Source organism: Paralichthys olivaceus, chromosome 12 (assembly GCF_024713975.1).
Source record: "Paralichthys olivaceus isolate ysfri-2021 chromosome 12, ASM2471397v2, whole genome shotgun sequence".
In the NCBI taxonomy this organism is placed as follows: domain Eukaryota; kingdom Metazoa; phylum Chordata; class Actinopteri; order Pleuronectiformes; family Paralichthyidae; genus Paralichthys; species Paralichthys olivaceus.
In genome coordinates, this window is record NC_091104.1 from 18,352,088 (window position 1) to 18,761,079 (window position 408,992).

General features: G+C 42.1%; 11 protein-coding genes and 3 long non-coding RNA genes across 35 annotated transcripts in view; 7 read left to right on the forward strand and 7 right to left on the reverse strand.

The window, feature by feature from the left end:
* The first annotated feature begins 509 nt into the window (after positions 1-509).
* On the forward strand, positions 510-26,457 carry tfb1m (transcription factor B1, mitochondrial). Of its 4 annotated transcripts, none has more exons than XM_020085198.2 (8): positions 510-653; positions 1,630-1,774; positions 2,325-2,476; positions 2,677-2,785; positions 2,871-3,022; positions 3,323-3,442; positions 24,454-24,581; positions 25,610-26,457. In XM_020085198.2, exons 2-8 carry the CDS (start codon positions 1,642-1,644, stop codon positions 25,875-25,877), a joined length of 1,062 nt encoding a protein of 353 aa, XP_019940757.1. In that variant the 5' UTR covers positions 510-653; positions 1,630-1,641; the 3' UTR covers positions 25,878-26,457. The 4 variants fall into 4 exon arrangements, with proteins under 4 accessions (XP_019940757.1, XP_019940756.1, XP_019940758.1 ...); XM_020085197.2 differs by having other exon boundaries at positions 561-662; XM_020085199.2 differs by having other exon boundaries at positions 653-675.
* On the reverse strand, positions 11,037-17,585 carry LOC109628208 (claudin-20). Of its 2 annotated transcripts, none has more exons than XM_020085201.2 (2): positions 16,867-17,585; positions 11,037-16,206 (listed from the first exon to the last, which is right to left on the reverse strand). In XM_020085201.2, the coding sequence occupies exon 2, from the start codon at positions 15,992-15,994 to the stop codon at positions 15,266-15,268; it is 729 nt and encodes a 242-aa protein (XP_019940760.1). In that variant the 5' UTR covers positions 15,995-16,206; positions 16,867-17,585; the 3' UTR covers positions 11,037-15,265. The 2 variants fall into 2 exon arrangements, with proteins under 2 accessions (XP_019940760.1, XP_069392477.1); XM_069536376.1 differs by having other exon boundaries at positions 11,037-16,311.
* Positions 26,458-29,312: 2,855 nt separating the features above from the next.
* tiam2a (TIAM Rac1 associated GEF 2a) lies at positions 29,313-121,570 on the reverse strand. 12 transcript variants are annotated; one of them, XM_069536413.1, is made up of 28 exons: positions 121,430-121,474; positions 78,690-78,784; positions 76,701-77,882; positions 76,584-76,610; positions 72,790-73,243; positions 71,834-72,006; positions 70,685-70,909; positions 66,655-66,840; positions 66,199-66,342; positions 61,292-61,348; positions 56,476-56,652; positions 55,909-56,013; positions 55,733-55,811; positions 55,511-55,600; positions 55,206-55,424; positions 53,224-53,327; positions 41,780-41,998; positions 40,068-40,136; positions 38,998-39,123; positions 38,447-38,555; positions 35,226-35,405; positions 34,461-34,579; positions 33,961-34,069; positions 33,602-33,660; positions 33,383-33,485; positions 33,019-33,112; positions 31,825-31,979; positions 29,313-31,345 (listed from the first exon to the last, which is right to left on the reverse strand). In XM_069536413.1, the coding sequence occupies exons 3-28, from the start codon at positions 77,874-77,876 to the stop codon at positions 30,642-30,644; spliced, it is 5,262 nt and encodes a 1,753-aa protein (XP_069392514.1). In that variant the 5' UTR covers positions 77,877-77,882; positions 78,690-78,784; positions 121,430-121,474; the 3' UTR covers positions 29,313-30,641. The 12 variants fall into 12 exon arrangements, with proteins under 12 accessions (XP_069392514.1, XP_069392518.1, XP_069392520.1 ...); XM_069536417.1 differs by lacking the exon at positions 121,430-121,474 and adding an exon at positions 101,057-101,197 and having other exon boundaries at positions 76,701-77,878; XM_069536419.1 differs by lacking the exon at positions 121,430-121,474 and adding an exon at positions 101,057-101,197 and having other exon boundaries at positions 53,233-53,327.
* Positions 120,059-145,485, reverse strand: LOC109628047 (SR-related CTD-associated factor 8). The gene is made up of 20 exons (XM_020084916.2): positions 145,327-145,485; positions 144,378-144,461; positions 130,307-130,351; positions 129,865-130,026; positions 129,379-129,535; positions 129,156-129,283; positions 128,825-129,001; positions 128,662-128,741; positions 128,451-128,562; positions 127,820-127,951; positions 127,505-127,614; positions 126,844-127,037; positions 126,658-126,758; positions 126,239-126,352; positions 125,890-126,046; positions 125,428-125,558; positions 123,990-124,131; positions 123,862-123,909; positions 123,497-123,721; positions 120,059-123,359 (listed from the first exon to the last, which is right to left on the reverse strand). Exons 1-20 carry the CDS (start codon positions 145,354-145,356, stop codon positions 121,444-121,446), a joined length of 4,245 nt encoding a protein of 1,414 aa, XP_019940475.2. The 5' UTR covers positions 145,357-145,485; the 3' UTR covers positions 120,059-121,443.
* A 1,295-nt stretch (positions 145,486-146,780) lies between these two features.
* LOC109628136 (cnksr family member 3) lies at positions 146,781-195,402 on the reverse strand. 2 transcript variants are annotated; one of them, XM_069536423.1, is made up of 25 exons: positions 195,139-195,402; positions 179,123-179,286; positions 174,561-174,763; positions 173,033-173,120; positions 169,547-169,588; positions 168,607-168,726; positions 168,352-168,411; positions 167,650-167,718; positions 167,088-167,234; positions 165,610-165,734; positions 164,717-164,904; positions 164,522-164,605; positions 163,641-163,891; positions 161,495-161,532; positions 159,495-159,537; positions 153,265-153,318; positions 152,842-152,881; positions 152,360-152,529; positions 150,756-150,829; positions 150,079-150,150; positions 149,924-149,988; positions 149,530-149,654; positions 148,942-149,314; positions 148,127-148,317; positions 146,781-148,023 (listed from the first exon to the last, which is right to left on the reverse strand). In XM_069536423.1, exons 1-25 carry the CDS (start codon positions 195,188-195,190, stop codon positions 147,823-147,825), a joined length of 3,039 nt encoding a protein of 1,012 aa, XP_069392524.1. In that variant the 5' UTR covers positions 195,191-195,402; the 3' UTR covers positions 146,781-147,822. The 2 variants fall into 2 exon arrangements, 1 of the variants encoding a protein (XP_069392524.1); XR_011244836.1 differs by lacking the exon at positions 152,842-152,881.
* A 4,252-nt stretch (positions 195,403-199,654) lies between these two features.
* qpct (glutaminyl-peptide cyclotransferase) lies at positions 199,655-207,872 on the reverse strand. The gene is made up of 7 exons (XM_020084641.2): positions 207,677-207,872; positions 205,151-205,297; positions 204,646-204,927; positions 202,715-202,882; positions 202,154-202,253; positions 201,137-201,253; positions 199,655-200,750 (listed from the first exon to the last, which is right to left on the reverse strand). Exons 1-7 carry the CDS (start codon positions 207,800-207,802, stop codon positions 200,542-200,544), a joined length of 1,149 nt encoding a protein of 382 aa, XP_019940200.2. The 5' UTR covers positions 207,803-207,872; the 3' UTR covers positions 199,655-200,541.
* Positions 207,873-208,747: 875 nt separating this feature from the next.
* mocs3 (molybdenum cofactor synthesis 3) lies at positions 208,748-215,450 on the forward strand. The gene is made up of 13 exons (XM_020084752.2): positions 208,748-208,991; positions 210,097-210,229; positions 210,340-210,432; positions 210,901-211,021; positions 211,860-211,934; positions 212,123-212,240; positions 212,308-212,416; positions 212,564-212,626; positions 213,085-213,248; positions 213,335-213,382; positions 213,929-214,025; positions 214,657-214,764; positions 215,266-215,450. Exons 1-13 carry the CDS (start codon positions 208,899-208,901, stop codon positions 215,421-215,423), a joined length of 1,380 nt encoding a protein of 459 aa, XP_019940311.2. The 5' UTR covers positions 208,748-208,898; the 3' UTR covers positions 215,424-215,450.
* Positions 215,451-216,288: 838 nt separating this feature from the next.
* On the forward strand, positions 216,289-260,268 carry prkd3 (protein kinase D3). Of its 2 annotated transcripts, none has more exons than XM_069535860.1 (19): positions 216,289-216,717; positions 217,838-218,466; positions 239,323-239,461; positions 244,755-244,886; positions 245,400-245,557; positions 246,602-246,797; positions 246,906-246,983; positions 247,071-247,257; positions 247,975-248,098; positions 248,331-248,408; positions 252,720-252,996; positions 254,297-254,349; positions 254,764-254,836; positions 254,934-255,040; positions 255,180-255,341; positions 256,448-256,546; positions 256,635-256,902; positions 257,348-257,433; positions 258,095-260,268. In XM_069535860.1, exons 2-19 carry the CDS (start codon positions 218,191-218,193, stop codon positions 258,266-258,268), a joined length of 2,667 nt encoding a protein of 888 aa, XP_069391961.1. In that variant the 5' UTR covers positions 216,289-216,717; positions 217,838-218,190; the 3' UTR covers positions 258,269-260,268. The 2 variants fall into 2 exon arrangements, with proteins under 2 accessions (XP_069391961.1, XP_069391962.1); XM_069535861.1 differs by having other exon boundaries at positions 216,312-216,717; positions 246,605-246,797.
* Positions 260,269-270,950: 10,682 nt separating this feature from the next.
* foxa2 (forkhead box A2) lies at positions 270,951-273,623 on the forward strand. The gene is made up of 2 exons (XM_020084561.2): positions 270,951-271,312; positions 272,017-273,623. The coding sequence occupies exons 1-2, from the start codon at positions 271,241-271,243 to the stop codon at positions 273,187-273,189; spliced, it is 1,245 nt and encodes a 414-aa protein (XP_019940120.1). The 5' UTR covers positions 270,951-271,240; the 3' UTR covers positions 273,190-273,623.
* A 1,297-nt stretch (positions 273,624-274,920) lies between these two features.
* On the forward strand, positions 274,921-292,163 carry LOC138412363 (uncharacterized). 2 transcript variants are annotated; one of them, XR_011244785.1, is made up of 3 exons: positions 274,923-275,416; positions 287,000-287,227; positions 288,842-292,163. It is a non-coding gene; the product is annotated as an uncharacterized lncRNA (long non-coding RNA). The 2 variants fall into 2 exon arrangements; XR_011244784.1 differs by having other exon boundaries at positions 274,921-275,416; positions 287,000-292,163.
* A 31,148-nt stretch (positions 292,164-323,311) lies between these two features.
* On the forward strand, positions 323,312-372,580 carry LOC138412383 (uncharacterized). The gene is made up of 3 exons (XR_011244788.1): positions 323,312-323,374; positions 324,646-324,814; positions 368,398-372,580. It is a non-coding gene; the product is annotated as an uncharacterized lncRNA (long non-coding RNA).
* Positions 372,581-372,712: 132 nt separating this feature from the next.
* On the reverse strand, positions 372,713-377,328 carry pax1a (paired box 1a). Its single transcript, XM_020084808.2, has 5 exons — positions 377,017-377,328; positions 375,798-376,418; positions 374,600-374,733; positions 373,853-374,069; positions 372,713-373,374 (listed from the first exon to the last, which is right to left on the reverse strand). Exons 1-5 carry the CDS (start codon positions 377,018-377,020, stop codon positions 373,256-373,258), a joined length of 1,095 nt encoding a protein of 364 aa, XP_019940367.2. The 5' UTR covers positions 377,021-377,328; the 3' UTR covers positions 372,713-373,255.
* Positions 377,329-389,328: 12,000 nt separating this feature from the next.
* Positions 389,329-397,252, reverse strand: LOC138412325 (uncharacterized). Its single transcript, XR_011244766.1, has 2 exons — positions 392,426-397,252; positions 389,329-389,913 (listed from the first exon to the last, which is right to left on the reverse strand). It is a non-coding gene; the product is annotated as an uncharacterized lncRNA (long non-coding RNA).
* nkx2.2a (NK2 homeobox 2a) overlaps positions 389,983-408,992 on the forward strand; it is a 31,023-nt gene continuing 12,013 nt past the window's right edge. The window contains exon 1 of one of the 4 annotated variants that reach the window (XM_069535983.1): positions 389,983-391,385. Coding sequence is in view for 3 of the 4 variants with exons in the window: in XM_069535982.1 (XP_069392083.1) it covers positions 408,628-408,648 (21 nt within the window). In the remaining variant the exon portion in view is untranslated. Of the gene's footprint in view, positions 391,386-408,378; positions 408,649-408,992 lie in introns of those variants that run through there. The other 3 variants (XM_069535982.1, XM_069535980.1, XM_020084657.2) reach the window with 3 other exon arrangements.

A 408,992-nucleotide genomic window follows, 5' to 3' on the forward strand; every position in this document is an offset into this window, starting at 1 on the left:
GCTGATGGATAATGTGTGTTTACAAGCATGAGTGGACTTCATGCTTTATAATGACCATCGTACCTCCTGCTTTTTCAATGGATAAAAATTCTATTATATTAAATATCAGCTGCATTTTTCTGTACATTTTTCTCATATATGCATCATGCATTTAATTTATTTACTTCTTTTAAATAATATGTATTGGTTTTATAATTTAACAGGGAATGTTATGTATTTGTATAACCTCTGTCCAGTTCTGTTAGCTTTCAAAGCCAGGCAAAATATAATACGGTTTCATTAAGAAAGAAAGAAAGCTATAACAATTATTATTATTATTAATATTAACATCCTCCTCATTATCCTCATTATTATTATCATCATAATTGCTATTATTACTATTATTATTATTATTATTATTATTATTATTATTATTATACACCAACCAACAAACCAGCTTCAGAATAAAACCCAGTATCAAGTTTGACATGTCGCCCCCTCCTGGCTAATAAGCCTCATTACATCAACTCTTAACGGCTTTTCAAGGGCAAAGCTCGGCCCCTCCTACTCCAATTTGATTGGTCCATGTAGACATCCTCGCAGCCTGATTGGACACCCGGACGTCAACTGAGTGTGACGGAGCAGGAAATGTAAGAGTGAGGAGAGCGGTGCCGGTGAGAAACGTGTGTGAACGATGTGTGTTGTTCTGCTTTGTGTTGTGGTTGTCTTTGTTGTCTTTGTTCTCTTTGTTAGCTCTTCCTCTGTCCTTTGTTGCTTTCACAAACAATGCGAAGTCTCCCGCGTAACATCCGAGCCGTTTATCCCGCGCTGTGCTGAGGGCGTTTACACTTTAAGCTAACCTTAGTTGTAAATGCTAACAACTAGAGTTTGTGTTCAGCTGGACATTGAAGGGTTGAAGGACTGTTTGTCGCGTCAGTGTGACGTTGTTGTTGTCTTATACAGATAATGTGACTCATTCCTAATAAAAACAATCGCTCATTAATTTGCTACTGACAGAAAAATAGCAGCAGCATTAATGTAAACACCCCATATTGTTTATTCGTGTTTTCACCATGTGCTGTAGAACTAGACCTCCTGTATTTTATGTCCTAATCCTGGTGATTTAGTTTTTCTGCTGTTGTCCACTAGATGATGCCAGAGGTCCTATTGTTAGACTCGTTGTCTGCCCTCAGCAGTAACTCAGCATAAGGCTTCACAATGGAAATCAATCTCATGACCTGATGAAGAAGTAATTGGAATTGATAACGGTTTGCCAGAATTGACAGAAATCTATTGATTGAAACCACGCTGTTCCACATCCTTTGTCATGTTTGTGGCAACACATGCATGTGTCTGTGAGTTTAAAGGCTCAAATAAAGCTGACTCTGTCATTATTCAGAATCACTGTTGTAAAAGGACAAAATTACTCAACTGTAAACACATTGACTTTCAGTGTATCCATTTCAAAAGGTCACTCCTGACTTGAAGTGCTGTGTGCTATAGATAACAGCATTAAACTGCTATTACTGACAGGTTGTTATCACCATCAGTGCCTCACATTTTCATATTAATGTCTCTCAACCACTCAGTGAATCTGATCAGTCACAGTTTCTTCGTCTCAACGTGTGTCTGTGTATCTTTTCCTATCAGTTCACCTGAACGATGTCCGCCTCCAGGAAACTGGCATCTTTCCGTCTGCCTCCCTTGCCAACTGTGGGTGAGCTGATAAAGCTCTTCAACCTGCGAGCTGAGAAGCAGCTCTCCCAGAACTTTCTCCTGGACTTGAAGCTCACAGGTTAGTATTCTTCTCGCCTCACACTCTTCTTTCTTTCGCTCTGTCTGCAATGCACCAATCGTTGTGAGCTTGCGTTCTCTGCCAGTGTCTCCACCACACTGTTTTTTTGTCAGCGTACAAAAGCGATTTCACAGCTCAAGGTAGCCTTGTTTTAAGGCATCAATATCAACAGGCTTTTCTACACAGGGAGGTTGAGTTGATCTCATTCTTAAGTGAATGGACTGAGCCAATTATTTGCAGCCCAATGCGTAGCTCAGACCTTAATATAATTTTCAGTGATGCAGTGCAGGTCTGATGTGCTCTCCTGTCCTTGGACAAGGTGACTGTAAGATTAATACGTCTCATCTTCATCACACAAAGGCTGACAGGTATTGCAACCTCACACGCCATTAATCACAATTTAGATACCTGAGACTCTGATGAACACAATTGTATGATCTAGTTTATATGATGCATGAGTTCAATTGTGAGTATATAATTAACAGATTGAATGCAAAGATGGTAAAAAGATTCCTATAACCAAGCATGATCATGTGTTTCCGTATCCTAGACAAAATAGTGCGTCAGGCAGGCAGTTTGAGGGATGCCCATGTGTGTGAGGTGGGTCCCGGTCCTGGGGGCCTGACACGCTCCATCCTCAATGCTGGTGCGACAGACTTGCTTGTGGTGGAGAAAGATACACGCTTCATCCCTGGGCTTAAGGTAAATGGAGCAGCTACAACGATACTCGCTTACGCACAAGGTCATAAGGTCATTCCACTGAAAAGCCTCTAACACCTTCATCTGTCAGTTGCATAAAACCAGTTAATCTATTCTCAGCTGTAGCATCATTAGCATCCCGCAGAGTGACTGATGACCACGTAGTACCTTTTCATTTAGTCATATCACGTTCATCTCCACAGCTGTTGTCAGAGGCAGCTCCAGGGAGGCTGAGGATCGTCCATGGGGACATACTCACCTACAGGATGGACCGAGGATTCCCATCAAACATCTCCAAGCCATGGGAGGGAGGTGAGAATTGAAAATAATGTTGTTGCTGGGGAGTGTGAAGGGAAAAAGTCACATGACTAACAAGTGTGAAAATGTGGCTCCACAGATCCACCAAACCTTCACATCATAGGGAATCTCCCATTCAGCGTCTCCACCCCCCTCATCATCAAGTGGCTGGAGGACATAGCCAACAGGAGCGGGCCCTTCATATACGGACGCACACGACTCACTCTCACGTTCCAGAAAGAAGTGGCAGAGGTGCGTGAAAACACTGATGAAGCTGAGAGACCTATTTAAGTATGAAGTCTTTACAGGGCGTCATGTTGCTCTTTAGGTCAGTCAACAACATTCAGAGCAGCATTTAATTATATATATAATACATAACCTCCATTGTGGATTTAATGAATTTAAATATTCGTTAGTAAACTTCTGTTTGTTTTGTCTTTACGTATCTTTGGCCCTGTTTTTTTTTTTAAATCAAATTACGTGACTTCAACAAATTGCCTGCTCTTACTGAACATGTAGCAACAATTGATAGTAGTTGTTTTCTCCATCCAGAGGTTGACGGCGAGCACAGGTAGCAGACAGAGGAGCCGTCTGTCAGTCATGGCTCAGTATCTCTGCACTGTCCGTAACTGCTTTACCATCCCGGGACGGGCCTTCGTCCCAAAACCAGAGGTAGGAATCAAAATATAGCAACCAGGCAGTGTTTCAAAGCAGTTTTAATGCAGTGATTCTAATGTGTTGGGTTATATTTGGAAAAGAAAATAGTTTTTTCCACTTCGGACGACTTTCATAAACCTGACAATCAGAGTGTGCTTCTGGCCAACGTGTGATGGTCTGTTTGAATTTAGTTTTGTGCTGACCTTTGCAGTGTACTTGCATGAGCTGTTCTATTACTGTCTATTCCAGATCTTTCTCTGTCTTCCCTCAACTCCTTTTTTGCCTACACATAAAAATAGTTAAGAATGTTAAGAAAGTTATGAATGCTAAGAAAGTTCTACTGTTGAATCCAGTCGTCTACTACTATCGCTGGAGAAATGCCAAATGGACACATTACTATTTCACAGCCCCATGATAACAGCGGGGCCCTCTCGCATCTCCTCATCTCTGCTCCTCATCTGGTCCCCTGGTTCTGTCAGAGTCCATCGTCACGTCACAGCCACTCATCCCTCCCTCGCTCTTCTTGCTTCAAGGCTTCATTAAGACTGTGTTGTGTCTGTTCTGTCTTTGGACCCTTTCTAGGTTGTAATGATGCCTGGTGGATATTTCAGATGTGTCACGATCACACTGCGCCTTGTAATGAGGGCCTGGTTCTTTTTTTAGGACCAATATCTCTCTGTGTGTCGTTCAGCCCCGTGAGCTTGTATCAGCGGTGAAAGAAAGGCGTTCACTCTTACGTAACATGAGAATGCAATGGGGTTTTCTTTTTTCGTGGCTAGTAGCTTGTAGTCGGACAAAGGGGCCACATAAAAAAATAAAAGTACTGCTGCAAAATCTCAAACATCAGTGTTAGCTAATAGACAGCTCCGCAGACATCTACTTTGAGATGATAGACACGCAATTCTTTTGAAAGGCTCACTCACATCTTTGTACAACTGAGACCATGTTTTTCTTTTGCTGAATTAGAGGATAGGTGTTAGGTGGATGTCAGAGACGGACTCCCAGTCCCTTGAAGAAGTGGTGGCTCTTTAGGTGACCCACAGTTGGTAAATATTTAATCTCCTGTGTGGACTAAAATCCAGCAGACTGAATAGGACCAGAGCTGATGGTTCATTCTCTTAGAAGAAATGGCTTGCGATGTTTATTTAATCACACTAAGCTGCCTTTCCGTGCGTTTTTATTTTACTCTTGAATCTTATTTTTGTGCGCGTGTCAAACTGCCGCTTAATGGATTTCAGCAGGCTTTGTTTGTGCCGTGTTCGTGCACAGACACACTTAAAAGTGAATAAAGCGGACTTGCACTGCACACGCAATGAATCAGTGCCTCCCACACAGGCCATCTATCCCCTCTAAATGTTTTAATGGGCACTTGGTTGAAATTATATCATTAGGAGAGATGATGGTTCTTTGATGAGCAGGCCTCCTGCTACTGGTGTCCTACAAAGAGCAGAGAGCACATCGTGTGCTGAGACTGTCATACTCTTACTGCATTGTCCAGGCCCCTTTTTACTTGCATCTACCAAAGTATGATTCATAAAAAGCCTTATGGCTCTGTATTGTTTATTGGTGCACACCAGAGTAATTATGCACAATTGCATAAACAATAAAAATGTCGTGCCTGATTTATGCAATGACATCAAAGTGCTGGTTGGAGGAGGGATTGAGGTTGTGACACACATGAATTTAGACTTATAGCTTAAGCAATGGGTTGATGATCAAACTGACCTATATTGACGGAATACATAAAGGACATAGAGAAAAATATTTTCACATGGCACGTTTTGATAGGTTCTGAGTGTTTATACTGCATGCTGCTTACAGAGCTCAAATCAAAAGGCAGGAGCTTCGTATAAAAATGATAATGAATGAATGGTGCCTTTTGTTGGCAGAAGCTAATTATAATGTTGGAGAAACTGCCAATAACAAAGGTCTTTCCCTCTTTATTCCTCTCTTTCTGTGTGTCTCTTGTTTTCCTCCAATGTCTTCCCAGGCAGCCTGTGTAAGGACCCCTTATACCTATAGCCAATAAATCAGCTCAGTGGTCTGATTACTCATATTATCCTGTTCCTTCTCAACCTTTGGCATCAGCGATTGTCTTAATGAAGAGGGATTTGTTCAGTTTGTTTGGTCTTTCTATCTGTCTGCTCTCGTCATGTTACTTAAGGCTCTTTTTCATTTTGTGTCTGTTGTTTTTGAAATTCTGAACATCTCAGTCAGAAAATAACATCTCTGATCGCTCAGTCATTTCACGTGTCGTCCCTCTGCATCGCCAATGGCAGCTCTCCCACACTGCGGAGGGTAAAATATGCAGCAGCAGGTGCTATGCTACGCATACGGCAATTAGTGGAGTGTGAAAAACCATCTGAGGTCATTTAATACTTTGTAATCAGACAAACATAGTCACAGAGAGCTACGTAATAGCAAAAAGCTATGGAATTACTGAACCCTTCTAAAATGAGAAAATAGCATCATTGAAAGGCGGGGGGGGAAGGGGAAGAACGGCGGCTGATTGGCTGGTTGATCTGAACGATGCAGGCTAATAGAATAATGAGAAGGGAGATGTTGAATCCATTTTACACTAGCAGCTGCTGGGGCCCATATTGACGTATAAGGTGGGAAGATAGGCTCTTATCCTTGATGTTTAATCCGTCTGCCTTGTTCCTCTTGCCCCCGGACTTCACCTCGCTCGTGTCACATTGAGTGACTGAGATTGTCCTTGAAGGTTTCAGTGAGTGGCACTGAAACCTCCAGCCCCCCCTCCAGGCTCAGAGTCCCCTCAGTCTGTGCTGCTGCAGATCCCACCTGCCTCCCTTTTCTTATTAGCCACTTATTACCTCTGCCAAGGAGGTTATGTTTTCACCCGGGTCTGTTTATTTGTTAGCAGGATTACACAATCTACTAACCTGATTTCCACAAATATTTTTGTTATGTCTTTTGCATTGTAACATGGGCATTTTTCAAAATGATTGTCAAATTTTCACGGAATGAGGGTCCAAATTCTGCAACATATTTGTTAAAGTGTCTGAGAATGGCTGATTACGTTAGTCCACAGCAATGACAGTGTTGTGACAACTGCAATGACACTATGGTCAGAAAGCCCCAAACAAGGCTCAATGCCAAAAGCTTTCTGGCAGACGCTTCATAGGTTTAGAGGACTATATATTATTTAGTATTTCTTTGAAGGGGATTGGTTCTGTAGCGTCCCTCCAGGTCCCTTTTTGTCCGGGGCTGACAAAGTCCCTTACAATTCTCCAGCAGGGAATAAGGCACAGATCTTGACTTCCCGCTGCTTAGGATTGTATTTTATGACAAATTGTTTAGGTTATCAGCCCATTTCAAGAAGTAGACAATCATGTTTAGGGTTGTTTAGCCTTTGCAAAGATTTGCGTTCCTCTGAGAGCCTCTCTAGGTCTCACATAAATGGACAAATTGAGTGATCCTTAAGTCTCTTCTGTCATTCACAGCTGTACATATATCTGAAAGATCTCTGTGAGGAAGTAAACTGAATGTAGCAACAAGCTCTTCGCCGGCTCAAGTCATTATACAAATTTCCAATTTATATTCTATCCTGAGCAGAGGTCAAGGAGTTTTAGAGTGCACACTGCCATCAAGGCGTCCGCGTCTTCAGCACGAACATCAGCATCATCCAATCCAGATACATTGTCACTGGCTCTTTACATAGAAAGTATCTCATTTGCAAATAGTGGAGTGTGTCTTCCCCTGCTGCTGTGCCTCTCTGTATCTGGGCAGAATGTGATTTACGTAAATTAACTTCTGTCCGTCACATTGAGGGCTGTAAATCAGACAATGGATGCTCCATCATGAGCGACCTGTTGTTTCTTCTGTAGGGATGCTCCTGTACAATTTTGGTGTTCATTGTTGCAGATAATGAGAAAAAGGGGTTGTGGGAGACAGATATACCAAATGATATGGCTGATAGCCAGGTGGGGGATGAAAATAAAAATAAAAGATGGATGGAGAGGACACATTGGGAACTGACTAAAACAGTAAAGTAAAAGTAAAAGGGCAAGATAAGATAGAGACTGAATGTAATTAAATATTATTTTGGCCTGGATGTGATGTGTGGACTGAAAAAGAGAGGGAAGGAATAGATGTACGGGATGTTTGCACAGCAAAGCCTCCTCCACACCAGTACAGAGCAGCAGATTCATGACAGAGATGGATCTGAGAGGAGAGTGAGGCGTACCTCCAGCATATGGTTGTCTGGGCCAGTCATCAGCCATCATCCACCATCTAACTGGCCTCGCAGGAGGAGAGCCCTACAGATGTTCGCCTTGTTACACAATCATCCACCAAGAGCACAGGCCAGATGAGTGGAGCCTAAATTAAATTTGTTAATGCTGCATTGAACATCCATTACGGCCGGCAGTTGTCAGGGAGATTTAGCAGATATATAAACACATTTTAGCTGGGGATTTCTCTTTCTTTCTTACTTCTTGTTTTTATATGGGGTCAGCTTGTGTTTTCAACTATCATAATATGTCCATTCATTGAAGTCACAGGGTGTTTCAGTGTTGAATGTGACCTGCCTCAGTCCAGTGTGCTGCTCTGGCAGTGATGGATATCTTCACTGTGACCTGAAGTGGCCCAGCTTTCGCCTGAACTGTAAAGAGCGCGAATCTGCTCTGCCCTACTGCTTTTATTTTTTTTTTCACCTGCCACCGCACAATTCATCTAGGCCTATCTTGTAAATGGGGTCAAACACGGTATCAAGAGTATTGAGGGAAAGTTATTTCAATGACTCGTGCCAGTGGGGTAAGCGCCTGAAGGCTCAATCTCAATTTTCTTTCCAGACCCAAGGTAAAGACATAGCTAAAAATACTCTCCTCCTCCTTTTTTCCTAAACAAAACGCCAAGGTTGGCAGAGTTGGCGTACAAACATCTCCAGAGATCTGTTTCTCCTCCTAACAAGAAAGTGTGCCGGGTGCGCTCAGAGTCAGTGCTCGGAGTTTAGCAGATTCAGCTCTGTCTACTCAGTGAGCATGTCAGGAGAATACGCAGATGTTTTTTGAGGAATGATGATAAAACCAATGTCCCAAAGAAAGACGGTCTGCTTCAAATAACCAAAAATCAAATGAAGTAAATTGCAAGTGGTGCAATGACACACTGAAGAGAAGTGAGAGACAAAACTCACACAGAGCGATTTCATGACTTAATTTCAGGCTTTTTAAAGAGGCTGAAGTCTGCTGGGTATTGAAACAATATCAAAAATTATCACTATGATTTTCATTAATATTACTTAATGAAAAGTCAGATATATATATATAATGCACATAATCGATCTTCCTTAGACTTTTAAAATGTTTTGCTGTTTTCAAGGCCGAGACGCCTCACACATTGTTGGAAAACACGCATGTATAATATGACAACACAACTACAAAACCCACACAACGGAACACAACGAAAGTGGGTGACAACAGATGTTGACAATGAAACGAGCAGAGTTACTCATTGCAACAGTGGTCATTTATGAAAACCCAGTCAAGCCAGCCACCGCTTTACATTTGTTGCTTCTCTATTTGAGGTGTTACAGTACAGGTGCATTCATCCTTTTTGGCTGCTCCAAACATGTCTACCATAACACCTCAAATAGACAAGCATCACATTTTAACAAACCGTTTCATCGTCAACATCTGTTGTCGCTCACTTGCCTTTTGATTGTGTTTCCGTTGTGTGGCTTTTGCAGCAGAGTTGTTGCTTTTGCATTTGTGTTTTCTGTTAATGCACTTTTAGTTTGAGTTTAAAGCCACAACCTTCACTCTGAAACAAAAATCAGTCTTTAAAGTAAATATAAGAAAATAATGTGACTTTTATCATGATAATTATCGACTAATAAGACATTCTTTTGATCTTGATATCATTTTTGGCCATAATGCCCAGCCCTAGAATGTTTGTGGGCGTGCTGATGAAGGCTGTGTGCATATGATTGAAGAGAAAACAAATCTAATTGTTGTTGATTGTTTCAGGAAAAAAATGTTTAAGTGACAGTTGCATCAACCTTTCTGTGAAAATCTGCTTGTGCCTCAGCTTGTTATTGTGTTTCTGTGCCCTCATGAATACATTTTCCTCATCTCTAATCGAAGACAATAATCTCCACCCATGCGTCCGCACCTTCCAACAGTTTAGCCTCACTCACCTTCAGCTTACAGAATCCCCTCAGCCACGCGCTCCTGCCCCGTGAGCCAAGCTGAAATATTAAAGCGCCGTCTTTGAACTGTCAGAGTGTATTGTTTTCCTACAAGCTCTCCCTTTTGTCATCTCCATAGATTTTACTGCCTTTCTCAGCAGTTTATTGTGCAGCCAAGGTCGTTGCTGTTATTCCTACAGCCTCACATGTGCGCTGGGTCCAGAGGAGGGGGCTCCAACAAAGGAAGGTCATTCTCCGTCAGCATTGATGGCCACATTATATCTTCAGTATGAACCTTCTTGAGTGTAACAGCTGTCCCAAACAAAGACACGCTTGTTAAGTATGCTGACATACTGGAGTGATTGCATTTTGAGCAATGTGCTGATTGCCAAGCATTTTAGGTTGACAGTTCCTTAACATATATAGAAGGATGTCTCCCTCTTTGTGTCGGCATGACTGGTGACGGGCATCAACGCTTTTGTGAGCAGTCTTTCTCTTTTTTGTCTCCCATTTCTTTTTCCGTGGCTGGCATTCTGAAAGGCTATCTGCTGGTCAAGAGGGGTGCTAATCTAAAAAAGAGAAGGGTAAATAATCTGTAAATCGGATGTTGCAGTGTGGTTCAAAGGAAAAACTCTTACGCATGATTAACCCCTGCCTCAAATTGACAGGCGCTCAGCTCACCTCCCCTTATCTAAGCTCACATTCCAGATCTGTCATAGCAGCAACTCGGGGTGAAAACCTTTGATGGAAAATATAGGTTAAATACACAGAGGAGCAGATCTTATTAGTGTTTCCCCATGAGAGGAGTACTTATTTGATCTGCACTCTCGTTGCGTAACTGAGAGGAATGGGAGAATGAGGGAGAGCGAGAGCCTTGAATAATCCATGTTTGTTTCAAGAAAGCACATTCTCACTCTGCCGGTGTCAGTGAGGGTCCAATCAGCTGTAATGAGAGCCCACATTTTCTCTTGGAAAGTAACTATTTATCAAGCGCTCCATCTGAACCGTATATCAGGATATATGTGATAGATATTCAATTTGAAGCAAATTCTGTGGAGTATTCTGATTTGAAACCAGCTCTGGTTGAAGCATTAAAGCTTTCAACATCTTCAAACAGCAGAAGTTGTGCTTTTAACCTTTATACCATTTTTTTTCCTCCGTTCAAGTTTTCCTATTGTGCAAATAAATGTTATAAATGTGATGCTTAATTTACCAGCTGGAATAGTTGTTTGAGCAACACCAACATTTATGATGAAACATATATGATCGACAAAGAAACAATCACCAACTAATCTGACAAATGATTATATGTACATTTTTAAAAGAAAAATACCAAATATTCTCTTGTTACAGATTTGCCACATTGCATTGTATGTAATGATAAAATAGAATAGAACTCAGCAGAGTGCATACCTCCGCAATGGCCCAACTGTCCCCTTAAGAAACCACATTTAAACTCACTAGATGATAGATAGATTTTTATTTGACTCTGCACCCCATTTCACATACTCATAAATATTAAAATCTCTAAACATGATTTTCTTTCATTAAGATCCGTGAATTATCCTCTTAGAAATCAGTGAAATTAAAAAACGCCCATTCCCACAACATTAAAGAAAAAGTCCTGGATCCAATGGCTAACCCAGAATCATACCAAAATTGAATGGGTTCTTCTCTGACCTATTCTGCATCCTTCCACCAGGTTTCATGTTAATCTGTCCAGTAGTAAACAGAAAATAAAAGAAGATGAAATCTGCCTTTTTTGTTTAATAAACCTCTGAGACAATGAATCAGTTGTGAAAATTGTTGCTGATAAGTTTTCTGTTGACTGACTTATTGTTTCAGCTCAATTTCAATATTTACTCAAACATTTCTTCTAGATCATTTTGGTTGTTTACGTCCAGGCTTTTAATTTGAACTATGCTTCTCACTAATATCATTATTAATTACAGTTGTCATTATTTGGCTCTGTGAGAATGTTCACTCTTAGAGACACATTCTTTTTGTATTTATATTTTAATTAATATAAATACTGTCATTTATACCAGGCAAAGTGGATCCTTCAGCTGTTCCCTTCTCTGCCAATTTAATTGCATATTATCAGCAGCTACTTTAGATGTAGTCATTTAACTCGTCAGATGAACTGGATGACTGGGATAGTTTCCGTTCCCTGAAGCTCCCATTATAATTTAATTAATTTATTGTCTAATGCTGTCCTCTCAGTCAGGGATGACAGGGACAGGTTGGCTGTGGTATTAAAATAATTTCTCTCTTTCAAAACATATTTGCACATAGTAATGTTTTATAGATACATATTTTAGTTGGACCGATGCTGCTGTCCTGCTGGGTGCTGGGTGCTGCATGCGTACGAACAGCCTGTCTGCAGCCTCCACTCGGCACAGCCTGCACCATCCAATAGTGTCTTGGCTGGAAGATGAAAGCGTCTCCATTCTCTTTAGCCACACACACACAAGGCACACATAAACACACAACATACATCAGACACATTGCTTTCACAAAATAGTTTTACTGGTAAAAAATAGAACTACTTGCACAAGCACATTGAGACAACTGTATCAGAACTTGTGAACTGTTCATCATCACAAATATGCTCTGGCAAAGTAAGAAGTGCTAAAGCATCCACAAAAATAAGCTGCAGTTATCAAAATGATAAATCAGTGTCTTGGTACAGGTAGACGCAGGAGAGTTGTAACTCTTTAGAATTTTTAGGACCTAGTCACTTTTGCACTCTGGCCATTTATAAGCTAATGAATTTGCGTGCTGATGATCAAGCTGCACTGCCACAAAAAAGAGAAATCTCTAGCTCCTGTTTCCCTGCTGAATCTTAGCAGACAAAAATGGTTCCTTTTTTTCCTCAGAGTGCCAGTTGTGTTATGAATTTGTACTGGTCCAGGGAGCTCTGAATGCTCAGCCTTTTGAAACCAGCTGCTGTCAAATAAAGTAACACAAGTCAAGGTCTTCTTATAAAGAAGATATGATATGAACATGGTATTGTATCTTATATTGAAATAATCTACAGGGTAGTCTCAGTAAAAACAAAAACACATCTAAAAGCTTAGATACTTGTGTACAGATGTCACAGATTTCCTGAAATAAAATGCTTTTTTCATGTGTTCATTTATAAAATACCACACTCGTGTCACCCAGATGAAACTCATTCGGAGTGGTCTTCGCTGTGCTCTGGGAAATATAGGAATAAAGAGGATTTAAAATAACCCTCAAAAGCTGCGCTGGACTATACACAAGCATCTACTCGACTTGAGACTTAGTCTGGCAGAACAAATCACAAATCCATAAAACATTTGCTAATGTATTATTCATGTACAAACAACGCAATAAAAAAATAAACAGAAATAACTCCAGATAGTATTAAAACGTGTCATCATGAGACGATTTGGCACATTCTGCAAACACATATCGTGTCAGTATTAGCTGATGACATGGCACATTCTTTACTTTGTTTATTGCATTGGTTATGGTGCCTGGGCAGTGAGTTATTGTCAGGAAGCCAGTTCTAAAGTCTGTGCTGGGCAAAGATGTGTAACTCAGGGTGGGGTGGAACCCTGAACCCTATAGGGCTGCCAGAGCTGGCAGTGTTACCCACAGAGATGCCTGTGGCGTGCAGGAAGCAGCCTGCAGGTGGCGAGCTGGGCTTAGCCATCTGCTCTCCCCCAGGAAGCAGCATGTTTATGAGAGAGAAGGAGGGAACGTGCGTCTCTATACATCACTTGAAAACACACAAAAAGACAATATTCCTCCAATATCCTTCCCTCAGGAAAACAAAAACAGACAGAAGCGTGACGGTGCTGATGACATATGAGTAGGTGTGAGTTTTGTTTATGCATGCTTGGTGTGTATGTGTGTGTTGGGCAGCATCGCTTTTCAGCATGCATCAGCGTTCTCTTGTCAGCGATCACATCCATGTGACATTTGACACAAGCAGGGACAGGGTGTGGGTTGAAAAACGAAAAGATCAGACTGACAGGTAGGAAAGGGAGGAACGGCGGCACAGCCAAGTGACCACAGTTTAAGTCACGAAGACCTCCTTGCAGGTGCAGTCTGGTGGCGTCTGCGCACTGCTGACGCACTTGGAAAACAAGTCACATATGGAGAGTGACTCAAACCTTTTTCTGCTGCCTGCCACACAGCTACCCAGTCGACTATGACTCAAGAAGCTTCTCCCCTCTCTGCTTCATTTTATTTTGCCTCTCTGCCACTGCACCATTAAACATCTGCTCACCCCTGTGTGTGAGACTATGGTATAGACACCGCAGCAGTGGGCAGCAAAGCATTATTAAAAACCATGTATCAGGGATGTTGCCTCTTGTCCCTGACTTGTAAAGGGGGATTAGTAAATGTAGCATAAGCAGAGGCTCTGATTAAAGCTTATGGAGCCATGGCGAGACAAAGACAGACCACCCCCCCCCCTTCCACAAAAAAAAACAACAACTCCAAATCACTGACTGACAAGCACATACCCTCAGACAATACAGATATTTGAAGGCTGAATTCTGTTTCCATGGCAGTGTGGAGGAGGATGACGAGTGAAAAGCACATGCAAAAAGCCGGCGTGTCTTGAGTGTTTACTGTGTACACTGAGACGCACAAGAGCATTTGTAAGTGTGCGCGGGGAGGGCGTGCATGACGGAGGGAGTGCAGGAATGGATTGAGATGGGTGGCTGCCACTAAAAGGCAGGATATTCTTTTAATTTTTTAAACATTTTTTGTGTGGATGGAAATATGAAACAGCATATCAGATGGTCCCCGCTGCAGGAGGATTGAATCTTTCTATCAATCTTTCTTCTCTCCATCCCTCTCATATTTCCACCTGCAGAGAAAAAGAGAGGCAGGCATCTGTTTGTCTGCGTTGTGGGTCTCAGTCCCAGCCCGGCAGCCCACATCTATTCCTCCTGACAGCCCTCTATGAACAGTTACAGCAGGGTAATGTTTCTACAGCTTTTCAGGCACAGGCATTGTGTGGCTATGTCTCAGTCTTCTAACCAGGCATTCCTCTGTATTAATACACAGACAGGCTCCACACAGCATGCTTTAGAGGCAACATATCAACATCAGTAGCTAACAAAAGTATGACCATTTATTTCAGTCATTTCCGTGTGGCATTCTAGTGGGTATACGAAAAAACTACAATGGCTTGCAATGAGAGGGCTTCCACCTCCTGCTCTCAGGCATTATATTGCCTACGTTCGTCAAATGGGAGTGTACCAAACGATTGTAAATAGCAGCTAAATGATTGCTTTTTTTCTCTCTCTTTCAATCAAACCTTTGGCGAGGAAAAAAAATCTACTCTGGAGCCTTCCTTATTTGCTTAATCCATTCCCCAGGGAACTCTCTGTGATGAAGGATGTCTGCATTTGGTTAGCGGCTTCCTCCGATTCTGCAGCACCTTATCCTGGCTCCTTACACATTCATGCTGTTTGTTCCAAGCCGCTGCTTAGGGAATACCTCCACTGCTTGTGCTTGCAAAACAGAAAGAAAAGGAGAAGAGCCAGATATAGGAGAAGGGGGGAAAATGAATTCAAAGTTGTTGCCCTCCTCCTTCGTCTTTTCTCCACCTCCATGTAAAGTAGAGCCTCGTGTGCAACATAAGCCGTGATGGTTTCCCCTCAGGCTCATCTCCCTTTTGCCGTGGCGTACACAGCGCTGCTTTATTACACATAGTCCTGCAGGCTGTAGCCTGTCTTATTGTCTAATGGGGAGAGAGAGCAGTACTGGTGCTGGAGCTCCTGCTGCTGCTGAAGCAGCTGTTGCTGCTGCTGCTGGAGGAGCAGTTTGTCAGGGGGCGGCAGTAGGACCAGGTCCTGGGGGCCATGTCGCTTTCCTGAACAGGACATACAGAAGATGGACCCCCCAACAAAGAGGAATCCTGCTGAAACAAAGGCAACATACACAGCACCCCCAGGCTCAAACTTATTGCTCTCGGGCACACTGGAGTCCAGAAAGTTGGTGATGACCTCGTTGGTAAACCAGGAAGCAGGAACCAGACACAGAAACCCTGCGGCAACAAAGCAGCCACCGCTTGCAATTGCAGCGTGTCGCTTGGAGCGTCGTCCACCTCCCCAACGTGTGCATTTTAGTCCCAGGGATGCGAGGCAGAGGCCCATGGCAGCCAGTACGCAGCACAGCACCATGGTGGTGCGGGCAGTCTGCAAGTACGCAGGTAGTGAAAGCACGGAATACTTGAGTGTGCAACTGAACATGCCTGTGCTGTACCATGTGCAGTCCATCCACAGTCCCTGCATCTGGGAGATCGCTGTGATGATGTTAGAACCCACGTCTGCGCTGACCTTCCAGTTGGGAAGCACGGTGGCCACCATGGCACCCATGATGCCCAACAGAGCCAGGACAAATCCAAATATCTGCATGCCTGTGGATGCCATACTCCTTTTTAAAAGTGGATGCTGCTGCTGCTGCTGCTGCTGCTGCCGCCTCCTCAGCCGCTGTCCTCGCTTGGCAGCATTCACCCAGCGCCAGCCAGGCTCGTCGACCCCACTGCCCCAGCCGCCTCTCTCTTCTTCTCTTGGTGGTGGTGTGTACCAGCTGCCAGTCAAATCCCCCAGCTCCTCAGTTCTTCAGCCGCAGCTCCACTGGACTGGAGGAGAGTGACGGAAATGAGAAACTGAAGTGAGCGGGTCTCCTTGCACTCCCTCCTCTCTCCCCCTCATTCACCCTCATACAAGCGCAGACTTTTTTCTGACTGGAAACAAAGGGGGAGCATGAGGCAGGGGCGATCAGAGCTGGCTCTATGGCTGACTACAGGTAAGCAAAAACACCGGGGCTGGCTGTGCATGTGCTTGCTGCCTTCTCCTTTCGCCTACCCGGCGCCCCATAGAGGTGTTATTGGAGAGGGAGAAATTAGTTTGTGGTATTTGCAATGCTCAATAGCTATGTGGACTTAAAGCTGCAGCGCACTCAGTTCTCTCACATACTGTATGTTGTAGCACTTTGACTCTACTGCTGTTCATCCAACAAACTGAGCCTGCTTTTTAACAATCATACCTGCTTATCCTCTGGTTGATCACTGGTTGTGGTTTAGTGAGCCGCTAGAATTAAACTTGTGAATGTACAGCTCTTTTTTTAATTATCATTTTGTCTGACTTTCTACATTGTGATCGGTCTAGTCTTGGCTAAATAGATGGTTACAGCTTAGAATGAATAACCTGGAAAATTTGTCTGAGTGATTGCTATTGCTTTATGGTGCGATGGGAGGGAGAGAGGGGAGAAAGAAAGCGATGTTGGAATGATCTCTTACCCCGGCTGGTGCAGAGCTGGCTCTGACGCGTCACGCTGTTCGCAGTGATTCCTGTAAACACACACAGTCACACACCGACACACAGCAGCAGCAGTGGGCCAACGAGGGGGGCGAGCGGGAGGATTGAGCCCGAGCCACGGATCCATTCAAGTCCATTTCCTTAGCAACAGTGTCTGAGAGGAGGACATCCCATCTTCACCAACACACACTCACACACACATGGACAGACCACACACACTCAGCACGAGCCAGAGAGAAATGAAGCAGAGCGCAAGAGCCTCTCTCTTTCTCTCTCTCTCTCTCTCTCTCTCTCCCTCCCCCTCGCTCTCTCTCTCTCTCGCCTGTGTGTGTGTTTGTGTCGTGTCTGCCTCGACACTACAACTTCAGAAACAACAGTTATAGCGGATATAGCTAAAAGAATAGGTCATTTCAAAAGTCACCTTTTCAAATACAGCTTTAAGAGCCAGTTTACAAGATGTCATCAGCTTGTCCCCAACATTTAAAAAATGGTTTCACAATCTTCTTTACGGACAGAGAATGACAAACAGCACAACAGTTTACAAATCTGAGGTTGATCAATCATGTGTGCCGCATTGTGCTTACTCAATGTAACACAATGCAATTATTGATATTGTTTTATTGCCCAGCCATATAGACTACCTAACCTATCACTATCTTCTTCAGCCAGCTTGAGTTTATATTCAAGGTAAATTTAGTTGTATTAGAATTATGCTGATTCTTGTCTGTGTGCAGCTGATGGTTTTTCTAAGGGAAAGACCAAAATAAAATATTTAAACAAATGCAGTGCATTGTATAGTGATTAGTTGATTTCTAGTAAACATTTTTATCAATCTGGAGAATTGAGGTTTGTGGAAGTAAAACAATAAAATCTAAATAAATGAATTGTATACAGAATAAAGAAGAATAAATAAAATGACTGGAGTTTTCTCGAATAATACTGACATGCCTCCTCAGCGTTTATGGAGAAAACTCCTTTGTACTGTAATGTAAAATTACTAACCCACATAGGAACCCCACCCCGTCCCTGCATTGAGCTGCCCAGTAATCATAACACAGTACTGGAGCTGTATGAAGATAAGAAATTGCCAAGATGCAAAGTTGGATAAGATTTCCAAACATAGCCCCACTACACAACTGGGAGGAGTAATCTAATTAAGACAAGAAGAAGTAAAGCTGCTATCGTTACGACCAGATAGTGTTCTACAAAGCTTTGTTTGTTTGTGTTGGTCGAGAAGAGCATGAGTACCCCACCATGCCAAAAATTGACCCTCCCTGGGGCGTCATCTTCATCAAGCATCTGTCAGCAGGAGGCTAAAACTCCCAGCTGCTACCCTATCTTACCCCATCTTCCCTCTTCTCTCTGTAGAGGGCATACAAAACAAGGGAGGGAGTGGCTAGCATGGCCTTGATTCTTGAATGACAAAGAGGACAAAACAGGAGAGAGGGGGAAAAATTTAGACCGGACTAATAACCTTGGAAATGCAGAAGTGTGTTGCTATTATTTTGCTGCATGAGCAAATAAAAAAAAAAACAGCCAGCTGTGGGAAATAATCTTGCCTACCCACCCGCTCGCAATCTAATGTCCAGGCATTGACCACGTTGATGTGTAGCCATTACATGTAGATAGGGTTGGTAGCAATTGATTTGTTTAGCTATTGATCTGTTTGTTTAATATGGCCTAGTGCTCGCTCCAGCCTTCGTTGTTACTACCCCTCAGAGACCCCTTTCTTAAAATGAGATCTGGCCAGCATGTAGAAATGGTGCACACCTTCCAGTGTGATGTTATTGTCGACCTTCAATGCTACATTCTCAGACCACCTCCTGGGATACCTCCGCAGCAGGAAGAGGAGAATTTTCCCCCTTGTTTTTGGAAGACACACTACAGTATGGCGTGTGACCTATCTCCTTGTAACTGATGAGATCCTAAGTGCTGATGCTGGTGTTGTTCTGTGGGGAGCAAGATAAATAAATAAATAGACTATAGAGGGAAGGGATGAAAGGAGGAGGGGGATAAAAAAGATGGAAGGAGAGAAGAGCAAAATGCAGCTAACATACACCCGGTGAGTGCAGACGTGTGACGCTGTGATGTGTGAAGATATTGCAGACTAATATAAGCGAGGTCCCCTTTTCTTTTATCACCTCGCAGCAGAGCACCCATTCTGCAGCACAGCTCTTGAGGCACAGCCGGACCAGCCACGCTTTTCTTTTTGCCCACATTAGAGGTTTTTTTTATCTATCCATTTGCATTTCTTTCTTTTATGCGCTCCCTTTGCATAATTGGTTTTTGCGCCCATCATCTCGCAAAAGCGGTTTGTTCACAGCGGTGATGCAAGGTGTCGTGTCATCGCTGTGATGTGGCTGTCAATGTAATCTTGTTGTGGAGCAGGGCCCGGGTTCAGTTTCACCACACATAATGGGTGTGAACCTGTCTCAGGCAAAACAGTTGTGACATGTCGTAAAATTAGCTTTTTACGACATGTCACAATTAGCTCGATGAAACAGTCTCATGTTACTCACTTAAGTCTCCCTAGTGAACATTGTGAAATGGCATTTATGAGTTTTTAAATATCCCATAAAAAGTATTTTTTCCCTTGTTGCCCTTGTTTTCTTTTCCACTTGTCCAGGATATTTCACATTTTTTGGGCATAATTCAGGCTTTTCTATGACGAAAGCATCTCTCCCAGGAGCTGCTCTTGTCAAAGACCAGGGTGACAGGCTTGAATGTCCTGTGTGCATGCCGGGGGCGATTTCATGGGAAGTATGCCAAAGCCTTTCCTCCCCAAACCCCTCAAGTAACATCAGCATGGTGGGTTCAGTGGCATTGACTGTTGCCTCCTCCTCTCTGAGAGGCTGTCTCCCTCCACTGATGTAATGGAGGATGTCTTCTCAAGGTATTGTCATAATTAATGCAACTCTTCCCCCCTTGGTTGTGAGCTCTCTTGCATTCCCAGGCCATATATAGCTTTCTTCCATCCCCCCCCTCTTGGTCTTTCTTAGAACCTGCCATTATGTAAGCGCAAGTGTCGGTGGTTCAGGTAGCGCAGTGGCTGGTGCCCCAGGGCCCCTGCCATCTCATCTTGGTTACGCTTAAAGGGACATGACAAATTACTGCTCACATGCCATTGGGCAAGAACTCACCAAGAAAGAGACATTGGAGGTGGGAATGGGAAGCTGGGAGAACCACAGGGCAAAGCTGGGGTAATAGAGTTCCCTATTGAGCTTTGGGAAGGTCAAACACAAGAAATATGGTAATGCCCAAGATGGATGAGTATTGTGCTCAGCTGGGTCAGAAAAGGACTTGAGTTGCGGACAAAAGTGGTTATGTGACTTTAAGATTGAGATCTGTTCCATTTTGCCTTTTTCAAGCTCCACTCGGCTATTCAGCAGAATAATACATTTTTACAGAAGACTGGCCAGTGACTACATTTACATGGACACCAGTATTCTGACTATTGACCTTATTAACAATAAGACATTATTTTGACTATGGAGTTTACATGACTTGCTCATAGAATTTTACCTTCATATTCCTGTTTACATGTTATGGAGCAGCCTGATTATGACCGCCAGTTGTAAAACCCCAACCAGAAATTTCTGAATGTGCAATGCTGCCGTATACAATTTTGTTGTTTTCTTTCTAATTTTGCTTAAGGTACAGCCTTTTCTTTTTCCATCTTGTTTACACCTGGAGCATATGTCTTCAAGTAGTTTTTAACTGCCATGTATGGATGTCGCAAAATGCTGTGGAAACTACATGCGGTCAAGACGTAACCATGTCTACATTGTGCAACTAAGATTACTCCATATGTTTAATTTGATTCTTGCTCAGGTTAAGATATCAGAAAATGCAGTTTACATGACAGTGTCTTCAGACTATTGGCTTAAACAGGCTCAGATTATTGGTGTCTCTGTCGGTTTGTCAAATTGGCAGGTTCACAGTCCATGTGAATGTTGGAGGTCTTCATTTTACAAAGCTCTGATGAAATTAGCTGGATTGCGAGAGTCGGAGCAAGAGGAATTATCATGAGCTTGTCTATAGATCCTTACGTAACAGTCTAATTTTGTGGCCAAATTAGTGGTAATGATTCACTCGCTAAACACGATTGCTTGCTCAAGCCCACAAGAAATTATTACCATCAGAGCATTTCTAGCCTCTGTCTGCTTTATGATCGTACTGCCACCCTCGTAAAGAGAAGGGGAGGGGAGGGGGTGAGAGAAACGAGTCTGCACTGGGGGGGGGTATTAAGCTTGTCAAATAGAGTCAATAAGTCAGTCTGCCACCCCAGTTCAGAGTATTTTAGGGGTTTTGTAGGGGGAGGGGTCGATGGGTGAAGGCATGTTTCCTCGCAGCTCGGTGGAGGGCCCAGGTGACACCGTGTGATTTAAGATGGAGTTTCCTTGCATGTTGAGGTTATCAGGGGGAGGATTAATGGCAGCGAGTGGGATATATTACAGTGGTGCTGCCTAGTGAAGCCGTGTAGCAAGGCCATACATAAATCATAACAGCAAAGTGACTTGGACAAGCTGATGGCTGAAATGCTGTTGCCCGTATAGTCCCAATATCGACTTTTCCCCCGTGCTCCTCCTAAATCATGAAGTGCGGAATATAAATGGCCTAATTATTCCAGCAGAGAGTGAAATTAAAGGCATTCCTTTTTATTGCTCCTTTCTAACAGATGGTGGTCTGATCTTGCATCACCAAAGCACAGAGAGAAGCAAATCCAGATAGAAAATCCCCGACCAAAATCCTGTGCATGTTGGCGTGACAGGTGGAGGAATTGAATTGTCACAACACGAAACTCGGTTCCAAATCAAATGATGCAGCTTCTACAAATAAACGACAAATAAATCTCTCAATTTAAGACTGTGTTTAACAAGACAAAAATCTATATCAAAATGAAGCAGCAGATCATCTTTAAAGCTGCACATGCACACTTCTCTGCTTTATTTGCACATATACCTTCAGGGCTGTTGAGACACTTTCCACCACTCCACTGCTGTCCCATTAAACGCCACTGCGGAAGGAAACTCAGCAGCATTCACCCATCCCTGGACTACACAGGGATCTATAGATGTGATAAGAGATAGTGCGGCGGTTTACACTCCTGAGCGCTGCCTGTAGTTGTTCACTGAGGAGGAGGGAATCTAAACAGCTCATTAGAAATCCTTCGCACACCCTCGGACCACTTTATTTTTTCCTCCCCTAATTATCAACGCTAGCCCCTTTAGCACAGAAAAACGCGAGAGGCCGCTGTGAATGAGGGTGAGTCACTCAGTCCTGAAATACAAGCTTCAAGGATGCACAGAGCGTTCTGCAGGGCATGTCGTCTCAAACGGAGGGCTGGGTGTTTTTCACCTCTGTTTGTATGACTAAGAGGGGAGCATGGCACAGTCTGTTTTTGTTGTGTGTTGTTTCCAATCATGCATCCTTTCTTCACAACTTTTGCCTTCTCTCCATTCACTGTACATACCTGCACATATTTCAGCTGTTCTCTTCTTTCTTTTCAGCATGTTTTTTTTTTTTATTATTAACATCAACACCTTTCCATTAAGATGTGAGATTTGTATCCTCTCTATATGAGTATGTTGAAAGGCACTCAAAACCGAAAGCACTTATGGGCAATAAAATGTATTATTATTACGACACTGCTGATTTTTCCCCATGGTAAGTTTGCTCAGTTACTCTGAGTACAGCCCCCCACACTGCTCCCTCACTGTGACTGTGCTGCAGCTCCTTAAGCTATCACTTGCAGGCGTGAACAGCATCACGTGAAACAACCTCTAAAGTTGATTGCTCTTTTTTTTTTTTGGCGGGGGGGGGGGTGGGTGTCAATGTATTTTGCTCTCTTTTGATCCTGTTGTGGTGTTCAGAACTGGATGATCCCTTACAATAAGCAATAGAGGAGAGAACATGTGGATCTATATGTGCTTGAAAGTTTAAGAGGTGGGGATCTGAGAGCAGGAGAGCTGGGCTCTGCTGAGTCTGGCACGAATACTTCCAACAGTGTCATGTCAGCTTAGTGCTGACCGCGCTGACACACGGAGGATTGGGAGGCGGCAGCTAGTGAGGAAGTGGAGCCAAGGTTCCCACCACCCTCCACCTCTAGAGTTCAGTCATTCCCAACAAGGGGCAATGTGAACACCTTATAGAATAACTATATTTATTTGGGGGGAAAAATAGAACATTTTAATATTTATTGAAGTAACAAATAAATGGCCGAAATTGAACATTTCAGATAAATGGATAATTGGAATCTTAAATGGTTGAAATTAGCAAGCAAAGGGTGGAGAAAAGCCAATTTACAATATGCATGATGTGTACTATGTTCTCATTATTATTTCTATGGTGTATATATCTATTAGACTGCATGGGAAGTTTTAATCAACCATTGGAGAACTACAAAAATATGATGTAGATGAAGATAAGAGGTGAATAAAAGATTGAGTCTGCCAGACGACACTACAGAGTGACTCATGAGTTCAGTGAGCTTTTAGTGTTATATTCAATAATAATATGAATATAAGATTTTGTTGAACAAGTCCAAGCTATATAAAACAGCTAATGAAATACATCACAAATTACATTTAAGGGCATGCACTCTGTAGTCTGTAAAGAAACTAAGTCTCTAAAGATACAGCTTAAATAGTTTATTAAAAAGAATAAATTAATGGTAAAAATGATAAATAGCTAAGTAAAGAACAAATAGCTAGATTTATCAGATAGGTAATTAGATAATTGCATAATATAGTTGAAATATTATAAGTTAAGATGTCCCGCTTCTGGCAGTACCAATGCAAACTTGAACAAACTGACTAAAATATTATGTCTTTATATCATTTATAATGATTTAAATTGAACAAGAATAAAAAATCTTGGACTATATAGGAAAATAAGACTATTTCTGCGAAGGTGACATTCAAAAAGCTTCATTCCTTACCCACACTTTTAAAAAATGTACTAGCGGAGCTTTCCACAGCCAGTGTTTTGACGGGAATAGTTTCTCCATCAGTTAATCACTACCTGTGCTCACTGAGTCTCTCTTAGAGCAGGAGCTCTGTGGCTGCTGTTCTCCGCACTAACATACAGTCTGTGTAGGCTCCAGTGGAAATGTAGAGTCTGATGGACAGAAGACGGTGGGATGAAGAGACGAGTGCTACAGTGAGTCAGGCTCATAGGTTTTAAGTAACTCTGTGGTGATGCAGTGAGGGCAAGAGAAAGACTGAGGCTCAGTTTCTATGGTCCATCGCACAGGTGTTACTGTGGCAACTGGAACCAACTCACCAGCCAGCCATGCTGCGTCATCTGATTTTTCAGCCTCTCCTCTTTTCTTTTGTCCCAGTCTGTTGATCCCTGTCTCTCTCTCTTCTTTGTATCTCTTCCACCATTTGTCAGGCAACCTTTCTCTCCAGCATTTTTCACCACACTTTGTATTCTCCTTCCTCCTCACAACCGCCTCCTCATTCTTGACACTGTATTTTTCTACATTCCCATGCGTACACTCGTAGCAATCTTGTTTTAACCCTTGCCATTTGTTTTCCTTTCGCTGTGTGTGTTTGTGTGTGTAGGTAGACGTGGGAGTCGTGCACTTCAGCCCTCTGGTTCAGCCCCAGATCCAGCAGCCCTTCAAGCTGGTGGAGAAAGTGGTCAGGAACATATTCCAGTTCCGCAGGAAGCACTGCCATAAAGGAGTAGAGTAAGCATGATTATACAACTTGATGAAGCTTGTAAAACATGTATCCTTTCTCTCTCTCTCTCTCTCTCTCTCTCTCTCTCTCTCTCTCTCTCTCCTTCAGTCTTTTACTTTTTTATTCCTGTCTCATCCTCATCTATCATTCACTCCTATACATTTTTAATTCACTGTTTTCTGACTGCGGCATCTTCATCTAATCATTAATTAGAAAGGTTTTTGATTCTCCTTTCTCATGCGCGCACACACACACGCATCACTCCAACAAACATCTCTTTGAGTGTTTGCCGTAACCGCAATCTGAACATCGATGCAACCTGCAGATCTCTGTTTAAAACCACTAGCAGCAAACCCACACACTCACACACATGTGCAATGCTGCCCATCGCCCCCTTGCCTGTTGGGAAAGTGCATGTGGGCCCTGGATAACAAAAGAACCCCGGCTGTGTGAAAGAGAGCAGCAATTATGAGTCATTGAGGTGCATAGGAAGACGAGGGAGCATATTTTATGTAATGCAGTGGGTTGGCGGCAGCAGCACCAAATTGGAGAGGAGGCACCGGCGGTGAAGCGCCTAAAAAGCATCTGTACAGCGAAGTGTGTGGAACTGGCTGCTGCTCACTCACCTGTAGAGGAAGAATACAGAGGACGATCTGAGGCAGGAAAATGTGACATGGCTGCTTCTCTGTACTGGAGAGCTTTTTAGGTTTGAGAGTCGGCAAGATAAATGAAAATTAGAAATTTAGATTATTGCTGCCCTCTTTTATGTTGGAGAAGTTTGTGTCTGTGTGAGTTTTGTCTCGGTGCCTTACGTCCCTTGATGTTGCATAGTAGTAGAACAAATTAACAATTCATGAGCCGCTCCAGCCCTTTGTGTGATTTCAATTAACTTCACAGATTTGAAATAATTGCTGAGAGATAATTTCTTTCTGTTTGAACTTTACACTGCCATTAAACTTGCATGATCATTAAGATATCAAAGTGACCTGAGTGTAGAAATCTGTACGATCATTTCGTCTCTCTTTTTTTTTTACAGAAAGTTGTTCCCGGAGGCGCGTCGCATTGAGCTGACACAGCAGATGATGCAGCAGGCAGATGTGGACCCCATTCTGCGCCCAACAGAACTCACTATACCTCACATCAAGGCTTTAGCAGATTCATACGCTCATCTCTGCAGCCGTGAACCCTCTCTCCTCAGATACGAGTACCGAGAGGAGCTCAGAATGAAGCACCTCAGCAGGCAAACAAACACACCAATGGACACGCGATCCAGTGCACCACCAAGCCCTCTGCAACCCTGCTGAAAAAAGAAAAAAAAGAGACCTAGAGAAGCCCGCTAATAGCTTCTGTTAGCACAGGGAGACAACAGACTGCTCTTAGCCTCGACATTTTCACCTGGCATCAGCATGCATTTTTAAAATGTTTTTTCCCTGCGCCTGGGGAGCGATAGTCACCTATCGGCATACATGAAATCCTGGGACAGAGACACGGGCCACGAGGCACTTAAAGATCCTGGAGGGAGCCTTGTTCTGGGACGGGATGACTCCAAGCAGAGTTGTGTGTTTCTGGCAGAGTAAAGAAAAGCATGCGAGTTACCCACAATAGCTCTTTAACGGCGAATATCCTGACGTCCCAATTCTTACTTAAGTTCCAACTCACATAACACATTGTCTCGTGGGAGCTGAAAGGAATGTCAAAATGTTTTTAGGGTGATTTAGAGAAGAACAACATGGCAAATCCATATCCAGGCCATTTTTTCTTTCAATGTTGCTATGTACTGGATTTCCAGTCACTGGGGACACGGAGCTTAAAGGGAGGAGGAAAGTGCTGGGAATTGATGTATTAAAATAAGAGGGCTCCTATTAAAATCATTTTTGTTTTAAAGCTTGGCCATGTTGTTTGTTTGAGTAAGATTGTGTGTTTGTCTACGACTGTAAACACTCAGGATTCAAAACCTTTGACTGTTTAACTCATAGAAAAGATAAATAATCAGTCCTGTGCCTGAGGTACTGATGCCATAAACATTTGGTATATTTCATCTACAGAATGTGACATTTATCTTAACAAAATAGGATAATAATAACACCTGGTGTTATTGTTCAGGATTTCATATCATTAAACGTGTTATTTCATGTGTGATATTTGAAAACTAGACCAGACCATCACCAGCAGAACGTGGCGAGGCTGTTTCCTGCCAGCGTGACAGATGGCGTGCTCGGGTTGACGTTCCAGATGGAGAACTCACTCAGTTTTGATGATTGGTGGATGATAATCTCCGACCACAGTCAGGGCATCATCTGATCTACACGGCGGATAGGTATGTGAGTGTGCCATGTTGGCAGCCGTGGGGCTGTGTTATCTAGACCGTACAGAAGTATGACCCTAAAGAACCCTATGTCATGATGTGCTTTTATTTTGGAAAGTTAATTGCACATGTGGAAAGAGATTTGAAAATGACAACTGAAGTCAAGGTAATTAGCCACATAAGAGATTTGTCTGTTTAGTTGGAGAACCATGTGTCCAGCCCTGCAGCTACCGGTAAATCCTCAAGTCAAGTACAGTGTCAGGTCTGTGACTACAAATATGGAACGTGAAGTTTTGTCAATGGATAATGTTGATGACAAGTAAAACCCTGTGTTCAAAATGTTAGTACACTGAAAAAAACTTTGTAACACAATTTACTTCAATTTGATCATCTTAATTTATTTGTTTTACCAGTTGGAGTATATTTTTTGGTTGGTCTGATATTTTTGAAGTCATTAAAAATAGTAAAACGGATATCTAGTAATCAAATAATTAAGTAAAAAGTAAGAATAAAATTGAACTTCCAACCACTGTAGTATTACAGTGTGCTGTGCACTGCCTTTTTGTGCATTTGTGATTCTGCAGACAGGAAACACTGTTCACTTAGAGGTGACTAGAGGACATTTAACTTTAACTCATTCCCACATAAAACAAGTTTTAATCATTTTAACCCAATCAAAAAGAATGAGCTCTGCACCACTGATCCTAATGAACCTGGAAACCCTTTACTGTGGTTTCACACCATTTAACTGTCACTGCTGTCTCAGTTTGTGGCATCATCATAAATCACACCTGACCTGAACCAAACACAACTTTATATCTCTGTTCATGTCACAGCTCAAAGTGAAGCTGCAGCATAGACTCCATCAGAACACACTGATTGTAAAATAAAGAGAAACAGCTCTAGATGCTTCCTCTAATATTATCTGTCCACACATTTAAATGTCTGCTCATCACTATATCATAAAAAAACCCTCTGTGACTCAGTTTAAAACTTCGCTAGGAGCAGAGTACTAATCATGGCCCTTCCATGTAGCTGTCCCTGTGTAGATTAGTGGAGTGTATCCCAGTGAACAGGTGGTGGGTTGGCAGCAGGTTGTAAAAATTGTCTTAAAGACCCATTTCATCCAAAACACACAAATGTCCCAATGAGCTGAGTCTAGTTTCTAACAAGATTAATTGTTTTTGAGGTTTTTAAAGCTGAATAGTGACATTGAAAGAAGAAATATCACATTCTTTATCTTATACATTAAAATTAGAATTTAAAAATCTAGAATTACCGCCCTGTGGTTGTATGTCTCTGCTAACCAGAGCAGCTCCAGTCTATATCATTTCTTTGACCTGACTCATACTGTGACCTTTGACCACGGAAATTTAATCAGTTCATCTTTGAGTCAAAGTGACGACTAGTCAAAAGTTCAAAATTACTAACTAGTCGAAATTCCATGAAGGCAAGACTTGAGATATAATGTTCAAGAATCCAGAGACATGTTCTGTGAGGCCACAGCGACCTCTGACCTTAAACCACCAAAATCGAATCAGTCCAAGTCCAGTCTGTATTTTCATAGCACATTAATAGTCTTGATGACCACTCAAAGCACTTTACTGTACAGTATTGCCATTCTCCCATATTCATATAGTGCCGCTATATGTGCCAGACAATTTCTGGGATTGAACCACAGACCTTCTGGTTAGTGGACGACCCACTCCATCTCCTGAGCCACAGCCTACATAGCCTACAAATTAGCTTTGTGATGTTGTAGGGACCTTGACCATTGACCATAAAATTCTAATCAGTTTTAAATCCTTGAGTCAAAGTGAACATTTACTCCAAATTTTAAGAAAAGACAACCTGGAAACATAATGCCTCCATCCACTGGCTGCCATAAAAACCTAACATAGGTGATTTAATCACCCAAGTATTATTCTCTACACCTTCTTGTATGGTAGCAGATAACGACTGGATAACCTTGCAGATAATAGAGCTAAGACTCTAAAACATTCTTTCATTGATTATTTGGGTATTTTCAGTCTGCAGGCTTTAATATAAAATAATATTAACATTAGAAAAACGAATTGACCTTGTGGAGTTGCGAAATATAATCAGCACATAGAAAATTTCCCAGCATGCTGCATGGTTAACTGCACATGTATAAGATCAGAGCACTGCAGGATAGCTTTTTTTTAAGCCTTTCTGTATCTGGCCCACTTCTGTCACATATTCTATAGAGGATATACCTTTTCTTCCAGTACCAGGATATATTAGTGTGTTTCTTGTGACAGCTAATCAGAGACGAGTGCGGTGAGTCGTGTCCTGGGACCGACTCTGATAAAAGACTCAGTTCCCAGCACTGCTTCTACCTGTCAATACAACATACAGGATATGCAAAAAAAAACAAAGTGACAAGGCTTTGAAGAAAGCAACTGTCCACCAGTCGTTGTTCACAGATAAAACTTTTATTTATAAAACAATTCCATAAAAAAATGGAATCAAGGGGGGCATTCACATTCATTGGTATCCTAGCATTAAAGGCATGGTAGCTGAGAAAGTAAGGAGTGCTGTTGTTTTAGTGGTTTGCCTTTTGTGTAGCACCTCAACCTGAACTAGGCTACGGCAAACAATGACTTACAAAAAATATCAGCTGCTTTTATTGCAAATTCCTGCCTTTACTTCTCGTCTGTACAGTGTCAAGTTTGAATGAGTGAATACGTCAATGTGTCGAGGATAGAAAAGATGATATATATATATATACAGGACATAAACATAAAAAAGAAACGTTGGGTTTAACACATTATTTGCAGTTCAAATCATTCATCAATGAAGCAGCCATGTCTCAAAACATCTTTACATTCAAATGCATTCACTGGAAATTACAATCTCCAGTAGGCTACATTTAAAATGAAGTGAATAAACGCCAAACTGTTTTTTTTCTATAAGAGTCGACCAAATCTTAACTGTTCAAGCCTTCAACCAAAACCTGCTAAAATATGCATAATCAAACCTATTAATAAATTAAAAAAACAGCAGTCATAACATAAAAAACCTGTACAAATAAAAAATTGTTCAATCATATAGGCAAACAGTGTACTTTAGTGCACAAAATACCGCAAAAAAGGCTTTGTCTTCCTCTTCATTGATGTCAGTGTCCCTCCTTATCTGGGACTCGAGCTCTGTGGCTCAGTGTCTCCATTCGTTTTGTTTTTTTACAGATATTATGTAGAGTAAGTGTTGACCTACAGTCTTTGGTTCTGTGAAAACTAAATACTTCATCAATCCTGAATGTGCCAGAACTGTCCCAGAGCGCTGATGTGATCTTGAAGACATATCTGCCCTTTTGAGGACCCGTCTTTCCGCTTTTGGCACTGAGGGACCAAGAATGTTTTCCGCGATTCTTCAGAATGAGCTGCGGGGGAAAACTTGGATGGAGTACATCCAACAGATGGTTTTAAGTGAGGCAGCGAAGACCAGGGAGCCGAGGAGGCTGTGGGTACGCATCAGTGCTTGCAGTCATCATCATTGGGATAGAAATCACCTAGTTTCACCTCTCTGTGACAGCTTCCATTAGAAAACATTTCCTTCAGCAGGCAGGTAAGTGTGTTATAAACCCACTTCTGAACTGAGACACAGCTTCACATCCACCCTTATAGAACAAGCGATGAATTACAGGAGGTTCCCCTACTGTGGTGTACGGCCTTAAGTCAGCCACACCTTACGACCACAAACCTGTGGAGTGGGAACAGCATAGTCTTGTAAGTGCCGCTCTTTATGAGGAGATGGCATTTCCAGAGTCAGTGGCACAGCTCTCAGCTTGGTCATAGAAACAGTCTTCATTGACTACAGACGTCAGACTCTGAACGCTAAACTCTCGCTCCAGCAGCGTGTTGAGGTCCACCATCCCGTGCGATGATGCTGCACCTGTGTGGTCGTCCAGTGACCTGCTGTGCTCCTTCATGTTCAGCAGTGCAGCCGGACTCCTCCTGAAACTGTTGGGTTTCCTCTTAACGGCATTGAAGTGTCCTCGCAGCAGTTTGGGTTGAGTTTCAGGAGTGTCCCCGATGCCCTCGGGTTGAACACAGGGCGCCAGCGCACAGTTTGACACGGCCTCCTCTGTGAGGTCAAGTTGGAGGAACTGGGCCTCGATGGTGCTCGTTGGGGAGCTGCTGTCTCCGCTGTCAATCCTCGTTCCCCCCTCACTGAAGCCGTCGTCGTCCTCGTCACTCAAAATATCCGACTCTTTGACGGAGGCGGAGCGGGGTTGTGATTTGGACGCAGGTGTCTCAGACCAGTTCTGCTGGGCAGGGAGGATATGCGAGTCAGAGGTGGTGGAGGGTGGGGGAGCCCCGGATAAACTGCAGGTTCCGCTGCTGAGGCTTCCCTCGTCGGAGTCTGGCCCCAGCTTCAAGTTTCCTGGCTGGGTGGAGAGATCTCCAAGTGGCTGCTTACACAACCAGGAAGCTCTGGAGGAACCTGGTAACGTAGGTGGAGACGGAGGTTAAAAATCTTATCTGAGCAAAACACTCGGACCAAAGGCCCCTTTGGTTCATTATGGCCTAAAAACTAAGTGTTACAAAGTTGATCATGTTTTTTTAAAGCCAATGACCTTAAAGGCTAAATGCCAGCCAGGAAGAATCAAAGATTACACGGCAGCTCAGGCTGTATTTGTCTTCCTGAACCGGTCTGAGCCACAGAGAAATCTAACCAGACCCTGATAGCCGTTCTCTTTAAAGAGCTAGAGATGAAATTAGCCAAGCCTGATCCAAACCTGACAGACAGTTAGGTCAGCTGATGTGACCAATCCCTGCCTAGCATATCAGGACCTACACTCTAATGTAGATATTACACATTTTGTTAAGATACATTTTTTTTGGCTTTTTCAGAAAGCTGTGTCTGGTACTCGTGTTTCATTGATCTTCGTATTTTTTTTACAAGAATTCTTTAACACTCACCTAGCCTGGCTGAGGAGGGCAGGGTGCTGCGCAGAGGGGCCAGACGGTCCTTGCAGCTCCTGTCCAGCGTCCCCTCGTTCTTCATGTTCCTCCTCACGTTCTCCCTGAGGATGGAGCGGATCACCTTGATGATGCTGACCTTGCTCTCCGGCACGCTGAGGAGGACACAGACGAGGTACCAGACTAACATGAGCGCGGGGTATTTTTAAACTTGATTTCAGTAGCTAAATATAAATTAAGTAAATTGGTCAGAGAGTCCCATTGTGTCCCCCAGTGTCACGGGGGGTTTAGTTCATTAGCAGTGATCCCAGTTTCTCACTGTGTAATGAGAATTTCCAATGGTCCCAGTTTACATGGAGACACTCGGAGTAAACATTACATTAATGGGAAGAAATTAAACAGCCAATAGCCCAGGGTCTTCTTTAGGAACCATAATATGAAAACAAAAGATTATTGGACGACAAATGAAAAATACTTAATCAATAATTACAACAAATTGAAACATTTTCTAGTGAATATACAGCATTTTCTTGTGAGTATTTTAAGTCATGATTAAAGGAATGGATTTAACACTTAAAAGGAAAGAAGTTAGAGGACTCAGATGGATACTGCTTTTCATCTGTTTGCCAAATATAGAGCTACTGTAGATTAGCTTAGCTTTGAGGTGGAAACTGGGAAACCGGCTCAATCCAAAGGGAAAAAACAATTGTTTGCCAGCATGTCTAATAAATTGTATGTGTTTATTCTGTGCAAAACAATGTGTTAAATAGAGAAGAGGAGCAAGAAGGTGGGTTCGGGGGTCCACATATTACACAGAGGGGCCAATTATTAATCTAAAATCCATTCCTTGTTCACTGTTGGCACAACAGCTTTGATACAAAGCCACACGTGATTAGATTTATTTTGAAAGTTGATCCTTGCTCAAAAAAGCTTAGAAATGCACAGAGATCTGCCCTTGGAGCCAGGCTAGCTCTTTCCATTTTTTATGCTAAGCTAAATGACGAATGAGTACAGTGTTATAATTAGTGTGAGGAAATTGTGGCCAAAGTGCAAAGATAAGAGCAAAGTTGTAATAAACCTTCAGGGTTATCCTTTAAAAAAAACAATATTCTTGTGTGTGTCACGGGTAGAAAGACCATGGGATGTCTACCAGAGTTAATCATGACTGATTGCACCTAAAGTGGAATCTCTGACCTGCTGCACAGCTGGAAGACGGTCTCCGGTCGGCCCTTCACTTCAGACCTGGAGTGAACCAGCTCCCAGATGCAGCTGCTCTCTGTGCCTGTTCCTGTGAGACCGAGGAAATACAGAGGGAGACTTTTAATCACACTGTCCATACATGGTTTATGGTTTCAGGAGGAGATAAGAAAGGAGGGCGCTGAATGAAAATGCCAGAAGAGAAAAAGTGTGTGTGTGTGTGTGTGTGGCCCAGGACAATGAGCTGAAGGGTGTGTGTGTGTGTGTGGAAATATGAGGGAGAGAAAGAACAAAAAGATTTAGAGGATGTACTTTGTGAGTGATTTAGTGGGGCTAATGTGGCGGCGCGCCAGCCTCTTACCTGCAGTATTTCCCAATCTGACTTGCAGCGCAGAGAGCGGGATGAGCCAGCGGAACTTAAAAGGGTCTGAATCTCCGTGAGAAAGTGCTGAACGAGGGTTGGCCTGGTCATCGCATAAAAATGTCACATGAGGGGGAAAAGAGCGAACAATGATAAGTTTCATAACAAATACTTGATGGTATGTTGTGAGTAAATGAGCGCAGCAGACACAATACTTACCATCTTCTTTTTCAGCTTGTTGTTTTCCCTGTAGACCAATATCACTGCTTTCTTGAACACTGGTGAGAGGGAAAACAGCAGCGTTAGTTCTGACTGCGAACGCCTCTTGGGGAAAGCCGACACCAACCCACAGAAGCATTTTAGATGCTGGCTTGAAGCTTTAAAGTATATATCCGTGCTACAGCTATGGGTATTGAAATTCACTGAGATCTGTTTAAGCGGTGCTGCTGGCAATTCTGTGAGGCTCTGCAACAAACCCAATACTCCTGTTTTGTGCTGTTTAAACATTTTAACTGCAAACTTGGGACTTGGAAATGTGTGTGTGTGTGTGTGTGTGTGTGTGTGTGTGTGTGACTCACCAAACACGGTCATTTCAGGGTCTTTTCTCATGCGACCCAGTGACGGGTGCGGGTTGAGCCACACCACCGAGGAATGCATGAGAAACTCGCCCATCGAGATCTCTGTGACCTGAGAACGGGAGGGGAGGGTTTTGGAGGAGGGGGCGGAGACAGAAGAATAACATGTCAAACTTTCTCCGGTTTATCTAAGAGCCTGTTTAAATGCATTGAAAACATACAGCACCCTAGACAACGTTATTTAGCGCTCACTTTGAATATTTATGCTGCAGCGCCTACAAACTAAATATTCCATCAATTTGGAAATGTATTCAGTCCCTAGAGGCAATGCACAGAAGACGGCATAAACAACATGAGGAGCCAAACAGCTCCACTCAGATGTCTTGGTATTCTGCTGGGTTGAAGCAGTTGAAACTTTGTGGTAAGTGTCAGGAAGGGTAGTTATCTAAATGTAGAAAAGATGCAACTTTATGTTGAACCTGATTCAAAAAATGTGCATCTACCTCCTTATCGTGTCCGGTCTGCTCAGCAACCAGCTGATCAAACACGGAGCCGTAATCCTCGTAGATCTTCTGCATCTCGTTGATGTGGCTGGCCACCTTCTCCATGGCTTTCAGAGCCTCTGCAGTGACAGGAGCAGAAGTGTTCACCATACATTAGAGTGCTTTGTACGACAGTAGCAGGTTTTATTTGCTCATCCTATTTGCATTGTGTGTTGGAAAATGCCAAATCTTACATGCTAAGATCTATCACTGATGCACGACAGCGTGAGCGTATGTAAAGTATTACAGCTGCATCATGGGAACGTTGTTTTTAAGTTCAATGATTATGGCTTACAGCTCATGAAAATGTAATGTCTAGGATATATTTCATTTTCTTCAATAACTGATGATTTTTACTTTTGGTTAAAATATTATTTTAACAGCTGGAGCCTTCTGTCCGTTTATTTTGTACTTGTTTGTGAACGTCTTCTGAAAGTTTACGGATATGGACGAAATGGAGCAGTACCACAGGAAATCATGGAGGGGGCGGTGTTGCCAATAGTTCAAGCAAGACGATCATAAGCACGACTATCACACGTTGGACTTTTTGAGTAGAGACTTTAAGAGATGGTAAGAAAGGGACAGACAAATGAGGAACATTATCACAACCTCCTCGACTGTCACCATATTTATTGTTGACAGAAACCTTTGCCTCTGCGCTGCCCCTAGTGGATGCATTGCTCAACAATGGTGCATATATATAAATGTGCATGCATCTCTCTGTACCGTTGAGGTGGTAGTGCTCCTCGCTGTCAGCGTCAGTGAGGGAGACCAGCTCCCTGAGCAGCAGGGGGTACTTGAGCACCCTCTGCACCGGTTTAATCAGGTACGACTCCAGGGTGGATGAGTGCTGCTTGGTGGGGTTCCTCGCATCCAGGAATTCCTTGAAGGCCTGATCTGTCTTAGCTGAAAAAAACCACACACTGTATTAATATGGATCTTTAAGCAGGCAGTGATCTTTGTTTTTCATGTTTGTGGTCTCAAGGCAACGTAACTAAAGATGTGTGATGTCAAAAACTGCTGACTTTTCATTGCATATAATTAGTCCAGTGCAGGCTGGTGCAGAATCATGGTGCAATAACATGTCTCCAGCAGAGGGTGGTGTAGGCTTCTCCTCAACCTACCATGACGGCTGCACCATTTAAAAGTGTAAACATCCACTAATGAATCCATTTTACTCAGTGCATCACCTCGGAGGATTTTAATAAATGGAAGACAAAGTGTTTTCACACAGTAAAAGTAGAATGATGATGAGTTACTTAAATACTCTTTTGTTTACAACCTGGTAAAAATGATCATGTTGTGGCGGTTGTGTTTCCACTGAAGCCAACAGCACCGTGTAAAATATGGAGGTATAAAACCGAACAAGCCGTCTGTAAAGGTGATGACATTTTCCCAGAGCAGCGTTCTTCCACAAGGCGAACTGAGGGGGGCCATTAAAGTATTAATTGTAGCACTCCCAGCCACAGACAGGCAGCCGCATCGACGCCTCCCCGAGTAATTGGCAGGCAATTAACGAGTCGACAAATAAACAGGGGAGCTGAGGCAACCCAGTGCCCTTGGCATGATGGGAAAGGGAGGGGAGTGATGAGGACGGCAGAGACAGGCAGACACAGGTTATAATTACTCCAAGGGTTTGACAAACACCCACACATTTTTTTTTTTCGGTGTCTTTGGATCAGCTGGTTGTGACCAGGCTGCACCGGGTGTTCTGTGTCATGCTGAGCAACACTGTGTGTGTGTGTGTGTGTGTGTGTGTGTGTGTGTGTCCACTGTGCAACCACCACTTTGTGACACTGTGCTCTCCAATTATCATGCTACATGTTGATCTAATATTAGTGGTCAAAGAACAGGGTGTATAAACCCTGTGAACCTGCTGCTGGCATCTTGTCCCTTCACTCATATACGTGGAGCCATTTTAGTTCAAGTTGACGCTGACCACAGACTCAAGTACTTAAGAATAATCATTGGGACATAAGAACCAGTCATTTTTCACCATATGAATCCAAGTAAAGAAATAGAATAATTATTACTCAGTATAATACTAGAATGTCCCTCCGTGGAGCACATACCTCTGCCAAGGCACAACAGTCCCCTTGAAATCAATCAAGCTACACCAAAGATAGAAATGAGTCCCCTAACCCAGCCTGAAATCTTTCATCATGATCCATGAATGATCCTCTGGCAAATCAATGAAAATGTTGAAAAATCCAATCTCACAAATTAAATGCTCTCACAACTGTTGGATCCGGCCCCTGATCTGGATCTGAACCAAAATGTTATGGCTTCTTCCTTGACCCATACCACATCCTTCTTCTAAATTTTATGGTAATCTGTCCAGGAGTTTTTGCGTAATCCTGCTGAATAACAGACAGACAAACGCTGATGAAAGCATAACTTCCTTGGTGGCGGTCACAATAATAATAATAATAATAATAACAATAAATAATTATAAATATATATTTTTTAAAGGCTTCTGTCTACTTTTGGTTTGCAGATAACAGCTCATCTAAAAGTAACAGAGCTGTTTTCCTGTGAAACATAACATGTTTTTATAGTCCACTGGTGATCATTTATCAATAATTCTAACTTGTGCGATTCTTTAAAAAAACATTTAACTGTGCAGAAAACCCATTCACACACAGTGCTGCTTTGATAACCATATTTACCGCATTTTATTCTCATCTAGATAATTCTGACCCATCAGACATTTTTCTTCCATCTAATCCTATTAAACATCCATTCTGCAGCTTACTTCGAGGAATATCCCATGCAATTCTGGTAATGGGGCAGATTTAAGCAGCACAGGGGGTGGGGGGGAATTTTCTCCTCCCCATCCCCCTTCATGTCATCAAAGAAGCCAATCTCCTTACAGTTCCCTCTGCACCGGGCAGCGTTCCCAAAAGGTGGCACAAAGGCCCACATCTTATTGGGCGTAAATCACCTTTAAAACTTCTGCTCTGTCAAACGCTGTGGAAGACACAAGGAGTTATTATGGCCACTCATGTTACGGCCGCATAACTGCCGTCAGCTGACAAGGTTATTCAAAGTATGCGCGTAAAGAAACGCATTTGTTTGTTTAAACTTCGTCTGCTTGTGAAACAGGTAATGGCTGTGAATGTTTAGAAGCGTAGATCACAGGAAGAACTCTGTTTTTGTCATTCTGATCATTTGTGTGTTGGAGCACGATAATGATGATGATGGGACAGGGCTTGTGGTAAATTGGAGAAGTACAGCTCACGTCACTTTTATCCCCTCTCTCACTCTGGGACATTTCTTTGTATATAATTTCTCAAAAGAGAGAGCCAACCCTTAAACGCGTGATGTGAGGTATCTCTGATTCAACATAGAAAGTCCGTGCAAACAGTTGTGCAAACATTCTCTGGAGTTCATGTCTGAAAACAGCTAAACTAAAAACCTATTTTATTCATTTAGTGTTTGTGCCCCACAATAAGGGTTCAACTGCTTTTCTATTCTCCATAGCTCACACTTCTAAGCAATGTTACGCTTGTGCCAGTGTAAGGGGCGGGTGGTCCACTGACAAGACTGTTGGGGGTTCAATCCCCGGCTCCTCCAGTCCTTAAGCAAGATACTGAACCGCAAATGGCCCCTGATGGCTGTGCAAGCAGTGTATGAATGGTTTGATAGAAAAGGCCCTGCATATAGAAGCACTGTATAATTGTGTATGAATGGGTGAAGGAGACTTGAAGCACTTTAAGCGGGCAATTAGACCAGAAAGGTGATGTATAAATACACTCCATTTGCCATTACTATCACCAGCACTATAAGGTAAATATGTTTCTGTTCAGCTGTTATGAAGCAGACAATAGGCTTAATGGGGGATGGGGCAGAATATGTGTCATAAAGCTGCCATCTTTGCCATTACAGACTTTTCTATTCAGGATGTTTGATGTGATTTGTCTCTGTTATAACGTCTCTGGTCGTACCTCTCTCCAGGACCTTCTGGACCTTGATGTGGTTGGCACAGAAGCCGCTGTAGAGCTTGAAGTGGTCGGCGTAGTAGAGGAACGAACCCCCGAGAGAAAACAGCAGCTTCTGTGAATGCCGAAGGTGTGAGGGGAAATACAGAAAAGACAGGGGGTGAGTGTTGCCACACAGAAGCAGAGAGAGAGAAAAAAAAAAAAGAGTGAGAACATGTGAAGTCGTGACCGAGCCTCTGTCCTCTCTCTCTCATGGAAGACGATTCAAATGCCCCCTCTGCCCTGTCCCTCTGGTCTAACCTCTTGCGAACATGAGCTTTTAGCAGCTCACAATCCAACCAAGTGAACCACCACCTGGATCAATAGACCCCACACCTTGTCATATCGAAGCTATAAATCAGCCAACAATGCTGCTGTCACACATCACTTCCTTTATTTATAAACTGCAAGATCTCAAACATCACACGAGTGTTTGGAAACGCGGCCAACATCCCCTATATCACCTATATCTGCAGAACGTACGCTGAATCTGATGTGTTACTATGCGTGTGTCTCACCTTAAACTGTGAGGGGGTCTCCAGGGTGCTGAAGTCGGGCGAGGAGGCGATCCGCTCCTCCAGCGTCTGCAGGAAGACTCTCTGGAAGTCCAACATCTCGGGCAGGCTGCCGAACAGACTGTCCATCTGAGGAGGAGGGGGACGGTGTAAAGGGGTGGTTTGGAATTGTGGGAAGGTGATGGATAAGGATGTAGTGAGGAAAATATCAGAGAAAGGGGGCAGAAAGGAGAGGGAACATGAAGCCACAGCAAAAAAACCAGAGCCCTAATAGTGAAAATAGCCTGTAATTCATAACAATCAGTCGCCCTGGCACCCTGGAGTGTTATAACACCTCCGAACTGATGGATCCATCTCTGATAGAGGTACTCAGGGACAAGCCATAACCCTGCTAGAAACACAGCACAAATATACACCGAATACACAAGTACAGTCTAACACATCCTCTCCATCACACAAACACAGGGTCAACACTTCCCTTCATTAAAAGGCGTTCAGGGTCTAACTCGCCCTTGTCCGCTTTGTGCCTGGACACATCCCACTGTCCCATAATGGCCTTTTAATTTGCCCCAGTGCTCAGTGGCCTATCGACTAGTAGTGTGTCTTGGGAGAGAGTGAGAGAGAGAGAGATGTCCTATGTTGAGGTCACGTCTGGGACATGGACGGCTACTCTGTGGACATTAGCACACTGCTGCTTCTCTATATGTTCTCACAGCAACACAAAGACAGAAATAAATCCCACTTGTGCAGTGAAATCAGTGGACAGAAATACTATGGGACGTGAAACAGAGCTGAATGCTTAAAGGGGAAAATTCCTCTTAGGATTGGTGTGTCCCTCAAACGACGCTAGAAGGTCAGCAGAGGGGGATGCTAATTTCTCCTCCGGCCCGATGCAGTGGTAATGAGGGAGCTCTGGCCTACGAGAGATCATCACCAACACCTCTGGGTAATAAACGCTCAATGAATTTGACGTCCTATATCACCTCCACGCCTCCCAGGACACGCCTGTGGGTGCTTCACCTCTCCATACATGCTCCATTCTTTCTACACACACACACACACACGTCACGTACCTCGTCCAGTGTGAGGAAACTCTCGTTGTGCAGGGGTTTCAAGTAGATCTCAAACAAACAGGCCAGGTCCTGCAACAAAAAAAAATCAAAAAACAAGGTTAGTGAAAATAAGTCCAAACCATTCTTTTATCCCACGTGTCATTTAACATCCTTTTTATCATCAGACCACTGCTTATTCTCACTTTATAACCTCTTTCTTCCTCCCTCCCATAATCCCCCACCTCAACACCCCCCCAGCCCTTTAATGGGGCTGTAGCTTGTCTTGGTATCGGTGAGGATATTCTCATTAGGTTGATTTATGAGCTTCCTCCTCCTCCTCTGCCTCATCCCCTTCCCCTCGCTACCTTTAGGCACTAGCGGTGCATAGATTCAGGTGAACAGGCGCAAAATTACAAATCAACGGCGGGTTGCAGAAGAAGAGGGGTGCAGGAGGGAAGGGAGTTGATGAAAAATGAGAGATAGAGATGAAAGAGGAACAAATGTCAGCCATCCCAAGTTTTCCAGGCACAAGAAGATCGTGAATCTGGCTCCTTTACATGCGTCGGTGAGAAAAAGGTTGTATAGGAAAACAGCAAAAGGGCAGCAGTGATTAGGCGGGAGGAAGATAAATAATAATAAGCTTCATCTGTGACACAGTAAACACCATCTCTTTAAGGTCTACTCTTGTTGTGATGATGATGCATATTACCAAGCACAATATCTAAAAGGAGTAATGAGACAATATTCACTCTGCGAGGTAGATGAGAATATTCACAGCACTCATATTAGTGAGCAGCAGAGCTTTAGCTTTATTTAGAGTAAAGAAAGAAACAAGGAAACATGTATCCTGGCTCTTCCCAAAGTTAACAATCCACCTTGCACCTCGTATGTTATATCTAATTTCTTTAATCAAGTGTAAAAATGAAAATTTGCAGTTTTATGGGGGGTTATACGTCAGACTATGTCTATCTTATGTGCCGGAAGCAATAATATTTAAATGTTTACCTCCAACAACATGTTTTCATCTGTGTTTGTTATTTAGCAGGAGTACGCAGAAACTACTAGATGGGTTACCACGACACTTGCTGGAAGGATGTGGTATGGGTCAGCGAAGAACCCAATAGATTCTGGTGGAGATCCAGAGCAGGGGCCAGATTGTTTCTCCTCTTTCTTTAACATTGACATTTTTCCAACATTTTCATTGATTTATCAGATAATTATGTGGGTCGGTATCTATAAGTGCAACATTGTTCGGACCCAGATAAAAATCTGGATCCAGCACATTTAAAGGCTTAAAGGTGTAGGCTTTTGCAGCAGCTGTATGGTTACAAATAGGACTGTAAATCTCTAACTACCACTAATGTGTAGCTGAGCAATGTGATGTTGCCTTGGTTATGTTTTAACGTAAGTGGGCTGTTGGGCCTTGGTGGAAGTATGTGCTCTACTGATATACTGCTATTCTAGTCTCAACTGCTCTCGGCCAAGAAATATTGAGGCATATAATAAAACCTGTTAAAGTTGTTTTTCTAACACTTAAGTTTTTGATTCGATAAAAAGCAAAAGAGCTGTAACATGTTTATTCTTGAGCTCCTAGTAGGCAGATGTTTTACCTCTATTTCCAGTCTTTATGTTAAATTAAGCTAACAGGCTATTGGCTCCTGTTATGTGTGTCATTTCAAAATAATTGGAACACATATTCTAATGGGACAGCAGTCAAAGATGTGTGGTCTCACCTTCACGTAGGACTTCTCTGTGTCCACCAGCTCCTGGATGACCTTTCGTAACCTCTCAGTGGCGCTCATGTGCTTGGGGCAAGGTCTGAGCAGGGTGGCCTCACCCGCAGGACCCGACCCCGGCTCGCCTCCCTGCCTCACCCGAGGCTCTTCCATCAGTCCTCCAGTGCCTGAGCCTTCCTGAAAGGACTGGTAGAGAGTGCACACAGTGTCCACGCTCTGTAGGGGGCGACAGAGAGAGAGAGAGGGTGTATTTAGGTTAGGAAGCTTAGGGATTATAATTGCCAGATGGATAAAAAGAGGATCATACTTGTTCTAAGAATTTCCATGCATGTGCCTACAAACATATTCTCCGAGATGCATTAAAATTCCTCTTTTAACCATTCACCACTAATGATTCCGGCTCCACAGTTGTAAGAAATAATGATCTATACAGTCCTACACTGTACATGGCCAGCTACTCTCCTGGGCATGCTAATGACGATATGGAGATTTAGTTGTGCACTCCATGCTAATTGGATTTTCATCAAAGACTTTAAAGTGCATCTGAAAGACTGACTGGATATCCCAGCAGATAGTATTATAGCACATTACATTCTTCCTCTAAATCCATAATGGACAGTTATGCAGCTTTGTGTCACATCGGTTCCAGAAAATGTGACATGCTGAGAGGCCCCAGGTGGTCATGCTAGGAATAGTATGTATTTCCAGGAAGTGAGGGAGGGGGGTAAAGAGCAGCTCACTTTCTAACTCTAGCTGCTTTCACAAAATTTGAAACTTCCTTCAGCCCTGCTTTGTACTTCTTTGAAAGGTGGAACCCCAAGACGAAACTCAGCGTCACACCATTTACAGAGGTGTTCACTGGAGATAGATAAAGCATTAATTTATATTGGGCTGAATTGCCTGTGGTAAGAGACTGTAGTAGAAAATTAAACATGATCTGTTCTAAGTTCTGGAATATACATAAAAAAAGGTAGTGAAGAAAACAATCATGGCTGCCACTCTGCTGAATGTGTTATAGCAAATGTACACTTAATAAAATACAACCCAATTTCTTTACATTACAAGTCACTAAAGCACATCACTTCATCAACTGCACCAAGCTTTGCTAAACTGTAGGGAACATACTCAGTCAATTATAATGTTTGTGCTAAAAATAGCCTCATGATGGCCGGTCCTCCTTAATTCAAGTAAATAACATGATGTAGCACTATAATCTGCGGCCGGGTCCTTACAATCAGCAAGGGCTGATAGGTGCCAGTAATAGCAGGTTTTAAATCTGCTGCACAGCAACACAGAGCAGTGGATTGGCCAATATGTGCCAGGAGCCAAAACAGCTGCTCAGCACTCTCCATAGTGTGTGTGTGTGTGTGTGTGTGTGTGTGTGTGTGTGTGCGTGCGTGCGTGCGTGCGTGTGTGTGTGTGTGTGTGAATTTGTACTTATATCTTTGTGAGGACCATTTTGAGCAAAGACCTTTTCTAACTTTTTCAAAGGGATGTTAGTGAGAGTTAAGAATTGCTTTTAGGGTGAGGGTTAGAATGAGGTTAAGGTATGGGTGAGACATGTAGTTGTAATGGATTATTTAAGAGTAAGGAGTTTATGACAGTGTCCTCACTAAGACGCAGAAGAATGAAAGTGTGTTCATGTACCATTTTGAGCCTAAACCATATACAGTGAGGACATTTTGTCTGGTACTATTTCTCTGACTCACTTTCAATGGGTTGTTCGAGGGTTAAGACTTAGGGGTAGGTCTAGGTTAGGATAAGGGTGTAAGGAATGCATTATCCCAATGAGTGTCCTCACTACGAAGAAGTACAAGAATGTGTGTGTGTGTGTGGGGGGGGGGGGGGGGGGTTTGCTATCAAAAATACTGCATGAGCAAGCATCCAAGTGCAACTCATGACTGAACAACTGCACAGTAACAAACATGGATCGATAAACCCTTCGTTCTCACACTGCAGGCGTCGAGGCACGCACACATACACAGACACACACACACACACACACTGAGATGTGTGCAAAAGCTTGTCTGAGTCACTCAGCTCCAATACTGGTGTGAGCTATACCACCCACCCACAACCTCTCCCACCCAATCCACTCCCAGAGAGCACACAGACAATCAGGGCTTCCATTAATAAGCCTGCGACTCATCAGCTAGCTCATTATAGCACGGCCACTCCAGAGACCGGCCTACAATGCTACAGTATATAGAGTGATGGACTGAAAGACAGAAAATAGAGGAACAGACAGAAGGGGGGGGGGGGGGTCCTCTCCTGTGTCTTCTGTGCATGTCTGGGCTAAGCCTCTTTAAAGTGATCCACCACCCACAGCAGCGGGCTGAGGGCTGATTAATTCATTTAATTTAAAATTTAACTTAATTTGCACTGGTGGAGGGGACCAACATTCAGAAAGCAGAGCAAGACATATCTGTATCTTTGAGCACACACTGGCTGGCATGACAAAAAAACGTTATGCTCCATTCATCCTCCATGGTACTGGACGGGACATGGACCAAACAAAAAAGTCAAAGTACACAAATACATTTTTCTCAAAGATGTTCTTTCATTGAGTAGTTCTTATCACACCGATTTATGTTTTTATTAGTTATTTGATGCTACAAAACGTGGTGGAACGTCATGATTGACAGCGGAGACCGGCTCATGACCTCGCCATCTCGGCTCCATCCCCCAATCGCTACTTTGCAGACTCTTGAACCAAATGTACAACATGTATCCAGGACATTTTGGCTTCATTTCTGGACAGAGGGCGGAAGTGGAGATGTGTCGTCTATGGTCTAAACGAGATAAAGAGTCGCCATGCTGGCAGCTCTCTGAAGTTGCAGTTCTTTATGCTAAATGCTTACATCAGCTAGCTAACATTGCTGACACTGACAACATTAACGTGTTGATGATCAGCAGGCATGTTCACCATGTTCAACATTTCTTAGTTTAGTGTGCTTTCATGTTAACATTAGCAAATTAAGGCTGAAAAAGGCCATACTGCTGGCTTGTTATTTTGAATAAAGTTCTATACATTTTATACTTTTTATTTATAGTGACTATCTCTCACTATCCCGGCAGGAAACACAGAGGTTGAGGGATATCAGAGAGACGTATTCATCAAATTGCCCACCGGCAGCTCCAGACAGGAGAGAGCAGCCCAGTGGAGACAGATAACGGTCATATCTTCCGTTTAATTCAGCTATAGGCGCCTCCAGAAAGAGGAGGCCTAGCCAGGGTCTTTAAAAATGTGTGTGTGCCCGCTACCACCTACCCACACACACACACACACACACACACACACACACACACACACACACACACCACTGCTTGAGTTAATTCTCATCACCCACACACTTGAAGGATATGGGCTCAGGTTCACATCGAACACATACACAAAAGATGATCGAGGAGCCACAGAGTTGACGAGGGGAAAAACTGAACATATATGCTTGCGAGTAAATACGTTTTTCATCAATGCTAAACTGCAGATACCTGCATTGGAGCATGACGAGAGGAGGCAAGACCAATGAAGAGGGGGAGGCGGGGGACTACAAACTGTCATGACTCAGGAATTGCAATAGCCTCACAACAATCCTACCAACACAGCCCAGCAGCTAGCCCAAATAACCAATTAAGAGTCGAGGACAGGAGGTTGAAGAAAAGCCTGGGAGCGCAAGGAAAGACGAGTGGATTCCACGCCGCTGCCAAGGGTTCATATTCATATTTTCTTCCTGACAGCTGTCAGCTCCGCATCACACTTCTACCTCCTCTCGCTGCTCCTGCCCTTTAGTCGATTAAGAAAAGAAGTCTTTGTCAACCCTTGCAGGGTAAAAAAAAAAGAGACCTGGGAGTCTGTTGAGTCAATTTGTCTTCATCTACACAATTTCCATTTGATGGCATCCAGCAGCATTACTTTCATTTTCAGTCAGTTTTCATACAAGCAAGCATTATTAAACGTTATTTATCTAGATCCCTTATGTCAAAGTGAAAGGTTTCGCTCCAAATTGCTAGAACCAACTAAAAATCTTAATTCTTAAACCGTTTTCACATTTTCATTCCAAACTGACCCAAAAAAATTCCCATGACATAAATCAAGGTAAGCCTCCCTCTCATCCGTCTGAAATTAAACCACATTTACCCTGTAACCCAGTTTGGTAAAGATGCCTTCCCATTGTCTTGATGAGGCCCTCTTCTGAAACTGAATAAAATATCAGTGTCAATCTTTCTAAATATTTACTTGCTTCCTCGGTCCTCTGCTCACCATGAAGAGCAGCCTGTAGAGCAGCCTCCACGCTGCTGTGGCTTGGCGCTTGGTCCTCCGGGCAAGCGAGCAGCCCTTCCTACGCAGCCTGCCCCCCCTGGATGCCGGCATCGTGGCTCCAGAGACAGCGCTTGGGTCAACAAACTTAACCAAACTGGAGAAAATATCTGAGGCAGAACTGAGGAGTTGGCTCGACTGTTTGAGATCTCGGTCCGTTCACGTCTATTATTCATCTGATGGTCAGTAAACCTCTTCTTCAACTTTTCTCACCCTCCTCCTTCCCTTCACTCTCTCTCTAATTTGCCGATGCCCCGCTTTCTCTCTTAGGCCCGGGGTCAGAAGCCCCAGTCTGGATTACACCTCTGCCTCTGGGGAAGAGTGGACTTTGATGGGGATCGAGCCATTGATCCTCTGTCCTGCCATTCTATGGGCGTAGGCAGAGAAAAAGTGCTTGCTGCCGGCTTGTTTTGCATATCAATCAGTAGTGGATGGTCTGGCCACTTGGTTGGTGCAAATACAGGGGGGAATTCTTCCCCTCGTATCTGTCTCTTTGCATCAGTCCTGGTTGGCCCATGTCTCTACCTCCACATTCTGCCATCCATCTTACTTCCCTCTGCCCATTTGCCACCAGATATCTCCACTCCTCTTTCCTCTTCTGCTGGTTCTTCTCCTCCTTTTCGGCTCTGGGTGACCTCTCTGGTGTGATTTCCAGAGAGCTGAATGGAGAGGCCGGGTGCTGTATCAGTGTCCAGTCTCTCAATAGCGGCAGTACAATGTAGACTGTTCTGGCTTGTTACCTCCACACATAGAGGAATGGCTGACTCAAAAATGGGAGGCTCGGAGCCGGTGGGGGTAAGAGGGCAGGAATGTTAACTATGGCCTCACACAAGAATAAAATGTGACATGTATCAAGCAGTGCTTACACATGGAATAAATAAACAGAAGGCCGCATTGGACATAAAAACTGAACAACAGAAACACATATAATAAGGTCCAACTCCAACCAGCAGCTCCTATCATTGTACACAATAAATTTCCAAGGAAGTAGAGCCCCCCCCCCCCTTTAAAACATTATTTTAAAAAGCCCTGATAAAAAACAACTAGCTGTGTACTCAAGCTGCTGGGCTGGAAACACTGTGATGCCTGTCAGCCACCAGTGACAGTCTCCATCTGCATTTGATGTTCCATTATGTTCAGTCGTCTCTGCCGATGAAATGCTGCTCAAATCAAAGGTGGAGCTGTGCACTTTACCAGCGGAGAGGCCACATCATAGCAGAAACAACATATATACGTGTGGAGGGAAAAGATGAAGCAGAGTAGGCAGACTGGTGATTCATTTGCCATGTTAGTGGGCTATCGTGCCACCATGCCATCTTCTTTTGAGAGCCCAATAAAAGACGACACGTGCTCATAAATCAAACAGAGTGGATGGGAGAAGAGAGGAAGACGAGTGGGAGGGCTGAACTCGTTTCACTTCACTCAAGCCCATTTATGCCTTTTATTATTCATCCTAAACAAATATTATTCCACAAAGTCTCAGAGGGCTTTGGGAGAGGAGTGTGTTTTAATAATGAAGCCAGCTTCAGATAACAGCACCCATTCTACTGCGTCCCCTCGGCTGTTCAGACCCACTCCTGCACAACTGCCATTACAAAGGCAAAGTACTGAAAGCAACTATACACTATGCTGAAATAGCATAAAGCAAAAAGTAAATGAAAGGTCAATTGAAAATGCTTGTTGCTAATATTGAATATTAGCTTGATGACAAACAAGACTTTGGAATAACTAATGGAAATCCCTGTGTCCCCACACTGAGCCCAAAATCACTCGATCTGGGTGGTTCAGAAGGAAAAACGATGCAACCTGGAAGATCCGCAACACACGACTGCCGAAGGGGACAGGACACAAGGAGATAACACAGCTGCTGAGTGCACAAGGTGACCATATGATAGTGATACACGTCCATAAAGACGGTAACTGCTGGTCAAACCGATGCAATTAACTCTAATAGAGACCATACTGCTGAGATAACATCCTGACAGTAAAGAGACGCGGCAAACGCCAACCTTTTGACCTGCTCCCATCTGGCCATAAACCTTGCAGGAGAACGCTTAACATTAAAGATCACCAGGACAGGGCTGCGTGGAGAGGGTTAGCTGGGACAAACAACATGCTAACGTGCTAATGTTTAAGAGGTGATGTTTACCATACAAACATTTGCTAATTAGCACTAAAATATTTCAGTCTAGGCCAAAGTGGTGGACCAATACCATCTGAGCAACACCGCCCACCTGACACCACTAGCATGGCTAAAAACAAGAATGGCACCCAGTAAAGCATACCCCAGCCAAGGCCTAACAGTCCCCTCTAGTTCTATCAAGTTGCACAAAATTTCACACCATCATAGAAGTCAGTTCTATCTAGAACCATACATTTCAAAATGTTGAAAAATGCTGAATCTAACAATGTTAAGGATGTGAAAAAAAACTTCCAGGATCTGCCCTCTGATCTGGATCTGTAGTAAAATCCAGTGGGTTCTTTCCTGACCAATACCGCACCCTTTCACCTCCTATCATGGAAATCTGTTGAGTCGTTTGCAATCCTACACACATTCAAACCAACCAACCCACCAGCAGGCAGGGACAACATACCCTGCTTGGGTAATAATAATATATCTGTTGTGCATTCTGTAGCATAATACAATTCTTTTGTTCTGTAAAATGTTTTTACAATATTACAATAATAATAAAATGCAAAAGAAAAAGCATATGAATTCTCAGAATGTAAAACTAGTCCAGACTCGCATTTCTGGAGATATTTTTACCAAATGCTTACAGAAGGTTGTGGGAGTTGTGTGAAACTTTGCAGCTCAAGTGTTAGTAGTCTCAGCTTCTTCAGCTAAATCCTCCCCACAGCCCATAATAGTTACCGGTTGTTTGTCCCCTTTGGCCTCTCTGTGGCAAGACAAGCAGGCGGCCATGTCCTGAGCCAGGCAGGCCAGCTTGTCCCTGAGGAGCCGTCCCAAACTGAGCAGCGCAGAGCCAAGCAACAAGTCCTTCTCCTCGGCCTCACAGCCAGACGGCCAGAACCAGCACATGGACAGGAGCGAGCAGAGGGCCTGAGCGGGCGAATGGTCCCGCATGAAGAGCTCGACAAAGGTGGTGAGGTAGAGACACGACCGGGGAGCTTCATCGTTCACCAGTGGGACAACAATTGGTATGACCACTGCCATGGATGCTCCAGGCAGCCCCTTTGTGGTCATTCTAGCAAGATCTCCGTCATGTTGGAGGCTCTTGGTCGCTCCGAGGCTCCTTCCTTTTCAGTTTGTATCTGCCTTCCAACTTGTTTACAGTGGAGTGGACTGACTGCAGCAGGCCAGCATTAACTGCACTGATGGCAGTAAGCTCAGATTATTAGCCTGCTCACGGCCAGATGGCGGCTGATGGGCTTAGTCATAACACACACACACACCCACACACACACAACTCCCAAAATTACCCCCCCAAACTCGCATCTCTCAGACAGTCACACACTCAGTCGAGTAAAGGAGCTTCTGCAAAGTTTAGGGAGGGGATGGCTGTAGCTGCAAGGAAGAAGGGATCATGTTTGAAGAAGATGATACAGTCGAATATCTGTAGGCATCACCAAATCTTTTTGAAGTCCAGCACCATAATAAGAGATGAGAATCAAAACTGAATAATTTAACCTCTCTCTTAGTCACACATTTTTATATGTAAGTCTAAACACACCTTTCAAATTCCTTGTCTACTGAGACGTGTAGAAAAATGAAAAGTCGAGACCAAAAAAAAAAAGGAGGAAGCAGGGACAAATGTTGCAGTCTACTTAAATATATACATTCTTCTCAAACAGAGAGTTCAAATAACATCACTGTTTCACGTGAGTCAAGCTGAACAGCACAGAGAGGTTTGGCCCCAGTCTTTCGTCACAAGAGCATTTAAATGCTCTTACTTAAATGTCTGGACAAAAGCAAAGAGGCTTAAAATGTCTGTCCACTGTTTAACCTTTGGTTTATCACAAGACATGACCGACCAAACATACAACATCTCTTTTTGGGCTAAAATCAATGTCCTAGTATTAATAACGTAATGGAATTTGACATTAAAGGGACATGGCTATAATCTACCAGCAAGGTCAAGATATTAGTCTGCACAATAAATAAGATGCTGCTTTAGTGGGTTTCCCAACATGAGACAAACACAGGAAACTAAGGCTGAATTACAATTATTATAAATCAGTATTACTACAATAATTTATTAAATAATTGTTTGACCTGTGAAATAAAAATAAGTCCACTGAGGCATCTTCAAATGTCTCAGTCCCAAAGATATTCGGTTTACTAAAAGATAAAACCTTAAGTTGGGCACAAGGGCACCATATCTATATAGTCTATGGCGGAAATCACTATGATTCTGACAGTTTTCCTTTCAAAATTATTTCTATTATTCAACTGTTATGCAGGAAGGTCTTGGGTTTATATCATTTAATACATAAGTGAAACATTTAAGAAAAATAAATTTTGGCAAAAATAAAATTTAAAATTTGTTTTTCTCTCTTCTCTCTTTCTCCCTCTGTATGTTTGTGTTCGTCAAGAAGAGAAGGGCTGGGGGGAAACACATGGGGGGGTGTGAGCATTTTTTTTTGTTAAGTGAAACATTTTCTAAAACCAAAAGGCATTAAGTTTACTTTCATGGAAGATTAGCTGAAGCAGGGGTGAGAGGGTAATTCTCTGTACACGTATGTTCATGTGTGTGTGCGCGGATACACAAGTGTGACTTCACTACAGAGGACTCGTGCCATGTGGTGACACCACACCATGCCAGATTACTTCCATCTGTCTACTTTGATCACCTGTTACGCTTTAGATGTGTGTGTGTTCACGTGTATGAGTGAGAAAGTGTGGATCACCTGCCACTCAAATAAATAAATCCCCACCGAGCCTCCGCTCAAGCCTCTCAGTTTCTAAAAACAGGGCATGAACAGAAATGGATGCTGCAGTGTTCGAATTTGAAGACACACATCACCTTATTAAAACAAATGCATGCATGTTAAATCAATTCAATTTCAGGTGCCTCATGGGAGTTATCCGGGACCAATTCAGTTGACTTCAATAATCGATTGGTTAAGCTCATAATGGAACCACAACATTGTGTTAAACCAATTGCTATGGTGCACTACAGCCAAATGTATCATTAAGTAACTCGTACACATGGGCAGCACAAGCCTGATGGTAAACAACACTGTCAACTGTGCCTAGTAAGCATTTCACTTCAAACACACACACACGCAAATCTCTCTTGTGTAATCAGCACAAATTGGAATGCAATGGACCAATTAATCAAAAGGTAGTCAGTCTGGGGGGGCGGCCGATTACAACGTGTGACAACAGGCTTGAAATTACTCCTTCCCCTCCATCCATCTCTATTGACTTCCACAACCCCACGTGCACACATTTGTGCCCCTATATGCTGATACATGGCTGATTTTCTCCTCGGTGACTCGAGTCCCCTTCTCCCCACCCCAGAGAACAAATTGATGGCTGTGCAGTGATTAAATTCTGTTCATTTCATGATGCCAAAGAAAAGAAAAAAGAACAGTGATTTACCAGCACCAGTTTTTTTTTTTTTAAACCTGCCTTCACAGTGGCTGAGTTTGCCTGATGGAAGGAGAGGGGCTTTGTCTCCTTCACTGCCTCAAATGTGCACGTATGCAGTGACTTCAGCACACACATTCAATAACATCCCTCCCTCCTTCCCTCCGTCACTCACACACATACACACACCTATCTTCCATTCATTCACTGAGTAAAATACAAACGGCGGGGAGCTGAGCAGCAGCAGTGGTGCAGTGCAGAGCTCAGCGCAGTGGGACTGACTCATGTCACCGGGCAAACAAAAAGAGAAGACACATAGAGAGAGAGAGAGCAGAGAAAAGGGCAAGTTGTCCTCACTAATCCACCTCCTGGATTGACCTCGGGTCAAACACTGCACGGCATTTTCTGACTCAGGCAATTAGAATAAAGCCGCGGCATTTAGCAACGATTTCAGGATATTTGGCCTGGATTTACAATCAATGAATCAGAACTGAAACGACACACAACACCACTGCTTCATCCCCTTTTTCATTTGAGCTCATATTACATAATGAGCAGCTCGCTAGAGTGTGCCAAACATGAACTCACGCCGCAGATAACAACCTAGCAGCTTTAAAAAGAGATATCAGCTGAACGATGCAAAAGAGGGTGAATATGCATGAATGCATGCACATGCGCTCAGAGGCTTCCATCCACATCTGCATCATTACACACGGTGACCACTCACATTCACTATTGCTCTCAATAAACACCGGCATGCAGATCGTCCCGTTCACATTAATGCCGCTCTGAGGCCTTAACTCCCAAAGGGACAAGTTCCTGCTCAGTTTAATGACTTCCATAAAGTTGGTTTACAAAACCTGAACGACCGGTGGCACTGAAATAGGTGTGCAATCTGCCATAAATCATGAGAGACAAGCAAAGGCATATTAATAGAGGAGAAATTCCTATAAAACTGGTTTGAAAAAGAGGGGTTGATAATTGCAGGGTACTGAGACGAAAGAGAAGAGTCTTAAAGCAAAGACAAACACAGACGTGCCACAGAAAGATGTCTGCATGTCCAGAATACAATGATTGATTAGTATGTATGTTTGAGTGAAGGTGAGAAACACATTTGACAGCTTCTCTGATAGACTCAGCTTTGCCTGTGGGGGGTGCATGTCTTCATGTGCATGTATCCACGCATGTGTGGGTATTTGTGTGTATGTGTATGTGTGTGCGTGCGTGCGTGCGTGCGTGTGCATACGCTAGAGGCAGTGGGAAGGTTAAACATCATCTTTTCTCGATCTGGATCCTGTCTGCATGACAGTAATAAGCTGTGTTTGTACCGGTGGCTATGATGAAATATCCTAATTATGGTAATGCTGAGGATTGGAGCCAGTCTGGTTTCTGACAGCCCCACAGCTGCCACTGTGAGTGGGCACAGACACACACACGCTCTGCGACTTGCACACTTTTATTCACGCAAACAAACCTGGAAGGAGAGAGGTGTTCCATACGTGTACATCTACAAGATGACAAAAATACTTTCTCACACACACAAACACACACACAGTCTCTTTCTCTCACCCCTCCCACCTTGCTGTGCTGAACAGGCCTGTGTGCGCAGTGGGAGTGACCGTTCTCCAGTCCTACGCACAGGGACACAACACCATCAGCTGCAGTGCACACATCTGGAAGGAGAAACAGAGGTAACAGTCAGAATTAGGTGCTAAAGCACATCCTGTCCACAAAACACACACAATGCAGGATTAAAATGTTAAAAATAATCAAATGTCTCCAAACTAAAAATGCCATTTCAAGAAAGAAAAATACCCAGCCCTGATTTAGAAAAAATCTATTCATAAAAATAAAAAAAATGGTTCACCACTACTTTTCCTGAATATCCCTCTTAATGCAATGTACTTTTACACATGACATCCTGACAATGATATTGTCACATGAACCGATTGTTTTAAAAACATTTCCTGATTTTCTGCCTCTCATTAAATCCAAGGTCCCGAGGACAAACTCTCCAGCAATTGGCACATGAAAAGACTTTTCTCCTGATTTTAGTCTGGGAGGCAGGCCAACGTGACAGCAGGGAAACAAAAGAAAACTTCTGGACCTCCCGTGGAGCTGAGCTTCTCTTACTGAAGCTGGCAATCATAAAGTCAACCAAATGTGAGAGTTACTAAAGATATCTAGTCATCTGAATTTGACTCCCTTGTCTTAGACGTTTGCATCAGGCTGCATGAAAACAGATGACAGACTAGGAGTACCACCATGAAATGATTTTTTTTATCGTCCTTTGTGTCAGACAAGTGTTAATTCCCACATTGTCGGCATTTGCCTCCCAGCCTCTTTATCAGCCTGCAGATAATACGCCCTCTAGAGACAGACAAGAAAACTGCAGAAACTTTGATAACACCGCTTCTTATAATGAGGCCTTCAAGTCATTAAGCCCTCTGTTCAATTATGATGCAGTGGGAGAAAACACTAATGACTTTGTATCATTAAGATGACACCTTCTCTGAAAGTGACTCTTTGTTTTGAATGTTTTTTCATGCAAAACAATGAAACAAACAATAAAAAGGCTGCAAATATTTGCCTGCAGCAGAAACTATTAAGAGTTAAACCAGTTTATTGAAGTGCATATCAGGAATCCATAATATCCTGTGTTCATATCTCACATATACACATATAAAATGTCACAATCTTCATTTCTACTCAATTAACACTGTTCTGTTTTCTCACAAACATAAAAAATATGTGTCCTAATACAAATTAGAACGGATACACTTCAATTTAACCATTTCAATTTGTGAATGCACTTTTCTTTCTTGGAACTTCCCTTACCTTTAGAGCGAGTCTCAAACAAAAACAAATGCCTCTCCACCAGCTGGGTATCAGCTGTGCCCGTGTAGCGACATGGGTGATCGTACCGGTACAGCGATAATGAGACTTCTGTGTTTCTCTCTCTCTCTCTCTCTCTCCCTCCCTCTCTCTCCCTCTCTCTCCCTCTCTCTCTCTCTCTCCCCTAGTGGGTGCAGTTTTTTTTCTGCCGCCTTTAACTTTTGACAGTAACTCTTTTGAGGAAGTAAGAGATCTTAACAGCCACGGACATGGGGCGGTTGTCTTGTGGTGTGATGTGACAAAATGACCTTATTTCTCAGCAACAATGGCTGATGCAAATGAAGACCTTTCTAGTTTTACACAAACACTTCCTCAAGCATTGCTAGAAGAATGCCACAATGTCAAAGATAGTTAGAAAATAAATGTCTAGTACCAAAATAAAACACAGCACACACTGACTGCAATCCCTAATGTGTGTGTGTGGTTGTGTGTGTGCCAAGTTGTTATATTTCACGTTATATTTCACTATAGATAATGTTTCTCTCGCTCTTCCAAAAAAAGGGAAGCAAACAAACTATTAATATCTACTTCACTTCATTGTTATTGTGTGTAAGTAAGAACCTCCATTCTTTTCTGTCTCCTCTAATGACTAGAGCTACAGGTTTGTTGTTGGTTTGGGGTTAGTGTGTGTTTGTATGTCATTTAGATTTAAGCACCTGAGGAGGACTTGGCTCGGTGGTGCTTGCCGCGAACTTCCTGGTTGATTTTGGTGGGAGGGGCTGGATGTGTGGAGGCCACATTTGGCGGCAGCGGCCCATTCCGCCTCAGGCTCAGGTGCAGGGTTTGTTCAGAAAACAGTGTCTGGATCAACGCCAGGTCCAGACCCGACACACACCGACGGTTCAGCGTCAGGATCTCGTCGCCTGGACGCAAACCTGCCAACACAAACACACATTTCAGAAAAGGCCATAAAAATGATAGTGTTCAGGGTAAACTTCCTCATTTTTATGTAAGAAAGCACCTTCATTGAAAGCCAGTCCATCAGGAAGCACCTCGCTGACAAAGATTCGACTGTTCTTCTGGCCGTCTATGTGTCCTGTTACTGCGAAACCTGCGAGGAGGAAGAGAAACCAAGATGCAGACAGACAGTTAACAAAGATAAACAGAGAGAAGGATTACATAAAGGATCATGAGGTGTGCAGAAAATACAGACGCAAAAAATCAATCTACAGCTGAGACTCACCAAAGTCTCCGGTGCTGCTCGGCCTGCTCATGTGCAGTGTAAACACATTAAGTGGGAAAACCTCCAGCTGTTCCCTGACCTACAGGGTGATAGCAAACAAATCAATACCTATTAGATAAAGTTTAGATAATGAGGAGAACTCTGTATCTGTGTGTGACTGTGCACGCCCTCCCTACCACGTTGCTGACAAGCTCTCCGGACGCCACACATCGAACCTCCATGTCCTGCCCCGCTCGCCGGTGCAGTCGCAGGCAGTGCAGAGCCGGGTCCAGCTGTTTCACCTGTTTACACAAGAGCCCCTGAATGTTCAGCAGCCTGGACGCACAAAATCATCGCACATATTTCATGCACCGACGCTTCGTCTGACAGCTGCTGTGTGGCCAGAGCGTGAATTATTCACCGACTTCACACTATGTGATGAGAAATTTCTGGTAAACAAAAAAAGCTTTGCTCAAGGGACTGCAGGGACTGTGTGTGTGTGTGTGTGTGTCCATCTGCAGTCATTTGTCGGCGACTGTGTGAAGTCGGACACACCTGGTGTAGCTGAAAATTTCTGGAACATAACCTTTGTATTTACGTGATCAAACGTGGTCAGCTTTGTATATATATGAATGGCAGGATCATGAAAAAACATTCTACTTAATCTAAATGACATCACTGCCATTGTTCGAATACTTTTTCACTGTGACTCTCAGAAATGCTGTTCATGAAATCATTTCTCTGAAGCCAACTGCCAAACCAACCTTGCAGGCCACAGAGAGCAGGTCGGCGGCCGTCTGGTCTCTTCTGACGGGAACTTGCACTGTCAGACCGTCTGGCATGTGGACGACCGTCAGTGCATCTGTGGCACCACTGATGCTGTCCCATTCACCGCCCTCGGGGGGCGACATGGAGTAAATGCTGGTCAGCACATCCAGCCTCTGTAGGAGGAGGAGGAGGAGGAGGAGGAGAGGAAAACGGGGGGAAAAGGTAAAGAAAAATCATAAAAAAAGGAAGGAAGTGGGTGAGCAGTGATAGATGGAGGGAGAGAGTAGATGGGGACAAGAAGGTGGAGAAGGAGATAAACAGAAAAAGTGAGTGAATGAATGAGAAGGAGAGTTTGAGTAACAGCCCACAAATCAATAGAGTTCCATTAGTCTAAATGCTTGGCTGTGGATCAAGCAGCAAAGCAAAGATGTCATACAATTAGCCGTTCAGAAATTCATTTGACAATATAGACGGCAGTTGCTCCACATAATAATCATTGTAATGACCGTGTACACAAGATGACTGGCAGAGGTCTAGACACCCAGATGATATCTGTGCACGTCCCTGGGACTTATTCCATCTGGAAAAGCCACAAGCACAGTTTTGACTTCAGCGACGTGTGTAGGGGCAATTTATTTAAAATCAGTCAGACAGAAGGGAACTATTTGTTGGTGGCATTAGGTCTGAACCGGGTATTAAGCCTGCCGCTCGGCCTCACAGGCAGCCATTTGGTGGGTTTTGGTTGCGACTCAGTGTCTCTGGAGGGGGAAAGTGCCTCTGCTGTGCTGTGGGGCTGTGGGAGAGGCCGCAGTGCAGCAGAAGACCACAATTATCAAGACCCTAGATCTGGAGGAATGGGCTCAATCACACCAAATGTACTGAAAAGCCTGATTCATCACTTCTGAAAGAGAAAGTTATAAACTGAGAGACAGGACCAAGAGGAATAATTGCCGTAGTGAATAGGTCTTGGTAATATAGAAATGCATTATGGGATTATAAAAATGGAGAGTGGTTTGTGAGGCCTTGTGTCTGATGTGTGTGTGTGTGTGTGTGTGTGTGTGTGTGTGTGTGTGTGTGTGTGTGTGTGTGTGTGAGTGAGCTGTTCTGTCTGTTTCTGAAGCTGGATGTTTGCTCTTGATGAATCACCTTTTTCCCCTTCATGACAAAATAGTCCAAAGGGACGAGCTGATGTCTCTGATTCACGACATCACTTAGCCCCACACAGAAAAAGTGCACACAAGAAGCGCACACACTTTAAACAAGCAAACATTTACTTCATTTTCCAACTAAACATCCCCTCCCCCTTAACTTCAAGAATCAGTGCGGAAATAAAGGCAGCTGATGTTCCTATTCCAGAATGTTTCCCTCACTTGTTGGTGACGGAGGAAAACAAGGTAGCGCTTCAACGTCCATCTCTTCAAGAATATGAGGTCATGCTTACAAACTGAGGATAAAAAAATAAAAAATAAAGCGTCATGGCAACCAGTTGCATAAGCAACCTGTTTGTGTCCTAACTATATGGCGTGGCTGGAAAAACTAAGGTTTGGTTGCCTGTGCTGACCTGACTGGCGGCTGACTAACACTGTACACTCATTCATGGTCAAGGGAGGGTTGTAACTGTTGCATGGTCAACGTTCCGCAAACCAGTGCCAAGAGCACAGTCCAGGCACGCGCTGGTCTTCAACAAGTGCTCTGTGTGGTGTATTTACATTTGCATTCGGCCAAATGATTCAAACCATTTTTTCCTTTTGAGTGTTGAAATTGTTTCCGAGATCGCCGACCTCCACCCTGCAGCTTCCAAACATAGAATACACTCAGACGGTTCGGTGGCCGCCGCACAAATACTCCCTTTCTGTTCCACTTAGCAACTGAGTAACAAATATTAAAGCACTGACTCAAACAGATATTTTGACCATAAAGAGGAAGCAGAATTTCTTTCTAGCTGATTTCCTTTTCTTACATCCTTAAATGAGTATTACTGTTCATTTCCTTGACGCACCACCCAAGGTTCCTCTTTCCAAGATTCTCTTAACAATTACACACACAAGGTGACAATAACTGCCGCCCAGACTGGCTACCACTAGTGCCTGTTCCTCAGCAGTGACTTCAAAGTCACAGAAAGGGATGAGTATTAGTGGATAGTGGAGTGTGGTGACACGGAGAGAGGGATCAGTGTGTCAGGGATGATGAGAGCAGCCGGGTGGAGATCACGAGCCAATACATTTTTCCACAACCCCTCTGGAATACGCTCAATAGAAGCAGACATTTATTCATTACATAATTGAACTAGAGGAGCACCAAGTAGAGCCAAGGCCAAACAGTCCCCTTAAATTCAATCTGGCACTAACAAATGCACACAGTCCCTCAAAATATGTCTGATTCAGATTCATGCATTAATTCCTGAGAAATTGATGAAAATGTCCTGATTTATGACAAAATCAATTGTTCCAAAAAGTTTCTTAGAAATCCTCTCCTGGATCACCTGTTAACGCAGGTACTACACATAGTGGCTCAAATCCTTGTGCAGCAGCTGCAGGTTCGGTTCTGACCCCGCCCTCTGCTGCATGGACACACGTAGAAGACACAGAAGAAGATGTCAAGAGAGTTTGTGGTGATAAGTGTGTGGTCTAGAAAATCATGTGATCTCTGCAGCTGAGTTAAAAATCACTTCCTGTCTTACAGGTCATGTGTGAAAATGGCTTATGTGAATTGATGCAGCATTAAGTAAAAAAAACTGTTCAAGTAACATAAAACATTTTCAGCAATCGAACATATTCACTCTCTCCACTGCTTACAGAAGAAGTGGGTGGATGGAGGATTTGAAGAGCAGAACCAAGCGGTTCAGCGTGACCTCTATTTTTAACCTCCATGGAGGCCAAGGCAGCTGCTACAGTCACATATCCATATAGATGTTTATGTCAAGACCTGCAGCCACAGTGTAAGCACATCATCAGACTCTTGGAATAGTTATATGGTTAATAATCGTATAGGTCACAGGGTCACATGCTATACTAGAGTGGACGAGCCATGCTACAACAAAGCACAGGAACACACCCAATACAAACACACCCTTCACTTCAAAAGCATTGGAGGGAGATAGCTGCTTATTACAGAAATTCACAGGAATTGAGACCCAGGAAGTACAGCATGCACAGAGTCATCAAGACAGATATGAAGAAATGTTTGTGCATTGGCAAAAAAATCTGAGCTCTGCTGATTCTTCTCACCATGAAGAATCTTAATCCCCATTAATCAAAATGGACCTATGGGACAAGCTGTTTTCCACATTGACATCAAAACCTCGGAACACTCGACCGAAGAGACGCCGCTACATATAAAGCTAGATCTAAGCTCTGACCCATTGAAGGCCATGATTGTTTCCCAAACCACTTCCTGTTCTGAGTCCATTTTCTAAACCCTTAATGAGGGCAGTTTAAACACTCACCACATTCACCACAGCCTCACACTATGAATCACTGCATCCTGTGGAACAGTGATCCTCATAACACCCGTCCTGCTCCGTCTAAATGTGTCCATTATGCTCATCTGTCTGCACCAGACCTCAGCCGCTGCTCCAGCGAGGCTTTGATGAGATTTTATTTTGAGGGACAAACAGATATTTTCTAGCTTCCTTTTCACATTGAGGACATTCATGTCTCCATTAAAGGAAAAGTTTGCCATTCCAGTAAATATTCTTTAAAAGAGAAGGTTAGTACCATTCATCTATCTGCTAGTTATATATATATATATATATATATATGAAGCTACGTCCAGCAGGAGCTTAGCTTATCTCTTCATAAAGACCAGAGAAATGGGGAAAAGGTTAGACTGGGGTTAATACCAAAAGCTTAGTGTAAAAAAGAGTTTTGTTTTAGGAATGGCTATGTGCTGGGCTATAGGACTGTGGCCACAGTGACTTTCATGAACCTTACCCTCACTGTGCCAGGCCAAGATATAGTCCGACACATCACCAATAAAACATCAATTTGTTTATTTCACACTTCAGTTTTGTACATCTTAACAAACAATGTAGCATTTAGTTATTGAGCACATACTTTATTGAAATACAAAATGTAATAAACTGCTAAACAAGTTTATATGCATCACAGAGGTTGCCTTAGCAATGACTGCACTCATACTACAGACACAGAGCTGTGTGGAAACGAGGCGCCTGAGGTGCTGGTAGGCACAGTATGTCACCTTTGGACAGAGCCAGGCTAACTCCGTTTCCCATGATTCCAGTCTTTATGCTTTGAGTTGAAGCTCTCAGAAATATTTCACGCTTCCTTGATGCAGGCATGTTAATACCCGATAAACTGCACATGCTGCATTTTAATGTCTCAATGTGTAGCAGCTCAGATGGCCAGAATTCACACTCCTCATCATTCAACACGTTTTACCATCCATACACTTGCACATCCAATCACCAACACTTCAACCCAACACCCTACATTAACTTAATTATGGTGTGAATCTGGACCCGTGTCCACAGCAGAGTTTAACACAGTCCCACTGCAGTAAAAGTCTGCGTATCTTGGAGGCACCTGCAGATCTACATGAAAGGGATCCCTGCTTTCATCCTGGACAAATATCGTTACACGGCCCACAATCAAAGCCTGGAGAGACAGCTGAGGTCACAGTAAAAGCTGACCCGTCCCAGCCGTGGCTACTTCACGCTGAAACTGATATTTCAGCATGTAAAACACTACCACAGGATGGAGGAGACAGATGGCAGAGGAATTTTTAAAAGATATATCATAGATCCTTGAAAACCCTAATGGACGCACAGAGTTACCGAAAGCTATGACTCACCTCGGTGCTCCTGGGAGGCAGTGCGTAAGTTTGACCTCCAGCGTCACCCTCAAAGATCTGAAATGAAGGAACAAACAGTCAGAGCTGCAGACAGTGGGGCACCGTGCTGATCGACTCACAGGCAATTAAGTGCCCCGCAACTCCGGCAAATGCAATATCAGACACATACGGTGCTATTATGTAGTTAATTAAAAAGTATGCGTGGCGAGAGCAGCGCTTTGATATAGATTTCACAAGGGGTCTGTGGCCTTTGAAGGTGCAGTCATGGAAATATGTGAGTGTGTGTGTGCGCGTGTGTGTGAGGAGATGGGTTGTATATGGATGATGAGTGGTGTCTGCCTAGACCCCCCCCCTCCTCTCTCTGTCACCAAGTTCACCCTTCACTGTCGAAATATTTCACTTCTCACTCCATTCCATCTTCCTCTACCCGGCTTGTGATTGCACGGCACGCTGTGTCTGGCTGAGCCCTCTGAGCTGGAGGTAACTCTGTGGCCTCAGAGGGCCTGAACAACTCTATAACACAGCTGGGACAGATGACTATCTATTATGTGAGGGTGGAACTCCAATCCTCACTGAAAGCGGCGGCAGTTATGCTGAGATAGTTTGTCACTGGGCAGTCGGAGACATGATGGGTGGCACTGCTGCTGACAGAAATAGGGCATTTTGTTCTAAAAATGGGTCTGAGGCAAGCTCACAGGTGGTTATATTTTTTGCTGGGAAATGAAATTAGATGAAGCCTAGTTTCCTGCTCAATTTCCCTTTTAATCAGTGTCTTTTCTCAACCTGCCTGTTTGTTTGGCCTGTGGTTATGCTGGTTGCAGCTTTTTTTCTGAAACTGTAAGTGACCTGCAGTAATTGAGCTGTGGCAAGTAAAGAGCGTCTGCAGGACTCGACCCTGAAGCTGCGCCACCCCTGTTGCACTAAGAGCTGGGTATTCAAAGTTCGGGGAGCTCGAGTCAGTACGCAGAATTGTGAAATGGAGATAAAGTTGTCGTTGCCATGAACGCGCTGTTGACGTGATCAACATAACTTTTGTTGAGTCCCTGTCGCTGCCACTACATTAGCACTGGTCACCTGTTTATTCAAAGTTTGTTAATATTGGAATGCCCAATTCAGACCAAACGTATACGTAACTGAGCCCTTAACAATATACATGTGAAGCTGATAAGATAACCAGTTCCCCAGTTATGCGTTCCACATACAGACCGAGATTTCTGGGATTAGTAGATACGATGATATGCACACTAAACTTTGAAATGGGTGTACAGAGGAGACTTGCAGGGAATATCCCCATTCCTCCCAAAAGAATCCCAAGAAAATAAATCTCCTTTACAACCAGAAAAACTCCAGCTCCTGTTATGGATGTAAGAACCCTCATCTGCCCTCCGATCAGCAGACTACAGTAACTCTCCCTCCCCAACACGAGGACACTATAAAGTGGCTGTAAACAGCGCTGCTTCACTGTAAACTGACTAATTTTAGAAAGCTCCACAAACTCTCCCACAAATCCTCAGACCTTTCTGGCCTACTTCCCACAGCCTGCTGGCCAGCCTGTTACTGTACACACAGCACCGCTAAGGCGGATGAGAGATGAGAATATGAGAGGAGGAAAGGAGATTGGGGAGTGAGGGGGTGTATGACTTTAGAGCAAGGTTGTCAAGCGCAGAGTCGCAGTGGTAAATGGGATTTAGGCTTTAGTCAACACAGATGAGTCAGTATGGAAACTGTGGGAGAAAGACCGCCGGGTAATGCTCTGATGTTTATGCTCTGAGAACCAGGGGGGTTTGAGAGAGAGGACAAGGCTGAAAGGGAAAAATGAAAAAGACATATAGTGAGAGAAACTGGGGGAGACAGTGAGATGAAACTCTAGGTTAAGGAGATTAAATAGGCAGGAAAAAAGAAAGAGGATAAAATACAGTGGATTTGAGTTTTAAGAAGAGAGAGAAATGGAGAGAAAGGGGGAGGGTACAAAGTAAGGAGATCTATCTTGGAAATCTTGGAGAGAAGCTCAGTCTGAGAACCTGAGAAGGTAAAAACAGATTAAGTGCGTGGACAAGAAGTTTGGCTACGGAGACCGGCCTCGCTGTCCAAATCCTTTCGCCAACAAACACATATCTCGTCGGGCTATGTATGAGTACAACCAAGGAGCTGGTGATGTAATTCAAACTGGCCTTGGTCGAATTTCCCCACAAAGAATAATAGAAAACTGAAATATCTCATAAAACTACACAAAAACAGCAGATGTCCAAGAAAAGCCAGCGCTCTGAAAATCACTAACAGCCACTAACTGTTCCTTATTAGCCTTCGTGTAAAGAAAAAAGACAACAGAAAGACTCTGAAAAGAGCTTGAAAGAAAAGAAAAGTGAGAGACCTGGGGGAAAAAATAAATAAAGGGAAGCTCTTTAATATTTAGCGTCTTTACACCGACCATCTGCTGATGACTGCAGGGCTGAGGGAAGAGTGGAGGATGCCATCTACCACGTATGGCTTTTAATAATTCATGTGTGTGCTGCAGCGCCACCTCGGCCTTCTGCACTGTGAAATGTAACTGGGCCTCATTAGAGTCGGCCGGCTGGAGTTCCCCAGAAAAATAATACACACACACAAACGTGTACCTAGTATTTGACAGACGTGCACAAATGCACAAATATCACAGAGCAGGTGGTGGCATGGACGAGCCAGATAAGAGCGAGTGAAACGGGACAGGGAACATTTTGTGAGCAGTCAAAGTGATCAGGGCATCACCAGCTGAAGAACATGACTGGCTCTTAACAGTTAAGGCCCCATACTGACAACACCGTTAACTGTGTTAATCAAAACCACGCTCCTCTCCTCGTCCTATAGTCTCAGCTAATGAACACAGGCCCATAAAAAAGACTCGCACAAACGGGCGCTTCCTGTGGCTGTTCCTAAAATAGAGTAGAGTGTTCTCCAGTGACGTACCTCTAGGGCAAAGAGTGGTGGATTTCTGTATCAATAAATAAATAGCCTGCATGAGTCTAATTACTAACCTAAAAGGACTTTTAAGACCCCCCTCCCCCGTCTGCATCTGGGTAGAGAATGCTCCCCTGTGCTAAATGCTGATGGGAGGTTTTCACTCAAACTTACCGGGAAGCAGAAAGGGGCGGGGGGTGAGGGGTAGTGACATGAGCTTATGTGCTTCTAATTAATAAACTCTCCTTTGGGGGGAATGTGCTGAAAGCGCTGCGTGACTCTAACAGTCTTTCATGTCGCCACAGTCACTGTACATGTGAGTAAGCAATAAGGCAACATGTTTTCAGGCTGTTTCACGTACAATTTCACAGTTTGTCTCAGCATTTTGAACATTAGGATTAGCAAATGGACTGGATTTTATACAGCACAAGTTTTCTAGTCTTATCAACCACTCAGCACAAGCGACATTTAACCATTCACAAACATTCGAAGAGCGCAACTGTGACCCTGTTCAGACCTGGTCTTAACATCTGCCCTCAGTGATCCAATCACAAGTGGGGGCGGCTGTGGCTCAGGGAGGGTTGAGTGGGCTGTCCTCTAATCAGAAGGTCGGTGGTTCAATCCCAGTCTTCCCCATTTCACATGCCGATGTGCCCCTGGGCAAGATACTGAACCATGGCTATGCCAGTTCTCATAGAAAAAGTGCTGCCCATAGAAGCACTGTATGAATGTGTGTGAATGGGTCAATGGCAAAAGACGCCTTTAACCTGCTACAGATTTAAACTTATTTTTATGCTTCTCAGTGACCATACATTTTTGTTGACTGTGGTCACAATATCAACACATACTGACTGATACTATTCCTAAATTGGTGAAATCTTTCTTCATAGCTGCACGCATTCATCCATTCATTCAGCTCCTGACTTCGCTCAGTCTCTCTCTGGCACACAAGCACTGGCATCTAACACATCTCTAAACTCAAACTGGGTAAAAACAACATCATTCGGTCTTCATGAACACAAATGACAGTCGTGATTATTTGTCGATAGGGTGGACGAGTGAGATCCAATCACAAGTGGACACATTCAGGACGTATTTTAATTCCAGGTGTAAACACACGTACTTAGAGATGGAGATGTTAATACCAGGTCTGAACAGGGCCTACAGTATGTGCTGCACTTTCTCCATCACACACCATTAACCTGCTGTCATCAGCCACAGGGGCAGTTTGGGGTCAATTTTAGCATGTGGACTGAAGGAGCTGGGGATCGATCTCAGCCACATGAAAGACAAGTTTGCATGCCTATTTATGAATTCTGCATGTTCATGTCATGTGTGTGTCGTGTCCCACCCCCCATCGCTGTATAAAGGGCAGGTGATCCTGATTAGGAATCGGCTAATCCAGACCAACTGGAGCGTTTTATTTCTCTGGGATTCAGATGAGATTAGTTAGTGTCGAGGTCTTAGTGCGGCAGTTAAATAAACATGAAAAAACATGTTCAGTTTGTTATATAATCTTTCATCTTAGCACCTCCGTTTTTGTGAAGTGACTGCTCATGGGTTCGCTGCAAGTCACATATTAAAAACAAAGAATCTTCCAACTCTACAAAGTGACACAGAGACAGAACACAGTAATCTTTGTGACAAGAAAATAGCAGCAAAGTGTTGCAGCCTCTTGAACCAAAATGAAGCACTATGTAGTGCAAACTTTTATCCTAAGGCAAGACAGCTGTACTGAGTTTGACTACAAAGAAAAACACCAACAGCAGTGCATTTTTACTGCAGCGCTTTACATATATCAAAAAACAATTCTAAATACTGGTTCCTTAAAAATGTTGGAAGATATTAAATATGAAGAACATTTTAACCAAGATGCCATGCTACAACACTTAAATCTATCATATAAGAGAGATAATGAACACTATGAGTTTTATAGCATTTGAAATGATGCATGTAACTGGGCTCAGTAATACCTGTGATGCAGAGGGCCTTTTGTCCCGGCCTCTCTTCGTGAGGTTGTCGAGACCTTTGAGCGAAGAGAAAAGACCTCTCTTGTGTTGTCTGTAAGTCAGGGACAGTGAGCGCCTCCTCAGAGTGGCCTCATCTCTGGAACAGATCTGAACAGATTGCACAATATCAGGACTGTAATCATCTGGCTCAGCAAAGAAAATGTCATCTAATCAGAACATCTTAATTGAGTTTATGTTCCTCCAGTAATGCAAAAAGGAAGAGTCATCAGGATGCTTTTCTAGTTTTGGAATGATTAAAGGGATTTCAAGGTTGCTGTTGGGCATCAAGTGAATTGAAACTGAAGTATTGCAAAACAAAAAGAGAAGCCGCAGAGCATCCAAACAGGAAATACTGTTTGTTCTCTGATTCTTTATTTTGCATTTAATCATTTGTCTTCCCTCAGTCTCAGAGTAACTTACCAGTGCATGGAAGGAAGAGACAGAGAAGATCCCCAGGCGCCCCAGGGTGGTTTTGGTGGGGCGGCTGGCAATGGCTAGCAGGCTCTTTGGGTTGGGTAGCTCCCCACCCTGAAGGCTGGCAAGGTAACAGCGCATCCTGAAGAGATCCATGTTGAACCGCTCCAGATTCTGCTCCCACTGCTGGATCTGAAGAAAGAGGAAGGTTACTTTGGTAGTTGGAGAGTTTTAGAAGCCCTGCTCAGACTTTTGTGATGGCACAGTGCAAAGATCTACTATGAAGAAAAAAAAGTATCAATCATTATGTGTCGGTCAGTGTGGATATTGTCGCTGCGGCCTCAAGCAACTCAACATCTGGACACTGAGAAGAGTTAAAATACGTCAAATTTGTTGTAAAACTGTCACAAGACAGATCTCAAGACACAGTAAGGACGCATTTGAGCTCGATCAGACATGTATTCTAGCGCTGACCACTTGTCATCGGATAACTTGGGTCGGATGATAACACCAGATCTGAACAGGGTCCAAGTGAATTCGATGGACGTGTTTTGGTGGAGGCAGAGAAAAAGAGAATTTAGGGGAGGTAATGGCTTGGAGAGGGGGAGTCAACGAGGGAGATCTAGGGTCAGCTGAGTGCTTTCCATCAGGCTGCAATTGCTTGCAGATGTTGGTGGAGGGTGAGGGCATAAATTGGTGGAGGTCTGATAGTGAGGGGCGACTGTGTATCGAGCTAAGGAGTGTGTGTGTGTGTGTGTGTGTAGTAAATCCAAGTGCCCGTTTTTATGTAAGTCTAGAGAGGATTGTGATGTTGCGCAGACCACCCGTTAAACCGCTGCCCCGCACACAAAAACACAGAGCGCATACACACACAATTTACAGTTGCCTTCCATCCCCCGTCCCTGTTTGCACTGTGTAAGCTATGAGAAAGTGCTTATTTTGTTGGCTGGAGACTTGTTTTAATGAGAACACTCAAGTTAAACAACCCTCCATAACAACTGACTTTAATAGGTCTCGTCTGCGCTGCATGTTCATTTACAATAACACACCCTATGGCGTTGTCCCATTAGGTCTCGTTCACGTTAATGGCATTCTGTAGGATCGGGAACAAACTGAGGAGGGACGAGAGGCTGCTGTTTTATGAACCTCGGAGTTACACAGTTAAACAACTTCAACAAAAACTTTGCACAGAGATCACCAAAGGATCGTACTGAGCTGTGTTATGTGCTGAAGCCATGAAAATGCCTGTGACTGTAGCTATGCAGGTGGCCTTGGTTAACAAGTCGAGAGTCAGTGACATTCAGCCATTTTTTCCGTTCCAGACCATTAGAGCAGCAGCTCAGAGTCCACATGCTTTGGGTAAAAAATGACCTTGCATTCTGGCATGCCAGATCTCTAAATAATTGAGGAGTGAGGCATCAGGGCTCTCGTCTATCTCTAGGAAATCAGCAAAGTTAAAATCAGAGATTGACTAAACCAAGGACATGAATGTTTTGACATCAGTGCCCGTCTGACAGCAACTTTACAAAGACATAGATGTATACACTCTAAATGCTAACTGCTATCTGCTAACTTTTTCTATCACCCAAAAGTTGGGTCACCTTATTTGTCGTCGCATATACGGAATTAGCATTGTTCACAAGTATCACGCTTATTATTTATCACAGAGACATGGATTACAGCGTCACTCTGCTGAATGTGAACTCAAAGACCTTGTATAATACACAATTTTCATCTTGCTATAATTGACTCTTTTATATATATGCTGCACATAGATGCACTGTATGAATGTGTGTGTGAATGGGTGAAAAACTACTGTAAAGTGCTTTGACCGGTCATCAAGACTAGAAAAGTGCTATACAAATACAGAGCATTTACCTTTTATATATACAGTGTTCAGAATTAGAATTTAAGTCCAATGAGGAGGACTCGGGGGGGGGGGGAGACATTACTAAGCACATCAGATAAGCTCCTTCCTCAAAAGCACACACACATTTAGGAGAGTCGCTGCTTTAGAATAACTCACGTCTATAACCGATTTACATGGCATCTGGATGTGTTTGTCAACAGTCAGATATTTGCATTTTCATTCAGAGATGTACAGAAATAGACCTTTGCAGAACATTCAGTTCAACGACTCCAGGGTGTATCACCGATGAACAGCAAAGCCTGTAAGCAACCGACTGCTTTACGAGTCAAGCAGGTTTGGATCAGTGCAGTAAGACAATCAACTGACATCAGTGAAACGCAAAGGCATGTTTGGGCCCATCTGGTCTGCATGCACCACTTATTTACATTCATTGCAGTGCCATTAAGCTCAGCAGAAATAAGCCTTTTCTTGAAACAGATTCTCATCTTTCTTATTTCCCCTCTTTAACATCTGCTCCCTGCTCTCTGCAAAAGGCCTAATGCGTAATAAGTCTTTCAATGCAACTTGATCACAGTGTGTGTGTGTGTGTGTGTGTGAGAGGAGGTGAAGGCACACTTCAAAAGAGGGTCAGCTGGCACTGATTTCTGTAGACATGGGTGGGGGTGGGCGGGGACATCAAAGTAGTGCCCTGTTGGTGCGAGACAACCCAAACGAAACCTTAAATCTATCATCAGCCTCTGGGCGCCTGTACCAGAGTCTTGTCCCGTACCCCTCTGACCCTATCATTGACTCCAAACCCCCGTCTGTCTCCTCGTCTACACTGAACTGGCATACTGGCTAAATGGAAACAGATCCACAAAGTCAGTCAAGTAGTAGGGAGGAGACATCTCCACTGGTCACTGCGGCAGTGAACTGTCCAACTTAGTCAAACATAGACTTATTTCCACTCAGGGTGCTTTAACGAAAGACCAAATACTGGACAGAAACCATTTTGCTTTTCTAGCACATTAATGCATAAGTAGCTGGTGAAATGTGGACCCTTGTGGCTATGCCTAAATTATACATAAGTTTCAAGAAGACACTTTAAAGGGATAGTTCACCACCAAAATATGAATTTACTCTATCCACTCGCCACCACACCGATAGAGGGGTAGATTCTGAGTATCGGGAGTTCTCGCGAGACAAGATGAGTGACAACTGCAGCAGAAACTATGAGGAGGATAACAGTGGACATTTAGGCAAAAAAAGGGTTCAAAAGACGAATTGGAATGTCTTACGGATGGGCTTTGGACACTTGGATGACACCACAGGAGTAGCATGGAGGTATTTACCGAGATTCGGGTATTTTTTGTCAGTCGATTTTTTACATTTTAAGAAGCGTTTGCCATTTACTTCAATTGAATTGGATTTGGCTGCAAAGCTGTTTACCCCTGAAACTCTCAAAGTGTTTTGTGGACTCAAACACTCACTCTCCATCGGCACAGTGGTGAATATATAATGTCTGTAATGTTATGTAATCTCTGACCACCCGAGTTGCAGGTACAAAAACAGCACTGTGATATTTCCCACATTCCTGAAGAAACACTTGTTTCTTGTAAAAGAATTTGTGTTCTCACTTTTTTATTCCCATCTGTAATCTGCTGCATATAGGCTACGACACAGTGCTGGGTGCTTGGGATTCTCCCCTAGGCAGTAAGGAGGAGGAGGAGGATAATGCATGTTTAGAGCCCATTACAAGGAAACATCTGGAATCCCAATCTGATGCTCAGGGGGAGCGAGCTGCTCCCCTGGGCCCCTTGTGATGCATTCAGGGACCGGTGCATTTAGGCCACTTCACCCACCGACAGACAAAAATAAAGCGACTGAGTGTCGCCACAGTCACAAAATCAGGGAAATTAAGTGGGGCATGTCATGTGGTCGCTACAGGTATCATGCAGAATAATAACACACAGGAATTTAAATCAAAACTAAGCATGACAAGAGCATATGTTACACAGCTGATGTATCAACTGTGTAAAATAGCTTTGCAGTGAAATTTCTCCTGAGGCCATGAAGTGCATGTTTTCATGCAACACGAGCCACCGATACTCCAAGTGTGGCTGGTAACTAATTCCAGCACATTCAACTCATGCCTGAGTATTAATTCCATCATCATCACCGCCTTACCTGGTTCTCAATAGCTTTGCGGTTCTTTGGGTTATTGACCACAGTCAGCTGCAGCTCGGCCATCTTCTTCATCTTTCCGTCCATGTCGATCTTTTGCAGCAGACCTCGGACCTGGCTGCGCAACAGACGCACAGTGTCCTCCTTCCCCTGACGCTTGGCCAGCAGTGAGGCGCTGGCAGAGTGAATGGCCGTCACCCAGTTCTCCAGGTCAGTCTGGTTGCTGGCCTGGAGAGGCCGAGAGATACAGTGAGTTAGATTTGATAAAGCAGTAAGGCCAATATTCTTGTTACAAGATAGATTCAAAGACTCCTTATAAATCTTCTAGAATTTCCAGTGCACCACTATTGTGTTATCGTATCATGTATCACAATAACATAATTGGGTGGTAACTTGGGCTTTGCTGGATCAATAAAAGAAAATTGGATTTGCACCACCTCTATGAGAAACCACAGGTTATGAACTGTTGCTGAAATTAAACATACATTTTTCCTCTGAATAAGCCATTTCATGATCATCTCTGTCTTTATAGGGTGATTCATTTGGAAGCAGAACATTTGTTGTGAAGCCCCTTTTTTTGAATGGGGATGACTCATGCTCAACAGGCTGTGTGAGTGGAAACAAATGGAAGAAACCAAGGCTTGATGTTTATGTTGCAGAGGTAATTCTTCCCCCTGGGCCCCGTCAGCTCCACACTATTTAATATTTGTAGGTCTGGACACTGCAATATAGTGCATTCTGAGAAACTTGGAATCTTGAGAGTGGAGGAGTCTACATGGAAGGAGCCAATAAAATTGGTCCTGATATGTAGGTCAGTAAGCACAATGGGCAAATAGGCTGTACTCTCAGAACAACTTGTCTGAGAAGTTTGGGAAGTTTGCTCGCAAGATCTAACAGGCCAAAATTTTTCATTTCATTTGCTTTAGGATAAGAGGGGGGGAAGGAGTCTCTCAGGTATAATTCAGCCACAGTCACGTACTGCATGTAGCTATGTTAACCCTATATGTTCCATTCTTTGTCTGGTATTAGCATATAAACACCAAAACATTCCATTCACACTTAAATGCACATAAAATTAAAATCATTCCTTTGAATCTCAATAACACAAGTATGTGTCATATATGGAGAGTTGCATCAGCTGATGTGCTTTACCTGAAAGAGGTATACGTCTCCGTATGAGTTGCTAAGGCAGAAGACATTCTCCCTTTTGGGATGCTCAGGAACGGCCTGGACGATACTGTCCTCGGCCAAGAGAGCGTAGCGAGGTGACAGCTCCTGCTCCGGAGAACCTTTACCATAGGTCTCATAGAAAAGTAACGTACAACCTGGAAACGAGGACATGGAGATATAGACACGACAATAGATTTACATGAGAAAGTGATGAAAAAGAAAGTGTTCATCTAGAGTTTGGGAGTTTTAAAGACAAAATGTCCTTGTAAAAACATCTAAGAAATGAGTTCAGCGGGAGTGGGGTATTTGCAGCAGCATTGAAACATAAAAGCTAAGAGATTGATTCTCCCAAAAGTCAGAATCATAAAAGCTATAAAACTGTCTTTGCTTCTACCTTTTGTTTTTCAAGATTCAAGATTGAGATCTTTATTGTCACAGAACAGGTATATTATTGTTAAGTAGAGGTAACACACAAAGATTAAATATAAAGTAAAGATAAGGGCTGAAATAGAATTTATACAAATATTAAATTATGATAAAATATATGTAAAAATGATGCATATTCCAGGAATTGAAAAAGAGACAACACAGACAGAATAAAAATAAACGTCCAAATCCCAATGAAGTAGAAAAATCCTCAGAATAAATAGAATAAATAATGGATTGGGAGTTGCGGATGGATATGAAGATAAACATTAATACAATATTTGCAACTAAATTTTAGATTTTATCATTATGAGCAGAATTCCCTGAGCTTTTAAACACTCAATGTCAGGTGTGAAGCCATGGTCAGGGACAAATCTGTTGTTAAAGGAAAAACACTGAGATGAAAACAGGAGTATGTTTGCTGCTCAAACCTGAATTTAAAGAAATTAATTTGGTATAATCAACTAAACTGTCAAGTTAAAACCACCTCCTCTATCCCGACTCAAAATCACCTTTCAGGGTCACCCAGTACTGCTTCCACTTGCGGCGGGTCACCAGCTCCAGCTTCCTGTCCTTGTGCAGCGTGACAAGGGGTTTAAAAGAGAGCCAGCCGGCCCGCCTGACCACCCCCTGCTCCTTTTCAAAGAGCAGGTCCAGCTCCTCCAGAGAGCCCTCTGCCGACTCACTGCTGCTCTCTCCCTCTTCGGTGCCAGTGGAAGGGTCTCTTCTCTCGCCTCCTCCACCTCCACCCAGCCCTGTGCCCATGTCCAGCTCCCTCATGAAGTTCTCATAAATATTCTGGCGCAGGGCGTCGCTGGTCATTTGGGGGATGGCTCCTGAAGACTGGGCCCTGGACGTTCCTGGGAACCAGAGGAGGCTGGAGACCTGGGAGGGGGAGCTGGTGTCTGCAGTCAGGCCGTCAACTCCACTGTCAAAGGCATCACTCAAGTCCTTGTACCGCGATTCCTGATAAGGCACAAAAGTTGGAAGACAGACATGATGACCATCTATTAATTAGATGAAAGACAAAGGATGAAGAGGAAGGATGAGACTTTCATTACAGTTAGCAGTTTTATAGATTAGTTAGCCTAGTTAGAAAATTAAAAAAGATATTCCACAGATTCATTGTTCCTGTTCCTATATTTTTTGCTAAATAAACCATGTTTGCCCATCGACATAAACAGCTCTGTATATATGCACGACAAGCACTATGAGCTTACAGTGGGAAACCTTTCAATTAGCCCTGGGGCACTGCACAATTGAAGGAGAAACTTTTGGAAAAAAAACTTAGTCAAACCACTCGAACCCACTTCAAAGTCTGCATTTCAGTCTGCAAATCTTTTCAAAAGGCTGAGAAAGTGGGACAATTTCCTGCAATGGCACCTGGGAGGTTGGAACCCTCCAGGCTTCGACAATTTCACATCATTTGAGGTCTGCCTAGGCTTCCCAATTCCCCAAATGAACACTTGATGGAACTGCACTCTTTCATGCCTAATGACAGCCTGCCTACTACTTGAGTAGATTGCAACATCGATTCTGCCCCTGGCAACATAGTGGAGTGCTCTCAACATGCTGACGCACAGTATGTGCTGTCATGACGGAGATCATTCTCCAGCTTTGTTTGGTTGTGTGTCTCCCTTTGCTTTGTCCATGTCTTCTCCATCCCTATCCTTATTTTGTGCTATTTCCAACCACTTTTTGTGTAGCAAATCATTTTTTTTCTTCTCACATGCTGTCAACAGGCAGACCAGAGATCCTGTTTAGCAACAAGGCAGATTTGAACCCTGTAACCCACAGTGTTCTCAGTTGAGGACTGCCTTTGTTTGGCCATTATGTACAACTGCCACCACAGCCCTGGTATGCTACAGCCGTAGGAAAATGTGCACTGTGCACAGGGCAGGTTTGCATCTGCTTTCCTTTAGCGGACATAGTCCAAATTTATCCACCTCTCCCTCTTCCAGCTGCCTTTTATCACGAGCAGGTTCTTGGTCTTTGGCATCAGGGTCACAGTGTGACCTTTAAACCCACAACAGAGCCCTGGAGCCCAAGTGGAGGGAAACCAGAGCTGGAGGTGCTCCTGAGTTTGGTTGATCCACTGAAAGGAGGCAACGTGACCAGCCTGTGGAGACGTGGTGGTTTGGCATTCAACAAAATGGCCTCCACAGGAAAAAGGAAATTGAGTCTGCAGACAAGCTTCTTTGCTGTTGCTACATAGACAACATTAGCATTAACAGCTGTTTCTGCAATCGTGTGTCACATTTTAAAATTCATTTGAAAGCAGAGCCAATGCAAATTCTGGTTTTGCTTCTATTTCCATCATGCGTCTACTGAAGTGAGCATGCTAATCAGCTAGCTCCAGTCAGGCCAAGCCCATCTCTTTTTGTTAGCATACAGGCTGCCCTGAAGAAGCAGCTCTGAGGGCATGTTATAAACTCAACTCAACAATGGCTGAAGCTCTTGACAAGTGACCATCCCCACCACCCATCCCTGAAAAACATGGTGGCTGAGATAACTTGCATATATTGAACCTTTAAACACCCCCACTTAGGAGCTTGTATCAGGCCTTTTCATTACTGCAAATGATTATTATTGCTATCATAATTTATTTTATTTTATTATTATCCTTTAGCTTTCATTAAGTTTAGGGTTAAGATTAGGGATCAGGATTAGCATTTTCTCTAAAACCAGAGTCCTGCTTGTTAGAATTTGTCTGGAGCTGGCATTAGATTTAAATTTCCTTGAGGAACCACACCTTATTTAACTGTGTCTTGAGGATTTGTTCAGGTAAAGAATGATGCTCTATCAGATTTATGGCTGAAACAGGAAACCGACTCGAGTAAACGTGTGGGTGCTTGGCTCTGCCCCCAAACTGGCTAAGTACCCACAAATGGCCATAGATTAGCATGGCATTATGACAAGCAGGAGATTTAAAGGCAGACATTACTAATGTAAAGTGAAAGCTGTGGTGCTAAGAATGATTACTGTCTGTCTACAAGGGTGTTTGTCACTCCACGCTCAGGTGACAGTGTCAAGGCAAAGTATGGCATATATTTCACTCAGCAACATCTGCTATTTAAGTACAAGGCAAACCTCACAAATTCTCATCTTTGTCATCTGAATACAATGATTGTTCTGTCCTTTGGTTTGTTGTCTGACCCAAACTGACTGAACACCAATCCTGATTAGCAGATTTACTCTCTAAAGACTGAGAGGAGAGCCCAGAAAATCTGCACCGCACAACAGCCAGAACAACCGTAAGTCATTCATTAACATTAGAGGAGGGGTGGGGGTTAAATCTCCAGCTAGGATTTAGTTTCTCTTTAACAGAGCCTCTCAGGGGCTTAGAGCTATTCTCTTGGCAGTGCCTAAATACTGTTCTTAAAACTTTTACAAGGCAAAGCTAAATGAATTAATGCAGAAACAACCGCTTTCAAGTCTGCAAGATAGAGGAGGACACGAGTTCAGGCTCAGTTTAAACAAATGTTTTATGTCAAATTAAAGCTATTGAGACTGGAGAGGTTGTAGAAGAAAATTCACATGGTTCTTACGCAGGCAGACAACATGCAGGCAAGCTGTGGTTATTTCCAACCTCTCCTCTGAACCTTGCCTGGACGTATCACAAGTATCATTTTACTACTTGGAAAACATATGTATACTGTATATCAGCTGTCTGATGTGTCACTGCAGCTTGTTCTACTCCCAAATTTATATGCAGTTCAATCAGTCATCAGCTACACTCAAACCGGCAAAACCCTTTAAAATAAAATCTATATCTTGGACTAATCACTACTAAGACTAAAAATTTGACTCTTGATCCATCCATCCAGACTATTAACAAAACATGGGTACTGCTACTACTACAACTAACTATGAACACACACAGTCAGTATACAATAATACTTCACATGTACTCACCCCGATACAGTCCTTAAGTATTATCATGTGTTCTTTCTTCATAAAAACAAGCACCCAGCACTGGTTTCCTGGCCTAACAAATTTCATTTTGTGGCACCCTACTGTGCCCTGTCCTCAAACAGCTGGTGTTGTGGGACAGGGACCACAGGATGGTGGTTGCTTACTGACCATGCCAGGACGACCACTGTGCCTCACAATCAAATAAACCTTGCCAGACAGACGACTGTCTGTGCATGGCCCTCTCCTGTCTAATAAGCTGTTACTATAAGATGAAAAAACTACAGATGACCACAATAAAAAAGTCATGAATTTAACTACTGTAAGCTTAAACTACGAGGACTAGGTTACAGGGTGACTATAAACAAGCTATGTGACCTAATGTTTTACATACCATGTAGATAGGATTCCTGGGTGAACCCTATGAGCGATAAAGCAGTGTAAAGACGAAAGCCACAAAGTAGTAGATTAAAATTAATGTGATTCTGAAACCCTTCCAAGCTAAAATTACCTGAGACTTTCTCTTCTTGCGGCTGAGGCTGCCTGTCCAGTCACTGAGGCGTCTGATGCGGTTTCTGATGGAATCTTTCTTGTGGGCGCCAAAATCTGGCACATCTTGCTCCTGGTGCTGTTCCTGGTCAGGGTAACGGTCCAACTCCTCACTCATGGTGTGTGCTTTGGGCCTGCGACAGGGCAAGGTGTATGATGAGTACTGCCGGACATCGGGGGACTCTTCCTCTAAGGGAACATCGAGTACAGATGCAAAGGAGGCTCGGTGTGTCCTCTGGCCTGGTGGAGGATCCTGAAACTGGGAGGACAGGTCTCTTGCTGTGGGGAAGGTGGCAGCCATTAAGGGGTCCCTGTAGAGGTCTGTGATAGACACAGGGGGGCATTGCTCAGTAAATGTGTCAAGCTGGTTAATTGGCGAGTGAACTAGAGTCCTGCTTGCAGAGCAGGATTGGTCCTGCTCACACAGCTCTGTGCTGGGCCCCCAGGGGGAGTCGTACCATGAACCATCAGAGCTCAGAGAGCTTCCCTTGCTGGTCCTGGCCGTGGAGGAGGTAGAAGCCGGCGGAGGACCACTGCAGGGGCCATCCAGCCCACTACCACTGGAACCAGGCAGACTGGGAGTGGAGGCAGACTCAAGGTTAGGGGAGAACTTGAGCAATTGTACGGGGCCAGTGGCCTCGTGCAGGAGGAGAGGATTTCCTGAGGTGTTGGTAAACTCCACCCTGAGACTGCCATCCTTCTTGATCACCACCCGCGGGCTGCTCTGCTCTTCTAAAACCTCATGTTCGTCACTGTGTACATCCTGGGTATTCCCACTGAGCTCAGCCCCGTACGGATTATCTTCATACTCATCTGACATGTGACGCCTTCGTATGCCACATCCAGGCGAGCGATGCCAGCGATGATCACTCTGACTGCTTCTCGCTCCCTTGGAGACATAGTCATAGTGCCGAGCGGAGTATGGCTGTCGGCTTTTAGGAGGGGACAAACAACCACGGCCAACACACCTGGCCTTGTACCCTGAGCCCACTGGAGCACTTTTCCACCATGTATGTGGTGACAGGGCGTCATCTTTGGCTGAGCGGAGTTTCAGTGAATATGGCTTCTGTTTCCCAGGGAAGACGGAGCTGGGGACTTTTGGCCCCTGGATGCTGTACTGGCTCTCTGAATTTCCCATCTCTGTCTGGAAAACAAAACTATAATGTCACTGGCATTATCCTGGAAAAATGGTTACTCATACATATGGGCAGTATAACATAAATGGCATGGTATGACATAATGCCAGGTCACCAGACATATAAAATTAACATATTACTGAAACAATAATGGCCACATTCCCATAAAATCATAAACCCAACCATTTTCATTTGCAGTGGATAGTTCGAGAGTAAAACAGCAGCAGTTCTAACATATTCCTACTGGCTTTCAAAGAGAATAGTTGTGAGTAATTCCATCACATCTGGTATTCAACCCGTTTGGTCTGCCCCCCCTCTCCTTTTGCTGTGCACTTTCTTTATTTCTCTTGAAAGGTCAAGTCAGATGAACAGGCTTTTCAGCTGTCATGGTTGTTATGCGTGACAGAGTTCAGGACAATGAAAAAAATCACTTCCAGACTATTGGAGAGCCATGACCAGACAGACATTTCATATTTTTCATGCACATTTGATGCTATGGGACATTAACGACTGTGAGGACATTACATAATAGTTCCAGGTAAATACCTTCTACAGTCTCAAGTCTCTGAATTCTCACACCAATTAGATTAGGAACTAAAACAAACCTCTGTTGAACACGTGGAGGGGAAATAGTCGCCACATTTAAAAATGAAGATCACTTTAAACAGGGACAATATATTTGAAGACAAAGTAATACCCACTGGTATTCATATGCTACAATGACTTTAAAAAATTGTAATGTGTGTATAGGGACATATTTTAAAAGGTGGGGTTAAATATAATCAAGTATAATAATAGAGACAACCCAGACTCACCCGTCTGAAAGTCTTGTCTCAGATTGGAGCTCCTGCGCTCTGTCCTCTCCGCCTCATTGCTCAAAATAAACTCATCCCTCCGTCGTTTGGCTCATCTGAAACATAGAGAGAGAGAGGCCAACTTAGCATTTAGCACTGTAATTTACTTCATGCAATGAGCACTGACTTTGATAACAGGTGTGAGCATTTAAAGAGCAGATCTTAATCCCCCCAGTGCTTGGGAGGGGATAGTGTTTGGTGGGCAGCACCACTTGTTTCTCATTGGGGTAAACAAAGCTAGTGTGACGTTGAAACAGAAATAAGGCTCATTCCACTATCTGAGATTGTCTTACTTTATGTAGTCTGAGATTTCCCCATGTCTGGAAAATAACTTATTGGAAGGTTTGCAAAAAATGATACAGCCAAATAAATATTTCCTCTCAAGATGCAGCTCTTAAGTTTCAAGCAGTTCAATGAACAAGACAGCACAGTAGAGCAGTGCCACTCTGGCACTGTAGTATGACCAGTTTAAAAATGTCACTCCACCTCCCAAATTTAACTCTCCTCAATCAGGCATCCAAACCAAACATTAGTCACATTTTTCCACCTCCCCACAACTAAATGACGTCGTCTTTGATCAGAGTTGGGAAAGTTTTTGAAATCCGGCTACAGTTTGACCGTCTGTTTATTTTTAAACCTTGGAATCCTAGCTCGCTTGCTCCCCTTTTCTGTTTTTTTCACTTGACACAGCCAAATTTGTCCAGGGTTAGATCCAAAACCAGAGACGGCCGAGAAGCGCTCTCTCTGTGGCACCGGGCATCATCTGAGAGGCAGTGTGACTGTCTCCTGTCTGTGTGTAATATAACCCACCTACATGCATTTAGCTCACACTCCAGCAAGGCTTTAAGATAGTGCTAACTACTAAGCCTCACAGCACACGTACAGCATGTGTAAGGTTACAGTGTAAACAGCCCGCTGCCAAAAGCCCTAACCTTCAGGATTAAGTGATCTGCAGAATTAAGAGTTTATCAGCTTCTGCTTGGATGAACCTTGACGGTGAGGTGAGATTATGGTGTTTGACTGACTGAGTAATAGGACTTCTGCAAAAGCATTTGTTTAATAGATGAAGCTGAGTAGGAAACTCCATGGGACTTGAACAATTTAAGTGTAAAGCATATGTGGCACTGGATCCTGGGGTTCAAGGGCAGGGCAGAGATCCAGGCTAATGTTACAAAGAGAATTTAACATGACCAGAAGCCACACAACAGGAACTATTCTCTCATTATTTAAACTGTTTAGACTAAGTGTGAAAAAAGGGAGCAGTTAAAAGTACAGTGGAAACTTGGACAGCCTGCAATGAACTTGAAGCTTCACTCTGAGCTGATCAGAGGATTAACCAAACACTTGTTTCATTCGTCACGAGTTTCAGGGTGAACCAGAGGGAGAGGACATTGAATACAATTTATTACATCACTGATCCTGACACTGGACGCACCTATCCAAACTTTTGAGCTGTTTGCCAAGAACACCATCTTTGCCATGCCAGATGAGCTGGGGTCACGATTCACAAGGACCTTGGGCAAAGCCGACTCAGTAGCACTCATGGAGCTACGAACAACTACTGGTGGTCCAGTTCTGGGCATTTGAGTCCGTATGTGGAAAAATATTGCAGATTTTCCTCCTCAATTGCACTTTTCTTACACTGACAGACACTCGACTTCTACTAGCATCAGCTGCCTTCAATGAATTCAGAAAGCAGAGCTAAGTGGAGGTAAAGTGATTCGAGAAGTGCCTCCACATGAATGGAGAGAAACTTCTACTCTTTCTGGAGTAAAAGACTGAGAAAGCAGCTGCTGACAACACCAGAAGTCAGCATAAAGCTGATTGTTGAACTTGTCACACTACTACTGATGCTTTTCTTTGCACAGTTTATTCACGCAGAGCAGTGCTCCGACATTGAAAAGGCTTCAAGGCGTGCCAACACACAAACCCAAAGACACACACGTTTGCCTTCTGCTGCGAGCTGAACCAGAGTATTGTGTGGCTGTTTTTGGGAGAACAACAAGACAAGTCTTCCTTTTAGCTGCAAACCACTGACGCCCAAGTCTGAACTCTCCCTCCCTCTTCCCCTTCACTCCGCTGTTCTAGTCAATGAGTTTCCTACAGACCATCTGCTGAGGGGCCAAGGGACCACTGCCACCCCATCGCTCCTCGACACACCCTATGACCTGGCATTCTTCTTAGGCTGCCCCTGGGTGACTCCCACGTAAGCTCCATGTTTAGTCTGGCACTAGTTGTGCGTCTTGGGTCTGGAGCTCGGGAAAACGGTGAGGAATGGGCCACACCTCAACATGGTATCAACACAGTAGGTAGGTGAAGCATTAAGGAAATAACAATCTTTTTCCTTCAAGAGGACTATCGAGCATCTGTGGAACAGGAGCTACAGCCTCTTCTTTACAACAGCAGAAGCAGGAGAACTGTGCCTGCTGTTCTGACCTTTGTGTCCTTGAATCTAAACTTGAGGAAGAAAGCTGGGAGAACAAAGTATTGACACAGCAGTGTGAACCACACAGTGATTTCCCAAGAGAACCAAGGCACACGGTAACAGCCTGATGTTGTTAGTGCAGTTTTTTTAATCTACTCTACCATAATACCCTTGAGATACAGAAATCTAGCCGGACCTTTTCATTCCTGTCCAAAATGTGAACATTCAGTCAGCAATAATTCCCGATATACAGTCTAACCAAATGTCATAATATTTAGTTTACATGAGGTTCTGATGAGAGGAAATTATTTAAAAAAATAAAATGCAAATGAAAAATAAATTAGCCAAAATAATCTCAATCAACATAAAGTACAGACGGGGTGCCATTATTTTGAACTATAAGGCTGTGAACTAGAAATTATGAGGTCATTTATTAATGTTAATACAATGGCACTGCCTTCCTCCTGTCAAATCACACCCCATAGGACTTGTCTCTTATCACTTTCCTCTGGCACCGTGACCACTGTGCTCTTAAAGGAGCAGCGTGCTCTTTTAAACAACTTAAATTCAAACTCATGAATAACTTCCAACAAGGTTTAAACATAAGAGCAACAACAGGAAGTGAAGAAGAAGAGAAAACAATAATCGCAGGACATCTCCTGCTGAGTTTTTGTCCCGAAGAACCAGATTTAAAGAATCCAGCAGTGGTTTGGTTATGAGGAGGAATGTCAATCTATGAATCACTTGCTGAAAGCCCATATTACAGTGCGCTGGATTCAGCCAAAACCACCAAACATCTATCAAAGTGCTTGTTAAGTGTCTTTCAGGCTTTTTCATAATACATTTAAAAGCTGTGCACCGGGCTCCTGACCAAAAATGACATGGCAGCCATCTGAAACATTTATACCCATATGCCATTCCAGAGCCATGCCAAGAAAAGAAAATGTGCATTTGAAAAAATGTGTACGATTGGTCCCGTAAGAGCAAGCAACCAGCAACGTCAGCACGAGATACAAAATTTAGACAAGGTGGGTGAGCTCGTCATACTCAGTTATGCTCATGAGTGAATCTGAGTCAGAAATAAAATCCTGACAACCCTGAAGCACAGAGTAGAAGAGACGATAAAAGCTGAGACTGTAAGAGGTCATTTTGTTCCATCTACAACATAAAAACTAAAGCACAAACTGCTATCTGATGGACACAGGTGCAAACTAATGCAAACACAGTGTCACCCACACCTGTGCATCCCAACAATAGGAAACCCAACGCAACCTCCTCACCCTGACCCTCTCCTCTTGTAGTAAATTGGACAAACAAAGGGAGAGGAGGATAAAACACAGAGCGCACAACATCCCTTACCTCTGTGGCCCCGGCTTTAATCTATCAGCTTTGAAGAGCCTGCAAAGGAGAAGTCTGGTGTTCTCAGATCTCAGAGCGGATTCTCCCTGTAAAGGCTCGAAGAGTCTTAAAGCAAAGCACATGCTGCATCTGACTCACAACCCCAGACACACTGGAGGACATGTGGAAACACCCACCAGGCTTCGCCGCAGCAGCAAGTCACAGTCCTCCTGGGGTAACCCTGGGTAACGAAGCGCCAAGAGGCAACGCCAGAGAGCCGGGGGGAAAACCAAGAAGTTCTCAACGGAGGAGTTATCTCAGAAAGAGAAGCAAGGATGTTTTATAGCGCTGATCCATTCAGAGTCTCCACTGCAAAAAGGGCTCCACTACTCTACTGTGTTGTTTTTCCTATATCCTGCCTTTCCGTTGGCTAGGAGGAGGATGCCGGGGCTTGTTGCAGCCAAGGCGGTTTTCCACAGCAGTTTGAAGCGATTGGGTAAGACAAGCTGGCTGCAGCGCTGCCTGGGAGGCACCGGGGAGGGTGCAATGACTGAAGCTCTTGTCTGACCCTAAATACCACAATGACCCCAGGAGGAGGCCAGGGAGGCAGTCAGCTACTGGGGAGACAGAGAATGTTTGTGTGTGTGTGTGTGTTTATATGTGTGTATTAATGAGTGAGTGTGACTCAGGGAATAAGAAAAAAAAGTCTTGTAAGTGAAGACAGAGGGCTGGTGTGAGAAAGAGGAAACTACACAGGAGGAAACAGAGCTGGCGACATGGTTGAGCTCTGTGAAAGTTTCTAGGGGCCACAGAGGCCAAATTTGCATCTAACTTTGAGGAGAAGTTAATCAAAACAACGAGAGAATGCAGTTAGAATTTCTGAACCACATTGAAAGTGTTGTGACTAAGTTATATCCCAGCGGAGACAACGGAGACCGCCGTCACTCTAAAAACACACGCATGCCTCCATTTGTCTATGGTTCACATAGCTGTGGTCACACAGTCAAACTGGACCCATTCAGAAAGCCACACCAGAACACAACACGGCAGCAGAGACGGATGCAGCATGCCAGACAGCCCCAAAGGCTGCTCCCACCTCGCCTCTCGCAAGCCAGAGCAACCGAGTGAACATTATTGGTGTTCTGGGACACAGTAACTCGTACACATGGAAAAACATGAGTGTGTAACTGGAATGCTCAATCAGGTTTCCTCCTTTAGAAATCCATCTTGGTATGAAAAGCTATTCAAAGTCATGTTCATGCCACGCTGTACGAGCAGCTGTGGAATAGCCTTTCATCAGCCTGCTGCTTGACATAGAGACATCAGCCGCAGGACACAATGTCAGCAGCGTTCAACAGGGCTAAACAACATTGTTAACAACACAATGGTCCTTGTAGCCCAGTCTGAGCTGCTCTCAAAGCCCTTTGTCCGGCTGGAGATGCAGGCAGCTAAAAGGCTGGTCGACAAACACACTCTGAGGCTGAGAAAGAAAATAGGAAAAGCATGTTGGACCACTGGGAGGCATATTCATATAGAGCAGGTGGTGGGTGTAATTTCAACTAGCCAATGGTCTGACCTCTAATTAAGATCAATTAAGGCCCCAACAAGCTCTCCTGAGTCAAAGTAAATCCCTTTATATCCAAAAATCTGGATGTCTAAGTCTGGCATGCATCTCAGCGTAGTTTCCATAAAGGTCTTCAAATGCTGAAAAGATGCCTTACCTGATAGTGGTGCATTGCTCCACATCATGATAATTAGCCATTCACAAAATACTAGAGCACGATTATCGGTTGGTCTATAATAATCATCTGACATGAGGCTTTCACTAACATATCAATATCTGCATATATGATTGTCAATATGCGCCAATACTTTTTTCTATATAGTTCTATATATTTATGCCTATATATTTGGTTTAGTTGTCTTTTATTTATAATTATTCAAAATAAAGTTTAACTTCTTAAGCCTAAAATAAATGTCTTTGTCATAAGTATTTGATAAAGACTTTTTTGGAATCATTGTAACTTTTATTTAATATATGTACATTTGTTGACAGATATATCTGTATGGGAAATTTGTACTTATAATCACCATGAGCATTGGCCCCTCAAAATCCATATCAGTCGAGCTCTACAAAATACTCTACCTCTGAGGAAGAAATGAATGTAAAAGGTATGTCAGGAAATCAGTACTATTACTGTGTGTGTGTGTGTGTTTGTGTGTGTGTGTGTGTGTGTGTGTGTGTGTGTGTGTGTGTGTGGTGACACAGCACAGCTTTGCTTTGGGATAATGCTCTCAAACACCAGGAATTTCCACCGATGCTGAGCTCTAGATGAGCCCTGAAGACAAAAATCCTCTGCTCTAATTTGCGTCCCCAATAACAAGTTGAACCAACATATGCCCGACAGTAGACAGTGCAGTCAGGTTAGGTGAGCCTCAGTGGTTGGAGCACTTCCATTGTCTTCCTGCACCATGCAACCTCCCACTTGTACTAATTTGACACAGTGGTTAGTTGTTTTAATTTCAAACTTTTCAAACTACATATGAAAATGTCACAATGTGCGCTGCGTCATTTTCATGGCCAATTGAGTTTTTTGGAAATTTTTTCAGAAATTTATTGACCAAAAGCAATTTTTGAAAATGACAGGAAACATTAGTTGCAGCCCTATTGTGCCGTTAACAATGCAATGACATGGACTGCTTAACTTAAAAGGTTGTAATAATTAGAGAGTGATTCTAAATGTATACAGCACATTGGCTCCAGCCTCTTAGATGAATGCATTCCAGTTGTGCTGAACTGATAGAGGAAGGTGCCTGAACATTATGACTTTAATATAAAGTACATAAACTATGTCACATTTAATCGCAGACAGGGTACTTGCAATCGCTGATGAAAACCTCTTTCTGGTCGAGTGATGCTTATGGGACCGGGGATGAGGGGGAAGAGAGTTGTGGGGGGAAGTCAGAGGGAGAAATATGAGTTTTCAGTCAGCGTGGAAATATATCTTGTCTCCTTCCTTAACAGTGTGATGGAGCCACTCTCATGGCTGGAAGCCGTTTATGGTTTGATGACATTGATTATGCTGCTCGCTGGGGACTGTGGTCTGCGGCAATTTGCAAACAAAACATCCATGGGAGGAAATAAATTGATCTTAATTGCTCATTGTGGTAGATTAGTACCTTGCCTTATTATCTAGGGGTCTGGAAATACATTGGAAAAAAGGGGGTTGGAGGAATTCAGGGTGTAGACTGATGGAATTTACTCAAGTTGGATGCTCTAAGTCAGGGTGAAAGGTCAAGTCTTTTGTTTGGTCTCCAGCTTCCACCCTCAATTCCATCCTGCCTCTCTAACAACTCTAAAACTATTGTGGTGTATCTGAATATATTATATAACTGAACTTAAACTAGAATAGCACTCACTTAATAGAATATTGCACACACTTGAAATATCTCGCAATGTAAGTGAAAAGAAATCCTGGACCAGAACAGGATTCTTCCCTTACCCATACTGCATCCTTCTACAAAGTTCACTGGTAATTAGTCTTAACATAATTTTGACATTGAAATCCATTATTCCCTGACAAATGTCTCAATGTTAATAAGAATAATTCTTGGATCTGCTCCTTTATTCTCATCTGCACCAAAATTGCAGTTGTTTTTGTGTAATCTTACTTTCAAACAAACAGACTGGGGTGAAAACATATAACATCCAAGGTGAAATTGAACAGTTAGTTAAACTAAGCTTAAACAGAAAAAAATTTACTCTTACACCTGAACAGTAAAGGTTAAAAACCAAACACTAGATTACAAATGTGTCTCTGATTTTCTGTGACATTTGAATTATTCCAAAGGTTATCCCTCCTACTATCTCGCCTCTATCCCTCATCCCCCGCTTCATCATCCTCCTGTCTCATACAGTGAAATCTCTACCTTCTGCCAGCCTCCCCTGCCGTCAGCTCAGTTCATTTTCTACAGATTGGAACTCCTGTCAGACGGGACAGCCCACAACAGAGAGAGTCCAACACCAACTTTAAATTAACTGAGATGTGTCACAACATGCAGAATCTGAACTAACAAAAAGAGGGGTGAAGTATGCCTCTGTGTGTGTGTGTGTGTGTGTGTGTGTGTGTGTGTGTGTGTGTGTGTGTGTGTGTGTGTGTGTAAGTGTGTAAGGACAATGCCTGAGGGTTTACTCTCTGCTGTGGTGTAAACAATCATCTGAGGGTTTGTTTAAAGGAGACAATGACTTGGAACATCCTCAAGGGGGTGCCGGTATCCTTCTGCCACCTCCTTGTGTTTATGCACTGTAACATGTGTGTATTTTGAATGACAGAGGGAGGGACAGGTTGGCAGCGTTCATGAAAAAAGATGGAAAGTGTGTGAACTGCAGCAAACAGCTGGAAGACTGCAGGTGCAAGTCTGCTTCTCTGCAAACTAAGCGGTTTAATGGACAGAGGAAGGTCAATTTTAGGGTTAAATCTGTGACAGGAGAAGACAGACACACACAGATTTTTTAGCTATATTGATTTTACAGTGTAATTAATATGCTCTTTGGCACACCTCAACATCTGTGCAGAACATCCCAGCCTTTTTGTTTGGTCAGCTTCACTTTATTATGACATAGAAGCACACAGTGTCAAAGCAAATGAAAGTGAGCTTTAAGAGCCCCTATCTTTCAGGTACATAGTTACAGAGAAATTACCAGGAGGTGAAGGTAAAAGTAATAAAAGTGATTAAACACATCGAAACCAGATTCTTAAGAAGCCAAGGGGTCAGTTAAGAGACCTGGAGGCTGAGTGAAAAACAAGCTTACACCTAGCCGTGCCCGGGAAGACGGGGCAAAGCACGGCGACAGCTTCCTTGTACAATGGGGAAGGACAGATATCTAATTATCTCTCCACCGATAAGAGATAGAGAGGGAAAAGTACCTTTGAGTTGGAGAGAAGGTAAACAGTTGTTAACCTTCAGGAAGGTCAGTTTAAATTTCGGGCGTCATCAGTGCAAGGTTTGCAGTTGCTTTGCATATTTTGCACATATGAGTGAGAACGCCTGCATAACACAGCTGCTTTCAACTCATTTCCAAACTGTATTATCTCCACTGGAATTGGCTGTGGCTGTCATTTGTGCGCCACGGGATAATCTGTCACACGCTGCGTGGAGCGAGCTCGAGTGATTAATACAATCAGCCTGCTCCCTAGCTAATTACCATAGCAATAGCCACTGTAGTGGTACTGCGGCTGCCGCGTGAGAGACACACTCCGGGCTCCCTGAGGTGATCCATCAGAGATCATTGACAACTGCAGTACAATACCTGTCATAGCGAGCCAGCTGCTAGAGGTCACACACAGAATCACCAGAGGTTTCAGGAGGAAACAATGAGGTACTGGGGATTTGGGAACAGGTAGATGAGTCGAGTGCATGTACAGTACTCCAAGTCGCACACACATTGATAGTGACACACACAAACGCAGCATCAATCACCGGACTCAACGGGAAACAAAAATCTATCGAGGGAGCAGATATCGATTCATGTGCGATTTAAAAAGGACCAATTGAATCTTTCAAAGTGTCCCAGTCGTGATCAAGCATAATAAAGTCTGCGCCTTCTGATTTAAAATGACATATGGCTGGTGACTACAGCTCTATCTGCGGGTAGTGGGGCAAACAACCAACTTTGGCTTCTCCCCATACACACAAACACACACACATCTGCTCAGCTGGCACACACTGCTGCAGCGGAGGGCCAAACCGTCTGCATCCAGATGCTCGCTGGGTATGTATGCGAGTGTAGGAGTGTGTGGCTCTTACTCACATCCATCACTGCCACAGACGTGCAGTAATCCCTCCCTGCATTCTTGAGGAGCTCTGACGCCAGGGAGGGATTCTGCCCTTGTGTCCCCCCACCCCCCATACCGTGGGTGAGAAGCACAACTCATTCATTGCCCCAAGAGCAAACTTTTTTGACTCTGCCAAGACTTAAACTTCATTCAGAAATCTGTGTGTGTGAGCTCATGGATCACTAACATAGGGAAGCCCGAGGACAGGTTGCCCCTAATGGATATGGTAATTCAAACGTTGTCTCCTTGTGCCAAGTGAGAGCATATGTTCATGGTAAACCAGCAATCCAACTGGCAGTGTCTGTCCTTTAATGGCCTATTAAGGGCCAAAGCTAAGATCGTAGTCAGGCTAAAGAGAACATGAATCACTCAGCTCGTTCTGATCAAATTCATTAGCATTATTCTCTTGACCATGCTGTCAGAATGTCAGACTGATAACACCAGTGACCTGGAAAACCAACCAATAAAAATGATAAGTCGACAAGAAATACAAAATGATGTATCGACTGGGTTGCGGGTATTGTTGGTGCTCGGCTCAGCACTTTTGCCAACACTTATCCATCACACTCATGTCAATTAATGCTGTAAACTGACAGGCCAAAGCCAGGATGATGCTTTACGTCTATTATTAGGGGTGGTTAGACTAGTCTGGGCCTGCCTGGTTGGTTTGCTCATCGCGATCAAAGTTAAGATATATAACAAAGGAGCTGATGTTCAGCTCGCCATTAGAGGCCATTACCTGAGGCAATTACTGTCCACATAAAAGCCTGTCTTTACACATTAGCAGGACTGACAGATTGTGTTTGTTAAGTGCTCTGGACTGACTTTACCTGGTGAGAGCCAACCTGATCTGTTTTATTCTTCCTCGCTTCAAAAGCACTGACATTTAAAGAAACGCCTGAAACAAGTGAAAAAGAACCGGCAAACAAGCAGAATAATCCTCCTCTCTGCCAAAGAGGAGGATTAACTTTTTTTAAGCTAATTTTTTGTTTTGCTTATTAGGGCTGACTGTTTTTTTTTTTTTATAGCTGTGAGCTTGGATCACATCACAAATGCATCAGATGACATAGTGTAGGAATGAAATACGTTTCTTTTTAAAATAAAAAATGAATGCGATGATTCACCATTGAAACTTTAGTATTCTCGTCACTCTGATGAGCCTCTGTGCAACGAGCATACATCCTCGTGTCTAGCTCGGCGGAGTGGTGCTGGCCAGCCGGCTGTAGATTGTGTGATAAAGCGGGGAGTTGTCAGCATCAGGTTGTGGAACTACATCAGAGGTCTGGCTAAATGACAGCTAAATAAACCATCCATCAGGTGAAATCAGCCCTGTTTAGATACGTCTTGCTGGATATAGGATCTAAATGAATGCATGTTTATGCACATAGTTTATAGATGTCCTGAAACACCCCTCTAGTCTGTAATAAGGAAGCATCCTCACCTTAGTAAACATAAATCTGCGTTAACTTAACCTTACCATCGTCTAAAGTTTCTCACGGCTACTGGCTCTCTACTCATGAGCAAAAAACAACCAACAATCTCTGCTGAGCTGGCCGTTGATCAGAGGTGGGTACATTTCTAAAGCAATAAATTAACTTATTGCAATCTCACATTTACAGGCGAGCAGAAACAATATTGCTCCCCTTATCATTAACCAAATGTTTTGTTGTTATTGTAGCTTCAGGCCCAGCTGGTTATGATATAACAGTATCTAAAACCATGTACTGCCCACAGCACGGGAGGGAAATCTGAGCTGGACTAGTGTCTGCTCTGCATCCCGAAAGCACTGATGATGGGTGAGACAGCTGGTGAGGAGCCAGGAAAAAACATGCACCAACAATTTGCATTGACTTCCCCACATTGCAGATAGTCTGACCAAAACCGTATCCCTAACCTTAACCATGACCAACTAATGCCTAACCCGAACCTTAACCTAACCACAATTAACATCACACCCCTAACCTTAAACAGGACCTCAGGAATTATGTTTTGCCTCATTAGGCCTGGGTTATTTCCCCATGAGGTCTACTGGTCCTGACAAGATCAGCGTTTAAGCTGGAAAAGGTCCTAAAGAGGTGACAAAAATGAGTCCACACACCATCACAAACACAGAAAATGTAGTCATCACCACAGTCACCACATTTGGGTGCCTGAGGTTTCTCTGCTCATGCAGAAGGCTCCATCTATCTGCAAACATATGGGAAAGCCATTGTGTGTAAATAAAAGAGCGTCACACAGACAAAAGAATAATGCACTGTTGAAACCACGTTCTTATTTGTGTCGATCCACGCGTCATTTGATTAGTGTTGCATCAGACCAAAGATTTGTAAGAGTCTTTGCTGACATCATTCTGGTTCAATAGCCAATAAACAGCTACACCTGGAAGAATAAAACAGCACATGACGATCTGTGGTGAGAAGTGACGTGTGGCCTTTTTTTTTTTTGAGAGTGAAATAAGGACAATAAGGAGAATAAGGCTCCTTAGCAGAAGGGAGCTCAATACTCACAAACAGGTTTAACACCTGCAATGATTGAGTGTGGTCACAACTCTGCATGTCTACTTGTTTCTTTTCCAGCAGATGCTTAGTCAGTGAAGAACACATGACCTAGTTTCTGTACAAAAAACTGTGTCATAGGTTTGCATGCATTTCACTGGCTGATGTATAAATTGTTGTATGAAAGCTGCTTAACAAATATTTGCTTGGCAAAACGTGTGAGTGAGTGTTAAAGTTTGAGAATTGTATATTTGTCTTTGAGAGTAAGAACATATTTTGACTCGTGTGCAAAGCTCACGCTAAAAGGAGCACAAGTGTCGAGATTCGATTTCACCGTTGAATTATCACAAGAAATTAGCTGGGAGCCGTTATCGACCTATAATCCACCACAGGTGCTCGACAATGCACCCGGGCGGCTTTGTGAATTAACTGGGAATGTTAAATAAACCCAAGGACAAAGACTGACCTGTGCGAGGGATGAGGGAAATACCTAAACCAGTTTCTCGAGTCACGCGAACTCAGAGGCACGTGAGCTAAAATCGACTGCAGCAGAGACAAATCCTTGCAAAGCAAACTCCTTTGTCCTACTCTGCAAAAGCCTTTTCATGAAGGAATGTGGTTCAAACAGACGTGACAACACAGAAACAAGCCAGTGTGGGCACCCAGTGGCACCTCTCCGAAACACATGGCAAGGCTCGGCTAAGCGCTAGCAGCTGTGCCACATGTGCACCACTTTTACCGACATGATTAAATTAAGGTCCCTGCCAAACTCATCATTATGCAATCCATATAGGGGAGGCTCAAGAATGTCAATGAGGAGTCATCATAGTTTCGTCATGCACAAGGAAACAAGAACGTTTTACATTTACAGTTGCAGACTGTAAATCTACAAAGTATTCCATCATACAGGGCTTCTTTTGTCACTTGGGCTCTGATAGGCCAGTCCTTCATTTTTATCCTGCAAAATGAATTCCTCAACCAATTAAATTACTGCTCTCAGGCAGATGTGACAACCCAGTGATGTCCCATAGGACGGGCTGGAGGAATCGACAGGCAGATGCTCCGACCGGCAGAGGTCACGGAGGGTCAAGCTGTTCCATTATGAGAGGACAAGGGTGGTATTTATTCACAGCCTTCTCCTTCTAAGTAGGGGTGGGCCCAGAGGGAATGGAGATGGATACTTAACCCTTGAGGCAAACAGCTCTCTACAATTCATCCACTGTTTCTCTCATTGCTGGTAGAGATACAGCTACTGGTCCTCCCACTCAAAACCCAGATATTCACAGATTATGTGACTCTTGAATGATCAAGAGAAAGTGCTGCCACCCAGGCTGGATAGTAACTGAAAAGAATAATACCCACTGCCAAGACTCATGCACTGCAACCCACTTTAAACAGCAGTAATGACCACAGAGGCGTATAGTGGTTTAAACAATCTAACCTGATCCGACTTGTCTGCAGCATCTGTGAGACTGTTTTGCCTCAGATCAGATCAAAGTGGCTCAAATGTTCCTCTGAAAACAGCACATGAAAATGATTGCAAGGTTTTTCAACATTTTTCACGCTATGGATGGATGTGTCTTGGCCTTGGTCTGCTGTGGCTAGCCAGAGTGTATTACATGGCTTGCCAAAAAAGGCCCAGGCATTGAACGTGATGATACGGCTGCTGGTAAAAGATTGGAAAGAATGACTGCAGTCCTCTAGCTTGTTAAAATACTTGTTGGCTTAGAAAAAAAATCCTGCGGCACTGTATGATAGCATGATTAGCAAAAGCAGCAGGCATGTCTACAAAACACACACACACAGGCTGTATCATCATTAGGTTCAATTAAAAATTGGTTAAAAAAGCATAAGAGAAACAAGTGTGTTGATTTCCATTTTTTAATCAAGAATCTCATCACATACAGGACCCATGATTCACAGAGTCAAAGGAAAGAGTGACCTGATGCATGAGACTAATAATACAGCAATGACTCCTTAAGTGCAGCTCCTTGAACTGCAACAATCATCTCAACTGTCAGGAAACACCAGTTCCTGCCATTTCTCAACATTGTTATTATTAGTTTAAGCTGGGGTATGCCAGTACAAACCATCGCTCTGTATAATGTCGTTATTAGCATTAGAAAGAAAGTTTCCAGTGAGACCGATTTCTCCACGCGAGTAGACCACAGGGCATGTCGATGGAGATGAAACCGCTCGCTCGCAAGCACACAAAATTACTACCGAGGAGCAGGACGAGAGCCTAAAGAGACAAGGATGGTTTTCTAAAATAGCTTCAAGAAAATAGGACGGGTTATTAAAGTCATTCTTTTACAGTAAGACTCTGTGCCAGGCAGAAGCAGACATGTGGACTGAGAGAAATGGCAATCACTAGTGAAAAGTGTCATGATGGATTCAAGCCTGAGTGCAGACACCCGAGGCACGAAAAGTGAAATTAATCTTTCTAGTAGTACTTTGTATTGATGGAGAATATGGAATCTAGTAACACACACACAAACACAATGAAGACTATCCAGTCCATGTCAGTGGTTAGAGTGACACAACACCCACCACCTATTAAGTCACCAGTCGGGACATGCTCCTCGGATCACTAATCTCATAAAACTGTGAATAAATGATTTCACCCTCTAAAGGGTAAATGATTTATAATGAATAACTTCACCACTGTACGCGTTCACTTTACACCAGATTGTGTCACATGCAGGGTGAATATCAATGAGTATTTAAAAGTGTGGTTGCTTTAGATAGAGAAAAAAATGAAGCATCAGTGAAAGGGGCATTTTTTCTCCTTCGATAAGCTGGCAAAAGGATTCCTGCCATGAAAGCAGATGAGCTACAGGTCAAAACTTCAACAGAGTGAAATGCCAACCGGCTGCGCCCAGACATCTGCTCCTTCCACATGGAGAAAGGCTATGAAGTAGTTATGCCACAAACACACTTTTCTGCTAGAAAGAATGCAGCCAGAAGAGCTGCCTTACAACACATGCACCACCATGGCCCTGCATACCTCAGCAGTGATTTTTATAATATAAACGCACAAAGGACATGCACATTCCCTGGGAGCTGTGAGTCAGTCATTTCCATTTGACCACACAGAGAGACAGTCCAAACTGTACACGACTTGCTCTCACAAGAGTAAGTCAGACCAGGGAGGGAGGTTTGCAGGGTCAAGTGAGACAACCCATACTAGCTACTGTGCCCATCATGTCATACAGTCTCAAGAAGACTATAAGACAAACTATTGTATGGGCTTGACCTTGTGCTGTGAATTGGCATAAAACAGTATTGAACTGAATAGGAAGAGGTGGGATCACTGTGCAGCAAAGCTCTGGAAGCCTAAAGCCAAGTCACACCGCTTTAAGTTTTGCAGTATTCAAAATGTATATTGGTACTGTTCTACTTTGTGTGCCAAAAAAACTTTGATTGGCTTCCACCAGGAAACTTCAGTTATCGTAATATGGATCTTTGTGATAGAAGAGCTCAAAAGTTTGGGATGTGCCCTTTTTGCTTTTGTTCCAATAGTAAGATGAGAAGGGTGATATGACATATGGGTACATGTACATATAAGTTTAGCTTAGCATAAACAAATCAAACTATTCCCTCAAACCTGTGTTGTGTTGCTGTCCTCAGTCGGTGTCTGAGAACCTTTCTTGGATTGGAGGTGTAGTGCTTGGAGAGAAGTACCAGGACTAATTTATAAGAAAAAAAGCACGTAGCATTCATACTGAAAGTGCACAAGTGCAAAACGCCGAAAATGAAGAACGCAAACTTTTTTTCCAGATTAATGAAACAACATGCACACACGTCAGATTTAAAGGTGAAGGGAAAAAAAATTGTCGGAATGTGAGGAAACCTGTTGTAGCCCTCTATACCTATTGGAATCATCCAAAACTACAGGATCATTAAATTTAGCTCTATAATCTATAAAATTAAACAAAAATATTTTATTCCCAAAATGGGCTTTAAGCAGAAAGGTAAAAATCATACAGTGTGTATCAGTGGGATCTTAACCTCCACTCTGGGACATCATTTGGAAATGGAAGTTTGAAGGTGAGCACAGTTTAATTATTTTGTGTAAATGGCCTTAAGCTCTATGCGTCTGACTGCACAGTTCACCTCAGTGATTTTACACACACATGCATGGGCAGAGTTTGCGTGAAAGTGTACACATTCTTCTGTCAACTTTGTTTTTATAGATCCCAACGTTTGCGTGAAAAGTAGCGTACGCAAAAAATGGGGTCTGAAATATATCTACGCAACGGTTATGAATTAGGCCCCAGATCAGCGGTAGTCTATAAACCTAAGCAGGTCACTTTCTTGGCTCCAGCACCTTTAATAACATTAGGATTGAGCTGCAGACAATTTACAAGTCAGCCTCTCCAATGACAGTTGAATGTCAAATACCATTAATAGCCTCTGATACCACCGTGTACACACACAGAAAACATGTGCCTGCTGTTTTTACTGCAGCCCGGTGATCAGTAGCCATAAGGTCCAGAGATTCAGTCTTGGTCCATTGAGATTGAATAATCCTCTGACACAGTTTTGAACCTGTGTTGGCTAGACTGCTAAAACTTTAAAAGCGTGGCATTTATGAGAGCATGGCAGCATCCGCCGTCAGACCGTTTGGGGAGGATGCTGTATTAATATTGCAGGACCTGCTCAGGTTGCAACAAGCTGAGCACTAACCTGCACTCTGTGTAATCTGCTTGACTTGTCATTGACCCATGGAGAAACCTGCCCCCAGTAATACTGACCTTCTTGACTTTGTATAATATAGTCCTCTTGTGTGCTGATGGTGAGTTTATTCGATCACAGTGATTCTGGTTGAAAAATGTGCCTGAACCTGGAGCCAATGCTGTGCTACATGACGGAACCTGGAGGTGCACGAGTTGGAAAGATTTCTCTTTTCTTTTTGTACCTGCTTCCATCAACTGTGAAAACCACAAATGCTGTGGACTGTGCAGCCAAGATGGCATGAGGTACGAACCAGGCAGCGTGGTCCCCCTGGGTAAGAGAGAGTGAACCCTGTTAAACAGCTCATGCAACAGCCAAGCAGAAGTCATGTCCTGGCGATAGCAGAGCATAGAAAAGTAGACTTTTAAAAGTTTCTGGAAGATGGGGCAAACCCAAGTCAACTGTGGTGGGAAATGGAAAAGTCTTGTCAATCTTTGGGCGGTTACAGAGGGTACTGTAAAAATAAACAACACCGACTTGTATTAGATTGATGGTATGATGCACATTTTACACCTTTTCCTTCTATTTCAGAGGCATAAACTACAAAAACTGATGAAATTGATGAAATATTCTTGCAACTACTGTTGACTTGCTCTTATCTTTTCAATACTTTCCTTCACTCGTACATCCGTTTTCCTTTTGACAGCTAAGGCCTGTTGGCTGAATAAGCCTTGAAGATTATATCGCCTCGGGAGACACGTTATTTGGATACATTTACTTCTTTGGAGAAAGCTTTAATTGAGCATGTTCACTAAGTGCATGCCAGGGTTGTCACTGACCTAAAGCAATCAGGACCCTTTCTCTGTTTACGCTGGCCAGGCGCCAAATGACTGAACCAACATGACAAAAGCCTGCAGACTGAAGTGGAGTAAAGAGCTAATCTTGTTCGGTGATCAAACCACTGACTGCTAAAGCAGGGATGGGGCTGGACAGGAAGAGGAGTACTAATGAGCCTGAAAATGTTCCTCAACATGACACAAATGCATTGGCTGCCAAACACCATCCAAAGCACTTCACGTCTGTCACAAAGCCCAGGAAAGTCTGCAGATAAGGTCACATAGTGTGCAACGCAGCTCACTGGAGCGAGCTACTGAGCAAGCAAAAAAAGGAAACAACATCAATATCTTATGAGACTAAAGATTTATGGCAATTCTGTTTTGAGATGGCTGATATATGGCTGCTAAAGATAAGAGTGATAAATGGATTATTAGATAGAGTTAGATCCATGTGTGGTCGGTAATGGATTGTGTGCACATCACAACTCTCTCTCTCATCTGCTCTTTATAACTTACTGTCCTAAGATTCATCATTTACTCAGAAGATCAGATTATGATCAGATACTAAACACGCTTTGGTGTTGGAAAGATGTGTAATCTAATTTCAGTATGAAAAGCAGATCCATCTTAACATGCAGATCAATCACTGCTTTGATTATTTTACATTTACTTCTGAATGTCTTAGCACCATTTGTTGCCACACTTGATGAGCTGTACAAAATAAATAAGAGGGTGGGTTTTCTAACTTTCAACAAAAAACAATCTCCAATCTCCAATAAATCTCCACCCACCTATGAGCAGATGGGATGTGAAGGAGTAAGTGTGTACCCACAGTTTTCTCCATCCATCATGGAGGACAATACAAGACACATGGCACCAACTGAACATCACAGCACCGAGCACTTTGGCCTGTGGTACCAGCTGTGTTTGCCTTTCCAATAGAGCAAGGATTGCGAGTGAGACCTTATGGCTACTGGACCAGGGTAGGGCAGATCAATCCCAATTTCTATTGTTTAAGGATTGACCAGTGAAGGAAGGAGTGGGGGAGTGTGTGGTGCAAAATGGATTATTTCCATTCAAAGAGGGCTGCTGATTGTCCGAACAATGCAGCAACACGTGCTGCCGTTTGAAGCAGGCCTCAGAAATAAAATATATCAAAAATGCATTGCACACAGGCATGATGCAACTTGTCAGTTTCCAGCTTGAATTCACATTGAATGTTCAAACTGGATTTTACCCAGCATCAATGTGCTGAAAGAATACACCTTCAGAATATAAGATCAGACACTCACACTGGGTTCTCCCTAGCAGCCAGATAAAGATATAGACCGATGTGTGAATACCAGGAAATAACTTCTGTATCTCCTTATCCTCTCCATACCATTGTTCATATATTTTGATCATCAAACTACTTCATGTGTCCACTGCGTATAAATGACTTGATCTGGTTCAAAGTGCTGAAACGGGACCTTTTCCAGACTGAAATATTTTACGTCGTCTGGTGCGCTCACAGGAATTACACGCACTGCTACTCAACAGCTACCATGGGGGCCTTTTGTCTCATGTACACCAATCGCTATATGATTTATATGACCATCAATAAAAGAACCGTAATGGTGTGTCTTCCAGTTATTTCTTTCTGGGTTAATGGAAATTGGAATCACATAGTGAAGTCGTAAGAGCCACCCTGCTCCCTTGTTCACCTACACCCCAATCATCTGCTTGGTAACTCTTAATCTGATACCTTGTTTGACACATTGTAAAAACTCCCATCACCATTTAATCTTTATTTTGTGTGTGTGTGTGTGTGTGTGTGTGTGTGTGTGTATACCTCGTGGGCTATTCTTGAGCAGGGGACCCAGAAGGGGTTCAATTCAATTTAGACCTACACATTAATCTTCTCAAAGGCAGTGGAGTTCTGGTTGTTCACTAAGAGCGTGAATGGGTGCATCGGTTCAGCTGGATGACACTACGGCGCTCTGCTGGGCTGGACAGAAGCTTCCTGTGAGTGCAGCAGAGCAACGGATCTCGTGTTGAAGGAGATACACAAAACACAGCTGAGTGAACAAATCCCTCAAAGTGGATGGGGCTAAGTGTGTGTGTTTTTGTGTGTCCGGCAGCTCAGTAGCTATAAAAAAATAAGTTAAACTAAAAATAACTGAGTTATCCTGCAAACATGGTACAAAAGTATCTCTTTTCAGTTGATTCAGTAGTTTGTTATTTTTGTCAAAACTGCGACCACCTGACTGAATTTGGGAATATAAGTGGTTGTGGTAACGGCTGACCTGTAGTTGGTGGCACCAGGATGGGGTCAAAGCCAGCCGTGTGCCTCTCAGGGAGTGCGGGAGCAAATGAAAAGTCTTGGCCAAGTTGCTGTCAGCACCAGCTTTTAGTCAGTCGAGCTTTTTATAGCAGACAGTCCAGACGCTGCAGGCCGCGCACTACCAGCAAACACTTCGAAAGCCAAATATAATCTCAACCGCAGCAGTGAAAAATAGAAGCATACAAGCTACTATTATACTGTTTTTAACTGGAATAAAAGCGAGGGCATTTCATTATAATCTAGAGTCAGAGTGAATATGTGGCGAAGTGGAAAAAGTTCACGTTTTTGTTGATCTGGATTTGATCCACTTCAAACCCTTTTGTCTGGAAGATGCAGCAGTCATGTTTCCCCTGCAGCGCCTCTCTACCTAGAGACAGGCCTTCATCCCCGTGTGACAATAAGCACAGATGTTACCCTTGCCTGATAAGTCACATGCACGCCACCTTATATGGAGAAAAATGTTGCCGGGGGAGAAGACGTGAAACATTGGTGTTTCTCAGCCAGTGTTCTAGCACTTGAGAATTAACGACACAGCCTGTAGAAGAGAGCAAATCTTTTTTCTCACTCGACAAAGGTTGTTCACACAGGGCATCAAAAGAAACAAAGACAAGGAGAGTGAGTGAGATGGTTCCTCTTCTTTACATAACTCCACAAAGTTACATGCAGCAAATCAACTGATTTCAAAACACACTGTTTCATACAGGGGGGAGGTTTCTGAGGGATTATGTCACTGTCTGATGATTTTACCGAGCACTTCTTAAATTAGACGAGCGACGAGCTGAGGATGCCTGCGAAGTGACTCCATGCCATCCAGAGAGGGGGGGGGTAGCATTACATCTCTCTTTTATCAATGGTAAACAACTTTGACAAGTGGCATCTCCTGCAAAATGTGCAACTCGTGGCACCAAAGGAGAAAGTGAACAAGCAAGGCGATTATATATTTTCCACTGGGAAGGAAATTACGGGCCACACTGAATCAATATCACTCTTGGCTCAAGACAGACCCCTGTCTCAACCCAATGGGGAAAAACAGAATAATAAAAACATAATGTTCCCTGTGGCTGTGGTTGAGGATTTCGTTGCCACAAATATGTGAGCTGCAAAGGACAGAGTATCCAAACAGAGCCACGGCTTCTGACCCGGCGATTTTGTTACTGAAAAGTAAACCCAGGGTGCACACATGAGGACAACAGCAATTATGTAAAAGTACAAGTCCATTAAAAAGGCAGGGGAGCTGAAACGGCTGATGAAACAAAGACCAACCACACAGCATGCCTTCCCCCTTCAGAAAAATAAACAGATCACATTCTTGGGCGTCTTTTCTTTTCTGCTAATTTTATGGGCCGAGTCTAATTCCTGCTCCCAGTAAATGATTGCAAAGAATTCACTGTGCATCCTCTTATCAAATCTATCAATCAATAACCTCTAATCACGATAATGACAACTTGACACGTCACATTTCCTCAAGACTTAACTTCACCACCACAGCTGTGAGATTATTGGACAGACTCCAGCCGTCAGACAGATCAATGAGCAGGCCAGCCTCTCCGAGTCAAACATTAGCCTGAGTTTTTATTATTACAACCCTCCCCTGCAGCGTGGCTAAGGTAGCAAGCAACAACACTGACACCTTCACGTGAGGGTTTCCATGACAGAGGGCCCACCGTGCCAAAAGGCATTCCCCGGCCCTTCCTCCTGTTTGCTCTGGGCGGGACCCTTCACTCCAGGGGTCTCGGGGTCCCTTTTGTTGCTTCTGTATGTGGCCAGGGAGCCCTTCCACCCCAGCACCCGGCCAAACAATAATACAAGTGGAGGGTAAATCACATCCAAACACAACAGCAGCAGAACATACCCCAACAGTTAGTGGAAGGATCAGGACTCACAATCTCTCAGTTCATAAATCAGACCAAAGAAAAGGGCAATGACCCTGCTGGGGGTTGCATGTTGAACATCTTCACACTTAATGAAACCTACATGCCTTTAGTGAAGTGCATAGAACAGAGTGCAATTCATTGTATTCATCATAGTATATCAATTTCCCACAGAAAAAGATTTAATGGCATGTGTTGCATTGCAATGAAAAGTGATCATAAGCACCCAGGCTGGTGGTTTTAATTTATGATAAATCTAAGATGGATGGGTCTATGTTGAAACCCCCTTACGCCATGGACCCACTGACGACTATCACATGCTCCCACACTGATTTACAACACACACAACAACCACGGACCACACACTGGTGAGATTAATTCAGGATATTACACAAACATCCTCCCAACTTTAGTTTGCCGGACGCGTTTGAGGTGAACACGCTGGTGCGTTTACGCGTCAAAGCGGACAAAGCGCGCACGGAGATGAGTCCGATTTGACTGGAGAACAAGTTCGCTCGCAACTTACCGGCTGACGTTTCCTTTACCGCGACAGACTGGAGGAAGTGAGCACGTGTCCCCCTCTTCACAGCCGCGGAATATAACGAGGCTGCGTTGGAGAGAAAGCGTAAAAAGAACACGGGACCTGGTTGGAGGGAGTACTTCCACGGTTCCTCTCGTCTCCGGATCAAATGTTCATGGGACGAAGCGCCAAGAGGCAGCGGACTCCTCCCAGACACTGTGGGGTTAAACTCCTCCTTCCCACGGACACTGAGGAGAAGTGAGGGGGGTGGAGGTGGTTGTGTTTCCAGGGATTAATGACGTGTAGATCTAAGTATACGTTTAAACAGGTACAGCACGTGTACCCAAACCATGGTTCGTGGACCTGAAAGAGGTCCCTCAGGGTTATGTCCAGGGTCCTCATCCTATAAAGGTCATCTATGTGCTTCATCGTAGTTAAAGGGGCAATTCACTTCCACCGGTTTTACACGTTCCTTTCATTTCATGTGCTTGATTCTGTTATTATTTTATTACTTTGAACAGAAAGCCTGTTTTATGAGCTGAAGATAATGGGCATTTAGGAGGCAGGGGAGAATGAATAAAAGACGCCATCAGAGTGCAGCATACTACGACTGCGTATCACACTTGGAGTTGTTATATTATGAGAAATAAATTCATAATATTGCCAGAATTGGTTGAGAGTTGTAATGTCACAAGAAATAAAGCAATAATATCATGAAATTAAAATCATAATATTGTAAGAAATAGAGTAAAGTCATAATATTACGAGAAATAAAATAATATTGAGAGAATAAAGTAATAATATTGAGAGAATGAAGTCATAATATTACGAGAAATAAAGTCATAATATTGAGAGAATAAAGTCATAATATTAAGAGAATAAAGTCATAATATTACGAAACGTGTCTTTTTTATTTTCTCGACTATTTTGATAGACAAATTTATTCTCATAATATCGTGACTTTTTTCTCATTAAATAACTACTTTTACTTGTAACATTGCAGTTTTCTCCTCAATTCTAACTTTAATCTCTTAATATTATAATATTTTTATTTTATTCTCAAAATCTCATGTATTGTTTCTTCAATATGGTCCTTATTCTCTGTTATAGTATACTAGAGACTAAAACTTTAAAATTTCTCTACCTATGCTGCTTCGATTTTAACATTTTTATTTACTCTCTCTCTTGTCAGTCATCCAATTGAATGGTGGTGAAATACTATATAGTTAAGAGTATATTTAAAACATTTAAGGCACAGAATTAGAGCAAAGACTGAAGCACGCACAGTCGTGTTTACAAGTCTGCTTAACAGATGCGTCCACACCTTTGTTGTGCCATATGTTCCACATGGACTCTTGCAGCCATGGGCAGATGACCTTAGCAGACACCCGTAGACATGCAGGTGCGGGAACAATAAATCAAACTTAAGACAATGTTCTAGATATTGTAATGTCACCAGTGATTCAGGATGATAGAATATCCTTAGACAGAATAATACTTCAAGATCAACTTTTATATTTAGGTGTGTAGTCCAGTGAGAATCTGTTTGGTAGACCTTGGCCTGAGCAGTTTCCTGCCCTCAGGTTCCCTCCCAGCTTTTTGGCTGGCGGTGAACAAGGTGAGCAGCAAACCTGCCTGTCACATGAACTCCACTGATATGCAGACTGATACGAAACAGGTTTGGTCTCCTCAGACAATCAACCAGCATGCAAGATAAGAGACAGATCATTGTAGTTCCCAGGACTGACGTAAAAGTGCACATTCCTCTCTTTCATTTTCTCTCTTTCATCCTCATTCGAATGTCTCTGTACTCCCAGTTGCGACGAGCAGGCCTTCCTTCCTGCAATCTCATTTGCGATGCTCGTAAAACCTTGTGTTTCATAATGTGGCACTTTAGCCAGACCCATCTACAGCAATCTGCATATCAGGTTGTTTACAGTTGCTACAGTGGGGTTGGATTGGAGATGCCTATCTGCCTGCTGCCCATTGTAGCAGCAGATTCTGTAACACTCTGTTCCTTTCATCACAGGCTGATCGAGATCTGTCTGTGCTTCGAGCAGTCTCTCATTCCCCCTCGGCAAGTTCTCAACTCCAGTTCGCCAAGGCATATCATCCAAATATCTAATTATGTGTCTTCAGGAGTGTCAGGGGATTATACGTACGAATGAGGCCGTGAATCATCCAGAGGAACCATCACTGCAATTGATCCACGGGGCAAATGTCATCAGTGGTACGAGTGACGAGCCACAGAGCCTCGCCCTGTATGTAATGTGGTTCAATGCAGCAGTCTGGAAACATTCAAAGCCACACTGAGGTTCTGTGTCGTCTGGCAGCCACCAGGAGTCTCTGGTCACTCTGTATCTCATTAGATATAATTGACTCTGACGGACATCCTGCCACTCGTCTTCCCTTTCTGTACATCTGTTGGTCTGACACACGACAACAGCCCTGACTGACTGTGCCTTTCCCATGAACTTGCAAAGACAAGACTCAAGAACCAAGGAGAGCTGAAATGTCAGTCCTGCCAGTTCATTGCTCTAAAACACAACAGGGAGCAGAAAAACTGTGAGCTCAGCTCAGTTTTTTTTTGTGCTGACGCTGAACAAATATTCCACAAATACGCACAAAGATATGGACTCACACACTTTTACACACTTATCAACACTTCAGCACCTCCTCCGTCCCTTAAATGAGCCTTCTCAACACCTTCGGTCCCACCACGCTGACTGTCACCGCTTGGTTCTGCCACTATGGCCACTCTAATAGGGTGGTCATAGCAATTGTATGCATGTGTGAGACTGTGTGGGTTACTGTAGTGAGAGATGAAGAGGGAATCAGCAGATGCACCTGCTAAGCCTTTTTTCTCACCTCTCTTACTGCTGCCCATAGTACAATATGATCCAGCCATTATTACCACTGTATGAGGTGCTGAGCTGGGAGCACCAGCCTGCTCAGTGTCCACATGTAATTATCCAAGCTCATTTGTCATGTAGCCTGTCATGGCTCACTGCGGCCGGGAGAAAATTGTCGTGTACAGTCGTTTCAAAGGGCTGGTGTGGACGGTGCTCTGCGGTTGTCTGGACGGGAAGTTGGGCTCCTATGTGACAGCGTCCGGAAAACACAATGACAGAGTTGTCTTAAGGTGTGTTTGTGCATGTGTGAGACAGACAGAGGGAGGGCTATAATCAGACACTCTCATGCCACACCCTGAGACAACTCCTTTCTTGTTTCTAAATACAGCCACCAACATTAAAGTGTCCTCCACCACCACAAAGAGGCTGCAGCAGCTTCGCACAATAGACAAAGGACATTTTTATGCAGGGAAAGGCAATGGAAGGGCACGGGTGACGATAAGGTGCTATTTGAAAAAGCCTGGCTATTTTAGAAAAGCTTTTAACCGAACACGACAGGTCTGATCCAAGTGATAGCTCGCACACTCCTAAGGGTCGAACTAATGAAAAATCAATGATGACAACGAGTGAACTGTGTCACTGCAGCCAATCTCATGCCAGTTTCATTCAAGACCTTGGACAGTACGGTGACTGATTTATCCACCTCTACATATGAGTTCATTAGCATTGAATAAACTCTTTTATTGTGATTCAGTAGAAAAGCTTTTAAAGTGAATTCCTTGATCTGTAAAAATGACTCAACAGAGATGTCAGTGACTGTCTCGTTGTGTGATGAGATAAATCCAGCAGGAGTTGAAAGTGATGGCTGATCGGGCAGAATGATGCTTGATGGGGCAGCTGTCTGCGCCGCTATCAAAGGACACATTAAACCTCTGTGGATATAAGGGTGTGGGAAACCACATGTACAGTATGTGACGGATCTGCTCCGCACAAGTTGCCTCGTGTGGGCGTCTGACTGCTTGCCCGTCTGCCACACGGAAATGTCATTACTGAGACGAGAGTGAGAGCAACACAGAGCAGGGACGGGGGATGGATGCGCCTCAGCTGTTGATTACTTGAGTTCTAGGTGAAGAAGGTGTCACAAGGGTGTGAGAGAATGAGGGGCGGAGTTAGGTTTTTGTGTCCCTGCATTTGGAGAAAAGATTCAAGATATGATAAAAGAGGAGAATGGGATTATAAGGTGAGGCTGCACCTGTGGGAAGTACATCTGGGAATGTTATTGAACTGATCAAATATAAACTCTACTGGTGCAGGCAAAAGTGAGCTCATTTTTTAAGGTGTGGTTGCTTTAGCAGATCAACTGTCAACAAAATCAACTCCTGATGAATTTTCTGGTCAAATGGACACATTCCTGTTTTGTCAGTGAAAAAAATCACTGTTGCACATGTAAAAGTCAATAAATACAAAAACGTCTATGTGCCAGAAGTTCAATTGCGTCATAACATCACACAGCATCAGTGTCTTGAATTCTAAAATGCAGAAAAGAAGAAGAATTTGTGTGTCCACCATGTTTCTATCACTGCCTATCAGAGCTGGAGCCGATGAAAACTCTACTGCAGAGTAATTTGACCAGAAAGTGAATGCTGATTGTATCCATTCCCATTGCAGACAAATGCCACATATAAGTGTTTTTTTTTTTTTTGTCTGGAGGAAAAGAGGCTTAAGAGAGCAGATACCTTCACCTCTCAGACCCCATCAAACAGTCATCATCAACACAGCATTGTGGTACCATTTGGCCTTCACGGTCATTTCTGTTAAGAAATGGCAAACAAGTTCAAGATTGTTCTAGATTATGCTGAGCCGCTTAGAGAAATTCCAAATTGTGCAAAATCAGTTCGCACATTGTATTAAACAAAATAAAACCAAGCTAAGCTGCCGGATGTTAACATTGAGGATTATCCAGTCATTGTTTCAAGTGACATACAGCAGCAAATCTGTATAAAACAGTAGTTGCTAGACAAAACTCCTGCAGGATATTTTGCCTTTAATGACAAATATCTTCATGTGCACTCATTCAGCTACTCCCGGATAAACATGTGCTTGCACACCTTCAGCTTTGAATTTCATGCAGAGCATGAGCCAGGATGTGCATTTATTGAGGCAACAACAGTGCAGTTTTGTTGTTATGTGGAACCTCACATGCCTGTGAAGTAGTGATTAACCCTCAAAAGATAAGACAAAATGCAAATTTACACTATACCACAAAATCCATTCAACCATGAACAGCAACTTGTTTTCTTACTGTCACATTAAAAAACGGTTTGATTCCAACATCCGAATATGTTTATTTACCATGCAGTGAATTCAGTTCACAGTATAACCTAATGCTTTCTTACTCAGGTAAGCTTATACATAAGAGCATCTGTATGAAAAAGTAAAATCTGTTTTAGAAAGTTACAAACTAAGCCTGTGAGTCACGTTTTTTAAAAATCTGTTATCCCCTTTTTACCCTTTATGTTTTATGTGAACTAAATTCCTACCTTTTATCAATTTCCTCTCAGGGAACACTCACCACCTACATTAAGTCAAACACATTTGGCTGCAAATCTCTGCAATAGCGAATCACTCTGCGGTGACTGACAAGGAAATTGCTTGTCCTAAAAAGTCATGTTTGTCTTCCCATCAGGTCGTGTCAAGTCTGGCACATGGAGGCACCGTGCCATGTCCAAACATGGAGGAAGAAAATATGACTGATGGACTGGTAGTGGACAGCTCAACATGATGTCAGCATGACACGAGGCCTCGATCTAAAATATGTACCTATAAAACAGACGCACCAGTTTTGATGTTTTCTTCAATGGAATATGGGGCAGATTTGACAATGACAAAGTAAAGAGTACTGTATGTATGTAAGTAGCTAAATATAACCCACAGGAGAGAGGGAAGGACATAAATGATTGAGAGACTGTGGGGAGATTACTTTATGAAAGAAAGATCAGGACCGGACAGGCCTTGTCTTTTATGGACTCCCACTGAAAGAGAATGAGGGAGCAGTCTGCAGCTCTGGGCTGGCGTGACAGTTTAAGCTCCTTCAAATCTCTTCACTCCTGGTCAAATGACTACAACCACATCCCTGCAGCCAAAGGCCAGCTGAGGGGAATCCACAGCAAACAGAGGGACACTTTATTGAGTTATCATAAGCTTAAATTGAGTCAAATGAGAAGAACATGCTACAGGCCAACAAGCATACACAGAGCTCTATTCAGTGAAGTAAATGGTAAGAACTGATTCCAATGAGTCAAATGCAATCGTTCACTCTGAAGTGTAATCGGATTTGTGTTGGGATAAATTCTGCTCATTCTAACTCAAAAAGGGTGACAGACAAACTGAAGACCAGCCAGGCCAATCTGACACAAACAACCCGGAGCAGAGAGGTAAAGGCTGTGAATGACAAATGTGTTAATTACATTCTTTACTCACATTCTTTAATTGCAACAACATTCAACCGCACAACTACGATTTCACTAGTAATTAAAACTACGATTGCCTCGTTCTGCAATGTGGACGATGTCGAGGTGTTAGAAACAAATGTGTTGTTATTGCTCCATCAGGACCGTGATTGTACCTCAGCTGCCCCACTAAGGAAACGTTCCCACACATCCATTACCTCCCCGCTCCCCACTGAGAAACACTTTCACACCCATGTGAAGGAAGTACAGCGCAGGGCCGTTAAAATGACCTTGTTAAAATCTACTCATTTCACTTTGTTAATTAGAAACACTCACGCTGCTCTGGGTCTTTCCCACAAAATCATCACCTACCAGTACGATGCAGCGGAGCACAAAGCACCAAAACCCAAGCGAGGTGGTTCTCTATCTGGCAGCTCGAGTTTTAAACTGGAAATAAATGACCTGGAGCTGTTAATGGAAAGCTGATACTTTCCCCCCCAAACTGTCTGGACTTGTTTGGTTACATGTCCCATAGAGGCCTGCATGGCAACAATGAAGGCTCATAAACAGATTTGAATGTCTCCTCGGGGACACATTTCGTCATCCCTGAGAGAAATCTGGTTACTGCAGTAGAATTACTATTCATACTGCTAAATTAAGGGATCCAGTTGGGTACACGTTTAATACTTGTTGACCATTTGCTAAACCCTTCTGCCAAACGAGTCCATTCATAAACTCCTTTCAGACATGAACTGAAGTCCAGATATTTTCTTGAATAGTGCTGAGGGGCCGTACGTGAGAATGCAAATGTCAGAGTCAGTTGCTCCAGAACTTTTTAAAAAAGCCCCCAAAGTCCACAAAATGGCCGAGTGAGCCCATGTGAGAATACAGCAGGAAAAAGTCCGGAAAACTCACAGTGAAAATAACAAAATGAATAAAAACATTTTCAGGAGTGCTAACGAAAATGTCAAGTTAGAAGGTTTCCTGTTGTGAACGTGTCTGATCCACACAATGTCTGGCTGCTTTCTTCAACTGTGAAACGCAAACTCCAAGAAATTTTACATTTAAGTTATTGTCTGAAAAAGGCTTTAGAGTAATCACTACATAACAAGATATTACAGGTTTGTCAAGCTTTTTGAAGCTGTGTGCATTGGACTGTAATAAGATTGATGTCCAGTCTGGAGACAGGTGTCTTTTTTTGGGGCCTTTGTTAAAAGGAAAATCTAAATTATACAGACTAGGTTTCCTTGTGTTTAGCTGCTCTAATGTAAAATGAATCTGTTAGCATTAGAAGTGGGTCCACTGCTAGCATACCCTGTGTTTTGTGCTGTGACAGATGCCAACAAACGTGAGGCTAACTTTAGCAGCACTGCCCTGTCCTTATGTTTGCCAAACACACTTGTCATTCAAAATTCAATTATATTTAACAATATGAATCAGTATGTTAGGTATGTTGTTAAGTAAAGTAAGTAAAGGATTGCTTAACATTTCATTTTTTAGGTCCATTTCAGAGGACGTGCACCCTGGACTGTTGTGTGTATCTGGGCCTGCAGAGCTGTGAACAAAAGCAAAGCACTCAGCACATATCCATTTTGTAGCAGCAGGTCTCCCTCGGTGTTTGGGTACACTGCTGCAGCCCTGGTGTGTGTGTTTACCTATTAGCTTATTTGGCTAATAATAGCTAATGGATCTGTGCATGTGAGACCCTTTTCATTTGGCCTGTGAATTAGATTAGTTCTCCTGAGTGCTGTGATGTATGTGTGTTTGTGTGGGTGTCCGACTTGACAACAAAGTGTTGGTGTGTGTGTGTGTGTGTGTGTGTGTGTGTGTGTGTATACAATGTGTTACTAAGAAGACAACATGGAGTGTGGTTTGCATGTACAGGTAATGGACAAAGTAAGTGAAATGCCAAAGAGCCTATGACGAAGTGAGGTTTTCCCATTAGAGGCGGCTTCATAAACAAATCCTGAGCACGGAGCATCCCAGACAGGTTTAATGATGTTTAGGTCTGGTGATCTGGGAGGTCATGGGAAGCAATTTGAGTTCATCCAAGTGTTCATTTCATACTTAAATTTGTTTAGCTGTGCGAATTATCATTTAATGAAAATGGCTCATACATTACTAAGGTTGGATTACCAACGGGGCAATATTGTCAACTGCTGCAGGGCGTCAGAGCCCCACGTGGCCTTGAAAGCTCCAGGTTTTACTCTGCATCCGATGGTATGTGCAACAGAAATAAAGAAAATGTCTAGTTTAAAGTCATTGTTTTAATGTTGTAGGATTTTCAGATTTGCACATTCCTAATGTGTTTAATTTAATAACCTCGCTGTCTGAAAACTGCACACGTTGCACAAACACTGGAGGTTAATGGGGTCCAGCAGCTTAATATTTTGTCCTGAGCCCCCGCCCCCGCCCCGTAAGTTCATCTGTCCCATTATTTTCATTGCAAATCCACTGCATTACCTGACTTGACCTGTTTTAGTTACTTATAACCTTTAAGTAATTCTCTGATAAAGATTTCTGTTTTTTTCACAAATTCATTCATCCATGTTGATGAAGTCTGACTCGTCGATCGTTGCTGGCAGCACTTTTGGCAGTTTCTCCGAGGGGTTATGTTCCCACTCAAGTTATATGGTTGTAGTGCTCCATGTTAACACTTTGGCAGATTACACAAAGCCATTTGAATTGAACAAAAATGAAATATAGTTAAATTGCTTAAAAAACAAGCATGATGCAAATATCGCACTATTTTAAAAACCATCTTTGTTCGATCCGTTTTCGTCGAGGTTGTACTTAAAAACAGATGCGTATGTCATTGCTGACCTGAAACGGTTCCAAATATAAATAGCAGCTACATCTGCTATATGAGGCTTTTATAGAAAATTAAAAATGAATGAATCCACAACCCATGTATTAAAACCCTCAAAGCACTTGTTAAAAAGTGATTTACCCTGTTACAGCCGACACACACCACTAATTGGTACGGTGGTTACTTTGCCTGTGTAGGTGACCTTGTAATTCTGATCATATGTATAATTTGTTTCATGTGAAATGTTAGTTTGTCCATCTCCAGTGTTTAGCTGTGTATTGATGGCATGAAAAGAAGATTGTAATAAAGTGGAATTATCCTTTAACTGGTGTATAAAAGACAGTTCATCAGATTACCCACATCTTTTTTTCTCCGCCCAGGCTTAAATCGCTTCCTGTCGCTGGCAGTTTACCTAATAGACCCAATCTCAGTTACCCCCCCCCCATCCCATCCCAGAGTGGCATGGACCGACCCAACCCACGCTTATCTCCTCTTACACTCAAAACAAGCGAGATCCATGTTTCTCATTTTCTCCCTGGTGTCCTAGGTAATGCTCAGAGTTTGAAGGAGAGAGAGGTGGGGGAGGGATAAAAGGAGGGGAGGGAGAAAGAAAAGAGAGAAAGGGTGAGGGCCACACAGGTTGGAGGAGGAGCAGACTGTTCTCTCACTCATTAGTCACAACTTCCATCTTCACCTTGACAAAACTCCCACACTCGTCCCTGACCCTCGTCTTCTCGCTCCTCACTAAGGTCATTACTGGTTCCTGTTCTGAATTCAGCTTCTGTTTCAAGCACTGACACATTCAGACTCAGCTACAGGATCATAATGTCCCGATGTTAACGTTGCCTCACTCCTCCGACCCAAACTGAACATATGCTACAGCTTCATAGCAGTTAGCAGTTGTTACCGGGATTCTGTACTGAATTATACTGTGAAGACACTGATGGTGCATAATCTTTACCTTTCACTGTTTCTGTGTTGATATCATTACTTTTGGCATTTTCTCTCTTTAACACACACCTTGCTGAGAGATCAAAGTAAGACTAGTGACATTTTAGCAGCAGAAAAGCTGCTTTTCCTTTATTTATAATACAGATGGAATGAGATATCATTAAAACATAACTGTTTGTGCACTCAGGTAAACTGGCTTCCTCAGACATGTCCACATATTTAGTGGAAAACAAAAAACAGAGGAAGTTTTACCAAACAATTTGCAGATCCTCCGATATCCTATAAAAAGGTGATTAAAAGGGACTTTTTCTTTACAGCTACTAAAACATCGTGATCACTTTTTGATCCTAATCATGTATATAAAGATTGACAAGGCGTCTCTAATCCTCCCATCTGTGTTACTCCTATGTATTTTGTAAAGCATTTTGCAAGTGCTATAACATTTTTTAAAGTTTTATTATATTAATATCATCCCAAAAGTTTGGCAAACTATCCCAGATACCAATGTCGCTATTATGTACATTAAAGGTGCAGTATCGATCAGGTAATGGAGCTGGAAGTGAGAGCCCCCTGACACATGCTTGAACAACCGTGAGTCAATCTCACCTGTCAATCATGACGTTACACCCCGTTTTTATCAAATAGCTAATTAAAACCAAACTTAAAAGAAAAAACAAGCACCAACGTGGTAAGAACTAACTAAATTGCCAGAAACCATGAATGAGATGTACTTTTAAGTTTTGGCCCATGTCCGACTCGCTAACATGGAGGAGGCAGGGTTAATGACCTATACTGCAGCTAACCACCACTTAACTATGAAGACGCTTTGGCTTCACTTTTTGGGAGCTGTCATGTCATCCGTCTTTATGTCTATGATCTTTACACACAACATAGAAAAGGCAAAGGTGTAAAATGGCAGATGGTGAAAATCTATTTAAATGTTTTCATCTGAACAGATGATGGAACCTATTAACCAGTAACCAGTGAGGAAATTCAATAGAGGGGAATTCCCTGAATGTGAAGGGTAATTTATTGCTCTTTAGCCTCTCTGGACATGATGGAAATTAAAGCTAAATATAACCCTTTTGCTTTAGAACTGTATTTTAGTCTGTTTTATGATCCAGGCAGCAGATCCCACCAAGGGGCTCAGTTGCCAGGGAATCTGACCAGACTGTGACACGCTTCACTGGGGAGCGACCAGAGTGGATGGAGAGCAGAGAATAAGAGACAGAGAAGAAGAGGGGTGAGGCAGGGGGGAGAGGAGTGAGAGAATAATGAGGGAAAAGTGCGTGGGGGAAGGAAAGACTGGGATAGGAGAAAGTCAACCAGGAAGCGTTGATGTGGAGGATGTGAGTGCAGCATCAGCGCCTCTCTGCTCATCACTCATTTGTCATTTCATTTGCGGAGGCTGTCGGACAAAGCATGTTCAGTTATAATATCACATGAGAGGAAGGGAAATGGAGTCTGAGTTAAAAAGGAGGGGAAAAAGAGATGAGGAAGGAAAAACAAAAGGTTAGAACTGTAGCCGCGCAAATTAAAGTAACATTTCTTCTGATGATACATAAAAATGTGACATTATCTTTAATATAGAACAATAATTATCTACATTTAAATTACTACTGCAGAATTAACCGGGAAGTATCAGCTACATGAATAGTGGGACAGGAGGGAAGAGTGTGTGAGCTTCTCCTCTATATCTTCTCTAGGTCATGAACTTCTCAACCTCGATTACAGAAACACATACACACATTCTCTCGCTCACACACACACTGGTGTGACATCTGCTGCGTGTATGGGCCCTGTCACACTGCAGTTCTCTGCTGCTGTCGCAGATGTTCACAGCGAGGTCCTCAGTCCATCTCCGCAACCCCTGGGAGAGTTCAGAGCGGTGGTCCAGAGAGACACGGGGACAGGAAATCTGTTCCTTTTCTATTTAACAGGCTTTTGGATCCTTAGTTAGAAACACACACACACACACACAGACACACACACACACAGACACACACACACACACAGACACACACACACACACACACACACACACACACACACACACACACACACACACACACAGACTGTCCCTCACTCTCCCTTCAGTCCTTGCTCCCGAATCAAACATGAAGGCAGATGAGGGAAATTAATTCACGATTGTGTTTCATGAAGGCACTGTAGACTTTTTGTGTGTGTGTGTGTGTGTGTGTGTGTGTGTGTGTGTGTAAGAGAGAGAGAGAGAGGACAGAGAGAGGATGTGCAAATGTGTATGAGCATGTGTGGGGTTTAAAAAGGAGAAAATGTGTATTTTCTTATTTGTGTATATTTGTGCAGTTTGCATGCATGCATTTGAGTGTGTGTGTGTGTGTGTGTGTGTGTGTGTGAGTGCACGTCTGTGGCAGCCTGGAATCCCTGGTGCCTGCCGGTCATTAATAAACATGATCATGAAAGTTTAATCCCCATCAGCAGGGTGGCAGGGGAACCCTCGTGGGTGATATTGACAAAGTCGCAGACACACACACAATCACACACTCGACAGATTGGAGGAGCGGCAGGAGGGGGGGTTGAGCTGCTCACCACGAGGTTAACTACCAGCTGTAACTATGTGGGACAGGAGGGACAATATTCCTTACATGCAAAGCTAAAAATGAATCTGAACATAAAGGACTGTTCATGTGTCTACAGATAGTGTTGTGTTGTCCGGCTTTAAAGAACCTATTCATCATGTTTGCGTGAGAAACAGATATTTGATGTGAAAATGGGCCTGGGGTGGGATAATTCCAGCAAAGTTCTCCCTTGTGTGGGAACTTTATTAGAACATCTTGAAACAAAACAGGAAAAAGTCGATTGAAGAGTGATTGAATAAATGTTATGAAACAAATTAAATTGAATTAATCTCAACCCTTTTGGCAAATTTATTTTTCGCGATTGTCCCAGGAAAACCAGATTTCTGGGATTCATTGGTAAATAAAGTAATGTATAAAAATAAATTGTAGTTATTCTCTTTAGAAATGCTTGATCAAATTAATATCATTTTGTTGTTGGCCCAACATTTCGTGTAATATTGGCCTAAATACCAACAGCTTCATTTTTTTTGTCTCTGCTGTCTCTGCTTTAAAACAACACCCCCCATGTCTGTTTCAAACATTTCAATGACTCTTGACTGTTTAGTGATAAACATGGTTAAAAAAAAAACCATCCGCTTTTAAGACGACACCCGCCAGTTTGATCACGGCACCTTGATCCTTACAAATCTGTCTGTCTTTCAACCCCCCCAGCCAACCGCATGATTCTGGTGACTCAGGAATTTCCCATCTTCTTTCATTTGACACCGCCTGCTCCCGTCTCTCGTGCACCCTTCTTCTGCGCGACGCCTCAGACTCTCAGGAGGGAATCTGCTTCTTACCGCCGTAAACAAACACGCAGACAACGAGGAGGAGGCCTTCAGGGCTAATTACCAGCTATAGAGGCTGATGCCACTGACAAACAGCACAGGTAAGAGCAGAGTCACATGTGTGGGCAGGTAGACACACACACACACACTAAATCACTGCAGCCCTTAATGGAAACAATGAGGCTTGTTTTGGCTCTTGATGAACCAGGTGTCACATCTGCAGGAAGAAGCTGAGTCAGCCTTTAATAAGCAGCTTTTATAAGGTCTCCTTTTACAAACGATGACAGACGTGAGAGGAGGCGACACAGACTGGATGAGAACAAAGTGGATGTAAAATGTCTGCAGCGTATTAATAAGGCTGTGTTATATGAGTGTGCATGAGGACACCCTCAGGAGAGCAGCGCTGGTGGAGGACCGTCAGCGGGAGGCCACGGCCCGTACCTGCCATGTTTCCAGATTTCTCCCCTGCATATCTCCCGTTACACATCACCCTCCCCCTTCATAAACTCCCACCGTCACCCAGATTACACACAACACTCCCGCCTGACATGAGTCATGACTGGATCCTCTCTGAAAAATCAAGAAAGGTGCTTGTTGCTCATCCCCATTTCTCCTTGACAACTCCTTCATTTTCCCAGACACCTCCCAGTGGTCGACCTTTAACCTCTCATGCTCTGATGACCTTGCACTCAACTTACAATGAGTGTGGACAGTCGCAGACAAGAAGCAGAAGCACTGATAGAGCCCATCTACTTTAGGGAAAACAGGGCTTTTCGGGCAGATAGTCACATGTAAACAGATGATGTATGTTTACTGGTGTTTGTGTTTCGACATGGGGCCACTCACAGGAAAGATTAGGGACTAACAGTGTTAACAAAAGGGCAACGGTTGTAGACATCAATCGTGAAGCGTCTAATGTGCGTTCTCTGCCTCTGTAAACCATGTTTGCAATAATGGGTTTAATTCCAGTTGCATTGTGACACGGCTGACACGCCGCCAATGCACACACAGTTAGTTACAAGTGTGGGAAAAAGGGGATTCAGTGACAGGCATGTAGAACAGCGATAACAAATACACACCGCCTTGGCAAATACAAGGTTTCTCTCCTCCTGCTCCAGGCATGGAGAAAAAAAAAACTCTTGCCACCAAATTGTTTAGAGAGAATTAGATTAAATGTCCACATGAGAGTTGAGGGAAAAATTAAGAGAAGTTGGTCCCTTCAAAAATAAAAGTAGAGCAACACTCACTCGGTAGTGGAGGAAATCAACAACAACACTGTCGAGAAATACTACTTCGAGATTCACTGAACTTGTGTTATAAATCTGTTGTAATAAAAGTTGTGGTCCAACATTTGTTTGTGGTTAAGTGTTAAAATGTTGCCAGAGGCTTTCTGTGCTGCGTGTGTTCACATATGTGAGGCATTACTTCAAATGATTCAATGTGTTTGTTGGGCCAAGATGCAACAACTATAACAGCATTCAGTAAAGGCCCAACAGTCCCCTTAAATTCAGCATCATATTTGTTTGGATGTAGTTCTAAAACTATTGAGGATACAAGTAAACTCCACATTATATCAGCTACACATTGGTGGTAGTTACTGATTTGTAGCCCTATTTGTTACTGTACAGAGGCTGAAAAAAGCCTACTCCCATATGAGACTACAATTAAATACACTACACCTGGATTCTGATTTGATTTTCGCACACCAAACTCAGTCCCCTAAATTTGTCTTTTTAATTTTTTTTTACTAAGATCCCTTCACTATAGCCTGAGAAATTGGTGAAAATAAAGCCGATAGAAGGAAGAAAATGGGTTCTGTCTTTGCCAATGCACCATCCTTAAGTTTTGTGGAAATCAATTCATAAGTTTTTTTTCAGTAGTCCTGCTGAACAAACCAACCAACAAACAAATAGACAAGGTTTGAACCTCCTTGGTGGAAATAGTGAGCTGGCCAGTGTCCACCACTAAAATATCAGCGTAACTATCACAGAATTCAGAGATTCATGGTCCACAGGGGATGAATCTTAATGACTTTATTGATCCCCAGACTTTTCATGGGGATGTAATGGGGGCTGAATTCTCAAAACATATTTGAAAAAGAGAAAATCTGCACCTCCAAAGCTTCAGTTAAGGGATTTCTTTTATTTGTCTGTGACATTTTGAGTTTGGCACTTCCGCAGACTACTGATAAACAACAGAGTCGCCATCTTAAATACCCACAATCCATTTTGTACAATCATATATATCACAGTAGATATCATGAATCAATTACAAATAAATCCTTTAATTGGAGCTTTAGGAGTGCAGACTTTTCAATCATCCAATGAAAAGTAGAAATAAACCCTTTTGCCCTTGAGCAAACCACCAAACACCACCTCGGCTGCCTTCGCTCTAACTTCCTACACTCTCACCTTCCAGTGGAACAATGGGACAACCCAGTGACCTTTCTGCCTCTCTGAGCCAATGTGCAGCAGGGTGCGGCCTGCGGAGGGGCCACTGAACTCCTAACAAGGCTAAGTTCCAGGGTGAGGGGTAAGTTTGGGGCACCTCAGTCCAGGCCCCCAACAGTCTGCTGGCCCTGATAACAGACTTACACACACTCCCACAGTCATGAGTAATAACTGTGGATGCTGAGTGTGGCTGAGATAGGGGACTCCTCTCCTGCATAACTAGGTGTATGAAAAATAGTCCTGTTTTTTGTTCTCTGGTGCTCATGACTAACAAAGACACTCTGTCTCCCTGCACTTGGCACAGACTCTAGCGTGTGCTTGATATCTGCGTATCTGGCCATGGCTGATTTTAGTCTAGAGGCTTAAGGCGGCTATCAATAGCTTTATTCAATTAAGAATGCAGCAACCAAGAGGCTGCAGAAACAGGCCAAATCTCACACTGAAAGGACCTCATTCCATTTATCACACTGCTCCCCTGTATCGATCCGAGTAAAGGTATGGAGAGAGGTATCTGAGGGATGAATTTCTGCGAGGTGGCACCATGATGATCCTGCATGCCAGCGATTTTCTCTGACGCCTATTCCATTCTGTCGATGTTGGGATTTCATTTCATATCATGTAAGACGTACTTCGACTTGGACCCAGTGGGCTTTTATTTGTCTGTGAGAGTGAAGCACTGAAGGTAAGAGAGGTGAGCACTGCAGATTTTGAGATGTAGCACTACCAGACACTAATTTGCACAGAGCACACGCCTTTGCCCAGCATAATGAGGTGCGCTGCAGTACCACACTGACCTCCAACGGTGAGACATGGTACTGACATTACAGCACCACTGACTTGTCCTTTTAATGTCATCAGGGGCACTGTACAGGTTGTGGAAATAAACCACTACTCTCCAGTATAACTAAAACTACTTTAACCTGCTCCTCTCAGCGCTAATTGGGCCTTGATGTTTGACATCTCCAGATCATATTAGACTGGTAGATTTTACGATTCTCTCACGTCATAGTAAAACCATTTACAAGCTAACTCAGCATTGTCTAATTGAATTCGTCTTTCAGCTGAGACCCTCTATGATAAAAACCACACATTACTATTACAAGATTAACTACCAGTGTATAATTATTTCATGTCTTTAGAGCTTAGATGCTCTTATTAGTTGCCCATGCTGAGGTAATCTTTGGCTAAAGGTCAGGCCTGCTTTAGTGCATTCCCATGGGCATTGCATGGGGTGTATATTATGTATAAGCTGACAATTATGTGGAAATGGTTCGGCACAGGAGCACCATCAGACAGCCAGGTTTATGGCTATGTTGGCTTTGATCTTAAGCTAGCAGTAAAAGAAAATCAAAACATTATTTGCTATTCTATTCCTTAAACCTGTTTGAAAACATCAACATTTTGATACTTCACCCTCTTGCATCTCCTGTTTGAATGTATTATTTATTTTTGTGGGGCCTTTATTCTGCACAGATAAATAACTGAGGTAAGCTAGACCTCTGTGGAGAGGATTTATTTTTATTGCTGTCCACGGGAGCCCCAGCCAACTGCTGTTTACACGTTTGTCTGTTTCAGGGCAGATAGTGGTTGATTCAAAGTCTCAGCCTGTCAAATCTTTCTGAGGGAGCGAGGGGGAGTCAGAAGGCGAGCCCTGGACTCAGCCGACTGCCCGGGGGCCTCTGGAAGCCAGGTAGGATCTAGAAATTTATGGGCAGAGTCATAAGAGAAGACGCAGAACTGGATATTTTACGCTCTGCTTTATCCACAACAAAAAAAGCCACTAGATGCTTAATCCACAACCGACCCGCGAGATGTGTATTTTTATTTTTTTTACTTTAATCTGTGTGTTAATGCTTGGATAAGCGGGCTAAACTCAGGTGTAATTGAGATTAAGGCATTTTGCAGCAATGCAGCTCCTCTCTCGCTGATTTCTCTGCTAAAAATACAAAGCGCTGAAATGGCATCAACAGACACCATGATGTAGGTGATTGTTTAAATAAATCCCCCAGCTTGTGTTTGCTGGGCCGTAAATTAGTAGAGAGGTGCTGCATGGTGTGTGCTGAGTGTGCACTTCCTGCAGCTGTAGCAGCCAGGTCTCTGGCACTGCAGGGTGGAGGGTGTGTGTGTGTGTGTTTGGGGGGTGAGGGGAGGGGGATAACATATACAGTATCCTCTCCTGCCTCTTCTTCATTTCCCTCATCAGTTTACTCCCTCCTCCCCCTTCCGTTCTGTGGCTGCTTATTATGCTCATTTTTAATATATTACTTATAACCGTCTCCTGGGAGAAATATGCACTTTTTATTGGATTCAGCAGAAAACATGGCTACTTCAGGGCAAGGGCATTTGGTTTAGTCACTACACCTTTATTGCTAGGTGTGAAATAAATACTTTAGTGGTTTCAGTGTGGCATTGACCTTTATTCAGAGTTGCAGGACTAGGGAGGCTTTTTTACCCAAGGATACAGGTATGCTTTGTTTATATTGTTGCCCTTTATAGTGGCTGAATATCAATTTTAAGAAGCACCTATGAGTCAGTCTACAGTCTAAATGTTTACCTTCGCAGAGGAAGTTTTCATTGTTTGTCAGTTAGCAGGGTTCCGCAAAATCTACTGGATGGATTACAATGAAACCTGGTGGAAGGATGCAGTATGGGTCAGGAAAGAATCCACTACATTGTAGTGCAGATTCAGATCAGAGGCAGATCCAGGGTTTTGCAATATTTTCATTTATTTCTCTAAGAATTATTCATGGTCGGTGATGAAAAAAATCAGACTGATATTCAAATGAAAATCCAAATCTAATGAATTTAAATGTTTCGTAAGGGGACTGTTGGGCTTGGTGGAGGTATGTGCTCTCTGAATGCCATTCTAGTTAGTAAAGAGAAGGAATCTTGAAATCAGCATGTAATACATCTACTACTAAATATACAACCTGCTATACAAGATATGTCAGTTTTGCATCTATTGGACTAAATTAACATGTGCTTAGTTGAAGTACTACTTATCGCAGCTGAATCCTGCTCAAGTTTGAAGCAGCAGTGTTGATGTCTTTGCCAAACTTCATCCGATCGGCCTGAATTGGTGATTCATGACAATAAGAGCGGTAAAGAAAAATCTTATGCACCTTCAACTTTTATTCAACATCACAACTCCTGTAGACATTTGGTCTGAGAGAACAGCAGACTATGGGTGTCTAGTAGTATGTCTCGACAGAAAAAGAACTACAATTATGAAATGAACAAGAGACAAGGTTAAAACATGGCTACAGGCCTGCATGCACAGGAACAATGGGAGTATATATATATTGTCCTCCTCTAGGTGAGTGCTGTACAAACTGCCCAGCTACCATTCAAACGGTAGGCCAGTCAATTCTGTGCAGAGAGCTCTGTTCACAGAGCTGTCTGAAACTGAGGAGTACGCTGTCTGGTGTACGTCACACAGTAGTGTTGGGGTCGCATCATGAACGACAAAATCCATTCAAAAAAAGGCACAATCCCATCCTCAACAGTCACCCAGCAAAAGCTTAGGGGGAAACATACAGGCTGATGTCATCCGAAACTAAAAAAACTACACGTCCCACGGTTGCATCCAACAAAGCGCTCTGTGGATGGATGGTACAGCAGCAACTTGAGTTGCGAGAATGTAAAATCAACTGCAGTGATAGCACACAATGTGTACGAATCTGTCCTACTTTCCACTGGTCCTGGGTCAGAAAACAGTCCTAAAGCATGTGTTTTAGAACAGACAAAGCATGTTTATTTCAAACTAAAACAATATGCACCTGACATGAGGACATCCCTCTGTTCATTTTCTTTTTCTTCCCCCTGTCATTTTCTGTTTGTGTTTACTAGATAGTTAGAAACAAATTGCAGACATTTATTCTGGGGATACAACATTTTCATGTTTTTATTTTAAAAATGTTCATATTTTTTCCCAATTATGAGCAGCTGTACTGGTCTCACTGCACGGAGGCTATTTGTTCTGCTTGATAACAGAAAGCATTGTAGGACACCACAAAAGCATTCACTGAAAACTTTGCAGCAGCATTTTTAAAATAAGAGGAGACAGAAACAGGGCCAGCGACTGCCACATTCAAGCATTGTGGTAAACTGTTTTCAATCTGTTGTTGAACAGCCAGGATGTCTTACTCTCTTCCATAGGAAGGTCAAAGCTTATTTTCCCCATATACAATTAAAACATTTTGGCAGGCTTTTTGATAAAATCCAGTAAAATTTGATAAAATTGAATAAAATGGGGGTGGGGTGGCATTACAACTTAAAAAAATAAAAACGGAAATAAAATACAAAGAAAATGTCTATCAATAAAACAGCTAACGAGCCTTCTATTTAAGTACACTGGTATTTGTGAGAGATAAAATCATTTGTTATCAGTCAGTATTCGTCATGTCCCGTGTGGTGGTGGAGGTGGTGGTTTGCTGACATGAGTACAGAGAAGAAGAGACAACTTTACAAAATGATCTTTTACCTACTGAGTGATGATTATGTCCCCTCAGTGTCTGTGACAGTGTCTACCACTGGCTGACTCGCAGCTTCTTCCATGGGCTCACTCTGTTCATTGTCTACGTCCTTAGGAGAGGCAAGCTGCTCCGCTTCACTTTCAGAGTGCACAGACTCAGAGGTAGGCTCTGAAATGGGCTCAGGAGAGCCCTCGGGTGTGGGTTCAGCCACATCGATATTGTCCATCCCAGGTCCGTCGACCCACTGGGGTTGACTTGAGGAGGCACTATCTTGTGACTCCTCCTCCTCACTCTTCTGTGGGCTGTCCTGCTCCTCTACTAAGTGGGTCGGCTCTTCAGGGGGGCTGGCAGCTTGTGTGAAGGCCACAGGTGAGTCCTGGGGTGATGCCTCAACCAAAGCTAGGGCTTGGTTTGGGCTCTCAATGTCTGGGGAAGCAGTGGTCTTGGAGGGGGACTGGGCTGTGGGGTGGGATAGTGATTCAGATTCGGATTCTGACAGTGGAGGGGTCTCAGACTGTGGTGGAGACTTGGCCTGAATGGGAGCATCAGTCAACGGGCTCTGAACTTTATTATCAGGTGATGCTTCGGGTGATTGGGCTTCGGGTGGCGACTGTGCCTGAGGTGTCTCAGACGAAGCTGGTGTTTCTGACTGGGCCTCGGGCGTATCTGCTTGGCTCTGTGATGGAGATGGAGTCTTGATCTGAACCTGAGGGAGCGGCTGATTCAGACCAATGAGGGGGGGTTTGGCCTGAGCTTGAGGCAGGAGTGGAGACTGGAATCGTTGCTGAATCTGGGGGTTTAATTTGAGTGGTGCCAGCATTTTACCTTGGTTCAAGGTCAGGTTAGGATTAAGAGGTGGAGTTGGAAGCAGAGGTGTAGGAAGAGGAAGGAGAGGTGTCCAGCCCCCACGTTCACGCTCACGTTCACGGTCTCTCTCTTTGTCACGCTCTCTCTCCCGTTCAAACTCCCTGCTGTGATCTCGGCCTCGCTCTCTGTCTCTCTCCCTCTCCCTCTCACGATCTCTCTCTCGGCTGTGGCGGTTACCATTCAACTCCCTCCTGAAATCAAAATCTCTTTCGTCTCTGTCTCTTTGCCTGTCCCACGGGCGTCTTCGCTCATCTAAGTCTTGGTGTATTTCGCTGTCAAAAGGCGCTGTAGTGCTACCACTTCGGTTCCAGGTCTGTGGCCCACCAGCAGCACCAGCATTTGCAGGAGCCCCAGCTCCTCCTGCTGTCCCAGGACGGCTGTCAAAGCGGTTGGGGAAATTTTGTCCAGATGTGGGGCGCTCCTCTTGGAAGCCTTTTGGACCACCAGGAGCCTGTGGGCCTCCTCGCATCCCATCTCGTTCATCAAAGTCCCCTCTGGCCTGGTTCCACCGGTTATCAGGAGTGAAGCCTGCAAGAGCCTGCAGTCGTCCCACTAGGCTGGTTCTGGGGGGCTGAGAGCCCGGGGTCTGGAGCAAAGGAGGTCTGCCTGCTGCTCCACCTCCTGCTCCACCTCCAAGGGTCTCCCTATGGTCTGGTGGAGGGGTCCTTAGCAGGCCCGTGCTCGGCTTTTCCATCGGGGGGAAGCGATAGTCCTGGTCTTTGCCCTCATCAGCATTAGCAGAAGACTTGTCTTCTGTCTTGGATACATTATCATTGGTAAGATTCGGGGCTCTGTTGAAGGGGTCTAGCTGAGAGAAGGGAGCTCTGGCACGAGCTTGAGCCTGGAGAGAACTTTCAAGGAGGCCAACGGCTTGCTGGGTGGGGCCGTGCTGCAGGAGGAGTGGGAAGCGGGCTGCGGCCCCAGGCTGTAGGAGGTTGGGTCGCACATCTAGAGGCAACAGGCCAGGCATTCTCTGCCCTGCGAGACCAGACTGATGCAACGGGTGGGTAAGGGAAGCTGAAGGGTGCATGCCAAGGAGACCCATCCCACTCCGGACTGCATTTTGCATGCCTGAGGACAAAATACAAAAAAGAAATGTTAAAACACAATTAACCTTCACAACCCAAATAAAGGCTCTACACTACTTTACAAGATATGATCTACTGTCCACCAGAAGAAATACATTTGTCTCTTTAACTTAACCTCACCTTGAAGTGTGAGCTCTGCAGCAGCATCTAGTCCCTCTGCAGACTGAGCCGTTTTCTCATTGGTGGCTTGTTGAGTTTGGATTCCCACTGGATTGAACACACCAGCTCCAGGGAGGGCTGATGGCATGAAGCTTCCAGGAATGGTGCTGGTCGGAGGGATCATAGCGCTGAACAGAGAATCCTTGACAGCATCTTGGCTGGTAGCCACTGAAGGCTGCACTAGAGCTGTAGGTGATTAAAGGAGAAACATCAAATTGAATCAAAAAAAGAATAAATTCCAGGTAACTCATGTGAATGGACACTTTGCCAATTTCAAAACTATAAACATGAATTAGTTTTAGGAGGAGTATGTCATAAATACTTACAAGTAGTTGCTGAGGCCATGCCTGCGGTTTGTGCTGCCTGCATAAAACCTGCATAACAGAAAAGCGTGTGTAAGTTTGTGAATTTCTCTGGATCTAATCTTCATATGACTTAAGTTTGCGTAATTTACCTGGTGGAGGCTGTGCAGCATTAAAGCCAGCTCTTATGAAGGGTGGTGGTGGCCCATAGCCAGGAGGGGGTATACCCATGGGGACAGGGTAGGTGGGGGGTACCAAACCTACTGCACTGGGAACCGCCTGGGCAACTGGGATCTGGATGAGATATGTGACACACGTGAGCTAACAGTGCAATGGCTAATTTATGTGATACAACAAAAATTGTTGGCAACTAATTTAGTTAGTAATTAGGCAGGTCTGTTATAATACGCAGCAAACATCCGCAGCAGCTCATGTGACAACACAGTTAACGAGCAGCACAACATCACTGTGGTGTGAACTTGAAGAGAAAACATACTGGAGCTCCTTTTTTTTTTTTTTCTTCTCTCGCTTTTACCACAGTAATGTTGTGCTGCTGTGTCATGTGAAATCAGCTCTGCACAGGTTGTCTTTGAGGTTTGAATGGAAAATGTTCTCACACGAAACGAGAGGGAGTGCTGTTTGCGAACACAAAGCAGTGGAACAAAAACTTGTTCAAAAACAGTTGTATTCTAAAACACAAAAACCACCTGATGGAAGGTTATGTGTAAATACAGACAGGAAGTCAACCCAGTGCATCTTGTCTGCTGTGAGGGACTCGTGATTTTACTTTTCTAAACCAAGTTTAAATATAAATATTTGACTTAATGTCGTAATTTTGACTGCTCATACTTTCAATGTGACCAGTGAGTATTTTTATATAAGATACTTTCGGACCTGTCAAAACAATTAATTAATTAATTCTGTTTTAACTACTGAAAACTCTAATTTACTATGTCTGCAACTGAATAGTAAGATTCAAACTACTTTTGCCATTCATATATGTGTGGTTTATCCTTATCAATTAATAATGAGTTTACAATTCAGTTTAATTATTATATTGTGTTCTTACATTATAATCATTAATTCAAGTTCATGACATTTACACCACCACACTGATGAGTTCAAACTTAATTAAAGGTTTCTTAAATTAATGCGAATTAAAGACATCTTGAACTGGATTGTGGATTATGACTAATCAGAATTAAATTGTAGGTATCTGTTAGTGGAATTATCATAATTCAGTTGCAGATGTCTGTAACTCATGCTGTCAGCTCTTCAGAAAACCCTCAGGTTTTAGGTGGTAAGGTTTTAGAATGCCTTTTTATTTGGGAAATTAGGTCTTAATGGGTTTTATTCCTGTGTCTCTGTCCATCTTTACCAGATCAAGATAGTCTTAGTCTTTCTATGAAGAAAGATGCATTATGACCCATTACTCTCCTTAAAAAGGAAGACGTGGAGGTCTATACGAAACTCAACTTTAACTCCATTTACACAATGTTTTCTTCAGGAAGTTTGGGTGAATTAAAACATGCATCTGTCCCTGTAGTCTTTCCATGTTTTCCACAGATTAATAGAGACGCTCTTCAGTACCTGTACAGGCATCATGGTAACCTGCTGGTTGTATGCCTCAGTCTGAGAGTTTGATACAGCTGCGGTCTCAGCGCTCACTTGCTGACTCGTAACTTCCTTCACTGGCTCAGCACTCTTGGCTGTTTCCCACTCTGCAGAAACAGACAAATCAATCAAAACACATTTTAGATGAGGGAGTTTAACTGTAGCTTCCACACTAAATCGTTGTCTTCATCTTCTTATCAAGGTGGGGGGGGGGGGGGTCCCAATGGAATTTCTTAAAGGATTTTGTGTATTACCATAACAAAACAAACTGAGGGAAATGGGTAGAAAACAAATCCAGTTTTGTGATCAAATGCCAACAACTGTGTACAAAACCTGCCTGTCCTACTTATAAACAATCATTGCTACAGAGTCAACAGATCTAGCTCTTGTTTATTTGTTCAAAGGAAGATGTTATTGAGTATAAATGTTTCTTTTCACCATCGTTGACGGTCTCTTGGTCAATGATTCCTCCTTCAGCAAAGTCGTCTAGATCATCGAGCTTCACCTTCTCCCAGGGTATGTAGGTGACTCCCAGATCCACGTCCCAAAACTGCTTGTACTCCTGCTTTACCCCTTTGTTCAGAGCCCACGCAATCTGGATCAGACACACACACGAAGGTCAAGAGACAGCATTTTTAATTTCTGGGAGCATACAAGAATCCATGTGCCTGGAAAGCTTAAACTGTCTCTGAGGATACAGCATTAAAAGGTCAATGGAAAATTACATTAGAGGAAACCACAAGGAGAAGGTGACTATAATAAATTAAATTCTAAAGGTAATGTGCACCTTGATGATCTTGGAGCCGATCTTAAAGGAGCCGGTGCTGAGCTTCTGGCGGGCTCGGAATGCGTCCTGTCTGTGGACCATACAGATGTAGGCACAGCCTCTGGGAGGGATCATCTGTAAAGACACACAGATTACATTACATAAGAGAAGGGGACGACATGACCATTTAACTAGGACTGTGTGATTAATGAGAAATGTGTATATGAGAAAGGGAGTCAGGTAGTGTATGTGTAAAGTAGAAAGAAATGAAAACTATGGAGGGGAGTGGGAAAAAAAATGACAGCATCTTAAGGTCACAGTATGGTGACGAAAGACTGTGGCTCGTTTACCAGTTTTCATTTTAAGATTCTGGAGATAAAAGGGCTGGCTAACATGCTGTAACTAAATAACAGGCTCAGCCGTGGGAGATGTCTACTTACATTTATAGACTCAATCTGGCCAAATTCTTCAAACAGATTGGTGAGGTCTTGCTGAGTGGCCTTTTTGTCCACCTGGCCCACCCACAGAGTTGTGCTGCACACTAGGCAAGAGAATAGAAAAGTATTACTCATAATAAAACACACTGGCAGGAAACAAAATCTAAATTAACAACCACTTCCATTTACCACTTAGTGTCTTGGATCTTATGGGAGGCAGCCCTTTCTTCTGCCGCTCCTTCTCTCGTTCTCGGGCGCGTCTCTCACTAGAATAAGACCGTGAGGACTTCCTCTTGCGATCTCTAGAGCGTGAGCGTGACCGTTTGCGATGCTTACGTTTCCGTGAGCCAGAGCGGGACCTAGATCGCCTCCTCTTGGGGGACCTACAGAGGGGACAACAACCTTTAGAGATACTTCCCAGACTGTAACTGTTCTGCCATGATCATTGTAAAACCAGAGTTGAGCTATTTATGAGCATCAACACCCATTTTCCCAGCTCATAATGCCATTTAACATTTGGCCACTAAAAAAAAAGCTGCTGGTGTTTGTAATTAAAGGATTTTGGTACCAACATCTGAAACCAACATCTGTTCGGGATAACAAATATTAATAAAAACACTTAATGTAATAGAGTGGGTTCACAGAGAAAACACAGGTAAGTGAGTGCATCATCTGAGGTAAGAAGCAAAATAAGTTTAGTATCAATACTGACTCATCCGACCTTCAGGGCAACACAATCAGTTCTGTTCTATCAAGACTAAAGGATCTCTGCTTCTTTCTTGATTAATATTCCAGGCACATTTGGTCAATTCAACTACAAAATGAGATTTCTGAAATAAGTGGGCCTGACCTGGAGCGTGACCTTGAGCGTGTTCTGGAGCGTGTGCTAACAGTCTTCTTCTCCTCCGCCTCAAAGCTCTCCTCCTCCATTCCATCTGGGCCCTCGTCCAGATCCATGTCCTTAAATGAAAAATAGTATTTCAGTGCCTCTGTACACAACAATGCAAACGCAGAAAACAGCAGTAATTATCAGATCAGGGCCAAGAGCTACAGCAACACTGCTTTGTGAGGTCCTCATACCGGGACATTCCCTCCATTACTATTACCAAGATATAGAACAATATGATTTGCTTAGTTTTGGCAGTGGCCCACTAACCAGGCTTACCTGCTGTTGGTTGTCTATTGAGTCATCCATCTTGTTCTCTGACTCAGGAAGCTGTGGCTGGCTGATGCTTTGAGCAGTCGCAACAGAGTTCTCCTGCCCAAAAATTGAATCCTGCCCCTCTATGCTCATAGCCTGGAAGAAGAACAAGAGGAGGATATTTATGAGTATCTAAACGGATTGTCTCTGGAGGGTAAGAATTATAACTCGTAGGTGATCTGCCATTGGAGTAGGTGTGCACAGATTATCAAACTGGGCAATCAGTCCTTCTGGGCAGTTTGCTTTTTAATTATTTTTTTAATGCCAATATTGTCACTAAGTTATCTTCAATGTTTAAATACAGAATCATTTGTCTGTGAACACCAACACGCTAGAGGTGGGGAAATTTCTCAATTCTTTCATTGCGATGCGGACGTGATAATTGATTCATATTTTCTGCTCCTTTAATAATTTAACAATGTCCAGTCGCTGCATGATTATAACCACAAGAATTAAGAAATCAATATGAAAAAACAAGATTGTAAGACTATTTTTCACCACATTGCCCAGACCCATTACACAGAACGATGAACATAGAGAAACTAAGGTTGGGAACAAAAGCAGTATGCAAGGTGAGTGTGTCTTTGAGATCTACCTTCTGCTGGTGCTCCAACAGCTGCTTTTGAAACTGCTCCAGGTTCTGTTGTTGCAGTTGCTCTGCTAACTGGTGGAAGAGGGAGCTGTTGATCGGCTCGGACACCATAGGTCTGTAAGTGTTCAGCAGCTCGATTAGACATAAAAACTTTGCAGATGTAGTTTTAATGAAAAGACAAAAACATTGTCATGCTAAAACACTCTGGACTCACAGTTGAGAGGATGAACTGTCTTTTTTTGATTCCTCGCCACGTTCAGAATCATTCCCAAAGTCAAATGGACCCAAAAGTTTCTGCAGCAAAGACAAAACACAATTACATGAGGCTTTAGATGTTGTAAGACATAAGAAATCATCAGCTGTGACTCCAGCCTTACTTTATTAAAGGAGGAAACCCTCTGCTCCAGGGGGTTGAGGCTGTTGGCAGTAGCAGCCGCAGTGAGTTGAGCCGTCAGAGCTTGTAACTGCACCACTAGGCCAGCATCCAACGCCTGCAGCAGGGATGGCTGGGGTTTCTGTTGCTGCATCTGTAGACTCTGTACTAACTGCTGCAGCTACAAGTGATAATAAAGAGTGTTACAGTGTGAAATTAAGGCAACTCAGAAGCTTAAGGATGACATATGAGACAAAGATCTTATTTACCCATAATCAAAACCCTTAACTTAAGTAGTTTAATAATGAATACATGGAGTGGACATGCACGCTAACCTGTTGTCCCTGGGGACTCTGTAGGATCTGTGCCACAGCAGCCACAGTGTCTGTGTTGGTAATCTGAGAGGCCCAGTCTGGCAGACCCTGGACTAGGTTGGCTGGGGTGGCTGGAGTAGCTGGGGTACCTGGATGCACATAGACACAGATGTTGTATTATAAAGCATGATGTCAAACAAGTGATCTGACCAAAGCATCAGTGGGCATGTGTGCTCTGACTGACCAGGTGTAGTGTTGTTGACCGCGGCAGCGCTGCTTGGCATGACAGGGGTGACACTCGGCGGAGGAATCCCTGCTGCCATGTCCAATAGAGGCTGGATGATGTCACTCTTGAAGACAGCATTCTTTTGCCAAAGGTTGAGCACTCGCACAATTTTACTCTGGAAACAAGAACACATATGGCAGATTAAAACAGTGAAAAGTGAAACAAGTCAACGAAGGACAAAGACAACTTGAAGGACAAAGACAACTTAAAGGAAGGACATAGACAAACTTACACACATTTGATAAATAAGTGACATAAATGTGGTAAATACACGACCACTGTAGTAAAAATGCAATGAAATTAATCTTTTTATCAAATCACCTTTTCCTGTACAAGTGAGGCATGCTGTATATCAAATGTCTGATATCAACTCATTAAACCATGACAAGCCACAAAAATGAAAAGCCACAGAGAGGAACACCGAAGCTATTAAATCTGCCTGACCTTATCATCTGAAGGGCAGCGGTAGAGGTGCTGGAACGTAGGGATGATATTCTTGCTGAAGCGTGGGGCAAAGACGTCCTTCTCCGTGCCAAACTGGTGTCGTGACTGCCTGACAATGGAGTCGATGACGTAAAGCCCCGGAACCTTGTATTCTGGTTTGCACTGTGATACAGAAACACACAGCAGTTGTGAGGGTATTATAAAAACTGTGAATAAATCTATGATTTTACTGTCTGGGACAGTTTACACATTATTAAATGTACCTATTTATGCAACTATTCAATTTCTCTGATGAGAAAATACTGACAAAGACATTAACATTAATCACACTCATTGACAAGTGTATGAGCAACAATCATGTGCATTATTTATGGTGTAGCTTGAAAGATTTAACTGCACTTGGGATTGTTGTTAGTTTTTTCCTGATTAAAATATAACTCACCTTTTGTATGAACTTTTCTACACTCTGGACAACGTGTTTGTAGAACTGAAAGAGAAGCAAAGGAAAGGTAGACATTTAAAATTACTTGAATTGCAATATCTCTTGGGGAAAAAAATGCGTCATTAGACATTTAGTAGATATTTCTCTTCAAGTATAAAGGACCAGATTTTCCACTTGTCAAACTCAACAAAAATTAGCCTGTTAATTGGATGTCGCTGCAAACACCTTTTCAGTCGTTAAATTTACAAATTAATAATTTCACTAGTATCTTTGTAAGCAAGAAAAGCAACTAACATAAATATTGTAATTCTGATACACTTCGAACGTGCAAGCTGTGTGCTTTAGGATAAACAGAGAGGTAAAAGGTATCTCAATTCAGTTAAATGTCAGAAGACCAGACCACCTGTCACAAATGATCACTTTCCATATGTTGTTCAGGATAGAGCCGGGCTAGAATTGCTAGTCCATTTAGTCTGTAGCAAAATAAAAGGCAACCTGACAGCAGAGGGATGAGTAGACAGCTATTACATGACAGCTGTCATTTTGGGAAGTTCCAGTCCAACTGATGCAACTGGCACTAAGCATTTATTATTTATGACTGTTTGGGTCGCGCATCTATAATACACCAACCAGAAAAGTATATAACCTACCTAAAATGTGGTATACTGCTGTAGGAAGTAAAGAGTAGTTTGTAAGTTGAAACCCACAAAAATAGACCAGCCACAGTCTATAAAGGACTGCTCAATACCAAGTAATGTAAATTCCTACCATGTACAGTGGACACGAACCAACCCAGATCAACAGCACAACTACAGTACTTTTTGTAAGATTAATAGAAACCATTGCTCACCGATGGAAAGATGATGCTAAAGTTGTCCACAGCACAAACTTGACTGTTGTATAGAGTCTGAGCCCCTGCTACTAATATTTCATTTTATGCAAATGACAATGACAAGTTACAACACTAACATTAACTCTGTGCACAGTCCATCACTGAGCAACACTAAGACCGCTGGAGTTAGACACAGTATGAGACTTGCTCAGGCAATAAATCTGCCTAGTTGGATCATAAACTATGTATGGTGATGTACCAAAGTACTGAAATTCATGCCTCAGTGGTGGATGACAAATGTCTTTTGTACAAACGACCTTAGTTAAAGCAAAAACGTGACTTTACATTGACATGAATCTGGTACTGAAACTGAAAGGCTTGCACATTTACTCTTTTAATGTTACAGGGAAAAAAACATTTTCCTCAAGGACTTCGAACACGATGGCTGCAGTAAAATAAATTTGGGTTCAAGGAAATACAACAATGTATCTTCAGTGTACAAAGTTACTGACCGGTATAGTGGGTCTACAAGTTCTTTCTTTATCCAGTAGATGGAGTCAAAGTACAAGCAACTGACTGGATATGGTTTATGATTCTTTATATCAGGTACCAAACAGAAGTATATGGTCACTTCAATGAAATAAAGTTCAAATGAGACATATGAGAAGTCTATCAAGCACCTGCAGGCACAGTCAAAACTAAATAACATGGATCAAATATAAATATTCACTTTAATAGGTAAAGCAGCATGATTCAGCTACAAATGTAAATTGTTATCATTTGTTTTACCAACAGCGCATAGATATTACATGAGTATGTTTAAACAATGCCATGTTACTGGTATTTTGAGAATTATTTTCCTTGTGTAACGATGCAGACTCAAGAAAAACAGATGAGCTCAATCAAAACCAAACTTCCAAATTAGTGTAAAGTTTCAATATGTTCTAAGAATAGACTGTGGTTAATTGCACCATTAATACAATTCAACATTAACTCTGATGTTTATAAAGATTATTTAGCTATTTAGTTAGCTATTACCTCCATCAGACAATTTTGGACTTTATAAGCTTTCAATTAAAAAAACAAGATTCATCATAGACAACATATCCCCCGAGCAAACTCAAAACATTAGAAGGGAACACTTCACTACAGGATAAACATGATTGTGAAGCTGCATGAAAAGAAATCCTGATGGTAATTTCAAAGTTCTACTCCTGAAATGAAATGGTTACAGACAGACAGACCAGCAGACACAGTGATCACTACATATGGAGCATTACATGCCAGGGGATAACAAACACATCTCACTTGTTATGCCATTAGACATTATGTAAAAAAAGGCATCCAGTGATTCAAAATTAAGAATATGAAATGTATTTGTGTCATAACAACATATGCCAGTTATCCTTGAAAAGTCAGCAGTAGCACTCCTAAAGCCTGAACTGCTGTCAGTCACATAAAAGATCTGAGGCCCAGAACAAGTACTTAAGAGATGACAGATGTCTTCTTTACGAGTACGGGTGTATATGAGTGGCCCCAGTAAGCCAATTACCACATTATATTCAAAACAACCAGTATTTACAGGATTAAACATCGTAGCTTGACAATGGGGATTTTACAATGCTGTGAGATGTTTCCTAATTAAAAAGAGTAAATCCCAGGCTTAAAGGGATAATTCACTGAAAAATGAAAATCCACTCATCTACTCACCACTATGCCAATAGAAGGGAAGGGTGAAGCATTTGAGTCTCAGAAGTAAACTTTGTAGCAGCAGAATCTGATACAATTGAAGTAAATGATGCCTGAGACCTTTAGACTTAATAAAACAACAGAAATAACATAACATGCCTCCATACTGCTCGTGTGGTGTATTCCAAGTGTCTGCAAGCCTCAACATTTATATTTAACTCGCAACAAGGTCATTTACATCGTGTTTTAAGCCTTAAATTCCACTAGTAACAGCTAAGCTAGCAGACTTAGCTCCATGATGGTGGATCAGAGGGTCTGTGAACGCTCCTCATAGGAAGATATCAACAGACATTTAGACTTGAAACATGGTGTAAATGAAGCCGTTTCCAGTAGAATATGAATGTTAGGGCTTGCTGACACTTGGATGACACCACAAGAGCAGTATGGAGGCATGTTGTTTTAGTACGTCTACAGTCCCAGTCACCACTGACTTCAATTGTATTGGATTCTGCTGCAACAAAGTTTATTTCTGAACCTCCAGAAGTGTTTTGTGGACTCAAACACTCCCCCCTCCCTCAGCATAGGGGTGAGTAGATGAGTGAATTTTCATTTTACAGTGAACTATCTCTTAAAGGTGATTTAAAAAGCCAACCCAGTCTAATCTAGGGATGAGGTACAGAGACTTAACCTAATGCATGTTTTGAACAAGCTCTGGGTGGTAAAAATGACCACAGAAAAAAAAGATGTGTCTTTTTGGCTGTTCACTGAGAAACTTCAAAATTAAAGCACAGATGAGGTCACTGAATTTACATTTCTTTTTTTATGATACCCAGTATAAATTGCGGGTTAGGGATAGTTCCCGAACCCTGGTATTAAACACAGCCCAGGAATAAATTACAAAGACAATAATACCGATAAGCTGTTGAAGTGATTGTGGCTCTACTGTTATTAATCAAATTATCAAATTACTATACAACTGTTATCGGGACATTTCTGATTTAGACACACATATATATATATAATGCTGTTCTACATCAAGAAGAAACATCTATTTTCCTGCTCTGAGACTGTGCGCGCTGTAGTTCCCTGTAGCCCACAGCTTTTATTTATAATGGCAGACAGAACTTAACTTGTCAAACTTCACTAAAGTCGATTCCAAATGTGCTCACTGCCACATCTGCAGTCTTTCACAAGTAAGAAACACAAGCAAGTCCATGTATACAAGTGGAGAAATGCACAGCTGTCAAGAGCCCAGCTCCTTCTTTATCAGTTGTTGCCCAGAATATCTGAGCTAGCAGACTGGACCTCACACAGAGCTAACAGAATTATCAAACATGGGATAATGATTAACAAGGGTTAAATGAGTTACAAGTAGCCAGCTGATTGATATGGGTGTATTCATATTTATCAATTTTCTAATGGTTAGAGAATAATCTAAACCATCATTGTGGAATTCATTATTTTGTTTCAAATCACCCAGAGCAGCGGTGGATGTGGTGTTTGACTGTGCGGGCACACTACCAGAGAAAAAGTAGTGTCACAAAAAAAAGTCCTCTATTCAACTTTTACTTTAAGGTTTGTTTGTGTGTGTGTGTATATATATCTCTTAAAACAACTGTGTACCTTGTGAGTATTGCAATCAATTAGCAATTTCAATAGGTTTAAAAGGACCATTTAACAACAATTAATGATAATCACATCTCTAATAAAGACATAATAAAGATCACAACCCAGCTTAGATAATGAATCACCTGAAGGTACAGACTGTTAAAACTAAATCAAAGCAAAGTAAGCTGTTGTGTCTGTGTATAGTATTTATATAGTATACTTTCTTAAGGTATACTTGGCAAATAAGCAAAAAATGAACAATAGATATAGGGACAGAGGGTTTAAACGAGGGAAATTTTACATTTCATGGGGTAAAGTGTATGTACACACACCAAGCCAGAGAATGGATAAAGTATTAGAAAAGCAGTGAATTCTGTGAAAGAAATAATAGGTTTTTTTTTAAAGATAAAAGCTGCACTTTATTTAGCAAAACTAAAAAATATTGTAAATAGTTTTAGGAAAATCTACAGAAATGTCCCTTACTGAATAGGATCATACCAATATTTCTTTATTCTATTATAAATGTGTATTGTGTGTTCATATAAATATGGTTATAACGCAAGAAAAAGGAAAGTAAAAATGTAGATGGACTGAAAATTACTCAGCATGCTGATATTAAAAGAATATCAGGATGCTGAGTTTAAATCCAATCCAATCATGAGATTCACCTTCCTTCAATATTCAAGATAAGGGCCACTTTTCAAAATGTACGCTGCTTTAAAATATGTTCAACAAATGACCATAAAAATAGCAATGTTCCTCAACACTATCACCCTAAGTAACCCTTTGCTATACTGATACAGATACTGATGGGATCCCTCTTCACCAACAAGTTAGATTCTCCCTATTCTTAAAATTTGACACATTTGTGTGGATATTATCTAATGTGGAACCAAAAACGGCCCTGCTTGAGCTTTTAAAATGACATTGGATTTGAACCAGTGGGCAAATCCTTTCAACATAAGTTGGTCAGTGTATCCGTACACACTTGACACACACTGTAATCAAATAAACAATGAGAAAGGTAAACATTTTTCATCATAAGATGCAGTGGTAACTGGGACAACTGTAAAAAAGTGATGGTAAAGTGGTAACATTACATTAAATAGAAAGTTTTATTCACTGAGCAACAAGGGCCAGGTGGTGAAATAACATTCACACAGAACTAAGTAGTTCAAGCCTCAGTTAAGTGTGCAGTGGTTCTAGTTTCACAAGTGATTGACTTGTTCATGTTCACTATGTTGTGATAGTGTAAGGGCTTTTTCTCCATGTCAAGCCACTTCTGTTGGTGTGAACTGGATATCTAACAAACCACAATTCTACAGTGTGGTTTGCAAAATGAGTAAAAATCCCTCAAGTGTGTGTACTGTAGTTTTTATAAACATCTCATCAGCTTTAAAAATTGAAAAAAAAGGTCTTTCTTTTGGCTCAGGCAGAGAAAGAATGGGTAAGATTGAAAGCATGATGTGAGGAAGATAGTCTACTTTAGCCCGTAGGCTCACAAAGCAGTCCATTAGGTCCAGTTCTTTTCAATCTAGGGCTGCAACAACTTAGATTTAGTTGATTACAAATATAGTGGGACAAATTCAGTAATCAATTAGTGGGTTCTTTTATAATGCATGGAACACACTGTGGCAGTGTCTCCTGAGATGGGGGCAGTAAACCAGCCAATCCTTTGCATGGTTTATCTCATGTGACGATGCCATCTCCTTACAGGAGTATTCATTTGAAAACTGGCAGACAAGCACCACTAAGATACAGAGAAGACAAGTCGTCAAAAGCACGAGAACACTTTATATCCAAGCCATCAGAGACCGCTAGCTGCAAACTGTCTAAAGCTGTTTTCACATGGAACAGGAGGACATCATCAATGTGGTATGAACCCGAAGACAAAACATGTCTCTGTTTACTGGAGGATTGTAAACAAACTAGGGTTCATACCGCAGTGATAATGGCCATGATGGCTTTAATGTAATGACTAAGCAATTATAAAAATAGTTGGCAATGATTTCAGTAATCAATTAAATCAATACGGTGTTGCAGCCTTAGTTTTGAGGTTTAGACATAACGTGTTTTAAAGACCGTCACTTCCGACTAAACAAAAGAGAGAGAGCAGCGGTGGCCAAGAGACCTACAGGTTGAATGAAGAGAGGGAGCGCCGAAGACAAGCACAGTGTAACAAAAACGTTATTTTCGGATTGTTTCACAGTGGTTATGTTCTGAAACACAAAAACAAGCTGGAAGATGTTGCAATGCTAAGTTTCGTGTCCAGACATGGATTCAGCTCAGTGCAGCTTCTCTGCTGTGAGTGACAGATACACCAACAATCACACAGACACATCGTTTCAACTTTTTGTAACCAAGTTTGATGTCCCAAAAATTAACTTTACAATATCAACATCATTTTTACTTTTACTGTGAGAATTTTTCTATAAGATATATACAACATCAATCTAAAATTCATTAATTCTGTTTTAACTACTCAAAACCTTTCAACATCTGTAATTACATAGTAAGATTCAAACTAGTTTTTATTCACGTGCGTGACTGCTCATTATATATATATATATTATATTTAGTTGCATTTCAAGATATCTTTAATTGGCCTCAATTTTAGATACCTTAAATTAAGTTTGAACTTCTGAGAATCGTGAACTTGGATTGAATAGTTAGAATTAAATTGTAGATATCTGAATCTGGAATAATATTAAAGCTCTCATTGAGAGGACTGAACTACTTGAAGCATGAAAAGGGGAATCCGCATGCCTTAATGCTTTAGTACACTCTAATACTATAGTCATAGAAAGAACTAAAAATTCCCTATAATTGCTCTAACATAATCAATGAGTCACAAGGCATTTCATTTTTTGTCAGCAATTTGCATAACACAGATGCAGGAGATGCACTCAACTGATAACACTACTGCAGAACGTGTCAGGGCCATCAGAATGTTATTCATGAATCAGAGATCAAATCAAGTATCTACACATAAAACAAATGTAAATATGATATAATGTCAAGTTTGACTAAGTTTTACTCTTTCTATTGTATATAGAACCAACACTCATTCTACAGACTAGTTGCGAACATCACCTGTACTTTCTCATGACTTTTACCGAATTAACCACACATCAGAACAAAGGAAAGGTTTGTTCCAAAAATCGCATTAAAATATTTTATAATATCCTTGCTCTTTCTTCAGTTGAGCTCTGTTAAGCCTCTGAATATATTTCTTTAAATTACAAAGTTGACTGCCCAGAGTAGGGGTGTGAGATATGATATTAGAATATAAACGATTAAACATTCTCTACGATCTGTTTTTACAGAGAGATCATTAGATCGCCTCTGACATCTTCCTCATCTGCACATATGCTTGACTCATCAACTCATCACCCACCTGAAGAAATGATTTCCCCCAATTTAAGGACCCACACCCGCATTGACATTCCACTCCACCTCTGCTGGCGATAATATGGTAACATATTACACTTGCACCAGGGCCACACTGCCTGCAGTGTGCCTGAACTGGAGCTGCTTCATGAGATTTCTGGTCTATGATCACTGTATTTCCTCCAATAAACGCACAGCTATTTACCAAAATAAGGCCGATGTAATTCTTTCACCTCACTTAAAAAAACACAAGGGGAAAAAAACATCACACATGCTATATTAAAGGGAAGAGGCAGATCTGACACACCGTAAGGATGCCACCAGTTTATCTGCTTACAATAATAAAACACAAAATTAGACCAAAGATCCTGCTCTTTACCCCAATAAAATATGAACAAAATGTATATTGACTAAATAGATACCAATATCCTGCAACTATTAGCTTCTATTGAATAAAATTAATTTGTTCCACCTCGATAGCATTATGTAAACAGAAGTCTATGGGAACAACAACATACCAACCAAAACACAATAATTCTTCCAAAACCCCAGGTTCGTATAATATCTTCAGTTCAATAACTTATAAAGTCTGTTTAACTTTTCCCCATTATGTCCAGAAACAAAGGTTTTATGCAGGCGTGCATGCGTGTGGAAACTCTGCAGACAGAACCACAACGATATCTCACACAATCTCACCACCACCACCAACCACCCAAAAGAAGGCTCCAAAGAAGAGGACATAGTTGAATAGAAGGATCAGAAGAATTTGGTAGTGTGGAGATGTTTTGGCCATTGAAATTACGACAAGAACCAGAGAAGCGTGCACTGCAAATCGTGTCCAAAGCATGTTCCCACAAAGGTAATACCACTAATCCTTTTAATAACACTAATTCACTTTGCAAGGTTCTTACCATGCATACAAAAATTTCAGTCCGACAACGTTAATCAACAATCAGACACTGGTATTTTTGGCCCTAAAGCTGCACACCGCACAACTGATGAGGCCCTTAGCAGACAGGGACTTCTGAAGCATCACAATACATATACGTTGAAACCAGTCAATCCAACCCCCCGTCAATAGTCATTTAGTTATTTTGATGCTCTCCACATTGATTGAGGCTTGTGTGCTGCACAAAAAAACTTTACTATTTTCACCCTTAACTGTATCAGGGTGGTCCCCCCCCTGGCTGCACCACTGCATTCAGGTGCATTTCTCTGCGCTTGTCAACAAGTGATTCTGCTCTTATCTACTCACTCACACTTGGAGCTGATCTTCATAGTAACCTTGTGAATTCATATTTCTGTGTTCCTGGATATGCAGGGCTTTGCTTCTTCTGCAACAGTTAAGTTAAAAGGAACACTGTGTTGTGATAGAATCTGCAGGAAAAACTTCTCTCCTGTCTACAGCCTGTGTGCATTTCTATTTGTTTGTCTGCTGGTCTGTCGCTCTTCACGCACAGACTATTAATCATTGGTGTCGGATTATTAATCTGGATCCGGTCCACTTTAACCCTGATGTCCTGGCTGTGCGCATCTCGTGTGGTGTGTGGCAGGTGAACTGCGTGCGCACAAGATGAAGCAAATGAAACAATCAAGGGCTGGGCAATAAACAGAAAATGTATCGAAATCCGACATTTATAAACTGTAACAGAGTGAAATTTGCTCATGTCCGTTAATACTTCCCACAAGCATTTACTGTTGGTGGGTTTCCGCTACATTCCGTGCTGCATCACCCTGTCACATGTTCTCCCTCCTCCCTCCACCTGCTAACCTGCACTCACTTTATACTTCAACAATAAACACCAACACTAATCAGACGTTATTAGGACACTACAGTCCTTGACGTTTACTTTGTTTTTGTTTGATTCGCACATTTTGTGCACACGCAGAACAAATGCCAGTCAGTTTGTGTGAAGAGCGACTAAGATGAGTAGGCACTCACGCAGACAGAGAGGTTCTTCCCATCCAGGGACATAAATCTGAATTCAGCGGCTTTTTAAAAAGATCAGTTCTACGTGTGAGTGATTAGAATAGAGCAGAGGAGCAGAGTCACTTGTTGACTGGTTAGGAGTAATGCGCCTCATGCGGGGGGGGGGGTCAGATCATGATCAGGTGGGGGCAAAAAATAATCGTTCATCGTAATCTAGGTGAAAGTTTGAAATAACCATGATGTTGATTTTGCCATTATCACAATATTGATTGTGTTTGCCCAGCCCTAAAACAAACACAAAGCAAACTTCAAGTACTGGACGGGTCCAAATAACTTACAAGTGTTGGTGTTTATTTTTTAAGTGCCAAGTGAGCACAGGCCAACAAAGGAGTGGGGAGGGAGGACACTCCAACCGGACACTCGCTGGCATCAGCAGAATAGGTAATAATGATACCTAGCTTCCTGAGATGTAATGTGTGGAAGCATTTTGGATTCAACACCACTAATAAAAAACTTGTCCATCAGGTGCCTCAAAAAGTGACATTCAATATTAAAATCCATACTTGCATCTTAAATACCAAAACTGAGATTAACCGACTTAAATCTTCCAGGTCTTTTCACGCTACACTGTGTTACAAACATTAAAATACAGCCACTTGCATGTACAGAAGACATGAATCACTGCTGTTCTGTCAAAACAAACATTCAGGGTTTGTTAATTACCATCTTAATGAGGACCATCAGATTAATGTGATACTGAAAGTGGTTTACTCTTAAAAGATGACTAATACTCAAAGATTCTGCAACTGTATTCTACAAAGAACACCATAAAACCAATATCCATCTTAGACATGTCTAGTCTAACCTTTGAGAACATCTGATGCCCATTGAGTTGACAATGAATGCTGAATTACTGAAATGTGTGTCTGGTATTAAAGCAGCACAAGAATATTGCTATTCATAATTAAGTTCGACATTTTATCAACCAATATAAACTTGACCATCTGCCTTCTCACACTCCTGAACTTAAACTTACAACTAATGATTGATCAAGCTCCATCAGAACAAGACAAATGAATAAAGAAACATGTTCTGACAATTCAAGACGAAGATGAACAAGGCTTCACCATCAACTTCAGACACAAGCCAAACCACAAAACCTACATTGGCCACTGCATGACAACCAGAAATGGAGTCCACAGTGGCAGCAGAACAAGCTGTGCTTCTCTGAGTGTGTGGGAGCAAATTAAGCTTTAATAATTTTGTTCCATCTTCCTTGTGAAACAACCCATACTCCTACCTAAGCTGGTTAGGGATTCTCTTATCTCTTTGTAACTCTCTCCACCCCATCCTCCTGCTTCACTTTCAGTGCTTTGGGGGAGCTGGGAGAGCTGCTGAGGGAAGGGGAAACAGGTGTTATTCTCAGGTGGCATAAGGCACAGCAACACCAAAAGCACAGTAGTTCCTATAGAAACAAGAGTACAAACAAAACACAGTAATACATTTCCAGTAAGGGCTGGTATCCCTGATTTGTGTGGTCAAGCCTTTTTAAGTTTGAATTAATTCTCCTGTAATAAAAACGCTCATAATAGATCAAAAATAATAATTTGTTTAAAATATCTCCAATATCTCCGCTTAATGAAATAAAACCAAATATGTAAATAGAGACTTGGTCAGTGATTGCTGATGAGCATTTTTCACTGAGAGGCTTTTAATAGGCCCACAGTGAAAGACACCAGCCACTAGTTTCTACACTGGACACGTTTTATTTTCTCTGGAGGAGTTGCACGTGTGAACACTAAAGTTCGAGCGAGAGGAACCAACAAAAATGAAAATATTTCCCAGTGAAAAAGTGGTGACATTCAGAAAACCACCGAGGATTTCAAGGGAGTTTGTGGTGATAAGAGCCGACACCAGTGTCTGTGCGTTGTCAAGAAAATCGCATTATCTATGCAGCGGAGTTACTTCCTGCCTCTGCACCACCTCTCACATTAATAATGTGGAGGATTTGATGCTGTTGTGAACGCGTCAGGTAAACTCCGGACTTCACCCGCAGGTGATGTCTGAAAACGGCTTTACAGTTCTCATGAAGCTGGACAGTATCAACCGAATCATCACGCATCAGGATTTTTTAGCAGCGGGGTCTGCTTTAGAAATTGTAGGCCGTCTACTAGGTCACCATAGAAACAGTATGTTCAACTTCAAAAGATGTTCACAGTGTCATGTCACAAAGGGTTTACAAAGAGTATCTAATCAGTGAAACTAGATTAGATTAGAAAGATTTACAATTCCATTTTTTATTTCTTTGAAACCTTCTCTAATACCCAGGCTAGGGATGTAATTAACAATAAAGACAGTTGACAGAGACTATGAATAAAAAAATTTTTTATCTTCTCAGGCCTCGTACCAGCTCTACATGGGTGTTTTGATGTCTAGTGGATCACAGGCACGGCGGGACTGATCTCTTTCTGTCATTGAGTCTGACTGTGACAGACGGTCTGTGAGTTTGTGAGAGCGTGAGCAAGTGACAACAGGCAAAGAGCACTGCACAGAGCTCTAAAATGAAACATTCAGCACCAAGTAAAGATATTTTAAGTCATGATGAGATGTCTAAAATAACGTTTGGATCATCATGAAACTGTGCCGCGGTTTTACTGGTGGGGAACACTGTGTAGCCCTATTGGTATAATTCATTCTGTTTAACTTCTTTCACAGCAGCACTACAAGAGTCTGATATGTGAAACATTTATGTTGATCTTAGCATAACCAAATACCGTATTAACTGTTAAGTTTAATGATGGCTAAGAGACAAGACTATCGGACTACACAGGATGTATTTCATCCACATTTTTCAGTCTACTGTATCACACCTGTCTGGCAGAACAGATATGCCTTTATTTAAATCAATATAGCTGTCTACATAAACCGTTTAGTGGCCAACATTTCACTTTCGATTTACATGCGACCAAGTGTTTACCGGTGATACCGAAATATGATTGACCACAATGCAGAACTGAGGCTGAGCACTTTTTGTAATACTTGCAAATTGATTGCATCTTGTGATACTGTAATAGCTTCAAAGATGTTTTCTTCGTGCACAAACAATTGCATTGTTGTTCTAAAGTTGGACCTGTATGAAATCAACTAGTCAGACACTCTGACACGGCTTTGAAGCAGATCAGTAGCTCATGTAAAAATTGAAATGAATGATGGCTGAAAATCAATTTGGATGCTTGGTTTCAGGGTCATGGTTTCATATTGTCACAGTCATGACTTACTGGGTCAATTGAACAGAAATCCATAATTTATGTTATTACAGACTATGTCACAGAGGCATTGATTTAACTGCAGTTGAAGGATTTAGACAGAGAGTACAAAATGTTACATTTATTTGCTTTTGTGCGGATCAGAAACCATTTAATGCAATAACCTCAAATTCTCTTCTCTGATGTTGTTTGCCAACTTTCCAGGATTTATCATTTCAACATTAACTACATTTTCCAGCACCAGCTGAGTCTACCATTCAGCACATGAATATCCCAGACTAGAAGATTTTTCAGACTGATGTGCATCACTGTGCACAAACACAACTTTGACTAAAATGAAGTTCAGTGTAAGTGTAGACTTTTGCAGTAGATACAAAGGAACATTAGGAAAGGAAAATTAATCCCAGTCTCACTGCAGTCTACAACTTCATGACTTAAACCAGTATAAGCCAATTTATCGCTCGTGCAGTGCCAACACATAGAGCTCTGCTTGTGGTTCGGCATAGCATGGGTGTACGATATGGAAACATATAGTAAGAAGGCGATAATGCATCATGCTAACATGTTTTGGCTTGCTCTTGAATGCCCTTCCATGAACTCAACAAGATTTTCTCATTGCCTGCGTTACTTGTGAGACCACTGACTAAATACTGGTCTGACACAATGTCATTCTCAAGGCTTTACAAAAGAGAGACTTCCACACTATTTGTGCGGACAACTTCACGATATTTGTAAAAATATAGTCGTCAAACATAAAAATGCATACATTGGCCCTTCGGTCATTTTTACGAAAAAATGCATACATTGGCCTTTCGGTCATTTTTAAGACTGCATACTTGAAGGATTATTTTAAATACTTTATGAAATACTTTATATATACACAAATTGTTCACAAGTAATCACTTGGTACAAGTGGGATTTAAAAAAACAACAAAGTACTATATCAGACAGGTTGTGTGGATGAGTTTATCTGAGCTGATTTGGCTCAGTAATGGTTCCTCTCACTGGCAAATGTGGGCATAAAGCCACTGGTACCATGATGTTTGTGTTGTGTAACAGCCCATATTAGTGATTCACTTATTTCAGCTTGAATTTTGACTTTCATTAGCCACACATTCACCATTTAAATGACAATGTATCCACAATTAGTTTAAAAGATGGCATCTAGATATTTTTCACATAAAATAACAGAAGAGACTGTTCTGTTTGTGGCAGAAAACTAAATAAATATCTCAGATGTGAAATAAAAACTAAATATTCCACATCTTGCCTACAGTTTTTTCATATAGTGCAATTTTTCATGACCAGGTCTTTATTCCCTGTTACCTGCCTCATCCTTTAACACTACATACTTACTTTTATAGCTTTGATTCCAGACTTGGTGATCTGAGTCATCTTGGCCTTGGAGATGGGCGGCTTGTACTCGTTGAGCGAGTACAGCTGAAAGATGAAGTGAGACAAGAGAGGACATCTTTGGTCAGACAATGAAACTAAAGCATTTAGCATGGACGTTCATTCAGGGAACACATGAACACACAGTGGTCAAAAGCAGAATCTGTTATTATTTGAGATCAGTTCATGATGATGGAGTGGGTATGTGTCTACCTCAGATTAAACAGATTTCTTAAAAACAAAATAACCACTGAGTAATTCAGTGCTCTCTATTGTGGATCATAATGTGAATTAGTCCACTGTTGTCTCTGAGAGGACATTGAGTCCAGCACTGACACCGATTATCTCATAATTTAGGCAGACTTTAATGTCACTGCAGACAAATGATGGTTGCGCTACTAGCTGTGATAGCTAGCGTCTAACCTAGCAGCCAGAACATGCTAGGCTAGCACAATACATGTCCATACTGTACATTACAGACAGTAATTCAAGCAGGCAAACAGTTCAAATTATTTGGTAGATGGAAGCCAGGAGGACATTACCCTCCGCTTCCACATTGGCTAGCTAACTCACCAAGTTAGCGCGCAACTAAGGCGGTTTTGCTAACTTGTAGCTAGGTTGCTAATCACAGTCAGCTTAGCGGCAGACTGTTGAAAGTATTCACTCATCCACAGAAGCTAACGGTGCTTGTGTGTTAGCAAATGTTTTATTCACAGCGAGAAACGAAGCAGACACCGGCTCATTAGATCGTGAAGGCCGTGTTGTTGTGCACAGACGGCGGCCTTGTCCGAAACTGCGCCCCCCCTCGCTCTCTCTCCTGCTTTGGATGCTAACATTAGCCAACGAGCTACAGTGAGAGATAAAAATATCACACATCTACAGCTCCAAGCGTTTCTTATCATTTCACACCAACCTCATTGTTGAAGGCTTTGACGGCCTCCATGGTGAAGCGGTGCGGCTCGCAGGAAGCTGTGAGTATTTACACAGAGCTCCTCAGTAACCGGGTAGAGACGTGCATGCTCGACGTCTGCCGAGATGGAGGAGACTGCCAATATGGCGCAGGAGCCCCAGTTGGAAATCCGCAGAGGGAGCGGCGACTCCTAGCGTCTGGTTGGGGACATTACAATTCTGGGTGGTTTGAATTCATCCCCCCGTATTAATGTACTCAAAAAGCCCATAAAGATGAAGAAAAACTGAATTTGTACTTTAAATTTTTATTTAAAAAAGTAAAAAATGAAATCACTTTGATATTGGACAGTTTATTGTTAAGCGAAAGCGCCTTAGGCAGCGATTACAGCCACTGTCACGTCTCTTCAAGTCAGAGCACACTCACAAACCCAGCAGCTGCTGCCCCCATGCTTCACAGATGGGACGGTATTGTGCAGGTGATGAGCGGTGTCTGGTGTCCTCCAGACATGACCCTTAATACTGGTTGTCCTCCGTCTGAGAGTTTCTCCACACAGGAAATCTGTAGAGCTCAACTTGAAGGCCCATCGGGTTGATCACTACTCTTAACAAGGCCCTCCAGCTCCTGAATAACCAGCTCTGGGAAGAGTCTTAGCTGTTATTACTACATTTTAATTTATTTGTAGCCTTCCCCCGATTTACGCCTCAACACAATCCTGTCTCTGTGCTGTGCAGTCAGCTCCTTTCACTCCTGGCTTGGTTTTTTGCTCTGATGTGCATTATCAGCTGTCCCTTTACATAAACAGGTGTGTGTGTGTGTGTGTGTGTGTTTCCAAATCCTGTCCAATCAGCTAAATTCGCCACAGGTGGACTCCAACTAAAATGTTGAAGCATCTCACGCCTGATGAGAGAAATGTCAAGCACCTGATCTAAATTCTTGGCATCTGAATACTGGTATTTATATTTCTTCTTTTAAAGGTCCCGTGTGTAAGATTTAGGTGAAAGGGAACTATTGGAAGAAATCTTCTGTAGAATAATCCTCATGATGTTTTCACGAGTTTGTTTCATCTAAATTGTATGAATTGTAGTTGTCTTTACCCTTTATATTCAAATACTTTATATTTACATCGAGGGTCCCCTCTTCGGAGGCCGCCATTTTTTTTTACATTAGTCCAGACTGGACAAACTAAACACCTTTTCAGTTTTTATGACAACTGAAGGATACCACAGGTTCTTTTTCATGTTTAGAAGGGGAGGGTGAGGTGAGGGGTGTTCAGCTGCAACATGCAATTTCAACACTAGACATCACAAAATTCTACACACTGTACCTTTAATAGATTTGCAAAAATCAGGTTCAAGTCCAATTTTTGCATAAATCCGGAACATAAAAGTCAAAATACTTGAATACTGACACATACAACCATTACAGCATGAATCTTAATAAAGCCACAGTGGAAAACATTCACTCTTGTAACTGTTTATTTCCCTATATACAAACAATCAGACTGACTTTCATACCAGAACAAATATTAAAAAGAATGAACATCCATTTACAGTTATTTACACAGTTAATGTTTAATGTGCACGACAGATGAATGCATCTCTTGTGCCTGGAGCTTGGTTCTGGCTCCTGCCAGAGAACTATGCTTGGTCTGAGCTTCCTGAACCAGTTGCTCTGTGGAGCTGTGACTGGGCTTATTCACATAATACCTGTTACTGTACGACCTCCTAATCTTCTGCTTAGCTGTAAATATACAGGGTTTGGGTTTGTTGGCCCAAGCAGACTATTTATCACAATTTTCAGTTTTTTTTCCTGAGATTTATCCACCATGTATCCTATGTTTTCCTGCTTTAAATCTAATACACTTGGCACCAGTTAGTATTTAAGTCTTTATCACCATATTATTGTCAATGCATGTTAGTCATTAAAGTTGGGATTGTTCATTTAAAATAGTTTGTGTAGGCTTTCCTACTTTAAATGAGGAGCTCCATTTGTAAAGTATGATAATGTAATGTTGAACAACACACACTGATCATTCAAAACTCAAGTGACACAGCAGTGAAGGTGCATGGCACCAATAAGAGACAAAAAAGATTAAAACATGTTCACTACTGATGAAATTAAATCAGAAAGAAACCAAACAAGTGTTTTCCATGCAACAACGGATCCATTATTTCAACGTACTCCATTATTCCAAATAGAAACAACATATTCATAGGTTCACAGATTTACATTTTAAAAACAGACGACGGTGAAATTAGCTAATCGCACAAGTCAAAAGATAAAAGTAATATGAAAAACACATTTCACTGTGAACTGATGTTCAGTTATTGTTTCCATTTAAAAACTAACAACACATTTCTTCATTGATCCAGTTACTTGTTGAACAGCACTGACAGCCCACTGATATGGAACAGTAGTCTCAATTGAAAACATCAGTGTGTGCATGTTTGTGTGTGTGTGTGCGAGTCTGGAATCAGTAGAAACAGTCATGAGGAGTCTTTATAAACTAGTCTCCACCACTGGAGCAGCACTGACTGATGCTGCAGCTTTTGTGGCCTCTGGCGCCACCTGTTGGTCCAGGTTTACGCAGATCTCCTGCACCAAGGGCCTGTTGGCCTCCTTCCACTCTCTAAACTTGTGCGAGGTGAGCTCCTGGTCTGACAGCACCTGCTGGATAACCTGTAGGTCCGCTTCCTTCGACTGGGACAGAGGAGAAGAGCGCAAAGACAAGGTCGATTATTTTGCTAACAGTGCTGATCAGAGATAGCAATAGAAAAACAGCAGAAAAAAACAGGAAAAGTACCTTTAACGTGCTGTTGAGTGTCCTGATGAGGTGCAGTTTATCGTTGATGGTATGGTTTTTACAGCGTTTTACGAAGGAGGCCCTGAATTCCCTTTTTGTGGAGGGCTTGCGATCTCCTATTGGCGACAGGCTGGCCTGTTTTAGATGAATGTACAGCCTCTCCATCTCATCGGAGCTGTTCCCATGATCCCCTGCAAAAAGGTGACACCGTGTCATCATCATAAGCACCACAAAGATGATACAAAGATGAGTCACAGACAAAATGCAATGCTACGAAGAGGACAGGGTACATTAGTGGTTGGTGATAAAAAATCAACCGATGTGAGCCTTCCATAGATTTCTCAGCGTTTACGTTGCACCTAATGAAAACTTTTAATTTACAGAATACATTTTTTTGGCTGAAATGATGTGCCTCTATGATTAGATTTTATGTAAAACCTATTTTCTTAATTCAAGTTCCATATATATGGTCATATTTGTGTATTCTTTTTTATTTATAACTAGAAATAAATTCAGTAGCGCTCATACCTCTGCCAAGGCCCAACAAGCCTTTAGCAAAGGCCACATTATGTCTCTCAGCTACAGGTAGTTACAGGTTTCTAACTCCATACAGTGGCTAAGACACGGCGTTTAAATCCAGATAAGTCAGATAGTTTTTTGGGTTCCGCATGAAATTTCACACACTCATCGTTACCAACACTCATCAAGATTCACACATGATTCTCTGAGAAATCAATGAAATGTTAAGTAAAAGTTAAATGAAGGGAATGTCAGGTCAGATTTTCAAAGTATTAAAAACCACAACCAAGTCTTACCTTCATCTTGAGCAGCTGAAACCTCCTGTGCCTCCCCCTCCGCAGCAGTGCTTTCCTCATCAGAGGCCACGTCTGAAGGGCCCCTGTGAGCTGAACTCTCCATCACCTGAGGGCCTCCCTCTACCTCCTCCCCCTGCTCCTCCGCCTCCTCTCCTGGAAGCTGCTGCTGCTGCTGCGAGTGTACCTGAGCCGAGCACACCACGGCCGTTTCCCCAGCGGGAGGAGACGCCTGCGAGACCAGGTCCAGCCAGGACTGCCGGTGCTTGGCGAGAGAAGAGGCGGAGCTCTGCGACGTCATCGTGCTGACGGGCGACGAGAGGGAACAGTTGGCTTCGCTGGGGACCGCGGAGGAGTAAGGGGGAGGGAGGGTACCCTGGAAGACAAGCACATCAGGGTCAGACATGATAATCTAACAGAGATTAAAACTGACTTTTCTAATTGACAAAGGCAGTTTTATTACATTTGGAAATGAATAAGTTATGTACTTTTAACACAAAACTGACCACAGTGAGCATACTATGACAAATGATTGGCTCCTGTGTAGTTGTGACCGGTGGTGCAGTGTTGAAGCCAGAGATAGTGACTGACCTGATGTGTGCTACCAGGCGGTGCAGGTGCATCCACAGAGTCCCGCAGCGTCTGTTCAGAGTATGGTGGAGGGGGGATCTCTGTGCTTTCAGCCTCTTCGTGGTCACTGGCCTCACTGTAACACTCTACACAACCAGATGTGTGTGTGTGTGTGGGGAGGACACACAAAGTTAGAAATCACAAAAAGACATATTTCAACAAAAAATCCAAAGGAAATTTTGTATATATTTTTGATTTCAGCCTTAAAATAACCAGAAAAGATCGGTACTGTTGTTGTTTTAAAACTTTTAGAATTCTCAATTATATTAAAAAAAACAACTTAAGATTTTAAAGAAGCAATTTTATTCTGTTAAAAATGAGAATATTTTAGATATAGGGAGCTTTCCCAACTCACCAGCTGCAGGGGTTTGTTCTGTGGGCTCGTACTTAATGGAGGCTAACCCAAGCTTATTCAACCATCTGAAATAAAAAAAAATATTTAATCTCAATTACCTTCCTGACCAAACAATAAATAAAAAAAGGGATGTTGTACTTTTGTATTTGACTTACAAGTTCATCTCCTCGTGGCTCTCGGCAGCAAAATAGAACATCATGACCTGTGGGTGACAGGCCTTGAACGCACTGCAGGAGGAAAAGTGAGTGAAGAGCAGTTAAGACAGGATCAGAAATTCAGAAGTTCAGTTTGTCACAATGAACAATATGCAGTTGGGTGTTACTGGTAATGGATGACAGTTAAGCCCAAACTTTGGAACAGTTTACTTTTTACCTCTCTGTAGACAAATCTAATGTCAAACTAAAGACCCACATGTTCCCTCTGGCTACACTTAGATGTTTTTTAAATACATTTTTAGCCTTTTATTCTAATATATTTAATTTAATTATTTTTCTTTCTTGTATTTCTCTGTTTTTATTCATTATACAGCACTTTGGTCAGCTCTGGTTGTTTTAAATGTCTTTTAGAAATAAACTTGAGTTGACTTTTTGAGTTTTTATAACTAATTACTATTTAAATTCTAGTATTAGAAACAGTGCAATAGGATTAGAAAATAAAAAATAGCTGCTTGTGTGATTATTTTTTAGATTACTCTCCTTATCACTGCGTGTAGGAACAGTTTCTATATTGTAATGTAATAGATAGAGTTCCTTTTTATTGAGAACACGAGGAGTGGGTGGCTTATAAAATCCGATAAACCAGGAAGAGAAGAGAGAAGCAAGTGTGATCTTACTGTTTCTTTTTGCACTCTATGGCTCTGTCAATCATGAAGTTGGTGAGGTCAATGTAGCCCTCGGCTTTCTCTGCCTGCAACACACAGATAAAACAATGATTATTTCAAACCACTTCCTGAAAACGACCAGTCTTTATGTTGCAGTCGACGACTGCTTCTCTTTTCACAGTGCCATGGTGACATACAGTAGATATGACAGACGTCATCATGCCAGTAAATCAAACATGTCAGTAACGTTTGCTTGCACAAGGGCCTGATGGGGCATGAGTGACGCGGTCAGATTCAGGAAATGGTGACATGGTGTTTGTGGTTCCTGCAGTAACAAGTGTGCGGGGTGACAGCTGTGACAAAAACATGTGTATGACTCGCATGCAGCCTCCAGCAAACTGTGTGCCAAAGAAAATATTCCTCTCGTCGATACATCATTTTTTCCATCATTTTTTTGAATTTTGAAAAATTACAGACAGTTAGTTTGGATGCTTGTAATTATAAACTCATCAACAAACCAAAGTGAATCCTAACTATTCAGAACCACACAGTTACAGTACGACTTTGTTTAATATTTAAACATTGCTTAAGCTATGTTTTAACCTATGGACTCGAAAACAGCTGCTTTTTCAAATGTTCAATCAAAATGTCAATAGTGGATAAACTTGAATGGTACCAAACTGTCCAAGGCCAAAGAAAAAGGTATAGGTCACTAATTGAAAACCCTCCTTTTTTTCATAAGTAAAGATATTGGTTAACTTATAGTCTTCCTGCTGAAATGGAGGTAAATGAAGCACTGAAAGGTAATGCAAGCAATTTCTATAAAAACCCTGTGTCTGTTTCAAAGCAATGTGTGAAAAGGTCACATATCAAGGAAAGTAGTTTGTCAGGGGTTCATCCTACAGAAGGATAATGACCCAAAACATGCAAATAACCAGAAGAACTAGCACAGGCTTCATATGATTGAAGAGCAGCACAGACTCGTCTACAGACTAAACCTCATGGAGCCTGTCTGGGATGAAATGAACAGAAGACGAAAGCAAAGCAAACTAGTGGAAGTGAAAGAAATGTATTGAAACTTCTGCTTCTCTAAATAGCAGAGCAGGGAGTGTGTTCGACTGCTGAATGAGACAAAAATGTACATTCAATTTAGAATGTGCCATTTGAAAATTACGATTTTCTTGCGTTACGAAAAGATTAATTATTTGTTTCTATTTCTTTTCTATGCTTAATTTTCAGAGACACAGACATTAAAGCCTGTAAGTGATAGAGCAATAGAGTGAGAAATAGACTGACAGATAGACAGAGAAAGAGAGAGAGCGATAGAGAGAGAAATAGAGATAGATAGAGTGATAGAGCAATAGAAAGAGCAATAGAGAAATAGAGCGATAGATAGATAGATAGACAGACAGACAGACAGACAGAGACAGAGAGTGAATGGTTTGTAAGAACCAGTGGTTAAGGGAGAGAAACGAACAATGTTTTATTTGTAGTATTTCCAAGTAACTTGTGTTCCAGGGAACAAGTAGTTTGTAGTTTGTGGTCTTCTCACATGATTGTCTCAGACACCGGTTGACTCTACTTGTTGTCTACACCATAAGAGAGAGGACACTCACCAGCTGGTTGTTGTACCAGTAGAGCGCCGTCTTCTTCAGCGCGAACCAGTATTTCTTCCATTTCATGCCCAGGAAGCCTTTACTCTCTTTCTTTCTGTACAGCCAGCCCTGGTGGTCTGGGTGACCCAGCTCTTTGACCGAGATCCGTCTTCTGCTCATTGTGCCATTCCCTACACAGAAAGAAATACACATACACATGAATGCACGGAAAAAGATAAAAATGTTGCCTTAGAGGAAACAAGTAGTATGAAATCCCACACGACAACCTACTTTTTCTTATTACAGATCCACAAGCCATAATAATATTAACATACAAATTCAAGTTTTCTCCCCAGAAGAACACAAGCTGCAGCCACACTGAGCAGAAATAGAGCTGAAGTGAAACTAAAGCCCCCTGCACACACTAATTGCCCTTCCACTTTGCACACGCCCCCACAGAGGGGCCAAAATTATAGTCGTGGGCATGCAAAGTGACAGCTCACCTCCTCTGCTCTTCTTCTTGGATTTGTGTCGCAGAGAGACCTGTGGGGGGGACCGCAGAGGACAATATGAGGTTGCAGAGAAGAAGAACACCTCGGACCTGACAGCTGTGAGGACGAGGCTGGGTGGAACATCCTGTTTCAGGCGTTCACATTCACGTTCTCCTTGCTGTTTTCTCTATTTCTCTTTTTACACACACACACAAACACACTCACTCTCCAACATCCTCATCTGTGACTCTCTGTCTTTTGCTTTATCTCCCTTTTGCTTGTTAAACTATAAAGAGAAAATAACTTTTTCATGTTCATGCTTTCAGAGAAGCAGAAGTGGCTGCACCAATGAAAAGCAGTCAGGTTTCTGTGTGGTAGAACAAGTCGACCTCTGACTTTATAAAACCGCACAGAAAAAGCAGAAGAGACACTCACAGGGTTGTAGTCGTCGGCAGCCATAGACTGAGATACAGATATGGGGAAGGCAGCCTGTTGAAAGAAAAGAGAAGACAGAATAATCAGTCTGACTGACTCATGTGGGTTGATGAGGTTACCACCTACAGATACATGTTCAGAAAATGAGCAGTTTGTTGCTCCAGCGTGATGATAGGAAGTGACATCATGGGCAGGAACAATGTTTCTCAATTTGATTATTTTACAACCCTTTCCATTCAAGAGGATGCAAAAGTGATTTGAAATAAGGCAGAATTAGCAACTGGAAGCTGAGTCCATGTTGACGAGCAGCACTATGTCAGCGGTTTATTCTGCCCAATGACAAATACAACAAGTACCAGTGGTGGAGGAAGTATTCAAACATTACATACTTAATGTACTCAAGTAAAACTAAATGCATCACATTCACTTTTGAATAAAAGTAGGTACGTGCTCCCACTGAGTGGACCGATTCCCCTTGTGTATTTGATTACTTTTACAAAGATACAAAAATAGAATTGCACTCAGTAGAGCACCATCATCGAGGACCACAGCCATACCCTACTTAAACCACCTCGATATGAACTAGATTGAGGTTGTTATTTGAAACTGTACAAGTGAAAAAAACCATCTGCAGCCTGATCTTGAGCCACACAAAAAATTGAATGGGTTCTTCTCTGTGTTGTGAGCTTCCCCTGAGCACAATTACATGAAAATCGGTTGAACAAGTTTTGCGTAATCCTGCAAACAAACGAACAAACAAACAGACGAAAATGTAGCCTTGTTGGCTGAAGTAACAAGGTGCATGTCCCACAATGCATTGTAAAAATGTAGTTGAGTAGAAAGTAAAGATATTTGCTGATTTGTTGCAGAGTAAAAGTGACAATTAATTGAAACTAAATCTATTTAAGTACAGGTACATGGAAAAATGTAGTACAGCAACAAAGTAAATGTACTTAATTACATCCCATCACTGATAGTACCTACAGATATCTGATTCTTCAGCAGTGTGAACACCTCGCACTCATTTTAGCAGCACAGACAATTAAAAAGAATTATAACATTTTATCATTTCATATTTTGCTAAATGAACAGTGTCACAAAAGAAATTGAGAAATCCAAGTTGCCATTATTGTTTAACTTCCTCTGCTGACTTTGTTCCTTATTTGTAAAGTCACAAAGCTGCCTGAGAGAGACAAAGGGCAACACACACACACACACACACACACACACACAGCAAGTTCTTGCTACTATCAATCACAATCAATCAAAAAATTAATTGGGGTATGAGTTTATAGGAAAACTGTTTCAACCACACGTCACGTATACCTCAGTGTGGATTCGTAATCTCTCCTACGGTTTTCTCACAACCTCGACAAGCATTGTCAGATTGAGTGACACACACACACACACACACACACACACACACACACACACACACACACACACACACACACACACACACAGCCAGAGGAAATGTCAAAGCACAGGTGGTCGTCAGGTCAACAGAGTCTTGTGGCTGCTGCTGCAGTTGTTCGCCTTCACTCACCCACAAACTCAACATCTACTAAGCTCCACAGCGAAAACAGGAAAGAAAGACTCGTACCTGGTTCTTTTTCAAAACTTCACAGCCTCACTTCACTTCAGGCCCCAAACCCCTTTGAACTGAGTCTCAGCGATTTCAGACAGCTCACACACACACACACACAATGACAAGCAGGCAGCTCCTATCTCAATTACACTTCTGTGCATCTGTGTGTGTGTGTGTCTCCTGTCTTGCTCAACACAAATGACTGGTGGTGGATGATGATCACCACATTAACCTCAGCATAAGTGTGACTGTGATGGTGACTGTGTGTTTCGCAACTCACTTCCTGCTTTTCTCTGCCGACATAAGGTGCAAAGTGTTGTGTTAGTTTAGTTTCATTTACAGTGATGTGTCTAATATTAACATGTTCTCTTTTTAAGACAGGTAACATTAAAATTCCACTGGTCCATGCAACCACATTTTATCTTATATATTCCATATCCATCTATTTTTTGTAACTTTTCCGGACACAAGGAAACTAAAGTAGCTCCTCAGAAGGGAAATAACAATTGGAGCATGGGGATTTGTTTGTGGGATTTTTCTTTAGTAAACATTAGAATATATGTAATTTGATAAAATACATTTACTGTACCTTCCACCATAACCTTAAAGTCAGGAGCTTGTCTCGACAGCTCTGCTCAAAGTCTGACCAAACCTTGGTGAACATGTGGCTTTTAAAAACAAGGCAGAAACTCAAGTCGACAAGTTTCAGGTGAGCTGACGTCAGAGCGGGTGTGCTGCCCCCTACTGATACTACCGAAACTTACAGCGAGGAAAACATTTAGTTCAACTTTTATTTTATGTCAGATTTAGCCTTTTGTGACACTGTGCATCCTGGTCATTTTAGTTAAACGAAATAAAATAAAATAAAATAAAGTAACTGCAATGACCACTAGTGTCCCTGCTATGAAGCTGCCATATAAGAGCCAGATACATTCAGAGGACAGAACAAAATCAGGGTTTCATTTACTTTGTTTAGGGTAAAAACTTAGTGTTTGTGTTTGATTCATTTACACAAGGTTGGTAGTGTTATGTTTTTAAATTATAAATGTAAATCTTAGGTTCCAAACCGTCAGGACCAGGATTTCTCTGTATGATGCCCTCTGTCGTCACTTCAAGGAAAGTAACATCCACACTCTCAGTGTAAAAATATATTTTTTTAAGGTTCTTTTAGTATTTCACGTCTTAGCAAAATTTATCAGACAATTCTTTTCTCCAGAAAACTCTTGCAATGGCCAAGCATGACCGCCAGGTGTCGCTAAAGCGCCTCCTATGTAACTGCCATATTGTGAGTCACCACAGAAAGTGAACGTCCAGTGTGTGTTTTATAAAGGGGGAAAAGTGGTTTGTTTTTCAATAACTTAAACTCTCAACTCTCAAACTTCTCAATTAGCCAGAAAACACATCATAATATACACAAAATTAAAAATACAATAATAAATATATTCAAAGAAATAAAAAGGTTTTGCATTTTAATAGCATTTTTGTACTTATATTTAGAAATCAGATGTATATATTGTGCAACTTCTCTAAAGAAAATAACAAAATCATTTTTTTTACTACTTAATTTACTTTCATGGATAAATAAACACATTTTACCAAAAAGGATTATAAGGTTAAAATAAAAAATCTATCTTTCTTCTTTCTTTGGTTTTCGAAAAACATTTTCCCACAATAAAAAATTGACAATGAGAAATCTATTTCTAAAGCCACCACTTCAAATAATCACAGAGAGCGCCCTCTACGCTCAACAACACGCAGCTACTGTTGCAGTGTTGAAAGGCCAGGACCCAGCCAGACGAGTGTGACCACTGCATATTTTCTTATTATCTCTTTGAGAAAATATATATGGGTTTTTCTTCGGAAAGAAGGGGAAAAATAAGTGTTTCACGTTACAGAATCCGCTCATGAGCTCAGGGACGCTGCGGCCTGGCTGTCAACACCCTAAGCTGTCTCCTTGAGGAGCTCGGTTTGCAGCCATAACATCTCGAGCTGCAGCTGAACTGAGATGCTGCCTGGATGTCCTGGCCTGCGCCTGATGGCTGTGAACCCGCAGACACATTCCTCAGTCCTGCGTTATTATAGTCTCTGTTTCATTTCGACTCAAATAGACAGAGGCCTCCTCTCGCTTCCCACTTGCTATTGTACTACAGAGAGCAGAGGTGACCCCTCCTCCCTTTATATCTTTCCCATTCTCACACCATCGCTTCCTCTTTGCCTCCCCTCCCATTTGTCCCCATATCTTGCTCATCCATATCAAGTGGCTTCCTTGTGTTGCCCCACCAAAACCCCCCATACCCAAATCCTCACCCTTTAACATTTCAATTAAGCACATTGAATTAAGTGAAACATTTCCACCTAATTTACTTTCTGCTTGTTTCTGTGTTAAGGGGGAAAAAAGCCTCAGCACGCCACTTCAGGGTGCGTTTTGGTGGAAGTGAGGTAATCTCGCCTGCGACTCGTGTCAAAGGCCTGAACGATTCGTGGGAATGCGGATTGGTCACACCATTGTGGTGCTCAATCTCCCATCATGATCCATGCTGAGAATTGTCATGGCACTTAGCTAGTGTCCTCCCCCACCGACCCAGAAACTTTGTGGGTGTGTGTGTGTGTGTGTTTGTGTGAGAGGAAGAGGAGGGCGTTGGGGGGGGGCAAACAGAGTGGCTATTATTTAGCAGGGGAATCTCTCAAAGAGTAAAGGGGGAAGGGTGCAGGGCTGGGGATGATATCAGATTCAGGAGGATGGAGCCTCATGCCCTCCCTCTGCTGATGGTGGTAACTGTTGCACTGCCGCTGGTCATCACCTCACGTTGGATTTTGCCACATGTCATCATTTAAGCTCTGAATGCAGTTTTAAATGTGAGTAAATGTGGATCTGATTTGAAATGAATTAGCTCTCTCCTGTGCAATACAACAAAAGCAATAAAATACTCCCTTCGCTCCATTTCTGTCGTGTTGACATCAAGGTCAAGGTTTTCTTGTCTGGTGCCACAACAACAAGTCACCACTGGGCCATAAATCTGAACCAGTCTGATTGGTTCACTTGCCACAGTTGACTAGGGCTCAATCCATCTGACCCTTAGGGAGCTGCGTGGTCTGAGGGATTGACACAAGCTTATGGTTCTGTAGTGTACGGTCTGTATGTTAAGACAGGAAAGCAGCCCTTTAGTTTACCCCTGTGGTCAGTCCATTTCCACATCTGCCATAGCTAAAAGGTGCTGGATCAATTTCCCGCTTACAGCACAGTCAACGAGAAAACTAGAATGGCAGCCAGTAGAGCACATACCTCCACCAAGGCCAAAACAATCCTACACGTGATTGTCTAGTTTGTACGTTGGAAATATAAGAGAAAAAAGGAAAATGTCAGATGACCTAAATTATTTATTATTAAAATAGTCCTAAACGGCGTCAACAAGATCTGTCCCGCATATGTTGAAAAACACCTTACGTTGCAGTGTTAGTGGAAGTGAATCCTGGATCTGTCATGAAAACATAACCTCCTTTGCAGAGATAACAAAAGAGAAACAGCCTTCAGCCAGGAAGTTTCAGTTCTTGAAAAATTCACATGACCACCATCTCAAGTTAGAGTGAGCTGGTACACGAGTTGCTGACCGATGACTTTTAAACCAATGAACATTATTTTACAATCAGCTCTAAATAGTAACTTTTACTGTGAACCTTTCAAATGATTCACTGTTGCATCTCTTACAAGCACTCTACACTACTGTTAGTCGATACAGATGCTTCTACGATTAACATGCATTTGTTTTGAATTATTTATTTGCCTGTTACACCTGATCCTTTGTTCTTTGTTATCATGCAGACATTGGAGAGACGTGTCAGAATCCTGTTTAAACTCTCTAAACACATGAAGGCAAGACATTTTGATCACAGCGTTTTTGCCACTGAAACACATGAATACAGCAGAGTCGGACTCCACACCTCGGAGGAGCAGCTTGAGAAGTAGTTTGATAATACACTGACTTGGTATAGAGGGAATCTGATCAGGTGCAATCTCCTATGAGAACAAGTGAGTAACTGACGGATAGTCGCAGCTTAAACTCTCAAAATCAGGTCCAGCAGGTTCAAGAGTAAAGCCGAACTATATATAAGTTAAAAACCACAGTTAATCTCCAATAATCAACAAAGAATCTTAAAATATGAAGAATTCTAAACAGAGTTTGGTGTATTTGTTACAGCAGGAAGCTGTTCACCCGGCTTCCGGAAGCAGAAGAGCTTCCGGGTAATATCGGTTAAGTGTACATAGTGTTGCTTTAACACAAGTTAAAACTGGACCTTAAACTGGTAGTGTTCATAGGGCTATTTGATCATCAACTAAAAACACTGAGAATATTAAAAAATCAAAGCAAAAAAGAACATTTTGGTGTGGGTGTGTGATTGTGATTGTGTGTGTGTGTGTGTGTGTGTGTGTGTGTGTGTGTGTGTGTGAGAGGGATACATGATGTCATATGTCACTGTGTGATGTAATGGGCCTGCTACTGAAGCTCTCGATTTCACCTCCTCCTGCCGAGACTGAGGCCAGTGTGGCATTCCTCACATTGCACGTGTGTATGCAGATGCCGTCACAGACTGAATGATTGCATGCACTTCACGTTCATGTCAGTGGGACCTGACAGTTACTTACTGCCTGAGAGAAGGACCAGGATCGTATATGCGGCTGATTATACCTGTAGAAACACAGAAGTCGACAAATTAATGGCTTGTAACTATTCACTCAAACTGCCGTCGAGCAGGGTTTCACAGTCATGTCGTCTTGTCCACTTCTCTGAATCAGACAACAGCGTCTCTTGAAATTCTTTCCGACACATAACTCACCGCTTTCAAACTCATTCGCAACCGTTCATTATCTTCATCTACGTTCCAATCCGACTCACTTTGATTTGGCCTGAACAAAACAGATCCCGTGGCGACTTACTGTTAAAGGGTTGGCATTTAGTCGCCAGTGGTTCTGATAATACTTTTGGCAACCAGCCACAGCAGCAGCATGGGAAGACAGGAAGCTTGTTCCCAATGCTCAAAATACTGCATTTACCTCAGCCGGGGCCTCACCCTGCAATTTCAGGGTATGAAATTGTCTATGGCTAGTTTTTCCTGCCTCTCGATTGCTGACATTTTTCTCCTCCTCCTGTCATCCATAAATCTTCACGTCTTTGTCTCCTCTGTTAAATTACTAGTCTGCTGAAGGAAATGCTGATCATGTTTTTTGCAACTTCAAATACTTGTGTATGTTCTGCCTTCCGACCGAGCAGAAAAGCTCCTATGGTACAGAAAGTAATTGGATGCACCAACACATTTTACGCTTTGTCACGAGGAATCCGGTTTGGTTTTACAGATCACAGAGAGAAAATTAATTTGACACTTGATTAAATCCACCGTCAATCAAATTCCATTTCCTTCATGAGTGTCAGATTCTCATCTGCTCATCTGCGAGATTCACCATAGCATCTTTCTATGAATTATGTGAGTAATATGTTTTGATCGAGCGTGCGATAAACTGGATGTGACGCGCTCGTGTGCGGCTCTGAGAATAGAAAATGCCAGGGAGGGTTGTGGGTTGGAATCGTGCAAGGCGTTTAGTCATTGATCACGGAGTCACACTTCCTCAGGCCCTACATCCAAGAAGCAGAAGAGATACATCTGTTCAACGGAACGGTCGATCCCTTGCATGTCGTCATAGATTGCAGTGGGGGTGGAAGGTTTTTATAGTTGCAAATGCAGAAGAACCAGGATTTGTCATTGCAGTGCCATTTTTGCCCAGAGTCCCCCAGAATGTGAAAATGTCTTGAGGGGGTGGATGGTGAAAGATGGTGAAAGATGGTGAAATGCTAGAAGTATTAATGACTAAAACAAAACCCAACAAATGTTTCTATTCATCTAAACTTTAGATTCTGTTTGCAGTGGTTTGATAAAATGTAGATTTCTAAATTTTCTAAAAGTATTTCCCCTAAAAAATATTTTTTTTAATCTGTTCTTCGTTGAAATGATATGGAGACATTTTATAGGGAATAATTGTTTCTTTATTCTGAAGCAGAGCAACCACTTGTTTAATTTTCTAGTTTATATTGCTGCAGTTCCTAACGAGAAGGTCACTCAGCAGAGCTCACACCTCCGACAACAGTCCCCTTATTAAACCACATTTAATTCACTATATCCAGAATTTGAGTTTGAGTTTCTTTCAACAAGATCCATACATTTTTCTCAACGGAAACAAATAAAATCAATTGAAATGTTGAAAAGCCCAATCTTGCAATGTTAGAGAAAGTAAAATAAACATTTCTGGATGTGCCCCCTGATCTTGATCTGCATCAAAATTGAATGGCTTCCTTGGCGGAGGTAATAAACTACAGCCAACATTAACCGGCAGATTACTTCTATACCTTCACACTTATTTACTCTGTTGTTTTCACTTTGCAGCTGTCACCATCTGTTTCCGTCTCTTTCTGCCCTGTATGAACTGCAGCCTGGTTTTCCCTGGCATATTTTCCCTGATCATAAAAAGCAGCCCACCCACTCACCCTGCACCTCGTTGTAAACATTAGACCCACCCTGCTCTTATGTTTCTCATCTGACCTATAGACTGTGTGCATGTGTGTGTGTGTGTGGGAGGGAGAGAGAGGAACTCACCGGTTGAGGAAGTCGCTGCTAGAGTACCAGTCGGGTCCCTGTGATACATAAAGATCTGTGTGTTAACGCTTGTTGGTTTCGGTCCTGCTCGTCGTGTTTGGTCTTTTTTTGCTTTGACTTTAATGATAACTGTAAAAATGCAGCGTCTTCTCTCGCAGGCAACCACATCTGAGACAAATTTAATATCAAGTGATGTTTTACTTCAAAAACTCTTCATCTTACTCACGGAAAGAAAATAAGCAGAGAACAAACATTCATCACATTCACACATCTCTGTCTGTGATTTTGTGATAATTGAACAAGAAATCATTATACGTGCACAGTCCACTAATAATTTGAGCATTTCATTCCTGTGTGAGCATTTGTGATGTGCAGGCATGGCATGTTAGCTGTTAGAGAACTTAGCAGAGAGTTAAACAGAGTGCAGGTAGTACTTAAGCAGACCACAGGTTTTCAGAAAGTGCAAATTAGTAAAGACCGCAGGCGACTAACGCTTGGCAAGCTTGGGCAGAGTGAGACATGAGGACGAAGAAGAGGAAGAAGAAGAAGAAGAAAAAGGAGGAGGAGAGATAAGAGAGGCCCATCTCCATCAGGGAAATCATGCAGGGAGATGCTCTCGACAGCATCAAGATCCACAGCTCAGCAGTGAAAAGGTGCTGATCCCTCCCAGGCAAACTCTTAAATCAATTGAAATGGTGAAATGGTGAAATGGTGAAAAGCTGTCAGGCAGGAGTAATCCTAACCTCACGTTTAAATTTTTAAAAAGGCAACATATGTTCAGGAATAAGGTTTCCTGATGGTAAACCGGCTTTGACCATATGGTCGTCCAGCTGGAATTTAAAGTTCATCAAAGAGGGGGGTTGTTACATAACCATCACCATCTGAGATGCATCAAAAAGAGGCATCTTGACGTCAGCTATCCTGTTCCACTGCACGCTTAGAGAAAGCAGAAGCAGCCTCAAAAGGTCAAGGTAGGTTGGAGAGGGCCCGCCCCTGCATTTAGCCCAGAGAGTGGAAGTCAGTAACTAAAGCTGCCCATCAATTAAAACTGAAATAACATCAGCATTGTAATTTTCAGAGAGGAAATCATTAGCCCAACATGCTACATAATAATTACAGTGACTCCACACGCAATGGTAAAATGAAGACAATACAAAAAGATTCACTGAAATAACTGAAAATTTTAATAAACGCTATTCAAATCTTACAAAAAGGCAGATAAAGCAACATCAGACACGTCTTCCCTGTATTTCTCTTAAATAATACTGTCATTCTGTCTCTTGTGGCTTGTGGTCTTTTCATAGCATCGGCCAATAGAAGGAACTTTGTCCTAAAAGATTGGTTGGCTTTAAAAGACTAGTTATTACCGTCAACTAGCTGTAGGTATAGGCCCCTTCAGGTGGGAGATTGCAGGGTGCATAGCTTTAAAACCTGCACAGATATTCACTGATGACAAAATATAAAGATCCTTTATATCCAAACTGAAGCAACATTGTTGACTGTAGGGACTTAAAAAACGTCTTAAGTATATGCATAGCTTACAAGAGGCAACCGTTGGCAGAGGGTTATTTCTTTTAAAAAAGAAAAAAATATAACATGTATTGTAAAAGCACAGTTTTACTAAGAAAATATGACCACTTATTTTTATTCTTATAACTTATTTATGCAAATAAAATCAAACCCAGCAAATAGATGAAGTGATAGTTTTCTGAAATATTAAATAAAGGTACCAGAGAGCATTTCAACTGAAACATGACAGTATGTACAGAGGAGTCCAGAGACGGCAACACAAGGCCAAAGTGTCCTAAACCTGAACAGAGTGAATCCTCTTGAGGCAGAGACGGGACCGGGGGTCGGAGGCGAGGAGGGCTGTGGGCAGTGTTAAAGGGGGGTGATGATGTAATGTAGTGAGTACTACAAAAGCAAAGTTGGGTTGAGGAGTAGTAGTTGGTAGTAGTAGTTACACCAGGGAAGTATGGAGGTTGGGTGTAGAGGAGTGTGAGAAAGCCTGAAGCTGCCGAAAAACACAGCTGGACGTAAAAAAAAAAAAAAAGGCACTGAGGAAGGACAAGACAGGAACAGGAAGCCCCGGACAGGAAGCGCATCATCAGTGAGTCAATAGCTTAAGCCGCGTGATCCAACTGACCAGTAGTGAGCGTTCTGCTGTTGTGCGCTTGGAGGCGGGGGCTACGGGGGCCTTCTTCATGTCCTCCTGGTAGGGGATGGTGGCGCTGTTGTGCAGGTCTGTGTTGGAGTAGTAGCGGCTGCCCCGGATATGGTCCACCCGGACAAGGTGTCGCTCCCCCGCAGGCCTGTAGGGCGGAGACACAGAGGGGACCTCCTCTACAATGGTGGGGATCCTCTCGTTGCTCAGGTATCGATACAGGAGTTCTTCACCTGAAGCAGAGGGACAATGACAAGTTTGTTTAATGAAGAGCAATAAAGAGGAACAGAAATATCCACAATCATGGGTCCAGATTATAGACCCTAAATAAAGATGGACGACATGTCTTCACTTCCTTCCACCATCCAGGAATGAAGCCATAATACAGGATACTTATGCTTCAATCTAGTGCATTTGGACCCAGAGTCTGCACGGTAGACTTTTTAGTTCGACCTATACTGCAGCCAGCCACCAGGTGACGATCGAGACCCTTTGGTTTCACTTTTCGAGTTTGTTATTTGATGGAAGGGGGGATATGGGCCAAGAGAGAATCCAATTAATTCTGGTGGATTTCGAGGAAGGGAATCCAGATATTTTTGTCACTTTCTTTTACAATTTTGCAAATTCACATCTCAATAAATAATGCAGAGATCTTGCTGAGAAAAATCAGGCATGTTTAGATTGCTGATATGAATAATGAACAGATGAAATTTGGTGCAGATCCAGTTGTATCTGATATCAATACATTATGGTGATTAAATGGCAAATCAGCCTCGGTGGAACGTAGGCACTCTCCGAACACCCTTCCAGTTTTGTCACTGTTATTGAGGTGTTGTTATGTTAAAGCATGTGTGTGTACATACCTTTCCTTCCTGCCCAGGGCTTGGCATAGGGATCAATCACTCCAGCACTAGTATCCACTGGCATAGACAGAGGTCGGGGCTTTCCTACAGGCCAGAGTAATCAATATTCATTAATTTATGTCATTTAAAAAATGTATTTGTTGGTTTTTACATGAGTAGAATATTCATGAGATAGCCTGTGGGGAAAGTACTGACCACGTGAAGGCTTGTGCTCCCTCATCCTGGGCTGTATCACGTTGGCCTCGATGGGACAGCCGCCGCTAAACTTGTCGTAATCTGCAATGGTGCAGCGTCTTCTGCTCTCCTGGTCCAGGAAGGAGTTTGGTGACTCAGCGCCCTTTGGTCTTTTAGTGATGCTGGAGAAGGAGTCTGTTCTCGTCTCTCTGCAGGGGAGAAACAACTTGTTGAATAGTCACGGCACAAAATGCCAATCCAGAATACCACAATTAGGAAGATTTGAAAGCAAATAATATTATGTTAAATAAATATGACAAGGCTGCTAAACTTCTTTTTCAAGATTAAGCCCTGTTAGCAAGGCGGGCATGCTCTGTCGTTTTCCTGGAGTTGAGGATGAAGCAGTTGTTGTGTAAGGTCTGAGGTGGGACTGGTGGGAGGAGTGGGCTGAGGATGAGCAGAACAGAAAGTACAGTAGGAGGCAGAAAAAGAAGAAGTAAGGTCCCAAAGGTTGAGTGAGGGGGTTACTGCCTCGCTTACTGCGGGGCGGAAGCTGGCCACCGTCCCTCTGGCTATGAGTTCTTTAAGTTGTTTCGTAGCTTATATTTTAACTCCACTTGATGGATAAAACTTTGTTCTATTTTAATTTAAATTGCTTCAACCCTGCTTTGGATACGTCTAGAATCCACACTACTCTGGAGTTTTAGAGCCACTGAAACGAAGCGCTGCTGGTCCCATGTGAGTTTGAAAGATCCGGGGCTGCACTTCAGTCTGGACGCATAGAAACGGGGACGTTTAGAAAGGACAAATACTGCTTGCTGATTGGGTCTTTGCTAACATTTTACAATGATACAACTGCTTACATGTGCAGAAGACAAGCTACTATTCGAAGCAGAGGAAATGGGATGTCTCACCGTGGGGTGTATGGCATTTGAGGGGGAGGGGGGATGTATAAGTCCAGGATGGCTGGCTTCTCTTTTTTTGTCGATCCATTGGCTGAGCCGCAGGGAGACTGAGCTCTGATCAGGGAGGAATTATTCTGGAAAATAAAACACAATGAATCGGTCAACACTTTTAATACACATTTAATTAACAGCGACAGAACAGATTATTTTATCTCACACACACACAAGTTTAATGTTGAAACCAAATTTAAAGATTGCTGTTGTTTCCTACAGTTTTTAAAAAATGCTGGTAAATGGGAGGAGCCCACCAGATGCGGCGAGATGGTTTAAGTGCTTGTGCGTCTCCCCGAGTATAAATCTTCTTGGTTGAGGTACGGAAAGATTGCAAGTGAAGTCCAGAATAGCCTGTGAGACGTGTACTTAAAATTGTATTCATTTACCACAGTTATGTTTTCCAACACTCAACAACATCGCGCCCTTGACTTAATGTACCACACTTAGTCCCCGCCAGTCTCATCAGACCTAAATGATACACTGATAGAACAGAGCTGTAGAAGTGATAGATTAATGACAAGCTTTACATCCGCTGTAAGATCTCATGATTCATTCATCCTTTGTTTTTCTTCACATAGCTGCCATGTGCAAAAACCGTAGAACATTACAAAGCCAGTGCCATTCTTTCTTGAATCACTGTGTGATTTATCTCTGTTTTGCCTGTTGCAGTTTTTTTTTCACAGTTAGCCGAGATGGTTATCTCTGATACCTCGGACTACTTGTTAAAACAAGATGCTGGTGGACATGTTGACATTGGCCACCTTTGTGTTGAGACGCTCTTTGTTGTTTTGAGAAATCCGCTCTTATCTGATATCCTCTCGTCTTGCCTTCTCACAAAAAAAAAAAAAAAACACGGGATAAGATAGTGTCAGAGGCTGGATTCTGGTAGGCTGAGCTTACAACAGGCGTATTGTCTCCGTCTCTGTCTGTCAAACGGGACTCAGGTGCCGAGACGTGTTTAAAATCAGAGCCAAGCCTAATGTTCTTACGTGTGGAAGACAGGAAAATTGGATTACAGTCACATAACCTTATTAGCACAATATTAATCAGCCACCTCTGACCCTTCTTTGAACAAAAGACATTCAGGCTGTTTTCTCACAAGTAACATGGATCATCTTAAGTCCTTTTTTCTTCATCTGATGGAAACATCTGGATCATTTGTCTCCAATAACCCAGATACAGTCTCAACAGACACAAAGCTGGCAGCTTTATATCCCTGACTGAATGACAACACAAGACTTTAACTGTTTGTCTCTGATAATACGCATGAGGAAAAACTTGAAATACAATCAAGCCAGCAGCACTTCAGGGTGGCTCCATGAAACTTGTCTGAACGTGTTGTTTCGGGAACCAACTCCCTAAAAATCTGATAATTGGTTGACAATGAAAAAAGGCTTTTGTTGACGTGTGTGTCTGTGTGTGTGTGTTTATACCTGAGGTACTGGCGGCTTCCAGCGCATGTTCTTCAGTGGGGCTGGGGTAAAACCTGTCGTACCAGTGGGCCTCTTCTTGAGGAGGAGCACCACACCTTTAGGGTCCTCCCTCAGTTTGATGACCAGGTTTTTCAGCTGCCAGCCCACCTGGTTGACATGATGTGAACAAACAGAGACAGATACACAGTAAGTTTTAGTAATATTTTATGTGTATCCTCAATTACCACCGTAGCCATTTTCACGTATACCAGACGCAGCAGGACATTGTCCGGGTTAGATGCAATCAGAACAAAAGGAAATGTCAGGAACATTCATGTTCGCTCGCTCAGAATATCCCTGCTGTATTTTCAGAGGGGTCATGGACATGTTACTGGGGAGCTGGCTGAAAAGTTTCAAAAATGTCCGGAGCAACTGACTCAGCCTTTCGCGTTCTCACATACAGCCCCTCTGGGAAATTTCAGGAAGACATCAGGACTACCTTTAATGTGTGTGCTGTATTTACCAATACTTATGGCCCAATATGTGCAGAAGATACTGTATCAATAAAATTGAAGGTTCTTACCACTGTCTGCTGGTTGACCTGGATCACCTCATCACCTGCGTGGATCTTCCTGGACAGGTCTGCAGGCGACTAAACAACAAACATACACTTATGAGGTGAAAACCTGACAGACAACGTTTATACAACGATGAACCTGCTAGCAACACAGAACCTACGACCAAATTCTTATTATAAGGAACTTATTTTTAAAACAGCAAATAACTGATGAACAAACACTCGTTTAAAGTTGTGAGAAAATGCAAACACTGTCTGCTGATGTTTATCAGTTCAATTGTCTTTCAGGTCACAGGGATGTCAAACGAGATTAACTCGTCATTATCTGTGATGATTCAGGTCCTGATTCACAATTAACGACCGGAGGTGTGAGGACTCGACTGTGGCAGTGATGCCTCTGCATTAGTCACCAACTGGTTGTCTCAGTGTGTGTGGGGGTGGGATTTATTTTTGTGATATTTTGTCGTTATTGGAATGCATAAACAAAAGAGTGGTTCCTAACTCCTCCAGATACAGTAAATCAGTGGGCCCTCAGTAGGAGGAGAAGAATGAACAGGAAGTTGGAGGAGGATTAAAGAATTTCATTTTTTTCTCCAACTAATATCAGTAGCTTAGTTATTGCTTAACCTCTCTATGCATTTGCAATTCCAAAATATGTTCAGATAGGGGCTGAATATATTCTTTATATCAGCAAATTGTTAAACTTACATGTTCTGTGGTTCCTGTGATGACATGTAACCCATCGTAGGTAGACTTGATGTACATTCCCTATGATAAAAAAACAGAAAACACAGAACAACTTAACTTTGAGGTTAAAATACAATATTCCCAGAGGGAGACAAATGTATGACAGAGATGTGGGGGTCACGATTTGACACACATTGCAGGCATTCCTGGCTTGCAAAGCCAAGACACAGACGGCAAGGTTAGGGATAGAGGAAAAAATATCCAAGCATTCCTTACCAAACCCTCGCCTGGTTTGATATTGGTCAGCTGGACTTCTTCCAAGCAGGCCGACTGGCTCATCAGGGGGTCAGAGGTGGTTCTCACAGTCTGATCACAGATGCTGTTCAAAATCTTCGACTGTGAAGGAGAAGGCGAAAACAAAATGCATCCATGAGTAAGATAAGAAGCACAAGACTGATAATCTTTGATTATAAGTGGCGTGTTAAATCCTATAATGGTGCACTGTGGTTTGCAAAGGGTATCGTGTGCTTCACAGGTTAGAACAAGTCAGGTTACGCTGCTGTGTGTGGATCTCGTGACATTAAGATCTTATGTTTAGAAAAAGATTTAATGGGCTATAAAAGACCATTAGTGCACCGGTGCACACAGCGCTGAAATCCCCTCTGTCTGCTTTGTCCTTTGCTTCTGTTTTAACAAAAACTGTAATTTGTAATCACTAGAGGGATCTGATCTTGGGTGATTGTGTTATGAACACATTTCACATTTTATGAAGCAGAATTGGAGGAAAATAAGGTGCAGCACAGGCTAGGAACAAAAAAGACGAGAACAAAGACGAGAGCGAGACAATGCAAAATGGTACAAAGAGATCCTCATCTCTACAGTTGACTTCACTAGGGTTGTTTGAGAGAGAGAGAGAGAAACGGTGCTGGAGGAGACCCAGTGTTAGACCAAGGAGGCTGGAGAGTGTCAGCAACAGGAAGCGCTGATTGATGGCCGGGGCGTATTAGTGCCGCCTCCTCCACTGGCAATCCTATAGACTTGTCTGCTCCATTCACTCAGAAAACTGACCTTGCTACTGAGAGCATGGCACACAGTCACAATCTATAAGGGCATTTATCCTAACAATAAAAACAAGACCCTTTACCCCACTTACAGGTCTCCTTTAATTTATATATTTGGCAAACAAGGAAGAAGAGATAGTATACAGTATACTCACAACTTCCAGGATCTTCTCCTCCATCTCGTAAACACTGCAGTCCTGTAGCACAGAAGACAGTGATGACAGATTAGACGTGGGGGCAGTAAACAACAGGGAAGAGGTTATTTAATGGCTAGATAGACAGGGAGCTCGAAGTATAGGGGTTGGGTATACACAATGTAATCAGCATTCCAGATATAGAACTGAGAAAAATGGAGAACAGCCACAAATAAACAGCTTTTAGATTCAAATGACCTCTTTTGCCTTAATTCTGGGGATGCTGTAATTGCATAATGCCCAGTGTGGTTCAGTAAACTATATGAACACTCATAAAGTATTGTGCAGATGACATAGTGTGGGAAACCATGTATTGAAGTCCAGAAAGCCTTGCTGCAAAATAAAGCTTTGTTTTTTTGGAAGAATTTAGGGGCACAGGTCTATTTTTTAAAGGTAATTTTTCAACAGTGAGCGTGAAATGAAGGGCAGGGGTCTCAGTCTGACAAAGCCGAGTAGCTGTGATCTTGGTTGTTTAGGGATGGGGATGGGGGGGGGGGGGTCAGCTGGGAAACTGACCACTGTGCCTGACACAGGACTTGCAGACTGCAGTTGGACTGGACACAGCTGAGGCAACAGCCTCCCCTGACAACTGTGTTGTTGGTGCTGAAAGGGCCCCTGGTTAGGAAGGGGTAGTCAACAGTGTGTTTTTGGTGGGGGTGGGAAGGCCCCAAGGGAAACCATCCATCAAAACACAGAAGAAACGCTTCTGTCAAAAAACCAAAGAGCACAGAGAACGCTCTCTTATTTCTGGAGAGCCCTCGCAAGCCACAAGCCTTTTGTCGAGGCAAAATAAAGAGAAAACGGGTGCTGTGGCCCTCGCAGTATTAGGGACGAGCATGGGCATGTGCCAGGTACAAAGCCTGCTCTGTTGCTCTTTGTAAATCCATTGTGCAGACAGCCATTGGGGGGGGTCGAGCAAGTTTTTCCATATTTCCATAGCTTGCACATTCCGCTGGGCTAAAGGCGAGAGTCTGTTTTCACATGCACTTGGCATAGTGTCAGTACTGTTGGTTTGTTTGCATTGATGAGATTTGCATCTGTCCATGGCAAAGTACATCTTATGTTTCCTAAGTATTATCTTTGATTTATGAAGGACTTTTGGTAAAGTAATACACATGTAGAGTTTCTAAATTTCCTTTACTTGAAGGGAAAGTTAAAACCCAATATAAACATCAAGCAGGAATCATAATAGGTTTCTTTTTACATGTACATTGGTCCCAAAATTATGTTTCCATGTAACATATTTTCGGCCGAGAACATATGGTGGTTTTAGAGAGAATTTAGCTACGTGTAAGTGTAAACATGTAAGTGCATATTTCCTTTTTAGAAACTGGCCCATGTTTGGATGACTACACTTCAGACTGAGCCAAGAGGGATGAGCTAAAAATACGTATTTCAATGTTTAGGGGTTGTGAAACAAAAACGTTGCTGTTATGTGCTGCGGACACGACTTGGTACATCTCCCATCGAGGTTTAACATTTGAGGAACATTTCTCTTGTTTCACGCTGCCATCGAATCATGTGAAAAACAATATTGCAGATAATCCTGTTCGTGATATCCAAAATAATCCCACATCTATGTCGAGAACCAAAGTCCTTCTAGTAGACAGGAGCAGATTGTAACTAAGCACTGAAAGGGGCTGAGGGACAATTCCCTGGGTGTACTGATCCAGCACGTCATGAACTTGATCCCACAGCCGGTGTGGCTCAGATGACTCTGTGCACTGCTCCCTGGGCTTTTGATCTGTCACCAGAGCGATTTGCATGGTCGCACAGTGCTGGAATCTGGGGAGATGCTGCCTTTACACCGGAGAGAAATAAAGGATTGCAGTACTTGGAAATGGCCTGTTAGTCATATGGTATCAATATATGATGGATATGTTGTTAAAAGTTAACTGTTTGGCCGATAAATTAGTGAGACACTACACATCTCATCCAATAATTCAGGAGTAGGAAGAGTGGACAACACACTCAAGGGAATCGATGAAAAACGTGTTCTTTGAAAGAGAATGACCTCCATGCAGACAGGTCGTCCAAGATGGGTGATGCATCCACGGTTTTATGAGCGTGTCCCATTGTGTGCGTACACACAGGCTTCATTCAAGCAGAACACATAAATTGTGTGATCTGAAAAGCCCAAATTTTTGTCTGAAGTTCATTCTGTCCTCCCCCATCATTTAACTAATCACTGTGGCAGTCTCCTGCAACTACTTTATGAACCAGTGGCTCAGATGTCTGCCTGTGTGTTGTTGAAAAACAAAGGGAGACCAAATGGTCTTAATCAAGAAAAAGTCAAGACTCTTGCAATTCTGAGCGAAAGTTCAGATGCTTAAATGATGGTATTAGTTTGAAAGCATCTCTCATCATTGTTTCCGCAGCCCTATACAATTCTACGGGTTAGGGAATAAGGGAGCAAACTACATCTTCCCTCCAGCTGCTGGAGGAAACTAATCGCTCCAAAGCTCTTTCGGCACCTATCTGTAGTTTATTCTACACCATAACCTCCCCACTTCTTCACGTGGCAGTGTGGGAAATGTATACCCCCACTCGACTGGATGACCATGACCGAGACACCCATAGTAAATCACAAGAGGTGGTGAAATCCCAGACTCTGGCGAGGAAACAGGCACTCTGGGAAAGGAATTTATTTTGATGTAATAACCCTCTAAAAAATGACACCTGTGGTCTCAGCAGCCACTTTCAGTGGCAGTGTAAAATGAGTTGCTTATGAGACAAAGCCTTTGGGGAGGAGAGATTGTATATACAAACTAAAGGGAAACTCACCAGCTGCCTTTGTTGAAAGAAACTGTATGAACAACCACTGCTGGTTGGATAAAACTCACGGAGGAAACACCCATGATGCAACGTTAGAGCAATTCTCTGCAGAGAGTGTGAAATATATGGATGTGGATGTTCGCTGCTGCTCTGCTTTCCCCGTTGGCTGCCTATCTGGCAGTCAGATGGACCACCTTTTCATACATGCGTTAAACCTCCACGCAGGAAGTGCTTTCAGATGTTTTGGTCTCCCACTGCGAGCATCTTGGAGAAGCAAAAACAGGAACCACATGGCTGACGGAGCACAGCGGCCTGGGGAATGTTGGCAAGCACCGCTACAAGAGCACCGGTGGCTTTTATGAAACTGGAAACACAACAGCAACGTTTACCATTAAACGCCCCAGCACTAAGGGGGTCGTCCTTATTAGCCAGCACGAGGAGGAACAGAGCCCAAGAAAAACATCAGCATTTGCAATAATGTGCTCGAGACTTCTGGCTTTAGGTTTATGCCATGGCTGCCAGACCACATTTCCCACAACTCTCTTCTGCACTTCATCCTGCATGTCTGTGCCCCTGAGCTGGTATGTGCTCAGTGGAAAAATGCTATTTTATGTGTGTATGTTTCCCTGAGGCTGTCTACATGTGTGCTGTTGAGCTAACTAGCATGCAGACCTGTTGAACTGTGGTGGTGAGCTCCAGGCACAGCTGAATGATCTTGTTCTTGGTGGCTGTGAAGTCACTGATCCCTGTAAGAGGCGTCCTGCAAGCAGACAAAGAAGGAAAGGGAGAACATTAGGAACCAGTGATGGACTGAAGAGTTGTCATGAAATTTGATCTTATTCAAACTGCATGACAATTTAATAATTGATGCACAGAAAAACAATGTTTGATATTCATCTCTAAATCTTAAAGTCATAAAACACTAAAAGCTGAAACTGGATATGTGACTGTGTAGTAACATGAAGTCAGCTATAACATTAAGCTTCACAGCAGATGCAGTGTACCTTGCTGTGATCACAGTGTGTGGGTGACTGACCACAGACAGACTAGGCTTTAACTCAGGAACGTCACCATTCTGGTGCCTCTAAAATAGCTCTGCAACCATCAGGCCCCAAACCCCCATGCAGTCCCTGAAATATGTGTGTGCCTCATCATATTAGATTAGATCTGAGTTAGAGCTTTAGCAAGACAACACAGCGCAGCAGGCTTGACATGTGGACGACACTCTATCCAGAGGCAAAGGACCAGTAAAGGAAGTGAAATTCGCCTGTTTACCATAACTTGCTGCTTACTTGGTGAAAGTAAAGGTAAAAAACATGTTGATCAAATATTGGAAACTGCTCTGGTAGAAATGTTCTGACCATCTGAGCAGAGACCATCAGCTGCAACACAAAGTCTATGAAGGTTTGTTTCTTAAAGGGATGCACCATATTGGCAAAATAAGATTAAAGATTAATAACATTATTTAGTCAATGGTTCAAGTTGCAAGCTCATAATTAAAATATCATCTCATATCACCTGTCATATTGGCAGAAACAATCATATCGGGTTGATGACGATATTTCACTTTAAAGCCTTTATCTACCAATACTGATATTATCCCCATTTAGTAAACGAGATGCTGCAAAAATGCCACCATAAAAATGTATTAGCATTTGATATTAACATTTTTGACACTGACACGTTCTTACGAGCAAAATCCATGATCAAAAAACTGAACATTTACGACAAAATTTCTTATTAAGAAAAAAAAGAACTAGAAACTAATTCACAGATGTGGCTTCACATTTAGCACAGCACTTATAAAGACTGTTGTGCTTCTCTCTGTTCTATCATGATGTCACTGTACCTACACCAGCAAAGCCTGCCACAAAAAGAGAAGCTTCATTTCAGCCCGCTAACACTAAAACTCAATCCTGGCAACTTGCTTAATATGCTCTGCTTTTACAGTGTAATGTGTTTTGGAGTGGGTCATCAGGAGAGTAGGGCGGATACAGACATCACATCCAAACCAAGATACAGTATTCATTTCACCCCCCTGTCAGTCTAGAATCAGCCTTACCTCCCACAGTGTCATCAAATCATGTGTTTATGCAAAACTCTTTGGGATGCAGCCAGTTTAGGCTGTGATCACATGTCAACCTTTTTTTATACCTGATCTGATGCACAGTGCAAGTGGGTGGCGATAAAGTTTTAGTACCTGTCGAGCCAAGCCAGGAGGCTCTTTGCGGCGCCAATCAGCTCCACCACAGAGGTGAGGAAGTCGTTGGGTGGCTTGCGAGAGTTGCTGCCTTCATACGCGGGGCTTTTCCTTCTATCACATGTGGCCATGTGCAGACTGTTGGTGGCAGCTCTCATCCTCACAACCAGATTCTTCAAGTTGTCCGTTTCTACTCCGTAGTTCTGAAACAGTGAATGAATACAAGTTATAAATAAAAACATGCAATCAAAGTCAACATCAAAAGGACTCAGCCCATCTTTCACAGTCCAGACCCGGGAGGTCGTTTCTCTATTTGTTGTTCTTGCACAATACATTTGACAGGTATGATTTAAATGCACTAGACTATAAGAACGAGCAAAGACATGAATTTACCCTCAGTCCTCAGTTTTGTTAATAGGACAGGCACGTGCCATCACCTGATTCTTATGAAGGGCCGCAAAGTTTGCATTCTTGAGCCTGGGTTGTTTCCTGCTTCTGCATTCCTGCACTTTATAGGTTATTCACATGCGCAAGGAAGCACAGCTCTGTGTCTTCAAGGGTCACTGAGAACAGCAGAGTCCAGCTATGAACTGGACTAATACAGGGCACTTGGCTTTTCTTGCAGGATGACGTGAGCGTCTGAGACTGCACATGACCACTTGTTTTTGGATGTTTTCATTGAATAAATGGCCCTGCAGTGATTTGTTGGTTAAAGGTAATACAGAGAGTGGTGGCCAGGCTCTTGTCCTGGTGAATATCTGTTTACATGGTGTAGTCTAGCTGCCAGCAGTGCTGCTGTACATGTGATGTTATGTTCCAGTAGCTAAATCTGCTTTGCAATGAGTAAAAAAAAAAGAAAAAAAAAGCATGTGTTGGCAAACACCAGGGGAGATCTGCAAGTGGTTAGCGTCTCTGTTTATTCCACTGCCTCCTGCCAACGTGTGCTCAAAAAAACATACAAATCATTTCACTAAGTTCAGTCCCTAAGGAACCACTGGAATAACTAGACTAGTTAAACAGTAGCTGTAGATAATTTGACTCCTGCCATGAAAAAGCTTGTTGAAACACCATTACACAGGAGCAAACGTGATCAAAGAAATTATGGAAAAAAGGAGAGGAAAGTCATTTGATGGTTTGGTTTCTCATGCAGTCCACAAGTGAAAACTTTGAGCCTAAATAGGAAGTGTGAGGACTTTTCCAGATCAAAACCTCTCTCCTGGCTTTTTCATTAGCAGGCCAATCACACAGCAGTCACAACAGCTCTGGCAGGCCCGCAGATGTCCAGCTCCAGCCTTTGTCACGCACTGCCAGCTGAGCTGAAAACCACGAGCTGAGCGAAGGAATCTGTGGTTCCAATCAAACACAATTTTTCATTCTCAACGACATTTCAAGCCACATTTACATTCTTTCAGCGCCTTTTTATAGACTCAGAGTTAATGTAGAATCAAGACGGAAGAGACGCTTTTTTGTGTGTAAGCCCTTTGAAGGGTCTTTATACTGATATAAGTGTCCCCAGGAGAAATGGATAGTGGCTATCACAACACAGCACTTCCTGCCCCTTGCCACAAGCTGACTTGACGATAAAATATATAAATGTCTGCAGTCTGGACAAAGAGTGTGTTTATATATACATCTGCTAAAATGTGCCATCAAAGGTTGAGTGTTGTGTTACATATTGGGATAGATTCGACCCTAGGCAATAGTAAAATACATTTACAGCTGCTCTGCGACCAGATAATCTGTCATATACTGTGTGTTCAGTCAGTGTTGGACACAGCTAATGTGCCTGTGACTATCATGAAGTGTATGTCTTTGAGAGGGTCACTGGGGTCTGAGAACAAATAGAGAAGTGTTAGGTTTCAACACTGACTCTGCAGAAGGCATCACAGCATTTCAGTAAAATTAATTGAAATGTTCTTTCTTAGTCCAAAATCAGTTTGCTCTCATTAGCTTAAGGATTTCCACTGGTCAAAAACTCCACAAACACCCATTAGCATCTGGTTTTTGCCTGGAATGGATACAGTCAGCATTCGTTCCCCGGACAAATCACTGTGCAGTAGACACTGTTTTTTATCGGCTTTGGTTCAGATTTGCAGTGATGGAAAGGTAATACCCAGGTGAACGTGCTAATTTTTTAAGACCCTGACCCTGCACCTTTTTCTGGTTGAACATTTTAGTCGTTTTTAGATGTGACCTGAGGGTAAAATGAGTTTTTTTCCAGAGTTTGCCTTTCACGCATGCAGAACACAGTGGGAGGTCCTCTGCACAGACACATTCACAACAGCAACAAATCCTCCGCATTATTCAGATGAGAGGTGAGGAAAACAGAAAACCCCTCTACTGGCAATGGCAAAGGAGAATGGCTGTTTTCAGTGGGTTAACTCACATTTAAAAAACTTGCATATACTCGTTAATTCTGTGTAAAAGAGGTATAAGAGAAGCATCCAAAAGGGCTGTGGGGCTGTATCCAAGGCCATTGGTCAAAATTATATAATCTGGACACTGTTAACAGGACGTTAACAAAAACATGAAATCTTAATTTTATGCACAAGTCAGTAACAGTAAACAGAAAAAGGGTGTTGGTAGTTTTTATGGTGGGGGTGGCCTGTGGTCCTGTCGGTAGCAGTGACCTTGCCACAATTAAAATAAATTGAATCGGGGGCCTCACTTCCTCCCAGGGGGGCTGAGAAAGGTTGAGGCCTTGTTCTTAATAGGAAAACCTCTAACGGACAAAAAAAAATCTCCTCACTAATGCAACCAAAGGTTAAAGTTCGCTAAGAGTCCAGCATTCCTGGCCGTAAGTTTCAAGGAAAAGAGAGAGGATGACCACGCAATATGCTGAATGCTCTCTTAATATATTGCATAATAATATACCGTACAAATGTGCACAATGTATTAGAAAGCAGCAGCACATTTTGGATTTTTAAATTCACATGCGAGGAAAGGACCTTACTTAAAATAACAAAACCAAGCTGAGGAAGCACTTTTTATGAAGCGGCTCCAGAGTAAAATTACTGGAGATTTCACTGTGTTGATGCAAAAGAATCTGGGCCTGATTACTGTGCTGGTAAAAGAGGTTATGGCCCACAGGATGTACATTATATCAACGAGGAGTAAATCTATCAAAACAAAAAAAGGGAACACATTCGTGCACAAAGTGCTTCCATGTGTCAAATCCGATGGTTATAGGTATGCATTGGCCCAACAATGGGAGAAATAAGAGATATATCAAATCCGTATCTGCTTTACTCAGTATCCAAGCAGACCCAATCTAATTAGATCAATAAAATAAGTTGATTCAAACATTGTCACCTACAACTTTCAGATCAGCAACAATCTGACATGAAGTCTCATGTTAGAAACAAAGGCTTTTTCCTTTCAAGTTTCTTCAGGGTAAAAATAACCGTGCCCCAAACGATAAATGTAAAGCATTTTAAGCAAACATAAAAAGAGAAATGCTGACACTGCAACCACAATCTGGGACTTTTATGGCACAGGAAGTGATAAAACTCCAAATCGATCCCATCTGCTTGAAAACCTGGTTCTCCTTCAAGTTGGAGCGTGGATGGTTTTCATCGCTCATTTCGTGCTCACTAGTTGAAAGCAGAGGGGATTTTGCTGGCAGTTCTTCTGGAAGCTGTGATGATGGAGAACGGGTCAGGTGGTTCACTACAACAGTGACTAATGAGAGCTCAAAGGGACCTTTGACTGAACCAAGAGAGGTGACTCAGGTGAGCAGAAGGTTGCGGCGGCAGGAATGAAGCCGACTGATGTTTCTGTCATTTTGCTCAAGAGAATTGAGTCTGAAGAACTTCTTAAGAATGTACACGGAATGTAGAGTGTGGGGAGAGGGCAAGATCTCTCATCTATCAAACAGTCACTTGTTGCTACATGATAGCCACCATTAACTGCCTCTAATAATCTCCCAAAGCTTCATCCTGCCAAATCTAGCCCAAGCCCCTCTGACCTGATCTCTCTTCTCTACGCGACACTGGTGTTCTCTAATGTCCTCAGGCTGCTTTGCGTGTTGTGGTGCCTCCACACCCTGCTGAGCTGTGTGGGAAATGATGAGCCCTTATGCATCGCTGCCTCCACTGGCTGCCAAACCAGAAACTTTACAGGCTGAGACTTAAGTGAATATTGCCATATTTATATTCCACTGATAATTCTGTTTATATTTATACCGTTCATTCTGTTCACCCCACCATATCTGCCATATTTATACTCTTTATATCATCTAGATTTGCCACTGCCTGTTTATATCTTTTAATGACTATATAAATGATGAAATATAAATGATTTTTTATATTTTATATTTCATGTTTAATGCTGTTTGCACCGGGGATTAGGGGGAAACGCTATTTCAATTCTCTGTATGTCCTGCACATATGGCATTATTGATAATAAAGTGGACTTGACTTGACTCGACTTGAATATGGACATGAGCAGAAATAGAGGGGGAGGGGTGATGACCAAAAGAGCCCATTATTTGTTAGAAAACCTTCTGGTAGATACAGTAGAATCACATCCTATAAACATGTCAGCAGCAGAGATGTACTGACCAGAGCGCATAGAAGATCCACCGCCTCCAGCACTAGCTCCTGGTGCCCGATCCTGGCCACGCCGAGCTCCTCTAGGTCTTGATGTGTGATCTTTAGTAGCTGCTCCCCACTGATCTTCTCCCGCTCAAAGTTGCTCACATATTGCTGCAGGCTGTCGTCCAATCCTGGATACACACAATGAAAACGACAAAAACTAATTAGGCAAACAATAGTTTTATATTTTTAAAGGCTTGTTCAACTGTCATTTTCCAGAGATCTTTGCCCCTTTGAATAATGCTAACAGATCAGATAAGATCAACTGTATCCCTCAGTGTAATTAGCATGTGTCCTCATACTGTGTGTGTGCGATTGTGTGCACAGTTTAGATAAGGAACAGGTGGGTCCTCTATCTCTGCTCCTCGTTAGATAAACATATTTTAAACAGAGTAACAGTTGAGACCACTAAGACTGTTAGGCTGGTTAAACAACAGAGGGCTATATCTACGATGTGTGTGTGTGCATGTGTGTGTGTCCAATAAACGTGCTTGTGTCTACTATTTGAAGCTGCAATAACAAATGAGTTGGACTGTTGTGCTACCAACAGCTCTGGAACACACGAGTGTGTAACTCCCATTAATAAAGTGTGCGCTGTAGTGCACAGCAACTGCTCTTCTGATGCTGCAGAACGAGCACAATGTACAATGCATTGCAATAAACATCCTCACAAACACACCCTCCCCATGCATGCAATGTGTCCCTCAGCGGACGCTCGAGTAGTTATGGGACAACTGAGCGAAGAACGAGCCTTTGTGTGTGTTTGTGTGTGTTTGTGTGTGTGTGTGTGCGTGTGTAGAAGTGAACGCCATCTTTCTCCTCCATCAAAGAGCGCACAGAGAGGGGGCAGCTGCAGCTACATGGCCCTGCGCCCTGCTTCTCTGAAAGACCTGTCAGCTGCATGGCACACTCGCTCTCTCTGACCATACCAGACACACACACACAGCTCAAATAATATTCCCCTGTATGATTTGGCAGATACGTTTTCAGTTGGGATATTCAAGGCGTGACATTTTTAGGAACATGTAATTTAACAGCAGATAACAGCATCCATATAAAATGCTGAGCATGTAGTTGTGAATGAAGACACGCTGGGTGTGTTCTTAGGTCACTGAGCCATTTTTGTGAATGGCACCTCATTTCTTGATGCCTCTGTGACACTGAGTCTGTGCATGTGTCACAGAGAGTATGCATGAGGGAAAGAAGGAGACACTGTGTGCATTGAGTGTGTGTGCAGTGACTGCTGACCAAACAAGCTGTGCAGAGTATACACATGACATACACTAACTCAAGATGTTATAAGCATTTTACGTGAAAACTAATTTCAGTGTTGCTGATATAGAATTATTTAAACTAAAACAATATAGCAGATTCCACTTCTAGGTATCCTGTTTTGAATTCTGGTGCAAGAAAACACACAGAGCAAAACACAAAATATGTGTTTTTAGGCTTTTGAGGCCCTGAGAACCTATTTTCTAAATGTGCACACTTACAGATTTCTCAATTTTTGTTTTATTTTGTGCACCGTTATTTTGATAGGGTGATGTGGGCAGGACACTATAGAAACACTAATCAGAATTGATCAACATTTGAATCAGAATCTAATGATGGTTGGTTTGTAGTTTAGTCTCTGCAACGCAGATCTGATTACACCACAACAACACAGATCTGATTACGGTAAGTTTGCTTTTTTTAATTGTTCATATTAAAGAAAAATACTTTTCAGGGGCTTTAAGTTAGCTCTGCTCAGACACTTCCACAGTAATAACCTACTTCATCAGACTTCCAGGATGAAAGGCTGTTATTGTGAAGCAGTTGGCTAACCTGGAGCGCAAAGTCATTACTTGATAGAAGCTGTAACAGGAGCCAAGTTCCTGGTTTCATGATTCCTTGATATTTCACAATTGCAGCCCTTTGTACTGCACGAATAGTAAAAATTCACATAACAGTGACACTTTACATCTGGATATTCTGCACTGTGGAGCCAAGAGATTTTAAACTACCTACAAAGGACTCCCTTCAGATCCATTAAAATTCCATTATGGCATCAAAGTTCACTTACAGCAGTATTTTCAGGCCTTAAGGAGACATATGTGAGAGCTCAGTTCATCTCCACTGAATCAAAAGGAAAAATCCATCATGACTTGTTAACCATTAGCCGCCATACAAGTCAAGTCCAGTTAGCCTGATAAGATTTTTCTCATTCCTCTGCATGCTAATTCCTGAGCTGGGAATTTTAAACCTAACCCCTGATGGGCCGGCAACCTGCAGAGGAGGACGCTCTGAATTGTAAGAGGGACTGAGTACTGGTCTGAGCCCACACCAACACAAACACAAGCCAAATTCAAACACTAGGCTAGTCACTTAATGCGATTAGATGGAAACAAAGACTCGGATCCTGAAGGGACAAAGTTTCTCCTTCCTGCTGCGTTAAAAAGGCATTTCCTGTGGAACGGTGCCACCACGCAAACCAAAGAGAAGAAGAGGAAAAGGGCACAAGGGAATTGTGCAGTTCTGCTCACAGTAAAACATGCTGGGGCTTACATTGTGTTTTTTAAGCTTGGCTGTTGTAAAACCACACAGACTAGATATGGGAAAAACAGTGTGGAATGAAACAACAGGGTGAACAAGTGAGGAATGAATCACCCATTAATTGATGAATGAAGGGTCTTTCCTTTGCTCTAAACGGCTTTTAATTTAATTTAATTTATTCATTAGCAAAGTGCGTTATCCCCACAGCTCCTGTCTCTGATCGTAGTGCAGACTTTGGTGAGTTTAGAAATTTGAGATCACTTCAGGGTCCAAACCAATCTGCATTTCCTTTGAGATGGAACAATTCTAAGTGTGTTTGTGTGCATCAGTGAAAAAGAACTACCATTTTAGATGGTAGCAGTGATTGAGAATAAGGCTAAATGTGTGCTGGAAAAAAATGCATTGAATTCAGGGGCCCTCACAGGAGCATTAGGCATCCTTCCCTGTGGACCCAACCATCGACACCTTCTGAATAACAGAGGGGTGTCCTTACAGTGGGGCTTATAAAACATTTACAGGGCCTTGATCAATGGCTTTCAGGGTGTGTGTGTATGTGTGTGAGACTATCAATTTTCATTAAGGGCAGGGAAAGTAATAAAGGAGATAGAGTATCACGTTATTGTGAATTGAAAGGAGGGGGAGGCAGCAGGGAGGAGTGTGTGAATGCTTTTCAAAAGCCTGCACAGGATGAAACAGTTTGGAGGAGTTTAATGGCCTCTGTGAACCACTTGGCAAATTTCCTCAAACCAGAGAAAGTGGGTGTAACTGCGACGCAGAGGAACAGACACAAAATGACGATTTTATTTTGAAAAGAAACAGAATCAAACTGGACCGGATTTTATGGATGCATTCAAATCCTACACGTAAAGCTTAATGTAACATTTCAATTAACATAATTAACCAATTCTTAATTTATACTTAAAGGATGTACAGTCCTTTAAAAGTACAGTTATTTTAATAGTATAAAATTAAATCCATAAAAATGGATCCAGATCTGAGTAATAACAATTTGTCAATTGACAGAAAATGATTAACCAACAGTTTTAGTCATTCACCAAGCAGAAATGAGCAGGTTATTTTTTATCATGTCCACCGATAAGGTGTTATTTCTCCAGTTTATATCACGGTAAATATAATATCTTTTTTTCAATGTAAGATTTAAGACATTTCAGGAAGTTTATAAAAAAAAATAAAAAATTGGGCCATGCTACTTAGAAGAAAAACAAGAGTAAAAAAGCTTTACAAAAATTAAGAATGAACATAAAATACATTGTCTGCTACAAAATGCTGGAGTTATATAAAATCAAGTTAATTATGACATGATTTCTTGAGCATGAGAGAGAAGAGAGCATCTGGCTGAAATCTGTCAGTATTGATGATCAATAAATAGACAGAGCAGCAGGAGATTGGCAGATGTCAGTTTGTGTCCCAGTACGGCACCTGCTGTTCACTTGTGGGGCCTTTCTTACCACCCAACGTCTCCCATTTAGCAAACACTGATTATGTGTAGTTACCTACACAACTGCTCAGTGAACGTAGGATGCACAGTCGTATTTCTGAACAGCTGGGAAAGCAAGAACTCCAGATAATTCCAAGTCTGGATGCTACAAGTGGAACTAGACCCTGTGGGAGGCCTTGAGCGCCGCAGCCTACTTAAAGGCTGTGTAAGCACACAGTTTTGGCAACGTAAAAAACAGCACCCGTTTCCTAATGGCTAATCTCAACATTTTCACGTCCCACCAGAAGAACAACTGCAGATTTGGTTTAGATGCAGCAAAGTACATGAGGACCAATTCAGTATTCGTGGCACACAGGTTTGGGTATGTCACCTTGCACAAGTTCACTGTTGCGTCATCTGCAAAAATGATCAACAATTCCTTTATTGATGCTTCTAGTTGCCAACTTTTCGTTCTCAGGGGTTTGATTACACTAGAAAAAGAGTGAACAGTCTTTTACCTCCTACAGAAAGAACAAAAAAAGGAGCTCCCGCCTCTTCACCTCCCCCATCTTTCAACCCCTTGCTTTGCTCCCAGTGGGAGCTGAAGCCACCCTGGAACACACATACAAAAACATGCACACAGACACACACAAACAAGGACACACAAACACAAACCAATATCCCCACTGGGGTGGCCAGTGGGACAGCTACTGGGTGTAGAATAGCAAAGCCACTGTAACTCTGCTGTCTTTATTTGTCAGCCCGGCCTCTGAACCTGTGGGGAATGGTCAGGAATTTGACTCATTGTTCTCTGCTGAGCAGCTCCATTGTGGGAATTCACAGCGCTCATGCACAATGGTCTCTGGCTGCACCAGGCCGTGTTGTAATTAGAAAGAAAGAAAAAAGCTCCTCTCGGCAACTGCTAAGCTATCCTCTAATGCATGACTTCACAGGACAACAACAAAGCCTGTACACACACTGGACAAGCCCTTCCAATGGGAACTGGGGATAGGAGTAACACAATGGTGCACCACATCTCGCCAATCAGCATGTTGTGTTCTCATCTGTGGACAGTAGAGAATCTTACAGCTTTCAGTCGACAGTACATCTTTCATTCCTAAAAAAATTTTTTTTCTTCTAATTCATCTAGTTTCATGGTTATTGTTGAATCAAGTTTTACTGATGCTGCATCTTACAGGACAGAATTATGACAAACTTATGCTACCCTGACATCATAAAGCGTTTCCTGCTTTGTTTACATTAGCATGGTTGTTAAGCAATACAACCACTAGAAGGAAGCACTAAGTGAAATGTTTTTGACAACATGCAATGGCGATGGTAGAGTAGGTTGGGATAATGTACCTTTCAAGAAAGAGGAAAAAGCAAGTATCCCAATGAAACAACATCATATATGCTTTCGGACATGACCTACAGGTAAAATCGGGATAATTGGTTACGGAGTTTACTCGTAGTTTGCCTTTTACACATGCACAACACAGCTTCTGCACAGACTTCACAACAGCAACAAATTCTCTGCATAACTGAAGCGAGAGGTGGAGCAGCCGGGTGCAGCAGGCAGAGGCAGGAAGTGATGTATTACCTCTGCTGCTGAGATCACGTGGTCATGTTTGCAGCACCCCGACAACGTTGTCGGCTCTTATCACCACAAACTCTCATTTTTGCATCTGTCACATTTCAGAAGTGTCATTAACCCCTAACCCTCTCCTGACTGCTTAACAGACTGTGACCCTGTGTGACCCCTGTTTTAATCTTATCATTGCTTCCTCCAGCAAACAAAGACATTTTCACTTCATGTACCCTGATCTAAAACACAGACATCTACAAAATGGCAGTGACATGTCCCGAGTGGGCTTCTTAAGTGAGAAAAAGCAGCTGAGGCCAGTCCTTCCACAGGCAGACAAAGGCAGCTCTGTCTCTTACAGCGTGATGGACGATGACTGATGAGAGAGGAGGGGGTCAAAGTTTGCGTGGTTGACAGTACCAGCCCCTGGGCTGAGTTAATCCTCACCTCAAGCGGCCCACAAACCCCAGGCACAATACTGGGTAACTCGTCAGATTTTAAAAATTCCTCCTATGTCAAGTGGCTCCACTAATACTGATAGGAGTGATTTTGGAAGCGATGTGGGTCAGAACAGAAGAGCACAGGGGGTTATGAGAGGTATTTTGGTGTGTCACATCACATGATACATGATGACTTCTGGTCATAAGCAGATAGGAAGATGGAACAGAAACAAGATGGAGCTAAGATGAAACAGACTGCTACATGCGCATTAATAATGAAAGCAACTAACAGTTGTTGCTTAAGTTAAAGGCATGGAAAACAAATAATATACAGTTGGGCAAACTCAGACAGACATTTGGTTTATGTATAGGGACATAAGTACAGGGATATCTGAGATCAGCTTTATAAAACTGTATAGAATCCCTGTCTTTAGGTAGCGACAGTATGCACGGGTAGTGTGGCCAGGCCCTGAGGGTTGGACAGGGGCAAGGGTAAACATCGATCACTCTCCAGTCAGTCGGCTTCCCAGCAACACTGCAGCTCGTTTCCACTAGCATAAACAACCTCCAAAGAAAGCAACAAAGCCCTAAAAATTTCTCATATGTTCCCACCTCCTTCCACAGTCCTGTCCCTCCATCCCCACCCACCACAATCTTTTCTGTCTTTCCTGGCCCCTCCAATGTTTGTGATTGTTGTCATGGTTCAGCCTGTTGACAAGTATCCCAAGATAGTCACAGTCTTTGTGTCTTGAAAAACACAAGATTCAATGGAGACTGTCAAGCCGGAAACAGTGTTGTCTTTTCCATTTTTAATCACAAGAGATGTTAAACGAGAAAGCAATGAGGATATTCACTATGTGTGGCCATGAGAGTCACTCTTAAAGATGGGTTGAGTTGCATAACAGGCAGTGCTGTTTGTGTGTCAACAGGACATCTGAAAGACCCGTGCTTTGCTACAGCCTATGCATCATTTACCAAAGACAAAACTATAATTAGGGAGTTGCTGCAAAAAGACAGGGATGGAGGCAAAGACTCAAAAAAGTGGAGGAACACAGGGTAGAGACAGAAAAGGACAAGGAAAGACAAGAAAGCAAAATGACCACTTTTGAGAAGTGTCAACCCCTTTCAAAAGTAAACCTGGGTTCAAAGTCATAGCCACCGACACACAAACAGGTTGTGAAGAAAAAACAGGGAACTCTGTTTAGCACTTTCAGGCCAACACATGTATGATCAGGGGGGCCCTGCATGCTGATTACAGACCCATTTACCAGCACCATAATAGCTGCCTATGGAAACCACAACAAAGATCAACAAGGTTTGGCGGAGGAAATGAGCCCTACTCATTTAGTTTGCCGTGGGAATATTGTGCTGGTAGAAAGAGTAACACTGCAACTCAAAAAATTGTGCATCAATGTACTATTATGTTCTATGACAATGGTTTACTTGACTTTTATGAAACAGACAAATATGACCAATCCTTTAATTAAACTAAAGATTCATATTGCCCCTGTGGCTCATATGGTTGAGTGCAGTACTTTCTCTGGTCCTAATGTGGATCCCCATAAGCATCATTGGATAAAAACCTGCTAATTGCCACAGATCTCCCAGAGGGTAAATCCCTGCTCAAATCTTGTTAAAAAGCCAAGCAATAAAAGCAGAGAGAAAGATTGTCAACGTGCAGAGGATTTACTCAATCACAACTGACAGTGGGTCCACCCGTGACCTTGGCACAGTGGATGTCCCTTCCTCAGCCCAGGCTGTCCACATGCAAATCTCAGGGTGCTGAGTTTTTACCCTCGCACAGAGCCACGGAGGAGGGTGGGGGGTGGCGGCAACAAAGGTTTGGGAAAGTTGGAGGAAGATGAAATAAAGGAGGAGGAGTGCGTGACCACAATCCAGCAATTTATAGCTGGCTCGTGGGCAGGTCAGGGGAGGAGGAGGAGAAGGGGGTCAAAAAGATTGAGAGATCATTAGTCTGTCCATCTTCTCTGTACAAGACCAGAACAACAAAAAGACACACACATGCACACTTACACGCCTCTTCAAAAAATGCAAAGTACATTCAAAACACAAAGCAACAAGTCATCAATAGCTTTCCCAAAAAATTCTTGATGACTAATTTCTTATATTATGACAACGAGGAGCAAATATATCATTTGAATAAATGATGCAAGGTAAAACATCACTAAGCAGCCTGCAGGCAGTAGGCGGCCGATCCTGTTCTCCCTGCTGCAAGAAGCCTCCGGGTGGGGGGAGGGTGAGTCATCTGCAATGGAAGGTAGCAGTGAGCGACACAGTGTGTCACCCACAGGCCAGGACAGGGCACCTATGACGCAGACACACATTCATACACTGCATGTTGCACTGTGGTTGTTGTGCTGTATTAAGTACCTTTACATTTAGTTTTCATGCTCTAAATTAATCATATATTCTTCACACACATACGCAAGCTAATCTCCCTCATCATAAAAAACCTAAACTGCCTATCTGCATCCAGGTGAGGTTTGTTTGTATTCTTGTCTGCACCTGTGGGTCTCCCTCACAGCCATGACATATTAGGAAAGGACAGTCATGTTCCTATGAATAATAAATGTGTTGTTGACTGGAAAGGGCGTCACATACAAACAGAAGAGCAGGTGGGAGGCTTTTCCCAGATGTCTGCACAGATGGAAACAAAAGGGAGAATTATCAGAATCTCCCATGATTGTTATTCAGGTCCAGGATCTACCACTCCCTGCTTAAACAAATCCAAACCCTACTTTTTCCTCTAGCGTCCTTTGTACAACCTATTGAGAAGAGATCAAGAGCAAAAAATGCTTTGTTTGAAACGTGCTGGTGTTTTCAGCCTTGGGTCCAACCTGCCTGAGATGCGACATGAGATTTGTCAAGTTTTGGCCTCTGGCCTCTCTCATAGCCGGCAGATAATTTTAAGTTCAGTGAGTTGAAAGGTTTCACAACGAATTCCAATTTAAGCATGTCAGGGAGGATCTGTCAATAAGTGGCCTGTGTGCTGGATGCCGAGGATCAGGAAATGGTTGTTTTTCTTTAGGGTAGGATGGTGATGTGGAATCCCTCATGAACAGGATGTAAAACAGTTTCTCCATGACTTCACTGCAATGTGCTTGTGGAATTTTCAAGGGTGATTTTGAAATGGGACCAAATACAAACTGAAAGAAGTGTTTCATCTGTTAGTTTTTTTTTCAGACTTTCTGTAATAGTTATATGAGCCTTTGTGATCTGTGGAAAACCAAACATATGAATAATCAAAAAGAAAGTATGACGCTTCCCTTTAATCTTGCAGGTGTTTTAGTTTCCCGGGTAAAAGCATTATACTTTCATCCCATCCACTCAATGTGCGTGAGGCGGTTTCCATGGTCGGCCTTGGGGCTCATCGTTGCACCATCAATGGCGTGAAAACACAGACTGGGCCATTACATGCTACTGTGTCTATCAACACTCTCTAATGTAACCAGTCAACACGAGAGCTGACAGGTTTAAAAGACATTTCACAACCAGAGAAATCATGAGCATGGATTCTTACAAACAATAAATTGCCTGTATCTAGTTCATATGTGATATGAACACGTGATATAATGTTGAATGGACTGCAGAATGAAAGTAAGAGTCATTTTAAAGTTTAACCACAGGACAGCAACTGTGTTAATGGACAGACAGGAATTCAGCCAGCCTCTGTGGACGACTTGAGAAAATAAGGACTAGTCTGGACATGTTATGAACAAGCTCTGATCTGGCATCTACCCAACTGCCCGGCTAAACCCACAAGTGGGTAACAGTTCATAAAACTACAGATCACTTCATAATCATAATGACACTGCACTCCATTACAGTGTAAGCTGGTGGCAGGATGAAAGAGCTTTGTGTGTATTTGGTCAGCGAGGGGGGAGACCATCAATTTGACTGGGTTCAGCGTTTTAAATCCGTTAAAAGCAACTAGTGGCCCCAAACGCAACAAAGGACATGTGTGACCTGTTTTGACTGCTCATTCGTCGAGCAGTTTGGGAGGGGGAAAAAAACGAGGAGGCTGCATTCCTCTCATGTTCTGTGGTTATTTGCGCATAACTGCATTAGCAGTGCTTTGATAGGCAATATCAACACAGCCCTATGCCTCCCTTTTTGTCCTCTTCACCACTGCAGCAGTGCGGATCTGATGCAGCAGCAATTTGAGATGAAACTTTTCAAATCACATGACTGTGACAACGAGTCTTCAGACACAATTGTGAAACACAAGCACATAAACCTGCGGGTGTGGGCAGGTGCGTGCATTTGACATCCCTGCACGAGAGGTCAGTCAGTCAACATGTGACCCGTATTTACACTTATACACGCTGTGCCACCTCAGAGCTTTTACTCTCACGGCTTAAGCATGGGTCTTCGCAGGGCAATGCTCTTACAGCAGAGCAGGGCCAAATAGCTTGCAGGCCCTGCTAAGCTGAGATCATCGGGGGAGATTTGCAATGCATATTTTAGATTTGAATGAAAAGCAAACTGGTCTATCCCGGGTTGGCAGGGGTACCAGGTGGCGTTCGGTCTCTTACACTCCCAGAGTGAGAAGAACCGTTGGGTTCACAGGCAATGCAAATGCAAACTGATATTGTTTGACTGATAAAAGTAATAACCCCTATAAAGTGCTGCAAACATGAAGGGTCATTATTGTGTGCTGTGCAAACACAATATCAAAGCTGAACATACTCACCTGAAGCAGTGATTAACCCTGACATAAAAAAACGCTCATTGAAACAAATGAACTCTTGCTTTGTCTTGCTTACTAGAACAATGACATAAACTATTGATGATTTCTCTAGAAATCCCCATATGTTGGAGCTCCTGAGGCTATGAGGCTGGGACATCAGGCCTGTGAGAAACAGGCTGCGCAGGGGCCAACAGGAACAAAACCATGGCAATCCCTTTCAGTCATCCCTCCCCAGAGGGAATCCTCTTACAGCGCTTCCCCTGAACTCTAAAGGCCATTTTCAATGGAAAAGTAACACGGTTATCTGCCCATCAGTGCAACACAATAAGCCAATTTTAAAGGCTGAATGGCTGTGTGACTGGTAACTGGTAAATGACAAAGAAGGGTGTTTTAACATCGAGGGAGAAATTCTTGTCATTTCAATAATTATTTAACCTTGACCTAACCCTACTTCCTTGTATACATGAGGCCACTGGAAGGGTCTTAGAGATTTCCACTGTTCCTACATCCTGTCTGGATTTCTTTGTCCTCCCTGATGCATATACACACGGCCTCTACAGCATAAGGGTTGCTAAACTGGATTAATGATGTCTGTGTAGACTATCCAAACATAGACATCCACTTGTCTGATAGAGCCAGCACTAAAACAGAAGCAGTTGATGCCTTAATAAGGGTGAGGCGTCTGTATAACGTCTGTTCACACTCCAGTTAAAGGAGTCACTGTTTCAGCCAGATAAGAATCACGGGCCATCATTGCCCACACCTCACTATCTTCTCTATAGATAAGCCTGGTGAAGGTACCCATCAGTGAGGTAATTTAGCCTGAGTGGACTCAGTGGTATTATTTTTTTCAAGTGGCCACTTGGTTAAAGACAAAATCATATTCAACACATGTATGTCACCTTTCTGGACATGGCTGGGTACTGACCTCTGAACATGTCAAACAGGAACCAACGCTACTGAAGTGACAACTATGACATTAAAATGCAAGTGTTAATAACATACAGAGAGGGTAAAGAAGTGAAAAATTTACAGTTGGGCACCAGTACCAAATTCAAGATACCAGTATTGTATTGATTCAGATGTTAATGGTGCTCAACTCTACAGTTTGAGGCTATATCCACTCTGAGTTTTAGTTTTAAAATGCAGCTGCTTCCTGTTTTACAAATGCACGCTCATATCCCACAAATGTAAATGGTCATGTGATATACATTTTCAAGTTTTTTAGAATGAACAGGGAGTATTACTGATATGGAGCTTGAGTGGAAGGAGATTGGTTACGTTATAAAACACCATTTTAAAACAAAAGATTAATCAGCATGGATGTAGCCTGACAATGTAAGTACTGACTCGGCACCATGGTCTTATTAGAGAGGCATGACACAGCATTTGCTACCACTCTTATATTTTCCAACCACATCAGATCAAGCACACATGGGATAACTAACAACTTGCATTTGACCATTCATATCAGATTTCAAGTTATGGGCCCATACAACAGACATACATCTGCAACTGTAGCTCCCCACACATCACTGATGAGCCAATGGAGTCGGGCCTTGTATGGATGTGTGTGCCAAACAGGGCAGTTAAGTCTAAAAGTGCTATGAGGTGGATGCAGGCCAATAGACCAGCGGGACTTTAATCATGACCTTGTGCTCCAAATAAACTCCATCAGTTAAGTTCACATGCGTAATTTATCTCCAGATACATGGCTTTGAAATTTCACCAGTCAGTGTTCAAGTATAGAAAATACTGGAGGACATCCAATGTGTAGTGAACTGCAAAACCAGGGCTTGTTAAAGAACTCGATAAAAGTCATTTAGTCAGACATTAGTTGTCTGGGTTTACATGTCTGGGATGCCTTGTTAAAACTTGGCAGTCACACTCTCAGTAACTACAAGGCCGACAAGAGTGGAAGACAAAAAGAAAGTGTGTTTAGTAAATGAGAAGTTATTTTGCTGAGTTGGAGCTAAACATTCCCCGGTGAGTGCCAGCCCGTCTCAGCTGAAGCACTGCCCATGAGGGCTCAGGACTATATTTGGAAAATGACTTGCAGCATGTGACTGAAACTTTTGACTTGGTGAACATGGGTATGCAGGTCAATCTATTAATGTCACAGCTCTTCAAACCCAACCCCAAACTTGAACTGATTTTGCCATCACCACAAATTGAAAATTTAATTAATTTACTGCAAACTTATCATGTTGTACCATCTAGACTGTCATTAGATAAGTGCAGACTTCCCCTGGGGCACGTAGCTCCACACATGACATATGGCACACTCATCACACGACACTCACAGGTCCAGCTGGAGGACCAAAACCTGTGGTGAAGGTACTGTGCTTCAGGGCATCTTTAGTCCCCCAAACACAATATAACAGTGTTTAAATTGTAGGAACCCAAAACCCTTTCACCAGCAATAAACATTCACCAGCCACCATTTGATCTCCTTGAACAATGCAAGTGATTAACAACTGTCTCAATACACAAGAAGTCCCTGTCTTACTGGGGAAAATAACCTGAGGCAAAAGAGAGCAAAACAAAGTCCTTACTGGGACCTACTTCTTACACACAGGCATAACAACTCTGGAAACACCCGTGTTTGCCATTGGTGTGAATAGGTCAACATGAGGCCATGACCCTACTCTAAACTAGGGTTTTACCACAGTGTGATGCTGCTTGTCTTTGGTATGGAAGGATTACACAAGCTATTCTTCAGACAAACAAAGACTGTGGTTACATGCCACATGTTCAGGCTGAGTACTGAACAGACACTCTTGGTAACTTCTGGCCCTTTCTTAGCTGCATACTTTGCAGTTTTTGAATGCAAGAACTTTACGCATATCTGGGAAGATCTCAGTCATCCAGGTCATCTCATCTTCAACAGTTGTAGTGTTGTCGTATAACTCAAACTAAACCTACATTGGGAGCATAAACTGACACTACAGGATAAAAAACCTATCCCTGTAATGATGGTTTAACAGACAATGTCAAGAAGCTCTGTTGCATTTAGTGTTTTAGTCATGATTTATATGTTGTGTGGCTTTTCCTGCTGAAAGGCAGGTCAATTTGCTTGCAAAGTAATTGTAGTGCACACCTATAGACGGCCGGCACCTCTAACCCATGCAAATGACTATTAAGCCATCCTGGACCACAATGAGGAAAATCTATATTTCAGGGACAAATAATGCAAAGCAGCATCATCCACTTTTCTGTATCTAATACAATGCTGAAGTTACATTGTGATAATGACAACAGGAACTGCTACCTCCCACTGCAACAGATGATGTGGTACGAATAGTTCACTGCAAGTTGACCATTGTTCCACATCCCATGATCGTACATCAGGTTTGTATGTGAAAGGATTATATGAAATATTCCCATGAATGTTTTGCTGTCATTTCAGATAGTTCACTCTCACCATGTAGGTCTGTAGGGGGGGGGGTCTCTGCAAATCCAGAGCTGCACAGACAACTGCTGAGTCAGATTTTCAGGAGTCTGACAGCAATGGGGCCTGTGTAGACAACTAATCCTCCAACCACACATGCCCTGGTTGTGCTCTTCTCACTACACACACTGACCCTAACCCCTCCACAATCCCCCTCAGCTCCCAGCTATAGATGAGCACTGGAGGGAAGGTCACAAACACTGTTACGGCTCCGAATGATGACCAGAGAGCTCTGAAATTCAATTCACGAGAAGAAAAGGAAAGCACCTACAATTTGTTTTGGGAGTTGACAAAATGCCATTAAAAGGAAAGCAAAGACAAACAGCTTTGAGACACATCAACAACACATTACTCACTTAGCAGCATTATAATGACACACTTCACTGGTTTGCATTTGGAAGACAGCACGGCGACAACTTCATACTTCACATACCATTTGGTGTCCCTCACTAGACATACCTGTGCTGTGACTGAACTCTGGTTAAAAGAGGAATGATGCCATTACCATTGTGAGCATTCCTGACGAGTATGGTTTGCTATTGAGGTGTCTGACCTTTAAAAAGCACAAAAAAGGGATCTGACTGAAAAGTGGGTTATTTAAGATAACTTGACTTCCTAAGAGGGAGTGAGTTGGCAACATGAGGGCAGTTTTTTTTTGTAAATAAACTTAGATAATTGTTTAAGTCAGTATGGACTGGACATCTATGGTACTTGATTTACAAATAAGTATTGAAATGATGAGCGTACAGACTTTTATGACAGGGTCACTCCTCACTATTTTTAATATTAGTAGAGTCTATGACGTAAAAATAGACTGGCAAATATGTTGCCCATTTCTGACAGAAAAGTTAGTGTATTTAAGAATCAAACAATTCTTATTGAAACTCAACAAGTTCTACAAGCACAAGCTGTAATTTTAAGTTGAAGAAACTCAATTAATCTGTTGAGTTACCAATTTTAGTTTTGTAATAAGTTGCTTAGTCAGTGTATAGTGTTCAGCTGATACTTCAGCTGGGGAAAATTGCCCAACATCAGTAAGTGAGGGTAAAATCAGTGAGACTGGATTGTGCAGTCTGTTTCTGACAGAGAGATATAGGACAGTGAGTAAAACATTTCTTTACAGGGAAAAAAACTAATTTGTACATGAACTTCAAAAATAACTGGTAACACACAAATTAATTAAGTTAACAAGTTATACTGGAGCAAATTTGATCATTTCAAGTTGAAGAAACCTAATTAATGTGTGTGTTATCAACAGAAGTACATTTTTAAGTGTCTTTTTTCAGTGTATGGTGTTCAGCTGATCTCTCAAATCAAAACGTTGGCGTGATATAAACATCTCAGCTGAGCAGTGGTGTCTTCAATTGGCGACACAAAATGAATTAAGTTCCAACTAAAGTGAACTCATACTGGCAAATCGAATCATTTTAAGTTGAAGAAACACAATTCATTTGTATGTTTCCCAGTGAAGTGTCTGTTTAAGTTTCTTTTGTCAGTGAAGTGTTCGGCTGATGTTCGTTTATCCAGTCAACCTGGAAGCTCGATTTAAAGGTTACAGCTGAGCAGTGGTGTTGAAGAAGAGGGAACTGCTCAACATCAGTGAGAGTTGCAGCAGATGCGGTGCCATTGTTATGAGTCTGAGTGGAGGAGGAGGAATGTTGCCACAGTTTCTACGAAACTAGCCGGAGATAAGCGAGGAGAGGAGCGAGTGACGAGGAGAAGGACACTGACAGTGAGCCTGGATGAGCCCCTGTCTGTGCCCCTGTCTGTGCCTTGTTACACTACATGAACACAACACACACACACACAAAGTGCTCCACACTTCTTACCTCTCATCCACTCGACAACTTGCTTCGGCGTCCACTTGGTTATGGGCTCCATGGTTTCTCCAACACAACGTCAGCGGCAAAACAACAACAACAACAACAAAAAAACAAACGTGGCGACGAGAGTTAGATTCAAGAGAAACGAAGCCGAGCTGTCACATCGTTAGGACTGCTGGAGGCTGCTGCTCTGTTTGTGTTCAGCCACCACACGACTGAGAACACATGTGACCGGAGGATCGCAAATCCCCCACAGCTCCTCACGGCCCGGCCCGGGATCACTGCTGCCTTCACGTACCGCCGGGAACACTGGGAGAAATCCCCACCGCGTGCAAAGTGACGACACGGGAAACCTTTGTTGAGATAACTTTGCTTTTTTTCTCAGCTATGGAAAAAGTACAAGGAGTGTTTATCATCTCCCGAGGGGCAATTTGTTGTACAGTCAGCAATCAGTGCTCGGCAAAAAGAGAAATCACAGATTGATTTATAAAAGCAACGTACGGTGGACGAGAGATACATTTTACAACACATAGGCTGCAAAATTCCACAATACATGTAAAACCAAAACAGTGATGAACCTTGCTGTAGTTCAATGCTTCATGAAGTTCCATCACAACTGACGAGTAGCAGACTTCAATAACTTGGTCCCCTGGAAACATTTCCGTATTTGTATGTGTTGTGACTTTTTGCAGTGAAACCAACTGGTGTGTCAGGGACACACAGGCAGGTATGATCAGCCTGTGGTGGGCCAGCTTTAGAAGCGGGTGTCTGGTGATTCAAAGGCCAAAACACCTTTTAATGCTAAGGAACACAAACTGAAGATACTATATGTCCCTAACATCTTCTGGTGATCGCTAACACCTGCTCACATCCACTGGTGATTGGCTACCTAACTCTTGCAAAAGACCCTAAAACGTACAAGGGATATTTTTGTCCTATGCTCTGAAGATAACGAAAGAAATCGAACTTATACATAAGCCTCCAACATGAACAGAAATAAAGCAAGTTCAGTTTTATTTAGTGAAATACACTATGTTTAAAATCTTCATTGAAGATAAACCAGGTAGGATGAACACAAAGTTTTCCAGGTTCACTCTGCACCATAGACTGTTAGTAAAAAGCTCTGCACACAATGTCCAGCACACAAACAATAAGTGACAGTATATTGCAGAACTGTTCGAGGAGGTCTCACCAGTGACAATGAATAATTCTAAAGTAGCTCTGGAGCATTGACACGGAACAAGAGAAAATAACATTACAAACAGGCACTGCACTGGTTTTATAAAAGTATATGCAAATGTGATAAATATCATGATCAAAAATACACAAACGCCTAATAGTGTTTATTTACCAGGCTGAACCATGAATACGAGGGTTTACATGCTGCACCTGAATGCAGCGTGTGATGTAGGTAGTTTCCGTGTGTTCCCCGCCCTCTTTGAAACTGGAGGCGTGTTCAATGAACAGTGTGCAGCTCAGTGGAGAGTTGGTTTCTCCCACTTTCTTCTGTCCAGTGAACTCAATGTGACTCACCACTGCCCTCTGTTGGTATCTCGCTTCTTTGCAAGTCAGGGCAAACAGCTACACACTTCACAACAACTAACTAACTAACTAACTAACTAACTAACTAACTAACTAACTAACTAACTAACTAACTGACTAACTAACTGACTGACTGATTAGATAAGATAAGATGTACATTATCGAATTCAAATGTGACAGAGCAACACAAAAGTGTAGCAGCAAAAATGGAAAATTATAAGTATGATCTAAAATTGAAATACTATATACAATATAAGGCTATGAATATGCAATATAAAGGTGCAATTTGTCCAAATTCTTCTCAAACTATTGTCTTAATCTAAATCTAATGAAAGAAAAAAATAGACAAACTGATATGTGAAGCAGGCGTGGTAATACAAACATGTATTTTACAAAAAAAACCCAACTCGCACTACATTATAACACTGTGTGATATTATATATGTCACATAAAGCAGATTAAGGTTGGCAACCAGGGATATGCAGGTGTTGGAGCAGCTGCAAGAAAAAGTTAAAAATAGCATCTGTTAAAATCTCTATCAAAATGGTCATCAAGATAAAAACAACAAAATCTTTCTTTACTTCAAGGCTTTAAGAAATTGCAAATCCTTCATAGCCGTGTGTCTTTATTAAGAGGTCCTCAACAGAGGTGATGGTTTTCAATGGTTTCTGACATTAAATGACCTTTCCTGGCTCACTGATTTTAATATCGATCTGAAACACACCTTTCATGGGAGAGTCCGGGCCCTTCCCCATGACTCCCCCGCTGCACAGCTGGAAGCTGAATGTGCTGCACTGTAATTTAGCTGCATACTAAACCTCAACTGTTATTAAACTTCCTGAGCAATGTATCAGTTTGTTTTCAGGCAAAAAATCCTGGAAGCCACAATAGAGTGCAGGCCTATTACTACTCATCTATTATCTTTGTCTCTCCTCTTAGAGCCTTTAGCTACAACTAGCACTCATGCACCTTAAGAAGATGGATCATGGCTTTAGACTATGGAGGTTTTTTCCTATCTTTATTCAAGAGCGTGGTCTCTCAGTTCGAGCGCATGACTTGTTGAACTTAAGTTCAGATTGTGTATTACCTTTCATCAAAACCCTGCCCTTGCACTAAATAGCCCCTGTTTAGCATTTAAATTTGCTCTGCTTCTGCTCAAACTGTGTGCTTGCACTCAGCTACATTGTTGTTCGCATGGATTCCCTGCACTCCAGCTTCAGCCCCTCTCCGCATTCTACCTGCTTTCTGTGCGCTCGTGAACCGTCTGCTCTCAGATTTCTTCTTTTTCTCTCCTGGAATTGGGTTGAATTTGGGTTGTAACACAAAAAATTCTGGAATTTTTTATGTTACAACCCTGTCAAAAGTTCCAAACCAATAGAATGCCAGGAGTCGTGTTGACCATTGGTCAACCAATGAAATGAATGATATCCCTGCCTCGCTGCGGGCACGTTTGCTTTACTTCAGAGAGTCCTGTGCGGTCTGTTCATCCACTCCCACCCTCCACGGCTTTATTATATGGACTTCCCCTGGTTTTCTCTATGACTTTTTGGAATAAGAAGACAGCATAAAAGCAACACTATGTCTGAGTGCAAGCACACACTTTCAGCAGAAGCAGAGAACATTTAAGTGCAAACGGGCTATTTTAGTATAAGGACAGGGTTTTGATGAAAAGCAAAACACAATCTGAACATAAATTCAACACATCATGCTCTCAAACTGAAAGACCATGCTCTTGAATAAAGATATGAAAAAACCCCAACAGATATCAGAAACTAATCCCAAGTTCAAAGATGTAGACTTTCTCCAGCTATAAAACATTTGAAGAATTCACAAGGGACTAGAAAAAGATCTCCCTGGTTACACCTCCTCTTGGTTCTATTTGTGTCTGTGTGAGTGGCTGTGTTGTGATCAAAGTATCATAAGTACAAGTATTTTTGTCTCCGACTGTGACAGAAAAAAGTCACAAAGAAGGAACTTTATTATGTGATTTTCAACTTAACTGTTTTTATCCAGAATTAACGCACAATCAAGCCAAGAAAAAAGAATCATTTTAAATGTGCGCACATTAATCATAAAAAATTGTGTTTCAGCTAAAAAGTCTGGTGTGAGGCACTGGTGAGGGATGGACATACTATTTATTTATTTTATTTTATATATTTGCCAACTTGATATTAGAAGCTAAAATTTAAAGGATTATTTATTTATTCATTGAGAAGTAATGATTTAATGAATGCAAAATAAACTGAATGCGATAACTGAGATCACTGACTGAGAGAAATCTGATTTTCTTTTTTTACTAAAACTATTGGATCCACTTCTGTGACCTTATTGTAAAATTATGTGAATTTGTTTTCGCTTAGTTTCCGAGAAGTTGTTCTAACTTGAGATGGCGTTAGCTCGGAATAAAATACAGATTATTTAAAGAAATGAAATGCTTCTACAAAGCAGGTGACTAACTTTATTCTACCAGTCAAAGGAAGCATGCACATATTGACCCATGTCTTCATACGTTAAGTCTCCTTTAAGACAGAGAAATGTGGTATGTTGGTGTGCGTTGTTACCAGGCATCATAAACATTTCTGACTGCGGCCAACGGGGGAGTCAGAGCCAGGTTCAGTTCTCATGGGAGGGGGCTGGATTCATGGGGATTTGGGTGGTGTGGAATTCAGGGGAGGTCCTCCCTGATAGGATTAAGTGAATCATGGGATTGTTGTTGTCGAGGTGAGGCTGAGGGATGGAGGGATTGTTTGGTCTGCTGCGAGGAAGAGAGGGCCCAAGCTTCAAGGCTGAGAGAGAGGAACTGTACTGGCCATTCTTGCTTAATGCTGTGAGGTTAAAATAGCAGGAAAACATTCACACTTCCTCAAAGGTCACCTCTCTTTAACATTACAACCAAGCATCAGAGCAGGTCAGCGTCTTTACCCCCAGTGTACTAACATTCAAACAAAGACTTCAAGATCAAAAACTCCACATGATCCGCTTTGTATTCTGAATCAACATTTATTTTCAGCCCCGATATACAGGAAATCCAGATTTGGCTTTGTATATTATTCTGGGATCTACCACTTGAAGGTCACTGCTAATACAGAGACGTATAAACAAAGGCAGGCATGTGAAACATCAGCACAGGAAGTTATCCGCTTCGCTATCGGAGATGACAGGATATGAAGTGCTTAATATGTCGTGATAATACAAATACACCCACTTCCTGCCACTGACAGGTTTACAATCCAAACACTGAGCAGATTTGCTGGAGGAGAGGAGATGTCACATACCCTGGAGCTGAGACACACCTCGTGACACATGTGCATTGCCACATAGTATTTCTCACATGTAGAATTCACGTGAATGAATGACCTATTGTATATTTAGCACGACGGGCTCTGCAAGTGTTCCCATTGCAATTCTCGTATAGCACACATCAGCATCTTTGCACTTGCTATGCAATATTTTCATAATTTGAAATTATGTCAAATGTATCATTTATTTGTAACTATTTTTCCTCAGGCCTGATCCTAGACCTAAGCGTTGACTCCAATAAGCCTCCTCACAGGGTAAATGAGGGGTTTAGGGTGATATAAAGAGAGCAGTGTGGTAAACACAGGAGATCCTGTGTGCTCATCTCACTGCTGCGGACTAAAGCTGTGAAGTCTTTAAGTCTCTAACGAAACCAATAAAAAAAAAAGGCTCTTCTTATATATACTAACAAAATGGAAACTTTAACATGGATTTTGAAACAATACAAGAGTTCTTATATAAACATATTCTCTGTGTTTCTTCTGCAGTTGGCGGCTGAGTACTGGTATTCAAAGTTAATGACACGTCTATAAAATACGAGCTGAGGACCTTTTCTGCAGCCAAACAATTTCATGGAGCATTCTGTGGATTTGAATGTACTAATGGTACTGAAGTGACAGAAGGGACTTCTGGTCTGGCGTCGAGGTACTCCAGGACAAAGACCTGCATGATCTTGTTGAGGTTCTGAATGGTGGAGCGATCCAGGTTCTGTTCGTTGTCGTCGAACGTGTGCCACACGGACGGGAATGGTGAGGGGATGAGGTGGAGGACACGTACACCTGAAAGAGAAGCACAGGATGAGAATCCAACAGATTTTACACGTCATATGAAATGACTGTGTTAAAGGTTCAGTGTGTGGAATTTAGTGACATCTAGAGGTGAAGTTGCAGGTTGCAGCTGAATACCCCTGTCATAAAAACTCAAAAGGTTTTAGTTTGGACGACAGTTAAAAACATGGCGGCTTCCACAGAGAGGATCCCCCTCCATGTAAATATAACGTTTTTAAATATAAAGGGGCCATTCTGTGGTAAAGAACACAACAATTCATACAATTTAGATGAAACACACCAGTGAAAACATCACTAGGATTATTCATTGTTCAATTTCTGCCAAAAATCCCTTTCACTTAAATCTTACACACTGAACCTTTAATGGATGTGTGTACCTCTTTTCAGGAATGGGACATGATCGTCTTGTATATGGCCGACTGGTCGGTCAGGCCAGAAATATTGCTCGCTGTTAGGATGATCCACCAGCTGGTTCATGGACTGGAGACGCTTTTCTGAGAGTACAGGAGGCAGATAGTGAAAATGTGTATCTGTAAGTTTAGTTTCATGAAAAAAACATAGGTCTGCTTTAATAAAACGGATAAGATAATTTCATCAGAATGCTATTGGTTTGGTTTGAGCAGTTTGGAAATATATCCAAGCCCTAAAAAGTCAACACATTTTAATTGAAGACTAAATTCTGATCTGATGTATGAGCTGATATATTTATATATTTGGAAAAGAAAATTGGTATCCCTGAGATAGTTATCAAATGCCTTAGAAAAAGAAATGTAATTGAGTCTTGATATTTTACGATTTAACCATACACTTAATACTTATGATGAAAAATAAGACACAAATACCAAACCAAATATAGAACTTGAAGTGTAAAAAGTGTAAATATAAATCCACATCTATTCTGCATTGTTCATTCTGTAAAATGCACAATCTGCAAACCCATACAATATGATATATACGATATAAGGCTCATATTGTCCGATATTTATTGGACACCCTGTAAATCAGCTGGATTCTAGTCAACATAATATGTGACATTACCCGCCTCAAACCAATGAGAACTACAGCAATGATAAAAGATAAATCAAGAAATCTGTCAAGTTTAAATAAAAAAGTTCAGATTTTGGCAACCATTTGAATCTAGAAAGAAGCTGTCAGGGCCTTTAATGCCCCATTAGCATTTAAACTAATAGTGCAGTCAGAGAGGATGGGAAAAGCTACAGGCTAATTCCCACACTTTAAACTGTCAGCCCAGTTGGCCTCCGCACACTGACGGCTGTCTGTAATATAACTGGTGATTCATAACTAGTAATTACAATGACTCATGGCTGATTTACGGAGTTTGTCTGGCACATCTTCATGGTGCTGCAGCAATAGTTAAATGTTAGATCATTCACCAATGTTCTGCAGTCTGGTGAGCCAGGGCGTTGTGCTGGGGAACTGGTTGCCAAAGTGAGGGCTGGGAGCTCCGATCAGGTCCAACAGCATGAGCAGATCCTGCAGGAGGAGAGTCGAGGAGGGAGGAGTGTGAACCATGCTGGTGAGAAACTTTTTTATAAATCCTGAAGACGAATCCACACTCGATGCTGTCAGAGTTTATCTTTTTCTCCATGTGGGGATAAACAGTAGCACTATCTGCGTATTGCCAGGATACAGAAATACTTTACATACCATGATAAGATGATAAATGGTGTTTGATACCAGGACACCCAAGACTCCCAAATGATAAAATATGTGTCTTTGTAAGCCTATGAGAAATTCTCCAACAGTTTTAGACATTCCTGTGTGTGTGCGTGTGTGTGTGTGTGTGTGTGCATGTGTGTGTGTGTGTGTGTGTGTGTGTGTGTGTGTGTGTGTGAGGAGATCAGGCATTGGACTGAAATTGATGAGGGTGAACAAAGGGATGATATTGTCATTAAGTGTTGAGACAGAGAAGGATGAGCAGAAGTGATATGTACTATGCCGTGCAGCTGGTTGGTGTGTGTGGCCCCGGCCGGGTGTGGCGTGCTCTCCATCTTCTGGGCGAGGTGGCGAGAGCCGTAGAGGGAGTCTGTGGGCGTCCAGTGGAAGAGGGCCTCCTCTCCGTCGAAGAAGATCAGCTGCAGGGTCAGGTCGGGGTTGGTGCTCTACAGTGGGAAGTAAAAGAAAAAGTTGTACAGCAATTCCCCAAAGAAGTATATCAACACAGATTAATTGAAATTTCTAGAAAAGTTTGCACTACAATTCTGCGGAACCACAACCTCACCTCTCCAAAATGATCGCACGCAATTAAATTGAATCGAGGAAACCAGACATTTTTCATATTTTACAACAGTTAATATTTTTTCATTCAACATAGCAATGTGGGGGTGTGGTTATAACCACAGTCTATGGTTATAACCCTATATTCCCCCCTAAGCTTGTTTTGTAAATCTTGGACAATAAAGTTTAAAAAGAAAAATTTACCCGTTCAGTTTTTACTACATTCCATTGCTGCCCTCTAGTGGTCTTTTATATGACAGCAACACAAAAGCAGCTGCAGGATTAAAAAAGTAGTTTTTATGTGAAACATTGATTTCATTCTTAAGATGTGTTACACACATGCCTCTGTAATGCTATTTCAACCACGTCTCCTATGTGATGTATCAGCTGTGACTGATTCCGTGTCCTCCTCCAATATGTTTGCATTCAGAGCAGATTCCTATTCCCTCAGTGACCTTTGTGACAGACAGCTGAGGCCGATGAACATGTCCCTCGGCTGATCTCCCCGTCACCGACTCTGTCACTGTCCGCCCAACAGACCAGACTCTCAACTGTCACGCAGGACAAGTTCAGGGGAGCAGGCTTCATGAATGCTAAGTGTTTTCCCTCTGCATCTCTTGCACATGCAGCGACTAAATATTGTTGGTGGAAAATAAATGTTTACTACTATAAGACAGACGCAGTAATTATAATGTGGGTTATGTTACAACTGAAGTTGAGATTGAGGGTGGATATTTACAGAGGTTTGTTTAAATAATATAATTTATACATTACTTTATATCTGAGACTTTCTTTAAGCTTTTCTGTAAAATCTATAATCTCTTATTGAATGACTCATTGATAATTGATGCTTACAGGATAAGAAATCACCATTTTCCCACAAATACCTTCATTATTTTGTCTATTTTTTTCTGCCATGAAGTCATCAATATATTTTTTCTTTGCCAATACTGGTCTTTCCATGAGATTTGTCAAAACCTAAACACAAATGTGAATCGATCCTATTAACAAGTATTGTCATTGTAGCGGAAGCCTGATAAACGGTGGTTTAATCCTCCATTGCATTAAAGAAACTATGCTAACTAACAAATCATCAGTGTGCTGAACAGGACAGTTTTGGCTAAAGGGGAAGGGATTTGCTTCTGAGAACACATGGGCTCTTGTTTGATGTATTGTTTGCTCCAAACTACCATTCCCAGGTTGTTAAGAAAATCACTTAACTTTTGGTAAAAATTAAGCTTTATATTTGTGGCTTATTTTTAAAGACAGAGAACGTTCATGTGATTGGTATTGACACTTGTTGAATAGCAGAAAAATATAGAATAACACCAGTCTTGCACGAAATTCAACTGTGTTTTCAATGCTACACTGATAAAATGTCTTCTACGGTGCGTGAAGAAAAGTCACGTTCACCCAGTTCTAAAAATGTCTGCCGTGTTTGGCCTTGTTATTCAAGAGCTTACTGGTGTTGACTTTGTATGTACGACTTTGCTGTGATACTGTGTAGTCACAACCACAGAAACAAACACACCTCTACCTGGCCTGCGTGTCACTGAAAGGAATGTTTAATGCACTCTGGATGCACTATGCAAAAGATGCTTGACTTATTGTAGTGTGTACATGTAAGTCAGTCGTTAGCACACTACACCTTCTGAGTCTTCAGTTCTTCATCCAGGGCTCGTGCCACCTCCAGCATCATGGCACAGGGAACGGCAGAATCAGTGGCGCCCTGGAACTCCTGCCCGTACCACTGTGGGGGGTAGTACTTGGAGTCGTAGTGACAGGCCAGAACCAGGCGGCGCTTGGCTGATGGGTTGAGGGTGGCAACCAGGTTGGTGAAGGGCAGAGGGCCATAGGGGGTTTGTGACCTGAACTTATCCTCTGTGACCTCCCAGCCAGCTCCGAGCGAACCCAGGGTGGTTTTGATATGCTGGAAGAAAAATGAACACACACGTGGTAATATTACTAATGAACAAAGAGTACTCCATCACCACATGAGCAAGATGAACATGAACATGAAATGTAGAAGAAAACCAGAAGAATTATCAGCTGATGTCTGCTGCTTTTTTATGTAAGACATTTGTCCTGCCAATTACTCAAATATCTTTAACAACACACTGCATTTAGGGTTGTGGTCTAAATGATGAGCTCACCTCCTGCACAGCCTGGCTGCCGGCAGAGCCCGGGTACCTGGTGACCAGCAGCGGCCTCAGATCCCTCTGCCACATCTGCTCCAGATCTGTGTGAGACAGCGCCACACGGATCTCATCTTGCGTTAGTGTGATGGCTCGGTGATGGAGCTGAGCGGGACCCGAAGACAAAAACAAGATGAGACGAACTGAACGAGAAGTATTTGGTTTCAAGTATTATTTAAGGAGGAAATACAAGTACATATAGAGGAACTACGTCATGGGTAAAGGTGTGGTGTGTGATCAGAACAATAATATACGGCTGGAATGTTATATAGAGCATTATCATGTTAGATTCAATTCAACAACTTGTTACTAAGAGCAGGGGAAATCTTCCTGTTATGGATTTAAATGGAGCAAGAATGTGGATGACACACAGTGTGCAAAACCACAAATGTTAGTCAGTCACAACGGTCAGATAATTCTGTTTTATTACTGGAAACCCCAAGCAGGGGAACATTTATTTCAGTATTTATGATTTGATAGTGACATCTGAGGAGCGAATCCATTTAAAAACTGAATTTCTTACAGTTGGCTACTATAAAATCACCTGTAACAATGTGCGGACAAACCAGATGTAATATGTAAAAATAAATAAAGCAATAATTTAATGCTCCGAAGTTCAGTCTAACATCTCCTCAGCGAGTGACACAATGGCTGATTAAAGTTGTTCGACCTGACGATGATTGAGTGGATTCATATTCACACTATGTCTGCTTTACTGAATCAGGGGTCCACTGAATAGAGAGACAGAAAAGTGAGGGGCTCTTTTCCTCTAAGACACAGCCCCCTCCAAATGCAAATCAATTGTTCATTTTAAGCAACGCAATATGGATTTAGGTTCATGTTTCAAGCTGAGTGTCAGTCCAGTGTGCTCATGTTTACGGTCACAGGTTTAAAAAAAAAACCCAACATATTGATCCGTCGATCCCAAGGCTCTGTTTTCATTTGGTCTCAAAGTTCAGCTGCTAAGCACCACGGTTGTCCTGGTAACAACCTGAACCGACAGGGAGGATGGAGATCGTGAACGTCAGAGCACTGTCAATGCACGTGTGTGTGTGTGTGTGGGCACGACTCCAGCCTCTCAAATGACAGGCATTCTATGTAGTAGGGGTGGAAATGAGAAAAATATAGTGGAATTGTCAAAACCTGATTAACAACCTTTTTTTTTCTTCACCTCTGCTAAGGAGGTTATCACCGCTGTCTGTTTGTTTGCTTGTAAGCAAGATTAGACAAAAACAACTGAACTGATCTTCACGAAACTTGGCGGAAAGATGTGAAATGGGAAGAACTAGATAAATGTTTCTTTCTTCAACATTGAGTGTTTTTCAACATTTCACCAATTTCCCAGCGAATCACTTAATTTACGGAGGTATGCTGTCTATAGAGGGCCATTCTATATTGATGAATCTGATTATTGGCATTACCATTTCAGAAAATAGTGAAAAGATATCTAGCATATTTTCCAAGAACCCACAGAGAGTGTAATTAAGTCCAAGGATATTTAATATACAGTGAGAAAAGCAGCATGTAATCAAATACGGGAATGTTAAATAGATCAAATAAGAAACTGATTATGTGACTAACATCTAATTGCAGCCCTGCTCAAGATATGTATGTCCTGTAAATAAGATTATTTTCAAGGGAAATAGCAGGAATACACGTTTGTTCTTCCTCCTATAGTTTGGTGTCATCTTATCGGGGCCTATTCCTCTAGTCTCTTCATTTACAACAGAATAAACATTCTCTTACAAAACTTGGAGCACACCACTGGCTGACTCAAGCATGAGTCCTGTAATTACACAGTGGCAAATGCACAGTCCCCGTATAATTATGTGGTCATGTGATCCAAAGGGCTGGTGGGGCTCACTGAGCTCAGAGAGGGTTAAAAATGGGGGGTCCACTTAAACGTCTATAAATACCTAAGACCTGCAATTGGAGGATCAATGATGAGGACGGTGCTGCCATAGCAACCAGGCAAAGAGAAGAGGAGAAAACATAGATGAGGGAACATGAGTGGCCAGGCATATACCCCAGGTGCATCTCAGGAGGATTACACAAGCCGTGCCAAGAATCTGTGCAGACGACAGCTGGAATGTCATGAATATTAATATATGATAAATGTAAAAGATGGATTCAGAAATGTAATTACTTCTTTTATAATAAATAACAGTAAACACTGGTGATATTTCATAGAAAACCTGCACATAGAATTAATTACATTTTTTTCCCATTAAGATTGCTAAAGAAATTGAGTACACGTGATATAATACGGTGCATAGAATAATATCATCATCCAATAACGATTCAAATAAATACATGGCAGTTAATCAAGCAACCAATCACTTGATCCTCACTTGATAATACAAAGACAAAAACACTGACTGTGGCAAGTTGAAAAGAAATGGCTTCACTTTTACAGACACTTATCTGATTGACTGAATGTACAAATGTGACTGAACCTGGTACAACGTTAAGAGTAAGTCTTACCTTTTCTTGAGTCCAGGGGATTGCAGTGGAGCAGTGGATGAATATGAAGCAGATGACCACAGTGTGAAACATTCTGGAGGCACAGTGTGTCCGCCCAGCCATCGCTGCTGTGGCTCCTCTGCACATTCCTCTCCCTCCTGTGTGAGAGCTCACAGAGCTGCTGCAGTCATGTGAAGAGCAGGAGGGAGGACCAGAGGCTCTTAACACCACAGCGTCACCATACTGCTCTGTGTGTGTGTGTGTGTGTGTGTGTGTGTGTGTGTGTGTGTGGAAACAATATTGACATAGTGATAGGAAATAGGAAAATGTCTCCTTTTCACCAGCAAACTAACAGTGTAGGTCATAGGACATAATCTAATGAGAACCATCATGTCCTCTGATTAGTGAACATTTTAAATGAAACATTTATTTAGTTATTTACTAAATAAACAATACCAAGTAATAGGTACCTTCTTTTTTACCTTTTACCAAGTAATACATTTCTTGGTAATATAGGTTATTTTATGTTTTATACAGTTACCGACTAATAACTCTAAAGCTAACATAAATAAATAAATAAATGAATAATACAATACCCTATCACTAAGTAGTGCATTACCTATGTGATCAAATCATTTTTATATTATAATACATATAATTAATTACTTAGTTATATGGTATTTTCTTACTATTATGGACTTATTAGGTAAATAAACAATATATGCCATATTTTATTGTGAAGGTTCTTACACTGGAGATACTTATTTAGAAATGTTCGCTTCTTTTCTTTATTTCAGTAAATCTTGATTCAACATAACGTCATTTGCAAACAAATGTGGAAAAAAACATTTAGGTATCGAAACAAGTCATTTTTGTTGCAATCAATTGTACGTGAGGTAAATGTGATGTAATGAAAAATAATGATAGAATATGTAGAAAAACACAATCAATTATAATAAATGAACTGTGATGACTTCACAAAAGAGGAAGGAATGAAGGAAAGAATTTATTTCACCAAATCGATTTTCTTTCCTTCCTGTTAAATGCATTTTCCGTTTATCAGCGCCTCTGCGTCATCTACCACGTGTCTCATTTCACGTGGTCAAACCCGGAAGTGCGCTGCCTGGTCTGCTCCACACGTCAACATGTCAGCTCTGTGAGAGCAGATGTGAAGTGTCGTGATCGCACGTCGTTTACAGTTCTCACACCGGGAGTGTCGTGCTCGTGTCGAGCAGCAGCAGCGATGAGTGAGGAGCTGCGCGGTTTGAAAGCTCAGCTCAGAGAGCAGGAGAGAGACATTGATGCTCTGAGGAAGAAACTGGCTCAGCTGGAGAAGGTATGAAAGTGTCAACAACACTACTATTTCGACACTTGTCAACGCAAGCAGTCTCTAAATGTTTAAATCTGTGGCCTAATAGCATTAGTGCAGTAGCTTGGTGTTACCGTTTGCATCTAGCAGCATGCTACAGGCTACATAAGGTTAGCAAAACAGCTAGTTTGACCCTGGCTCTCCGATGTGTAGTAGCCATGGATACTGTGTGTGAACTAGCATGCTAGCTAGTTATCATGTGAAGTTAATGTTGACACTATCATAGAGGTGGTAGTTCAGTGAGATCAGTGTTGGTGATGCTGTTCTAATATTCTGCATGTGTGTGTGAAGAGGAACCTCATCTTGATATAATGTTCTCCTATAGAACCCTCCCTTCAATGACCCCAGTAATGATGAATATGCACATGTTCAACCACGTCAACAAAATAGATCATTAGAAACTGTGGGGACATCTTATCTTATCTTATCCACACGAAGACGTCGCTGTGTGGCATCAAGTCTTTGCAGGTGCTGGGAAACAAAAGACACACTGCTGCCTGCACTGCTCATTCACATTGGATGTGTTCTTCACGTGCCCGATAATGACTCAGCTACACATGGTCTTCATCAACTGATGGTTAAAGTGTTTGGAATAAGACATCACATGTCGTAATGAATGAGTTACTGAAAAGCAGGGAGTGATCACACAACCCTCATGTGACTAATACCGAAAATACAGTAAATAATTACACGAAACTATATACTAATTACATGAAAATATAATGCAAATGTAATCTTATACTAATGTGCTATAATAATAAATAGACAATAATTTTAATCTGACAAATAAAAAGAAAATAGACTCCATAGTCCAAAATAAACTGGATAATTCAGAATGAATAGGATGCTCTTACCTGATCAAAGGACTTAAAAGAAGATGGAAGCAAACTACACCAGCCGCTTAGGTTTTCCCATATACCTTGTAATATATATATATACATATATATATATTTGCTGTAGACAAACTTAAAGAGAGGAGTAATCAAAGCTCATGATGTTAGAGGTAGATTGATGCCACATGGACCAAAGCTCCTTCATTTGATCTAATAACTGTCTCGTGTTGTGATTTCAGAGAAACACCTCAGCACTGGAGCTGCATGACAAAGTGACGCCCCTCACCCCACTGAAAGCCAAACCTGCCCTGAGCAACGAGGACATCATGAGGTACAGCAGACAGCTCCTTCTGCCTGAGCTGGGTGTACAAGGTATGGAAGACCACATGCATGTCATTCTAAGATACAGCAGAGTCAACACACTGTCAAGTCAGCTTTATTTTATGGTGTGACTCATCACAATAGATGACGTCTGTCGACAGGTCAGCTGAAGTTATCCAGGACATCAGTGCTGGTTGTTGGCTGTGGAGGACTCGGCTGCCCCCTGGCACAGTACCTTGCAGCAGCAGGCATCGGTAGGTTGTGACAAACTGATTTAATCATTAACCCTTCTGTCATTTTCATTTAATAATAAATATATTCATTTGGTGGATTAGGAAATACTACTTTGGGCAATTACTTTTACTTTGAATACCTATAATATATTTGAATTCAAGTACTTACTCACTTTTACTCAAGTAGAAAAGTTAATGAGGTACTTTTCATGTACATTTTTGTCTAGCTATTTGTAGTTTTACTTGCGTAAAATGTTTGAGTTCTTTCTCTACCACTGTTGGTTAGGGACAGAATCACTGAAAGTGGTAAGCACATAGAAATTCTAAGGAAAGGCAACTACCAAGTGCTATAGATAGAAAGTACCAGTGAAGTCTGCCAGACACATCCTGTTAAATTTGACTTTAATTGTCATGATTCACCAGCTTTATCAGGGTCTGTCATTTATTCTGAAGCATTTCTGTCTGACCTGGTCCTCTCTGTGTCTGCAGGGCGCCTGGGTCTGCTGGACTACGACCAGGTGGAGCTCAGTAACCTGCACAGACAGGTGCTGCACGGGGAGGAGAACCAGGGCCAGGCCAAGGCTCTGTCTGCTGCCAATGCAGTTCGAAGGTACTGACTGGTCCCTGTGCATAATTCTTTAAGTTGTATAAGTTAAGTTAAGTTGCTATAAGTTAATATACAACATACAGCACATAGAGGTGAAAAACACATTTTATAAACATCCTCTAGTAAATTTTAATTGTTTGAGAGTATTTGAGAAATGTATTCCTGACCTGAAACCTTATTTGTAAGTATTATTATTAAATTAAATATCATTAGTAAATGCTCAGTAGGAAGGATAATTGGTGTATTTATATGTCCTCCGGTTGCTGTGTAATGTATGCTGGCGCACTCCAGTCTCACCACAGATTATATTTGGTTGTGTATTCCTCCCCAGTCTGCAAATATTGTGTAAACATGTTATTTTAGAGGCAGCTTTTCTCCCTCACAGTGGGCCTACTGTGGTTAGCACACACACACAGTGAAGATGCACGACCACAAGAGGGCGTCATTTCACTGACTTGCAGAAAAAAGCACAGTGTTTTGATGTTGCGTCATGTACACTACACACGCTTCCTTCTCTTATTGTTCATTAATGAGTTTAGCTGCGTGCACAGTGCAAGAGCATTTATCAGTTTCGTCACCTCCTTGACAGCTGAGAGACGGACAGCACAGATTAGAAGGGGGGTTTAGGAGCGAGGGGGCCGTCATGTGACTCAGATCCCATGTCCCATTCAAAGCTCACATGTTGTTTTGTGATCTGTTCTTGCTTTAACTGAAACACCAGCACAGCCCGGATATTGTTTTTTTTAAAAGGCCAACAGTTCTAATATAATACTGATCTGTTTGTGTTGAATCTGCCAATTATGTACGATCATAACCGACGTCTGACTCTTATTGTCTGCAGGTTGAACTCCACTGTCGAGTGTGTTCCCTACCACCTGCAGCTATCGCCGGAAAACGCCTTGCAACTCATTCAACAGTATCCTCATCCTACATCTGCTCCGCAGATCTGCTGCTGGCTAATTCTTTGTCATGAATATTTCTTACAGCTGCCATCCGCCACGTCCATTTCAAGCTTATAACTTCCGTTTGGAATTTGGCAGAAACCTTCTAACTAATCTAGTAAACGTTTAACCTCTGATGACACCTTGACTTTGCTGACGTCATGTATGACATCGTGGCCGATTGCTCAGACAACGTCCCCACTCGATATCTGGTGAATGACGCCTGCGTCCTCAGTGGGAAACCTCTGGTGTCAGCAAGCGCCCTGAGAATGGAGGGACAGGTAAGGCAGGAAGCCATCACAACGACCGCACTCTTTGATTTGTAAATTAATTTGCGTGTGTTTGTAGTTGACAGTATATAATTACCGTGGAGGCCCCTGCTACAGATGTCTGTACCCAGTGCCCCCTCCCCCAGAGACGGTAACCAACTGTTCTGACGGAGGAGTGCTAGGAGTGGGTGAGTGTTACGTCCAGGACGCAGAGTGAACAACACAGGCTGTCACACGCTGCACATGCACCCAGTGTGGCCCAGGCGTTACTTGTCCAGAATCCATTAACTTCATAAAGTGCACAGTCATAGTAACGTTTTCCACTTTTCTTGAAGTTCCAGGGACAATGGGCTGCTTGCAGGCTCTAGAAGTCATGAAGATCGCCTCTGGACAGGGCGGTATCCTTTTCCATCACCAACTCCCACATTGCATGCAGAACCACCCTTGACCACTTTGTTCAGTCATTGCGATGAATCAGCACTCACCAACTGCCAGAAGGGATTTCACTGTATCAAGAGTCAGTAATGGGAAGGGTGATTTGTGCCGCTCTGATGAAACAAAGCAAAGACAGGAATATTTTTGTTACCCCTCCTCTGGAGTCCGCTCACTACTTGTGCCATTGTCTCATGAACCTTCTGTGGTTGCAGCGCTCACATGCTTATATGGAGACTTACGTCAGAGACTCACGCCAACACCTGGCTCTGATGCGTCAGCCCAGGGAACAGTACAGTGTTGTTTTCGTACGTGTTGCTATGGTGTTCATACACAAATGGGACACATGCCTGCTGATTCTCTGAATCAAGCTGCGCTGTGATACTCTAAACAAAGTGGCTTTATCTTTGACTGGGCATTCCAGCTTCCTGCGGCCAGAAGCTGGTGATGTTTGACGCTCAAGACGCCAGATTCAGGTCCATCAAGCTGCGGCCCAGGCAGCCTGGCTGCGCAGTGTGTGGAGAAAAGCCCAGTGTGACCAAGCTTGTGGACTATGAGAGCTTCTGTGGGTCGGCCGCCACAGATAAGGTTGGTCATGAGAGATGAACAGCACACGTAATTATCATTTAATCATCAGAACTTTTTCTTATTTTCTCATTTTGCGTGTGTTTCAGTGCTGCAAACTCCGCCTCCTCTCCGGGAATCAGAGGATCACTGTACAGGTAGGGAGTATATCCTACGCAGCAGTCGGCCATTGCGTGACTTCCTGTATTTAGTGCTGTTTATTGTATGATTACTCACAATTTTCTCAGTTTTCATGTGCATTCATAAGCTGATTACATCTCAGCGCTGACCCAGCCCCGAATGGGAAATGACTTAAAATGTGCCTGTAGATTTTCTATGGGAAAGAATAACATGTTCTATTTGGCACCAGGAGCAGCGGCGGTGGATTGTATCTGTTTATATTTTTGCAGAATTGGCACTTTCAAAGCCGCTGAGTCATTAAGCACAGAGATGGGGATCATGATTGATTGGGCTGTAATCGAGATTGTACAAAGGGGCTCCAGTCAGAAACTGTGGTGTTTCCTGGAAAAGCAGTTAAAACGCTCTGACTACTTCACAAATCCAACATTAAGCTGCGAGTAATTTCACTTTCCCCGTTTAACTGTGGATATTTTAAATCAATGTCTTTTTCCAAAAATAAAGCAACACCTCTCTCTCTCTCTCACACTCTCTCTCTAAGTTCTGCTGTTTTAATATAATTCCAGGATTATCAATCCATATTGGACAACGCTGAGCCTCATCTTTTGTTGGACGTGCGCCCTCTTGTGGAGGTGGACATTTGCCACCTACCCTTCTCTCTCAGTATCCTTTTGATGATGAAGACACAAGAAACTGTCTCACTGTGTCATAATTCTGTACTTTTACGTTTACCAGAGCCTGACTGATACTTAGTATGTTGATATATGACATTAAGAAGTAAAAAGTTTCCTACATACATACAAAATAAAAAGGGAATCCATAGCTTGAGACTTGGGGTTGGAGAATCCTTTTGCTGTGATGTCTGACATCAAGTGCATATATATATATATATGCCCCGCTGAGTAGTCTTGGTTTGCCGTTAAACGTTCCAAAATGCAAATGCCATTTTTTTGTAACATGTCTGTTCAGAGGAAATGAGATGAATGTTGGTTATTGTAATTTTTGTGCTGGTTTATAGTTGCAGCCATTAATGAGGTGGCGGTTCCATTTCTTCACTCAAGCTGGATTTGCAATCGGTTATTTTGAAATAAGCATCCCCCGAGACATGTGATGCTCTAATACTTTGAAATAAATACATCAGTGCAAATTGGTAAAATTCTGACTGATGCCAATTCTCACTGACACGACTGAGGGGTTAATATTGACCGATGATATTGTCAAACAGAGAAATTGTTCAGGCTCTAATTTTTACCACTTGTTTGATTATTTTCCCTTATATATAATTTCCTGTCAGACATCCCACTCTCCAGTCTAGAGGGGAGAGAGCGAGAACACATGCAGTTACTTCAGGAGAGAATCAGCCAGTTGAAGCAGCAGACGTCAGGTGACTGCCGGCCTCCAGGTAACGTGTCAAAACACCGTTTAGACTCCGCACAGGCTGTTTGAGATGAGCAGACACGTAGAGACGCTTGTGTCTTTTCGCTGTCTGCTGTGTCGTCTCACACTGTCAGGCCCGAGGCTTATGTTGAACACCCAGTAGAAGGTTGTAATGAGGTTGCTAGGTGACCTATTTTCCAAAACAAGTGGTCAACCTGAGCAGCTGGCCTGCTTCAGAGAATTGAATATTCAAAATGTTATTTTGGTGGTGGTGCTCTGGATTCACTGTTTGGAGCTTTCTTTATCAATGAGCTAAATTTAGGTTTGGGGAGTTTTATCTTAATACTTTATACAGTCTTGATTATGTATTTATATTCACGTCTTCTAAACTCAGGTTTTTATTATTTAAAACTTTCATCTGCTCATAAATGAACCACTTGCACTTGAATCTAAAGCAAAGTTAGTTTATAATTTAGTCCCGTCGATGTGACCATACTGTGACAGTTCTGTGTGTTTTCTCCCCCAGTGTATGTGATCTGTAAGCTGGGTAACGACTCTCAGAAGGCGGTGCAGCTTCTGGAGGAGATGAGTGGATCTGAAGTGGACAGCATCACAGTGAAGGACATCAGCGGAGGCCTCATGTCCTGGTCAAAGAAAATAGACCCCACATTTCCACAGTATTGATCCATTAATAAACTATTGTTTGAAAAATTGCTGCGTCTCTGTTTTTGTCCATCTTTCTTTTAAGTATATAATGTTAAATGTCATCGCCGAGTTACAAAACCTCACATACCAAGCACGTCAATGGAGCAGTTCCTAAAATGTGTTGTGTAATCTGATGTGTATCAGGTCATCAGTAACTTGAGCGGGCAGTTAGATAACACATAAGCATCCTTGCAAAAATATTTCTGTGTCCCCCCTTCAGTTATTTGAATATGTAATACGTTGCAGTTACACTTTTTTTCACAATAGTGCACTATTCTGGACACAATAGCTCAAAACACCCAATTTACTCATTTAGACATCAGTGTAAAAAAGATCCTTGCTCTGAACCTTCGGGATCTGGGCTGTGTAGCCGTCATTTTGGCTCTGCCTCGCTTTCTGACGTTGAACCCACTCCTGGACATTTTGGATGTGGTATGGATTGACATGCAAAGGTGTAATTTTTTTCTGTGATTTCGCAATTTGTCTTTTTTCTTATCTGAGTCTTCTCTGTTTTTGTGCTGTAAAAAAAGGTTAAAATGTAATAAATTATTGGTTCAATAAAGAGTCCAGCTGTTTGCAGGATGATAGATGTCACAGTAGAATGAAATCTAAAACTCCAACTTTATTTGTTGTTTATATGTGAATCAGAGTATTTCATCAGAGTCATCCAAGGGGCCACATTTGGATCCCTTTAGGGGCCCCTGCACACTCCTGGACTCCACTGTGGAAAGCTGTGTGTTTCAAACCGAACCGGGTCGTGTGTGGGATACAGTTTTTTTCTTCTTGGCATGACCAAGTTGAACTAACGGAAAAGAAAAGCACATGCGCATTTGGTCCGAGCTCCATCGGAGGCGCCATTGCCTCACAGGGACTGTAGTTCAAGTTTTCCTCCCCACACATGGAAAGTCAGTTATGCGGAGATAATAAAAAGACTTCAAGCCCCAGCGACGGCCGCGGCTCTTTCTCCTCGTCGAGCAGTGGGGGGAGTAGTCACAGCTGGAAGAGGGATAATAAGATGCGCATGAATTTACAAACTGGAATAAAAGATAAGAGAGAAAAATAAATGGACGGCTCGGTTCTCTGCTCGCCCGTGCGTCAAAGTAAAGTCGGTGTTTGTTGCGTGTAGGCGACGACGCTGCGCTTTTCGTGCGTAATTCTTCCAGAAAAAGAAGAAAGTGCAGGATAATAAAAGTTCAGGCTCAGTTGATGGAGTTAAAAAGTTTCTTCTCGCCGCTCACAATGGAGAGAAAAGCGCCCCTCGCTCACTGTGAAGGTAAAGTATCATTTCTGGATCACTCACACTCGACGTTAGCTGCTTTGCTTTTTCTAGCGGGTCAACTTCTACTTAGTGTCCCAGTGAATGTGCACATTCGGCGCTTGTATAACTTGTTTTGCTGGCATTCTCCACTCGGCTTGTGTTCTGCCAGCGGAGCCCAATAGAAAGTGGGAGGGGTGCAGATGTTGCGGAGCCTCGGTTCCAGATGTTTGTGGAGTTTGACCTCGTGTAAACACAGGAAAAGATGCGCTTTGTCAACTTTTACGCATCTGCGGGGCTTTGCTTGTTCTGTTTTACGCACGAGCATGTAGCGTGTAGCAGTTGTAATTATGACATATTTATTAAAAGTCACGAAGCTCGATAGTAATGATAAAAACTGGTGATAATACACTTCAGTTAAAAAAGCTCTAGCGTGGTCCATTTACTTCAAGACAGTGTGGGTTAGCTGGAAGCTAACACTTGGAGGTGTCATGCACACAATCAAAACAATGCAAGGCCACAGCACAAACAAACACAACACAGAACTACACAACACAACAAGTGGTTATAGAGAGGAGTAATCATAGAAGCAGGAAAAATACATTTACATGATAATTCTAAGACAAAAGGTATGTTGATGTTTTATCAACTCTATTAATATAAAAATGATGAGTGTGGAACTTGGAATAATTTGACATTGTCTCTTTCTTATAATAGTAAATACACTAATGTTTTTTCCATTGAACTCTAAAGGTACAAAGTTCTTACTTCTACTTAATTGTGTGAAAGAAAAACCCAGGAGAAATGTCTGAGAAAGATATGAGACATGTATTAAAAAAATATCACCATGTCAACACAGAATATATCTTGATAATTATACAGCATTCATTTGAAAACCTTTCATGAACCTGAAGGCAGTGTGCCACGGACCCCTGGGGATCTGGGGATGACTGTTTGACTTTATAAGTGAAAAGCTGTTTTTTTAAAAAGCGAAGAGAAAGAGCTGATTCATTCATACAACTGAGCTCCACCAGTCCTTCACTTTCTCTGCTGTATTCAGATAGATGAATCCTTTTTTTTCTTTGTGAAAATAGCTCTCTGTGTTTGTCCCTGTGTGTGTGTTTGTTTGTGGTGACAGGTTTCCTGTGGTCAGAGTGGATTACTGACTTCAGTAAGGAGAGGGAACACCACTGCAGGGTATGAAGCTTGTGGCAGTGATTTTACTGCACACGCCCGCGGATTGTTCCGAGACGGTTCCTCCATCACCCTCCCACTTCATTAATGAGTGTGTGGTGTGTGAGCCCAGGTGGGCGGACAGGTTACTACCCTCTTCGCTTCTAAAAGAAACAATGTCACTCTGATAAAAAAACAAACATCCAGTGCTCGGTCACTGCGACTGATGAGGACCAAATATCCCCCCCAACCAAGAGTTTATCCCCACTCTGAATCCTCCACTATTCAGCAGTTCACGTCGCCATTGGAAGAAACCCAATGTCTGCCTCCTCTCCCCCGTCCTTTCCTCGAGCCTACCTCCACTCTCTCCAACCGCACCACCCGCCCTCGTCGCCGAGCCTGCCTGGACCGCTCTACGCGCGGCTGTCCAACGGCAGCCACAGCGCCCCAAGCCCCACCAACTCCCGCAGCTCCTTCCACGGGGTGTCTTTCCTGCTGCAGATCGGACTGACCAGAGAGACAGTGAACCTGGAGGCCAGTGACCTGTCGCTGTCCGCCGTGAAAGACCTGGTGTGCTCCATAGTGGACCAGAAGGTAAGGACTCCTTTATTATGAGTCACACATACAAGACACATTTTCTCATCTTCAAATCTATGCAAACCTACAACAGTTACTTTGTTTTCAATGCTGGCACATTTTGAGGCTTCTGGTTTAGACGGCAGATATCAAGGTCAAGATTTCAGGTCGCCAAACATTGTTTACAGTCCAACTAGTTTCTTTTATCACTCGAGTTGAATGTTTCACCACAAAAAACACAATGAGCGATTCTGTGTAGGTGCTTTATGTCCAGATGACATATCGGCTAGAGACTAAAACAATCTCTGTCCACACAAGCGTTTTGTCTCTTTAGAAGTTTTAATCTCCGTCTATACCAAAGCGCCTGAAAACGTATATCATGTGCGTTCCAGTGTAAACAGGAAGTGCTGGACGTGGGAATTGTTACAGATTGCTGGAATTATAGCTCATCTCCTTCCTAACTGATTATCCATGTTGTGTTCAAGGCCAAGGCTAATGCCGGGGGGTTCATGTGATAGGATCCTGATGAATCAGCGAAGGCTACATCATGACCAAAAAGGCCCTGTCAGCAAGTGGATGCGAGTGTTTACATCATTGTTTCAAAACATCTCAGTTTCCTGTTGTCCAGACTAAAACGCTGCTGCGGAGTATTCAAATGAAAACCAGGCCAGCAGCGTTTGCAAACTTCTCCTTTTTAGGGGCTTTAGTAGGAGTCGTGTGAACACCAGACGTATCCAAAGCAGAGTTGATGTGTTTTCTAACAAAAAAGTAATAGTATCGTATCGCCCTAAAACTCAGATAGCCGATGCATTTCGGTCAATGTGTTCCACTTCTTTTGCTCTCCGCATTGCAGCCACTAAAATTTTGTCCTGCGAAAAGATTCAGCATTTTCACTTGCAGAATCTGTTTGTAGAGATAATCCTGATGGTAACAGAGAGAGAACAGGACAATGTGCCTATTTGTTTTGGCATCGTCTAACCTATTCATCTGTTTAGGTTTTGTTCCCAAAGCAGACGTCTGGGCCTCGTGCCCCAAAAATTATTCAAATACCGCAAGAGACACAACAGCACTGATGCTCCTCAGGACACCATGCAGTAGCCACAGTTATTTACATTGCGGTGTAAAGTCACTGGACTTAACATGATGCAAGTGCTCGCATACAAGCTCAAATGCACATATACACAGATGTACTCGGTGGTTTTTGCTTTGCCTCCTGTGTGATTTTGGAAGTGCTTTATTTTCCATAACACTGATAATGTGTTGTAATGACACTGGCGTACAACCTCAGTATAAGAAGTGGCTTTAACCACACGTATGGACCGAGTTATTCCAGATCATTTGCCATCTCGTATTTGGCCGTGTGAGAATATTTTGAGTGCAAATCAATGGCGCCAGCTTAAATTGGCATGTCCTTGCTCGTTGGTGCTGAGTGTGGCCCGTGTCTGTGTTTATAAGTGAAAATGGTGCTAAAACATTTTCATTTTAGTTTTCTGATTTAAAGAGGCCCAATGAAAAGATAAGCACTGCGAAGCCACGACACCAGAGATGTGATGTCTGTTATGCGGAATTCTTTTGTCTGTCCAACAACACTTTCACTGCACAAATACAATTACAAAATTAGATTTAAACTCTATTTCATTACCGCATTAAACCAGCAGTAAACTTCAATAGATGGACGGGTGGGTGGATGGATATATAGATAGATAGATGGATAGATAGATAGATAGATAGATATAAGGGTGATGGATGGATAGATGGATAGATAGATAGATCGATACATAGATTGATAGATAGATCGATAGATAGATATAAGGGTGATGGATGGATGGATAGATAGATAGATAGATAGATGGATAGATAGATAGATATAAGGGTGATGGATGGATAGATAGATAGATAGATAGATAGATATATAGAGAGAAGGCTGATGGATGGATGGATAGATGGAGAGATAGATAGAATGATAGATGTTGCTCTAGGTATGCTGGTGCTGTAAACCTCTGACTCAGTTATTTCGAGCCCATGGATCGGCCCTGCCCTTCGTAGCTGTGTGGGATTAATGGTGTGTAAAGCCTGCTGGAATAATGAAATGGCTCCTGTGTGTATCCACACGTCGCTGTGTTAGCCTCTTGTGAATAATGATGATTGCTCCACTTGTGTCTGTAATTATCATTGACTGGATAAAAAAGAAGGTGATTAAACAAAGCACTTTTCATCAGCCCCCCAGGATCTGAACATTTAGGTCGGTCAGAGCTGCATTTGCTTTTTGAGGTTGATGATAAAAGAAATAAGGAAAAAATGCATGAAGCATAAACTTGTTGCAGAGCAGCAAGTGGAGGATATTGAAGGAGCTGTCTGTGTTCCGCCTGTCTCCTTTGGTTCCATGTTGTCCAAGTTGGCATTCCAGAGGAGCACGGTAATGTTGTTGTTCTTTACGAGGTCTGCTGATTCTCACTAGCTAGTTATGAACAGTTCTGGTCTGCAGAGCAGAAAATCTCATCACTGCACATATTTACATGGATCCTGTAACACTGGCACAGTCGCAAGAATCTGTAACAGGAAAAGAGTCGAATTCAAGATGACCCTTTTAGAGAGTTTTATGAGCTGTAAACTAAATTATATGATTGTTGTTTGATGAAATATTTCAATTCTGGTTTTAATGTCACATTTATTACCAAATTTATAAAAGAAATCAACATTTATGGGTTGAACATGACTCATAACACCACCTGGTGTTTCAAACTTGCTAAAACAATGCTTGAGAGTGAACGTCTCTTCATCATGACATTAATACAAATTTGAAAAAGTGAACACCCTCTAATCAAAGGTGGGAGCTCCCCCCTGCCAACAGTGTGGAGTGGAAAGCCATGCTCATTTTCAAATCTATACTGAAACCAAACCCCTAAACCACCATTTAGAGACGTCCCCCATACTCTCCCGACCCTCAGGACGGCCGAAGTCTTGACCGCTAGGAAACTACGGCGAGAAGCCTCTACTTCAAACTACATTTCTGTTATAAAAGTGTGTGTGCTGTAGTCCGAGTCATCGCTTGTAGCTAGACGACATAGATAACGTAGCCTTAGCAATTGGTATGTGTGTGTGTTTATGATATCTGTGTGGATGGGCTATGGGGGATAGGGGTGGTAGGTGGGTGTGCTGTAGCCCCTTCCAGCACTGCGTTATACAGGCATATTTTGAATTTCCAGGAAGAAGCACTTTAGCCAGAATTTACTGCTAAAGTTACACTTTAAAGAAGATCTGTGACAGTTGTTGATACTCTGCCACAAAATGATCAGGATCCCATATGAATGTGTATCACTTCATATCGTATGCATTAATCCAAAGATGCCTCAGAGTCCAATAAAGGATGGCAGGAAGCTGTCTGATTTATGGCCCACAGTCATGGGAACTTTGAAAGGGCTGTATCTACAGTAAACATCTGCACATATACTGTATAATATACTGTACCTCAGTAACACGGGACAAATCCAGCCAATTCATCCACATTATTGTGCATTTCTTCTATTAAACGCTGCCAAATGCAGTGTTCTGCCTCAGCTATTTTCATGAAATCCAGCCATATGGCTTTGATATCAATGGAAAATATGAGTGTTAGGCCTTCTGCGCTCTGCAGTCCATCCCTGCTTCTCTGTCTTCTTCTGAAATATGTGTGACAACGTTGAGCCTTTTAAAAAGTCCACTCATGCCGGACAACTTTTCCAGCTGAGGATCCCTGACCTCGGCTCAGCCCTGTTGACAGTCGTCCCAGGATGTCTCCAGTCAGCAGAACCTCAGGTGTCTGTCAGCAGCAGAGGCGAGAACGGAAAAGGGCTTTTAGACTACATGTGGTAATATCTGCATGTAGATGGAGTCTGGCTGGAAGTGTATTCCCCCTCTTCATGCTTCTGCCGTTTCCTCCGCTGAGAGCTGGCCTGCTTCGCTGAGTGACTCACTGCTCAGCCATGCAACAAACATGGATGCTTGTCCCCAACTGTCCGTTCAGTGTCAGGTCTTTTCCACTGTGTCAGCTGTTGTAAACGTTCAGAGCGGGATTTATTTGTATGCAGATCATATTATTTATCATTCTGATACCTTGCTGGCCCTTAGCCTTGTATTACAGTGGCAGAGCAAGTTCATCTTTCTGCTGATAATCAGGGTCTCTGTACCAGCAGAGCAAGAGCAGCGAACCAGATTTACTTTTCCCGTTTTTTCTTTCCATGGGATCCCAAGCTGCTTTTGGACCTTCATGGGAAGATAGTTTGTCCACTGTCTCGGCTTTTGGGTTTTCCCAATACACAGCCAATCAACCTCCACTCCTTCACCCCTCAGTGACCAATTAGACAGTGAAGCTGGTTAACTAAACACAAAAGTCCCTCTATAGGCTCCAGTGTAGGTTTGAATGTATAGTGGAGCATTGGATTCCAGCTGTTGATATTACAAACACTGGATGAATGCACTGCACAGGATCAGACTGCATTGTCCACTAAGTAGCCTGTATTCCCCACATTGACTGTGTTTACATTCTTTCATTTACTTTGTGATACACAGAGACGCTGGGCTTCACACATACTCACAGACTTACATCAAGGTCACTTTGGCTGTTACTGATTACGAGACCATTGCCACGCAGTTGCTGTGTTCAAGTTCATTGATTCATACAGCAGAACTGTGGTAAACTGAAGGTCTGCAGTAAAAAACAACTGAAGTCTTTTCTAATCTCATTCTGGTCGATCACAGCTCGTATATTTCTCATGTTCTCTTTGTCGCTGCCCTCGCCCCAACATGTAGTTCCAATTGTACAAGAGACTAGTGAATGCCAGCTAATAAATAACCTGTTGTGTAACCATAGACTGTATATAAAGATGGATGACACGTCTCCACTTCCTCCCACTATCCACTATACTTCTTTGAAGTAGCGATCGCCAATTCGCCAATTCAACCTTTTGTGAGTCAGGCCCAGGTGTCAATCATGATGTTTCACCACATCAAAGACGTAACTAGAATGGCACTTAGAGATCAGATACCGGCGCCAAAGCCCAACAGTCCCCTTATGAAATGACATTTAAATAATAATTAACTTAAATTAATTAATTCACCAGATTTTCATGGATCTGCACCAAAATGCACACACTCATAACACTCTGATAAATATCATTCCCCTAAACATGCCTGTTTTTTTCATCAAGGTCCATGATTATATTCAACTAAAATGTTGAATCTAAAAGAACGTAAAAAGAAATATCTGGATCCGCCCCCTGATTCGGATCCACACCGACATTTTGTGGTAGTCTGTGCAGCGGTTTTTGTGTAATCTTGCGACCTAACAAACAAACAAATGCAGATGAAGACATAATCTTATTTTACCATTTGACCATGTCCCAACAACTAACATGGAGGAGGCAAGATTTATGACCTTTGCTGCTGCTAGCCCACCAGGTGTCGATTGAAATGCTTTGGCTTCACTTTCAGGGAGCAGGCATTTCATCCATCTTTATATACAGCCTATGGGTGTAACCTCAGAGCCCACGCACATAACTGCTTTAGGTATGTAGCCCTTTTGTACAGAGGCATGATTCCAGTTTAAGACGTATACATTTCATTTCAGAGAATACAACAACCCTGCCTGTATCTGCAATTTCATTCCTTCCCTATCTTCTCAAAGCTTGTGACCAAGCTTAAAGACAGAAAGTCTGTTGTCAGCTTTTGTTTGCTGCTGGTATGTTTGTATTCTTCTGTTTTGAAACCTGTTCCTTCGCTGGTTTAACTATAAGATGTGTCAGAGCTTTTGCTGCACAACATCAACAACATCTTACAAAACAACTCATGTTCAATTTTCAATGAGTCTTTGTATCAAAGACACTTGTTACTTGCAGAGAAATAACTTTGGAGACCGTGAACACAAGCCTTTTTCTGCAGCTGCACTCTGGATTCAGTTGTGCAGCTGTAAAACTTCCAGATGTTTGCGTGAGCTCTCTTTATTTATATTGTGTGGTGGCTTTAAGGTTGACATTTCATATCTTTCCTGAACCCTTTACTTTTGAATCAGTCTCATTGTTTGACAGGGAGTCATGCAGCCCTTTGTAATAGCTGCATATTGTATAGATTTCTGTACAGCTCATTCCTCTTCCTGCTAAAGGCTCAACCACATGACTCTGCCAGACTCCGCAGAATAGATTTACTTTCTCTCTGTTGCCCCTTACTTATCTTGAAGTTGGTTTTGATAGCAGTGGTTGGGACCGCATTCACCAACATTTGTGGTTAAGGTCCACCTTAGTCCAAGGCAGCCTATCCTGATAGGCTTACTCTCTTAGAGCAACTACTACAGTTACAGCTCTTAAAATCTATTGAATACTAAAGAATATTTTGATATCACCACTTGGCACATGGTGTCTGACTCTTGGCTTGGCTCCTTGACGACTGTGAGAAAGGATGAAAGGGGCCAGCCAGTGGGCGGTGGAGACCCTCCCAGTCTGCTACCATCTAGCCCAGATCTAACCCACGATGGCCCGCTGACGGCTCCTCAGTGGCTCCGAGAAGGACAGCCCTGGTCGGGGTTTCGACTTCTCTGTCTGGGTTTTTTGGGGCTTGATGAATTGGCGCGAGATAAACATCCAAAGCTTCCACTTGTTGAACACTTCCTGTTTGGTGTCGCCCAAGTCCTCTCGTGCAGCCAGCGAGGGAGCAGTGGTGGGACAAAAGTTCACGACTCCCTGAGAATGACTCCCAGTTAGCAACTCGGTCAGTCTGGACAGGCGGCCAGCTACAGAACATTCCTCCTCACCCAGGCATTTTTGGAGGATGATGTGATGTTGCTCGGGATGGGGTGGGATTAGATTGCTAGGAAACTGAAATATTTGAAACTAAACACTTGTTTTGGTAGCATTGAACATTTGACAGATTTGATGGATGCTGTAATGCCAACTGGGCCATTTAAACAGTTACATTTTCATGGGACAGTATTTAACAGTCTATAAAGGTAGAATTGGATTTTTAGTCAGACTGCTTTCTTGGTGAATGTTTGCAATAAACATGTTTGATATAAATGGAGAATTGACATTGTAGCTGTAAGGGCTTGGCAGGAAGAGAGAAATGTAAAGCGTTTCTGACATAGGCTATGAAAAAAAACATGAAGACTTTTAGCTCTGGTCTGCCAGTGACTTGTACTCACTATGTTTGTTGTATTGTAATTTCTGTTATAAATTGAAAAATACAAAATCAGTCAGTTTTTCACCACATTTTGCAAAATAAACACATATAGAAACATGAACAAAATATTTCTTAAGACTCCAAAAGCAATTTGAACAATGTAAATGTTATTCGTTTTTGAGACATGTCCAGCCACAGGTTTCTCTGGTCAGTGGTGCTGTGACTCCAAGCTCTGGAGGGCTGTACATCTGCCTCTGTAATTACTGAGACAAAGGACGTTTCGAGCCCGAAACATACAGTAACATGGCAGAGTGCTGCGAAGCATTTGGATTGTTTTGAACCTCTGAGTAATATCACTTGCATGATGCTAGGTAACACTTGGCAGAGCAAATGAGATCGGCTCAACATTCCTCTTCAAGATTATTTAGACTGAGTAATGGGAGAGAAGGCTGCTTCAGCCAAAGTTATTGTGATTCCGACCAGAAAACTTTACTTTAGTGATTATAGAAACAATAACTGACTGTAATCTCTCAGTGTTCGAGGTTGTGATCCAGAGTTTCAAAATGTGTCTATAGGGAAAGAGAGCAAGAGAAAATAAAAGAGTTACAAGCAGAGGAAACTCAGAAGAGAAAATAGCAAAAAAGAAGGGTGCAGATGGAAAATGGAGGGACTGCACTTCACATTGACCAAAGTGGACTGAAACACACGGGAAATAAATCACCGCCATCTCCCTCCCCCTCTCCCTCCCTCCCTCCCTTGCTCCCTCCCTCCCTCCCTCCCTTCAACGGTATAAGCCCACATCTGCATGTTCCTATGGAGCTGGCAGCCATATTTCACCCCAGAGGACGTCCCAACAGTACAGGGCTTTATGTGTGATATACATGGAGCCAGACGTTTCCTGGAAAGCACATTCAGCTCCCTCTCAAGAAAAAACAGGTCACCCCCTAATCAAAATATTCACTGTTGGTGTTGGTTCTGAATATGCACTGTAACAGCCTTAGCCCTTTTTCCAGCTCAGATTGTTTACAGTGTTCATTTGTAGGCATACTGGTGTTATCCAAAGTTTACTTATCTGATATCACAATTGGAAAAAGAAAGTCTTCCATGTTCAACTCAAAAAACCTACTTGCAGGAATCTATCAATTTCCCCCAGCCTTGGAGTAATTTGTGGAAAACAGAGAAAGAGAGAGAGAGAAGAAAAGGGAAAAAAATGTCTCTGAAGTTAAGTGAGCAAAGTAATTTCTACCATCTGCAGTGCACATTTCTGCCGCCTCGCTCTCCTTTAAATGTAAAGTGGCAAGGCAGAACGCAGGGCCCCGGCCACAAGAGTCAGCGAATGACAGAGTGGAGAAGAGTGGTCCTCTCCGGGGAGATGAAGAAGAAGAAGGGGGCAGGGGAGGCTGGGACGGCCCCGTTGGCAGACCTAATGCGGGGGCCCATGCGGGGGGGGGGGGTTGTGGCCGCTCTACTCCTGATGTCCGATGCCAAAACCATCAGTAGGCGGGCCGCCCCTGCCGCCGAGTGCCGCTTTGCTTTGGATTTCCTGCGCTTCTAGGATGCACCAGAAATGCCCTTCAGCACACTTGACTTTAACCAGTGGCAGGTGATAATCTCGCATCACTCCAATCTCTGCTAATGCCACGTGAAGAGGCTTTGATTGTGATTATATTGAAGTGGCGGGCGGCCGTAATTTAGAACCATTTAATACTCCAGGAATCCTGGCGACTTTGTCCTTGTGAAGCCAACCACATGTGGTGATTTCTGAGTACTTCCTGAGAGACCACCGTCAGTTTCCATTCATACATTTGAAACCATGGGCACAACACGGATCGCTGAAACAGGATATTTATTTACTCTTATTAATTTACTCATTAACGACTTGAGTTTCCCCTCGTTCCACCTTGACTGCATTTGCTGACGAACTCAGCACGCTTGGAGGACTTCAACCATGACAAAAGCTGAATGAAGGAGGTTTAAACTTGGCTTTATGACAAGAACATGTCCATATGAACCCTTTCTTGAGCCCCTTAAGAAAACTACATCCACGAACCACTAACACCCACTAACATCTGGCTTTTGTCTGTAATGGGAATAAAGACAATCAGCATTTACTCCCGGGTCAAATGACTGCAGTGGACACAGGTTTTTATCAGCTCCGTCTCCAATCAGCAGTGATGGAAATGTGACACCTGGCTGAACGTGCTTATTTGGCAAGACAGCAAGGTCTGTAAGTGCAATGACGAAGCAGAGCAACGAAATATATGAAAACATCTATCCCTGGCCTCATGTAAATTTAGAATAGGTCAGTACATCTTTCCGTCTGGATGATTTTTCATGCACACACATCTTATCTTGCTTTAACCCCTTATCATGACTTATTTTAATGGAGGTAAAAGTGGTTCAAGTGAAATAGTTCTTGAATTATATTTACATGACACGAGTCACAGTTTTCTTTGCACAGTAGAAATGGCCTTTAGAGGGGAACTTTTATAGTTTTTACTTAAAGAGGTTGAATCAGTACTTATATTTTTACTTGAGTAACTTTTAAGTATCTCTACTTCTACTTTAGCAAAGAATGTGTGTACTTTGGACACAGCTGCAAACAGATCAATTATTGAATTCAGGCCAATTAAATGATTGGTTGTGCTTATTACCGTCCTGTAAGGGCCAATTATTTATTTCATTTCAGATGATTTTATTCATTGATGGTTTATTGATCGGGACGTGAAGAGGATTTCAACAAATAAGATAAAACAAAGTTTCAACAACATAGCAACCCAACCTTTAAACACCAATGTTGCCTTTCTGAGCTGAACAACCCCTCATTTCATATGCCTGGTACAAACAGATGTTATAATCATGGCCTCAGCAGATCTGTTAACATGCCAAAAATGCTTCCCGTGTCCTGTGATGGCGAGCGTGTCGTGTGTGTTGCAGCTACACAGTCATATCAGTGTGGAATTATTGATCCCGGCAGAACGACCAGTTTGCAGAATGTCTTATTCTGTGCTGTTTTCTCAGCACTGTTTGCCTTTCCTGTTTTTCAGCGCAGCGGGTGATCTGTCAAACTGATAGGAAGGTGGCGGGGGGGGGAGAGAAGTGCAATTACATGTTGATACCACAAGTTGTTGGTAGAATAAGAAGCCTTGTGCAAAAGGGCAATGCCATATAAGAAGGAAGTAATGAAAAGCACCACCGGCCAAATTGGAAAGAAGATTAGTCTTGTAATAATTCTGCTTTTGTTTGATTTGTTTTTTAAACCCAAGTGAAACAGTCAGCCTCTCAGCTTCACTCCTTTTGTTGCTGTGTGTCTTCCTCCAGCCGTGCTTGCCGCCGTTACGGTTAATTCCCCCTCAGAGCCGCTCCCTGTTTCCATATTCTCTCTGTGCTCCTGCTCTCCAATCTGCTGTGGTCGGTGGAGCAGCGCTGCCTGTGCAGTCAGTGTGTGTGCCTGCGTTCAAATGGCTTTTCCCTACGCTGCACTCGCAATTACTCTTGTCTGTGTGTTTAAACGCTCTGAGAAACTGCCTCTCGGTGTCTGCGTTGAAGATGGTGACAGCCAGGGTGTTGGAATTTGGCCGGACTCTGGGTTTAGTTTAAACAAATTTTTATTATGTAGGTGCAATTGTATTTCTGTGAAAGTAATTCAACAAAAGAACTTCTGTAAAAGTAAGTTCTTGTTATTAATCATGAAGAAGTAGAAAGCCTCAGGCGACTGTAGTCCCTACCCTACCTACATCAGCAGCGTGTTCATACATCAGTGCGATTATGGCCCACCCTCTGACCTCCTGCTTCACCAGAGAAAATAAGAGAAAGGGCCATCACCATCAATTTCACACAAATTCCCCCAGGGTCACTTGTTTATTTGACCCGTGTGGAGGTGAATCTGGTGTCCTGTCCTCCCGCTACTCCAGGCCCGAGAGAGGGGAAGACGAAGTGTGCTGCACAATATATCTCTGAGGTGGAGGACCCTGGCGGAGGATGGCAGCGGGGCTATAACTCATCAGCTGCGTGCAGGGGCCTGGCCAAGCAAACATGTCTTAGATCACACTGCTCTCTTCCTGAGAGGCTCTGGATCCTGTGACTCAGCCTTCCTCCTCTGCTTGGCCTCTGAACACTGTTAATGCTTGCAGTACTCACACACTCATCGTATATACACCCACACGTGTGCAGCACATCATCATCGAAAAAGGATGAGTAGGTTTCTGTCATGTGTGTAAAATAAAAATGGAGCTATTTGGCCAAAAGCCACCTGGCCTCCATTGGCGATATACAGTGGCAAATAACCAACAAGTGACCTCACCACAATTATCCTCCCACTCCACTTCAGTGCAACTGTTCTTGAGGCCAAACTACCACAGAGGAGTATTGTTTCCCTGGATCCAAATAATCAAAAAGCCTGTTGAAATAATTAAGGGCTTTTCTTTGGATCGCTTTGCAGCAACGTGTTTTGTAGGAACACGGAGAAATTTGGCTGGAAACCCTGAGCGATTGTGGTGCATGTAAATTGGGTAAGTGGTATAGCTTTGTTAGAGCCTCCTGATGATTTGAAGAGGTTTAGGATGACAAGTGTAGAGTCTCCTGTTTATATGCTGTGGTCTGGACATGGCCCTGGACCTGAGCTCAGTGGTTAGAATTTTGATTCCACCTTGTCGGCACTAGAACTGTAGATGCACTCATGTTTGCGTAGGCTACACACAAACACACACACACACACACACACACACAGAGTGCTCTGCTTACAGTCAGAAGTGAATTAATTGCATATAAATATTTGGCACTTTCTCAGACCCTCATCTTACTACATCTCAGCCACTTTTCTGAAACATGCATGAAAACAAAAAGGCAATGTTGTTTTGTCTCTCATGTGGTGGTCAAACAATAAGTCGCTTTGTCATGATGTTGACAATTCTTCACACGAAGCTGCAGAATCAGCATGTTGGCAGGAAGAGTCACAGCTGAGTGGCAGTGGCGTGCGTTAATAAGTTTCGAAAGTCTGTTTCCACTGTGTCGTGGGCAGTAACTATTTACTCAATTACTGAATGTGAGTACACATTTGTCGTACTTGTACTTAACATTAATATTTATGCAACTTTCTACTTCTTCTCTACATCTCAGAGGGAAATGTACTTTTCACTCCACTTGCCAGCCCACTACTGTATGATGTGTATCAGAGGTGATTTAGAATTTTACTGCACTTTGAGTCATTTTCTTTTTATAATTTAAGTAGATTGTGCTGATAATATATACATACATTTACTTTAGTAAGGTTTTGATTGCAGGGATTCTACTTGTAGTGGGGTATAAGTGTGGAAATAGTAATTTTACTCATAAGGATCTGAATACTTCTTCCTCCTTTGTGTCGTGGATGCTGAAACAGGTTTCCAGACGGATTTAGAGTAAATATTTATTTCACTCACTGAGAAGTATCAGCATTATTTACGCTGGATTTACAGTCCTTAAGAACATACTGTTGTGCTCTGCAATGATACGGTAGGAAAAAAAACTATGAATGAGCGATGAGCCATGTTCTGCCACATGGAATGAAACAAGCCCGTCGAGTGAGAAAAGTCACAGCTTCTCTCGCCGCAGTCCTGACCACATGAGTTTCCTCTCTGCTGCTTCAGTTTGTTGCTTTTAGTTGAGTCTTCCTCCTGAGGTGGAAAAGAAGCTGACTTGAGTTAAGGAGAAGGAGGAGGAGCACATATTATGAATGTGAAGGGTGATGGGATACTTCATTCTGTGTGTGTACAAAGATACTTGCTTAAATATAACCCACATGAAGGTAGTCATGTCAGCTACACTGACTTTCCTCCTCCAGCTGTAGAGTGTTTGTCTTGGCCTGTGTCTGCAAACGCAAGAGCAAAGAGTTTGATTTAATGTACAACTGACATAGAGCATGAATCTCTGCCAACCACCGTTATGTGATGTAAACCATTGTTAATGTGTATTACTAGTGAGTATTATAGTTTTAGTTTGGGACTCTAAAATGCACTAGGTCTGGGACAGATATTTAAGGCATGGTGCAACATTTTGGAGAAAATGTTTGACTCTATTTAGCCATGATGTGAGTTTCATGTTTCCCTAACCCCCCTGAATTCAAACAGCACAGTTATTTCATGCTTCAGATGTGGCATTGAAGTGGCCGGTCTAAACCTGCCAGTTTGGAATGGCCTGTTTGTTTGGCCTGTGGTGATGCTGGTTGCAGCTTCTCTTTCTGAAACTGTATAAGTGATCTGCAGTAATTGAGCTGCACCAAATAAAGAGTGAATGCAGGACTCAGTCTACAGAACCCTGAAAGCTGCGTCCCCACTGCTGCACAAAGGGCATTTCACCTGCTTATTCAGAGTTCAATACTCGCAGAACCACTGACTGGAGAATCAGTGGTTGTTGCCATTGTTGTGAACACCTCACTTATGTTGATGAGTCCCAGCTGTCACTGCTATAGAGCACTTCTTGTCTTTTTATTGAAAGTTTATTAATATTGAACATATCTTGTGTCCAGATGGCACAGAATAAGACACATAACGATACACATCACAAGTGTGAAGCTGATAAGATGAACAGATCTCAAGATTTCTCAGTTTCCTCCAGGTTCTCCAGCTTCCTCCTATAAAGTCCAAAGACATGCAGACTGGGGTTAAGTTAAGTGGAGACTAAATTAAGGTGTGAACAAGAGGATGAGTGGCTTTTTGTCTCTTTATGTGATGGGCGACCTGTCCAGGGTCGGCAGAGATTGGCTCCAGTGGTTTATAGGTAAGGATTTGCGGTTTAGATCATGGATGGATGGATGGATGTTGGGCCTTGGTGGAGGTATCCACTGCCATTCTTCTTTGCTGAGTGCAGAAAGTTTGAACATTGTATTTATGGAGGTACTTGAAAACATTATATAAGAATATATGCTCACTGCTGAGTCCCTTTTAAGTTGGAATGTCACCTTTTCTTGATGGAAAAATTATAATAATGTCTTTGAATGGAGTGGTATATATTTTGGTTGTATTGATATTCAATACACTATATTGAATTTGCTTAATTTCTACACCACATCGAGGACACATGCACTATCAGTGTGAATATTCTACAAATCATTCACCCAAATTATATGGAAACTGTTAAAGCAGGACTGAAAACCAGAGAGTTTCTAACATGCCCTCTTTTATAGCCTCACTCCGAATGACAAATTAATTATTTGGCCGTCGCTGATGCCCACATCCAGTAATCGTTTGATTGGCTGCGCATGTGTTTCTCTTACAGCGCTGTGTGGAAAAAACATTTGCTGCATATTACTTTAATAATATGTAATGAAAACAAATACAATTCCATAGTTGACTTTAATAAATTAACACAGTTTTCCACACTGTGTTTGATGTGACTCAAACAAAGTAATTACACAGCTCTCTCCCCCCTAAGGTTAGCGTGCAGCACATAATTGGATTTTCCAATGTGATCGTTTGACGAGTTCTTGAAGTGGATTTTCCTCTGTTGTGGGCATTGACGTGCACCTCAAAGTCAAATAATGTTTCCCCCATTGTTTTGACACGAAACACTGTTTTCCTATTTGTGAAAGCCGCACCACAGCTCAGTGGAACTTCTGGTTTCATGAGTGACTGAGGAGCACGTTGATGCAGCACATGTTATCTATTAAATCTGCTCTGCATGAATGTCATCCAGTCTTTCACAGAGTTAAAGATGAATAAGAGGAAGAGAAATCAACATCCTGTGTCATCTAATGTAGGTCTCTGGGGCAGCAGTGTGATCTGTGTCTCAGCACTATTAAGTAATCGCAGGGTTATCAGTCAATGGACTTATTTATCCGGTGAATAAAAGCACCTTGTGTCATTCTGACCTTATGATCATCTTTATCTTTGCACCTCAAGCTAAACAAAGCAGTGGCTCCTTCCTCCTGACTGTTCCACAAGATCCCTGTACCTTGATGAAAATATTTAGTTTCGGACCTCTTAAGGGCTGTTGGTTGGATAATCCCTCAGCCTCTGTTTTTGTCTGTACAACAGTAGTTTTCCTGCTCAAAGGCACATCAGAAGTAGTTGCTGACAGAGTCTGTTGCTTATTCACTTGCACATTTTCCCAGCTGGACTTTGGATTCGAACTGGCGCAAGGACAAGAACACGTCTTAAGTTTTCCATCCACTCCAGCATTTCAGGTTTATTTCTCCTGGTGTACTGTCTGCAGTGAAATGCCAGAACAATAGAAAAATGCTTAAATCTTATATGGAGTACGTGAAAGAACACATCTGTTTGGTTTTCCTATAAATCTATAACATTACATAGTGACAACTCTAGTATCTATTGAAATATATAAATTCTGGCTCTATTTGATTAATAATTTCCAAAGCCAGACATACCAGTCAACATTGTGAAAAACAAATCACATGACGACAACTTGCCAGTGGTCACATGATACATGATACATGTGACCACAATAATACAGAATTTTGAAAAGCTCTTTATTTCCTGGCCCCCAACATTTTTAAATGCATCCACTTTGAGGAGTGCTATTGAAAGGCTCCATTGTTGGTTGCGCTGCTGACTGAGACAAAGTTGCATTAGCACAGAGTTCAAATAAGTAGTCTATTAATGACTGAGTTGTTTGACAAAGAAATAAGCAGTTGTTCAAAATCTATTAATTGTTTCAGTCATTTCTTTAAAGGAGACATGTGATGCTTTTTCAGTGTTTTTTACTAAGTGTGTTATACAGATTTTCTGGCTTTGTAAAATATCAGCAAAGTAAAAATGCTCGAAGTCTGCAGTAAACACAGAAAACACTGATCCTGAAGCTACTGAAACACCTCAGCAGTAGTCGGGCGAATACTTCCATATCATCATGATGTCATGTGACACCACAATGCCCCCCCATTTGCATAGTAAGGGCATTTTTCCACTAAAACCCCATAATGTTGAATTTCAAATGACTCTGCAGTAAAGACAGGTTCGGCTCCTGCTACAATCGGCAATTACGGATGAAAGGCAAGAAAACAAGGCTGGAGAGATCCATGATGCACTGCCTTTTTTCTGTTATTACCCACATTTAAGAAAAAATTTATACTTGCTAACATTGATGGAGTTCACCCTAACAAGGCCAGGTATGGCAGAGGCCAACATTTTGTACACGTGCTGGAAGTGGTTGCCCAATCACAACAGAGTGGGCCAGCTGGCCAATCAGAGCAGACTGGGCTTTATCAGGAGGGGGGCCTTAAAGAGACAGGAGTAAAACCAAGCATTTCAGACAGAGGCTGAATAGAGGAGCTGAAATGAGGAAAGTGATGTGTTTTCTGAAAATTAGAGCATGTTAACCTTTTCGGGCAGTCATCCAAATACAATTATGAACCTGAATATGAATATGATATGTCTCCTTTAAGCGTTAAATATTTCCTCTTTAACTTCTGAAATGTGATATTTGATGCTTTTCCTTGTCTTATGTGATGATAAACAGAATTTCTTATAAAAATAACAACATAATTTTGGCTTTATGAACCTGTCACAAGCAATTATTTTACTAATAATTTATTAACAGAGAAAATAGTAGTCAGCCAATTTGCTTGCTTGTTAGCACATAGCAGTACTAGGACTTGCTGTTTTCATGAGCTCCACATGTATGTAACCTTATGCCTGTGCATCATGATGAAGAGCAGAGCTTTTTACTGCCACTGTCCTCCACGTGTGTGGCCTGCTGCCAGACTCATAAAGGTGTGAGGAAGCCGGAGGTCAGGCAGCATACTTTTCCTCACTGTAATCACGTGGTCATTTTTGCAGAGCTGGTGCACCGCTCTCAGCGCCGCTTCCTCTTTCTGCCACCCACCTCCGCTACACATCACACACGTGCACAGGAACTCAAATGTCTAAAACACATAATCATGTGCACGCTGTTCTTTTTCAACACAAGCTCTTATTGTCCTCTGTGACTGTGCATTTTCCAGAAATGTTCCAAAGGGGCTGTGTGTGAGGATGCAAATATCTGAATGAGTTGCTCTGTACATTTTACTGAACTTTACCTGCCAGCCACCCAGTAAAATTTCTGAGCGATTCGATGTGAGAATACAGCAGAAAAATGTTTGGAAAATTCACCATGAGCCAGTGGGTTTGTTGCTGATGTTTCAGTGACCAGTGGCAGACTTCAGCAGGGTGTTTGTGTGTGTGTGTGTGTGTCGGGGTGGTCGGAACACAGATGCTTTCAGCACAAATAGCGACGTAAAAAGCAAAAATGATTGATTGATGAAGAATGGCTCGTCAGCACTTAACAGCTCATTCACAGCAGCTGGTGATAAAAGCTAACAGTAACACATAACGGATGCATAAGTGAACAATTACATTAAAGAATACAAATATGTCAGGATGAAAAAGAGGACCCATACACGTAGAAGACGCCAACAAAGATTCAACTTGGAAAGACAACGAGATTCGCTGGTGTCAATGTGTGGTCAACCAAAACACGTTTCTTCTGCAGCAAAATGTATGCGTTTCTGTGAACTTGTCCTACAATTTCTTACTGTGTTCAAGTCTAAACAAGTGGTGTGGGTTTGTATTTGTTTCACGGTGATAGCGAAGACATTGAGCGAGATATTCAGAACAAGCCGCAGCCCCTCCCCTCTGTTTGAACATCACATTTATCATTAGATGCAAATGGCAGAGTTATGAATCATTTCTCCAATGTATTATTTTGAGCTTTGTAGAACAGCTACAATCAACTGCACACTTGATTATTCAAACCAGACTTATCCCACCCCAGCCCAAAGCATCTCCCTTCTTTTCCTCTCCTCTCCTGCCTCTCACTCTCTTTCCATATAACAGGATTTAGCATATCAATGGAGGATTAGTTCGTTTAACAAAAGCTTACTACTGCAAAGCCCCTTTCCACTCGTCTTTCCAGGCTGACTTGTGGACCTCACACACAGCTCCTCTGAGGCCGGGGTCTTTGGTGTGCGTGTGTGGTCGCGGCTGCTCCGCTGAATGGATTGCGTTAGAAGATGACAATAGAGATGCTTAGTCACTATGGGCTTTGGAGACGTACACGCTAGCATGTGCGGGTGATGGTGTGAGGGTGCATGTGTGAGCACGGTGGAGGTGAATGGTTTGTTTTTACATGCAGGGAGGAGAGATGTGTTGATAGGGGGATTTCTACTTCATAACCCCACAGGTTAGCCATCAATTATAACTATTATCCATTTGATCTGAACAACTATTGTTAAACTGTGCCCCGAACCAGCCGATCTATTGTTCGTGTACCTTCCTCTTGCTTTAATGGACCTTGGAAAAAAGTAGTGTCCTCTGGCCTTGTGGTGGTTACGTGCCGGCCTGCAGATGCTCCTGCTCTGGGATGGGACCTGTTCTCTACACTGGAAAGTGTTGCGCAAAGTGCCAAGAGGAGGTGACTTCATGAGATGTGGGCATGCGCTCCAATTTGTGTGTGTGTCAGAGAGCAGGCATGTCAGGTGGGTGGAGGAAAAACCCCACCATGACACTGCAACCGCCTCAGGAAGGATGCCCACCCACCCACAGCTCCCCCGGGCCTTGCCTGTGGTGGTGGTGATGGTTTAGGCCACATTGCATCAATCACCTCAGATGGTGACAGGATTTAGGATGTAGCTGTGTCAGAAGCAGCGGGCAAATTGGAAACATTCCATCATGTAGCCACGTGCCTCAGTGTTACACTCTGAGCTGGGCAGAACTTTCTCCTTCACAAACTGTGTAATTATCACCATCTCCTGTTTGGGTCTGAAGCAGCTGAATTATCTTTATAGGGGGGTTAAGCCTTCACTCCGATGGAAGTCATTTTGAGTTTCACCACTTGCCCAGGAAATCATTTATAATATTTATTTTCAGCTTGATTGAATTTAAAGGGAGAGTTCACCGAAAAATTAAAATTCACTCATTATCCACTCACCAATATGCAGATGGAAGGGAGGGTGAAGTGTTTGAGTTCACAAAAAACTTCTGGAGTCTCAGGGGTAAACAGTGTTGCAGCCAAATCAAATACAATCAAAGTCAATTGCGACCTCTTCTGCCTCCTACTGCTCGTGTGGTGTCATACAAGTGTGTGTAAGCCCCGACATTCTTGATATAAGGTTTTGTCATATAGCCCAACCCTTGGTGTAGCTATGATATGAGTCTAGTTTACATCATCCTTTGCAATGTAACAGTTGTTTATCATGTCCACTCTGAGACACTGATGTTCAAATTTCTAGAGAACAGATCGACAGTTCATGGATGCTGCTCTAAGTGTTTTCTGTACAAGAAGTGATGTTTTGTGTGATGATTTACCTCACTGATCCTCAAAAAGAAAATGTCCTTCTTAGGGAGATCAGCAGCAGGTCTGTTGTTGTCAGGTCTGTTGCACCTCTCTGTGAATCACATTCTTGCCTTGTGACGGCTCATTCCTCTGGCTTTGTTGACATGAGTCTTCTAGTATATATCCTGTGCTTTCCTGAGCCATCAATCTCTCTCACTGTGTCAAAGGGCTGCAGGTGTCTTCTGCGTCCCGTGCACAGACACCGTGCCAACCCCAGTGCTCCTGGGCCACAGTGGCATTGTTCTGCATGGCCCATTGTGTGTGACCCGTGTTAAGGGGGAAACAGCTGGTAGATCTTCCAGTACCAGCCTGCTTGGCATTGAGCCTGAAGCTCGGGCTTTAGTGTAAAATTACATTGACCCAATTCCCGAATTCCGGACATCCATCTACTGATCGTCTTTTTCCACTCTGGCGGGTTTGCAAAAGTGATGTTATGGTGTGGCGAAGATTCCCCTGGTATTCAAAACTACATTTTATATATTTGTAAAGTAGATATTTGCATATACACACTTTTTGTGTACAGTCCATATAATGTTTTGTAGTTCTGTGCTTATGACAAGAACACTGCTCTCCAGGAGGCTGAGCTGCCCTCAGTACAGGAAGTGACTCAGTATTGACTGGCGCTGCACTTCCTGTACGCTGATTCTCCTCTACTCCTCTCAGGATGTTTACCTCCTCCTCCTCCTGCACGCCTCACTCTTCTACCCTCCTCCCCACCCCCTTCCTCTATCACATGACTTTACGTCAGTGCGCTCGGCTACAGTTCATGACCTGGTTTGTCTCGGTTTGGTTTGGCCCAGGCTTCGGCAATGACGGCGACAGATGCTGTTGTCGAAGACCTTGGTCGTGCCAGAATGGCCAAAAGTGGATTTTTCTGTGTGCACCTTTATTAAAACATTTACCAAATGCATTACTTTACTAAAAAACATTTTTGAAGCATTTTATTATGAGTATGGTTTGCATTAAGATAACAATGTATTAATGGAAGAATGGGAAATATAACATTCATAATGCCTTGCAGCTGGTTTTTACGAATGAAAATAAATGTGGGCCATATTGATGGTTGAAGGGAAAATGAGTATCAGTTGTCAGTGAAGGGTCGTTTTCGTGGTATTTCCTCTAACTTTATGCTGTAGACTGAGGGAGGAAGGCAGGTCTGAGCAGGAGCTCACTTCCTGAGGTTTCAAAATACTTCTCATACAGATGGTGATGTAAGCCACTGGAAATGATGTAACGTGTGTGTCTGTTTCTGCTTGTATTTGGAGTTTTTTTTATTGCACAGATTGTGAATATGAGTCAGCTTTCTAAAGCTTTAATTTTTGTTTTAATCTTAAATTGCACACACACATCTTTATCAGGCTCTGTGTTTCACTAGCATCTTACCTTTGCCTACATCTGCTAACTTATATTTTTACTTCTCTGCAGTTCCCCGAGTGTGGCTTCTTTGGCATGTACGACAAGATCTTGCTTTTCCGCCACGACCTGAACGATGAGAACATCCTGCAGAGGCTGACCTCTGCCGAAGACATTCATGAAGGAGACCTCATCGAGGTGGTGCTCTCTGGTATGTAAACTGCACTGCAACTTGTCAAAATGAAAAGCTATTTAGGCTTGTGATATGGGTTCTAATCATTTAGTCAGAAGCTGTGTCTTGGTTCAGTCCCACTATCTTCAGAAAATGAATTTCAAGATGGATTGTGGCGTGGCTAGGGTGTCCCATTTCTAAGGTTTCCTCTTGATGTGGCTTACAAATGCATCCTTTAATTTTTGAGTGACCAAAAATGCAAATGCGGGATACTTATCAAGGCAACCTATCCCAGGATGCATTGCAAACCATTGACATATCCAAAGAGCTAGCTATGCAGGTGGTTGTGCTGCAGGAAGTGCAGTGGCTCAAAGTAGCAAAAGATGCTGGGTTCACACATCGACTGCTCAGAAATGCACCTCCTCCAGAGAGGAAATATGAAGGATCTGCAGAGTCCAGTGCATGTCTGAAAGCAGCTTTACTGTGATTATCTTTGGTGTTTTTAAATCTAAAGTAGATATCCAAGTAACTTTTTGCTTTTATCATAAAAAGGTAACTATCAGACTTTGGTGGGGATGTTAAATATTAACATTTAATTTAATGCAGCGACCTTGAAGCAGCCGCAAACATCAAAATGGCTTATTGTGATCTATAAGAGAGACGTTAGAGCCTATTTAACTAATATATATTTTAATGAGGAAAAACTGAGCCATTTTCTTCGTAGCTGCTTATTTCAGCTGAAACACCAGCAGAGACTGTATACAAAATGTAGTGCAGTGACTCTGTTGGCTAAGGGTTTGTTTCAGTCTGAAGTCCAAAACAAACAGACATAAGGTCATGCTTCTTTACACTCCCAAAACAGGAGAAAAATTACAGAGAGTAAAATTCCTCCAGACAGTCACAAACCAAGTGTTATTAAAATCTAAACAGTTCTTAAAACTAATAAAGTGGAGGAAGCTGGACTTTTAGTCATGGCTGACACACCTTCCAGTAAACGCTGCCTGTGTTGTCTCATTCAAGGACAGCTCAGTGGATCAGATACTGTCAGAGTCGTCTGTACTTGCTGAAACTGCACTACATGAATGAAATGTTATTCATGCGGGTGACTACTAGTGAATCACTCAGCACAACGCTGACTTACTGACCTGTTTTCTTTTGTTTTGGTTTCTGTCTTCCTTATCAAAGTTTCATTCAGAGGTCTGAGGCCTTTACTACCAAGCAGGATTTAGGTTATCGAGGTAACTTCTGCTTCAACCACAGTTGGTACATTGATGGTTTCCTTTTTGCTGTGGTAGATCATATATGCTGCACACGTATTCAGCGGCAGAGTAAAACCTGTCAACAGCCAAGCTCATCTGATCAGTTGACCATGATCATCTTTCCGACAGGATCCTGACTGAGATAAAAAAAGTCTACGAGAAAGTGAAAAGTAATAAATAGCAACACGCGTTACAGTGGATCGGACAAAGCAATGTTTGCTGTTCCAGACATTACGTGGGCATGTTGTCTTTACTAACCAGAAGGTCAGTGTCCTTGGGCAAGACAGTGAATCCTATATTGCCCCTGATGGCTGTTGTTGCCAGCAGTGTGTAAGTGTGTGCCGGGGTGGCTGTGGCTGAGGGGTAGAGCGGTCATCCTCCGACCAGAAGGTCGTCGAACGTTGAATGCACTAATTGGAAGTCACGTTGGATAAAATGTAATGTAATGATAAAAAAGCATGAATGGGTGTGTGTTACCTGTACTGTAAAGCTCTATGAATTCACAATAAGACTAGAACTATATTAATTCAGCACATTTACCATTTTGCATATTTCCTCTCTGGATTTAAATCAGAGCTTTTGACAAACAGAAGGACAGTTTATCACACTAAGTAAATACAGAAAACCTTTTAAAGCTTCATTTAAATCAAATGTTATATGCTGTCACTTAGAGATGTTCAGAAATACTGATGGCAAATGCCTCCAATACTACCCAAAATGCCGATTTTGGCATTGTCCGTGTAGTGATTTGATATGACCTCGTAAACATTTTACACAGATAAAACTATTTCTAAGCAATTTTCTTTTCTTAGAAATCACTTCTTTTTTGCCGATCCAGCAGCAGTTGTGCTGTACTGCCACTTGCCAGGTATGTTTTTAGAGCAGCGAAGAAGAAGAAGTGATTCTGGTAGTGTAACGTTAGCCAGAGCTAGCTACAGTGTCAGCACTTTGGCAAAATTTCACGCTGGAAAGTTCCACAAGTAAAACTGCAATGTGCACCATATGCAAAACTTCAGTTCTGACCAATTTAAAGGAAGTACTTGCTGTGTTGTTTTCAAGTTATCGGAATCGGTATCAGGAAAATGTTATCAAAACTCAACCTCCACTTCATTTCTCTTGTTCTTGCACTGCAGCTATTTCAGAGATTTTCTGAGAGAGAACGATATTTTGTGATAACTGGAAAAGCAAAACCGATGTCTTTTATAAGGAAAATTATTCCCACACAGTTAACTTTTTCCAAAGATTATAAATAAAAACATGCCAGTCAGACTGACCCCTTCAGCAAGAGTTAATTCAATCTGACATGACTTTATTTTTATCCTCATCACATGTTCATAATACTTTGATCATATCAGACAAAAGACCAAAATAATCAGTCAGTAAGAAACATGCAGAATATCCTCAACTTGACTTCAATAACTGGACATTTTATTGCATTTTCTGTTTTATTCTTTTTCCTTTCTAGTCAATGCCAGACTCAGTGCAGCCAGACAATGAAAAGACATCCTGGATATATTGCCACATACAATAGAACCCCACATTGCCCACCACTGTTGCACCTTCACAGGTGTTTTTCTGTGTCACTTCCTGCGATGACTGAATGAGCTTCCTGTGCGGGGCCGGGAGCAGCAAACGGCTTTAGAGTATCTGTTCTGCTCTAATCTATTCTCCTGCTCCATCTGCCTCAGCGAGGAAACACTTGACGCCACCTGTGCTGAGCGTCTCCTCCTCTCTCCTGAGCTGTGAGACTATTGTTTGTGGGGATTTATGTGGGATGATTGTATAGGTTCAGGATCTGAGGATACTTCAGGGCTGAGGAATGCAGACATAAGACTGGAGAACTTCCTCCTTTTTGTTTCTGTTTGTCTCATATGCTCCTTTGTCGCTCTCTCTCTCTCTCCCTCCATTGCCTCTTCTCATTTGAATCCATCTGCAGGTGTAATCCACACCTGATGAGCTATAGACACTATAGAGATATACTTGCAGAAAACGTAAGGAGATTTGCTACATATGCAACACATGCTGCTTTTCTTTTCTTTTCACCCAACACTCCATAAACGTGGCCCCTCCTCTTCAGAGGGGCTTTGCAATGTCAGACACTTGATCTTTGTTTGGGAAGCACAAGCTGAGTGAGCCACATCCCCAAGCCTTTCATTTGGTTCAGAGAAAATATGAACCTTTTCCGCCCCACAATTTGTCCCCTGTCATCCTTCGCCTCTGCGTTCCCTGACCAACCTGCTGTTGGATTCTGCGGCTGTGGGAGAGAAACGATGTGCATATCTCTCTTGCTGCGGGAGGGAGGCAGAAGTGGCTTTTTCTTGGCTGCGGGCTCAAAGGCGAGGGCTTGTTTTTGCTGCAGTAAGTGATTGTAGTAGACCCGCCGAGTGTAAACACGCTCTGATGTGCGGGGCGGCCCTGGACTCAGCGAACGCAGCGCAGGCCATCTCGGGCCCATGAGGTTTGAGGCTTGGCCTGACCGACTGTCCCTTTGTTCTGTTTTTCGCTGCCTCAGGTTCCCACCGGCCACCAGCGGCGGTGTGACATTGGCATTTTATAATACTTCCTGTTTATCATAAATATGGCTAACTTGTTTTTGTCAGATGGAAACTTTGGGAGCTCGATGGCTCAAAGCAAATCATTGTGAGCCTGCTTGCTTGTGAGAAAAACAACGCGCTGAGCTTATGTTTGCCGTTGTTTGATGCTAATAAGCACGACGGGCAATACATAACACTGCGGCTGCTAAGAAGCAGTCAGTTGTTTTGCAGGCGTGTGTGAAAACGCTCATGAATGCTGCCTTTCATGTGCCTGTGCCAGGGAACTGTGACATGTGACTTGCCTGTGCTCTTTCCTCTCTCTCAAATCAAAACGGCCAACATCACCACACCACGGAAAAATGTGGCCAGACGATCCCCGCTTATACATTAATGCTGCACATATTATCTCTCCTCGCACTGGTCCCAGGCCACGACCCTAAAATTAGCCCTCGACCTATCACTTCTGTGGAAATGTTGCATTTTGTTTGTCGAATGAACAAATCAAATTGATTCAATTTAGTGAGGATTCCTGTGACATCTAAGACTTTTTTCCCCCTCTGACTGACTTTTTTTTTTCTCCAGCATGTTTTCTCTTTATTTTATATGGAGCATGTGCAGATTCCTGACAAAGGAAATCTTTATTTTAATTTATCACTGGCCAAATCTCATACTTTGTTGTGCAAGTCTGCGTCTCATCACGGCGAACAACAGCTGAGAATGTTGTTTGATTGAGTCACTAGCACACATTCTGTGACGCCCCCATTACCTCCACTTACTCCTGCAGCAAGTTCTGCAGCTTAACCTGAGTGTAAAGATTAACTATTGTGTTTTATGGTCACTGGTCAAATGATTGCAGAGGAACACAAAAGAAGAGAGAGAGAGACACACACACACGTGCAAACCGCAATTTTATCTTACTCATTTCCACATCTTTGATGATTCACAGACATGATTAACCGAGCCCCGCTTCCAGCAGTGAGCTCAGAGCGTCTGTTTGACACAAACAGCAGAAACACTAAGGAAGAGGAACAAAAAGAAAAAAACAGAGCCACAGCTCAGATGGATTTATTATCATGAGAACAAAGATGGACTGATGTAACAGGGTCACACTGTGGGTCTCTGCTCTCCTTTGGGTGTGCCCTGTCACTTTGATACAAGGAATGATGAAATTGAAGTCGTGCCACTGAAGATGTGACGCCCTCTAGGGGAGCAAAGTGGATACGGCACTTACAAGAGAGCACAGGCAGACAAATACTTCTTTGCTTTCTTTTGAAGAAAACTTCCTTTAAAGTACGCATACATATATAGTGAGACTGTATTGTCTGCAGTGTTGCTTTACCATTAAAAACTGTATGAAATAGTTGTGAAAAACATTTGTTAAACTGCTGCTCTTTTGCTTCCTTTGTCATATTTTTCTCTTTTCTTTTCTTCTAATCCTTCAGTTTCCTTTGCAAAATGATTTTCCAGGTTTGTTTTGCTCTGGCCAAGTCTTAGTTATACATCTTGTGTGTCGTTTTTTTTGTTTTATTTTTTTTTTAGCTCAAGCGACAGTTGAAGACTTCCAGATCCGACCCCATGCCCTTTTTGTCCACTCCTACAAGGCCCCCACTTTCTGCGATTACTGCGGGGAGATGCTCTGGGGTCTGGTGCGGCAGGGGCTCAAATGTGAAGGTCAGGACCACACACACACACACACCTGGACAAACACTACACAACAAACTGTTTCTCACCCGAACCTTTGACTTCTCTAAGACCTTTTCACTGGGACAACTCTTAGAAATCCATCCTGGCTCCTACTGTATCCACACAGATGCACAAACACATGACATCTTTGACCTCAAGAATGTATCTGAGAGATACACAAGCAAACAAGAAAGATTCAGTCCAAGCACTGCAGCCAGTGAAATGCTTGACATTCAGATCCCAGTGGAATTATGGCATGATGGCTCGCTTTCATTTTATTGGACCAGATTCGAATCAAACTCTTTCATGTTCATGTCATACGTCAGCATTTGAAGACCTCCTTAACTATGAATTAAATTAAAAAAGTTAATTCATCAGCCAGTGAAACACACATAGTCATAAATTGTCTTATACAAATGGTCTTTTCATGCATCTTTTAGCTAATTTTCAACATAAATCCTCGTTTTCGTGACTGGTGTCTTCTGTGATTTTGTTTTTAAGGATGTGGGCTGAACTACCACAAGCGCTGCGCCTTTAAGATCCCAAATAACTGCAGCGGTGTGAGGAAGAGGCGACTGTCCAACGTCTCCCTGCCCATACCGTCCCTCTCTGTCCCCCGACCGGCACCTGCTGAGAATGCCGTGGTCGTACTGGATGAGGTGAGACTATGATTTAGTCCGTCGTATGCCTCACCTCCCTATGTTCAGGCAGACTATCTGACTATAGGGAGGTAATGGATTAGTCATACTTATCAGCTGAACTTCCTGAAGTCCTCCACCAGCAGATCTTTGAACCACGTTGTGGTTTGTTGGGCGTCTTTCTGAGCCAGGTGTGTTGAGTCATGAGTTATTCCCTATGCAAAGTGGAAAAAAAAAGTTGGAAAGACGTCAGTTTCTGCTGATCCAGTGAATGTAGGGGTCGGGGAGTGTGATGATTGTTTTTGTCCTCTGTGCATAAACTTAGCTGGCTGCAGTTTTGACATGTTCCTAAATCAGACTGGAAGCCAGGTGAGTGAGCCAAGAATGTGAGGTAGCCGCTCTGTGTGCAAGCCTGTGTGCTGTTTCTAAACTTAGCAAATCTGGGTCTTTTTCCTCGAGTGAATCTCCTGGGCCCTGTTGTGGAACGCCACTGATTCAGAAAATTGAATTTAGCGGCGCATAGCTCAGCGCTGAGAGATCCTCAGTGAGGTCTTATGAAACTGTTTTAGGATAAGCCCACAATGGAATATTCTCCTCTTGTCCGTGTCCCCTCAAAAAGGTCATCAGGAAATATGATTATGCTAATGACATTAAATGTCCGTGTTTGTGTATTTGCTCACTTGCTGAAAAAAATGAAAGATCGCTTCCTTCCCGTTTCTGCCAGGAGCTTCCAGATGACTCGATTTATTCATATATAAGCAGCGGTAAATGCTTATATGTGGTAAAACATGACAAATCTAATAACAGTGTATGGACCACCGGGGTTGTGTCGACGACAAAGTCATGCTAACTCAGTGTGACACATTTCTTTTTCCACTGACTTCTGTCTCTTCTTTGCTGCCATCTCATTATTCACTGTCGTTCCCTGTCCCTCACACACTCTCTTTGAGGCTGTTCTTCATTCCATTTTTCCATTTGCTTCCTTCCTGCATATGGTTTTTAATTCCTCCGGACATCCCTCCATCTTTCACTTGTTTTCATTCTTTTTATCCTTCCAACCCTCAGCAGCAGAGGTCCCATCAGGAGGCAGGGAAGCGGATCCTGTCCTGGAGCGGTAGGCCGATCTGGATGGAGAAGATGGTGCTGGGGCGGGTCAAGGTGCCGCACACCTTCGCCATACACACCTACACTCGGCCGACGATCTGCCAGTACTGCAAGCGCTTGCTCAAGGGTCTCTTTCGCCAGGGCATGCAGTGTAAAGGTAAGAAGTGTGTTTCAAAGATAATGGAGATCATTTGAGAACATCATGGGAGCATTTTACCATGATCGTAATTTATTTCTGTCATTGTTTTTTTATTTCACTGGCCAGATTGCAGATTCAACTGCCATAAACGATGTGCTTCGAAGGTGCCAAGAGACTGTTTAGGAGAGGTGGACTTCAATGGAGGTAATCATTTCATCCAGTTTCACTGAGACAGTGTTATATCTCTTAAATATTTGTGATTTCAAACATTTTCATTTGTCATGTACATAGAGCCCGCAAGCCCCGGCCCAGATTCAGACACGACCATGGACACAATGGAAGTGGACAGTAGTGACATGGAAGGCAGCAGAGGACTGGACGACCCAGAGGAACCCTCGACACCAGACGAGAGGATGTTCGACATGGACTCTCCCTTCTTGGATAGAGAGAAGGATGAAGAGCCCATCAAGACGATTAGGTGTGAAGATGCTGATGTAAAGAGATACTGCACACTCAAATGTGTTGTTGAGCTGTCTAAATTATAAATGAGTGTTTTTTTAATGAAATATATTAACGCTGTCACATTTAGCTTCAAACCATGTTTAAACATGGTTTGAAACTTAATGTGACAAAATGTTGCTGTTATTTTCAGCGTGAGCTGCTTTACAAACGGCACCCCATACACCACTGTCTCTCACTCATACACCATTTGATCAGCTGGTGAGATAAGCTTGTGCCAGTGGTTCCAATGGCCTTGGCTGTTTTGAGCACTGCTGAGGCCACCGTCCCAAATTCAGCTTTTCTTCATATTATTTGTGTTGGATATTTCAGTACAGAGTGACAGAAAACACATAGACAGGGAGGAAGACTTGCATGAAAGGTCACCATCCTAATTGAAACCGGGGACTTTATGGTTGTGTTTTAAACCACCAGGTCTTACTGGCCAATGCCTGAGTTTATTCTACGCCAGCAGTGGAGTTTTTATGTTTGCAGCGGTGTTACCACGGCTGCAAACATAAAATCATGCATCACTCTCTGTGCAGGATTTCTGTCAGGAAAAAAGTAGCTGTCCAGAAAATCTTATTTAAAGCCATTCATTAACAGGCTTCTAGTCATAATTGTTGATTCTGATATTAACCAATGAAATCTTATTATTATCTTGTGTGTGTGTGTGTGTGTGTGTGTGTGTGTGTAGTCCTTCCACTAGCAGCAACATCCCTCTCATGCGGGTGGTCCAGTCCATCAAACACACCAAGAGGCGGAGCTCCACTGTAGTGAAGGAGGGCTGGATGGTACATTATACGAGCAGGGACAACCTGGTAAGACTGATAACCTCCCAAAGCTCTACAGAGGAGCCCAGTCTGAAATGGGCTGTTCTTAGCCTTAATGCTGGGGAAAACTCCCTCTCTCCAAAGCTGTTGAATTCATGTAATGAATTCAGCACAGAAGGTATTTTGCTTGAGAAACTAAATAAATAGTAACTACTGCAATATTGGATGAGTTTTGTGCATTGCAGACTAATGTGGTGTTTGTTTTCCTCCATTTTAACAGAGGAAGAGACACTACTGGAGGCTGGATAGCAAGAGTCTGAGTCTCTTCCAGAACGACACTGGAGCCAAGTTCTACAAAGTAAGAATGAAAGTCTCGTCTCTGTGTCTTGTCCTTTGCATCAAATACAAGCCGTTTTCAGATGTGAGCTCCGGAGAATGTCCACACAATTGGGTCTGGCCTTTCTCCGGAGTTCACATTTCACATACGAAGAACGCGGCAGGAGATTCTTCATGTCCTATGACGTACAAATTCTACCGTGGAGATCATGTGATTTTGTTTACAGCACATCAACACTGGTGTCAGCCATTATCACCAAAAGCTCTTTCTATGTCTACATCTTTGTCAGTGTCATCTACTGTATGTCTGTGACACATCTTCTTCATCCTGACATATTTGTATTCCTTTATTTTGATCAGTTTTGCGGAAGTTGTGTGTTAACAAAATTGCACCCACTCAATCATGTGGTGTTTTCTCACATTGGCTCATTCAGACATTATCCAGGGTTTTTACTAGAGGCTGAGAAACTCCAGAGAAAGTCCTGAGGCTGTCACACAGACATTTGTGTTCTCCCATATTAAGCCCCTCCGGAGAAAGTGAGGAGATTATTTTGAGTTCAGGGCATATCTGAAAGCAGCTTTACAGTAACATTCATTGAAATGTCTGAAAATTGAGCAGGGACATTCAGTGTTGAGTCCATGGTGAAAAAAATATCTCACCACAGACCTGAAACTTTGCCACTGCTCTAATTTCCTTCAAATTGAAAGTAAACCGTTTTTAGACATGACCTCCAGGAAATGTCCAAAAACTTTGACTAATTCTAGTTTTTAGACATTTAACCGGGGGGGCTGGCAGGAAAAGCTCCAGAAAATGTCCAGAGCAGCTGAATATGACATTTGTATTCAGCGCCTCTGGAACATTTCAGGCCAATGTGCGTGCATGTCTGAAAGCATTTTAAGGGATACTGACGTCCGCTAGGGGATGTGTTTTTCATACCCACATTTAAATAGTGCCCGACACACCTGTGATGAGACAACCCAGTCTCATCTGAGAACGTGTCAGCAGCAGGGTCCTGTGTGTTTGAAGGTCAGTTTGTCTCGCTGAAACTTCCCTTGGGGTTTTTCAGTTCTTCCTTGCAGTCAAAAGATACAGCCACTAACACTGCCAATTTGTAAGCTGTTGTGTATCAGGTCAGACGTCATGCATTCACATCTACCATGTAATCTTTTTAACATAAATGGATTGATTTCTTCAAATTCATAACCAAGGATGATTAAAATGAATCAAATCGGTCGAACATCTTATCGCACAACCTTTATCTCTAAGTTCAAAGTGCCTGTGAGTGAAAAATGTCATTTGGATGTGTAAAATCAGTCGTGGAGAGTGTGTGACACTTCCCACTCAGTGCCAGCACCGTAGTCAGTCATTACACTGCCACAGGGGCTTAATAGCACAGTAATTACACACTGAGGAGCGAGGGAGGGAACTGAGAGGTAAAGACTTCCACATGTGTGTTGGTTGGTTGTCTGTATGTGTGTGTGTGTGTGTCTGTAGAGTGGGTGGGTTGGGTGTAATCATTTTATTGTTCATGTCGCTCTGTATGTTTTGAGACTGTGATACCTCTCTGACTTGTGGTCAGAGTTATGTGTGTGTGTGTCGGGTGCGATAGAGTTGGCGGCACACTCACTTTGTGTGTGTGCGTGTGTGTTAAAGTGGTGGTTTTGTAAGCAGCTGCGCTTACAGTCCTTCTTTTCTTCTCTCTGACACTGGTTGTGAAACAAGGCTGAAAAACAGCTCGACTCCCTTCACCCCTCTCCCCAAATTACTCTGTCACACCCTGCAGCCTCTGCCACCAAAGCCTCGGAGAGGAAACCTCCGCAGGGACCGACTCCTCTGGGTGTGTTTACAGGCAGCTTTATGTGGTTCTTTATTATCAACTTGGCACTCAGCCTCGTTTAAGACCTTCAGAAGGCTAATTGAAGGCTCGCTGTAAATGCTCAAAAGGTTTGCGTGCCTGTTGCTCCACAGCGGTAGATTTCTGCCTGTGATAGATAACGTGAGATGATCTCCTGTACGTACAGTAGATTAAAGCTTCGTCCAGGGGTTTCTTCTCAGAAACCACAGGTTCTCCATCTGCCCTGTCTCTATCCGGGAAATCAGTTCGAGCATTTTCCTTTCGTTTCTCTGAACTTTCTTGCCTGCTGCTCATCAGCATGCGACCACTGTCCTCCCCTTTGCTTTATACCTCCAATCTGATTAGTGGTGGTCGTGCGGTGGCTCGCTTGCCAGGCATGGCAGCCATTTTCACCATTTGGAAGCCATAACAGTTTCCCGTTTGAAGATGAGACCCCTGTACTTGTGGCTTTCTCTGAAACCTTTCATGGGGTGAGGGGGCTTCTCTCTGTCTCTGCCAGATTGAGTGCTGTCACAATCAAAACACACACACACACACACACACTCTACCCTGTAGAAGAATGGCAGTTGCCGCGTTTTTTGTCTCAGTGGCTAGCGGTAGCGCCAGCGGCTCATGCTCAGATGGGGCCTCTGGCTGGCCCTGCCTTGTAATCAGGGAACCAGAGCTCTTCGGCCGCCGCAGGGCCCCGCTCACGTGACCTGGCCCCGCTAACCACAAGCACTTCATCCGATACTCCTGTGGTGAGCCACGCGGAGGGGACAGCGTGTGCCTCAGGGAGCCCCCATTGGCTGGAAGTTCTGTGTGTTTTTTGATTTTTCGACCCTCCCTCCTCTCTTTAATTTGACACTGAGCTTGAAGGGGAAGGGGGGAACTTTAAAGTGGGCTGCAACTGTTCAGTCTGTAGAGAAGAGGAAGAGAGAAAGATAGAGCTCGGATTATACTGTCAACAACTGAGCGTGGAGACTGTGTGAGTGTTAATACCTCTATTAATGTCATGTTATTGTGAAGGATGAGCACTGCATCTGTAGATTTAGATAGTTTTCATTTTGTTAAATTAGATTATCACAATTTGAATTTCTAACTTTGCCCATTTAAGGTACAAAGAAACCAGACAACTTGCTGAAGTGATGTGATTTATTATTTCATCTGTTTTTATTCATACTTTAACTTTTTAGAATGTTCCTTTTTTCATCTCAATGTTTATTTATTTATGTATAATATCTATTTCTCTTATCATCCATTTAGATGTTTAAGTGTTAGAGAACAAGCTGTTTGTCCATTTGTTCATGTGTGAGTGTCATTAGTTACCCTTATATATAGTCTTTATTCATCCCAATATTTAGGCAACACAACCTGTATAATGCACTCGTTTATTAGTGAATAAGCATGTGTAGGGGTGAATTCGGGTAATATCCATAATTTTTTGCTATTTTGACTTCTACGACTTATTCCGATATCTGCGTTACACATTCGATCAACATAATACACCTTTCTGTAATCCTTAAAATATTTTCTAACCAAACCAGAAGAAAGAATGGAGCTATCATACCCAGAGGATACATGACACAGCTTATAGTGTTCTTTATGCCAAAAAAAGAAAATTCTGCCTGAATTTAAAAATCTGGGAGAGGTCACTTGATAATCTGGGTCACTTGTATAGGCTTTTAAAAAAGCCTTGCTTTATGCATGTTGAGCTCAGTATTATCAAGTCTTTACAAAGCTTTTTGCAAAAATGACTAATAAAATAAACAAGAAAATGTATATTACTCTTGAAAATTACCTTATATTAAAACCAATGGCTGCAGGTCACAGGACAAATACTCCTCTGTGCTTTTTAGATCATCTCTTTCCTAGAGAGCTAACTGATTATGTGCTAGTTAACTAACCAGACAAAAAACTGACAGGGACAGACTGTATTTACCATCAACTCCTGTCTGACAACTGCAGACCATATGCTACATCTCTTTAGTTTATCTTTTTTTTACTTCAGGAAGTCCCTAAATGCATATTCCCCCATTAGAGAACTTAAATAACTGTCCCAGATTACCCAAAGCATGCTGTCCCACATTATTATCCATGTTTGATAAAGTGGGACGACTAAAACATTTTTGAAACAAACAACTAAAATACATTTTCAACAACTTATTGCATTTTATGTTGCTTGAATACATAACAAACATAATTTGATAACAATGTGCAACATTGTCTTATATATGACAGATTTACATCCTTAACACTAATCTTATCAGAATCCTATGTCACTGACCTTGTCATGCAATTCCAAAGGGGAGCATGTGACATCACCCCCTTCGAAGTCATGTGATTTCAGTCACATGATATACATGTAACCTTTAGTAAAAGTCCCGTTGACTAGATTTTGTTGAAACTGGAATAAATATTTGAAAATATTTTTATTTGAGAATTAAAATAAAATATAATATTAACTGTTGTAACCCCCCTCGCCCTCTCCCTTACAGGAAATCCCTCTGTCCGAGATCCTTCAGGTGGAGCAGTCCAGAGACTACAGCAGTCTGGCCCAGGGCAGCAACCCTCACTGCTTCGAGATCATCACGGCGACCATGGTGTACTACGTGGGAGAGAACAACGGCAGCCACTACCACAGCCCTGCTTTGGCTGCTTCAGGAGTGGGCATGGAGGTTGCACAGGGCTGGGAGAAGGCCATCAGACAGGCCCTGATGCCTGTCACCCCCCAGCCCAGTGTGGCCAGTGCTGCCGGACAGGGTAAAGATCACAGTAAGTTTAATATACACAGCTCTCGAGTGCAAAAAGCATTGATGTTATGGTTGAAATGAATGACTTATAATCATTAATGAAATTAAAATTAACTTGAAAATACATATTTTTAGAATCAAGACTAATCGTGCACATACTTTTATAATGAGTCCAAGGTAGACCACGATTTTGATATTACATATAGTAATTTCTTCATGGCTATAAATTATCAACCTAAAATCAAGTCTAAAATCAAGATATTGAAATATTCAAAGGGAGATGACCAAAACTTTTATTTGTTTTATTCACCATTGATGAACATAGTCATGAGTTACTCAGGTTGTAACTTTGTTTTTGGTTCAAACAAGTTTGTGTTTCCCTTTTCTGTGATAATAGTTCTGGGTTTTTCCTGCCTCAACATGAAGTTTAAGTACAGACTTGGGCAACAGCAAATGAAGTGTCTCTTCTCTTTTTGTTAGAGGTGGGAGATCTGCCCCAAAAGAAAGTAGAACTCCCCTTACACGACTTTGGTTAAGGTGGCATCCAAAAAAGGCGCTGACCCGACTGAACTTTGGAGAGGAAGGGAAAGCCCTCCATTAGTGTCTATAGACCAATAAGTGTGGTTATGAGGCGAGTCATATGTCTGTCACTGACTGTGCAGAATCTCACACTGGTCAGAGGTGTTGTTTTTCTGACATGTTTCTTCCCCAACAACAAATACAGGAGCCTGTAGAATATTATTAGAGGCTCTTTGGTTATGGATTGACTATTAGATAGAATATGAGTGACCTGCTCTATAGAAGCAAATAATTTTATGTGTGGGCATCACAAAAAATTCTGTAGACATGGAACAGCAATTCACTTCTGAAACCATGGCAGCATTTAGAAATGAATGCTCAGCTCTCTATGAAACTGTCTATGCCCTATAGATTTGAACTTTGATTTAATTTGTTCTTTCCTGTTGGTTGAAATATAATTGACTGTCCCAGATTCAAATAAAAAAATATGTGAGACTGTGGCTCCGGAGGTACAACGGTTCAACCACTAACCAGAGGGTTGGTGGTTCGATCCCATTCCCCCGGTTTGCCAAATAGTCAATTTCTTACCCAGTTTATTATGTAATAAAATGCTGATAATGAGGGGTTGTGACGTATTGCATGCAGCTGCAATCTAGGAGGAAAAGTTGTGTCCGAAAAATACTAGTACGTGAGCATCTGACAATCACTTCACTGACTGATGGAGTGACTGGCGGCTTTATGCCTTGATAAAGTGACATTTTTTACTTGTTGAATGCGGAACCATCATGTGTCTTCTCTTTCAGAAGAGTTGTCCATCAGCATATCTGTGTCCAACTGCCAGATCCAGGAGAATGTGGTGAGTGGGGCTACTTTTCGTCTTTCAGTCACTGTTGCACAGTTTCCCAGCACAGGCCCTGCACATGCACAACACATCCACCAATGTTGAAGAAGTAGCTGTTGCTCTAAACATCAGAAAACTTATCCCAGAATGTTTTAATGTCTTTCAACCAAAACCTCTGGTGGAAGCTTAAGTGCCACACAAATGAGGAAGCTGCAGACTTGTGTTTTTGTTCCGTGGAGTTTTAGTCTCAGTTGCACTTCTGCATCGAGTGAGAGTTAAACATTCGCGGAGGGGCAGGGGTTTTGCCAAGATTTAGATGATGTAATGATACTGATTTCAATTGACAGCATGGAATGTTTAACCACATTTTTCCCACAAGTAAAAACAAAACACAATAGTTTAGTAACAGTGCAAATCCTCTCTGTGCAGGACATTGCCTCGGTTTACCAAATATTTTCTGATGAGGTGCTGGGGTCAGGCCAGTTCGGCATCGTGTATGGAGGTATGTCTCTACAACTGAATTTGAAATAGATCTACTGTAAATTGTAATACATTTTTCGGCTTTTTAAATCATTTTCCCATGTTCCATAATATCTTAGGCAAACACAGAAAGAGCGGCAGAGATGTGGCCATTAAAGTCATCGACAAGATGAGGTTTCCCACCAAGCAGGAGAGCCAGCTAAGGAACGAGGTGGCCATATTACAGGTAATGACCAGACTCCACCAAACATCTGAAATGATTATGAGCATTAAAAGAAAGCGAGTAATAACACGTTATTAAGGATAGTGAGCTCTGCAGGTTTGAACAGGAGCTCGTCTTTATGTCATTGTCTGCTTTTCCTCAGAATCTGCACCACCCAGGTATCGTCAACCTGGAGTGCATGTTCGAGACGCCAGAGCGGGTCTTTGTTGTCATGGAGAAGCTGCACGGCGACATGCTGGAGATGATCCTGTCCAGCGAGAAGAGCAAACTGCCTGAACGAATCACCAAGTTCCTGGTCACACAGGTGTGTGTGTTGCTGGGAAATACATTTTGCTCCATATCTTTCTGCCATTTTGTCTCCTCTCAATTTTCTGTATGGTCACACAAGTGAATGTGAAGCAAGTATCGTGTTCAAAGTTCACCAAAATTGGACTCCAACAAATGTTTTTATTATATTTTTTAGCCTTCTCGCTCTCACACATTAGAGACAAATCAGCACAATCTGTAACTTAATGTGACCATATTCTCTCAGAAAGCAGCTGGTTATCGTCAAATAAACGGATAATCAGTTACAACTTTTATCTTTTCCACACTGTCTCTTCACCTCCTGCTTTCATTTGTGTGTCTTGTCCCTTTATTTCTCATCGTAGCTTCCCTTTTCCTCCCTTCCTATATCCTCGCTTCTGTTTTTGGGGTCTGTCAGCCCACTGTGAGCGAGTCTGTGCCTCATCTCCAGGGCCTGTTTATTCTTGTGGTGAGCTGATTTCTGTGTGTGTGCATGTGTGTGTGTCAGGGTTTGGGTTGTTTACGTGATCAGTCTGCATGGCATGGCAAACCCTCCTCCCTCCTCCCTGGCTCTGTGGATTACAGCCTGCTGCACGCCGGTGGCTTTGGGGGGTTTGATTAGAAGAAGCAGCGGGCCCCCGGGCCTCTGCGAATCTCAGGCCCCAAACAGGAGCGGGGGCCATTAACAACAGCTGCATTAGCTGCGGCTGGGCTGGGGCTCTGATGTGGTCGGGGAGGACTTCTGTCAGAGCCAGGGTCAGGATAGGGGGAGCCAGGCGCTCTGTGGTTTTGGTGCAGGGCCACGAGCAGACATGCGTGCAGCACGAGCTTATGCCAGCGATCATGAATATAGATGGGATGAGGAGACCAGATCACGTGTCTTTTTGTGAAGGTACTGGTCAGGATGGAAGTATTTAAAGGCATTAGCGTGATGTGATTTTTCCACATGGCAGCAACGTTGATTCGACTGCACAGATTATATAAACATTACCCTGTTTATACCTCACACTGTATACATGAAAACATTTAGACGCTGGTCTACAAAAAACCTTTAGACCAATTAGACATATAGTTATCTGGATTTCAGGAGCTCAATCTGTGTTTTTTCGCATTTGGTCGCAACAGATCCTGGTGGCCTTGAGACATCTGCACTTCAAAAACATTGTTCACTGTGACTTGAAGCCTGAGAATGTACTACTGGCTTCTGCAGAGCCCTTTCCTCAGGTAAGATGAAAAAAATAAAGTAAACTCAAATACATCAGTGTTCCTGCTTTGTCCACTCGTGTGTAAATGATTCTCTGTCTTCATCCAGGTGAAGCTGTGCGACTTTGGCTTTGCTCGCATCATCGGCGAGAAGTCGTTCCGGCGCTCTGTCGTGGGCACGCCGGCTTACCTGGCCCCAGAGGTGCTGCGCAGCAAAGGCTATAACCGCTCCTTAGACATGTGGTCGGTGGGGGTCATCGTATACGTCAGTTTGAGCGGGACGTTCCCTTTCAACGAGGACGAGGACATTAACGATCAGATCCAGAATGCTGCCTTCATGTACCCACCTACGCCCTGGAAGGATATCTCCGCTGAGGGTAATCCTTCTTTTGGCTCCATATTCAACTCTACATGCTCTAATCTAGTAGTTAGCTTGACCTTCACTCTTGTCAGAACATGGTGGCCTGGCTGCACTTGTATTTTCATGTCAGACTGATACTCAGCAGCCTCGGTAATGTCCTCCCCACCTACACGTCTGGTTTTCTCGGTCTTCTCTTGTCTCCTCTCGTCTGCGGTTGAGATGATTCACTTCCAAACTCTCCCCAACTACCCAAACTGCAGCTCCTCCCACACAGAGGAGGAAATAACTGTTGATGCTAATGTGTGGTGAGCCAGCTACTGCAACCCCCCTTCTTGTTCTTGTCATTCACTGCTGATATTTATCTCTTGTGAGCAGTTTTCCTCTTGAGAAATCTCTGTTATGCTGTAAACATGAAACGATGTAAGATCAGTTTAGTAACATTATCTGTTTTCCCTTCACAGCCACAGATCTGATCAACAATCTTCTCCAGGTCAAGATGAGGAAGAGGTACAGCGTGGACAAGTGTCTCAGCCATCCGTGGTTACAGGTGACATATTTTTGAATTCAATTTTTTTGTTGACCCTTTAAATCTTGTGACATTTATTCTTCACAGTTGTGACTGAGTCAAATCTAAGCATAGACAAACAGATTCAGTGTGACTGATACTTTCCACTGATCAATATCTCGCCCATTATAATAATGTTAAGATGTTTTTTTTTGTTGCTAAATTCATCATTTTTTGTAAAGCAATACATTACAGTGCAAACAAAATTAGTTACAGCCATAGTCTATATAAAAATGGACATCATGTCTACTCCCCAAAAGTGAAGCCAAAGCACCTGAATTGCCACCAGGTGGCTGACTGCAGTATAGGTCATAAATCCTGCCTCCTCCATGTTATGATGGGACATGGACGAAAAAAAGCCCAAAAAACATCTATCTATCTATCTATCTATCTATCTATCTATCTATCTATCTATCTATCTATCTATCTATCTATCTTCTCACTGACTCCTTTGTAACATTATACTTCCTGCTTGCATTCCCCACAGCATTATGTGTAATGTCCAATAATTTCAAACAGTTACCCCCAAATTGAATTCAGTTGGTTGACTATTTATTTTCAATCACTTTATATCAGGAAGACCTCCCCACTAACACGAACAATATATTGACTTCATTTAAAAGTCCATGTCTTGTTTCCTCAGGACTATCAGACGTGGCTGGACCTCAGGGAGTTTGAGACGCGACGAGGCGAGCGCTACATCACCCATGAGAGCGATGATGCACGCTGGGAGGAGTATGCAGACGAGCACAGTCTTGTTTACCCCAAACACTTCATCATGGCTCCCAACCTTGACGACATGGAAGAAGACCCCTAGGGGCACGGGGGACTTACTACGCAGCATGTGTCAAAGGACAAGGATTGTCACAGGGACTTTATTTGCATGAAGCTTTTGGGAGCGCCGGATTTCCCCTCCAGGACTGTTTGTTGTGGAAACAGAGAGAAGCCAATCAGACGGAGAGTTCTGCTCCGCAGGCTTTAAAAGTGGGGAAAACCCCCAAATCGTAGCTTGATGCTCTGCTACAAGAAGCAGGCAGGTGGAGACGCTGGCCACAGAAATGCATTAAACAAAAGGAGAGAAGGGTGTTCTCTCCTCCTTTTTGCACAACATCAAAACATTCCATGGATTTTTCTCCACAAGCCAAAATACGCAAGGTGAAAGTTTAGTTAGTGTACACGATTTAGATGAATTTTGAGTAAGAACATGACTCTTATGTTCTGTATGTGACAGACGAGTTCAGAAAGAGATCTTACCCAAGGAGAAAAGGGCACTTTTCACAAGGGATTTACAGCCTGAGAATCAAACACGCTCGAGTTTGCTCTCATGTCCGAACTGTTTGTGAGACTGTCCTTTGGCATGAAACTGGAACTATCACATGTATTTGTATGTTGTTGGTTTTTAATGTATTTAGTAAGTGTGGTAGGTTTTTGCACTATCTTACCACGGAGCATAGCAAATGAATAGGAAACACTATTCGCTGCTACAGAGAGCAAACGGCTTTCAAGTGTCCGGTCAGGGTGCAAGAGTTAACTAAAGTTGATGCAGCAGTTTTCAACATTACATCAAGATCTGTTTTTACTGTGTAAGTTTTATCAACTTTCCTTGCAAGTGACAGACCCTGACCAAACATGTTCACAAAAGCTATTCATTTCCAAACTATTTATCTTTATCGATATTGTTGATTTTAAGTTTTACAGGACTAAAAACCCTGAAGTAAAATGCCATAATGGGGTTAAACTCAACAGTGGGCTGTGTGTTAGAGCATCATGTTTCTGTGTCACCACTCTCTGCATGTACTTATGCAGTATTTCTGAATGTGACCCTAAATTCTGATGTACAGTGTGTCCAGAAAGTTTTCAGACCCGCTCACGTTTTTTTCCCCACATTTTCATTTGTTGCAGCTTTAAGATATGATCACATAAGATCAACTTTATTTATCCCAGGCTGGAGAAATCCACTTGTTACAGCAGCTGTTACTCAGAATGAGGTAGACAAGTAGAATAATTTTTTTTGAATGCTCCAAAATTCCCCCCCACAATCTACACTCAACACCCATAATAGCAAAGCAGAGTTCTATAAACTGTATACATCACTAGGATGCCACTCAATAGAATAGAATACCCCCCTTTTTTTGTCCGAACCATATTTCACACACTGCATAATACATAAGATTAATTTAATCAAGATCCATACATTTTTCCTGAGAAATCAAAGAAATGTGGAAAATCTCACAATGCAAAAAAAAGTTCCAAAAAAATCCTGGATACCTATCTTGATCCAGAGCTGCACCAAAATTGAATAGGTTCCTCTTTGAGCTGTGTCCCACCCCTCCACTAGATTTTGTAGAAATTGGTTCTTTAGATTTTGCATAATCCTGTTAGCTAACAAACAAACGCAGGGCGGAGGTCATAAACAAGAAAATAAGTGAAGTGATTTGAATACTTTCTGATGTACTGTAAGTGTTTGTCTGAAATGTTGCATCGCCACACACAAGTCAACCTAAGTTTTCACATGGAACAGGATACTGGTGTCCATTGTCTTGTTTAATATGTTGTCTGGACCATTTTGACAGCCCCCTGTGTCTAGACAGTAGACATCGTAGAAACATCAGTATGAGTACAGTTCGGTTCACATGGGAGTTTATAGTGCTACAGTTTTATAGTTTGCTTTATTGGCGTGTTTTGGGAGTACATTCCTCTTTCCTGTTGTCCTCTTCCCTGTCTTTGTTGCCGCTGGATTGGCAGGTGTCAGTGTTTTGTATATTTCAGTTCATACCAATGGAATAAAAAACCCAACGTCTTTACTTGACTATGAAAGTTTTCTTCACGTCTTCCTGTTCATGCTCCTCCAGAACTTGAATCTCATTAACCCAGCATGCATAAGCCACCCTTGTATTGCTGTGTATGTTACATCACGATGTGTGTGTGTTTATGTATGTGTGTGTGTGTGTGTAGTGGTTTCACGTGTCAGATCCCATTCTCAACAGCTGGATGTGATTGTTGCACCACACCGAGCGGTCGGCAGAGCCAGCCGCTCGCCACAAGGGAGTAATGACATAGTTAAAGAGGGTGGCGGTGATGTGGGGCTTCGTGGATGACTTTGAAATCGCTCGTGACAAATGCCATCATGGAATCCCTTTGTGTATCAGACGTGCGTTCGGCTCCAGCCGTATGAATAAAAAGTCTCGTTCCTGCTCTGTGCTTCTGAATGGGCCTATTGTCTGAAGGTACAGTTTAAAGATGGCTAGCATTGATTTAGTGAAATCTTTCCTGTAGATACAGAGTAACCACTGTTAACAATCATGGCTATAGCCTTATTTTACTTCTATGTCTTAATAGCCACTGATGAGAAGTTAAAGTTCCCCTTTAAAGATATTTAATACTGCTCTCCTGTGTCTGTTAGTCGGAATGATTTCAAGATGTGGAACTTACTCGAACCACATGACCCCATTAACCCCAGAGACAGTTATAGACTGGACGGCCACAACAATTGGTCAATCCTCAGACACATTCAGCGAAATCCAATCTAATCTTTTCTCCATAACTGTAACGGGTGTTAGTCAGATTTAAGGACACCATATTAGTGTATGTTCTTAGTTCAGAGAGGTTCAGAGCTGAGGGAACTGAGGTGCAATGTCTCCCTCCTCTGGTGGGATGGAGGTTTAGTTAAAACATTACTTCAAATATTCAAACATGTTTAATGCTGTGTAATTTCAAGCTAAACAAGATTTCATTTTAGTGGAGAGAACATATAGTTGTTTTATCAAGTTTGATCTTAATTTTTGCAGAAAGATGATGAGTCTTAACAAACTGAGCAAGCTGTGTGTGGGTGGGCTGGGTTCAGACACCCAGTTGTGCCCACCTCCTGGAGAGGGGAGGAGTGGAGGTGCAGGAGCAGGAGCAGTTACAGGTGAGTTGATTGGCACAGCTGCATTGAGTTGCCTAATCATCTCCTCCTTTAAAAGCTTGAAGGACATTAACCATTGACATTAGGAGGCTCTATGCTGCAGAGTGGTGAAGTGTGTGTGTGTGACTCTAAACTAAATACTTTAAATGTTGCTCTGTGTCCTGTGTGAAAGGAGAACTCAGCAGCAGCTGATGTCTTATGCAGAGGATTTGAATGTGGACTTGATGCATTGAGGAGAACAGAAGGTGCAACAATATACAAACGCTAACAGAGTAACGTGAGCTATTGTCACCCCCAAATCTGCAGATGTCTCCCACAGCATCCCAGTATACCTTCCACTACTTGTGACACCCATTTTAACAGCACATCAATGAATGGCTAGAATTGCTGTCACTCTACATGTCGGTGTAAATATACATTCCTAAACCACATTGTGTCCTTACGTCTTGCCACTGGTGTAATACGCAAAGGAGTTGAAGTTGGTGCCTCTCTAAGGATGGACGGAAGTGTGATAGATGTTGCTTGTAACAAATAACAATGCATACACTGACAGAGAAAGGTTTAGGATTGTCTTATTTAAGATGATTCTGTGACATCACAGCTAGTTTAGAGTAAATTGTTGTCCAGTATATGACTCTGTGTCAAGTGGAAACTTGAAGCCTCCTTCACATACACTGAAAATGGCTTGTTGGAAACATCCTGTATCCGTAGTTGGAGACAAAAACCTTTTATTGGAGGGAAAACCTATATCAGACACAAATGAAACTTAAAATGAAACTTTTTTAAAGCATATCTTACAATGTTATTAATCCTGCAGCCAATTTGGTTTAGGACAGTTAAAAGACAATTGAAAAAACAAAACACAGACATGCTCTGATAAACATCCACTGAACCAATAACACAATAAAACACCACTATTCAGTTGAATTAAGCTAAAAGTGCAATTCTCCATGCTGCCAGAAGGTGTCACTCACTGTAGGTTCACACACTGAGTCTCACAATTTCAGTGTGTTTGGTAACAAATAACATTTGATTATCTTAAGATGGGTTACAAAGATACATTTTTGCCCCTATTTTGAAAGAGGAGTATCTGTTGTACTTTCCCACATTTGGAAATTACCTGTGTAAATACCTGAATACCAAAGGTTTTCTCTTGCATAAGAGGGTGAGTTATAAAACCAGTTGTGGAGGCAGGTTTGTCATTTACAAGTATTAACACTGTGCTATCTGACGTGTGTCAGAAATAACATCTGTTTGAAGCAGAGACAGCGATCTGTCTTTGTTGCCCTGATCCTGAGCTCATGAGTATATTTGTCGAGGAGCTTTGCCTGGTGGCTTCTCGGCAGGTCTCTCGTCACCTCAAGGGGAGGTCTGCTGTGTGTCGTGCACGCTTGTCCACCACCACCACCTCCTTACCTCTCCTCTCTCATCCAAGTCCTCCATTCCTCCGCTTCTCCTCTCTCTGCTCCATGCTGGGTATCCATGGGCTACAGACCAAACAAGCAAACAAACAGAACAACAGAAAAACCCATCAGCCCGACAAGGCTGGCCTGGGCTTGGGGGAGAGAGATGGAGAGAGATCTTGTTTGTTTTCTGGGCCAGTGTCATTTCACCGTGGCGGCAGAGGAGGCCTCCCAGGACACAGCTACCCACACTTGTGTTTGACTTCCAGCGGGGATCAAGGTGGTCCTCAGTCCGCGCTGAAACATCCTCTCCTGACCCAATACACAGCTGGCGACGTAGCCTTTACCTAAGCTGATCCCGTTCTCTGTAGCGGTGGGCCTGGCCTTTCTGTGAGGCCTTGTTGGTGTGGCATTCAGCTGGTGGCCTTTCATCCTCCACAATGCTGCCTCTCAGGCTTGACCAGTAAACAGGGATTCATTTGATTGACTATTATTCTACGCTCACAGTGAATGTTTGCCTGGAATCAACGGAGCTGCTGAACAATTTCTTAAGATACGTGTTCCAAACTAAAACAACAAAAACCACGACATTTTATCAGTTCACTGCCCTCTGCCTGTAACTAACTGTAACCCACACACTACCCACAGTGTTTTACTTTTTCTTCCTGTGTCCTTGACAAAGGACACGAGTACAGAGAAACACGTTATCTCCAATCTCTAATCCAATCTCACAGCACACCGTGTATTTTCCCTGTCTGGGTTTTCCACATTATGACCCGGATGACACATGAATGCAACTTCAGGGGGGTTTACACCTTTAATGTGTGCACTGGAGACCAAGAGTCCAAAACATGACCCATGAGTGGATGACAAGCTCAGCTTTCAATGCCCCTGCCTGTTTACTTTTATAACCTAATGGTGATGGGAGTTGTGTGTCCATCTGAAGGAAGTTTGTTTCCACCCCTGTCTGCTTGATCGTTGGTTTGTTTGTTTGTAAGCAAGATAACACAAAAACAAGAAAACTGATTTCCAGGAAAGTTGGTGGAAGGATGTGGAATGGGTCAGGAAAGAACCTATTGAAGTTTGGTATGGATCCACATCAGGGGATGGATCCGGACGTTTTTCGACATTTTCATGAATTTCCCAGAATTCATGGATCTTGATAAAAACAAATCAGGCATATTTAGCGGACTGGTATCTATGTAGGTATGTGCTCTACCATTCTGTCAGTGTAATTGTTGATAGAGAGATTAATAACGCTTTATATTATATGTGTTTTCAAGTCAGAAACTGTGTATTGCAGGGGAATAAAAGGTCAAATCTGCGTGTGTGGGGGCTGCTCGGTGACACCGAGTCGCCCTTTTGTTGTAAAAGCTGTGGAGAGAGGAAATGAAAGCTGGGAACGGTTTCCTAGTCTGGGAAAATGCAGATGAGCCATATAGGTATGTTTGATTTGCTGACTCCAGCTGTGCCTGGAGAATTCCCCTGACCCGCTCTGTGCACCGGTTGCTGTGTGAAGCCACATGCACCCTTGTTGCAAAGCAGGCAGGCGCAATACGCACCCTCCTGAAAGCACTGGCCATTGAACTCTCAGGCAAGTGGCAATATTTGCTCACCTGATATACACACATCTGGTTGGGGTGGGCCTGGGGGGGAGACTGGGGAAAGGACCCCTTGATGCAGCTGTGGCCCCCGGAGAAAGAGCAGACCAGGAAGTTTTGTGGCTGGAGGAGGGTGGAGGGCTGTCTTGGCGGGGGGCTGTTTAGCGGTGGTGGCCCCATTGTCCCTTTAAAGAGGCAGGGGCCGTATTTGTTCGGAGCCGCAGGAGGCTGATGAGGTGCTAATCTGTTGAGTGGCTGTGTCATTGGGCCCCTGTTCCCAATAGTCTGTTAGCTGTCAGGGCCTGTAAAAAAAGGGCACAATTTACGGGCCCCCGGCCAGGACTCAGCCACCGGTGTCCACGGGTAAGCAAACACAGATTGGACACTTATGTTGTTGCTCTGGTAGGGCAGGCTTTACCAGCAGGCCCCTGGGGTGACGTGTAGGTAGCTCCTTTTCAGCCCTCTTCATGAGTTGTCGGCCCCTCCATGCTCCTGTGTAAACACTACAAATTAGCCATCTGCATATGGATGGGCCCTCAGCCTTTACAGGAAGGAGACTGAAGGTAGAGGACGCACTATATTCCCGACCTTAATGTAAAGTCTTCTATCAGCTTTTAATTTCTATCCTCATGCATACAAAACAAAGATACTTAGATATGGATTCAGACGCGGGGATTTAAAAGATATATGACCGCAGTCTGCTTGGGAGAGTGTGCGATTTTGTTGCACGGTGCTCTGAAGCGTGATGATGATAGACGTGCAGGGCAGGTTGTCTGAGATGGGTCTGGGTCAGCAGTCAGAGGTAATCCCAAACTTGAATTTCCCCATCAGCCCGGAATACAGATAAGACGGCAGCAGATATGAACCTCACTCGCTCACTCACTGAGTGACTGATGGAAAAAGGAAATGGACCGAAAGCCTCGCTCAGATGTAGAACTGAGATGTGTGTGTGTGTGTGTGTGTGTTCTCAAGAGGCCTCTCCCAGCACATTTGAGGAAATTGACCATTGTGACTATCAGAAAAGATATGGATTGATTATACTTATATTTCATACCCTTGTTTCTGATCAAAACAAGATCAAAGTAGTTGATGAATTAATTTCACTGGCGTGGAAAGGATGTTGGTATTTTACTCTCATGTTTGAGCCAATTAGGATTAGAACGACCATCACTGATACACACATTTTTAATCATCAGTCCTGCTTTGTTCTCCTGTCCGTGCTGACAGGGACCTGACAGCATGGCGGTCGAGAGTAAACGGCGATGGCTCATCGTGGATTATGGCGTGGGCTCGATTGTAGTGATATTTTCGACACAGAGATTCCCATGGGAGCCCGGCACTTTAATTAACATAGCACCACTGGCCCCCCTCCTGTTTTAATTGCCTCCAGTCTGTGATTAAATGTGTATTGACTCTGCAGTTGGTCCACTAATGAATAACAATGTGCTGATTTGGTGATATTAAATCTTCAGGCTCTAATACACAACCCGTCCATGTTGGCTGTAAAGTTCAGACAGCGGTTACAAGGGGCTGCGGCACAAGAGATGATCTATGACAGAGTTGGGGTATCTAAAATAGTTTTTCTTTTCTTGTCATTTAGCTTGTCTGTTGTTTTGGAGGTGGCAGATATGCACAATGAATCATCAACACAATTTCACATGGCAACAATAATTACAATTTAGCAATAATTTCAAATAAAGGCATTATTGCTGTATGAATGATTAAAAAAATATTTCAGATCATTCTAAGTCATTAAAATAAACACCTTTTGGGTTGCCAGGTTGTGAAACCTCTTGTTCAGTTTTGTCTGTTATCACTGCTGTCATAAATATTGGTAGTCCAGTATTAAATCCTCAAAGGTGTCTCAATTTCAAATTAGCTGTGGTTATAAGGTATATAAGGTCTCAGTGAACGTTATTATTGTTCTATGAAGCCTTTTTTCAATGATTTATAATAAGTAATTGTTATTATAAAGAAAAGGGGATATACATTTTATTTTTGAATTTAAAACCTAATAACGCCTGTACTTTAAGACACATACATTCTTTGGTGTCATCTGATCTGTGCCTCACTCTGATCCCACCGTCCTCCCTCTACTCCTGTGGTCCAATAGATAAACTGTCACCCTGTTTGATAAATGAAGGGCAGCGGTCAACATAGGCTCCTTTAACATGACAAGAGACGAATATTGGATCTGCAGCGGCCTGGATACAGTCAACATAAAACATATCGAATGGCATTCCGCGCCACATTCCTCTCAATATCAAAAGGTGCATATTTGAGGATATCCTTAGTGCGTTTACGCCTGTGTTTGCTCCCTGACCCACTGGGGCCAGTGCAATAACTTTGGACTCCCTCCCACTGCATCTCGCTGCAATGGCCACTCTCACTTTTATTTAGCTGGGTTGTGTGCCTTCCCAGTCCAGCCGCTTTTCAGATTCATTTCCAGGTAAACACAGCGTGGCCAGCCACAAACCTGCGGCCAACAGGCGTTGTCACAGCTGTGGCAGATAATGGCAAGTCCAAACTCCAGCCCGGCTCTGGAATGTTTACTGTCACCACAGGCAAGTTGGCAGCAAACATTTTTTTTTTCCAGCACCTTCTAAGAGGAATACTACTCTCGTTATTAATTTTATTTTGATGAATGACATGCTTAACCCTTTGCCCTGTGCTTTGTGCGTGTGTGTGACTTGGAGCATTCAGATGGATACAAAAGCACCAAAAAAATCTTCAAATTTCAGGAGTAAAAGGTCTTATACTTTGAAAGTTGAAACTTAAAGTTAACACATTCGTGCCAACAACTCCTGGGTGTTTGAAGGAATGTTCCAAGAGTTCCGCCTTTCTCACAGAGCAGGGAACAACCTGCCTCCATCCCCCTGCACCCAGACCCTCAGCAGCATCTGCAGCACAAAACTATAGTCATGTTATTGGTGTCATTAAAGGGGCCGCGCTCATGCAGGCGTTGGGCTTTCACTTCTTTAAATGACTCATTAAACTTTCAACACTTGCCGTTTTGTCCTTATCATAACCAGTGAAGGGTGACACCTGAAAGTGTGAAATGTAACACTGATCATCACGGAGGCTTAATAGTCAGCAAAGTGAGAGCAGAGATGTATAAGACACACACACACACACACAAACACACACACACTGCTAATATGTCAACTTAACAAGAACACACTGGGCCTGCGCATGACTCATTCTTTTAAACACAAGCAAATGCAGTTCTGTTCTCATTTCCAGTGTTCACACGGGGCTGTGAAAGCAGGAGCAGGGAACACAAAGACCAACAGTGAACGCAGCAGCAGTTTGTGTTGCACACGTTGCGTTGATGCTCGAGAAGCATTTAAAAGCACGATGCTGCAGTTAATGTGGTGAAGGGCTGAATAGAAACCAGGGCTAACCCAGGAGATGAATATGATATTTTATTTGTAACAATGAATATATTACAAAATTACAGAGAAAAGTATCTGCCAAAGTATTATTATTTTATTACAATCAAGGGAAACGTTAATTGTACACTGGTACTTTTTTAAAGAATTGTTTAAGCAACATTTGTTCAGTCATGCTGTGTGCCATTGTTTTATTTTAATTTATTTCCATGTTATTTATGCTCCGTAACATGTGATCATGGTCTTCAGTCACATTCAACAGATAATAAAATAAATATAACAAGCCAAGCCACGAATCCTGTTTTTTTAAATTAGTGTTTCCTAGAATGCTGTTGCCTTTCATTTGACATCTATTTGCATTTCATCACACTTGCAGCAATGCAACGTTACTATTTTACCATTCACTAACAGGCCTGCACAGTTGAATCTGGGTATAATTCAATTTTGATGTGTGACGTTTAAACCTCAGAGGATCGGTGGCTACTACTATTGCACGTTTAAGAAAATCTGTTGTTGCAATAAGGCAAATGTATGATTTGAACAAGTGGCCTATTTAACTACAAATTAAAAGCTTATCATCTCATGATGGCCACACTCCTGACATCTTCAACATCTTCTCTGCCCACATACTTAATTTGTTGGTGTATGTTATCTCATGTGAAAAGAAATCAATTTCAATTGAATCATGGCCCATTTTAAAAGTGGAAAATAACCGTTCTTTGTTACTTATACTTGATGATGATTCATCAATAATGACAAGCCAAACAGAAATGATAAAGGAGCCATGTTTCAACTCTTTAGAAAATGTGACCCAGGCGAGATATTGTGAAACTGACACTGACTGATGTCCCTCTTTGGCCCAGGAGATGTTGCCCAACTTGCTAGCACCCCATGTGAACGGGTGATAATCATGGCAGTCACTGTTTTTGCAAGACTCCCCTCCCCACCTAAGACAAATGGGGCACAGAGTTTATTAGTACACACACACTACAACAGATCATGTACATGTCATACAAACAAAATAGGGTGCCACACTTGAGTTTTTTGTTTTTGACTAAATCCAAAATGTGACCTTCACCCGTGTGAGAGGACTCAGGCAGGTTGATGATTAACTGTGGAATTAGCAACATGTCTGATTCAGGAACATAATGTCGAGCAGGTCAAGGACCATTTCAGAGAGCTGAGGGTTTGTGTCTCTCTGTTATATCACCATCATATTTTTAAACACACACTTTGGCCTATATTTGGTCATACATTAGGAACACACAAGGCTCATTTAATTTAACATCCACTTGGAGATACTTGCTTGTGTAACACACACATGCATGCATTTGATTTTATTCAAATATTCAGTATTTCTAAATGTGAAGTTCTCATACATTATTCATGGGTGTCCTTTTATATTTAAAAATCTACATGCATACAGCTCTACAAATATACATCTATGATTACACGTAAAAAATATATATCATTAGTTATGTTTATTTTCTAATGTCTTTTATTCATTATTCATTTTTTTACGATTTGAATAAAATTGCTGTTGACTGAGTCCAGCGGAGAAAGCGCAGATTTGACCGCCTCCAGCTCTCCACCGGTGCAATCCCCAATCCTCAAACACACACGCACTCTCACACAGCTTTTTTCTCATGATCTCATTTCCAAGTTAAGCAGAGTCTGTTAGTCCCTCGTCAACACGACAGGTTTACTCGCCTTTACTAATGGGGCTCTATACTGATAGTTATGCTCTTGCGTAAATATGCAGTCAAATAGATGTACAACCACTGACACGTGGCTGGCACCGGACTGGAGCCTCACCTTGATGTTTGTGTCATACAAATACTACTGTACAGACACTGTGTGGAGCAGACTCCACAGTCTGTGTCACTGGTAAATAAATAAAGTTTTATTATTTGAAGAGTGACACAAAACTGATATGGATAGAAGTCCATCTCTACGCACTTTGACGCACACTCTAAATTGACACCATTAAGGTTTAACCTCTATGTTCTGCTCAGCAAATAAAGACGTGGATTTGTACACCTGCTTATTTCGGTTCAAAATACTTGATTTCGTGTGAAAAATATTCAGAGGAAATCTCCACATATTCCGTCAATTAAAAAAAATATCTCACAGGCGTTTAAATTCAGAGAATGTGGGCTGCGTGTTGTGCCACAGACTGCAGAGCCAGTTGGAGACGACAACCGAGAGAGGGCGCTCTGAAGCTATGTCTGGCATATTCAACATTAATTAAAACATTTAGAAACACTAACGCGGTCATCCAGGTTTAATAAAGCAGAACAAAGTCTCACCTGGTCGCAAATATCAGTGGAATGTGTGGAGAAATTACGCACGGTTTAACAGTGGAACATGTGGAGAGCGCAGCAAGAAGAGAAGGACAGCAGCTCTCAAACATCTGGAGCCAAGTGAAGATAATTACTCACCTCTGGGTATCACTATATTATTAATAATTTAACTATTAGTATTAAAAGCATGTGGATGGATCATTGCGGCACTGGTGGACTGCATCCATGCATTTACGCAGGCCCACATCCACGATCAGTTTCCTCAGGCGTTTGAAAATCTGGGCCTAGTATGATTCTAAAGACAGTTGAACGTGCCTGGATTTATAACAGCCCAGTCACGACAGTGTAATAATAAATAGTAATACATTATAAGCCTAATCAGTGTTTGCATTTGCCCAGCTATAGCCTATTTCTAATGCGCTTTAAACGTGTATGTGCGCATTTCACTTCAGAAACGTTGTAACATTTTTAATCCGAAGTTACTGGTGTAAAAATAGTTATATAAGGGTTAAGGCGATAAATTCCATGAACGCAATAAAACTGGATCATGATTTGAGTCCAGATGAAGTGGAATAAACAGGCTGTGCTTATTGAGGATGTGCGTAATGAAAGGCACACTAAAGGAGGAGCGCCTCACATTCATTTTATGGCTCCCTTATTTTTCTTTTCTTTTCTTTTTTTTTTTTTTTTAACCCGAGTCAAAATACAACAAGATTAGTTTATAATGACGCTTTTCATATGAAACTGTTCCTTTCAGGCAGCGCAGGTGTACAATTGAGGTTGGTGTCGGTGGGTGGGTGGCTGTGAGAGGAGGTGGGGGTGGAAGAGGAGGAGGAGGAGGAGGAGAGGGGGGGTGAAGCTTGAGGAGTCTCGCATCTAGGTGCGAGGAGATTATTCAAATAGGGCCCAAGGCGTAGAAGTAGGGATTGGAGGCTTGCCTGGCGCACAGAGCTATATCACAGCGTTAACAGGCAGCTCGGAGCGTCATTTCAACTCCAGCCACCGCACAGACGCATCTCAGCGGCTGGCTCCGTGCAGACACCACATGCGCCAGTCCTCCACGACGGGACACGCCGGCCGACGACCCAAACACGCCCAGTAGTCCCCAGTCACCTGCTATTAGGGAGACTTTTTGGCTTTTCCTGAGCTGGGAGACGCTTCGTGGGGAAAAAAACGGTCCTCCATGATGCTTGGAGCGGTTAAAATGGAAGGACACGAACACACCGACTGGAGCAGCTACTACGGAGAGCCCGAGGTGGGTACCTTAAATATATATTGTTTTCCTCTCTCTCCCACCGTCTAAAGCCGATCCCATTTTATACAACTCAATATTAGCCCTGAGATAATATTAACTTTGTGATCAAATATTGACTTGAGGCGCCTCCAAATCCTCCCCCATCTCCGACGCGGCGCACTATCCTAACAAAGTTGCTTGACATGTAGAGGGGGGTGGAGGGAGGGTTGGGGGGAAATACTTTTTTCGCCGGGATTATAATTTCATAAATCCATTTTTACAAAATCAGATTATTTCATTAGTCGCGTTTCCACAACGACAAACATCCACATTTGAGTGTGTGTGTGTTTTTTTTTACGGAGATTGATTCAAATATTTGTGCTGCGTGGTCGCTATTTGCTGAGTGAACATTCGTGTTAGGTGTCAACATTTTCATCCACATTATTTAGTGGATAATTTAACCTAATATTAGTTGATTATTAGACATGTGCAACTTTGTTTTGATTCTCAAACCCAGTCATTCAAAAGGCTTTAAGGTCATTTCAGCCTTGATCTGCCAGTGCGCACTTAAAATGAATCATTCAATTATTGTTGCACTATAAATAATAATGCAAATAATAATCTGGTTTCATTGAGTTTGGAGAAAATATGACTGGTGTTAAGTTTTTATAAGTATTTATTTGTGCCAGATGAAACTGATGATTGCTTCTTTCCCCTCATGGCAGTGTTACACCTCGGTTGGCAACATGAACGCGGGCCTGGGGATGAACTCCATGAACACCTACATGAGCATGTCCGGCATGGGCACCACTGCCAACATGACGGCCAACTCCATGAACATGTCGTACGTCAACACGGGCATGAGCCCCTCCATGACCGGCATGTCGCCGGGCACCGGGGCCATGAACGGCATGGGCGCAGCGGGCATGACTGCCATGAGCGCAGCCCTGAGCCCCAGCATGAGCCCCATGACGGCGCAGCCCGCGTCCATGAACGCCCTGACATCCTACAACACCATGAATGCAATGAGCCCCATTTACGGACAGTCCAACATCAACAGGTCCAGAGACCCTAAGACCTACCGCAGGAGCTACACGCACGCCAAACCGCCATACTCTTACATCTCCCTCATCACCATGGCCATCCAGCAGTCTCCCAGTAAGATGCTGACACTGGCCGAAATCTACCAGTGGATAATGGACCTGTTCCCTTTTTACCGACAGAACCAGCAGCGCTGGCAGAACTCCATCCGCCACTCTTTGTCCTTCAATGACTGTTTCCTCAAAGTGCCCAGGTCGCCGGATAAACCGGGGAAGGGCTCCTTTTGGACTCTGCACCCGGACTCCGGGAACATGTTTGAGAACGGCTGCTACCTGAGGAGGCAGAAGCGCTTCAAGTGCGACAAGAAGATAACCACGAAGGACACGGGTCGCAAGGGAGGGGACGGCGGCTCCTCCAGCTCCGAGAGCTGCAACGGCAACGAGTCCCCGCACTCCAACGCCTCCTCCGGCGAGCACAAGCGGTCCCTGTCGGACATGAAGACGAGCCAGGCGCTCAGCCCGGAGCACGCCACCGCCTCCCCAGTGACACAGGGCCAGCACCTCATGTCCCAACATCACTCGGTCCTGGCGCACGAGGCGCACCTGAAGCCGGAGCACCACTACTCCTTCAACCACCCCTTCTCCATCAATAACCTCATGTCGTCGGAGCAGCAGCATCACAAAATGGACCTAAAGACTTACGAGCAGGTGATGCATTACTCCGGCTACGGCTCCCCGATGGCCGGGGCTCTTTCAATGGGCTCCATGGCGGGGAAAGCCGGCCTGGATTCTTCATCCATACCTGACACAACTTACTACCAGGGCGTCTACTCCAGGCCGATCATGAACTCCTCATAAACTCTTCACGTGGACTCTCTCTCCCTTCGATTTGTACATTTGTAAAGAAAAAATATAGAGTTTGTGTACAATATGTATTTCAGATATTTTTTGATGTTTGCCACCGTTTTAGTTGTCGAGTTTGTCAGTAGCCTAATAATTTTCAGAAAACGGGAGTTGACAATGATAATAATGATGATGAAAATGATGAAAATGATAATGATAATGTGACGAGATCTGCTCAGAGGTCGGCTTCAGGAATGGACCCAAAGACAAAACAAAAAACTTGCTGTAAAATAAATTTGCCTCCATGCGCATTGTTCTACATGAATTTAAATGCCTCGCAGGATTTCTTCAATCATTTGTGTAATTCCTATTTATGGCTTGTATATGTGTATTCTTGTAGTGACAAGAACAGAATCTATATTAAAGTGTTAATGGTTTTGTTTCCTGAATATGATGTTGTTTGATTATTATTATTATGAGCATTATTATTATTAGTAGTATTATTATAATGTGTTAGTGTTTAACGTCTCTAACAATAAATATTGTTTAGAGCAACTGAGGGTGAACAAAAAATGAGCGTTACTTTAAATGCTTAAATAATTATGAGAAAATACAATATAATTGTGAGAAGATATCACATAAGATATATACATACATTTTAATTCGTTCACAACATATACACATGAGATTTAAAAATTTAACTTAATTAAAACTGTAATTCTGAAGAGGAAGATGCCACTAAGGACAGTGATTTATTTATTTAACATCCAGCTGTTTATGACACGTTTATGATTCCAGCTGTTTATAAAATGCAGAATAATGAGTGGATGAAATTAGTGTCACAATAATGATTGTTTTCTTTTTTAATTCTGGGCATCAGTATGTTGTTATAGCAGGGCGCATATTTCAGCAGGGATTAATAGCTTTGTTGGACAACACTGAGCACAATGCTCTCGGTTTGTCTTTCAGGAAATGTAAACAAAAGCAACACACTCTCATTAATTCCAAACATAAATTGGGATTTTTATAAAGTTTATCCAGCGCATCAGTTGATTTGTAATATGTTCGAAACTGCAGCCATGAAGAATGTGGAGAAAAAAAAGAAAGCAAATGCAAATGGTTGCAGATAAAAATGAGTGTTTTCTGCAGAGGGTGACATCATGCAATCAACACACACGCACACACAGGCTACAATTTAATGTTGCTGATATGCAGCTTACATGGAGTGTGTGAGGGGGTTCAATCAGCCATTTCATTTCTCACACACGCATACAGTGGATGATTGAAACTGTCACACACACACACAAACACACACGCTGCAGAAGTTTTTGGATCAGTGACTAAAGATTAAGTGTCATTGTCACATAAAACAGCCTCCCCGTGGCGCAGGAGAATAAGGAGGCTGATTTGGGAACAGAGGCGCCTCAATGTGCTGCTCTAACTTCCATCCCCACAATCTGTGGGCTCCATTGTCTCACTCCTTATTTTTTAAAGGAGCTGGGCCCTCCCCTCTTGTTAGATAAGATAGGAGATGCGGTCCTCCAAAAGAATGCAGAACCCCCTCTCCTCCTGTTCTTCTTCTCCTCCTCCTCCTGCCTCTTCATCCCTGCTGAGCTCAAATCCAAGGCCATGCAGGGGAGTCTTGTGTGTGTGTGTGTGTGTGTTTGTGGGTGTGTGTGGGGGGTTACATTTCTGCTCCTCACCAGGATGACACCCCTTCGCCTTCTGAACACGTAGGGCCTAAAAAGTGTGCGTTTATTCTCCAGACCCTCTTTACAGATCGCACTTTAAACAGCATGATCTGCGAATAAACAAAGCCAGTAAACAATAGAGTGGAGGCTATACCCACATATAGGAAGAGTACACACGCACACACACACACACGCATGCACGCACACACAAGCAGGCACGCACAAACCAAATTGCACAAGTGTAAACTTTGAATAGGACGCTGCGGCTCTGTAAATTTACACAGACATTAAATTTCGTTCTATTCATTTTAGACATATAATGCTAAGCTGATTTTTTTTATAGCGCACTGATCGATATCTCTGTAAAATAATCATTTTTTTAACTAGCGGGGCAGTGAAATCTTTGCTTTGTGCTAAAGTCAACAGTGACAGAGTTTGAGCTCAAATAAATGCCGTGATGTCTGGAGCCCTTTGCAGAAGGCAGAAGGCGAGCTTCTACAATGGGCTCCTGTGTGGCGTGCCAGCAACAAGCACCCGGCTATTTTGCACAGGTATGAAGCTTTTTTTATTTTCTATATTTCCTCTCTATTTTCTTTTTTTTCTCTCTTTTAAAGGAAACTGAATTCATATTTTGGAGGGTGAGATGGTTTGGTTCTGGGACATGCATGTGAGAGAGGAGGGGTGGTGCAGGGGGAGAAGAAGAGGGGCAGAGGATGATATCCTAAATTCATGAGAAACGTATTGGGTTTCACGACAGGGTGGTGCAGAGCCGATCTGCGGGTTGTGTGTGGTTGTGAGGCTGCTGCGTGATGGAAGTGGGATCCTGCTGCACTGCAAAAAGAACATCCAAAAGAACTCCCTTTTCTGCATTGTGTGAGATTATTCCAGATGTGCTCAGTGGCTGGTTATATGACTTAAAACAAAAGCATCACGACATGGGTGTAACATCTGGAAAATGCACATTGATTTCACGCGAGAAACTATCGCGGATCCTTTCACCTGTTCAGTGAAATATGATACTCTGTGATGGCTTGTTTAGATGGATATTTTTTGCAGTGTGCGGCTGATCGATATCATTGTTGCTGCACATGCTGCAATGAAAACCAGCTTTGCTGAAGCTGCTCTTATATGACACCAGTATATTAATCGATTTAGATTTTTTTTTGTCAGGGTTATTTTATGTATTAAATATATATAGGCTCCATGAAACAACAGCACATGGGGATTTTAATATATTAAGATAATAGCAAATTCATTTTTATTTCGGTTTCTTGTTTAGACATAGGAAATCAATAATGTATACTTAAAATTCATCTAGAGGTAGCTCTGACATATTCTCATTGATAATCTTTTAATCCTAATTTATCAAATAAATATCAAAATATAATTCACCTATTAACACAACAACAGTAATAACAATAGTAATAGTAACAATTATAATAATAACAACAACAACAACAAAAATAATAATTACAATAGTAATAGTAACAACAATAAAAACAATAATTATAATGACAATAATAACAATGATAATAATAATGATAATAAAATGAAATATTATTTAATCTTGAACATATTGAGAGCTCAGTCAATTGTCCAACATTAAACAGCTGTGTCCAGATGCGCCTCTCCCTGCGATCCCGGTGTAACCCCCCAGCTGAGCCCTCTCCGCAGCACACTGAGATGGGGATGGCCTTTCTCAGCTTTGCCGGTTCAAAGGTAACCAACCTCAATCTGTACCGGCGGACACAAGTTCGCCGGGGCCACATCTCCGCACCTTCCACACACATCTCCCAACTTGGTGCTGCGGGATTTTCCATCAGGGGGAGGATGTAGTAGTTTGTCCTGCGCCGCGCCATCATATAGGCTATAGACGAGCACATCTGTTGTTATAGCAACAGAATAAAGGACGGTCCGGCCTGTTGATCCCTTTCTTTTTTTTAACCTGATTTCGCTGCATTTCTCGTGGAAGCATTTGCATGTTTCTTGATTAAGGCCTGGGAGTCAGAGCGCACAAAGACGCATGAGCTCTCTGACGCGTCGCTGGCAGCCCGTGTGGATTTGGCTGCAGGTGGGTGACCAGAAAATCTGCTGTTAAAGAAACATAATTCTGATAAAACAACCCATGCATAAAAATAATATAACAGGCAAAATATAGAGGCGAACAATCATTAAATCAGTATTGTGACATCGCCTACCAAAAAGAGATTTGCCCCATTTTCTGCCCATGCCTTTTAAATCCCATCTAATTTTACCAGACCTCCTAAGTGAGACATTTTCCCTACAGCAGTATTGTAATGCCTCGGCGAGTTTGGGCCTCAATTTGCAATGAATGACTCAGTACGTTATAAGCCACATTGCTCATCCACCCATGGGCGTCAGCTGAATTTATGAGTGCCAACATTAAGCAGCAGATTTTCGCATGACGGTCATTTACAAAAACAAAAAAAGAATCCGAATGATCAGAGAAATATGTGGAGGTTCCCATTAGAAGTAGTTTATTGGATGTCAGTACAGAGTAGTGTGGGCTCATAATTACTCCTCCTGCAGTGATAATAAAGATGGCTCTCCTCATCACAATGTATGGCTGTATATTATTAAATCAGGTGTAGTGTTTTTCCACACGGTGTCACATGGTGTTGTATACATACAACAGGGTGCCTGCAGCACCTATAGGCTCCGTGCATGCGCTGCAGCCCGCGCACTGGAACACCCAAGTAGCCGTGTCTCCAGGGCGACAGCGGGACACCGGTCCAACAAGCTGTAATTCTGTCTCAGCCTTTTGCAGGGGAGGGACCGTCCACACTGGCCCGACTTAACTCCCCTTTCACTAGAAATACTCCTAATCCCATATCTTAGCAAGGCAAACTGCCGACCCTCAGTATATTAAAGGGAGCACAAAGTCAAAACTCAAAAGCCACCCATGGTTTCTCAGCAGGCGGCCCCGTCCCGGTGCGTGACGCTGCGTCGTCCCGTCCAGTCCATCCATCCATCTCACCGTACGTGTCTCCACTTTTCTCCTCACTGAATAAATCTGTTGGCTGTTAGCTGATATTACAACATATGCAAATAAGTATGTGGTGGGGAAAAAAGCAGAATATGATATTTTATTATTCTCATTCAAGAAATCAATTTAGACGAAAATATTTAAAATAAAAATATCTGTTTATCTTGGTTAATAAATCAATAATTATTTTGTCCTCTATAGACCTCTGTTTAACAGCCTGCTTTAATCATTCCTTTTTATTTTTCCAAGTCTGGTGATTGGCCTCTTGTGAATTTTTGAACAGTCAAACAGAATTTAAAGTTTTGGTAGCAGTCTACACATTATAGAAAATGTTAGTTATTATTGAATTTGAATTTAGATTAAATTAAGCTGAATTTCTTTGTAATTAAATGTAGTATTGTCTCTGTTGTGATGGCTGCACATTTACATTGTGGTTGAATTATAAACACACTTCAATTATTATCACTTTAATTACTCCATTCTGCGTATTGCACTTTCTGTCAGTGTTTCCAGCTTCAATAATGTATCCAAACATATAAAATGAAATGTAATTGGCATATTTGGGCAAATATATTAATGCATAATCTAGGAATAAAATTCAAACTGCTCTGTCACCTTGTCTTTGGCGTCAAATTAATTTTACACTGTAGCTAGCATGCAGCCAAAATCTGTAATTTTGTTTTTACAAAAGGAAATCAAAACAAATGACAAATGGTCAAAATAAACCTGTAATTAAACTGTAACCCTGTCAGACTTTGAAATTATTAAGGAACTGTCAGATTGTGATCGCCTTTTCATAAAGACTTTTGGATAAGCTTTCAAATTAAAGCTGTCCACATGTGTAAACTATGCCTGTATAATTTTATATGACCAAACAATACAGTTAATACCCTAAATATATGGTTATTATGTGTTATGAAGGAACACTATTTCGAGGAGAGTATAAACTAACTTGTGGAGAGGTCTGTTCTTCTGCTCTGATCCTGAAACATCCTTTCAAAGTATAATCAGGGATTTACAGATGTGTACCAAAGACATACATATACTCTGCTCTTTTTTTCTACCTCTCCTTTCTGTTCATACAAAAATGTGGCACTTTCCCCTTTTCTGTTTTGGCCATTTGGATTTCAGAGGCAAATTACAAGAGGCAAATCTTTACAGCATAAAAATTAACTTCCTGTCATTACTAGACTGAACATTAAGTGAGTGATGTGCCTGTTATTTGGAAAATCTATGAAGGCCAAGTTACAACATGTTATGATGGAAAAGAGCATGTGTGTGTGTGATAGCGAGAGAGGGATCATGAGAGACAGAAAGTGAGAGAAGGATGGCAGGATGGACAGGGTGAGAATGCGGCCGATGACTGTGATGTGTCTGCACTCTTCTGACACGACTATGTGACATTCCAGTGCAGGACTCCTTCATGTCCTGAGAGAGAGAGGGAGAGAGAGAGAGAGGTCCATCAACAATGCCCATTGAGCAGTGTGAGGCAGCAGCTGGTGGGACGTGCACTGACCTAAAGGCGATCTATTCAGGCCAGCACGGGGTGCCTCTCACTACCCTGCAGCTTTTATATGGCTGGAAGTGGATGGATGGTCCTGTGTTTATCCTCGTAATGTATGGCAACACTAGTTGGTCATCGTACAAATGTAGGGGAAGAGGCCCCCAACCTAACGGACTAACTTGCATGGGGATTCATGGGGGGGGGGGGGGGGGGGGTAAATGATGTAAATGTCTGATGAAGAACGTTGGAGATAAAATGGAGATGACATTCAAAGCTTTCGTTTTGTCGCGACAGCTGAAGTGAGACTCAAGAGGAGGAGGAGATTAGCTTCTCAAAGCGTGAAGGAAAAAAAAAAACTCCACGCGAGAGACAATATATGTGTGATCAACCAGGTAGAAAGAAAGATAATATATTGGATGGAGATTAAAGATGCTCGAAATATGAGGTTATTGCTCGGAAACATTTGTGTGCATGCACGCATACGCGCTCATGTGTCTAGCCCCTCTCTGGTAATTCCTTGGGCATTTCCCAGTGGGTCTCATTGCCGTCTTGAGATCAAACCTTGTTGGCAAAGCTACCATAAAGCGATATGTCAGTCAGCTGTGCTAAAGGGACGCCTGCTTGGCTGTGATTGATCTTCCAAGGTTTCTTTATTCCCCTTGAGGCCCAACACTCTCAGGTTTTTAGATTCAGCAGTAGCCAGTGCTGATGGATATCTTTGTGGGGCTTCTGCTTTTTGGACCAGTACCATATTATATTTTCCTCTTTTTCTCACCCATTTCCACCCGCTGTGGCACATTCAGCAGCACATGGCACATCACGCAGAAGCCAACATGCTGCAATATCTCCTCACTTCCCCCTCGGCTGCAGTTCCAGGAAGTGAAATCAAAGCGTTGCCAGCCAATCACGGCGAAGGACACCCAACTCATTAAAAGTTAATGAAACCTATAAACGTGGTGCGCCAGCGATTCATTTAAACCCCCAATCCAATCTCCTCTCCCAGCAAAGGCAAACAAGCCCGGTGCCCCCGGCGCTGTCCTCGGAATAACAAACTAGGGAATATTTTGTCCTGCATATGTTCCGCTATACAGAAATGTGCACTGTGATAGGCTATCTTACAATGGGACTTGTCCAATTTAGTGAATGCCAGGACGGTGTTCTGCAGGGGTGAATTCTGTAATCTGCGGCTGAGTTGAATTTAATGCCTTTACTTTACACCGCGCAGCTTGTCTGGAATGGCGGTGATAGATATGCCATTTCAACATTCATGAGAATCACTGACATTCAAATAATGTGCTCATTTTAATACCGTATGAGTACGAGCCAAATCTGTGTGAAAAGACGTGTATTTACTTCCATGCGAGCGTCAAGAACTCGACTTGATCCGTGCAGATAGACGAGGCCAGATGTGAGGGTAAGCCTTCGCATAAACCCACCTCTCTCTGTGTTCAGCAGCAGTCGATGTATTTCAGGACCCTCGCACCTAATAGCATTGCCGCTCTCAATTTGATAACAACCCATCAACAGCAATAAAGTGCCTCCTTAGTGTCCAAATCTAAAGAGTGGAACAATATCCCCCCTTGTCTGTTAGACCTCAGTTTCAGCGCCCCACAGTTCTTCCCTTGGGGGATTCAAATTAAATTCTCCCCATGTAGAGCGCCACTTTCAGCCCGCTAATGAATTCCCATACCCTGACTTGAATCAAATTAATCCTCAATTTAATCCCATATAAATGGCTGTGTGATTTATAATGGGGAGGCTGATGCTCAACTGAAGGATTGAGGAAAGCTGGGAGTTGTCTATGGGGCTGTCAAGCAGATTACGGTGAAGGATGAGAACTCCATGTCCCCCCCCCCCCCCCCACTGCAGAGTAGTCCCTTGATACACACTATTTAACCCTCGCCTGCTTGACGCTGACAGAAACATCATGGTGTTTGTCACTTAATATCCTTTCAGATTAAGGAGTCAACTGGCATGTTTATTGGTCAGAGCTGGGATACCCTTATCTTGAAGTGGCCCAGCGGAAGGATAATGTGGTGTGAAAGGTGCACGTGTTGTGAGGGCTTTGGTTACAGTTAAATCAGCTGTGTGTTCAGACCTGTTACAACCCACCACTGATTGAGGTCACTGCGTCAGAGACAGTTTATGGTTTGATGCAAATTTCCCATTGACTTCCATTGATATGCAAACTTTTCATATTATGACTAGTGTATTTTCTTGATAACAGCTCCCTATCAGTTTTTAGATCAGAGCACCACCACATTTTATTCGTGGAATCAGCAAAGGGTGCATGACAGGTAGTTTGTTATAGAAGTGATTCATACAAATAGCACAGTATCCTGCCTCATGGTGAAATATTACTAATTCTTTTTAGATGCAAATACAATGGTCCGCTATAATGTCTGATGCATTCGAGCAAAGAAAAGCAAAGTCCAGATGGCGGCTCCAGGTTATTGACGTGTGGCTCTGAGGACTGGAACGGTTGAGCCGCCTGCTCCTGTGTTGTTTTTGGCCTGTTCGTCTAAGAGATATGCCAGCATGGTGATATTTAGAAAGACTGGAGCAATTTCCTTGCTTAAAAAAAAAGAAAAACAATCATTGCATGGGATATTTGGGATTGATACTGGATTGAAAAGTGTGTGAGCAGCCAAAAGTTATCAACAGTATCAAATGTGCGACTTTCTTTAGCACGTTTTGGAAATTTAGCGCAAAGTTTGTGCTAAAACTGGTCGTTCATTTTTATGATCTTGCTTCTTAAACAGAGTTAGGTTGAATATATGACTCACAGACATGCAGTATATAGATTTGTAAATGCAAAATGTATGATATACTGTGTATAGTTATCAAATAAAGCGATGGCGTAGGAGCGTTATGTGGATGACAGACGGTTCTGAAGTCACTTTGGCAGTTCAGGGGACAGTTTGGAGCGTTTAAAGCTCGGTCCACCAAATGTCTGAACAGCTATGGTTTATTGAGGCATCTGTAAGCTTACTCATTCCACTGCCAAGCTTGGCTCGTGTACCTACCGTCATGGAGAGGGACGGGGGAAAAAAACACAAACATAAACACACAAGCACACAAAAGTTTGCTGTTTGCCTTCATTTCACCAAATCCTTGACAGCCGCGCTATAGCCCATCACTATTCACACCATTGTGCTGTCACAACAACTAAACACATCATTCGTGTTGCAGAAACTCATTCTGTATGTATCCAATACCAAATGTTTGGCGACTTGAGACAAGGCAATGGTGCGTGGGGCGGGGTGGAGGGTGGTGCCGGGGAGAGGGGTGCATAATTTGCTAAGAAACATTTTACCGAACATTTGGTGATAAAAACGCCGGCGTCGGCCCCGAGGCTTAAAGCAATTAATTCAGGATCCTGACATAAACTCTCCAATCCTTTGACAGCTTGGAGCTGAAATAAAAATGCTAGTTCTCCTGGGAACGGCAGGAGATAGCTGGCTCTTTTCTGGACTGTTTGCTCACTGGCCCTGAGAGCAATCTTCCCCAGTCAGAATGAAATGCAAGGACACAAACAATGTACCGGCGAGAGAATGGGAGATGGGGAATGAACAGTTTGGACTATTTGCTCAGCAGAAGGGCAGCCACAATGGCCGGCCCATGGCTTTCCCATGCATCAAGCCTCTTAGTCTTAGGCCTCCCTTTGTTGCCTGGTTTCTTCTTCCCCGGCTAGATAAGAGCCCAGCTGCCCTATACTTTTAATTCCCATTGTACAACATACTGTATGGTCATTTATCTGTGCACATTGTGCCTGCCATGACAGTGTTGCTTAATTGCATGGGTTATCGCGCGTGTATCTCGGTTCACCTTAGCATGTGTACTCGTTTAAGGGGTTGAATCGTCACCACTTTGCCATAAAAGGCAGGGTGGCAGTCGGGGAGGGGGGGATACGGCTGACCCCTCTTCTCTTCTTAGAGGAGGCAGCACAAGTCAAGCACACAGTGCGATAACGATACCAAAGTGTTTTTTTCCCCCTTCTTGTGCCCGGGCTGACACAAAATCTCCATTTTAGAGCAGTTCGCATCACACAGAATGAAAATGAGAGTGAGCTCGATTTGGAAAGTGAGAAATTGGAACCAAAAGTGTGTTTGTAACAGAAATAAATGGCGAGGAGATCCCGTCAAAGATGTACTTTTCCAGCCAAAGGCAAAAAAGCTTCTGAGGGCTCTTGAGAGAGAAATGAGATGCAGCCATTATATGACCTAATGGCAGCTCCAGCCAGAGGAGAGGGCAAACAGAGCGAGTGTAGTGGCTCCGGCCAGAGAGAAGGATCCATATTGTGCTCTTTTGTTTTGGTTTGTTGGTTTGTGTTTGCATTTACATTGACCAGTTCTCTGCTGAATGCGTATTCGCACTCAATAGATGTGATGTTGTCTGCAGGGCAGGAAATGGAAGTAGCGTGCTCCCCTGCTGAAGTCTGCCGGGAATAAAAATAACAATAGTAAATGTGTCTGCAAGAAATAAACAAACAAACAAATAAACAAACATGGATGGTGGGATGTCACAGAATGATCAATACACATAAGATGAAGGAGCATATTCATGCATGGGAGCAGACACTTGCCTAAACACAAACACACACACACACACCCATCCCCCTCTGTAAAGGTTGTGGTGTCAGGGACCCCCTGGGTGGTCAGACCGAGGATGATTTCTACACAATATGATGTCGTGAAGAAAAAGAATCATTGTGTGTTTTCGCTCTGTCACATTTGTAGAACCACTAATATATATCTATATGTGTACGTATTGCCTACATTTTCCTAAGAGTCATAATGTATTTGAAGAGAGTGGCGAATCTGTTACAAGCGGCTTTTCCTCTCAAAGAGACTACAGGAAAACTGTTCTTTTTCCACCACAGTAAAAACACGACCCACGATGATTCCACAGTGGTTTATTGTATCAGCTAAGCTCTTAATCTGTCAGATCAGATTTCAAAGTGCCAGTAGCTGTGCCAAGACAGGCCCCAGGAAGGACAGCCCTTTTGTTTGGGGCAGAATTTTTAAAATTTAAGACGAGACTTTATTCACAAGGGCCCTAATCACACACACACAAAGGTAGGCTATATGACCTGTTGCGGAAGCAATGCCTCAAAGGGAAACATCATTAAAGAAACAGTAAGTGCTTGTTTTCACATCCACCTTTCGAGCACCATCAGCGTTTTTTCTCCTGCATGACTGTCAGACTTCAGGTATACTGCGAGATAAATAGCTGTCTTATTTGTGCCGGTGAGAGCCAGGCTGCTTGTGGGGTGGTGCTCTCAGCGTCACGCTCCACTAAGGCTGAAATAAAGCTCTGTTCCAGGCATTTCAACACCGCTTAAGGTTGTCCGCGGCCGTGTAATTTATGAGTCGAGAGGACTCCGTCTCTAAGTTCACTATACGACCTGCAATCCTCCCAGCATTCATGGGTGGAGGGAAAGAGATGTGTGAGTCATAGGAAACTTACAACACTCCAATTACCTGAGACATTGGTGGTCTGAGTGATACCTACAGTGTGCTCTCTCTGCTGTGTGCGGTTCAGTTGCTAAATCTTCATGTGATGGGACTTAAAGTGATTGGATGTGTACAGGCACTGTGACAGGTTAGGTCTTCTGTCACATGCAGGTCAGTATATGAGGCTGACAGGAGGAAGTTGGAGCAGTTCACGTTTTTGCGTGGTTCTCAGTGGGTGGTCACATGGACAGACAGACAGACAGACAGACAGACAGACAGACTTGTACTTGCAGGCACTGGTAGCCTCTTTAGCAACCCACTGTAGAAGACAGGATAACCTCAGGGTGACTGTGATAAGATTATTGGTGTTTGCAACATAGCATTACTAATTATTAATAGTGTATTTTTTTAATTTGACATAAATCAGCAAAATGTGCAATGCATATTTTTATTTAATTATTACATTATCTTATTTGATTAATTATACAATTGTGCAATGAGTATTATTATTTTTTTCAATATTAAAATATAAAACTTCTAATTATATTTTTCAATGTTCTTTTTAAAAGAAATAATGTTATCTTTATGTGTGTTAGAAAACAAACAATATACTTTATTCACAATTATTCACACAATTAATTTTGAAAATCTGACTTTACAACCACAATTTGTTGACAGATTGTGTGGTGACTTCAGCTGCTTTGTCAGGACAAACCATTACAGGTTTATATTTACATATCTTGTGTTTGCTCTTTGTTACAATGAGCGGATATATGGCTGGATAATTGTGTTTTTATTGCTAAGCCTTCACATAAAGGGAAATTAAACCACACATTATCAAGCTAATCAGTGAAACCACATATTATTGTGTCGTTTTATTCACAATCAGATTCATTTTATTTTGTTTGTTTTATGAACATAAAAAACAGGTTTGAGTTCAAACATATTGGAAAGTCATATAGAAAATAATTAAATATTGTTTGAATAATGCTTGTAAAAAAGGTCAATAATTAAATTTAAATGTAGGGTTTTATTTAATCGTGGAAGAAGATAAATTAATTACTAACAACATAAAACCACTTTATAAAGGAAAATCATTTTACCTGGTTAATATTATTGATCCAACAATTTGTCACTATGGAAATTCATTTTAAAATCAGCCTGTAATTCATTCCACTGGTAAATGAATTGAAGCTTTGATGAATGACCAAAACATGTGAAACATATAATGAATTGAAATATAAAATTACATTTAAATATGTAAAATATACTTATCACTCTTATAATACACTGGAAATAACAAGTGAGTTATTTATAGAGAAAAAAAAAGAAGAAGAAAGAAGAAAAAGAAACTGAATTATTTTTTTAACAAATAAATATGCTCTCTCTCTATAGTGTATATTTCATGATTTATAATAACATGTATTTTAAAAGGACATATTTATTTTGTGATTTTAGCTTAAAAAATGTTTCCTGCAATAGCAGTATTATATTTTTGCACAAGTATTAAATCACATAAACTTAAATAAGTGTTTTAAATAGTGTTCATACTGAAAATTGTTATTTCATATGAATTGTGTCTCACATTTTCAGGCCCCTGCAGCTCAGACAGGCACACGGCTGCACCGTTCACATTACCTCTCAGCCAGAGTGTGAATGTCAACACCCTGTAAACACCTTTGACACACATGCTTGAATGCGACGGGCGAGTTAACTAAACATTCCTGGGTGTTCCCTGTAAAGGTCTCTCACTCATCCACCTCTCTGCAATGACCCGTTTCACACTCTACAAACTGAAATGGAAAAAAAGAGCATTTTTATTTTCATATATTTACATTTTTACACATTTATTCCTTAACATATAACACATATTAAATAAAACACATTCAAAGTTATACAACAGCAATTTCAGAAATTTACATGTGCATATGATCTGGTTTTGTTTTGTACTGTGCATGTGTCTTAAAATGCAATGGACCAAATGCTCTGTAAGGATTTGGGAATTTGGGAGTATAATTCCAGCCTTGTGCTTATCGCCGCACCCAGACTATTTGAGTGTTTTGAGATGCGGGCTCCCTGAGGACGGATCGAAGGCGTCCTAGTAGAACTGCACATCAAATAAATAGGAGGATGGGATTTATATGGAGGCTGTGTCTCTGTCAAACAGGGCTCTGCTGACTGAAGTGATCCCCATGGTCCGAGTGGAGGAGAGGAGGGAGCTGAAGCCTCAGAGGGAAGTGGGATGACTGCGGAAGAGCAACACTCACTCACGTGCGCACACACACACACACACACACACACACACACACACACACACACACACACACACACACTCAAACCCTCACACAATGTCCCTCTCAGTCCTGGGTTGTGACCGGCCCATGGCATTGGCCAGGTATGTCAGCTATGTTTGCCAAGCCATCCATCACCCATCCACCTTCCCTCCTGAAACAGGAACTTTTGTTTGAAGCATACACTTGTTAAACCCATCCTTTGACTCTGTTCAACCTAATTTATTTCCTTATGGCCTAGACCGAGGATTTATAGCCACCTATGTTTTGTTCTTTATTTTCCTCATATTGTGGGCAGCACAGTGCACATGTGTTGGTGGAAACATGGGCGTGCTGTCACTAAGAGAGATTGCGAGCTACAGTTTGGGGACACCAATGGCCCTTATCATCGGTGGCCAGGGTTGGCAAATAAACACGCTGTAGTGAAGTTGAACCGCACGTAGGGAAAAGAAAGATTTATGGCTGCATGACACTCGCACATGACAAAGGGGATATGAAATGTGAGAGTCTCTGCATTGAAAAGAAAAGAAAAGATGTATATCTCAATTGACGATGCTTAAAAAGGCACTGTGGTTTAAGTTTGGGTTTAAGTTATTTTTCTGGGCATGTTGTCTCATAGAGAAAACCATTAAATTATGCATATACCACTTAGAACAAGGAAGCGTAAAACAAATATAAGAATCTAGCCTGTTTGATGGTGGAAAGGTTGAGATGTGAAGAGGTTTCCATAGAATTCAGCAAGTGTCATTCTGACATTGACGCAAACACAAACCTGAGTCACTTCACCATTGTTGGCCAGCTTGAGAACACATTGTGTGAGTGAAACTCTAACATGAGAACTGGCAGCAAACGTCTCAAAAGAAACCTACGTGAGGGCTGGCATGTTTGCTAAAGCACCTAAGTTGGAGCCGTTCTCATTCCCTTGAAAACAAAACCTTCATTTATCTTTTGACTTCTACTCTGTTTGAGAGAGAGAGCAGATATCGCTAAAAGTGCCTCGTTAATGATTGACTCCCAGCGCACTGAGCATCCTGCGTTGAGTGGCCACTTTGCCTGCTCTTGTGCTGCATTTTCAGCCGTAAATGTTTGTGGTCCCACTAACCTCTCCGAAGCCCATACAATATTATTAGCACTGGGGGAGGTTAGGGTGGGGTCGAGACTAACTTTCAATAAAGAACCATTGGCATGCTGAGGTAAATGGGAGATAAGAGTTTTGTCTCTCACCCTTTTAGTGCTTAATAAGAATGTGGCTGTGTAAACCTAATCCCCCCCTTTTAGATAAATTCAGCCATGCTTTGTGAAAGCAAGTTCATGCATTGCCTTTTTCCCCTCCTCTTCTAAAGCCCACTTTGACAGGCGTGAAATGAGTCCTGGACTTTTCATTGACAGTTCAAGATGGAGAGCAAACTGAGATTAGGGCATGTTAATTAATTGTGGGGTTGGAAAATTGGCCTCCCGTTCCATGGAAGACTTGTTCCGCTTATTGCCATCCTGCCAATCAGTGACTGTGGTGCAATCACGGATGTGTCGTCCATTTTTTGGGGTTGGTATCAAAGGATTTCTTGTGTGATGTAGCACACTTATTGAGAATCGAGCATTTATTGATAATTTAAAACTCATAGGAGCAAGTTTATTGCGGCGATACACTTATTATATTGTAAAAAATATAGATGGATATTGTGTAAAATTGACCTGTGTGTTCTCCCTGTCCTCCACAGATGCACATGGCTGTCACGTTAAGGACACTTTTCCACTGCTGCTTCCCGTCAACCTCCATCACCCTGCATCAAGTGACCTGAGAGCACTTTCCTGTCGATGTACTTGGCCATATCTGCGTCTGACCTGTCTGCCATATGTAATATCAAAGCCTCTGTCAGCACGGAGCTGAATGGGAACAAAAGAGAGACCTCCATTAATGATTAACTGTTCTAAAAGCCCCGGCTTTTGTATTCCCATGGTGCCCAGGCTATCTGGCCGCCATGTGACATGCTCGCAGCATTTTTCGAGCAGATTGGGGGAAAGCTAGTGAGCAAACACAGGTGCTTTGGAGCAGCGTTGCCGACGCTGTCAGGGACAACCACAAACAAGAGCAGCTATGCCTGGCTAAATGAATCCCCACCCCTCCCAACGCCATCACCACCTCCGCCCCCACCCCTTCTCTCTCACTAGCTAACTTGTTTGCTAGCTCCTATAGCGTTATCCCCGTAAAGGAGAGCCCCCATCACCACCCCCGCAAGTCCAACGTCCGTTCCAGCCGCGCTCCACAACTTCTCACACCCTCCAAAGAAACAAACAAATAAAAGTGAGGACGGCCGACCACTTCTTTGAGGTGATGGCATTTGCTGTGGTCATGACTAGTGGGAGAGCAAACAAATTAATGGTGTTCGAGTTTTCACTTTCAAACCAAACTAAATGTCTTTTAGTTCAAGTGGGGCAATTCCACTGACCCTGGTGTCACACGCTGTATAAGGGTTGCACACTCTTGCACTTGAAATGCCGAGAAGAGGCCATAAGAAAATTAAACGGGACTTGAGTCCTGGCCTACGTGAGCTCGGTGTGGTGACATCTGACAAATGAATGTCGGATAAATTGTGTGTGTACTAAACACTGCCTATTTCTGCCCTTGATGTATTTTGACCACAAACTTTAGCAGGGGGTACTTGGGGCACTTAACCTTTTCATCCAGGCTGACTGATTGTTCACAGAGACTGTGGGGGAGCTGTGTCGCTCAAATTTGATAAGACAATCAGATGATAGGATGGCGTTATCTTAACACGGCTTTCCGGCTGGGAGACAAATGAACAGCGTGCGATAACAAGAACAAAAAGCTCGCCTCTCGTTGGCTGGCACCTGTGAAGAAAAGGAAAATTATCAGTGTGGAAAATTCACAATAGGTGCAGTTTATTTCATTTTCAATTTTCTTCTTACCCCAGGTCACGAGAAGAGCTTTATTTCCTCCATCGTTCAAATATTTATATTGTCTCTTGTTGGCCTTTTGGTTTCACAGTCTGCAATTACCCGAAGCCTGTAAAGCAGTTATCTCAAAAACTATGATAAAAATGTTTTAAAACTAACTATTTATATCATTGGGAGAGGAAATTAAGTTGTAAAAGTGAGAGACAGAAGACAAACAGAGAGTGAGTAAAAATAAACACTGTCTTTTTTTGTATATATTGAAAGGGATCGAAAAATGCTGTGTGTGTGTGTGAGGGGAAGAGGTGGAAACATGGAGAAGGAGGAAGGTCAGAAGTAGCTTCCACAGAGACCATGTGTCTGATCAGTAAAACACAGACTTGTGTCTGGGTTCTCTGATGTTCGCAGGCTAATTCTCCGAGTCAGAGAAGGGTGTGTATGCTCAAGGATTCACTCAGGGCTCTGTTTGCTCTATTCCCCAAAAAATGCCTAGAAGAAATATTAGTGCCCTGCCATGAAATGTTAGGACATTGTCAGAAGTATAAAAAAAATGGAACTTTGTAAGAAATGCATAAATAAAATATTGTCATTCTAATAGAAAGTGTTATGTGTTATTTGAAGTATGGTGTTCTCAGAAAAAAATATAATTTAACAGTGTTTTAAATTAAGCGCCTCAATTTTTCTAAAATTAGCATATTTTAAAGTTGAATTTAAGCTTTTCTCCCAGAGTCTATCAGAGAGGGTTTAGAATGGGCAGAGATATACTCAGAGGGGCTCATCTCATCTCCTGCTCTGTCGCCGGTTCCCTGTAAGGATTTACCCTCCGCTGGTCGTGAGCTGAGTCTGATCAGAGGAGTTACAAATCCTCACTTTTAGGGGTCTTACTGTAATTCACAGGCCTGTTGGCCACAGTGAAGCGTGGGGGCCCAGCATCTCGAGAGGGATTTGAGACAACATCTTTGTTGCCTCCTCATTGTGCCGCGGTGAAAGTCGTCCAGCGCCCATTGTCTGATCAAACTCTGCTCAGACCTCAACTCAATCAAAGAAAAAGTTTTCCAGTAATGAGGTAGGACATGAAAGCTCATTGAGCGCAGCGACATGTTGAAAGGAGCCTTTTGATCTCGTCAGGCACAATGGTAAAAAATTGAAAAGAGCAAAGTGTGCTTTAAGCAGCGATGCACTGCATTAACCCCTTGTCTTTTGACAGGCCCACACCTACAAAGACGAAATATTCCGCTCTATGGAAAATGCAGTTCATGAGGAACGGCCTCCTTGAGTGGGAGGAGACCTTTGTGCTGATTCTACCTACTGCCTTTAGAGGTCGGCGGAGATGGCCTCAATTCAAAGATTTGCCATAGCAACATTCTCTCTGCTCTTACTCGTACTGTATTAGTACAGGTTTAATTAACTGGAGTGTTTACAAAGTCGCATGGCCATAAATAAAGTCTTTAAAATCGGTCTCATCAAGTGATTCAAGATCACAGAAATCAACTTTGTGGCATTTCAAAGTTGCCTTTCTTCTTTTATGAGAGATATGAATGTAATGGCAGCCTGATGCAGTGTAGGAAACACTCGGGTGGTTTGAAATGACTCACTCACTCACCACATAAGGGTTACATGTGGAGGATGATTTAGTGATTTCATCAGCAAAATGAAAACTTTCCGAACTTTTCTATTTTCTAAGCTGGTGAGTATGTCAGTGTCAAAACATGCCACATCAATGTTGGTAGGTTCATATTGTACTGAGCATATTTATGAATATAAAAATGAATACATGGAAAAATATTTAGTGTCTGCTACAACTCACTTCTTAATCAGGCCTTTGATTGATTGATTGCACTTGTCTAGCACATCTCAAACTGCGTTTTTTAAGTTTGAATGGCAGTTTCTGTTTCTTATCTTGCTATATCCTTTTAGTTTTTTATCATTGAAGTGTTTTAGGGCAAGTGCAACATTCAACGTATTTTTTTTTCTTGGTCTTGCGTGTAATGTCTTTGTGTACAGTTTTTTGTGTTATTTGTTGTGTTTTTGTTGTTGTTGTCGTTTGCTGTAATATTTACTGTTCTGCAGCTACTGTAGCACTTTTGCAGGAGACAAATTTCAAAGGAAAATAAAGCATATTTGATTTGATTTTCTGTTAGCCGCAGCTTCTGCTTAGTCACATCTGAGGCTTTTTATTAATTTCTGTCTGTATATAGCTTTTAGCTGGGATGTGCTTCCCTTTGTCAGACCAGCAAGATGTCAAATTGTAAATGAAAAACTGAAGTTGATACTCGGTTTGTACGTTTATGTTTAAAATAGATATATACGCACATTACTGAATTCTCAGTGCGAACAACTATCTGTTTCATAGTGTCATTCATAGAGACCAATACATTGGCCAATATGAGCCTTTCACAGACATATGAGTATCATCATTTATTAGGCTCTAGTCATATTCTTATGGGCTAACATGGAAGAACTGTGTTTTCACATAATACACTTTTCTCTTCTCTCGTCCGTCATTTGTATTTTATTCAGCGTGAGCACAATGCATGATGGTATATATTGCTCGGATAGTGACCATCAGTTGTACACAAATTCTTACAACTTTTTCACTATATAGAGTATAAGTATTCTAACTAAACATGCAGACAGCACAGCAAAATGGCAAACCACACATTGAACATAAGCACAGATTTATCCTGAGACAGTACCAAAAGGTTACCGACATAAGATATCGGTAACCTTGATATCGATTGAATAAAGAAAGGCAGGCGTTTACTTGTTAAGAACAAAAAGTAAGAGAAGATAAAATGACTCACTTACGACACTCTCTGAAGTTTCTGTGTTTTTTCCACTGATAAAAGGCTTTTTCACTCGAGGGTTACGAGCAGAGGACGCTGCACCTTGTTCAGCCCTTTGAGGCAAATAGTGATTTGTGAATATAGGCACTCATGGAATATAAAATCATTTTGCCATTTCAGTTTGCCAGTGAAATGTAGCTTAATTTCATAGAAGTCTCAGTCTCTAACATGGAAAACACTACTCAAGTAATATGAAAGGAGCTCTCTACAGTTAATCAATGACAGCAGCCATGTCGGAAATCCGACGGTTGAACTGCTCACACTGAAATAGAGTGAATCAAAATGACATGACATGCCAGAAATCCATTAATCGTCTGGAAAACAGATCATTAATCATTAGAATTGGTGATTAATCAGGTCCAACAAACTGCATGTCCAACAACAACTGATATAGCAGATATTCAACCCAGCTCTAAAATTTGTAGTGGGCAAAATCTGCTCAGGTGAGGTGGGCCGGCACGATCTGTGCCCATCAGCCAGCTAGTCGACAAGTCCCCGGAGAACGCACATTAAATAAACCTGTCTCTAGTGTAAGCTGCATGTTCATGGTACCTATGAACTGAAGTAGTTTATTGCAATGGATGCACCTTTTAAAAAAAGTTTAATGACTTTACTTTTTTTTTTAATTGTCAGGCAGCAGCTAAAGGCAGTACTCTCCTGAAACTATGACACAAAGAGCAGGTGTTGCTTGAGCAACTGGATGTAAATGTAGATATTTGACAATATTACGGAGTGTTCTTGACAAACAAAAAAGCATACAGAGCAAGATGCAATCCTGTGGGATGAGGTGGTGGCCCACTCAGGTAATGGAGCACTCACACTCTGCTCAGGTGGAAGACCTCTGTGCTGCCAGCGTCACGCCTGAAGTGCAGTCCAATGACAGACATACAGCCTGACGCCCCACTCAAAGCAAAAAAACAAAAAACCCCTCATCAACCAAACTGCCAGAAGCTTCTGTTCCAATACACATCTCTCCACTGTCTTCCTGCCTCCTTTATGATTACAGCCTTCAGTCCCTCGTGTTCAATTACCTGAGTCAATATGAATGTATTGAACCCCAACATATGAGTCAAATCATAAAGTGTATATACAAGAGCAGGGATGTTATGGCCGTCTCAGAGGGGGCAGTGAAAATTACATTTGTGATTTGCAGTCCAGGAAGTAAACAAAGTGGTAATATATGACGGTAATAACGCACAAATATGGTTCCAGTGTGGGGAACATCTGGCCAGCTGTTGCTTTCCACCAGAAGATGTGTGTATGCCCGTTGCGTCACAGAATCCTGTAAAACAAAGGAGATGATAAAATACAAGTCCATGTGCCACAATATTGCCTGTGTGAGAGGGTTCATGAGAGACCCTGTGTGCATTGCGTGTATGAGACAGCTGCTGCTTTTTGGCACACACACAGACACACACAGACACACACATACACACACACAGGTAGCAGCTGGGTAGGCTCACCTGTCATATTAATAAAACCAGACAATCCCTTCCATCAGCAGCACAGCGGTGGCGGCAGCAGCAGCAGCAGAGGCCTGAGCAGACAGAGAAACAGAACAAAAGAGCCGGCAGCCGCAGAGACGTGAGGGAGAAAATGGGCAGGATGAGATGATGAGTCGGTAACACTCTCTATGAGTACCAATAAGACAGTAATGTTAACAGCCTTACAAGAGCTGCTGTAAGCCCCCATGATGTATTATCACGTCTCAGAGTGAATTTCAAAGGATTAAAAATACGGGGCGTGGTATCAGCACAGAGACACGTTTGATGCTCGAGTCCCATCCTGATCCTTTGTATGTTTGCATCATATCATACATACAATACATTTAATTGTCATGACAGCATCTCGCCACACTTTAATTCCATGAGGATGAAATTAAGTACAACATTATTCATAACACAACAGAGTAAATCATACAAAACAGAACTATGGGAAATGAATATGTTATTATTAAGTTTTAGATCTACGTTGCATGTAAAGAAAAGAACATATATATATTTTTACCCATTATAATTGAGTATAGCAATTTAAACAGTATGTTTTTATCATACATTATTTAGATATATAGTGAGCTGACTGCACATGGTGGCCTCAGAAGGTTTTACAGAAATTCGTTTATTAATTTTTTTCCCCATAAAAACAAAAGAAATCAACAAATAAAAAAGAATAAAGGAACAAAAAACAGTGAAAAATATGTATATAAAATGAATAATACAGTAGGAATATTTGTATTTACTGTGGTTCAGGCCTGTTTCAGCTCACAAGACACAAGTTAACATCAAACAAGAAGGTTAAGGAACAATCGACGACATACAATTCCATAAATTCAAAAAGAAAACATTCCAAATTATTCAATTCATATGTCTTATTATTATAATTGATTGAAGCATAAACTTATTTCCCATCTCATCCTGAGTATAAATTCTACTTCCTTTTTTCGGAGTCAGTGTTCAATCAGACAAGAGGATTGGCTGTGGGTGATAGAGCGATGACAATACTGATAAGATAAAAAAGCTCTTTAGAGACTTTCTGATTGTGTGTGATTGTTCTCTGTCTGTCTTTATGTGTGTGTGTGTGTGTGTGTGTGTGTGTGTGTGTGTGTTGATGTAAGGGTGCATGTTGCTGCTTGCTTATGTGTGTTCTCTTGGCATCAGAAAAGGTGTTGGATGGAGTGAAGAGAGGGCCCAGGGGAGAGGGAGAAGGAGAGGGAGAGCAAAAAGAGAGAGAGACACAGAAAGAGAGAGAGAGAGAGAGGTTAGAACAATAAAGGGGGTGGTTGAAAATGACAGGCCGAGTAAAGGAGGGCTTCCTGAAAGCCTCATGACTCTGTGACCATCCGCCTCCTCCTCCTCCTCCTCCTCCTCCTCCTCCATTAACCCCTGAAGCCTGGTTGCGCAGGTAGAGCTGATTCATGAGGCTGGCAGCTGCTCCATGGGTGGGATCCTGCGTGTTTACTTTTACCTGTAGACTCAGAGGACTCATCCTAAAGCCAATGAAAGCTCTAATGTGTCATAACTGACAGCGAAATGAAAACACTCTCATGGACCGAGAAGCTCATCTGACAACCCGGTGAGATTGAAGCTGATTAGTCTAAATCTATTCCTATCAGCACAATTAAACAAATAAATAAATAAAACACTGACCGACTTTTATCCTCCTTATTTGCATACATTAAATTAGTAGATCATCCATGTTCCATTGTGGATGAATTGTTGGTTTCCTGGCAGCCTCAAAATCAACAGCGTGCGATTAGGCTGATTACCTACGTGGGTGAATTGACAAAACGTGTCCAGGGGAAGAAGTAGGAAATGCTCCATAAAGAATCTTTTGACAGGGACTGACAGCAACCAGTGAGTGAGCACCAATTTATGGATGGAAGCACAAAAAAGAAAGTTCCCAGTGTTCATCGGAGGCCCGTGAATCCAAAATGAACTCTTTTTATGAGGCTGACTCTGCCTCCGTGATGCCGCTCGCACAAAGCCACCAACAAAGGGCGGCAGTAAAAGGGGAGTTGTGACAAGATAGCGGCACAAAGGGAGAATCAACTTTCACGTGGCTGAATGCAGACAGGAGCCCGGCCCAGCTGTTTTTAATGACGACGCATTGACAGGAGGGCAGGCTATTTTTAATCGCGTGCACTTCTTTCAGACGCACACAACAAAACCCCCCTTTCACCGAGCTTTGTCAGTAACCTGCGGTGACCTGCATTCAAGGCTGCGTCAGGGTCCCGTGCACAAAAGACACCGGAGGAGAGGGGAAAGGGGATGTCTGCAGCTGAATGGCCAGTCCAGGGCCTGGAGAGTGCACCCCCCTGCACCACCACAGACCACCGCAGACCTCCAAATGACCACCACAAACATCCTCAGACCACCTCAGACAACCTCACACCTCCACAGACCACCTCAGACCACCACAGACCACCTCAAATCACTACACCACCTCAGACCTCCACACATCCACTTACACAACCTCTGACCACCATCACAAATGATATCAGGCCACCTTAGACCTCCACAGACCACCTCAGATCACCACAGACCTCCACAGATCACCACAGACCACCACAGACCTCCGCAGTCCACCTAAGCTCCAGAGACCTCCACAGACCACCTCACACCACCACAGACCACCTCAGACTTCGACAGACCACCTCACACCACCACAGACCACCTCAGACCTCCACAGACCACCTCACACCACCACAGACCACCTCAGACCTCCATAGACCTGCACAGACCACCTCACACCACCACAAACCGCCTCAGACCTTCACAGAACCCCGCAGACATCTATGATACACAAGTAAATAAAAAGAAAAAAAACATAAAACTAAAGGAATAACTGACTTAAGGATGTGTGCAGAAACATGTAAAGCCACACTAAGTTTGCTGCAAGCTAAATAAATGTCAAGCTAAATAAATGTCTAAAATGCCTCTGCAAACACACATGCACACACACAAAGAATGTACAAACAAGTTGGAAAACAAAAGGCTCTTGTAACAGGGCTCGGGATCTTGATGAAAAATTCAAACAATATTAAATGGGGAGTGTCAACAGCAGACACACTTCTGCTGAGGGCCCTTCAAACAAAACAGAGTAACTCGGCACACACATTACGCCGCCACAGTCCAACCTCTTAGTGTAATGATGATGGTGGCTTTAACTGGGGCACCGCTTTTAAGATCCTTCTCCTGCAAACACTCTCCCGAGGTGTGTTGAGTGTGTGTGGTGGGGGAGTGAGGAGTCTCTGTGTCCAGGCATGTTATTTCCCCACTGATTTACCTGCCAGTGAAACGTCACGGGTCACCTGGATTGCCTGCCACCTCGTACCCCACTCTCCCTCCCTCTCCAGTGACCACTTCATCAGGAGTCGTACTCCTGAAAGACGCAGATTAAGATTTCAGTGCGGAGGGATTCCAACCGTCCTCCTGCACGTAGACGGAGCAGTAATGCCTCCTGACAGGCGAGCTTTAGAGCCCGGCCTCAGATTCTCACATCCGTCAGTGATCCCTCATCTCGTGGGGGGGGGGTCGGAAAAAGAAACAACTCACATAAATATGTGGACTTTAGTGTGCACATAGAGGAAGACGTGCATGAGGAGAGGATGAGGGGCTGCTCAGCAGAACGTTTGCATGCAGAGGATGATACCCATTTCACTGAAGCTGTTTGATCAATGTAAAGCAATACAAATACACAGACATGCATTAAGCAAAAAACAAACACCCCCCCCCCCACACACACATAACTTTGCCTTTTTCCACAGTATTTTCTTGATCCGAATAAAATGTTTTATCGTCAGCATTCATCTCGTAGCCGGTCACCCTGGCTCCAGACTTTACACTCCTCTTATGAGGATTTTCTGAAACATCCATGGAGAAAATGAATGAGAAATTTACTTCCGAAACCAGAGCCGTTCTAAAAGTGGGTGCTCGCTTTTTACCTGAAATAAGCAGCCACAACCTTACAAGTGCTGGACAATAGAAGTGAAGGCCTTTGGACATTAATTAGATTAGATCTGAACATATTACATCACAGAAATTAAATTAATGTTAAAATGATGATTTTACGGTTGTTGCAGCTGTTTGTGAGCTGGTAACGAATTAAAATGTCACAAGCACCTATAGTTTTCTCTACGTGCTCTGCTCTGGGTTGTTGAAGGGAGGATGGAACTGGACTTTGTACCTCAGGCCGGTGACCCAGCCCCCACCTACTATCCCCAGTCACTATCTTTTATTGTGTCTATTGCTTTACTAAATTAAATTTTTTGACAAATCGTTACTCTCTCTAAAACTCTGCAGCATGTTAGAAAGAGAAATCATCGTTACTCTGCCATGATTTTTCATGGTTGTAATAAACATTTCTATTGTAACAGCGAACTCCACCAATCAGAGACATCCCCATTATTTGACCCATAATGCAAATAAATAGGGTCTTTAATGTGACATTATTACAATTATTTGTTCCAGACTTTGGAAAACTCCCAACAACTGTTTTTGCAAACTGAGCAGTTGTTGAATCTCATGTGTAAAATTGCTGTAGTGCTCCTTTACAGACGTATTTCAAATAGTTTACTTGTTTTTGGAAATGAAGTTGACTATAAACTGCTCGTTCTAGATAGTTATAATGAAATACATTTTCCATAAATGTGTTTGGTATAGTATCTGGCACTGCTACAGGGTCAGCAGCACCTGTAGGCACATTACCATGCTGACTGGGAGGGGCTCGAGCTGTGGCCGGACGCAGGAAGCCGAGACAGCAGGTGCACTGTTATCACTTCCATAGAAAGGTAATGAAGCCACATCACAATCAGCAGGAAATGAAGCAGAACAGCGGAGTGTGATTGCCCATACTCTGTGACACTGAACATTTCAGACATGTACGGGGTGACTGCATGTGATCAGACATCAACACTTGTGATAAGAGGGGAAAAAAATTCCCAACTCCTGTGCCTCGCAGTTGTATCCCTATTGTTTATGAGCGCTCCACGTAGACTCAAAAGTGGTCTGACATTTACGGGCGGCCTCTTTGAAGAGGAGCCAACTGCTCTCCAAGCAGTAAAAGAGCCACCTGCCTCTCCTCACCTGCCCTTCTGCGGAGGCTTAGCGAATAAAAACTCCCCGAGTTCCAGTGTTAGCTACAGACCCTGCCCACGAAGCTCCTGTACACCTTCAAAATCCCCCCACAATTTTGGCTCTTGCAACACATAGAAAAAAAGGTTATAAAGAAGGAGGGCTGTTTTCTTTTCTGTGTCTCCCCTCGGCTAAGTCTGGGGTAAGCCAGCTAATCCCGCTTGGTGTGATGACTCACAACGGGTGTGGCCAATGTGTTCCCAAAGATATCTTCTCCACAGTGTGAATATCAATAGGAATGTTTATGCTGGCTTTGTGAATCATGTTGTGTGACATTTAATAGTTTCTAGTGGCTGTCGCTCACCTATTCTCACATTTATATTTACTTAAACTAAGTAAAACACAATACATTGTGTATTTGTCTCATTTTTTCTAAATGTATGGTGTATGAGCGGCTCTGACACATGTGTGTGTGTTTGTGCATGTGCGAGGGAAAAGGGGGCGAGGGAGAGAATTGGGCCAGTGTCCCACCTAATTGTTATTGCGTCTGTGTTTGGCCTGGAGACAGTCGATAGGAATCAGCAGAGAGCCCGCTGGTGGTGGCGCCGAGGGGAGGGGGGTGTTATGGAGGGGCTGTGTCTTCCACTTCCCAGTGTCTTAGTTGTAATGCATCCCTCCACTAACAGGGATCAAGGTATTAGGGATTCAGGTTATTTGTATTGATTTTATGTGCTGTCATGCCGGGGCTCGAGGACGCCCTCATATTTGTGGAAATTGCAAATTCTACCTCGGAAATGTCACCAGCGTTTAATCTCTTCCTGAGTGGTCAATATGGGACCCTCACTCTGGTCCGAATCCACGTTTATTAAACAGAGACCAAGCGTTCGCCCGGTTGCCATGACACTGCGCGGCTTGGAGCTGGATTGGTCCAGACGAGAAGGTAACAAGGGAGCGAGGAAGTCGAACTTCAACATTAATAACTTTTTAATAAATGTAAGTCAATGGTTATGAGATTGTTCATGGATACAGAGAGTTGACTCTGGATTAGGTTTCAGCACAGGGAGACGTATTCGTAATTGTGTTTACAAGAATATGATCGGAGGTCCTTCTGAAGAACTTACCTTATGTATTGGATGTTACGTATTTTCAGCCGAATACATATTAATTTCCTGCCGTCACTGCAGACCAAGAGAAGTGTTACTTCATCGTACAAACCAGCGCCGGTGTCATTATTCTACGAGGACTCTTCAAGGTCTGTAAAAGCAAACTGCTCTGTTGTATCGGCCAACATTTGCATGCTATTATCATCTTTGCTTTATCCGTGTCATAGCAAATGTTTCTCTTTCTCCCGTGTTTACAGGAATGGCCGGGCCACCCCTCCTCTCCCCATTCACCACAATCAAATTTACTCTGGCTTGAGTACACGTTTTAGTGGGGACCATTTGTTTGAGGCAAACACTTAGGGCCCTCGTATGTCATTGACCAGTGTCCACAAATATAATCCTATCAAGTTCAATCTTGGGATGTCCTACTACGCTGCTGTTTTCCTAATGCAATAAATGGAAATAATCCCATTCGGCTGGTTTTAATATAGAGCTATCTTCGTTTTTCTAGTGAGTACATTATGAACTTCCCCAAGCCACTCGTCTATTTGTTCCAGTGCTGGACAAACCTTGTCGATGGTATAGAGATGGTTTTCACTGAAATCCTACTGTTGACATCCGCCAAGTCTGAAGTATTTACAGTACAAGTAAAGCAACAGCACAGCTGACAAACACCAACCTGCTGGGGGTGGACGGCTTGCGTGACCGTACCCTTTCTTGCTTGTTGATAAACCCCTGCTTCCTACAAAAGCCCTCAGTTGACATGTACCTACAGAGAAAGCCTTAGCAAAACAAGCCGGACCCTTGTAAATATGCAGTGTCCAACAGTGGCACACGCAGCGTTGGTTTACATACTGCTCGTGGTGTTTTCTTTTTTACCTCCAAATTTGCTCGGAAAACTAATCATGGTCTGATAAAGCCCATGGTAAATAATGGAGAGATTGACACCCACATGTCAAAGTTTACATAGCCGGAGGAAGTGTACATATAGGGCAGGAGAACTGCGGGGCAGAGCGCGGCTGAACTGGCCTGACCTCGGCGAGTCCATACTGGTGAAACAGATACTTTGTGAGAGGCCACAGAGGAGGAAACACTCAAAATCCTGGGCCAAGAAGGACAATCATGACATATATAAATTCCATCTCTGCAGTGACGATTAACTAAACACTTATAATATATATACATGTATATATATATATATATATATGTACAGTATATAAACATAATATTAGAATATCAGAAAAAAAAGGTTCATAATTTTTATTATTTCTAATTTAATGTGGTTATATCATTTCCGCGGGCTTCCTCGCAACCCGTCCTATTGAAACACATCAAAATGAAGAGTGTGGACGGCTTTCCTCTCAGCCGCTTGCTGTCAGCTGTCCAATTGCTTGATAATCCACAGCAAAGACAGTGCAGCTAACAGAAAAGGTTAACCCCTGACTGATGTGTCTGATGTTAATCTATAGATCAATTAGGGAGAGGCGCACTGGGTCAAGCTACAGATATTGCAGTGGCTATTAGTTCCCCCTATCTGCCATTATTACACAGTCACATGCTCAAACATTGCGCCGGGTTGGTATGCTAGGCACAGATGCCTAGGGTAAACAGACAGGCCTACAAGGCTTGCACAAAATATTGATCTGACAGCAGATGGGAACCTTGATATCAGCCGTTCACTTTGCCTGCATGTGCCGTGTGTGTTCCTGTGTATGTGCATGTGTTAGAATATTTATGGCAAATGTGTTTAGACATTGAAATTAAAATATTTTAAAGCGCATGTTGTGTGTTTGTCTGTTGTAAGTCCACATTATTTCACATCCAATTTCACATGATGATGTGATCTGCTCGCCGATCAGTAATATATATATTTACAATTTCCTTTTAAATAATATGCACTATACATGCACTTTGAGGTCCTTTGACTATTTTTAAAATTGAACCTTTGCTCTTCTTCATGATCCAAACGCAGAAGTCTTTTTTTTTCTCCCTAAAAAGTACCAAACAAAGCATGAAACGCAAGCATCAGCTTCTTTTGTTGCATTAAGCTGCATGTAAAAGAGGGAAGGGTTGTGAGTGAGAAAAGATGGATTGAAATTTTCCATGACTTCATCTCAAAGCTTCCCTTTCAGTTTCAGTGAATGAGCTGAGTGGTGAAATAACCGAGGAGATTGAATGATACCTTGTCTATCAGCTGAAAGAGGGAATAAAGTTCCTAAATCCCCTGTTTCTTTGCGTCTAGATATTTTTGAAACAGGCTCACGCTGGGAAAAATGTCAACAGGAATGACCCGTTTTATTGGCAAGGGATGGTTTTCTTCTTCTCCAAAGCTGGCAGTGAGATTGAAGCAACACCTCATAATGAAGAAATGCAAGTGCTCTCAATGGTTATGAATAGAGAACCTCTACATATGAAATTTGGATTTTATTGAGAGGGTTAGGCTGGGTCACATTTTTCTTCGGACTATCCCCGAATTGCACTATAGTGCCACAATGCAGCCAACTTGTCCGAATAGCGCTGATGGGTAATCCAACATTCCTCAATGGGACAATCTCTGGATCATCACAGCAGGGTTACGGAGACATATTCATGACTAATTATGTTTCTATATCTTCCTTCTCCGCCTCTATGTTTGGAGCTCAATAGCCCGTTCTGACCCCGGGGATCAATCACTCGTAGATGCCTGGCCAAACACCACTGACAAGGCGAACGTGATGCAAAGCTGGCCCAGCGCCTCCATGGCATACCACGGTTCAATTAGTCTTGGTCAGCAGGGGGCATGATTATTCCAAAATTAGTGATTATTTCCCTGGGTAAACAGGTCACATCAGGCGGGATGTAGTCATACCTTGTGCTGGTCACTGGGCCTCCACAAAGGGAGGCTGTGGGCTTACAGAGAGACAGGCCAGGTTACAGAAGACTGCTCCCCCTGAAAGAGCAGCCCTCTCCCACCTTCTCATGGCCGGACCCCGCGGCTCGACACAGCCCTTCCTGATAAAGTGGTATTTCCCGCATACAAAGGAGGCATCGGGCTTAATCCTCGGCCGGCCCACACCCCCTTCTTTCTTCCCAGCAAGACAGCACAAAGAGCGTGGACCTTGTCTTAATCCAAAGGTGGGCTATCACAGTAATCTGATAATACAAGCTGATCAAAGTCTATTCAATGCTAATCAGGACAGCAGATCAGCATTATGGTCTAATTAGGGACACCCCATGTGCCACTGAAGTGAAATGTCAGGGCATTGTAAACAGTAGAGGATGGCATTGAAATGCTAGAAGTAGAAGAATGGGCTGAGTGTAATGCTGTGGCATTATGCATGCTCAGCCCCATAGAGCCAAAATAACCAAGTTAAACGAGACAGAGTTGAATTGATTTCAGGATCATAGATGTGAATTATCCCCTTTGAAATTATCACTCAAAAATGACCTGATTTTATATGGTTCCTTTAATAGGTTGTGTGTTTTTTTGCAGTTCTGTGGCATCAAGAGGCCATTCATGACATAAACGTTGATGAAAAGGTCAGAGGTCAGCCATGGTGGTGCACTGTCTCACAACATGTCATATGCTCTGCCACCAGCCACAAAAAGAACAACACTCTCCTCATCAGCTGGAAATGAGATATTCATCGAGCCCTCGGCCGTTTTTGACTCGTGTAAACACATTCTGTGCTTTTGTTTGATTTTGCCACTCACGGCATGCCCAATTAGCCCAGAGCTATTAACAAAGCACCAAATCAATTACCCACTTGCCTTTTCGGAAGTTGATGTTCTCCTCTGGGAGGCGCATCAGTCACGCCTTGCCTGCAGAGTCATCCCCTGCAAGCTCCAGAAATCTGGGTGGCCACGGCTCTTTCAAAAGCAGCACAATGCAGCTCCTACATTTGGATAAACTAAGACTCCTGTAACAAGGCTGGCTGCAATGGCTAATCCTATCAAAATGGACTCCTTTTTTAGAAAAACAACAACAGCGAGTGCGCACTAATGATAGTGAAAAGTTACGCAAGGAATGCGGGGAAGGCAGAAACCGGCACACGCGCTCACGATGTAAAATTCCTCGTGTGGCGGCCGACATCCCTTCCACCTGGGCCTAAAACAACAAAGCCGTTTTCGAATTCAGCTCTGTTTAGATACTCCTTAGCTAGGAAAATAAAGGCCAGATGTGCAGGCTGCAGCCTCGTGTGCCTACATGCAGGCTACTTGTGCAGCCCTGTCAACAGCCATCGCTTTGCAAACTGACTTTCCCTTTCAGACAGTGTACAAAGAAAGGTTTAACCCTTTAGTACTAACTAAATGTACAAACATCTCTGACACCGTGAGAGTTGAACTTGGCAGAGCTTCAGACGTGCCGTGGATACGTGTGTGATAATACACATTTAAATTGCGTTTTTCAAAATATCAAATTTGACGCTCAGTACTTCAAGGACATGTCTAGATAGCAAAGTAGATTAATTGTATTTGTCATTGTGCATATCTGAAATAAGTCAAAAAGAGAAAAAAGGTGGTCCATCATTTCAGTTTAACCCCAAAGCTGCTTCTAAATTTCTTGAACTTTCTATGTTGTCCTGTGTGGGTAAGCACAAGGCACCGGCCCCACCCCCATCCTTAGTCCGACTCCCACACACAGGCAGGAACAAAAAGACCCACCTCAGTGTGGCCCTATCAATGTCACCGCTTTGTGCAGCGGTCTTTCAGGGTACATGAAGTGTCTTTAGCCACAATGAGATCAATAGCGCGGCCAACTGTGCAGCGGCTAGCGGCAGTGGCGCTAGCGGCAGCCGCGCAGAGCTCCGTCACAGAAGAGATAAAGCTGATCAGACTCAACACATTGTCAGATCTCTATCTTTGATCTACTTGTGCATGCTCTGCTTTTATATGGACGTTTTCAATCTTGTTGCAGTTCCCTGTGCTAAGAATGGAAGACTGCAGTCCAGCTGCAATATTGATGTGCCATATCTCCGATTAGTTGGAAACGTCCCTGAGGACCTTTCAAAGTTTTCTGTGTACTCTGCTGAGCCGGATCTTTCCTGACAGTGACCTCAGTCAGCCTATAGGTACACTGGCCTGGACGGGTCAGTTCCATTGATTTCCCATTTCCCTCTTGGCACAATAAAGACTGTCAACGAACCACTGAGATGTGTCCTTGACCAAAGTGTAACATATGCTGTTTTATCATGTCAGCTCTGAGCTTTTAAACCAGAAAAAAAAGCTTCCTCATGGTGCAATGATCCATTGAATAAAATACAGATTTAACTCTCCATTACCGTCACTTTGATCGCTCCCTTCTGTGATCATGTAAACTGTGGATGGATATATCATTATGAATAAATGGGGACCACCAAGTTAGATTTGAGATTTTTCCTCTTTTTCCCAACAGTGAAAAGCCAGAGCCTAATTTGCCATCATCAGCTTCTTTTGTTCAAACAGAGGCTGGTATTTGGGAATAATCCTCCCTCCATAGATGAAATAGTGCCTCGACAGGCAGCGGCAAGACTCTGTCAAAACCTTTTCCAGAGGCGAATCATTGTGAGATCTGCAACGTTCAGGCCTGAAATATGTCTTGTTAATGACAAAACAAATGATGTAAACTTGCCACCTGGCTTTGAGAACAGGAAATGTGCAATTAAAGCTCTGGCAAGAAGCTGGATGTTTGCTTTGTTTGCTGTTCTAGGGATGATTTCCCCAAAGTGGAAATATCTATTTTCCTATTATACATAATTAATGCATGTTATATTCTGTTTACATTTATTTTACAGATTTGTATTATTCAGAAACTTTAAACGAGTAAAACTAAGGGTGAAATAGATGCCTTTATTTTATATTCAGCGTCTAGTTATCCTTTCAAAATGCCACGTCTAATGTCATGCAATATCTGACAAAATGACCTTAATTTAAAGGGCCGCCATTGATGTCAACAGCAGGTAAATACCAAGTTGCAAATGCGCATTGATTGTTTAGATGCTCCAGTGACACCACGCCAGTGGAGACAACTTTTGTTTACCTCTCAAATTTCACAGAATGTTGAAGTGGCACTAAAAAGTTATTGACGTATCGCTAAAGTGTCGGTGCTAAACGGCAGAGTGAACAATAAATCTTATACGAGTTAAAAGCTCTTTGAAAAAAAATCTTTTTTTAATTGTGGAAAAAACCAGCAGACATGCCCTCTATAAAAAAGAGTTTTCTAACACATTGCCAGTAATGTTTCAGTAGTTAAAATAAACCCAGGATTTAAATGTGCATATATAGAGAAATATATAGTATCCAGGCATACTCACTATTCTTCTGGCTGTCTCATCAAGAGCCAAGCTGGCTGCTGCACACAGTGCAATTCAATAAGTAAATGAGATGCAAATTACTCCATACGTCGACAGCATATTTTAGAAACGTTATTCAGTGTTTTGATCCTTTTGTTAGTTAAAATGTACAAACTATTCAAAAGATTTCTTTTGTCCATCACTTTTGTTAGAAAGAGGAGAAAATATTTGGAATGCATTAAGTTGTGAAAACCTCCTGTCATGGCAGACAATAAAGGGAAGCCTAATAAATGTTAGCATTGATGGTGAAGAGGACAAAAAGAAGCAGCTCTCTGTTGTGCACAAACTGCCTGGCGCAACTAAAAATGAATCCATTTACTTCAGACTGTTTACTTTGTACTTTTGGCTGTAAAGGCAAAGAAAATAAGAAAAAAAAGAACCCAATTCACGAGGTGCTGGAGCCAAGGCCTCAACTCTTCTTTCACGGGCCACGTTTTTTTAAGCGTTTTAAAAACTCACACGCCAAGCGCCCTGGCAGCCGAGCGCTGACAAGACGCAGGGGGAGAGAGAAAAGACAAAACCAAACAAAAAAACAGTAACATCTGCACCCGCTTCCAGCCAGACAGTTTGATGTGAATAACTCAGCACTTTGTGCCCTGACCTTGGCGAACAAAGAGGGGGGAGGATGGGTGGGGATGCCTCAGGAGCGGAGCGGGACGCCCCGGGAGGCGAGCACCCAGAGAGCACCCCTGCTTGTCTCGCTTGGTGTCATTGCCCTCCACCCCTGGTCAGGGCAGAGAGGTGCCACCAGGGCACCCAGGCACTGCATGCCACATGGACTGTCATCGTTTCAGCACAAAGATGGCTGCTTGTCAGATGTAGCAGAGCGGTGCAGGAATAAAAATGTTCAGACTGCTGCACTGCTGGGATTCCTGAGCCACATGAATGAAGATCAGCGTCAGGCAAATAACTATGGAAGCGCCTGATAAATTTCCAGATAAATCAGTTGAAGGGGGCGTCGATGAATATTTATCAATCCTGTCAGAGGATGCTAATATATAGAGAGATTTATTTCACCTCAGTCCAAAGTTAGAAAAGGCAAATTCCTCCCCATCAAATCAAAGGAAGACACAACAAAGCAACTGTGTACTTCAAGACTTAAATCTTACAAGTTCCTAATCCTTCTGAAGTCCACACGGGACCTTTTGTCTCCATGGCAACGGCAGGGCATTCAACCAAGTGATTGCCTCCAATGAATTTCAGATAAGACAAAATGGGAGAGAATTGATGTGATTTTAATGCAGAAGTGAGCGGCGGAGGGGAGGTCCACTCGGTTCATATTTGAATAAAGCAAACAGAGCAGACAAAAGGCTGACAGCTGTAAATGACATTGTCAGTACAAAAATTATCAGCCAGTTTACAATCTGTTTGCTCATGTAGAACAAACAGAATGTGTGTGGCATCCCCGGGCTTTGTGAACGGCGGGGCCGGCGGCCGGCGGCGAGAGAAAAGCAGATATCAGCTCCCCCTGCAGCCCTGCAACAATTAGATAGCAATTTGACAGGCACACTCAAAATGTGAGTTTGTTGTTCTCGACCAAGGGCACCACATCGCTTTTTCCTTTTTCTTTTTTTTTGGAATCAAAAAGGAAATACATAATTGAGGCATAGGCAACAAAGACAAATTGTGTGACCTATGGTCGCAGGACTCGCAGGGTGGGATATGACAAGCGTAGGGAGACGCATTCCAAACATAAGACCCTCAGTTACCTAGCAAGGACTCGAATCAAGGTCCCCCTTTTTCCTGCCTTGCTCTCCTTTGGTGGTAGGGGGACAGGCACGGAGATCCTCCCTAAGAGACAGCCCCGTTAGGCCCCGTTCACTCCCCACTGCCCTTTGTTGCATTTTGTCACTTGTTTTGTTTTGAGCTTGTTAACTTCTCTATAGCCGCACGGACAAGCAGCAGCTGGTGAGCTTGCGGTGGGCCGTAAGGCATCAATTTTACCCCGGGGACAAGCAGTGTAGAAAACAGGCCAGGCTCGCGTTTGACAACACCTTGAACCTTCTCACTGTAATGTCATCCGTCCATGTTGCCGAGCAGCCATGAGTCTGGCACAGAGTAGTGACTGGCGAGTTGCGTAAAGATGCAAAAGTGCCATGAGCAATGTCACCTGTCATTGGTAACATATCACATTTCACATTAAAACCAGCTTTGTGAAAAAAATACCCAATGTTATCAGATGAATTTGCACACAAATGTAATTGCTGGTGGCTACAGGCGTTCACAGAGTTCTGGCATGTTTGAGTTATGATGGGAAAATGCTAAATAAAAGGCAAATGTATTTAAACAACATCAGCATCAGACTCCTCTCAGCGAAGGTATGAATTCAGCTGCAGCAAACAAAGCAGCTCTGGAAGACGTCCAGCTGAAAAAGTCAAGTCCAGCTATGCCGGCTCTTTCTCGCTGATGAGCGCTAAGTAGCCTAATGTGCAAAAAACGCTGTGGCCTTGTGGAGCACAGCTTGCCTGACAGATCTGACAGCGACAAACAAAGTCAGCTGAATCTTCTTGATACTGTGTCAAACTTCTCATCGCAGGGAAAGCGGTGTCAGGGCGTTAATTGATATTCATCCCGAGATTCCCCCCTCGCTGTGCCGTGAAGCCTCGCTCTGTTCTCTGGTGGTGGAGATGCTGTTTAGTCTTATTAAAAAGTTGTTTGATTAGCCGGCCCTGGAATGGAGGCTGTGGAAAGGTCTGGCAGCAGCAGATAAAAGGGGAATGATAAATAGGCGAAAAGCCAGCCGATTGCCAGTCAGCCACTAGAGCATCAAAACACATCCATTTCTCTGCAAAGTTGATCCAATTATTGTCGGCCTGCTCACAGATAGCTACTATGCTTTACTCCTTTTCATTCCGGGCTAAATTGCTCTTCCCCTTTTTCCGCCGATACGGCAATCGGTCATAAAGGGCCAGCCATCATTAGTGATGTTTGAATTGGAGCCCTGTAGTGTTTGGTTAAGAGGGTAAATGCAAATTTGATGAAAGAATAAGGCTGCATTTACATATCAGCCTCAGCTCACATGGGGAGGGTAAACATTCTGTTTATCTCAAGTGTCAATTTATGATTTCAGCCGAATATAAAACCGACCTTGGCCCAGTCGGAGCCAAAGACCAAGGAAATGTACTATTGTTTAAACTCTATTTATTCAAGTAGAACTTGTCAACAAATCTTCTAGAACTGTGCAAATAAATGAACAATATCAGGATGTTTTTTCACCAAAGGTGAATTTAGTGATATCCTGTTTTGAAGTTCACCTCTTAATACATGTTTCCATTTTAAATAATGCCCTAATTATAAAATATTATTCTTATCTGATACAGCTACAAATAAAAAAGAGAAAATAAGATACCACGTTTAAGAACCCTTTTATTATTATGACAAAAATTTACAAACATAAGTGAAAAAACATTTAAAATAGACAATTGACACATTTACAAATTATATTTCCCTCCATTAACTCACGGGAAACCACAAATTACATCTATAGTTGTAATACAAAAAAATCTCTGAATAGGATAAATAGTGTATGATCTGATATTAGGATGTAGAATTTAAAACTGTGAGACAACACAGTATATGATCAATGTACATCAATGTACCATGTGAAAATAACTATTTCCATTTATTAATTATTTCGTAAATTCAGGAAGTGTTCCTTATGTAGTTTATAGAAGAGCCTCAAATAAAATGCAAAGCTCAACAGAAAATAAAAACCCATAGTATTTCACACAAAGAATATTTAATTTCCTCACAGCCCAGGAGCTGAGTGGGCTGTTAAAAATAAGGCAAAACACTGCCATCTATGGCTATGTTCCTAGGACTGCTGAGGTCCTGTGCACCCAGCACAAAGGCAATCAACTATTCTGAGGAGAAAAAAACCCCTCTCACTCGATATTTGTAAATAAGATTAATAAAATATAATTGTTATTATAAAATTGTAAACACATGCCTGACAATTCTCGATCTAGTAGAAGTGAAAAAGTGTTTTGGAACAGCGTTTGCACCAAAGTTTCTCACGTCGCTCACAAAGCTGACACGTTTTTGGCTTCCGAAATTGACAGATTAGACTGAAACCTAGATTTTCATCCAAATGGGCATCTGGTGGCCATATCCTTTAAGCAACGCAATTCTGCACAAATCAGGGGTTCTGTCAGAGATTTTCGTACCACCTGCTGTGTATCTTCCCCTCAAAATGATTGAGCCTGCCTTCATTGTTTCATCATAATTTTATCTTTACACTCTGTTGGCCAAAACGCAACACACATTGCACATTTTGTACTTAAACGGGCCATATAATGATGCTGTGAGCGTCGTATTCTGTATACCTTTACTGTATATCTTAAGGCGGATACTTCATGTCAAAGAAATTTCTATTGGCAATAAAAACACATATCAGGTCTAAAATTTGACAGCGATTCAAAAGCGCATTAAGGCACAATAATGAAGTGCATATAGCTGCCAGACTGGGGTAGCAGGTTGGCGGTGAAGCATAGAAGAAAGCCAGATGTCAGGGCTTCTATAGCTTAGGCCTTGACCAGGCCTTCGTCTGCGGCGGCCCTTTATGTAGCTCTCTGTGTGATGCACTGGTCCCCTATGGGAGCCCCGAGGCTTTATTGGTGATGAGACGCGATCTGTCCCGTCTGTCACCTCACTGCAAGTTATTCATACGCCATCCATACAGTCAGTCCTCCAAGGCCTCTAATCCCCGTCTCCCGAGGTGGAGTATAGACAGGGAACCAGACATGCAGGCAGGTTGCGAGTCTGTTCATAAGATGTTTAACACGCCGAGCATGACGGGGCATTTCACATTTACAGAATGACAAAAATGGTATCAGCGTGAGCCTGCACAACAATGCAAGTGGAAATCCAGTTTCATACAATGATGTGTGAAGATGCACAAAGGAGGCATACTGCAGAGTGGGCTTCCCATCCGAGTTTGCAGATGCTGTGAAATGGCTTCAAGGGTTCAGGGTTGGAGAATGTTTCAAAGTCTGACTGGGCACCCACATCTTCATTAATATGCTTTTTTATAAGTAATAGAAATACAATCATTTCCATAGCCAGTGCAGAAAAGTATGACTCCACTTAATTTTCTAAAACCCCAGATTGAGCTGGTCTATAATGTTTACACAGTCAATCTCCAATTTATGAAAAAAAACCGAGTCCAAGTGGAATCTTGAAACGCCGTTGTGCATTAAAGTCCCCCAGCTGTAAGGTGGCATTATGAATTGGAGCTACTTCAGCACCCCCCGTGACCACACACATGAGTAAATTTGCTCAGCAAGTCATCTCTTGTTGTTTACAAACAAATACAGAAAGAGTTTATGTAATGCATTTATTTAAACAAGACCTAAGAAATGAGCAAATAGATCATTCTTAGGGATTCTTTGCTCTGCAAACACACCTATTATAGATTAAAGTTTGACAGTATGCCAAAGTTATCAAGGTAAACTAGAACTGTGACTGACAACTGAAAGTGGTTTCTCTTTGTTCCGGTGTATGTGCGTGTGTTTGTGTGTGTGTGAAAGAGAGAGAGAGAGAGAGAGAGAGTCAGCAAGAGGAGCCATGCATAAAGAGGTTTAACCAGTCTCACTGTGTGGCACTTATTTTACCTCCCTCCTTCCTGGAAGCACCATCAATTTACCGAGGACAACTTGACCACTCCCTTCAAGGATCAGCACAAAAAGACTGACCTGGGACAGACACACAGGGTTCACCTCAGAGCCCATTAATCAAGTGTCACGGTTAGGATGAGGTCAGATTCTGGCATGTAGTGTTCCAACTGCTGTAGGTCATGTACGGGGCACTGGAGTACACCCGCCATGTCTTAATAATGGACAAAAAAAGAGAAAGAAAAAGTGTGATATCTGTGCGACAGATTTCCTGTTGAATATTGATTCACCATGTGTGATCAGGACTGTTTGTCAAACTCAAATAGTATTGTTTTTCCTGCAGAGATTAACCTGTTTAATGCAGAGAGCAATCACCCATTGAGGTTGCACTGCGTTGTAGTTTGTGGATGTGTGTGTGTGTGTTTGTGAGAGTGTGTGTACGTGTGTGAACTTGTTTGTGTGCGTGTGTGTGTGAGACAAAAAGACCACCTGTGCAGTGGAGGGAGCCAGTGAATTTGGAGCCAGAGTGCTCTCTGTCATTTGGCGTTTGATTTGTCACTTTGCAGACTCGAGGCTCCGGCGGAGTCACTTAGCAGGCCCCACCCGCTTTTCTCCTTCTCTACCTCCATCTCTCTTTCTCTCTCTCTCTCACTCTGCCTTTCCCTTTTTCTTCTCCTTGCACACAAGGTGTATCCAAGGGTTCACCTGCAGGCCAGCACTGTTGACACACATACCTTATTGCGCGTGGCTAACACCCATGTCTTTCAGAGACTTGTGTTAGGCTGCAGTGAGGAAAAGAAAAATCACCATAGAACGTAAACGTAAAGCTCTTCACCATCAAGATCTGGTGTTGATTATTTCTGTGAATTATTCTAAGGAATATTATTCAGTTTTTTACCAATACTTTGGTGGAGTGGTACGAAAACAACCTATTATTGATTCAAAGGAGACAAAAGAAATAATTTTTGGATTTCCAGTGAATATCCTCTGCCAGTTACTGAACAAAGCACACGGGTAGAAGTTTCTTCCTACAAATATCTTGGGCTCTATGTGGATGCTGCTTTAACATGGAAGTGCACATATGGACTACATTTGTAGCAAGGTAACAAGGATTCTATTTTCCAAGGTCATTCGGAGCAAACAAAAACATTATATTATTATTTTCCCGTCTATTTTCCAGAGTGCTATGCAGTATGGAATCAGTGCATGGTTCAATTGTCTTTCTGTGCAACTTAAAGCTCGACTGACAAAACTGCTGTTCATCAAAGAACAGCGGGTCAACCGCTTGATTCAAGCTTTCAAGCAGTACACACAAAAATAATGTTGTCACTGGCAGTAATATCACATCTGACCCCTCCAATGTTTTATTTGAGAAATATCAGCTCCTGCCAGCTAACAGAAGATCCAGAGTCCCACAGGCTCGACTGAACAGACTAAAGAACTCTTTTGTTCCTCAGTCTGTCAAATTGCTAAATCAGAGTTTGAGCTCTAAGTACGCCTTGGACGTCCTTGGATGCAAGACAAATTTCAGAAGAGATTCTGACTTTAAAGTTTAATCGAAAAAAATCCTTTTTCATAGTGAATGCCAAGAAAACTATTTATATATTTGCTCCTTTTTAAATTATAGAGTTCCCATCACATTTACAGGACACAGCACTTCTGTATGTTGCTGTCGGCTACAATGCGACCATCTGCAGCTACACCGACCTCAAATCATAAGAGATTGCATGTTCCAGAGACAGCTTTTATTTCGCCCCGCACCTACCAATGTAAGGCACGTCTGAGTCTGAAATAAGAGGACCATGGCACAGGTATTATAGTAAAAGCCACATCTGAGCGGCACTGTGGGGATGCAGGTGGCAGACAGTGGCACGCTCAGAAAGAGAGCTGAATGGATATACCACAGCCAAATAAGATCACAGATGCACAAAGGAGCCTGTTTATTGTGCACGTCATGGCTTAGAGAAGGTAAAAGACACTTAGGAGACAGAATAATAAAGGTAGTGAAAGAACACTTGAATTAATCAGACTGTTAAAGCTAACTCAGAATGTGCTCTCTTGATTTTTTTTTCATTATTAATCAAAATGCATTCCACAAGTACAAGACTGCACACAATCAGGACAGAAATAGCAGTGCAAATATATTAGTCTTGCAGAGAAAACAAAAGAAATGTCTCAAAATTCCTGACTGAAGTTGCTACAACGGGTTCATTCACGGAGGCTTTCAGGGTGTGGAGCACAGTGCCAGGCCAACCACATCAAACATTTGATTAACTGATGTTGTGTTGCAGAGAAGGGGGTTGCAACATGGGTCGTCTCTGTGCAATGTTCCACACGGTGACTCAGTATTCTGGTCCCCTCAACTTCGCCCCATGCGTCACCACCATGGGCCTAAATCCCGTTTTGCGAGTGAAACGCCAACACGTAGACCACCTCTCCCTTCTAGCAACAATGCGCATCAATCTGTGGCAGAGCTGAATGACAAAGGGACAAAGCATGTGTGTGCCGTACAGATGGGTTTCAGAGGTGATCTCTGAATGATCTGAAAACCTCCCAGGTCAGGTGAGAGTAAGTTTCCCATGACAGAGAGGCCTCTGAGGAGACAAGTTTGGAGGCTTCAGACAAAACCAGTGCATATTTCTTCCATGAGCATTTTTTTTAAAGCCTCCACGTCACAAAGAAAAGGATAAATATAATACACTAGCTGCACGTGGAAATTTGTGGATTGGAGAGCTGGTTTTAAAAATGCAAGGGTCAGCTTTTCCGCCTGTGGAGACAAGCATGAGGGGAAGGTGTCCATTGCAGTAAGCAGCTAATTGATACGATGGCCCAGACAATAGGTGGGTGCCACCCGGTCACATTCCTCACATGCCAGTCAGACTGTCAGTGACCCTGAAACGGAGCCCACTTTCCCAATTAGGGTCATTAGTGTGAGCCAGTAAGTGCCCCGGTCACACATGGCTGCAAACCAGGCCCTCTCTGGCACTGTGGAAAGGCCCAAGCACAAAACAGCACAAAAATTAAGGGGGCAGTCTCAGTGTTTCCACTGAAATGTCCATCAACGCATTCAGGGGTTATAGATACAAGGGAGATTTATGCACCTAAAGGGGACGTAACGCAATTTTTAAGCAAGTGAACGTTTTGTATAAGAAGAAAAGCTGCGTTAATGATTCAGCGCAGGATGTAAGAGTGTGAATGAAATGGATGAGGGCCGTTAAATGCACCAGACTGACAGTTGTGGCAGTTGCTTCTTTTCCCACTGTTGTAAAAAACAGCCGACCACGAGATTCACACATGGTACGTCGTGTTTTCATGGACACCCCCCCTGTGAATCACCTCCTAACCACCGATCCTTGCTGGACCATCTGAATGAGCTGGTGAGGCCTATTATCACTCTCATGACATATGGAAATAGATAACGATTCCGTGGATCATATTTTCCTATTCCTCATAATAGTTGATGGAGAGTGACGTTAAGTCCAGTAATTGAAAAAGATAAATAGAGGCATTTGAATCTGCGGTCACATCTTTTTTTTTATTATGTCGTCTGTGTAAAAATTGTTAACATGGAGCAGATGTTGTTGCTCATTTGACTGCTGCTTTGGATACGAGCTTTAAATGTAGCTTCGAAACATCCTTTTATGGATATGAGGAAAACGAAGCTGATGGGCGAGCATCGCAGAATAAGTTTGATGTGATTGGCCGTTGGAAGGCCGCCTGTGATGCCCTTTGTTTGGACCTTTTGTATCGAATAGAAACACTGGTGTAAAGGACGTGTTTTTTACCTGATGTTGCTGAAACGTCATCACACTTGATGCTTTTTGGACACAGAAGCTGCTGCCTCTGTGTTGTGATAGTTTTTCATTGAGAATTGAACCTGTTTATGCTACAAATCCACTGCTACCACTGAGTTTCAAACATGTGACAGACTCAAATTGAGAAAAAAAACTAAAAGAATAAAAATGTCTCAAGGTGAGAAAGCAGAGCCATACATGTAGGACACAAAGACAAAGATGTCAAGAGAGCTTTTTGTGATGAGGGCCAACACCAGTGTCAAAGTGCTGAAAACATCTGCAGTGTGAAATCTATATGTGTCTGCGGAATTATTTACAGTACGTACAGTTTTCTTCATGTTTTTATATCTGTGTAGTTGCTATGATTTGCACCGAACACTATGTGCACCTGCATTCACCAACCATTAACAGCAACTGGCTTTTATCTCTAGATAAGGCCCACAGAGAGATTTGGAAGTTGGCAGCACACTAAAATAATCAATCTTCCACTTTCACATTTGAAATAACAATAAAGTGAAATGACTGAAAGACAAATCAGGGGAGTGACAGATTCGTGCTGAAGCTGTTGCCAGGTTTGTCGGTGAACGCCTCTCTGTGGCGCAGGTGGTGGGAGTTATGTGCAGATTCATCAGGTGAGACTCAGATAGCGAGTCGAGCCGGCTAGTGAGGTGCTGAAAGGTGCTTAAGCCCATGTAGAGTGAGATGGCACCTTCCCATGTGCTGTATAAACACTAAATGCTTCTTAATACCACAAGTGTCAAGAAAGGAAAAAAGTCAGCAGCTTAGGAAGATGGGAAAACAATGCAAAATGCATGTTTACTCCTGCATGGCACCCTGCAAAGACAAAAACTTGAAATTACTCAGTTTACTGTGGTTTTTAAATTAAGAAGATTGAATGGTTTTGTAAACTTCAGTGAACTGTAGAAGTATTTGCTCCATCTAGTTTTTTTCCAGAATTGAGGGCATGCAAGCAAAAAACAGGGAAATACGTACTTGAATGTAGCAGTGGAGAACCTTCGCCTCCTGTCCACTTCAATGTGAGTGAGCATAGGTGCTTCCTGTGGCACAGACGATCTGCAGTGTGGCTTTACATGTACTTTATTTGGGTGAACTTTGACCTGCAATGTTCTCCTGCATTCATGTATGTGTCTTTGATCACTTCTGCAGGACTTTGTGTCCACATGCTGAACCACCTCTCATAAAGCTGAATGTTTTGGTTGTATATGGTAAAGAAGTTTTGCATCTGCAATAACAATGGATTTGGTCCACTGACCAGAATTTCACTGGTTCAATCCCCGCCTTCTTGTGTCCTTGGACAAGACACTGAGCCCTGGCAGTTTGTGAATGTGTGTTTGTGAGTTATAGCTTATTGCAACACTGCACGACTGTGTGCATGAATGGGTACTGTGAAACACATTGTGTGGTCAGTAAAGCCATTTTCAGACATGAACTCTTGAGAATGTCTACACAATCGCGTCTGGACTTTCTACAGATTTTGCCTTTCACGTATGAACAATGCAGCAGGAGTTTCTCCACTCAGCTGCATCCACAACAACACAGAGATCTCCGGAGCGTTCAGGTGAGGGGTGGCGCAGCAGGCAGAGGCAGGGCGTAACGTATTAATGCAGCTGTGGAGATTATGTGTTTTTATCTACAGCACATCAACACCAGCATCTGTCTTTATCACAAAAAACTCTTGAATCCTAATGTCTTCCCAAGTTGAGATCTTCGTCGTCCTCTATGTATATGGCACTTCTTTTTCAGCTTCTTCTCCAGCTGTGTTCTCACATGGGCTCATTTGGACATTACCCAGAGTTTTCACTAGGAGCTGCAGTCTGCAGCTCAGTGTCTGAAAGAAGCTTCTGACCAAGAAAAGCACAATATATACGCATTTACCATGTTCATTTAGAATTTAATTTGGTAAACGTGATTGTTAATAGTGAGTGACACATTTCACAAATATGTTATATGCTGGTTAAATACCAGTATGTAGAAATCAAAATAGCAGTGTGTGGATTTGTAAATGCACAAAATCAGCACGATAGTGACTGATAGCAAGCTCTTATATTGTGCTATTGTCATTAGACGCTCTAATAACACAAATCAGATGGTACAGAGTGAGTGTACTCAGTGCCTTTAGTGTGTTTGTTTGGAGAGTTGTCTGGCTTGTAGTGTCTGAAGCCACTCACCTCGCTCTCTGTCATAAAGAGGCTGTTTGCACAGAGATCCTCAGACTTACCGCACATCATGCCCGAAAGTGGACCATTAAAAAAGAGCTGGCTGTTGATCTGTTGATCTCGAATGCATGTTGGTAAATCGAGGCAAAAGAAAAAATAATAATCAGCCAGGTCTGTTTGTGTAACGGCTAAGCTGACCAGACCACTGAGCCAGCGGTGTGTGTGTGACTCCAGCTGTGATGCAGATATCCTCAGCAAAGTGGACAGCACTGAGCAGGAAGCCATATTTGCTGAATGTAACCAGACTGTGTTCATATACTGAGAGTAGCCATGTCACTCTCAACTCTTCTCTCTCTTTATTTGAAATCTCTCTATCTGAGGTTTTTTAATCCAAAAAAGAGAAACGAAGCAGAATGATGAAAATAATTAATAATGGTTCCTATGGCAGTGAGCAACACTGCTCCCTGGTGGACTTCAGGCCATAGAGCACATTGGAACCTCACCACATATTGTAATTTAGGGATTTTTAAATATATAATTCTGTAATTACTACAAAAAAAGATACGTATGACCAGATTAAATGAACACAATCAAGTGGATTAATCCAACATGGCCATAGACGTCCCAAACGCACACTGTACTATGACCTCAGTCATATCCAATGCTTTCCAGGCCAACACATACACACCAATCCCTATTATTGTCTTATCACGGCTCCGACAGGTGGTCTCACCTGGCCGTGGTTGGGAAGCAGGGCAGATATGAAGGGGATGTGTGGAGGGCAATAAAGCCATAACCGGCTGCTTGTATGGAGGGGACGTTACATGTGCAGCACCACCTGCTAGATGTGAGGGCCCTTTATCACCAGCTGGCCTGTGTTTTATAGCACTTCTTTTACAGTGGCCGTGATTAGCAGGAAAGGTCAGGGGGGAAAATGGAGAAGCTGTCATCATGTTGACGTGTGATACAGAGTTTAAATCTGTTAGAGAAATACTCCACCAGGCTTTAGTCTGTGTGGGACAATACTGTGTGTTGCATTTCAGTTTTAATGCTGGAGCAGCACTGACATGCAGGCCGCTCCTCACCTTATTCTGTGGCACCACCTTGTGTTTGATGTGGTGTATCGCCAGGGCAATGCAAGTTGATTTGTGAAGCCCATTTCCACAGCAAGACAACTCAACATGCTTTATATAAGATATAGAAGGGATCGCGACAAAGTGTAAAACCAACATAAGAACATTCCAAAGAGAAGCATTCAGAAATAAATCCATAAGGATAGTTCAAGACAACTTTGTTATTCATCCACAAACTGGCATTATGGCGTTTCTCACTGGCCAATATGGAAAAAAGCAGCTGTATAGCATAAAACAGAGCAATAACTGCAACATTTCAATCGCCATTACTGCTCTCTTCATTTCTATCTGACATTTCCTTATGTAGAAATACTTTAAACTTACACACACTTTTCCATTATGTTAAAATGATTCTTCTAATCAGTCTTGTCAACTGTAATTTCGTTGATGTGTTCAGTTATACGCAGCATCTATTGCACTTTTGTCCGATTTGTTTCTGTTTTATTCCCCTGTTAATAGGCTTCTCTCTGCTGATCATGATCGCGCCTGATGTTCTGTTGCCAATGCATACAACCAATCCAGTTAAAGGGGGAAGTGTCGAGGCCCCGAAGAGTTTTCTCACCAGCTGCTACAGTGTCAAGGTGTGTTTGAGTTAAAGTAACAGTACAGTGTTATTTGATTTAATAAAATGACAGGAAAGACTTCAGCATTGATTTAAAAGGGCTGGCCTGCAGTTCTGTAGCAGGAGATTGTTCCAGATGTGTGGAGGATAAAACTGAACACTGCTCCTTCATGTTTAGATTTGACTCTGTGAACAGAAAGTAGAACCTGTCCCAGATGACCTAAGTGGTCTGGATGGCTCCTAATGTAGAAGTAGATCAGATATATATCTTTGGCATCTCCACAAGTGTTGTCTCTTATTCTGGCTGAGAGGCCCTGCATTCTGCCCTACAGGTGAGTTAGGGTCCTGTCACAAATAGCAATATGCAAATGTAGAGTGGTGAAACTGCACCTCCTGTTTATTTCCTAACCGCTTCCTGTGGCGAGGCAAATCGCAGCATGGCTTTGACCCATGCTCTTCGCTTTATATTCATGAACGTATATAAGTGTGATGTCAATCAAACTGGTGTGTACACGCCCACCTAGAGAAGAGGTCTGCTACTGCTACCTTGTTTAAAGTCAAATGGGGAAGACTACGTTATTATTTTCTCTTTGATTACTTTTTTTCACTCAAACCTCTTGGTACATATTTTATTAAAGAACTTCACTCGAGTGAGACTAACTCACCCTACCATCTTTTAAACTCACTGATTGTCATTGTCTTCATCAGTCCTGTACCTGCATTAAACAGCAGGTCATTTATATTCACCTCGTTTATGACAACAATTAAAAGAACACAATAGACTGTGTCAAATGATTGAATGGATCATCCACAGAGCCATTCATGGTTAAGAAGACTGATTATTTCAAGTTAACAAATGTAGTAGATCATATGTGTCATATAGTAAAGCACTATATAAGTTGAATGAATGAATGATAAATTATCTAATCTATCACACATACTGCTAGCACAGTTGTTAGGTGCAATCTAGGGTTCAGTATCTTGCCCAAGGACACTAAGGCATGAGGAATGGGGGAGACTGGGACCTATCGCAATATTTGATAAAGTGAGTGATAAACAAAAATCTATTTAATCAAGATTTCTTTCATGGCGACACCTTTCATGGATTTAGTTCAGTGAATCATTTATTGATTTAACTGCAAAGAAAAAATCATTTGTAATGTGATACAAAAGAGATATTTTAACAAAAGACATTTGATCAGAATCACTTTCATGTTGTTCACTTGACTCACTGAAAAGACATTGCAATACATTACAATAGCGCCATCTGCTGTTGTAACCATGTGGCTGTGTTAGCTGCCTTGTGTCTGAAGAGAGGCTGAGTGCACTGACACAGCTGTAAAAAACATCAGTGGTGAGAAGATGAAAGATGTTTTTGGTGGCTGTGCTTTGCCTCATATGTTGTGTTGTTACTTATTGCTATGCATTGTACCTGTCGGAAATCAGTCTGTGTATATTGTTTGTATGTGTTGACAAGTTATTTTATTTAAATTTTAGGTTGTCATTCTTTATTTTTGGTTGGTTTCAGTGATTAGATCTGCTTTAGAATTGATCTAATTGAGTCTGTTTGTGAAAGTAAACGTCTGTGTGCTTGGACAAAAAAAAAAAAAAGCTTAAGATATTTAGTGTAATTGGGTTCATGCACCGCTGTGAAACGTTCACGCACGGCCTTGCCTCTGACATTGTAAGCATTTATTTATAACTCATTTGCTCTTTGAGAGTCAAAGTTTTGCAGAATTTAATCATGAGGTTAAGAATTATGATGTGGCGGACTGTAGGGTGCTGGTAAACGTGCACCAGCCTGAACAGACTGGTGGATCATGGCTCGAAAAGGTGGAGAACCAGTTGTCTACTGTATATTATGCAACCTCAGGGTTGTTTTCAACTGCCAAATGAATCCAAGTCATCACAAGTCAGTGAGCAAACATTGTGCTCCCAAATGTCTCCCTATGCTATCTTAGGTTGTTCAAAGCAAAACAAATTTAATATTTCTGTTTAATTCCCTCCCGTATTTTGAAAACCAAATTCTGAATTCCAACTAATGTGGGTGCAATTGAGGAGCATCTTTGAATTCTAATCAGGAGGCAATTAAAATGCTCTCTGGTTCTCCTCCCTTTATTTTTTCTGACATCCATGTTCTGCTAATGGCTTTGGATCACAGTTAAGCCTTCCTGCAAATGGCTCTTAATCCAGTGGGCCTGCGTTTGGTTACCTGAGGGAAATACTATCCAGGCTCTCTGCTACCCCTACCACAAGCCTCCAGATTAGTCCAATATATATTAATCCCCCCATTTATCTTTGTCAACTAAGGGCCAAAAATAATTTGAGAGTGAGTAAATAAAAGCGAGTGCAATAAGAGAGGCATGCCTGAAGCAGAAGGCAGGTGCTCACCACCTCACGCGGCTCGTCACTGGGATTGGCTCTCTAATGAGCCCCTCCGTACGGTAAATATAGCTCTGATCATTTTGCTCATCAACATTTCATGGGTTGGGTGATTATCCTTTTTGAGCAAACAGGGGATGTTTCAGAGTTTCTAAAATGGAAAATAGTCATCAAAAAGCTCCCAAGCCATGAATGTTTGCTCAGGAGATGAGAAGAAAAGAGAATTCTATAAGAAAAGCGATATTTAGGATGAGATCTGAGCATAAACGAAACAGAGGCGAGAGGTTAATCATCAGGCTGGAAATAAAATAAAACCATCACACGTTTTTATCAGATTAACCTCTGAGGTAGTCGAGGGTCAATAAAAGACTCAACAGACTCCTTGGTTGTGAGGTGAATAGTTTTATTTACAGTGTTCACCAAAGGAAAGGAAAAGGAAAAATAAAAGTCAAACTATACAACTCAACTGTTTCACCTCATTTTCTGTACAAACAGACAAGTCAGCTTATTAAAAACGTTCCATTCCCACCTTTAGCTGGAACCATCAAGAGCAGGTAACTAGACAATAAATTCCTCCTGCAAACACAATCTTCTCTTCCAGATTTTCCAATAAAGAAGCTCGTTCACAATCTCGAGTACCTTTTTAAAATGGGCATGAATTAAAATGTAACTACACCGCCTGACAATCACAAAATCACACTGTACTGAGGGAAAAAAATCCCTTTCACTTGGTTTGTCCCAGTGATGTCACCCGTGACATCACCAAGATTTTAAAAAACCAGGAAATGTTTGGCGGCACCTTCTCAACACTGTCCCGCGTGGTGGTTCAGAGCAAAGGAACACGATGTAAGTATGAACCAAAGAGCAATTACACGTGTTTGAATCTGCAGCATAATAAAGGCAACTAAACTGACTGGTGGTTGTGTGTTTAATTTAACCAGTGAAGTGCTCATTGTAAACTGGCTTGTTTGGAATGTTTGCTTGGTCTGTGTTAATGCTCTGGAGCTGCATCAGAATTATTCCTTGTCATTAGTGAATCCTCCTCAAACAGTTCTACAGTATACTGTCACTTTTTTATTGTTTGTGTGCTGGATGTTGTGTGATGTGGTTTTCTTATAAACTTAGTGTTCATCCTTATCTACAATGAATTTATAAATGTCTTTCATAAAATAAAACTGAATTTGCTTCACTACTGTTCTCGTGTGTTTTATATGTATACGTTTGATTAATTAACTGGTGTTATTTCTTCATGCATGGCATGTCTATTAAACAAGCGACACAATCTTCCCAAATTAACAACCTTTCAAAATACAAGATGTGTAATTCAGGTCTGTAGAAAGCATTGGAGCAACCAAATGAATGTTGTGCGTTACTTTGCTTTAAGTTGCCAAACAGGAAGTGATTCAATGAATGTTGTTGCCATGCTGGGAATCAGCACTTGTGACTCTTGTGAATGTCTGTCAGTCTGATATGGTGACATGAAAAATCTAATTATTAAAGAGCATCTGTGTCACTGCTTATTCAAATGTTATACATGTATTGAACATATACTGTATGTTCAACTCGATGCTGCACTTTCCTGGTCCACTAAAAATTCTCCTCAAGTTTGAAATAGATGAGTTGAACTGTTTGTGATATGTGTTCCACAGACGTTAGTGGATTTAGTGGGTCGATATTCTCGTTCTTTGATTGAACTGTAACATAATTGCCAATAGAAACAAATGCTGGATTGTAAGTGATGCAATGTTACAAGCGTAATGGACAATTCTAGTAAAATGAACATGCGTAGATAGAAACAAATGAGTGAAATGTGGTCAAAGGATACCAGGGACAAATGGTGAGTATGGAGGGGTTCTTTCTTTCTTTCTTTCTTTCTTTGTCACACTTGTACAAACTGAGAAGCTGAACCCTGCAGGACATGTTCAAAGTTTGACATTTACTGTTAGGTGGGAGACTAATAAATGAATACTAGAGCTGTAGGAATGTGTGTGATGTCTTTCCAAACGATCCTATTATGATTTCAGGAGAGGTTATAACCTGACTTTAAAAAAAAGAGGCATTCAACTTCAGAAATAGAAGCCATAGTCATCAGAATGTTGTGTTTTTTTTCTTTACAGGTTTATGTGGGGACAACTCAGCAGAAATGAAACTCTCTGACTCTGCTTCAGCGACGTCTTTCTCTCCTGCCAGTGGAACTCATTACAAATGGCACGCCTCTGCAACACACCCACTGAGATGCTGGCAAGGCCTCCAGTTCCCTGACATGATGCAGATACACCATCAAAGGTAGGCACACTCCTGTAAAAGACCTCATGAGGACCAGGTATGCTGCTGGACTGTGCTTTCAACATTTCATAGGCTTCAGGTTCTCCCAGTGAACTTTGTCAGACGTAATGTAAAAGTGGCCACTTCCAGAAACAACTATCTCTTGACTCCTCAGTCTCTCGCAGCTCCAATAGCACTCTAAAGCCTTAATCCTTAGTGGTTTGGACACGGCAAACTGTGGTTTTAGGCTTAAAAGCGCTGATAACACCACTGAACTTTCTCTACCCTCCACCAACTGACGGGCTAGTCATTATGATGAAAGTAAAAACTGAAATTTCTTTAAGCAGCTAGAGGAGAGAAAAATTGAGCTAAAAGGATGGAAATTGGACTTTGATATGTCAGGTTGACTCCAAATTAATATAAATGGTACTGGCCGGATAATTATTAAACATGATATAATGTTAGTGCCTCCCAACACTTTGACTTGAGCTTTTTCTGTATGCAGTTTCATGTTCTCTTCATGTCTGTGTTGGATTTCTCTGGAGGCTCTGGCTTCCCACAGTCTAAATACATGCATGTGGTCTAAACTGACCATATGTGTGAATGTGAGAGTGAAAAGTTTGTCTCTAAATATTGGCCCTGTGGTACTCCACCTCTCGCTCATTGTCAGCTGGGCTTGGCTCTAGCCCCGTGCTACTCATTACAGATAAGTGGTATAGATGATGGATCGATGGAAGTGTTAGAGTGCTTGTGGGTGTGCATGTGCACGTGTGCAGCTTTTAGAATCAGTTAAAAAGATTGCATTCATCTAACCATTTTTTTTTTTACTAATGATTGCTATTGTAATTCAGTGCATGAATTGTTTGAATCTCTGAATTGTTTCTATAACTTTTCTTTTGAATTCAATAGATATAAGTTGCAAAAAAACCTAATGATAAAATACAAATGTACAGTGAATAGGCTGGTCAAAATCCAGGAAAGTTCATGAGGTGATCTGTATCTTTAAATAAGTGAAGCTCAGAAATATGTCTTCCAAGTAAATAAACTCTGAGTAACTCTTTTCCTGGAATGAAAGTACCAATGAATTTTCTTTCCTGGGTTGTGGTGAAGTCACCAAAAAGTAAACAATTTTCCTTTTTGGCAGAAACGCCTCCCCTTCAAAAAACCTTTTGTTTTGAAATGTGTTTATTTTCTGATCCAAGATTTATGCGCTACCATCTGCCTGTGGGCAACGTTCAAACTGGATTATTTACCCAAAGAAAATATGGTGGTGAAAAATTCATGTCTGCGTGTCAGTCTGACCCTCGGTCATCTCCTGGCTCCCACCTCTGCTGCGATGAGAAGAGCCCTGCATGTGTTGTTGAGTGATTGAGGGGGGGGGGGGGGCTGGGCCAGACAGTCATCTCTCTGAAGCCTGTGCCATCCTCTCCTGCTCTCTGTTCTTCCACCTTTACGGTAAATCAGAAACACCTCAGCCACTGACAGCAAAAGCATGTTCCTCCTTTTAAAGTGCATGTGAGTGGCAATTATACATGATTTCATGACCGTTTATCCCCTGCATCATTTCAGGGAGCCAGCAATAGACCTGTGAAATATTTCTCCATTGTTATTAAGTATATCTTACGGTTGTATTTATTTTAACTTTGCAAGTATCACCAACTCAAAAAGACTTAATTTGGTAACACTAAATGCATTTGCATTAGTATAACTTATTAAATTGAAGTTGATTTGTGTGTTAACCACTGAACTAAAGTTTTGATGTGTGTGTGGTTTTCAATTGCAAAGAAATTGACAAGAGCATAAAGAGGGAGATTCAAGAGTATATTATATAACAATAATCTTGGGGAAAAAAAAGTGCATTAATACTTTTTGTAGTCTTGCCTCCAGTAATGTTATTTATTATAACAGTAAATTATATATTATTACTATTATTATAACTGGCATCACTACCATTAATAATAATGTCAACATTAATCATGAATAATAATATTCATCAAGAAAATCTATAGTTCTATTGTTTTACGTTTCTCAAATCACATTTTATTTGTGACCTTGCGACAAAAATAGTGTAACTTTTGTGAGCAGTTCTTCTGCAAGGCGATGCTGTATCCTCTGCAGCCTCTGTGTTGATTCACTTTTCTTTCATTGGTGGAGACGTAGGGCCTGCATGTCACTACAGTGAGTGCTCGGCCTTCCAACTAGCAATAACTGTCAAGTTCATCAGGAAGTCAAATATTCAGTGTTTGGAGTGAAAAGCAGCCCTGTGCATGTGACTTGCTCAATGGGGGTTAGGGCCTGCCAACAGATTAAGTGGCCACTGAAGCCCACATGGCGTGTTCTCCGTATTTCATATGAAAGCACCATTTCCATAATCCTACATCTCTCTGTTCACCACTTGTCTAAATAGTCATAAATCACCACTGAATTCCTGATTTTCATTTGGAAGGCACCAGCATCCAGAGCTGCTGGGAGGAATCTGTGAGTGAGACCTGCAGAAAATGTAATATCATCAAATGATCTCCTGTCAAACAAAAACATGGTTTTGCAGACCAAAACACTACAGAGATACATTGGCACAAATTACAGAAAATGATTGTCTTGTCTGATCCAGTCTCGCACATTCACACTTTATGTGTGTGAGACATGTATGTGCACATACAAAAACCTAGTTCCTCACCTTTCAGTTCTACAGTAATGGTTCATGTCCTCTGGGGGAGGAAACCAGCCACCAGTTGGAAGAAGACTTACTGAGTGATCCGTTCTTCCCCTCCACAGATGAGAAAGTTAATAGGTTATATCCTCATCCTCAGCTGGGATTGCCATTTCCTCTCCTGGTGACCTGTACATCAGCATGGTGAAGGAGTTGAAAAGAAGAACAAACATGGACGCTGAAAACTGGGAGGCTGCACCCTGCCTGAGGTCTGGGTGCAGAAATCAGAGGGCTAAAAGGGTTGTGGGGCAGTGGGACGTGGGGCCTCCTGCTCTGCTCCTCTCTGCCTGCCAGTGTACATGAGGGAAGATTGGAAAAGTCATCAGGCAGGCCTCGGGCCAGGGCCCCCGCTCAAACAGGGGTGGCCACCAACACAATGTCTCTAAACAAATGGCTTTTCACGATGTGATCACTATCTTGTGCGCTGCGAGGGAGGGTGAACGCAACATAAATGGTATTTTCCTGTTGAGAGAGAAACGGTTGATGATATAACAGCGCTGTTTGAGGGTGGCCACGGAAAACAGAGATGAACAAGGAACTGTTTGTCTGCTGCCCGGGCAGGCGGCCTCTGCCTTATGTTTCTGTATTCAGAAAGACAGATGTATAAATGTTGTGCCAGGTGAAAGATAGAAGTAGCTTGCAGGTTTCTCCATGTTGAGGGATCAGTCGATATGTTGCAAAGGGTTAAAGTAACGGCCTCATACTATGAAACACATCCACTCTATTTATTTTTGCCATTTGGAGCAAAACAGAACAACAAGGAGCCTAATTTATGCATTTGGATGATTTGATGCATGCAGGAGTCATGCCAGGAAAATACAGAGCAGCTTGACTATGTCTGTAATAAATGCAATTTAGACATGGCTCTGGTTCACCCCCCTTCAATGTGACCCTCGCTTTGAGACTGCATGACACAATTCCTTACAATAAGCGAACTGCAGAGTTGACTCTCTGCAACAAATTTTTAGATCATATGATTTGTAGGTAGGGGTTGCCACAACTTCTGCCCAACATGCCAAATATTGTGTGGTGCAGCATATTTGACCGCTGATGTAAACCAGTTCCATATGGCACAGGGATGTGGAGTGAATGCGGAGACCACTAGAGGTCGCCACAGGCACACTGCAGATCACATGATCAGCCAGCAGCAGACAGGCCTGGGCACTGTTCATCTTTATAGGGTTGCCTTCCCTACGTCCCCCATAACCTTTGCAATGTTACTTGGTATATAGGTTTTTTTTTTGTAATTATATAATATACAAAGTCAAGTGTGTTTTCCATCTCTGCCAATGAGAAGCCTCCTCTCACCTGCAGCCACATGTTGCCCCCTCCCTATAAAGACATGGCCTTCTGCATGCTCTTTGTGGTTCATGTCCCTGACCGTTGGTCCTCAGGTCAGACCAGTTGTCCCTCAGGAGACAGGTCCTCACCTTTCTCCCTCTAAAACAACAGCGGTGGCCGGGTCAGGTCTCTGTTTTTCTTTTTCTTTTTTCTTAACAACTTTTCCTCTCAAGATGGCAACCAGCAGGAACAGCTGCAGGTAGAGGACTAACCACAGCTGGTGCATAAACATTAACGCTGTGAACGTAAAGATTTTCAAACATTTATGTAATCATAATTCCACCTCTTAACATTCAAAAAGGCTTGGCTAAATATACAAATTAAAGCTTATATGGTTAATGTAAAAAGCTTAATGGGAACACAGCTTGAATTTGTCAGTTCTGCTATGTTGCAAGTTGGTTTAACTATAAAATGCCCTTTAGTAATTTTTAGGTAACAGTGTTACTGGACCAGTATGACTCACAGTCTGTCTCACACACGTGTGCATATGCACATACGCACACATATGCAGACGTAGACAAATATGTTCACCCTGCTCTCTCTTATTTTTGGAGGCGCACTGAGATCTTTTGCCAAATACAGCTTTATGCTGCCTGGCCTCCCATCCAAATGGCTCTCTAACAGTTAAGAAACCTCCAGGGCCCACAAAGACCAAAAAGAAACAGAGGAAAAAGCGCAATTGGCAGCCAACCACACATATTCACTGAGCTCATCCCACCAGGCAGCAGTAAATCATTATGAAAGCATAAGGCGTAGTGGTCGATGCTATCATCTAAGACCAATAAAGCGCCCGTTTGTACGGACAACCTCCTCACATATAACTGTCACTAGCTGTCATGTCAGTTGACATTTCACCATGTGGCTTTCACGGGATAGCGCTGTTTTAGAAATGGGACAAAGGAAAGGACACAAATGTGGTCTTCAAAGACCTCAAGTAAGAGGCCAGTTGGCTCAATCTTTTCCCTGCTCCTGGGATATTATTCCCCGTTGAAAAGTTTGATGTCCAAACAGCTCAAATAAACAAAGAGAGGATATGATTAAGAGGCTCTGGTATGTAGCACACAAGAGATTTGATTCTTCACTTGTTTTACTTCAGTTTTTCACATAGTTTTTGCTCTATGGCTGCAATGATACCGCAGGGTTTCAATAAATAGCCTGTTATCTGAGCATGTATGCAGTATCCTCCCATGATGCACTCTGCTCTATGTTGTGTATTAAAGGGAAGAGAACCAAGGGCGTCATCCTGTGACACGGGCATCAGTAGGCACCTCATTCCCTCTGGGCCTCGCTCTGCCTTTCGGCTCCAGAGGGGCGTGAGCGGTTTTGTCTTCTGCTTGAAGGATGTGGGGCTCTGCCAAGTTCAACCCAGTGCAGAGGCATCGTCTGCCATGTGCATGGCTTCCTGACCAGGACTGGGGGGATTCACTGTTGGGCGGAGGGGGGGCTGGCGTGATCGTCCTCTGTGCCTCCTCCTGCCCCTGTGTAATCTGGAGGCGAGCTGAGATCGCCGAGCGCCGCCGTCAGACCACAGTTTACTCTGCGAGCGAGGGAAGGGGACGTGGCCGTGCAACGGTATTTACTTCATCACTGACTTCATGTGGGTGGTCCCCCCCCCTTCGCTGGAATACAATGGCTGCACCAGACACTGCTCACTCACATACTGTCCTGCCTCATTGGAAAAGCCATAAAACACGAGTCGTCCAGGGCTCCCAGGCTGTGCATGATGTATTCGGAGTTTGTTTCCTCACAGATTACTTTACATTTTCTGGGTGTCTGCCAGAAGAGGACTACACTTTTATCAATCTTTTTCAGCATTACTCTTTAAGAGAATCTGACAAATTGAGCTCATTATTGTAGCTCATAAATAACCACTACTTTACGAATTTATGTCCAGCGGGACCTTTTGTATTTTTTTTCGTCAAGGAAACAATCTTTCAGGTCCTCTGTAGCAGCGGAGATGTTGTCATTAGCACTTAGCTACCATGTGAACCTGAGGACATAGTGATGGCACCAAAACCAGCTCCACAAAGTGTGTGTGTGTGTGTGTGTGTGTGTGTGTGTGTGTGTGTGTGTGTGTTACATGACCTGAGGCAGTGGAAACTAAGCAGACCAACTTTGTAATTTATCCAAATTGACATCTGACCAGAGAGGAAATCTAGTCTAGTATGGCTTAAATTAATTCACTTCCATTTTTCATGCCTCGCTGGAAATGAGGAGCTGCTACGTGAAAATACGAGGTCACCTTACTTCCTCATTTATGTTAAACACATCCAAATGAGTAACTGTCACTTGCATATTAGATCACCAATGAATCAAGGCTGTGTAAGGGCAACAAATATCACGCTGCTGATTTTACCAGTGATAAGTTCTTGGGGGATTTGGTCGAATATCAAACTTCCTTTACCAAAAACCGGCTTCAGCGTTACGTTTTCACAGACTTCGTCCTCATTTTCCTTCATCTATTTATTTTTAAAGAGAACGAACATCTACAATTCTGACATACAAACGCACACATGCACACACAGTAATGGAGATGTAACTGGGAGTGTTCCTTCAGCATATGGATGCCATTTGTAAGCTGCGCTGAGAATGTATAGGTCAGTCTTACCCTTTGGTATCTCTCTATCCATCTGTTTTCACATTACTTGCAAATTATAGTGTCCTCCAGACCCAAATGACCATAAATCAGGCCGGTGAAAGTGCAGAAGTTTTCCCATCTGTCATAAAACAATGATTTAAAGTACGGGTTGTCAAAATATGGCGCTGTGAATTCGCCCCGCTCCCCAGCAGTAGGAACACAAAGCACCATCTCATCGGAGTAATTTATGGCCTCTGAGGGAGCGGAGGGTGATTAGGGCCTGGGCCACCAACAGCCAGAAAAACAGTAGGAGCTCCAATAAGGATGGCTGGAAAACCTTGACCGAATTTATCAAACAATTCAGCGAAATCTATTTCTGTTTGGAGAGGGAAGCGAGATATATGGCCTGTTTAGTATACTGGTACATCACTGGAACATTTGGTCATACTGCATTTGTGAGTTTTGGAGATTCTACATTAAATAGTCGTAGCCAGGGACATGTGATGTATTGGTCAGCTGAGGTGGCCGAGGCCAAATCAAATATACAACGGGACGTTCTTGGATTTTAAACAACATATTCGTGTAAATGATGTCACTGGGTCTCTATAAAATTGTTTCTTTTGAAAGGTGGAGTTTGAGGGTGAAAGCGGCTGTGTTCAACAGAGTTTCTGGCATCCACAAACAACTGGACTAGTTTTAGTAGACTTTACCTTAAATGGCCTTTAAAAACTGAAAGGCATACGTGGTAACTAAAACGGCACAGGGGACATGGCTTCCTTTATGGTCAGTTAATATATTATGATTCACTCAGTACCACCGTCAGTTAGAGGAAATGCAGGAGCAACACTCGGAATAACAGACAGTTACTGTTGAGGTGAAGGTGGGTGGCTCCAAATTAATACTTTTGCTTATTAACACTTTCATGTGTCCCTAAACAAATACAGATTTCCTGTGAACCAGAAACTGGTGCAATAAAATTAACTTAGGTGGTCCTGCTACTGTAAAGTGACCACATATCAATATGGCGTTATACTGCCCACCTCAACATTTTAGAAAAAGTCTTTTTTGGCAGGGTTTCTGCTTTCTCAAATTGTCTATGAGGAAATTATGGATTATAGAGATTTAAAATTCCTTTTAAAAAAACTTCTACAGTGACATGTTGTATTTACATCATGTCAATTCATCACCTGCTGCTTTTTCTCTACATGGGAGGTGTCCGCCATGACTGGGCAGGTATTGTTTTTGCATCTATTTTTACAACTGCTCTTCTAGGTCCCCGGCCAGTCATCAGCTCCGTGTGGAGGGAGTAACGGCCTCAGCCCCCACACAGCGTACAAAGTGCGGAGCTTGTCCTCGCAGGGCTGAAGGTGTTTTGCTTGTACAGCCCTCCTCCATAAGTAAAACTCTCACTCACTATAACATCACTATAAGGGCACGGGTCAATGTGCTGTTTTGTGCCCTTATTCTCATCATTTAAATGTTTCTTATGTGAAATGCTATTAGAACAGTGTGAAGCTGAATCATTTCAGTTTGGCTCCTGTATAGAAGATTACTGAGCATAATTTATATAGTCAGCAAAGGCCTGATGCACATTAAATAATCCTCCAATAGTTTATTTGGGCTAATTGTGCGGCTGCCTGGCAATCTCCTGAACCACCCAAGCATCGGCTCCCCGGAGGAGTCCGCTAACCAATCAGCAACAGAGTTCTGCATCGCCGCCGGCGGTCTACGCAGGGATCCAGAGGCTGTTCTGGCCAAGTAGTTCCTTATTTCTCCAGAGAACCCCAGTGCCCTCGCTGGGACTCTTAAACTTCTGACGTTGGGCGAAGTTCAGGGGCCTTTTTGCAGCAGTGGCCACACAGACCCATGCTATCTGTTTAAACAGCAGGTAGTCCCCCGGCCCTCCTCTGTTTGCGTCCGTGGCTTCCTACTCCAGTTAGAGGGGATTTTCCCATACAGTCCCATCGTTCCGATGGGGCCCTGTTTTCCGGGATGGAGCTCGATGGAAACAAAAACACAAGTTTTTAATCTGAGCAAATTATCGTTTGTGTTTATTCTCCGCAGCAGGAATAGGGATGCAGCCGATGATAATCAGTTTAATTGATTCGGTTAAACACAACAGGAATGCTATTTTTGTGTACTTTTAAAAAGTATAATTAGCAAAAGTTTAATATCATGATTAAATAGCCATAAACCAATGAATTATCAGAAAGACAGAGGGATAGAAGAAAAAACACAGAAAATCCAACATGTCTGGGAATAACTGTGTGCACTGTGCAGCCAAACAGGTCTCCTCCACATCAAGGTGGCCTCAGCTGGGTTTCTATTGCATCCCACGTCAACACCACTGACAGCAAAAAGCACTTAGGGACCAACAGATCACTTTACCATTCCTCCAGCAGAAAGGGAAGCCTCGATGTGGGTGGTGGGGGGTCGGGAAAGGGGGGAAAGGACCGCAAGGGTGCACACTGCCAGACACTGGCCACTGGGTGGGAGTATTGATGCTAGTTTATTGTCCCAAACACTGGAGGGACGGAAACTGTGCAGTGAATAGATACATTAACATTTGTGCTTAGAGAAAGATTGTCATTTATTTTTAAAGAATTCATTACCATATCATATTGTTCCAAATCCAGTGCTTCTCTTTAATTTCATTGTATAATTGTGTTGCGATAAAAAACAAATTAAATGTATGATGGCTGGAAAATACCTCTTACGTGAAATAATATCTGTGCGGTGTGTTCAGAGATATCAGGTCAATGTAAAGATCTGTATCTCCCCTGAAAAAATGTTTGGTCCCACTTTTTTTCCCCTTGTAAATCTCCCACCGTTTTTGCTTTTTTGTAGTTAATAGCTTAATTGCCTACATTAGGGGTTGTTCTGGGGCACAAGTGGAAGACATTATTTCATTTAAATGCTTCATTTGCAGCTACGTAAATATAAAAACACCAAGGGAAATATTTGTGGCATTTGAGATGTTTTGTCCGTGATACGGTTCTGGTGAAGCTGCAGTTCCTTGGAATGGGACAATTTACTAGAACATTTGTCAGAAAACGATTTAGGAAAATACCAAATACAGCAATGAAAACTATTATTTTCCTTATATATGTCATAAAATAGCCAACATGCTCAAAGGAAACCCAACTAAACAGATTATTTACAGTAAAACAATATATAGTTTACATATGTTATAGAACTTTATTTTTCTAGTAATTGGGCAAACATTATATTAAATTAATGATGCATATCTGGGAGAAACAGGTAAATATAATGTCAAACTAAGAAAGCCAACAACTTTAAATATTTATAGTAAGATTTTGAGTGTTACTCAGTCCTCAGAAATCTGATCGTATTTGCGTGTTTGCTTTCAGCAATCACCCACAGTGGATGTCACCAAGCTCTGTGAATCCACCAAGCGTGGCCCAAAGTTTGTGGCCCGAGGCCCACTGCTCCCTCTCTTTGCGGGTTACCAAGGTCGAGCATACTCCCTGTGGTATCACACACATATGCACGAGAGCAATACATGCATTGAAATATGCAAACACAGATCCATTCATACAGATGTATGCACCACCTCCACAGAACACAAGCACACCTTACTATTTTAAATGAAAGATATATAAGCACAATTTGTATGCACTTGAATCTTGTTTCAAATAAATCTAATTAAGTTAATGGTTGGATATTTATTTATATATATATATATATATGTATGGTATACGGAGAAGAGATGGGTCTATATTTAGAGTGTAATAGTTATGCTTTTATGGAATTTAGGTATTAAAGCAAAACCATCAGAAGACCGGGGAACAAATGGAAATAATTGAAGTGTTTGTATTTGGCAGCACTCATATATACAGTAGGAGTGTGTGCTTGACTATGGAGCTTGTTGGCCTGACACTGGTGAAATAATGCAGCCAGGTGAGGCCAGGCGCCAGTTGCAGTGACAGACAGTCTCACCTCCACTAAGCTTGTCTCTGAAGATGTCTTTTAACATGGGGAAATGTGGCCATTCACAGCCAGCCGAGCGTTTCAATGAGCCACATTAGCAGTTGCGCCATTTGTTTTTCAAAAGGCAGCTCAGAACTTGCTTTGATGGCCTGGAAGCAGGTCCACATTTCACTTTGTCATTCTGACGAGTCTCTCTCCTTTCTAATCTGCTGAGTCTTGCAACCTCCATGATATTGTAAGGTGATCCAGGACGTCAAATGTAGTGCAGCTGCCAAAATGAACTTGGTATTCACTCACTTCAAGTGTTTTTTAAAAATATATTTTCACAACATATAAAGTTGGTTTTTACTTTAAATGCAAAGTATCTAATACTGGGATGCATTTAGATGAATCCACTCACTTTCAGAAGCTTATCTCAAAATTATGATGTTTGATGATGTCTAGATGGTTAAAAAGAGTTTTATTTGAATATAATCTGGTTGTCGGGTGTGTTCAGTGTGTGTGTGCATCGCCTGGAACCATTTGAGAAGAATTAATATTCTACAAAGGAGATGTCAGCCATCCCATGTCCTCCGTCACTCATTCACAGCCAGTCATTTGTAAGTCACACTTTGGCATTGAAGGGAGTCGGGCACTCACCAGAGAGGAATTCCCTCTGAGGGTAAAAATCCTCTTGAGGAGACCTATGATTATATCTATATTAATGGCTCTGTAAGTCTCGAAAGATGTTTTGTCTGCTCGATCGCACAAATAGAGCTTTTTCACAAAGGAGAGGGTCATCTTAAACTGATTAGGTTACAGAAATATCAGGTTCTTTTGGAAAGCCTGTGCTGTGCCTTTGGTCTTGTTATGCAGACCCTGATGCCAGATGCAATAAATTATTAGTCTAAATCAGAACAGAATGCCAGCTTTACATCAGTATAGAGGTCCATGTCAAGGAAAAGAAACGGTATGTTTGAAGCGCAGAGACCCAGTGTCAGGGACTATCCCCGCTAAGTCCAAGGCTGTTATTTGCTGTTTCACATCGCACATGGATTTGGGCTGTCCCTGAGAGAGAGCTGTACGAGGGAACTTTGTGGAGACCTTAAATGATTTAATATGTTTTATTCTCAGCAAAAACAAAGAAAACTGAAAAAAACAACTCAAAAACAAAGCAATGGCTGATAAATCACACAGCTGGCTTTGTGGTAGTCGTCTTTTCCAAAATGCATATAAACTATTGCAGAAAGCTATTGATGATTATAGTGGATATGCATTCGCATACTTGAAAAAAGATACAACACAACTGTAGACAATATACAATAAATGAGAAATTCAGCATTTTTCATTTTGCCAAGATTAAAACCAATATCAATTTCAACCCTTTCCATTTGTGTGTGGAACCCAGTAAACTAAGAACATAAAGAATGCCAAACTCATCCTGTGTTCAATTATAATCTTCATTTTTCTCATTAAAGTTGTATGATCTGGAATAAGATGCATTCTATTGTTCCCTCCTGCAGAGCATCAACATATCACTACACATTAATAGCTATCATAATCATATGGGATTTGTGGACCTTATCTAAAGCAATGTCATTTTCAATGAATCTGCAAACCATTTACTGCCTCAACTCTCTTGTTATAGTCACAGCAGCAGAGGGAGGTACCAATGTGAGATTCAGGTTCCTGCTGTATGTATAAGTTTTATTTAAAATCCAAGCTTGCACCCATTCTATTGTTCCTTGTAGAATCTTAAAAAAGGTTTTTATCGTCTAAGTTTAACCCAAGTCTGCAATTATGCTGGTGACATCTGTTTTGGGTCCAATACGGTGATATACTGTGTCAAAATGACACATCAATTATCTGGACATATAGGCAATGACGTACTGGAAAAAAAGATACCAAACATCCGCTTTTTAAACATTTTACACACACACACACACACACACACACACACAAATGTGTATTAATAAGGGAGTAAATTCATGTTTGAGAATAATAAATTAGAATTCTATAATGTGACTTTAATGACAGAACAAACCTATCATATTTCAAATATTTAAGCAGTGAAGCTAACGATTCAGTGCATCATAAACAGCACACATGTCAGTAGCCTATATAATGATACCTGCAGTGCAGTGGGGACCATTGCAGAAGTTAACCACCCTGTGCCAAACATACAGTAGAGTACACTCCTCTTACACCACTATTGCCTCTGCAACAGAATACACTCATGTTGGTGTGTGGCTCAGCAGCCACACCTCTTTTTCAGGACCACAGTCAAACGGCTCGACACAGTTCAATGACACTACAACACCCCCCTCTTCTGTGAAACCATGAGTTACTAAATAGCAGGGCTACACAAACACTACGTAAATTGTTGAACAACTTCACAAGTGTCATCTTGGCCAACAGCGTCCGTTTCCATGGAACATGGCAAAGTGTAGTGCTTCCAGGATGTACCCATGAGCCCCATGGGAGCTGTCAGAAGTCGGCGAGGTCTGGGCGGGTAATATATGAACAAGATTTCCAATAAAACAAGGCAACTCTGACCAGCATGCAGGCTGCGAAATCTAAACCAGGTGGGCTGCCCGTGTTCAAAAATATCAAATGAACACCAGATCATGATGCTGTTTTTCTTCCTCTCCCTATGTGCTCCTACAAGACGCAGAAGTGACGGGCTACATTTAGCAAACACCTTGCCTTGTTAGCGTGGTGACGGGATATGTGAAAATAAACCAGAGCCAACAAAAAAGATTTCTCAATGTTCAGCTGAGTCCAGTGTCAGTCCGGGGTACTTGTCTCTGAAGCAAACCTAATAACTGAAAATGCTCTCAGTATGTCAGCTTTAACACACTCCTGTTATTTCCTCCTTTACCATACCATATATCATGTTTAGCCTGTGGCCTTGAAAACACCTCTGAACATTCGAAATGTGTGGGTATCACTTGTCCCTATCAGGAAAAATGTGATTTGAATAAGGTGAGGTGAACTGTTTAAGTGATCACGCATTTGCCATGAAATTCATCCTCATTAAGGATGAAAGATTAGGTTTCCTTTTTTTGCAATGAAAATAGTCAACAGAGTCAAGAAGGCAGTCAGCTCTCAAATGTTTTCCTGCCAGGACTGTAATGCAATTTTCTGCACTGGAGAGGGCCACGTTCAGAAATAAGCCTGGAGACATGCAAGAAGGCACAAACGGAAACATTTCGCTCGGGGCCAGGAAGGAAGTACCTTGCCACCAAAAGTGAGTTAGGAATAATGGAAAATACCAAAACACCCAAATGAGAACTAGTCGGTATAAAGGTAACAGGAAACTGATAGAAGTATAGGATACTCAAGGGCTGTTTAGTTGAGTTATTTCTTTTGAACCTCAGATCAAGGACGACAACAGACTTGTGAGAGAACCGCAGTACCACATGTGATGTCATGATGCTAAGAATACTTAAAGTCAATGTGAATCATTCAGTAGTGGAGCTGACAGCTTTTAAATAGTGCTGCCCTCTTAAATGTGTAGGTCATATAGGTCAATACTGGAATTGCTGAGTAGTTAGCCAACTATTATAGCTAGCTATGGAGAATGTGGCTTGATAATCAGTGACTGGAGATTTTAAGCTTGCAGAAAGTCAAAGTCAGCTTTATTGTCAATGTCTTCACATATACCAGACGTACAAAGGAATCTAAATTACGTTCCTAACTATCCCACAGTGAAGACAAGAAAAATACATTTTCTAAAGCCAGCAGAAGTTAATGTGATAACACAGCAGGAGATCCTCCACTGGATTGCTTCTAACCTGTGACAGACGCAATAATGAAAGGAAAAAATAAAATATATATATATAAAATGATCAATTTGTAGTGTTGTTAATGTTCAAAACCTTGTGGGTCAGCTTGCAGATTTGTATCACTGCTATGTGGTTATTCAAACAACAACAATTTTTGAATGTCATATTTCCCCAGACCTGGGTAATGTGTCTTTATTTCTGACAGTTACACTGAGCTGTGTATTTGCTACACATTGAGTAATGCTGGATGTTCTAAAGATTCAATGCAACCTTACATGACAGTTCACGGTACAGTGTGTAGAATTTAGTGATATCTTGTGTTGCAATTGCATGTTGCAGCTGAACACCCCTCACCCTCCCCTTCTACACATGAAAAATAACCTGTGGTAGCTTTTAACTGTCATAAAAACTCAAAAGGTGTTTAGTTTGTCCAGTCTGGGCTACTGTAAAAACATGGCGGCCTCCGTAAAGAGGACCCCCTCGGTGTAAATATAAACTATATAAATATAAAGTATTTAAATATATTGTCCCCATGTGGCCAAAAACTAAACAATGACAGTTCTAAAGTGTTCTCTCTTATCTTGTTATGTTATCCTTGAATGACACATTTTTATTAAACTCCTCCGACAGGTATTAAATGTCCCGGAAGTTCAGTGTTAATCCATTTTATACTCAGGAATTGTTATACTTGTTAATCTCTTTCTTTGAGTTGAATAGCAGCCAGTACAGATATTGCTAAATACAACTGAACATTTAGTTGCATCATCTACTGTAACTGAGCCTGTGTGTGCTCTATTTTGTAAGAGTGTCTTTGTGTAACTGAACTGTGTTCCTGACAGGATGTAGGAGAAGTGCCCTGGAGCAAGGTGGTGGGAAAAGAAAAAAAGAAAGAGCAATCAGATTAGGACCTAGTGACATCATAATCAAAACTGTTTTTCATGGCTATCGCCGACACAAAGCGTTTGAGTCGGTGTACATGAAAGGCCTGTGACAGCATTTTCTCATTTGAAGTAACTAAAGCTCAACTTTCACTTCTCCGTTGTGCTATTGGCCCCTCAAAAATACCTGTTGTGAGAAGTCGGGCACGGTCTGTTTGTGGTTAAGTCGGCCATGGATACCCCAGAGGAAATTTCATGTATTTCCTTCACACTTCTGTTAAAGCTCATAATATGTGACAGATTATACCCCCAAAGACGGACGTGGCGGAAAAGTACGACTGCACCTAATTTAGCGTTAAGTGTGTGTTGTGTGTACAGCCTATTGTTGGCATTACTGGCACTGATATACAGTATTTAAGATGGTTATTGCATCTGAATTTTCATTTAATGACAAGTTATTCAGTTCAAAGTGTTGAATACATTTTTGCTTTTTGAATCCTTCTCATGAGTTCAAGTGTTAATTCAAAAGACACCAGAGAGTTTTAAACCGTAATAGCCTCCCTATTAGGATTTTCTATGCTTCCTTTTATGTCTCTGTACGTGTCATCAAATCCTCCGTGTTTTAAACCATGACTATTTCTGCAGCTTTTGATATGGCTTTGGTTAAACTAAACAAATATTTTTAAATATCTTACGCAATTATGTTGTCTGCGACACTAAATCTCTATGGCCCACATGTTGGTACTAAAGTAAACTATGCAAGTAACTGGGTAGTTTATGTAAACACAGTGCAAACTGCTGCTTAGCCCAGTAGCAGCGGCAGATCCCTAAGTACTGGAGCCTATGATTAGACCCACTCAACCTTTGGAATAATAAACTTCGGCTTCTGATCGTCCTTAATCGGACATTTAATCTCGCTCTCTTTTTTTAAACTGAGATCAGAGTTGGTTCAAAAGCTCCGCACTGTCCTTTAATGTCCCTCAAGTACTCCAGTTAAAATAGCTGCGTTTCATGTGTAACTGCTTTTGCCAGCTATTCCTAGTTTAAGATAAAGGGTTGATAAAGCAATTTGTCCAAAGTGGGTGATTCAGAAAACATTAAGTTACTTTCAGTTGTGATGCTAGTTCATACTGAAGTCAGTTTCAGTGTCGACTAAGGCTGACATTACAGCGTGTCTAGTAACAGAAGCGAAACTGTCAGTTCCCACTATAAACACTCACTAACTAAGAGCATCATTGATAAAATTGTAAATGTTATTAGAATCAGGTCTAACTTAATAGGTTTTTTATTCCCACAGTGGCACTCCCTGAAAGTGCCCCACCAAATTCAAGATAATAGATATCTTCAGCAGACCTTCACCCTGTGTCAGCTCGGTCATGTCCTGCAGCTGCTCACCAGCATAATGATAATTAGCTCTATTGAGATGGGTCCACATCAGCATTTTTTTTTCTTGATTTGAGATAGTAAATTGGTCGCTGTGTTTGTTTGCTCCAGTAATGTCTAACAACTGAAGAAATATCTGCTGTCCCAGTCTGGAGCAATCAGGGTGTATTCTGTTTGGCACGCATGAGTGCGCCTGAAGTCCACAGGGTGAAGGGGAACTACACTGGATGTCAGCCCAGCTGGAAAACTGCCCTGTGAGAAGCTCCTCAGCTGTGAAATGGACAGTCTGCGTTTGATACTGCATAGTGTGTGAGCTCAGATTAAATGATGGGACGGTGACGGGAAACTTGAAATGAGTAATTCAATTCTTAGAAAAGGCTGCTGAAATGTAAAACAAAAACCAAATCACTGAGTGAAGCAAGACAGTTTTGTCCCATCCATATCATGTTTGTTTACACAGTGCTCAATCGGTTGCAAGCGCGGCAGTCAGCAACTACAAATTATGTGTGAGCACGAGTGCTCACCACGACACACTCGCACTCAGCTGGTTTTGATGCAGGGATGGGATCATGGGACAAGTCTTGGACGGCTGCGAAAGGGCTGTAGACTCCGGCGGTCTGCTGCATCTCTCTGTGGGTGGGAACACACTGCAGAGTCTTCTGCAACCCAATAAAGCAGCAGTACACTGCTGGAACAAGTAGGCCCGACCTCGTGGCCCCGCGACGCAGTGGTCCAACGGCGCCTGCCGGCTGAGCCCAAAACACCATTTCTGCACCAGATGTATTCCTAAGATTTGGTAATGCAACAACTTCAAAGTCCGACTTGATTGTTTTTGATTGTATGATTATTCAGCACTGCCGTCTTTTTCTCTTTATTTCTGGGGGGAAAAGATATTATCATTCAACCACACTTATTTAATTGCGGCAATTGGAGCCACTCTAATTGAGCCTCCCCTTTCATCTGTAATGGTAATGATTATGAGATAGTGTTTGTGCTGAGCAGTCTAGTCTGATGAGTACGAGTGGAATGATGTGACTGCTTTTAGATTTCATCTGCTTTTTTAAATATTGTACTTTTGCATCCCACGCATTAATACAATCTGACTTAAAACATTTCCGTTTTTTTTTTTTTTAGATATAGCAAAACTAATCCTGGGGCCCTCACATTGTTCTTCATCTCGGTGCTTGTAGCTGATTGAATCTTTGTAATGGAGGCCTTGAATAAGTAAACAGTGAATGCCTGTTCATAATGTCAGCCTGCTTTGTCAGGGCCACGCAGACATTTAAAGAGCATCTTATCGTGTTGATTTAAGCAATTAAACATGAAGTTGCTCTCTGCAAGCTCCGACTGACTGTATCATCTTAATTATTATCCACAGAGCCTTATCCTCAAAGCATTTTCTGTGGCACGATAAAGAGAACTTATCACAGCCATTACGAGGTTAAACGTCTGGCTATTTGAAAAAAAGGTTGAAATTGGGAAATTTAAGGCAACCTAGACCTTCATATTTGGGTTGACTGATACTTTCAAGGTTCATGTGCCCGGTAAAGTAATTAATTCTCAAACAATACTTTCTACACTTATCAGTTTGTCTGACAAACACAAAGGGGCATAAATGGACTGTTAGTGGAGTCTGAATATCTGGCTAAATACAATAGATGAATCACCCATTTTTTCTTAGAGGATTGTTTAAAAGTTCACATTTGAGTGAGGGGTATTGTTTTTTTGGGGGGGGGGTTCGATTCAGTGCTAAATCGACACCAAATGGTATCACCAATGTAATCAAATGGAAGGAAGGTTGACATTTAACACATTAACTGTTAACAGTAAAGTATACTGAACTTAAATATACAAATATAAATAAGTGCAAAACTCTTAACAAATGTACATAACTAATAAAATAAATAAATAAATAATTTTACACAAAAGTACAGTTTCTCTGCTTTAATATCATCACCAATTGCCCCCCCCCCCCACGGTCGGGTCCAGAGACATCCATTAGGTCAGGCAATCAGTTAAACACAGAGCATCTCTCTGTGAGTGCTTCATAAAGTTTATCATGTTCCTCCCCTCCCACCGACTTGTTGCACATTCTGGTGTTGAAACCCTTTCCACAGCTATACATTTGACCTTTTGAGGTGAGTGACTAACTATCTGTAGGCTAATGTTACATGCTGCCAGACCCATGTAGAGAGTATAACCAGGCATGTGTGGTGATGTTTATGTTGACAACTATTTCAGTACAGTGCTCAAGCACCAAAACGAGGCGCTGAAATCTGTGTTATTTGGCTGTGTAGGAACCAGTACTGGATTTTGGTACCCAACACTAATGTAATCACTGATTTGTATAGATTTGTAATCAGAAATAAATTTTGCTATAAGTGACAAGCTTTTTATTTTTGGTGAAGCCATACCTCTGTAGCTATAGCTGTGTATACCCATACTAATATTAATCCTTTTTGACTGCAGACTTTTGTCCCTATAAGTCAACCACAACCAGATCCTGATCTAATCAAATGTGACAAAGCTGTGCAGAGAAAGATGAGCAGTGATCTGGACTCTGCCCATGCTAGTGTGGAAGCTGTTTTGACAAGGATTATCGCTTTCATCAATAGGTAATTTATAACAACCCCCAGCTTCTGCAGACCTCGTATCTCTACTGGAGAAATATGCTTACAAATACGAAAGCAATGCTGGTAGCTTGGTTTCTCACCTTCTGCTGAAGTAGGAGGGGAAAAAAACCCTAAAACATCCAAACATCACGTTATCTTTGGCCCATATCGCAGGCTGACTCTTGCGCAGTCGTGAGTTGCTTGGCAGAACAATCACCTGCATGATGACGCAAAGCCAAAGAATTTATCCGTAAGTCTTCATAAATCATCTTTTCATGTTAAAATAAACTGCCCGTGCGACTTTGACAAGCAGCAAATGGATTCTGGAAGTTTCTGGAAAAATATTTAACCTTTACCTTCCTGTTATCTGGATAGATACAATAGGCATAGAAGCCCAACATATGTACATTTTCATCCATTTACACCACACGGCTGCATTTCACAGCAAGCCTTGTCTTGACCACGTAGAAGGACGTTAATTACAACAGTGGATTAACCATGTTTATGATGTAAGTGAGTCATCTATTCATTTTGTGCAGTGCAATTGTTTTCACAGTGCAGTGCTATCATGACAGCATCTGAAAAATGCAACCCCACCCCTTCCTAACACTATCACACACAGGTAAGTACAATTACTCTGTGGCGCCAGTGGTCTTCATGGAAAAGCAACACTGTGTATATCTTATTATTATTTTTAATTAATCTCCAATAGTACATTCTATAAATGGCCTACAAAAGGAAACATTTTACTCTTATAGGAATAGATTTCAGAGCCTATACTTTTGTAATTTTTTACACAAGTACTGTACTCGAATGTGTGTACTTTTGTCCAGCCTTGGAAAAGAAAAAGATTCAGCATGATATTGATATAGAAATAGTGCTAAAGCCCCATGAATTAAAGAAAAAAAAAAACTATTAACAGCTATTTGTTTCTGCGGTTCCGCCGATTTTCTTCAATTTCTCAATAGATTATTTTTAAACGTTAACATTTGCAAGATGTCGGTTGCATTTCAGATGCTCTCGCCGCAGAGTAATGAGACTCAGTCCAATGGAATCCTTGTAGGAATGCATGTTAACGTATAATATACAAAAATCAAAGACAGAGGAGGAACCAGAGAAACCATCGACCAATGTTCTACCCATGTTCTTGTCAGCCTGCCTGCTTTGGTTAAAATGCACTGAGAGGATACTGTGCTGGAGCATTAAAAGGGGATATCCTACACATGTTTGCTGTACATCGAATTGGAAATTATCACACAGAGTTTGCAAAGAGAGGAACAGACAATGAAAGCAAGCGACAGGGAGGCCAAAAATGTGGCCACACTAGATTTTCCTCATTGCTTTTTTGTGTGCTGGAACTTTAGTTCCAAAAAGCCACCCACACTTCACCACGTAGGGAGAAACCAGTCTCAAACTGGCACCTATTTATGGACTCTGCTACTGCCAGACAGAAATTCCTCCTCCAGTGAAAAAAGCTCATTGACTGTGTAGCTCATCCATCATTCCAAAGCCATCGGCTTTAGAACAGAAGCAGCAGGGCTATGATTTGGTAACACACTTTGCTTTGATTGGTTTCCCCGCTTATGATTTTGACTTCCCTTTTAACTTTCTTTTTTTTTTTTTTAAATTAAGCCCTTTTCCTCTAAAATATATTTTCACTAGAGCTGAAGTATCATGTTCTGAATCTCAGCTGGTTCCCTCCAAGTCAGGGTATATGATCTTCATATACTGATATGAAAGGTGATGGATACCAGTGCCCGAAGGTAGAAGGAGATGAATTATACAGCGTATGCATGTGCACTCCAGCTCTTGGAGTGATTATAGAGAAACTTTGAAGTTAATAACTTTTGTGGTGCTTGTGTTTTGGGTCATTAATAGTCGGCACAGTCTGAGGAAAATGGACAAGGACTCCATCAGTCTTGGTGGAGTCATTTGCTGCCTCGGTCTTAATGGCTCATCACTTAAGTAGGTCCACATGGACATGGTGACAACTCAAGGAGTGGGTGCCGCCTACCTAGAAGTGGTCTGCTGAAATTAAACTTGGCAGAGAAAGCCTGGTCGATGACCCCACTGCTTCTGTGGATCCCTTTCTGGAGGTCCAAGACGCAGATTCATCAGAGACGGGATCCGTGACTGCCCAGCTGTGAAGTGTGTAAACGTAGGAGGGGTTTACGTGGAATTTTAATTGTGCTACATGTTCTTAAACTGACTCAGCCCTGCTCATATGTGCAGCATTTGAGCAATGACGTTCGTCTCGTGTGAGCTCCTCACTGATGTAACAGGCTGAGGAACTGACGTCATGAACTCGACTTCACCTGCATAGGCTGCCACTCATGCAGATAAAGATGTCGTGGCCCCAGCCATTCCTGCTTTGATGCCAATTAGTTAATCTTCTCACCAGTTTGTCCAGGTATGCAAACACTGTCGCACTATCTGTGTGAAAATCAGTGCACACTCTGCACACTCAAAGTCAAAACAGGGTATAGCTTTGAATACTATTGTGATATCCATTCACCCTATATGATCTATTAAGCTCTTTATCGAAGAATAGAATCTCTGAGTTTGACACTTTAACTTTGGCAGCTATATTGTCACTATAGTCACCAGTGCAGTGGCCGTTCTAAACCTGCCTTTTAGAAATGGTTTGTTTTGTCTGTGTTAATACTGGTTGCAAATGTCTTTCTGAAACTGTAAACTTGAGCTGCGGTAATTGAGCTGAGTCAAGAAAAGTCTGGCCGATGGACTCGTCATGAACTCTCCAGTTTTCGTGATCAATGTGTTGCACCACATTTAATACTGCTCTTCCTTGGGTTCTCAACAATACGCCTGGTGAGTGTGAAGTCGATAAGATGAACGGATCTTGAGATATGCGAGTCACATACAAACCGGCACAGAGATTTCTGGGATTCCTTGCAGTCAAACCTGTGCTTCTAAACTTTGCATAGTGCTGGGAATCATGAATTGTTTATTAAAGTAATGTAGTTGATAATGGTTATATAAACATAATAGGCTGAGGATATTTTAAATGGATGTCTTGGCTGTTGGTGAAGATATAAATGTATTTCTATTTAGGGCTGTCTGGCCTATTTTCGTGTTTTATTTCCTTCTGGCAAAAGCCAAATCCCTCGGCTACTGTAAGTCACTTCTCAGTGAAGCTGTCAAGAAACGTATGGACTTTGATGCTGACCACTTTAGCTGTGTAACCCCAGTGTGCTGGAAATAGGGCAAACAACAACATGAAAACATGAAGGGGTTTGGCACTGGTGGCCACAGTGAGGCCTCATTGCTGCTCCTGCTCGGAGTTTTCCAGCGATCACGTCAGTCAAATATAAATGGCCAATGTGCTCATAACTGCCGACGCAGCACAAGACATAGCAGACTGTCATTTGTTATGTCAGATTATCTGTGGGAGATAAGCAGTGATTGACAGAGGAGATCTTAGTGATATAGTGATGATGGCAAGTTCTTTAGAGTTCAACCTTGTGCAGATCTGCGTGCTGGCAGTGTCCTGACGGACTGAAGAAGGACTTTCCATTGGTCAAAATGGAGCAAAACACATTCTAACCACACCCACTTTCAATGGCTATCACCATCTATTTACTGGAACAAAGAATGTTAAGATATCCTAGTGATCTCTAGAAAGGAATTTAACTCCACCAAGGCCCACACCCCCCATTCTTATTAAGAGGGAGCAACTCTTCAATGGACAATTGACAAGTTGGACTGATTGTGTTCTTGTTTTGTCTTACCCACTTGGCCCAGCACATTATTGGCATTAACACTCAAATTATTGTGACAGATTTTACCACATCGGCCGTACAAACAATCATTACTTTTTAAGACATCACAACAAGAAACAGATGACATCGTGATGACTGTTACAGCTGGGCCTGTAGTGCGAGAAAACAGGAGTATTATGAATCAATGTCTGTCAGTGCGCTGACACTGGAGCTTGGACGGCTACCAGCAGGGTCTCCTTCCTCCAGTTCACAGCTTTAACAAGTTTGATTTTGAGTGACCTGGGGAAACGGTTTAATGACTGTGTTTCAACACTGTGTGTGGCTGGGTGGTCCGACGCGACTGGGCACGGACGGCGCTCTGATGTACAGTGCAGCAAATGGACATTTCAGCAGAACAACAAACACTTATTCTCGTCAACGTCCCAGGAAAGTACCAGATTAGGTCACGTTGTGGTGGGTTTAATGGTTTGTTTTCTGAGCAGAGGTTAGTCCAGTGATTTCCCACAGATGATAACAAATAATAGCGTCAATCCTTTAAATCATATTCCAGCTTTGTCTTTTTATTTCTCTCCTCCACACACATTTTGCTGCTATGTACCGGGATTTGAAGTAAAACTAGTTTGGGGTCTTTTCACCTTGATGCCAGCCTGCAGGACGTCCTCTGAATATCTTCATTACCGTTTCACAGGCTGAGTCTTTATAACCGTCACAGATGTTTATAGGAGGCCTGGTGCCACATCTCTTGAGTTAGCTGTCATCCTTGAGTACATTTGGAGCCCACTGTCCGAGTGTCAATTGTTTCATCTGTCAAACTTGTGTATATTGTGAGTTTGTTAGGTTTACCTTTGCCTCCCTCACCCTCAGCTCCTGCCAGGTTTATGGTCAGCACAGAGCTGACGCCAGGATTTAAGAGAGTTCTGCCACTCAACATGCTTTTCAAGTTTTTATCCCCCTCCAACACTCTATAACTACATGACTGGGTCAAGCAACATGTGACTTTCTTTCTCTTAGATGTGACATGTAGATGCAACATGCATTTTTCAACATAAGAATTTTAATTCAGTTGATGAAAGCAGCTAGAAGGTTAAAGGTCCAATGTGTAAGATTAAGTAATGTAATTGTATTAATGTAATTAATGATCTATTGGTAGAAATTGAATTTATTATAATCCTTGCGATGTAATCATCTAAATTGTATGAATTGTTGTTACTCTATAAAGAACCCTTTATATTTAAATACTTTAGTTTTGTATCGTGAGAGGGTCCTCTCTACGGAGGCCGCCATGTTTTTTTTACAGTAGCCCAGACTGGACAAACTAAACACCTTTTGAGTTTTTATGACAACTAAAGGCTACCACAGGTTCTCTTTCATGTTTGGAAGAGGAGGGTGAGGTGAGGCGTATTCAGCTGCAACATGCCACTTTACCACTAGATCTCACTAAATTCTACACACTGAACCTTTAAATTATAAAAATAAATAAAAGGCTTTTGAGGTCATTTAAAATGTTTTTTATAGTATTCTAATATTAACAACAGATTAAATTTCTTGCTGCAGCAGGTAGCTATTTTCAGCAACAACAAAAAAAGGCAGAAAACACTTTTTGTGTTCTTTTTACTAAAGTCGAGATAACTAGGTACAATCCACTTTACATTTCAACAATTTAAAATATGTAAATTTATTTGAAAAGGTCGTCAAATTAACAAATTGGTGCCAAAAGTAGAGGTGTTACAATATTTCTCAATAATGTTTACGATCCAACGTTGGACAAAATATTTTTGAATCTAAGTTCAAGCCAATTTTGCTGGATGTGTAAATTAGAACCATTTTTCTATGTGACTTTTATAAACTTTCAGTATTGTGTTAAGAGCTTAAATTAACCTTAAATGTTCAACTGATGCATTTATCATAAAACTGACACAATAACTTTGTTTTCTTCAATATTATCTGCCTGAACGACCACCTGAAATTTTCTGAGAGAAGCGTGTGTAGCTACACGTCAGCTTCCAAACAAAAGTCATGTTAATTTATTTTCACTTCCCTAATGGAAAAATATTCCCCTAATTACGGTAAACAGAAAGTTGCTGTTTCATATGGAATCATTCATGTTTGATGCCTGACTCCGATAAAACACTTTTGAAGTTCCAGTGTATATGTTGTAAATTGTTTCTTTGAGCTTGCTCAAGTACCAAAATCACCCCCGCTTCACCCATGGGAATGGAGAGCAGAGCGGGTACCGCTGAAGCTCTCGGAATCTGGGCCAAAAGTTTCCAAACATCTTTTCCTGATGCCTAAAATTAGCAACATAATGAGGTAGTGGCTTCCTTTTCTCTGAACTAATACCCCATCCTCGTGGGAGAGCATGATGTGGACTAACACTCCAGATCAACAGAGAAATCTCGCACTGACACTTAAAAGCCCTGGGACAGAACGTTTCAAACCAAAAAGCAAGAGTTTAACTGTGTGGCGTCTAATCTGGAGACAGATGCAACACAAGCATAAAGAAGAAATATAATGTAAATGTATAAAAATATCAGCAGTGTTGCAAAATATGGGGTTGATATACAATTTTTTTCCTCGCTGGTGAATTTAAAGGTTGCAAACAGAACCCAGAGCAGTAAAACGTTCCTCTGCCGTCTCCCTCACCGCTGTTTCCAGAGTACACCGTCCCTGAAAAAGAGTTTTATGTGAGCTCCAGGATGGCTGGGGAGAATGGAAAAGACATGCTTAAGTAGACGCCACTTCATTATTAAACCTATAGGTCACATTTAATTGCACTTGCATTAATCTGTTTTATTTCAACTAATGAGTGGTGCAGTAAATTTAACTGAAGGTGAGGAATTTTTATGACCTTCAGCAAACTTTTGATCAGGTGCTGAGGCGGTTCAGGGGAGAGTGAGTTGGGGAATCTTTACTGTGTACAGTACAGTGTCCCATTACACAACGGTTTGATTTGCAGCTCTCATTAGGAATTCTCCATCACACATAATGGACGCCCTTTAGGTTTAGTGGACTGCTTTGTTTTGAGGGCCAGCTAAAGTAAGGACAGCTAATCTTACAGAAACTGTCAGATTGGTTGCAACTTAAATTCTTAAACATGCAGCAGAAAATGAATGGCACATTCTAAGCTAACTCTTACTGCCATGTTTACATAACTTCTTCCATTTTTATTTTAATACAAGTATATTAGACAGTTAAAAGTGACAGTTGCTTAACCATCTTAAAATGAAATGATGAAAACCAAGGAAGACAAATATATAAAGTAACATGGAACACAAAAAGAACATTTTTTGTGTTCATTTAGAGAGCAAAATAAAAAACAATTTTCATGATGGTACTTTTAGTGTTGATGTTCACATGACTTTTGTGGTTATTTAAAAATATATAATAATATTAAATAAACAATTTTAAATATTTGAATTAGATACATGTTTATCATGTATATTTCCTGTTTTCCTTTTTTACTGTGCTGATAGCAGGCCTATTAGGATTGAAAAGGAGCTTAGTTCTTTTTTCTGACATGACTTTAAATAATAATCAATCATAAGCTTCTTGCAAAATGGCACAATCAAATAGAAGCCGGACAAACCAGCACCAGAGCCTTCAACTCTCTCGTGAGTACAACATTGATTGGCTTGATAAGTGTAGACTCCTACGTGCGATTTTCTAACAACTACATGGTCTTAGTTCAGATTTAAATACTTTTGCTGTTATTTGGGGCTTTCCACAGGAAAGAGACAGGAGACTTTTGATGTCTTTTTAAATTGTATTTATTTTGCAAAATCTCACTGTTCTTGAGAATAAGTTCCTGCTGCAGAAAAAAAATCATCACATTATATGGAAAACTTGTCAACAAATGGTTGTTTTTTTTAAACATTCAGTGAATACAGAGCAACAATAACATTTAAGTCATGTTTCTTGCCACCCGACGAATGTAAGATCTACTTCACTCCACTTTTAGCTCTGGTTTGGTCTCCACACTCTTTAGTGTCTTTATGATCCACCATGTTCTCAAGCTTCTCACAGACTGTGTCTGTGTTTGGTTTTATCGACACTTGCACAGGGGCAAGACATTTTTGCCACCAACACATTTCTGCTGCTTTAGGAAATGATGCCGATGACAGCGATGAGATCGAACCTGAAATGGGAAGGTTAGAATTCAAATAAAAACAAAACAAAACAAGGAGCGGAAAGATGCTAAAACACACAACAAAGCTGAGAGTACATCCAGTGACAGATTATAATTTGTAGCAGTTTTGTTGCTGTGACTGAATCATTTGAGTCATTCGGGTCATTATTTACACAAAAATATTAATATTATTATGCACAGGACGTGAGTCCCTTGTACAGAGTCATATGGAAAATAGGAGAGGAATTTGCTGGGTGGATGGTCCTAAAATACAAAGGGCTTTAACATCAGAGGCCATTGTTGTTTCTTTTAACCATGACCGTTCTACAACCCTTGCCATGTGCTTATTATTGTAACCAAGACTAAAAATGCCCTCCAACCTTAACTCTCCATTTAAACCTAAACCATAATCTTTTCCTAAACCTATAACCAAATCCTTTCTGTGCCTAAACATAACCAAACCGTGATTGTTCCACATGCTCAAATGTGTGTTTATTATTGTCGTGTCTGGTATGGCTGCCACCATAGGGATGTGATTGTAAGAAATGCATTGAGGGTGAAGACAAAATGATCGGAAGGAATAAATGGTAGAAGCATTATGTCTTTTCAGCATGGATGGGTCATCCTGTGAGCCACAACATCACTATCTGATGCCCAAACACGCAGCATCTCCCTGTGAACCCTAAACTTCCTCCAGTCCATTGACTCCAGGACGCCTCTACAAGAACTGAGCATGTTCTGAAAACAAACAGCACAACCTGTACAGGAGTCCAGAGCCGCTCATGAAGAGCCAGACTCTGGGGTTGCCACTGACAGCTGTTTCCTGTTATGTAACTATACACAGCTGCTATTTCTAAGAGAGGGCATCTTGGTGTTGTAGACATTTCCAAGGGTCAAGAGGAAGAAAAATAATGCAGCTTTAATAGTGGCCAACGCTGGCCCACCAAGGTTTCCTCACTTGACATGCAACGTTCAAACTCACCAAATAGCATCTTCATGCATCAGGATTCAAAACATTTAATAAAGAGTGACAGTTAATATTATGGGAATTGATTATTAGTTTTTGTACTGGTTGTCCTTAGGAGTTCTTTTAAATGGAACCTTTTTGGAGAAATGGTTTGGAAGAACGTCACAGATACACTATGTAAAGGCATATATATGACATGTTATTACTATTATACATCATGTGTAGACATACTGTATTCTCAGACAGGCAAATACATGAGGGAAAGTCTGAGATAGGCAAAAATAATACAATAAAAATATTACCGAGTCCTTAAGGCTTCGGACGCATTAGTTTCCTTGTTGACATTTTGCTCGAGAGAATAGAAGATGAATGAGGGAGCAGTAATGTGTGGGAAAAAGGCTGAATATTTGGCTGCCATTCTCTGTAAATATTGGTTCAGTTTGTTTGAGGTCCCTCCACAAAATAAACATTTTACATACTGAATAGATTATCATACTTGTCCAACCTGGATACTGCATGATAGCATGTGAACGCGTCTTTAACCTCCACTACATGGCTGACAAAGAGAGACCACCCTAAGAACTGAGAGAAGTGGAAGTGTGTCTTTTTATATGCTCCATTTGTGACGGTTATCAGATGCAGCTTAGTGAAAATCACAGTGCAGCCTTCATTAAAGACTTCCCAGTCACCCTCTCATGTATGTACAGTATGTAATTGGCTAAGAGTTTCAAATTCACCGTAACTTCCTAATTCTAATAACCAATCAAAACAAACATCTGACGGACACAGCATCTCTCATCGTGGCAGACAAACCTCTCTGAAGCCTGATGTTTAAAAACCATGCAATAACTGGAATGACTCTAAGTAGAGTGCATACCAACACTTATTTTACATTTTGAAACATAGGACAAGATGGTAAATATCCCTCGAATATTTGAAGGTCTTCCGCACTAATTTAATGATTAGTTGGCAACCACCAGCAAATGTTTGCAACCAGGGGATGTTGGGGACATTTCATAATTTGTGGGCGTTTTATAAATCTGTCCCCTGAAGAAGTCAGATTTTTTTTCATCAAAATCAACAAATTATTCCCTGGAAAATCTGTGAAAATGTCAAAAAACACAATGTTGGATAACGTGTTCTTCCATGACCCGAAGTGCATCCTCCCACCAAGTTTCACTGTCCAGTAGATTTTGCATAATCTTGCTGACAAACCAACCAACAAACAAACGCACAGGGGTGATAACCTCGATATCCTTGGAGGTCATAACTCAATTCTGGCCCGTGTGATGGTGACAGCGCACCACAGTGCTGCAGTCAGCTGATGATGAATCATGATATCATAACACAAGCCTAGCCTTGAAAGTCTGACAGAAGACAAAAGAGACACACACTAACTTGGAAATGCCACGTTTCATGGGACCTGGTCGTGGTTTCAAAGCAAACGGAAAACTGAAGACATGTCACAGTTAATCACTGGAGGATGAGTAAATCTCTCCTTACAGATGTTTGTGGAAAGATTAGAATTGGGAGGCGACAGGTCATAACTTCGTAGCAGACCTTGTAACTGGAGGCAGATTGTAGCCGCCCTCACACTGCCCCCCCCAGGAGCTGGCAGTGTGTGTAAGCTAAGCTGTTACTTTACCCAATGAGTATTTTAAGTAGTGCCGCGTCTCGAACATCTATACCCATTATTACAAGCAAAGAGGCTTTACACGTCCATAATGTAAACCTCGCAGTTTGGTCAGGTGTTGACCAGCTAAGTCAGTCTTGCTAGAAAAAAAGGCCTCGTTCACACGCTGGAATGCCGCCACGGGTCAGGGATATTCATTGATGACATCTGTTCTAGGTTAAAGGGCCACAGAAGGTACAAGTACATATGGAAGTCTCTTTTCACAGTAGAGGGAGCTTTTCCTCCATGTCTGCGGATGTCCAGGGTGTGTGTCCCCTTTTACCACATACCTGCTCCCGCCTTACACTCCGACTCTCCTCCACATGTCAAGTGACAGCCGCCCGTTGAGATTTATCAGGGCGAGATTTATGTTTTTAGCAGCCGGCTCTCGCCTCGTAGTAGCCGCGCTCGCTGCGGGCCGTGTTTTTCTTCCTGCACATTCTTATTAGTTTAGTTTATTACAGCAGCACGTCTGGTGAGGTCATTTATGGCCAACCATGGTGGTATGACAAACTCGTTTATAATGGTGAGGCTTCAGCACGCTGGATGAGATCACTTGTGCCTTCCCTCGCGCTGCCCAGACACCGAGCTCCATAGGTAATGAAATCATCTGTTTGTCTGTGTATTTGTGCAGGAATACGATGGAGCGGGGGGGATCACTGTTGTTGGGGTGCAAGCGCAGGCTGGGGGGCCATTTCACACGCTGCTGAGTTTCTTCTCCGACAGTTGCGTAACAATATTGGGATAATATGAGAGAGGAGGCAGGTTGGGACCACATGCTGTCGCTGTGGATCATAAACACGCTTGGTGAGAGCTTTTAACTTTTAATATAAGAAAATGTTGATTACCTAGAAATATCCCTAGAATTTAGTAGATGTATAAACTCAAACACACTTTCTTTTAAAAATGTGTTGTTTTTGAGTAAAAAGATAATTAATCTTAGTTGTATTAATAGAGGGTGAAGAGACGTTGAAGGGTAATTAGCAGTTCAGCAGCATGTGTTCGTCTCAGCGCTGGTTCCCCGCTGCTTTTGAACTTCTGACCCTGATCCCCGAGGGAGGTGTTCAGACAAAGATAGAGGGCAGCAGAGAGATTTAGACGTGCTTATGGAACCTGTGTGGTCTCCAGATATGCAATGTGCAGTCCAACACACACATTCGCTCCTTGGCTGAGACTTAGAGCTGATTCATACCGAGCATCCATCTGGTAGAATACCCAGCAGTGTTGTACCCAGCCCGCTGTGGATCCCATTTTAGAAGAGAAAGCACACCGACAGAAGGAAGCGCAAAGGAATAAAGCTGTCCAAATGTGCAAATCCCAAATGATGAAGATGCCACATAATTTGCTTATTTTAAAAAGGAAGTGCTTGCTCCAATAGACGTGTATATTTAACACTTTCAAAAATGAAAAATGACAGAAAAACAGGGATCATGAGTTAAGACTGGAACTTTCCCCCAAAACGTTTTTCACATTAATATTGGAAATAAATTCTTCCGTCCAACACATAACTCAAAGCTCATGTCCATCAAGATGTCATTCATATGTGGTCGTCAAACATTTAGTTTTGAATTTAATATTTACTTTCTGTGTGAGTTTTGTATATGATTCCGTAAAGATGTGGCAATTCATCTGTTTTTCTTTTGCTCCCTGCATCACACAACACTTCATCCATATCAATTTATCAGGAACTACTTAAATGTTACTGTTATTAAGGGGGGGGGGGGGGGGTTAAATTGCATCGCATGCTTTGTGTTTTCAAAGCCTGAGGAATTTCTTTTTTTTGCTGTTGTGAAAACAGAAAGATGATGACTCTCATGAGGACTGTGCTGCAGTATCGCTGTCCTTCAGGTTGCAGAATGTGAGAGTTGGGTCTGCGGCAACCCCTCGTAGTGCGGCATGGGGCGTGAGCGACAATAAGGAAATGTTACTCATCATTTCATAAAAGTGGATCATACCCAGGACTCTTAGCAGATATTTGTGTTTTATGAAAACCAGCCTCGCAATTTTACCAGCAGAGTCAGTGCTGGGGCGTCTTTTACCAACTCTGAATGGAGGCAGCTGAAGTGGATTAGGCTAAATGTCCTTGGAAAAAAGGGCTCACCACAAGAGTAAAGGAAAAAATTTACAGCAAAACACTGACCGCTTGGTGAATTCTAACAGATACGATTACTATGTTTGGTCATTGTGTGTTGCATGCTGGAATATACAGAACAAAACTTTATTTTATGTAAACTATGGACATTATTAATACAGAGAATAACTACATGTTGAAGATTACCTCAAAAGTGTCAATTACAACTAGATTGCTTAGACATAAAGTGCACCTACTCCCATATACTACTATTATTGACAATCTATCAATAACAATTTTAATCACTGCTTCCTTCATCTCTGTCAGATATTTTGTTTAGTACAAATCCTGTACACTTTGATACACCTCTCCATTTATGTTAGACACTGTCTTTTCTCATGAATGTAGTAAGTGTTGTTATTTGTTGATGTGCTATGATACACAACATCTACTGCACTTCTCTGTCCTGGGAAAGGGATCCTCCACTTGTGACTCTCCCTGAGGTTTCTACATTTTTCTTTCCTTGTTAAATGATTTTTTTGGTGGTTGTTCCTTAATTTTACTGAGGATGTCAAACCTTGTTAAGCCCAATAGACAAATTGTGATTTGTGAATGTGGGCTATACAATAAAACTTTGATTAAGTTTTGTACCAATTGAGTAATAATATGTTACTTCATACACACTGGACACAGTTTTAGACATAGTCACGTTTTTCTGGGACTTTAATTACCTTTTTCACAGATTATATTTTATACCTTATGGTTCTGATGCACAAGCACTTAGAGTTATCAAGTCAAGTGCAAGTGAAGTTGTGTGGTATGTGCCTGACGTTTGGACAACGTTGTCTCCTACAGGTTTAATCAGGTTATCTATTTTGAGAAAAATCCTTCGCTGGAGTAGAGAAGATGATATCAGGTAAAGAGATAATCCACCTCGCTCACCTCTGGAGGGCAGCTGTTAGAAACAGAATTTTTTTCCATCTGCCGCAGCCTGGCAGGGGTCAGTGGCTGGAAATACACAGACTATTGTGCTTCCCCGTGGAGACAGATGTCAAGGTCAGTTTTAAAGTACAGCTGCACTGTCAGCAGCTGGAGAGAGCTGAGGAGCGATCACTGCGACCTCACAGTTTTAGATGCTGCTCGGGGTGTTAGCTGATTGCTGAAAAGAAGAAAAATGCACAAGTATAAATCTGTTTTTGTATTGACATGTAGCCAACAAGCGAGCATGGATACCATTTTCTCTTTTACCACCCATGTGGATGTCTCGTAGATCAAGATACCCCCCTCCATTGCACACAGTGAATGTGCCCCCATGTAGGATAAACCCTACACAACCAGTTGGACCACAGCCTATACAGATTTGTTGAGATCGGATAAAGAACATTTTGGCAGTTTTGCACCGGCTGAACGAAAGAATGATGCTGAAGGTGATGAGGATAAAATGCGTGTTTGCTCTTGCATGGGTGGCATTTTTCTACTGCAGCTTTTAATTGGTATGCAAAACACGTAATTCCCTTTAAACTGCGTCACATAACTGCAGATGGCCCTTGAAAAAGAGATAGGTGCAGTGAGAATAGCAGTGAGAGACAAGATTTTGTAGTTTGCATCACATACATGAGGAATGTTTTAATATCTGTGAATAAAAAGAAATCCTACTTTCTTCCAGCTGTTCCAGAGAAACACTAGCCGAGCACATGAGAGATTGTGCTATACAAGTTCCTCAGACTTTTTTGAAAATCATCAGCAATCATCTCAGCCACATCCATCCAAACCAGTGGAAAATAAATGATATGAGGACGTGCTGACATGTTGAAGTTTGCTCTAATTCTCAGTTTGGCTCGCGCTCCATCGCTCTAGCCACAGAGGAGGATCTTCGCTCCCATTTGGCTTTAGTGTGCAGCACTGATGTGCAGGCCAGCTCACTTGGGTCATTGCAAAACTAAGTCCAACTCACAACAGTAATTGCTGTTTGGGTAATATTAACTGGATTCAGGAGGCTGACTCAGTTATCATGCACTAGGATTGAAATTGAATTAGGGGGATTGTCACATTTTTGGGCAAATTGAGGACATTTATTTGAACTGATCCACATTTCTGTTTTTCTCACGACTTAAATAAAGAACATTTTCAACATACTTTTTTTATCTTTTCTCGGCCTGTACCTGAGAAAATGGGACCCCCTCCATCTCCATGCATTGCTGATCTTCTAATCCCCTGGATCTGAAGGTAAACAGACAGACTCTCGGATGTAAAGAGGGACACTCACAATATTTAGTTAAGAGATTTCAGTCTGGAGGAGGGTTACTCACCTGAGCGCTGGGAATGTCTTTTGTGTGGCCGGACAGGTCAACAACATATCCATTTTCACTAGCGGATGGGAATGTGTTTGCTCAGGCCTATCTCCGGTCTCATGGAAGCCCAAAGCTGTTTCATCCTGAATGGATAATCTATCGTTGATAATATCTTCAAGCTTTCTTTATCCCGATTATCTAAAAATGGGTCCTGCTTGGTTTTAAATTAGCTCTAATCAATATAGTTGATGTGTCACCTACTTGGAACTAATCTGCGAACCATGGGATAAACTTAATTTTGGCCTTGCAGACTTCACCAAAAACTCATTAGCTGCAGAGGTGAGAAGACTAGTCCTGTTCAGGTCAGGTCAACACCTGTCACATGTGGTAAAGCTCTTCTCTCAGCAGCAACTCATCTCCTGCTTTATCTGCTCTTTACTCAGATAAGCTGGTATTCAATGGATATAAGGGAAACTTAATTTAACAGTTTAATAATAGTTAATATGTATGAGAGATTCTTCTTTGGAATGCAGAAAAAAAGTAAAGCGTGGTAAACTGATTTTAAGCCATGCTAAGGCAGCAATATGGCTCCAGGGATTGAAAGGTCAGTCTAGCCACCACAAGACAGAAATATCCCAAGAAACACTGAATGACCTGTTGTGAAATATTGTACAGACATCCATGGTCCCAGATGATGAACCCTGATAATGTTGATGATCCACAGACTTTTACTACGTTTTTTCCTTCATAGTAACTTCTGAACATTTAAGTTTGTCCAATATTTGCATTTATGACAAAATACAACTAATGTGTGTCATTCTTAGTTGCATTTAGTGTTAATAGGCATATGTTAGCTTGCTAGAACACTAAACTAAGTTCAGGAACATAGTTAGTATAATACTTGATAGCAGATTTTTATGTCATAAAGATCATGTTAGCATGCTAATGTTAGCCTTGAGCCTTAATGTTGGTAAGCCCCACTGTGGCTAACTACAGTCTCTCGGAGATGTTAATAAAAAGAAAATCTTTCTCTAAAACTCTGTTTTGTCACAAAGTTCCAAATGCAAACAAAGAGTTTAACGTAATCCTTTAATTTCACCAACTTCAGCTATCAGGCATATACCTTCTTGTAGATGTTAATAGATTTGCTTGGGATGATTGATTGCAGTGTTGACAGCTTCAGCCATGATAAGTCATTTTCACTGGATTCATTACGCCCTCTTTTAGGGTTAGGTTATGTTAGAAATTAGAAAAGGGAGCTCTGTGTGTTGCAAAACACAGTAGAAGGGTTGACAGCTTGTCAAAGTGGTACTGACTAATTACAGTTCTCGTCTAGCCCAGGGCCAGAAGTATCAGCCGTTTGCTTGTGTTGTTCATGTCTAATTATTTTGACATAACAGGATGAGCAATCCCATAAATATCAGTGAAGTATGACAGACACCCACTGACTGATGCCTTGACTTTTTTCTTGTGTTGTTTTTTCTTTCGAGGAGAGAATGCCTCTGCTACTGCTTATCAAAGACCACAAACCTACATTATGAAGCTTAACTGCGCCTCAACAGCTATTAAACCTCATTTGCAGTATCAGCATAGTATTTTGCAAATTATACAGTCTACTCTGGATCTTGCAGACGATAAGGACTCTCCCTGGAGATTGGGGGAAATGGCTCAATTTGGGCCTTTCAGACGCACTCACAGGGAGCTGTGCTTGTGCATCCAGTCGCCAGCCTAACCGTACGCAGTATCTCCACCTGAGATCAGAACGCTCCAACAAAGAGTCAGCATTCACATCGAAAAGATAGATCCCGGGGCTGGGAGGGGGCCTGCGGTGTTCAGACTTGGAGTTGTTGAGTTGGGCAAGAATGCCTCGCCGGTGCCAGGTTTTATTTTGGTGTAGGTCCACTGCAAGAGCAATCACGGAGTGTGTGGCATTATGGAGGACATCCAAATGGTTAAGATGGAATTCCCTGATTGTTATTGAGACCTGAACCCCACTGTTCCTGAGGTGATCTCTATCAGCCGGCACTCCTTGAAGCACACAGCTATTCATTAAAGATGGTTATCGGCGGGTCTGAGGTGAGAGCCGGGTTTTCAGGGGCAGTCAACGAGGCAAGATCATTGGTCACATCTAAGATCGGCTAGCTCGACATTTTTCAACATGTTCTTTAACAATTAACACAACTTCAAACAGTCTCACAGGTATCCTTTTGCCTCCTTAGATGTCACTGAGAGCAGAAAAAGGGACTAATGAGTTGAGCTCATAAAACGCGCACAGGGATATACGAAATTGGCTGACCTCCCATAACAAATAAACATAAAATACCTCACAGATGCAACAAAAGATCAAGGCAGAGCTGCGAGGAATTATCCACGCTGAACTCCCTTTGGACTCAGCGTAGCGTGAAGCTGCTATTATCTCTCTCTGAATATCATATCTAGACCTTCTATTTTCCATTACTGAGCAGTCTGCCTATCTCGCAGCTGGAAATCTGCAAGATTTGTTCATGCAGCAGCTCATGCGTCAGTGTGGTTTAGCTGGAGCTGAGCTTTGTTGGTTGCTTTCATGGTCGAGTGATTGCATGTTGAAGCTAGAAAGCAAGGTCGTTTTGTTTCTCGGGCATGTATTACTACAAATCTAGATGAATTAGCAGTCTATCAATTTTATGTCCGTCTTTTTTTTACCTTTTGAAAAATGATCCACTCTGAGGTGTGTGGGGGGGGGGTGAAATCTCTGATCTCGGAGCAGCTCATGCACTTTTAGCGACCTAATGGAGCAGCAAACACTTCCTGGTTCATTATTGCCGGCAGTGTTTGTGTGTTCAGGAGTCTGTGGTGGCTTGACTCAGCAGCAGAGGGCTCCATTTTCCTGCCAAGCTCCTAATTTGACACTAATAACCAATAACAGTGTCTTATATTAATCAATATGTAATGTGAATTTGAACCCTCTGATAGCATATTGATAATGTCTTTTTCCGCTCTTAACACTATAAACACTAAATGTTACTTTGTACTGCCTGTTTCAAAAGGCTCTCTTCCATGATATGCAAAGTAGAGCAAATGCAAAGTTTTTCAAACCCAGTTATCTGTTGTGATGGAGTGGGACGTCAGCCAGCCAGGAGTTCCCCTGCCATTAATCTTACTGTGGCTCTGAGTGACATGCCGAATTATCAACTAAAACTTTCAGCCACTTGAGACTGCTACTGATGTTTGGCTTTCCCAAAAAAAAGAAGAAAGAGCGTGGACCCATTCTTCTGGAGGAAGAGAGCAGACGCTGGTGTAACCTAAGCATTGTGGAACCACCTCATCAGCCCCTGTAGTAGCACTATCTGGACAAACTAATATTTACTCCGAGACAGAGCAAACACACTCATTTACTCTGGCTTTATTCAACGCTCTGGCATTGTTGATGGATTAACTCTAATGATGAAATCCAACCTATCTTCTCAGTTTGATCTAGAGGCTTCTGAGAGTGCACTGTGCTGCACTCTCTTGCAAGTGAAATGTCTAGAAAGAGTTTTGCACAAAGAAGTTGTCGACAAAAGATAATTACTGGTTCAAGTTACACTCTAGCTGATGTCATATAAAAGTCTAAAAGTGGCAGACGAAGACAAGATCCTTGCTTACAAATTACTGATCAGCTGCTTCACCATCAATGTGCACGTTATTAAGAACAGCAGCCTCCCACAGAGATGAAAACAAAATCAACAGCCATCTTGTTTCTTTTTTTTTTTCTGCTGTGTTCAGAGGGATTGGAGATTTGCAGAAGTCTACATGAAAAAAGGCAAATAACGAGCTGGTCTGAAGTCTGACCACAGTGCGGTGGATCTCTGTTTGAGTCAGGTCTGCTTTGAATAAAAACTGATTTGCCTACCCCCCCCTAAATTTAGTCTCCGAAATTACACACCCTTCAGAGCATTGTCGGAATGCGCAGGACTTGAAGGTCTTCCTTTCTCACCAGAGTGTAATGAGAAACTGCTTGTGTAGGGCACAGTGGTCATAAAGGCAAACACCTGCAATGATGAAACTGAGAGAATCAATCTTCCTCTGCAACTCCATCAACAGCAAATAGAGAAACGAGATTCTCCTGACCCGGCCATTAGCTCTGTGCAATGAAAGCAGAGACAGGCGCTCTGCTGCCTGAGCCTGGAGGACAGATGGATGTGGGGAGAACCTAAGACCTGAAAATCCTCCACTGCAAAGACTGAGGAAAGATGTGGAATGGTACACGCAAAACCCATGAGTGATGTAGACACCTCAATTTTTGTTTGCATTTTGTCTGATTGAAGTTTTCGGAAAAATTGATTTTTATGCAGTAAACCACAAATCCAGATATAAATGCAAGCGATTAATGTTTGAAAATAGGCCAAATAGCATTTTATGTTGTTTAATATTTATTGTTATTTATTGCATTAACTGATAAAACACCCTATGTCGTACACCTAATTCCCATACTTTCTTGGCAACTGACTTGATGATGCACATAATAAAAGAAAAAGTGATTGAGATAATGCTGATAACATTATCAGGAAGAACCACACCCTTGATAAACTTTTGTAAAAGTACCAGGACAACAATTTAAATATATGAATAAAGGTCCTGTGTTCAAACTGAAGTACAAGACAAAGTGTAATGGATTGGTCACCCAAACACGCAGCTATTAAATGTTCTGCAAAAATCTGTTCATAGCTTTATCTTTGACTTAAACTGATGAAGTCTCAAAGTGACGTATCAGAACATCTTGGTATGTGAATTTCTGTTCCCATGACAACATTTCCAAAATGGCTGTGTGCATGGTTGGCGCATGTGACAGAACCAGCTTTTTTGGTAGATGAGTTTTAACCCATTCAGCTATTTCAATTCTTTAATAACCTATTTTCCCATTTTACATTGAAGGTGCTCTGACCACATTTCTAGAAAAATGTAAGAAACAAGTTAAGAAAATATAATTGTTACATATATGGGCTTATAACTTAAAAAAACATGGGACCTCACAGTAAGACAAAATGGTAAAGAGCTGCTTAATTAATTTAAATTAATATGTTTCCTAATTTTAAATTCAAAGCATATTAAAACAAATGTTAACATAAACATGATGGATAGTAGCATTAAGAGTGAATGACTTTCTGCTGAAAAAATAGGCTAAAGATGTTTTCCATTGGCTACATTTATTTTTTTAATTAATAATTACATTAGTTAAAAAATGTATATATATATATTTATATGCATGAATAATAATTAAAAATAATACAAAAATATATAACTTGTTATTAAAGACTACTATACATATATTTTTTTTTTTATTATTTTTGTATATGTGTATGTATTTATGAAATAAGACAAAATAAAAACCAGCCAGTGGAAAGTAACTTCAATAATTTCTTTAAGTGAGAAATGTCTTTGGAAATGATCTGATTCAACCTGCAGCTCTGTGACTTCAGAGTGAAACCAGGCATCACGGAGACGCTTCACCTTGCTCTGCTCAATGTGTTTTCATTGGGTCAACCAGTCACTCCGGTAGGACAGACTCTCCTTTGGGGGGAATTGAAGCCTTCCTACAAGAATTTCCCTGTTTGCATTTGCAGGTGGACCAGAGATGGCATGATGGTGTATCCATACAGTGTCTTGTTTTCAATGGACAAAGCCTCAGCATTCTTTGGCACATTTCAGGCCCCTCGAGTGAAACCCCGACGAATTCATGTGTGTGTTTATTTGTTTTTTTCTTCCATGTGACACACGGACAGACAGCCTTGGATTTCACTTATAGGTCTCACTTGTAGCTGAGTCCTTGTTAACTCAGTAATGGATAGTCCTGTTGCAAGGAGACATCCTCTCCATTCTTGTGCCACTGCGAGCAGGAAGAGAGGACAAGCACTTCCTTTATCACTCTGACACTCACCTTTTGTCCCTCTCAGTCAGCAGTGAACAGAGAGCTGCTCTCTGTGCAGTGGAGGTGGTTAATGGCTTTCATTCGGCTTTTCCCATGAAGCAGCACATAAAGGAAATATTTTGCTTTATGTGAGGTGCGTGCGATGTTACTGATAAACAACTCTTCTGTCAACTTACTCAACACACAGTGTGTGTACCATTTGTACATCTGTAGAACGACACTTATACGTGATGTATTAGAAACTTTCTTCCTTTTTTATGGAAAACATTTTGTAAAAATATATATATTAATGATTTATATTTTGATATTAAACACGTGCAAGTGATATTATCTGGCATTGATGTCTCATGTTAACTTGCAAACCAATTGTTAGGAACAAGTTGTTAATGAGTCTCTACATCTTGGACATACAGAAGCAGTTGAGCTGCGTTCTGCAAAACACACACGTTTTCTTTTCTAAGCTGCTAAAATACTCGTCAACACGAGGACAAAAAAAATGATTGTGTTTCTCAATACGGTCTCACATCATGACAGAGAAAATTGGAGCTGAAAGACAGATGGCTCACCAGACAATTGAACCCAGTTTAAGCATTTCTGCAGAGGCCCACCTTGCTATTGTGGCTTGGAAGTGTGACTGGTGGTTGAGTCAGTCTGCAGAGGAGGGTGATGACTGAGAGGAACTCCAGTTCAGAGTACAGCCACCCACATGGTTTTGTGTCTTGTCTGCAAATGAGTCTGATGCATAAGGATGCATATATTTATTAAATATCTCAGCATAAGATTTACTTGATTAGTGTCTAATATAATGGAGTTGTGTCTTTACTGCAATAGTGCAGCAATTTGAATGAATGATTGCTTTCAAAAATCTCAATTTGTTAGATTGAAGGCAACAATTAATTTATTATTATAAATTATTTTGTCTCATATATATATATGTATGTATATATATGCATATACTGTGTGTGTGTGTGTGTGTGTGTGTGTGTGTGTGTAAAACATTTTATATATACATCATATTATATGTCAGTGGTAACTGCGCATGTAGTTAATTACTTTATTTTCCACTCAAGTTCATTTTCCAATATTGTTCATTTTCTCCTGTGCATTTATTTGACACCTATGGTTACTAGATATTTTACAGGGCAACATTGTAAATACCAAACTAAATTATCATTTTTACAGAATGTGGTATATAGACGATAAGGTGTATAAAATATGAATATGGATTAAATTGCCTAATAATCAATAACTTAGTCTCTACTTACACAAATTGCAGTATACTGATATGAAATATGCAACAATAAAAACACTATGAAATGAGTCACTCTACATAAGCAGGGCTTTAGATTTTGTATAGTTATATTATGTTTAATAGTATAATTACATTTTTAAATGCATCAGTAAAGCATCAATCATCCCCCATTTATCTTTTACATCATCAGGCACATTTCAGCATCAGCAGACAGACATCTTCATTTCCGTTTCCTCCTGTGTACACACCATGTCATGTTGCCTCTCAGTTATTTTGAAATTGGTGTTGTGTCAGTTGCTGTGGCCTGTGGGGCTGCTCTCTCTCTTCCCAGTGGAGTGGCTATATCAGACCCTTCATTCAGTTTAAACCCATGTTTTCGCCATGCCAAATTAACAGCCACCCTTTGGGTCAATGCTGCGTGCGAGTGCTGAGATGGGAGAGGCGTGTCTGAGTGAAAAGCACCAATAACAGCGACATGCATGGTTCTCCACAACTGGCTGCACTCCGTGTTCTTCAAAGGGCCGTTTCGTTCTCACCGTCTCTCTCTCCCTCTCGCTCTCTAAGTGAGCTTGTTTGTAGCTGCAGTCGACTGCGCAGAGCATCGACCTTCCATCAGCAGACCCCAAGAGAAATGCTGGCTGTTTTAACACCTGATGATACTGTCAATATAGGAAAGGTTATGTAACTTGTGTAAATGTTTAATTCATCCTGGATGTTGCTAAAGTCAGTAGGTCGGGCGTGTTTGTGTTGATTTAGACATGAGTCTGTCTTGGTTATCAGCCAACAGGTTCCTTAAAAAAATCTGACAAGTCATAGGGGCTGGCAGCTCCGACTGGCGCCGTTGTCACGCATGCCGAGGGAGTGGCGGCGGTAGCAGGGCACGGTCAAAAGGTTGATTAATGACAGTCAGCATTGTTTTCCTCTCGCCTTTTGTTGCATTATCTCTCTACATGGTGATTGTGCACTGATGATCTGGCTTCACACATGCAGTGTCCAACAACACAGCAACAGGCTCTGCATGCTTCAGACCTGTAGTTCCTGGTATCTCACCTGAGATACAGGTGAAGGCCTCACACACCACTCAGAGGCCGCAAACTTATAATGAACGAAACCTCTGTTATGCCCAAGTCAGAAAAAGCAAAAACATATATGAGTTAGCAACATCACGAGTTTGCTTCGATCAACGTTGTGATTTATTTTACGATTCTTGCCCTCAACACGGTCAAGATTCTTTGTGTATGCAAGCTAAGTATATGTAGGCTACAAAATAATAGATTTAGTATATTATTCTGCCTCTGTTTTTTTGAATATGAAAGTGTGTATTTGTGGCCCATGTTTAAAGATTTATGTCTTCAGTTGGACCAAATAGGTTTTGGGCTGAGTGCCGTAGAGGGTATAGGGAGGTCATAAACTATTTTGGTTTTGGTCTTTTCATGGGATTTGTCATTTGAAAATATAGAATAATCCCAGTCCTAAAATAGAAGAAAATACATGGAACATATCATAAAGCATCAGGTAAAATATCCAGTGAGTAAGATTGCTCCCGTTTCATCCTCTGAAATGTCTATTCACTCATTTCATAGCTCCAACCGAGCTGCAGGATTTTCCTCCCCAGGCCGACAGACAGTACAGTGGTTTACCACTCACATTTTTGGGAGAAGAGTCATCATCTTATTATCACCTAATAAGAATTTGAGCCAAAAATTAACATGAAGACAACCCTTAAATCCAACGTTGCATAGCTGTCCTTTTTTTTAGCGGGTAGCCTTTAGTGTGCGGGTGGCAACATTTAGCACAGTATATGTTTCAGCACACTTTAAATAAGTCACAGATGGGCAGTCGGGCAGAACATTAATTCTATAGTCTCCACAAATTAGAGAGGATCCTCCTGCTCCGACGACTGTCTCTGACTTTGCCCAGACCTTCACCAAAATAGACCTCCGCTAGAAAACTGCTGACAAATTTCCATAATGAAAGTCTGTGTGTTGACTTTCCTCCCCAGCACACCCCTTCAGACGTCGATATTTACACACCAATTACCCACGATGCACACAAATCACAACAAATTACAAGCATTCTTCTAGTTTCTTGTAAAAAATATGCCGGCTTTCGTGGCAGCGCTTATTTCAAAGAGTGCATTTTAATTGTGTTTGCAAACATAATTTCATGCTCTTTTAGTCATCTGTATGTAATAATCAGTGCTGGGCCTCTGCAATTCAATGTGATCCTGTGGTTATTCCCTTTATTGCCGTATGTGCTGTATCCTCCGAGGACCAAAAACAGCGTCGGAATCTCCAGGGAGAGCAAAAAGTGAAATGATACGTTTTCATTTAGAAAGCCAAATGTCATCATCATGTCTCTGTCCCTTTTGCTTTCAGAGCGTCTGGTTGATGTGGTGAGCTGGCAGAGCAAGTAAGAACATGGGAGGGAGACATTTATCATCCTCTAGACTACAGAGCTGTAACTCTGCCTGCTTGGAAATCCTGCGGACAGTCAAAGGAAAGAAAAAAAAAAAAACTATGGTGATTGCATTACAAGGATGACATCGTTACAGACCCACTGCTTTGGTGCTGTAGTTTTGGGTGGTAAATTCATAGATGCATCACTTACAAATGAATCTAATAAGAATATGTCATTATGCATCTGTACGTCTTTGAGCCTGTCTAACTTTCCATGCTGTTTGACTCTCTGTCCGTTCACTAAACCGTCACACAGTCAAAACATCACGCTATGACCAGAATTTGAAGTTGTGACTCCGCTTCTCGCATGCCTGTCAAAAAATTACACCCTGCTTGTCAAATAGCGTGACAGGGCACATGTTACAGCGTTGTACATGTTTGCATTCAGCGTGTTACCATGGCAAGTAGATTCTTTTTGAAACTCTAGGCCCTCTTTCCAAAAATTTGATCCTTTGCCAACTTGCCACTCTCTTTCTAAAAGGTTTCTCGCGTATCTTTGCTTTTTTTTTTTTTTTCAGGACCTGTCTGAGCGGCCATGTCGCCTGACCTGAGATGCTCTCCTGTTGATTTTTTTTTTTTAGTCGAGCAAAGGCAGGAGTGAGCGAATGACTCATGCGTGGCCGAGATAATTTACAGAAGGCAAAGATAATTTTTTAAGTCTTATATCAAACCCAGCAAAGTGTCAAAGACATAAACTGAACTGAAGAACGCTCAATCCCTCCTGTACACATGACAGACAGTGATAAATTGATAGCTGAAGATAGCAGTGCCTGTTCTTGCTTTTTTCTAAAGGAATCTCTGTCACCATTCCACCGCTGCTTGGATTATGAACAGTTATTAATATCATATCCATTAGGATCAAGGAGGCCAAGTCCCCCATCCGTCTCTCCAAGTATCTGTTTAAGCTTCTGGTATCTGAGAATCCTTTCAAGTTTAGAGTCGCAGAGGAACCACTCTCAGGGTCATGGAGGTCAGAGCACTGTACGGTGTTTAAGTCTGGATGTCTGCACACTTGTGTGTCCTGACTTTCAATGGAAGTTTGGCATTTACAGTGTCTATAGTCTCTTTTTGTCTCCTTTACACACGAGCTGCAGTTTTTCAGTAATACTGAATAGATGAGGATCAATTAAACGGAGAATTTGTATTTCGGCAAAATGATTAAAGAAACAAATATGTCACTTCCTTCGAGGTAAGATTTACGCAAATAGAAAATTATATCTTCAGCATTCTAATCTATCTTGTCAATATGCTGAGAATACACTGCACACCAGGATGTAAAAACAACAACATTTTGCTAAATAATTATAGTGTCGATCAATGATCTTACTGTTGATATAAATGGTTTCACAACAGGAGGAGAGAAATGAATTTACAGCTAACTGGAAACAATTCGAACACTATCTAAAATACACACAAACTCAGTTCTTATGGTCATTCTGGGATGTAAGAAGTGGCCCCAGTGGCAAATTGTCATGTTGCAACCATGTCAAAACACACTAAACGTTTAAGAAATATTACATGCCCTGTGTAAATAGGAAATATCTATTTAGAAGCAGCCCACCTGCTGCCCCTCCGACACAGAGGGGTCTGCAGAGGACACGGTGGGGGGCATCACTTGTTGCCCTGATTGATGACCATAGGTCCCGCAGGAAGTAACCCCGCCACCATGAAGGAGTGTTTTCTGAACCCCAAGTGGTATCCGGGAAAACATGAGCGACTCCAGTCGGGGAGCGTGTGTTCTCATAGGCCGTCTTAATGTTTGGATTTACTGAGTCACTTGGGATTTCGCTGCAAACGGGGAAATGAATCAGTAACTAAAAAATAGAGTTCAGAGGCCATGCAAATTCCGCTGTGTGTCCTAAAACTTGCTACCAAGAGTATGACACCTCACTTGTGTTCCAGACCTATAGATTGAAGGACCTTAGCAGTGTACACTATGAATAAATTCCCATTTTATGGGACAATTTTTCAGACATCTCAGATAGACATGAATTATTATCTGTACAGTATCAAACAGGATCATATGAGACACATTTGATACTGCTATACACCTCTGAGCAAAGACTGGTCATTGTCATACATTAAATATCAAGCTGAAACTATGTAAATGTATTGTTAATATTTCCATTATTGAACTGTAAAAATTGAATACATTACGAAAAAGAATGCCACTATCTTCATCCGTCTATCATTTTCATTGAACCTATATTTGCATTTTTTCTGATTTACAGATATTTCAGTTAAGGATTATCTCCAACTGTCCCCGTAGCCAGATTGATAATAAAATCACAAAAAATCATCAAGAAAATCCCAATCTCACTATAGAAATGATTCCAAAGATTGACAATATATTTTCAATTGATTTGAAGTTAATTGAAGTGTATTTATTTGGAATAAAGTAGATTTTGTATTCACTCACAACTTTTTTCAATTCCTTTTTACACGTAGGTCATAATATTACGTTCAGGCTTTACTCTCACTCAAGCTTGACAGTAACACTGTGATTCATCATTTTAATGGTATTCTATCAATCGTCACACTTTTTTTTAGACAGCATTGAGAACTTTAAAGTTCTTTCAGTTTTTGCTGATCAGGTTTATTAGTGTTCAGACTAAACAGATGATCAATAACCTAATTGGATGACCCTCTGTTCACCTCAGTAAAATCCCAATCTACCTATTTCTTGATCTTCCATTAAGGTCAACTGCCCATGTGCAATGAAAACTACTGTGTACGACTGTGTGGTTTTGTGCTTATTAAAAGGGGAGGAAAACTACATTCATTATATTTTATATAATGAATCATTCTAAGTTACAAAAATAACATCATAAAATATTTTTCTCTCTGATTGCATCTACACTGAAGGCGCTGTTAAAAACCACAGATATGCCCAGTCCAACTCAACCAAACTAAATAGGCCTGTCACCAAACTGTATTTCACACATTCCCCCTGCATCAGTACAGGAGATGCAAAGTCTGTGAAGGATTGAAAATAAATAAAAGTTTTAAGAGCTTGAAGCTGCCCAGAAAGACACATCACAACCATAAAAAATAATCTAATTCATCTAATTTAAAAAAAGAAAAAGCTTTCATCAGGTTTATCAAGTTTGAATTTGTGACAAAATCCACTTTTCATTTTATTATTTGGGCTGTTGATATTAATAAGAAAAAAGAATTGTCAATTATTTACTACAATTTGTACGAGTTCTTATGATGAAACAAAATCTTTTCATCTACCCTCACAGATAAACGCAACATGGGAAAAATAGGGACGCGTCAAAATTGTCCAATTGTTTAAACGTCCGTTTTCTACAAAAAACAATGAATACAACATTAATATGATATATTATTTGAAAGCCTGTGCATTCTACAAAACGATGTAACTATATATAATATTTTAGGTAGTGTAATAACGCAAACTGTCATATAAAACCTCGTCATAGAGAAGAAAAGGGAGATCACAAAATACGCACAGTTCGGTGAGAATTCGAGCTGTGGACGATTTTCGTTAGGACGATGCCATCGAAACAAAAAGTTTAAGAGAAGAGAGAAGCTTTCAGGCCTGATGCCATTTCTACACGGTTACACACATTATCCGCCAGGCTGCATGGATTCAGCTGCTCTCTCCTGCACGATCAGCCCTCACGTTTCCATCATGGCACAGGTATCAATTACAGGTCAGATAGCATCGATAGAGGCACCCAGCATGTACGCATTGAGCACCGTGCAAATGTGGGGAGGTTACACCTGAGCAAAGAAGATTACTTTTTCCCACTTGTCAGATTTATTTTCTGCCATTAAGATTTAAATCCGACTGACAATCGTTTCCACATGAGACTGGCTAAATTTGGTTTATTCACTTAAATTAATGAGTGATCAAAATACGTTTTAGGCCATTTAAAGCTACACAGAGAGCAAAATGTCACTGCAAGTGCCAGGATGGAACCTCCAGTCTGATGAATGTTATATTTCAGTCATGTCCAGTGGAAGAAAGGCAGCTGGAATTGACTAAATTGCAGGTATAAAGGGGATTGGAGTACATTTCCTGTGCCCATGGTGCAGAAATGAAACTGGATGGTTTTGGGTTGAGGCCCTCGCTGTTTGCAACAAAACCCGAGAACAACCTAAAACTTAAATTCCACTTATTCCTCTATATCTTTCAACTTATATCAACATTTCAACACCAACTTCATTTGCAGAATTATGCAGAAATAACTTGCGCTACAAGACCATGTGGCATTTAAGAAAGCCTTTATTTTTTAATATTTACAATGGAATTATAAAAATATATAATTAAAGCTTTGGCAAATATTTTACATTTACACAATTTAGTTCTTTGTTCACATCGTTGAGTCACTGTAGGATCGAGATCATGGCCACATGTGAAATATAATGGCGGGTTACAGAACAGCCCTTGGTTTTGTAATAAAACATCGATGACAGGCTGAAAGGGCGAGAAGTGTATGTTTTTTTTTTTATCTCCATAAGAGAATATAGAGTCTAAAATCATGAAGTATTTCAATGGAGGGAGAAAAAACTATCAACCAATGAGGGGAGACACCGATACATCCATGCAAGCTTACATTCATAAGGCCACGATGGCCGATAAAGCCACAGTATACTGTATTCATAATGCATGTGAATAGGCCTGTGTTTGACTGTGAGTTACAGCACCCAGGGGTGGGGGTGGGGGGTATAGAGTTCAGACTTACTGTTGGAGATTGTTGAAATGAGTTCATTTAAAAGGGTCTGGTAATTAAGGTGGTGTAAGTCCCGGTTATGATGATGAGGTAGGGAGACTGAGTCCATGCACACTGTTCAAGTCTTCATGTTGCTGCTGCTGCTGCTGCTGCTGCTGCTGCTGCTTGCTCAGTGGACTGGGCGGTTTTCTGTCTCCTGCACAACACAGACGAGAAATGTAAGTGCACGAGTCCTGTGCACGCAACTGCACATTATTAACCTCTCAAAAAGCATCTAACGTGATTTTTTTTTCTCTGAAAGGTTTCAGTGCACAAACAGGGTCTTGTTTCCCCTCAATTCCTGTGCGTAAAAATGACATTGGGCCACTTGGCACACATGAAGCTGGCCAAGTCTGGAAGATCAATATTTAATAATTGACGTATAATTCGACTTTATTTGGGATTTGGCAAATGTTTACACTCTTCTGCGGAATTGCGTGTTGAACGGGAAAGGAGGAGGGGGAGGGACACCTCAGTCTGGCTCTAGGTCGATATGATAAAATACTAAAAGACGTGTTTATAGACTATAGTACTATAGTAATAATAATCTCTTTTTTTTCATTACATAGGGGATACAGTTTTTAAAAATCCATCACTGCTTTTAACATTAAGCTGCACCTCAAAGACACACACACCTTCTCGGGCCTGGTGGTGCTTGAAGGCCATCGATGAGTGGATCTCCCCCGCATGCATGCCCATCCCGCCGCCCGAGTGGGACAGGGCCTGGCTCTGCGGCTGCCAGTGGTGGTGTCCGGCGGCCACATAGCCGCCCGCCGACCCACTGTACACACCGTACTGGTTGGTGGGAGAGTAAGCACACGCCGAGACATAGCCGGACAACGTGGAGGAAGGCTGCAGGCAAACAGATAGGACAGAATAAGCACAAACCGCATCACTCCCCTGATGACTGTATGTGACAGTGTGGCCAACAGCAGTGATCCATAAAGATGGGGTCAAAGTGGTTTAGAGGTGGAGGGAAACAAAATGAGGAACAGCCTACACGGAGAGTCATTCTATTCTAATTTACCATGAATAAGACTAATTAGAGTTCATATAGAAATAAAGCTCCTCTAAGCCTTAATACAGAAACACGTATTTAATCAGAGGTAATAAAACTCTCATGAGACAGAGCTTATCTAACAGAGGTATGTGGCCTGACGTGACTTCTGTTTGAGGGTCTCTGATATGGAAACTTTTCACAGCTCTGCCACGAGAGCAATTATTTACTTCAGGCCTCAGCCCACATTGGCACCAAACATTTGGACTGTTTCCAATAAAGAAGAGAAAATGGCGTGGATACAGCAATGTGCAGTGTTCGTATAGAAACGTTGCAGGCAAAACAAATGTTCAAAGTTTCATTATCATTATCATTTTATTATTACCTGAGCGTATTTTATGTCGGCGTCAATGGCTGACTTGTCGATCCCGTTGACCGTGTGAGCCGCTGGGAAAGCTGCTCTGTTGACGCTACTCCACTCCTCCATTTTTGGTGGATATCCCTCCGTCCCAGCAATGGCTGATTCAGAAACAGTAACTCCATGTCAAACATGTATACAACGTAAAATGGATAAAATGTTTGAGTGTGTGGGGGGGAGGAAACAGTGCCGGCCCTTTTTAGATTGATAATAAATTATGAACAATTTACCAATTTTAAAATCATTACGCATTGATGTCCTGAGCTATTAAATATATTGCATTTTCACAATATAATGTTATGAGTCACTAAAGCAAATATAATATTTAAAATATATATTTTTTTGTTAGAATTATAACAATAATGTAGGTGCATAATTGCTTATTATGCTTGTGAATTAGAAAATTAGGCCTGAGTTTTAACTTCAGAAAAAGAAAATAGGTTAAAAGCACTACATTAAATGTATTATATAATATAATGTATTATTATTTTATTTAATAATTTATAATTATACTTGTGCAGGCGTATTATGTCCAATATTACCTTTAACATTTTATTGTCACATGTTTGCGTGAAATTAGTGAACAAGTGAAATATAAGCCATACCTCCACAAAGATAAGATTAAAGTGTTGACCTATTTAAATAATAAAAAAATATTATTTTGTTACATATTAGTACATGATTACAATTTCTATAATAAAAATACACTGGGCCTTGTGGCACAAAATTTGAATGGCCCATGGCGACTTAACAGTGACTTCAACAATTGTATACACTTGATAAAAACAGCGTGTAAAGATCAGAATGGCAAAGAGAAAATGGCTGTAAAAACTAGTTGAAGGATTAGAGGGATATAGCAGGTGAGCAAGGTGTTTGCTGACGCTTCATCCCATGAAAAGGCCCATTGACAGTGGCCTTATGCCTTCTGGCTAAATACTGAAACGAAGGCCTGTATTACTTCCAATGGGCATATTGTTCCTCCTGGAGCCAGGAGAGGTTGTGTGGAGTGAAATTCATCATGAAGAATAGGACAGTAATAACCAGCTTCAAGGATTTATTCAGATCTAAATTGAAAACTATGGGAGCTGCGGGTTTGCATGTTTGGCACAGAGACTCAGAGGCCTTAGATTTCTCACAGAGCACATAATGGCTGTGTTTTCCTCACCTGAAGGATCCATGAAGGCTCGTATGCCTAGGATGTTGCTGACGGTGTGCGCAGAAGGCCAGGCCCTGGATAAGCTCATATGCCCGGCCGTCACCGGTACTCCTGGAGGGCTGCTCATCTTTGGCGACATGGTGTTGGGGTAGGAATAAGGGTATATGTGGTTGTAGGAGAGGCCGGCCTGCGAGGACGCTTGCTTGCCGCCCTCGTACTGGTTGGGCTGCGAGAGATTCCCAATTTTGTTGCGTAAAATCCTGCTGATCGAACTCACCGACGGGACATTGTACTTGTCACAAACTCCGTCTGCCAAAAGCCTGTCCCGGATCTCCCACGCAAAGATCCCGGGGTCGTTTTGTTTGTATTCCCTGATATTCTTCACCACGTTAGGCGTCGTGACGCGCGGTTTGCTCCCGCCGATGGCACCGGGTAAGATGGAGCCCGTCTCGTTGTATCTCGCCAAAATCTTGCTCACGCAGCCGTGCGAGACTCGGAGCTGCCTGCTGATGTCGCAGGGCCTGATCCCGAGCTGAGCCAGCTCCACGATTCTCAACCGTATGGCGTTGGGCAGGGGTCGTCCATTGACGAACACGCCACCTAACTGGTTCACCTCTCCATAGGTTTGCTCTGCAGGAGAACAGATATTTGAAATGAGTAAACAAATAAATAAAATAAATAAATATCAAATTGTCCATGCACTCGTGACCTGACAAAAATATATTTTCATTAGGCAACTGCAAAGTCAGCCACAATGTGCTCCTGGTTTGCAACTTAAATTGCGGGTATTAAGTTGTTCAACACGTGCCAGCCTATACACAAGATAGCAACCTTTGTTTTTCCACTTTACACTAGTGTGTAAAGTGTGTGTGCTGGGTTTACCCTCCACCATTCCTGCGTACATAAAAACAACATAAAAAATGGCGAGCTTGAGGAATACACACCGGGAGCTCTTCAAAGAAACGCTGCACATAAGATAATTGTTGGTGTGTTTCCATAAGATTTAAGGCTTTACGCAGACAGCAGTCTCTGCTGAGTAGAGCAGGGAAAAACTCGATCATGAGATAAACTTGACAGACTGTCGCCGAAAGATCTTCTTCATTTGCACACAATGTGAACTTGGGGAGAAAAGGAAACACTAAACTGTTTTTACGCAGACACGTTTAGTCTGGATACGCTTCCATAAGCCCCCTGTCACTGAAGCATGCAGATGGTAACCCGGGCTTACCCATTTGCCAATGTGTTTCGAGATGCTGGGAGAATGTAGGTGCCCCTTCGAATGGCTTAATGCGTCCGAGAGAAGGCTGAGAAGGAAGGGGAACTTGTGGAGTGAGCCCCAGAGGAGGAACACGAGACCTCCCGAAATCTCTTCCCACTGCAGCGTAGCCCCTTCTGTTTTTTTTCTTTTTAAAAGCAAGTGAGAGGTACACAGCGGCGCCGAAGTGATCTTCATCCGATAAAAGCAAATTGAAGTTGTCCCGGGGAGTCCGGGAGTTTGCTGGAATTAATTTGACGCTTACTCCACGTCAATCTTCGCTGTTATACGCGGAGCCCGTGCCTCGGTCTCATTGGTCGTCCTGTGCTGGAAACAGCTGTCAGCCAATGCAAACCCCATCCGGTTGGAGCCGTGCTGCCCCCTTGATATATTTTTGCATAGGGGGAAGTGGCAGAAAGGGAAGCCTTTAATCCAATGTGCAGCCTTCTGGCGAGGACTGTGTGCATCAGGAGAAACGCACAAGGATGACAGAAGAGAGTTGCTCATGTTTTCAGCTCTAAATGAAACCCCAACCACTTTATTTACAGCTGACATAGAAATACTTCAGTGAGTTTGAAATGGAGTAGCATTAATTTGACATGAATTATTCAGTGAGAAGATATTACAAATAAATTGCACCAGTCACTGCAGCAAAGCTCTTTCATATTCATGCGTAATCAAATTTTTACGCATGAAATGTGGGTGAGCTTGTGGCGTGTGGTGTACCTTGTACATAAACTCAATAGTTGTGCACAACACAGTGAATTTAAGGGCATGAATGGTTCATGCTTCTAAAGGGCATTTTGAAAATAAGATTAATGCTACAGAAATGACCCAGCTTTGGAAGATACACGGTGCCATCTTTGGCTAAATAGTTTACATGCAAATCCCATAAAAATATGTATTTTCCCCTCAGTGACTATTTTTTTAAGCAGTTCTGTTTAGTCACAACACCATTTTTACCCAAATGGATTTATATTTCTGCATTTAGAGTGATGCTGGGGATGATGCGTAATTGAGTGATTTGACGATCAGAGCAGGAGACATGCACACTGGCAGCCCGAGTCTATTTCGTATAAGCCGGTGTGAGAGCATCAAACACGAGGAGGGCCTCGTGTAATCGATACCTCTGTGGATCGCTGCGCTCCCAGACTATGGGCCATATCGACTGGATTCCAGAGACGCGCATTATCACAGCATGTTTTGCGGAGTTTCCTGTGCAAGTTTAGAAGGTATCGTTTATACGCTCGCAAAACGTCACTTGTAAAAAGTTAACAGTCGACCCAATGGTAACAAGGTGCAGTGTCCTGAACCCCCCCCCTTCTCCCTCTCTATACCACCACCACCCCAGCACACCCCTCTCTGTCTCGCGGCCACTCCACCACCCAGACCTGGGAGCTGCAGGACACATGGAAAGCATCAGGTTTGGTCAGAGGAGTTTTCAGGTCGTCTTAAAGTTGGATGATGATCTTTTTTTATTGACAGAATAAATGGATCCTGTTTGCACGCAGGATGTCAATGCAGGAGGGCGTGATCTTATCTGATGCTGCTGAGCATGAACCATTGATTTCACATTACCCTTCCTTTTACTCTCTCTCTCTCTCTCTCTCTCTGTTTGTGTCAGGGTCGCTCACTCACTCTCTTGCTTGTGTACCTCTCCTCTCTGGCCTTCATGGCTGCCAGGACTCCCCTCATCTGGACAACTCTGGAATTACATGGTTTGGTCAGCACCCTGTCTCCCGCCTCTGAATTACGCGCTATATGTTGGAGGTAGGTAATGTTTCCATGTTAACATGTTTCCAATGCGAGAGATTAACTATTTAATTGCTCGTAACGAGTATTAGATTGAAAAAAATGTGTTGATTTACTTACATTAAATTAACAATTTTCATTCGCTATCAAACCCTGTCACTCATAATGAACCTTGCTCTTTTATACTTCTGCATGTTTTGAATATAAATATTTTATTAACATTCTTTTTTGTTAATGTAGCCTATTTGCCTCTTATACCTGCACTCTCCTTTGCAGGGTTGATAGATTAAAAATTAAAAAAATGAGCACAGCCTTTCGCTTATGACCAAGACATATTTTTATTTCAGATGCTTCAAAAGCAAAAATGTGCTTTGCAGCAGATTCGTTTTTCTAGAGCTCAGGCAGAAATAAACAGAATTAATCCAGCGGTGGTTTGGTTTTACTATTCGAGTCCTGATATATTTATCAAACTCTTTTTATAATTTGTTTTATATAAACTGTATTTTGACGGTATATATTTTTTTATTGCAGGATGATGGGGATATTAGAATAAAATAATTCTGAATAATCTACGGGGTTAGAAGAGACTATAGAGCCGTTATAGATTCTGTGCACATCAGGTGAGACTTTACAACTGTCTCCTCGGGTTTGTCATGTGTGACCAAACAACAACATTGTTTGAACGGTTCCCCTCATTCTCCAGGATGCAAAGTGTATTCACACAATATGAGCCCACATAAATACACTGCCACACAAACACAACACACAGCAGTATTTCTGTTTAAATGTAAAAGAGGGTGATTCCATTAATCGCTGACGTTTTCATCAGGGAGGCATGCTCTTCTTTCTCTTTTCTTTGAGGTGCAGGTTGATCAGGTCACTTCTGAACAACATGTCTGAATACATGTTTATTTTCTGACCACATCTCACACGAAACCTCATTATTTACTCTGATTATTGGACACGTTTATTTAGCCTTTTTATTTCGTGTTCCTGTGGTGGTTGTGTTGTCTAATGATCATAGATTACAGGTCTTATTTACTAGCTGGTTAAATTTTAAAGCTGAGAGAAGTTAATTTTTCTCTCTTTCATTAATAATAGTTATTCCTTGTCCCAAAATTCGAGTGCATGGATTATATATTTATTTTTGGTCAATCTGAATAATTCACGTAATGCCTCCTCTGAGTTCAAGCACAACATACTTTGTCGTGTATTTAAAAATATACAAAAATTATACAATTAAAATATACTAAATATACTAATTGATCTAGTTATAATATTAAATTATGCTTACTTCAGTTAGATGCTTTTTTGTATTGACGCAAGTGAAATATAAGGTTTTTCACTTCGTTTGGTCCTTGGCAAAGGTTTTCTTTCAAATGTAAATGTTATTTCCTTATTGGTGCTCTGTCGTGTAAGATAATATTTATACTCTGAGACAAATAGACAGAGGTCCTCAAGTCTCTTTTAAGATCACACACACGCACACGCATGCAAGCGCGCGCGCACACACACACACACACACACACACACACACACACACACACACACACACACACACACACACACACACACACACAACCATACATTAACTCATGCGATCGACACCTGATACTCGCAAGGTGCAACGACCCCCGTCGGTAAATATTGATGTTGGTTTTAAGTGTCATCACAGGATTCACTTCCTCAAGTGTGATTTGTCTTTAAAGACTTAGGGAGAATTTAAAGGCTCGATTTCTCATTGTCCGTGTGTGTGTGTGTGTGTGTGTGTGTGTGTGTGTGTGTGTGTGTTGCTAGAAATGATTATTCTAGTGATGCGTCAGGTGGAGTTACTGATATTTTCTTCATCAATTGCTTTGCAATTTAAATAGCTGGAATCAATAAATGATTGTGTGTGTGTGTTAATAATAGAATCACTGGCTTCTTGCACTGTTTATACTAAATTTGTAAAATATGCAGTAGCAGTAATGACAGTTTGCAGCAATTTGAACAAAGTCTTCTTGTCTCTCATTGGTTTAACACGATAATCATGTCCAGATAAACGTGTCTTTGCCATTATTTAACAAGAGACAGATATTTTTCTTTTGACATGGCTTCAATTTTCTTTTCACAAATGAGTGAACCGTTTGTTTGTGAGTTAAGTGATGTCAGGGCTCAGTGTGGAAATTATAATGCAAGGTCCAGATCTGCATGTATGTAGCACACCGGGACCAAAATGAGTCTATAAGTCTTATATTTCCATTACAGCACCAAAACAGTGCAGGTAAAAGCAAACTATATGTATTCGTGGCTGCTCCAGTGCAAACAAATGCAATTACTAAAAGTATGCAGCAGCGAATAAGGCCCTTGCCCATTTTTGTCTTTCATTTTTTATTCTAATATAACCCATAAATTAAACCTTAAAGTTTCCCATGTTGTCTGAAAGTTAATAAACCCTTCATTATGAGAAAAGAGGAGGGGGGTGATCATTGTTTATCCAGTTCAGAGCCAACCTAGCACAACCTAGCACAACCTGTAGGCCAAAGACACACACTGATTCTGGTTCACACACACACACACACACACCCTCTTCTACAAAAACGGTTTGTCCGCTCCTATCTGATCCAGAGGTGGTGATGTGTAGTCTCGTTGTGCTCCTGCCGCTGAGGTTCTACTAAAAAAGGAGGCTTGGATGCCAGGGACCTCAGTTCTTTTATAGCGACAGGAGCCACTGTGAGCTACAGAACACGCCTAATGAGGGCATGCAGCCGAGCCATGTGAGACACGCCAGCTTTTTACCAGGCTGGGTAATAGCTTGTGACCTTCACTGAACACACCTTGTGTGTCTTCATGTACCGAGCATGTACCTCTAATTGTTGCAATGAGGGAGACACATGAGGGTTTTGTCTGTACTTTGATTCTTTTTGGAGGAAAGGACAAATAATTAAACTATTCTTAATCTTCAACAGACAGGAAGTATTTGCCATTTGAGTTTTTTATGAAATGGGAAATACATACTTGACATACAAGCAGTTATTACATCTAAAAGAATATTATTGCTGGCAAAACGTTACAGTTAGTATAAACATCTATTTCTCCATCATTTACCCATTACAATAGCACGTCATCCGACAAAAAACCTACTGGTTTCACTTTGTTTTAGATTCATTCCATTGAACGTCCTTGGGAACTCATGACACATTTGTTGTGTGTTGGGGACGATTCTGGTTCTAATTTAAAGTGGAAACATGTTTTGGAAAATAAAACAAACTGTTTTCTTTCTGCTGCTGTGACTCAAGAAACTGTCATCGCAAAATATGAACAGCAGACGTGTGTGTTAGGATTCAGAGTCTCATCTCTGAGGTGGCATTATAAGGATTTAGGGTCCTTTTTACTGATGGAGACTCCCTGTGAGCTCTTAATGCAGTTTGTGTTTGTTTGTCACTTCTTTGGAAACGCTTACAATTTGACTTTGGATGAGCATTCTCTCTTATTAATTGACCAAGAGGATCAATGATCAAACATCCGTCCACACTGGCATTCAGGTTTCCCCCTCTGGTTTCTTCACACCGGGGTCATCATGCTCCATTGATGATTTATAAAACTAACATTATTGTGAAGGTATGATTATGGGCCATAAGAGGAATTATAACCTGCACCATGCAACATCTTTATCTTATGGACAACTGGGAATTTAACCTGATGCCCCATTCGAAAAGACAATAAACTCTGAAGGGAAGAGATTAAATCATTTCAGTTTGAATCGGACATCTTTCCTCCACCTCTTCTTTTGCTGCAGCACCATATGATGTTGACAATAAACTCTGAAGAATGTCACTTAAACTATAAATAATGTTATTAAACCAGGTCAAACGCATACCTCCTCCAAAGCTGATTGTCTATTTAATCACTATATTGCATATACATGTACTGAGATCAGTTACATCTGGATCCTTGGATCTGTGTTGGCACCAAATTGCACCTGTTCTTAGATATTAGCTTTCTACACATGTCTGATATGTGTCTTCGTTATTTCTTGACAAAGTCATTAAAATGTTGAAAAATGCCTAATCATGCAATGTTTAAGAAAGTGAAAATTAATCTCTGGATTCAACCACTTTATCAAATCTGCTCCGGGTTCTTCTGTGGCCGGTAAATCGGTAGAGTCGTTTTTTGCATTGTCCTGCAAACAGCAAGGAAATAAATATATATCCTCCTCTGTGGAGGTAGCTGTAAGACTTCCACTCGTATTATATAGCTCATATTACAGTAGCTATTTCTACTGGAACAATGGGGTTTAATGCTCAATAGTAGCTTGTATGGCTGAATAAGAGGCTGCACTTATCACGATGCACTTCATTAGGATCAAACCTGTGACATCGTAGTGGAGGCAGTAACAATAATTCCAGTGAGATGACAACCTCCTCTGGAGAAGATAAGTTGAAAGTACACACATGTTAAGCATCTGCTATCAGACTAATAAAGATTCAAAGTGTGACCAATCTCTTTATCAGACATGGATTTAATTTTCCACCATTTAGATAAAGATCCAGGGGTCAGAATGTGATGCACATTACACTGAAGTGAAACATGATTGTATAATACTTCCCACTGATAAAGATCCAGAAGAAAAATGTAACATACAATGTTACCGTGTATTGTTCCTGAATAACGGATTTCAACTGAATCATTTCAGTTTGTAGGAATCAGTAGCTGTCATAACTTATTACTTTTACAATTACAATTATCAGCTGGTATACAAAAACTACATAACAATGATTCCTAAGATTCTGTAATCAAACCCTTATGACAAAAGTCAAGGCTTGTTATCTTACCATACACTTTAATGTAAATTATATGAATAAAGAGAAAACAACCAAATATATAGAACTTGGATAAAAACAATTTATTTATTTTTTACATAGAATATAAAAAAATGCAGTTCTTTATCTATATTTATAAAAATGGTTTGGATCATTGCAAAAGTCTAAAAAAAAAAACAATAATAACCATAAACTACTATTTGTTATGGACAAACTATGGAATGAACCCATTCTAAAAAATCATTTTACTATGTTGTCTACTCTGTAAATTCTGTAGTTTTCATTTTGCAAAGATAAATACAGCTAAAACCACATTGCATTATAGTAAAGCAATGTGGAAGTGGAAGGTAGAGCTCCCTCTCTGGCAGTAAACAGAATAGATCTGAATGCTGATAAGGTGATAGATCATTTCTTACTTGGAGCCAGAACGTGAGTACATGTTTTTTTTCCATGTACATTATATAATGTATATATATATATAATGTGTGCTGTTACAGTTTTATCACCATTTTAAGGTCAACCACCCATCGTGAACCACAGACATGATGTCATCATGAGTCCTGGGGGTCATGATGACAACATAATGTTGAGTCTGGTTGGTTAAAACATTTGAGGGGATGGAACACAGATCACAACACCTGCAGCAGAGACTGAATCACATTAACTTTATAGACTACTGAGAGAAGGGAAAATCACTTTTTAATGAAGTGGACTTTCTGACATGGCGGCATAACTGCTCATTTGTTTTCTCACTACATCATTAGCCCTGATGCTCACAGTCTATCCAGCCTGTTCATAACTGAGAGCTTTTCTAGCCTTTTATTAAACGCACCTTTTTTAACGCTCCCATGCTTGGTGGATGTTTGTAAGCGGGGCCTCGCTGAGCTATGTCTGTTGTCAATTAAGAGGAGAAACCTTAATTACTTTTGGAGCACTTCAGACTCCATCCAGGGCTGCTGCCGAGTCAAGCCTGCCCTACTTGGAAATCAGCCCAGACAGTCGAAAACAGCGGGTCACGTGGAAATTGACTGTGACCTTGTATTTTTCAATTTCACAATTCTACTGTTATGTTTATGATTAACATTTGACTTTTAGTTCTTTCCTTTTCACTAATTGCCTCTTCTCCCAGATTAAACCTTGATTAGCTTTTAATGACTTTCTTGACTGAGAGCTTTGAAGCACCTGTAATAATAATAATAACCAGTGATTTCTGAAATGATCCACTTTAAACTGTAAATCCTGTCGCGTGTCATGAATTGCAGTTGTGGTGTAGTCCTTTGCATCTAAGCTTAAGAATGCCAGATCCGCGATGGAAAATTCTGCGTGGGGGACGTTCAAGGCCTTCAATTGGAGGCGGTGTGATATCGTTTTCCGCCAAACCAGAAATCAAGGCCTCGGACGGGCCTTTCTTATGTCAGGGATAGGGGTGCTGTATGTTTTCTGACAGTTGTTCCTTTTAAGATTAATGGTCTTATGAAAACCGTGTGTCTTCCTCCAGGAGCCAAGCTCAATATCAGTCAATGTTACCAGCACTATCGTGCCGTCCTGACAAAGGACTCCCAAAGACAGATTGAGTATTCATGTCACAACAATGGGGAAAATCACGATCAGTGTTTTTATGTGTGTGTTCATGAAGAGGACAAGGAGGATTTCTTACTTACGGGTCAAATCACATGCAAGCTAATTAATGTCATGGTGTTTTGAAAGACTGTTATGCTACAAATGATAATAACGCAGCTGAAATATAAGGTCATAGATTTAGAAAAACACACCAGCTCTTCCCTGTCTGCAGTGTGTGAGGTGCAGGGATCTATCCTTGTACTTGTATCAGTGCACTGACCTCACTGAACCACAGCCAGATGCTCATAAATACATTCCCTTATTTCTACCCTTGTGTGGATGCCAGTTGGGCCGGGAAGTGGGTTTGTTTTGGGTGTTCTCAGTATATTCCAGCCAGCGCCGCACTTTCACGTGCTTCACAAGAGAGCCGCGCTGAGTCTCCTGAAATGCATTTATGTATTCCTGCCTGTGGTCGTCTGACACGGCGGCGATCTGTTGAAAGCTGCACAACTCCGGCCCAGTGTCTGCACAATGGGGACTTGTTTGTCCCGATACCTCGGGATTAATCAAGTGGACGTCTCCCCCTGGGTGAATTGTATTGCCTTACAGTGGGAGTCCAGAGTCCAGAGTGTAAACGTGAAAACCGAGTTAGGGCTGCCTCCACCGATGTCAGAAACTCAGCCCACATGATTATTTTTTGGTCACATCTGCACACATTCCCTTTCAGCTTTCAAAAATATGCATGTGTGTCTTGCAGTGTGCGGATACTCCATGTCTCTCATCAGCTTTCTGTTTTTAGTAAGAATAAGCACACGCCTTTTTAAAAGTTAATTAACAAGTTCATCACGCCGAGCACAAATCAGGCTTGTAGCATCGCGTAGAGATGTTTTCAACCTGCAGCAAAAGAATGGGGGACCTCAGCTCACTCATACTGGTGGTGAAATGTCTGACATGTTTGCGCTGAGTAGGGACAGACAGGCCTGCAACCAAGCCTGGACTTGCTGGCCAAGAAAAAGCCCCTCATAGTTCCCCCATTTTTCCTCAGCACGTCCTGAATGAATGCACTGCCTAACCCTCACATATAGACTGTGAGTCACTGGGTTTACAATCATGAAAATAGGAAACTAGTGTAACAATCTGTTACTGTCTGTGTTATAATGTCGAAGTTGAATAGAATATGACCGGGCAGCAGATAAAGGCATTGTGCACAATAGACAGGTGAAAGCAGTGGAAGTGAAAGAACAGGGAAGGTGAAGTGGGGTCAAACTGAAAGCACATGCAATATACCGTACTGTGTGTGCGTGCTTGTGTGTGTGTGTGTGTGTGTGTGTGTGTGTGATAACACAGGGAGAATGAACTTAAAATGAAAAAAAGAACAGAATGAACTTTTGTTTCCTGTCTTTTGTCATCATAATTGTCGAGTGTATCTGGTTTCATTGAATGCAGAACAGAAGCAATATGACATATATGTCAGTGAGGCCTTGTCTGCAATTCTTCTTGTTGTTACTTCTTCTTTGTGCTTTATCCACTTGTCTACTTGTCTTTACTTTATATTGTAAGCAATAAAAAAGAGCAATTTATTTTTTTCATTCTGAAAAGGGCTCAAAAAAAGTATTTATCTTTGCCAGTTAATACTCTGATTTTAATCCTAATCCTTTTGACGCTCTCGATCAACTGCCGATAATCTCAACTGACATTGGATAAGAGATGGGCTACGCCATTGCCTGTCTATCAGTTCTCATGAAATTTAAAATAAAAATAAAACTTAGAATTTCCCAGAAGCATGGTCATGTCTTCAAAGGGCTAGCTTTGCCTTAACAATCGTCCAAAGCCTAAAGATGTTGAAAGTACATGACAAATAGTTTTTGCTTAAAAATGTACTTAGATAACTAATCAATGATTCAAAATATGGCAACTTATTTAAAACCATAGTCCAACACCTAAAGATATTAAATGTACATTTGAGAAGCTCAAATCAGAGATAATTGGACTTTTTCTGCTTGTTAATTAATTTAAATAAAATCAGAGGGACACAATAACTTTGTGTGTTGACAAATAGCACCTACATTTATTATTTTTTTGAATGGACATTTGCATTTTCACAATTAAACTGATGTGTTCCATTATTATTGTAATAAATAAATTATTAAAAATCATTCTTAATGTAATATTATCACAGAGAACTCAGTCTGCTGTGGAAACAGTAACTATGAACACTTTGTAGTTACAGTTACAAATTAAATCGTGATTCATGTCAGATATTGTTGACATTAGTTGTAATTATGATGGTGTGTGCAGCCGAGCCCACATGTGATGATGTTATTTGTTGGAACAGCTTTGGAAAAAAAAGTAAAACGACAAACCACGTTCGCTCAATGTCCTTGTTGATGTAACCATATTTGAATTGTGTACACCCATATTACATCTAATTGCGTGTTTGGTCAAAGGTCTCAGTGAGCAGCCTAGACGACTCATGGTGCTGTGGGATGTCAAGGAGAGCTTACCTTCATCCGGCGTAATTAGAGGATGTCCTCTGAAGTTTGCAACATGAGGAAATTATTTTTCCTCCACCTTGTTGCGACTATCCTTTCATTAACTCCTTACGCCGACGACAATTTGTCCAGGGTGATGAATTAAGTATCATTTCATGCTGTTTAGTGTTATTTTAGCAGGTTTCGGTTATTGCAGCAGATTTGTCGATGGAAAATCTGAAGGGGTGGAAACTTGTTGTCAGAAACTGTGCAGATAAATCAAAGCTTCTCCGGTCTAATTCAAGGTACAATTATCTCAAAGGAGAGGCTTTTGTGGAGGTTTTAAAGTGAGCCCATATGCTGCAGACCACAACCTGCTGCCACATCTCCAAAACATCTACAGAGATGGAGCTCAAGTGTTTCCTCCTTCAGACAAAAAAAAAAAACGCATCTTGTCCAAGACAGAGAAACAATTACAACATCAAATAGAAAGAGTGTGGCACACTTCCCAGGAACAGAGGGTTGAGTCTTTCCTTGGCAGCGAGCAATGATACTGGCTGAGAGCCCCCTTCACTCAGAGACCAGGATTTCCCCCATGACACAGGATTCTGACACAAGGAGAGGAAGGTATAGATCCACTTGTGGACTGACATTCCTGCTCTTTGGCACTGAGATGATGATGACTGTGGTGATAACAAATGCATTCTGTCATTCCTGTTATCTGAAGATAACATAAATTGGTGGAGATGTGATTTTTTTCTCTTTTGTTGAGCTTTCCAGATGAGTGACATCATATTTTGGCAAAACCTTTTACATTTCTGATAGAAGTATACAGGAAAACAAATTAATCAGGAGATATAAACTCACACTGGATGACCTGGTGATCTGCGTCAAAGTGATTAATCTGTATTTGAGATCCAAGACCAGAGCCAATTACATGTTAAACTGTCTATCAATATTTCTTCAGTGCAACTTCAAGTACAATCATTGCACTGCTGTGCTGCCTCAAATATGCAATAACTACAAATGAGTCATAGAACAAGCAGTGTGAATATTAGAGGCCAATGTTGTTATATGCCTCAGGAAGGAGTGGGCTTCCCATCTGCACACATGAGTGAGACAAACCCAAGGGAAAACCAATGGACTTCTGAAAACAGCTTCACCGGCTGAGATTTGTCAAATGTGTGAAACTCTGCAGGATTTAACATTAAAAAAAACAGAATTCCCTTATTTGGTGTTTGATGAAAATGGTGGGCAGGTTTACTATAGATGTTCAGTTGTGTCAAGATGTGAAGTCACTTTATTTTTCATGGGGACCTGCATAATTGGAAGCATCTGCACTTGTAATCTTGCTTTACTTATTGACAATAATCAGTTAATCATGATGATAATGATTATTGTAATTGTTATTATTATTATTAACTGGTGCTGCAATCGTTTATAACATGTTTATACAACCAGTCATTTAACAGCCAGTCTAACAGAGCTTATACTCTGTCCCCCATTCCTCTCTTCTCTCCCAAACTGGGTGAGGCAGATGGCCGCCCACATTGAGTCTGAATTTTTTTTTCTTCACAGTTGCAAAGGTGCTCGCTCGTTACAGGAACTGTCGGGTTTCTTTGTCAAATTGTAAGATCTCAGCCCCTGCACTTTGTATAGTGACTTGAGATAATGTATGTTATGACTTGGCACAATACAAATATAATTGAATTGAATTTATTCATGCATATTCACTTTAATTAGTCACTTTTCTCTTCCTATCCTATAAGATCAAAATTCTCCATGAACTACTTTCAATGTCTCATTGTGCTGAAAATATGATTTATATTCAAAGGCGCTGGTAACAACCGATTCTGATTTTCAAGCACACATAATCCACCTCCAGCTTCAGTATCATAACTTTACACTACGGTGTGAAGTGTTAATGCTGGGGGAGTTAAGTCTGTGTCAGTGGTGCTCCTGCAGCAGCACTGTGACCTGTCAACACTGAGGGAACCGCCTGAAAGTGATACTCACTCTTCGGAGAGCGTTTTGACTAATCCAAGCGAGACGTTATTAGCATTCTGGAGCTAAAATGTTTGAGTTAAAGCTAAAAATGCATTTGTCACTGTCTCTTTGTCTTCAGATGATTCATTCTCACCCATTCCTCGCCCTCTTTTCTCGTTTTCTGAACTTGAGCCAAGACAAGTGCGAACAAGTCCCAGAGGACGGATTTGATGGGCAACTTTTAATAGTTTCTTTTCTCGGCATGCACATCAGGTAAAGAGGGACAGCTGTTTGTCCACCTGAATGAGGGAAGAATCAAAGAATTAATGCCCTTTAAATACATTTAAGGGACATGATATTCATTAGAATCTTGTTTTAACATTTACTGTGCACTTAGGAAGTGTTGACCAATACTGAAACCCATCGTGTGCCCATAACTTTCATACATACAAACATTCCTACCACTTTTTTTCCCCTCACCTCTGGGTCATATCAAGTTCTCAGGGAGAATGCAGATAGCAGCGATAGCATCGACAAGATGGTGCAAAGTGATGACATGTTTGCCGAATCAGCCGGCCTAACGATGCGTGGGGGTGAACTAAAACACGTAGCACGGTCGCTCACGTCATCATAGTTAAGTGTTGTCGAGACCGAGGCGTACGGTTACATGTTTTTCTCTTGAGAAAAATTACAATAGGCAGACTGAAGTGTTGGGAGGCAGAGTTGCACTGAAGCAGCAACATTTCACTGATTGAGTTAAACATCAACAGATGGAGCCAAAGAGCTTTTTCCTGGGGATGTGAGTGATGTTTGACTATAACTGGAGTGAAAAGAGTTCTCAGGCAGGGACCGATAATTAAGTAGCTCATATTTAAATAATGTTCTCCCTGTTAGCTGGAAAATGCATTACAAGTCATTCAGCTATCTGTGTGGCCTTTGACCTTGAACTAGTTACAGTAGTTGTGCAGCAGAGCTACTAAGACTGAGAATGTCAGTCGTCTTTACTTCCACATAACCAAATAGTTTTGGCTCAGATTTGGCCCACAGTGAACACTGTCATCCAGGCCCACAATCCGCTGGAATTATGGTCCGCTACTATTTGCCAGATCTGGGCCACAAATACACAATAGCAATACTGTCAACCAAAGGTGGCCATACTTAGCTTTGTGCTCTTTGGGCAATATTAACCAGTTACCAAACGCAGGCCACTTTAGATTCACATTTAAATTTCATCTTGCCCAGAGCACCGCATGTTTGCCAAAAAAGATCCAATTTGTTTCGGGATATTTGGGTCAGATCTGCTATTTTACAAGTGGTCCACTTTAGGCTCTCATCCATTATGTCCGGGTCACAAGGCCAGAAGTGCTGCATCACTGCCTGAAGTGTGGACATCAGTATGCTGCGAGGGTGAGTTCCTTCTTTTCCTTTAAAGTGTCTAACTTATATTTAGCTCCACTTATTTATATACAATATATCAAAGTCAACTTCAGACTCAAGCTAAACCCACAACATCCAAACATGACCTACAAACTTAAACGTTACCAATCACACTCAAAGATTTGTTCATTTCTCCTTCCTCTTTAGTGACACAATTCAAGATTCAATTGATGCTGTACTTGGACTCCCTCTGGAGGTGGGTTACCTGATTCACGTCATAATACAAGTTGTGGTCTGAGGCTCCCCATGCACACAGCTGGACACATATTTGTTGACACGCTGTTCAAGAAGAAACCAGCAACCTCTGAGGCCAAAGAACCATGTCAACCACAAGGTATTTGATTTTACACAGATATGACAGGCATGTTTGGCTAATTTGCCAGCTAAACTTTTATTGAAATGGGTTTACCTAGCAACTGATGACAAACTAGCAAGTTGCCATCTTCTATAACAAAAATGCAGCTCACACATATTACAGCTCTCACCAATGAGGTCAATATGTTCCGATATTCACTCCTTGTCCTCTTTTGTTTTCTGTCCACACTGTGAATGGCAAACTAGTTGTCTCTAATAGCTAGTTGCTAGCTGCTAGCTGCTAGCTCCGGCTCTGGTTGTTAGTGTGTGTTTATCACCATAAAACAGGTTGTAATGTTCCAGCATGGTACCTCAGAGTTATGTAGTGCTGTTCCACACATCCAGGGGGCACTGTGGCAATGACAGACATGTCATTGTCCCTGTACATTTGTGTATCATTAAACACATTTGAATCTGTTATTTTAAGGTATAAAAACTACCTAGTGTTGCTATGAACTTTGTCACTGACCTGAACAGTTTACAGGAAACAGAAACTCTGTCCACTGCCAGTAATACTATATCTTAAGATACTTTAGGTGTGAAGTTTTGATTTCTAAGTTTTGCTGACAAAGATGTTCTGGGGAGAAAGAGTGACAAGTCGGTTATGTTTCTGTAGAAAGGTCAATGCCAAAATATCTATGCATCTAGCCCATATGAAGCATCTCGAGCAATTTGTTTTCATTTTCCAGAATGTTCCTGCCTCTTCACATGACACACACACAGAGAGGGAGGGAGATATAGAGGTGCAGCAAAGAGGGGGGAAAGAGAGCATGACCGAGCTTTATTGCCAGAGTGACAGAACAGAGACCTTGGAGTGAACTGCTTCTCTTTGAGGGAGTTTATGCATAAACACCTTCAACATGCAGGTGGAAATACGGGCCAGTGGGGGTAAATAAATAGCCCTGGTCTGGAGATGTGAGCATTTAGCAAACAATGGAATGTTTAGATAAACTTGGACTTGCACGCTCAGAGTTAAAAAAAAAAAAAATGAAATAAAAAAAACTAGTTGTTTCTACTCACCTGTTGCAAACACACCACCATCTGGTCTGAAGTTGGAAATTGCTCACTTGCAAGACTGAGTTAACTTAACTCAGTTAACTTGTTATATATTAATGCTGACAACTTGATAGTTTCAGCTAATAACTCTGAATCCTTTGATCTTGAAAGGAAGAACTGGGATATATGCATATTTATAATTCCAATTTGACAGTTTTAGCTGTGAATCTCAGTGGTCTTCAAAATTACACAATCAGTTTATTGTGCTGAGGAAATGAGGCAGATTGGTTAAAGTTTGAGTAGGTTTCATAAAAAAGCGTTCTTAAGGGATCAGACTTGATTTTACTTCTTCTTCTTTTTTTAAATAACCATGTCCTGGGCGTTAAATTCAGTTTAGAAGTTGAGTGCTGCTCAGTTTGTATCCTGAAGTTAGACACCATCATTTCAGTGCATCATCCACTAGATGGCAGCATAGGCTCATAGAAAAATATGTGCCTCTGACAGCAAGTCTCCTATGGTGGAGCATTTTGACTTGACTTGTCTCTTTTGACTTTTTTATTATCAAAATGAATTTTCACACCCTTTAAATTGCTTTCTTTCTGTAATTCTTCTAAAACCTGAACTAAAAATACGTCAGGATGATAACTCCAAACCATTAACTTAACATAAGTAAAGGAGCATGGTCTGTGATCCTACCAGTGGGTGGCAGTCTTTACCCATAATTCTAAGAGTGGGTTTAAAGTCTTTTATCACCATCTCTTTATGGGAGGAGAAAGGAGGAAGCAAAGACTGAAAACAGCAGGCATCTTCTCTTGAGCTCTAAGCTGCGATAGTTACCACTTTATGATTTTGTTATTGTGTCTGTTACCTTGTGTCAACTACCCTTTATTCAATGCCTTCTGTGTGTGTGTAATCATGTTTGTGTGGTTAAAAACAGGGGGGGGAAACGTAATTCCACAAAGTTTATGTTTAATTTCTAAACCTTTTAGATTGTGTTTGATTTTTGACTTTTTACAACTTGGAATGCAGCAGTCACAGAGATGGCTCATGTTGCCAAGGTCCTCTTCTGATTAGAATATGATTCCAGTGATGAAAAAAAAAGTGACCTCACACTGTCACTGTTAATCACTACACCTCCTTTCATGGAGAGACCACACATCCAGCTGAGCTCAGGGAATGCAATATTTCCATTATGAGTGTCCGCACATCCAGAACTGCACTGAGAAGTTGAAAAGACACCTCTGATTGATGTGACACAGAATGCGAGGGAGAGGAGAAAAAAACACTGACGGCTTAGACCACATTCCTCATCGGGGTTCAGCAGTGTCAGCTTCCTTTTCTCTCCATCCTTCATCCGCTCAGCCCCGTCCCCTCCACGATGAAAGTCGAACAAATCTGCTGACATTGATCCTGTCTCCTCGGCTGGCCTAATTTCATTTCAGCCTGAGAGACACGGCTATCTCCACAGATCTTGACAGACAATTGTATTTACTATTTTCTTTTCACAGGCCAATAAAGGGGGAGCAGTTATTGCATCAGATTATAAGAAAAAACGTTTAATGATTCCAATTTATAACTCTAGACTGAATAATGATACAGTTAAGAGCTGACAGGCCGTGATAAATGAAGGCTCATATAAAACATATTTAGTGTGAAGAATGGCTGAGATGAATTGCACAGTGATACAAACTCATGATAAAGAACAGTAAGAGCCACTAGAAGACTTAATAATGTGCTATTCATTTTGAAGTGATTTTGCTGGTTAATAAAAGAGCACAAATTAAAAATATATTTATTGTAGAAAGACGTCGGGGAATATTGCCCCATGTCTCCAAAAGCACCCACCCTCGCCCAATCTAATCGCCTGCCATCTCTTTAGATTGAGCCTATCAAGTCCTCACTTTCTCTCTCTGTGCATTTTGTTGTCTGTAAATTGCTTGATTTAGTGCATTTATTAATGCATTTATCACCAGCTTGTTCTCTGAGGGGATTTGCAGCATCGCTCCTGCTCCTGTTTGCACTGCAGCTCTGAAATATATTTAGAAAAAATACCCATAACACTGTCAGCTAAACCAAAGCTAGATTATCTGCAGGAGCCTATGTGTCAGTGAGGTCCATTGTGCGGAGGTAAACCATTTTGTAAATGAATATGGTGGAAGTCTCATACAAATTCCTCATGCTTGCAGCATCCTTGAAATGCAGTGGTGAAAACATAAAGTATATATGTATCGTTTTAAAGGGAAGGACTGACGTGCATTCACCATCACTGAATGTGGTGACACATCATGGTCAAGTGGTGAACCTTTTAAAATCATGGTCAAGGACCAGAGTCTATATGCTGGTAATGGACCGGAGAATGTGTTATATCAGTTGAGCTCTTTTCATCGAGACATAGGCCATTGAATTTACCAGACTCAAAGTCCACTGCAGTTTCTATGCATTGGGAAGCCATTCTGTTGTCACCAGTTCTTTTATTGAAAAGAGTTAAACAGGTGTTTTGTACTATTGCTATTGAAAGGGGGCCATAGTCATCCTCTTTATTGGCTACGTGAAGAACTGTAAATGTGATATATATCCAGGAGGTTTAAAGGCAAAGCAGTGGCACAAAGAATCCTATTTATTTCTTTATTTTTATCTGCAACCGAGTGGAAACAATGGCTGCTTCCATTCTCAGGTGGCTCATGAGACATATAGGCCCCCCTCCGAACACTAACTATTGCCCCTTGTTTAGGGGGATGCACATGGAGAGCAAGGCAGCGACAGCATCACCCGTCCATCCGCTCATCCATCTTTCTAGACAAACATGCGAATTTGAATGATAAAAGTGCGGCATTAATGAGAAAATGTAAATGAGACTAAGGAGAGGCAGACACTGGCCTTCATTAGATGGAGAAGAAATGAGGAGCGAGGTAAATTATCCCAGGATCATGTTTGGGCTGACACCTGGGAGACCGATGAAGTAGAGGCCATTGTTTTTTCCTGAGTGCAGATAGAGAGGGGGCAGAGGATGGTGAGACGTATCCCAATAGGTGTCACCTCCTCCCCACCCAGCTCTATTTGTATCCAGAAGAAGAACTCGATCGAACAGTGGTTGAGAAGCAGTTGTGCTACACATGAGCTCTCTCTCTTTCACCCTGACACAGACCTTGCACTCACATATGAATATTACTTATAAGACCATTAAGGACAATACTAATAGTTTAGGCATGTGGGACATTCATATGAGGTTCAATGCATCATTGGAGACAACTTGTTGTGGTTATAGTATCTTAACCTTGAGGGTACAAGGTTTGTGTATAGGTCTGGAGTATAATGATTCTCACCTCAAATCCCAGGTCTATTCTAACATGTCATGTAAATGAAAGTGAAGCTATACATTGACCACAGAAATAATTTTATTTATTTATTAATTAATAACGTGTTGGTTCTTTTCTTCACAGCTAGTTTTTGGGCATAGCAATATATTGGCTGACATGTTTTACAATTATGATCATAGTTCCACAGTATATACAACATCTAAGAATGGACATGTGGACACATGTATGCATGTTTGTATTCACATTGGTAGCATGGCTCAAAAGATGGTAATGTCAGTTTGTTGGTTGACCCACCACTTTGGTGTGTGGACATATGGACATGATATTTTGTACAGACATTAATGGACCCCAGGTAACTTTGCCTTTTGCATCACTATGCAGTTGGTATTTGTGGCTTTGAGTGAAGTATTTAAAAAAGAAATGGATTTATTGATACATTGCATGGTGACATTTATGCCCCCCGTCACTATGAACTGTAGAAACTTTATTGATCTCAACTTTTCATGAAGCAACGTCATCATTGAACAATTGAGATCATGTCTTTGGTAATAAAATTGGTGCCAAGCAAAATGGTGAACATAGGCTATTAACACAGCTTCACAGAGCTAGAAGTCCAACTACAGAGGAAGTCCATTTGAATTCTAAGTCACCCTGACCTAATACATTCAACCAGGGACTTGAAGACTTAGCTCATGAGCTGTTTGCAGAGCAAAATTCAGAGAAATGTATAGTTTTGTAGCCATCTGATGACCTCCACCATATATATACACATTGTAACCTCTTTGCCAGACTCGGCCAACGACTGGCCTGAAGCCACAAGACCACACACCCAACCCATCTTTGTAGAACCACCGTTGATGTATATGATTGGTTGTTTTCTATTTTTTCTATCCTAGCCCAATATGCCTCTTGCTCTGTGTCAGCGAGGATTGGGTCCAGCTCCCCCAGCGACCCACAAAATTACAAGGGGTATAGATAATTGATGGATGGGTGAATGGATGGATATTTAATAGGATGTTTTGTGACCCCGTTCAGGACCACAAGTCAAAGCATGTCCGTCTAATAATAAAGTTAAATATACTATATACTACATGTTGTTAGAGTCTTGTCCTCCATGGTGCAATATGTTTGAGTGTTTTTTAGGGAACATTCAGCATTCTATTTTTTTGATTGGATGTTTTTAAATGTTTATTTTGTAGTTATAAAAATTTGAATGTGTTTTTACCAGAAGGATCATTATAGTGAAAGAAGAAAACTCAAGTGGTTTAATTTTTACCTCCCATTCAAGGCATTTCAGTGTTAGATACTGTATCTTGAACAGCTAATAACACAATACATAATATCATATAAAAATAAATTGACAAAACGATTAAAAATACAAATAATTTGTTATGGAAACCACTCATATACTCAGATGGTTTAGAGGCAGAAGTCGGAAGGAAGTGAGGACTAAGGGAAGCGAAGCAAACCAGACAGAGGCCAATAAAACTACAGCTCCTTCCTCTCAACAGCCCCCTCCTTGAGATGCAGATCATCCGTGATCACCTGTTAGTCCCTGACACATGGGGAGGGCTAAGCTCTCATCGACCTCTCAGACACAGCCTAGCAACACCCTGTGTCCTTACCCCTGCGGACACCCACACAGTCTCTCTCGCTCTTCTTCGCCACCCCCCTTCCTCCCCAAGGCCTCCCACCCAGACCCTCAGTCCTCAGCGAAGACCCCAGGCCAACGGCGAACAAGGGGGCTCCTGAAAGGGCCCTGGACTGGCCTTTGTCTGGCCTGTGCTGCAGAGTCCCTTTATTTACACAGTCTTTAACGCTGTATGTTTTCTTGTCGCTTAATTGCATTGGCCTTTGCTGCCCCTTGGTCAATCAATACCATCTCTCCAATGACATCAGCCACTCTATTCAGCAGAGCCTTTCCAGGTGATGGCTGTTTCGTGGGAGAGAGACGGTGGGAATGAGTCTTGCAAATGTACGCCCGTAGCCCCCCCCCACCCCCACCCCCAATCACTGACTCCATGTGTACACATCTGCCCACGTATCCCAACCATACAATATATGTCTCTATTTCTAGTTTTCTTTGTAGCTAATCAATCAACAACCTCTGTGCCTTTGTTAATTCCCAACTGTTCAGGCTCTCAGGTTGAGGGGGTGGGTGTGTCTGCTTCAGCTGCTGCTTCTAGCTGGCTCCTCGCTCTGTGAGTCCACAGTTGAGTTTACTGCACGATAAGTTTGACTGCATGCGACGATCATTGCCATCAAAACAGTTTTGCTGACACTTGACTCTACAGGAGAGTGGGAGAGAGAGAGAGAAAGAGAGTTGACATGCCTTTACCACTCATGAGTGTTAAGAGTGTGTGTATGTTTGTGTGTGTGTGTGTGTGTGTGTGACCAGCCACATTAATCATAAGAGGTCCAAGCCTCTCCTGTGTCCAATTCAGCGATGATTCTCTAGTGCAGCACCATGGCAATGTTTAGACAGAGGCGGACGTAATTATCTTTTTGTGTACTTTAATAAGGTGACATCCGAGTGTTCCTATGACTCGGGCGCACGCACCGAAAAACTACATTACAGTGATATTATCCCCTTCATTCTGTGTGATTAAAACCTAAATGATTAAATGCCACTAACTAACATAACTGGTATGCAAATTTGATGATTTAGTGAGTTGAAGAACACAGGGATTTTTTTTGCCAAATGGGGACCATTTAAAGTCGACCTTTGGAAATGTTTTTTTGAATGCAATGTGATGGCGCTGTTTAATTTGAAGAGGCACTTATCTCAAAGTCAACATCTTACTTCTGTTTTCCTGACGCACACTCAGTCGCCATATATTAGGCAGTAGCCTGGCAACCACAAGAGTCGAGCCGCAGCAAATGGATATGTTTGCAATATGACGGGCCCAGTGTGCTCCTTACCGCTGACCCCGCCTGCCATTTTGTTTCTGTCCTGCGAAGGTGTCAGTGATAAACGTTACCTTGTCTCAGCAGGTGTGCCTGGATGGAGGGCCCTGCCGCACGGAGGGGGTCACCAACCCCATAGTGTTTCCCCCATTTATTTGAATAATGGGCCATTAGGACGGCTGGATATCCAATGTTAAAGTAGCTGTATGTGTCTCCTAGATAAAAGACATAATTACCTGGGAGAGAGAGGGAGAGGATGTGTTGGTGCACACTTTTCCTCAGCTGGGCTCCAGGGCTCAGAATTTCACACACACTCCTGCCATTAGGTGGCGACAGAGAGAGGTGCAGGAGAGGAGGCCATGGCTCGCTCACAACATCAGTAGTGTTACTGCACATACAAATTGAGTCATGAAGTGAAAATGCAAAAAGACTCCAGCAGTTGAAAATCTGACATATTGGTATAATAATCTTGAGGTAGTCACACAGTGTAGTTTAGGTTTCCTCATTGGTGTTGAATTTACACACCCTAACAAACTGGACAAATCTGCTCAAATAAGTGATTGATTCAGTTTCTGGAATGAAGGTTCTCTCTAAAACTACAGCATGGACCTTTTTAACTATTTCCAGGCAATTACAGTTCTCATTGGATTGCATAATATCATGGTGAACAGAGAGTGGGCAATTTGTAGACCTTTGGCTTGCTAAGAGATAGAATTGTCCTTTTTGGTCGGAATTGTGACTCCTTTTGCCTTTTAATAATTCTGGTTCAAGAGAGACTTGCCATGCAGTCTGTGAAAATGTGGACAGGAAATTTGGAGTGGTATTTATATGAACCAAAAAAAAAGATTGCCAATTAAAGATGAGTTCTTTATCGTTTATTTGCCCTTGGGGTTTTATTCCTCAATTGCTATAAACCTTATAAAAGCATCCTTTTAGCGCAAAGAATAGGAGCCCTTTTTTTTTTTTTACCTCCTCTAATGCATTTCCGTCCATCTTCACTGCCTCAAAAAAAGTTTTCACCTCTCCACAAAAACATGTTAATTGCCATCACGGGCCCAGTATAAAGAAGATATCTACACGTTAATTATCCAAATATGGTGGCAACCCATCTGCAGAAAGCCATTGAAATTACTAAATTGTGTTTTCTCCTCTTCGTCTTTCATTTTGGACACATTGTTTGTCAAAAGGCTTCAGAAATGTGCAGATGGGTAATCCTTGTGTCTACAAGGAGCAGCCTGGTTCAAGGTGAGTGTTTCATACCCCTAAGCCCTTCTGTTTCTCCATTGTGTTGTTTAGGTTACATATCCCGATGGGATGTTCGCAGCACCAAAATAGGGACTTTCCTTGTACACACACAGTTTTGCACAGCTATCCTTATTAGGACTTTGCTTTCAATTCTATTTATTGTTGACAGCTCAGCCAAAACCTTATCCTTAACTTTAACCATGACCAATTCAGACCCAACCCTTACCCAATTCAAAAGTAAAAGGTTTTTTCCTGCTCAATGTTGAAATTTAACCTCAAACTTTAAAGAGCTAAACAATGGCTGCGGTTTGACTGGAAACACTAAAATAAAACTAAGACTCACTTGACGATGGCTCACATTGAGCTAAAAAGAAGCGCGCTGTAAGACCTGCCGCCCCATGAGGCTATGCGCCTCTGCGACGGCTGGGGTTTGAGTCCAGCCCGTGACACCCTTTGCTGTGTGTCGTCGCCCATTCTCTCTGCCCTCCTTTAACTACTAGACTCTCTCTGTCCTATCAGATAAAAGCCCATCAAAATATTCTTAAAAAATCAGCCCCAAATCAAGAGTAGTTGTCATAATATGACAGTAACACTTAACCAACAACCTGTTATCTTATGATTTATCATCACAACATGAAAACGTATCCTTCAGAGTTGGATTACAGTTTCAAGAGACACTTTTACAGAGGATGTTTTGACCTTGCCGATTTACTCAATATAAATTTTGGATGAAAACAAATCTCTCCAAATGTTTTAAAGGTTGATTTTATCCCCTTTATTGGAATACACTATAAGCGAGTTCACTTCTGCACCAAAACATTCTCCATATCGTCTCAACCCCATCAGTATCTTTAACCCTGAATCCAACTCTGTTTGAAGACAGTAGAATGATTTTCTCATGGGGACATTTTGGACCCAGCTTGTCATAATGATAAAGTATTTCCAAGAGATAACAACTTATTGGTGAGTGTTAACTGTCACACTTCACAAATCGCTCCCCACTGTTTTTCTTTGGGTTGCTTTTCTGCTTTTCAGCTCAATGTGAACGTTTTTTGTTTCATCAAGTGAGTTCCAGTTTTTCTTATGAAAATAAAATATAGTCAGAATAAAAACAATATCCGTAGAGAATGTACAGTTGCATAATTGAACCATTTTGTACAATATGTTCTGTGAATGCAAATAATGGATATGTATATGTTTCTCATTATTCTCCAGTTGTCACAAAGTTTCTTCCAAAACAACTGTATAGTGAGATACAGTTGTTTTTGAAAACTGCATTGCAAATTAAAATAGTATTTATTTGCCTTTTCACAAATGAATTCCTCAAATAGTTTTAATGGCTCTTATATCATCTTTATTGCAATATACTATACTATACTATATACTATAATAGACGTTTGTACTGAGAGACCAAAGGAAAATGCACCAAAACATCCATCAAAACAAAACCTCAGCTGCAGTCAGCTTGTCTGGAAATTGAGACACTGTAACTGGTCCAAATCCTCAGTGTGTCTCTGCAGAAATGTGACGATCGTTATCAGTCATCAACAAGTTGTAGGGTGGTCTTTCATTTTTTTTGGCTGGGTTGACTTCTTGACAACAGTTTCTTTTAATCGTGCTGCAACTAGTAGCATCGTCTGCTCAAACTTAAATCTATATTCTACTCATATTTTCCATATAAGTAGATTTTAAGGTTCTGGCTTGTTGCATTTAAAGTCAAGCATATTCAGGTAAGTCTTCATATGCACTAAAAAAAAGATTTCATGCACTTTTAAATAGTTTGACATTATTTTCCTCTATTTTTGATTCCAAATATCATTATATTTACAGTAAATCTTGCTTTGAAAGTGTTACTAAGCATCTTAACAGATACAACTTCAGTGCTGCAGAAGTCGACAGTATTTCTACAGAGAAACTGAATAAAGTGTGCATGTGCGCACATGATATTCAGTTAAGTAGGGAAACATTACCACTACAGGCTCTTATACTCCGTCCTCACTTGAAACCATGCATTTGTAGAGTATATTCACAAGTGTTGTTAATTTGTTTGAAACTTTGTCCTTCCAGTGAAACTGTGAGGTTTCTTGAATAAAATCTGGAGTCATATTAAATACAGTATGTCGTTTTTAGCAAAGATGTATTTGTAAGGGGAAGAATGGCCTTGAGACATCCCTCTTCTAATTTAACATGTTTTGTCCATGCAACACTATTCAAATAGAAGAATTTGCGACTTGACTATGGACCTTCTGTTGAAGGTAACTGTCGATATCCTTGCAAAGCTTTTGAATCTGTTGCTCCAAAGCTGCTCCGTGCAGCTGGAGCGAAGGCAAGGACACACTCGCCCATCTTGCAATGATATGTCCGTGACTCAAGCTGTGATCTATTGTTTATATTTAAAAAATGAAGGAGATCTTGGAAGACTGAAGCAACCCAACTATAATTACTCCTCTGAATTTCCTGTGTTATCTATTTTATAAATTTACTGTGAAATCAATACAGAGGAACAAGGCTGGCTGCCTTGAGATCTCTTCCATTTTTAAAGACGTGCCTCTCACTTCACTTGTGGGTTTTATTTACCACATGATTGGGTTGTGTGTCCATTTCACACCCATCTCTCCAGCAGAGAAGGCACTTTATAGTTGAGGTAGTCAGAGCTGTGAGTTGATGGTGTTGAAGCCCTGTCAGGTGATCTTGTAGCTGTATTGCCCAGTCACACTATGTCCACTATGTAATGGTCCTTCCAAGCATTCAGCTATTGAACAACTTGCAGTTCCTTCATTTATGTCCTAGTGGCAATACCATCAACATTAGCTGCCCTTTCTGATGGTGTGTGACTCTCTCCACATAAGTGAAAATATTTGATTGGATCAATTCTTCATTATTATTTGATGCTCGCAGCTTTTCAAGCAACTGACCTTGACTGGGGCATTTGTTTTGTACCCACATGCGAGCAGGGCTAAAACGCTTCCAGATCGTGTCAGCTAAGTACAGTACTTTTGGCCCTTGGCCTCCACAGCAGGGTTTACTAAACAGCCATATGGCTCTCCAAGGCCAAGCACTGGTCTTGCACCAGATGCTTAGCGCTGGAAAAAGAGGTATTCAAACCTAAAGTTATTCATGTCAAGTAATGTCCGCAGAACGATTTCCATGCAACCCATAAATCTGATAACACACATTTCATGAGTGCCGCAGCGGAACTTCTCTCTTTTCTCCCTCTGACACAGCTCACCACTTTCACACAGCAGGGCAGAAATGTTAAGACCGATCACCCCCACATTCCGCAGCTCCTCAAATTCACAATGCACCGTTGTCATTTAAGAAATGGTAATATTCAGCCATGTTTAGAATTGGACTCTTTTGCCAGAAAACAACTCATTTCCTCCGCTGTGCTTCTCTCGAGGGGCCAACTACACCCATTCACACGCCTTAACACCAATAGCTTGCTGATCTAATGCTAAACCTCTCTGAGTGCGTGTATTTGTGGAGAAAAATTGCAAAACCACTCAATCTGATAGGACTGACTATCATCATGAGTCTCCACAGTACAAGTGAGCCCTCAGGTTTAATTAAACTTTTGCTTTTTTTTTTTTTTAAAGTGTATCTCCCATGAAAATCAACCCCGGCATTTGTGGTTCGAGAAGCTCTCCCTCTTTTGGTTTTCCTCGAGTGGTCGATACATTAAAACTTGAACTGATTGATTTCAGAATGCCGCGCCATCAGTGTCCTCACGCAGCCGTTAACTACATCTGAAGTATCTTAGTCATCAGGCTTTAAGGCCGGGGATTGATAATAGCTTGACCAGCAGGGCCTATCTTACCCATCCTTTTTCAGGAGGTCTTGTATTTAGCACCTAGAGCACTTGTGGCAAATCTCAAACAGCACAAGGGTATTCACAGAGCGGCTGAGTGGAAGGCTTTTTCTCATTCGTCTGCACCTCATGAATACATTCCAACTCTAACTAACTACTTTGCCTTAATGTGGAATTTCAAACAAGGTATGAGGCCAATTTATTTATTTGTATTCTCTGCATCTTAGTGATACTCTCGAGCACAGTGATGGCAGGGAGGATAATCTCTGTCTTTCATCAGCAAAGTGGCCCTGCACAAAACCCATCAGTAAATGTATTCACTATTGATTGATGGTCGCTCCTGCACTACTAGGCAACACTATTATTATCATGCATAGATTCCAGACTAGCCACAATAAAATCATTGTCTTGATTTAAGTTATCCTCCCCCAAAGGTGTCATAATAGCACCACTGGTGTTTGCCTCATATTGCTTTCTTCCTCAACAATTACTGGCATTGCTTGTCATCACCATCTTCACACCAACCATCTAGTCTCACAACCGTCTCAGAGGAGGAGGTTTTCTGCACAGGATATAGCTGGTGTTTGTGTGCAACAGGTGTAAACAGAGGAGATTCAAGACACTATAAAATCTGTTATCATTTATTTTCTACTTCTCTGTTTATCCATGGCAGGACATGCAACAGAAGTGAAGAAGGAAACAAATATAAATATTATTTTTACACATTTTACCTTTTCGCAAAGAAGATGGTTCTTGTGTGTCTGCGCCATTTATATTTGATTTAATATTTTTTAAGTATATATTGGTTATAGGTATCAAACATTGATCAATGATCACAATATGCTTTCAGATATGACAAGTGAAATATTTTAATATAATTTAATACAATTTTGTGTTATATGCTTATGTTTGTTATAACATCAAGGGTTAGGGTTGGGTAGGTAACCCTAAACCTAACTTGTATAACTTCAATAATAATAATAATAATAATAATGTGTTTTTATTGTTGTACTTTTCTACAAATGTGGGTTCTTTTTGTGCTATTTCTGTGCAGATATTGTGTAATTTGTGACGAAGATAACATATTATTTTCTAACTCTGCTAATGCGTTAATAATACGATTTACCTCCTGTGCTCTGTGGCTCCGTGTCGACACATGTGGATCAATGTAACAAACATTATGTGTTAGTTGTCTGCCTCATGGGAGAAGCCCGGGTCCCGCATCATTGTGAATCACTGTGACCTTGGTTATCAATCATTGTATCAGGGTATCTAATGTAAACGCCACTGTGGCGTGGATAACATGCCACATCTGCTCTTTGGCCAGCGCTGCTTCTTGGTTACCAAGCGATTTATTAGAGCGCGCTGCTGTGTGAGGAATAATAGGTGTCAGTGTAAAGATCAACCGGCGGCTCTTCCACAGGCGCACTATTATCTCTTAAACAGGCTGTTGTGACATTATCATTCACCTAAGTTTTACAACGGATAGTTTTGTGTCCCCCAAAGACATCCCAAAGAGAGTGCGCTACAGTCGCGTTGGTTAAAAGCGCCGTGCGCCAAGGGAGCTGTGTTTGCGCTGGAGACCAATTTATTGCCGATGAACATATGGCCAATATTTTGTCACACGTCATAGCAAGGGGGAAAACAAACACGGTGCGATGTTAGCGAGTCAGCAAGAGCTGAGCCACTTGGCCATCCATGCAAACGCTCTTGGACAATATGAGAAAAGGAGCACTTGCTTTCTGGGTATATAAACCACATCAGGCTTATCTCTGCACGCACTCCTGACTCCCATTTGGAGATATTTCATTAACTCTGCGCGCAGTCTTAACGCTGGCTACTCATCCGGCCCCCTCTCCACCATAGGTAAGCGCTCCAGTCAGTTTGCTTTTTTCACAGCTTAATAGATTCTGCTTATTCTCTGTTTTTGCTGCAGTTTTTGCGCGCACCAGCGCTCACCTTAGACTCTGAATGTAAAATGACCCTGAACCTCTTTTTTTTAATTTAATTCTATTTAAAATAGCATGTTTATTCAAAGTGTAGGCCTGTGCGTTTTCTTTAGCCAGCAGTGATAATTACGCACTCACGTGGGTAGTCTGAGCTTGGGTGAATGTTTTCTTTGTGGTGGCACATAGTGCGTGGCCTGCATCTCGTTCAGGAGAAGTAATGTACACAGTATTTGGACATTTCTTTAAAAACTTTAAAGCAAAATATGTTTTTAAAGATTTTTTAAAGAAAATCCATCCAGATTCTCCAACACCCAGAGAAATGAACACACGATAAACAATAATAACCGCTCACATAATTGTTAAGGTTGTATTTTTTTATTTCTGACGAGCATTTTGATATATAGTGGACATATAAGATGATAATGTGTTTGCCTGCAGCTGAGGTATTTAAACAATACTTACCAGTCCTTCTATTATATCATGTATCTGAATCCATTGCACATCTTCCAAACTATTGGTTATTATAAGTTGCCTTACTGTACACAAAGAGCACCCCCTGTTGTTTCTTAAAAGTGCCGGTAGAGACCGCTAGAGCTCTACAGATGTCAACAGCTGTCAGTGTTACTGCTGCACTCACACACACACACACACACACACACACACACACTCTCTCTCTCTCACGCACACACAGGCTGACGAACAAGGAGGACAAGTTGTCTGCACTTGTGCCATCCAGAGCAGAGCAGGGCCAGATCAGCTTCTCATGGAGAGGATGATTTATCTATTCATCTATTTATTTATTCATTTAATTCTTTGTTTAAGTTGCATTAATAATGTCCAACATATTTGCAAAATTATACTCGTCCAATTTGATTTATGTGAAGAAGTTTCAGGGATTCAGTCCTTTTTTCCTCTCCTTACTCCCTGCACACACACACACACACACACACACACACACACACACACAGTCACACAGACACACACACACAGGTCAGAGCGATACTGAAAAAAGGAAGTGATTAAAAAATAATAAACCTCTTTTCACCAATTCGTCTTACACAGTAGAAAAAGATTAAGGCGATGGCACAGCATGGCATGAAATTCACCGTTACAAATAAACTGGTGGTTTAACAAATGAAGGCATCTCCTCGGGGCACGGGCGCACCGCTATAATCTGGCCGTGACATGTTTAATCATTAGAGGAAAGGAGAAGAAGAAAGACTTTGTGCCCGGGAGGAGAAGGTGGCTGGATTTCTCTAAAAAATAAAAAATAATCCAGACGGGTTCCAAAATGATTTCTACCCTGCGGCCAAGTGTCCTCGGGCCATGGCTTAGCCCCCATAAATAAACCGGACCCGGCTTTACCTGCATATTATATATAGGCTTTTAATCACAGAGGGAGGAAATCGGTCTTGTCACTCTGTTACATTTATCACGGACACCCGGAGGCGGGCGGGGTTACCTTTATCAAAGACTGACTCTCTGCCGGAGGCGTCAAAACACGCTGAAATTCAGCGATTAAAAGCAGGCAATGATCAACATTATTATGGATCCTCCCGCGGCATTTTTCTTATTTGCGCATTCAATCGAAAGATTTATTTAATCAGGAATATAAAAAGCTCTTTCTTCACTTATTTGGCAACAATCGTGGGCTTGAATTTTTAGGAGGGAATTATCATTAATCAGACGGGGCCCGTGTTTTTGGAAGGGGAGGGGGTTCCTCCGCAAAATTAATTGTTTTCGGACGAATCCATTGCTGCTGTGTTTGAAAAAAAAACACATGTAAGGAGCTGTAATAACCAGTCAGCTCTGTTGCTTATAATATCAAAGTGGGAGCAATGGAGAAAGTGGTGATAGCACAATTACAGCAGCAGTGATCACGTGGAAAAAAGGGTTGTGGTTGTTGTGGGTTTTGCGCACAGTTTTTACGCACAGTAGTTTAATATGCATCACAGAGAGTATTTCTACTACAACTACTATCAGAAAATCTCGTTTTAGTGTCACATGTGAAGATTTCGTGTCAACATGGACTCAAACAAGGCTCCGGCCTCGTGCGCCCCGTATTGTCCTTTAAATCCTGACGCATCTGCAGCTCCTATAGGCCCTTACTTTACTGTCCATCTTACCACACACCCACACACGCACACACACACACACCCACACACGCAGAGGACTGTCTGGGGATGATTTGGGGAAAACCAGCAGAACAACTTTCTGAGGTTGTTAGAATCAGAATATTTAATATTTACAACTTATAAATTACAGATACAACCCCCCCCCCCAAAAAAAATATAAAATACATAATAATAATAGAAATTTTAGGCCAATAAAATAAAAAACAAATGATCAAAACCTACCGTGTCCTCTGATACTAAATTAACTTTCCATAACTGCACATATAAACGCAACCTGAGCGCATCTACTGCACTCTGAACATTTTCCAGTGTTGGTCCCGTTAACTCGTCCCACTCTGCACATGGCCATTGTCAGAGCGCAAAAGGCGAGCGGCCTGTTTGAACTACCTGAGAAAGTAAACAGGTAAACAGAGAGCGATAGGCTCTCCAAGTGGAGTACGTCCACTTAGCCTGTGTGCACATTTACCTCTTCTTGCCGAAACCCTCGGCTGAAGTTGATCAAATAGTACATCCCCGGCAACTGGCCACATGCACCAGTCTACGCCCCAGTGCGCTCCCGTGCATGCACCGTCACCGAACCTACTGTGACTCCCCTCTTGTCACGGTGCCACACTCACACACAGCTAAAAGCAAAGCAGAGTGACACGGGTGACAAGTCTGCGGGATCTCACACATGCCTGATTTGGCTCCACACACTTTCAATAAGTCTCAGTGAAATAATGTCCTACATGGGCCAAGTGAGTTTCCTGTGCGCGCAGAGGCTGCAGCCTGGGCCAGTCCTCCGTGGTGCGTAAAGCTCTCTGGGCTTCTTGTCTTGTCTCCAGCGGGCTGGGTGTCCCTTCACAGGCTGGATGTCCCCCTGCACATGTCGGATTTAGTGCATCAGGTCAGTAACCTCTCTTCCCCCCTTAGAGGGGGCTCAGACGCAGCTCCATGTTTGTCCATGCAGCCCGTGCAGCTCAATGAAGCCTTTGTGAGATGTTGAGACTTGTGATTAATTCTGCCAGTGTGGTGAAATATTTAACTCGGGTCTGTGTGTCAGGTGCATAGAGATCATCTGACAAGTAAAGCTTGAACAGATAATATTAAAATGTAAATGTAAAATAGGCTGACACATTTATTATAATGCAAATAATGCAAAAATATATAATGATAACATGAATCATTATCATTGAATATTACAAATCAATACTAATTATATATATTTTTAATTTAACTAGATTTCAGTAG

Excerpts from the sequence above, each read along its gene's own strand:
- prkd3 (XM_069535860.1), top strand. The coding sequence starts at position 218,191 with ATGTCTGCCTCCTCTCCCCCGTCCTTTCCTCGAGCCTACCTCCACTCT. Across the intron at positions 248,099-248,330 it reads ATACGAGCAGGGACAACCTG|AGGAAGAGACACTACTGGAG; the intron begins GTAAGACTGATA and ends CCATTTTAACAG. Across the intron at positions 257,434-258,094 it reads TCAGCCATCCGTGGTTACAG|GACTATCAGACGTGGCTGGA; the intron begins GTGACATATTTT and ends TTGTTTCCTCAG.
- LOC109628208 (XM_020085201.2), bottom strand. The coding sequence starts at position 15,994 with ATGGCATCCACAGGCATGCAGATATTTGGATTTGTCCTGGCTCTGTTG.
- pax1a (XM_020084808.2), bottom strand. Across the intron at positions 374,070-374,599 it reads CCGACATAAAATACGCTCAG|CCTTCCTCCACGTTGTCCGG; the intron begins GTAATAATAAAA and ends GTTTGCCTGCAG. Across the intron at positions 373,375-373,852 it reads GCACCACCAGGCCCGAGAAG|GAGACAGAAAACCGCCCAGT; the intron begins GTGTGTGTGTCT and ends TGTGTTGTGCAG.
- tiam2a (XM_069536413.1), bottom strand. The coding sequence starts at position 77,876 with ATGGGAAATTCAGAGAGCCAGTACAGCATCCAGGGGCCAAAAGTCCCC. Across the intron at positions 70,910-71,833 it reads GAGACGTATACCTCTTTCAG|GCCAGCAACCAGACTGACCT; the intron begins GTAAAGCACATC and ends CGGCCTCTCCAG. Across the intron at positions 34,580-35,225 it reads GGAGCACTACCACCTCAACG|AGGCTCTGAAAGCCATGGAG; the intron begins GTACAGAGAGAT and ends CTGTCACTGCAG.
- mocs3 (XM_020084752.2), top strand. The coding sequence starts at position 208,899 with ATGAGTGAGGAGCTGCGCGGTTTGAAAGCTCAGCTCAGAGAGCAGGAG. Across the intron at positions 208,992-210,096 it reads AACTGGCTCAGCTGGAGAAG|AGAAACACCTCAGCACTGGA; the intron begins GTATGAAAGTGT and ends TTGTGATTTCAG. Across the intron at positions 212,627-213,084 it reads GATCGCCTCTGGACAGGGCG|CTTCCTGCGGCCAGAAGCTG; the intron begins GTATCCTTTTCC and ends TGGGCATTCCAG.
- LOC109628047 (XM_020084916.2), bottom strand. The coding sequence starts at position 145,356 with ATGGAGGCCGTCAAAGCCTTCAACAATGAG. Across the intron at positions 126,353-126,657 it reads GCCAGATTGAGTCTATAAAT|ATGATCCCTCCCAGAGGCTG; the intron begins GTAAGTAGACAT and ends GTGTCTTTACAG. Across the intron at positions 123,910-123,989 it reads TGCTGCACAGCCTCCACCAG|GTTTTATGCAGGCAGCACAA; the intron begins GTAAATTACGCA and ends TCTGTTATGCAG.
- foxa2 (XM_020084561.2), top strand. The coding sequence starts at position 271,241 with ATGATGCTTGGAGCGGTTAAAATGGAAGGACACGAACACACCGACTGG. Across the intron at positions 271,313-272,016 it reads GCTACTACGGAGAGCCCGAG|TGTTACACCTCGGTTGGCAA; the intron begins GTGGGTACCTTA and ends CCCTCATGGCAG.
- qpct (XM_020084641.2), bottom strand. The coding sequence starts at position 207,802 with ATGTGCAGAGGAGCCACAGCAGCGATGGCTGGGCGGACACACTGTGCC. Across the intron at positions 205,298-207,676 it reads TCCCCTGGACTCAAGAAAAG|CTCCATCACCGAGCCATCAC; the intron begins GTAAGACTTACT and ends GGTCCCGCTCAG. Across the intron at positions 202,254-202,714 it reads CCAACCAGCTGCACGGCATA|GATCTGCTCATGCTGTTGGA; the intron begins GTACATATCACT and ends CTCCTCCTGCAG.
- tfb1m (XM_020085198.2), top strand. The coding sequence starts at position 1,642 with ATGTCCGCCTCCAGGAAACTGGCATCTTTCCGTCTGCCTCCCTTGCCA. Across the intron at positions 2,477-2,676 it reads GCTTCATCCCTGGGCTTAAG|CTGTTGTCAGAGGCAGCTCC; the intron begins GTAAATGGAGCA and ends TCATCTCCACAG. Across the intron at positions 3,023-3,322 it reads TCCAGAAAGAAGTGGCAGAG|AGGTTGACGGCGAGCACAGG; the intron begins GTGCGTGAAAAC and ends TTCTCCATCCAG.
- LOC109628136 (XM_069536423.1), bottom strand. The coding sequence starts at position 195,190 with ATGGAGCCCATAACCAAGTGGACGCCGAAGCAAGTTGTCGAGTGGATG. Across the intron at positions 167,235-167,649 it reads AGGTCAACCAGCAGACAGTG|GTGGGCTGGCAGCTGAAAAA; the intron begins GTAAGAACCTTC and ends CATGTCAACCAG. Across the intron at positions 161,533-163,640 it reads CAGCAGAACGCTCACTACTG|GGACCCGACTGGTACTCTAG; the intron begins GTCAGTTGGATC and ends TATGTATCACAG.